Source organism: Aquila chrysaetos, chromosome 4, assembly GCF_900496995.4.
Source record: "Aquila chrysaetos chrysaetos chromosome 4, bAquChr1.4, whole genome shotgun sequence".
Taxonomy (NCBI): domain Eukaryota; kingdom Metazoa; phylum Chordata; class Aves; order Accipitriformes; family Accipitridae; genus Aquila; species Aquila chrysaetos.
In genome coordinates, this window is record NC_044007.1 from 29,450,912 (window position 1) to 30,003,510 (window position 552,599).

General features: G+C 39.0%; 7 protein-coding genes and 4 long non-coding RNA genes across 40 annotated transcripts; 4 read left to right on the forward strand and 7 right to left on the reverse strand.

The window, feature by feature from the left end:
- The first annotated feature begins 44,938 nt into the window (after positions 1-44,938).
- CNGB3 (cyclic nucleotide gated channel subunit beta 3) lies at positions 44,939-113,230 on the forward strand. Its single transcript, XM_030011062.2, has 18 exons — positions 44,939-45,111; positions 47,723-47,780; positions 60,582-60,693; positions 79,110-79,264; positions 80,714-80,899; positions 81,479-81,687; positions 83,568-83,618; positions 85,557-85,643; positions 86,916-86,980; positions 90,886-91,008; positions 98,114-98,255; positions 100,270-100,429; positions 100,842-100,939; positions 101,979-102,062; positions 104,181-104,299; positions 108,858-109,004; positions 111,478-111,658; positions 112,804-113,230. The coding sequence occupies exons 1-18, from the start codon at positions 45,004-45,006 to the stop codon at positions 113,041-113,043; spliced, it is 2,325 nt and encodes a 774-aa protein (XP_029866922.1). The 5' UTR covers positions 44,939-45,003; the 3' UTR covers positions 113,044-113,230.
- Positions 113,231-116,933: 3,703 nt separating this feature from the next.
- Positions 116,934-148,451, reverse strand: CPNE3 (copine 3). 12 transcript variants are annotated; one of them, XM_041123156.1, is made up of 17 exons: positions 148,227-148,260; positions 147,660-147,782; positions 138,453-138,592; positions 137,668-137,847; positions 136,429-136,503; positions 135,892-135,963; positions 134,976-135,059; positions 133,241-133,330; positions 129,708-129,806; positions 126,822-126,908; positions 126,170-126,229; positions 125,249-125,382; positions 124,746-124,800; positions 124,610-124,661; positions 123,831-123,964; positions 121,486-121,722; positions 116,934-120,015 (listed from the first exon to the last, which is right to left on the reverse strand). In XM_041123156.1, exons 3-17 carry the CDS (start codon positions 138,582-138,584, stop codon positions 119,905-119,907), a joined length of 1,602 nt encoding a protein of 533 aa, XP_040979090.1. In that variant the 5' UTR covers positions 138,585-138,592; positions 147,660-147,782; positions 148,227-148,260; the 3' UTR covers positions 116,934-119,904. The 12 variants fall into 12 exon arrangements, with proteins under 12 accessions (XP_040979090.1, XP_029866929.1, XP_029866924.1 ...); XM_030011069.2 differs by lacking the exons at positions 147,660-147,782; positions 148,227-148,260 and adding an exon at positions 148,433-148,451; XM_030011064.1 differs by lacking the exon at positions 147,660-147,782 and having other exon boundaries at positions 148,227-148,353.
- Positions 148,452-148,576: 125 nt separating this feature from the next.
- RMDN1 (regulator of microtubule dynamics 1) lies at positions 148,577-162,972 on the forward strand. Of its 5 annotated transcripts, XM_030011074.2 has the most exons (10): positions 148,577-148,742; positions 149,251-149,362; positions 152,060-152,147; positions 153,854-154,013; positions 154,668-154,757; positions 155,419-155,474; positions 157,567-157,654; positions 159,303-159,333; positions 160,649-160,782; positions 162,825-162,972. In XM_030011074.2, the coding sequence occupies exons 1-10, from the start codon at positions 148,614-148,616 to the stop codon at positions 162,861-162,863; spliced, it is 927 nt and encodes a 308-aa protein (XP_029866934.1). In that variant the 5' UTR covers positions 148,577-148,613; the 3' UTR covers positions 162,864-162,972. The 5 variants fall into 5 exon arrangements, 4 of the variants coding, with proteins under 4 accessions (XP_029866934.1, XP_040979095.1, XP_040979094.1 ...); XM_041123160.1 differs by lacking the exons at positions 148,577-148,742; positions 162,825-162,972 and adding an exon at positions 161,573-162,818 and having other exon boundaries at positions 148,827-149,362; XM_041123159.1 differs by lacking the exon at positions 148,577-148,742 and having other exon boundaries at positions 148,830-149,362.
- A 2,998-nt stretch (positions 162,973-165,970) lies between these two features.
- Positions 165,971-228,405, reverse strand: WWP1 (WW domain containing E3 ubiquitin protein ligase 1). Of its 8 annotated transcripts, none has more exons than XM_030011058.2 (24): positions 228,284-228,405; positions 202,946-203,036; positions 199,088-199,226; positions 196,607-196,731; positions 193,678-193,815; positions 193,514-193,577; positions 191,227-191,408; positions 187,763-188,111; positions 185,507-185,602; positions 184,691-184,865; positions 181,214-181,268; positions 181,035-181,119; positions 180,808-180,936; positions 179,793-179,865; positions 179,631-179,702; positions 178,493-178,581; positions 175,603-175,762; positions 172,615-172,748; positions 172,372-172,512; positions 170,895-171,015; positions 169,835-169,939; positions 168,451-168,547; positions 168,059-168,131; positions 165,971-166,895 (listed from the first exon to the last, which is right to left on the reverse strand). In XM_030011058.2, exons 2-24 carry the CDS (start codon positions 203,013-203,015, stop codon positions 166,796-166,798), a joined length of 2,772 nt encoding a protein of 923 aa, XP_029866918.1. In that variant the 5' UTR covers positions 203,016-203,036; positions 228,284-228,405; the 3' UTR covers positions 165,971-166,795. The 8 variants fall into 8 exon arrangements, with proteins under 8 accessions (XP_029866918.1, XP_029866916.1, XP_040979084.1 ...); XM_030011056.2 differs by having other exon boundaries at positions 193,514-193,580; XM_041123150.1 differs by lacking the exon at positions 228,284-228,405 and adding an exon at positions 204,663-204,682 and having other exon boundaries at positions 193,514-193,580.
- Positions 228,406-242,839: 14,434 nt separating this feature from the next.
- On the forward strand, positions 242,840-300,631 carry LOC115340684. Its single transcript, XR_003923128.2, has 7 exons — positions 242,840-243,524; positions 249,792-249,896; positions 268,369-268,445; positions 274,282-274,348; positions 286,132-286,207; positions 296,214-296,250; positions 298,181-300,631. It is a non-coding gene; the product is annotated as an uncharacterized LOC115340684 (long non-coding RNA).
- On the reverse strand, positions 249,063-270,904 carry ATP6V0D2 (ATPase H+ transporting V0 subunit d2). Of its 3 annotated transcripts, XM_030012615.2 has the most exons (8): positions 270,604-270,900; positions 263,203-263,374; positions 261,146-261,324; positions 258,414-258,493; positions 256,490-256,567; positions 253,014-253,190; positions 251,575-251,652; positions 249,066-251,045 (listed from the first exon to the last, which is right to left on the reverse strand). In XM_030012615.2, the coding sequence occupies exons 1-8, from the start codon at positions 270,731-270,733 to the stop codon at positions 250,884-250,886; spliced, it is 1,056 nt and encodes a 351-aa protein (XP_029868475.1). In that variant the 5' UTR covers positions 270,734-270,900; the 3' UTR covers positions 249,066-250,883. The 3 variants fall into 3 exon arrangements, with proteins under 3 accessions (XP_029868477.1, XP_029868475.1, XP_029868476.1); XM_030012617.2 differs by lacking the exon at positions 253,014-253,190 and having other exon boundaries at positions 249,063-251,045; positions 270,604-270,904; XM_030012616.2 differs by lacking the exon at positions 256,490-256,567 and having other exon boundaries at positions 270,604-270,901.
- Positions 300,632-360,931: 60,300 nt separating the features above from the next.
- LOC115340686 lies at positions 360,932-369,074 on the reverse strand. The gene is made up of 3 exons (XR_003923132.2): positions 364,158-369,074; positions 361,915-362,076; positions 360,932-361,015 (listed from the first exon to the last, which is right to left on the reverse strand). It is a non-coding gene; the product is annotated as an uncharacterized LOC115340686 (long non-coding RNA).
- Positions 369,075-369,414: 340 nt separating this feature from the next.
- On the reverse strand, positions 369,415-381,041 carry LOC121233256. Its single transcript, XR_005932241.1, has 3 exons — positions 380,134-381,041; positions 370,338-370,644; positions 369,415-369,505 (listed from the first exon to the last, which is right to left on the reverse strand). It is a non-coding gene; the product is annotated as an uncharacterized LOC121233256 (long non-coding RNA).
- A 3,549-nt stretch (positions 381,042-384,590) lies between these two features.
- Positions 384,591-396,899, forward strand: LOC115340685. 5 transcript variants are annotated; one of them, XR_003923130.2, is made up of 4 exons: positions 384,591-384,851; positions 390,936-390,979; positions 395,222-395,375; positions 395,582-396,899. It is a non-coding gene; the product is annotated as an uncharacterized LOC115340685 (long non-coding RNA). The 5 variants fall into 5 exon arrangements; XR_003923129.2 differs by lacking the exon at positions 384,591-384,851 and adding an exon at positions 386,907-386,988; XR_005932239.1 differs by lacking the exon at positions 384,591-384,851 and adding an exon at positions 388,274-388,611.
- Positions 396,900-428,380: 31,481 nt separating this feature from the next.
- LOC115340683 (carbonic anhydrase 2) lies at positions 428,381-446,538 on the reverse strand. The gene is made up of 7 exons (XM_030012618.2): positions 446,284-446,538; positions 445,497-445,694; positions 435,160-435,278; positions 433,615-433,707; positions 432,797-432,859; positions 431,594-431,749; positions 428,381-429,244 (listed from the first exon to the last, which is right to left on the reverse strand). Exons 1-7 carry the CDS (start codon positions 446,315-446,317, stop codon positions 429,125-429,127), a joined length of 783 nt encoding a protein of 260 aa, XP_029868478.1. The 5' UTR covers positions 446,318-446,538; the 3' UTR covers positions 428,381-429,124.
- Positions 446,539-532,860: 86,322 nt separating this feature from the next.
- On the reverse strand, positions 532,861-549,725 carry LOC115340095 (carbonic anhydrase 3-like). 2 transcript variants are annotated; one of them, XM_030010988.2, is made up of 7 exons: positions 549,475-549,725; positions 548,377-548,574; positions 540,873-540,991; positions 540,054-540,146; positions 539,057-539,122; positions 538,034-538,189; positions 532,861-534,064 (listed from the first exon to the last, which is right to left on the reverse strand). In XM_030010988.2, the coding sequence occupies exons 1-7, from the start codon at positions 549,518-549,520 to the stop codon at positions 533,945-533,947; spliced, it is 798 nt and encodes a 265-aa protein (XP_029866848.1). In that variant the 5' UTR covers positions 549,521-549,725; the 3' UTR covers positions 532,861-533,944. The 2 variants fall into 2 exon arrangements, with proteins under 2 accessions (XP_029866848.1, XP_029866849.1); XM_030010989.2 differs by lacking the exon at positions 538,034-538,189.
- Positions 549,726-552,599: the final 2,874 nt, after the last annotated feature.

The window sequence follows — 552,599 nt, forward strand, 5'->3', positions numbered from 1 at the left end:
TGGACAGACTATGGTTCATGAAGAGTGTTTCCTCTAGAGGTTTTCATTCTGCATTTGTTCGTAAGTCTGACATGCGCAGACATCACGATAGCCTCAAACCAGAAACATTCACTTTTTTATTTTCTGTAGTGTCTCATGGCCAGGAAGACAGAGCTCCTGCACAGGTAAAGATGATAATGCAGGACATTTTACCCTATGAAGTAGGAAGATATAGGAGGTATACATGGCCTAAAAAGAAGGTATAAATCTCATAAATTAATGCAAGAGGAGTAGAGGGGAAATCTAGAGAAAATAGAATTAGGTACTGGGATTTCAGCTCATTCAGTTTCAGGCCTCAGAGACCTCTTTCAGTCTGCTGGCAACATGAAAATATTATCCTGGACATTTTGCTAGCATTTCAGGACATTAGACTGAAGAAAGATCACAAATACCTTATCACTATGAATCCCAAAACACTTTGGTATAATCTGAAAGGAGGTCCTAAAAATGTATAAATATATTTCACAAAGTTACTAATATCCTTGTGCTTGTGACTCATGTTGCTATTTGACAGAATAAACCTGCTCTAGCCATATCTAATAACAATTATTAAAAGCTAGCAAGCAAATGCATTTAAGCAAGCAGGTTACTATGCTAATTATCTTAGTAAAGTAACTACCTTAGTCAAAGATGGACCGCAGTTTCAAGGTAAGGTCACAAGGAAGACTACATTCATAAGTTCATAAATAAATTTAGCAGGTAATCAAATTAAATTTTGAGTTTGATGTTACAGGGCAAGGGATCCTGCATGCTCCTTTGCTTTTGCAGTGTACATTTTTCCATCTACTCTGCCTCAGGGACTACCTTTGTAGCTTTGGATTAATCAAGCAAATGGAAGTGTTTTCAAAAAACAACAAAACCTCACAAATGCAAATCCTCTTATGGCTTAAAGATTGTTCCACTGAATCATACTGAGAAGTTTCATCATTTGAAAAAAATCAATTAAGCAACTATAGATTAAGGAATCTTTTGAGAATACAAAATCTGAAACAACTAGAATACATTGTTGAAAAACACAACTTCACCTTCTAGCTGACTTTAGTGATCCACAGTTAGTAGTAGCAGTTTGTTATAAAAAAAAGTACTTTAATGAATGCTTTTTCTCTGGAAGTTTTGAACATGTCTGTTAGTGTTTTCAGCATTTCCTAACATGATCTGGACTTCCGACTGATGAAGAATTAAGGGAAATAACAGCAATAAATTTATGACTTCTCAAGATGGCATCTGTCCTGAAAATAAAAGCTGCCTTTTATATTTTATCAAAGTAAAGTCTATGCATAAACAATTAAAGTTTTCCCCGGTTTAAACTATATTGGCCTCAAATCTCACAAGGGTATATATTAGTACTAGAGTAGCATATGGAATACTATCAGCACCTGGAAATTTTCAGAGAGAAAAATTGTTGAAAAGTATCCCTTGTATAATAATAAAAGATGGATGACATTGTCATCATGAGCAGAAACAAGCTGAACAGCTATCTACCCCAGAGAACTAACTTCAATAGATAGAGACATCAGGACATGGTTTAAAGAAAGCGCATTTCAAGAATCTAAAAAATGGTGTATGCCAGCTACAGATAGATAGAAAATTCATCAGAGGCAAAATACAGCAAAGGAGAAAACTTCAATACTACAAAAAACACCTAAACTATGACTATATTTATTTATGATTAATTATTACATCTCTCAACTGTTTCAGGCTATTTCCAAGCCTTTCATTACCTCCCAGGGAAGGTTATCTTTATAATATGAATATTTGGGGAGCCTAAAAAGCTACTTGGAACTATTTGTTCATTTGGCAAGACAAACATTAAACCTTTTATGCAATGTTTTGTATGTCAGACATCAACTTGTCTTATAATACAAAAGATATTAAAGATTTGCCAGCTTATTATGTTTCCAGGTCAGAGAGTAAGAATGAAAAAAATTACTCTTGCTTTGAGAAATAAAAGTTTTTTAAGAATTAGAATATATGTATATACGATGAGATTTTTATGTGACGCTTTGGACAGATGACATGACTTTGGTATTATTCTTCCATGAGAAGACAATGGCAGCCAAAGCAGCTGTCCAGCTACACATTGGGGTTTAATATTATCAGCATGTGAATTAAATGGTCTAAATAGCATGAATTTATCCCTCTTCTATTGGACAGACTTTTCTTGACAAACAGGTATCAGAACAATCTGGTTTTAAGGAACTTCCAAGAGAAACTCTTACTTTCACAACAATGAGCAATAGTGAAATTTCACAAGCAAGAAACTGAGTTAGGGAAGATGTGATCCTGTCCCTGTATATCCTACAGGGCTAGTTAAAACATTGTAATAGAAGACAATCCTACCAATTTGGAGCCCACTGTACAGAGCAGAGCAGTCATCATTGATGGGACACCAGTGGTTCCAGCCATCCAAGCTACTGTAATCTTGGTGTGCACTGAGCAAGAGAATCCAGTAGTGAAGCATGAATGCCTACACATCAGGTGTACCTAACTATGCCATAGGGGAAATACCTTGTCCAAAAGTCTTGTATTTGGATACCCCCCATCTGTAGGATTGTATAGCTGTCTCTGCTCCAGAATTCTCCATGCAGCCACAGCTGGTCAACCATACAAACCCTACAATCTTGCAAGCCCATGCAGTGGAAAAATCCTTTACTCATAATAATGCTTCTGCCAAGTAATAGTAAGTGCATAAAATTACCTCAAACAGCTCTGTGGACACTTCTGAAATGCTCACAGGAGTTTACAACACTTTACAATAACAGTTGTCACAAATGGCAGACCAAATTTTACAAGTGTGGAATTAAAAGACTTTCTGAGCAAGAATGAGATTAAGCAAATACAGAGTTCTCCATATATCTGACTTCAAATAGTTTGGCAGAGAGAAGCCTAGGACTGTTTAATAGAGCACAGTGTAATATCACAGGGAATACCTGAAGCAGTATTTAAGAAGTACTGAGGTAGGATCAAGGTCTGTAGAGGGATTACAAGGAGCAACCCTTCATAAAATGAAATGCAACATTTAAGAACCAAGCCTCAGGAATGGAACTCACAAATCCAAATTAGGAGCCTAATTTCCCTCTTTGTTGAATACGACAACTCATACTCTTTTAAATATGGTTTACAAAACACATTACGGTAAACAAGATGACATTTCCGGAGACAACTGGAAACGCTGGGAAGCCATCCAACCTCTTCCTACATTTAGAACGTGTTCTTTTTTTATGTTTCACCTGTCAGAGCCCAGAGCTGGAAATAAATGACAGGTGGCAGAAACATTTGAAGTGAAATTCATGTTCACTCACTTTAGAATGTATAGCATTTTTATACAGGCTAATTGTATTCTTCTGTTAAAACCAGTAGAGAGAAACAGGTACTTGCAAGCATGGTTCACTGGACTCATTTAGGACGTCCATCTTAGCAACCAATGACCCATGCATTAGAGGTCAATCTAGACAACTATTTCGACTAGAAATATCTCAGGTTGGTTGAGATGAATCCTACATCCACTATCAAAACCAATATGTATATTTATATTGTCCATACCCAAATAAAGAAATTTAGGGAAGTAGCAAAAACTAAGTGATGAGTAATATCATCAACTTTCTGATTAGTAGATAGTTCTGACATTACTCTTCTTGTCAATTAATTGTGTTAATTAGACTGCTGACAAGAGTTCAGAAAACCAGCAATTACATAGCCTAAAAAGCCCCAGGAGGAACAAGTGAACTAAGGAGAACAGCCAGCAGGTTTTCTTAACCAGTCTGCCTTAATAAACAGGAGCATATTAACTTTCCATATCTTTACCAAGTGGAAAGCTCAAGCATTTTTTTTTTTTTTTTTGTCACTTACCTGTTGACACATACCCCACCAAATTTGGCAGAACCTGGTAGCTGTTTAGAAGAGTGTAAAACTCTGAGTAGCACAGCTAAAGTCCTAGATTCTGATCTGGGCAGGATAAAAAACATAAGCGTCATCAGGTCTGTGAGTAGAAGGTTCTCACCTAACAACTCCTTTCTAGACTTAAACAAAGAGTGACACTAGCCAGGTAGTGATCCCTAGGGTCAGCCTTTTACATACTGGCTTCTTGTGGGTGCGCTTCCTCAACACCTTAAAGTTTAAAGCTACTTCTCACCCATATCTTTCATGACACAAAAAAATACCTTAGATGCAATATTGGATAAAGGCCATTTTATACCTCCTTGCTGAAGCTGGTGACTATCCTAGAAGAGAAATTTGAGATTAACATGGTCAGATACAATTAGTAAGAGGTTGCTAGACTCTACAGCTCTACAAAGCAATCTTAGACTCTAGTTCATATTCACATTTTGCTCTTTAACTGAAAAATATAAAGTCATCACATAATGTCTTGCAATCCATTTATTTCAATCAGATACTACAAAGTATAACCTTGTGTCTTTATGAGAAGAAAAAATATTGTGATACCACAAATTTTTTTATGTAACTGGTTTAGAGTAATTGCAGGAATTGACAGAGGAAGTTCACTGCAAGACATAAATATACACATTTTGGACATCCTGATCATATAAAATTCTCAAACCCCTATGCAGTTATGAGAAAACAGATCAATTATTTATCCTCTCTCCTGGATATACATATCGAAATTTCTTAATTAAAACCAAACAAACTTATTTAATATATACCAACCTTCACTTTAATTGACTGTGGACATGACATGATTACTGGGAAAATACATTGCAATTTTGCTTGTATGGGTTTTTTAAAAAAATGTAATTTCTTAGTATTTCAAGTTCCAAGTTTTTATTGGGCTAATTAGATCCATTTTGACAGAGTTCCCTTCTCGTCATGGTACTCTGAGCCAGCAACTAAAGAAAACAGCAGAATTTCATTATGACAAGATAGAAAACTCAATAAACACTTTTTGCTACAAAAATGGAATCCATCTTTTCAAATTTGTTGCCATTCTGCTGTGTGTGGCAGTAGAGATCAGGAAGACATTTACAAATGATGGAAAACAGAATGGTGGTAGACAGTGAATTTTTACAGACATGCTTGACTAGAAGAAAGATGAATTTATAACTAAGGATGCTTTTTGTGGGTTTGTTCTTCAAAGATAGCTGCCAGGTATAATACACAGGAATAGTTGTCAGTAGAGGGGTGAAGCTGTCTAAGCATTATTTTAAGAACAAAATTGAAGTATTTCATGGCAAGAGATTTAAAATGTTTTATGTTCATTTAGAAGCTTTTACAACATTATAAAAACAATGCACAAAGGAAATTTTTCTATCAGAAAAAATATTATGGCATAAAGTCTCATTCATGAGATTTCTGAAGATACTTCATTTAAAGTCTAATAATTTAGCCTAAAAAAGAGAGAGGCTATTTTAAAAAAAAATGTAAAAAAGATTGAGAGTTACATTCCAATCTTACTACATTGTAATAGAGTGAATTAACTGTCAAATGCCCTCATGTAGATGAAAGATATGTTGAAAGATAAATTCCTTCTTGAAAAAGTTCTTTAATGTAATGAATATCAGGGGTTTATGCATATGGTAATCATGTAGTATAAGCATAATGAAAAACCCTTGGGACACAAAATTTTATGAGACCAATGAAGTCTCATTTCACATCTTAAAATTGTAGTTATTTTAACTTATAAATAATTCATTTTGAAAACTTTACAGCTTTGTTAAGCTGTTGGAATTTAGGAAGAGGATTTTTTTTCTTTATGAAACTTCCTAAGACAAGCACATACCCAACATTACCTTAAATAAATATATGTTATAATCTACTATTTTTTATGGTATGGACTGGCTTTGCTTCAGTGTTCCCAAACTGATAATGAAATTACTCTTCCTTGCTACTATGCTATTGTGGTTTTTAAATCAGAGTATAGAGTGATAATGTGGAAAAAAGAATAGAAACATGAGGGGGGGGGGGGGGGGGGGGGGGGAGGCAAAGAAGTTAAATTCTCTAGCAGATGTAGTGAATGGCCATAAGAAACTATACATCATTCATTGCACTGCATGTCTATGAGATGTTGTTATCCAACCATGGCACTCTTACAGAGAATCTTAGAAATTCACACTAGAGCTGAGCTTATGTGAGTTATATGCACATAAACCAGGGTCAGACTGCAATTAAGGGGGTGATGTTATTCCATATTACTAACTTTGGTGAACAACTCTGGTGGTGGCATTTTTACACAATCACACACACACCCACACACAGAGCCACACACCTCGCTTTTCTCAGCTTTATAGTATCTCCTTTATGAACTGCAGTGAATCTTCATCATAAAAATACCTGTGTAAGAGGCTGACACTGAGCAGGGAAGAAGCATTAGTTTTGAAATGCAAGGAAACTGGACTTTGCTGGATTCTCTACATTCAGATCATATACCCAATGGGAAGTTCATTCCCATATTTCCAAGATGGAATTTGAAAGCTAGTTCTGAAGCATATGTCATTTCCTTCAGGTGCACGACAAAATTAAAACAAAAGAAATGCCCTGGGTACCAAAGATCACCAGATTTGGCTGCCTCTAACCTTGTGCATAGATGAATTTCTTGGAAAATCTGAGAGAGGCACAATAAGAATTCAAAGTCCCAACAAAGAGTATGTGGGATAGATCGTCTACTGTTACTGGCTGATGTACTCCACTGCCCTATATCAGGTCCCAGCCATGTAAAATTCAGCCTGTGTTGTCACCAGCCAAAAAAGAGAAATATAATGCGGGGCTTGTGCAATTACCTTGATTCAACAGGTTTGTATGCTTGGACATTTTTGTGTTCTCAAAGAATTTCTGTTCACCTATTACTTTCCATCAGGAAGAATGAAATAACAATGAGGGTGCTGGGTTTTTTTCTTTTATGTGCAACAAATACATTTCCACAAATAAATAGTTCAAAAGTGCCATTCACAATTGGCTTTCAGCATGAAACAGCAGAACACACAAAACATTTTGGAACATTAGTCTGGTTTCATACAGTGCTTTTCAAATGCTGTGATAAGAGGTCTTTTCAAAATCGGAGACTGAATGATGGAAGTGTCTTGACTGAAGGCAAGATCTGCCTTTTTTGTTATTCCATATGTTGTTACAAGCTTTAGACATTAGAACAAGTTTTATATAAATTATGTACTCTGCAAGAACTACCCTTACTCTAAAAAAAATATCAGAAGCCAGTCAAGATAGGAAGGCAAAAAGCAGTCTAATTTAAAATCTGTCAGAAATACAGAGCCCTCCTGGTGAGATACTGTATGACAAGGTCTTAGATACACATCCAAACCCCAAGTTCTGTATAGAAGTTACAGCTTCAACTCAGTCACTTTTATAGACCCTCATTTATACCAGAATTGAATTATATCTACTAAAGAGCAAACTTCATCACTGTCTCTAGCTGAAGAAGCAAGTGCTGCTGAGTTGTACGGAGACTTAACCAAGACAGTAACCAGGGCAATTCACTTATAAAGTGTTCACCTGGCAAAGAGAGCAGAATACTGTAATCAAATTCAATAGGATTACACCAGCAATCAAGTCCAGAGGTTTAGATTCTCTACTATGCTACACCCTGCAGATTCATACATCTACAAAATGCCTACATGGGAGATTTTAAACAAGATCAGAATGGTAGCAGTTTACATCATTGTGGTATAAGGTATAAAAAACCACATTACTGTAGAGACTGTATCCCTTTTGCATAGCCTTTCTGGACCATAAATCTAGGCCTCTTGGTTGAACCTCTTGCATCACAGAGTCCAGTCCCCTGTCAACACAGCCACCTATCACTCTATCATTAGTGCATTTAGCATCACCTGCAAAGCAGATAGTCTCTTTGCCCCAGTGCTGTGATCAGAGGCAATTCCAGAATCTCCCCACCTTTGCAAATCCAGGTTTGCTCATGGCCAGCCTACACCTAACATAGATAACAGAAACACACAGATACTTTCATGATTTGTCTTACATTTAACAAATATTTATTATACGCAAAATGTTTTTTTTTTTAATGAATACACAGAAATCCAGGTTTTATTTATTACATAACCTCCAAAGCATTTGAGGTTCATTAATGGCTATTATCAGTCTTGCTAATCTTTCATGTTGGTATCTTATCACGTGGGTACCAGAGCCCAGAAGCTTCCTCTTCTATTCTGCTGTAGAACACAAGCATTTTTCCTTTATAATGGAGAAAGACAATAGTTTCAATGATACACTAGAGACCACATGCTGAATGAGCAGCAGAGATAAGGTGACATTTCCAGCACTCACAGCCACTCCTGTTTGACCGAAAGCTCCGGAGCCCCACCACAGTATAAGTTCCTCATAAATGCTACCCTCATAGCACCATCTCCCATGAGGATTACTAGGGTGCTGGAGAAGGACATCTTGTTCTTTCAAGATCTTCAGAAGTATCTTGCAAAGTGGAAGTGTACTTTTAATCATAAGAACTGTCCTTCCTCAGATTTCTCATCCATCCTTAGCTTCTCATCTCATTTTCCTCTGAAATCAGAAATGGTATACAAAGAATTTGTATAGGTGGCCAGTTTAGAACAGCTGCCTGAGACCTCAGAATTGTCCTTAGACAAAGAACAATCCCTCAAAGTATAACTTCCTGTCTTTTAAAACAGAACGAAATTTTGAAATACAGGACAATCAACAGTTTTCAACTTGTGAAGGCATTAAGGGTACAAAAACAAAGCCTTAATGACTTTCCATGCCGATTTACTTTTGAGTGAGATAACGGTTCATATATTAAAATGAGACTGAGGATGAGATTCATGTCAGTTTACTTCATATACCTAGACTGGTAGGTATTTAAAGTAAGTCATCTGAGCTGGTTTAGGAGATGAACTGGCCTGTAAACACCCCTGTTTCTTTATTTCTATTTCCAACAGAAGGAGCCTGATATAGTAATCTAAGATTTAGTTGTCTAGGTTTTAAATGCCTAAGGTTTAAGAGGTGACTCTCAAGGTCAAGGCCACTTGGCGGAAGTGCCTCCAATGGTAGAATTCAGCTTATCTAATAATTTGACTTCTCCCCAGTACCACTTAAGGCTACCAGTAACATTGCCTCAAATGCTGCATATTTGAAGCTGGACTAGTGAAAGGTGTATCACTGAATTAAGGGCTTGTGAAAAAAAAAAACAAACATAAACACAGTAGTGAACCAGATTTCTTCCTTTCTTCAGCTGATTCTCTGCTTGCTCTGTTGGTCTAGAGGCTTCTCAACTCTGCTGTCCCTAAGACTTTTTACAGGTCTGAAGATTTTAATTCATAGTTTCTTCCAATCAACCAGTTTCACCAACATAACATCTTCAAGTGACAAAAATCCATGTAAAGCCTAGGGTGGAAACTCAGGTCTCTGGAGACCACAGGCTTCTGTGCTAAGTTTTACAGCACCACAGAGCAATCCCACACTGTCATCACTGTCAATGGCTGACGGAGGGGGGGGGAAACAAGACCCTACTGTCTTCAATATCATGACTCTGTCCTCAAACTTAATAGCACAGGTACTGTCACTCACTAATTTTAAGAAAGACACACATAAACCAGGACCCTGGCACTGACAAAAGGAGTAAAAGGGGATCTCAGATCTGAACTAAGATCTCCCTCTCCTGTTCTGGATAAGAAGGTGGTATGTCCCTGTATTTTCCCCACATCGATTACTGATTTTTCCAGCAGAGCAAAAGAAAACAAGGAGGAGAAATGAGAAGTCTAACCCCACTGTACTCAGACAACACATTTCTACCTTACTTTTACCAGACTTCTAGGTCAATTATGATCCCAGCTTTCAAGTCCAAGAAGTTACATAGATGTCGAGAAGGATCAAGCAACCTACATTGCCATGTAATATTTCCAGTGCACTTTGAATTAATTATAAGCCCAGCAGGAATTCATAAGGCATTGCTCAGAAAAGCAACAACAATTATTCTTAACTGTAGGCCCAGCTGGCTCCCAATCTTAAACCAGCAAGAGTTTTGCTAATAACCATAGCAATAGCAGAAAAATAAATACCTTTGCTCAACACAATCATTATTTACTTGCATCCACCCCACTGGTGTAATTTAACTTGGACTCTTTATTCTATCTGCTCTCCTCATGTCTCCCAGCCAGCGTATCCACGACATATGACACTAAAGGGTATTTTGAATAACTGCACTGTTCCCACACTGCAGAAGATCCACCGACTGGAGCTGGGAGCACTGAATTAAAGAGAGGCTCATGAAAATCTGTGCAGGTCTCTCATTTAATTAGTTTACCCCATAGATTGAATGTAAACTTATGTATCAAAGTAAGGAATATCATCAGCAATGACAGCATTGGGGACTGTGATTTGTGTCAGGAAAGATCTTAGAGCAGGTATCCAGAATTTAATTTTTATGAAATGAATAAAAAAATACAGTTTGCCAGTCACAACAGTAAAGTTTTCAAGGAAGGGGGAAAAAAAAGACTGAAATCTGAGTGCAGCTGAGTCAGAATGTGAAATTTGAATGTCTCCAGGCTGTTAATTCCAGAGAGGGTGTAGACTGGCAATTGCTAGAAATTAAATGGAAAGTACGTTGTGACATTCTGTCAAACTTCACCTGCAAGTGCAGAATATTTATAAAAATAAACTCAGCTCAACCCTTCTTTTTCCACAAAGCATGAAAAATAGAAGATTGAGGTTATTTTCTCAGTGTAATAAAAATGAATTTAATAGATCCAAACTAAAAAAAAACATGTTTTGCAATTCTAACTAGTGTATTTATCACTTACTATATTCAGGAATGTAGAGTAACATTTTCAAAAGCATCCAAGATTTTTCACTGGCCAGACTTTGAGTTCTCTTGAAAAGTTTGTTTTTAGATTAAATGAAATGTGCAGAACAGCAGTTCCCAGCCATCACTGGTCCTTGAGTAACAATTCTGTGAAAGTAGCATTTTGAAAGCAGCCCTGTATTGTGTCCATCCCACTGTGCTCAGTTTTAACCTTTCAGTTCCCTCTGACTGAGAGCAATATCACAGGATTGTACACAGCATTGTCCCACAAGGTATGAACCATTGCTCTGAAACAGCTTCAAGAGAAATAAGTGTTAGCTGTATTAGTTTTACTAAAGATATCTTAGACTATTGAAGCTTTACTTTTTACAATGTATGTTAATTGTTCAAAACCCAGTCCTCCATATGCAGATGGATTCTAATTCTTCTATGAAACCCCACTGATTTCTGTGAAGCTTTTTTTCAAGCATATGACTAACACAGACTTACAGCTCTTTGCACCTCATTCTTTCCGAAGCAAAAACAGATAGGCAAGTACCATTTGTCTCTGTATTTGTCTTTTATTGGCTCTGATGTAGCAACATTACTGTCCAGATTCATTGTACTACCTTATGTTTGTTTACATGCAGAAAATATATGTATTATAGTGAAATTCTTTAAGATAATCGTCAATATGCTTCTCTTCATATAACACTTCTTTAAGTCACTGTCAATCATCCTTTGTGCTTTTTTCTTTAAAGTTTTGCAATAACACATTTTAATTTTTTTTGGTGTAATTATTTGGCAGAATACCATTGTAGTGACTTCTGCAATCTGCACAAGATCTTTGGAAAGTGTTATTAGTTCTGGAAAACAGGACTTTTTGTGACCTAGAGGAGTGAAGATCTCTTGTTTGTTTAAAAGTTAAACATATTTTTTGAGGAAAAAAAATACTGCACTTTGTTTCCCACTTAGAAGTGGGGGGAAGGGAGCACACAGAAAGGATGTTTTAGAAGTTTCCCTTGGATAGTATGCGCTTTGCAGCCATTTCTGGTGAGATGTTAATACACAAATCAATTCTTCTCAGACAAGCTTTGACCCCCGCCTCTTTACTTAAGATTTTACTGGCACAATCTTTCAGTTATAAGTATAATGCTTGACTGCACAGAATATGGGCACATGTCACTGCATACATCTTGCATATAATTATATGCTTATAATAGGGGAAGAGGAATTGAGATGAGGGAGTGGACTGGTTTACTTACTGCACCAATCTTAAATCAGTATAAATTTCCTGTGTAGGCAGCATCTTCACTGGCTTCAGCAATCACAGTGTAGTATGTAGGAGATTTTTCACACTGTGGTAAGACGCAGACTGCCCTAAACTCTTCCAAGCTTTGAGAAGGCTTTGGGAAAACCAGGACCAAGACTGAGAAAGCACAGCAATGAATGAGCAACACTTGAACTTTACAAGCAACCAGCAAAACCCTGATTGAAAAAGACCAGTCAGTGGAAGTAGACTATACTGACTTAAAACGTCTAGAAGGACTTTGGCTTTGTGTTTAAGAAGAGTATAACCTACTTCCATATTCTAAAAAAAAAAAAAAAAAAAAAAAGCATTGTATCCAAAAAGAAAGATCTGTCTTTCATTTACAACAGGAGATCAGTGCTGCAGCTCAGCTATATTCCTAAAGGATGATTAGAACTAAACGCCAGGATCAAGAAATTCCATTTCTTGCAAATAGTCCATTAAACTGCTTGTAAATAGCACCCCAGCTCCCTTCAGGAGAAAAATTAAGAATAAAATGTACATTAAAAAACTCTAAAATAAGGAAATGACAGAATTAAGATTGCCCATAAGATCTTGATAGGCTTTCCTGTGTATGGTGATAAGACCTCTTGGTCCTCAGGACATCTGTCTCATTCATTCTAAAAAGGAAAGTACTAATGGGATGACGATATATACCATGTCTTATTTTGCCATAACTGAAATTTTTTTCTAGCAATTTTGAATTCACTAACCTTAAAACTCTGCTCTGAAGGGGATGATTAAATTCTTCTAGCCATCCCTTGATGCTCTTCATTCTAACAGGTGTTTGACAAGTAATACATTATTTTCTTAAACTGTCCCTGACTGAAGAGGAATGGGGATAATTCCCATTTTACAAATAGAGAAGGCAATGAGATATCCCAGGCAAATCTCCCCAAATCTGCAAGCGCGATTTGAGGTACTAAATACTTGACTTGCCTCTTAGCAGCCTCACTGAGCACTTGCCTGCTCAGTCTGCAGCTGTCAGAGGGTTACAAACTTCTGCAAACAAACCCAAAGCCTTCAGTCAGGGTCCCAGGAGTCAAAGCATGAGACATTTGGGGATCAAAAAGATAAGACTGGTTTTAGTGCCTGCCCATGATCAAAATGAGCTCTGTGGACAATGCAGAATCAGTAGTCACTTCTCCAAGGTGGAATGCATATCGTTTGGAAGGAGGGTGTGCGTGCAATGCCATCTGATTCAATAATTTCTTTATAATGGAGGTAGGGAAGCCACAGACTGCAGTCTCCTTCACAGACACTACAAACCTGAATCATGACAAAATTAGCCACAACTCTATACTACACACTGAATAATTAAAAAGCAATCTTACTCCTGCCATATTCTGATTTACAACTCTGTAGCATTATAATCTCCCAATTCACAAGTTAACACATGAATGCCTAGGTTAAAGACACAAAAAAACCCAGACAAATCTCACCATGTGCCACGACACACAGCCTTTTGGCAGTATTTTGGAGAGGCATTAGGATTTTCATGGAGTCATAGAATCATAGAATGGTTTGGTTCGGAAGGGACCTTAAAGATCATCTAGTTCCAACCCCCCTGCCATAAGCAGGGACAATTTTCACTAGACCAGGTTGCTCAAAGCAACATCCAACCTGGCCTTGAACACTTCCAGGGATGGGCCAGCCACAACCTCTCTGCACAACCTGTTCCAGTGCCTCACCACCCTCACAGGGAAGAACTTCTTCCTAACTTCTAATCTAAATCTACCCTCTTCAGTTTAAAACCATTACCCCTTGTCCTATCACTACATGCCCTTGTAAAAAGTCCCTCTCCAGCTTTCTTGTAGGCCCCCTTTAGGTACTGGAAGGCTGCTCTAAGGTCTTCCCAGAGCCTTCTCTTCTCCAGGCTGAACAACCCCAACTCTCTCAGCCTGTCTTCATAGGAGAGGTGCTCCAGCCCTCTGATCATCTTTGTGGCCCTCCTCTGGATTCACTCCAATAGGTCCATGTCCTTCTTATGTTGGGGGCCCCAGAGCTGGAGGCAGTACTCCAGCTGGTGTCTCACAAGAGCAGAGCAGAGGGGGAGAATCACCTCCTTTGATCTGCTGGTCATGCTTCTTTTGATGTAGCCCAGGATGCAGTTCACTTTCTGCGCTGCGAGCACACATTGCTGGCTCATATTCAGGTTTTCATCCACAAGTAACCCCAAGTCCTTCTCCACAGGCTGCTCTCAATCCACTCATTGCCCAGCCTGTGTTTGTGCTTGGGATTACCCTGACCAAGGTGCAGGACCTTGCACTTGGCCTTGTTGAACTTCATGAGGTTCACACAGGCCCACCTCTTAAGCCCGTCAAGGTCCCTGTGGATGGCATCCCTTCCCTCCAGCGTGACCGCACCACACAGCTTGGTGTCATCAGCAAACTTGCTGAGGGTGCCCTCAATCCCACTGTCCATGCTCCCCACAAAGATGTTAAACAGTGCCGGTCCCAATACTGACCGTGGAGGAACGCCGCTCATCACTGCTCTCCACTTGGACATAGATCTGTTGACCACAACTCTTTGAGGGTGACCATCCGACTCTTTCCAACTAGCCCAATATATCATTCAGTATCCCTCAATGTACAGCATCAGCTTTTCTAAAAGACATGTTGTTGCGTCCCAAAATTGGAGCGACTCAGGTTCGTGGATTTCCTTTGTCAGAATTAAGGTGAAATGACACCAGGGGACATTTATTCAACCTAGCTAACCTTGCCCAAGTACAAGTGAACTTATCAATATAAACCTTGCATCACTGCATTAAGCTGCTGTTTGAAAAGAGAAGGGAGGTGTAGAAAAAGAAGCGGAGAAAGGAACATAAAACTGTGTCAGAAGGAGAGCCCTCCTGTTGAGTCATGAGGTTCAGAGCAGACCCCCTTGCTTTCTGGACTCCTCAAAGAGGAGCCCAGGGGTGGCTAGATCCACTCCTAGTCTCAGACTTGGTCAACAGTTTATGTTTAAAAGGATGAGGTGTAGGGACTGTGGAAAAGAAAGAAAAAGGGCGGGGGGGGGAGAGAGAGAGAGAGAATGAGAAAGAAAGAGAAGAGAAGAGAAGAGAAGAGAAGAGAAGAGAAGAGAAGAGAAGAGAAGAGAAGAGAAGAGAAGAGAAGAGAAGAGAAGGGAAGAGAAGAGAAGGGTTTCACCAGTCCTGGGTCCAGCGTTGGTCCAGTCAGTGTAGAGAACCAGTGCTGGAGGGCGCGCACTGAGAACTCGTTCTCCCTTCTTTTATAGTGTGTCAGTCGTTGGTCTCGGCATGCACAGTTCACGTTCCCAGGGTTCTCTGGAATCGGTTGGTGAGCTTTGGTGGGGTTCATTGGGGAGTTGCCTTTCTTTCCGTGATGGCATGACTGCTTAAAATAGAAGCATAGTCCCATCCTCTGGGGGGCCCCCTCTTCCAGGTGCATACGCTGTGCTCCTTCTCCTGGTCACTTAAGATAAAGAATTGTGGCTTTGGAGAAGCACAGTCCCAACCTCCCTGGGGCCCTCTCCTCCAGCCACATTGTCCTGTTCACAAAACTCCAGCGTTTTTACAGAGGCTGTTTTCTCCACCAAAGTTCTTTAATGAATGTTTGAGACATTGACTATAATTTGTCAGACCGTCACACATGTATAAGTGCTTTAGGTACGTTTTTATTTGATACAGGATTGCCTAGTTGAGGGAATGTGAGTATCTTCAGTTGCTCCAAGCAGGTTTGGATTTAAGACTTTAAGGCTTCATAGTCCAAAGAAACATGTCTCCCAAACTTTTCTGGTCATTGCTTAGATCTATTTTGAGTCAAATCACAGAGACAATCACTTGAAATGGTCTCACCACAGCCTCAAGTTACTCTCCTGAAATATCCCTGAAGCATTTTCTCCAAGGCTGGCCTCTAACCCTCTGACCATAAAAATCCCTTTGAAGGTCCATAGCAGGAACTTTGGAGTGTCTTGCTTGTTTTACTCAGAAATCCAGTAATTAGAGGAGCAGAACTTGAAAGCATATATGTAAAGCTTCAGATGGCTGCTTCATTTTCTCCCAATGCAGCTTTATTAGGCTTGTTTGCTGCTTACAGATTCTGCATGTTCTGTTCTGATTTTAGGACTAGATTAAGGACTTCTTGGGACCATTAGTTATTTCAGATAGTCCACAGAGATGCAGGCATACTTTCTTTCAAGTATAGCAGATAGTGTCATAAACGTTTCCCAGATCCCTTGCACAATACTGGACGACAGCTAAGTTGCACTCACACAGTCCGCTGGCTGAAGGTGCTAACACACAGTAGAGATGGTTAAATTTCTTTTTGGAGTGCTTTCTATCAACTTATTAAAGTGAGTGACAAGATCTCCTAGAGGCAGTGGTAGAAGGCGATATAGACATGCAAAAGTGCAGATATCATGTCCAGGAGTCAAATTAATCTATTACACTGAATCAAAAGTAACTGATTTTCCACAACTCTGCACCAACAACTGGGACATATTTTCTTTATGTCTTGGTACATGGTGTCGGTGTAGTACCATGCAGGACCCTGTATTGTTTATAGGTGGCCACAGCAAAACTGTATTTCTGTCCTGTTCACCATGGCATCCATTCATAAAAAACATGTCCCACTCCAGACTGGCAATTATCTGAAGAAGTGACAAGGCAAAGTGAATTGATAAAACGTTATTTCTAATTCTTTTTGGGGAATTAAATCTGTCCCAAATCATGTTAATGTAAATTACTGTGGCAAATGTGACATCTCTGAGAGCATGTTAATGTAATTTACTGTAGTGAATATCACATCTCCATCTGCTAAAGCAATCTGTTAAAATTCACTAAGATTATTATCTTCAAGAGGCAGAGGTATTTAATCTTTCAGGTTTTTTTTTTTAAGTTACTTCTGATGGAAATAGTATCTAACGTGATGCTGACTGACAACATTTGATTAAATTAAAAATGGAGTATGTAAATTCCTAGCTCTTACCAGCTCACCGTAAAATAGCAGCTGGTAAGAAGTTAAGTCCAGAATTTCAATAGCTCAAAACATTCAGTTTCAGCCAGGATGAGTGGTAGATAGAGATGAATACTATGAGAGTAATATGATAAATTTTATATTTGCTTAAATTATGTCAGCTTTTAACAAGTCTTTGCTTATTATCAGAGATCAAACAAACTGTTCCAAAGTAAAATGTCCTACCTTGAGAAGCTATGTAAAAGTAAAAAAAAATCAGTGAAAGAATGCAATGCTTATGACTGTTCCATTATTATGGCTATGCAGTGTTTAAAACAGTAGGATACATCCTGTAGGCACTGCCTCTGCAGAAATCAGGAAAAAAAGGCTGAAATACCTCAAGGAATCACGTGTCTTTCCTAAGGGCTACCCAGTCTGTACTCATAATGCTTAATCTATAGTAATATGGAAAGACGGATATTTTTACTATTAATTGAAAAAGTTCCCAAGTCTAATCTAGGAAGGCCGTGTCATGTAACTACACAAAACATTACAAGATTCTATTTCATGAAAGTCTAAAATGGGTCCAAACAGACGTTACTTACACACAATCATATAAATGCTAAAATTTGTGTTGAAAACAAATTTCACTTAAGATTTTTTGACTTTAGCAGATAACAGGTATTATGATCCTAAATAGAAAAATATCCATTAATACGTAGTGCAATAGAACCTTTAGGAGAAAAATAGATACGGTGCAATAGCACTTCAACAGCTTTGATTAAAGCCCATTGCACTGATCAAAACAGCCAAGTACCCCAGTCTTAGTCACTTTTCCACTGTTTGGGTGGATTCAGCCAGGCTGGCTAGGGAGCACAGAGGCTTGAAGGCTGAAGTCAGAGACCACAGAGCTTTGGAGTTGTGGGGACAGGGAATAAAAATACTATTACTAGGATCAGTAGGAAAAGAAACTAAGAGGTACCTCCTTTCAGGATGGAAGGGTTGCTTAATTTTCCTTCCCCCTTTCCCCTCAGAAGATGGCTTCCTTCCTGGTGGTGGTGAAGCACAGAAGAACTTCATAAAGTCATCTTTCAAAGAGAGACATCCAAAATACATACAATCCCTGTTCCAGCCTCACTCTTTCTAACTGTATCTGGCTGCTGGGCAGTTTCTTCACTTTGGGGTATTGACACCTGCTGGTCAGTATAAAAATAGCAAACTGTTTTTTCTCAGGAACACAGTCCCAGAGCTGGGTGCATATGGTTTCATATTCTTTCTCTGCCATACGGTAGAAACTTTCTGATTCAAACTGGTTGCAAGTAAAAATCATAATTTTTAAAACTATTACATCTTTTAAAAATATCTGGTTTAGAATTTGTTGTACTACTAGTGCCAAGACACCCTGAACAATGGAAGTGTTACCAAGTCTTTCCAAATACACCAGTATGCTATAAACAATAAAAAATGTCCCTTGGTTTCTGATTTTCACGGATTTCAATAAACCCAAAGAACTGTGTGCTCCATATTTTGCTGTAAAATAAATTGAAATTAAAGGAAAGGGTCCATATATTGAGTCTACATATTTCTGCTTTTCCTGTGTATATGGAAATCTCTACCTCCACCTCTTCAATTGTTTGTTATGTGTTTAGCTGTAGAATCTAAAAGAAGGACAGCATCCTTTTAAACATTTACACAAGTTAAATATTTTCAGTGGAAGACTGGAGAGATTCATGAAAGAAAAAACACTGAGGCTCAGTAATTGCACAGGAATGACATTTGGCTTGATCTAAAAGTTTGGAATCTGAGAGATCATCAAGGGAAATGCAATATACTTATAATTTCTGCTGTCATTCTTCATACAACTTTTCGTAGGCATCCCCTTTTGACTAGTCTTAGTGATGGGATATTGGGTTAAACTGCGTTTTGATATGGTCCCATATGAACATTCTTAAATATTGGAAAATATCTATTAATGAATACATGCTACCATAGATAAATGCTAGCACCAGCACCCTACTCCTTGCAAGTTGAGGCTTAGGGACAGGTTCATTTATATTCCTTTATGATCCCACTGAAGTCTGAGACTCACAATTTTCTACTTAACCCTACATCAAATAATATCTCAGTAAGTGTTTTCCCTAATTACAAAAATAAAGCTTTACATTAGATATTCCACTGGTACTCTCTCACTTATATTTTACAGACTGTATGTTCAATGTAAATATGCACTGTGAACAAATAGAAGTGTCATGTTTCTCATTGTGAAAAACTCATAGTCTAAGACAGGACAGGACAAATAAAAATCAATAATATGCATGGGATATTAATGAGGTGAGGGAAAGAAGAATGCTAAGAAGGAATAGTGGTCAGGAGTCAGTGAGCTGACAGTCAACAACCTGAACAATCAAAAACACTCTGTGTTTTGACAGATTTTTGTAGATGGAAGAAAAATCCTTTCAGTAGTCCACAGGGATTGAGTAAGTTTCTTCAACATCACCAAGAAGATCTGCCCATATAAATACTCTTACAAATAAATGAATAAATAAAGCCCATAAATTAACTGATTCCTTGCAATATCTCCTCATGTGAAGGAAACACTGATTAGTAGCTTAGCAAAAATACAAACAAAAACATACAGGGGACATTGACTTTGTAAAATAAGTACAAATCCAGAATACAACATGTGACAAAAATGACTGCAAACCACAGTGCCTGGAAATATAGGTTGTAACTTACATGAATCACTCTGTCCATGACGTTCTTCTCACTTGCCTTAGTTTAATTTGCAATTCTTTTACTTATACGGTCAGAGTATAACACTGTTTCACCCACATAGTTGGCACCGGTTTCCAGGTCTTGCTGAAACCAACCAGAATTGTCAGAATGGAGGTAAGAGAAAGTGAATGCAACACCATGACATCTGGGGAGCTAGCTCAACTTCCAGTCTGGTTTTAGAAACTCTCTGAACAACCAAATGTTCTTGGTTATATTTCCCTGCTTCATAGCTCTACCATTCTTGCATTAAGAGGAGACGGATGGCATTTGGTTGTGTGTCATAGCTGGAACAGGCCCAGAAAACACTTAAATATTCTTTTTTAAAAGAAAAGAGTTCCAGGAGCATAGCTGATTTGCTAATGTGTCTATCATCCCTGTTGCCCCTACTGAGACAAAGGAACAAGGAGTGAGCAGACACGTGAGTTTAGTCCACTTACCTAATCCCATACTAACATACCACTTGAAACCTGGTAGGATTCCACCTCAGTTTGCAGCATTTATTTCCACAACAGGCTTTCACAATTTAAGAATAGTATTCCTCACGTCATTCTTCACATTCCTCAGGGTGAAAGCAAGCACCTGCATTGTTTGTAATTAAAAAAAAAAAAAAAGTATTAAGCACTGGGTGAAAATTAGCTTGTATGGAAGCACCTAAATGAGAAATGCAAACTCACTAATATCATACCTTGAGAAGCATCTTCATACCTTAAATTTTGCTCATGCTTATGGCCAGAACTCTTGGTTTCCTATCTGTGCTGACAATTGTGTTCCCTGCTTCACACGCAGGCCTGTTTGGGATTCACAAGCTAGGCATCCCAGCCCCATAGAAATGCTAAGAACACACCACCAGTGCAGAAGTTCATACAAAGAATAGCAGTTTCATCTGTTCCCATTAAATACATGGCTTGAAGAGAAAGGAGTGCTGCCAGCCTCATACTCTAGCCCAGAACTTTCCTCTAGGGAGCAGGACACCTGGGCTTTCCAGGTATCAAAGATAAATGAAGTTCATATTTTCTGTAAGAGTATCCAAACCACCAGACAAGTAAGGCTAGGGCACTTCCCCCAAAAAAGAAAGATATGGTTACCAAACTCTGTTCTCATGAGTATATGGGGGCTTTGTTCAGTAACTGCTTCATTTAAAATGCATAAAATACCCTTAGGAGTAAGGACTGGGGACTGGAACCAGCCCTTTCCCCACTATGTACCCTAACATTAATGCAAAGGCATGCTCCCTCTTGCTCTTCTTCTTTTACTGTCCCTTGAATCTTGTGTTGCCAACTGCATAATGGTTCAGACTTAGCAAAGAGGAGGAAAAACACCATCGCTGGCCTCTACCCTGTCTGTACTGGTACTCCTGTAACACAGTAGATGTGTCTAGGACACACAGCACCAAGGAGTGCATAGATCTTAAACTGACTGCTTTGTTTGGTAACCATGAATCTGTTACATGCCCCGAATAATACCACTTTGGTTTGCATTAAAGGAGACAGAGGTGATCCAGCCAGTCCTGCACAAATGCATATCCTCAGTACCTAAACTCAGGTAAGGCAGAATTTCAGCAAGCTCCTACTGTGTGGCACAATCTGTTGGCCTATTTAGGCACCTGGCACTTGGCATGTGCTTGTGAATCTCAGGTTAGTTCCTGACTTAAGTCAGGGTTGAGATTTTCACTGCGGGATCCAGCCTCCAGGCTGAGTTTTTGCAGACTTGTGCATCACAGTACATAAGTTTCTTTTTGTATCCAGAACTTCTGAAATGTTTACCAATATCTACTTAGCTGTATCATCAAGCTGATTTAAAAATCAGACATATTAATTTTAACTGCTCAGTCCCACAATAGACTCTGAATTATCCTTCTGTTTCAGTGGTTCAGAATTTTAAATCTTGATTTCAGTTACCCTTTGATTATAACTTTCATATCTCCTCTAACATTAAGAATTTGAAAAGACATGAGTCTGCCAGGGGGGAGAGAAGAAAAGAATGGATTTACAAATGCAATAGTAGAACAACTTAGGAAACAAGAAGGGTTCTTTGCTTAATTTGTATTCTGTGTTTGATTACATATCTCTCTGCATTCAGGCTCTGCTTTTTACCTTTCTGGATTTCCAGGAGAATTTTGTTAATATGCACATTGACCTTTTGTAAACAATACAGGGAGAAAGGGGAAAATGTTTAATCAGTTTAATATTTATTTCAATCACCGCAAAGGTTGCATGCAGCCCACAAAATATTTGTTATTTTACAAACATATATGTGTATATATGTTTTGTTTCTTTTCCAAGTTAATTAAAGGTGGCCCATCCACCTACGTCACATCCAGTAAGTTATGTCCAATCCAGACTGCATGGCTTCACTCTCTTGCTGGATGGTCCTCTTATAACTGAGGGAGCCGACCCTCATGTCAAGGTCTGGTATGGTATGTGTCCCCACCGCTCAACGCCTACTGGGTTGCAACCAACAGCGGAACTAGAAGTTCTTCATGGTGGCAAACACAGAGGCCAACCCAGTCTTGCCCTTGACTATGGTTGGAGGCGCTTGGCCAGCCCCAGTTTCCCAATCCGATTATGAGGGTTTGTATAAGCCGGACAGCACTACCCTCAAGGGCTGTCAGGCTGGGCCCAACTTTACCCATGGGCACAGGTTTTGGGCAACGATAGGAAATCAGTGCCAGGAATTTGTTTCACCTTTAGGAAAACTATCGAATGGTCGGTGAAGGCAATTGATAGGGAGGAAGTAGAAATAATTCCCACTCTGGGGCAGTGGTCACCTTGGTTACCCTGAATGGCATCCAGCGGGACCACGGGGAGGTGTAACCTCTGCAGTTCTGCCCAGTTAGTAACTATGATCCCGTCTTAAAAGAGTCATAGTTACCCTTGAAGGTTGTTAGTCTACACTGGTGATGTGAGGTGTAATACAATAGCTATCTATAAGCCTAATTTATAAAATGTGGCTTATATGCACTATTTCTCCTTTCTCTGATAAAGAATACCACTTTTAGGAAACAGGAACTTTTCATATTAATTTGAGTTCTTGCTTTCTGAAGCATTTTGCATGTGGTAAGGGAGAGAAGAGGTAAATGAAGACAAAGGAAGCTGAAGTTTATCCCTGAGGTTTCAGCAGATTTAGACTAAGTTGTCTTTGCCAAAACTGTATGAAGAGATGCCTGATGACCTGCACCATGTGGTTCTTGCCTTTGGGAGTGTCATAGGAGGCAAAAGTTCAGTATCCACAACAGGGCTGCATTTACCTCTAGCTATAAGCCACTGAAATATTGCACAGAATCTGCGTGTGGAGATTTAGGGTAATTTTTCCTACTACAAGGAAGTTTCACTTAGAGTGAACATTAACTTTTTCATGTTCTGACATCACACAAAACCCTACTTCTGATTATGGCATATTAGTGTTTGTGAACTCAGGTTAAATGGTTTAACCACTACACTTGATCCTTCTCTGCAAATAAAGGAGTAGGACAAACTTATGATTATGTAAGTGTCTTGGATAAGTGTTTCCACACTCTTACACAGCTGGATCTAAATTCATTCCCCTCTCTGAACTACCTGGATAAACAACATTTGGCTTCCTAGCAACCTCCTTTGTCCTAGGTCATTCAGACACATTATTACAACTCAGTTCTAAAACAATTTGGTTTGAAATTATAAAAAATACCTGTGTTGCAGATGTGCAATTTCTTTTGCTGGGAAATTCTTGGACTAAGCAGCAGAAATGAGCTGGAAGAGGTGCTTCAGGTACCGTACTCTGTTAATTTCTCTCCTGCTCCTTACACTCTGTGAAAGGATGTTGCAGGTATAAACCAGAAAAACAAAACCACCCCTTGCCCTTTGTGTATAACAGAAACTTAAGGAGTGATACAGAGATGTCACACTGAAATGAGTCTAGCAGAGAATATCCAGATGGACAGTGGACTGAAGCTCATGGCATGCAGAGTGAAGATGAGAGCAAGGTTTGTTCAGTGTTCAGGAGAAGGCTAATGGGGATCTAACTGGAGACACTGCCTAATGGGGCAGCAAGACGATGGAGTCAGACTGTTCTTGGTGGTGCACAGCAATAGGATGATGGGTGATAGACACAGGTGTTAGGAAAAAACTTCACAATGAAGGCGATCAACTATGGGAACAGCTTACCCAGCTGAGTAATCTTCATCCCTGAGGCTATTCAAAACTTGACTGGACAGGGTCATAACCAAATGCCCTAGGCCATCCCTGATTTGAGCAGGGGTTGAATGAGATGACCTCCAGATCCCTTAATTCTACAGTTCCAGCTTTTGTACTTGTTACTATTCCTGAAGCAGCTGTGTTTCAACTACAGAGACATGCTAGGGCATGCCCACTGTACAGACTAGGTCCCAGACCCACATCAATAAAGTCAGTCAGCCCCTAGGCTTCAGTTCCAACTATTTGCATTTATTCATCAGTGCAAGTTTACAAGTCCTGATGTTCATAAAGAAATGCTTGAAGTTGTTTCCCAGCAGTTCTGCTTCATTTAAAGTATATGCAAGAGCAAAGTAATCCAAATTCAAGTGACTTGAAACTACCATTAATCTCTCCTCACGATGAAATATTTTGTTTCATCTCAAAAACTAATTTCATAGCTTTGCTTTTCTGTCTTGTATTTGCATCCATCCCTATACTTCATTTTTTCCATGGTTTTTCTCTGACACTTCAAAGAAAGAAAATAGAGCATGCAGTGTAAATCAGACTAAATTTTTCTTGGGTACCTACTCTTCATTTAAAAAAAAAAAAAAGAGCTAGTACAGAATTTTATGGTTTCCATGACTGCTACTATCCTATTGAGTTCTATACCCCAAATGATCTCTTATAGCAGCTCCAAGAAATAGCCAAACACAGCAGTCTGTGTACTTTTAAGTCTGGGTTTATTACATTTGATATTGCAGTTCTTGGATTATTTGTTGCCATTGTTTTATGCAGATATGCCTCAAACCTTAATCAGACCTAGCAGGGGCTTTTGCAAGCCACACAGACTTTAGGATCTCAATTTTTTAGGTAATGTCTTTTGCATCCTTTTGAAGGCCTTCACTTCACTAAGCTATACAAAAGGACAGAGGATAATTTAGACTGTAATGACATAAAAAGACCTGAATTTCTTTCTACAAACATACACAAGACAGAGAAGAACAAAAACGTATGCATGACCAGCACAGAAGCACTCCCCAGGCCTGGTGCCTGGTGATCAGAAACAGTATCAGTTTAGAGGGAGTAAGTTGTTGTTCCAGCACCTACAAGTCAACGGGAATATCACCAATTACTTTAGGCAGAGGAAAAAGTGGCAAAGCTACACTGATGGTATGGTACTCTCTTGTAAGGAACATCTCATTGATTGCAAATCACTGGGTTTGAATAGATTTCCAAAGTAGTGTGTACACAGTGATGCCCCAGCTTCATATTCATTCCTCTCCAGGGTAGGCTGCCACCCTGAAAGACTGAAGAAAATCTGCTTTCTCCCTGTTTTTCAGTGTAAAGATTAACATATTAAGTCTGTTTGTTAGAATTTATACAATCAGATCAGGCAATGTTTCCTACATGCATTTGGACAGTGTAATTCAAAGTTAGCTTTTGTTTAAGTCCAGTATTATTTTCTACCTGAAAATGTTAGTAAATAAGGTGTTTCTGCATGTGTAATGTGTTATTTACATCAGTTAATGACATTTTTAAATGGCAGTTAATTGGTTTCTGGTTTGTTAAAGCATTTTTGGTTTAAATTTTGCAGTTCAAAATTTCACATTATTTCCCTAAAAATGACACTTTAAGAATATCTATATAAACAGCTTCTCACTACAACTAAACATGATACTTTCTGGGAAATTATATGCAAACATCACAGGTGTAACTATGGGTATGGTTCTGACTGGGCAACTAACCTAATGCTGTCAAAGACAAGGATGTAGCGGAAGCCAGATGAGATAGAACTTTGCAACACCAGATGGACCAGTGTGCCTTAGGGATGCACATCCAGAGGAAGGTCTGAGGTAGAAGTTTCTAGCTATATATGCATCTGTGTTCCCTGAAGGCCATTTTCCCCCACTAAAAATTAAAAAGCTGCTGAATTTTACTGCTTCCAGTAACTTATCCAGTCTAGTTCCTCCACAGATATTTTGAGTATTTCTACGTTGCACTGGACCACGGCTTACTGGTGTGTTTGCAGCTGGACCACATGCTACTGAGGTAGGAACTAGCACCATTTGGTTTTGAAGATGAAAGTATTATTACTGTTTCTACTTACCCAAGCCTATTCCTGCACTAGGTGGAGCTTAGGTATAAAAGACAACCTGGGCCAAACTGTAATGATATCAAATCCTACCCTAGTGACAAATGAATTTTTAATGGTGACAAACTGGAAATATACAGGGTTTTTTTCAGATGAGGTGGCAGAGCAATTACACTACTCACACAGTGCAAGGAAAATGGAGAAATACATCCGATGTTGAGGTACATGATGTAAATGCAAGACTACTGCTCTTCTCACTTTAAAAAATGGTAATAAGCATCTTCCAAATACAGAGTTACTGAAGCGACCAAGGGGAAGCTGTCTCCAATTTGAGCAGGACTAAATTTTTCCTGATCTTACATTCTTTTTCTCACTAAGTTGAGGAAGTAACTTCATATGCCTATCTGCCATCCTTTGCATCTCAGTATGCAGAGCTGCATATCTCACCTTTAAATGTTTTGAATACTGGAAACTCAGACTGCTAATTGCCTTAGGTAAGTGTAATTTTCAAAATGTGACCAATGTATTTACTCTATTGAGTGTACTCTCTGAAGTAAAGTGCAGTGAGAGAGACATCCTGCAGAAACTAAAGTAACTATATCTACTTCTCATGGGTAAAACTGCCATTATCTTTTCTGTATTGCCACTAACTGGCCTGATTACCCTCACAATGGAGCCATATTTACACTGGAACAATTCCACCATCTTCAAAGAAAGTTGTCATCTCTAAGTTTAATCTGAGGAGGAGTGTCAGGCTTCAAACATGATTTAATCCACAGAAAATCATAAGAAACTTAAAGTAGGTTAGTTTGAATCTTAAGATACATGATTTCATCTCTTTTAAAAGAAAAAAATTAATCTTTTAGCACTGAAGAATCAAAGTCAAGAGATTTACCCACCATAATCATTTGACTTACATAGACTGTTTTGTGCACCCTTTACTCCAATGTTACTAATTTCTTCCAGTTTCCTGCTTTTTTACTCTTCTTCAAGGGAAATGAAATTAGCACTGAGCAAAACCTGTATTTTTCAGGCTTGAGGTCTCAGACACATAACATTTTTCAACACTCAGCAGAAATTCTCCAGGGTTATAACAGGTATTACAGCAGTTTATCAAGGCAGAACTGCATAACAACTGGAGAGGATTATTCAAAATAAATTAAAATGAAACATGAACTGTACTACTGGGATATACTTTATATTAGATACACTTATTAGACTTCCAGGGCTTCCTTTTCTCTTTCCAAAATGTTGATGTGATTTTGTAAGTGGAAACAGTATGATTTTTGAGATTTGAAGACACAGCACTTGCTCCGAAGCCCAAATTATTACAAAAAGATAATAGGCATTGGATGAAACTCCTAAAAAATATGTTCCTAAGTAGATACATTTCTATATTTAATTGTTTTGTTTTTCTTAAATAAAAAAAAAAAAAAAAGTGTGGCCATCACTTGCCTTACAAGTTATTTCCTAAGCAGAAATAGCAAAACTCAATGGGCACTGAGGGTGTATCACACAGCACCTCTCCCAAGGACAGTAAATTATATTTCCCTTTCCTTGTCCAGACCTCAGACTTGTCCTTCGTCCTGCCCCACCACTTTGACCAAGCACAAGCCACCACGCAGTTGGTTGATTCAGAGCTATGGACAAACAGATAAGTATTCATAGATTTCTTGGCTGGCTGATTTCTCTTTGATCAGCTCAGGACTAACATCTACCTGCAGCAGGAACGCAAATTCAGATCTCTAATTTTGTAAGAGTTTTATACCTTTAAGCTTTTGTCAGATATAGCTAAACTGGACAACATAAAACAAATATTGGAGTGAACTAAAGACAGGTAACATGACCGTATAAGCCTGATTTTATTAAAAGGTGAGGCTAAAAGCATTATACTTTGTTATTGCAAGCAATGCTGTTCTGTTACACTTTGAGTCACGTTTGTATTGGGTAGTTTAAGGAATTGCAAAATCACAGAAATCCTGAACAAGTATATCCTGTAAATCCCAATAAAAAATTGTTTATTGTCCCCTGGAAGTACTTTCGTCTTCTGGTTCTGTGGAAACTTTGCATGATGTTCTAAAAACTTAATGCAATGATCCGTGTAATTTTGACCTTAAATTAAAGCAGAACAACAGAAATGCTATGTTTGCAGTATTATTTATTTGACCTGAGAATGGCTTGGGATTTATTGTAAATTTCGAAGCTGCAGAGCTCTGGAAGAAGCTTTTAGCAATTCACTAATTTATTGTCTTTGGATGTATCCTGAAAGGTAGAAATACTCCATTTTTTATTTTTTTCTTTTTCCCCCAGCTCAAACTTGGACTCTTTTATGCTTACATTGGCAAACACAAAACAGTTTATAAGCAGAATAAAGAACAACTTTCCAAGAAATTAGTGAGGCTCACAGATGAAAGGGCTAAAGCAGTTACCTATAAAGGATTGAATGTAGGACTATTATTACTTAATTTCACAGTGACTGATACCTTCAGAAAAAAAAAATATTATTGTTCAACATTAGAAAATAGAATAGTACACATGAAAAATTTTTAAACCTGTAGAGAAAGGAGTACTGAAGAACAGCCACCCTTATGTAAAGTATTATCCACCTTGTCCATGAGCATGTCTGATGGTCAACTGGCACACATTCCCACAGGAACTGCTACCATCACTCTCTTAATCAATTCAGTTCTATGGTTGAGGGTACTTTTCTTAAAATTCTGTATCATAACTCAAGGAGCTTAACCCATTTGAAAAAATACTGAATTATTCCTGACATAGACTCTTTGCCATCCAGTTATGACATTTATACTAAATAGTGTAACTGTACTGTGGAAGTTTTAAATATTTCTTTTATTGTAGCAGGAACTCCTACTTTTAGAAAAATGTGAAAAATCTTCAGCTACCTTACAATAACCAGTAGCTGAGCAGTTAAGATGAAACAGGTGAGGGGGGGCTGTAAAGGTCCAAGTTTCTGCCTAACACAGTTTGGAGATGCCCCCAAATCTCACTGACACAAAAATGAGACGAGTGATTGTCCATAGAACTGAATTATTCTACTTTCAACTGTCTTCCTTGTGTAGACCCTACTACTTTCATACAGGTTATAAATCAAGACACAAACTTAATCCACATAACCACAAGAAGGCTTTATAAAAATAAAAATAATTAAAAAAAAAAAAAATCGATCTCTCTCATGTGCTTTTCTTGATGAAAAACTTCTTCCCTCACTTAAAGAGTGTTTCCTGTCAGGTTCTGTATATGCTTTTCCAGGAAAAGTTCAGCTTTGTTGAAGCAACATGTTCCAATGGAAAAATGCCTTTCCACTGGAAAATTCCCCACTAGCTTTAATTTGATTCCCTTCCTTGAGGTCACAACGACAGTTATAATATTCATTCCTGCTGTGCTTTCACCATAACTTCAAACTGGCCATGCTGCTGTTCTGGAAGTCCTGGGTCCCTTAAGTGGCTGCCCCAGAGGTATTTTGCACATCTAAAAGCCAGTTAAAGCTGAAGCTTTCACTCTCCCTGTATTAAAACGCCTGCTCTTGAAGCTGATGTGAGCAGCAGCCGCAGAAACCAATTGACATGGCAAAAGTTTTAAAGTGCTTACAAACCTCAGGTGCACTGTGTGTCCTTCAGCATCACCTCCTGCCACGCAACACGGTTATGACTGTGCAGAACTGCAGGGGCTCTCAGAGCAGACCCGCTCCCCAGCCCTGACAGCACAGAGCGGTAGCAATGGGGCTGATAAGAGACAAGGCACAGCCTGTTGCTGTCTGGCCCCAGCTGTGGCGCCTCTTCCAATTCAACACAGCCATCCCATGGATTTGGGGGAAGTCACAGCAGCGAAAGACTCCCACTCACCCCTGCTTATAAAGCAGTTTTTCTTAGCGCAGAAGCTGCTGCAAGGCAAGACACTGAAAAGACACTTTTCTTCAGAGCCTGCTTTCCCTCATATACTGCTTCATCACAGCTTAATTCTGACTTTGTGCCATTACAAGCTCTTACAGGTTTGTGCTGCCCATATATACTAGGAGGTCTACATGCCCCTAGAAGTAAGCTGCAGATGGAAGACCACTAGGTTTTGTCTCTCCAAATTTGTGGCATAGTTATAAGAAAGAGTTCTACGAGATGCTTGTTTGAAATTCATAATTTTTCATTGTTTCCCATTCAAAAAAAATGCCTAGTGTGAAACTGAACAGACATATCACCATCCAAGTTCAATCAAAAAGACAAGAAATTCAGCATACAATCAGAAGCATTTTATCACTTTGCATAGCTGGGAGATGTAAACCGTTGCAAATATAGTACTTGATATGTATGGTATATGTAATACAATGCCATGTAAAGCTTATTTATGTGACAGTGGCCTTAACGATAAATAAAACAGACTTGACAAGGACAGACTTAATGATGTGGCACTCTCATTTGAACTCGTATTCTGTCTCAGGACAGTGGGTAAGTATTCAGCCATTCTTAAATGGGTTCTTCTAGTAAGAACTTCCATTAACCTCTTGTGAACCTTTTATAAACTAAGGAGTATTGAAAATGTTCTAAGACAGTAAATGGTGAAAATATGAAGTAAATGTTGCAGAAACACAAATCCACTGGGATTTATTCTTTGAAATCTTTCACCTTGCATGGATTTGGAGACAAGGACTTTCTTTCCTTCATAATAGGTATAATTTGAATGGTTGATTGTATGGGTGAAAATTGAATTTAGTATTTTTGAAACATGCTTTGTTTAAGAACCCAATATATTTGAGCCTCCTTTTGTTTATGGTTCAGTAACTGCTCCACTAGCTTGCTTTCAAACATGCAGCAATTATTTCCCTCTGCTTATTGTTGGTTTCTCTAGAAAACTATGTTTCTTTTTTAATGATTTTCTTCTCAAACTCTTTCAAGTAATTTAAAACTTTTTCTTTTGAATAAACAAAACTATATGAAAAAATCCTATAAAAATACTTACTCCAAGGGATTGAAAGACTTATGTTCCTATCCAAATACAAATTCTTATCACAGACCCAGTACAGTCCATGATTCACAAATCCTATGGGATTATTGCAAAGCATCAGTTAAAACAGTGTGAGAGGAAACTACAGAGAACAGAGATCACTCTATACAAGGACATGACTCCAAAGTTTATGGCTTCATAGAATGAAGCAGAATCCACAGAGAAATAAAGAAGTGTTTTATTTCCTTAATTTGTTTTTATTCCTGACAAGACACTTACTGAACAATTAAACAAACACCCAAACAGTGGGAGAACCCACTCACTATGGCTCTAAAGCATAGCAGAAATGGAGGGACAGTCTTTAAATTTCAGACATATTCCAGGATTAAGGTGCTGTAAGCAGTTGAGAAGGTGGAGAAATTTCTTCCCCTTCTCACCAGTAGAGTTTGGGGCATCTGAATTCATGATGACTGTGACATCAAGTCACATTTACCTGTTTGTCCTAATGTGCAGCCATGTATAATCGTCATGTGCTCTGTAGAAAATTCTCCCTTCACAATATGTAAATATCTCAATATTTTTACCTTTAAAATTCTGTAAAAATTGCTCTCTCATCTTGTATTTTTTGTACTAAACATCCAAACAGCCTCTTGGCTCTTCCAGTCTTAGCAGTTTCATTTTCAATAGCTTATTTAATTGCTACTTCTTTTCCTGTTTTAATCATTCATGCCATGTTCAACCCATGCATGGAACATAACTTACTCTCTTCAACTAAGTCTCTGTTAAAATCCTATTTCAAGTGAGAACACTTCATTTATTTTTCCACATATGCATATATTTCTTGAATTTATGAAAATATCCTGCCTTCTTTGTGCCTATCTTTTAAACCATTAACTCTTCTTAGCAGAGACCACGTTTAATTTGTCTATTCAGAGTTGTGGAGTGAATTTCTGAAGTTGAATAAATATTTGTACCTCCTGTAAAAGCATAACAACCTTTATATATGTTGGATCATAAACTGAACTCTGTATTTTAGCATCAGATGGATTTTGTGTAATTTTGGGCTTCAGGTATGTATTTGGCACGTTGATGTTAGGAAGTATGGGTCTGTTAACAGACATGGTGCCTTTTGAATAGCTGGTCAAATGAGAAGATAAGTGACATAACATACATGGGTATTATGGAAAATTTTTTTAGTTCAAGTCAGACAACTACATTTTGGAAGTCTGATACACAGCCAATTGAGAGCTACATAAGCAAAATCGGTAGTCATCTAAGACAGCATGGCCCTGCCAGCTACCCTTCCTACACTAAGCTGTCCTGACTTCTGCATCTGAGGAAGTAATAAGGATGTATGTCAGCTACTAGCAGAAGTGCAGGGAGATCATCTCCCAGTGGTAATCTCAACCCTTCCATCTGTCCACAATGTAGGAGCAGCAAATTCAACCATCTAGTGTGCTCTCATCCTAGCTCACAGCCTTGCCATGACAACATGGAGAAGATCCTCTTCCTTGAAGAAGCAAAATTCAATTTTAACAATTTTTCTGATAGACCATGAGCCCCCTCCTTCCTATTACATGTATCCAGTAACTACATCTGGTACTTGAAGAGTACCAATTTTCTAGGTTAATCTAGCATCCAAAGTCAGCAACAATTATAGGAGTTTTCCTGTCTACGTTAATAATCCATCTTTTCCCAAAGGAGATTACAGGAAAAACAACAAAAAACCTCAATCCCACCCCACTTCACATTATTCTTTGAATTACCTTTGCAGAGGTAAACAAACAAAATATTCCACAGCAGCCATGGTCTTCCACTATACAGAAAGGAAAAGACATATAAACATGGTGCGGGAGAACTCTAAACTACAAATTACGCTAAGAGTAGGACTTGGTGACTCGGTCCAGAACACAGAAAAGCTGTACATCTTCCAAGATGGGAGGGAAATATAGAAGGACACTCTCATCCCTGGGTACTACTGCAGTATCACGCCTTCTGTGCTATGACTTACTATAGAGCTAACATGCACCACTGAACAAAATTTGTCCGTTAGAGAAGAACTCTTGATATTTACATTCTTTTGGCTTTGCTATAGGACTTCTAAGAGACCATGTCAAGTAACTTCATCAGCAGGCACTCATCTGAATTGCCCAACTCAATAATTCAGTTGTCCTAATTCCTTTCATAATGTTGTGAGAAGAAAGGCATAAATGAGTCTAATCTCCCTCCAGGAGGTCTGTTGCTTCCCCACCAGATAGTTGGGATGAATCTCAGTCTCTACACTCAGCTCCCCAGTGGTACTGCTTTAAGACATAGGAAAGAAATGAGAATGAACATGTTACATGACCATATCAAGTCAGAGTTTTTAAACACAGTGCTTATTGTCAAAGGAATCCTTTTCCAAATTGTCATTTTCAATTTCATTGGACAGGTGTGTGACAAAGTGTAAATCAACATAAAAAGGAGAACAAATAAAATACACAGCAGGATTAAGAAACAATTACTACAACACAAAGAGTTGGCAAGAAAGTGACTGATGATTTAGAGCCTGCTATTTATCAAAGGCTAAAGCATAGTAGGTGGCTGAGGTTATTGTATTTTCTATCAGTGACATCTGGTTTCTTGGCAGATTCTGTAGGCTGTAAGCACCTCAAAGCTATTTTTGGCTTTGCATGTGGTTAGGCTAATGAATCCAATGGGAATGCATGAACTCTTCTGTGTAGCTTGCCCTATAGCACATATTTATCTCATGTTATTGTGCTACAGAGCAGTACAGCAAAATCTGCTTGCTCCTGCCCAAAAAAATGAATATGTAAAGAAACATCTGTATTAAAATGTTTGTAGATTCACTGTGAACTACTTATTTCATTTAGAAATAGCAAGATATAATTTTCAGTCTATGATAAAAGAAACTGCAAAGACATGACATTATCTTACCAAACAGACTGCTCCTCCTCTGAGTCCAGGATCATACCTGCACACTTAGAAAATATTTGTTACTGTTTTTACCTCTTTTGGCCCTTCAAAACCAATACAGCTGAGAGTGTATGAAAAAGATAACACTTTTGTCCAGTTGACAGCAGTGCAATTATCTGACAATTTCTCCATCACTTGTGCCTGAGGCACCACTAAAGCAGGAGCAGTGCTGAAAGCAGAGCTTGGTTATTTGTGAGAAATGGCAGGACAAATCAGTAATTTAACTACAGGCTACGCACGTTTTCAGAACAACCTTGGGATGGGAGAGTGGTAGCTGAAAGTTTGACTACTGCCTAAGATGAACTTTGATTAATTTCCAGAAGACTGTAATACATATCTACCAACTGTAATAGGGAAGAAAGACCTGTTGACACAAGAGGCTCCTTCCCGTACAACATTATCTACTAGAATAAATTAATACATATTAAGTACTATCCAGCAGGAGAGTAGAGACTGCAGCAGGAGGCTCTAAATCTATAGCATTTGGTTGTAAATTCACCAGACCTGGTCCCTAAGCATTCAGCATTACATTCACAAAAGTTATTTATGTGTGCGTTATACTGTAATAGTCATTTACTATTTATTGACTTTAAAGGGAGGCAAGCAATGAAACCCCTTTGTAGATCTAGCACTTAGCTCTTATCAAAGAGTAGAGCACTTCTAACTGACTGGTATGAAAAGGATGAATGAAGGTACAAAACCCAATCTGTTATTGGGGCTTTAGTGTTACCTTCAAAACTGCTCAATGTGTGTACTAGTAAATGGCAGGACTCTCCAACTCATGACCTACTAATTACTTTTGGTCAATAAGCAGAAAAAACATATCTGGTGAACCATTTGTCATCCCTTGCTTGGTCTAAACAAAGTTCTTCTCCAAACACCCATCTGAAGCACCTAAGGAAGAATATAATGTTTACTGGTTGTGGAGGAGCTGAAGAGGGAAATCAGAAGATTTAAGAGACATTTTGCAGAATGGGAATCAGAAAGAAAAGAATTTTGGATTATTATACAAGTAAAAATTAGTAACTATATAACTGATAGCAAGATTAATGGGTTTTCTGGGTTGACATTAGGTTGGGGGTGAAAATAGGGGGAAGTTTTGCTAAACTACCGAAGGAACATGTTTCACATGATACACGGGGGTTGAGGATAAAAAAGACCAGGGTAACTGGAGGTATGAGCAGATACCATCCTCCATGCTCATACACATGGATGTAGAAGGAAGTAGAAGAATGGAGTTATCCAGGAGCTCATGGTGCTTTGCTTCTAGCCCACCTCCATCAGTCAGATGCCCTTAAAAATAAGGTGTCTTTGCTAAAGACCAAACAGCCATGTATGAATAAACAGGGAAGTTGTAACTAAGAACTTTTCCAGGATTTCATCTGAAGGAAAACTGACTGCTGGTCTGCTGCTTTATAACTCTGGAAAAACTATAATTTTAAAGAGAGACATAAATCTTCTGCTTTCCCTGATAAAATTTACTGCTCTTCATAAACTGCTTAATCATGAACTTAGTAGTGCTTTTGATTAATGACTGGGGAGAGAAAAAAAGTCATATTTTATCTGAATAAGAAATGGCAGTTTTGTAGCAGTGAGAGCCATAACCAAGCTAACTCTATAACAGAAGGGAAATGGCTTCTTTCCAGCTTTTACAGCACTGATTGAGCTCTTAAATACTAAATAAATCTCTTTTCCTACACTGCTAAAAATTTCATTGTTCCAAGAACAAGCTTAAACCTGAGATGATATCAAATACATTACCAAAGTCTAATACGGGGGGGGCGGCTATTTTAACAACTCCTTTAAACTCTTCAGGTGTTCTGTGGGTTTTTTTCCTCCTTAAATAGAAGTAGACTTCCAGCATTAGTGACCTTAAAAAGCAAGTATTTTATTGCATCTTACCACCAAACATATCATCTTTGAAATCTCTTTATCTAGATTTATCTCCAGCACAGAGTACTCTGGAGTCTAAGAACATTCAAGTATAACTCCTAACACTTAAGACACAGTCTTCCAAAGACTTATGGACATGGTGAACTTTAAACAGAAAAATAATCCCATCAGATTCTTTTTATTTTTCCCCTCACAATTTCAGTGAAGGAATTTACCTTTTTTGAAGTTAGCCATATGTATATATCTCAGCAGACCCAGAATCAATAAGCACAATAGCTGCTGGCAGGTAGAATAATCACTAGTGTAAGTAACTGTCTCACACAGCTGTTGTATGTATACAAGAATCACTCCAGTATTATGTGGGGACACAGGAGACAGACTGGTATTTCACATGGTTGCAAGCTAATTTCAGTACATTAAGTTAGAGAAAGTTATGTTACCCTTCTCCCTAAATTATGTGACAGATGTGTAGAGGTAACCTTAAAAGTAAAGAAAGATGCTTTTGTGGAGCAGTTGGAATATTGAGGTTAAAGAGACAATCAGCTAAAATGAAAAGAAATCAGTTAAGTTTAAAAATACTGTTGGGGTTAGCAGGGCTCCAATGCATGTTGTAGGATTTTCCTATGTACAGGATAGGAGATCCAGAATTTGAAGAATTATTTTTAATTAGGAGAGCACGTGGTAGTAACAATCTATCAATTTAAAATTTGCAAATGGAAGAACAGCTTTTCGTTCACATTGCCCTGAAAAATCTAAATAAAAAGGGAGGATGAATTCTTCACAGCATTACCTTAACATAAGTAAACCCCTTCCTGCAAATATAAAGTGAATACTGTAAGCCAGCCAAATCAATAAAGGACTTTTTTTTCCATGAAAGGCTCTTTTAAAACTTATCTCGCTGTTTAGCGGGAGTGACTCTTAATGGTGAAATCCTAGCCTCTACAGCTTCTCTTAGAGCTGATCACATGTTACCAGAAGTATAGGCAATGTTATATTTGCAAACAAGAGGTCCAGGAGAAGCAAGAAGTGGAGCCTGACTTGCTCGTAGAGCCAATACTCTTCTACTTTTTGTTACTGAATCAGAGTCAAAAATCAAATCCAACCATTAACACCAGACCCTTGTGAAGTGCAGGCCAAACAGGTCACAAGTACTATATAGGCCAGGCTTATTCGAGGCATTTTCCTTTTAATTTTCACTCCTACAAGTTTCACGCATTTTATCTAGTAACCTGAAATGAAATTATTTGTATAAAATTTCCTGTCTTTACAGTAGAAGCTACCACTCTGTTCTGCCCTTCCCAAAAGATGGAAGTGCAGAGCTAACACTTGCTCTTGCTCTTCCTCTTTTTTTGTGTTTCAGTTAATCTTCTAGCTATAATTTATACAGCTGTACTGATTCAACAGGACATGTCAAGAATAGTGCTCTTCATCTTTACAAAAGGTCAACCTAGTACTGCAGAAGAGTGTGAGCTGTGAATATAAATCCCTTTTTATCAGAGGTGAGAACCAAAGCCAGGTCCTGTATTTGAGCTTAGGATACAACCCACTAGACAGTTTCATTAAAATATTCTCACTGCTCTCTTTTAAAAGAAGATGAAAAGAGAAAGCAGAAGCCAATACAGCACTCTGAAGAATTTAATCATATTAGGCACTACTTTCTTGAGCCAAGCTACTTATATGAAAAGTGAATGTTTGCCTAACGTCTGGTTTTTGTAATGCACTATCTCATCAGACTGAACTGGACTGTTAATTTGCCTTAGAAGTACCATTAGTAATGGATTAAAAATAATAAGAATCCCTGTCCCTTCCACCAGAGGTTTCCCCATCCAAACAACCAATTTGGCATTCATCACAACTGCAAAAGCACCAAAAATTGCTAGAATCAAAAACAAGTAGACTGGTCTCAATCCATGGGTGGCAGGGAAAGCCTCCTCAGACAGTAATTACAACTCTGCCTTTAAGTAGAGAAAAATACACAAAGGAAAACTGTAAAAGTTTAATGGACTGGTTGAAACTGGGGCAAGTCCCAGTTGAGTGCTTTATCAACTGTATCAAATTAACTCCATTTTTAAAGATATTTTTCTAAAGAGGGGTTTTTTTTCCTCCACTAAGCCCCTGTTTGTGCAGTGCTCAGTTCTCAGTTTGTTGCTATGTTGTTGACTAGATTAGATAGCTTGTGTTGGTGTCATGCTTTAAATATTTAATGTTAGCAAAAACATAAGGCTTAGCATCACTGCAGTGGGAAGAGGATGCTCTGAGGGTACTTAGAAAATATGGTGGGTTTAGAGGAATACATGACACACTTCTGAGAGCTTTCATTCTTTTGATAACACAGTGAATTTCAGCTTTCCAGAAGAGATACAATTTATAACCAAACTCCTATTTCCATTTCCCTCAGATAGAAGTGTTAACATTATACAAGCATTAACATTACTGGCATGAAATGCCCTAAATGCGTCACCTTCTCTTCCTCCCCTCCCCACAATGATCAGTCACTTACAAGAGAGTATACGAAAGCAGTGGCCACAGATGTTTCTCCTCCATGCTTATTTCTGCTCTTCCCCACAGGTGCCTGCCTTGCACCTCTGGGTCCTTTTTAATCCAAATTAAGCCATGTGTTCACCTCCCCAGTCCTTCTTCAGGAAAGTATGTCAAGCTTTTATAATCAAATAATTTAAAAGTAAAGTAGTCTTAGGAAAAAAAATAATGGGACTGCATCACTTAAGTTATCACATTCGCTTCTGTTTCTTAAACTTCTCAATATTATTAAAAAGGGAAGCTTCAAAAGCTGACAAATATTGAACATGAAAGTCCAACTCTATCCTGATCACCTTCAGATATTTTTCAGTGTAAACAAAAATAAAAATCTTTCCTTCTCTATGTCTTCCCCCCTGCCCCTTACTCCTATAAGGAAATATAATTGAGGAATGTTGAGACGATGTTGGTCAGGCACCAAGAATGAGATTATATATTGAAAACATTCTGAACAAAAGATACTTATTTAGGTTTGGGTTGGTTTTTTTTTAATAGAAAAAAAAAATCCTTTTTTTAATGGGGTCTGCTTTTCACCTCACATTAAATGGTTCTGAGGTTTAAAACAGAACAGGTTCTAGAGCTAAACCTTACCAAAATTTGAGATTCACTCATGGTTCAAGAATTTCTCTGCTTTTCATGTACACCAAAGTTTCCTCACCTGATGTTTTCTTACAGTTTTATTTAAGGGAATAAAATTCCTTTCTACCACTCTGGAAAGATAAATACAACCATCCTTGTTCTCCATGGGTATTCTACATAAGAGAAACAATGATTAGCAGTTTAAAAAGTCAATCATAACCAGCTAGTCATGTGTGAAATCACATGAACACAGTGACTAGAGAATAACTTTTACATTCTAGCTTTGAGTATAAAGTTATATGTAAAGCAGTAGTTCTGAAACCAGAATAACAATATCTTGTGTGAAAAAGATATTCAAATTTTTTAACAGCAAGATGTATTCCAGGTTGCTGCTATTTTACAAGGCTAGAGAACAAAGCATCAGAACCCCACCTCCTTTTCCAGAGTCTGGGCATTTTACTGAGCTTTTTGGCAGCCTACTATTTCAGTGTATGCTTGCATGGTTCAGAGAAGATCTTACTGATCCTACCAGCATTTGGGGGAAAATAATTTTACCAAAGTGACTTACTTACTTTTCAACCTCTTGATGTAAATAGCCTTCAGAAAGAAAAGAAAAAAAAAAAAAAACCCAAAAAACCAAAACACCTCATCCAGTGGTTTTCAGTAAAAGTTTTTAAATTTGGTGCACAGCCAGCCCATGCAGCTCCACGCAGAAATAGAGGCTCCAGTCCAGGAATCAGCCCTTTTGAAGGGAGAGGTTGTCTGCTCTCCCTGTCTTCTTCCTGGGGTTTCCTGGTGAAGACATTCAGCAGAGGAGCCCTTGTCAACTTCCATACTGTAAACAGCTGCTGTACATTTTGACAAAAAAATGTAACAGTACAGAATGATATTTGAGCTCATCTCACATATTTTGAGAAACTCTAGCACTTGAACTTCATATTTTGAACAACTCCAGTGTCCCTAGAAGTGGCTCACACACAGAGGGCTTCCCCTGGGAAATATCCAGACGACCACATACAGGCACTTTCCTTTCTGAAGGATGACACAGAGAATCTATTCCCTTCTATAGTAATCTATTCTTCTCCATGGAGATACATGAAAAATGGGAAGAAAGAGGGGACTATGACATCTGTAGTATAAGATTACTAAACAACTACATGTGCCATGAGAGCACTGCTTTTTAGGTTGGTTGCTTCTGACACAGGAATGACCTCTTATACATTCCAAATCAGTTCTGCTTACCAGCTAAGGTACTGAAGAGACCCTAAATTGCCTGTTTGAGATTCCGTGGTCTTCCAGGAGGGGCTCCAGGGGCCTAATTCTTCCAGTGACCTAGCCCATGGGTGAGAGTCCTCCAGGTAGGTCTCATGACCACCTTTCTGGAGGGGCTGTTCCTTTTTTCTCCTAGGTCCAGAGACTCATTTTTTATATTCGCTTGAGTGAGAGAGAGAGAGACTTTTGAGCACTACCCTAATTGATAAAGCTTTCTCACGTGATGAGTCACATTTTAGTTAGCAACACACTGTTACAAACAAAATTCTGCCTGTAAGGAGACATAAGAAATACAGGCATAAACATCTCATGGTGGTGCCTTTTTTGTTCTGAGGGAAAAAAAAATAATCAAAAAGAAAGAGAGAAAAAAAAACCCAGACATTTTAAGGGCAGTGTACTCTCTACTAGTAGACAAGAACCTTTCTTCACCTTCTATTATGCCTCCAGACCAATGGCATAATTAAACATAAGTGGGCTTACATTTTTCTTCTGTCTTATGCCCTATTCCTTTGATTCACGTGTTACTTTCATCAAAAGAGGTCACTAGCAAGAGGTGGCATCAGCCATCATAATTTTGGCAGGCTGACAGTCAATTTTGTCACCTCCTCTAACCCACCCATCACATTATGGCATCATGACAGTATTACACTCAGAGCAAGCCAGAATCTGGTGAAGGCTCCAGAAAATTAGTCTTTAGGATATGGCTCCTACCTTCACTAAGAAATTTTATATAGAGGAATGTGAAAAGGAATAGGAAATATCAGCACCCTGTCTTCTCCAGCCTACTGTCACCAAATTGTTCCCATCTCTTTTTTCTTGTAAGCTGAACAAATCCTGTTAATTAGATTCATATATAAAACTGAATTTGAAAGGAAAAATTAGAGTCTGCATTCACTGAAGGCCAAAACAATCAAGATTATTGTGTATTTCCAGATTACTACAGACCATAAGACCTATTACTGCCTTAAACTTAGGATGCAGAGGCCTATTCTGGTACATTTGTGCCAGTGTATAAACTGCAACATAAAAAAAGCCTTATGAATCAGTGCAAAATTACCTATATTGAAATAGCAAAGAATCATCTTTTAAGTAACCTTAGTTATTTCTAAAGATACCTTATGAATGCTACAGTTATAATGCATACATCTGGCCATGATTGTGATAATGTGCTTAAGGAGACATATTTCCATTAAAAGCATGAATTAATTTTCTTTATTAAGGCATAGTTAGTTAGATGATAGTATCACCTGAGTTTAAAAAAAGAGACGACAATGAGTAGAAATGAGAAATCTGAGCTCCAGAACTATTTTTTTCTGAGGAAAAAAAAAAAAAAAAAAACAAAAAACAAAAAGTCTTTTAACAAAGTCCTCAAAATTAAGGAAGACAGATGAATTAGTGCTATGATTTTTGTTAATCCAAAAAATAGGCAAAATTGTCAAATCTTACACTGTGCAGAGGAAAAATTATAAGTGCTAGTTCCAGCTTCTGAGTACTATTACAGAGCTCTATAGAAAGATGTACTGCTCCCAGCTGTCAAGATCCTTGAATCACAGAGAGAAACTGAAGAGAGATACCTATGAAAAACACCTGCACATTACATTTTGCATCATGGGAAGATCTGAATAGAAGTGAAACTCAGGCTTTGATCTTTTTAACATGCTACACCTGATTTAATACAAAAGTTAAAAATTCACATGATATCTATTGATCTGTACATTAAAACAAATGGAGCAACTGACACTGTAAAGCAGTCCTTGGAATTCACTCTATGCCTATTAAATACCCTGGTAGTTAAATCTGAGTTCACAGGGCTTTCAAGCATTTTATAACAAGTACCAGGCAAAACAAAACAAAACAAAACACCCAACACCTCCAAGAACAGTCCTAAAGAAAGTAATCTCTTCTCATTAGCAACTGTCATAATTAATCAGAAGAAGAAACCATGCTTCCTTTTGTATATTCTTATGATTTAAGAAGTACTGTACTCTAACACAGCTTCAAATGGGGTGGTGGAAAAGAGTCCTGCCAATTGTTTTAGCAGTGATTACAAATCAAGTAAACATATGGCATTTAAATTACCTCAGTTTATAAGACACCTGTTATGTTTCATGAAGAATAATCTCTTGCGCAAGTTTAGAACATAAAATCCAGTCTGAGTGCCTTGCTTCAAATTTACTTTCGGATTAAAAAAAAATCCCTCAAAGAAAAATGTTACCAAAAGTTTGGAAAGCCAGTGCATATGCCAGATTTTTAAAAAGAGGAGCATCGTTTCTTCAAAGGACAAAAATGGGGAAGGGGGTACATCATTAATAAATATAAGATGTACTCTACCTGTGTCTAGAGAATGTATGAGACAGGCTTGAAATCCCTGTACCCTGTAGGGTTTACCATAAATACAGCATATAGTAAGCACTGGTCAAAGCCAACTTAGCTAAGAAGCTAACTGGATACAGGCTATCTGCTTTGCTGCTGCACTCTTAATCTTCTTAAACAGTGTATCATGATATTAATTTAACTGAAGTGCTTTTAGCATGTTCAGAGCCCGACAAAAATAGCTAAATAGCCATAGTACATAGAAGAGAAATGAACTATTGAAGCAGACTAATTATCTTACCAGGGTCAGGAGGTGAACTTGTACCTCCATTGGTATCAAAATATTAGGTTTGTTGTGGTCTGCTTATTACTTACAAAATCACATCATATGAAGGTGTTTCAAACATTTATTTAATTAGTCACAGACTAAACCAATATAACATTCATTAACTGCAGATGTCAATAGTTATTAACAGGCTCCCAAAGGCACTTTCCTTTTAATGCCTACTACATTCCTTTTGCATGCCTTGTAATTATAAATTAAAACCAGCATAAACACTATAATAATAAAAAAGAATTAAAACATGTTGTTGCTGGACATTTTTTAAAAGATGAACGTGCATAATTTTGCAAAAATTCTTAAAAGATACATATTTTCCTTTAATAATTGCTATATGTTTCCATTGTGTTATGCTTTATGCACAACTTTACCATTTTTAATAAACAAGGAAAAAAATTACCTGTTATAAAAAAATTTTAATAATTAATTTCTTTTTTATAATGAGAAAACAGTTGCTCTCAAAAAGGCTCAGTCTGCAGGTATAGTTTTTATGTGGCAATAGATTAAAGTTTCCTGCATTAACCAATTTAATCTACTAAAATTTCACATAGTAAAAGAAAAATTAACTTGTTTTCTAGGATTTCTTCTGAGATTCTTCTGTTATCAGCTGATGTAAAAAGAGCATGGAGGCAGAATTTCACATTCAAAAGACAAGAAGCTACATATTGTCCAGACCTGTGTAAGTGAAAATACTTGAGATATTAATTTATAATTTAGTCATTCAAACACTAAGCTTAAACACAAACTGAAGAATTAGCAAGAATTGCATTGCTTTTAAAGTAAACCAGAACACAGACCTTAATAAAAATGGAGGTTCCAAGCTTTTGCTACATCTAACAGCAATGAAATCATGCTTGTGGGGGCATTCCCAGTTACAAGACTGAAGTCCGGCCAACTATTACAAGGTCTGGCTCCTAAGTGTCGATGTAGGAAAAAGGCTTGCAAACTAACTCATGAAAATTGTTGATTCATTCTTACGGTTACTACTATGGTAGAATAAGGATTAGAAATCATTCTTGCCAGAAAATAGAAGCACCAAGGAGGTTGCCATTGGGACATTTTCAATACTTCAATACAATTGCTAAATATGTAATTATGGAAATAACTCAAAGGAGTAGGCTTCTGCATTTCTTGATGACTTGATGACCAGCATAAAACAATTATAAGATGTTAGCTTAAATTCAGACCTTAAAGTGAAGGCTTAGACTTGTAATAAGGTGGAATTAAGGACAAGAAGAGAAAATTGAGTTGTAAAGACCATTGTTAATGGGTTGAATCAACATGGCACTAGAGGTGAACTCTGAAATTGGGTTTTACCTATAAACTAAAGCATGCTTGATTTTATAGAAATTTATGTAGGATGACCCAAAGCCTATAGAATCTCAAAATTACATCCTAGTTATAAACTCTTTAAAAATCTATATTTTACTAATTTGTAGGACATTCACCTAAAACTTAATCTCATCAAAATTGTAGCTAAGACTGCATAAGATAGTATTGTCTGTAAATACATTGGAAAATGAAAGATGAAATTATTTCCATGTATTAAAATAAGAAGGGTGGAATAAAACCAGGTATAAACTTACTAAAACAAACCCCAACAGAAGACCTTTTAGTGTCATTCACTTAAAAAAAATTAAAAAAAAAAAAAATTAAAAATGTTCAGGACTGCAAAGAAATTAAACCTCTTGAGATCTCATGTAATCTACTGGGTAGTTGGTGATTATTGGTTAATTAATCTTTTTTCATTTCCTGGTTAAACTACAGGTGTCTTTAGGACATAAAACTTAATTTCTATATATAAACTAAATGCTTAATTATCAGTACGTAAAAGATTAGACACTGATTTATTCTAACCTGAAAGTGTTCACTCTCCTCTGAATTTGTGCATGAAAAGTTGAGTCTGTATGTAATGTAACCGTCAAGACTAGAAATAACTTTGTCTACAACATAAAACAAAAGTATTAATGGTGACAAAAAGCCATCACTGAAACAGACTGTGCAAGGAATTTCTTTAAGGCGTTAATCAGCCCTAAACCTGATTAAGTGTCTAATTGGCTTGATTACTAATGGCAAGAAAACATGTGCTATATACCTGTTCATTATAAAAGAGTTATAGAGGCTTCAGGAGAGTTGAATAGGCAAGATGTTTAGAAAACTAAAAGCGTTATTTTCTAGAGCAAAATTATCACCTGAGGAAGCAGAGTGCAAGAATGAAGGTGTCCCTCCACCACCCAAGGCATCTACAGGCCAGGTATAGTTTTTATTGTTTAGTAGAGACTCAGTAATACTACCTTTTGTTTAGAAATTATTTATGTAAGTAAATGCCAAAGGTTAGATTTTCAAACATACTTACTGCTCATGGTATCAATTTTTATTTAGCAAAATCAAATAAATGGCTTTATTCCCCATCCCATGTTTTCTTTATGAAGAAAATATAGATTTCCTCCTTTTGCAAATTGCTTTCCAAATAGGGTAACCTGAAATAGTACAAGCTTATGAGAGGTCTTGTTCCCTGCTCAACAGAAAATATCAGTATATCCTTTCTCAATCTTAGAATGGAATAAGATATGTATCAGCCTGCTTCCTGATAACTGTTGGAAAGGCAAAGTAATTTAGTAGCTCTTTTAAGAAGCATTATATTTGGCTTGGTTTTACTAATATAACTCCTGTTTGAAAAATACAGTAAGTCATATTAGTCTACAGTCTATACTTTTTATTTAGTAGCTCTTCATTGTAAACATTAAGGGGTTTTTTGTTTGGGTTTTGTTTTTTTTTAATGGAATATTTTTAAATGAGACTGAAAGATAGATACCCCTTCAGTTGTTACCTTTGCATTTTTATCTTTCCTCAATAATGTCCTATGGAGTGTTTTGTTTTTTTCTAGCTTGACATAATCAAAACTTTACAAGGCAAAATGGCAACAGTTTAGGATTTCACCAAATAATTTAGAAAGTGAAATGAGTTCTTTAGTATCAGTCTGATCTATTAATCTGAATTCATGCTTAATGAAACAATTGAAATGCCACCATTATAAAGTTAATTTTAACTAAGCAGTGTCTTTTAACCAAGCATATACAAAGACTCTGACTTAACTTCTGGGAGCCTTGATTTACACGTACAAGCGTTCCATAAATTTTACAGTTTTAAGTAAAACTGATGGAAACATAAAAGTCCAGAAGACTGAATCATTTCTAGAACTGATGTTTTTCTGAAAGCTTATAGGTTTATACAACCTCAAGAAGAGGTACAGTTTAATCCAGCCCAACTACAGCTCAAATTTGATCTGTCATTATTATAAATGTGCAAAAACAAATTGTTTGATGAAACGGCATATCCATACTGCCATCCACACAAAATGGCAAAAATGTCTATTAAAACTTCCTATGCTGCAGATCTGCAGGCAAAGTATTGTTCATGCTTCTTTTAAAGTTCTGCTCATGAGTTTTCTTGGGTCAATAAAACATTGCCTTGAAAGAAGAAAAATCCTGAATCTCAGCAGCTGACTTGTGTGCAGCCTGATACCTCACTTAGGAAACTGCTCTAGGAAAATATATATATTTAGATTTTCCTGGACCCATGGATTACTCTTTTCACCAGAATAATTCCATACATCAGTGCAACACTCAGATTATATCACCATCAGCCTCCACTATTATAGATACTGTTAAGATGGAGGCAGATGAATGGGTCAAGCATTAAGACATTTTCTGCCTGCAAGGAGATACCATCTAAAGAGAAAAGAAGAAATGTACACAGTATCTGGTAACTGTAGAGCACTATTCTCACATGAATGTTCTTACACTATCAGAAGGAAGCCTGAAACAAAGAAAAAAATCTTTACAACAAAACATCCTGCAAGTACCTCTAGTATGCATAGAGATTGATTGGGTTTTTAATTTTATGTGTATATATATCTCTAATGTAATTATTTATATATATATATATATATGTATATCAGAACTTAAGTACCAGATTCTCTGAATAAAAGCAGACAGGAAAAAAACAAATACCTTCATAGAAAAAGACAAACTCCAAATTAATCTCAAACTCAAAGAAAGAGAAGGTCATTGAGTTTGGGGGGGGGGGGGGGGGGGGGGAGCTGCATGAAGACCTGAAGTCTCCTAAAGTCAAATAATTTTCCATATTCTTATACTAATATCTTTCTCTATTAATCACCATGGTAAACACCAGGCATATTCATTCTGTCTGGGCTAACAAATGCTCATGGGCTTGATTAGCACTATGCTGTTGCATAGTACTGTGAACACCTAAAACTCCCCATGCACTTCTCACTCCCTCCCCCAAGGGTCACTCTGTCAAAGCCAAGATGAACCAAGGTACAGGTACATAAGGACTTAGTTCATGAATCTAAGCTAGTAAGCATGGGAGGAAGTTAATTTTTTGCTGTGAAAGTTGATACTATCTCTGTATTTTGTAAAGATTGAGATCTGTCATTGTGGTAAGGTAACTTTAACAAAGGTGTATTAGCCCAGCAGAAAGTTTAGGCAGAAGAATGACTAATTCAGAGATGCAGACTGCCTTGTAAGTGGCAGCACTGAACAAGTCAGCCTTGAGAACATGAAGGAGACTCTGGGAACGTGCAACAGCAGAACTCCAGGCTAAGTAACTGGGTTTGCACAGCAGATGTGAAGACATAAGTTTTTTATTTCACCATCCAAGTCCTTTTGTGAACCCATCTGGAAAGTCTTGTCCAAGAACACACACACAACACCCAGGAACGAAGCTCAGTGTGTGTCAACTTGGTTAATCAAATTCCTAGGAGAATGTTGTAGGCATCAAACCATCCTTATCACTCTCAATGATGAGCATCAACAGTTTGTAATCTTGTTTATTTTTTTAAGGGTGAAAATAAAAAGCCAGATGAACCACAGAAAGCAGAACCCATACCAAAGGAACAAGGTCAGTATTTATGAGTATTCAAAGATCATCTGGACAAAACATACATACACTATATAGGGCTGTAAATAAAATTGTTCTTCTTTCAAATGCTCTACCAAGTGCTGATCTTGGTTTTAATTTGTGGAAGAAATTAAGAACTTTGAATTCCCATTGACCCCAAACCAATGATTGGTTACAGAAATATGAGCACTATCCAACAATAATAAAAAAGCAACAAGCTTTCAAGCACACAGTCCCTTCATGAGCTTGTCCACTTTAATTAGCTAGTCTAACAAATCTATTTCGTCTTACTGTAAGTTGACTTCTTAGAAACCTTACTTTAAAATAAAGATATTTAGTAGCTTAAGAAAGAAAGCTGCATATTTTTAATGTATCTTTTGGGTATACTTCTCCTGTATTAAAAAACTACAAACACGAGACAGACTTTAAACTATCTGACATTCAAATCTTTCATTGAACAGCTATTCAAAACTTCTTACAAAAAAGTGAACAAACAAATAATTAAAAAAACCCAACAATTCCATTAAAAAGGATTTGCCATCGCCATTCAGAAAACATCCAGGACTAGAACACAGGAATGTAGAGCTCAGGGCAGTAATACAAGCTAATTATTTGCCTAAGCAGCTGGTTGCCGAAAACAGCAGCAGCTGGCCATGACTGTGCTGCCCTCCTGTTCCCCCACCTCCTAATAGACAAACCTGTTTTGCTTATACCAGGCCCAGAATGACTGCTGCAGCAGCTACCAAAACAAAAGCTCAGCATGGGTGAAGCAACAACTATTGCTGGACCATTTTCCCTCTTCCCTCCCTCACAGTATCAGTGGTGCAACCCTTTCCTTTTCCATCCTCCAGTACTGGAGAAAAACACCAAGTCCAGTTTTCCTGTCACTTCATGTTTTTCCTTTGGGAGAACAATTCAGGTTCATTTCACTGGAGCAGCAAAGCAAAAGCTGAGGAACCTCCAGCTTTCTGTGATAAAGATAATTTAAGTAGAGAGGAACAACTGGAAAAAGACTACAAGGAAACTTGCATAATCCTTACTTGTGCTTTGTGCAATCTTAACAAGTATCACAATTCCTTTGCTCATATAATGAAACTTTAAACAAAGTCCATTTAATGCAATTATCTTGTTATATAATGGCTGTAGCATTAAATCAAGAGAAAACAAAATCTGACATGAATTAACTGTAGCAATAAGCCAACAATGAAAAAAATCAAATCCAATGTTTCGTGGCTTTTTGGCAACACTAAATCACAGATGCTATCCCATGACAGAACTAAGTATCATTATAGAAAATTTTTTCGTTTCCATCCAAAATCTGATCTAATTTTACAGATTAATGTAATTCATTACTCTATATTTTGGGATACTAAACTACTTTTATTTTCCCCTTCTAAAATATAAGATAAGTGGTGGCATAGAAGCAACTATCTCATCAATTACTTTAGGAAAATATAATAACATAGTTAGGCTCCATGTTTGTTTGGGTTTTTTTTAAATCCATAGTTTTCTGGAAAGTGCTTCAAATCTCATTTTCAAACAGCCACAAGACAGTTTCTCCTTTTGCTTGTGGGCACTAATGAGTAAGATAGACAACAGCTATACAAGCCAGAGAACTTACACAGGCACCACACCTCAGGAGAAGTTTATGAATTCCAGCACCCTGTACATAAGTCCTCACCATCTGAGCTGAATAAGGAACTCCATTATCTCTGGGCAGAAAAGTGAGGCTGGTTTCAAGCGGTTCACAGGAAGGTCTAGATAAAAACTCCTGCAAATCTTGGTGAACTTTGTATCATCAGACCTAAAATCATGTGGACAGCTGCTAGAAGAAGAAAAATAAGAACGCCTGTGGGTAAGCAAAGCACAAGAGACCAGAGAAAGCATTTTGCAGTGTATGTACAAATTTGGAGAGAATTATTAATGCACAGCCAGCGCTCAACTAACACTAGTTAAGGGAGATCAGTTAAACAGAGAAGTTAAAACTAGTTAGAGAAAAGCCTTTCCAAGATCTCTCATTAGTGTCTCTGGTACAACCAGAATAAAACAGACCAGTAAAGCCTCTAATCATAGTTCCATTTTGCAGCTCCATTGTCCTGAAACACAAACCAACAGACTGAGTAGATCTTATCTTCACCTCCTTCTCACATGGCCAAAACCAGCCATCACCTTCTCCCTTTCTGCTAGCACTTCACAAGGCAGCATGATGTTCCCAGCACAGATGAGAACTCGGCAGGAGGCACAGTTGGAGCCTGTTTGGTTAAAACTTGGCCACTTACATCACTCAGCAACACCTGGTACTTTTGGCTTCTTTATTGGCTACTCATTGCCTCATTCCACCTCCACAGTTGCCCTCTCTAGCTTGCTTTGTGATTAATTCTCTGCATAATTAGTTTACTCTGTAATTAACTCTCTGTGCTTAGTCAGTTTGTTCCATAACGGATTCATTTTTTAATTTTTTCCCTGCATTTCTTCATGTACTTAACAAAGTGTGATTCACCTAATTACAGGTTTTCTGTGATATTGAATCCAATTGCTATAGTTTTTTTGCATATCTATCATCTTCCATAACTGACTGGCTCTACAAATGCTTCACTTGTTTTACACACTGTTGTTCAATAGCTCTGTTGGTGGTTATGCTATTTAGAAGGCCACATCCAGCCTCCACCTGCTAGCTGATGTCTGCATTATCATTCTCTGTACCACAATTTCTTTTGTCCTCCTAGCAGATCCTTCCAGTATGATTCTTTCCAACTCATCCCTTTTCTTTCCCTTTCTCTAAACACTCTCACTACCACATTTAAGTACTGCTTTTCTGAAGTCTGTCCTCATCTCCTTCTCACTTTTACCTAACTAGAAAATGGCCTGTTTACAATATTCCGGTTTTTGGTCTTTCTACTTCTATTAAATCAACATGTGTCTCAAAGATTTTTTTCCAGATTCACAGACATATTTATACAGCTTTTACCAAAGTCCCTATTGACATCACTTTGTTCTTGGTAGGACTTGAGTGAGAAAGCTAGACTAAAACTATCACAGGTATTTCTATCCATGCTACAATTGCACCTCTGGATCATAAAGTAGACAGAACCTTCCATCTGGGAGATTACCTATTAATTTTCAGTGATACTTAGTATCTTCAGAGCCTAGATGCTTTGGAAAGTACCCAGAGGATATATAAAAGGTTATATACCTGCCTGCAAATTAAATGCAAGTGCCATTCTATAGTGCATGAGATTTTGGTGCTTTTGACAGAGTCAGAAAATCTATATCCTAAGTGAGAAGCCCAGACAGAGTTTAAAAAAACAAAAAAACCCACCAACCAACCAAGAATTTGAATCACCATCCCTGAATGTGTAGTACCTCAAAGGAAAGGCTGCTCAAAAGGAACTTCAGTCCACTCCAGACTCTCTCCCAGAGAGTACACTTCTGTTTAGGTACTCGAGGAACATTCACTTTTCCGCTAAGTGTTTAGCTAAAAAAAGAAAAGCAGCAGAGGCTGCTGATAGCTGCCAGTTTTCATATATTAGCCTAGGTGGTTTACCTCCACTCTTTCATAATAAGGGATTTCAAACCCGTATCTCTCACATTCCAGTAGAGTTCCCTAACTACCCACGTAAGGTCTAGACTAAAGAGATGTGGGAGGAAATTCTGTAGCCTTCCTAATTGCTGGGCCATCGTGCAGAAAAGAATGCAAAAACCTGTGAAGTCTGAGAAGAAGGAGTACAACACGGAGCCTGGAACTAACCTGGAAGTTAACTGAAGCACTAACCTTGTAGGAGAAATGAAGAACATTGATTTCAGTATGCATTTATATTACAACATGGTTGAATACTTTAAAAAAGGAAAAAATAATTCTCACAACGGGTATTTGACCCTATTGCAAATAAACAAGGCCCAGAGCCAAGATTTCCTCTTCTCAGAGGAAGGCTTTGATCACTAGCTGCTGTATAAAAGATGGTCACTCCCTCTTCCTGTAGATAGAAATAAAGCAGATATATTTATTGAGGGTACCAAAGTCCTGTTGCTGTGAAACCCCAGCTAATTTTGGCTAATTAGGCACCAACTAACTCTACATGGACTACAACCAAGTTACAAGCCCCTGAGAAGGGAGATTTGAATTAAATGTGAAATCTCACAGCTAAAACCTGCCTTTGGCCTGTTATGAAGCTGACTCTTAAGCTGCTTTACAAAACCTGTCCCCTAGCACCTCAAAATCCTGGGTTAAATAAGTGGTTTGTATTTCAAAAAATATGAATCAGGTACAGCATTTTGATATAATATGCTGCAGCTCGGTGAACCAAACCTGTCAATGCAAAGAGACTTTTAAATAATAATCTTATTCCTTGTCTTCTTATCCTTTATACTCTTCACTGGCACTTAGTCAACAGGCAGCTGTTATTCCCATAAAATGTGTTTTTTCAAGATTACCAAGAACTCGAATATGTTAAATCAGCCTGCTTCCACTCCTGCTCATGTGAAGTCTTTTAATTCCTTTCAGATCTTCCTTTTTCATGTGAGTGACAGGGTTAAATGCTAGGAAAATAAACCCAACTTCGTATGCAATCTTCCTTTCTTTACATGGAAAATAAACTTTTATAATACTTTTGTTAGCCACTGAAGTTGAGGGTTGAGTTAAGATGGACCTACTTACTGATTGTTTTACTTCAACCCCACTGATTTCTGAACTCTTTTCCCCTGCACAGAGCATTTGTTCAAAAAATTTTGCTTGGAAAGACACAAAGGTGTGTATTTTGTAATGTCAGAGGTGAAGCCTCTTCTCTCCTTTGTCCATAGGTTTCCTGTGTGTTTATTTTTCTTGACATCTTCATGATCCTATAGCCATTTTTCAAATATTTACAGAGATAGCTCAAGAACACCTCTAGGAGGCAAGGACAATCAGGAAAATTACTAACTATGTCAGAAGTATCCCAGGAAGTTTGTAGACCAGTTCTCTCATTCCCATGCTGCTACTTCAAATGCAAAGTCAGTCTTTACTCCTGTTATCTAAGAGAACATGCTGTCTTTGTTATTTGGCAGGTGATAACATTTAAGAGCCTATTTGAGAGTCTAACCCATTTTGAAACTTTTAATATTTTGCAAAAAGAAGAAATGACAAAAAATCACTGATTTTAAGTGCTTAAAATTATGTTTCTAAGGGATATATGTCACTGCTAAAAAGCAGATTATTCAAACATTAGCCATTCTGCCTCCTGCTAGCAAGCTCTACCCATGTCTTTATGCAGTGTTTCCCATTTCAAACAATGCTTTCTAACCTCAAGTATTTCCATGCACCGTTAAAATTGCCAACATTGTTGTTTGTGTATTAACTAAAATAGTTTTATCGTATGAGCACAAACACCATGCTACACAAGGTTTTCAGGCAACCGTTAAATATACATATTTAACAGAAAAAAGATAAAGTATTCCTCTGACTAATGACTAATTCTCTTCTGTGTTTCTGCTAAGTATTGAGAAGCTGATCAAGACACTTAAGGCCAAACAGATTTTCAGGACTTTTTTCTTTACTGAAGGAATACAGAAGAACAACATTAAATGTTCTTTAAATAAAGATTGCCTACATTAATCCTGGTAATAAACATCAGAACTGAGTGTTAAGGTTTATAACTGTATTACATACATAGTAAGTCAATTAACTATAATTAGTACGACACTATCATTGTGAGTTAGTATAGTATTTTTTAAGCATCAGTTTATTTTAAAATGCCTGCATTTTTTTAAAAGTCACTAAGAAGTTAGCAGTAGAAGAACATATTTGAAAACATATTTAATTCATATAAAATACACACTATACTAGGGTGTTGTAATGGAAATATTGCTTACACCAAAGAAAAAACTACAAGCGAGACAACATTTTGTAAATGGTCATGTAAAACAAAATATTGTGGATTCAAGATGAAGTGAGACTATGTCAGATAATGATCAAGTTGTGCTCAAATGTGCTTTTGTACAGCCAAAAGAAGCAGCCCAGGGAACTCTTTGCTTTTTATATGAGACCCATAAGTAACTGGTAGCCATTAAAAGTTCTACACTCACATAGGACCAACCAGTCCAGAAAATGAGAGGAAGCATAGATAAGATACTGGTCAGACTTGCTAGTACAAGGTAATGGAGCTGGCTGGGAATTCTGGGGAGAAAGTCTTCCCCTTCTGAAGTATGGCAAAGCAAAAGCTATGGAATACATTCATCTGCTACTATCTAGCTGCTGACATTTATTCATATCTTTATCTCTAAAAACTAATCTTTTATTTGACATTTTGCTTCTCTTCATTTTTTCAATAAGGATAATACATTTGTGATGCTAAAGGTCAGTAATTATGGCTAGGGAACGTGTACCTGGACATAACTGATCCAAGAAATAGAACTTTTAAAGCCAGCCTAGTGACTGAGAGATTTATGGTTTATTACTTTCTGGAAAAAAGTCCCTTCAGACTGGCTGACTGCTCCAGAGGCACAGCTCCTAATGCTGAATAACCAGTAAGGCCGGTGCTCTCCACAGCACAAAGTGCTTTCTTCCCTGTCCCTAAGCCTCCTGCTGCTGTTTGCACGGACAGAAGCGGGGGTCAGATAGGAGAAAAGAGCCTGCTTGGTCAGGCAATCTCTTCCCTTGCTCTGAAGAGCAGGCTGGTGTCACATCCCAATTTCTCAGGACGATGACTCAGGTTCACCAACTCCCAGGTCAGGATTAAGGTGAAACGACACCAGGGATCCTTTAACTCACAAAACTCAACTTTTATTCACTCACAACAAGAATTGGCATGAAACTACATCAGTAAACCATGTAATGTGCTAACCATGGTCACCAAACATATACTACAAGCCTTGCTTATTTGGGGATCAATGCAGGAAGAAAATGAGGAGGCACCTTCTGTTGTGTCATGAGGTTCAGAGCGGACCCCCTTGCTTTCTAGACTCCTTCTTAAAGAGGAGCCTAGGGGTGGCTAGATCCACTCCTAGTCCCAGACTTGGTCAGCGGTTTATGTCTAAAGGGATGAGGTGTGGGGATTGTGAAAAAAAGACAGAGAGAGAAAGAAAAGAGAAACATTTCACCAGCCCTGGGTCCAGCATTGGTCCAGCCAGTCTAGAGGTCCAGTTCCAGAGGGCGTGCACACATGGGGCTTCAATTTGTGTCTTTCGATAATCTCCTTGCCCCTCCTTCGGGCAAGCACACAAACTCCTCAGGCTAATTAGGTGTCGTGCGGTTTTTGCTTTCAGAACCTTCGGGAAATGGGTTGGTGGACTTGAGGGTTATTTGGGGAGTAACTTCTCCCTCCCTGCAGGCATGACTGTTGCTTGACCTCTGGCCATGCATGGTGAGCTGCCCTGCTCAGTGTATCAGAACACAGAATTGCTCATCCTCCAGCACGCACTCCATGCCCTGTTGTCCTGTGGCCAACTGGCTTCTCACCTGGGGTTCATCATTGTTATTCAGAACTTGCCCCGCCACAATGTTTGAGACATTAACTCTTTCAGTGTCTCACAGCTGGCAGCTCAGCACCTCAGTCTCCACGTTGACCTTTGGAGGGAATAAGAGGAAGGAGCTGTCCTAGCTAGGCTGTAGAGGTGACAATTGTCTTTTGCAAATATAGGGCTTTTGAAGAACACCAGTAACAGCAGGAATAGGACTAGGAAGTACAATAAATTATTAATTAGTGTAAAATGACTGACTTAATCTGCCCTTCTGTTTTCTAAGTACTTACTATGTTAGTAAGTAACATTTTATGCTCTGCCGGTGGAAGGATCATGATAATATTCATGGCCACAAGATAACACTTATCTCAGTGGATCCATGAGGTTTTAGAGTCCTTTGCTGGCATTGCCTATTGCCAGAAGAGACGTCAGCAACACCTCTGTGGGGCTAGGCCTATGACAGAGAGTTTTGGATCCACCAATACTTACATACACTGAGTGACGGCTTTAGAAGAATCAAATTGATTATGGCAAGAATGGCAACTCTGCAGTGCTGTGTCCTGGCATTGACAAATCTACCTATACCAACAGCTTCCTCTGTGGAAAAAGGTCCTTAGGACTAATGCCTACAGTTTTAGGACAGTGTGTATAGTGCTAAATCTTAGAAACATGACAGTGGAGTTGGTCCTACATTAGCAGGTTTAAACTAAAAACAACTTTGCCAGGTCTTCCAGTGTTATGCTTAGCCTCACAATATTCTGCTTTTTGCAAAGCTTGAACTCCTGGTTTCATGCGATTATTACACAGTTTTAATAAAACCCCCAACATTTAGCCTTTTGAGTTGCAGAGGAAGAAAAATCTAAATTATCAATCAAAAAGGATAGATAAGTATTTACTTCCATAGATAAGTAAAGTATTCTCTTTTTTGCTCTACTACAGAAATGGGAAATACTCTGCTATGGGCTATTTTGAAAGTGTGTGTGTGTGTGTGTATGGCAGCAGGAAATCAAATTAATTTGGAAAGACTGTCAAGGGTCTCTGTCCAAAATTGTGAAGTCAAAACTGAAGATAAAAACTGCTTTATGGAAACAGGAACAAGGGAGCTGAGCAGCCTCGGAATAAGTTGGATATACTCCTCCAACATGCAGAGATCTTCTGGCTACTCTAACCTAATCCTGCAATACTGTTCCAATGTTATTTTACTGGAAGTATGAAAATAGGGGACAAGAATAAACAATGAAAGTTTAGTAATACTAACTTTCAGCTGGGAGCACCATCAACCTGCCTAAGATAACACAGGTAAAAGACTGACATCCCACCAATAGTCTCTTTTATTACTTTTTTGCCTGGCCTAAGTCTCTCCTGGAACAACAAAGACCTGTGGAAAATCAGAAAAATCTGAAAGACTAAGAGAGGGAAACAAATCAGTCTTATAACCTGCATTGTGTTCCTTGCTCCTTGCTATCCTAGGCAGATATCTGGTATGATGAGGTTTCAGTGGGCCTCTGAAGTTAACCAGCTATCTTTTCGAGGGATTCCATCAAGCAGTGTTTTGCCCTCAGAGATATACTACCACAACTGGCGCTTTTCCCTTCCATCTTAAAACAGAACCAGCAACACTTATCCTAAGTCAATTTTAAATTATGTTATTCTTATGGGGAGGCCAAATGATCTAGAATACGTAGACACCAGTGGGCTGCATTCCTCAACTGCCACTACTAATACATTGGCAGCTTTACCTACTTATATTCCAATATAATGGAAATGGAAATAATTTAGAAAAATTCAAATCCCTTATTTTGTTGAGTAAGCATGGATCTATCTGGTTTGAAAATTGCTTTAGGTGTTAGTGCCTCGGCATAGTTCTGCCTCCTTTTTCTCATTATTTCTTTACCATGACCAAAGTTATGTAAAGCCAATAGAAGATTTCTTTGTTGTTCCGTAAGCTTTGCCATCTACCTGATGGATCTATTCTTCTAGAAACCAATTGTTGTACTCTAAATGTTCCCTAAAATGACTAGCACATAGTTCTTAAAGGCATTGTTTTGGGGCTGGTCTCATAAGTCAGGGGACTATAAACTAGATTTAAGCAGCAAAGAGCGACTGGGGTTTTTTAAATGTGACTACAAGGACAGCCCACACAATTTCACACAGAAAGAAACAACTAAAACTTGACACACAGCTGGCAATGGTGTTAGGCTGTGATATCCTAATCCTTAATGCAAGTATCCTGTGCTGGTCCTGGAGATTTATGAACTCTAAAAACTTGTGGAAATTTGGAATATTCACGGGTTTACAATGTTTTCCATCAGTCTGAGTCCAGTCAGCATTTAATGGCTGGTGTGGGTTCAGACCTCAGACTGAATACCTTGAGAGTATCTAGGAAGATGAGAAGCCATTATCCTTCTGCAATGGGATGCTTATGTGCAAGCATCATATATTTTTTTACTTTGTGGTCTTCTCTTCCAATACACGTTGTCATTCCAGAGATGGATTGTCTTATTCAGGAGCCTGTTACTCTAAGTAGTGTGTCTATACTGGCATTTTGTTTCAGATGAAGAATGCCCTTCTGAAACAAATCTCCTGATTGTCCCCCACTGTCCTCTGTTTTTTCATCAAAAAAACCTCTAGGAATGCATGACTGGATTCCTTTAGAATAAAACTAAACCAGAAGGAGCACTCCATGAGTAAACCTACTTTACTCAAGCTGCTGATGATCATCCATTTCAGAGGATCACAATAGACCTGGTTTGAAATACAGCTGCCTCAAACAGATATAGATTGGATGCCAGGCCTTCAGCACCATTTCACTGTTCTGATTGTTCCTATCAGGTTGTATTCTCTGCTAGTATTGATGTAACTAGGGGCAATTACTATTACAAAGAAAATTCCTAAAGTGAGATAGTTACAGAAATGTTGAGATTAGCTTTTCTTTCACTCTTGAGTACATGGCTTTTTGCCTGGGGCCGTCAGGGCAGGGAGAACGGGGAAACTACAAACCATGAATTCAGAAGGGAGCAGAAACCTCAGCAAGTGCTGAAATTTTGGGCTCTTGCATCTTTTTTCTACATCACATCATGTTGACCACGAAACCACAGCAGGACTATGTGCCAAGGAAAGCACAAAGTCAGTAGCATCATTTGTAGAGATCCCCTAGGGAAAGAGTTAAATAGAATTTTAACAGGTTAAGGTTTTGTAGCAAGACCCACAAATTAGTCAGTTATAAATAGGTCCAAACCCCCTTTATTTTCTGTAACTGCAGCTCCTCTGCCATTTTCTTACAGAGGATGTCTATGAAATTTCTAGGAGAAATAAATTTTATTCCACTATGAGAATGTGTTCACTGTGCTAGAAACCTGAACCTGTTTTAAAATTCTCCTTCCTAAAAAAAGCCTTTTTGACTGGAACTCCCAGAAAAGTATTTTGAACTCCTGTAATCAAATAGTAAGAAACTCTTTCATCCTTTCTTGAACCTTCCTGAGGACAGGAATGGCAACAGTCCTCTTTGGAGTCCTCACTTTCCTGAATGTGTGTTATTTTGTACCTTGGAAATTCCCTGGCAGATCCTTCACGTAAAATGAAACATTCCCTAGTGTTATATTTTCAACAGACTTTTCCTCAAGATAGTGCTGCAATACTAACTGCTGCAGAAAGGAAACAATAATCTGCATTTCCATTAAGTGGATGAGATACTCTTATCAATTTAAGCCATAAATCAAATCAAATGTCAGAGTTTTAAATGGAATTCCTCACAAAATTCTTCCCAGCTTACAGGTGATAAGTAGTACAAATCCTGCAGACTGTCCGTTCATACTTAATAGTGCTACATTTCCCCAAGGGACTATTTGAAAATTAACCCCTGAACTTGCTGTCAAAACCCAGCTGACTTTGGGGAACATGGATTTCTTTGCCTTCTCTTCAGTTCCTTGTCTGACTCTGGCTTGAGAATTTCTGGCATCCACAGATACCTCTGTCTAGGTCTTGTCTTTGATCCTGTTTAAGAAATTAATTCCTGTAAGAGTACCAGCGCTCACACAGGGTGTTCTCGCTTCTTAACATAAATACTAAGAAAAAATACTAGAAATGCCCCACTGGTCCTGTAATCAATTGTCCATCCAGTAAAAGTCTGAAACTCAGCTCAAGAAACATTCCATCTGTTCTTAATAGATGCCTGGAAGAAAATATTACCCCAAATCTGAATAAATGGTGGTAGGAGGTTAGTTTGGTTTATCAAGTGCTGTAAACAAACTGACCTGCTGTCCTTCACTAAGTTTTGTTTCAATGCCATTTCAACCACCTTCCAGCTGAGCAGCTTAACAGTTTACCGCTTTTGCTTTTACCCCTCTGAAATGAATAACAACTCTCTAAATATGGAGATTAACTATCAGAAGACTAATCTTACACTATATCCAAAATACTCAAGGTCTGATTTTCTTTGAGCTGTCTTGAATTTAAAATACAGCATACACAACAGGCTCCTGATTTATTTGCTATGATGTTTTGCTGCCAAGCTTTTTCCTGTATAATCATATTACTTAAAGTATTTATGAAGGCTGAGTTTGTTCCTCCTTTATGCAAAGTGTCAGACTGATGAGAGCTTTCAAATTATTTGTCATCATGAAAATTTAAAATAAAAATATAGGATTAATTGTAAAAATTAATCACATAAGGCCACTTAAATGGCAAGAGACTATACAATTTGCATAGTTTGTTTCAAACTCTACAAACTTCCCACTTAAACTCCTTTAAAAAAGCTACTTGTAACAAAAAAGAAGAAATAGACTAGCCAAAGTTCTACACACTCACATCCTTAATGATATATTTAAATCATAATTTACTCAGCAACAAACAGGACTGTCATGGCAGCTGAAGCAAAAAGAGGTTTAATGCAATTCAAATACTGGAGTATAAATAATGTCATTAGCATTTCTATGCATAAGCAAACAAGCTACACTTAATTTTTCTTCCTGTATTTCACAAGGCATTTCTGGAGAGATCTATCTATCTGTCCTCTACATATTTTTTTAAATAAGCACACACTAAAATTGTATCTGACTGCATGAGTTCGTGTTGCTTATAAATATATAAGAGCTCTGTATTGACCATTGTTGAGCTGGTTACAGATGCATCTAGTTTAAAAACCACAAATAAGTTACATATTCTAAAAGGTACACTCACCATAAACATGTTCTGTAAAGCTGGCACTAAGATTGATTTATGCAGGAAAATATTCAAAGATCAGGTCCCAGAATCAGTGTCATGTAGTGCTTGTCCACTGAAGAAATAATGGCAGCCAAGCTGTGATGCCTCCAAAAGTATTATCATAATTCTTTAAAAATTGGTATTCAAAAATTAAAACCTTTTTCCTAGATGCAGTACCAGCAAAAGAACCTGAGCCTTCAAAAACTGAAAAATCAACTGAACCACCTAAGGCAATTCAACAGGAACAACATCAGCAAAATGATGGGAAAGAAGATGCTAAGTGAGTAAATTCAATTAAAAAATGTGAAGCTTTTTTCCAGACATCCTAACTTAACATTTCTGTGTGCCATATTTCAGTTCATTAAATGTCCCTCCTGTCCTGTAAGGATCTGAAGAGCTTTATGTGATTTCTAAGGCAATCATATATATGAGGTATTCATTTAGTATGTGCTTTTGATATTTTGTTGTGGACATCATCCTAAATTGCGGGAATGAGGAAAAGGATTTGCTTAACTACACTTATATACTAATTCTAACAATGCTGTTGCTCAGTTATTACTCTACCTTAGCAAAGAATAAGTCCCAGGATTCTGTCCTGAATAGCTGGAATGTTTGTCACATCATTCTGACTTAAAAGCTTTTTACCCTGCACATTTTTTGCTGAATTACACCATTAAATCAGCATTACTCTGCACAGCCAGAGGATTAGGACTGTCTCTTCCTGAGAAGAGACAAATAAATTAAACAGTAATGTTCCTTCAGGGGAAAATCTAGGGTCATTCAACCTTTGGAAAAAGCTTAGGTGACTGTTTGTTTTGCTAAAATAGAAATAAATATGAAGTCCAGAAAACAATAGTCTTGGAATAGCCTACATTCATTACAGAAACATAGATTCATAGAATCATAGAATTGTTTAGGTTGGAAGGAACCTTTAAAGGTCATGTAGTCCAACCCCCCTGCAACTAGCTGGGACATCTTCAACTAGATCAGGTCACTCAGAGCCCTGTCCAACCTGACCTTGAATGTTTCCAGGGATGGGGCATCTACCACCTCTCTGGGCAACCTGTTCCAGTACTTCACCACCCTCATCGTAAAAAATGTCTTCCTTATATCCAGTCTAAATCTACCCTCTTTTAGTTTAAAACCATCACCCCTTGTCCTATAACTACAGGCCCTATTAAAAAGTCTGTTGCCATCTTTCTTATAGGCCCTCTTTAAGTATTGAAAGGTTGCAATAAGGTCTCCCCAGAGCCTTCTCTTCTCCAGCCTAAACAACACCAACTCTCTCAGCCTTTCCTCACAGGAGAGGTGTTCCAACCCTCTGATCATTTTTGCGGCCCACCTCTCAACCCACTCCAACAGGTCCATGTCTTTCCTGTACTGAGGACTCCAGAGCTGGATGCAGTACTCCAGGCGGGGTCTCACCAGAGCAGAGGGGGAGAATCACCTCCCTTGACCTGGTCATGCTTAATTTTATGCAGCCCAGGATATGGTTGGCTTTCTGGGCTGTGGCTGCATTCAATCCCACTGTCTGTGTCACTGATTAAACAGCTGTTAAACAGCTTCATAGAACAGCTCAGGTTGGAAGGCTGCTCCAGAAGGAATGATGTCCAAACTTCTTCTAAGAGCAGGACAAATTTAGAGGTTAGACCCAACTCCCAAATTAGATCAGGTTGCCTAGAACTTTGTTCAGTATAATTGTGAATGTGTATCTCCAAGAACGGAGTTTCCACAGTTTCTCTGGGCAATCTGCTCCATGGTTTGACCATGCTTATTATGAAAATTATTACCTTACATATAATTAAATTTTCCTTTGCTCTAACTTGCTTCTGTTGCTTCTCATCCTTTTGCTGTGCACCTCCAAGAACAGTCTGGGTCCACGTTCTCTATAACCACTCATTGGGTAGTGGAACACTGCAATTACCTCCATCTACTCAACTTTTCATCTCCAGTCTGAACAAACCTGGCTTTCTCAGCATCTCCTCATATATCCTGTGCTCTAGTCCCCAGTCATCTTAATAGCCCTCTGCTAGTGTTGCACCATGTGGGTAGTGCCTTTCATGTACAGGGGAGACTACAGCTGGATACAGATGCAAACTCATAAATGTCACACAGAAGGAAATAACCACTCCACTTCAATCAGCTGGCTATGCTTTTTCTAAAGCATAGCATGTAGTTAGCCTTCATTGCTGCAAGAACTCACCGTGGATTCATATGCAATTTGTTGTCCACCAGGACCCCCAGATCCTTTTATGCAAAGCTGTTTTCTAGTCAGTCAGCTCCAAGTCTTTACTCTTGCATGGGGTTATTCCATTCCAGGTATGGAAATTTGCATTTGCCTTTGCTAAGCTTCATGAAGTTCCTGCCAGTCTGTGCCTACAGCCTGTTGAGATCCCTTTGAGTGGAAAATAATGGATACATTCGGTACAGAACAGGATAGAAACTCCTCCTGCTTGCTTTTGCCTTCTATTATTTTGATTATCCTGATGACACAAAGCTAAAGTCTTTACCTGACATGGAGTTATTTAATTTATAGAGAAGATTATCTGTTTCCTCTCCTTCACTAAGACAGACTTTGTACTGCAGTGACAAGGAATAATCAAGCAAAATACTACTGTATACGCCTCTATAAAATAATACATGCAATTAAAAATAACTCTGACTAGAATGACTGGAAATGTTATAATTAACTTCGTAATTTGAATGTGAATCAGTAGGTCAACAATGAAAACCTAGATAAAGCATCTCCTTTTTTGTCATTGTAGGATATATTATTAGATGCTCACAGTTCCACTGGTAAATCCCGTAACCATGGTTAACATGATTACAATATGCTTATGAAACAAAGGGGTATGTTACTTATTAGTAGAAGACAAAATCCATCTGTTAAAAGGAAATTAAAAATGTTTATGTTAAACATTTTCCTCTCAGAACTGTTCTGAGTCACTGTCATGTGTGCATCCGGATATATCTAGTCAGTCTAATTTGAGCAACAGCTTCTAAAAATACAGTAAATCTTTGGTAAATTCTACTGTCAAAACAGTTACCTGCTAAATTCTACAGCAGAGCTTGGAAGGCATAGGGCTGGTGTCATTGCATTGGTATGAAACGAAACTAAACATCTATTATATGACTTTCAGAGCTGGAGGGAGAATAATTTTTAAAATGTGCCTTTGAGAGAATTTAATTCGTTGCCCCTGAAGATTCATGAGAGTCTATTCAGACACTGTTCTTGATCAAGGTCACTACCTTATTGAGTCTATGTGTTCAAATTTACTCACTAGAATATTTTTAAGGAAATCAACTGCCTTTATCATGTGAGGAAAGCTACGTAAATGTGTATGCATATGGAGAATTTGAGTCAAATAGATACATGTAGTCTATAAAAATAGCAGTAAATGAAATGTGCTCAAATCACTCTCCAGCACTGAGGCCAGCTAGAACAATACAAAATGCCTCCTGAAAGAAGTGTCAGTTGTGAATTATCTTTGCTCGTTGCCAAATTCTGGGTATTCCCATACCTGGGAATTACTTGGAAAAGTGCCAGTTTGACTATTCAAAATCATATCAAGAACTGTTCATACAACTCAACAAGATAGTAAACTGAGAGTTCCATTGTCCAGTAGTTTCCCCTGTCACTGTTTAATCTACATGTAGATAATGTCCAAATGGAGATTAGTAACAAGTGGTATCCCTTGGGGGTCTGCATTGGGAGCAATACTATTTGATATCTTTATTATTTACATAGACGGTGAGATTGAGTGCACCCTCAGCAAGTTTGCAGACAACACCAACCTGAGTGGTACAGTTCATTCATTGGAGGGAAGGGATGCTATCCAGAGAGACCTTGAGGAGCGGACCTATATGAACCTCGTGAAATTCAACAAGGCCAAGTGCAAGGTCCTGCACCTCAGTCAGGGCAATCACCAGTATCAACACAGGCTCGGTGATGAATGGATTGAGAGTAGCCCTGCGGAGAAGGACTTGGAGATACTGGTGAATGAAAAATTAGCTATGAGCTGGCAATGTGTGCTTGCAGCCCAGAAAGCCAACAGTATCCTGAGCTGCATAAAAAGAAGTGTGACCAGCAGGTCAAGGGAGGTGATTCTGCCCCTCTACTCCACTCTCATGAGACCCCACACGGTATAATACCTCCAGCTCTGGGGTCCTCTGTACAACAAAGGCATGGACCTGTTAGAGCAGGTCCAGAGGAAGGGCACAAAAATGATCAGAGGGGATGGAACACCTCTCCTATGAGGAAAGGCTGAGAGAGTTGAGGTTGTCCAGTCTGGAGAAGAGAAGGCTCCAGGGAGACCTTATTGCAGCATTTTAATATATAAAAGGGGCTTATAAGAAAGATGGAGAGAGAGACTTTTTTTCCAGGCTCTGTAGGGACAGGACAAGGGGTAATGGTTTTAAACTAAAACTGAGTAGATTTAGATTAGATGTAAAGAACAAATTTTTTTGTGATGAGGGTGGTGAGACACTGCTTGCCCAGAGAAGTTGTGGGTGCCCCATCCCTGGAAGTGTTCAAGGTCAGGTTGGATGGGGCTTTGAGCAACTTGATGTAGTGGAAGATGTCCCTGCCCATGGCAGAGGGGTTGGACTAGATGATCTTTAAAGGTCCCTTCCAAACCAAACTATTCTATGATTCTATGATACTGTTAGGAAAAGAGCCATAATTTGGTTGGTTGAATGAATTCAAGGCTGGTGAAATGGTTGGCAGAATTTTCTTAACTGAAATCTCAGATTTCATCCAGCTGTATTTCAGGGCATTATCTGAGGGAAGGGGAGATGGGAGCCAAGAGTAACCCCAGCACAAGCAGTGTCCTTACCAACAAGGTGTAGTCCCACAGGGTCTGAACACAGCAAGCAGAGCAGGATCCTAGTAACAGGGTCCATCAACAAGGCAAAGTGATGAACCAGGTTTAGGGTCCGTCCAGGGAGCCCAGTCAGGAGAAGAAAGACTGGGTCAGGGACAGGACTGGAGACAAGGCTACAAAATGGCTCCAAAGTCCATCCAGGAGACAGCACCAGAGACAGAAATGGAGCTATAGACACCTAGGCATAGCTCAGGCAGTGACTGAGGCCTGAGCTTAAGTGGACGTCCCAGGCCCATGGGCAGAGAGTGTGGGTGGAAGTCCCACTGGAGGCTGCTCAGGGCCATTAAGGCCTGTTGGTGTACTCAGGGTCCTGGTACTGTGCTTTGACTTACTTAAACTATTTTTCTATACTATCCTCCAAGAGTGAAAGTTTCATAAAAAGTCACTTGATCTGCACATTAAGAAATCAGTATGCCTGTAGAGTGTGAGCGAGATACATAATAAGGTAAGGTTTGTGGATATATATCTGTTCACAATCCATATACATCCAGAGCACCTCAACTTTCATGGAAATTATGTTAACAGAAAAGGTTTCACCTTATCTTCTGTTACTGTGACTTTTAATTTTTTAAAATGCATCTGTGCAGCCTCAGATACATAGAGTAAGAGGGAAGAAGGCAGTTGTCCTGTTTGAAACAGCACACTTTTCATTTGGATTAGACCTGTGCCTCTCCACGCAGAATTTCAGGGGGAGGTAATGAGCTTCCATGTAAGGACTTTAAATTTTAAAATCTTAGGTAATGTTGGTTTATGAACAATTATACTAATGTAATTAACTTATCTGAAATCAGTAAGACCACTTATATGTATGACAGTTTGCAAGACTGTGCATCAGCCATGTCCTTCTTCAGTTCAGTTGCATTAGAGTAGCTTTTTACTCATGGTGCAGCCTGTATTATCTATTAATAGGAAAATAGGGGTTTTTAACTTCCTCTGAAAGAACAAATAATTTTTTCTCTTGCTCAGTCAATGACAGCTTTGACAAAGACTGCATTTACTCCTGAAAATTCCCATAGAAACTGTCCAAAAGAAAAAAAAATATATTTCTGTCTCTCCCTCTCAGCACTTCCTCATTTTTAAAATACAGCAGTACAAGGCAATGGACATTAATAAACAGTAGAAAGACACAGCACTGGTCTCAGCCACCTGAACACTATGTCTGGAAGAGGAGACACACAAGAATGGCTGATGAGCCAACGCGCTGAATTGTGGCCCAGTGACTGAAACTTTTAATGTCTGTTTCCTAATGGCTTAGATAGGATTGCACACGAGTCGACCCTGTCTACCAATATATTGTTTCTCCCCTCCATCTTTAATGATAATGTAACAGAACGGTAGGTAATTTCCATGAATAGCTATTTACTGAGCGATAATAATCTCTGGGAGGGAGGGCTAAGACTACACTGCCTCTTCACAGCAAGAAATGAGGGAACAAAACAACACTCAGGACCTAATTTGCACTCTAATAGAAGACAGTGGGGTCTTATTAACAAGGAACTAGCACAAAACATCATTGCGGCCTTAATAATATATCGAGATTGCTTTCTGTTGGGGAAGGTTCATAAAAACACGTATGTGCATACACAATCCTGCACTACTTTGAAATGCAGCACAAGCATTTCACAGGAGATATGCGTAGCGCTTAAGCAAATATGGCACATCGCCAGGGAGCTGCAAGGACCAGCCCCTGCCTCAGGGACAGGGAGCTGGCAGCATGGTGGACAGGGCAGGGGCCTCCCCACCCAGGGCCTAGGCCCGGCCCCGAGCAAGGCGAGCAGGGCAGGCCCAGAGGTAGCAGCCAAGGCCAGCCCAGAGCCCAGATCACCAGGCAAGTCTGTTGTGACAAGGCAGATCCGGGGCCAAGCCAGGAAGGCAGTCAGTCCGTCAGTCAGTCAGTCAGTGCCCGGCGAGGGGAACCGCGGTCAGACCCAGCCCTGGGGCAGCCAGGCCGGGCTGGGCTGAGGTGAGGGCAGGCAGGATGTCAGCCTGCGGGGCTGGGTGAAGATCAGTGGGGCCCACAGCCAGGCCCAGGCCCAGTCGCGCTTGCCACTCAGTGGGAGCTGTAGTTGTGGGCCAAGCACTACAGCCGCCAATGAAAGCAAAGGTCTCCAGACCACCTTGCTCCACAAACAGAGAAATATAGCCACGTGTACTCAACAGAAAATGACAACATGCTTCGTGAGGGTACTGTTTGGAACCCAAAATCTAACAAAAAAAACCCCTAAAAAGACATGACTTAGATGATCGCAAAGGTGACATAGGAGAGACCTTTGTATGACCCCACACTGAAGGCTGGGAACCAATAAAGAGCCTGTGGCATGTGGTGGCTGATGAAGAGGAGGACTGTATGAAGTGTTTTGGCATGTAAGAGTAGAGGGGAGACAGATGCCTAAGAAACAAGTAGTAGTCAATGCCTGGCATCAGGGGACGAGACAAAAAAGTTGCAGCAAGTCCTAGAAAAAGTAGAGTATGGAAGAATGGTAAACAAAGCATCTGAGAGCATAGATCAGAGAAAATGGAGGGATACAAAGAGCTTCTATGACCTTTTCTCTCCTCTGTGTCTTTTAAAAGCCTTTAAGCCTGGATAAGAGTGTTTCATCTTCCCAGATTACCAAAGTGATTACAATGTACTATTTATACTAAGGCAGTACTCTGAAACCCCAGTCAAGGATCATGAACCCTACTCTGCAAAATGCTGTGTAAAATGACAATCCATATTTGCGGGCCACATATCCAAAGGTCCATGAAGAAAAAAATACAGTGGGTAGCTGGGACTTTGGATGCTTTTGGATTTCACTTTAAGATCTTACACATTCTGGGTTATGTTTAGAGAGGAACAAAAATTTCTATCTGATATGTCACCTTCAGAATCTAGGTATTATGAACAAAACATGTTCCTATAAAATGCACTAAATAAATTTTAATAAAACACAAAAATTATACAAAATAAGTTTAACATTCTTACCCTGTAAACGTACTCTTCTGATACTGCTTTTGCAAATGCAGGAATGCAGTGTTCAACATTTTCAAAAAAAGGGAGCTCCAGTGTTGCAAACCACCATATGAGCACAAATAGTTCAGGAAGACTGAGTTTTGCGCTCATAGTTTGCCTTTTTCATAGCCACATCCTATTACCTAGTAGGCCATACCAGTCCTTCTCAGGCCCATAAAGGAGATTTTTTCCTCTCTAATTTGGCTAATAGCAAAAAAAGATAACAAAACAAACAAAGATTAAGAGGCAATTTGCTATGTGGTGCATAGCCAGGTTAATAAAGAGAACTCCTGCTGGTAGCATGTTCTTAGTGAGTAATGCACTTCATTTAGCTCAATTACCTCGACCAAGAAAATTACTGTGCTTATTAGTGCTTGCCATCCACTAGTTGCAACACATCAATTCAGCAAGCTGATGCATCTTAGAGAAACTATGTACTATCACAAGAACAAAATCTCAGCTCCCTGGTGAAAAAAAAACAGTATCAACCCTCTGCAGAGTCTCCAGAAATCCTTGATTACTGTAGGAACACCAGAGACCCAAAAAGATGACATTCATGGCACTAAATTACAATCAACTTGAAATAAAGTAAAACAAGGCCAATCCTGGGCACTTCTGAAAAACCCTAGTTTAGACATAGTTCCAAGTATATTCTATGAAGAGACTAATACCTTTCCTTAGTTGTTTCCAGCTAACCACTGCAGTACTTGAAATTGTAAACAGATGGAACACATCCAGTACAGTTTGTAAGCCTGACTGAAAAGACATTAATATATTAAAAAATCAAAATACTTTTCTTAGCACTTATATTCCTTCTGCTTAGGTCTTTCTTTCAGAGCTTGTCACTTTTAGTGCTTGGATTTGAATTTCTGCAATGGCTAAATTGAGAACCTGCAAATTAAATAGAAAGGTGATGGTGTGCTGCCTGTACCAAAATGGATTAAACTTGCTGTAATCATTGCTGAGATGTATTTTCCTACAGCCTTTAAATTCTATCCATTCTGCAGGATGCAGTTACCCATGCTATTTAATGCCACTCACTCTGCACAACAATCAAGTAGCTAGCCTGAAGTTAAAAAGGTAGCGATTTCCTTGAAGACCAAATGAAGCAAGTAAAAAGACAGGAATGTCATTACACAGACTGAAATGCTGTTTTTTTTTTTTTCTTTCCTTGCATTATTTTAAATTATATATTTGTAATACTCATACATATTTATTTTTGACTGTATAAATGAGAGAAATTCTTTTTTTAGTATATGTAAGAAAACAAGGGTATAGTTTGTCATACTTTGCCACTGATTTATTTCTTTAATTAAAAGCATTTTGTGTAAATACTCCATTGACATAACATTTTTCAAATTAGGAAGATACCTTTTTTTGTGATGGAAGAAATGATAATTTATTAAAAATGCTATCTCTGCTGTTATCTCTTGAGTCAATTGTGGGGAAAAAAGCAAAGCAATGAGCGTTGTGACAGGTACACTAGTGTGTGTAGTATAAAATATTTGTATTTAAATTGCACTTATATTTAAATTAAATTTACACCAAACATTTGCACATACATCAGGGTCTTTCTTGATAAATCTAAGAGACATATAAATCTAAGACATAATGCTTATTGTCATTTAGTAAAGGAAAACTGATTATTACTTCATGACAAGTGTAAATATTCATGCTTATAATTAATCTTGTCCAACACTTCTTTTTAAAACACCATGTCTCCAGTTATTTACTCATTTTCCAAATATTAGCTATTTAAGATGAAAACATCCCATGTTGTGCAGCACAAGAGAGGAACAGAGGAAACAGTGACAGGCAGAGATATGAGGATCAGATGAGAAGTCAAAAGCGTCTGGCAGCCCAGTCTTATTTGGTGCCCTGGATGAATGATACTCTGGAGGAGATGTGTGATGATCTATTGTCCGCAGGGAACATGCCAACTTTGTTGCTGAATTTGGAAAAGAATGTGGCAGGAGCCTGCAGAAGGGGAAAGGATGGTCTTAGATAGCGGTAATTGGAAGTCATCTCAGAGAAATGGGATCCTTGTATCTCTCACCAAGTTTCTTTTGTGATACTGGGAAAGCTACATGAAATGAGTTCCTACACAGGTGGCTGTATAGCAGTTTACCACTAATGAAGGTAGAGTTGCAACAAAGTTGGTTGGACCAAGCTAATTTTATATAATTAGCATTGGCAACAATAGTACATGGCATGAAGTTCAGTACATTGTGAAAGTCTGCCAGGGTTCCCAATAGCGGAGCAACTTTAGTTGCCACGCAAGCTGAATCTATGCCACCACTTCTTTTCCCTGTATTTTTACCCTTGCTAGTTGAATTAAAGCTTCCTGAAGCGTATATCAGCTAAAAGATTCTTATTCAGGTACTTACACCTCTGCACACTGAAAATTATAAAATTAACTAATATTTTTAGTCATCATAAAATTATTACCCTTTTCCCAAATCTTTTTCCTTTGCAAAAAAAAAAACAGTTAGAACATGAAAACGTTTAAACAGCCAAAAAGTAAGATAAAAGAAAAGGGACTATAAATTTTATCCCATGTTCACAGTGGATAGGACAAATTGTACCAAAAGAGATTTATGTTAAGAAAAATTCGTACAATGAGGCTAGTGAAGCACTAGAATAAATTCTTTGGGAAGATGTATTGGGTTTGCATGGCCAGGTTTTGGTAGCAGGGGGCTACAGGGGTGGCTTCTGTGAGAAGCTGCTAGAAGCTTCCTCCCTGTCTGACAGAGCCAATGCCAGCCAGCTCCAAGGTGGACCCACCGCTGGCCACGGCCGAGCCCATCAGCAACAGTGGTAGTGCCTCTGGGATAACAGATTTAAGAAGGGAAAAAATACTGCGCAACAGCAGCCGGGAGAGAGGAGCGAGAACATGTAAGAGAAACAACCCTGCAGACCCCCACGCCAGTGAAGAAGGAGGGGGAGGAGGTGCTCCAGGAGCCAGAGCAGAGATTCCCCTGCAGCCTGTGGGGAAGACCATGGTGAGGCAGGCTGTCCCCCTGCAGCCCATGGAGGTCCACAGTGGAGCAGATATCCACCTGGAGCCCATGGAGGACCCTATGCCAGAGCAGGTGGCTGCCTGAAAGAGGCTGTGACCCTGTGGGAAGCCTGCACTGGAGCAGGCTCCTGGCAGGACCTGCAGACCCATGAAGAGAGGAGCCCACACTGGAGCAGGTTTTCTGGCAGGACTTGTGACCCCATGGAAGGGACCCACACTGGAGCAGTGGGCTCCTGAAGGACTGCACCCCATGGAAGGGACCCATGCTGGAGCAGTTCGTGAAGAAGTGCAGCCTGTGGGAAGGACCGACATTGGAGAAGTTCATGGAGAACTGTCTCCCATGGGAGTGACCCCACGCTGGAGGCAGGGGAACAGTGTGAGTAGACTTCCCTCTGAGGAGGAAGGAGCGGCAGAGACGTGTGATGAACTGACCACAACCCCCATTCCCCCTCCCCCTGCACTGCTGAGGGGGAGGAGGTAGAGAACTCGGGAGTAAAGTTAAGCCCAGGAAGAAGGGAGGGGTGGGGGGAAGTTGTTTTTAAGATTTGGTTTTATTTCTCATTATCCTCCTCTGATTTGATTGGTAATAAATGAAACTAATTTCCCTAAGTTGAGTCTGTTTTGCCCATGACCGTAACTGCTGAGTGATCTCTCCCTGTCCCTATCTCGACCCACGAGCCTTCCATTATTTTTTCCCTCCCCTGTCCAGTTGAGGAGGGGGAGTGATAGAGCAGCTTTGTGGGCCGTCACTAGACATATTTAAGAACAGGTTACACAAGAATCTGTCAGAAATAGCACAGATATACCTCATCCAGCTTTGAGCTGTTGGGATTAGGATTACAGGATGTCTCAAAGTAAGTTCTCTACAGTCCTATGCTTGTGTGATTTTTAGGATCTGTATTAAAACAGATGAGAAATGAAAGCATCTATTGAAAATTAAGTTTTTCAAGTTTGAGACATTTTATTGCAACTTTTTTTTTTTAATTCACTTTGGGAAATATTATAGTGTTTTCATTTCAGCTTTTTATTTCCTGTGCATTAATAAAAACTGAAGAATAGAAAGTTTGAAGAAGGATTTGTGCTGTGCTTATGAATTCTGTACAGCACTGGATCATACTCTGATTAAGACTTTTCTTCCTTAGCCATAAATCATTATATGCTTATGTAAATAAGTTATGAGTTTGCATTTAAATGTGTTTGAATGTAGCAGATGCTATGTATATATATGATAAGAAATATCTTTAAAAATACTGATAGATTATCTTTAAAAATTCCTGATAAGAGTCAGATGCCCCAGACAGATTTAATCACTTAAAGATAAGAAAGCCCCAATGACACAACAGCACCAGATAAGGAAATAAGTGAAGCAAGACTGCCTCACTTATTATCGTATGGTTCCTTGTCAGAATATTATACTTTTGTTCTAAAGCAATCAGTGTCAGAAATTATGCTACCCTTATTTTTTACATCATAGTAAAATATCCAGTGCAATTAAACAACTTTATATCACCAGTGACATTAAAGAAAGATGATTTTTCAAATTTAATTGATACTTTCAACATTCATACTACTTTCTTTTGTATACTTCATACTGCAAAATTACTAATTAAAATAAAATCTTATTCACATTTTAATCTGGTATCTCAGTGAGAGTTCCACGTGTTCAGCATTGAGACAGACTTCTCCTTAGAGAGTACTGTAAAGAAGATTAGAGGATTCGCAGCCTGTTGTGATTGAGTAACTAGGAGGATTGTCAAAGAAGCTGCTGTGACAAACCTTTGAACTAAACAGGAGGAATCTCATGCAGCCTAGATGATTAGATTTCAGTCTGCACTGCATCAAGAAGTTTGTTCTGAGTCCAATGCCAGTAGATAACTCTGAAAGATAGTGACTTCCTTGAACATTGTTGCTTCTATATCCGTTTTGCTGTATGAATACAACATGAGATCTGGGAAATGGATGATCTCTGCATCTTACTTCAAGAACACTTGCTTAGCACCCAAACGAGCATAATTTCTGTACAAAGACTTTGAACTGAGGGAAAGTCATGAAATCCAACAGAAAGTTTTATTTACATGTCATCCACATGAAGCTTACTAATGCTTATGGCCTATTCTTGCTTCTATATATAATCAAAACCAACACACAGATTATTATATCACTATGTTTAAATTACAGAAATATGTAAGAACATAGATAGTAGGACAAAAGTAACATCCGTTTAAATTCAAATTGTATAGTGAAGAACAATTCAATCCTAAAATAGAAATGAAAATAGAAATGTATTTTATTCTTTTTTATTGCAAAGACAAGTTAATGTACTACCAGTATTTCAAAACATGCAGCAAATAGAGAAAGACATAATCTTCTGGATCACTAAAGATGGGTCTCTCTCAAACACTTTCCCTCTTAAAAGAAGAGATGATGGGGCAGAGGAAGATACTTGTTCCAAGACTGCTAATGAAAATTAAAATTTAATTAAGAGCTTTTTGAAATTCCATGGAATCTAACCTGTCAACAGTTTGTTTCAAGACTGTAAGATAATATATTTATCTTAGAAACTCACTTTCTTAGCACTTGAACTGTTGAGATTTTTGGTAGTAGTAGACCTGTTGGTATCTGTACAAGTTAAGTCACTCATTCACTTTCCAAACCTTTATGTATTTCAAGTTTGTTTGCTAAAAAGGATTTCCTGTCATGCTGCATACATTGTCTTACATTCTCAGGAACCACTGCCTGCAATAGTTTTCATGATCTTAGCTAATATAATCTTGAAGTCTGTCATGCTTGTTTCAACTGCTCCTCACTCACATTAGAAGGCTGTCTAGTATCCTGGACTTAAAAGGCTTAGAAACTTTCTTCAGACCTTTAACTCATATTACTTTGTGGTGTTTCTATTCACATTTATTATTATTAAAATACTCTTCCTCAGCTCAGATACCTGTTTCCCTACATAGTTCTCCACCAAAATTTGAATTTATACACAACAATCCTACTGCCTCTCAGTCTGTTTTGCTGCCCTTTTTAAAGCTATGTTCCCAGCAGCCTTGATCATTCTAAGAGGCTTTATACAGTTTCCTACATGAATTCACCTTTTGAGTATAGCTGGTCAGTATAATTCCCACCATTGGCTTATATACCAATAGTAATGCTTCCTTCACTGGCAATATGTCAGATTCAGTCTAGGATTATATTTGTACCAGTGTAGCCAGATTACAGTATGACTCATAGGCACCTTGCTGTTGACTAAAACACATGGATATTTATCTTTTTGTCATCTGCAATTGATGATCCCACCATTTACAAAAGAAATTCTTACAATTTGTTTCTAAATGCATGTCTGCATTATGTAACTTTAGATTTGTTCTCGTTTCTATTACTCTGTTCAAATAATTCAATTTTTCCTGTATAGGAATCAGTCCTACTTTTCAATCTTCCAAATCCAATGTCCTATCAAACATCATTAGCACACTGCTACATTTTGTACCAACATCATTAAAGAAAATATTAAAGCTCACTCCTAAAACTCCATCAGCTTCCAGTGCAGGTAAAGGAGGATAGGCTCCTTTCACAGGCAATTCAGAGCAGAATGAACCTCTCCTCAGAGAAGCCTTCTATTGACTATAAACGGAGCATAATCAGAATAGCTAAAGTTAGCTTTTTGGAATACCCCTGTTCCTGTACCAAGCAGATGACTAACATATTTTTTTCTATTTCAGAGAAACATTAGGTTTCCTAGTCATTTAGTATGTGTGAGCTTAGACTTGGAACCGGGGACAGATAGAGGGTTCTGGTTTCTATGGCATTACCCACACTGGGATTGTCAGCACAAATTGAGAATGTGTTTTTGAATCAATCTTTCATGATGCCTAGAACTACATTTTTTTATCTCGCTGAAATCTTTCTCAGCTATACCATCATGTTTTGTGCATGTTTGTATAGCTATGCATTGTCATATCCTTCTGAAAATTGGTTATTTGAATTAGAGTCTCCATAATTTATTCAAGACAACAAATTATTTTTTCAAGACACAGGTTGTAAATGCAATCATAAATCATAATGTCAGAGCTCAATAAAAGCATTAAAAGTTCTATTGCAAGATCAAGAATTTTATTTCCAGGAAGATAGGAGAAAGTTTCTTAAGTGCTGCAAAAAGAGGGGTTATAACTGAAATCAGCAAAAAGTGGTATGGATTTTTTTCAGGCAGCAGCATACATTTATGAAATACATTTTCTCAGCGGTCACCATGTAGATAGAACATGGAATTGAACTCTGGTACTTGGTGTTCATGACCAAAAATCAAGAAAGAATTAAACTCTAGATTGCAACTTAGAAAAGGGTAAACTTGATTTATTCTGAAATAACCTATTGCATTTCTTGATCACTGTTTTGTTTGAACTCTTAACACAGAAAACTTCCAAGCCACGGTACTTAACAGATGTTACATACATTAGCACACTCAACACAGTATTTCCATGGCCTGTTCTTTCAAGGCCATTTTCTTCCACTATGCTATAGGTGTCTAAATCTTTTCTCTTAGCATGGGGAGAATTAAGGCACTGTAATTTTATTCACTGAACAAACAAGTTTAACCTGTAAGTGAAAAAGATAAAACCTACAAATTAAAAACTGTCCTGGTTTCAGCTGGGATAGAGTTAACTGTCTTCCTAGTAGCTGGTACGGTGCTATGTTTTGAGTTCAGTATGTGAAGAATGTTGATAACACTGATGTTTTCAGTTGTTGCTAAGTCATCTTTAGTCTAAAGTCAAGGGTTTTTCAGCTTCTCATGCCCAGCCAGCGAGAAAGCTGGAGGGGCACAAGAAGTTGGCACAGGACACAGCCAGGGCAGCTGACCCAAACTGGCCAACAGGGTATTCCATACCTTGGGACGTCACATCTAGTATAGGAACTGGGAAGTGGGGGTGGGGAATCGCCACTCGGGGACTAGCGGGGTGTCAGTCGGTGGGTGGTGAGCAATTGCACTCTGCATCATTTGTACATTCCGACCCTTTTATTATTACTGTTGTCATTTTATTAGTGTCATCATTATCATTATTAGTTTCTTCTTTTCTGTTCTATGAAACCATTCTTATCTCAACCCATGAGTTTTACTTCTTTTCCCGATTTTCTCCCCCATCCCACTGGGTTGGGGGGGAGTGAGTGAGCAGCTGCGTGGTGCTTAGTTGCTGGCTGGGGTTAAACCACGACAAAAACATAAGAAAACTACATTATTATTATTATAATTCTATTGCTACATATGTTGCTATTGTTAAACAAAGTATGTCTGAGGTAATAACAAAACTGTGTGCATAGTACATGAGTTGTGGTCCTAACTTTTTCATTTCCTAGGCCATGTGAAATTATTACTTCTGTAGGGAATAAACATTTCTGCTCTGTAAAGGACTATATGGTGTAGTAAGTAATATAGACCTAGGCTTATTGTAACATATTGCAAAAAGGTCAGAGATCAATTTGCTTAAAGAATAACATATCAGCTTAGACACAAATCCTAGCACCACCTAATGCGAGAGAGTTTATTAGTTTAATGGAGTCAAGTTTATTAGAAGTGATTTAGTCAAGTTTGAATGGGCTTCATTAGCCAAGGCAATTTAAAGTGCACCTCCACACAAAGCACATGTACAATACACATCTTCAAATTAGCAGTGTTCAACATGCAGCCTCTTCCATCTGTAGTAACCAGAGAAAATTTAAAGTAAGCATTTTGTTACTAGAAAATAATAGAGGAGGAGATAACAAACTAAATGAGAAGTAGGGCAAGGAGAATCAATTTCTCATCAACTGTGGGGCAAATAACTTTAAACAAAGTCACATAGTTTCTGATCAGTACCAAATAACAACATGGTTCCTTTGGGCTAAATTGCAATGATAAAGGACCAAACTCATGACAGAGGAGACTTTAACTTTTATTGGAAAGGCTGTGAAATAACAAGAAAATCCCACGCAATTTGTAGCTTATCCCTAGAAAACAGATAGAAGGGGCCTTTGGCATGACACTTGTGTTAAGTGTATTTTACTATAAGATAGCTAATGCCCTGAGCAAATACAGCAACAGCAGAGTAAGAAATTCTTTGCATAGAAGCTGAAAAACTAGTTGTGACATGTTAGCTCAAAATAAGAAAGGATTTCATTACACTGAAGATAGCCTGAGCAAAGGGAATATGTGACATAAAAGGAACTGTGATGAGATTACAATGTATATCAGAACTGCTTGATTAATCTCCTGTCTGGGAAGCTTTAAAAAATAGACACTACAGAAGAATTAAATTAAAGGAATGATAAGCACGTACTTCCAGATTTCTGCTTCTTCCGCCTTTAACAGCTTCCCTCCGTTTTATCCAATAGTTTATTGCTGAAGGATTTTCACATCCTTAAATTATACTTCCTTGGGCATCATGATATGTGTTGTGCCTCCAGAAAACCGTGCTTCTCAAAAAGCTACACGCATCCCACTCTGACCCTCTCCTTTTTTAGTTACAGCTCCTGTTAGGAACTTCAATGTAGGTTTAGGTCTTGAGGAGACATGGTGTTTATTCAAAAATCAGTTCGCAGTGTTTTTCATTTCTTCCCTACCGAAGGTGCTGTCATACCACTTTCCCTCTACTCACCTTTGGGAAGGTCTTCTCAAGAATCTGGAAATTTGAGGCATGCTTCACTCTTGGTCTGCCTCTTCTCTTACTGTAACATCCACATCCCCATGGTATTTGGGACAGAGCTGAAAAACTGTTAAGAAAGAAAGAACAATTCTCTGCTGTACTCCCTGTACTGGGCATAGCTGGCAGGGTTTCGGTACAGGGGTGGCAGTCGTTACGTGTGTGGGAGGAAGCCTTGAGCTGCCTTGTGCTGGTCACAGCCATTTCCAGCCAGTTCTGACACCAGTGCGTGACACCAGCTGAGAAGTGTTGAGTCTAGGATACAGAAGTCCAAATGCATGGCCCAGCTGCCAGCTGGGTGGCACTCCAAAACAGCCCTAGTTTGCATAACCAGACAGTAGCATGTAATTGAGGATGAAATTTCAAGTATGAATAAGCCCAAAAGAGTTGATCAAGAATCACTCTCACCTAGATTTTCTAATTGACTGTGCAGCATGCATAGATCCTATTAAAAACATTAGTTTCAGTCCAGAATGTGAGTTTGCAGGTATTTGAAAATCAGTGGTCCTCAGATTTGAGGTAATGCTGTGAGTGCTTAGTGGAAACAGAAGAAACTTCAGCAAGAACACCAGTGTTTTGTTTCCACTTAGTAAAACAGATGCACTTTTTACCTCATGTTAGCTAAGACCCATAACAAAACCCAGATGAAATAAATTTTCCCAGTGTTAGGAAGCATAAAGTAAGCATAGTCTCTCCTCCCCTACCTGCACATCACTCTCTAACTTGGTTATGTCCTGTCATCATTAGGATATTACCGTATAATAACGAGCACATTTTTTATGCACAGATGGGAAGAGCGTGCCTTGTATCTTAGCGAATACACAGGATAAGCTCTAGGCCTTACATAGCCACAGTAGAACTTGGTGAAAAGCAGCAGTGGGAAGTCATTAGTTCAGTGGGCTATACAGAGCACAGGGTACCCTGACCTCCTCTGCCTGAAATGTCATGTAGACTGCTGCTGGCATAAGCAGGAAGCAAGAACAGTTAACTTAGATGTCCACCTACCATGAATTAAGTGTGGCCAATAAAGATCTAATCTTAATGTCTGACTTCTCCTCAGAAGTAGATTTAGCACTGTTTCTTTCCACTGCTTTCCAGTACATTAAGCTTTTTCCCTTTTGTTTTAATTAGCGTACAGAAGCCAACACCTTCAGGTTTCCAAACAAATGAGTATGCTGATGCCCAACTTCAAGAGATTGTCAGAAAAATGCGGGAAAGGGCAACAGTATACAAGGAAAAGCTGAAAGACCCAGTGCTGTCCTCCCCTGAAGGCAGTCCTACAGCTTGTAAGTGACTCAAGAAATAGCTGTGCATTTTTTGAGTTTAAAGATGAAAATTATTTTGTGGGAACAGAAAATACTGTGATAAAATTTTCAAGTAAGTATAGCATGTTTACCCACTGAAATGGATCAGTTTGTGCCCACTGAAGTCAATTTATCCATATTAGCTAAACAAGCCAAGTCCTTAGGTATGAGCTACCTTTGAACTCCATCACTGAAGAATTGGGGAAAAAAACCTTGGGTAATGTCTAGAATCATCCCTGTCAAGCAGTTTTCTATATTTTAAAATAGCTCCCAGATATGTTTATTCATGGGGATGAATCTGAAGCATATGAAGAAACATACATATCTTATGAGTAGACATTAGTCTCTCTGAGATTAGCTCTGCTGTGTAAAAGTAAATAAAATTTTAGCCATGGCAGCAATCTTCCAGACACACTGAGGACTCTAAGTACATGCCTTGAATAGAGCAAACTCATCTGAAATTAATTAAATATTGACTTTTGACAAAATATGAAACATAAAAAAATATGTTTTTCCTCTTCAGAAGAAAGTTTTACTTTTTTTTTCCTTTTCCCAAAGAATTGAGTGTGGTGATTGTATATTCTGACATTTTTTAGAAGCTGTTTATTACTTACCTGTTTTTTAATAAGCTGCAAAAAATAGTGCCTGAAGTACCATAAACTATCCCAGCTGATAAAGGAATTCCTTTTTTAAAAAAATTATTTCTTTGGTCTTTTACCTCTTTGTTCTCTTGGTAGAACTTACAATCATTTATTTCCTAAATCATTATAGATCCAGTTAGCCAGTTTACTGCTAAGACTGTGTATCCTACTCAGAGGTAAAGCCACCAGAATTAATGGGACAAATGTATGGACAAAATTATCCAGCCCAAAGATGGACGAACTGGATTCAAAGGAGTGCCACAAGACTTTTGTAAGCCTAGAAATATACAAAACTGTAGGCTTCCCACTAGTTTCACCTGCTGCATCTTGCGTATGAGGTCTCAGGATAGGGGAGAGATCAGCCCATGGCACAGGCATCTTTTCTTATCTCCATCCTAACTGCATGCATTATTTGCAACAGTCATGTAAAGAGAAATGCCCAGTTGCATTAATGAATGTTAAGTTATGAATTACCTTATTTCTTGTCAGTCTTTTACGGCATTAGTTGTGGGCACTGTCCAAGGAAATACAGTAATATATATATCGCACTCCGTAACATCAAGTGTCCTGTTCTTGATAGCAGATGTACATGATTATCAGTGGTGACTTTATTCTCCAATCTGTTTTCCAATGCATTCCGTATTATAATGAATTGTAGCTTTAGTCACTGCCAAGTGTTTTTAGAAGAGTTTTTAACATGATAAGGCTCTTGTACTGCTAAAACAGGGTGTAGTAATTGAGCCATTACAAAGATATCACCGTTTGCGGCATTCTATGCTGCACCTTCTAGCACCATCAAAGAAGAAGCCTCCACCCCCACCAAAAGAAGAAAAAAAAGAAGAAAAGAAAGAAGATGCAGAAGCAAAGCCAGAGGAGGATCATTACTGCGATATGCTGTGCTGCAAATTCAAAAAACCTCCCCTGAAAAACTACATGAAGCATCTGCAGCTACCAGAAAGCATAGACTCATACACAGGTAAATTAAAAGCTATGCAATAGAATGAGGTAAAGGCATATTGAAGTGACCTATGATTACATAGTACCTGTAAGCCACCATAAGATCCACACTCCAGTTTGCAACTCAGAGGGACACACAGACCCTGCCCCAAAGAACATTTATTCCAAACAGGGAAAAGACAGGAAAAGTGACAACAGTTGTAAAGATGGTATGCACAAAGCTGGTATGCAAACCAACCACAATTAAAACCCAAGTCTTCTGATTCTTGATCTAGAATTTGTCCTATTCAATAGGGCCAAATAATTCTTTTGTCAGTTATAACACACACCAGCAGCATGCAATATGTATTGAGTTTCTCCAGATACATTAAATTCTATATGCTCTCATAAACTTATCTTTTTTCCCTTTTGCAAATTCTTTTTGTGACTCCTAGTTCTAGCCTATATCACTTTACCAGCCTGTGCTGTTGAAAAAGGGAGAATGGTAGGTTGCTCTGGGAAGAAACATTCCCAGAGACTACAGTAGAATAAACGTGTCTAAAAGAATCAGAAAAGATTCTAAGTTCATGTCTGTAAATTCAATGTTTTTTTCTTTCAGATCGCCGTTACGTAGCATGGCTCATGCTTGTGACAGTCGCCTATAATTGGAATTGCTGGTTTATTCCCCTTCGCTTTGTGTTCCCATATCAAACCCCAAGTAATACAATATATTGGTTTACCATGGACATCCTTTGTGATATCTACTACCTGTGTGACTTACTGATTTTCCAGCCCCGAGTGCAATTTTTAAGAGGTGGAGACATAATAGTAAGTATTGGAAGTGGGATTTCCACAGGTAGTAGTTGCGTGTTAAAGTACTTTATAGAAATTCCCTCTAATCTGACACATTTTTTCCTGCTATGTCAAATCTATGTAACTTTTTTATTTATCAAAGGATACCTATGTTCTTCTTCACTGGCCTTCCATTATCCTATTTTGGAAGAAGGAAACATATCCATTGTCTACATTCTTAAAAAAAACAGAAAAACCAGATTTGAAAGTAACAGATGAGAGCAGTCGGAATAGACATAAAGCTCCTTCTCGCCAGGACTGAACTGGTGCAGCTTCACTGGAATCAGTGATTATATGACTATGTACTCATACATGTATGTAGGTGTATGATTGTGTGAAACTTTCAGCTTTCTGTTCACCTTGTGCAAGAATCATAGTTGAAGACAGTGCATATTCTGCTAGGGCTGGACAGGATATACGTGTTTTGTTACAGATTGTGAGATTGGGGGGGGGTGTGCCAAAATCAGAGCAAATCCCTGTAATTTCAGGATGCTTTAAAAATAATTTATTTGAGATATTTTATTTGGGGAAAATAGGTACATTCAATTTTGCTTCTTGCTACTATTTTTGTGTCACCTTTTATAGAAAAATGCAAAATAAAACTCTAAGAAAGCATCTGAAAAAAGGTAAAAGTTTGCCCTTAACATATCTAAAGGGCATCTAGAACATTTACTTTTCTTTAAAATCTTCCCTGCTTTTGATTCTGTAACTTCTTATAGAAGAAAGCCTAATGAGGAAAAAAATGAGTTTAGGTAACTTCAGTGACACTACTGTGCCCAACAGACAGAAAATTCAAAATTATATGTCTTCAAATGTAATTTGGAACTAACTTTAGTTCAGTGCTTTTACATAAAATTTTACACATTGTGCATACAAGATAATACTGATACCTTTACAGAGGAATCTCAGATAAAACTGTGCAAATATAGTTTAGATAGACGTTAAATGCAGTGCAGTATAATGTATTTTTCCATGCCAAGACATTCAGTAACTGGCACAGTAACTTGCCTAATCCTACAAAACTCAAGTTTTATGAACAAGGTTAAAACTCTAACATAGGAAGCTTACCTCGTATTTCCCTTGAAGCTGTTTGTACAATTCATAGATTTTAGTCCATGAAGAGATCACCTACTGCCTGATCTCCTGCATTTAGTTTAATGTTTAAATGGATAATAGTGAAACGTTGGCTGGAAATATCCTTAAGATTTTAAGGCTCTTTTTAAAGTGTCCCTGGTATAAATACAGAAAATATAGTAACAGATATATTTCTTTAGATACTTGTGATTACCCTTTCCTATTAAGGTATTAGCATCAGTTCTCATGGAGAGCAATTTAAAAATAAACAGCTAATCATTACTAATCAATGTAATGTTGATTATTATAATGCTAATAATGCTAGCATGTTAATACTAGCTTCCAAAGAGCTAATTTTATACAGCACCATCAGAAATGTTCTTTGCATTTTTCTTGGAACCACTGAAGTCAAATGGAGTTTTTGTCCCTGAAATTGAAGGGGTTTGGGTCAAGCACCAACTGGTATAGATGTCTTGAGAAGGAATATTTGTGGGAAAAATGTAACGTACTTTGCTAGACCAACAGCCAGACTTGGAAAAAATTGGACAAACCTCAAACTTGATTTTTTCAGGTAGGTCTAATAAAATCTGGTCTAATGTAAACTGGTCTAATAAAAGTCCTTCTTCTTCCTACAGATCTTTCTCCATTCATACTCTTAGACCATCATTAATATAACTGTCATCATCCCTACTATCAGAAGTGAATTATTATTGAGTAGCAGAGGCTTATTCTTGACATTCTGTTCTTGATTGTGCCTTTTTCTCCTTTTGTTATCACTGTAGTCAGACAGAGTGGAAATGAAGAAATTCTACCACAGCTCTATGAAGTTTCGGGTAAGGAGACCCTATGTTACTGTCTGGCTGTAGGATTTCACAGGATTTTTTTCATTCAGTGAAAGTCACTGTTGGTTTAAGAACATCACCAGAAAGCATTGGCTTGATGGCATGTCAGTGCTCACCAGCTGAAGATTGCCATCTTCATAAACAGTGTTTAATTGTAAAACAGAATAATTATAAATGCAATTATAAATATTAATACTGAATAATAATAAATTAATAAAATTGAATTAATACAATTCTCTGTTTTGATTTATTTGTGTGAGGTCATCCCGCACACACTGCAAGTCTCTGCATGGTTTGCCAGAGATTCGTTAAACAAAAAGTCTTTAAGTTAGATAATAATCCTATTCAGTGAACTCTTATGAAGTACCTCGTGGTACTGAATAGGTCATCACTCACACAAATAAACAAAATATTAGATTTTTGATGCTCATTGCACTTTGTAAAAACAAAGATGCATTTGATTTAGCAAAATTGTTCATTTTGTTCCTTAATATTGTTTTTGCCAACAGAGGATAGGTAGTCTATTGAATTTCTGATACACATACACCTCTGTGACATTGAGCCCACATCTCTGAAATGTCACTTATTGCCCCCTCCTCTTCTGTAAATACTTTTGCACCTGCCTTGTTTCAGAGTTAAATTTGTGTCAGTGACTGTGGTCTTACTACTTATACACTTGAGGTTAAGCTATCCAGAAGTACAGGATATACACTGTACAGGCAAGTGAGTAGGACAGAGTCAAACCTACAGCAAGAGAACTAAGACGATATGTATGGTTTTATTTTAAGTCCACACTTGCAGTATGTTTAGTGCTCTTGATTTCTGCAGAAACTAATGAGAGTTGAGTGTTCTCACCACATGCAAGATATAGATATAATCTGGGAATTTGTCATATGATTAAGTACTAATTAACAGTTACTGATATTAAAGCACTTCTGACTAAATTTTGCCTCTTCTTAGACATGTGCCTGAGAGAGGTAGAGAGGCCATAAAAGGCTGTTTGTCCTCAATCAATTTTTTGGTTTGCTTTGCTTTTTTAACATAGTTCGGTTATTAACTGCATCTTACTTGCATGGAATAAAAGGTCAGTGCTGCATGCTAGTTGCTGCCAGCATGAGTTGCATCTTTCAGAGCAAAGGCATTTTTTATTACAGTGAGATGAAGCCTACAGTTCCACATCACTCTTTTGTTCCCAGATGATATCAGCAACAAAGCAAGGCATCACAGGATCTTTAAAAAGCCAAAGCCAAGTTTGCCACAGCTTTCCTTCCCTTCACAGAATTCTTGGGAAGAATAAAGTAGGCAGATAAGAAGAGTAATCGCACAGTTGATGGACTGCAGGGAGATGTTGAAAATCTTAGTGATATGGGAAGAAGAAGGACCCAAATGTAACAAAAGACAATATCTATTAAAAAAAACCCCAACAACCAGACTTACCATCCTATGATGAACCTGTTGTTTGGAACACATGGCTTCTGCAAGTTGCAAGCAAGGAGTCTAATTCATTGTGCTCCCCCAGGTTGCTTTAGGCAGACTGGTTTTAAAGCTGTAGGACTTCTAAGATGTGCTTGTGGATTTCTCTCCCCACCTCCACTCACCAGCCACATGCCTACCATTTTAGTCTCGTCAGAACTGTAATCGAAATAAAAGAATCTATTAGTAACCAAATATCTGAGATACTGTTAATAATCCCCATGAAACGGATTAAAATCTCAGGCATGGGGGACTTAAAAGCAGGGCAGAGCAAAGCTGTTGGTGTTTTTTCAAAGAGATAATCTTGCCTGCCAGTACTTGGGAAGTTACAGGCTTAGCTTGCTGACTGTTCAAATATTACACCCAATCATGATTCAATCTAAGGAGGTTTTTGACAGCAAGTAAATGCATTATGATTACTGTGAAGTTTAAATTGACCTCTCTGCTCTTCAACAGCTCGATGTGGTATCAGTATTGCCGTTTGACATTTTATACTTCTTCTTTGGATTTAACCCAGCATTTAGAGCAAATAGGATGCTAAAGGTAAGATCTGTGTTAGTGATGGACAGCTAACCACACAGAAATGTTTTTACAACGCAACTGAAAGTTGTTTATAATATTTAGAAATATGAAATTTAGAAACTGGAAAATGTCTTCAGGATAAGCTACAACATCAGAAAACAAACCAACAAAAAATACAAGTTATAGTCTAGCCAAATGAAGCCTTCTTCTGACTTTATTATTTCCTACTTTCAAAAGGTGTTTTGTCACTAAGGCTGGTTTGTTTCTATTATTTAAATTAGATTAATCTTAAATTACCTGTTTGGTTTTCAAAGATCAGAAAAATTAATTTAAGATCACTAATTAATGTCAATGTATTTTCCCCTTCTGTTAGTAATGTCAGGTGTTTAAAAGCAAAGAAGGGAATTTTAAGGACAACATAAACTATACACAGCATACTTAACAAGCATAAATCCACTTTTGTTATCAAGTCAAAAGACATCTGGAGCTGTGCAATGAAGGGGCTGAGAAGGGATTAGACAGCAACCCTCTCCCTGCATTTCACGGTACCTAGTAGGTCACTCTGTGACTAAATACATTCCCCTTCACATAATCAGTATGTTGACAAAGAATTGGCTTTCATTTAAAGTTGGAGGGAGACACAAGAACTCTGAGAATAAAATCAGGGTACTCTTCAGTTTTCAACAAAACTTCAAAATTCCATAAATCAGAACCAAAACAATATGAAAGAATGAAAAGTTAAATAGTACCTCATATAAGGCAAACAGATGTGTACTGAACAAAAACAAAGAAAAAAGCTACATGAGAATATTAAGGGCTATCATGAAAGGTAAACTACAAACAACAGGAAGAATTCGATATAGCAGCAGTTGATACTACGTGGTATCATCTAGTATGTGGTTGTTGATACATATGATGAGTTACTGGAGAATTATTGGAATTTCAGAAAGAGAAAAAAGGGATTTTTATGTGTGTAATTCTCTCTGATGAAGTTGCCCAAGCAATTATATTTGTTTGAGGAAGTAGAAGTCATTCATCTGCAGCAGTCTGACCTAAACAGCAAGGTTATTTCTATAATCAGATTAATGGGACACTCAACACCCAAAACAATGTTTAACTCAATTTTCATCTTTGGTTTTGCAGTTTACCATTTAGTTAAATGTTTAAAGAAAGTCAGACTACTGAAAAATCCATTATTTTCAAAATGTGTATATGAACTAATGTCAGTACTATTATAATAAGACGTGTAATGAAGAATAGTGATTGAGTTACTTTCATTTGTCTCCCATTCAGCATAACACATTCTTTGAGTTTAATGATCGTTTGGAAGCTATTCTGGACAAAGCATACATCTACAGGTATGTGCTTATTAAACTCTTGTAGCATGCAAAGCTTGGCACAGAATGCATTTCATTTGATTTCATGAGTTGTCAGTGAAGCACTGGATGGAATATGATACATCTTTTACTGTTCAATTTAAGATTTTTAAAATATCTGTCTTTACTGTAATCATTAAAATAACTGTAAAGCTTCACTCACATATGAAATCTAGCTCAGTTCAGCTGGCCTGGTTCAGGCAAAATGTCCACCAAACAGAGGCTCCTGCCAAAATTTAACTGATCAGAAGTATCAGAAAGAAGTTTCTTCAGTGAAAGAGCTAAAGAACAGTTCCTTTAGGTTGCTAATAGCAGTGCCAAATTCTTAGTAGCTGTTTATTTGTACTTAATAAAACTTAAGAGCTTGAGCCTGTGTCAATATTTTTCTTCAAACATGCTCTCACCATGAACCTGGCATATACAGAAACTTGATCATCCACTGCATTGACTAAACTTGGAATGAGAATCAATTCAGCACAGATCTCAAATAGTGATTATGACTGTTGTCTGCTGCACTATGTTCTCACCTTCTGCATTGACAGGAAGAATTTTGGTTCCAAATCAAGTAGTCCATGGACATGGTTATGGCAAGTTTCATAGGCCCCTCAGCCGTCAGTGATGCTGCTAAGAGCCAATGAACCTATCTACTGTGTCACCATTATTGTCATCTACTGTGAATGTCACCAGCCTTAGTTTATCTTGTGCAACTCCTACACCAACAGATTTTTTTTCCCTGTCCCAGTTTTGGGGCATGTATTGTTCCTGTGTGCTGCTGCTGCAGAAATAAGAATCTGCTGTTTACTGTCTTATTCTATTTCAGATATTATTGCACTTAAATGATAGACTTGGTATTTATATATTGCAAATGCAGTATTTTATGAAATTTAGAGACTAGTTAAATTTGAAAAGGAGGTTGAAACATCATCTCTTTCATATTTTTGTGTACCTGCAAAATGAAACAAAACTTAGAAGTTTGAAAATTCTACTAAAGTATTTTTGAAGATGCTAACCTCCACAAAGCTTATTCTCATGTTGCCCTCTCCTTTCACTTATTGAAGAGTCTTTTGTGGTTTGGTTGTTGGGGTTTTTTCTTTCTTTTTTTAAATTCTTGTTGGTACAAGAGAAAGCTTCTCTGAATTTCCACAAGATGAAGAAATTTCTTGTCAGTTGCTGAATCACTGCCTCCCTATCTTCTCCAATTTCTAATCTCATTAAAAAGAATGGGTTTTCATCTGCCTTGCTTGTACTTTTTTAACTTTTTCTAATGTTGAGAACTTTTAAAATTAATTATTTGCCATATTACGTCCTTTGCTTTGGAGTCATAATTCAACGACTTTTCTGTATCTCCTATAATATTTGCAGTGAGACCTGGGAGATACAGATTTTTAATATAGATGGTTTTGAATCAAGTAATTAGTTCATATGTAACAACAATGTTGTGTGTATATGGATTTCAAGGAAATGGAAACAAAGTAGCAAACCCATTTTCACCCAAATAAGCAGTTTTGCAATGGACAGTTTCACATTATATAAAAGTATGGAATGGGAAATGGTTGTTTAAAAGGCAAGTTGAGAATGGGATGCGTGTATCTTCAAACTAGCCTAACTTTGAAGAATGTGATGTTGATTTGCGTGTCAAACAACAGGGAAGGTGCTGGTTTAGAAAGGCTGACACACAGAGCAAGATCTCGCTGGTCATGTAAAATGTATGAAATAGCTGAAAAGACAGAGCCAGCTACTCTGCAAAGCTGTTCTGGCTTGTTAGACAGTTTTCTAGCATGGTATTTGTTGAGTGCCACAACTGTCTGTTGCTGCTTGTGTCTTTTCTTCCTGGTCACAGGCCCACTTGCGTTTTCCAGTATTAAATCACTTGCAGAATGTAAAATGCAGAATGTAAATTGCAGAATGTAAATATTATAAAGTGAATCCATTTTCTACCTCATACTCTTAAGAGGCCAGAAACCTGAAACTTGTGAAATAGAGCACTCTTCATAACTAAAATGCAATTTTAAATCCCTTTGAAGATGTGCAGAAAAACAATGGTAGGGAACATGGATTTCAATATTGCTCAGCATATATGGCGTTAACAGTATTAACGCTTTATTATCTATAGGCTTTCCCATCAGTGCTTTGCTAAGGTTTGTGGTTGAAAAAAAATGTCTGCATACTGTCCTACCAAAATGTTATATTTTGTATTTGCAAAACACCTATTAAATATGTCATGCCATGCCCTGATACAATGCTTTAAAACATACTTCAGAAAACACTGACTTCAAGTTTTTGAGGTACTCATTAGTAAAAACATTTGGCAAAGATCTTTTAATTGTCTTGCCAGAAGGCATTAACGTAAGGAAAGAAAAAGGACAAATGGAGAAGAGAGGTAGTTATACAGAAGAGTACAGATGGGAGCTGAAAAATACAAAAAAAAGATGGGCTGTTTGTGCAAACCACTGCATTTTATTTGAATGTAGCAATGTTGTTTTGATCTGAGATCTTGGTATGGTCACCATCTGAGCGATAAGGCACCAATTAACTAGATAATGTCAAACTAAACTTCTACACAGCAAGTATATGTGCCTGGTTGGACTCTCTTCTCAAACTCATTAGTTTTGGAATAGAGCTAGCAAAAGTTACTACATCTTACCTACCCATTGCGGTAGATTCAAAATGTGCCTAGAGAAATATAATATATAGTGTAGCAAAGGCTTTCAAAACCTTTACTCTGACCTCAGGAGTCCAGCTGCATGGATTCAAACTTGTGCACAAGACCCAGCATGGTCAATATTGTAATATTACTAGATCGCATCAGCTATCTGCTGTTCTCAAAAGCTTACAATCCTAAACAGAGCTGTCCTGGAAGAACACCAACATTTAAAGAGAGAAGTGGCATTCATTTGTCAACATCCTAAAGATGAAGAGTACCTGTAGGTAAATTGCTCAATGGCATGGAGAGGCAAAGGAGGGCATGCAATGGCACCTCAAGAAACAGCAAAGGAATGCATAATACAGAAGCAACCACAGAGATGTTATCTCCCATTAACTTAGTTATAGACCTAACTTGGTTAGATCTTATAAAATTTTCATAAAACCATGCACTCAGTTACTATGCACTGCAAACTGCACTGAATTCTAGCTGTAGCAGATAAACTCATTATGTACCAGACTCCCTGCGTTTAGGCAAGTCCTGTACTTCTCCTGCTTATTTATCCCTTGCCTGTATGAATATTTGAATGGAGAGCTAAATCCAGGAGATCTTCCTTTTGATCCTCATGCACTGAACAGAGGATATACAATGAGATCATTATTGTATTAAACAGAAAGCTGCTTGGTGCTTAAGTAGTTCATCATTGATGTTCTTCATAGAACTGGCCATAAGCGTAAGAACTGGGATTAGGAATGATACAACTCCTGCTGTAGCCAGTAAATCATACTATTTAGTGGATCTACTGCAGACTTCCTAGCACAGCTCTTGTAAAACAGTTCATTTCTGACCTCAGACATTTCTTGGCTTTGGTTAACAAGTTTAGAGCCTATCTTGAACAGAGTTTGGCAAACACATTAATTTGTACCCTCTAGCCTCATTAATATAGCTTCAAATTTCTGTAAATATTCACAGCCAGTTAAAGAAGAGGATTATAAAGTCCTCAGGGAATGATAATTTAGAAATTACCTTGTGTCAAATATTCTAGGAAAGATATTTATTTGACCTTGGACAAACGTGAAGGACAGGTAACTGCCAGCTCCTTTTTTTCACAGAATCAATACAGGTGGGGAACTACTTAGTGGATGCTTAACATAAACACTGTTGATCCAAAAAAGCAGTGGGTTCCATATTAAAAGGAAGGAAAAATGTAAGTTGTTTTAAAAGAATCTGTTGACTTTTATAGGGTCATTCGAACAACTGGATACTTGCTGTTTATCTTGCACATTAATGCATGCCTGTATTATTGGGCTTCAGACTATGAAGGACTTGGCAGCACTAGATGGGTGTACGATGGCAAAGGAAACATGTAAGTTCTTTTCTCTTGCAAGAGATTTCTGTTGATTTTGCTCCTTCCTGCATCCCCCTCCTTCTCCCATGCTTTTGCTTGCAAGGCGTGCCCTTACTTTACAAGTGCTTGGATAGAAAACTTTTAGCACCATGGCTGCTGATTAGCAGCTTTCATTACTAACACATATTAGGAGGGCAGGTGCAGTGAATAATCAGTTTACTGCTTTTATAGGTTTATGAGTCAGTGCTAAGCACTAACTTAATTAAACATTTAGAAAGCAACAAGGGTCATAAATTAAACTTACTGATTGCATATGCACATGGGAACTGTTAGAAAGATTGCAGAACAATCCCTCAAAGGAATCAGAGGCACAGATTTTTCTTCTGCCACACAGCATTGTGTCATTAAAATGCAACATTTTAGTCCCTCTAAACACCATGGTGATTGGTCTGAAAAAAATTCCACCCACTTTCTCTGATCTTTTGAGAAGGTCATGCTTAAACATGTGGCAGAGTGTCTCTAGTGGGAAGGACTAGATATTGGCACACTTTTCCATAAACTACTTGTGACAGCACTAGGCTGGGTGCCAAGTAACGGACATTCATTAAGATGATGGAGATGAAGCAAGAGAAAATAGCAAAGTCATAATATATTTTGTGTGTAGTTATATAAAAACATATCTTGTAGGTTCAGATGTATAAATGTTCATTTCTTTCAAAGGCCATAATATAGTTAAAGTCACAGAAGCTCAATTTGTTCATTAATTATATTCTTTGCAAAACAGCATATAATATATTACTGCTGTCATAAATCACCCTTTAAACAACATTTCATGTTTCTCTTGGAGACATGCTTCTCTTGCTTGTAATTTTTTCAGACTTCATGAATTTGGTGTGAAGTCACTATCTTGAAGGGTAAGAAAATAGCCTTTGATAGTAAAACACACTTTGTGTAAAGCAGCATTGATTTTTTATAATTAGGGTTCTCTTTCAAAAAAATTGACATGGCTGGTTTCCACACACTGCTAAAATACACAGCTTGAGTACTGCAGTCAGACATGTGCAAGCAAGTCCTAGAGCTCAGTGGGACCACTTATGTAAGTGAAATTATACACAGGTATTTATTTGCAGGATCAAGGCTTCCAGAAATCTGACAAGAAAAATGCAGAAAGAATTTCCATTATAACTATTTTTGTTAATGTCATTCTTGGGAAAACTTGCCTCATAATTAGAAAATAAGGTAACTAAGACTGAGCAACTTGAACACTCTGAAAGTAGAGAGCTTACTCAGTCTTCAATCTTTTAATTCTTCTTCAGAACAGCCTAGAGAACAGGCAAGAAAGTCTTCTTGGTTTTCATGGACAAGAATATTTTACATTTCACTCAGGGAAACAATTGGTAGAAATTATTTGCTAGCTTGATCACAGAAAATGCGGTTGTGCCCAGAGGCAATGGTCAGGCTTTTTAATATTTTGTGATACCTTTTCCACGAGGAGACAAAAACACTTCTCAAATGTTGTCACACTGAAATTAAATGGGATTTAGGGCAGAATTTTTTATAAACAATTATAATAAACTGATAATTCAAGGTCTACATTAAACTGAGAAGCTGAAATAAATGCATATTAGAATATATCCATGTAAGCTTAAGCCATTTATCTACCTCATCTTGACATTGCTTGGTGAATGTATGACTTAATTCTTTTGCCTGTATCTAACTCATACTGGATTATATGGTCCCATGTACATGGAACCTCAAAGAGTATCCCATGCTGAGCTGCATTTCATGAAGTATAGCTTAGTATCCCACTAACAGAAAATGCCTTCTGTACGGGGTAGTCATTGCCTTAGAGACTCAGGCATGACATATTATCTGATTGTCAAATATTTGGGAATTTTTAACAGAGAGGCATTGTGTGAACATTAGTTATTATTGGAGATGCCATGTGAACTTAAACATATCAGACAAGATACTTCTAGGTATATTCATTTCTTTGGAAAGCAGGAATTAAGAACAATCCAGGAAAAATCTGTCAGAAAAAGTGACCAGAACTGCAGTATATATTATAGCACAGTAGTGCAGATGTAATTTCCTTTCACATGGCAGTCAGAGTTGCCAATATTTGAAGCAAAATATGCCATTGGTCTCACACAGAAAGGGAACACATTCAGAAAGAAGATAAGACAAACATAGCTTCTTAGCTAATTAAAAAAAAATGACAGTAAGCAGTTTGACAAATAAATCAAAATTCTAGTGGTCTCAGATTACACTGACCCAAAGCAAATGATCTAGCACTGATTTAGTGGCATGAATGTTTTATGTAGGATCCCTGCTGTGTCCATAAAATGTTGCTAGTTATGGCCAAAACCAGTTCTTAAAAATGTCAGCACTTCTAGGATCTTTTTTTTTTTTTTCCTTTCCAGGCTAAAAGAATACACAGACAACAGTTTCCCTTATCAATTTGATTATATATATGTTCCTGAGCAGACATACTAACTGCTGATCTTCAATTTTTAATGAACAGCTGTACACAGCACTCAAACCACAAGCAAAATTATCAAAGTAGCTCTTTTTGCAAATTTCTGCTAGCTGTATTCTTTTCCACATCATGTCCAGACTCCGAAGTGTTAGTGCCAGTCCAGGAAGATTTGAGGTGTTTTGCATGGCAGCCTTCAATCAAAATGCCTTTGACCTGAGGTGCAAAAGGCAGTCAACTTTACCCCTCTGCAACACACCCAAATTAGCCACACAAGATGTTCCCAGCATTAAAACTGCACTCATGAGCTTGTATTAGGCAGACAGACCTCAGTGTCTCCTAATGCAGAAGGATAGCATCCCTGATGCAACACCATAGTGTAGAGCCTATGTAACCATGGCAGCAGGATATTAAAAAGGTCTTTTTGTTATAGCTAAGTGAACAATTTGAACTGTATGTGTATATTTACAATCTAATTTAACTACTAAGTAAGAGATCAGTCTCCCTAATTCCTCAGGAAAATGGACGAATCCTTTAGAAAGGGATTAAAGGCAGGAATGTAGTGTTGTCCTGAATTGTCCCATGGAAGTATCTGTCTCTTTCATCACTGCCCATAAGGGAAACTAAAACTCGGGAGCTGAAATTCCCATGCAAACCCCACAGGTCAGCATTAAATTTAGACAAAACAAATCATTCCACTTTGCTCATGGTGTATTTCTTCTGCTGCTTGCAAGTCATCCACAAGTAGTCTGCAAAATTCACTGGCATATTTATTAATCAAGACATCTATTTGCATCCTGATTATGTTTCTCTGTAGCTTGCTGCCTTCCTGCTCCGGGCACAGACTTTTAGCAGATATCTGGAAGTCCAGGAAAATGGTCACTGTACATGTGTAGAACAACTCTACTTCTTTGGTATGCATTGCCCAACACCCAGTAAGACTGACATATCTTAAAAGGTGTCTCGTGGGTATCAGCTATACATTGCACTTGCAATAGGTCTGATGTGTCATACTCGCAGTGCTTGCTATACAAAGGCAGTTATCTGCCTCCAGACAATCTGTGAATGCACAGCCCAACTCATAAGTATGTCAAACCTAATGCTTTCAGACCTGCTACTTGCAGCTGTACTTTTTAGATAAAAGCTTTGTAGTTCACACCATTCTGCCTAAGATCATCATACCTACAGCCACCCGATGAATAAGTCACTCAAGAAAAAGAGGTACTAAGAAGAAGGTCATTAGAGTACCAGTTTATAAAGGCCACTTCTTTACTCTGCTTAAACCCATCCTGGCTGTAATCTGAGAGGAGTCAAACGTGATAGCCCTGAAATAATGCTTCCCTGGGATGAAATGAATGTGTGAATACCACCTTAAAATCTGATAGCCACATGCACAAAGATTTGATTTACCTGTATTAACCAAAACCATGTAAGAATTTTAGCGTATTCTGAAATGGACTTTTATGACAAAGATATTTCTACTGACATAATATTACAAGTTATTGTATTTGCAGTGTTTCTGAATGTTTTCATACCTAGGACTTATTTTAGGGAAAAAAATCTAGTAGTTTGATTGCCTGAAGGATAAACATACATTCTATGTTGTGCGGAGGGAAAATCCCTTTCTTGTCTCATGTTATTTGCTTCAACAGTAATTTTATAGCAGGCTAGTAAGCTGTATGGTGAGCAATGATTGTTTCCAGACACGAGCTAGTAGGAAGCAGAGCTGCTAATACTGTTGAAATAGGAGTCTGTTTTTTCTGGCTTTCCTTAAACAAAATTTACAATTTCATTTCTCCCCTTCTTAGGGAAAAAAAGCTGCTTTATATTTCAACTGTGTAACTTTCATTTCAGATTAAAATAAAAACAATAAAATGTGTAAATGGAGAAAATATAAAAACTGTGCCTAAGAGATAGTGAATATCATGTGACTTTGCCAGTAGAAAGTTTCTTTTGAAGAAAAATTGCAGAAGAATATACTGTATTAACAACTTCTTCAGAAAGTGGTGGGCAGATCTGAAAAAGATACCTCACATTTTGCATATACAACACTGCAAAGAAGAATGTGACCCCTAAATTTCTTTGAGGAGCTACTTTCATTCTTTGTAGACATTCCCAGAATGAAGATTATATTGCCTATCATGGTGGACTTAGCAAGCTTGGCACCCAAGGCCTTTGGGGGTAAGGGAGTTGGTTAATTACTTTTGTTTCCTGTAGTAACTAGCACAGAGTAATGTTAATTTCTTTACTTTTATATTAATAAATTATACATGTTTCAAGCACTACAGCATTCTCAGTTATGGCAAAGGAATATGATATCAATATGCTTTATATGATAATTCCCCTCAGACAAGCTAGAGACATCATTTTATGCTTAAATCTGCAGTTCTTCCAAAACAGATCTGAGGCTTTTTCTTACTACTTATTTATGCTACAGAAGTCTAAGAGAAAGCTGCCACTTTTGCATACTTTGCTGGAAGCATGCATAGGTGATGATTTTTTTTTTTTAATCCAAGTGAAAATATTATAGTGGTCTAAGCCAGCTGTTCATTTTGCACCCCTAACAAGGAAAAATTATATGATGGCAGATCTCTGAATGAAAACAGCCAGAACTGGCTGTTAAAATCTAAAACTAGAAAACTATGGTAAAAGTGATAATTGTTACTGCATTTCATTAATCTACAACCAAGAAAAAAGTGACTTTGTAATGAAAAGCAAAAATCGATTGCTTTGTAAAGCCTGACATTTTAGGTGAAAGACTTGGAAACACTTTCGAGTGATTTAAATAAAACCCCTCATTGGAACTGATTGTTACTGTGAGTTTATTTTCTCATATTTACACAAACCGACCCTCCAATTGTATTGTTACATGGACCATTTATTAATAGGGGTGGAGTTTGTACCTTAATAAGAGAGGAGTTTAAAAGTGGAGGCCACCAAATTAAAATGTACACCTGAAGTCTGCAAGCAGATCAGGTGGCCTCAGATTCAGGGTAGGCATGAGAAGATGCATGCAAAACTGTCTATTTCAAAACATGCATCTCCGAAAATATTTCTTGTGTGTGTTTTTTTTTTTAATTTCAAACTCAATGAAATTCATCAAATAGAAGGAATCTTCATTGTTTCAGAAGCAATAGTTATAGATGAAATAATAGAAAATCTCATTGTACAATTAAGGAAAATGAACTTCCATTCCTACTCATTAGTGAAGCTGAAGTCTGATTGTACAGAGACTTAGGAAGTCAAATTCTAATTAATAGGAGGCTTTTAAAAATATTCCTAAACCAATTACTTGTTGGTCCAGAAAAGAAGGAAATGATGGCACACTCACAGCAATGATTTGAGCTAATTAATCCCCACTGCACAGTAGGGGAAATACTGCAGTACTAGTGGTGCCATGTTCTAGAAACATAAATCTTAGATAAACAGATTCTTAAAACAGAATCTTAGATATGCCAAGGCACTTTACATATATATATATGTACTAAAAAAAAGAGAGTTAGTGTGACTATCCTCACAAAATAATAATAAAAAAAAAAATTCTGTCCAGGTCCATTGCTGTTTCATAAACTTGTGTTATCATACTAATAGAAATACACTGCTTGAATGCAACAGGCTCTGTCAGGGACAAGGCTGTACAAAGAGTGCTGTACAAACAGAACAAAAAAATCTTTGTCCAAAGAGCTCACACTTCAGGTATGAGAAGTGACAGACACCAGATGGATACAGTGAAGGAGTCAATATGAGCCGTACATTGGAGCAGAGTCTTAGTGACTGCCCATTGCTCACTGCTATATTTGGTTTCTACACCAAGAGAGTTCTGAGAAAAGTCTTGAAGGGTGCTAACAAGGTGGTTTTGTAGCCATTGAGGGACAGCTCTTCCCAGGCATCAGGAAAGTAATGAAGAAGGCAAGAATGTGTTTGTTGAGGTGACAGAAGGGGTAGTGGAGGCCAGCCACTAGAAGTTAATGCAGGAGTCAACCCTGCAGTGCTGAATAAGTGAATTGGTTTGGAGAAGCTGGATTAACATACAGCTTGTGGAAACATGTAACTTGTAACATGTTTGACATAACCCAGGAGGCAGAGCCAATGAAGGGTGCTTAAGAAGCAGAGTGGGAGGAAGACCTAAGTGGTTAAAGGACTAGGAAAATGAACGGACACGAGAAGAACAACACTGCATTTGTTGTACCCACCAAAAGGCTTCACACTGGTGTTATCAAGTGAAGCCATGGAAGAGACCTTCAGATGTGTGCGCATCTAGTGTGCTACAGATAAACTCTGGGAAGTCTCTAACATTTTTACACTGCTTTTAACATCATGGCACCTTCACTGGTAGCATTCTAACACAGTAATGTCCACCTTGGCAATTTGTTACAGAAGTCTTCTGTAAAGCTGCATAGTTATTGGAGAACAGTAAGTAACCGCTGCATTCCCCATGTATTCTTATTTTGCTGTCAGTGAGAACATTCAGCTCAACATGATTTACACAACTGTATCATTAGTAAAATCATAACCCTTCATAAAAAGTGCTGAAGGTCTTTTGGACTGAAAAGCATCATTAAAAGGCCCAACTCTGGCAGGTATATGCTTAACTTCAAACACATAAGTACCTACAGTCAGTAACAAAAATGCTGTCTGTATCCACAGGTATCTGAGGTGTTACTACTGGGCAGTTCGTACTTTAATCACCATCGGTGGCCTTCCAGAACCACAAACTCTGTTTGAAATAGTTTTTCAACTGCTGAATTTTTTCTTGGGTGTCTTTGTCTTCTCCAGCTTAATTGGTCAGGTACATAAAAAAATCAATAACTAGATACATTCAAATTACTGTAATGTAGTGGTAGTGATAATATATTCAATTTAATAGAGTTCTGTTCTAGGAAAAAGTTTAGCCTCCATCTGAATGGCCTTCTATTTAACTGTCATCTGTACTTATTCTTCTGACAAATACATGTTTTTAATCAGTTCCCAGTCTTGTAGCCCTTTTGCACACAAGCTGATTTAAAGCCAAGACTCTGCAGGACATGGATGATTCTTGAAACTATGTATAATTCCTTTTTTCTTCCTCACAGCCAAGGAGACAGTTCCTTGAAATTCACATTATACTGTTAAATCTGATAGAAAAAATATAATTATAGGTATGTATTAATATGTACAAATTATTGAATAAGTCATGCTCGATACTACTGCCAATAGAATACTGTTAATGGAAATCCTATGATTTTTTTGTCAAACTAGAATTCTGCTCTCTTCCATAAATTACAATATATTTGCTAACCTGAAAATTAACTGTTTTCTATTTCTTTTGGTTCTTATTTGGCAGGAGAGAAAAAAAAAAAAGCCCATAGCACAGCAAATCACAGCAAATCAGTTATATTTCCAAATGAATAAAACTGAACTATTTCTGGCTTATAACTACTAAACTTGGGCTTTAGATCCATAGGTTTTAAAATACCTTCCCTACAGAAAAACAAATGCATGGTTTTAAAATGCCTTGCCTACAGAAAAAAAAAATGCCATGGTTCCTATGCGATACTGTGTTTTATCGGATTCCTGTAGAAATCATTCCAGAGTTTTTTATTTGTACATGTCTGTTATTGGAAGAATTATTATGAAAAAATAAAGATGAAAACTGAAATGTAATTTTTATTTTGAATACAGGATTCAAAAAGTTCAATCAAACAGTTAAAAATTGCATATGTCCCTTGCCATTTAGAAGTGCAAGAAGAGATAACCATCATGAAACAGACTCTTGCCTGTAGGATTTAAAATTCATCCACAAACAAGAATTACCAAAAATAAAACAAAGTAGTGCATATAAGATATTTCTTCTGGAAAACTATTGAATTCAAGTGTATTGGATTAAACTTCAGAGTTTGGATATTTATAATTTTTTCCTAAATTGATATAACTGTCAATGAAAGCACCATTCCCCAAGAAGATTCTGCAGATTAGGTTTTGTAACTAGTACACTTATTTGCAGACTTAATTCTTAACACATGAACATATTCACTGCATTTTTTTTATAATTCCTGTTTACAAAGAGCTCTTAAAATTACCAAGTTATTCCTGGTTTAACACACTTGCCTAAAAATTGTTATTCCTATTGCAATCAATTGTATCTCTGTAATAAAAAGCAGAATTCAGCCCACCGGCACACTATCCTTGGCCACTGCAATATGAATCCATCCTACTAAAAAAATGTCTACACAGTTATGTTCTGAAGAAGGAATATCTATGACCATTAACTCATGCACTTTCTAAAAACTAAATTACATTTGTGTTGGAATGTTAAATGATGTTCCTGCACTAAAAACTTCAAGATCACCTTTCAGCTCAAAGTGCATTTTTAGGATTGATCTAGATTCTCTTAGCTACTTAAACAGCAGCAGGTTCTTAATTCTAGTGGTGACAGCTGATGTTGTTAAAGAAATTTAGCCCAGTTTGCTTCACTTCTGACTTGCATTGCACACCAAATGCAGAGTAGCTTTATCATGGATTTTTAAGAAAAGCATTATCTACATTTTTCATCCATGTCCAGAAATATGAGACAGAAGAATAAGTTAAAACACACAAATGATCCCTTTAAAATCATAAATATAGACTTTCCAACACAATTAGATTAAATCTGTAACACTTCTGAAAAAGCGGATGAAGGACCTATTCAAAACATGCAGCTGAATGTATAATTAATTAGTGATTTTGCAAACAAGTATTTTATTCTTTTTATATGTTGGTGGCAAGATATTCAAATCAAGACTATTTTTGTTGAAATGTGTAGTAACAACAACTGATGTTTGCAGATGAGAGATGTAATTGGAGCAGCCACAGCAGGACAGAACTACTACCGTTCCTGTATGGACAACACTGTCTCCTATATGAACACTTATTCTATTCCAAGAGTGGTCCAAAATCGTGTTCGAACCTGGTATGAATACACATGGGACTCTCAGGGAATGCTGGGTAAGTCTTTCTAATTCCAGTTACGTAGCAACTTCAAGTGAGAGTGGTTGTATAGATATAGATACAGGGTGAAATTCACGTTTCTCCTTTTCTGAATTGCATGCGAGAAGTGAGAAGAGAGTATTCAACTTACTTTAGAAAAGAAAAAAAAATCCAAAGCAATATGGCACTTACTACTTCACAAATTCTATTCATTTATATAATGTTTTGGTTTTACCTTTAGACAAGATAGGCAACTTAAAAGACAATATCTTAGTAAAAGCATATTACCAGATTTCTCATTTGAACTCATAAATGCTAGAATAGCTGCATTAAGTTATTTTTCTGTACAATGCTCATTTATATGGACATTCTTTCATTCTTCCTTTATATTTTCTAACTAACAGAGTTTGCTTTTATTTTTCTTTTACAGATGAATCAGAATTACTGGAGCAGATGCCAACCAAAATGCAATTAGCCATTGCAATTGATGTGAACTTTGCCATTGTCAATAAAGTTGACTTATTCAAAGCAAGTAGTTTTACAGGAGAATGCAGAAATGTGTGGTATTCCTGAGACAGAAACCTTGTTTTGTCCATCTTGCAACACTTAAGAACATGTTTGTTAATATGCAAGGCAAAATAGGTCTAAGAAATATCTCAGTTAATGGAGACATGTCAGGACAAAGCCAAGTGCCTGCCTTTGAATTTTCTGTGTCAAAAAAACTATAAAAAAAAAATTGAGATGATTAAAACACAGACCTGTTATGTCAACATACTAAAGCTGATGTTATGGTCAGACTGTAAGTGATTTCAGACTATAACTAATCTCAAGAGTCAGACATAGAAGAATGTAATTTTTAACACAGTCCACCTTGCTGTATAACCTAGGTCTGCCTGAGAGATCACAAATGCTATGTGTTCTGGCAACACAACTTTGATGTAATGAATGCTACTTTTTAGTAACTTTTTGTGCAAAGGAGCTTTCTCTTTATTATCATGATAGATTTCCAGAGATACAATTTAAATGTGGTACGTACTTAAGATTGCAGTCTTAGTACTTAAGGAGTAGTCTTGACACACAGTAACCTGAACACTAATTTGTTTGCTAGGATAATTGCAAGAAATCACATGATATCTCAGTATAAACATAGCTGCACAGTTTCTGCCACATTTGCTGAAGACGTGGAATTCATAGATTCATAGGAACATTTGACATGATCTGTTTTTTTTCCCTGGATCAGTAAAATACATTCACATAAAAGACCCATAAATTCCTGAACATAACACTAACTGAGCTTCCACAGCAAATTTAGATGTACAGAAGCTTACTTTGTAAAAAATTAAGAGATGTTCAACTCAAAGAGAACTTTATAAGAAGTATTTGAAATGACAATTCTTTCAGTCTTTCCTCTGCTCTAAAAGCTGATCCTTATGATGTTTTGAGTTTGCATTCCACTTATGATCCCTGGATCATTCATGTATTTTTGGGTTTTGCTGCCCAGTGTAAGCACTGATAGTCACTTGTGCTACTGAATTAATAGAGCAATCAATTCTAACTATTTTAACAGGGGTGCGATACCCAGATGATATATGACATGCTGCTAAGGTTGAAATCCATTGTGTATTTACCTGGTGACTTTGTCTGCAAAAAGGTGAGCATTGTTGTCTCTTTCAAATAATAATTATAGCATGTGTTTTAGAAAAAGAGTTCAGATATCGGTCAACAGTGTCCTTTAAATAAAATTAATCCTGAGTGAATTAGATAGCATAAAAGTAATTAAGGTACTCTGTGCAATAGTAACAAATGTGCTCTCAAATTTCAACCTAGAACAAGACAATATGGATTTTATTACTTACATTATCAAACATAAGATTATAGTAATATGGGAAAGTATTTAATGTAAATAAGGCTTATCTAATGATACATCATGAAGTTTTAATATTTAAAATGGAGCAAGCTTAATTTTTTTTATACATATATACATACAAACCTAGCCTACAGATCTCAATCTATGATGCTCTGCATGTGCTTCATTTGTGCATTCAGAAACTCTTAAGTGGAATTATCCAAGAATGTAGAAAATACACTGCATCCCATACTGCTCCTTAGAGCAGGATCTGACCTTGCTCTGCCTTCACTCACAGCTCTGAGCTGTCTCCATACTTCCAGCTGAATGCTGTCACACTGTCCCTTTGCAAAGACGTCTATTTTCTCTTACCATTTTGGCTCAAACATGGCCTTACAGTAAAACAGGTAGATAGCTCAGCTTCTGACCAAGTGAGCTGAAGTCTGTTTTCAGAAGGCACATAAACATACTTATAGGCAGTGTAGGATGTAATTAAAGCATGGGGCGGATGAAGCATCAGTACTGTTACTGTTCTGGCAAGTGACGCACAGTTCATACCACACTCAGAAGTGACCGTCAGAACCCCTTAACTTGTCTTTAGCAGTTCTGGTCCAGCATGTTCACTAAGGTCCTGCTCCCTCCAAAAGTAAAGCATAGGATCCTCTTCCTGAATGCTGAGTAGTCCCACTGACTTTACAGTGTAGGAAGTTAAACATTTGTGAATGCACCAAAGGATCAGGCGTGTCCTTTCAAAGACCAATCCCAGAATTACTGTTGGCTAGAAAGGGTAGAAGAGTAGTTTGGTGTGTTTGCTTGTACAATGCACAGCATGAAGGATCTTAGACCACGGCTGTAACTCTGCCACAACAGAGAAATAAATGACAGTAACAGATTCAAAGTGTTGATACCGCAGTCAGATGCAAAGCAGTTCTCAGCAAGGATGGATTATGGGAAATTGAGTTATCAGTTTATTCCAGCTTGATTCAGAGCTAAAAGGCCTCTCATTTTTATAGATCTACTACGTGGCCAACAACCATAGTAATCCTATTAATGCTGTAACAAGTAGTAGGGAATAAAACCCTGTTGGAACTACCTCCTCCTTGGATGTATGTTGACCTCATTGTACTTTACCGAGGAGGCCTGCATGCAGGCTTGGAAGAGCAAGTGAAGCAATAGGAAGTGTAAGCCCCACGTTTTCAGTCCCGGCTTTGTTGCCGTTGCCTTTTCACTTTTAAAATGAAATTGCTGCTTTGCCTCAGTTACTCCAGCTGCACGAGTGGAAAAATAGTTATTTGCCTGCTTTACTTAGATGTTGTGAGGACTTTTATGATCATCTTCCTGAAGTCCATTATATTGTTCTAGTCTGCCTGCTTTTTATTGTATATATTGATGTCACACCTTTGAATCCTAGTAGATCATGTGGAGGATAATAAATAAATGAATAATCTCTTAAACCATCCAGTGATTACATAAAAGTTGATGAAGTTTTGAATGATTGTTTATTCTTATTTTCCTTTTAAATTAGGTAAATTATGTTTAGAAGTAATTTAGACCATAAAGCATGGGCTTTTTTGCACTTCTCTGTTATTAAATACACTTCTGCAGTACTTTAGTTTCCACCAGAACAGCTGATGGAAATGACTGCTACAATCCTGATTATCTACTCTTCTTTTTCCAAGCTGGCCTAGATGGTCTTACTCCTGTTCAAATATTGTCCCAAATCACAATTGGAACTGCCAAAGTTAGTCCTTGTGCTTGTGCTCAGTGCTAGGAACAGTAGCTCAAACATTTATTTCTCCGTAATACTGGTAAACCTGTTTATGAGAAAGTGGAAAGATATTTAAAGAAGAGTCTGTCAGATTATTCTAACAAAAAACCACTGTGCTGCTAAAACATGGGATCTTTATGTGTTTGTGTGCCCAGGGAGAGATTGGCAGAGAGATGTACATCATCAAACAGGGTGAAGTTCAAGTCCTCGGTGGCCCTGATGGTACAAAAGTCCTGGTTACCCTAAGAGCAGGAGCTGTATTTGGGGAGATCAGGTAGGTCCATCGCTATTTTTAACACTTTCTTTAGAACTGGTCAAATAATCAATGGTTGTTTAACTTCTCTGTGGTAAGCATGACAGCTACCATGGGGAGGCTAGAAAGTGGGTAGGGTCAACCAAGAGGACACTGAGCAAGGAGGTGCAGGTAAGTGAAGGAAATTCTAAGTGAAGCATCAGAGGCTAATCTGGCAAGATCTGAGACCAGTGTTTTGGTCAATGTACACAGGAATATACAGACAAATTTCTCCTTCAGCATTTAAAAGATTTAACACATCTTCCTGTTCTGAGGTCTGCAATACAGCAGGACCAAATGCATTTTATTGCCTGTATAGTGAGACTAGGTGCCCTTACACAGCAGATAGTAAAAATGATAATTAATTTCCAACAAAAGAGTTAAAAAGTCTAAAATAGCAAATACAACTAGTTCATTTAGGAGCTGAAGTAGGGATTAAGTTGCCAAAAATCAGGCAACCACACTTGAAAATGTATTTGTTTAAGAGCATACAAAACAAGAAAAAGGCTGACAGACCAGACTTTTAGTTCTGAGTTTTTAGGTCTGGAGAAGAAATTTTTTCTCTTGTGGCTACAAATGTTTTCTATATTCTCCATGTGGTTGCTATGCAAAATCTATTAACTCTTACATGCCATGGTCCCCAATTAGCCAACCAAGTGCTAGATTTTAGGCACTACATCCCCTGCTGAGGTTGGCCTGAGGAAAAGCAATAAAATATATGTGCTGCTGCATGTGATAAACTGGATCCTTGATTTCTTCCAGCTGCCTTTCTGTTACTGTTAATCCTCTTGCTGGTAGCTTTAATCTGCCTTTTGAAAAGTGGTAATCAGCTCTGTGCCAGTTTTACATTTATCTTCTACTTGTGTCTCCCTTTGTAGTAGGGGAAACATTCCCATTTATCCAGTGATGTGCATCCAGAACTTGCTTAGACCTCAAGTGGAAAAAAACTGATATATCTCATAGATACAGAACTTTTTCATTGAGTGGGGAAGTGAAATTATATCAGCTCTTTGAGAGAAGGTTATTTGAAAGGTATTTCTCTGTGTGACAATATAATACCTGAGCAAAGCCTCAAAACAAAATGCTTTAGTGTAAGTTATGTGGAAAGGCTGAGAATACACTGATTTTCAGTAAGGGCTGAATAATGAAAAGATAAAAGAACAAGCTACAGCAGCCCAGATATATAATACGCACATAGTTTTCAATTATTTATTAGTCTTGTATTTGGAGCAAGGACTTTAGTTTTTAAACTGAGAAATGATAATGACTGGTTTTAAAACAAGGAAGGGATTTTCAAACTTATGATCTAATACAGGTGAGCACATGTTTCCATGTGAGAACTACACAACGGCCTTTAAAGATTCATTTCCCAATACGTATTACTCTTTACATAATTGCCAATATGGCCAGTAAACCCCTCAGCAATGCTATAACCCTACACTTCTAGTCTTGTCTTATTCATCATTGACCTACTGTGGCAGCATACCCATTCAGACACACGTAATTTGCATATAAATGTCAGGCAGTGGATAAACTAGAGGAGAAAAGACACAGCAACTGGCAGACATCTCCAAAATTGAAGAAAAGCAAAGACATGAAGCACTAAGTGTATCAGTAGAGATTTATCCTCTTCCTTGTGGCAAAGTGTTAGAAAATAATGAGTTTGTATAGCGCCTTCCTATGTAAGTTTTGTCAAGGTCTTCTGAATACTGTATAGCAGAAGCAAATGAAAAAATTATTTTTTAATGGATGAAATACTGCTTCATTTAGCACATCCAAATTTTCCCCTCAGTATTCATAGCGTAGTTACCACCTGATATCAGACTGATTTCCTTCTGACTTCTGATTCAAGATTTGTTTAGAGAAATAGGTCAGCTTTATTCAGAGTGGTTTAACTACACGATTTATAAGACACTTGCTATTTAATCTCACTCTGTTCAAAATGCATGTAAATGATGCTTAAAAAGTCTCTGAGGGCAAAGGAGTTGAGAAAACAAAAAATGTTTATTTAAAAAAATTTCCCTGAATTATACTAGAAGGCCAATGCAAGACTAATGTTCAAGCAAGTCCTTTGCCAATTTCATCCTTGAAAATTATTACAGAAACAGATTAACTAATAGGAGTTGCCTTCCAATTAACATCTTAGCCTTGTTACTACTTTTCTGTATAGATAATATCAGTTTGGGGAAGCAAAATAATCTTAGAATCAGAGGCAAACAGATTGCTGCCTTAATGAGAGCCTGTCTGCACAGACAATTGAGAAAGAGAGAAATTCAGCTATAACACAACACTTCATTAGCCCAGACAAATTTACACTTTAAGCCAGCTGTCCTCATTCATCCATTTACTGATATTTCACTAGAACTATTTCCTATCAGAAAATGATAATTCTGGAAAAATTAAAACATTTCTCCATTATATGTAAATTTTTGACAGGAAGATCTCTAAATTTTTGGTCTCAGCTTCAGCCTTTCAGCTGTTTGGTAACTTTAACTTTTATTAAAAAAATCAAAACTACAGGCAGTATTTAGCTTTGTGAAAGATTACATTTTCCACTCTGGCTCAGGATTTCCCACAAAGTGGCAGCTGCTTCTTTTCAATGAGCTCTGCCCTTTGGTGTTTAACATCCTGGTCAGAAGCAAGACCCAGACCTATTTCCCTTTCCTGACTTACCAGTTCTCTCCATAGGCACATAGGTGCTGAGCTGAGCTGCCACAACCTTGCATGTTCAGCTGATACACACGCCATTCCCTGGATCAATCTGCTAATTTCAAGGAACAGCAGCTTCCTACAGAGATCAGCTTTTAAAAAAAGTAATAGATAAGCTGAGTCATCACTTACTTTGACAACTTTATACCTCAAAATTAAATTTTCTAGCATAAGAATTCAAAAGTTATAATCTCATACTAATATTACAGCATTTCAGGCTAACAACTGAAGTAAAAAATGTAAGGTAAAACAAGCAAATTTCTCTATTAATATATATATTACATTATCAAGAACCATTGCAAGGCACACATAGTTATTTTTAAAGATATGGTCTATCATGTAACTCGTAGAACACTAGCCAAAACAGATTCAGTGAAGTCCATAATGCTGTCCTTAGTCAAAGATGATTCTGTTTGAGCAAGGGCTGCCTTACTTGTAAAATTCACCTCACATCATCACAATAATGAAAAAGCTGATCTCTTCAGTCCTAGTCTGCCTAGATAAAATGAGCTTTCTGTTAGGAAAGCCTGAAAATGATTGTTCAATGACTTGTTGAGAAGTGATTCATCAGAACTTAAAGCTGTTTGCAATTTTCTTTAGCTGCTTTTCTTATTGTGCAAATAGATTTATTCTATCTGAGGAATTGTACAGAATTGTTTAAAAAGAAGACAATATACTGCATTTTCAGCTTGAGTTCATATATTGATTGCTGTCTTGGGTTGCAGAAAACCACTGTGTGTGTGTGTGTGTGTGTGTAAAAATAGCCTAGTACACACAGTTGCAGACGTCTCATACTATCCTTTATAAATAAAATATATCATCTGTATGATCTAATATTTATAAATATAGTATATATTTCATACTAAAACCAATATTTAAATATCCTTGATTAATATTTTAGATAAGTATTTCTTCATATTTTATGGGGTCCAGACTATCCTTTATTAATAACTTTTAAATTTGGAGATTACTAAATATTCTCTGAAAGTATTAACTCATTGGGAAATATTTAAGGGACAAATTTTAGGGTAGATCTCCTTGAATACAGTGATAAAGCAATTTTAGTACTAAAAGCAAAATGCAACTTCTCTTGCGTACTACCCCAGCTAAGAAGTGAAGTCTCTTCATTGCATTTGCTTAATGCAAGATGAACAAATTAATTTTTATTTGTACAACATCTAATTTTTACGTGGATATCCTTCGTATGGCCAACTTCTGCTTGCTACACTGGTCTAATGCCTTACTTTGAAAACAAAATAGCCTTCTTTTTCTGGCAGACACATTTGTAACTGTCAGCCTGAAAGACCCTCCTAATCTGTATCATTCAATTTGCCAACATTCAAATGTGAGATTGGTTTTCAGTTTTCTCACATACCATGAGTCCCACAGAAGTTATTCACTCAGGAAAATTAAAATTCTTGAAGAATCATTCATTCACTGTAAATAACACTTTCAGCAATAATGGACTTGTGCTGCTCTACTTCTGATGTAAATAATTTTCAACAATAAAATTGAGGAAATGCCAAGTTCACATGAGGACTAAAACAAATGCAGTCCTTGAAATGGGTGTCTCTTGGGAGAAATGTCTCTACCTAGCAAGACTTTTCACAGTCCTTAGCATCTACATATACCTGACCAGTAGTGACAATTTGCCTTCCTGAGGCAAAAAGATATTTCTAATCCCAACCATAAAGGGCCTTTAGAGAACATCAGACAGAACAGTTGGGTACGTAAGTGAGCTTTATGATGACTTTAATGGACAACCACCAGCAAAGGGATTCCTCACTAGGTCAAGTAACGATGTGACGGATGATGTTTCTTTTCATTCCAGCCTATTAGCTGCAGGTGGAGGAAATCGAAGGACTGCTGATGTGGTGGCTCATGGTTTTGCCAACCTTTTCATTCTGGACAAGAAAACACTCAATGAAATCTTGGTGCACTATCCTGACTCTGAAAAACTTCTTATGAAGAAAGCAAAGTATGTCCTAACAACAGTTTTTAAATCACATTATTTAGCTGCAGAATGGACAGTTGTGGCTTCTAGAGAGATTTGCATTCCTTTCTTAGAAAAGTAACAGATGTAAACACATTTGTATTTAGAGGTCAATTTGCCCAGTAGTATCTAGTGGAAGTCATGGTCTTGGCAGGGTTTTCAAGGGTTGTGGAAATGTGGTAAGTAGAATGAAGTCCTGAATGTAGTTGCCTTCTCCATTGTATTTAAGGTAAAAAAACAAATAGGAGATACAGATGTGTATCAGGACTCCTTACATAGCCAAGAAAGAAACTGCAGGACAGATGTCAGTTAAAGAGTAGGTTTTCAAAGATGCAACTGAACACTCACAATTCTACAGAGATACGCTTCAATGCACCCACAGACTTGTATGCATTTCCAAAACCTTAAGCAGTAGTTAGAAATGGATTTAAAGTAAGGCCCGACAAGATGGAAGTACACAGATTAGAGAGGTGTGCATTTTGTTCAAAAGGATTCTGAAATGGGATTTCAAACCCTAAAACTGCTGTTCATCTTGCTTTGGCTATAGCTTGCTAGGGTCACCATTTCTCCAGCTTTGAAAGGGCAAAATATTGTCAGATTTTGTCATAAAACAAAATGTGTACCTTGCTACCTTGTAAAAGGTCCAAATACTTGAAACAGTTTGTCATTATTAGTATACTTCAGCACTCTTATTGTTCTCAGCTGTTGCCTTGCATTGCTAGCAAAGGTTGGAAGGTTGCTCCCAGACAGCTGAAATTCTACCAAAGACTAAACATAGCACAGGAGTGATGTTTTGTTTAGCGAAAGTGCTAGCAGATGGTTGCATTCAGCATGTTTCAACAGCCCTGGTTGTCAAACAACAGTATCTTGAGAATCATCACATCCCTGAGGAATAAGGATAGACACAGAATGGGCTGATTTCCCAATTTTCAAAACTAGCATCAAAAGGTAGAAAGGTGGAACAAATCCACTGACTGATGGTCCCCAGCATTCATCCTTCCTGACTTTTCTCCACTTTTTTTCTAAACAGTTGTATGACCAGTTACTTGTTATTCCTGTCTCTCTGTCCCACGCTGCTGCCTTCTGCTTTCTTCCCCATCCTAATCATACCCTGCCAAGCCATTAAATTCTGTTCCCTCTGGATAGCCTTTCTCAACTGCAGGAGCTTAATCATCAATCCTTCACATCTGCACTCCTATTTGAGCTCAAAGCCCTCTCTAGATATCAGAATAGATACAGGATATCCTGTTTAATTTGAAAGATATGTAGTACCTGCATGTATTCCGGTCACCTGTCTAGGCATCCACTAATTCTTCCAGAACTCCCATGTTCTGTATATGGTCAGCCATGTCTCTAGAAAAACTAGGCATCAACAGGAGATTTGTGCACTGTTTTGATAAAGATTGCAGTTCTGTTCAGTTTTGGAATCAAGTTATCAGTTGCTCTGCCCTGGAACGTTTATGTTAGAGTTCTCTGGGATTGCATTGGCCATCCCACACCTTTAAAGGCCTCCTTGAAATAAAATCACAGGAAGAAATTTGTTCCATTATCAGCTGCCTGATAGTCACTGTATGGTCTTTACATAATAAACCCACGCAAGCTGCTGAAGTGTACTTTTTAAATTTATGTCAATAAAACTTTAAAAAAAAGTAAAATCTTCACTTCTGAAATCCCCAAAGTTACAAACTACAAGACACTTAAGAAAATTGTCGTATTATGAGATTTACTGTACTTCAGACTGCAAGTATAGTCCTTGTTCATAAAAAGCCTTAAGTCAGCACAGGAACCCTCTGCTTTTCACTGGTTCCATCTATCTCGGAACTGTCATCTAATCTTTACCCTTGTCATTCATTCTCACTTCTTGTCGTTATGGCTGCAAATCAGTACAGCTATAGAAGGGTGTGAAAATCTTGTCTGCCACATGCTTGGCAGTAATTTTTATATCTTCAGGGTGTCATCTTCTACTGAAGAAGACTAAAAGTAAGTACTGCTGTCTAACCTGACCTGTGAGAGATAAGCCATGCTGGAAGTTAGTTTGGTAAACTATTACTTGAACAAGCATCAGCCGGACTCCCAATTGAGCACTAAATGCTCTCTGAATTTGCATCCAGAAGGCCAGGTAAGAGACTGCCACCTCAGGTACAAGGCATCCATCTCCCTCCATACTACTTCTCACCTTATAAAATTCTCATCTGCTTTGCAACACCTTAAATTGAGCCTGCACTTGTTTATTCTCCAGGATATAGGTAAGCAGCTGCAAATTTGAGCAGTAGCCTCCAGCTCTGGAGGCTTACCTTTACCATTTCCAGCTTTGCTCTTGCCACTGGACTCAGGACCAAAAAAAAGTTGGCCAGAAAAGTTGCCAGATTTTCATCCATGAATATGACATTTTAGTTTTGCAGGAACTTTGCTCGGTTTCACAGCACTGCAGCGTGTTCTCATTCCTTCCTGTCTCCAGGGTGCTACTGAAGACAAAGGGGAAACCTGCTCCAGGACCACCAGTGCAACAACCACGGGGCTTGGCCAGTCTCTTTGGGCACAAACAGGAAACTCCAAAGTTGTTTAAAGCGATGCTTGGAGGACAAGGAAAAGAAGGCCTTACCAGGCTGCTGCAGCTGAAGAGACAACAAGACATTCAGGTAATGCCACAGAAAATAGACTAGATTCTTCCAGGTGCTGAAAGACACTGGGAGGGCTTAGGCAAACAGAGTAGATGAAAATGCAGCCTTACTGCAATCGACAGAAAAAACTCTCAGTAGCTGAGATATAATCACTGTACCTAACCTCTGTAAACACTAATTCTAAAATTTGGCTCAAATCTTCCTGGACCTGGACTCTATGCAGAACAGAAAAAACAAAAGCAAAGAAAAAGCAAGGGAAAAAGCAAGCAAACAAAAATCCTTAAAGAAAGTAAGGATAAAATAGACGTTACAAAGACCCTAAGGGCATCTGATCTTCTAATTTTATGTTCACAACAGTAAATACAGAAATATCCTAACAGTAATCTGATCCAGCTGACTCAAGCACATGGTGAACCCTTCCAATTCAAAGTCAGATTTCTGGTTGTCAAAAATCCTGAAGACAAAATTTAAAGTGTAGCCCACACAGCTAAAACTGATTAAATCTCTAACATATTGCACTTAGGAGAAAACTGCTATTTTACTTGATTAAAAATAATTCCCACATTATACTCTGTTCTGAGAAATGTTAATAAGAACCTGCTCAGTTCTACATATTTACCGAAAGGTGGCAGAATCCTTTTCTGTTTTTATAGGTGAACTGGCTGTGCTTTTATTTATTTTTTTAAGTTAAATAAAGAACTTTGCTTACACAAATGACTACAACACTTATGATTGGAGCAGAAACATTGGTCAATTTAATGTGTGTTTGTGAACTTAACAGCAAATAGGCTTTGCCAAGGAACTGGGGCACTGGGCAACATGACGAGATTTACGTAACACCTTTTCTTTCTATACTAGTGTAAGTACATAAAGGAAGGCAAGACCTGAGGAAGGGTTGTGTGCCCCAAAACGTGCCTGTTTCATCCTGCTGTATTAATAAGCAGATACTATCACAATCCACAAGCTTCTCCTAGGTTTTATGTTGACATTCTGATTCTGAAATTGCGTTTTTCATTTAGAAACTGATTTTCAGCATCTCAATACAAATTTACATATGTTACATCACAGTATCTATGCTGTGCCTTTCCACTGCATATACAGAATAGAACTACTTCCTGAATTTCTTCTGCAGCATTGGAAAACATTTAATTTCTTGTTTCTAGGAAACTCAGGCTGAAGCAGAGGATAAGCCTGAACGAGAAGAGAAGAAACCCGTGGAGCCTGCAGCCTCATCTGCACCTCCTGCACAAAAGGAAGAGCCAAATGGAGGCGCTAAGCCTAAACCTGCTGTTTTGCACAGGGGAACCACTAATGAGTCTCTGATCATTAGTATGTCTCCATCCCCCAGAGCAGGAGAAGGAGAGATCCTTAAAGTTGAGGTTAAAGAGAAAAACAAGAAATAGATGGTGCTTTGGGCTGTGGCCCCATCTATTGTCTTGCTGAATCCAGAGGGCTAGCGCGACTTTGCTTTTGAGTACAGAATATAATAGTAGAGACTACTAAAGAGAAAAATCTACCCCAGTTCTTCTTCTCTCCTTCCTCCCCTGACACAACTGGACAAATTATTTATATACTTACCTCTTAACCTTGAGCCTGAAGAGAGAACCTTTGATGTAATAGGAATTAGAGCTCAGATTGTATTTCAGGACCACTTGTTTCTTGTTTGATCCATGCTCTCCCTTATCTCTTACTCTGTCTTGTTCCTGCTTCTCCTCTTCCCTCTCCTGTTTATCCTCGCTTTCTTACTGCTGTTCCTGCTGCTCAGTTTGCTCTTAATTTTTGTATGTGTTCTTTTCTATTTTCTTTTCTGGTTTCCCATAGTTATCCTTTTTCTGGTTACTGCCCTACTGCTGCTGAGGTTACTTATGTTTCTCTCGATCCTTCTCTCTCCTCCCCTTATACTTCTAATCAGTGACCTGCTTTTGTGACCAGCATGGCTCAGTGCAGAAAGCTATGATGCTGTGTGTTGGGATGTTTAGCTTGGGACAGAGGGCTACAAAACAAAACCATTGTCAAAAAATAAAATCACAAAATCCACAAGGGGGAAGCAGATTGCAGAATTATTGCCAGCCCTCTGAAAGCAGGAACATCTGCCCCAGTTGTCTTTGACTGGTGAATAAACATGGCAGAGACTTGGATATTACCCCCCACACCACGGGTGACCTTTAACTTTGGGCTGCTGATTTACACACTTGATCTTCTCAAGGGGTTGGGCATTAATAATGCTCTCTGAAGAGCAAGCAGCTGATACTGGCTAACTTTCTGAAGAATCCTGGTATTTAAACTGGCCATTTCAAAAATAAAGGCTATTTTACAAAAAGCAGGACTTGCACTTTCTGACTCTGTGGTGCAGAGTTTCAACCAATGCTCCAGTTGTTCACCTCTATCATAGACCTCGATTGATGGTGCAAAGTGAGCCCTGTGCCTTACTGGGGCTGAGCTACACCATACCTGTGAACTAAAGTAAATCCTTTATGAGTGCCACAGCTGAGCGGGATACAGCTCCCTAACAGGGAGCTCCCACACTGTCAACCTTCTCTATCGACTCATCACAGAAAGGGATGCAATATTAAACAAAAGGCCGAAGCTGTGTTTTAAGCTTAATTCTCACTTACTTTTTTCTCTTCCATGGGTTTGCAACTCCTCTCTCCCCATATCCACTTTCAGTCCCCACCTGTGAGGAACCAAGAGATTCTGAGACTGTGGCAACCATTTTGTCTCAGCCAACCAAGCATGTAGCAGCAAGCAGCTGAAACAGGACGTGCCCTGAGGAGGTGGGGTAGTGAACTGTTTCTGGGAGGCTTTCTAGCTGTTGTGCCTCAAAGAGGCTTCCTGGCAATTCTCTTTCTGGGAAGTTTGCTAGCATTTGCACTTCAGTTCAATGGGATAAGGGGGCATCAGTAACACACACAAACACACACACACCCACACACACACCCCCCCGCCAAGAACTTTTGAGAAAACCCCACAACACTTGCGCAAAGGCCTCTTGATGAGGCTGAAAAAGGGGGAGAGACCAAGCCCCAGGCGCCGGCCTGCTGCCTGAGGAATCCGCCTGAGGAATTCACACAGCTACTACCACGACTCCTTCCTCGCTCGATCCAAGGGTGGTGATACCTCTTCTTTTTTCTCTTTCTTCTCTCTCTCTCTCTTATCTCTTCTCTTCTTCCTACCTTGTTGTTAGGAGTATTTTGCTACAGCTGTTAGGTGTCAAGTTTTTTATTCGAAGTATCTGCTACGCCAAATTTAGCCACACTTGTGTTATAAGTCAACATTAAATAAAACACATTTTGAGCATTTAGGAGCCATTGTCATGACTCCTACCCTGGGATTCGCCAAGTGAAACAGGGCGTTGAAATTTTCCCTGTCCCTCCTGAGTCATTGTCATGACTCCTGTGTGCGGCAATGGACCATCTAAAAGATCACCTCCCCTGAGCCCACTGAGTGGGATGGGACACCACTGGATCAACAGTTTTGGGAAATAAAACCATTACACAGAGGCCAAGCCAAGAAATTGTAAGGGCAGGCTTCACAGCTCCTCAGCTAACCAGCCAACCACAGAAGGCACCGTGCCAAAATTCAACATTCAATTTGCAGGCTATGTATGATCCTGCAGGCTATGCATTCTATAGGCCTGCTCTTTAATGCCTTTGAACTTCTCTCATCACAGGCAAAGCTGGCAGCCCAACCAGAATCAGTGGGAGCTTTGACCAAGTCACAGCTGGATGATTGAATTCTGTATGTTGTGTATTCCACACATCCTCTGACATGACCAAAACCCAAATCTCTTTCAAAAAGAAAGTTCTGCTGCATTAACAGTGAGGTCAAGGTTCAACTGCTACATGGAAAGAACCATCTTTAATTGTATGTTACTTGTTTGGTATGTAAGAAAAAAGGATGTCACAACAGACGTAGAAAATTATAAGATGAATCATAAAGACTTACTCATCTATTGCACATCCAGGAACGTCTCAATACAATCTCAAAATTACAAATATTGCAGAACTCCTTCACAAATGAGGCCTTCTGTGAATAATGATGATCTATGAATTCATTACAATATACGATTCTCAATTTTTTTTTTGAGAGTTGTCAAAACATTATGGAAAGGGAGAAAAAAACATAAAACCCCATATTTTAACATTTTTCATATTAATTAGTAAAGCACTCTCTCATTGCAAAAGATCCGATCCCCTTCTGCCTACACGTGCTACCAGGTAACTTCAAACATTTTCACTATTGGCATTTTTAAGTTCATCAGTCATGCACTGACATATATTACAACGTAAGGGCTGAGACTGCAGCAGCAAGTGTTACAATGCAGCAACAGAGCATCATCCCACAAGTTGCTGCTTTGCTACAGCTCTTAACAGCTCAGGATTGCAGGAAAGCCTGTCAGTTCTGTCTGCAAAATTACCGTTATGCACAGTTCTCGAGTTCCTTAGACCCAAAATGAAAGAGAAGCGTCAGTGTTTGCAGAAGATCATGGCCACACACAAGTAACATCCATCTGGTTTTCTCTGACATCTTACTTTTCTGTTGTTGGAATATTTTCCCCTTCCCTGAATTCCACCATTTTTAGGCATAGGCAGGGGGAAGAAGGGTCCAGGAATCCAAGCTGCAACTATTTATAGGGTTTTCACCAGAAAGAACAACACAAGAAATGTCAAAATATATTAAATCCTTTCAGGAACTAATTCTACCCTGTGGACCCTTGACTGGTGGAGAAGTCGAGTGAATTACTCTGAAGCACTTGGAAGATGCAACTTCAGTATCAAAGCTCACTCAGGTTCTGTATGGCATCACGCTCTGCTGCAATGCTATGTCTCTAGTATCTCTGTCTGCCAATAAAAGCATCTCAGACTTGACTACACTTGAATGTAAAGAAACTGAAGGGTGGAGTAGAATGATGTATTTGAAAATTAAAATAACCAAATCTCCATGACTCTCTACGTAAAATGTAGACACTGTTCTGAAAAAAGTTTTGGAAAATCTGATAATAATTGTATGAAATAGCATGCATGGGAGAACTCTAACGTGGCAAAGAGCATGAAACAGTCACTGCTAAAATCATCCCATTTCAGAATATCTTCTTACTAAAAGGCAGTATGAGATGCTTTATGAAATATACACTGCACATTCATAACCACTGAGTGAAAAGGCATTTTTCCTTTCATCTGATAATACTTGTTATAAATCTGAACTGTTCAGCCTGTGGAATACTCATCATAGGAACTGCAAAAGCAGCATTTATCATTACATAGAAAATGCTGAATACAAAAGCACAACAGAGTAACGGTATATTGAAATTATATTTTGAATGCATAGGCATTGTAAATCAGTTAACTTCAACAGAAATGAAATACATAGGAAAGTAAAAAATTTAGGTTACAGGTTATTTCTCTGCTGTACATACGTATATAATCACGACCATTAAATGGCAAAAAGCATCTGATTACGAAGACTGCTATACATGATTTTTATCACAAGGTGGTGCAAGTGACCTATAAGCACATTCACTTTACAAAACTGACAATATTTTGCTTTGTCACCCTCAAGCTAATAAGGCATTTTTTACATGTAAAAACAAACAAAAAATGGCAAAACAACATTGTAACTCCCCTCCCCCTTGACTCACAATCTGCTGCATTCCTTGACTCAGAATATTGCTTCAGCTTAACTTGGAAGTTTCCAAATTTTTCAACAAGCGTTAGCTGTACACCTCTAAGAGAAATTATACCTGAAAAATGGTTCTTGTCACCGTCAGGTTTGAAACACTTTTCTTTTACATAGAATAGGGCACATTAAGAAATAGGTATTGTTGATATGCTATTTAATTCCCTAAGCTTGAGGAACATGGGGGCACTTTTCCAGTAAAAGATAATGAATTCTCCACTGTAGAAACTCAGAATTACTGTATAGAATACAGACAAAACAGAAGGTTTTATTTTCTATTAAGCAGATATTTAGTACAATAATACCTATTAACATATGTAAATGCATTTAAATGCACTTCCATGCCAACTTAAAACAGAATTGGTAACAGAACTCAGATGGAGCATTATATTTTTGGCAGACAGCTCAGAGGAACTTCAGTAGTATCCTGTACTCCTATCAGTAGTACTTGTCCACTTCAATTAATCTAGACAAAGCATTAATACTGCATCCAGTTATCTCTGTACATGGAGCATGTAGCTGTGAAACAGTTTACGGTTCCAAAATCATACAATATCAATTTGCAGCAGTGTGATTTAGGTTCATTATAACTACTTCCTTGATCTTAATATTTTGTGTTGCATATCTGGCACGACACTTCATTATAATTTACGTATGAAGTAGAAACACATTTGCACTATGCTGATAAAAAGACGTCTGTAAATTTTTATATAAACACATGAATTAGATTTAAAAAAAGAAAGAGCTTGGCTTAATATGAAACAAAATCTCTTCCTTAGTATTCCACTACTGAAACTATTCAGGACCCCTTCCACCAAGGAAAATGGAGTGGAGAATAACACATTCATTCATGATTGGTAACTGGTCAACTGTCTACAAAACATTTGGTATGTTTTACAGGATGTGTAAGACAATCTCAGTACATATACCTTTCATCCATCAATGTTAATGTGAATTCAGATTCTTGACAGGATTATACATGTATGGAAATAAAAAACAAAAACCCAAACCACACATTGCAGCTCCAGCAACTAAAAAGAAGTCACATACAAAGTCACATACACTATGACCTGGTGCAATCTTGAGTGCCAAAGTATTCTAAATTTAGTGTTAGCCCATTCTGTTCTTACATGTTACAGGTAAGCCATTCAGAATCAGATCAGTCAGATACCTAACTCTAAACCACTTCAAATGTGAAACTGCAAAATTAATGTTCAAGATGGGCATTTTGGAAGTGATAAATGAGACCTTTACATCCACTTACTTTACACGCACTGACAGGATCAGAAGAGATCCTCAGCAAGCAGTATGCAACTGAGAGACAAGAAAGCTCATCTGTCCACTAAGCAAACAATATGATTTACACTTGGTGTAAATGGTAAAGAGAAAATTCAAGCCAAGAAAATAAACCAGAAATTGTTTGCCCTAGAGAAATGCAGTATGATTACATGATTAGAGCTTAGAGACTTTATGTCTTCCTACTGGGAGAGAAGAAGGAAGATCGGGTTTTTTGCAGGCACTTTTCATTAGTAGGCTCATGAAAAAGAAGCATGATTCAAAATGACAAAACCAATATAGGTAGCACTTTCAAGAACTGCCTTTGCTTGAAAATATGCAGTTATAAATCAGACAAAACTTTTTAACTAGAAAGTGAACTCCCACTTCACAAAAAGCCCTTTAAAGATCAATAGTCATGACTCTTTTATGGAAAAAAAAAAAAACCCAAAACAAACCAAAACAAAACCCTGACCAAAATAAAATCTGCAGTTCCTGTTTTCCAGCACAGTACACACTGAAACACATCTTACAGCCTTTACAGTAGTAGCCTCAAAGGCCAATAGTATTCTGAGATGTTAGAGGTTCACCTTGATTCACCCTAGTTATTCCTGTACTACCTTAAGAGAATGTATACTATAAAAGAATATATACTTTAATGACTTGTTTGGCTTATGTTCACACAGCCCTGAATCCCAGGCATTGGCCAAAGGCACTGAAGTGGCAAACATGAAGTAGGCATGCAAGGAGGGCCTTTATGCTCTCTGTTCTGGCACTTGTTTAATTATGAAACTCCTGTGACAAAATTTTGCTCTGGTGGCTTAATAGACACAGAAGCTTAAAGTATTCCAGATTCGTTGAAGCACATACAAACTTTTATCTGCTTGGTGGGGATATACCCTCTTTTTCATTTCAGACTGGTTTTACGACCACTGAGAAACTGCAGTCCTCAGTGCTGATCCCACAAAAGTAATTGAACACTCCCACTGGCCATATTTATCAAACAGGCATCTGTTCCACTTCCACCCCTTCTTCCCCTTCTCTCTGCATATTCAACCTCTTTTTTTCCACTCTTACTTTGCAAAATAAAATGCACCCATGCAAGCCCTATCTCTCAAATCAACATCAAATATTAACACAATTAGAATTTTGGCCCTTAAAAGGCACATTTGGCAAAGTGATTTGCAGGCAAAAGCTAACAGACATTACCAGAGGTGTGTGTTTACAGGTATACAGAAGTATCTTGAGAACCAGAGTCTGCAGATATAGCAAGTAAAGCAAGCACAAAGTCTCAGCTTTCCTGCTCAGTCCATTCACTTTACAGCAGGATTCTTAGGAGGCTGCAGTTTGTAGGTGCTGAAGTAGTTCACCACTTGCTGTGGGACTTCTGCCAGGACACACTGCGCCAGAGCTTCTTTTGGAGACTTAGAAAGAAAGAACACCAAGTTTCAGTTTTCACCAAATTTTAACAGAGATCCTAAGACGGGTAATAAGCAACTCCTCTACTATACCAATTTAAAGTCTGACATTTTATAGAGGGCTTTACACAGTGCCCTTGTGGGACAGGTGGAAGCTTCTCTGACATCTTTACCTTCTTGCTCCCATTACCAGGAATCAGCTGGCTGCCTTGTTCCACTGAAGTAATAAGAGCTGGGTGCACAAAGGGCTGCCACGTCTTAAGATACCTTTTGTCATGTGAAATATACTCACACACAGAGTGCAGATGTTGAACTTCAGCCATGTAAACACACTTCCACTATCTGCTTAAGATGATACTTCAGGGGCTTGTCTAATCATCTGCAACCTTTTGCACCAAGTCTCATCCACAGTAACTGTATTGCTACAGAGCAGCTCTTCTAGAGATAGTTTTTACTGTAATACTAAGTATCCATGGGAAAAAAAGCACCTCATTTTCTAGAAACTGAAAGCGTTTGAATGTGTAATTTTATACTGAATATTGACCCTAGTTCTCTATATCCAAGTGCATTATTCAGTAAGTATATTCTATATTGATTTTGCTCTTTCTCTTTTCAGTTTGCCTGAGTTACTCTGAGATTAAACAAAGAATTTGTATCAAAAGTAAAAATAGAAATACAAAGACAAAATATGAAGGTATAAGGAGTATTATTAATAGGGTTAATATGAAGAAACAAAACAAAATTAGAACATATTAGGATGGAAATAAAAATAATGACCTTATCTTTCCCATCCTGAGGAAGCTTTTGTTTTGCTGTTTGTTTTTTTTAAATCAACTATTTCCAGCAATATGGCACTTAAAAGTCGGACTATATTAGCCTGTGCATATTTAGCAGGTACTACAGCAAAAAATCAGGACTCCATTCTTTCACCACCTATTTTTTTGGTATATTTGCTTTAATGAAAATGAAAACTATCACCACTATTGTGCCCACACACAATTTCTACTAATTACGACCTCCCTGATTTAACCTTGAATTTTAACACAGCACTAAAATGTGAGACTAATCCACGTTTACAAATGGGCATCCACAATAAAAAACACTTTACCATAAAAACAAAACCACAGTAAGTTCTTCCTCCCAAATGAAAAACACATCCATCTGTTTAATCAAGTCTGGGGGAGATTTATACAATGGTCATTCCCCTGCAGCAACTTGTCAGAAATGCAGTGCTGAAACCAGAAATGGAGTCTTTTTAAACATGCATCAGCAGACCTAATGGAAATTCTACAGATGCTGAAGTCTTTTGTCTTTTTTTTTTTTTTTTTTTTTTTTTAGCATTTGATAAAGACTTATCTCAGACTTCAGAGTTCATTTTAGAGACACTGCAAAAGCTTAGGACTATACATAGGATTATCCTAGCAAACCCAGCATACCTCTATGATATTTATTAAGCATACCATTAAGATTACTTACATTTTGGAATTTCCTGAATGGCACAAACTGGACAATGTCTCTGACAGCTGGTTCTCCTGATGAGGACCTGAGAACTCCATTGTCACCATCAAGAAACTCCATAGCATCGAAGTCTGCTCCTCCAACACCAACAATGATAATGGACATAGGCAATTTCGAAGCATTAACTATGGCAGTTCGAGTTTGATCAAGGTCTGTTATCACACCATCCGTTATGATCAGAAGTATAAAGTATTGCTGTCAAATCAATACACACTGTGTTATGACAGAGAAATAGAAAATGTGTAGACATGTACACTTAGAAAAATGCACACACAGACTACATACTGTTGTTAATTCGAGCATGTTCAATGCACTCACTGAATTTTACAATCAAACATCTTAAGTGGTGGTCAGGCCTCATCTGTACAGTCCAAAGAAATTTATAAGGACAACATAATCAATCTTTTAAAAGAAGTCATCTTTAAAGAGCCACCTCCCAAAAAAACAATGGTATCACCCTTCTCCTCCTCTCCAAAATCCCCAGACAAACCAACAGTTAACCTATCTTCCAAGTATTTGTCCTAGGATAGATGGCAGTTTAACACCTGTGAAACTTGTATTTGTTTCCTTTCTGGTCTATCAATACCTTTATGAAATGCTACCCTTCGTTTCATTCAGTTAAGAACAGATGAACAAAAAAGTGCTACCAAGGGTAATAGAACAGGCCTTCATTTTCATAATGTATCCCTAAAATCCTAAACACGGATTAAAACACATCCTTCTGTACCGAAAAACAGAATGCCCTTTTTGAAATTCCTTTAATCATGTTTTCTAGCTGCTTTATTAAGTTAATTACCTAGGCATCTGAAACCACCTTGCAGTACTTCGGTAATTTATTCAAGTACCACTTGAGTTACTTCCACTATACTGCCAAGGTTTCTAAAAGTTGGTATCTTCGCCTCTGTTCTGGATTGAAGTACCAAGAACAAACTAGAAGTACAAAGTTCAGAAACTACCAAATTCCTAAACTTCTGGTATTCTCTCACTTGGTTCATTTCAGATGGTTCCTGGCCAGCACAAATGCAACTTCCAAAGGTACTCCCAGTATTCTCAGAAGTCTTCCTCCTCAGTACTTTGCTTCCCATCTTCCCTTATCTGCCTCCAAAATAACTGGTCTTCCCTCATCTCTGTGTTCAGGTATCACCTTTTCTCATGGCCCCCCACCACTCCACTCCCCCACTCCAGCAAGAATATCTACAAAGCAGCCACGATCAGAGAACGCTATAACCAGTGGCATGATAACACATCACACTGGATTTATTTCTCTCTTCTTATACTTCCCCTGTACTGAAAAAAACCCAACACCAAAACCAAAAGCCAACCCAAAATACCTACAATATGCATTAAATGGCAAGGCAGCAAAATTTCTTCAATACATGCTTTTAGGCAGAAAAAATAAAGCTCTTGCTAGGCATATTGCAGTCTCAGAAAAAAGAAGTACAAGAGGTTTTGCTAGTTTCCTTATATATATATATATATATATATATATATATATATATATATGACAGTTACTACTGAAAGGCTACCAAAGCAAAACCTTATAAACTTCTTGGCATATGAAAATCAATAGCTCTTTTCCAAATTGGTTTCCACAGGTACTTTTATATGCAAAAATAGCTGATTTTACTTCCTGATTTTACATGACATCTGAGATACTAGTATTTACTATCATCAATGATTTAGGATATATATGGTTTCAGATTTCCTGAACTTGCATGGATTATTATCTAAATGGTTCAATACTCAAAACTTGCTTTTCAGACCTCCTATTTCTTAATAAGGTCAACAACTCATGATAGGGAGGAGAGCACAGCACATATAGCACCTAAAGCTTTATAGTATGGACAGTTAATTATCTATGGTGGTAACTAGGTGTCAGGAGCTATATCCTCCATTTCTTTGTTACCTTACTGAATTCTGTCTCTCAGCTATCTGATATGAAACAAGGTCCAGTTGATTTTTCTCAGCTGACGTTAGATCATTCGCCTATATGCCAAGGCTTAAATTAGACTTTAACACCTATATAGCACTGCAAGAGCTTTGAATAGAAGATACCATAAAGGTGCCATGTATTTTTAAGCTGATATTTCAACTCTGAAGACTTTATTTAATTTAGGAGACAATTGTTGTGTACGATCTGCAAAAATAAGTTAGCTTTTATATTGTTTTAACAGTACCAAACACCAACTCACAAGGTAAATGGCCAGCTGTTGAAACATACTTAAAAGAGAAAAATAGTATTTATAAACTAGAAGGGAAAGAAAAAAGTAAGCAGAATACACATACTACCCTAAAGAACTTACAGATGCTGTTTGCTGTTGTGTAGCTGCAGCAGCAAATCTTGCCACATGATTTATAATTGGAGAAAAATTTGTTGGCCCATATAACTTCACTTGAGGAAGACAAGCCCGATACGCATCAACAATGCCTTGGATTCCTAGAGAACACAAATAGATCAATATTATTTTTTTCATATTAGAATCAGGATATTTTGAAGCACTCCATTTTCCTAAAACACTGTATATATCAGTTATTTAAAGTGATGATGCAAAGATTTAAAACTAACCATGATGAAAAAAAAGAATTATTCAAGAGCAATGGAGGCCTTCAGCTTGACCAATGCTTAATGCACATGCTTAACATGCTTGGCTTTATGTGAATAGAAACACTGTACACTCAAGTGTGTGTAACTAATTACAACAGCTCCCTTTGCCTGGCAGCTTGTGGTAGTTACTAGTGTGATCAGAGAGGCCACGTTGAACAGGCACTAGCAACATCATACTCAAACCAGACAACTCCACACCAGCAGTGAAGTAGAATGAAGTGGCTTGACAACATGAGAGAACCGCTCCCAGCTTATCTGTACTGTGCCCTAGCTCTTTAAAACACTTCTTTCACAAATCATTACAGAAAAGAGACCAAATGCTATTTCTATTAACTAAGAAAACAGTTATAAAACTGTTTCCTGCTACATGACTAAACTCATTATTTAATTAGAACACCACGCTTCACAGTTCACTTTTCAAGTGTGTTTATCCCTTCACCTTCAACATTTTATTCTCTAGGTCTTTCTCAGACTTACCATTACAGAATGGGTTTGATGGGTTAAAATTTAATGGGAACTCATGTGACACCTGTCAATACACAAAAGACATAGTCAGGACTGTATATACAATCTCCTCCTGAAGTAAGTGCTTTTAGTTGTCTCATCCCATTACCTGAAAGGAAGGAGGAATTTGTGCACCAAATCCAAAGGCTGGAAACATCTTATCTCTAAAAAAGTAATTTTAAAGAAAATGAAGTGTGTTCCTTTAAAAGCTGTCACAGTTCAGTAAGTTAGCTAATCAGTGCTGCTTTTGATCATTAAAAATGCTGTTTATTAAGCATTAAGAGGCAAAATTAAATGGAAGTTCCCCCCTGTAACTGTTTCTAGGACCAAAACCAATCTTTACCACCAAATTGGCAAGAATGCAAGCATTTATTTAAAGTAATGCTGCTCTTTACATCACAGATGAAAAGCCTTGCTTGTCTGCTGTAAACACAAGCTTCTGCTTCTGATTATGCGATTGTGCAGTGATTATGAAGTCTTTTTTAGCTCTACATTTCAGCTCAGAAGTTTCATTCCAATATATCTGCTGGCATCTTCAACAGCAGTTTAAGAAACTACCACAAAAATCTATACACACCTAAAAAATTATTTAAATAAAAATCTAAAACTTACATATCATAATCCTGAATGACCATTCCTACAGACCAAATGGCTGTTAGGTATTCATTAACTCCATTAGGGCTGAGGTAATGCAGAGAGTCTGGAGAGCGAGGGTCCCCATTGGACCCTGTAAAATCTATCCCCACCTGTCAAATGCAACATGTATATCAAATTGCTGTTAGAGGTAAATTATGTTTCTTATCTCTGGCAAAGCCAAAGTGAAAATCATGAAAGAGTTGTAAATAGTAGTTACCAGGACATCTACAAATCTAACAGGCACAATACATAGATGCAGGTTTCTTGGAATATTAACAGTCTTAAAACAATGCCACTGCAAAACCAGCAGAAGGCTCTGCATCTCTCAGAAGGGCTGAAATGACTTTTACCTGTCAGGTTTTCACTGTGTTTTTACTTTCAGTTACCATTCACAGCAGCTCTTCAATAGCTGTTAAATTAATTTCATCCTGTATCTTGCCATACACATATTTTGTCTCAGAAGTACGACTAGCCAGACATCACAGAAGCCTAGAGATAGTTCGTTCTCTGACCTCAATGGCAAAGGGCCTTGAAAACCACCATTAAGGGCAAAAGTGAAATCCTTGGTCAGAGAAAGGGTGGGAGGGGCCAGGGCCGGGGGGAAGCGCTTATGAAAAGGAAGCTTGAAGTAAATCAGAGAACTGTAAATTTCCCCTTGGTCTCCATCCACACAACAAATGTAACTACAGGTTCAGAACTTTGTTCCCTGAGTAAGGAAAATAATTTTTTCTAAACAGACTAGATGGGCTCTAGAAAAATGGCTTCCCCCTCCATGCTACAGAACAACAACAGCAAAAATAAAACCCTAATAATCAAATTAAGAGCATGGCCAATCAATTATATGCTTCAGTTTGTTCCAAAACTCAAAAGCTACTTTATATAAATGATTTAACTTACTGTGAAATTCAGCTGACACCCACCCATGATGTAATCAAGGAATGTGCATTCTACTATGATCTAAAAATAGAAGTTAAAGATAGAAATTGACTTTTTTTTTTTTTTAATGGGAGCAAAACAATAAGTATTATCGCAGCAACTTTTAAGGTTCCGGATTTGTTATCTTCACCCACGCAAAGCACTACTTTTACTCTATAGATATCCCACCCACCCACTGCAGTGAGGATATTTATAGCATATGCCATCACACACTCAGTGCATGAGGATCAGGCCTTTTACAAAATTACAGACAGACAACAAAGAAGCTCCAAAAGCACTATCATTTATAAAACAACATATTACGACAGACTTACCAGATTCTAATTCACCATAAAACAGTGACTTGGGGAATGCAGTGGTTCAGGAATGGCCTTACAAATTGGTAAGCGACCTTTGCCATATAGATGGCATCTTCAAGAGAAAGTGAGGAGACAGGGTAGGACAGACACATGATTCAGCTGTCAATCTGTCTCCTTATATGAATCAGAGCTCTTAAATATTTACTGTGTCTGGAACTTTCAGACATTTTAAAGTTGAGGGTGAAGGCATAGTAGATGAGAACTGTTATGCCTGAACACTTAAAAACAGAGTTATACCAGAATATATTACTGACCTCACAGTGCTTAACACTCACAATGCCAGAGTTTTTATAGTTTTTTTTCTTCTGTCTTTTCTTTTCGTTGATACATTCAAATTCAACCTGCATGAATGCAAACAAATCCAACAAAAGCACTATAAATATCATTTATGCAGCAAATTTAAAAATTCATTATTCTAGGACTGATACTTTGGGCTTGTATTAAAAATGCAGTTTATTTCACTATCCGGCAACATTAAACCCAGCCTGCTCAAAATCAGCAAAAAACCCCCATTTTCAAGACAGAAATCCTCTCTTACCAAAAACTTACAAATACATTTGTTTAGACAACTGTACTTCAACCAGACAAAGAAATTCTGTACCATTTTCCCTCTGAGGATTCTGTTAACAACTTTCTTTTTGGTAAAGACACAGTGATTCAGGCAAAGTATCACTGTTTCCAGCAGCTGTGGCAGTAACGTATGAGATAAGAGGGATATGTTTAAGCTTTCCAAACTCAGTTGTTGAAGCTTCAGCAACTAAACCAATAACTTAACCTCTGAGTGCAATCAACAGCTAGCCAGGTTAAGCAGCTCCTGCCATCATACAGTCATGATGGCACAATGCAGCGTGTCTGACGCATAAATAGTCTGAGGAGGTATTCCAGACATGTCTTCCGGCTCAGTACCAGAAATAGGTTCCGCTGCTTTGGTTTAAGTTAATTAAGTTTTAAGAAGTGATCTTGCAATTAATCTCAAGTGAAAAAATGCACTAACAAGGTCAGCACCTGAGAAGTCTACATGCCTCTTTTTTACCTTCTTTTTTTGGACATTTCACCCCCAGCATCACTTCTATTTGACTTACTTTTGTACTATGTCAATTGGCGAGGTACTCACTAATAACAGCCATGAGATACATAGCATTTACAATCTTTCAACTACATTTTATAATCCTCCAACCAGAGCTCACTAACAGAATGCTTAGGGGGAAGATACACCTTAAGTGATGGGGGGGCGGGGGGGCCGGGGGGGGGGTGGGGGGGGGTGGAAATCAGCAATTCTCCAGAGAACGAAAAGCCACCCATTCATTCCCTTCAGACATACAAGATCAGCTTTTTCAGCAGCTGAGGATACAGTCACACCCATGCTCACCTCAAGTAAACTTCAAAGAAGTTGTGCCAAATCTCCCACAGGTATAGTTGATGTCAGAATCATGGGAGTAACTAAAGATCATGCTTGGAATATATAAAGTCAAATTCTAATGTGCACTAGAAATATTTTACAGACATTTTCAAATTAATCAGATCACAGAGGATCAGAGGTTAGTTCCTTTTAGAAGTAGGAGAAACCTGGAGCACATTAGTTGTGTTGTCTCTTATCTTCGCTTCATCTTACTGACACAGCAGAAAGTTACTTAGAGTAGGTATAGCCACAGTTCTCATGAAAATAACTTTCTTAAAGCATTTCCAAAACCAGCACAGGCAGATTATAACTTAAAATACCTTTTCCTTAAATTCAAAAGAGACCGCACCTATTATGCTACTAGGGGCACAATGAAAACAGACATTTGTATTCTCAAAGAGCCTTTACCCAACACACTTCACACTGCATGGGAACGCACTATCACAGTTCTTACAAAAAATATGTGCTTGAAAATGTGAACATAAAAACCTGCTAGGTTTGTTTAATTTACGACACTGCTACGTAACAAAAGTGCAATGTTTTTTTATTAAAAAAAAAATAATTAAGAAAACCATCTTGTTAGAAGATTCATAAAGTCTTCATTAAAAAAAAGCAGAAAAAATGATTTTACGAAACCCTTCTGCTCCCTGATTATTTTTTTTTGCACAGTTTAATTACAGTAATAAGAAGGATCACTGTCAGCATCGAAAGCTGAACTGATACCATCCGGCCCCTGAAAATCTAGAAAAAATGAGAAAAACACCTAAGAGCTCCAACTAGGCAGCATATGAATTATATAGGTAGGATATGAGTCCAAAATTCCTTACAAACAATACAAAACCTTAACAGGCATTAAACTAAACCATGCATAATTCAAAATTAATTCAGAAACAGGTATCTGAAAGAAAAGCATGGCAAGGCACAAAGCAGCAATCAAAAAAACAGTACAGACAAGGTTGACTCTTCGCATTAAACAGCTCTGAAGAATTCAGTACAAATGCAACACTCAAGATGTTAGAAAAGTACAAGCAGGCACTCTTGTATATATCCCCCATTATTATTAATGCAGGAGCAGTTCTGCAGGTTTTACAGAATTAAAGGAAAAGATGGTAAAATATTTTGATAACATACATGTCCATAAAACAAAGACTTACGTTAACGTGGCTATGCCACTTTCTGAATGTAAACCTTGCCTATTAAAAGGTTTGCAAATTGTTACAGTTCGTAAGAACATAAAGGGTAATTTCACTTTAAATAAGAGCCACCTAACGTAACACATTCAGTTGCATTCTTCTGCAGTACCATAAATGTTGAATTTTTTTCATATTCACTGAAGTATGCATGACAGTTGGTAAGTGCCATACTTGAAATAAAGGACTAAGTAAAACCTGAAAAAAATACTACAAGCTTTGGCCTTTTAACTGCAGTAAAATTTGTACTGCATTCTGTCCTTTGACACTCTAAATTTTTTTATTTCTGTTTTTTTATGATTAGTGAAATTCATTTGTGCTGACAGTTGGGTATTTAGATATGTAATATTAAAAATTGTAACCAAGATACTAATCCTAGGGAAGTGGATGCATAATGTAAATGCTGAGCCAGCCTCAACTACAGTAGCATTGTTAAGGTGTAGCCTAACACAACTTCAATACCTGCAAGTCAAGTGGTGTAAGCTTTGCTCCAAAATGAGTAAAACAGCTTATCAAAAACACACAGGCAGCTTAGACTATGTAAGACTTACAGGTGAGGACCGAGATGCTTCCTTCAGTTTTGACATAGTAGTTTGAAAACTTCCTATGAGATCGTGAGACCCATCACTATCATAGTCATAGCACTCAACCTAAAATGAAGCATTGTTCAGTGTTAGTAACAGAAATGGCCCTACAAAAGCAATAAACGCTGCAATGGCATTTCTAGTTCAGCCAAAACTGACACCCAAAATATTCCTAGATGTCTTATAACATGGAGTTTTTCTCAGGTTGCAGTCTTAGAATTGCATAGAGTTACATCTAAAAATTACAGACTGATAGGGTAAAAGCCAATATACCCAGTTTCAGATCAGATCTTCCACTGAAGTGAAGAAGAGACAACAATACTAAGCAGTGTCACGTCCCGCATGAGCGAGTAACATCAATTATACTGAACCATGTTTGGGGAGTGAGGGGGTGTCAGAAAGAGTAGGAAAACAATGTATGTTTTTTTACTGTCATGATGGATTAAGAGACTTAATTTTTCAGAGGTATTAAGGAAATTTAACTATCTCTGACCATCCAGCTAAAAATTTAATAAATAGTTATTCAGGGATCACAAGAGTTTTAATACTTTTATATTACTTTACAAATCTTCAAGATAAGCTTAGAATTTACAAGTATATGAAGGTTCAGCCCTAAATCTAGATACAAGATTTTTTTTTTTTTTTTTTAAGAGCAGCAAATTTAAATAGTCACTATGATCCACACTTCATGGATCTGAATGTCAACTAAAAATCCCTCTTTTCCTGTATTCAATGTTTAATGCTAAGTTTTATTATTCAATCAACTCATCTTTTAACACCCTAACCCACCAAAGAAGGCAGAACAAGTGAAAAACAGACTTTTTTTCTCTTTGAGAACCTCTCATTTTGAGTCAGCATAATTTTACCACTGTTACTTTAACCTTGTATGTCCTCAATTTTTGTTTTTTAAAAGCTCAATTTATGAACGTGACCCAACTGCCTTTCTATATATTATCTATAATAGCATATGCTAATTCTATCCACTTCTGGTATTTTATTTCAGTTTAGCAACACAGACATGCTAGCTAACTTAATCAAATCAAAATAATTTAACAATAGTAATGATAAATAATAAATCAAGAGTCAAAGAAGGAATTCCCCATTATTTGGAATCAAAACATAAACTTCAGGAAAAACTTTTCTGAATATATATGGGTTAAACTGAACAGCTATTTTCGTGTCTGTCTTTCCAGACTGAAAAAATTGTACACTATATTCAAGAAACAATTTAGTTGATTACTGGGCCACTTCATTTAGGAATAACAAAGTAAAACAAACAACTTCAAGATACACTTGAGCATCTGAGAGGAATTAACTTTCTGAAAACAAACAGTAATGTTGTAGTACAAAATAAGATGCGTAGATTGCAAGTTCTATGCTGTGCAGAACATGCCTCTATGTTGTGACTTGCACTACTCCTACAACATTTTGAATGCACTAATAAATAAATAAAATGCATGCACATGCACTCAATAGCAACTTAAAACTCATACAAGCAGCCACAGAACCAACAGACTAAAGTTCATGGCAGATACTATGTAAATTCTTTTGAATGCCATAAATCAAGCCAATCAAATACTCAGCCAAGTGCCTCAGTACCTGAAATTTAAAACTGAAGACATTTCCTGAGCCAACAGTTATGATACCTGTTCACAGTTAGCACAGTTATTTCTTTCTCCTTTCAAAGGGATCAAAGTTTGTCTTGCTTGGTATATGGGACCCATCTAAGCCAATTTTCAATACTTACTCCAGGCAAGATAAAAATACTTCTTTTGTTCCATGTATGCTCTCATGGACACACAGTACCACTAGGGAACTATGTGATAGAATTGCATATACATTTTCCCCAGCAGAACTAGGCATGCTTGCTCCAGATGAAAGGCTCACATTTTCAAGACAGAAAAACTTCACTGACTGCAAATACACTCACATGGAATATAGCAATAAGTCCAAAAGATAAAGAATCAACTTGGTTTGTGCATTGCTGGGGATACACAAACTAAGCCATTAAATAGGTGAAAAGCCACTCATTATGGAAAAGTTGGTGGGTTTACTTACTATCATAAATAGCCCATTACGTATGCAACTGTGCGCATATAAAAGTGTTAAGAGTATTGTTTAATCCTTCAACAACATTACAATATAATTCTGTCTGCATTTTAACGTTTGAAGTGATAGCTCCCAGATTTCTAAGACAAGACATAATCCTACTGTCTGTCTGCAAGTCCGTAACAACTCCAAGTAAGATCTACTTCTGCTGGAAATAAACCTACACTTCTGAGGTAAGATTCCAAAGAACAGACTATTAAAATGATGACAGAGCTGAGAATGACTCCACCTCAACAGATATATTTTAATCAATGGTCTATAGTTTTAGTATGGCTGTTTACTGAAAAAGAGAAATATATTTTCAGTATATGGAGATGTAAGAGCTGTTACAGCTATTTTGGGGAAAAGGGAAGCAGAAAGGAATGAGAAGGAAAAAACACAGAAGCAGTAAGGGAAGCAGGTTCTGGGCTTGTAAAGTTGTTCATTAGTCTGCTCTGTAATTATGTATTTAAATCTATACAGGTGCTTGTAACACCCAGATCCCTATGGCTCTTAAGGTTTTTCCAGGACTGCCTCAAGTCATATGACTAATACCTGTCACATGCAGATCATGCTCTCATTTTTCCTTCCCAGAGGAAGAACAGCAAGTAAACTGGTTGGTTGGTTTGGTTTTTTTCAAATGCTAAAATGTCAGGCTCCTAACATGTTCATAATAACTTATAAATGGCATTTTGATTGGTTGTTTAGCTTCAATTCCACCCCCAAAGGGAATTCCTGAAGAAAAACATTCAGAAGTTAAACATAACTTATTCAAGATAAGATTTGAAGATACAAAGAGTTAAAGACCAGTCCTGGTAGAACTATCATTTCACAGGTTTGGCTGACTTTCCGACAGAAAGCTCAGTTTTATCTGAGCAGAAAAAGTTGCTACATCTGGTATCCACAAGAGACATCTGGTTCACAACTTATCTCAGCTAGTATATTAAGTGTAACTAATTGTATCAGGTAGTATATTACAAATTTCTTTAGTGTTACTGTTGCACCAGTACCAAAGTATTAACAAATCCATAACATAGAACAAAGCATATTCTAGCCTTTATCATGCATCTTTCACTATACAGTATCTTAATACCACCAATATTGGCTGATGCAACACTAAAACTGTACAATATAAATATGAAACTGAATTGGACATTTCAAAGGTACTTCCATTCAACTGGTTTTCCAGACTTTCAAAGACCAACTTTTACCACATGATGCATCACTAATGTGAAATATATTTTTTTCCCTGAAACATGCATATATCTGTGACTTTCAAGTAAGAATAAGAAACCTAATACTTTCAATTCAATTTGAAACAAAAAGAGGCAACAGAATAACACAACTTCCATCTATTACATATTCTAATTTTTTCAATGCAGTAATTAATACGCACATTTCATATACATTACCTTGATTGACTTATCCATGTCACTGTAACACAGAGAATTGAGAGAGATTTTAAAGGGCCTCCAAACAGGATTCAGGTTGTTTTTAATAACCTGTTAAAAAAAAAAAAAAAAAAAAAAAAAAGCTAGAATAGTATTGTTCACAAGAGTGGAAAATAGTCATCATAATGGCTAATACCTTCATGCCATGAATGTTGTAAGCAAAACCAGTTGACTAATGTTGCTGTCAATCACTTCCTGTGATCAAAATCCTAACTTACAGCATATAAACAAACTAAACATTCTTAACATGCAATATAATTCTCCAAAACAGATGGTATCTTTCAACTCCGTATTTTTCTAGACTGCACTGTGATCTACTATATCATTCAGCTACTACACTGCAAAAAATTAATCTTTACATAAACATTGACTTTTTTTTTAATAAGCACACACATATATACATACACAAAAACATATATAACAGCGTGACTTACCAAAAAACCATGGAAAAAGATTACATTGGAATTTCTGAATACATCAATACTCTGGAGATTACAATTCACTCCAGCTTATATTTATTCTGAAATGCCACTTATAGAAATACTCCCTCAAGAAATTCATGGTATGGTTAAGCAGAAACAGTGCATGAGTATAAAAGGTCTCCCGGGCTGAATGCTAAATAAGTGATATTTAAGAATAATACTGAAGGATCTTCAGAATTTGTCAACAGGAAAGTATCTGTAATACACCCAATACACCAAATAATGATATTATAAAGTACAGGAAACTACACACAACAAGCAATACTTAATAATACCTAATAATAGTAATACTTATACTTCCAGCACTGTAGGACTGCAGTGAAAGAAATCTCTCTTTTGAAAATGAAAACAGTAAATAAAAGTTAGTAACATAAAAATGTTTTTAAAATCTGTAACATAAAGAACTAATCCTCCAGCCAGTTCTAGGCTGGAACAGTGAATTCTGGATTCATTACTGAAATTGAAGATGACTGAAATCCTCATGGAAAAGACACATTTTATGCAGAAGAACCACCTCATGAGAGAAACTATTTTTATAAATCTGACACAAAAAGGATTTATACTTCTTCAACATCCATGCTTCAAAATTAACACAGTCACCACTTCAAATGCACACAGCAGTACCTCAGTTGTGACTAGGGCCTGAGCTTCCACTACAGTGAGACATTTTGAACCTACTCCTACCCTGTCACTTGTTGTCACGGGACCCCTGCACCTCCTCCTGGGTGGAAGGCTGCTGCTGAAGCATGTCTTCTCTCACTCAGCATAATCCTTGACTTGCCCTTGCTATGCAAACATTTGGTATGATTATGTTTATTAGTAAACAGTACAGCTAGGTGACACTGACAAAAGAACAGCAGTCATAGGAATGCCCAAGCTCTACCCTCAGAGTAGCACCAAGACAAATGTCCCTGTATGAGTATACAGTACCTTTTAAAAAACATTTGTTTTCTTCTAGATTGCAGAAAGTTTAAACAAAAAAAAAATAAAGGTATTTTCCTTTAAAATAGGATGGCACACATCAGAATCAGAGTAAGGTAGACTTCCCGTTCTATGAGAAAAATCAGTGGAAGAGCAGAGGTGGTTTCTAACTGGTCTGCATGTCAACTGCCGGATCATTCTCTTCTTTTTGTAAGGCACTGTACCTCTAGTGCTGTGACACACTGGAAATCACATAATGTTAATCTCTAGGTTGTTGACTGAAAATATCCTACCTCTGTTCTGTGAACCATCACCCAATTTCCATCTCCAGTCTGCTTGTGGAATTCCAGATAAGGATCTGACTTTCCAAAAAAGTCCTGTATTTAAAGAACATGTAATTATCCCAGAACAGCCTGTGGCATGAATGCCACTAAATGCTAGTTAAAACATGCTTAGCTTGACAAAAAGTAAACTAAATATTCAGGGAACAAAAGCTTTGTATGAAAAAGCTTTAGTCTGATTATATTACCACCTGTGAAAGAGGAAAGAAAACAGGGCATGTCCATCAATTTAGGATAAAAGTTCTGTAATTTCCACACAGTAAATACCTGACAGTTCAAGCAAAAGAATACTTATACAAATAAGTACTGCGATGGATAGTTAGGAAACTAAGGATTTCATCCAGTTCAGAAAAGTATCATTAAATTGACTGGGAAAAAAGATAACATTTTTTCCATTATTAATTTTTTTTTATTTTCTTTCTAAAAGTCTTTCTAAATACAGTAATTTTAGCCCACTCCAAAATATTTAACGTAACAGATTTATACACTCCAAGTACACTCTTCACCATTTACTTCAGAGAGCTAACAGGTAATCATTTATACAGCTATTCAAACCAATGGATATACCAAAACTCCCTTATCTTTATGATTAAATGTAAAGATTTACATTTAAATGGAAGCATGACGTTCACAGACTATCCCTGCAATGCACTTGTCTTATTTAGAAATACGTTACAATTCATTTCAAAACAGTCAATGAAGTTACTCTGAAGCAAATCTTTCTTCAATTTCTTTTTTTGGTATAAGAAAAATCTTAATGGATTTCATTATTTCAGCAAAAAGTAGGAATGAATGTTTTAATGTTTCCTGTTTTGACAAGATTCTGATTTTATTACTGTATCAAAAGGAACTGCAATCACACAGATACCTTATTGTCCAGTTTCCTTGCTTCTACTTCCAATACAACCACCCTGTTATCCTTCACTTCTTCTGCTGTAATCTAGATAGGCAAACAAAATACTTATTTTGTATTCAGGAACTACATTGTTTTCTCATATTCTCAATGCTCCTATGACAGGTCAATAAAAAAAAAAAATAATGTTTGCTCACAAATGAAGCATTAAAAAATGGGGCGGGGGGACGGAAGAACAATTTGATTTGACATTGGAATTCACTAGATGATGACACTGACAAAGATACTGCCCAAACAGTAGCACATCGGATGCCCTAATTCTTTTGATGGATGCAATGAGACTTACAGATGCAGAAAGTGGGCTGCTCTCCATTTGGATAACAAAGAAATATTAGTGGAGGGAAAAAAAAAATGCTTTAACATACTTTTTACAGCACCGTACATTAGACTCACTGTGTTCAAGCCACTAACTAACTAACTAAAAAAAAAAAAAAAAAAAAAAAAGCCACAAAAACATTTAAGGATAAATGCTAAGGAGATTTATTGTCTTACCGTAATACTTCCTCTTCCAGCAGGTCTGCCATTTTTAAGCACTAATGGTTTTGTTAGAGTCCTGCTAGAAACTACCTGCCAAGACAAAATTTGAGTATCAAGCATTATTAGCACAATTTCATAGATTTTCAAAGGAATGAAACAAGATGGTGGAGTATTTTCATTTTAGGAATGTTTCCTTTATCATGAAGATGACAACATTACATTTACTTCCCATGATGTCCTATGAATAAATAGGTAATACTTGATACACTTCAAAATTTTAAAATACATATGCAGATGAACACATGCAGAGTTTCAGGAGCCATATGAAATAAAATGTCTTCTAGTAACATGATATACATACCTGGGCAAATGTAATAACTTAAGTTCCAATCTCAAATTCTTCCTAAGTTTTTCATACATACCATTCAAACACATGCAAGCCATGTCTCATAACAGCTTCAGCAAACAGATTTATAAACACAGTATTTTGTGTGACAAACAAACATCAGTCTCCCCTGCCGTGTTTCCAGTTGATTTTGCTTTATCCTCTTCAGGCAATGCTTTATCAGAAGGGTGTCTACTCATTCTACAGGTCCTTCTTTACTTTAAGAATGAATGATTAATTTTACATTGTTACTGAATTTCATTTCACAATGCCTCCATCTTCATAATGCACTTAAAATAAAAATACTTTAGACACAGGGGAGGAAAAAACCCAAGAAGACTCTCCTGAGAAGTGCCTTCAAAGGATCTACTAGAAATAACAAGTTGAAAAGAAGCTGCCCCATTATGATAGCACCAATAGCAGAATTTGACAGGGAAATGTGAGTGACATCAACAGTTAGCACAACCAGAATCACTGCTGGCCTTGAGCGGAAAGCAAATTATAAGGTTGACATGGCGCTTGTGAACACTCTATGTTGCTAAACACCAATTCTCTTTCTATGGAGCATAAAAATAATAATTTGAGTCTTAAGAGTAAATAAATAGCAATTATTACTTTGTGCTCATTGACCGTCCACTTACTTTCAGACAGCAGTTTGGACAGTCACCATCCTAGAGTACATTTCAGGGCATCATCTCAAGACCTTTTGCAAATAAAGAGACTTGAAAACACAAATGAAGGGAATCCTATTCAGCTTAGGAGTACCCCAACTACACAAGAACATAGTGATAAATTTAAGGTAAAAGTGGTTAATGATTTGCAGTAACTTACATTTTCTTAATTCTAAGGAAAATCATCTGCATACTTACTTGTCCCAGTGTACACTCAAATTCTCCTAAGAAGTCATCATCATTCAGATCAAAGGTTTTGTTATCAATGTCATATATTCCAAACTTAAGTTTCTGAACAAGCTCAAAATAGTAATCAATTAGGAATTTCTTGGCAAACTTTGGGTTCAAGGAATTCTTAACTCTTTCTGTGCGATCAACCTGCAATTAGAAAGATATCACTTTATCCAGTATTTCACCAACCAAACAAGCACTCCAATCACATAACATATTATTAGAAACTTTCAAAAGTTCTTCTTACTATAAAGTATAAAGCTGTATCTTCCTACAAACCTTCCATCAAATATAATTATCCACATTATATTACAAAACCCACTGCTGTAAGTCAGAGATATTTGAGGACCTGTTTTTCTTTGCTCCCTGTAAGGACTATCTATTCCTGCATACGGAAGACTAACATAAGAATGTTAAATAAGAATGTTGATACTGTCAAATCCAGAATGAGACCCTAGTTTTGGAGTACTGTACTTATAAAAGCACATTTAAGCACTTAGAAGGCTTCTTCTGTTGGTCCACACATGGCTGGGGGAACAGTGCTAAAAATCAAACAGGTGTAAATATTTATTAGAAAACAATTATTAGTGTGCTGTCTGTATAACTATTATAGACATAATCTAATGAAAAGTACTCAGAGGTGCTGGTATATAATTAAAATATTTTAACAAAATCATACACTCCAGCATTTTAGAAGGTCCAACAAGTTAGACTGTGTTTTTAGCAGATTCATGAGAAGCATCACACTGTACCTCATACCACTGCTGACCACTCGTGTTCTGGAGAAGCACACACAGCGGGTCTGACTTGGAACCAACATCTTTATCCAAGAGATTGGTGCAGGCAATAGTCAGCTCCACCTTTGTCACACACTGTGCCGCCATTTGTTAAGCTAGAAAGCAAACAATGGGATTGTCACAATGCATTGATTCTCTGACTGATCATTAGAGTTATTAGCTTGTCAGGAGTGAGATTTGAGGCTCCAAATGCAAATTTTAAGATTTATGATGTACCAACATTACAGTATTACTGTCATACTCTTGGCTTTGCCACATATGTATAAAACTTCATTTCAAAATCTGCACATAAGAAACAAGATCAGGTTTCTCAGAATGCTTGAGGAACCAAATGGAAAACGCCACAAAGAAAGTACAGTGGTTTGAACTGCTGACAATAAAACTTCGCAAGCTTTAAATTACATCCTGAAGTCATGAACATGGCAGGATTGGACAAGGAGTTTAGGTGGGTAATGGCATAGGTGATCTTGCTTTAGTAAATCTTCAAAAACAACTACAGTTTTTCATAATAGGGATAAACAACTTTGAAGTCAAGTAACAACTGAGTATTAGGAGCAATTCTTCTTTCTGGAGGTTCGTTTAAAAAAAAGAACAACCGAAAGCTTTCTTACATTTCCTCTTAAGTATCTCAGTCATTCTCCACTGGAACTGAGAAGACCAGCAGATATTACAAACCTACAAAAACAACTTCATTATAAGTTATGAATCCCACACCGGGATAACGTGCATTTGCAAGCCTTATTAGGTCTGAGCAGCAGATGTTTTCTACATAAAAAAATCTCTATAATTATACTCAGGAATACAGTTGATCATTTCCAACACCTCTTTGGGAGATGAGTCTCTACAGTACAATTGCCCTTGACTCAGAGACTAAAACTTCCAAATCTTTCCACAAGCAGCCTATCCTGGAAGTTCCCAAGCCTCTGTAGCTTCAGGTTCTCCTTCTCTACAGCAAGTCCACAGTCTAGACACAGTATCTCTGTGGATTAACTTACCTTGAAAGTGCATGACACACTAAACAGAATAAGGAAGCAAAGGCATCTGCTTCTATCCAGCCAGCTCACTTGCATCCTACACATTCATGTTCAAGTATACTGTAACTATACTTAACCCAACCCATCTCTCTTCCTCTCACTGCATTCTTACAACTTTTGGTGAAAAGGAACTTTTTTTAGAGGCAAAAAAGGAAAGGAACATGATAAAAAGGAACAATAAACTGGAAACAGGAGAAAGAAAACACTGTGGTCTGAGGGAATTTTCCTGAGGCTTCTTGTATTCCACTAGGGCACACTTCACATGTTACCTCTCCTGTCTCTGTTTTGCTATCTTAGAGATGGACCTTTTGGAGACTGAAGTAAATATAAATTATCTGTAAAGGAACCACTCAAACATCCATGCACATACATTATTTTTAAGCAGCATGTCAGATTCATGGAAATCCTCCTGCACCTCCCAAACACCTAAATGTGATTCCATCTTTGAGTATCTTCTGCTTCCATGACTTTACCAAGCTTCAGTCATTATCCTTGAGGGGGGGAAACAGTGAAGCTCTAAGTATTTAAATTGTTTTTAAGCCAATGGTTTTTAGGTTTAGAAAGCATACCCCTAAAAAGCAGTCTGTCCCTTTTTTCTTGGTTCTCTTTTTGTGCTGGTATTTTCCATTCCCTGTTGCTTTCCTGGCTGCCAGACAGAGCTCATTAACAGTCAGTGGCTTTGCCCATAGAATCCAGTGCAGACCAGTGCATGACTCCTTAATGGCTGTTTCCAGAAAAACAGCTTTCTGCTGACAAAATGATGGTCTAATGCCCACTGCTGCAACAGCAAGTAAAAAGGGTTTTCAAGAAATTCAACAGAATTCAAACTTGAATTGAGACATATTTCTCAAAACAGTCAAAATTTTCTCGCTCTAACTTCCTTGAAACTCATTATTATTATTATTATTATGAGTCCCCAAAAGGACTTGTAGCCACATTTCTTTTGTTAAAGTAACGTTTCCAAAATCACTGGTAAATGGATACCATCCAGTCAACCTAAAAATCTGGTCAGCTTTTTCTACTTGGCATGTACATTTGTGTGTGTGTGCGCGCGCACGCGCATGTGTCCCAATTCTCTTCCATCACAAGTACTTTCTCACATGAATACGTCAGTTCTGTTACTTCCTCTCCCCCTTCACGTCCCTGAGTGTCCCACTATGCATCTAATGTGGGAAAAGAGCAGATTTAGCAAAAGAGGTGCTGTGCAAAAAGCATCCTTTAACACACAGGGAAAGGAAGGATTAAAAAACTTGCTTCCCTTCCCTGCAATGCAAATGCTCTTGTTTGAGATGTAATAATTGCATCCATATTAGATAAAAGACAACTTACAACAAGAAAATGCATTTATCCAAGTGGAGGATACTCAACTTGAAACCCGGATACAAAAGCAAAACCTCCCAAATCCTGAGATGGTCCTTTAATCCCTTCCATTTCCAGTTTTGCAAATTCCAAGATGAAAAATAATGCAAGGCATTTTCCTCAGAGGTTTTGAGAATATCATGAATCAATATATGTATAATGGGTTGAAGAGGTCTGTAATACTAATGCGTTTCAAGAATTAATATTGCTATTTTACTTGAAAGAAAGACAACTTGACTATCCGTAACACCACAAAACTGATACGTTTTACAGTAAATAGTTGTATACAACCTGATTTTCAATAACATTATAAACATTAGAAGTTAGTAAAATACTAGTGAGAAAAAGTCATATCTCATTAACCCAAAACGGTATTTACGGTAGTGAAACTCGGTACATAAACAACAGATACTTTTCTTACAACATTGCAGTCATTACAGAACTTGCAGAGGGCACACAGATGCTTCACATGTGTGAACTCAGAAGTCTTTTAAACAGCATGGTTGTTGGAGCTCTGCATATACTGCATGAATCCTCGTAAACCCATACTGTATAAAAGCAAGAATGACTCCAACTCCACCCAATTCTCCTCATGTCTGAAAGCCTGTGTTAGGTGAAAACTTCCAGAACAGGTTTGGGAGGTGGGTGATAGGATTCCTAAAGATGATAAACATCTTCCTAAATATGATAAACATCCTCAAGGATCAGAATCACTGTCAGGTGAGTAAGCATGCTCTTTTTGAAGACTTGATGGAATACAGAGTGTGGCAAATTGCAGTCTCTTCAGGACAGTGGAAGTAAAAAAATCATGGCTGCACTAGTGCATTACCTCCTGAAATACCATTCTACAACACACTATCAGATCTAGTAGGCAAATCAGGTGCAAAATACTCTAGATACATGACTGGATTACTTGCACATTTTGGATACTGGAATAACTTTACATGGACAGATGATACTGCTTGGGCTCTGGTAGGATGAGCCTTGACTACCAGTAAGTTACATCACATAACAAGAGACTTCTTTATTCAATTAGTTATTGTTATGAAAGTAACTATGCTCCCCTTTGGGCAAATATAATTGAAACCTCTGCTTTTCTCAAGCTATCAACTGTTTGTCCTCCACGTAGGGTATACCATAAAGTGAGGTAAAGCACACCAGAATGAGGCCAGATGACAGCTAATAGTCCTTTCTATTGGAATGGCTTTTATGACTGCAGGAGCGTATCAGGCTTTAAAAAAACCAAAACCACTGATAATTCTGGACAGGAGAAGACTGAAAATTACTATATAAACTGTATGGCAGAACTTGTGACATCCAGACTCTGAACTGCAGCAATGTACAGTCACAAGGGAGATACCTGTTCCTGATCCTATGCCATGTCTAGGCAGCTCAAGAGCATGATTAGGTCAACTAAGTATATTACAAGTCCTTCTGCTTGAGCTGTCATTACCAAAGCAAAACTGTAAATCGAGGACTTGTCTTGTCTTGCAGTTCCACCGATCATAATGTTCTTTGAATTCCACTAATGATTCTACTGAAGAAAAGTGGCATCCACCAAATAACCCAGCCAATGTCTGCTTTTCAACAGAAATTGTAAACATGACATTCTACCTGGAAGGGAACAGATCTATTATCAGAATAATCTTCTAACAGAGCACTTGGGAACTGTCAGACTGCAGCAACCCTATCAATGCTGCAATACCAGAGGAGAGTACAGGCTTGTGCAGATAACATACCAGAGTAGTACAATGATATGTTCATAACCATAGGTGTTTCCCAATCTGACAAGCAGAAATACATAACTACAAGACAACAAAAAGACTAATGAAGTGAGCACTGCTCTAGCTGGGTTTGGCATCACTGCCTTTAGTCACAAGTCTGAAAACTGTTCTGATGTAAGCTGTTGCTGTCACAGAACATTTCCTAGTTCCTACAAACTACTAATGACAATAGACCAAAAATCCATATTTTGTAGTTACCTCAGGGCCCAGATGGACACAGAAAAAGCAAGGGAAACATTTCAGAACTTGCTAATAGTCTATTCCTGATCAGCTCATCTTCTAGCCATAATGCTACACTTAAGCATTTTATGTAAACTGTGTGCCAGACTGAAAAAGGCAGTACCACATAAAAGCAGTGCTCAGACCCTTCTTGAATTATTAAGTATTTCCCATGAACCTGGGCAGATGACAACACAGAAACAAATTAATTATTCAGACAGACTATGAAAATGAAAGTCTTGAACCAAGCCTAAACCTGAAATAATACATATGAAGCTTTACTGTCCTGTACATTCAGTGTATGCAATTGTTCAGTCTCTGCTCTTTCAGACAGGATTAAGGTACCATTTCTTGCAAACAGAAATTTTTGTGGTAAAGATCTCTGTGTTCTTTAGAACCTCTTCTATTGCATCTCAGAGCAAGCAATAACAGCGCTTCTTACAACAGCCTTTCACAAGAAGGGTTCCGGTGAAGAGCTGGCACAAAGATGGACAAAACAAGATCTAAATGAAATTAACCTGGGAGACAACATCCATCTCACAATATAACCTGCTCAATCCATAATCTCAGCACAGTCATCTGGCATCTCTTTATAACAGTTGCATATGCAAAGAACAGAGAATGACAACATACTCACAGAAAATGCCACGTCTGCTGCAAGAAGCTGACAATGAAATTATGACAAACGGATGCTTCTTTCCACCGATGGGGCTACCAGCAACACAATTTCTAATGAACTTGGACTACATGTATATAAATGTATATTTAAAAAAACCTCAAGGTAACCCTTCAATTCTCAAGGAAACTGACCACCTCACAGGAGCTGACACTGCGTATAAAGTTACAACAGCTAAGACTGTTTCATAACCTAATTTCATCACTGCATTTGAAAACTAGAGACTTCTCTAAAACACATACCTCTAAATCTGAATTCTGGCTCCTCTTTTTCACTCTCTTTACAGGGGACACAGCTGATAAAATTGTCCTGTGGCACTAGCTGATGTGCTGGCAAGTTGAACAACTGAAGCAGCTCAAAGTAACACATCTCAACTTGTATCATTCTGTATTTGAAGAATCACAAAACCTTGAGTGTAAGCTGTATCTTCTCACATTCACTATTTAGAATGCAGGAAGGAATTATATAATTCTTAATTGAACAAGTGAGATTATGCTGATAAAACCCTAATGACCACAGAAGTCATTCTCCTGGGGATTATGCCAAACAAAAATAAGAGCTAATACTTAAGAAATCTGAGACATATGAGTGTGTGAGAAGAGAAACATTATTTTCTTTATGGGAAATGAATCATCTATTTATACAAGCTTCACCATACTCAGGCAGTTTAAATATTTATCTACTGGATTGGTAGTACACTGGTGTAACAAGTCAGGCAACTATTTGCAGATAGTTCCTATATATAAAAATCTATCATTAAGTCACATTGCCAAAGAACATATTTAGAATTCTATTTAAAAAAAAAAAAAAAATCTCACTGCGCAGACCAGAAACTATTAATTTGACTTCTGGGACGCCTGTTCACAAGATGACTTAGAAACAGCTACTTCTAAACATCCTTCTGTTGACCTTTTTATCCTTGAATATGTGTGTTCACCCTTTAGGCACATCTTTAATGCTGAGGGTTCTTCCCAGCATCCTCCTCACACAAAAGCATTTTAAGAATTTTGGGTGATGTTTTGATGCAAGTCAGCTAAACTATAAAAGGTAATATTGTGCCCTGAACAAGAAAATTAAGAAACACATATATCCTGACTTCAAAATGTAGTTGTTTTAAGCAGACAGCATTCAACCAGGGGAAAAGTGTTTCCTGTGTTTATGTTTTATCAGAATATTTTTATATGAATTACTTTATGGAAAACAATCTATCAACTATGCAATTCGAATAGTATCTCAAAATGTGTATTCTTCATTGCAATTTCTCTCTGTAGAGCCACTGACTGACTTTACATAATTAACATTATCCACAAGAAACAAAAACTTGTATCTCACTAAAACTTGCTGCTTTTTATTGCAGAAACAAGATGCAAGTGATCACATGTTTTAGACTAATCCTCCTCACAGTCCATTTCAAGTCTGGCATGTTGTGACACTTCACTGTCAGAAATACCAGTTCTTAAAAATGGGTTTATGGTAACTTACCTCAGAGGTCTGTCTCTGTGCAGGAGAAGGCTAAAACTTCAGTAGTAGCATTAAAATGCGAAATGAAAGGAAATTAAAACAAAGAATTGTTATTCCCATATATCAATCAAAGTAACAGGTTCAAATGCATATACTTTGAGGAACTACAGCTCCTCTTAAAATAAATAACCTGTCCAATAGTTCTATATGTCCATGACGACAGCACTGTAAAGATTATTTATGGGAAACTCAGAGCTTTTGTTACAGAACAAAGTACAACATAAATTAGATATTTTAAAAGTCTGGCAAGAAAAGCCCTTTAAGATTTTAAGAACAAAGATCAGATTACCTTTTTTGTCCTATTCATTTAACCCTTTTTTACCAATAAGGTGATAGTGTTTTGAAGTAAGTAGACCAAAACAAAGTGGCTTGCAAGCTCCCAATGTGGCTTATGCTCTAAGAATCCTATGCTTTCCTACACTGCTAAAGGTTGCCTAAGAAAAATCCATAAAAACACTATCCCACAAGGGTCCGGCATAACATTTTGTATCTCAGGGTAAACAACAACACTAACTTGAAACTGACAATCACAAAATTACACATTACTATAGCCCAGATGTATTTCAAACCTTCCTATAGGCAAACAAAGAGCTCTCCAGTCAGCTCTGCTTCAATTCTGTATCATAGCAGCTACTTGCACTCTGCATTCACTGTGCCTGGGAAGCATCATACATACTCTGCGTATATGTAGGCAGCGGCTCTGAACACAAGCTCACAGCAATCATGCTGCTTCCTGGAACCACCAGATTATTGCACATCTGCTAATCACTACCATGAGGACTTCGTAATAACCCTCCTGAATGCGAGGAGCACCAGAAGCAAGTTGACACCACTAGAACTAATTCAGCTGGCTCCTAACTGTGTCTTGGATAAAGCACTGAGTGAACATAAGCACTTGATCCAGCTACAGGATGAGAAGGATCCACAGGACCCAGTCTTCTTTCAACCATAGAAGAAAGTATGAAGCAAGTGATCCAAATCATTAAGACTATTTCTTAAACAGAATTTCGGATGCAGCAATCCAGCCCCAAAACTCGTACATTCAGAAATCCTTCAAATGCTTAATAATGCCATTTTTAAATCCCTGAGCAACAGCATCTCATCTAAAGCAATATTAAAGTTATACCAAAGAAATTAAACACAAAACAGTAAAGAGCACCATAATTCTACTTCCTGTCTACTCGTTGGCACAAGCCACACCACAGCTTCCAATATGATGCTAGAAGGGGCCATTACGAATCTTAGCCTAATTGATCCAAGAATAGAAGTAACTTTGTTGGGTTTAACAGGAAGTAATACCTACAAATACTAACTCAACCATATATTATTTATATTGGAAGAGCACGCTGACTTTCACTGGAAAATAAAACAGAATTAATAAGGAAGGAAAAAAACATATCTTTCTGCTCAACTTTGTCCCTAAAGGTGTTTCCTAAAGGAAACCATGGTAATGACAGCATCTGATTCTGAATCAGAATAAAGGAAAAAACAAAACAAAACAAAAAAACACTGCACCCCAGGTAATAACATTAACCTATTTGTGGAATTGAGATTTTAGTTTTATTACCCCTAAAACAAGGATCTTTAGTGGTGTTGGTACAAAACAGCTACTATAGCTTCCCTCTAGCCTTAAATTCTGGAAAAACATTAACGCCTTGGGCGTAACACAAGGCTGTAAAAACGCTGTGGTACAGCACTGCTACCTTGGAATTCTGGCAGATGACATTTAACAATGGCTTAGTTATTCAACCTACCAGAAATGGACTTTTGCTTTCAACAGCTGAACTAAAATTAGTCTAACAGTCACATATAATGGATCTGTATAGATTAATACTGAGATATTTAATACAAATGTACTTGTCGGAAAAACCCTGCATGCTCCCTAACAGCATAACAGAAAAACAAAAAGAGCTCTGTCTGGTTCTTCTTGCTCCTCTACACATCTTTCTTGCTTACTTTTTTTTTTTCTTCTAATGCTTGTTATGTTCTGCATGCCCTTTGAAACATCTTACTGCTGTGATTATACATATATAAAGCTAAAATTTAAAGCTTCAACTGAAAAGACAAAAAAATCCGGCATTAAGTTTGACTCTAATTACTTCTACTAAATAAACTTTTTTGTACCGCCACAGAAACATCTTTAACTTGAACTTTCGGGGACATAAAACTCCCAAGAAAACAAACGTAACTTTCGGAGGCGGGGCGTTGCCTATTACCTTGAGGGTACTTAATGCACTTTGAAGATACGAGCACGGAAGCAAAAGTGATGAGCTTTCACATTTTAACTTTTCCCTAGTGGAGGAGAAAATTACGACAACGTGCACGTCAGCTAAGGTTTGTCTTACACATACCGTGCAGCTGCAATGAAGAAAGGAAAAAAAACCCACCCACTCTAGCAGCAGCTCAGGAAGAACACCGCGTGGTTTTTTTAGGGACGATGATGACTCCCGACAGCCTCCTTTCTAAAGGGCGAGTGCGCTTCCCAGAGTAGCGTTACACCGCCACAGAGATCCGCGCCCGCGGCTCACACGCCCCGGCGCACAGCTTCAACCTCACCCCGTCCCGCCACCTGAGGGACGGCGACTCACGCGACCGATGGGTTTCCTGGAGCTCCGCAGAAGCGGGTGCCCAGTCCCCCGCGAAGAGCTGCCCGTGCCGCGCAGCAGGAAGCGGGCCAGCCACCTGAGGGGATCTGCCACCGGAGCGGACGGTGAGGACGGCTGCCGCCGGCAGCCCCAGCCCCAGGCCCAGGCCCAGCCCCAGCCCCGCCCGTCTCCCGGCTGTACGAGGGACAGCCCTCGCCCGCCGGAAGGGTGAAGCGGCTGGGGCGGGCGGCAGCCCGAAGGCACGACGCGCGGAAAGCATCAGCCCCCGCTCTCCGCGCCGGAGGGGGAGCGAACCCCCCGGCGGACGGGCCGGCGCGCGGCCGGGCGGAGGACTCGCTCCTGAGGCACGGCAAGGCCACGGGGCCCCGCCAGGCGACGGGGCCCCGCCAGGCGACGGGGCCCCGAGCGATCTGCCTCGCCCGCGGACAACGCCCAGTCTCTCCCCGAACGGCGGCGCAGCGCCGCTCCCCTGCGGAGCCGGCCGCGGCTGCGGCCCCTGGCCCCTCACCCCCCGCGGCCCAGCCCCTCACCTGCCGGGGCCGGCGACGGCAGCGCCGCGGCTGCGGACCCCTGGCGCCCGCGGCGGCCACGCCCACGCCAACCGGGCGCGCCCCGCCCCGAGGCCGCCGCGGGCGAGGGGCGCATGCGCACGCCGCCCCCCTCTCTCCCTCCCTCCCTCGCTCGCTCGCTCGCTCGCTCGCTCTCTCCCCGCGCCCCCTAGCCCGAGGCCGGCGACCTGGCTGGGGCCGAGGCGTGGCTCGGGTCCCGGCGTCGCGCAATGGCTGGCGCCCGCGGGCTGGCAGGCGGAACGGGCGGCCGTTGCCCTTGTTTCCTCCCTCGCCCGGGCAGGGCTGGGGGATGGACCGGTTCCTCCGCTGGCGGGGGGCGGCGCTCGGTGGCGGCGGCGCTCGGTGGCGATGGCTGCTGTCATGGCGGCGCTGGCGCGGCCCTTCCGCCGCGGCCCGGCCTACCTGGGGAGGCTGCTCCGGCGGGGGGCGGGCGGCGCGACGTGCGGCCCGCGGGGCCGGGGGGGGGCCCGGCGCCCGGCGCGGGGCCGGCGGGAGCGAGGTAGCCGGGGAGCTGCTCTGCGGGCGGGCGCGGCCGCTTCCAGGGTCTGCGGGCGGGCGGGCGGGCGGGCGTGTGCCCCCGCCGGTCGCCTCCCCGGCGCGGAGGGAGCAGCCGTGGAGACTCCGGCATGGCCGGACGTAGCGAAGGGCTCGTTTATTTCTGCCAAAGCTGGGATCCCCGTGCTCGTCTGAAGAGCACAAGCTTGTTTTGTTTTTTTTTTTTTTTTTTTTTGCTTCTTACCTTGTGTTTGCTCCATATTCGTGGTTGATTTTCAGCGCAGTGCTCTGTTCCTGTTTCAAAGAGTAATTACGAGCCTCTGCTGAAAAAACTTAAAAAAACCCTCGTTAAGAAAAACATCAGGCGGGCATTTTAACTTTCAAAAGTCTCTGTTCCAATTCTGAAATATAACTGGTGCTAGAGACGAGAAGAACTTTTTTAACTCGGAGTGACAGTGTTTATTAATATGTATCTTATGATCCCATGCAGGTGCTTAGAAAAAGCCTTCAGAGGGGGGTTGCGCTTTCAACAGGGTCCTTTTTGGTTTATGAAGCTCACAAGCTGATTTCTGGCTTTGCTGACGTTCATGCAAGCTTCAAAGGTAATATTTTCAAATTTTGAAGTGCGCAGGTTGTTCTAATGTGAAACTTAAAAGTTGTAGTGCCAGAATTATATGGGAAAAGGGTGTAATGCTTTTGATTTTCTCCATTAAGACTGAATGCAGCATGTTTCCATGACGGGATGCTTTTGAATTGGTTCACTTAGCCTTGTAGCAGTTTAACAAGGGATTCTCCTAAGTGTCACTGAAAGCAGATCTAGTAGCTCATCCGGTCTAGGATACAACACATGCACAAGGTGTATGATACCTAACTTGTTGCCCAAGCTTTAAAGAACTCTTATTGAGAAAGATATGGTTCAGTTAGGAATGCGGACCAAACCTTAAGCAATTTTTAGAATTCTTAGTTAGCTCAGATTTTCAATGTGAACACAGTGCAATTCCCACTTAATCTAGTTGAGCAACAGTGAGATTGCATTTCAGACAAAATTGAGAAATGTCTTGTATTTTTGTCACGCTGAAAAAGGGGAAGAAAAGCCTTGCTTTACCTACCAGGAAAGAATAGAACAAGTGATAAAACGTCCTTTTTGAGATCTGAATACAGATAGTCTCACTACTGGAAGAAAAGTAATGTTATCTTAAAAGGGGATATTGTTGCAGACTTAGAACTTGTCTATCATGTGCTAAATTAAGGGGTTTTGAGAGTAAGCCTAACCCAATGGAGAATGAGCCTAACTGAAATGTATGCTTACTGTGTAGATTAGATAGTAGTCAGCTCAGATAAACATCCAAGTTGTTCCAAACAGGTTATGCTTATAGAAATAAAAATTCAGACAATAGACTTTTGAACGGATAAGGAACTGTTTCATTTGCTATAATAGAAGGAGCTTCGGTGAGTAGATTTAAGATAGCTACTCAGTACACAAATAAGAAAATTTTCCCATGAGGAACATAAGTAACGCTACTTAGTTGCCTCTGGTCTTTTTTAGTGCTCTCACTCCAATCTGGCATTTGCATTGCCAAGAAAAACAATGCTAGTGGGCTTTCTGTGCAAGACAAGTAGTAGATACAGTGAAAATAAGAATAAAAAAGAAATACCTGAAAAATACTCTTGAAGAAATAAAAGTCTAATAATTTATGTAAAACACCTGGTGGGAAATGTGTTCAGAAGTCTGATTTCTGAGCATTTAGTCATTAGATAAGTTAGTAGTGTTCAGGGAGTCTCAACAAGCAAAGATAACAGTTCACTGAAGCTAATACTGAGGATGTACCATGAAGCTAATCTTGGACACTAAAATCCAAAGTCCACATAGATCGTTATCTTATCTTTGAAATGGTTGATAGAAGGCATTTAGAGATGGCAGGGTTAAAAATTATCCAGAATGCTCTTCTGATCTTCAGCAATTTATATTCTAGGATCTTGTTAAGCTGAAGAGAAGGCTTTTGTGTTTAGTAGCCTTCAGTGTTTTTTTCTTCTATAAAACTGTGCTGCTGTGAAACATGACTACCATATTCAGTAGATAACTTGAAAAAAGAAGGTTTATAAACAAAATTCATTTTTATGAAGTGGGGGGTAGAGCTTATGTTTTGACTTAGAAGTTTGATCATGGACCCAGGAGTAATACCAAAGAGACGATAAACTTAGCTGAAAGTTCTGTAATAAATTAGACAAGGCTTTTGACTTAAAAGGTAATTTTTTCGTGTTTTAATATTGGCAGAAGAGTAAACGCGGAGTTTGTTCTTCTCCTGTACAGTTATGTACTTCAATAGAATTATCTACCTGCTTCCCTTTGGGTATTTTTCCTCCTAATTCCATCTGTTCTCATGCTAGAATCCGGTATTGTGTGGCATTCAATATTTCTGTTTCTGGAATGCTGTTTATATATTATTATATTCAGTGAGTTATGGAAATCGTACTCCCCCATCTCTGTTGTGTTTTAAAGTATTTTCTAGAAAAAGAATTAAAGTATTGTAAGAACAATGGGTACTTAGTCCATAAATTGATACTCTAGAAAGCCAATTCTGATTTTCAAAATTATTTTTGCTTTTAGTATCTTCTTGAACACATAGCGGTTTCAGTAGATGAACTGTATTTTTTGGAGTTGTGCTTGTGAAAATCTTAAGGACTTCAGTCAGATAACCTTTGAGCAATGTTTCATTTTGGCTTGTTGAGTAAGATAATGGGACCCACTCAATCTGCAGTCATTCTGGCAAAACTATGGAACCATACTGACAATGAAGAATATTTTTAAAAATTTTATTGTTATTAAATTTAAGTTCTGTATACATACTAATGAAGGGGGTTTGTTACTTTCAGATCTCTACTGCGCTTGCCCGCCTGGTCATATTTTTCATACTTCTGTTTGTTTTTTTTTTTCCCCCCTGCCGTTTTCACAAAGAAGAAAACAAACTGCTTCTAATAGTCTGATCCATTGAGAAAGACGCTTTTGAATGTTAAGTCCGTTAAGCATCCAGAACTCTGTTGCTGAAAGCTGTTTTGTAGTTTCACGAGACGCATGTGTTCAGCACTGTTTCTTTTCCTAGTTGTTCATTGTAAATGTGGCTTATTCAATCCTGCTGTGCGTTTACGTTGTTTGAAATGATGGCCTAAAAAGGAACTATAGTGTTTGTTCTTTGTGTTTCAGCTAGGTTGTCTTGCTCTAAAATGTTTTATTTATGCTATAATGTCCTAATTACATGTAATTTGTTCTTCTATTTCCACAATTTTAACTCCTCCTTAAGTGGAAGAAGTTATAGAGCAAGCAGACTACCTGTATGGGAGTGGAGAAACAGAAAAGCTGTATCGGTTGTTGGTTCAACATAAAAACAGGTACTTGATTGCATTGAGACATTACTGCAACTTCTTTTCTGTGCTCTTCTGTATCAATTTTTCAACTAATGTTCCCACTGTCGTATGCTGGAGAACCTTGCTTTCATCCTTATGTAGGTAGGAAAGGAGGACTCTTGATCTTTTTCCTCCTAATGGCAAAAATGAATGAAGAAAGGACTGGTAGCTGTAGAAGGTGAGGATTAACACTCAAGTTTTTCAGTCCTGCAGAGGACGGGTTTTTGCTTGTGTTTTGTTACTCTGAGAATCCTTTAAAATATAATGCAAAACCTCATGGTGTGTCTAGACATTACTAATCAAAGTACGTAGAATTCAGGTATTGAAAATTTTTGAGAGTCACTGTTTCATTTCTTTTTCATTGCTGAGCAGCGGTTCTTTCCATTTTCATTTGTCTCACATTAGGATTTGAGTCTGAACAAAAAGAGCTCCTTAACTCATGTAGTTGCCATAACTGCACAGAACATTATTGATAAGTGAACTGGGACAAGCTGTTTAAGGAAAAAGCAGAAAATGCATTGCAAACTGAAGAGTCCATTCCTTTGGAGGAGACAAGGCATCTCACTCCTAGAACGCTTCTGGAGAAAGTCAACTGTTCAGTTGTTTTCAGTCGTTTCTAGTTTTTGGGGTTTTTCTCTCGTTCTTGCCAGGGGCACAAGTATAAAGCCTGGACGTTAAGTAAAGGTCCTAGTCTGTAAGGGACACCGTGTCATAAGCAACGTGTAAGCTTGCTACTAGGTGTATAACAATACTAATTATTCTGTGAGGAGTAATGATTCCAGTAGCAGTACTTCACGTTTTTGTGACTTGGCTGAAAAATGAGTCTGCTAGTTTTGTGTTACTGTGTTAATTAGAGCAAGACTGCTGCTTTGTGAGCAGTGACTCAGTTTAACTCCAGATAAGAAAACTGGCTTTTATTGATACTCCGAGTTTAGCAATAACTCTTGTATGCTTTTTAGTACTTTTGGTTTCTGGTAGTTTTGACTTCAGTATTGCTGGGGGTGGGGGGGGGGGGGGGAGTTTTATAGCCAGAACCTCTGAAAGACTTTCTAAGCTTAAATTTAATATTAAAGTCTATTAAAATACTAAGCCAAAATTAAAATGGTAATTAGCTAAAAGTATAGTAAAGTGCAAGCAGTGTTTCAAAACAATATGTTAACTCAATAATAAAACTTAAAATCCCTTATCTTTGGCTATAACATACCATACACCGTTTGATATAGTGATAAAAATAAATATATAAATGTACAGCTTTATGTGTTGGGGGTATGGCTAATCTATGTTTTTTCACTGTTGTTGTAGGAAGAATTTCATTATTTAGGTACAATTATAGGGAAAAAGATGCATAATATTTTAAACATTCCCAGTAAACGTTAATATAAAATCAGTGGAATATTGCAAAAAATACGGTCTAGCTAAGAACAAAGTAGTGCTTGTTTTCCTTCTGGTGTTTTGAGTGGTACTGTTGGGTTTTTTAAATCTGCATCTTTTTTTAAGACAACAAAGTCCTTTCCTACAGATATGTTTGCTTTGCAGAACGAAGGTATCATTAGCTTGGGGTTGTATATAGCATAGAATGACAGATGATGTGCTGTTGTCTTATCACTCGATATACATATTTAAAGACTGGTTTAAGCTTGCTTTTTTTTCCATTATTGCTTTAAAACGTTAGTGTTTCTGTTCATAACTAGTGATGACGCAGAGTTGTTATGGCGGCTGGCGCGGGCATCACGAGATCTAGCTCAGCTTAGTAGTACTTCTGCAGAGGAGAAAAGACAACTGGCGTATGAAGCCCTTGCGTATGCAAAAAAGGCACTTGAAAAAAATGAATCAAATTTTGCAGCACACAAGGTGAGCCAAGCAAAATAACTGAAATCTTGTTCTTTGATTTCTGCCAGTAGAAACTGGAACAAATGTCTTTGTGCTGTTTCAGCAAACTTCAGCATAATTCAACTTTTCAGTTGAGAATGAGTGAGACTTCTAATTCTCCCTAACTTTCTTGGAAGATGAGAGTTCAGACTTTTGCAGCTATATTTCCTCTATACAGGAAACAGGAACTGGTTAAATGTGTGCAGGACCATGGAAAGAGGTGACTGATCAGGTTGATTACAGCTGATGTAATCAGCTCATCCTTCTCTGATGTAGCCTTAAAAATGTACATGCCCCACATTCAGCATGGTGTTTCTGTGCACAGTAGTAGCTCTATAGAGTTTCACTGGAAATACTTCAGGCTCTGGCTTTGTTCTGTTGGGGTTTTTTTGTGCTGCTTCTCGCAGGCAGAGAGCAACAAAGTATAGTCAGTTGTGTTGGCATCTTGGATAAGAAGAGGACGTTAATGCAAGCAGACCAGCAAGTTGCTCTGATGCTGCCTGAGCTGTTCATAACAAATACTTCTTGCTTGTTCTCATTAGTGGTGTTGGCAGCTATTCTTTTTTTTTTTTTTTTTTAACTATTAATAGCTATAGTGCTGTATTAAATGTTTTATTTTTGTTCTTTGAATTACAGTGGTATGGAATTTGCCTTAGTGATGTTGGAGATTTTGAAGGAATCAAGACTAAAATTGGAAATGCCATTGTTATCAAAGAGCACTTCCAGGTAATGTAAAGTTTTTTGCATACAACAGCATTAATGCGTCCAATATGTAGATTGAGTGATAGTTGTGAACTATTTGGCAAAAATTTGCAAGTGTACTTCTGTTCAAATCTCCTGGTGACACTCTGGTTTTTGGGTTATTGTGACAGTCCTGAATGCCCCAGCAACAAGGAGTACAAATGATCTCCTGCAGTAAGCTAAGTCCCTATAAAAGGGAGTCTTGAAATAGCTGAAGTGCTTTTGACACCTCTTAGGGCTAGATAAAAATGTAACTGTGCTGTTGAGAAATGGAAGTGTGGCTGTCCTTCTAACTGTGGATTGTGTAGCAGTAAAGGACAAATACTGGAGAAGATAAAGGACTACTAATTTTATCTGACCAGAAATTATTTCAAAATCTGAACATGCCAAGTCTCATGTGAAACTCTTAAAGACCTACTAAACAGAAGTGCTTAGCAATCTGTCAGTGTCTTCACTTCCTTGGAGATGAGCCGATTTAGTTGTGCACTGAATAAATACCATATTGCCTTGAAATTCTACACACTGTTAATCTGGTTTAATTAACAGTAGGAAAACAAGTCTACTTTTTTTTTTTAATGTATTTTAATCCAGATGTGGCAGAACAACTTGTTACATCTTCTGTTTCTCTTTTTTTCCCCCTCACTAGAGAGCCATTGAACTGAATCCAAAAGATGCTACAACAATTCATCTTATAGGCATTTGGTAAGGCATATTTTCAAACAAAAGTTAGAATCTGGCAAAGAAAAGTGCCAGAATATAAAATGTATTGCATGAATTGCAGAAATGCTTGGAATACTTCAGTGGCTTGTAATTAGTTGATGCAGACATGAAAACCTACTGAACCTGTATAGGACATCATGCCTTAAAAAAGTCTTGGCTGTTAATTCTTATGCAGTTCAAAAAGATAAAAAATAATTGTTCATTCAATTTATTTGTTTTACTATATGGAACTATTAAAAACGCATTTTGCAGACGTAAGTATGTTTCCATAGCAGACACCAGAGATTGTAAGTACAACTCATTTTGTCCTACTAGTGTGAATGGAGACAAAACTCAACACTGAATTTACATTGAATTTCAGTGATGGGTGCAACTTAATACAATCTGTGTATAGTGAAAAGCTATCAAAAGTGAGATGTGTTCCTAAAAGACTTCTGTTATTATCTGTCATTGTATTTTAAAAGTTACATTTAAGTAAAGCAGCTGATAAATGCATATGCATTAACAAAAATCTCTGAAATTGAATTTACTGCTCAGTGAAATTGGTACTAAGAATTACCGTTACATAGCAGATGAAGGGACTGGAAATATAACTTTCCATACTAACCAGAGTGTTCTGTGGAAGCAGTGTGATTGAAAGCAGTATCTTTTATGTGTTAGTGAGAGACTCCAGACAGCATTTCTCGTTATTTGTCTGAAAGAGACCAAAGCTGCTACATTGTTTTACAGGAAATCTCTACTGTAAGATTGAGAAATTGAAAATAAAAAAAGCCAATGTATTCGTAGCTTAAAAAAAAAAAAAAAATACTAAAAACCACAGCCACCTTCTCTATGTTTTTTTCTGGACTCTTGAGTATCAGAGTAAACTACAGTCTACTGGTCCAGAGTTTACTACTTTACAAACTTACTTTGTTTTTTCAGCGTCCACCACTCATTCCCACATGACCTAACAATTGCAATAGTCCAAATTTCTAAACAGAAGCGTATGCTACCAACTGAATGAGCCTCAAGGTCAGTTTTGAGATGGGAAGCTTGTTCTGGAAAATACTTAAGACATTGCTCCTAAGGAAAATTAGAAAAGGTGATAAAAATGTGAGATTATTATTGCTTTTGGCACTAAAATATCCCCATATTATATATTTAAATATACTCATTATTGAATCCCAGAGCATCTTCATCTGAAACTGGGATTTGGTATCAGCCAATTCTTGAGTATTTTTCTCCTTTCTAGTCTATCCTGGATTGAACCTCTTTTATTGGCATTTCTGATAAGGCACATCTCTTGGCAAAATTTCAACTCAGACTGTGTATTCCGTGCCTTGCCCCCATCTCCTCTGAACACTTCCATTTATTAATTTTTCACCTCCTCTAGAGTGCTCTATTTTACACAGTGAATAATATTTTTATACTCATTGTGGGAGGGTAATAAATTGAATAGTGTTGTTTAACATTTTTACACCTGGAATGTTCTACGTATTTGAAATACTTAACAAATGTTTAATCCTTTCACCATCTCTAAGTTGGGTGACTGATTACCTTTGTTATTTAGTACATAGGAAAACAGCATAGTATGGCCTAGCCTAGAGCACAGTAGTTTGATTCCTGGGTTTATTTTCATTCTTATAGATTATATAGTCTTTCAGGAATGTACTGCAGATCTGATTTATATTAATAATTAAGAAAAAGAAGGTAGTGTTGAGGTAAGGCAATGACGTTACTTGGTTGTGCCCTGTTTTTGCAAATATATTAGAAAAATATCAAATATACCTAAATTGTTAAAATCATTCAAGCTCAAAAGCTGTCTCATGGCTAATAACTGTCTCCAGTTTTGTCTAATGTAATAGCAGTTCCCAGTAAAAGACACACCAAAATTTCTTTAGCAGAGCTACGTGGCAACTTCAAACATCTTGCTATTTTGTTGTACAGTCGTAAGAACTTGCTTATAGAACTTGCAGTGTGGCTGCAGTTTTTGTGACTCTTGGGAACAACAATTAAGACATCCAAGATATAAGAGTGTTACTCGAAAAAAGAGAAAAATGTGAAGGGTATATACGAATGTTTCCTTTCACTCCAGGTGTTACTCCTTTGCTGAAATGCCATGGTACCAAAGAAAAATAGCTGCTACATTATTTGCCACACCACCAACCTCCACATTTCAAGAGGTACAATATGAAAATATTTCACAGATTATTATTCCCCTCACAAAGCTGCTGATACACTTTTACTAACCTTCCTGACAAAGCTGACCTCTGCTTATGGAATAAGCATGCGCTTGTGAGTTTACAACTGTCAATAATAAAATGTGAATATAACAGGAGAGTGAGGGATATCTAAAAACAGGAAAAAAAATTTTTTTTCAGCTGTAACACACATAGAATAGTGAAAATTATTTCATGTAGTTCATGCAGCAGAAAATAACAAGCTATATGTAACTTAGTTTGTATTTACTATTATGATCTATTGCAGATAACTGTCTGTACTAGTGCCAGTGCTGATGATTTATATGGTGGTGTTATACCATGTACTTATTTGATAGGACTACTAGATTTTTTCCCTTTATATTAAATGCAAAAAGCAACAGCTTGCTTTGTTACTTAGCACGAACAAGTACCTTCTCATCCCCTGGCTCCCTATGGTGTGGTTTTTTTCAGTTGAAAGTACTTTTGTTCATCTTTGCTATGAAAATTGCTTTGTCATACGCCCTAGAACATATGTCCATATGTAGATCTTCTAGGGTGTCTACACAGTGTGCATCTCATTTAAAACACTTGTACATATATAGAAACTTGAAAACTAAATTGGTAATGGGAAAGTTTGCTGCAGCTGTTACAATCTTCGTTTGTTTACCTCAACCAATAATGGGCCCACTATGTTTTCTTCTTTTAAGGGTGGGCAGGGGGCAAGAGTCACTACAAAGTAATTGTAGAAGGCTGCTTGCTGTTACACAGAAAGCAATTTAAGCTCTGATTGAAAAAGAAATAGAACTTTTTAATGGAACGTCAACCTTGTAAGTTTTGCTGAAAATCACTCTTGGAAGAATACACAGTGTCATCCAGGATTTCGAATACTGCAGAATCAGGCCAGTCCCAGCATCGAGTTCTGTAGCGCTTAAAGTGGCTGAAGAAGTAAACTTGTCCCAGAACCTGTAGTTGAGCCATACTGGTAAGACTTCTGCAGTTTCAGTACAAAATCTGTTGCGTAGATACATCCACAGTTTTAAGTTCTCTGACAGTATTTTCCCTCCGGCTAGTAACATCAGAAGAGGTAGGAATGGACTGAAATTTCTGATATGCAGGATGGGAAACCAGTTGAAAAATACGTGCGGATTTCATAAAGGTTTATTCTCATGTAAGAGGATACTATCTGGTGTTCTGTAGGAATCAGTTCTCCCTGAAGTATAGTCAACATTAATGACCTGAATCATAAGATTTGTTTCATCTATTAAATTTATACATGAGAACTGGACGGGGGAAACTGCAGATACGCTGGATGGTAGAAATGAAATTAAAAAATGATCTTGACAAGTTGAAGACTGGAAAAACACAATCCAATTTGCTAGGGACAAACAGGAGGTACTGTACTTATGGAGGAAGTGGCAGGGGAATGGTTGGATAAGTACTGGTTCTACTGAGATGTCAAATCTGATTGTACATTGAATGAGAACCATCAGTAGCATGCTGAATTAATAAAAATAAGATCATGGACAGGAAGTCCTTATTCAGCTGTGTTAAGCATGCGTGTAAGGCTTTAGTTTGACTAATGTGTTGAGTTTATTATCTATTTTAAAGAAGACAACCTTATCTTTTGCAGGCTCTTCATTACTTCCACATGGCAGAGGAAGGTAATACTTCCAGCTTTTCTGGACAGAATAATAACTTTTAGGAATGATGACTTCCAATAAAACTCTAGCTTTTGGTATTATCTTAATAGCGTATGATCTGCAGATAAACATATCAGCCTGTTGTGCTAGTCAACACACTGGACTGTTACATTGGAATGTTTCATCAGAGATACTTAAAGTACATTACACGCTCACTATCATCACTTCAAGTGTAACACCAGGGTTTTTTTCAGGATAAGTATTAAAGTGAAATTTGTACCTTCATTAGTAACAAAGTACTCTTCCCCAAGGCATTCCACTGGAATGCAGGGGGAAGAAGCAAGCAAAAAAGGGAATGTTATGTCACTTTTCCTAAATTTTCTTGAAGTTCAAAAGTCCTCTGTATTCTAAATAGAACAACAGAGAAAGCACGCTTTTGTATTATTTCAGAAGCTATTTGGATCAGAGTGCCAATCTAACGGGCAGTAAACCTGTCCATAAGTAAAAGAAAATACGGACTATTATTTTTCCAAGAGGGAAGCCATTAAGCAAAACTGACTAGCTGAAAGATAAAGGAAGACAAGGGAGGACAGTGTTCTATGAAAGATTTGTAAGTGGTTGTATCAGTGAAGTTAAAAGGAAAAAAGTTCACTGTGTATCTTCCCCTCAGTGTCAAGTAATGCACCTGTGAACCGGAACGGTGGACTTAATCTCAAAATTTGCCTCCAAAACACCTCCATATGTTTCGAATCCTGACCTTAGATCCAGCAGCAGAGAAAGCCTCTGCTATAAGTATGAACAGTAGGCAAGACTAATCTTTAATAATGACTGATAGCCAAAGTATGCTTTATAAAACCAGCTGCTTAAATCTCTCCTGAAAAATGTTAAATGTGAGTACAAACAGTTTTAAGTTTTCTTTCTGTGCAGCAAAAGCTAAGCTAATACCGTATGTATGTGGTCTGAAGCTAGGAACTGTGCCCTTTTATTTCCTTGCCTGCACTTGCTAAGCTGTTGCATTGCCTGTTGCACCTACTAGGTCCAGAAAAGCACAGAATCTGCAAAGCAAAGCTGTTGTGCATTAAGCTCACTGCTTTGCTCTTTGTGAGGAATCTAGTCTCATTTACTATATTAACTAACAAGCTGCTAGCTAATGTAACTGTATATGAGACCACAATCTAGCAAGTAAAAGTTTTACATTGGCTTTCTTCTGATACAAAGCCAAAATACTATTAATCTTTTCCAAACTAAGTATTTAAAGGAGTGACACTATATCATGGCTTTGATTGGTAGTATGCTGCTCATTCTCATTTAAAGCTTTTCTCCTGTCTCTATACAGCTGACCCAAATTTCTACAGCAAAAATTTGCTCTTTTTGGGAAAGACATACTTGAAGTTAAACAATAAAAAGATGGCTCTTCTGTGGTTAAGCAAGGCGAAGGAGTATCCTGCACATACAGAAGAGGACAAACAGGTAGGAAGTTAAGAACTGTAATAGTACAATCATATATTGTAACCAACACATGTGACATCATGGCAGTGGAATGTTTTATAAAGGTAACTTGGAGTAAATTGTAGTTCAGCACCTGTAATCCAGGATCACATCCAGACACCAAGAAATTCTGGTATGTTGGTAACTGCCTCGGAACACAATGGTTGGAAATCCTCTGTTAATAATAAAGAACTATTATTCTCTCTTCTTCATGATGTTTTTGTAGTGCTAACAACAACTCATGCTTAACTGTGTTGTTGAAGCTAAGGCAGGCACCTGAGCTAACCTATGTCTGTGTGAGCACAGATTCACTTTTCATATGCCTACAAATGGAAAGGTAGAAATCATATTTTGGAAGAGCTAAAAACCACATGAACAGGAGGAAGAAAAAAGCATGGATATATCAAAAACTTGCTAGATCCATAAAATTTAACATTGTAGTCCTTTCCAGGCCCTCAGGGAGAGATTCAGACTATCTGAATTGAGACAAATGGAAGTAATGTATCTTTGACAGCAAATCTCCAACACTAGGTGACCTGAGGCACTTCATTACCCTTTTGAACTGCTTGGAAAGACCCTGGTTTGGACGGGTAGGCATCTGCTTCCTACCTAAACACATACAGAGTACTTCCAGGAGGGTTAATCCATTAGACTTGTTCTGACCTAATACTTCACTCAGTATAAACCACAGCAATTGCACTTATCTTTCATAACAATCCTGTTAACATCAGGAGTAACAAAGCCTGATTTCCAGTTGATTTTTTTCTTAAAAGTGATTGACCTCCAATTCATTTAGCATGAAGCTGCAGCATGAGATACTTTAACTGTTAGATAAAGCATCAGAATGTGTTGTGACATTCTGAATGTCCTAATTGCAAGAAATAGTTTGGTAAGATTTTGCACTTTATACCTCATAAAAAACACTACTGAGGTTTGCCTCCGTAGATTCTTCAGTAAGGCTCAAACTGTTTCTCCCGAAAGTGAGCTCCTTCAGTAACACCTTTCAATAGAAATACAAGTAAGGGTTCTGTTCCTCCACTGTTTTGCAAAATATATAGGAATTTAATAGCCTAAAGGAGTAGTGGTCTCAGCATGTAGGAAATTAGTCAATTCTTCTAACAGTTCCTAGTGGCTGGAGGCACATACAAAACCAGTGATCACAAAAGCTTGTCTTTCTTTAGAAACCATGCAAAAGGAGTCAGTAGCTATGTTTGTGCAGTAGCCAAGTTGCTAAACCATTTATCTGCTTGCAGCAGTGCTTGGCCTCCTGGTACAAATATCCTTCCTTATCTCCTGGAAGCGTGCAGAGCTGCTGACCTGAGAGAGGTGGTATTCTCTCCATTCTCTGGGTGCATGTGTAAAATGCAAAATTAATTGGGAACTAGACTTGGTAGTCCAGTAAGAAGGAACCTGGCCTTTGCAAAGAAATTGGAATTCTTGTCTCTGCATTTGGCAGAAGTAGGCATAAGGTTTTCTGAACATTTGTTACCTCTTGAGTATCTGCAGTATCTGGCTTACATTGTCTGCACTGCTTGCTGTCAGGACTAGAAGTTTGTTGGTTTTTTGTTTTGGTTTTGTTTTTTTTTTAATTATAGATGATAGAGGTCATGTTCAAATGTTATTAGATTTTACCCAAAATCCCTAGGCAAAGGGAGCCTCAGAAACAGTCTTCTCAGACTCCCTTAGCCACTGTCCAGAGTTTTGAAAACGCTAGCTTGGCTGGTTATGGTCAGATACAGGACAACTTACTACATGCTACTATTGGACTACAGCAAATCAAGAGCTACTCATGTGTATTCAACACAAACTTACTACATATAGTAAGTGAATTACACTGAAGGCACTGGCATCTATGTTTCAAGTACTGAGCATCTTGAGCTACAGAAGAAAAATGACTAGTCTTAGGAGGGTTCTGAATTTACAGAACTGCGATGAAATGTTTGGGTGCTTGCATGCTAAGTTCTGCTAGAAGAGCCTGTAACTAGCTGGCACTGTTTTGTTTCGAGTATATTTATTTCTTTCAGGTACAGAAAGAAGCTTTGGAGTTGCTTAATTCTATATAACAAGAAACAAGATAATGGGAATTCAGTGCCTCAGGTTTCAGCAGCATAGGAAAAAGACCCCAAATACTACTTTGGTTTATTGAAGCTGTTAATAAAAGTATAGCTTAAACCTGCTGTCTCCATATTGTTTCAATTAAACTGTCAGCTAGATCTGTTTCATTATGTGATCCTGTCTGTTGATTTACATGGGAATTTTTTTACACTGTTCAGCTGCAAGTTATGTATCAGGAATAATAAGCATAACTTTAAAGAAAGGAGGTACAGGGCCACTACATAATTACAAACCTGCAATTTTGTCTAGAGCATTCTCCTTCTGTGGGGTTCAGTGGCCTTCAAGAGTAATATATATTCACATTATTAGACGTTCGTACAGATTTCTCATTAAGGCTGCACAAGCAATCTTAATTCCAATACACTTAAATGCTAGTGTAGACTTCGTAAAAAGTGCTGTGGTTTAAAAAAAAAAAAAGTGAAATCGGGAACACCTAAGAAAATCCATTTATGGGTGATACCAGCATATGCAATGAGAAGCTTTCTGTGAAATATAAATACTTATTTGCACATTGAGAGGCTGGGAATTCTGAGGATTTAGTGGCTGTACAATGTTTACTGGACATATGTGCTCCTTCCCTTAGGCTATGATGACTGCATACTCCCAGTGCTTTAGGAGGGAACTACAGTTTGGAAGCACATACACTTCTGTTTGTAGAGATAAAGTAAAACTTTCTTCTTGTTCTTGCTTCTATTTTAGCAGGAACTTTCACCAGAAAAATAAATTAACCTAAGTTAGATAACCAACATAGAAAATATTTTCTGACTTTCCAAACGATATATGCTGGTTACCCAACAGAAAAAAGAGGACCAAATAATGAAAAAATGGTAGGCAAATACGCATGGTATTGCCAGTAGAAAGTCTAGCAATCTAGAACAAATTGACTATAAATACCTGGCGTTTGCTTTAATAGAAAAAAGTATTGTGATCCATAGGAGGAAGATGAAGAAGGGTATAAATTGCTTAGACTAAGAAAGCAAGCCTGTGCCAAGTCAGTAGAAAAATCCACAGCTGAGAGACAATCTAGAGTTTTAATTCTAGCCTCAGATCATAAAACTAGTTAAAAGGTGGTTTCCTACACTACGGTAAAGTAATTCTTATTCTTCTATTAGTAGAGCATCAAAATGAAGTCTTTGATATGTCAAAAGTCCTGGGGTAGATGACATGTAGTGTTTCAGAGAGATTCTTCAAAATTTTCTGCATTCATAGACTACAAAAACATCTGCCATACACAAGACCGCTTCTGGCAGCTTTGTGGCAGAGGCACCTTACTTTGGTGCCTTTTCTGCTGCAGAAAGCAGTATCTGCACAAAGAGGAAGGCTATCCGGGTACCAGGTAAAGATTGTCGAGTGTTTGGAGAAGAGCAGCTGAGTTGCTTGCAGGAAGAAAGGAACAAACAGAACCCATGAACTACACAGTAGCTCCTTCAAGTGGTATTCCTTCACTGGTTCCCTCGTCTGATCTCCAGCCTTTGCTGCCTTCCCTCTCTTTGCGGTCTTCCTCCCTCCCCCCAAGTACAGCTGAATTACAGGGAATGCAAACGGGAAAAGAAGTTACAATGCAGTATTACTGGAATTCCCAGAAAATCTAAGTTAACTATGCACACACACACAAGTGTATAAATCGTAGGTTTTTTTCCTCGAGAGCCATGCTTTCAGTCAGTCTTGAAACCAATAGATCATATACACATACAGAAGGCCAGTAGGTTTGTTTTTATCCTTGCTTACTAACCCTTACCCCCAGGAAAAACGACTGCAGGTATCAGACAGCTAAAATTATCAAAACAATAAAGCAACTACATTCTTGTGATGTGCTGTCTTTTTTATTATTACTGTTTTGTTCACTTACTCACAGGTTCACAAAATTCAGCAGTTGGTAGTGGGTCACCCAAGTCATTCATTAGTGCAAACTGATGAAGTTCAACTCTATGACATTTAGCCCTCTTAATTGTCTTTTAGGCAAGCCACACACACTTCTGTTGCCCGGCCTTTGACCTTTTTTTGTTGTTTTTTCTTTTTTTAAAGCTCCCTCCATTCTAACCAGCATAAGTCATAATTTAAGTGGATTTACACTTGAAATTAATTTAATGCTATATTTATGAAAATGGTTATTTGGTGTAGTATGAAAAACCCTCAAAGTGGTGGAAATTCTTGAAACTCTGATAGAAAGGTCATCTAAGATAGCAGTCTATTGGGCCCGTTGCACTACCGGTGTTACCAAGGCTATGTGCAGGTTAACAGCTCCACAGTAGGCTGTGCGTATGCAATACAAAGCCTCAGGAGAATCCGCTATGTAGAAAAAATAAAATTTTGGCAGAATTCAGTTGCTGTGTTGGAAAGATACATGAACAGATATAGCTTTTTTTCCTGCATGTACACTTTTAACAGTGCAATATGATATGTTACAGAAGTGGTTTTAATCATATTCTAAGAAATTATTTGCATGTGTACAAAATTCTGTATAAGTTAAATGTAATGGAATTTACAGTTAATATTTAAAGCATAATACAAATGGTAATTTTAAACATGTTTTTACTCTATAATAAGGAAGCACAGTTTGCTAAAAGTAGCATTTAATATAATTCACATGAATAAGGTGTTAAATTTCAATTTTTTTTTTAAAACACATCTTTGCAGTTCAGCAAATGCCCTCAATGCCAATAAAACTAATTTTAAAATGGCTTTATATTATTGTGCACTTAGGACAAACCTGACCTACGTAAAAGAATGACAGATTTTAGACATACTAACTTAATTTAGGTACATCTCAATTTCTGTAAGAACTTAAAGGAACGAGAGTATTTAATACTTAAGAATATTTTTATCTGTGCAAAGCTTATGTAACTTTCATTTTATTTGGGTTTACTAGATCCAATAACTGAAACTGAATATGAACATAGAAAGCAGCAGTTCACATTACCTTTTGTATACCTTATAACTCAGTTTACATTCATATACTACAAAGTTGTAAAAAGGACATCACAGATTGAAAAGGGAAACAAAAAACAACAACAAAAAAGAAACCTGTAAGACACCAGACCAAGGAGAGAATGTGTAGTATTTTCTCTTTTATTATTATTTTTTCTTTGAAGATTACCTAACATCCTCGTGGTAATAACCCAAGGTAATACGTAAACAAATTTCAATGCTGCTCAAATGAATTAAAATATTCTGTTCAGCTCCTACAATAAGTCAGAACAGTGGCACCAATTCCTTTCAACATTAAATCACATTCATCTTATTGTACATGACTCTTGTGCAAGTAGTAAAGGCTTTATTCATGACCTTGGCTACATCAGTAGAGAGGGATATATCAGCTATTTATATATTTAAAAAAATTAAACTGACAGAACAACATATTCTGTCGTCTCAAATACCAGCAGCATCTTTCTACATATTTAGGATACGTTTGGCCTAAGCCTTTAACACCTTTTAGAACAGCCATGCAATAAAACAAACTTGGAGATGTTTCTTAAGAGAGAACACAGAGCAGTTTAAACATTTTTCTGAATAATAAAGCCAAGATAAAGCAAATCCAGGCCCTTTTAAATGGCTGCAACTTTTCAAACACTTAAAGCTCTATAAAACTAGAGCCTATTAGTATATATATTTATATTTTTTATATATATTTTAAATAAGTCTCTTGTCTGCTTTCAAAATTTATGAGGGTTTTTTCTGGTCTTTTGGAAGGGCAATAAATAAAAGTAGAAAAGGCTGAACTGTTTTGCATATCTTTGTGGAAGAACAGAGAACAATTCTACTTTTAGAGTTTCAGAAATATCACTGTACAGAACAAAAAGCTTATATACAATTAAGTGTGCAATTTTAGTTGGCTGGGCCTTTTATTATGCAAGATCTCCTTTTTGACTAGAAGCCACTTCTACTCTTGACCAAATCCCTCTGTTTCTTCAATGGCAAAGAGCAGCTTCTCTTTTAGTTGTTCATAGCTTTTATATGGTGGCAAATCCAAACGATTAAAACTGAGCAGAAATAAAACAAGATTTTGTTAAGTTTATCTAAATTCCATGTAGAACACTACAGAACTCGACTGCTATAGCAGAAGTTAAAAGTGTTCTGATCTAACAATTAGAAATGAAGAAATAGCAATCGGTGCAATCTCACTGCCTTGACATTTCTACGAGCAGTAAAAACAGACAAAGTTTGAGAGGAATACTTTAAGAAACAAAAGACTGTTACCACATCAGATAAAACCCAGAACCTTTGAAGACTAAAGACAGCAACTATAATACTCAGAAAAGGAAATGTTCGCCATGAAGTTTAATATCATCCTAGATTGATGCATGTCCAAATTCCAGCAAGAGCATGAAAAAGCTGAATTTTTCTCCTTCCTGCACATGCCTGGATATAGGGGGGGTGTTCCCTCTAAACTTTACCCTAAAAGGCTTCTGCCAAAATTCTGTTTCATTCCCTCTCTTCCCCAAAATTATCTTAGACAAAGAGGGATGTTTAACTCTTGCAATCATCACTTGAAAAAACAGCACTGGTGGAGAAAATGGTAAAATGAAGAATTCTCTGAAGTAGTTTAAAAGTATGATGAATATTATTGTCACCATGTTGCCAAGGGAAGGTGCATCCATTTTGCACACAGCGTATGTGGGAAAGTGATCTATGTACCTGTTGCACCAGTTTGGTGTAGGAATGCCAAGCCAATAATAGTCTGAAGCCTGACAGGAAAAAGTATCTGCATTCTTGGCTAAGCATCCTTGTTTTGAACATTTGCTGTGATTTCTGTCACGCTACTTTTTCTCATGACTATACATTTATCTTTTATAATGTTACTGTAAAGTGTATCTAGTAACTGTATATACCTAATACCAACAAGAATTTTGTTCAGTTATTTAATATTCTCTAAAATACAGAAGTAGCAAAACACCTCTCAGTTCTATGCAAGAAGGATGATGTACTTTTGATAGATCTGATACTGACAAACTGTATATAGTACAGTAGCAAAATTTAAGAATAGGGCAACCAGAAAAGTTCAATACTGGCATGTCAGAGCAATCAGAGAAGATGAAGATGGAGATAGCAAACTGATTCAAATTAGATTTCATTTGATTTGGTCAATGCAAGAGCAAAAGAGAGAACCACTAGAAGTTCAGAAAGTTCACATGTAACAACTCACCAAGTGTGACTTCTTGGTAACCAGGTTTCCTTACCAACTTTTTCAATGCAGAATTTCTGAGGACCATTACTTCCTAGAATAGAAGATTTAAAAAAGTATAATCTGTTCCTTTTAAGTAGAGCACATGATATATACGTGACATAAGACAAAACTCAGATACACCAGACAGAACTCATTAGGTGCTACTCAATGTTACATGAACATGAACATTCTCCTAGAAATGAGCTAATTTCCTAATCATTTATAAATGTATTAATGGGATTTCTGATATAAAAAGCCCTTCTAGATCCAAGCTGATATACATGAAGTTCCTGCTATCTGTACACTTGCAGCATGGTTCATTTGCAAATGGAACGGTTACAGTATAAAAGTTTTGGTCACCTTTTACTTACCCATAAGTTCAGCAAATCCACCCAGTGGTAATCTGCAAGTGCCAGTGACAAACTGCAGAAGTCGCATGCGAACCTCGTTGTCTGTTTCTTTTACAAACTAGGTACAGAAATTCAAATTACTTAATAAAAATCTTTAACATAGCTGGAGAAAAACAAAAACCCCACGAGATTGTTGAAAAAGTATAATTCCATTTAAAAAGACACCACCTTGAGAACAGTTTACCTTTCTTGATTTCAGCAAAATTGGGTGGAAGGAGAAGACAGTGATTTCAGATTATATGCACTGTCGACTGTTAAAATGTGAAGGCTGGCAACAGCAAATAAGAAGAATCTTTATCTATTTTATTCTACACTAAAATATAAATCATGCCAATGCTTTATCCAAAGGCTATTGCCATTTTGATTAAACATATCAATAGCCTAGCCATGGGCTCTGGGTATTTCAAGACTGCATGTAGCAGTCTCAGTGAGAGAAAACACCATCCATAACAGCTGCATCACTTTGTAAGGAAATTCACTGGGAAAGGGAAGAGGAAGAAAAGAGAGGGGAGAGGGACAATATCTCAGAAAGACGGGGCATTGATAAGCTAGAATTTTGACTCAGAAAAACCTGGACAACAAAATTAACATTTTTGTTATATGAATGTTGAAACCATATCCAAGTTACTTGAACTTCTGTTTAAAATTCTTTCATTACCAAGCTTCTTAAAAATAGATCATATCATCAGATCTTACATTAACTGACAATATAAATAAGCTAGGAAATAATTGATTTGCATCATTTTCTTATAGGAACTTTGTCAAAAGCATCTCTAAAGTGGTGATTTATCACAAGACAGGAACTGCCTAGCTGTGACTTCTCTCTAGGGAAATTCATAGAAACTGGGAGCCTGTATAGCATTTTTGGAGTTTTTTTTCTGAAAATAATTCTTAGCCAACTTAATTAAAATGTGAGTTATAATCAGTCAGTGCAAGACTGGCACAGTTAATATGACAACAATCATAAATAATATGTGGCATTTCAGATGTACAGGTGTACTACATATAAGAACATTTAGAAGGTAGAACACTGCTAAAAAAACAAAAAACTCTATCATTGTACAATCAATAAGAAGGACAAGATATAGAAAAAGTATTCATGACCCAGCCATCCAAATGTAATGTGGGTATCTATCTGCCATTTCCCACCCTGAAGGATGCTCCCTAAGAATCAGTAATCCTCCTTTCCTTCTCTGAAAAGAAAAAAGAAAGGAAGCAATGAGAACCTTCATTCAGATGGCACCCCTCCACTCCACGTCATTTGTGTTACAAAAAAAAAAAAAAAAAAAAAAAAAAAAAAAAAAAAAAAATCTAAAGTCGTCAGAAATTTTACTGATCAACATACCTGCCAGAACCATATGATCTGCTTGCTATTCCTTGTGTAATGACGATAAACAGTGTTCCTCTGCCAGTCTGCTAAATCAACTTCTTGCATACCACAGAGCATAACCTGGAAAAGAGAATGATTACCTGACAATATACATGTCTACATGCATAAATTAAGAGTTAATTTTGTATCTTGTGTGAGACACGCTAACAAAAATGGAAGTTCTTGCTTCCAAAAAAGGACTGGTATTTTTTTTGTTTTACTCCACAGTTAGATTTTCCTTTATCCTAAGTTTACAGAACTCCTCCAAAATTGTTTATGTATTTAAGTGGTCTGAAAGCCTGCATACCAGAAACTTGTAAGATAGATCAAAGTCCTTTCTCAGGAAAAACTCCCATTTAACTTAAGAAGCTTCAGAACACTGCTCATTATATACAGGGAACTTTGGCAGGTCTCACAGAAATAAATAAGCATAGCACTACAGAGCCTTTTGTCCCTGCTCCAAATCACAAACCCAACAGTGAACATAGAGGTCAGGCTGATTGTTAAGTAAACATGGTGCAAGCAAGTGATTCCTGTTATCAGCCCTTGAGTTACATACTGCAAATTCCAGTTTCAAACCTTGTGGATTCCTCCAACTTTCTGTCCTTAAGCGTAATAACCCTAGAACCTGTCCTAGACTATATATGTGAAACTAAGCAATCACTGTACACCGGAATCAACTTCTGTGCTGCTACAAGGTAATTCTACCCATCTACCACAGAGGGAAAAGTTTTCTAGGACTAATTGATCCATCTGTGACCTCATATTCTGATCCTTTCATAGAAACTTGCAAAACACATTTTAATACTGGGGAAGGAATCTAAAAATCCCAACTGCTGAACACCACAAAACGCCGATTCAATAGATGCTGTCTTTTCACCATGATTTACCCCCACTGCTCCTATTAAATTCTCCATGTTCCAGAAGCTATCAAATGCAGCATGCCACAGATGAGAGCTTCAAGCTGATCTATCCATTTAATCATTCCATATGTATTACCTTTGCAAAAGGTAAAAATTTGAACAGAAAACCTCACCTCCAGCTCCTTTTCATCAAAATAGTGTAGCCACTGTAGAGGAACAACTTCATTAAAACCATCAAGAAAAGCTTTGGTTTGTTCTCTAACTCCCCGAGAAAATCGCCACTCAGCCATTAGCCTAGGATGGAAAAAACCAAACATAAATTAAACATCAATTTTGACTCAACATGAAGAAATTCAAACGTGTATGATTGCGTGTGTGTTCCCATGAGGTAACACTCCCGCCAATTTTACTTTCTTACACTGTATGATTCCATAGACTATAAGGGATTTATGATTCTAATATTATCACAAATCTCCAAACTCAGACAACAGTAAAAGTAGCAAGATGTACTTAGATTACCATTCCAGTTAAAAAAAAAAAATTTATTATTATTAACCTTTCACTAATCAAAATTCAGCAACTTTTTAATGAAAATAATGCTACTTCAGCATTACAATTTTGTTATGGCAAAATTTGATTTAGCTTAAAAAGTGCATAATCCTAGTGTTTCAATGGTAGAAAAATTTCCACCGATTTTAAAATATTCCGTTCTTGAGCAAAAAACACCATGTAGGCAGAGAATAATAAGAAATACTGTTGCTTATAATACCTATAACTATGGTTGCTCAATACTTCCAGCATAAGACTATTTCCAGCTTCAACAAAGAGTAGTCATTTTCTGTTCTGAGCTTCTGATTTATGCTAAGATTTGGAGGAAGAGGTAATGTTTTTTAAGTTTCAACTAAAATAGTCAAGCCACTTCTGAATAAAAAAAAAAAAAAAACAAAAAAAAAACAATAAATACAAATACATACTATAGAAACTATTTCACGGAGAAACAACTAAAGACTGCTAATTTAAGTGGAAAATTTACGTGCAGCACTGGGCATACACTGTATAACAGAAAAGGATCTGTGTACATCTGCTTCTGAGACCACTCTGAATAAATGGATCAGAAATACAAGTTCAGAAAAAGAAAGGCAGTGATAAGATTAGGAGAGAAGCAGGAAAGAGCAGCATAACAAACTTTTTTTTCTCTTTGTTCAAAGTCACACCACATTACACACCATTCTGAATTTCAGTTTCCACAGTGACAGCAAAGTTCTGAACAATTTTGAAATCCTCTGTTAAGTACATGTCTTCCCTTCAGCTGGATTTGTTACCTGAAGTTACTGAAAATAGGTTTGCTCATTTTCAGTTTCACCTGTTCTCATTGTACATGTAATAACAAGACAGGTCATCTTTTCTCTATCAGGTCTTCTCTATTTTTTCTCTTGACAGGGGGGGAAGAGGCGTTGGAGGAGAGGGAAGAGGGGAATAGGAGAGATCAAAGTGTATCAAGAGATCATGTGTACCAAGATACCATTTTAATAATAGACCCAAGAATTACATAGTAATAGGAAAAAAAAAATAATCATATACTGTGTCAAAAAAGACTAGAGCAACAGAATAAATATGGAACACTTTTTTTCAACATCTACACCTTCCTACCCAATATATTCTTCTTTGTTCTCCTCAGTTACCAAGATATTTGAACCTCCTGATTTCAGCTCATGTGAGGTTACTTTTCCTAAGAGCTCCATATCCACACAAAAGTACATTTCCAAGTTACACTCTTCGATGTTATTATCCCTGAATGAAAAGGAAAAAAAAAAAAAAAGCGCAATGAATGCTGTATACATGAAAAAAAAATGCATAAAACATCAACACACATATAAAAAATAATCTACAAACCTTATCCAAATTAGGGAGTTGTAAAATTCAGTATCAATAGATTCTAGGTCCTTAATGGTAAGTTTTTTGCTCAGCATTCGTTTGTAGAAAGGCAGAGAAAAACCAGTGTCAATAAATTTCCCATGAAACAATGCCTGTTGAATAGAAAAAAGTCTGTTTAGCTTTTACTGAACTACTGAATTATTGAAGTATTCTGGACTTGAGTTCTTTTTTTCCTTTCTCCTTCAAATAATAAAAAGCACCAAGTAGCAGTAGCAGCTTGGTATTTAAAAAGAACAAAACATTACATTAAATGGGAAGAAAAAAAAAAAAAAGATTAATTGACAAAATTTATCCACACATATGTTATCATTACAATTTAGAAATTCTTTCATTAAAAAAAACTTATCATAAAAGGATGAAGTCTATTAAAAGAGAAAATTAACTAAGTTTCCTCCATATTATGTGGATAGGTATATATGCCAAGGGTTATTTGATCCTACTTGATTGTAATATTTGATCCTACTTGAGTACTACTGCCATTTTTTACTACATACATACATCCTGCAAAATCATCCTTTACACAATGCTACTGCAGCTTGTAAAAAACAGTTTAAAAATGCAATCACAGACTGCTTCAAAAAGAGCTTTGGGAATCAGTTTTTTTATAGGTGAGTAACAGAACTGAGAAATGAGGTTCTCCCTTCTACTGCAAAAATGAAATTGAAAAAAAACCAAAACATGGTCACACTTGTCTCACCATGCATACACAAAGGGTGTAAGCTAATTTCTAGTACTGAAGCATAGCATTACACACACACACACACACACACACAGTGTTAACCTCCATACTGACTCAGTCCATCTGAAAGCTAACAGCACAGCTGTAACTATGAAAAATATTTTTTCCCTCATCCTTACCAAGTACATTTTCTTCACTAAAACACCCCTTTAAAAAATCATGTAAACATAGGCCACATGTGGCATTCATTGCTTGTCTTTCCTTACAGCTGAAATTCTATAAGCCAAAGAGCCAATGTAACGGCCCATTTCCTCTAGAAAAAGGCAATGCTCCATCTTTTTTCCCCACCTTCTAATTTCCTCCCTAAGGCTTACTCTAGCATGCATTTTCTTCTTCTTTAGGAGAGCTTAAAAAGGTTCTCTCAGAGGCCTTTATTTATATATATATTTGTTTGTTTGTGTATTTATCTTTAAACTATTCTATACTTCTTACTGAAGCAAGCTGACAGAAACAGAAAAACTAGAAGTGCAGCATCCAGCCATACAATTTCCTGCTTTTTGCAAAAGTCAGCTCTTAAATCATCTCATTTAATGTCTACGACAATCTTACAGCAAAATATAAAAGTTGCCTCAGCCAACCTCATTTAACAGCTTTTTGTTACAGAATAAGATGTGTATTATTTATGTTTAACTCCGTTTCAGTCAAAAACATCTGTGGTTATTTCAGTACTTAAGTCTTTATGATCTGAAAATCACAACTGTTTTAGAACTGTGAGAAGGACAGAAACTACAACTGCACTTAAAAAGCCTATCTAGACTCCTTAAAATGATTCCCACTTACATTAGTACCTAAGCTATTTTAAGCCACTGGAGGGTATCCCAGGAAGTACTGCAGGAAGTACCATCCATTATAAACCACGACTATACTCAAACCTTGCAACTGACCACGTTAGGCACCATTACACAGGCCTCTCTCCCCACCCTACCTTAGAGAATTTAAAATAAAAATACAAAAATACTTCAGGAAAGAAAGGTTTGTCTTCTAATTACATTAAATACTTATAATTAAGTCCTCTTCTATGATCTGTATTTTATGAAGTAGTTTTCCTAAAGGTAACATTTCAATTTTGGATTTATCTTATGTGCAAGATCAAAAATCACCAACCAAAAGAAACAGAATTTGGCTCTAGCGCCTAGTTGGCTTTATCACATCTTCCTGCTAAATGGCCTTATACCTTGCTGAGGGTTCTAAAAGAAAGAAAAAAGTTGGCAGCCTATGGAAAGTGTTAACCCAATGAAATAAATTTTCATGACAGCACAGAAATGGGTAACTTGGCCATAAAATCCTCGAAATCAGAGATGTTATCATCAAAACTGAACAAATTTGTTTCTCAAGAAGCATCTATAATAAAAGCAAAACCAAGAAACCACCCCCAAACCTACTTTATTTTAAGTCTGAAAGTATTTTTCCATTTACGTTACACTTTGCTTGTATTTATTCTTATTACATACAAAAAGCCTGAACAACAGGGGAAGACGACAGTCTTTTCAATCTGAAAATGCACTTTTATCTACTCTTTTTGGTTTCACTATTCACCACGTTCAGGGATGTTGCTGAGGGCTACCTGTAGACATCATGATGATTATGTGGAAAGATGACTGTATCACTACATGGAAGGAAAGAAATGTGACAGAGCAGGAGTCCACTACAGAAAACTGACTCAGTGATACCAGAAGAAGAAATGATACAACATGCCTCGTCAGCTTTTAGTTTAAGAGAAACCTGATGGCAGAGAATCAGCTCCCTGCCAGCTTCTGCTCTCCTCAGTATCTGACCTTTGTATCAAAGTATGTATGTTTAAATTAAGGCTCAGTGTACTCTGAAAAACATTTCTAACTCATTTTTTTTAATACAGTTAAGGTATACCAAGTGTAACCGAGGAGCCTTTTTCAGAAAACACTAGTCACATTTTTCAGAGCATCAGTATTCAGACACTCAATCAAACAGCGGTTTGCATGAAGTACACACATCCAATTGATAAAAATAAAATATTATATTGAATGTCATTAACTTTCATCACTATCCCAGGAAACTTGAGTGTGTAAGAGACTTAGCTCTCAGGGAATATTTTGGCTCAATAACCTTACATGCCTTAATCTTCCATTTCTAAGAGATTAATATAACCTTGAATAACTGTAAAAACAAATACTGTTCAGGAATAAATGTATAGCTACAGCAAATAATAAAACCTTAAAAATCTAACCTACCATGGCAATAAAGCGCCCAATGAAACAGAAATATGAAAGATGGTCAGGATTGATTGTTGATGCTGGATTTATCTGCAGGCAATAGTTGCTCTTGCCAGCATATTCAAATAGGCAGTACATAGGGTTCAGTACTTCATGGGAAAGCAAGAAAAACCATTCTCTAAGGAAAAAAAAACATGTATACACATAAAAACCATCAGATACAGATGTTTATCACCATTCCCCTTAGGTAACTAGCAAAATGGTCAAAATATATGCAAACTTAGAAAAATAATATAAACAGTGTTGTATTAGAATCACAGAATAATATATGGCATTACATACTTTCTTAAATACAAAAAATTTCATTAAAAATGATAATGTTAGAAAGTCATGGTTTCCAAAGTTTAGAAATTATTGTTAAGACTGTCACCTTGAACACACCCTCATAGCACAGGCTTTAGCTGCATATTAGTAACATTTTTGCCTACAGAGTCATTGCCTCAACCAGTACACAGTATTTATCCTCCTCATGCCTGCTTTACTGCATACAACTCAAATCTTTATTCAAAAAAATTACAGATTATTCCACGGGCAGTGCTTATTATAAACAACCTAGGTAAAACAAAACAAAACAAAAAAACCCAAACCACAGCACACCTTATTTGCTTTCCCAATCTGACAGCAGAACACACACTGAGTTACTGTGGTTTAACAAATTACCATGCATCAGTTAAACCCACAGGACACAACAGTGTGAATATATATTTTTGCTGAGGTTTAACTAATACATGTTATTCATCACCTTCATAGTTGCCAATGTAGCAGACCTGAAATAATAATAGAATCTGGTATTTCAGTGTTAGGATACCTGATTTTTAGAATATTTTTTGCTTTATAGTATTTGCATATAATCAGAGACCTCAGAAGCAGTCATATATACTCAGGAGTTTTTGTATCAGGCCCTAAATGCTTGGAACTGAAAAACCAGGCTTACGGAAAAGCCACCAAAAAAAGCTGAAAGTCTCTCCTACAATAACTGCAGGGACTGAATTCCATCCTGACTGCCTTTCAGCTGTCACATTTAACAGGCATCTTTTCTATCCCTGTATTTACCTGAGATCAGGGAATAGAAATGAGAGGTTTGCTGGCATGTTTCTCCTAAAAGTTCTATGAAACTCAAGTCATGGATCATGATTCACTACAATACGCTTCAAATCCAAAGGCCAAGTAGAAAGAGTAAACAGAGAAAGGCAGCCAGGATACGATAACCCTAACGGGGTTCTGTGTTTCTTTTAATAAGCACAAGAATGTTGTACAGCATTCTATGCAAGTTTTATACTGAGACAATATAAGTAACTCTGCATAGAAGCATCAAATTTAATAGGCATTTAAATTAGATCAAAGCCAGTTAACAAAGGAGGAATCAAAGAAATCAGTCATCAAGAAGAAGTTCACAGAAGCAATGAATTTTTCATGTCAACAGCTAGAACTAGCCATAGGACATAGTGTCAGATTAGTCCTGCTAAACGCAAAGTAAAAATGTGGAGGAAACACTGAGTTTAGCCTCCTGAGAAACAGGTGATAAATCAGGTGCATCAGCTTTCTATATTTGTATTAATGCAGCATTACATTAGCAAGTCAGTACACGAACATTTACTCAGTGTCACTTAAGAATTCTCAGCTCAAATTACAATAAGATCCTTGCTGCTTCTCAATTTCACATACAAAATCTTGGGCAAGACTTATTCCTAAAACTACTGAAATTATACTACTTATATATTTGTTATGTTTATTTATTCTGCTACTTTCTAACTACTAAGAGACTAACACTCTTCAGTTAAATTATTCTAACATCACTTCTTTGGAATACTTTGTTTCTCTGGACCAGATTACTTGAACCCTCCTGGTTTCCATCCTATGCCTAGGGCCATCACGATAGGGACACCAGCCAAAGAAAACCCACACAAAGCAAAAATTGGATTCCTCCCTGCAGTCACCCCCCAAAAGCCTACCAGATATTGTAATTCAGAAGCATAACCACCCACATATGCAAAGAAGCTCAACCTTCAGAGGCAAGTTCCCTTACTTAGAAGTACTACACATTTACACTGAACCTCATTTTAACACAGCTACATAAAACCAGAACAAAACCAAAACAGAACACCTTTACATTAAAAAAAACAACCAAACAAGGAAAATTCTGTCACCTATGACTACTTCTAATTCCCTGAATCTGCAGTGGTACTGAAATTTTCATCATAATAGTAGTATTTCAGGCTAGTAACCAGCAGCAGTAGTCAGTGGTTGTCTTCTATATGGTCAACAGATGAAAAAACTCTTTGTCTGTGGTTTTCCTGTTACCAGATTTTCCCTCCGAGTTCCACTTCAGATTCTAGAAAAACTTGTAGTCTAGTTGTTTTGCATTGCTGCATGGGCTACCTGGTCTGTTTGTCTGCTGTTACTTCGTGCCTGCACTACTCTCCTCTTGTTTATGTCCTTTCTGTTTATATCAGCCCCAATCTGGTGTTCGCTTGTTTTTTTCCAAATAAGCAAAACAGTTTATTTTTCCACAGGCGCCACTTCCAGCGAAGTGGAACTTTCTGATAGAAAGTTTCTGAAATAACTTGGTCTAGAACAATTAACTGGCATAAAAAAATTCCAATTTAAACGTCAATCATTGTCAAAGAACTGAACAACTGAGATCACAGTTTTACTAATGCAAGGTTATAACCCATAATAGCCAGTGCTGCCAGTTCCACCTCCTTAATACATTAAAGGGAGCTAAAAAGGTAACCAAGGTCAGACTGCAAAAGCAAGCAGTTTCTTTGCCAACAGAATATTAGAAATCAAGGTTGGAGTGCTATTAAAAAAAAAAAACCAAAACTATTTTAAACAAATTTTCTTTTACCTTGCCAAGCCACCATAATCCAATCCTTCTTCTCCTCTGAATATAACATATAATCTTCTCCTCAAATCATAGGGTTTTAATGCCATAATCTATCAAAAAAACCAAAAATTGTAATAAGTTATAAATTATGCATTGTCAATACAATCGCTCCTTCTTACTCAGATTTTATTTAAGTGATACAGAAATGCTGTATATGTCAAATGTTTACACAGATTTGACAAGTAATTAGACCATCTCATAGAACATGCAACCAATGAACTGCACATAAAAATACCAACTTGGACTTAAAATCCTTCAGCAGCAGACTGCTAGCAAGTGGGAGAGCGTATCTGGAAAGTATCACTATATGGTTGCCCTGTTCTTATACTCTTCCTAAAGCATTCATTATCATTAAAGGAAAATAGGCAAAAAGACATTTTATCTGATATATTACAGATTTTTGGTTTTAGGCAAATCACTTAAAAAAGTAATTTACTCTAATCCAAAATAAGCGTAATATACTTTCATTAATAACATACTTTTTACTTATAGAGAATCCCTCCCAAGAGGTTTTGATGTGGTGACAGCTGCAAGAATTTTCATTGTTAGAGAGAAAGAAGGAAGGAACAAACATTGGCTGCAGACTGTAAGAGCTCAAGAACTGTAAGCTTCAATTACACAGATTCGATATTTGAAGGACAAAGCAGGACTCCAGTTTTGATTGGAGAAAACAGCATTTTGTAATGTATATAACCACACACAAGAATCAGAAAAGCAAATCCCATGTGGTTAATATGGTATGCAATGTGGTTAAGCTATGGAACTCTTTACCACAGGATGCTGTAGATGCAAAAAGTTCACAAGAGGAGCACAGACAAGCTCACAGAAGAGAAGTCCCTTGAGGATTATTAAAGTGCCCAGAAACCACATCAAGCTCAAGATGCATTTCAACTGTAAACAATTGGGAGCTGAAAGATCATTTGGTACGAGTATTATATACATTGCTTCTGTTCTTACTGTCTTCCCTAAGAATACCCCTTTGGCTAATACCAAAAGAAGATTACTGTGCCTGAAGGACCATTAGTCTGAACTGGCTATGGCCATTTTTGTTCTTATGCTTTGTCTTGATAAACAAACACAACAATCTTTGCAGGCTTACTTGCTGGAAGGAATCCTCAAACAAAGTCTGTCTGGATACATTGATTTTCACATGACTTGGCAGTGCATTGGACTGTAATCATAAGGCAATAATGTTAAAAGGCAGCACATATAAATGTAAATTCAAATAGTTTCAAAAAGTAAGTAATTACGTCATCAGTACCTGACACAAGTAACGGAAATGAGCAAGTTTCCACCTAAAGCTACGCTCATAAGCAATCTGTGGCCCTTTATTTCTGTAAGGAAATATATTTGAGATACATTAACCATACAGATATCAAACAGTAATTTCAATGCTAAACAACAGCATGTAGATTTCAAAAATACACAAAAATCGTTATATCATAAGATATGATCAGAAACAAAATGCAATTGATGGTTTGGTCAGTCTTCCTTTCCACCCCCCCGCCTTTTTTCTTCGTTTAAGATGCTAGTCAATTTACCAAATTTGAAAGAAAGGTAGAGATCTAGAGGATTTCAAATCCCTGTCAATCTTGTAAAAAATACAAGTCAGCTAGAAGGGAGACATCTAATTTATTGTCTTCACTGACAGAAAGACTGGTAAATTAGGCTTCATAAATTCAGCTGCTTGTGGAACTACAAAGGAATTTCTAGTACAATACTCTATAGGCTCTTTGAATGAAAGGTCATCATCATGTCATCAGAAGTAAACCCTTCCCTATATAAAAGACACTAAGACAGCCACCATAGGTTGGGTCAATACTTCTGACTGAACTATTTTTAAAAAGATTTGCATGTAAGATTTTTGAGAAGTACTTAGAACTACTTTGTTTAGACACTAATGTTGCTAGAAGGTGTACAATTATAAACAATACTCATTACAACCATTTGCTGTTTCTTTAAAAATTTAACTATTAGTTACATTAGTTCAATATTCAAGCTTACCTCACCTCCCTTCTCTGTTTATAAAATAATTACAATCTTGGTATTTGAAAAGTGTATAAAAACTATTGAACCTTAAAGCAGTACAGCAAGGTGTGTCATAGATAAACTGACAATGAAAGCTTAAAAATAGATTAAATTTAGAACAACAATTTGTTCAAAATGTAGTGCTCAATTCCAGCTAAAAGTATAGATTGTTTTCTAGTATGAGAAGACTTCATTATTAAACTATAACAAGGTATAAAGTTAAAAAATATATTTGATTTCTCACTTACACAGAAGATTTCCCAGTACGAGGATCATTGAAGGTGGTGGTTCTTGTATTATGGTCAACAAAGTATCTGACACCTTCTCTGGTATATCTGATTTCCCAGCCCTCTGGAAGAGGGTCCTCATTTTGTAAACTGCAGAAGAAATTGCAGACAGTACTTTTTCCCCCACATCATGACATATAAGAATTAAGCAAGATCTTTTTATCTGCACAGTCAATGTACACACCTACCCTTGAGTTCGAGGGTCTTCCCACTGTGTTGTCTTTGTGTTATGATTTACAAAATACACCCTATCATTTGAATCCACTCTCCTTTCTAGGGGAAAAAAAGAAAAAAACCCACTATACAACAATTGTATTCCAGTTTTCTGTAACTGTCACTTCCTGAAATCAACAGCTAATTAACTTACCCCAACCTGGTGGTAAAGGCCCAAGTGGATCATTTTCTGCTGATAACATCGAAGCCTATTTAAAAACAAGAGGACATTCAGTTAGGTCAAATATTATTCATATTTTTTTCCTTAATGTGTTTTAAGATTACCACTATTTCTGAAGACTATCCATTCTGAAAAAACATCATGCCATTTTTAGTCTGTTTCTGTGAAGAAACATAGATTATATGACAATGATATGATCTGCGCGCTTGCCTCCACTGTTTCCAACCCAATGTACCCTCCCTTTCCCTTCCTACAGCAAACTTGAGAGAGAGTCAGTGGTCTTAAAGATGCAAAGTTCATAGAAGTTTTGCGTAAGCATGTATAAGCAGATAAGCACAATGTTCTTGCTTAAGAACATGCTTTACCATAATAAACATTTCCAAGCACAGTGATTACTGCCAACACAGGAGTTTTTGCTTCCTCAATACACGATGTCTTCCCTGGATGTTTGGCTATTTTCAGACTTTGTCATTCTTTGCAAATGCAGCTGCATTCATTAAAATATGTGGATAGTTAAAATTATACCAACACACAGTAAGGTTAAAAGAAAAAAATAAGTAAAAAAACCAGATAAATTATTACATAAAACCATGCTAAGCTCATAACGTAATATACTGTAACCTCACAGAAGACCCCCAGTAGCTCCCAAGAATACAAAGCATGGGAAAAATAAAACATAAAAGGCAGAAATCCCCCAGACTACAAGATCCATGCTTTGATTTATAACTAAAAGCATCCACCCCCTAAAATTTTTTGGACACTAAAATTCTTTTTTTTTTTTTTTTTTTTTTTTTTGTGCAGAGTGTAATTTTGATATATGGGAACTAATCTACATTTTCCAAAGAGTATCTTAAGGATCACCTTGCTACTAATATTGCTTTATATAGCATTTGCCATCCAAAAATCTGAAAGCCACTTAAGAGTTTACAACAGCAAATTCAGGAAAAAAAAGCTATGATATTTTTACTGTGAAACAGAAAAAGAGGAAGGATCAGAAGAAAATGCAATAGTTACCCTCAAAATCAAGCTGCCTCTTTGTTCTGGCCACCAGCTACTAGATGTGAACAGAGAACTATCACTACCTCAGCAGCAAATGCAGTTAGCCTTTGCTGCTTTTGGAAACTATACAGTCACAATGACCCTGTAACCAAAGACTTCCCCGTGGAGAGTATAAAAAGAAGAGCACACAACAGAAAATGCTGTCTGCCAAAGAACTGAATGGTGGCACGATTCAGAGATTTCCAGTCTTCTTAATGGGTCCAAGGATTTATGTGTGGCTGCTGGCTAATGTATATTTAGCAGAACACACTGGAACACTAGGCAGTGGCATGGGATGAGCCAGATTCCATACCAGAAGGAGTTGAATATATTAGCCCAGGTAAAAATAAATATAAAATAACTGTAACCTATTTCTCTGCCTTCACATAGTTTAGCTTTGACCATTCAAGGTAATTGAAACATTCTCTTATTCATTAAAAGTATTAATTCACTTTTTCCCAAAAAATGAATTACAATCTCACTTATAAACTGTTATATAGGCAGAGTCCTGGTATGTCACCAGAGGAAGAACAGTTAGCTGTAGTTTGACCTTAACAATACTAAACAATTCTAGAAGAAAAGTATACAGCAGCACTAAAGTTAAAAAAAAAAGAAAAAAAAAAGAAAAAGGCATTCACACCTTTTTCAATATAATTTCAATTTTTCCCAAAATAAAATGTAAGTCCTAGGTATACAACTGATACACTACTTAGAAAACAGAATTCTAAAGAAACACAAACAGTTGAGTTATCTTTTCTCTTCCTTCAAGAATATTCTGTCTCACAAACAAATCCTAATTTAATGATTCTAAGGTCAGATGGGACATTTTAAGAAATCAGTCTGTAGTTTTCAGTAAGAATTATTGTTAAATGAAGAAAGGAAAGTAATTGAACTAAAAAAAATGTTTTGTTCCCTGAGAGAATAAATCTAGCTCAAAACAAAATAAATCTTAGAATCAGGAAAAGTGAGAGTTTTCTCAGATGTTTAAGCAACTGATCAAAGTAGTACACAAGTACAGAAAGTTGTTCAGGGAGAGTTCTTGGCTTGCTATGTTTCATCTGTAATTCTTGGATTTGCATTAAAAGATACCAGTGTATATAAAAACCTGAAGGGAGAGTGCAAAAAGGATGGAGCCAGGCTCTTTCCAGTGGTGCCTAATGACAGGACCAGAGGCAATGGGCACAAACTGAAACACAGGTGGCTCCCTCTGAATATCAGGAAGCACTTTTTCACTGTGAGGGTGACTGAGCACTGGCACAGGTTGCCCAGGGAGGTTGTGGAGTCTCCATCCATCTGGACATGGTCCTGGGCAACCAGCTCTAGGTGGCCCTGCTTGAGCAGGGGGGTTGGACCAGATGACTTCCAAAGGTCCCTTCCCTCAACCATTCTATCTTTCCCTAATTGCGTAAGATAAATCTACTTTGATGCACAGCTCCAGGAGTTAAGAAAATTAGTGGTGATGCATGTTTCTGCTATTGCTAGTGATGAGATATAATGTATAATGTATATACATATGAGATATAATGTATAATGAGGCTGAGAACTGTTAAATGTAAGAATATTGCAGCATCCTTTATTTCAGAGGGGTACCTGAATAAAGTTCAACAAATTCAAAGCAAAGTTAGGTCTGTGGATGCATAGAGTCCCAGTCCAATGAAGCTGTTTCAGACTTGTACTTCAATGGTTTCTTCTTTAAAACACTCCAGCTTTGCTACGTATCACTTACAAAGCCTCTGGGATTGGATCTTTTTTAAGAGACCAAGCACAATTCTTAAAATGGACTGTTTAGAGTGACAGTGACATGCAGGCACCATCATTCTTAACTCTGAAAAAGCAATTATCCTATTTATCCAGAACAGACGGAAAAATCTGTCTCAAGAAATATCTTACTTGAAGCTACTCATGATGTTTTCTTCAGGCAGAAGTAAGCAAGCAACTATCTGAGAGAAATGGAAAACCATGTAGGAAATTCCAAAGCTGAACCAGGTTCATAAGCTACAAAATGAGCTCAAAGTAAAAGAATTGCCACCTGTACTAATGAATGACTCCTAATCACTGAAACAGTTTTGAAGGCTATTTAATGTTCAAAATGCCCATAACTCAGCTTTTACGTTCCTTTTCAGTTAAGTGAATGCTTTAGTTTTACCTTTTACTACTGTCATTAAAAGTCTTAAGTACCATGTACTACACAAGGCTTAGGTTAGGGAACAGACTCAGAAGGGAGTACTTTTTGCCTTAAAGGATGATTTTTGTTGACATTTTTAAACAGAATCAGAATCTAAATTACTGATGCCAAACGTCTTGTTAACACATATGGTTGAATAGTTATAAAATCACTTTAGAAAAAGTTAGAGAACAAAAAGTATACCTACACCTCTCTACTCATTTCATAATCATTTATGTAAAAGTTACCGAATAGAGGTATCGTTGGTTGAATTGTTGCATAGCTCCCTGCAGTTGATTCCGTTGAGATTGCCATTGCTCAAAATTCCTGACTGATTCCATTGTTGGTCGCTGCCACGTTGTTGTTCTGGTGTTGTGGTCCACATAATAAACTCTCCCACGATCATCAACTCTTCTTTCCCAGCTTTCAAGAAACACAAATGTGAACAGCTAAATTTTTCAGTAATATTACATAACTGATGTTCTCTTTATGCTACATTCCTAGACAGTACTTGAATGAAGTACTGGAGTCAAGGCATGATTTTAATTTCTGAAGTACACAAAAGTACTCGCCAACTTTACTGGTAGAAGGACAACCACATTGAGGAAACACAGACTTCAAGCAATAGCATGCTCAGCTCTCTGTCACCTCATTTTTAACTTTGTAGATTCCTGTGACCATGAGCAATGTTGGCATGTTTCACAGAAAACACTTTGCCTGGAAGTCTGAGGTTTGGAACCAGCACACTACACCTAGTGGTGCCACCTAAATAAAGGTGGTCAAATGTGCATTATTTAATGCTTAAGTTTTAAAGGAAGAATAAAATTTATTAGCTGTATTTGAACAAGTGGTCAGAACAAGCGACATACAGAGTACCAACACTCCTATAACAATAGCTGCAATTAATATAATTCTAAATTAACTGAAAGCTAGAATTTCTTAATATATGACATATAATACAGTTTCGATGAGCTGCTTATAAAAGACGGTATTTTTCCTGCACCAAACAAACAAACAAAATATAGTACCTTTATCATGTTTAAATCAAAAAAGGTCTACAATACCCAGGAGGTAAAGGCTGTGGTCTTTCCCATGTTGTAGTTCGTGTGTTGTGATCAACATAATAGGTTCTACCATGAGGATCCTTTCTTTGCTCCCACCTTCAAGACAAAAAGACTTTCATGTAAGTCAAGGTAAGTAAGAAAATGCTTCCTTAGGACTTATTTCCCACTATGCCAAAAAAGTACTTTCGTATTGAATGAAAATACTATGATCCAAAACTCGTTCTAAAACGCCAAAGAAAACTCACACTAAAATACGTATTAGTTACTTCCTACTTGAACTGGTATCACCATAAAGATTTCTTTAAGGGACTTGGTACATAAAATGAGCGCACATCAATATTCACAAGCATTTTCAAATTCTATTTAAGATATGTGAAAACAAAGTCAATTAATTATCTGCTCAAGGTTCAGATGCTAAAACAACCTCATTCAAAAAGTGCTTAGAGATGCATTCTTTGCATTTCAAAGTACATGCCTCTCAAAAGAAAGAGGGAGTTTACATTTTGAAGCACTGTTCCCTGTATCCAACAAACAGGGTCTTTCAGAGTGAACCTGAAATGTGTGTTATCAGATGGTCTTCCTGTGTTTCTATTTCCTATCCTGGTAAATTCTCTATCTGATACCCCTAGGGATTATTTCTTCAGTTTTAGTTGCAAAGCAAAATTACACTGAAGATGGAGAAAGGACTAAACATTATAAACAACTGAAGTTTCATGCTGCTGAGAATTGCCATAATGCAATAAAAGCATTTATAAATGGGAGAGGAAGCCAGGATAAATGTTAGATGAAAAGCTGAAGCCCTTGCTTGCATTATATATATATGTTTGGTTTTCTTATGTACATTATGTAGCTGGCTCCTAAAAACATAGGCAGAACACCTTTGTCTGCTACTCACAGGATTTGATGTGCATTTCCTCACTCTTGCAGAGTACCCTATAAAACCCCTACAAAATGTTTTCTGCAATTCAAGAGGTTAAATGCTAAGATTACAAGAAGGTAAGACAAGTGGAGCAGCAGCATGTTACAGAGTTACTAGGGCTAAACATAATGGAGAGTCAACTAGATTTGGGGGCTGATGGGGGGTGGAGGGGCAAGACACCACAAAAAAACCAACAACACAGAAACATGATCAGGGAAGAATGATGAAGAAATGCATTTGGCCATAGTGTGCACTACACCTGGAACTCATGACCCTGTCCTCAATGGGAAAGCATGTAATTAATTAATTAAAAAACAAACAAAAAAAGTGTGTGGAGGGGGGATGACAACAGGAATTCCCACCTATAAAAAGCTTCCATTGTCAAAGCACCTGAAAATTAAAAACTTTGTAACTCTTCCCCAACAATATATATACAATATTTCTATCTTTGTAGATGCTTGTTTTCATGTTTATGCAACTGCAGAAACTCAAGTGAAGTGTTACTAAGAACTTACTGAACCTCCTTCAGAGTGAGCAGGTACAAGCCTGGCTCTCTGAAAGATCAGCTACAATGACACAAGGTGTATATACACTTCAGGTTAAGAAACAATTTCTGTGTTCAGAAAATGCTAAAATAGTTAGTATTTAGAATACTACAGAAATGTCAGTATTTCCAATTAGTTACTGAAGACATCTTTTCACTCAAACATGAAAGCATCTATAAAAAAAATTTAAGATCAATATATATATATTTAAGTATGTACTATATTTTCATTTAATGTATAAGCACATCTTTAATTTCACATTTAAGGTTTAGGACTACAGAAGTAGTTTCTAACAGTCTAGTAGAATTAAAAGTTTCTAGCTATTCTGAGCACATACATACATCTCAAATCTGTATTTTTATCTATAACATTACTGATCTCATTGTTACACAGCAAGCACCTACAAGTTTTTCTAGACTATTTTATTAATTTTCACGTCTGTGTATTTTGATCCCTACTACATTCTTATAGTTTAAGAACCAAAGGAGTAACAAATTATGACCCAAGTAAGTTTGAATATATCAAATGAAAAGTCTTCACGTCCATAATGCCCAAGAGTTTGTCTATTTAGATCACAATACCATCTCAGCAAATCAGTTATCATTTGTTACTTTCTGGGATGAGAGCTACTAGCCAGTAATAGCAGCAGTACAAACCCCATTTTAGACCAAATAACCCCGTCACAGCCAACTGGCCCACATTTGGCAATCCCAGTATAGAGTTAAATATCTGTTTCTTTATATGTATGTTCAGACAAAACATCATTATAGCATTAAAATCAAGCCCACATACCCTGGTGGCAAAGGTTCTGTACTGGCATTACCAGGCTGCTGTCTTACAGGCTCTGCAGATGCACTTGAGGTGGAGGAGGATTCCCTTGGTTTTGCTGCTTCTGCTGCTATACTGTTTCTAGCATTAGGTTGAGCACAGTCTGTTGCAGCTGTAGGTTCTAGTCCAGCAGACACAACAGGTAATGCAGAAGTGTGGCTTTCAGAACAACTAGTTGCTTCTGTCGTTGACTGAGGTTCTGCTGTAGTGTTAGTGCAATCTGAAGACATGGGAGCTTCGACTAAACCTATCTGAGCCTCAGAGACAGAAGAATTACCAGCTTCTGGTGCAGAGGCAGATGACTCGCCATTAACTGAGAAATGGGAAATAACATTTATGTATCAGAATCTGAGGAGATCTATTTACTTTTCAAATGACCAACTTTTAGAGTAAACAACACAGAAGGAATACATTTAAGTCACACCTATAAGCCATAAACAGCATTTTTGTCCAAGATGACAGAAAGTCCCAATGCACGTGCCTCAGTTAAAGCTGTAATTAAAACTTACAGTCTGCAAGCCATTCTCTATACTTCCCTGCTAAGGTAGTTTCTGCATGTCTTGGTCAACCCAACATTACACCTTACTCTTTAGATTAGCAAAAGGTATCCATCTGCCTCCTAGAAAACAAGATCACTTTATTTGCTTTGAAACTACATCAGCTTCAAAAAAGAATCTTGATTAGTATGACACGAAAGAAAAATATTAAGAGATATGCAACTCTTACAAAATTTGGAAAACTAAGAGGCAGTTCTTACAGATAGGTTTTTTTCCTTTTTTTCAGAGTTGAGGTACAGAACCCTACAATTAAGCAGCAACCACCTGTGTATGACTTGGAAAAAATCCCCCTCCAAAAGCAGGATTAAAATATAAAAATTAGTATTTGGCTTATGTAACTTACATACTTCAATGACTGAAGAAAATTATTTAAGAATCACAAAGTAAATCAATTTCTGTCTTCTAAAGAACAATACAAATATCATCCAACTCAAGAAATCATAATCTCATAAAAGGTTTAAAGCAGGCATGTATTTAGCATGAAAAGGAGGCTAAGAAGGCTTTATTACTCCCAAACCCACTTGGCCAACAATACATCAATACGAATCATCTGCAGAGCTTAACAAAACAGTATCTCAGCACAAGATGATCTTGTCTTAGACAAGCAAAATCAGGTACAGCAGTCAGCAGGACCCCCATTAAAAGTCAAGGCCCTATTAAAAGCAGTGCAACATCATTCACAGCTTTCATTTTCTGCACCACTGATCAACACCAGACAGTGAGAATTTTAGTTAAACTCATCAGTTTGTACCTCTTCTAGAGTTGGAACTATTTTTCTACAAGACTAAATATAATATGCAACATAGACTTCAAGTAATTTTCTATCTACCAGCATAGTATCAGCTTAACAATTCTAAGGACTGAGGCCAATTCAGTTGCTCTATACTCATAACCTTATTGACACAGATTTGCAAAATTTAACCCTAGACTACTGCCTATAAAATGCTGTTCCATCATTTTAAAGAGTTCATTTACTTTAATTCTGTATAATACTCTTACGAACAAAAAAATAGCTAGATTCTACTTATTATCTGCAATATGTATATAATGTCAGCAATTTCTTGCTGTCCCAGATGGTCAGAAAAGCAGGTCAAAGAATTATAAACAATAAAACTGCCACAAGCATTGTACTTAAGTTAACGAGTCAGTCTCTTTAAGGAATTATCACTGGGCCATAAATATTTTCTTGATATGCATAATGATAAGCATGATTTTATAGGCAGCAGCAGATTTGTAAGACCTGTAAAGGCACTGCTTTTTGAACACAACTATTCCAGTGTAAGACATCACTACTTCCAGCTCACACAAAACACGTTAACTACATTACATGTCAAGACTGTATTATTTCAAGCAAATGTAAAGCATGACATTACAAATCAAAACTACAGACAATCTGATCAAGTTTCTTCAAACCTCCGCTTTAACTAGCAATAATTTTACTTAAATAGGAAAAAAGCCAACTGAAATTTCAGCTTTCATTAAAAAAAAACCCATTCAATTCATTCACATGAAAGAGTGAACAGGACTATACAACAAAGTTAGGAGCAAAATAACTGACAAATCATCAGCTCTTTTAGTAAGCTGATCTCCAAAACAGATCTATAAAACATTACATCAGCCAATTACCTCACCGATTAGATCTAAAACGGCAATTCTGGCAACATCACATGAAATTACAATCCTGCTAAGCACAACAGTGGGGGAAAAAAAAAAAGTCTGTCATCAACAAATGCTGGAGACCTGTTTTAAGCCTTGCCTTAAAAAAGTCTCCACCAACTGGTACAGTAGTTGAAAACTGTTGTATCAGTGCCTGAGTGCAAGCTCAGTGATGATTTCATCAATATTACTATTTGAACAAATCAATTATTTTTGCAATTACTCTATCCTAATACAGATTTCAAATGGATCTCTTCGCTGTTGAAGAAAAAGGGAGCAGTGCCTAAATAATATATATGCCCTCTGGCATTCAACTGAAAAGAGAGGGGAATCAAATTCAAGTTCTCCAAATAGAGAAAAGCTTCAGAGAAGGCCTAATTTAATAATTATCTTTTAAAGTTCATAATTGTTTCTGCTATCTCCCCACCATACCCACTTTTCCCACTCTATTACATAAAGTTTGACAGTCTCTGTTCTACCATTTATTAACAGCTTGCCTATTTCTATATAAGGTTATCTTTTTCCTCTGCTATCACTGTAATATCTCTTAAACAGCTGAAAAAAGGCAGAAAGTGCTTAGAAAGCACAGTCATTATTAGATGCAAAGTTTTTCCAGGGGAACAAAAATAAAGGAAGACTTTCTTTTCACTTGTTTTACTGTACTGAATGTTACCTGTAGTCATAATTGAAGTTTTTGTGTTTCAGAGGAAAATGAAATTTAGTAGCTGCCAATACCTGTTTTGAAACAGCATACCTTTTGAAAAAATGGAAGGCAAGAAGAGTGTGCAACACATCTCACCTCAGAGCACAGCAGTTCCCTGACAGCACTAAACGTCAGATTTATCTAATGGCAAAAGAAACTTAACTACAGTTACTCAAATTAATTGTGAAAGAAATCTGACTTTTCCTCCAGACAACCAGTAATATGGTTTAGTCATCTGGGACAGAGAAATGGAGGTTTTGGATGCTTTACATCTTTCTTCATCAGAGAACTGATGGGAAAATATGAAAGTTAGTACATTTAAGTATGGATCTACTCCAGAAAAATTCACAGAAGTGGACACACAAGATTATAAATTCAAGCCCAGAAACATCCTGTCAGTATTTTTGAAATCTAACAAAAAAATGTATAGAAAGAGTGGCTCAGCTTCAGGTACATTTCAACCAGATAAAAAAGCCTTATGGAACACGTTCTCATAACTTTCCCATTCTTACCAGTGCTGTTGACAGGCTGAGCTGCAAGTGGTTTTGGTACTGGTGTATTTTTGGGTCTGGCTGCAACGTGAGTAGGAGATGGTGTGCTGTCTCCATTAACAGCTTCTATACAGAATGTATTCTGTACTACAGAGTTGGAAGGTACTTGATTGTCTATCCCATTAGAAATGTCACAAGCAGATCTTGGTAAAAATAAAAGATCATTTTAGGTTACTACAAACAACATGTTAAACAGTTATGCAAATAAACCAAATCATACACTAAATCACACTAAAGAAACAAAGAAATGGAAGTAAATTGACAACAGTTTATAACACAGTGTTTGCAGCTAAGATAACAGCCAAGTGCAAGACCAAAACAATTAAGGAACAAAAGGCAAATTTTGGTTTTGAGGATTTCAGATACTTAGATAAGATTTTCCATTTCCACTTCATCCTTTACTTGTAATGACATATTAGAATTGAGTTGGGCAGACTGATGTGCCTGCCACATCTTCCAAAACTGCCTTAGGGACCCTGCCAAAGTACAGGGAGAAGGAAAACTTTTCCTTTCATTAAGCAAGTGGAACACTTGGTTTTGTTTGTCATATCTCCAAAAATTATTCTAGCCATAACATAAGAAAGCAAAAAAAATCTCCCTCAGTAAAAGGAAAATAAGATGACCTTCTCTATGCATAGGCAGGATGGGACAGATACACACAGGCAATTCTGTGTTTGTAAGGCCACACAGAAATAAATGTAGTGTAAGAGCTTATGAATGGAAAGCCTTGTTCAATTACGCTGTTTTTAATTAGATCTATCCCAAAATGCTTAAAGCCACCCACCAGAGACACATATTGTGAAAATTACATTCAATGCCAACTCCCCACCTTATCAAGGAGTAAAGGCTAAAAATTAAAGAGAAGTTAAACAGATGTCAAAAAATGTGAGAATTGTTAGAAGTCCCACTTTGCAGAGTAAGAAAGGAAGAAGCAGCATTTCCATGCTACCTTACCCAACTCCAAAGGAGTAGTATAAACAGAGAATTAAAGTCTTATCCCTTTTCAACTCTAGACTACAAACCCAATTTGCTCCCTAAAGACATGCACAGAAGCTACCTTAAAACTTTTCTTCATCTCTTAATTTTAAAACTGTAGATCAAAACTGCTGGATAGTTGTATGGAAAACTGCTGTAATCAAAATATCAACATCAAGAGCAGGATCCCAGTAAAAGCCACACCTCCAGCAACAATAGCTGAATGAAAACAAATGATTGTTACTACTGTTTCAAAATGGTATGCAGATGTGTTTCAAATCACTTTTAACAGTCCCAAGCCTTTCTAACAAAAACTAAGGAGAAGCAACTTTTTATCCTCACTCCCTCATACTGGGCACCCATGGGGGAACAGAGATAAACCTCCACATATTGAAAAAAAGAATCAAATCAAGCTTACAAGGACAAATGTGTCCCTGTCACTCAAATGCATAGCAACTGTATGTTTTTTCACTCCATTGTGTGTCAAGAACTTAAACAGAAAGGGGTTTACTGCAAGGTAACTGAGCGGGCCAGTAACATTAAATTGATCTGAATGTTGACCTATTTGATTAACTAGTGGTGAGGGGGCAAACAATCTACTCCTACTTCTCTCCAGGCAGTCCTTGAGCTGGTGTAAAGATAAAGAAGCCAAGAACAAAGCTCTAAATTGATCCCAAAGCCTTTTTCTTGCCACTTCAGGTTAAAAGCAAGCAATCCCTTTGCCTCAGTGTTCTGAATACTGCTTCCTAAACACAATACAAGTCTCAAACAAATTCCTGATCATGACCTTAAAAAGGAACCGGGTAAAGAGGAAGTAATTTAGGCTTTTTTTTCTTCTTCCTTCCATTCAGATGGTACTTGCAACAAGTTGGTAAACATGAATATAAATGATTCTTAAACAGCAGAAGAAAACAAATGGAATAAGTACACAAAACCACACTGAATCACTGCTCCCATAATCAGTTGAATTTTTATGTTTAAAGCGCTACACATCCAAGAGGCAATGATAAAGTAGTAGAAAGCAGACTCTACCAGCAGAGGAAGAAAAGAGTTGTAAATTTAATTCTTCTGGAGCTAAACTATGTAATTATCATACAAGTAATGTTTCTAAAACCTGTGGTAACATAATTTAGGGCTTGACAGTTAAAATCTATCACCTTCAAAAAATTAAAAAAAAAAAAAAAAAAACCAAACCACAAACAAACCAAACCTTTCAACTGATAAATTTGCTAATATACTTCATATAGTGTAAAATACAAAAATAAATTCCAACCTGGATGTACTTCTTGCTGAACCATCTCTGCTTTCATGCACAGCCTCGCCATTTTGCTGAACTTCTACTGAACAGTAAGAAACAAATTCAACAGAAATATTCTATTATATCTGTTTGAAATCTTAATCAAAATATTACCATCTGATATAATTATGTGAACTTACTGGTTGCTGATGAACTGAGATTTGTAAGAGAATCTTGTTCAACAACCAAACCATCTAGCACAACTGTCAGTTCACCTGTTTGCACCATGCCGCTCTTGTTTTCTAAAGAGAGTTTCAACTGTTCTTTCACCTTTTCCACTAAAAATGGAGTTGGGGTGGGTAGGGGCAGAGAAGGAGAGAAGGGATAAAGGAGAGATTAAATTCTAAACAACATTAAAAGAGACGTTCAACACAAAAATGTGATACATGTATTTAGTTGTACAAAACTGAACATGGGACATATTCAGATGATGCAAATCAACACAGAAATCACTACAGAGCTGTGTAAATTTATATCTGCTGTGGGTACAAGCAGAGTTTATTGTACAAATAAATTGGCCATTCATGTAGTATATTCTATAGATATGCTATAGGATCCACATGGTTTCAGTATTTTGTTGTTAATGATTTCCCAGGTTTGCTGTTCCCACTAAGCCCTTTTGAAATTATACGCTACTTACATAACATGAGAAGGCTAAAAGTCAAACAACTTCTGAACTACACATCCAAATATCACAAGTCATGGGGAACCTCATTCTACAACCAGAGCTTATGTTCATTTCTCATATCATCTTCCAAAACTAATTCTAAGAGACCACTGAAAAGAACATCACTTGGAGGAATAAGTAAATGCAAAGACTGCATAGAGTCCCTCCTCATTTTTTTAAATTATTTTTAGTAAATCCTTACTAGCATTTTCATAGATCCCAACTCCAAGGATTAAACAGTAACAGAGAGAATACCTCAAGTAACCAAAAATTAAATCAGAAACTATTTTCACCAAATAATTCGAGATAATTGAGATATACAAAAAAATGTGTACATGGTGCAGTAAAAGAATTCAGTATGACTGATAAGCAATGCACACATTTGTAGAGAGACATACATAATCCAGAGGTAAAACATGGTGTGGATGCTCCGTAATTCTCTCTAAATCAACTATTACTAGTACAGCAGTTAAAGCTACACACCATAAATCCAAACACAATCAGCTATGAGTTCACATTAATCAGTTTAAAATGCTTAAGGCCTTTTAGTATTTGCGGTCTCAGATTAAAAGATTAATTTTTCAAGATATACCACTGTATTTCCCTCCAATGACAGCATTCCAAGCTAAAGCTCGCTGTGCACTTCTATGCATTAAACTAGCATTTTTTCATTCTTAATATATACCATAAATGAACAATAAACATGAAAACAGGGAAGGCTACCATAAGCTATTGCCAGATACCCCCCAAGCTGTTAAAGAGCAGGTTTGACAGTGTAGTTAGGCAGCAGGTACTAGCAGACACCCACTGCTATATTACAATGGATTTCAAAGTACTTTAAATCGCCGGAGCAAGCACAAAGTTCCCAAATCTACAGAATTATTTATTTAGCAATCTGCATTTTGGAAAATGGTACTACCTGAAAGAAGAGAAAGAAGAAACTAGCCCACCACTGAGCTGTTAAATTAACATATTTATAAATCATAATTTCTGCAAAGGGTGATTGGTTTAGCTTCTGCTATTTTTAACAGGTTATCTCCCCAAAACAGATCAACAGTTGGCTGTAGTCCAACTGAGCTGGCAAGAAAGCTGGGAGGGGTGTGGGCAGCAATTCAATACTGGTGGTGTTTAGGATAAAGTAATAGCACTAATTCTAAAGTTTCTACATTTAGAGGACTTCCTCTTTACGTTTTCTTCAGTAAAGAGCCTTTCAAGTGCTGCATTTTAGATTAGGTATCAATAACTGAACAACTGAAGGATACCAATCAGATTATTCTACCACTGAATTACTGAATAATCCAGTGTGTGTTAAACTGCTGACTTGCCCAAATCAGAAACACCGCACATAAATTACTTTTTGTGCAATGTACAGCTAACTCAGTCGACCATTCCCTGAAAGAATTTGCAAAGTTGTTGGACCCTACATCCCCTGGAACTACAGTAATAAAATATTAACTATTTTGTTAGAAATAGTTAAAATATTAACTATTTTTTTGCTATCATTATTACAACCCAGTTTCTTCTGACATATTTTTTTTTTAATTTAAAAAAGAAGCAATTTTTCTGCTTAACTACGGAATCTTGGGCAGAATCTTTAAAATACTGCTGAAGAAACCCCACTTGATTTTGGATTCTGTTTCAATTTTCTGTAAGAATCAGAAAAATGAAGCTTTTTTTTTGGCTCTCCTTTCCCCCCACCTCCCTGAACAGAGCTCTCAGGTTTGTATATCTAACTTGCGAGAAAGGTTAGAGATTGGTTTAGCTGGAATTCTACTGCCACTCTCAAGTGGAATTTAAAGTGTGGATTCACCATCTTCTTGTACTAACGAAAAAATTTTTAGAAAGCAAATTAGATACAGAAGACCTGTTTTAATTCTATTAAAGACAATTAGAAGTTACATAGAACACAATGATCTCTAATGTACTAAAAGGAAGTTCTCAATTGTTTCATTAATCAGTGGTTCCTACTGCTCTCTGGGCAGCTAAATTATGAGGGAAAATATCCAGCCTTTCTATTAGTGGTTCCAGAGAAGGAAAACATGAAAAATTACATATATGGCTTTTCTGAAAGCTTAGACCTTTTTTTTTTTTTTTACCAAGTCTAAAACAGATCTTCTAGCCAATTAGTTATTAGTTTGCCACAAAACATTGTATTTAATCACTTCCGCTTTTACTTAATCTGCAGTAACTCATTCTCTAACATTTGTTTTATAATTATTATATCCCATTGATACATTTAAATTGCTCTCAATAGCACAGACATCTCTAGAAGAGACAAGTAAAGACATCAACTGAAAGTCAGTTGTAATTACATGTATAGTTAGTAGTCTGGTTGCCAGTTTGACATATAGATTAGTAAAAATAATTCTACTTTACTCAAAATATCCTTCATGATAACTTACATTTTCTATTGTGTATTTCCAAAGCTTGTCTCAAGTCTACAGTGGCTCTTCCTAATAAAGCATCTGCTTTTAAAGTGTGATGGCTCCACACTCTAAATTCCAGCGTAGTCTGTGGAGTCACATTCCTGCATATAAAATACATTTTTTTTTAAAAATATACAGACTTTAAAGTATTCATCCTTGTTATTAGGAGTATTTGAACTTAATTCACTTTCTCATATTTCTTGTATTTCTTGATACTAATTAACTGAAAGAAGTTTTTGTACTGCAAGGGGAAATTTTTAACTAAGAACTGCCAACACTATGATATTTATACTTAAGATCAAACTTAAAGTGCATTACTACGACAGCATAAGGAATTTGATGAGTATCAGAATAACCTACACTAAGCTCAAATCTCAGTTATATAAAACATATCTTACTTTATTTATGAAAGACATATTTTCCCTATTCCTCACTATTCCAGAATTCTAACTAAAAACTCACATTATTAAATGTGGAGGAAAAGGTGGTAAGTATATTTGTCTGCCACTAGAAAGAAAAATACTAAATATTTTAAAAAAAGGAAAAAGCAATCAATCAGCTACTTGCAAGCAGGAAGAACCCACTCAATAGGCATCAGCTTGCCATAGAAGTGTTAATAAAACATTTGTGAATTCACAAATATATATAAAACCATAATGTATACTCACAGAAATCAGAGGGGGAAAAATCAAATGATGAAGCTAAAATAAAAATTAGAGGGAAGCAGAAAGGTAAAAGACCCAGTTACAGTAATATTATGATAAACTTTGGCAGTGATCTCTCCCCTGCTCAAGAAAGAGAACAGGAAGTTATGCTAGGTCCTGGAGAGTAAGTTTGTAGTACAGGGTCTAGGACTGCAAGAGCGCTCCTGGCCGTGAAAAATGGAGTAGAATCACTGTACTGCAAAAAGTCAAAGGCCACATATCCATTCAATATTGGATACAGAAAGTTACATCAGCAGTGATGAAAACAATACTAAAAACAAGTCCCATCCTCCCAACAACAGGGCTAGCTTTACAGTCACTTGAACATGCTGGACAACATCGATCTTTTTTGCTGAAACCCATGAGCAAATACATTTTTACATTTTGAATAGGCTGCCTTCTAATAGAATTCTTACTAAAAGACCAGCTCAACAAAGAAAAGAAAAAAAGAGACCACCTACACACAGAGAATATATTGCTGGTGCTCATGCAGACCCATAGAACTGAGGGGAATTTGCTAAGCCAGAGAGTTCACTTATCCTCAAATAGACTGGGTAACTGAAGCAATGATACCATTCCAATAGCCAGAAGAAGAGGGGGCCAGAATACCTCATATATATATATAAGGGTAAGATCCTAAGGAAGTAATACTGATGATGGAATGAGTCTGTTTGGCTGTACTGTGCATGCCAAATCACCTCATTTCTATCAGCTCACCAAATCCCACCAAATCAAACCTGCCTCCTCAACAGAAAATCTGGTCTCTGTGAATACACTGATAGCTCTGTGCTTGTGCTAGTAATAACTCCTGGAAACCATTGTCAGGTCCAAGACTGTTTTATTCTCTTTTGCAATATTGCAAAGGGCTAATGAACTCTACTAAACCTGAAACATTAAGAAATGTGGCACAGGAATACCCTAATTGCTTCAGCCCAGGTCTGTTGTTAATAAGTAAGTGTGCCCAAACAAACAGTTCCCCAAAGCTATGTATCTTGTACCATTAGCCACCTTCCAGCACCTTTAATTATAGGAACCTGGCATGGTTCCTACTACTAACAAAGCTGGCTATTGCACAGACAGGTCAGATGCTGTAAAAGGTACTGGCCCACACTCAGTGCCACTTGATAGTAGCTATGCTGTTTCGAGACCCAAATCTGAAGCAGTACAATCTTGCTTGTATAATAATGCATTCTAGTCAATTGCACAGTGCAAGATTGCCAGTTCTTCATAGAGTCATATTCAGGTGTATCTACACCTGTAGCACAGTTAAACCAAATTAAACCACAAAAAGATTAAAAAGGTCGACTAGGATAAATTGCAAGGTCACTTTGCAGTAAACTGTTTTTGTGTGTGTATCCATTCATTAGGAAATTTAAAGGAAAAAGTAACCTTCCTCATAACTACTACTTATCTGGCTGAAATTTTTTCCCCTTTAAAGTTGAGAATGACATGGTTACAATTAGTAACATCTTCTAGAGAGTAATCTTAAAACTTGAATGGACCACAGTGCTAACAAATATCAAAAGTATACCATGTATAGCAACTGTATGCAAGGAACACTCTCTGTACAAAAAACATTCTCAAAACATTTTAAGAATTGACAAAAAAGAATTCATCTCAGATAAATATCATCTTATGTCTGCATTTAGTCATCAACAGCCAGAGAAAACTATGTAGGCAGCCAAGCTTAGTAAATATTTGCCTGCAATGTCTGCCTAATAAATAGTATTAAACAACCAAAAAATCTACTTACACTGTCAGCTGCTCATCCCATTTTGGATTTGAAGAACTACTTGATTTTGCTGTTTTCTTAATTTCTCCATCTGCAGTTAATTCCGTGTAGAAAGTTGTTCCAAACCAATTCTTTTTCCGTTTCAGTTTGGCACTAGAAACTAACAAAATACATTGCTTTCTCTGTAACAGCATACTGTTGCTGAAAAACAGAAAATGTACTGCCTACACAATGTATGAAGCAGAGCATTGCAATGTTATTCCTCACCTTTTCTACTTCTGCTGAACATAAAGAGGTCAATGCTAAAATGGTAGCTTTTATTTTCAAAAGCTACTTTATCAGATAGCTGAAACCAAGTGTGACATATTCTCTTCCATCACATACTGGCAGGATGGGTTGGAGAGGCAGCACAACAATTATTTTAGGGATAAACACTAGAAATCATGTGGGTTCTTTTGTTTATTTTCTCATTGTTCTTCCTACTCTTCCCTTAACTGAAAAATACCTAAGTATGACACATCTGAGAGATTATCAGGCAGACTTTTTTAATTACATGCAGTTATGAAAGCATATGCAGTTCAGGCCTATTTCAAAATGTCCCTGTATAGCAAAGCCTGTTTACAGAGCTTCATTTCCTTGCCTATATTACCTCTGTGGTTAACCTGTGGTTTAACACATCAGTTTGTTAAAAATAAGAAATCAACTCTCAAATTTCTGCTATTTAAACACCTTTGCAAAGGTTCAGCTAAATATTCAACAATTAAGAAAGAGCAAATGACCAAAGAAGCTATTCTTTACCTCCGAATCACTGGTGAGGTCCTCAGTGCTCCTGAACATAAATCTGTTCTCCCACTTCCTCGCCCAGCTGAGGAAGTTACTATAAAAACCAACAGCAGCCTAACTACCAGCATTTTAAATTCTATTTCAGGCAGATGTTGTCTTCAGATGGCCACATCGATGGACTTACAGCTGTACCTATCAGCTGACTATGCCTTCTCTCTCATTCCTCCCATACTTCAGTGTGATTCTCTTTCTCTTCACTTTCAAACTAAAGAGAAGCCGAGTATCTTCAGCCACTTGGAAATAATCCTTCCCTGTTATTTTTCTGTATGGTACTTGCTAATTCAAAAATAACGGGAAGTTAACAAAACTGTATGAAAAGGAGACAGTAAAGGTCTGTCATGTATTTCTGGATTACGGTATTCTGAAATGTATACATTAGTTACTTCAAAGTTAGTGGGATGCAACCGTCCAAGATTCTAAGGGCATTTGCCATGGGCTTTTACTTAATTTCAATTAAAAGGTGCACACTTAACTCCCTCACATTTGAAAAGTTCAGTCTAAGTCATGCATCATGTGTCATAAAAGGGAACTGCAGCCTTGATAACAATGAAAGATTAAATGTAGAAGACTAAAAACATAATTCCACACACAGGTCATATTTTTTCATCTGAAATCATGATGTATTTTTAAGCTTTAACAACCTCTACTTCTTCCCTGTCTTTTTCCTCCATATTTTACTTTCTAAAAGCAACTGCAACATTTGTTAAAATATAGGCATCTAGTCATAATATTCAAGCTTCCTTTTAGTTTCCCCCCTTTTATCTGATTAAGTTTTAAGTCATTAAGTTTTAGTCCCCAAACATGAAAGCAGATCATTACCATTTTTTGGTTAGGAGTTCTATTAAAAATTAGTAGTAAGTAACAAATACTAGCAAAAGACTTCAAAAAGAACTAACAAGACAAGATATCTCGCCAAATGTATTTGAAAAAACTACTGATGGCAAAACTTGCTGGCAACATGCTGTAACTGTCCAAACTCAAACAAGTCACCACTCCATATGAATTTCCTTGTCTACAAAATGAGTATATGCTATTTGCTGCCTTTATAGAAGTGCTTTTTAAGTATTGTTCTTGAAATATAAGTCTAGATTCTACAGCAGCATAAACTAATCTGAGCATAAACCAGTGTAGGTCAGCGATACTACAGTCCCACACTCCTCTGTCTGCCACTTCTTTCCCTGTACTGCCACTGGCGTACCTCTGATCTTGCAATAAAGACTGGTTAGAGAACTAAACCTTCACAAAACTAATGTTAAAAACTGTACAGATTTCCTCCCACTTTGATCCTTGAACCAGATCTCTTAAAGTCAAGAGAAGCTCCAGTGCCAGAAAAATACAAGACTACTTACATAAGGAGCAGTACAGTAAAGGATATCAAAATGATCATGTCTGCATACACAGATCTGAAGTTATGGGTCATTTGTATAACTCTGTTACAGTTATATATATTCAATCTACAGGTGGCTCCACCTATGCTGTTAGTTATTGCCAGTTTGGATGATTCATCACGTTACCAAGTTATGTGATCCTTACAGAAGGTTAATCAGTTTTAAGGTTCATCTCTTATCTAATTTATAAAATATCCATTTTGGGGACTATCCAACAATGTATTTTTTCTCAAATAACCTGGCCATCTTTGGACCATCCAGCATGATGAATCTTTCTTGAGATGCAGCTTTTTTTAAGACATGGTATCTCACTCATGTTTTTTCCAAATTTTGTTCAAGATAGCCTTAATATATTCTTGGTCATGCATTCATCCTTACTTCAGGGTTCCCAGATTTCTCAGGATCCCTGGAAAGTTCAAGTTATTTATCAATGGTAAAATAATACTTATATACATACATATGCACACACATACATTTATGTGTATATATATTTATGCACAATATCTAACTACTTGCTGGTAACATTTTCACTTTTAACTACTGTAACACTGTCATAATTAGCTATCAAATTTGTTTACCTAGATGCATTTTGCTTATCTTCGGACTACAAGAAGTCTTTGTTCTGCTCTGCCATCCCACAGAAAGAGCAGCTAAGACTGACACCAATTCTCACGTCCCTTACCAGTTCTTATCCATGAGTAGCAAAATGCATAACCTACGTGGCCTGTTCAACATCTGTTGAAAAAAGTGTCCCCAGTACAATCAGAAATTTCCAGAATTGCTTGTAGCCCACTGTGTTTCCCTTCCAGCAGATACTGGGATGGCTGAATTCTACCTCAAACTAGGAGAACCAGCACAGCAAAAGGAAAGAAGTAAACAGTCACAAGATGCAACATTGTAAATTCCAATTGGATAGAAGGAAAAACTTTTTCACAGTGATGTGGTTTATCATCCCAACAAGCTGCCCAGGAAAGCTGGTAATCTACAGCCTTTGAGATACTGAAAATTCGACTGGACAATACCCTGAGCAACCTGATCCAACTTCAGAGGTAGCCATGCCTTCAGCAGAAGGGTGAACTAGGAAATCCCCAAAGGTCCCTTCCAACCTAAATTATTCCATATGGCTGTGGAATCCAAACTGCTGCCCTAAGGATAATACAGAATACCTGTATTATTCTCAACAGATGTTTATCTGACATGTAATCAAAGACCTTAATGTTTTGAAGGGCTAGCAGATTTTGTGATCTCCTCCAGTTCTTCTCCAGCTTCACTACAACATCGCACCTGTTTTCAGCTTGGGGTTCACTACAACTACCCATCTTTTTTGTAGAATTTCAATATGTGTTCCCTCTATAGAATTTGTGCCATTATTTGTTCCCAAGCAAAATTCCTTACATTTGTCCCTATTGTTGCATTGAATCTCATTTTCTTCTAATTTGAAGAGATCATTAAACTCCGTCATCCAACTCACTGTATAACCTCTACCTAGCTTCAATTCATCTACATAAATTAGTCATATTCTTAACTGTAACATTCAAGTTATTAATGAAAATATTAACTGATCCATTTTTTACACTCATTTCAAAGATTGCTTTTTCAGAATACACGTTTTCCTGTGAAAATCACCATGAACCAAATCACTACTTGCCTGTTACTTGCATCTGTAATCTTCCATTATGGTTGTTACTTGTATCAGATCTTGGTGAGGCTGTGGCCATGTCAGAGGTTTAGGCTTTAGCCTGAAAAAAAAGCACACAGGTAGCTTATTAAAAAGTACTTACCTCTGCATGCTAGTTACAACTATTAAATAAAACGCTCAACTAATCAGCAAATTACCAAATGTTACTTAGGTATGGCAGACTGCATTATTTCGTAACAGCAGTTAAAAAAAACAATTACTTTGGAAATTTGTCCCATGTCACCTTTGAGAAAGCCAAGGCATTTCAGTAATGCATACATTTGCATAGTTTAGAATAACTGTGTAAGGCAAGAAAAAAAATTCAGCTGTGATATATCAATACTCCTATCTCCAGAAGGTATGCTTATGGTCTGATTTCAGATGAGCTAACCACCAACAACTTCGAATGAACAAAACATCTGAAACGTTTACATGCTTGAAAGTCAAGCTGTCCCTAGAACAATACACTCAAGCAGTAACACGAGTGATTCAGACAACAAACATTTGAATTCTATCCCTAGATTTGCAATCAGCTTTCTATAGCACTGTAGTCCACCTACAAATCACCCCCCTTATCTCTTGAGACAGTAAGCACTTTACACGGACCACCCCATATTATCATTTGGCAACTAAAATAGTGTGGCTCTGATCTTAGCTGGGACATCCCAGCGCTTGAAGCACATGCAGACAACATCACTCCGGTCCTCCTGAATTACTACACCTGAAACAAAGATAGAAGGAAAATATTCTCTGTTTCAATCAGACAGCTGTTCTTCATGAGAAAAGAATACATACATTTAAAATACACTTTCCAAGATCTGCATGAACTTCCATATATCTATTTACGTGAACATTAATTGGTATCAATAATAATATGGGAACAGTTGTCACCAAACCTTTTTGGTCGTGCACCTCTATCAGTAGAAAATTTTTGAGCACACACCCCGAATATGCATATATTTATGTATAAATTATATATAGGTACTACTGTACTAATATATTCTTTACATTATAAAACATACAAGAATAGAAATTAAAAAGGATGAGATAAGGATGAAATAAAACACTATTTTTAAATATTTTTTATTATTAATGGTACAAAACCCCCTTTTTACTCTCACAAAAAAAATTAATTTTTTTTGAGACAGCCATGTGATTGAATATGCTTCATCAGTTTTTTAAATGGTGGCTTAACACTTTGTAATACAGTAATTTGAAGGTCTGATTCTAAATTCAGTTTATTTCAGTACTTGGTTTTGATGGCTGTCATAGCTGGAAAACACAATTTACAAAGATACATACATCCAAATGAAGGCTGCACTTACTAAATCACGATACTCATTTTTCATTCCCAAGCACTAATTATACAAAGGTTTTTTCTTAAAATTTGGCCAGTAAATTTCTATCTTCCCCGATATCAATCAGTTGTTATTGCAAACTAATGGAAGGTGTTGCATTTTTGTATTTTTAACAAATAGGTTCAAAACCCCCTGAAACTCTTCATTTGGAAGACTTTTAAGCAGGTGAGGAAATTCTGTTTCCAAGTTTAAGTGTACAGATATGAGAGTTTTTATAGATGACACACATCTTTTCTGGCAACAAAATCACACAATGATGGAAACATTTCCAAACATATGTTTTCAAAATGCTCTCTCCATAGCACGAGTTTTTTTCAAAAAGCAGTCACCTTCTTGCTCATTGTTAAAAACGTCACCTTCACCTTGAAGGGACACATTAAGTGTCTCTATTTTTTTGAAAACATCTGTTAGTCAGTATACTGCTGACAGACACTTGTCATCACAGAACAGGTCAGCAAATCCAGAACACTTGTCTTTTTCTGAAAGGAAAACGCGTAATTAATCTTTAAGTTTTACAACTCTTCTAAGCACTTTGCCATCATAACCAGCGAACCTCTGCACAGTACAAAAGATCTTCCTGGTCACTCCCCATGTCATTACAAATTATTGTAAAGATTCTATTTAAAGGTTTTATTTTCATATAATTAAGCACATTGATGACATCCTGCAGCAATTTGTGCACTTCTGGCTCCAACTTGCTTGTTGCTTGCCTGTCTATGATGCAGTGAATGAATTCCACATGTGGCCGTCTCTTTGTAAACTTACCCCAGAATCCTTTTTACTTCAGTCAAAGCAGCCACTCCATCAGTGGTTACATTAGCACAGTTTCTCCATTTAAAAAAAATGTTGTTATTAAAGAAGTCATTTACTGTTAAGAATGTATCTTCTCTGGTACATCTTTCCTTAGTGACTTAGTTCTTTGTGTATTTCATTATCAACACAGAATCTAGCAACTACTGTAAGCTGAGCCACATTAACAAACATCTGTACTTTCATTCAACTGTATAGCAAGCCTCCCACACCGTGTAATTTTTTCTAATATTTGTTTCTTCAAGTCTTTGGTAATGTTTTCCAGACATGTTCCAACAGTATCTGCTGACAAACAAATACATTTTAGTTTGTCACCATATTGTTTTCCATGTATTATTTCAGACATTTTTACTGCAGCAGGAAAACCAAGTGTTCCTCCAACAGTATGTGGCTTCTATGTCTTTTGCTATTGAGAAGCCTCAAAAGAGGCTTCTAAACATCTACCATTAAGTTCAGTGAAATCTTTTAAAGTACTGGACTGAGTATCGCATGACTTTAAACATTGCTGAAAAAATTGTAGAGGTTTGTCTTCATGTTCTGGATGCTTAGTTTTTAAATGCCTTGCTAACTGTGAAGGCTTCATACTATCATTAGCTGATACCTCAAAGTCAAGATTCTCTTAGGGTGAGGTTCATCATTAACAATAGCAGATGTACATCCATATTTCAAATAGCCTTCTTGAAAAATCCAAATTTTTTTGGCCAACACCTTGTCAGATCTAACTGCCACTGTTTTTACCTCATAATGCAGCTGACCAGGAGCTCATACTAGGAGTACGAGAAGCGTCAGCTCTGCCATGTTCTTTATTGTTCACTTGTGCTCACATCAGTATCATCTTCAATCCACGGCCTCTTTGCAGGAATTTTTTTAAGCCGTTTGCCCATTTTGTGAAGGTTAGTTTAGTTAAAACTAGGTAATACAATCCATAAATCCACCTAACCAAGCACTCGTAAACAACAAACAAGTGAAGGTGCTACTGTGACCCTTCCACACTGTGGAATACTAAATCCACCCTCAGGACACCTCGCAAACCTTACTTGACACAGGACCATCTGACATATGGACCAAGTGAGGGTGCCAATGTCAATACATGTATTAAATAGAGCTTAATTTCCTTCTTATTTTTCAGATAAAATATGAGTCCTAATATTTTCTTCCCACACCTCAATGGATGGTCTGGCACATCCCACTTTGGGGGCTACTGATACAGAAGACCTCAAAGGAGCAACACATGCAATCAATTCTGTGGCAAGTAAACTCAAATTCTTCACAAGAAACCAAGATCCGCAATCTACTTCTAATCATATGTTAAAAAATTAGTTTAGGCATACTTCTGTAACTGACAAATTATCATTATTTTTACTGGGTTTTTTCCTCCTACTGTTCAACCTGCAGAGACCTAAAATGCTAGGGGGTTTTTTTGTTTGTTTTAGTTGGTTCGTTGGCTGGGGTTTGTGAGTTTTTATAACTCTATTCCCAGCATGCACAAAGCAAAGTAAATATAGAAATAAAGAAATAAACTGTGTCAAAGTCCTCAGGTAGACAGTTCATTGCCTAACCTCCTCAGACTTCAGGTTTCAGGTGTTGATTTGTCTGCAAGGCATACCACCTGCCCTAACCTGAGTTTCTGGCTCTGCTTGCTTCTAAGCTGCTAACTGCATTTGGCAAATATGTGTTTGCCAATCTCCTGATAACAGGGAAGTAAGAATTCACTACACTTAGCTTTGCATCTTTCCCCTTGAAGGAAAAAATGACCATGATGCCTGGGAGAAATTATTACAATGCCAGAGAGATCCCAACAGAGGATGGAGATGAAACAAAGCTAGGCTTGGGGTTGGCTGAGGGGCTGCATGTTTCTGCAATAACTACATGACTGCATCCCACATCAACGGTGCCCCAATGTTCTGTTTCGGCCCTTGTAAAATGAACATCCTTCTATAATAGCAGTCTATCTCTTATTCTTGCCAATATGGTACACCTAGGTACACTTACACAGCAATGATTACAGTTCCAGATTTTTAGTATGTTGTAAACAAAATACTGCGTTAACATGTATGTCAAATACTATTTAGAAAAACAAATTAAAATATATGGAAGTGCAAAAAAAGCTTTTAAATTTTTTTAAATACACATAGCTTTTTATCAACAATACATGAAGAAAGTGTTATGTCATATTTTATATTCAAAACAGCTTTACTGAACAGAGCAAATTAGTTGAACTGACTGATTGTGGTCCTATCATGTTCCAAAGATTCCACAGCTGCAGCACCTCCCATCCTTGTTTAACAGATTAGGAATTAAGAACTGGTTAGGAATTAAGGGGAAAAGAAACATTAAATTTTCTCTGAGTCAAAAGAAGAAAACTAATCAATTGGTTTTTCTGGTAACTTCTTTTTCAGGAATACATCAAAAAAATTTATTTAAGGCTTGAGTCATCAGTTATTTTCATCAGTAACTACCCAAACTCAGCTAGTGACACTTTTAAACAAATTTAACAGATTATTGTCTAATGAGCTCTGATGCAGGTTGGCTCTCCTGGGAGAAGAGAGAGCCTGCTCACATCATGATGTTTATAATTTTCATTCAAGATCCAAAAAGCTACTCTTACTGTATTATTGAAAAAAAACAAACAAAAAAAACAGAAGTCTTCACTGCCTGATGCACACGGGGTCACACTCACTCCCAGTTGAACACATCTTTTTTCCAGGTAAACAAAGCCTTCAGGAAGAAAAGCTGGCCAAGTTTCATTGTACAAGATGAAGGATCTTACCTAGAGCTTTGGACACCTATTACTCCTTGAAGGCTAGTCTGGATATGTGACAAATGCTGCTGCACAATCGAAGAGGAGAAGCATAATCCAAAACTAAGCCCCTCAGCCTTTGATAGGAAAATTACTACCCTGATGCAGCCATGGTGGGGGGTGGGGGATGAGACATGGGACAACAATGCTATCTATCACATGAACTGTTTGCAGTAGTGATAAAAACAGTATTAGAGACATTGTGTATGGTACTAGTTCTGATTGTCATATTCAAGAAAAGGACAGGACACGAAGAGCACTACTGGGAGAATAAACACAATGAAAGAGCAGTCGAACAATAAGAAAGTGTCCTAGAAGTAAATCTGCTCATCAACTATAAATATATCAGGAACATGTAGAAAACAAACAAAAAAAGGCTACTGAATTAAAAGAATAGTGTCGACATAAATGTTTCCAAAAATCTCACGTTTCTGGGGGGCAAGGTTGCAGCAGAGAGAGACAGCAAGCACATACTGTATGAAACTAAGCAGGTAAAGAAGTCACATAGCAGAGGGACTGACAGACTTGCATTAGGATGGGATTACACCATCACTTTCTTGTCTCATTATTCATCGAATTTAAGCAGATAGATTTTAAATGACACCCATTTGGTAATGAATGCACCTGCTTGAGACTTACTATTGTGCTATATTGAAACAAATAATGGTATTTCTTGTGAAGCTGAAAGCTAAAATGTACCACTGGAGCAGCAAACACACCTTTATAAATTGACTGATGCTTTGAATCAGTAATTGAGGAGATTTTTCATGAAGAACCAAGAAATTCAGTTGTAGAAGAACACAACAACCAACACAGAGTCCTCTCCTTACACATATGATACCACAGGAGCCAAGCTAGGAGTAAAACAAACAAAAAAATGTACCAAATTTAAGATAGTCGGGTCTAATTACCTGTGATATCATTTCACAATGGATGGAAAATCCTATCACACAAAACAGTTAAAATATATGAAGAATGTTAAATCTGCAGACACAAGAAGTTACACAGCATGGCTTTTCAATATAACTTTAAATCAGAAGATCTGCAAATGAGGAAAGTATCAAGGGAATATTTATCCAAGAAGCGCAGTCTCCCCCACCACAATTACCTACAGAAGGTCAATTCACTAAAAAAACCAACCAACCAAACAAAAAAAAACAACAAAAAAACCCTAACCAAACAGAATGACATAGCCAGGAACTCAGAAACCATCCATAAAGCTGTGGTAGGGAATTTCACAAGTCACTATGTCCCTTGACTGAAACCGACTGCAGTTTCATCTGATACAAGACAAAAGACTGAACAGAAAATAAATATAATTCTGATTTAAAATGAGTTATATTCAATCACAATGTATTTGGGCTTACTGATGGTGCTTTAATGACCACTGATTTATTCTCTTGCTAACCTGACACTTCTGTTCCAGAAAGAATATAGAACATGGTGGATAAGGGAAGAGAAAAAATAAACACGAACAGATTACACCATGAGTGAACACTGTTAATTCAAAAGTCTTCCTGAATGCCCAAAACCAGAATAAGAAAACTTGAGATCTAGTTGTATAAATGCACTAAGCAAGGACAAAGTACACAGATGAGCAAAATACCTATTACTAACCTCCCCACTAACATCTTTAATTCAATTTACCATAAGTAAGAATTGAGTTGGCTAGGTAAAATCACCATAATGCCATAAATACTGTTTTTCACATACCAGAGCATATCTTCCAAACACGAATGGAAATGCAGAAAAATATTTTCTTAATTTTTTTTTTTTTTTTAAAAACAGGGAAGCTCATCTATTCCAGATTATTCCCACCCCACCCCCCCAGCAAAAAGGTAGGAAAGGTTGAAGGAAGAAGGATAGGGTGGGGAAGAAATAACTGAACTGAAACTCTAAAATCTATGGCTATTTAACATAATAAATAGTTCTATGGAGAGTCATGGGAAAATAACACTGACATTAGTTACTTTTCCTTGTTACAAAGTGTAAACACAAACATTAGAAAGGCCATGTTACTTTGATTATAAAGTCCTACATGTAAGAAATCCTTAAAACAAAAAGAAAAAAAAAAACCACACACACACAAAAAGAAAAATGTTTTAGGTTCAGATTAACAAGCTATCCAACAACACAATTATGCTTTTATCAGCACTATTTAGTGCTGGATTACCTGAAGCTACCACAATACTTTCACAATTCTATTAGATGTAAAAGTGAACAATATGTGCACTATCACAGTATTAGCAGTACAAATTTGTGTTCTACACTTCAGACATTCCCCTTCCTGTTCTCCCGCCTCTACATACACACACTTTTGTTTTCAAGATGGGATAATCCTGCTGGCAATAACCTTGTTCCTTCAGTGGAAAAAGAGGACATGGAAGCAGGACTAGAAATGTGGATCATTTCCTACTCCCCCTACCACAGTGTAACAGCTGTCTTTTTCCTGAAAGATGCTCACATACAGTTGCTTTGTCCCCTGTACTGCATGCTCCACCATGGGCAAAGTCTCCCAAGAACATCCCTCCTTCCCACACCTCACAATCCAGAAGATCAGAACAGCTACAATACACAGAGATTCTGCCCCCTACAGCCTCCTGAAATCACTGGTCGCTTGTCCAAAACCTTTAGCAGTGTTGCAACAATTGGCCTTTTTACATTATCAAAAAAGCCAGTACCACAAAAGGACAAGGTAAAACCAAAAATAGGTGTTATTAAGTGGTAGCAAAACCAGAAATAGAGAAATGAGAGATAGTATAGTAGCTTTGAAGATAGTACAGTTCCTAAAACAGCATACTAAAGGAGTTATACAATAGTCCAAAATAGAAGAGACAGCTTTTAAAGGCAATGAAATTGTTGATATACGAAAGAAAACTTAACTTTCCACTTCTCCAATTCTCAAAAGGGGTTTACTTTCAATGGGGGTTGAGGGGGGACGGACGACGGACACGGACATGACTCATGACTCCTCTACAACAAAATCAAAAAGTATAACGTTGGAAGCAAGTTTCCTGATATGAAAATAAGAACAAAGAACAAAAATAAGAAAAGAAAAAAGAATTTTTCTTATCTCAGATGCAAGTAAATTTCTTAACAGATTCCCTTCCATTCAGGCTTCCAAAATCCAGAATTTTTATTCAATTCAATTGATTTGTAATGCAATAGATTTGAAGGTCTATTTCACTATTTATCAACAATAAGAATGGCAATGATTGCTAATCTCAGCAGGAACATTCTCAACACCAAGACCCCTTGAATTTTCTGATCTGAATATATTCTGATCACATCTCTACCAAAGGCACAATATTTTTCTAATTTTGTTACAGCAAATTGATGTCTAACTGATTTTTTTTTTAAGATAGAGATTTTAACTGTATTCCTTGCAGAAAGAAGCAGTAATTCTATATAATTTTAAAAAATTTAGGCTATCTCCCTTTGACATTGGGAAAGTTTCATCTCAGAAACTGTTCACACACAAATAGATATCAGATCTGTTTCAGATCTGGAGAAGAATCTGTAGACTCAAAAACGTGTTGGCCTTTATTAAACTGAGCGGGATAGTAAAGGATCATTTCTACAATTCATCTTGCCTACAGCAACACTAACAACAAAATTCTAAGACTTGACACTCCCTAAACGGATAGCTTTGGTCATCAACAACTAAAATTGCAATAATATTTACACCTTGGCAAATAGAGAATTTTAAAGTCAAAGTTTTATTTCCCTGAATGCCACAAGCCTGCTTGCTACTTTAAGAAGCAATGGAAAAACTATGTTTATCAGCAAGGCATATCCTCCACAAACACAAAATATAGGCATCTGAACTTTCTGCTTGACATTGGTGACAAAATTAATTCATTGCTCTTCACAAAAATTTGTCCTCTTCCATTTCAGATGACTTCTTCCTTTTTAAGATCTACTATTACAGGCTAATTCAAAATGTCTGCAATTCCCTTCTCCTTTCTGACCAAATATATGGTAACCAGGAATATAGTGCAAAGCCCAGTTTGTACTTTTTTTAGGTGTGATGGTCTAGGGATACAGGCAAGAGACATTATGTAGGCCAAGGCATTAGCTTTTATTAATCGGTAATTTATCAGTGTACATGAAGGGGAAAAAAAATCTCTCCTGGGAAAAAAAGCTTCCAGCAAAAAGGTATATTCATGGACATACATTTAATCTAAATACTTGCTGGTTTGATTCCTTTCAATTGGATGCCAGAATTTAAAATACTCACAAACAGTTTTACATTCCTCCTTTTCAGGTATAACTAATTAAATTTAACAGTGGAGAGATGGTACCTTGATATGCTGCAGACATTTAAAAGGTTTCCTTCATGTATGCACTATGATACACTCACTCTTACGGAACCAAATTGTTTGAACACAAGGACAAACTTTAAGAAAAGGAAAATAGTGTTTAGTCATGCTACTGTTTTCATTATCTCACATTACACATCCTTCTAGCTAGCAAGGAGTTTAAAAAGGGTTATATTTAGTTGTAAATGAACATATTGTAACAGTTACGCAGCCAGTAAGTCCCCCTTAAAATTATTAAAAGTTGCAAAAATGTTAAGAGATTTTTTTTTTTAATGTCAAATAGGAAGCCTTGACATTTTTTAATTTATTGAAATTAAGTAAAGGAATAGAACAAGAACTACAGGCTAATAAAGCACCATTAAGCAGCAGGCCTTGTTTTGTCTCTCTCATACACTGAAAGAAACACAGTCCAGCGACAAAAACCAGTAACCAGTGCTCTGATCTGTGACTGCTGCTAGACACACACAAGGAAGGCAAAGTCCAAGTTAGACAAACAGCTCTAACCTTTGTTTTCTAATCTGAATGCTTTACACTGAAGGTCTTAGATTCTTTAATAGACTTCTTTATATGACACTGAAATGTTATGTTTTTTTCACAGACTAAGTCAAGTTCCTTGTCTTTTGGCTTTTGCCCCAAAACAAGCTGCAAATTCCCAATCACACTTCTTTTCTTACCTGCATGAGTTCAATCACTTCCTGTTTTTCAAACCCCTTATTTTTTGTTGTTTTCACCTTTACTACCTTTACCTTTCAGTCCTATGTATATTTTTGTCTTTGAGTTTTACACCTCAATCATTTAGAATTTTTTATGGAAATATTTTAATTATCCACCACAGAAGTACACATGAAAGCTGTATGTTAGGAAATAAAAAATATTTATGCTTGGAACCATGCATGTTTGCCACCAGTTTTTCTAACTATGTCTTAAAACTATGCATCATGAAGATGAAAGAACCTGCAACATTACCTGTCCTAACTTCTGTGACAGTATGCTCAAGGAAGAAAAGGTTATTAAGAATTCCTGTGAAAACAATTTAAGCTACAGTCCTATGCTCAAACTGAAGGCAAAAGATGGCACAAGACATATTTGGAACCATAAAACAGAATAACTTTAATAATTAACTTGGAAATTTGTAAGATGCAGTGAGTAGTATTGAACAGTATCCTTCCCTATGAAGCATCGTTTGTAAAAGTATTATAAATAGTAGCTTAAGTCATTGTTTAATAGCTTAGAGAATATTAGAAATGAAAATCAGTTTTTCACTGATCATTTAAAATAATACTGCTAAGAGCACTGATTTTACTTCTCATCACACAAGGGAAAGACACAACTGCAGTACTTTTATGACAAGATTGTAGTAAGATCATCATTTGCTGAGCAACAAAATATTTTCTGTGGCACCTACTCTTGGTTTTAAACTTCAGTCAAACAAATACTGATGGAGTGAGGGTCCAAGGGAAAATTCTAGGGTATTGTTTATTAAAATGAAAAACTAGCAACTTTAAACTATTTAACAGAATACTTAGCTACCTTTCAAGATGATAAGACTGCTGCAGATCCCTTTACTACTTACTTCTGCTTACTAATAGTTTCTCTAATTCCTTGGATATTGGTGAGTTTAAAAATACATATATGTAAAAAAAAAACCCAACAACTGGATTCCATCAGACTTACAAATATTACCTATACAAACAAATAGATCTGGAAAACTTGAAAGGACAGTAGTAAGTGCTCTTCAAAATTTTTGTAACTGTAGGACATATTCTATGTTAATAGTGAACATTTTTTTAAGTCAATGGTCCAATGAAAGTGCTCTTAGCACCAGACATTCATCCCATAAATGACACATTGACTAAATATAATCCCAAATCACAAAATATAATGGTTGAGGTTGGAAGAGACCTCTGGAGGTCATCTGTTCCAATCCCCCTGCTCAAAGAGGGCCACCTAGATGCAGTTGCCCAGGACTGTATCCAGATGGCTTTTGAATTATCTCCAAGGATTAGACTCCACAACCTCCCTGGACAACCTGTGCCAGTGCTTGATCACCCTCACAGTAAAAAAAGTGCTTCCTGATATTCAGAGGGAACCTCCTGTGTTTCAGTTTGTGCCCATTGCCTCTAGCCTTGTCACTGGGCACCACTGAGAAGAGCCTGGCTCTGTCCTTTTTGCACTCCCCTTCAGGTATTTATATACATTAAGGAGATCGCCCCAAGTCTTCTCCAGGCTGAACAGTCCCAGCTCTCTGAGCCTCTCCTCAAAGGAGAGGTGCTCCAGTGCCTTAATCATCTTCATGGCCCTTCACTGACTTCTCTCCAGTACGTCCATGTCTCTCTTGTACTGTGGAGCCTAGCACAGGATTCCAGGTGCGGCCTCACCAGCACTGAATAAAGGGGAAGGATCACCTTCTTCAACCTGCTGGCAATTCTTTGTCTAATACAGCCCAGGACACCATTAGCCATTTTTGCCCCCAGGGCACATGTCTGCCTCATGTGCAACTTGGTGTTCACGAGGACCTCCAGGTCCTTCTCTGCCAGCAGAACGTCTCGCTTCTTCCTGTTAAAACTCAAGAAGTACTATCAAAACCATCTTCAATTGACAATATCCCTCACTCCTTTACTCAGGAGTAGCTTACAAGCATTGTCAAAAAGAAGGAATTACTTGAGGCTGAGAAGGCTGAAAAAGGACCCAAAAATGTTAAGTAGTAAATCTGACTTCAATAAACCAAAGGAGATTAAAGCTATACAAAAGTCCTCGTACTTTCTGTTATCATCAACATACTTTTTGGAGGGAATCTTCAAGCCAGCCAAAATAGTAAGGGACACAGTAGCATTTAATTTCTCATGTTTTCACTGAGCCCACAGCACATACTGACAGGTATAGATATACCAGTAGCTTCCTTAGGATCTGCTTTGACATTAGTAGAATTTCAGCTTCAGCAGTCTCCTTCTCATGGTCTGTAAGGCCTTGTCAGCAAGGCAAGGCATTAGTTCTTCCTGACAACTAACAGCTTCCCCAGAGGTACTTCAATATCTGTGATACATTGCAAATATTTTGTTACTAAATTCCAACCCTACAGCACACCTACACAGAACTGAACTGGAAAGCAAATTGTCATTCTTCTTAAATCACAGAACATCCTGAGATGGAAGAGACCCACAGGGATCATGGAGTCCAACTCCTGACTCCACACAGGGCAACCTTAAACAATGTATCTAAGAGCACTGTCTGACCACTTCTTGAACTGGAAGTGTTGGTCAGTTCCCAGAGCTATATCATTGGTATTAGCAAGACTTGGTGGAATGAGTCCCACAGTTGGAGTACTGGGATGGAGGGCTACAGGCTGTTCAGGAGGGATAGGCAAGGTGGAGGAGCTGCACTATATGCAAGGGCGGGTTTGATTGTACAGCCCTTACAATTAGTGATGATGTGGTTGAGAACCTCAGGGTGAGCATTAAGGGGATGGAAAACAAAGGAGGTAATGTAGCAGGTGTCTACTACCTATCACCCAGCCAGGATATAAGCACTGATGAGTTATTCTATAGGCAATTAGGAGAAATCCCTGGAACTGTAGCCCTTGTCCTTATGGGAGATTTCAACATCCCAAATATCAGCTGGGAATATCATACTGCTGAGATGAGCAAGCCTGGTAAATTCTTGAAGTTTGTGGAAGATGACTCTTGTCACAAGTACGCACTCAGTGAGCCAGCTAGGAAAGATGCCCTTTGGACTTGCTACTTGTGAGTAGAGAAGAACTCGTGGGGGATGTGATGGTAGGTGTCTGTCTTGACCACAGCGATCACAGAATGGTCAAGTTTAAAATTTTCAGTGTAATCAGAAAAAAGGACAGCAGACTTGCTACGCTGGACTTCAGGAGAGCAAAATTTAAGCTATTCAGGGAGCTGTTTAGCGGAGTACCCTGGGAATCTGCTTTTGAGGGCTTAGGAGTCCATGATTGCTGATCAGTCTTTAAGAACCACCTTTTAGAAGTGCAGGAGCAGGCAATTCCACTGTGTTGTAAGTCAAGCAAGCAGGGCAGAAGACCAGCTTGGCTGAACTCCTCCATGTTCAACACGAGTGAACCCCTCATAGAGCACAAGAGGAAAAATAAATTGTATGATCTCTGGAAGCGAGGTCAGGCTTTGCAGCAAGATTACACAGAGGGAGAAGACTCAAAAGGCCAAAGCTCAATTAGCATTGAAACTGGCCGGTGTTGTTTCAGATAACAAGGGCTTTTTTAAGTATGTTAATAGCAAGAGGAGGTCTAAAGAAAACATTGGACTGATACTTGTTGAAGATGGTCATCTGACTAATAGGGATGAAGAAAACACAGAGGCATTCAATGGGTTTTTTGCCTCAGCCTTTAATAACATTGATAGACCTGGGGCTGCCCAGTCCCCTGAATCAGAGGGCCATGAGTATGGGAACAGTGACTTTACATTTGTGAATACTGAAATTGTAAGGGACCAGCTGTATCAACTGAACGTTCACAAGTCCATAGGGCCTGATGGGATTCATCCCAGAGTACTGAAGGAGCTAGTGGATGTTATGGCAGGACCCCTCTCTATCATCTACCAAAGGTCTTGGGGAGTCTGGGGAGGTCCCTGCTGACTGGAAGCTAGCTAATGTTATTCCAATCTACAAAAAGGGCATCAGGGAAGACCCAGGAACTACAGACCTGGTAGTCTAACCTCAGCTCTTGGAAAAATTATGGAAAAAATCATACTGGGTACTATTGAAAGGCATTTAAAGAATAATGTAATCATCAGGCACAGTCAACACGGGTTCACAAAGGGAAGTCCTGTTTAACTAATTTCATATCCCTCTATGATAAGGTCACCCTTCTCATGGATGAAAGGAAGGCGAGGGGTGTAGTTTTTCTGGATTTTAGTAAGGTTTTTGATACTGTCCCTCGCAGCATCCTTCTGGACAAGTTGTTCAACTGTGCGATGAGTGGGTTCACGGTGCACTGTGTGAAGAACTGGCTGAAGGGCAGGGCTCAAAGAGTTGTAGTGAATGGGGCTACAGCTGGTTGGCACCCGGTTGCCAGCAGTGTTCCTCAGGGCTCAATTCTAGGGCCAGTTCTGTTCAATATTTTTAGCGATGATGTGGATGCTAGAGTTGAATGTATCATTAGCAAGTTTGCTGACTGGGAAGTGGAGAGGGAGGTGCTGATGTCTTCTCCCAGGTATCCAGTGATAGGACGTGTGAGAAGGGTTCAACATTGCATCAGGGGAGGTTCAGACTGGACCTGAGGAAGCATTTCTTTACCAAGAGGGTGGCCAAACACTGGAACAGGCTTCCTAGAAAGGTGGTCGATGCCCCAAGCCTGTCAGTGTTTAAGAGGCATTTGGATAATGCCCTTAACACCATGCTTTAACTTTTGGTCAGCCCTGAATTGGTCAGGCAGTTGGACGAGATGATCGTTGTAGATCCCTCCCAACTGAAACAGTCTGTTCTATTCTTGTACACTGACAGCTTAGGGCCAAGACCACTTCCCTGGGGAGCTTGTTCTAGTGCTTGACCACTCCTTCAGTGAAGAACTTTTTCCTTATATCCAATCTGGACTTCCCCTGATGCAGTTTTAAGCCATTCCCTCACATCCTATCACTGGACACGAGAAGGAGATCAGCACCTCCTTCTCCACTCCCCCTCATGAGGAAGTTGTAGTCAGCAATGAGGTCACCCCTCAGTCTCCTCTTCTCTAAGCTGAACAAACCTAATATCCTCAGCTGCTCCTTGCAAGTCACACACACCCCCCCCCCCAGTCCTTTCACCATTTTTGTTGCCCTCTTTTGGACAAATTCTAATATGTATCAGACCTGGTGTGTGAAGAAAACATTTCTATTTTTATCTTTTTAAGCCAACCTATATGCAGTTCCCACCCCACCCACCTCAGAAAACAAATCTTTGTCCACTCAAATTGGCATGGAGAGCAAGCTACATACAAAAATGTTTCATTTTCTGTATTTTTTCAAGCACATGCACTGACCATTGCTTCAGATGCTGCAACATTGATCCATGCATTATCTATAATGTATTGCCAGCCTCATATTAGCATGTAAGAAAAAATATAGTACAATTACAGAGGTTTACAAAAACACATTTTTCAGAGTGTTATGCAGGACACCCAAACAAATGACAGACTATGATTCCAATGCACACATCTGCCTGTTCTGTTTTGCCTTATACTTTGATTAGCAAAGACCTTTTTAACCTGGTTTCCCAAGCAAACATCACATGTATGACTCATACTGTCCACCTGCCTCTTCCCACTCTTCCTTTCATGTCCATCCCTCTAAATGAATCTGTTAACCACCAAATTCAGTTAAAATAAACTGAGAAGTAATGTCCTCCAATACACTAAGTTCCCATGAGCTTCATGAAAATCAACAGCTAGGCAGAAGAAAGAGACACAATATCCTGCACTTGCTGAGCTAAGGACTGCAGCATGAACTCAAGCTATCCACGCTGCCTGGCTCAAAGGCTACACAATCACCACAGACAGAGCTCTGAATCAAGTCTGAGCTGGAGCCATCCATAGCAGCTTTTTTACTACAATTAAGAAAGGTCTGGAACAGCAGATGGAGAAGAGATTTGTAAAGATGTAAGAAAAAATTGTATGAAGCCTAGTTCCACTGCTCACAGAGCAACTTATTGGCAAAATATTTAGGGTCCACCTCACTTGTGAAGCTTAATCACGATGATGCTTCTAGGTCCTACCACAATATCAAACAATGAAAAATATCACAATGCCTCCTCTGTGTATTACAGATAGGACCACATGCACAGTGACACAAATGGAGTAAATGACTTCCAGGTTGCTTCAACAGAACAATGGTAGTTAAAGGCTGACAGTACAACACATATGTCAAGAAATCAGGGAAGAGTATTTCCTCCTCCATTTTAATATTCAGCTGAATAGCCTTCATATCTGCCAGAATACGTAATACACTAGCTACACACTGGTCTTCAGCCTCTCTGGGTTGCCTTCTGCTATGGATAATGCTAATAGTTGGTATAAATTATTGTTTATCAGACTTGCATCAAGAGCAATGTAAAGTAATATACTGAGATATACCGCTAAAATATGGGCAGACTGTAGTATACCTACACTGCAAACAGAAAACCTTACCATAGTTACATGTAGGCACTTCCATATTAAATTTAACTCTATAGGTAACATATCATAACAATATGGAAAACAGAGAGGTATGGGCTTCAGAACAGGCAGGCAGCCTGAGCACATACCAAGAGTGTCCAGATAGCTTATAAAATCCACTCACAAGAATTCATGCCTGTCACCACCACCTTATTAGTCACAATAGCCATGACTAGCATAAGCACATCTCTACTGCAGTCACAGCAAAATTAACAAACAAACAAATTCCCAAGAAACATAAAATAACATTAAAGATGGTTAACCAGGAGTGCTGCTGTTTCTCTTACAACCTCCCCCTTGTTTTTGTGGGGATATGAAGAAACCATGATTAAGGAATACCAATAATGGTAAATACATTCATACTGCTCCACAAAATAGTCTCCCAGTCTCCCCATTGTTCTGGTAAGTCAGTAAAAGATGACAATTCGAAGAAGCGGGGAAGAGAACCTCTCAGTATTACGGGCTTCAGTGGCAGAAAGGGTCCTTTGCACATTTTTCGGCAGTAAGAGATTTGATGTGATCCACCTCTCCTCAGTAACTCTGTCTCAAAAAATAGCTCAAAGAGGTACAAGTAGAATTCACTGCATGTTCTCACTCTCTTTTCTCTGAATATTTGCTTTTTTAAATGTGCTATGCAAGCCTCTTTCCAGCTGTCAATCTCAGCAGTGCTAAAACACTAAAACACGTCTGTCCTAATTCCAATCACAGACTGCACTAATCTCACCTATTACTACCCAAGAGCCCTCACGCAAGCATTGTCACTTATTTTTTCAAAAATAGCCCTTCAGTCTCTACAGTGCTAGAGAATTCAACCAGATCCTTAGTAAGGCTCCCAGGTGATAAATAATTCTCACTTCTTAAAACAAAGAGTTGCCTGTTTCTGCTAATTATTTTTCCAATACAATTCTAACCTGAGTTAATCTAATTCCAAAATTTAACAACATAAAAATGACAAATTGAAAACATGAAAATTAATAACACATAAGCCTTACCAGAAGAGCCCAAAGCTTGACTTCTCAAGGGTCAATATTGGACCACATCAATACACTGCATATTAAGTCTAACTCAACACTACAAAGGAATCAATGGGCTATAAGAAAACTATTTAAATTTTGTAGTAAAAGAGTGTTTGAAATATTAGTTATTTTCATTTTAGGTGAACAGATGGAGTTCATGAGAAATGCAGATACTCTCATGAAGGTCAAGTATCCTTTCTGGTAAATAGCTAAAGGCTAAATCATATAACTTAAAATCATTATCAGCTAATTCTTGAGAACAACGCTGCCTTGAAACCAAGTGACTACAAAAAGTGCACAGAAAAGATCATCCAACTCCCCACCAAAAGAAGTCAATTTTCAATTCCCTTATTCATGTTGGTTTTCGAGGAACTTTCAGGGATAGATATTAGAGAGAGAAGAAAGACAAGCAAGGGAAAAGCATCTCCAGCATCCTTTACCCACATAACGTACACTTGCATAACATGGTCAACACACAGGTCTTCCAGCCTGAAGAGTATTATCCTTAGTCATTCTGTAAGTCTTCTTCCACATAAATCAGTCATCCTTGCTGTCCTTCTTTGTACTGTCTCCAGTTCTACTCTATACCTTTTGAGACAGGGTAGAAAGTGGAAAAGATGAAAAAATGCACAAAGCATTCATTCAAGACAGGAATGCACTGTGGACTATAAACAGCGGCATGATGATGATGTCTGTTTTATTCTTCATTCTATTCTTACATCTACCACATCAGCCTTTGAAACCATCAGCTTTTAAGCGGGGGGATCATCAATAAACATCTGGAAAAATGTTCTTACTTCCCCTCTGTTAACAGGGAGGGATTGAAACACAAAATTTTCAAGTATTCAGGAAAATAAGTCCAAAATGTATGTCTCTGCTAATACAGATTTATTTAATCTAATTTTAATTTCTTACAGCCTTTAAAGCTTTGAAACTGAAGCAACCAGCATAATAGATTTGCTCAAAATAGACAAGAACATCAACCAACTCTGAAAGCAAGCTGTCTCTGGTAGTGAAAAAAAAAAAAACAAAAAAAAAAAAACAACAAAACAAGGCAGGCTGTAGCGGGCAGTCTAGACTAACTCGCTCATAGGAAATACTTAAAAATGTGGTTAGTCTGCACTGAAATGCAATCTGTATAATCTTTTTTAATAAATCTCCTATTACTTAGCAACGGATTTTTTTCCTTGTCTGTATAACAACCTATTCCTTATTTTGAATCATACATCAGCCAATCCCAACTGAATCTTGTAAGAACTACTTCTTGATAGACTACCCTACTCAACTTTCAAAGTGTGCTCTAACATCTCCTTGTTTAGTTGTATGACAGAGGGTTAAAACCATAGGCTGAAATTTACTCGTATTCTATTCAAGATTCTGTTGGCCTCTGCTGGAGGCCTCTCTTCCTTCACTTCTTTTCATGCTAAAAATATTTTCCATTTTATTTGCACAGGAGCAGTACTATTCTAACAGCTTTCTCACGCATCAGTTATTTTTTCCTGATCAAAAATGGAATACAAACAACAAAGAAACACAATAGTCCATCTGTAAAAGAGCTAAAGCTAGGAGTTCTCTACACAGTACCAGAACCACTTGCCATACAATAGTAACATTTAGCAGTTTTCAAATACACTTACGTAATTATTATAAAAATAGTATGCAAGCTAGTATATGTTATATTCTTAACACATTCCAACATCTACTTTTTATTCCATTCCTAATACGACATTTTCATAAAGCAATTCATAATTATGTCAGGCTGTTATTACCAAATACTTAATTTACACCCCATTTTGATGAATAGTTCTAGCCCTTCCTTCCAATATGTATTAGGTCTCCTACGTTAACATAAAAATGCACCTATCACCAAATATTAAACTAGCCCCGTTATGTCCCTCTGAAGTTTCCAATTCCATTACTCAGTAATTTCACCACCTACAGATTTTGCCAGCCAGATCATTATTAGCAGTCTTTTTGTCATGTTATGAACTAAGACTCCAACTAGTTTTCTTCCCCACAGCTATTCCCTTAACAATGCAGTTTTACTCACCATGCCAAGACAACATAGCTTTGTCAGCAACCTCTCATAAGACATTCAGCCAGGGATTTATTTTATTTTGAAATGACACACAAATATCAGTCTTCCACCAAATTTTCAATACTAATTGAATTTTTTCCTGTCCTTCTAACTTGCATCCAGAAGTCAAAATACACTTTTTCCTTTTAAACCCAGAATCTTTCCAGCTACTACAGAAGGACAGTGATCATTTTCTAAAAAGATAACACTGTAAGGAGGTAGCTGGAAGCAGAATATAAAAAGTGCCAAGAATGAAGGAATAAACAGAACTAAAACTTAAAAAAAAGCAGCTTCCACACTTCTACGCCCAAGGGAAGAGAAAACGGAAGTTTGGCAATCCTGTTACTCTTCATCTTCTATTTAGCTTTCCTCTTATATTTTACTTTGCTTTTCAACTGTTATGTTTACACACAGATACTTTAATGTCACTGTGTGTGTACTAGAAAATGCAAAAGAGCCAATTCCAATATACCAGTTAGTGAAAACAAGTTCAGTTTTTAAGACAAATATATCTTGATCTGTTCAGCAGTTTTAGTTCGTGCTTGCAAGCAAGCAAAAAAAAAATCTTACTGAATTACTCACGAACTAGCAGACCACTGTGTTTCAAAACTGCACGTGTTCTTTTTTCAGTTCTGATACCCAAGTATATTGTGCAATTCTACAGATTATGAAGTTTATCTTTCTTGTTTACTTTTCCCTCTTCTAAAACTCCTTTGATTTGATTTATACTGAGAAATCACTGGCTACCCTGAAATCCACATACAATCCAAAGTTCTCTCGTATTTTTCACCCCCCTATATGAGGAACAGATTAAAGGTCCCATTTGTTTCTTTTTTAAAGCACTCTTCTGCTAATCTCCTGCTCCATTTAATTCTTACAGCAAAAAATCTTGGTTAGAAATCCCAGTAACTAGAAGTGTGCGCAGAGTACACTCTGTATACTTTTGTCAGTGTTCACAGAAGCACAGACAAGAGCTCTCTTCTGCCCACTTCAGGCTGCAAGGTGAAGATACTTGAACGTGTAAAACAATTATTTTGCTGTTTGTTTTTAAAATGTGACATCCTCTTCTCGTTGTTTTTAAAATTGTTTTCTTCCATCTCCACAATGATTTTCAGCAAGATAACTCTAAAATCCCAGTAGAAAAAAGTAGATGAGAGTAATTCTGTGCTGTTAGAACTACTTGAGAAGGTCGGTTACCAACATGTATTTGTATTCTCAATGCCATTTACGCATAAGACAAATCAAGAGAATGTCCTACTGTGCTTTCAGTAACAGATATTTATATTTGAAAGAATTATTCTGAAGTGATTTGAGCCAATGAAAGATTCCTTGCATTAGATATCAGAGGCTAAATTTCACTACAAAAGAAAAGACTATTGGCCGTACAAGTTACATCACTCCAAGTTAACATCCTTAACAGTGAGGATGTTAAGAAGTCTTCAGGTTTTGAACTGGTTACATTTAAGTATGCTCAGACTCTAGTCACTTAAAGCAGAACATAAGCATCTCTAACATATTCCTGCAATAACAAAAATGGTGATTAATAAAAAAAGTTTCAAAAGCACAAGAATGCAATCTGCTTTGTTAAACACACGCTTCACTTCAATTTTTATTAAAGACTTTAGTCAGAAGCCGTTATAAAGTAACACAACCACCTAAGTAAATTTCAGTTTATTCTTCAAAGTCGGTAGAATTTATACATTAAATCCAAATCCATATTCTCTTTAAATAGGATTTTGAAAGTGCTTTTTTGCTTTTTTGACAATACTCAGTTCAAACTGTACATCAGATTACAAACTTACACAATCCTCAACATTGACTAAGGGGAAAAAAAAAATTATGTTTGCCATATATCTGCTGTTACAGAACCACAGCAGTATAGAATCATGCAAACCTGCAATGTTTAATTGCTTCATACTACATACCACATGTGTAGTAGTTACTAAGACCTACATGTAACACAAGCATAAAGGTTTCCCTGACATGCTAAGAAATTAAAAAAAAAAAAAACCACAACCAAAAAAACCATAGTGTTCTCTCAGGTAAATAATTCTGACATACTGCAACTACTCAGAGAGCTAATAGCTTCCCCAGAATCTCCAGTGTTCCTCTGTAAAGCAACACTACACTTGCAAAACAGAGCTAAATTTCAGTATGCTCCTGGTTAAACTATGAGGTCTTCAAACAGGGCAAAAACATATCCCAAAAAGCAATAATTAGAACTTTCCACTTAGAGAAAGCAATTAAAAACAAAAACACCCTCTTAAAAGGTACTGTAGCAGCTTTCAGCAAAAACCATGCCATGTCACTGTTCTACAGGAAAAAAAAAGAGGGTGCACCGCTCATAAGACCTGTTCTCTTCTACAAGCCTTTGGAATGCCTCTTCTGGACACTCCAACTCCAGCCATATAGTTTTCCTTCAAGAAAACAGAGGTGAGATCTCCAATACTTCCAATGGTCCTTACCTGTGACTATTTTACGTCACTACAGGAGAACATCAGCAGTTTATGATAAATCTGAACACCTACAGAGAAAGAAAGTGGCCTACTGATGCAATGAAAACAAACTTTTAAAGAAGGACCTGGATGCAACCAACTCCTATTGTCTGCATTTGTACACAGATCAAAGTAATACAGAAGAATGTCACTATACATTGCTTAACTCAGAATTCAAAGGAAGAGTTTGGCAGTTCTGGTTTACAAGTTTCATAAGGACAGCAAAAATAACAGGATTTTGGTTAATCTGACACTACCATAGAAACTGGGGAACCCTATCCCAATTTACACACTCTCATACAGGAAGGCACACTGGAGCAGCTTTTTTATTGACTTTGAGTCATATGCAATTGATGCAAAGCTAGAAAGCCTTTTTTTTTTTTTTTTTTTTTTTTTTTTTAAATTGAGGTGGATGTTACACTGTGCAGAAGCAGGTAAGAGCAGTACTAACCTAGCTTAAAAGATACGACATTTTTATCAGTAGCTTCACTCCTTCTCTTCAGTCTTTACAGAAGAGTCTTTTTAACCAAGTTAAAAGTAACTTCCAAGAATCACTTAAGCATAGCTTGCTGCAAGCAATTCTTTTTGGTTTTGTCTACCACCATCCATTCCCTCTCCAAGCCTCCTCACTTCATTATCTGCATTTCATCCAACTAAATTCTAGGATGAACTTGGGTTTTTGGGGGGGGATTTGGGTTGTGGCTTTTTTAAGCTAACAACAAGTGTTTGCTCTAAGTGCATAAATAGTAGCCATTTTCAATTAACAAACATGGCTTAGGTCATGATTTTTTGATTATGGAACCTTAGTTTTCCAATCTAGTGTTTTAATGGCATAGGAATACTGAAGCATGAAGAAACTGAATGCAATACCAACTTCCTGTCACAGAACCTTAGCCCCGACTCTTCTTTGTGTCCAAAACCCAGGCGAAATCTCTTTCTCCACGCACATTCTTTAAAAGAAAAAACAGGAAAGGGAGTAGAAATTCCAACTTATCAAAATTTCCAACTTCATGTGGAAAGATAAGAAGGAAAATGAAAAGCAATAGAACTTAGCAGACATTCCTCCTTCTTCCAAGGGTTCCACAGCCTCAGGAAAAAAGGTTGGCTCTGAACTGTCAGTATTGCCATGATTTAAGAAGCACCTGTAGACAGGTGATTATTTCAACTTTATTGCCAACCCTTTAAAAAAAACAGACAGGCTGACTTACAATGTTTTGTTCACCGATGTTTAGCCACAAATGTGAATTATTTTTCCAACAAAAATAATCCATATCCTTTTGGTAACAAGGTGTCTGATGCCAAGAGATTAAATCAGTCCCAGGTATGTAAAATTGCTTTCATATTTTCAAGTAAAATTATGTATTTAAGGGAAGTATTCTACAGTGTCATTGGAAAGAGACTACTGATAGTGGTAGACTTACTCAAGCTAGAAGCATTTATAGGATCAGACCTTTAAAATATAGCTCAAAATACACACCAAAGAGACGACAAAAGGATTCTAAACCCACAGTTTCACAAGCAAGACCAGCTGAAAGTATTTCTAGTTGCCGCATTTGAACACATCTTTGTCAAGTGTCCAGATTAACTGTGCTTTTACAACTGTAAAATTTTTCTCAAAAGGATGAAAAATCCTTTAAACTTTTTTCTATGCAAAATTTCTTTAATCTTTATTAGTATTAAAATCAATGAGAAATAATAATTCAGTTTATACCTTGACTAACACGGACTCAGATAAGGCAGCATATAAAATTAAAAAAAAAAAAAAAAAAAAAAGCCAGTCCAAGTTAGTGAAGTATTATCACAGCCCACCAATAATGTTTGTTCCTATATCACAAAGGGATTAAACCAGAATACGAATTTTAAGGGAAGACTCTTATTACTATGAAGGCCACATTGTCTCTCACGTGTATGACCATATATAATCCAGCCACCTGCAGTCAGTGACAGTATCACCTAGTAAGCCAGTGTTATTAAACTTGCATAACCTGGGGTTTTGACACAGGTGCCATTTGAAAATATGACTGAAATATGAACACCTCTTTTTACAGTTTCACCCAAACATCGAAGAGCTCCCATTAAAATAATTAGATAGTAGTGTGTTGAAGTCCTTTTCTCTCTTTGATGTACCGTTTAAACATTTATAGATCTGGAAGCAGAGCTAGATCATTCTAGTTAAACTGGGATAAGAACTGGTATTGTTCTGAAAATAAGACAACTACAAATAAAACCAAGTGAATAAACACTTACACTTAGTTGTAACGTTTTGCCACAACATAAACAAAGATAAATGACATAAATAGGTCTTTCAAGGTCTCGAATTCACACAGGCTGCTCAGCAAAACATACATTAAGAGGACGCAGAGAGACTAGCAGACACATATAACTTGAGCAGTAACCGTAACGACTTCCCACCCTGCTGTGCCCCCTCCTCTTGAGGGGAGGCACACTACACATATTGTGTGAGGGGTGACAGCAGCTCATTGTAGAGGGGAAACGGCTCTTCACCTCCTCCCTCCCCAGCTTCACCAAAGGAAGGTGAACTGAAACGTAACAATATCCTTCTCCTCTGCTTTCATCCCGTAGATAAGCCAGCGAGGGCCGGCCGCGGAACTACCTCACTGACTCCCAGTCACTAATGCCTCTCGCAATCCACTCAACGTTGACACAGGTCGGGACTCAGCCCTCAGTCACCCTCACTCGAAAGGCCGTAGACGGGAATAAACAAGGTTATTCGCCTGACACCAGACACCAGCGACACTCCCCCTCTCCTTCCCCCCCCGCCCCATACCTCCACAAGCTCACCAAAGTACCGACCCTCCCTCCCCTTGCCAGGTGTGGGCCAGGAGGCCCTCAGCCCTGCCCAGACATGAGCCAGGGCGGGAGACGGCAGGGAAACACAGCAACCCTCCAGTCACCGAATGGGGGCATCGAAAGGGGAGAAGCAACAGCCGCCCCCCCACCGGGAGGGCCCGAGGGATGCGACGAGTTGAAGTGCCGGAAAGGAGAGACCGAGACCTTACTACAGCTCCCTTCGCCATTTTAGCCCCCACGCCCATTCCCCCCTTCCCCGCCCCTCGGTGACAGCGGCAGCTCGCACCCCTACGGAGCCCACCCCCCTGTCCTCGCCGCCCCCCCCTTCCCCACGGCCGAACGGCGGCGAAGAACAGCGAGAAAAACGGCAGCCGTTTTTCTCCTCAGGCCGGTCGGGCTCTGCCGGGCCAGACCGCAAAGCGAGACGGCTGCGGCACAGCCTGTTTTGTTTCCTTACCGTGGCTCGCAGCCTCACAGCTGCTGCCGCCTCCTCCTTCTCCTTCCTCCCACCTTTTTCTTCTTCTTCTTCTTTTACCCCTCCGCGCCGCGCTCCGCCGCCGCCGCCGCGCAGAATGATGCCATCTCACAGCGGCATCGGCGGCTCCTGCACAACAACCCCCCTCCCGCCGCGGCCGCCCCTGTTCCTGCTGCTGCTGCTGCTGCTGCTGCTCCTGCCGCCGCGCGCCCCCAACGGCCGAGCCAGCTTCGTGCGCGCGCGCGCCGGGCACGGGCAGCAGGAACTTGTGGAGGAGCCGCCGCCGGCGCTCGGGCGAGAGGGCCCAGTCGGAACCAAGCAGTGCGCAGCGGCGGTGGGAGGGAAAAAGGCGAGCCCACACCGAGGCTCTTCAAAGGGGACAGGGCTTATTCCTAGCGCCTGCCCCGGGCTGAACCAACTTGGGTGCTGTGGCGGGGAGAAGAGCCGAGCGGACTGAATCAACCTCTGCGAAGGCAGGGGAGGAGGGGCCGGGCTCCAGCGCCGGGGTGCTGTCCGCGGGGGGGAGCGTGCTTGGGCAGGATAAGGAAGGCTTTTGTGAGTCGCTGCCCGCCCCGAGAAAGCTCCTCGAAGGCGCCGAGAGCCAGCACACCCCGGTGGTGTACGAGCGATAAAGACGGGGGTGTCTTCTCCAGCCGCCTCCCTCCGCGGGCTACGCAGGCAGGGCGGGCGCCCGCGCTGCGCCGCGGCCGTCGCCCCGTTTCGAAGCCAACGGCATCCGCCTGGCTGCTCCCCTTCCTCGACCGCCTGACCTCTTCTCCCTCTCCGAGTAACTTACGCTTCCCCGTAGGCGGGAGGACGGACGGAGGTGGAGGAGCGGCAGTTCCGCGCAGCCCGGGACGGCGGCGGAGCGGCGGCCGGCCGGGGCGCGGGGGGCCCGCGGTGGGCGCCTGGCCGCGGGGCGGGCTGCCTTCGACCCCGGCGACACCTTGAGGGCCGTCCACGGCCGGGCAAGGGGCTGGTTGTCGTCAGCCACCGGTAAAAAAGGCACAGATTGACAAACCTGAAAGGACTTCTGTGCGGAAACGTGCGAGGCTGAAGTTGTGTCTTGCATCGAAGACTAACGAAGCTTTAGCTTCGTACCGTACAACGTAATGCTGCGGAGGCAACGGTAGCGTGAGCTTCTGGGCATAAACAAGGCCTTTGAGTGGTTGTCTCGGAAGGTCCAGTGCCACTGTTAATTGAAAGGAACAAAAGCTTGCGGTACGAGACCCTGAAGCAACTTCGAGCAAAGCCTGGTATTTTGTTGTTCTTAAAAAAAAAACAACACGAGGGCCAGCAATCTGATTTGGGCACGTAAATTCCTTCAGGAAAGAAAAGGGAAGATCTTAAAAATACTACTTTCCAACCTACTCATTCTTCGTAGAAAATCTATAGGAACACCACAAAGTTTGGAAAAGAAAAAAGTGGTAGTTGGAGTATGTGCACGCACAGAACATGCAAACTGTACAAACAGAATACATCGTGGGCAGTAAGGCTAGCTGTTTGCAATTAGCAACCTAATTAATCCATCTGATTTGCAGAATTCAAGAAATACTGTTTTCTGTACATCAACGAAAGCTTACATTTAAAGAAAACTACAGTCCTGCTTTTGTTCTGAGATAGCCCAAAATTGGGTACTTACTTGCTCCAAGGGACTACTTTTACAAACCTTTGGTAGCACTTCCAGACTCTCCTAGTAAGCTCCATCTCTCTTTCCCGCTTGGTCATTTGTTTGTTTTTCAGATGTAAAGCAATCTAATTGAAATTGAGAGAAAAAAATACCTGTACCTTTAGGTAGGAACACTTTTTAATGGGGAAAAAATTGTATTTAGGAACTTTCCACTGGAGGCAGCATTATATTCTCAGCAGCAAAGGGCAGGTAAATGTGTAAATGGCAATATTTCTCTCTCTGCTCTTTGCATAAGCTATTAATTTCTCTACTTCCAGGCTTTGCTTGTTACTAATATCAGTAATCTGATACTGGTACTTCATGAAAAGTATGAGCATTATTTCTTAATAGATTATATGTGTAAAATTGCTAAGTGCTGCTTTCTTGCCTTATGAACTATGAAAAGTGTGTAGTGACTTGAAACAATCCTCTATACACAAGTTATGGGCTTCTCTGGCTTGCCTCCTCCCTGTTTCAAAACAAGCTTTGTCATACATTTGTCTCACCCTGGGGAACAGTGACATTCCAAGTATTATTCCCTCTTAAAAGACATTTGATACACTTATGAACGCAAAATGTCGCAAGTTTGTTAATGTCACGTTTGGTTTTAAATGTCTTAGAAAACCTCAAGATTCTTGCATTTTTCCAACTACTGTTAGGGCAGTAGGTAATAAATAATTATGTAGCGGTTAGAAGCCATACGTTGAAAACTTGCTGAAAATATTTAAGTTATACTTGAGTTATACTCGTTAAGTATCTGAAAAAGTACAAACACAGTTTTCTTTATTTTCCAGATAACCACCTTTATTTTTTTTTTCTGCTGTGGTGTAGCCTGTAAAGATTACAGATTCTATCATACAGTGCTGAAGGCTAGGAGGAATTAATGCAGGTTCGGTTGCCGCATTGCTTCAGAGCTTTGCTCTTTACAGGGTTGAAATACACTGTTAACCTCAGGTTAAGGTCTCATAAGCCACTAAACTTATCAAAACATAAATCAACCAAAGTTGGAACTTTGCGAAAGAGTCTGCATGAAGATTTATTTTAAATAAATATAAAAGTAGCTTCTGTACACAGTAATCCCAAGATAGTCATTTATGAGCCTATTGGAAGTTTTTAACAGCATCTCCTTGGGTGTATTTCTGACATTTTTTTCCTTGCAAAGTAAGGAGAGTTTTGGAGAACTCAGATTCAGAATAGATACCTATAAAATAGGCTACAGAATACACTGGGGTTTTCCTGAGATATTAATAGATCGTTTCTGGCATGGTTGAATAATGTACATTTGATAAGCACAGATTTTAGGATGGGCTTTTGCATAATCTAGGTTACAGAAGACTAGAGTGTCCACTGGCTGGAGTTTTACCTTTCCTTTTCAGTGTATGTTTTTGCTGTTGTTACTGCACGCAGAGGATTGGCAGTGAGTACTGCTAGCCTTTAGTTGGAAGATCTATGTGAGTGGCAGTAGTTTTGCTCAAACTCTACTTCTGGAGAGCTCTTCTAGAACTTAATATGAAGTGAACCAGTAAAACTGTAAATTAATGTCTCCAGTAGCGCATAAAATTACTGTACAATACCATCTGTTTGCATTTCTGGTCTTTAATTTCTCAAACGTCTTAGGAAAGCCTTATGTTAAACTATAATTCCCTCATGCTACAGAATAGTTTAAAAAATTCTATAGAAAAGTAAAAGTGAGGTGTAATAATTCACTTCCTTAACAGTAACGCAGTAGTAAAGGATGAGGCTGAAACCAAATCTTTCTGCCTGTAATAGATTCAAATACACGCTGATTTCACCTGAGCAAAAGCGTGCAGAACTAGTCTGTGTATATGTGTGGTTTCTCTTGTTTGAAATGAGCAAAGTTATATAACACAAGTCTTAAATACAAGTGGTTAGGTTGGTTGCTTATGCAGCCCTAATCTTCCAACTGCGAAAAATCCAAAAAGCAGTATGTACTGAGAGTAGAGGGAAGATTTCTCTGGTAATTGTTATTTTTTACATGGAGATTGAATATTACAAAACTCATACAGAGTAAGAAAACTTTTGGATAAGTTTCTTTGGACCATATTAAAAAAAAGCATTTAGGCACCTGAAATGTGTTTTAGGTAGAACTTAAATTCTACCTTAAAGAGCACAAGCCACAAAACCCTGTATATGTAGTCACCCAAGCCTGCCAGTGGATGTACTTGGTGTCCATAAGCATGTGCAGTGGGCACCTGATGTCTTCATTGCAGCAAAAGAACTACTGCTTGACTTATGCCTGTTTTGTTTGGGGTCCAGAGAGTGGGTAGTATATCATCTGAAATCCATGGAGGGCTGAATCAGGCATGGTTAAGGTTATATCCAGTACACAAAACATCTGGAATCAATACAAAGTACAGAAGTTGTGTTAAGGACAGAAGCAGAGGGAAACACAGTAACAGTGATCACTGGGCCTACAGTATCATAATGATTAGAGAACTTGAGACCTAGAAAACCTGCATTCTGTGCCTTGCTAAGCTCAAACCAATCTCTCCTCTCAAGGCAGACTATGACCAATGAGTGCTGTCTGATTTGGGATCAGGATTATCCCTACCGTGCCAGCTCTGTGCAGCTTTACGAAGGCACACTGAAGTAGTGCGAGAAAGTATTGCCAGACAACTCAGCAATTAGGGAACATAGCTAGAACAGCTGGAAAGTTTTAGTTTCTGGTCCTTCTTCCCAATAGCGTTCAGACATTTTAACCAATGGCTTTTCAATGCACAATATTGGCTCCTGTTCCAGGACAATAAACACTCCCTATAACAACTGAATATCTGCACTGTTGGCATTCGGTCAGAGTCTCCTCATATTTGTCTCTCCGATTCCATGATTATTATGTTCTGAAAGCAGACTGAGTATAGTTATGCCTATGTTTTATTTATATACATATATATGTTTGTGTCTGTAAAACTAGAGCTTAAATATATATTGCCATTACAAAATATCGTATCTATATAAGTAAGGGGCAGGGGTTTGTCCTTCTGGTGGTATATGGTTTATTGATGTTATACTTAAAGTAGAATCCTACTGTAGTCATTTTTTCACTGCCTGTAATTTAAAGTCTCTAGTTTTACAGTGGTTAAGGAACTTGGGTACTGCACCTTCCAGTTATTTACTGTCTCATATTTCCTCCCATCTCTCAGAGGTATGCATTCGTTGCTTCTCATTTAAGATATGAGATACGGATTCTACTATTATGTATGCAATATTTGACACAATAAGGTTCTAGTCTGCAATACGAGTTTTTTTGCATATGTAGCAGTGTAAATAATATATAACAGTAATCACCTCAGGCACATTTAATTTAACTTGATGCTTAGCAAGAATTTGGTGTCTGATTGCATTAAAATGATTAGGGTTTTTTAAGCAGCATTGTGGAGAAATTAAAAAGTGACAAATTCCAAAGACTTGACTCCAGTTAGTAGAAATCAGTAAAATTACTTGCCTCTGGTTTTAGACATTATGAGTTTCTTTATCTATAGATTTGGAATTATAAGGAGAATCTTTTTCCTATGCCTTTTTCCAAGATCAAAAAGTGTTAATTCAAAAGTTGCAACTTTAAAGGATAAGTGAATGATTGAGAGGCGTAAAAACCATTGATTTTCATCTACAGTTCCATAAAATGTATTTTCCTGTGTACAAACATCTTCCAAAATGGCTCTGTGTTTTGACAATACAATTATTTCAATACCTTGACATTGTCGTCTGTTCAGATCTGTTATTCATCATTGAGGTGCTGGTTAATCAGCAATGTATTTATTATTTTTTATGTAAACCTACAAGTTTGTGTGCCGAATCCTAAAAATCTATGAAAACAACTTGTCAAAGTGTTGTTGTTTCTGGTGGGCTATCTCTTAGTGGCACAGGATGTAAGACTTAATTTGTGGGGGGAAAAAAAAATTACAAATCAGTATGTCTCATCTCTTGTTGTAATGAACACAAACGTTTGCTTTAAGTCTGGTACTGCAAGGTCTTCTCTAAACTCAGAAAACTCAGGTTTTATGTGAACATACTGGAATGTATTTGAAAGGCAGACAAAGTGTACAGTTATCTTTTTATCAAGTACTGTTTTCACACTGAAAATAGTGTGAAATGTATTAATGTAAATTCACTTCTCTCTTGAAATTGTAGCAGATAAATGTTGAGCCACTGTTTGAAGTCTCTTGCTTCATACAGGGTTACTGTTTCAAAGCATGCCTGCGCTTCTGGCTCTGAAGTGGGGCTCAGATAGGGTGAGGTTGGGAGCAGATAGTAAGTAGGCTGGGTATGGCTTAGATGTCTGAGGAGATAGAGTACAGAGACAGGTAATGGAGAATGAGGGACTCTGGTCCTGGCGTATGAGAGTAAGTGGTATGCAACAGAATAGTGTGGGAGCATAGCAGTTCAGTTTGGGGCTGAAGGAAGGAAGAGAATAAGATTGTCCTGAAGGCATCAGGTATGGGGAGGGCATTTAAGGGGAGGGGAATGGTTTGTCTTGTTCTGTTCGTATTTCTGTAGCAAGATATTTTTTTTTTTCTCCCCAATAAATGGAAAATGAGTTTTGGAAAAGAAAATCAGAGTATGGTAAATTATTTTAGCCTCATTTTGTGTGGAAGCAAGATACGTGTTTACTGAGTGTGTGTTCAGTGACCAATTACCCCTACATCTCCATAACTTTTTGAGTTCAGTGGCCAACTTCAAATGTGTCTTACAAAGACTGATAAATTCTTACAAACTTTGAGAAAATAGATGGCAGAGTATAGTAGAAAGCTTCTGTAAATGTCCCCTGGAAGGGCTACAGACAAAGAAAAAGCTACATTGTTAAATTGCACACTATTAACCACTGGAGAATGGGGAGCAGGGAGAGAAAGAGTAAACAATAAGCCAGCCAGCCCTTATAAATGCCTGCCATAAGAGAAGGCTTCAGTTGGAGTTTGCATTCTTAGGCACCACAGTCAATCAACCATGAAAAACAAATCTTTAAGAGACCAAGCTTCATTAGTTCCAGTACTCACTGAGTGATGTGATTTAATTGCAGCACCACCTAAAGCAATGCTATGCAGCCCATAGTCTGCAGATAATTGATGGTCAATAAAATATCAAAAGGGAGCTCAAAAAGCAAGTCAAAACCAGAAATTCCTGCACAGCCATATTCTCCTATACATACAAGCAAAATGGAAGAGGAGAATACAAATTAGGATAAATTTTTAATCTTTATTTGTCTCTAAAAGAAGGCCATTGTGACTACTTCGGCACAGTAAGCACAAGATGGTCTCTGAGTTTGTCTTTCTTCAGAGGTTAAGTGTTCCTTCAATTAAAAAGGTTGAGAAATGTAGTGGTCTAGAGACCACAATCAGAGAATCAAGGCTCTGGTTGTTGTAAGAGACCATATGTCCTTTTTCCTTTATTGCCCTATTTAGGTAGTGTAACTGAAAATGCTCGAGTGGATGTAATTTGTGTTCGTCCTTTGTGAGAGCATGGCCTAAGTGAAGCAGAGCAGCCATCAGTTTGAGCTGCAAGTTACTCTTGTCTTTTCTTGATACTTCTATGAGCATTAATCAGAAAAACTAAGAAATCCGAACTTCACTTTTGTATTTTCTGAGACTTAACCATCTGTTTTTTCTCTTAACATTACAGTGGTTGTTAGAATGTTCATGATGAGAGCTGAGAGCTCTGTCTTCCTTTCATATAGAATATATGCATATTGCATTTCTGTGCAGAACTCTTGCCATGACTTTCTTTTATTCTAAGGAAAAACACAGATCTTGAACCTCAGCTTTCTCCTGACCTGCCTCTCTGACCTTTCCTGGATTCTTACCTGCAGGCCTTTTTTTCTCAAGTCCTAGTACTTCTTTTTGTCTCTGAAAATCCTCTCTTCTTTTCCTGAACTGGAGATAAGAATTAGACCATGGTACTATATGTATATCAGTAAATAAAATAGACTCACAAATCCATGCATGTGTTTTAACAACTTGTTAGTTAAAGGTTTTTTTGTCAGGTATTTACAGTATAGTACTGTTTTGTTTCTTTATGTATAATTCCAATGTTTAATGTAAGTTAAATGTATTTCAATTTTAAGGCAATACACATCCTTGGTAGAACATCATAATCTTGGTGAACGGTTCCTTCCATGACTATTTAAACTGTTAATAGGAATAGACTGGAGAATGTTTAACTTTGCCACTTTTGACTTTCTTATTATTCTCTTTTTTAATGCAGCTACAAGACATTGTCCCCAGATTGTTATTAAAGTTTCACTAGCAATTTGTGCATGTTGTATATTTTAAAATGAGATATAAAAATTATACTTATGTATACTTAATTTGCTATTTAGAATCTTCTAGGCAAAAAAGGGAGTAATAATATTTTTAAATTGTTATTTTTAAAACTTCTTTTTTCTTATGACTTATACAGGAGTGTGTTAACCAATGAAATATTAATATGGATCAACACTTGCATGATCACTGCAGAAATCAGTGTCCTGTTGCTCTTTAAAAGCTTTTAAAAATACATTGCAGTTTTTCTTCCACATTCTGCACACTCAATTTAACATGTAAAATTTTAGCACAAGTCTGATGGAGTGACAAAAGACACATTTGAAATAGAGCTGCTTTTCCGCTCTCTTTTGTCTTCTGCATTCATCTAGATGACATCTGTAGCTTTAGTGGGCCTGTTTGTGACATGGTCACTAAAATATTGGCAATGTCACAAGCAATTCAATGAAGTCTAAGTCAGTATTTCCTGCTGTAGTCTCAGCTGTTTGCAGTATAGTGGAGGGAAGTGAGCTTCTACTGTGAGTGAAAGCCCATGACTTTTAGTTCAGAAAATACAGGTTTTTCCATAGGTCTTTCTCTGTCTGATGTAAGACTTTTAAGAAGAGGCTTAGTTCAGAATTTTCAAGTGTATAGATTCCTATATGCAAAGGTATGTGGAAGATATATGTGGGAGATAAGGTCAAACAGATTCATTTTCTTGTGTTTTTAAAGGGTGAGTCCTATCTTGCACATCTCTGTGTATGAACTGTAGGCGTCTCCTTTGGCTCTCTACCAAGCACTGAGTGAATTACAGAACTGACGTGAGATACTGTGCACAAAAACTCTGCTTTATGACTATGGCCTCAGGGATGGTTCCTATTTTCAGAAAATAGTACTACCCATCAGCTTTCTTATATTCACTGGGTGGTAGGTAGGAGAAAAACGAAAGCAGGGTTGAAAGGAGAAAGGTGGAGGAAGATGGATTGCTTTGAATAACAGAAATCAGCAAGATTAATGTCCATATACATTATTAGTATTACTATTACTATTGCTCCTGCTAACAATTCTAACTATTCCTGAGGGAGAAACAATATATAGCATATGGCAATGAAACATGCACCAGCATAGTTCTTTTTAAGGTGTGTTATTTTTCCTCTCTAGAATTAAAAGACAAATACTGCTTTGGTATACATGAAGGAATGATTAACTAGAGGGAGTAGTATTTACATGGATTTTGTTAAATTTAACAAGTGTGTTACCTACAAAAAAATAATAATTTTGTAACCCCAAAGACATGACTCATTTTCAGCCCTTTTCCAAAAAATTACTAGGAAAAAAGGTATATTGACTGATATAACTTTGCAGACAGTTGATTACTGTATTTAAGTCTGCACAATGTTCAAAAATGGTTTTCCAGCAATATCCAGTGATGTTTCTTGATGTTTCTTCCAGTAAAATAATAGTTTATTTGAAAATGTTGAAGCATTCTAACTTGTGTTGAATACCTGTAATAATATAAAAATGTCAGTCAATGATATAAAAATGTCAAGACCAAGTTCCCTAATGATATAGATTTTATTATGAATTAAATGAAAAAGTACATTTAGGAGGAGAGGGTTAACTTGCATTTCTCACATATAAGTCTTATTTTCTCCCCTCTCTCCCAAGATGTATCACATTAACTTTGTTAAGGAGCATACTAGCCTTGCCATATTCAGGGAAGTCACAGACCAATTTTGTTGATTTGTCTTGGGATACAAGTTTATTTTCATATTTATTTTATGAAAGTGAAACGCAAAGAAAATGAGAGAGAAGTTAACAAAAGTGGAATTCAATGAAACAAGAGGGGTAAAAGATTCATATAGCAGCAAAGTGAGAGCTCTCATGATCTTGGATACGTAATTTTTTTTAATGGTAACTTGCCTTGCATCTGAGTGATTTTACACACTCCTGAAAGGTTCAAGGTCAGTCATTATTTGAAAGGGAAATGGTAAGAAAAGCAGAAGGAAGTGTAGATATTTCTGTGTAAGTAATATCCCTCCTAAGGCAGAGATAATCCAGAGTTATTCTGAAATAGTTTGCTCATAGCAAACAACTGTTTGGGCTTTCTGCAAAGCTATGGCAATCTGTTCTTGTTCAATTACATTAGCCTCTTGGTTGTAATTGAATCAGATTTCTTTCCTAAAATGTTATGCATAAGAGAGTGATCCATATACTTAGCCTTTGCTGTTTCCAAGGTATTACTTTTATTTTTTGAGCAGCTGTGCCTGCTGCACGACCAGTGGCCAAACAACAAACACAAGACTTGGACAACAGCTAAGATGTTGTAATTGCATTTTCAGTCAATCTGGATTACACTGTAATGGAGATGAGAAAGCATTTTATTTTAAAAAGCAAAGCTTGAATGTACAGGTTTAGTGTAAAAATTACAAATCGTTTATAATTAAAAGGATTCTAAAGTTCCGCTGTCATTTTTAATATACTGAAATACCTGCAAATAAATAATTGATAACAAGACTGAATTGCAAGCAATATTTTTTTATTGCAACCAACATAACTGGCAAAGCTGGATAGGCTCCAGTCAGAAGACTCAAGTCAAATGATCTTTGTGAAGGAGTTTAATTTTGTAATCATTAGTTAGTGGAGTTGACTCTTTGTCCCATGATGGTCAGTTATTAAAATCTCTTCTGGTCTTTAGCATTGTCAGTATTTCACTTATGAAAGGGCAGTTTTCTTGTACTGCTGGCCTGGATGGTCTGTGCGAGTTTAATACATTATTTTTCTGCATGGTTTAATGCAAAATCTGCCATCTAAAATTCAAAAATATTTATTTGTTGTTGTTGTTTTTCTCTTACAATTAAAAAAACCTTCTGGAAATCACTGTTAGGAGATTGTGGAGCAAATGTAAAGTGGATCAGGGAAAGTCACTGTTTGGAGAGTTTTTCCATTGAGTTCAGTCATTCACATACTGAGGAAAAGAACTGACTTAGATCTTGCCAGTAAACTGACTGGTTATAATTTCTCTCATGTATGTAATCCACTCGATGGCATGAAATGTTGACAATTTTCTGAAGATTTCTATAAGGAGTTATCAAGATGTGCAGCAATAGTGCTTTTTTAAATTTTGCTTTTAATACAAAATTAGTTTATTCTGATTTTTTTTCCTTCTGTGATTTTGCCAGAGGACTCATTTTCTAACTAATGTAGTTCTGTCTGACAAGGTAGTATAATTCCTGAGCATCTAGCTTTCAGAAGCCAGCGAGGCTTTCAAAAGCCAAAGAGGTTAGTTTAGTTTAAATTCATGAAGTCTTATACCTTCATTGTTTTACACATATTTCTAAGTTCACTTTTACCCAATGGTCTCTTTGAGAGAGTAAGGGCATGAAATATGATAAATTTAATTTTTCATTGCTTTTGGATGGGAGTAAGACACTTACAGCTTGGCAGCAAGTCATTAATTAATTTCATGTGACTTGCAGCCTGGAAGAAAGTGGGAACAAGATACTGTATTAATGTGGCAAAAAGCAACCCCAGTTGTGTTTGCTATTATTGATAATGATAACTGATGTCTTTGCATAGGCCATAAATACCTGAATATCTTACGTAGGGGAGGAGGTAAAAATTCTTTGCTATTGTTTTAAGAAGACAAAAAAGGTGTTTCAATTTTTGCTTCACAACTTAAGTTTCATCTTGATAAAAGTTTTTTTGCCACAGAACAAGTGTTTTTTTCATCTTAGCAATAACTTTACTGTTGTCTGGTCTTCTTTCTGAGATAGGATCCCTTCACTATTGAGTATTTTCTTATATTAAGAATCTAAGACCATGCCTGACTGTGAAGGGCAGGAGTGCAGCTATATCATTCACCATGAATGTATACACATATGCATGACCATTTCAAACTGTCAAAATTCCCATTAAGTTGGTGGATCCCCTTTGTAACAGGGAACTGGTAGATTATTTTCTGAAATTCCGGTATTATTTATGTCAGGATTCATAAATTACTGTGTTACAGGTAGAGAAGCCATTGAGCTGAGTGTGAGCATCATTTTTCTTAGCCAAGGAGAAACTGCACCCAAAGACATTTGGACAAAATATGACTTGGTGTGCACTACTGCTTATCTTGTAAAAATCATCCTACTGCAGCTAGTATTAACTCTGTATAAGTTAGCAGATGCCTCCTGAAAAAACAGGTTTTTTTTCCTCAGATTCAGACACATTACTTGAGATAAATATAATACTGTCTCCAGCAAAATTTCTATAAAGTTGGACAGTTTGGAACTGGTATCAGAGTACCATTAGATTATGTCATTTTACTTTTTCCAGTTTATGACAGGTTTTGGTATTGGTCTGTATGTTTCTGTATTTCTGATTTCATAGAGACAGACTGTCCAACTGTTTTTCTTTCAGTGGAATTAGATCATTATCCCCATTCTGGGTGCTATGTGACTTCGCCAGAATATGTCAGTTATTTGATCTTTCTGTGACTTCAAATACTGTCTGAGTAATGATCCGACTTTGTTTTCCAGCATCTTTGAGTAGGTGATAGAACTCTTTTGGGAGACTTGAATTTCCAAAAGGTTTTATTTATTTTTCTTTCTGCTTATATCGTGTACTTCATAAGTGCACAAACTGAAATGTTTTGAAACAGTTTTTAATAATCATCATTCTCATTAATGTGCCTGGTGCTGTGCCCAAAACTAATCTTAATTGGTGCACTTCAGAAGATGTGTACTAATTGGAAAGAGTCCAGAGCAAACCAAGAGATTTTATCAGACATCTAGAAAATGTGATCTACAAGGAAAGACTGAGTTTGTTTAGGTTGTTTAGCACAACGAAAGAAAAAACAGAGTCTTTTCAGGGTAGTTATTCTTTGATGATAATTTGACCTACTCTTAGGGGGGTGAACTGTGCATTATTGGTAAGATTATTTGGGAAATAAATCTTTTAAAAAGAATCCTCTGATGGAAATGCTGGGCTAGGACTTGAGAAATGTGTGCTCAGTTCTTGTCTTTTTTGCCAAAGTGGCCTTGGGAAATCACTCTCTCCTTTGATCCACCAGCACTAACGTGTTAATATTTTTCCACTCTGTGTTGTTTATAGGGCTTAAACCAATTAGGACTTTGGCACTGAAAACAGAACTCTGGCATGCTTGGAGCTTTTGATTCTAAAATTGCTCCAAGCAAGCCATGTTCAGCCTCTGACTGTTCAAAATGTCTAAATTCACCTGTCATTTGATTTCAAAATTTTCCGGTTGGTTTGCTGGATTTCTGCCTGTCTTTTGCCCAGCATTGTCTCAGTCTGAACAAGCTAGTGACTATGTCTTGCTTAAACTCACTTAGAAGCAGGAACTGGTGCAACTCCAAGTTATTTCCTGTCATGCAGAGCCACTCTGTACATCTGCAAGAAGTCTAGAGACCTAAAATCTGCTCGTTTCAGGGCCCAGTTTCATCTGGTTTCAGTGTCTCAGACTTGCAAGTTCATGCCTTAAAATTATGCTGGTTAGGACATTTCATTGAGCCTGGGTTGTTCAGCCAAAACTATTTCAGCTCTTTCACTGTTGACTATAGATAAAGAAGTGGTTCTGGCAGCAGAGACCAACCCCAAGATCTCCCTGCTGCGGGATTTAATTGATAAGTTAATGTAGTTGTTGGCATCTATACCTAGAGCAGCCTCCTGTTCCAGAATTGGATAGCCCACTTACGCTCCTGAGAAGTATAGCTGTGCTCTGTGCTTAGCATTTGCTGTTGATTGGCAATATACATCTCTTTGCTCAGTGTGCAGGATCCATTCTGAGTTGTTTAAGCTGTCCAGACAGTGCATGTTAATGTCAGGCCACCCTGTGAAGTGGCCGAGTACCTGGCAGTCTTTCAGTTTTTAACTCTTAGATTATGTACTCTGAGGGTGGGTGAAGGGACTCATTAACATGATTAAGACCTATAGGCATTGTAATACAAATTAAAACATACCTACATACCTCACCTATTTTGTAAGTAAAATCAAAGAGTAGAATGTATTTAAAAGCTTCTACATTTTAATTGCTATCACTTCATTAGAGTACAAGTGAGCATTGTTTGGTAAATATGTTTTGTCTGCAGCATTTCAGAGGCTGATTACTCATATGGAACTGTATTATCGCTTTTATTCCCTAAAAGCAAAAAGCCTAAGTAGACGAAAAAATGTTGCAGTAGTTTAAACCTGTTAGAAGGCAGAGAGCTGGGTCAACTTGGTCCTCTTATCATTCTCCTCAGATGGTATATACCCCGTATTATCAATCTCAACATTTAAACAAAAGCAGCAGCTGGCTAAAACTAAACCTAACTGTGATTAAGGTAATGCTGATTATGGTTGTACATGCATGGATCCTGTATCTCCTTCGTTGTTGTCGCTACTTTAAACTCCTGTTCCCACCCTTCCAGGTGCATGTAGCCATAGTTACGACTAACTGCAGTAAACTCTTCAGCATGAGGGGTTTTGCTTAAAAATACTCTGGGATATTAAACCATATCTGTGTATTTCATACCCAAAAATGAGGGTCTGTCTACTGTTCTGAGCTGCCATTTACAAAATTTAATTGTCTGTTATTTCTCATAAAATGGCAATTCACTGCTTGTCCTGCTGCCAAGAAACCATAGAAACATAGTTTGCCTAGTGATCTGTACTGTTTAACTCTCCTGTAGGGGCAAATCATGTCTGATACCATTCATTGGGTGATATTTAAGAACAATATGGATCTTCCCATAGTAATGATTTTCTTTTGGAGTTGCAAGTCCTGGCTGTCAATAAAGGGGCTTTTGAGATTAATCCTGTATGCAGTTCCTTAAGGAGATAGCAGACATTTTTTTTTTCATTCCTGAGATCATTAGAGCAGCACATGGACTACTTAATGTAATTCCAGTCAATAACACCCATTAGTAAACCACTCTTCCCACCTTCAGTTGGCTTTGTGTTTGATTCTAGTATTTACACTGGGTTTATAACCCTAGAGTTTAAATATCCCACTCCTAAAAATGCATATGCCATCCATAAAGTTGTTCCAATGGATATGGAATACAGCAGCTTGCATCCTGAGTAATACTTACAAGAAAGAACTTTCTAGTTTCTTGATTTCCTGTTCGCTATCCCTTTTTCCTGCTAGGTCTCAAATCCAGTTCAGGGCTGTAGAGTTCACAGTACTCTGAGTTCTTGAATGAACAGTTGCATTCTGGTTTAGTAACTCAATTTTTTTTTGCAGTTAGTTCCAAGAAATGTGGAGCTGCCCACTTCAAGGATAAGACTGGATGGCTAGATGGAATGTTTGTTCAAGGTCCGGCCTACACCTCTTGAAGACCTGTGCAATGAAACATTTGATTTGCTGAGAGACATTTAGATAAAACAGCATTTAGTGTATGTGATTAGAAGGAGTATGTCTGATTAAAAAGGCCGGCATTTTGATAAGTGAGTTAATACTTTTGGCAAGGGTTTGTTTTAATGCAAAATTTGGCTTGTTCTTTGGCAAGGATAAAGTCCTGAGAGATTAAGGTAAACTACAAATTATAACTTACTTGTCATGATTCAATAGCAAGGACTGATCTAAAAACCATAGGAGGAAAAAGCTACACAGGTACGATTACATTTACACGGATGGCCTCTGTTTCATGGTGGAGCTTGTAAACTGTTACTGCTATTTTTAAGAGAAAAACATTGAAGCTCACACCTTTAAGTGAAAGACTCTTTGCATTAGAATGATAGAAATAAGGCTTTGATATGGAAGTCATGACATGATTTTATGCTGTCACTTTTACTAGCATGCTTTAATAGCAGTGGCTTTCACTGGTTTCAGTGGCTTTCACTGTTCAGTTTCTGCATGCTTATATTGAGCAAAATGAGGATGGTTCGTGCAGCTGGCTCCCGAAATACTAAATTGAATAGGTCTGTTTAATCAGTCAGATGGTCAAACCTCTGAACCCGAACTGAAATGCACCTACTCAGAAGTGCTCTAATTGTAGACCATGAAGACCAGAGAGAGTAGTGATAATAGTGTTGGCAGAACTTCACAGTTACTGTCTCCTGACAATGAGGAGTGGTAGAGAAACGTGCTCAAAGAAATTGATGGCATCAGTAATGGTTCTAATGGTTCTAAGAAAATGTTATCTTCTTTAGTCAGCTGCTCAGTGCTTTGTGACCTGTGCTGGGCAGAGTGACCATGCTGGTTAACTACCTAGCACAGTAGTTCTCAGCATCCTGGCTGCTGCAGGACACTGTACAGCAGCCTACCACACTGGGCAGCTCTAAGGACAGGTTCAGGTTTTTCTCATAAACCTTGCGTATAGAACTCACACAAACACAGCAACTTACTCACCCCGGAGATTCTAACCCTGCTCCCACTGAATTCAGTAACAGCATTGTCATTTTTTTCCATAAGAGCAGATTAGTGGGCTATTACCTACAGTAGCTTTTACTGTATGTATTTATATGCTTTTGTTAAATCATTTGTTATTTTTTTGTGCCATAAACGATTTTATAACATATTGTTTAGAGTAATTTGGAATTTGTTTGTGCTTTTCATACATCTACGAAAGTCATAATATTTGCTAAAAATAAACTTCATCTGTTTTATTTTGGCTCCTTTGGCTTCTGCACATTTGTAACAGTGTTAGTACTCCCTCTTCATGTAACAGATGATAGATAAAACACTTCAGTTTTGTAACGGTTATGATGGTTCAATTCTATCTTTTGCTAAAATAGATACATATTTCATTAAGCCATTTCTGTCAAAGCTTTGGTTGAGGGGGGAGATTTTTAAAGAGAGTAATTTCAGCTTTTTGAATTTTTAAAATTTCTTTACTAAGGGCAGACAATATGTGGCCTCCTTGTCTTTGTTTCTTGGTTTGTCCAGATGAGGGACAGCTTTTGTCCCCAAACTCTGCCATACTCAAGCTTGTTTCGATTTTTTGGTTAATACAGTCAGAGGTTGTAAACAACACTGGTATAGGGCTCAGCTGAACTTGACTGAAGTATTGTTATAGGTATAAAGAATTTTTATGAGTTTAGATCAGGCCTGTAATTATTTGAGTGCTCTAATTTGCCTCTTTTGCTGTATGGTATGAAGAGAATGATCTAAATCAGTTTAGTTGAAAATGCAAAAAGTGTCCTTTGCTTTATTTGACTTTAATGGATTTTATTACAAATTTTTTAAATGTTTTAATTGTCATGTTAAATGAAGCAACATTTTTTAATGTGTTCTAGATTGATTTACCCAGTGTTGGCTCTCTCAATTTCTAGCCGTGGTGTGACTCAGTAGAAAATTTTGTAGTTGATGCACGTGTGTGTGTGTGTGTGTGTGTGTGTGCTGGTTTTGGCTGGGATAGAGTTAATTTTCTTCATAGTAGCTGGTATGGGGCTAGTGGTTTTGGATTTGTGCTGAAAACAGTGTTGATTGATTGATAACACAGAGATGTTTTCGTTACTGCTGAGCAGTGCTTACACAGAGCCAAGGCCTTTTCTGCTTCTTGCCCCACCCCATCAGCCAGTGGGCTGGGGGGGCACAAGAAGTTGGGAGAGGACACAGCTGGGACAGCTGACCCCAACTGACCAAAGGGATATGCCAGACCATAGGACGTCATGCTCAGCAGTAAAACTGGGGGAAAGAAGGAGGAAGGGAGGATGTTCAGAGTGATGGTGTTTGTCTTCCCAAGTAATTGTTACATGTGATGGAGCCCTGCTTTCCTGGAGATGGCTGAACACCTGCCTGCCGATGGGAAGTAGTGAATGAATTCCTTATTTTGCTTTGCTTGTGCATGAGGCTTTTGCTTTACCTATTAAACTGTCTTTATCTCAACCAATGACTTTTCTCACTTTCACCCTTCCGATTCTCTGCCCCATCCCACTGGGGAGGAGTGAGTGAGTGAGCGGCTGTGGGGTGCTTTGTTGCCTGCTGGGATTAAACCGCAACAGTGTGTGTACATGCATGTGCATATAACAATATGGCACGAAAGACAAACAGTATATACATTTTCAATATAAGACTAATGAGATAAGAATATTTAGTTTTTCTAGATTGGAAAACAAGAAAATATGGCCATTATCTTATCAAGGACTTTGCAACTTCTACCTGCTCCTTTTCAAACTCGGTCTGAATTGCTGTTACATGTTTTAAGTAGCAAGTCAGAACATGTAGTGAACTTCCATAGGTTATATTTTTGTTAAGTAATGCTTAAAAGCATTGCTGAGTTCCCCGGAACCCTGTGCCTGCACAACAGAACTCAGTGAGCGTTTCACTGGCTGTCTGGAAGCTGACAGAGATGAACGCATAGCAACTTGGGCTGAGTTTGAAAGGGGGCACGTACGTCAAAGTTGTAAGGCCCTTTGTGTGGAAATGACCATTTTCTTCCATTTTAAAAATAGAACAATTAGTTTCACCTTCTTAGTATTTTCTTGATAATAAATAACCTATGCTGTTTTGTATGGTATTTTCCTCTTAAACTTCACTGCTACATGCCAGTATTAAGACAACAAAATAAGATTTCAGCAAGCTTTTTAAAATGCTGGTGACAACAGATTCCACCGCTGGTGAGAGCCACCCCTGGGTATGTCATCTGATGGCAGACAATAATTGCAAGACAGAGTAAAAAAAAAAAATTGACAGAAATTCTGCAATAATCACCTCCTTACAAGACTGTATTTTCTAATCTTTTTTAAGGTTAGTGCTTCAGGCTTCTGTCTTCCAAAAGACTGAGAACTTTGAAGTTTCATTTTAACAGATGATTTATGCTATAAAAATGGCACCTGTCAGTAGGCTTGTGACTTGTATTTATTGCAGTTATCTGTTGCATACTTTCAGAGCAATTAGTTTTTCTTCTTTTTACTCCTGTAGAAGCTCCAAACTAATAGAAAATAGGGCATTTATTTTTCTGGCTTGCACACTAAGATGGGCTTGTCAGTGACTGTGTTCCACATCTACAATGTTTGCATTAACACTGCCAGCTAAGTTATATGAGTTGGAATTTTTTTTTTTTAATTGAATGTCCCAGTAAATATGGATTCCAAATAGTCAAATATTTCTCACTGTATGTCATCGATATGCAAATTTTTACCTGGGTTCTTTGGGAGGTTTGTATTGCTATTTCTTGAGTCCAATTTCTTATATTCTCTTTGTTGTTTGGAAGATATCCCAATACATTAAGTGATTTGCTGTGTGTTTGTGATGAGTTTTTGTGTCATGTAAACTATTTTAACCACCTGGTAGATATTATTGCCATTTATCACTTCTTTTTTCTGTGATTTATTTTTCCACACCATTTTTCCACACTTTTTGGTAAAGCAATCAATCCAGCTGTCCATCACATCATTGGACTTTGTCTTACCTCTTGTTTAAACCATTATAGTAATCTTCATGCTAACAGCTTTGTAATTCTGAAGCAAGTCCAAATGATGGCCAGCTATCACTCCATTCACATACTTTGGATCTGCTGTTTTGGTCTTAAATAGTTGTTGAAGAGTTAAATATACTCTGTAACTTAGGCATACTTAGTAAAAACAGAAAGTATCATATTGTCATATATAAATGACAATTAAGTTACACAATATTAGCTGTAATATCCATAAATGTGCAGAGTAAGCCAAGTATTGGATTGTTTTCCTGTTAACCTGAAAGTCATGCTGGAATTGATAGAACCAGAATAAGAGAGTCTACTGTTGTCAACTGACTGTGAGTCCAGAGCTCGTCTTAGGACCACACTCTAATATGATTCATCCTATAGATCTTCAATTTCTAACATAGACACAAATTGTCATTTGTGCAGGAAGGAGGGATTGTGCATGAGAAGTGCTCCATACACTGCAGCCTGGTCCATTCACTGTTTAGTGCTGCTCAGCTGTTTGTGAGCAGATGGCAAGCGTGTCAAGCCTGAGCTACAGAAAATGATGGGAAAGAAAGATTCACAGCTCTTGGAGCTCACCAGGAGCTCGTTCCTGGTCCTGCTCTTCATCTCTCATTGAAGACACAGGCAAAGGGGCATAGTCAGCATAATTATGCTGAACAAATTTGTCTGAATAGGCTTAGCAATTTAAGAGTGTGAACACAAGTTCTGTTGTTTGAGAAGTGTAAGAAAAAACAAGAAAAAGGTAGCTCATTCCCTCATGTTCCCCTATCCTACATTATCATTGAAATTATCATTAAGAAGTTAATGATGCTCGTAATAGTAATTCTGTGATCTGGACTTCTACTGTAAGAACTTGTTAGAGATGATATGTGACCTTTTTTTTTTTATGTATTTGTGCATATATATATATATACACCAGCATGAAGATGAATTTACTAACAAGAGAGTAATGTAAATTATATTATTTATAGAAAAAAGTAGGTGTTTGGGGACCTATAACTTTAAAGTCCTAATTCCTTTCTTAGTCTGTTGCTTCTCTTGCTTATTCTTAAATTGAATATAGTCGACGCCTAGTACATCCTGTCCTTACTTAGCAAATATCTAGATATTTGTTTTGAAAAAAGCATCAATCATCACTGATGCTGTCCTTTCCATAGTCTAAAGACCAGTTCTGCTGACAACACAATCATGTAAGCAATTCCTGCTCATTTCCTTCTGAGCCAACATTATCCACAGACTGTAGCTATAGCAGCTGCGTATCTTCCCTGGCACAGAGTGATTTAGGGTGGAGAGCAGATTCTTTCCCCTTCAAATCACTTCAAAAAATTCTTGGCAGAAAGCCAGCTGATTTGTTTTGTTCAAGTAGGGAGGTTTGATTTATCAGTACAGAAAAAGTATTCATGCACTGCTGAATTGTATGAATCCAGTGTGTGTCCCAGACCAGTTGACTTTGTTATTCTTCTGCTCACAACAAATGTTTTTAATGCAATTACTAAACAGTACAGAAAAATGCAAATTTGAGAGAATGTGGCCCTATTACTTTCTTCATTGCAGTTTGTGAAATAGTTTGTGGTACAACTTGCGATATAGGTGTGAACTGGAAAGCATCGGTCACAGATTAGACTGGGAAATACAAACCAAGAAATGCAAAATAACAAAAGCAGTGCAAGGAAGCAACTACACAGGCCAAAATGAAATTGCAATCCACAAATCTTACAGTTCATTTTCTTTTTTCTTTTTTTATTCTTGCTTCTGAATTACTAGATCTACTAAACAAAGAAGCCTCAATATAGAAATAAGATTTGTATTATATTTTTATACACTTACTTCTTTTTAGTCAATTTTTCTAAATTCCTACAAAATTATTTCTAAGGGAAACTCTTTGAAGGTATTTTGAAAAGTAGTAATGTAAGGTTCTCTGTGATTCACAATAAAGCAAAATATTAAAAATCTTCTGAATTCTCTGTTAAATCAGTATGGGATGTTCTGGGATATAACCCTTTGGTTACGTTTACATTTAAGAAGTATGGTTTTAGCTATAAAAATGGTAAAGTTTTCTATTTCTCATGTATGAATGCATATGCACATGTATATATTAGAGAGAGAGAGAGAGATTATATCTCAGTTCTTAAAACCATGATGCCTGAATGTTTTCCATAATTCTGAGGTGTTGACATCAGATATATTTTATTTTTCTGTCTACTCGGCAGGAAATGGATTTTATTTCTGTATCGTATTACTGGAAGCATAGTCAGCTGAAGACTGAGATTTGCTGTTGTGCAGCCTGAAACTAAGGATTCATGCAGAAAATCAAGGTATGGCCTGTTTCAAAGATAAAAGGACAAATTTTTTGAATGGAGTAGGAAGGCAGAATGTTGATATGGCTTTCAGAATCCTTCCTTTTTTCTTCAGCAGAATTAATCTTGTCCTGCTACAATCTGGCTTCAACTTTTCACTCTATTTTTAGTTACCAATCTTAGCCAGGTCCTCAAATAGCTCGGAGCTGGTGTTGTTTGTGTCTGATGTAAAACTGATACAGACTTGGCTGGTATTTTCATTCATGTTTCATAATCTTCCCTAGTGCATACATGAAGATAGTGTCTCTGGTGTGCTGGGAGGAGATATTTGTATTGCTGTGGAGTAGATCAGACACTCATTGTTTGACACTTACAGTGCTCTTCATGTGACCATAAAGGAATAAGTGAAAATATTTTCATGAAAATGAAGTTAGTTGTTTACATTTAGCTGCACAGAGGTATCACAGTTAGAAAGGTTCAGGAAGCTCTTTCTTGAGATTCCTTAAGGGGAATCTCAGGGTAACCCTAAAGTTTCTCTCATATTTATGTATTAAGTCTATCATACAATCTTGTATGCCATGAAGAAGACCATAAGTGTGAGATAGAAGTAGTGGTTTAGTTGGCCCTTTGAGAAAACCATTAATTCAAAATTAAGCCATTAATCAATTAATTAATCAAACATCATTGATATAAAGCTTGCTTCCACAAAAGAGAAAGAATATGTATGTAAGACCTTGCAGGGAGTTTGTACTGATCTATTAAATTAAAATGGGCACAGTGGGGAACAAATCTACCAGCAAAAACTATGAATAAGCCCCTTAATATTTCCTTATAAAGTACTCATATCTCTAATTGCATTACTTTTTCTTACACCGCTGTATATAATGAGCATCATTAATACAGTTTAAAAGTTAAGTTATGATGAGTTAACTTTTGAAATAAGATTTTTCTTTTATATGAAATAATGCATCTTTTCAGGCATTGTAGGGTTATAAATTCTCAGATTTAGAAAATTGGAATGTAGTTGTTAATTTTGGTTCTGTGTCTCTGAGAAATGCATTCAGCAATCCATACAATATTCCTGCATTCTTGTTCCTTTAACTTTACATAGGCATAAAATACTCCAAAATGAAACTGGTTGTTGAATGCAAGCACATTCAGCTTTACCTGTGGAAAAGATGAAACAAGTGTTATGATAAAATATTAAAGAAGGCAAATGTGACTTTTATATGGTAGCTTTTATGATCAAGATTTCTATGTAACTTTGCAACCATGACTATTTAGGAGTCTCTTGACTATAAATATAATTGAAATGTCATCTGTGCATTAATTTTGATAATAGACTACAGCAACATTACAGGTAAGTAAAGGACAGTGGTGAAACACCTTCAGTAGACTATTCAAAAGAAATTTGATTAAGTGGTTTATATGAGATGGCTTTTGGATAGGCTATCAGGGTTGACAGTTCTATAACTAGTCTTCAGAAGAATGTCCTGGGATTTCTTTTATTTAAAAAGGTAAATCCTTCTATTTTGATTCAGCCAAATGTTGACAGCCATAGAAATACTGTGTTCTTGAATACAAAGCTGAATAATGCCATTTAGTAGAATCAAAAGCCTAGTATCTCATTCTTGTTTTAAATGTTATTCCAGGTGGGTAACTTTCATTTTGATATTTTAAGGTTAAAAGCTCTTACCTCATGTTCAAAAAATGCATCTTCCAGTGTCTTTTCTCCAGTGCCACTCCCTACACCTTCAAACACAGCCTTGTATTCCTAAAAGCATAGACAACCACCCAATGGAAATGAGGTACTTTTGCATTCTGTGCAGCACAGATACCTTACATTATTAATTAATCTACGTTAAGTAATCTTTCTGTATAGAAGAACTCATGTATAGATTACAGTTCTATATAAATCAAAAGCATATAGTCAGCAAAAGAAAGAAAAATCACATTTGTTGTTGTATTTCTTACCATCATTTCCTACAACTTAAAGTAATTTATTGAAGGCACTAAGAGACTTATTGTAGAATGACACATGACCTTTCACTCCTTTGGACAGAGAGCACTGAACTTCTTGTACAAACAGTATCCATCAGAGCCAGCACTGTAAATGGAGCCAAAACCCTGAACTCTGATCCTCACATGGCTGCTCATTTTCTTTCCACTAGTCAGCTGGATTTGCTTTATCTGTGTTAATATTGTGTCTAAATCCATTAGTCTGATATATCATCCTGGAATATTCTGCGCAGATATATTTTACTTCATTTCTTACGTGTTACATTTCTGTGTAATTTGGTTCTCTGTGTATTTGTTTTGTTTTTCCGATAAAGTAGCAGTGCAGTATAGGTCTAGTACAATGGTTCCCAAATTCATCTAAATATCCCACCATCACTTGAATAGACTTTCTCTGTACCACATTGGCATGGTGGTACATGTTTCTAACATTCTGCTTATGCACAGGAACAGATGTGCATCTCCAGCTTTGTTTCTTCTGTGGAAAAAAGCAGTAGATCAGCCATAATTTTGTTTTGTGTACCTACTTGGAGGTAGCTTAAATACTATAGCTAGTCAGACTACCACAGTTAATTCATAGAGCAAGTGTTGCAGATTGATTCATCTTTAATAACAGCACTAGTCGCATCAATATTAACAACTTCATCTACTTCTTCAGTTCAATCAGTGATTTAGAGAAAACTTTTCAGAAGGGCATTTTTACGGTACAGTAGCAATAAATCAGGTCTGCACTCATCTGTGACATGAATTGTTTGGTCAGCTCATTTTAAAATGACTTATGCTTTTGCTCCAAAATCTTGGAGGCAGCAGCTGTGAAGTGAAACTCAATTTCGGGAGGGTTAATGGAGTAGGAAGGGGTTTGTTTACTAGAACGTGATTTGGCCTTATTTAAACATCACTATAAGAGGAACTTTATATCGCACTAAGGTAATAATATGTCTTCATATCAAAGGCCTTTGATTCCATATACATCTTCATGGGTTCTCTTGTATCTTTGCTGATTTGTTTCTCTCTCAAAAATGCTTTTAACTTATGTGAACACTCTAAAATTTTGCTGACATCAAAAGATGTTAAGTATTTGTATCTTGGCTTTTTCTTTTAAGAAATTAGATTACATACGGCATAGTAATCTGCAACACACTTCACTTGCTCGTAGTCATCTGCATTGGCCAACAGGTGTAAGCCTTCTGGATACAGTTTTCCACAGGTTGGATACAGCTTCTCTCGGTCATCTTTACTCAGCTCAGTGCCAAATGAATTAATGGTGATGATAAAGGCACGTCTGTCTGCCTCAAACTTAATATGCAAAACAAAGAATAAAGAGGTGTTATTAGAGATCTCATTCTAAATTAAGCTGGGGATATGGGTTTTTTTCAGTAAGCTAAACTATGGAAACTTAAAAAAAGTGGACTTCAGAGCATTAGAAACATACCTTATTTTAAAAATTGTAAATCCTTATTTGCAAATACTTGTTAAATTTTAACTAGAAAATCAAACAGTGTTTTGCAAGCACAGCTGTTATTCTGTGATTTTTGTACTGAAAATATCACCTCTGCTACTTCCTCATTTCCCTACTTAGTTACGTGGAGGTTGACAACAAAAATCTCGCACACCCTTCTGAAGTTATGAAATAATACTCTTATAAATAATAATAATAATACAGGAAAGGACCAAGAATCATTAATACTGTTCTGGGGTAACTCAGAGTGCTGTTGAGAGTAAAGATTGAATGTAAATTCTGGAAAAAACAAAACAGTTTCTGAATGCACATATTTAAAATGATAATTTAATAAGGTGGAGGGGGCTGTTTACTTGCCAAGATAAAGTTTTCAAGTTTCAAGTAACAGTTAATTTTTAACGCATGGAATCAAAGGCTGTATTTCTTCTGCCAGTTTTAGATGCCAGTAGTATCTGTATTTTCCCCTGCAGCAGTAGACTGAAAGTCATTCTAATGTCTAGATCTCAGGTTGTTCTTTTGTACAAGGCAAAATTTAACTTGCAATTCTTACAGTATGAATTAAAAATGTAATGGTACATAAAAATAATCTTACTCAATTCTGTCTGATTTAAATGTGTTTTTCTGTCTTGAGATCTGAATTGACTATGTTTTTATTTCTTTCCTTTATTACTTACTTTCATGTTGTAAGAACAGCAGAGCCCTTGCTAATTGCAGGGATTATGCAGGAAAATCTTTCAAGTGAAGCATACACAGTATACACATGCTTTAGGCAGCTTGTGAAATTTCTTATGCTGTGAATGAATTTTTGAACTTTTAGGCAGAAAAGTACTCTTTTCTGTTGAATAAGACTGCAGTTGCAACACAGTTCTGCAACTTTAGCAGTTAAGCATATACTCATAGATCCTACTCCTGTGTACTGGAACACACTGTAACAGGGACCCAGCTGCCCTTTGGCACTGACTTCAGAGTAAGGAAAATGAGTAAACAATAGAGAAATAATGAGAAGAAAATAAGTGTGCTTGAAAAGATTTCTAGCTAATGAGTAACAGGGCCAAATTTCACTTGCCTTATTAAGATGAACAGGCATATCAGCCCAAGTGAAACTGTTTTGGAAAGGCAAGTGCTTTGTTTTTTTAATTTCTTAAAGCCATATAGAATCTAGCTGTTAGATTTGTAATATTTTGTTGGAAAAAAAGCATGCTCAGATGCAATTGCAACTAATGCTAGCAGGTTTGGGGTGTACTTCTGGTGGCTCCCAGTTTGAGAAAATGTGCAGGAACAATCCCATCCATACAGACCTTTCAATTCATCAAATTATTGGCACATGACATTCTCCATAGTGGGTAAGGCCATGAGGCAGTTACTTGGTGACTTAGGCCATTTGATTGCTGCAGGTAGAGGTGGAGTCATAGGATGACCATTTCTTAAGTGCTTTAATTTCCATATGGGAAATTGAAGTAGCATGTCTCCTACTTGAGAATTAGCATGGGGCCCTAATAACAGGCACAGCACTAGCTGCAGTGCAGTCCTGCAGTTTCTTGACAGATTCAGGGTTAAACATGCAACATTTGTTGTCCATGGTGGAAGAGAGATCGTCAGTACTTATGTGGAAGGTTGGCACTGTTACTGGTGGTCAAGGAGTTGGGGAGCTAAATACCTCAGCCTCATTCTGGTAGGGTCAGGTTGGTAGTCTTACATATAAGATTACAGAATAAATAGCAAGTATTCCTTTGACTAGTTAAACTTTGGCTTTTTGTGAATTCAGCTATTATCAATCTGCTCTATGTATGTCTTCAGATTATTAAACTGTTACAGAAAACAAAATCTTCTACAGAAAAGTTTATCCTCCTAGCTGGTTGACATTAGATAGGGATTTTAAAGAAGCTTATCATAGACCAAACTGTTACCACTGGTATAAAGAGAGTTTTACAACATGCTTAAACTGATGTTGGTAAGTAATCTGCTCTCAGCATGAATGTCTAGCTAAAAATGAACTTTCTGAAAAATACGAATCAACTGTGGGAAATGTCTTTACCTCTGCCAGCCAATCTCTTGATTTTTATTTTTCAGAAAAGAGTAGTCAAAATACTTAATTTCTGGTCAATTTAACTTGATTAAGAATGTTTTCTTTAGAACATAAACTGAAACTTTATGAGCTGGTTAAATAAAATATGAAATTGCAATCCCTTTTAGGACATTGTTTCGTAAGATGTAATTTAGGCTCATTCTTTTTTCAGGGGGGAGCTCGCAGGGTTATTATCTCTCTCCTATAATACAAACTTCAGTGGAATGTCATCAGAATTTTGTTCCATTTCCAGGATGTAAGTTTTGCTTATCCAGAAAAAAAGACTCCTGGAAGCAAATGGGTGATCTGACTCTCAAACTCAACACAGAATTGTGATAAACCACTTAAAAAAAAAAAAACGGAGCTGAATGCTGAGAACTCAATTTTAGGAGTTTCTGCATCTTTTATTACAGTAACAGATACAAAAATATTCACTATGCTGCAGATATGCTTTGGGGAGGGGGACGTTAGGAATTTGGTATGTCATGGAAAAAATAAATATTAAAGTTTTCTGAGTTGAGACAAAAATAAAACACGCAATGTTGGACTTTTCTGTATGACACTAGTTCCAAAGGTCACTCAACTCTAACTTCAACCATCAATTTTAATAGGAGAGTGAACAAACATAATAGTGCCATGAAGCTTAAAGATTATTGATTACTAAATATACAGTAATGCCAGACCTTAGCTATCCCAAATTTATTTTTGAGCTAGGAGGTATAAGAATAATCCACTTTTTAAATTTGTCTACATAATACAGAAAAATGTTAAGGGGCAACAATTTGAGATTAGTGAACCATTTATTCTGTTCCGCTCTCTGTTACAGAAAAATATTACCTGAGAATAACTTCTCCCTGGTAATAGATTAGCTGCTTCTCTAGTCAAGAGGTAAAAGTCATCCTAGAATAAAGTCTTCATTACATCTTAGAAAAACAGTTATTATTCAGAGGAGAAGCAAACATTTGACAGATATGTTTGCAAATGGAGAGAGAAGGAACAGGAAAAACAAAGTAACCTAATTATGAAAACACTGAGGAGTACTTTCATGGACAAAGACTGAATTTTTCTTACCTCAAGAATAGGTCTCATTATTTCTGCCGTAGTACCACCTTGTTTTTCACAAAACTTATAAAACGCCTCAAGATAAGACTACATGAAAGAAGAAGAGAAATATTTTAAATGCTACTTAAGACCTGGACTAGCACAGCACATAGTCATGAACCTAATTTTTAAATACTTCCATTAACTTTGATAATTCTACCTATGAATTTAAATTCAAATATGTACTTAATTACTTTGTTGGATTGAGAGTTGAAATACTAAAATGCAAATGTCTTGTTATTACAATATGGGTTCAAATGTTTTCAAAAATTGTTATAGGACAAATGTTTTCTTTGCTCTCTAAAGAAGGAACTTCTTGAGCTTCATTGAGCTTCCACTGCATAATAAGCAGATGGCTGAAGGAAACTCTACATTTATAGTGTGGAGGAGGGGATTTGGGAATATGCCACGGCTGTTGGGCCAGCACTATGAGGATACACAAGCTAATCCCTATTGCTCTACCCTAAACCCTGGATTAGGACAGAACAGCGGACAAAGCTTCTGTAATACTGGTCTGCGGAGCCTTCTGGTCTATTAAAGATTCTGGCCTTCACAACCATTTCAAAATACCTGTGCAGGAAGGACCCTAAATATCTCAGAGATGCTGTTCCCCCTGCCTCTCTATCCCCCAAAACACTGTTTTAGGTAACATTTATGTTATAAAAATGCACTTGCTACAACTTCACACAGTCTTGTTAAAAGAAGCTGTCACTAGCTCTGCAATTTTTAAGTAGAGACATCTCAAGGGGGATTGTCTGCATGGGATTATGCATTAGGTTCTGTATAGTGCTATCTGATAGTAGATCTGAAACATAATTGATCTCATTGACAGCTGAAGCAGAGGAGAAAGCATATATTAATAATTTAGAAGTGTTTGCAGAATAATCCCCCGATACTTAGAAGAGTGAGAAGAAAAAAAAAAAATAGATTTAATAAGTGTAATTGTATGGTCATCCACACAGGATATAAGAATCAAATCTGTATTTTATCAAATGGCAAAAGAGTGTCTAATTTAGTAGTACTGCGGAAGAATTAAAATACTTGGGCATAACTGATGTCATTTTGAATGAGAGGAAGGAGCAGAATATTTAAGAATCTAATATTGGCTTGGGAATTTATAAATACCATTTGTAAGACAAACAGAAGAATTTTTTTCTTTCTCCCTAGTGCAATCAGATCACTTTAAGAATACTTCCTGCAGTCTGGGGCATCCACTGTGAAAGAAAGATAACAAAGCATTTGGAGACAATGTGCCAGGAGGAACCACTAACAGAATGAAATACGTATAGCCTTTAAAGAGACCATTCTAAGAGTATTGACCTGTGTGCTAATATTTGTAAAGTACTTTGAAAATGCAAGGCACATGTTAGATGCCTATCCTTACAGCAGTGTGCTGTAGCAATGCTGAAGATAATTTAAAAAGGAAGAAAATTATACAAAACCCTTACGTGAAAAAAGAGTTAGCTAGACTCAAAACAGTTAGACCTTTTCAAATCACATCTACTTTTATAAATAAAAATAAATATTGGCCAAAAGCCTGTCTAGGCTTACTTAGGAGCTAACAGTTCTGTGGCATTTGGTGGATAACTGAGTTATTCATAAACAAATGGATCTGGATATTAGCCTGACATCTAAAGCATTTTCATTAATGAGATATTAAATTAGAATTTGGATGCAGACCTAAAATTTGAAAACTCTCCAAACAGTAGAGTAGAAATGAAAGGAGCTGGATTTGATTCCTGGACTTGTCATCAACCAAGTGACCTTAGACAGCTTGCTGTATCTCACCATGCTTCTGTTTCCCCATCCATAAAACAAGGATAATGATACTGACCTTCTTTTCTGAGACACTTTGAAAAAACCCAAGTATTACCATTATGTTACGAGAACTTGCCTTGTACAGTTTGTTGCGCATTATTTCAATGTTCATTTCATCCAGGTCATTTTCAGACAAGCAGTCTTGAAAGAAAGCAGCTGAAAGCAGAGTTTATTATATTGCAGTATAAATCGACATGCTGGTAATATGCATCTCTTGTCTATTGCCATTCACCAGTGTGTGAGCAAGGGTCTGAGGTTTCTGTTGTACAAGAAAGAGTGATATAACAGAGAGGAAGAGAAATCCTCTTGATTTTCCTCTTATCCTCCTATCCCTCCTTTTTAATGAGAATCTGCTGTGAGGGGAATCAATCAGTGTTGCAGCCAGAGTCCACATCTCCAGAGACAATCAGATGGGAAATGCTAATGAAAGCCCTAATCTTCTCTGAAGTATATGATTTGGGCATTAGGGAGATTTTCTAGTGAGGAACATGAAAGATAATTTTTGTCTTAAATCATGCAGGTATTCCACAATTGTTACGGAGAATCCTCTTTCCTATTTTCCCTCTTCCTCTTTGGGTATGTCTGTAGTGGGGGAAAGACAACAGGTTGCAGCTAGTAAGGGGCACAAGCTTTGACCTTGACATGTGCTTCCAGGTCCTCTGCAGAATGGGCTAAAGAGCATGCTTTTGAACAGGGATGCAGAAGATGAAGTTCATTTGTGCAGCTGGACTGCTTAAAAATACTGTATTCATAACTGACAGAAGTATGCCAATCCCTCACTATTCCTAAGCTATGCCAGTGGGGCAGACCAGTGCTGGCTGACCGAGGGTGTTGTCTCAGACAGTGGCAATAGGAGATGCTATTTAGAGAGGGTGTGTGAGCCTGGCCATGTTTTATGGTCTTTTCCCTTCCTACTCTTCCAGCATTCAGTTTTTGGATTAAAAATATTAGAGGACATAGCCCTAACAGTTCCCTTTAGTATCTGTTCGTAGCAACATTGACCGTGAATTTGTCCCATCTTTTTAAAAATCTGATACTATTCTCTGCTTTTACAAACTTGTTTAGCAAAAAGATTTCCAGAAATTTACTACCAGCTGTGTAAAAAGAGTGTTTCATTTTACGTGTTTTAAAACTAGTTTTCTGCTGGGATTTGGTCTTCTAAAGGATTTGGTAAGCAACAGTTCATAGCTCACCATGGACAAACCACTGCCCTCAGGACTTTGCAAACGCTGTCCATATCTCTCTTCAGCCTTGTCCTCTCCATACTGGAGTCCAGCCTTTTTGGTCTATCTGCACGCGGCAGGGCTACCCCCTTGTTCGTTTTAGCTGTCCTGCTCTGTACTTTCTCTGATTTCAATGTCGATGCCCAGGTGCTGGCAGGGAGGGCTGCAGGGCGGCCTCTGTGAGGGGAGGCCAGGGCTGCCCTGTGCCGGACACAGCCGGTTCCAGCCGGGTGACCCACCGCTGGGCATGGCTAAGCCCATCAGCCAAGCTGGTGGCTCCTCTGGGAAAATGTGTTTAAGAAAGGGCAAAACCCACAGGATGTAGGGAGGAGGAGGGAACAGCAGAGGGAACACCAAGGTCAGAGGAGGAGGAGGAGTTGCTCCATGGATCCCGGAGCAGGTGCTCCCTGGGGAGGACCTGTGCTGGAGCAGAGGATAAGTGTGAGGAGGAAGGAGCAGCAGAGAGAAACTGCCACGTACTGAGTGTAGACTCCCCCCAGCTCCTTGTGCCGCTCATTGCCTCTCCGAAGAGAGTGAGTGTAACCTGTGGTGATAACAAGGGGGCAAAGGAGAGGAGCCTGGAGAGAAGGAGTGGCAAAGGGGGGAGAAAAGGTGCTTTCCCTAAGCATGTAAATGTTTCTTTCTTTTCTGTTTCCTAATGCCTGGATCAATAATTAATTATATATGTATTGATCAACAATAAATCAAGTTCATTTTCCCCAAGTTGAGTCTGTTTTGCCTGCAACAGTACTTCGTAGGTGATCTCAACCCATGAGCTCCTTTTTTCCCCTGTTTTCTTGCCACATTGTGCTGGGGGCAGGGGGCAAGCGAGCGGCTGGGTGGGAGTTTGGTTTCTGTCTGGAGCCAACCCACCATGCCTTCTTGAGAAGCAGAACCCAAAACCAATCGCAGTACTCAAGATGAGGACACACAGTGGTTTCATATATGTTCAAGTACATCCAGTTCCATCTTATTCTCAGTAGCCTTTCCAGCGCTGCCCCACAGCCTGTTAGTTCTTGTTCGTGTCAGCTGCTGCAGCGCATTGAGCAGGGTTTCATCTCAATTTCAGAACGCAACATTCCCAACCCTCACTCTGTTTTGATTTTAGATTTAATTCTTCAAAATAGGGATTTTCTTTGTGTTTGAATCATGCCCAAATCCCAAGAGGGAATCTAGGTGCTGCCACAACATCTAATATTTATTAGTAACTGTCTGCTTCTTGATCCTTAGTGAGGGATAGGCAAGACTTCATCTTAGATTTTTTAATTATAGATGCAGGTGTTGAAATAAAAATCTAGATGCTCTAAATCAGTGGCTACTTTGGATATAAAAGATACCTGTTACGCTTCTTGAGTAGCCTGTTTTCTTTATGTCTGCTACCCAAGGTTGATGTAGAAGGTGTTAATAAATGTCGCTAGGAAACGTCCTGAACACCATTTCAGAAGTACTTGATCCACACTTCATGTTTTGTGTTACCAAAACACAGCATATCCAGTGGAAGACATGCTACTCCATCTGAGATATGCTTAAGATTACAGGATGAGTAGTTTCAAGAAGCAAATAACAAATAATTTAGTGTTCCTACCTAATGGCGTGTCAACCAAAATTGCATTGAACAGCTCAGTGGGGTTTGAGGCAATGCTGACTGCTTCCATTTGCTCAAAGCTCCCCAGTGGATGGCACTTGGGAACAAGTTCAGCTATGGGCCGCTGACGTAATGTGCCAGTTATTAAAAGAATTACGTTGTCAATCATATAGCTGTATCTGTATTTGAAAGAAAAAGAAATTTATCTCTATAATGAATTTTAATTTGAAAAAATACAAACCCAAGATTTTTGAAAATTAGTAATAATACTAAAGTCAGAAATGACCACAGTACTTGCAGGTTTGTACGTTCACTCTGTATCAATGTCTCATCAAAAAACAAACAGAAGTTTTTAAGTAGCAAGTAGGTAACACAGTACTAGTTTTAAACCCCATGACTGACTTGGATAAGAGAGACTTTTAAAGAAGGGGAAACTAAAATATTAATATAATAAGCATAACAGCTGTGAAATGTAGATTTGCTATAACAAGTGACAATGAGTGTTATCAAAAAGTAAATCACCTGAGCTAGCAGCTTCTTTAGTTTGGGATTTTGTTATTTCATGCAGACCATCTGGACCGAGAAGAAGTGCGTGGGAATGTCAGCACTAAAATTGCAGAGTTCATGCAGATGGACCATTCTTAGGGCTTTCATCTCACTCAGCTTTAAACATCTTTCCATGAGGAAACTAAGAACAGGTTCTCACAGATTTCTTCTTTATCGCTAAAAGTTTTCAGTTGAAGGTTTCTATCAGTTTCTTACTAGTTTTACTGTCAGAGAGGCTGATAAGAGTTTTGTCAGTGACGTGGAAATGGGAAAGCTATTCCCTTGGGATGCTTATAACAAGGATGCCAGTCTTCAGCTTGCACTGTTGATTCAGAACATAGCTAGAGACATATAGGGATTAATATGATCTCACACAAAATCTGTGAGGGGGCTTGAGGATCTGGTGAAATGTAGTTCAACGATTTAATAATTGTGTTAAATATCTTGAACTAGTATCTCCATTATTAAAAAAACAACAGTGTGCAAAGTTTGTGCATACACGTGTACACGGGTATGTCAGTGTGAGAAAAGCCCTGCCATAATTTTCATATTTTCACTTTCATTTCCCTGAAGCAAAATGTAAACATTGTATGCCTACAGGTCACAGCTGTTCTAGGGCAGTCTTTAAGATCCTGTTGATGTATTAGCCTAAAACTGGTCAACTACACTTGACCCCCCCCCAAAAAAAAGATACTTAATTTTTTTGTTATGATAAAAATACTCCTTGAAAGTAAGCTGAACAGTCTAGTGTTCTTGTTATAATATATTAAAAAGATAATATCAAGGGGAGTAAACAGTTAGGTAAAATATCCTGCTGACATTTCACTAATCCATGTTGTTATTCTGTTATAAAGCAGATCCCTGTTCTTAAAGTTGTTTAAGCCATTCGTTTACAAGTTTGATCTGTTTATGATTGTATTGAGATCAGAACTTTCTCTTCACCTGGCATCAAACAGCACTTGTACTTTTAAAAAAAAGCTACTTAGGTCTAAGTATCTTGCAATACGCAACATAAAGTCCTTCTGGTTTTAATGTTCAAATGGTGTAAAAAGTATGGTAGGTGTGTGATGTGTTGTCTTTTCCCCCTTTAAAAAGAGTCTAGAACTTGCCACATGCCTAGGAATTAAATCACTGCCCTGTACATCATGAAATTGCTAATCTTGCATGAGTCACCCCCACAAACTTAAGTTTTGCAAGTTCTCTGACTTAAATGATGTTTGGAAATGGTAACTATTTTCCTCAATCTCTACCACTCCTCCTGCCACTGTACACAGAAAAAAATCTGCTTGTGTTCTTTAAAATAAGTAGTTGCAAAGACAACAGATCCTCATATATATATATTTTCAGAACTTATATTAGCAAATAAAGTATGTAAATGTTGCAGTATCAAAGTAATTTTTCTATTTTTGAAACCCAATAGAAATTCCAGTACAATGCATTTACACTGTTTTAACTTGTAACTGTGCTTTTTTTTGAGTCTGTGTGGTAAGCTACGTGCTAATATTACTTACGTGATAAAATTCAGAAAAGTGGCAAGGGGTTCAAAGGCATGGTTTCTAAAGTAATGAAATTCCGTGAGTAGTTTTGCTTTCAGTTTATCATCGATGGTGGAAATAGTGAGAGGGCCAGTTTCATTAGCCAAGAAGTTGCCATAGTCTGTAGTCTGTAGATGTAACTTCAGATCTGGAATTTGATTCAGGGAAGATCATGAGAAGAAACTGTCATTATATTGTCTACAAACCAAATAAAAAAACATTTAAAATATTAATTTCTAATATTGTATTTTCATATTAAGTGTCTGATCATACTCTATTGAAAAGTTTTTGACATAGATTTAATATAGAGTAAATGCATAATTAATGCAAATTTGTACTGCCTTCTACGAGTAAGACTTGCTACATGGCACAGGAAAGTGCAAATAATTTATGCCTTTGTCAGAAGTTTCACCAGCAGCTTTCATTTCCAGCCACACCAGGCACAGTGTTAGTTACTGCTGTCCCTAGCCCCTTCCCAATCAGGTTTTGATTTCACTGATTTGCACCATTATATCTCAGTTGTTTTGTCTCCTGCACTCCTATGGTCTGTTATGCATCAATAGGAATCATCCTTTAACTTTGTTAAGATCTTAATTTTTCATATGAAGCATTTAAATCTCAGGTAAGACTATAATCTTATGTTATCAGGCTGCCTGAAGAAGAGGAGAGAACACATCTTGCCTGGCTCAGATTCTGGGCTCCAAATGGCTTTGCAGTGGAGCACTTGAAAGGGCAGAGCTAGACTCTCTTAGCATTTCTGGTTTTGCTTTGTCTGATTTATGGCTGTGACTACCAGAACCTAAGAAGCTGTTCCAGAAACCTGGGTTATCGTGACATATTCTGTCTGAGCTCCCGACCCTGGTAACTGAGGAAAATGAGTTGATTAGACAACAAAGTTGAAAGAAGCTTTAGTAATATCAAAGAATTCCTTTCACAAATTTCCTCTGCTAGCCATTTCCCACCATGAGGCAAAAGTAAGAATTTGAATCAGTTCTTAGTGTTCAAAGCAATCTAACATTTCCTTCTAGAAAAGCTCCTGCTATATTGCATAACTATGTTCAAATGCTATATTAAAACTACCGTAAATTATAGATTGGGATAATGTTATATGGTTTGGACATTCATAATGATTAGATTTCCAGATAAAATTTGAAGTGATACTTAGGGAAAAGGACAGCAAGACTCCCACTGACTGAAATAAGGGTGTACCTGTAAGGGAAGTTAATATGCAATTAGCAAGGTGTGCATTTATCAGTATAGTAGCTATCCTTTCCTATTTCCCCATGTGTATCCTTTCTTAGTATGCATTAAGGTTGCCTACACTGAGACTTAAAGCAAAAGAACTAGCACATTGCGAATTCAAACTCCTACGCCTAGCACTCTAGCTTACTGAGATAGATAACCCTCAGAGTTTTCTATGCATGTTGGCTGCCATTCGAGCTCATTTTAGCAATTACAGAAACAGAATAGTTTGGGTTGGAAGGCACCTTTAAAGGTCATCTAGTCTAACCCCCCTGCAATGAGCAGGGACATTTTCAACTAGATCAGGTTGCTCAGAGTCCCATCCAACCTGACCTTGAATGTTTCCAACCTCTCTGGGCAACCTGTTCCAGTGTTCCACCACCTTCATCATAAAAAATTTCTTCCTTATATCTAGTCTGAATCCACCCTTTTTTAGTTTAAAACCATTACCTCTTGTCCTATCACAGCAGGCCCTACTAAAAAGTCTGTCCCCGTCTTTCTTATGAGCCCCCTTTAAGTACTCAAAGGCCACAATAAGGTCTCCCCAGAGCCTTCTCTTCTCCAGCCTAAACAACCCCAACTCTCTCAGCCTTTCCTCATAGGAGAGGTGTTCCATCCCTCTGATGATTTTTGTGGCCCTCCTCTGGACCCGCTCCAACAGGTCCATGTCTTTCCTGTACTGAGGACTCCAGAGCTGGATGCAGTACTCCAGGTGCGGTCTCACCAGAGCAGAGGGGCAGAATCACCTCCCTCGACCGGCTGGCCATGCTTCTTTTGATGCAGTCCAGGATACAGTTGGCTTTCTGGGCTGTGAGCGCACATTGTCAGCTCATGTCCTGCTTTTCATCCACCAGTACCCCCAAGTCCTCCAGAGGGCTGGTCTCAATCCCTTCATCCCCCAGCCTGTACTGATACTGGGGGTTGCCCCAACCCATATGCAGGACCTTGCACTTGGCCTTGCTGAACCTTATGAGGTTCACATGGGCCCACTTCTCGAGCTTGTCCAGGTCCCTCTGAATGGCATCCTGTTCCTCAGGTGTGCCAACCACACCACTCAGCTTGGTGGTGTCTGCAAACTTGCTGAGGGTGTGCTCAATCCCACTGTCTATGTCGTTGATGAAGATATTAAACAGTACTAGTCCCAGTACAGACTCCTGAGGGACACCACTTGTCACTGATCTCCATCTGGACATTGACCACTACTTTCTGGATGTGACCATCCAGCCAATTCCTTGTCCACAGAATGGTCCATCCATCAAGTCCATATCAGATCACATCAACACACTATTGGATAGGATGGCCTTACTCAGCTAGCACTCTGGAACTGTTAGCATTTCTCCAGATCTTCCTGCAATAGACTGAACTTATGCTACCAGTCTAAACTAATTGCTTCTTAAAATTATGTAGGTGATCACAAAACTGTTGACAAAAGAAGGCAGAGGTAATTGGTCTTTCAATGGTCAGAGCCAGATACTAGGAAATAGTCATAGTTTCAGTACAGGCTTCCATGTAGGAAGAAAGAGAATCCAAATATGAAAAAAGAAAACCACTCCATTCAAGAAAGAGAGAAAGGTAAGCAAGGTTAAGAGATAAATAAAAATGCAGAATTATGCACAGAAATTAGTCTAAATATGTAAGATCAACTTTTAAAAAAATCACTAATATTTCCATATCACATCTACATTTCCTGTGAAAACTGATCATTTTTACTTTCTCTTTTTATTGCAAAGAAGGTAAAAATACTTGGCATATGGTGGGATTAGATAATACTACCTCATTACATGCAGAGAGCTGAATTCCAGCTTTCCTCAATTCCTTTTCAGGTGAACCACTGATATCTACCTTGATATCACTACCTCACACTCTGTAAATGCATTTCAAACACAGTGGTTTTCAGGGGTTTAATACCTAAAGCAGACTGCAAAACCCAAATATCACCCCAAGTACTGAGCATTCTGAAGTGTGTTTAACGTCATCATGAGATGAACAGAAACGAAAACCACTGATTAAGAGTAGTTTAATAAGACTCTGTTACCTTCCTCAGGTTTCTGATTGACTGAGTGGTTTCAGAAACCATGCCCTAATGTAAGGTATGAAAAATATTAGCTATAACACATTAAATAGCCCCACCTGCCTCTCAGAAGCTATGGAGCAAATACTATGCCCAGGAATATTGGATTTATGATCCTGTCAGGTCCACAGCCTGCTTTATAGAAGTATTTCTTCTAAATGATTTAATAAATGCCAACATGCATACTGTATGTAAGGAATAATATTTAACCCTGTCTCATGGCCTTGGTCAAAACAATTGAGAAAGTAGTCATCCACAAGCTCCAATACCATATAATATCAGTCAGGAATGTCATAATCAGAGTTCACACCATGACAAAGTTCAGTGCAGCTCAGAGACTGCTCTGTTGGCCTTAAATTATAGTATTCTCTTTGCTGTTGGCGTAAGTAAGACCTGGGGACTAACACAGTTAACTTGTACTAGTAACATGACCTGATGATCTGGCAAGAGTAGATGGCTGAGCATTACAGGGGCCTCAGACATTCCTGTTCACCGGAACTTTTTAGTGATGGTAGCTGCTCCTTTTCTCAGGGGCTCTTGGAGACCTACACAAGACCCCAAGCTTTTTCAGCATGTCCACAAGGTCCCTAGGAAAGAAAATTCCTGTATTTCAGCTGTCAGCATTATTGCCATCCATCTGCATCATGTATTTCCTCATTCAATTATATGCAGGAAAAGCATTATGTAGGAAACGTATGACTTTAAATAATGTGATTTTAAATCACGTGATCTTACTCACAATTGAACAGCAACCAAACACAACAGTAAGTCTAAAGGGAATTATGCACAGAGGGAGACTAGTTTAAGACAAATGCAGTTAAGACAGGAATGATGCTGATCAGAGAGTATTGCAAGAACTTGAACAAAGTGTTAACCTGGTCTCTCCCCATCAAGCACATGGTGTCTTGTCTGACTCCTCACTTCGCTAGGCAACTACCCCCAGTTTTCAGTTACACTGTTATTTCAGCCGCTGTGTGCTGGTGTGTCCTGGCTCTGGCAAGTTAAGTGAACTTATTTCAGTGATGTTCGTGGGAGCAGAGCTGGGCTGCTTGTCCTTCTGTGACCTAGTCTCCCTTCTAAAGAGCAGTAGTCTTTCCATCACACAAGGAAGCAAGGAAAGAATAAAGTGCTGAATTTTCTACTTCAAAGACTGTCAGCAGGGTTCCTCTGGGGATCCCATTCCCCGAAACAGATGACGACATAGGGCCAAACTAGTAGCATGCCGTGTTGCAGAGGTTTCAGCCAGTGTTGCAGCCCACAAGGTAGCTCCATGGAAATTATAATAATTCAAACAAGCCCAAAAGGATGTCTAAGTTAAGCTGAAGGCCTCTTCTCTCTGTGTGGCCCTGAACTGAGAGGACACAGTGATATCATTAAGTCAGTTAGCATCCTCCTTTTTTTCTTTCCCTCTCACTGTAATACTTACTCTGTGATTATCAAGCAGATGTAAAGCACTAACCTACAGGTTTTCTTGTGGTTTTTCTGTATTGACATTATGGTTTCCCCTCTAGAGATATCAAAACCACTTTAAAATTAAAAGATCTTTTTGATTCTATTTATGGGTTACTTGGGGTGGTTTTGATTTTTTTTCTGCTTGTTTGTTTTAGCATATTTATAATATTTGTAACTTAGGCCAGTTTTTGTGGTGTGGTGCTATGCCACAGAATGCAGAATAGGGTAAATTTATTACCTTTTTTTAGTTTGAAGACATGAACAGAAGGCACTATTGGACAAGCACAATAGTACTACAGTACAGATCCACATGCTGGATCTTTTAATTGGAAACAAAATACAATTTATGCATAAAGCTCCATTTTTTTACTTTACAGGTAAGGGTCTGTGGTTTTGATGCACTGTACACTTGTGGTGCAAGTTCAATATTACAGCATCCTCTATGTGCAGAGAGGTAAGTGTATTTAGCCTCATGTGCAAATTCAATACTTCTCATATTTTCATTATAAATAATACATTTGGTAGATAACTGGTGGGAATCTGTTAGCTGTCTAAAAGAAGCAGAAAAAGTTACAATGGAGAAAGAGATGTAGCTGAATAGAGAAAAAAGGGAAGTGCTGGTGGGTAGTAGAGACGTGCTTGTAGGCAGGTTGATGAAAGTTGCTGCTTCTGTTGCTGAAATAATTTGCATTCTAAAACTCAATGAACATTACAAAGAAGAAGGTTCAAAAATAAAAAAGTCACTGTTCTTTCTACTATAAATCTTACTTAGAAAAGGATTTTATTGTGCTCTGTCCATCTGTTGCATGCCCTTAATAATATTCAAGGTGTTAATGTTGAATAATATCAGAAAAGTTTGAAAACTACTTCCTGGTTGTAAAAAACTTTCTTTTAGCATGACTTAAAATTTAGATAGCTTTTCTTAACTATTCTTAACTTAACATGAACAAGTATTCTTCTGGGAAGGATGAGGGAAATCCTTTTTTCTTGTATGTTTTAAAAAATATTTAAACCTGTATATTTTCATCTTATTCAGAAGTAACCAGGATTTTATGGGGTTTTTTTTCTTCATGGAGCCTTTGATGACACCATTTATTGAGCTTCTCTGTAGAGACAAATGGAGTAAGAGCAAGGTTTAATAATTCCATCATTCTGTCCTTTGTGTCTTTTATAGATGTTTGAAGCTCTATTAGCTTTTTCTGAACTCTGTATATTCATGGAGCAGGACTTTTGACTTAAACAATTAAATACAATATCAAGAGTGTCTGTAGAGTCTTTAAGTTGCATAGATCACAAATGCTAGTACAAATAGGCTACAGAAACTGTTGATTTTGTCCAGCTGACATAAGGAATAGATTTCACTTCTCAGAGTAAGTGTATATATGTGTTCTGTGTGTCTAAACTGCCATTGTATGAAATGGAGAGCTGATAGAGCTCTCCAGCTTATCAGCTGAAGTAGGTACATGTACTTAGTTGAATAGTCTCTAGATCCCATTTGCTGTATTGACAGTCTCTTTAACTATGAGAGGAACTTTATCCTGCTGACAGGTAAATACCGATATGTATCTATTTAAATGTAGTTGTTTTAAACTGCAAGATGAATGGCAAGCAACCTTCCCAGGTTTATGTTGTTACTATATTAATAGTTTAGACAGCCTCAAAACTCCACTGTATATGGGAATCATCAGGTTCTGCACTTCTTATTTCCTCAAATCTATACTGCATACAGAAAGCAACCAATGCTTAAAACAGAGTAAGCTTATTATTTCTCCTTGTTCCTTTTTCAAATTAATCTAATATACTGCATGTTATAGAAATTATTTCAGTGTACAGTTATAGCTTTTATTTTAGAGTCAGGGAAAGAAACTTTATGTTCCTTTAGAAAGGTGATATTTTTTCGGTTGCATTTTTTTTCCTGCCAAGTGTCTAGAGGTATGTCATATGATTCTTTGTACAAGTCTGTCTTCATCAGGCTGTGACCAGTCTTGGCCACAGAAAGCTGTTTTGGAAACTAGTGTGTGTTCTCTTTTTTACTGTGGCAAAGTCACCTTGAAAAATGCCTTTTTTTTTTTTTTTTTTTTTTAAAGCTTGAGAATAGTTCAGTTTTATCTTTGTGAAGTCTAGTTTTCTCTTCCTGGTAAGTAAAATGTCCCCCACTGCCATAAAACTCATGAAGTAATAAAGTACTAAAATTATAACTTTTATAGAGAAACTCAGAGCCAAATGGTAAGCTTTTAATAAGATTTTGGGAACTATTTTATCCAGCTGAAATGATATGAAACTTCTACACTTGAACAGTTCTATAGCATGGTTAAAATCTATGAGAAAGTTACCAATCTCCATAGGAACTCTATGGATGAGATTTCCAAACCTTATCAGTAAACTAGAAAATCCCATCATCTGGATTGCTTTGCAAATCACAGTCTGTACAATCCTAGGGTAATTTCTATGGAAAGCTATTAACTTAAATATGAGAACAGTTCTTCAAAGGATGTTCAGGGTTATCTCTGGTTTTTAAGATAAGCTCTCAGTACTTCAGTCTTTTACCTTCCCTTCTTCAAAGGTCTAAGCAACAGTATTTGTTCCTAAATAAAATAAACCAGCAGACTTACCTTCTAGTGTCTCACACTGTGCTAAATTGACATAGTCCGCACTTGTCAAGATCCCAGCTTTGAACCCTCGGACCAGACCCTCCAAGTAGCCATGGTCCACATTGAAGTAAAACTCTGAGTATCCTGGCATGGAGAAAAGGAGATTTAATCTCTCTGCTGGATATTTGATGGTACTGAGTATCTGCCACCAACTCTTTTCCTCCTCTTTGGAAGGGGTGACAAATAGTCGCTGATTTCCTGCCAGCCTATGATTGTGTTCTACCAACTGGTTTCTTCCTGTTTCTTGCTCCTAGTGTAGTTCCAGTATAGTTGATGCTTACACAACAGCCAGCCAGCAAATCCAACTCCCTCCTGTCAGAGTCAGAAAACGAACCTATTATTGTTGAAAGAGAAGCCAAAAAGGAAGTATAAGATTTAACCATTCCTTACAAGAGTCCTCTGTACTGATTGGAGAATGATAAAGTATATTACAATGCTTGATAGCATTTTTGCATTTCTTAAATGTATTATAAACAGGAAGTTATCTGTGAATGCCTATTGAAAAAATATTTCTGCACTAAAATGGTGGGCTGTGGTAGAAAATAGCCTATTCAAGGAACTTAGGTGGGGTTTTAGTGTCTCTGTATACCTTTTGGTTTTGAACATTTTTGATTGCTGGAAATTTTCTGCTGCTCATCTCTATCAATAAATATATATATGAGTTACAAGATCCTTCTAATAATTACAGTGAACATTAGATCATACCCATAGGTGAAATGTTTTTGAAGGGTTTGACTTTCATTAGCTTTTAAAACGAGTATCCAGAACTGACCTCAAAACTATAGTTTGTCCAAGTTCCAGTCAAAATACTCTGGTTATATTCTTTAAGATGTGGAAATAACTCATATTTTTCCTCCTACAGAATAAAGATTATAAAAATAGGAATCTTGATTTCAATAATGCAAATTTAGAGCCTTTTTAGACTTCCTGATTTTGATTCAATTTAAACTCAAAACTGCTAAATCTATCAGTGACTTTTATACTGAACTGTTAAGTCTGCCACCTTTCAGATTGAGATGCCCCAAAGCTGATGGTTCAAAGTGGATATGCTTCTGTAATCAACACAAAAAGTCCTTTTTCTCCCTAAGTTCACTGACATATGCAACACGTGTCTGCAAGCTTTGCTGGAAGGGAAAGTCATATAGCACACTAGGTGATATTTAGATATGTAGTTAACTGGATCTTGGGAACGTTGCAATGAGGTGTCTGAAGACTGCTGCATGGTTGAAGGGTTAACACCAGCAACAGAAATTACAACAGCTGTCTGCCATCCGCATCTCAACACTTAGCCTTATTTTTCAGTGCTTTGAACACGTTTGGTGTATTGTGTCAGCTGAAGACAGGTGCCTTGGCTTTTCTATTGATCCCTTGTGCTGAAATGTGGCTACAGCGAGAGTTGTGAGTCGGCAGCCATGGGGACAAGGCTGTAACTATGAGACTTTCTCCCCTATTCTGGGAGCTGAGAGACTAATGACAGCGTGGTACTCACCGGGTGATTCCTGTCTACACTGCCTTGCTCCTGGCACAGCAAGGCTTTGCAGGCCATACAATGAGGGACGAGGTGCCTGGGTGTTTGCTGCCCAAGCAGCCACCTCCTCTAAGAAGATCACTAGCTAGCTGGCTTCTTGGCTGGCTGGCCAGGAGCCTCCAATGGGCAAGAAGTGGCCATGAGCCACCTGGCAGGCCAGGCTGAGGCAGGGGAGTAATACTGCTGCACCTTGAGGATCAAATTAAAATTCTCTCAGGCTGGTTATTACCATGCCTGTAACCAACTGCAGGGGAAATAATGACAGCATTTAGACATTTAAACAAATCACATCCTCAAATATGCAAACTGTAATTAGTTGAGAGTTCAAATGGTGCCTAGAGTTTTGAATTTTGCTCCTTGTAAATTAGGCTTACAGTTTTAAGTCGGTCAGTCCTTAGCATTGCAAAGTTAACCCAACTAAAGAAAAGTGAGACAGATTAGGCCTATTAGACAACAGAAATAAAACAGCTCCCTCCCACACACAATTTGTTTTTGTCTCCCAAGTCTGCATGCCAGCAGTGCTCAGAACCATTTCGTGCAAGAAGTTGTCAGAAGTTTGTTGATGATGTTTCAAAAGCCAGGGAGATTTTTCAGGATACATGACCACTGTCAGTGCTTCCTATTGACACATGAAGATAACCACATTTTAACTTAAACCTGCTTTTTTTGTTGTTGTTGCCATCATTGTTCTAGTGTGTTTCGCTCGACAGACTCTGATATTAATTTTTTTCAAGGAAAAGAAACAAGGAGAGGTAATAATAGGAGGGACTCATTATTGTGCACACTAAGAGCAATGTTTGTTTTTAACCCACATATCTCTTAAGTATGTGTTACATAAACAAGTAATGTCTCACAGCAGCTGAATTCAGGCCTCCCCCAGCTGCAATCACAGCATATCAGAATGTGGCACATATCCAGCTGGTGGCAGTCCAAGGTTACGCTGCCGACGAGCTTCTAAAACTTCAGAGAGCAGAGCCAGTGCAGAAATGGCTTTGCAATAGATCCTAAATTTAGTAAGGTGCGGGGTCATGTGAATACTGCCTGGCAGGTGCAAATTCCACCACTGGTGATCCTCCAGTGAGAAAGTGCTACCACGAGATCCATAAATACTGGCAGGACCATCACTTGAAGAGTAATCACTCAGCAAAGTAATTTCATGAAATCTGTGTAATTTTGAATGGTTTCAGGAAATTGCAAAATCAGGCTAAAGTCTTGAGCGATTTTATCTACTAAGGGATAAGGTGTCAGATGATATGATCCAGGTTAATAGACTGCATTTAACAACATCAGAAAATGTTCAGTTCTGTGATTTTTGTTACAAGAAAAATTGATGAAAGGAGGCAGCTTTAGCAGCAATTTAGATGTAATGATACAGTTACCTAACGTACTAAATTTTTATATGAAAATACATAAGTTCAGTATCTATTGTTGTAATCTATCAATATCATATTCTATAACTATTGTTCTAATTTCTTATAATGAGTGGCTGGTACCATATGATTTCTTTAACATTTTGTAGTGGGTATGTTTTTATTAAAAAATTCTCATTCTTTGTGTTAATGAATTTATTTATATAGAGCTGTGAATTGGCTTTAGCAAATTACCATGTGAGAAAATACGATACTCTCACCTGTTAAGTTTGTGGAGTGCAAAGGTTGAGATATTTTTAAAAGAATTTTTTAACAGTGAGCTAAACAAATACTGACAGTGTGTTTGGGAGGAGAAGTTAATTCAGGTTAAGTAGAATTAGCAACACAAAACTGTTCAGATCTAAGAGCAGAATTTAACCTTTGATACTGAAAGTTTTTGAGAAACTGTGAAACAAACTGCATATATTATTTAACCACAAGAGGTCATCATAGCACTGCTGCAAACTGCTTTTTTTCTTTTTTTTTTTTTTTTTCTTCACCTCCACTGAAAGAAAGAAACATGAAAAAAGTCCTGGGGTTTTTTATTTGTTTTCAGCTAATCTAAAGTTAACAATAAAACCCACATATACTGATTATTTACTCAGAAGTGACACACAAAACATTTCCATTTGACCTGTATTTTTGGTATACCCACAGATTTTTCTCTCAGCTTCCTCTTTTTTTTTTTTTTTTTTTAAATAGTGTTGACAGCTCCTAGCCACGTGATTAATACTGAAGAACAAATGACAAAGAATCAGCAGAAGAGTGAGTAAGTGGTGTTATATCAGTGGAATATTGACTAATTCACATGAATTCAAAGTTACTCTTTTTTCATTAAAAGTACTTAAAGATGCTACTGTTTTCATCTTGGAATCTCGTGTAGAAGTCTATTTATATCAGCTTTAGCCAGGCAGATCTCTGCTTAAATTGTGGTTGTGCTTATCCAGAAACAAAATTCACTCAAGTCTTGACTGTGCAATTGCTTACAAAAATAATTAATGCTATGTGTGCCAGATTCACTGTTATCAGTATATAGTGCTGCTTCAACATGTGGGTGAAACAGATTTCTTCATTTGTGTGTGTATTGACTCTTTTTGTTTAGATGTGGGAGATTTTTGACCTAACAATGGCTCTATACTTCCTACTGTGTCAGTGGAAAATGCACGGCCCCTTAGTTATAAATAAGAAGTGTTTCTAAAAACATAACCTGTTCTTTCAGCTGTTTCCCTCCCAGAAAAGCATGGATTTTTTTTAGATCAGCTAGGTAAAAATTATAAGCTGTGCACTATTCAAACTATTTTAATTTTCTAATGCAACTTAATAGTATCTAAACTGATTTAGAGACTTTTGGAATGCAGTGTTTCCAGTGTGGTTTTTTGTTACCTATCTTTGCACTAGCTTTGAAAGGCATTTACATCAAAACTCCTTAAACTTTGTAAATTCTTGAATGTTCTGCTGTAAATTTCTGATGAGCGTGACCCATTCCTAAAAATCCTTCCAAAATATGATCTGTTGAAAGCCCTCATTTTCTGAAATAATAGTAGGACAATTCTGATTGCAATATGTAAACTGAGATTCAGCCTTTCTGAGGTGTTGAGTACCTACAACTTTTGTAAGATGAACATCAAACACAATAAAATACTGCATGGACCCTAGCACTTTAAGTAGCTAGAAATATGCTAGCATAGGTAGCAGAAGTTTAGCTCAACTACAGCTAACACAATTATGTTTGTCCCAGTTTCTGAGCTTTGCTGAACTGCTCTCAGCAATGAAGAAACAGCCCAAATGCAGTTATATCTGTGACTGCTTAAAAAAAAATATATGAAATAAATAAAATAATATATTATATTTTCATAAAATATATGAAAATTGAGAATAATAGACCATACCTGTATAGACACAATCCAGCTACCATGCTTTCTAGCTATTTTTAAAACATGATAAAGGTGCATTCCCATGCAGATCTTATTGATAGCTAAGCCCTCTTGTGCCAACAAAAATACTGTACCTAGCTGACACACCCAGTGCTAAGCCACACCCCAGCCAATTTACACTGTGTTTGCTGAGAGTCTTCACAGCAATTATGCACCCCCACCTTTCCTGTCACTTGATTAGCTTTTGATTGAATTTACATAAAATACATCTTTTACTCCTGTTCCTTGTTAGAACCCTTGATATTGGATTCACAAACATCACTCACTGATGTTATAAAATATCAGAGCTTCCTTTTTGCCCTCCTTTGCCTTCAAAAAATAATCTGGCAGCTTTGTAGGTCAGTAAGCCTTTTGGTTTTTTGGTCTTTGTTCAAGGAATTACATGCCAATGTAATAAGAAGGATTTTATCAGAGGCTTAAAGTGGTAAGTCTGTGGAAAGAAGTCAGGAGAAAATCATTATCAGTAGATGCAAACCTAGCAAAAAGCATGTTTCAGAGAATTAAGAAAGCTCTGGAATGCTTTCTGAAGTGAAGCTGGAATTTTACAAAATGTATACACTCACAAAATTGGGCTACTTTCGTGTGAATACTTTGTACTTTGGGGCACTGATATTCACATGAACTTGGCAGCCTTCTGCTCAGGACTCAAGTTCTGGCTAATTCTAATGAGGATGGCAAGAATTCAGATCCTGTGTTTGTCTTTAAGGCCCTTAAGACTTTCTCTGCACAGTGTGAGTTCTTTTTTCTGTTCTCTTAATTTTTAGCCCTCTTCTTGAGAAGTTTTTATGCAGGTGAGCACCCTTTTCTCTTCTTCATGGATCAGTTATTCATTAACTGTAATAAAATTCATAATTAACAGGTAGTATCTTTAGTTTCCTTAAGGTATCATGAAGGTTTTATCCTTGATACATCCTGAAAACAAAATAAGGGTGATAAAACTTTGAGATAAAAAGTACAGACAACTCAATATGAACTGCAAGTGGTTCATTAATTCCCCACATTTACAGTTCTCTCCTGTACCAAATCCCCCACTCTGAGAACCATAACTTGAATGGTTTCCTTGTCATCATATCAATTTCTAACACAGGTGCAAATTCTGACTGCTTTTTTTGCTGATAGACCAATTGGCCATTAATATCTCTTTTTGACTGTCAACTTGCCTACCTCAGAAAACAGCCAGAAGATGTACATGACTGCAAAAATGTAGCATTCTGCTAACATGACACTAAGTTGATTATAGATTACAGAAGGATCCTTTATTCCTTGATCTATAAACATCGCAGTTAAGCACTCTGAAGCAATGAACATGACGGTGAGTGTATTGGTGTTACCCTGTGTATCATACCAGACATCTGCTAGCTGTCTTTTTATGACAGATAATTGCAGATCTCATAGGAAGACAAAATGTAATTGACAAAACAGATTTTACAGTACTTTGAAATTGTAGTTCCTTGAAGGGTAGAGTTGCAAAATATTAACTGGATATCATTTAATACATTAAATCCAACAAATCTCGTTTCAGATAAAGTAGTAAGAGGTATTGTCAAAATTAAAGTTTAAACATTGAACATATGGATAATTACTTCTAGTGACATAATAGCCTTTGGTGTTTCTGAGTTCCTTCAGTTTTAAACATTGATATAAGGAATTTACTAAATGCAGAACATTCTTATTTTTATTACGATTTGTTTTTTTCCTTTTGCTAGGTGCCACCACCACCGATCTAAATTCTTATTCTTGAAAATGGATTCCAGAAAACAACATAAAAACTCAAATTATAATATGGATTGGATCTGATTATGACTTGAGAGAAAATCTGTAAGTGTGAAACCTATTAAATATTCAGATCCAAAATGAAAGAGAGTAAAATTAGAAGCATTAAATTCTTACTTTCAGCCATCTTCATATTATGCTGTCACTTTAAACTTGGTTTCCAATTTACTGGAGAGTAACATGTTCCTAACTACATTGGGACCTTTTAAAATAATTATTAAATGGGAAAGAGCAGTTACACATTTGAGACATTGAAGAGAGACCTCCTATTATTTCCTCCCTCATGAAATCTAGGTGGTTGCACCAGTTCTCACAGCATTTTGTTACTTTACGTTCTACAAATATTATGTACAATGCATCATGTAGAAATAGTAATGTGCACAAATGCAAGATGAGTCTCTTCACATGGGCTGCGACTTAACATGTGAAATCCAAAAACCCCTTCCATTAATAGGAGGTACTAGATAGGGTCCAAAATGAATGGTTGGTTGGTGTTGGTTTTGGGTGTGGGGTTTTTTTTTGCATTTTCAGTATGTTATTCGATGCAGAACAAACAACACAATAATTAATTTGAAAATCAACCAGCCCTTCCTGACCTGACTGGAAAGGGAGCACCTGGGGAAGAGGAAAAATGTCTTTCTGGAGGGCATGGTTTTCTAGTATTTTAGCTCTGTTGACTTCCCCACTGCTTGATAAATGAAGATGATATGGATGTGTATTGCTGACAACAAAAAGCACGATTTAAGAAAATTGATATGGGGAAGAGGCCGTTGAAAGTGATGGCTGTTACTGAAAATTGTGAGGATAACTTGACTAGGGTTCAGAAAGGGAGACAGAGTAACAAAGAATGGAAAGATCATTAAAAATTCTCAAGAACAACTGAAAGAATAAGATAGAAAACTAGATGAATAGTAGGGATTAGAGAGTATTTATTGCAAGAGGAAGCAACCAGGGATGGGATGGACACTGGGATGACTTCAGTTATTTGGGGTGGAGGACATCTCCTACATTCTATTTCTTGTAATCTTCATTACAGTTCAATTTTCTGTTTATGACTTCTATCTCAAAAGATTATGACTAAAGTCTTAAACCTGAGATGTACTGCAAAATCAGAATTCTATTTCAACAGGGGGATGAATAGAATTTAACTCGAGGATGAATATATTGGGGGGGGGGCTACATGAATTGGGTAGATTAAATTGTTCAGCTTCAGGCTTGAAGCCTGATGTGTTACAATTTTCTCACTAGATGGAGCAATAGTATCCTTCTTAAAATGCTAGCCCTTCACTGAACTGTTGTGCCGGGAACTTCAAATATGCAAGGATTTTCTGAGGTAAATCAGTATATATTGTAAATGGGGCATTTAAACTTGGGAATATATTTTTATTAAATTTGAATATTTGTTTTCAATTTCTGATAAGCATTTTTCTAGCTCTGATACCTCTTAAGAATTATTAACTTCTAGAATTATTAATTTTAGTTCTCTTTTATCCTCATCTTCATTAATGTTATATAACTGATGGGAAAAGTAACATAGAAAACAGTCCAGATAACAATTTAGTATTTATAGCTTTTTTTGTTTAATGCATGTAATAAGAATGAAAAACAAATTCTGGCTCATTTGTTACATAAATACTTGTCTAGTTACAATTCTCCAAAATGCCATTTTATATAAATGCAAATTTTTGCAATTGTTTCTTTACTTTTTATGTTAAAACCTCTTTTCAAGGTAGATTACTTTAAAAGACAGTGATACTTAAATTAAGAAATAAATTAAGAAGCCTTTAATTCGCGGTCTGTCTTCCCAAGATTTTTAATTCAATAAATATTGGTGGTAAGGTTTAGAATTTTTAAAGATATGGCATTTATGTCAAAGAGATCATTCTCTTGATACCTGCATGAGTAATTATTCTTTATCAAAAGATTAATTAATCTTTTCTACAGGACTGTTTTCAGAAGAAAGATGATAATATTATTTTACAAGATAATGTCAAAGTGATAGATTTTTAATTTTTATTCGGTTCTCAATGGTATTTATTTCACATTTTAATCCATACATTTCAGTTCACAGCTTGATTTGCTCCTCTTAATGTTATCCCAGTTCTTTGGTTTCAGGCCTAGAAAGTAATGATAGAATCATAGAATCATTTAGTTTGGAAAAGACCTTCAAGATCATTGAGTGCAACCATCAACAATGCCCACTAAATCATGTTCTGGAGTACCTTGTCTACGTGCTTTTTGAATACCTCCAGGGATGGTGACACCACTTCCCTGGGCAGCCTGTTCCAATGCCTGACAACCCTTTCAGTAAAGAAATTTTTCCTAATATCCAATCTAAACCTCCCCTGGCACAACTTGAGGCTGTTTTCTCTCATCCTATCACTAGTTACTTGATAGAAGAGACCAGCACCCACCTCACTACAACCTCCTTTCAGGTAGCTGTAGAGAGCGATAAGGTCTCCCCTCAGCCTCCTTTTCTCCAGGCTAAACAACCCCAGCTCCCACAGCCACTCCTCATAAGACTTGTGCTCCAGGCCCCTCACCAGCTTGGTTGCCCTTCTCTGGACACACTCCAGCACCTCAATGTCTTTCCTGTAGTGAGGGGCCCAAAACTGAACACAGCACTCGAGGTGCGGCCTCACCAGTGCCCAGTACAGGGGGACAATCACCTCCCTGCTCCTGCTGGCCACACTATTTCTGATACAAGCCAGGATGCCGTTGGCCGCCTTGGCCACCTGGGCACACTGCTGGCTCATATTCAGCCGGCTGTTGACCAGCATGCCCAGGTCTTTCTCTGCCGGGCAGCTTTCCAGCCACTCTTCCCCAAGCCTGTAGCGCTGCATGGGGTTGCTGTGACCCAAGTGCAGGACCCGGCACTTGGCCTTGTTGAACTTCATACGACTGGCCTCAGCCCATCGATCCAGCCTGTCCAGATCCCTCTGTGGAGCCTTCCTATCCTCAAGCAGATCAACCCTCCCTCCCAACTTGGTGTCATCCACAAACTTACTGAGGGTGCACTCAATCCCCTCATCCAGATCATTGATAAAGATACTAAACAGAACTGGCCCCAATACTGAGCCCTGGGGAACACCACTTGTGACCCGCCGCCAGCTGGATTTCACCCCATTCACCACAACCCTCTGGGCTCATCCAGCCAGCCAGTTTTTCACCCAGCAAAGAGTACACTTGTCTAATACCTGAACATGTGTTGTTCTGATGATTTATGAAATGCCTGTGACTTGTCAATTTTGCATTTGGTCGGTGTCTGATGTTTTTTGAAAGAGCAATTGGTTACAGTAATGGCCAGAATTAATTTATAAAATTAAATCAATATATCAGATATTGATTCGCACCAAGGAAGGGATTTAGTCTGACAATGCATTTGTTTACTTCATTTCCTCCACATGTAGCAGAATTAAAATGGTGTTTGTTTAATTATATAAAAGGATTAGAAAATAAATAACCATCTCATACAATAAAGACGGCTCAGGACTGCTGCTGGAAAGGCTGATAAAATAAATCCCAAATTTAGAAAGAAAGCACATAGAAATTATATTCTGTTACATTTTAATAAATGCCTTACTAGCTGTGTAAGCTCTTTTGTTCATAGATTGCTCTCGCTCTGACACACTGGAATCTCATTCATAAATTAATCTCAGTCTTCAGTAAAATGGCAGAGTTGGTTTTAAACAATTACTGTGTATTTTTGAAATTTGGACGTAGACTTCTTTGAGCCCCTTTATTCATTCCTGGTTAAACAAAACCATACATCAGCACTCTGCAGCACTATGGGTGACTGAGCTGCCAGAGCACACCATCGTAAGGACTTAAACTCTAGAAGAAATGCAAGTACTATTCAGGATAAAAGTTCTTAATATCGCATTTTCCTACAAACCCAAATAAGCACATAAATCATGGGAGAGGTTATTTCAGGACAGTGATTTCATTTTTATCTTTTCCAGTAAAGAGTCATATACTTCAGTCAAAAAATGCAAAAATATTTAATAGTAATAGTAATGCAAGTGCAGTAAATACTCTTGCACTGCCTCCTTTACTGAAAAATAGATGTTAAACCTTCTTTAATGCCAGGGCCTGATTATCCATATGTAGAGGGATCCATGGGACAGGTGGGAGAGACAGTACAAAAATTTTTTACCCCATTACCTGGGCAGTTAGTATCTGATTTAGCATTAAAAAGTACAAACTTGGATTTCTGTGGCTCCAATGCCAGGAATATTGAATGAAACATCCAGAAGTTTTGCATCTCTGACCCTCTTAATCCCAGACCCAGTATGTCAGAAGACAAGGTATAATGAGTTATCAGACTTTCACTGCCTTGTGGACAGGACGAATGCCAGCAAACAGATCAGAGTTCTGTCTGAATTCAAGTAGAGAAAGAAACTGTGAAACTTAAAGGTATTTGTTTCTTTTTAAATATCATCATTTTCTTACTTAAATGAGTAAAGTAGCTGATGTTGTCACAACAGTAATTTGTAATAAATATGTATGAAGATCTTAAAACACTTTGAGAGTAAAGGATCTGGTCCACAATACAAATAACCAGCACATTCCTGCCTGCATATATAAAAGCAGATTCCCCAAACTCAGACTTTAAACTTTATAACAAAATGTGATTATTTTATGCAAAAAGTCATAGAAGACAGGTAAAGAACTTGTTTAAAAATAATACCGTGAAATGCCTGGTTAATTCCCTAATCTCCATGTGCTCTATATATTCTCTTGAGCAAATTACATTTACAGTTCCTTGCCTTTGATATTATGAACAAAAGCAGAATACAGAGAAGGTTTAAACTGGTACTGTACATACAGTCTTTTCACTCCGATTGGTACATGTGTGAACAAATGATTAGATAAAGAAAGAACTCCAATTATAGAGAAGATAATTTACTGGAAAAATAGTTAGGTTGGCCTTCTCACAGTAAAAATTGCTTCAACTTATACTTCTGTACATCTTCTGCTACTGCAATTTCAGTTAAATCTATCGATTCCCAAGGAGTCACCTAGAGTGCATAAATATGAAACAAGTATAACAAAAAGGTTCTGCTGAACAGCAGCTGGTTATTGTCTTGAATTTAAAATTAAATTCATAGAAAATATATAATTTTTCAGCATAGTTTGATAAGTGATATATTAGTTAGGTACATTAATTTTGCTACTAGATTTTTGATTTAAGTAATTTAATTTGACTATGACCCAGAGAATTTCCAAGTGATATTCACAAGATGATGTTTCTCAATGACTTTAAAATATTCATGACTATAAAGCAAGACAGCATGCCAGAAATTACCATGATTAGTTTTCAAATTATTGTCATTTTTACTTTGTTTTTTTTTAAAAGAAGTCATGTTTTCCTTCCTCTTCCTTCCTTTCTCCTGCAAAGCAAATAAATCTTCTTAAATACATGTTGCTTCAGTACTTTTCTGCTCAGTTCATATTCTCTGGCAGGCATCTGTTCACTGATTTTCTTCTAATTCATGATGCTATGCATTAATTTCTGCAAGGATTCTGCAGAGCTGTCTTTCTATTCCTGCAATAGTTATATCACATGTGAGTGAATTTATAATTGTTTTCATTTTTAAAGGTTCTTAAATAGAAGGGAATTTGTCCCACTTTGTCTGGCTTGTGTAGTGTCTGCTCGTAGCTGCCAAAGACGTTAGTCCTGTTCATTTTTAAGTGAGTGTCCACGGACATAACGATGCAGATTGGCCTCCCTGCCAGTTCATCGACTTCTTAACTCAGATTCAGTTTGAAGTTCCCAGCATTAGCTGTAAGTCAGAAGGCAAGTTAACAGAATATCCTTAAATATAAAAATATTTCTTTGTGCTTGGACTAAAATTCTGGGTAGATTTTGCTGCACATCTGAGGTTTTAGATCAGATTCACCTGCTGGCAGACCCTTTAAAAGCTAAATTTTTCTCCTACAAGTTTTTATGAATGACAACTGTCAAGCAATGTACAATTAAAATGGTGCAGGCAAGCGTGGTATTAATTAGAATGAAACCACACTTTTTCATAAAGGGACTTTTATCATAACTATATATTTTGAATGAGTTACTTCATGTCATAATTTTGCTTTGCAATTAAAACAAAGAGCTTATTTACATTAAAGATACAAATAAACACTTGAAGTAATCCCTCTGAAGTCAGTAAGTCTGTTCACTGACTATTAGCAGTCAATTATTTGAACCTGATTATTTACACATTAAAAGAATGAATTTGAACTTTATGAGTTTAATATATTTTTTTATTCATTAAACAATTCTAAATTGAGCTATTGAATGTAAAGGTGAGGATTTAAAATTGCAAATTGAAAGGGGCTTGTAGGAATGTGTTTCTTCCCACAAAATGCCTTTCTAACCTGTTCCTGAGAAAAGCAAACCATGGACTACACAACTACTTCAGAATCATTTCAGATGCCCTAACAAAGGACAGAGTATCAGAACTTTGGGGAAGATGAACTGGATAATCCATTAAATACTTTACAACTCTAATGTATATATAACCCAAATTTTCCAAAATGGGTACTCATTTTTCCATTTCACAAACGTAATTTATCTGTAGATATTGAGAACTATAAATGCTAATTGTCTTTGAAATTCTGATCCATGGAGGATGGTTCCTAGGCTAAAGGAGGCTGTAATGTGACTGACTCCCAAATGACATTGGTGAGACTGGCGTCCTAATTTCCATTTGTCTCTGGAAAATGTGCCTCAGGGTGTCTGGGATGGAATGACCTCAAGTTAGCAGCCTTCTCTGGAAATTTTTGTATATCATTTTATGGCTTCATCTGCCTCACCAATCAAATCAAAATACAAACTACTGAGTAAAACGTAGAAACACTATATTCAACTGGCAGCATATCATATCACTTAAGTTACTGCTAGTAATATTGCCAGAAGTGCCACTAAGGATAAACATAAAAAAATGAGATGAGAAGAAATGTTAATTGTCATATGAATGCTGTGTACTTGAGAATTAGCTGAATCATCTCCTGAAAAGAGAATTCCTGTTATAATAGCAGCATAGTCACTGTACAGAGGTCAAGCACTCCTTCCATGAACTAGCATCTGTATACAAACACACACACAAATACATACATAAAGTACTTCTGGAGATGGAATCTATACAAGTCCTGCAGGACTAGCTTAGAGGAAAGAATGGTTCATTTCTTGAGTGCTCATTCCGCTCTTACTCTTCTAGCTCTGGAGATGATGTCACATTCTCCCCCTTTCTGTTAAGAGGTAGAAGAATGTTGCCTTCAGTTAGCAAAAATACCATCAAGTTTCTAATGGAAAATCTTTAATTGTTATTATAAAAGCAGTTCGAATTTGTTTTTAAGATTTTAGGGTTTTATGAGAAAGTTAACTTTTCAAAGGGGATAAGCACAGCTTAGTTGTGTAGAACTGTGTAGAATAAAAAAGCATCGAAGCTCGGGTATAGCTAACCTTGACTGTCATCTGTAAATCAACATATTTACTTGTCTGCCTTTTAGCATCCTGATTATTACATCAACATTTTCTTTGGGCAGAGTATGGCTTATTAATGGTACATTCATAGGTGATGAGGGGACTTTGGCCTTCATACGAAAAGAAATGTGTTCAGATCTTTAAACTAGACTGTTTTTGTGCTGTGCTCTGATTGCTACAGGAACATCTGAAAAATTGAGAGTTCTTTTTTAAGCCCTTTTGGTATCTAGGGGTGCTTTTAGTTTCCAGTTTGTCTAATTAATGCTGGTTTTCCACAGATTTTTTTTTTTAAAGTAACGCAAAATAAAGCACTCATATCTTTTAGAATTACAGCTTTTAAAGAATGGCCTAAATATTTAAGTATCTAGACAGGGGAAGAGAGCAAGTTGTTATCTGACAGCTAAGATTTAAACTAATGGCTGTAGTGAGTGCAACTGAAACTCTGGCCCTGCAGTTCCTTTCCTTGCCTGTTCTTCCCTTTTCTATCTTTCTGTATATTTGACTTTTATGTTGATCAGTCTCTTAGGTGAAATTTATGTTTAGTTTCTAGGGGAGAGACCTGAGACTTCAATTCCATTGTGTATACTTCATTCAGTTGCACCACATGTGAAACTTGCTGAATTAGCAGAAAACATTCCAAAACACTCTAGCTTGAGCAGTGTCAGAAAAATATCTGAAATAAATGCATGGTACTGAATGGACTCATTTATAATATTTCATCTCTTCATCAAATCTATAGAACGTTTACAAGGTGCACAAAAACTGTAAGACAGAGTATCAAATAAATCTATGCCATCATAATATCCCTTGCACATGCCGTTCCTTCCTCTGAAAAATGCAAAGAATCACCTCTGATTAAAACATTAGACATCTATACAAGACATTTGAAATTGAAAGTCCTTTTTTGGTTTAGTCAAGCGCTAGCTGGTAAAGTACTTTCATTTCGCTCCAGAAAACACAGAAGCACATACATGCATCCTCACAAAATTCCCTTCTGTAATAGTACAGCAGAGCTGGAAGGAACCTGGAAAGATCATATTGACCCCTCCCTGTCTGTACTAGGATCAACTACTTGTGACTTCTGACAGATATTTGTCTGCTTTATTCCTAAAAATTTCATAAGCAGTTTGCTGCTGTGTTCCACTGTCCATAGTGGAACTGTCCATAGAAAGCTTGTCTTAATATCTAATATGAATTTTCCTTACTGCAATTTGAATTTATTGCTTGTTTATCTCATCTGATATAGACATGTAGAATAAATATTACTATTATTGTTATGTAATTATTTATATATTATTACAATAAATGTTTTTTAGACCTCTGATCATTCTTTTTTTCTCTTCTTTGGATTCTTTCCAGTTGCTTCATATTTCTCTTGAAGTGCAGCAGAACTTAAGAAAATGCTTTGCCTGTGTCTGAGCTAAGATGGATTAAGGTATGATTAAGTGTACTCCAAAGTGAAGTGCTGGATTTTATAAATGTTAACCTGATAAGACTGTTTTTATGATGCTATCATATACTTTTGTTGTCTCAAGACATTTATTGTCTCAAGTCTTTGGAGAATATTCAGGCTCCAAAAATTTACCTTTGGCTAATTACAATATTCACAAGATAAATTAATGTTACCTCTGCTTCTCCATTCCAGAGCTATGCTACATTTCATGTAGACATAAATGAGCTAGTCTAGCTACCAAATACCTTCAGTAGAGCACAAGCAGCATGGGCTTCAGCTGCAACAAAACTCCATGTCATCAAACTACTTCGCTTTTAGTACTTGATCTAAATAGTTGTTCATTCTCCTTGTATTGTGTTGTGGATATGCTCTGATGTTCAGGTTCCAAGGCATAGTAAACTAAGGAAGATATCCAGCACAACAGGACAGGACTCCACAATTGACTCTGCAAAATTTTTACATTATTTGATATCAGGGATTTTTTTTTTTTTTAATATATTCAATTGTAATCAGAGGTGAGAAGCATGTGGAAATCTGTACAAGCATTTTTGTGATCCTGCATGTGTGGTATGATTATTTTTTTTAGCAAATAATGATTACTTCACCATTTACACTAAATTATGTCTATTTAAAGTGGATTTCAATGAGAATCTTAAACCTTTTTTCTGCCTTCTAAATGCAGATTGTTCTTTGGGGTATCTATTCTCTGTCATTTAGACAAGCAGCATACAAACTGAAGTTTCAGTTTGCTGTATGAGTGAAATGAGTCCCATTTTAGGCTACTTACAGCCTGTAATAAATGAAGGAAATACTGTTATTAGAATTGATAATGGTTTAATCTATAAAGTCTAGATTAAATCAAAATCTATATGCCTTGCTTCAGATTACAAGTTACAGACAAACAGTCTGACGTTATCCCCTGTGGACAGGGGACATTACAAATGTTTTGCATAGTCACATTCTGGCACTGCTGGAAGACTGGGCAGACCATAGATCTCATTCGGTTGCCATGTTCCTGGAGAGAGAAAAATAATTCTCTGAAATGTCAGCTTTGAATTTCCAAAAGTTGAATAGATGGTATTTCAGATTAATTTAAATGTATTTCAGATTACTTTGTTTCCTTAATTATCTCCAGATAACTATGGTCTTAATCATTGTCCGCGTACTCAATCATATATTACAGCATAAGTGCATTAAAAATATATAATATTATTGCTTTAATTTATTGTAGTTACCAAACATGTTGATTCAAGACATAACTGCTTAGGTATAACACTTTTGATCCAATGTAAAACTTCTCTAGTGAAGCATCTTTTTCCATAACCTTACGGAAATCCTGTGGCTTGTTGTGACTTGCCTTCAGAACTATCTTCCCAAGTTAACTTGACACATAAACTTGGCTTCATTAACTCAAGCAGAAGAAAATTTTATTATTTCTTGCTGTCAACCTTATGGTTTAATGACAGAGATGGGGGAGTATTTTCCCTATATATTCATACAGGGATGGACTTCAGCACTAAGGGACTGCAAATTATGATAATATACTTAGCACTTAAATGGCAACTTGTGTTTTCAAAACTAATAAACGAACTTTATTTCTCCTAGTGCCACAGTAAAGTAACTATTAGCAACCTTTTTTTACAATGAGAAAAAATGCTTTGTAGAAAGCTAAAGAGCTTGATGATGTTACCGAAAAGCTCGGAATGAAGAACTTATCAACACCAATTTAGTGTAGATAAGCAGACACTTCTTTATTGACGGCCGGGTGCGCGGGCGAGTCCTCTCACGAACCACGTACACCTGTCACCAAAACAATACACCTTATATTAAGACTTATTGATACATATTCATTAGATTTCCAAGAAAAGTTATACATATTCATTAAACTTCCGGGAAATCATTAGCATATGTAAATGTCCTTTACGCAGGCGCAGTGAAGGTCTCTCCGAGGCGTGGTAAGTCTTGGAGGCGGGTAGCTTTTGACCAGGAGGTGTGTTTTGGTATTATAATGAAGCAAAGTTCGTCTAGAGTTTATGATTTCTTCATCGATGTTATGGCAACAGGTGTAATCCATCCTTTTTGACAGTAGCTATGCGGTTATCTCTAACGGCTCTAGCCAGGGACCTTCCAGGAGCCTTGTACTGCACATTCTATCTTTGGGGATCGGCCGCTGCGTTCCAAACAGGCCGTTGTCAGGTAACGTACTGACAACTCTTACACCACCCTGTTGTCAGGTATTTCTTTATCCTGTTCTCTAAGTTCTAAATGTTCCTACTAGATGATTTTAGCCAATTTCTCTGGCCTTGATATGGGGCTATACAGGGGATTTCACAGCAGACACTGGTTGGTGGTTAAATATATAAAATACAACCTACATATGATTTTGCTAAAATATTAAAACTAAATATGATTAATTCTAACTAATAACAAATTAATAACAAATCAGTAACATTTCCCCCCTTTGAAAGTGTTGAAAATTATTTCAATACTTTCACATCATCTATCTAATATTTATTTATTATTATTCTGAGAGTCAATATTTGTTTCGGCATATACTGGTGGTGGACTGCATTCTGGTGGAACAATTGGAACTTTTCTCATGATCATGCAATTTACTGTAATTCTATTGGTAAATTGTTTCTTCAGACATTTTTTTCAGGAATGCTAATCAATTGTTTTGTTTCTACTTGTCTTTTGTTCCTGATTATCAAATCAGTCTAGGTTTCTACTATCATTATCTGCTGAACTAATATAAAAAGAACAAACACAAACAGATATGAAAAATTAGACATGTTTCAGAGTCAGTTTTAAAGTTTTTGGATCCCGGCTAATAATTTTTCATGGAGTAGGTGTTTTCTTCACTTGAATGTAGTGTATCCAAACATCTGATTTTGTAATTCTAATAGCTGTGAAGGTGGTTAACAGTATCTGGAAGGGTCTTTTTCAATGTTCCTGCAGGGTTCGGAAGTCCACGTTTTCACATAGACATAGTCTCCTGGTTGTAAGTTATGCACCGGAACTTCCAGGGATAATGGTCTATTCTATACCACTGCTCTTCGAATTGCAGTCAAAGTTTTTTCTAAGGAAAGCAAATAGTTATACACATCTTGTTTTCCTTTTACCTGCATGTTCGGGTTTGGTTCTGGAGATTCATAAGGTTTTCCATATAATAATTCATAAGGACTGACTGAGGTTCCACTCTTTGGCTGTATTCTAATTCATAATAATGCCAATGGAAGTGTTTGAGGCCTTTTTAAATTAGTCTCTTGACAAATTTTGCTTATTTGTTTTTTAAAGGTTTGATTCATTCTTTCTATTTTCCCACTGGATTGTGGTCTCCATGGGGTATGCAAATCTCATGTGATACCTAGAATTTTGTTAACATTTTGGATCACTTCTTCAACAAAGTGTGGACCTCTGTCAGAAGAAATTCCAATAGGAACTCTAAACCTTGGAATTATTTCTCGTAGTAACCATTTTACTACTTTCTTTGTTTGTGTGGAACGACAGGGAAAAGCTTCTGGCCATCCTGTAAAAGTATCAACTTCGACCAGGATGTACCGATACCCATTCTGTCTAGGTAGTTCTGAAAAATCTACTTGCCAATAATCTCCAGGCTCTGTACTAGATTTTATTCGACCCCTTTGAACTTTTTTCCTGATTGTTGGATTATTTTTCAAACATACTTCACATTTTGCAGTTATTTTTTTTTAGCTATTCTTAACATTCTGAGTGATACCACTTGTTTTTTTGTAAGGAAGTTACTAAGGCTTCTGTTTTCCAGTGACACTCCTGATGCTTTGTTTGAATTATTTCTCTCATCAAAAAGGGTGGAACTACTACCTGTCCTTTAGGTGTTACCCACCATCTGGCTAGGTTTTTCTTAGCATTTAATAATTGACCTAGCTTATCATTTTCCTCTGAGTATTTTCGTTTTTTTCTAGGGAGAGTTACTGTTTTGGAGGGAATTAATGCTATTTGCAATGTTCGTTTTTCTGTTACCTTTCTTGCCGTTTGGTCGGTTAAATTATTTCCAGTGATTTTCTTTGTGTTTCTAATTTGATGTGCTTTACAGTGTATGATTGTTACCTGATCTGGTTTCTGAACTGTTTGTAATAATTGTAAAATTTCATCTTGGTGTTTAATATTTGATCCCTGGGAGGACAATAATCTTCTTTCTTTCCACAATGCTGCATGGACATGTACCACTCCAAAAGCATACTTTGAATCTGTCCAAATATTTACTTTCTTCTCTTCACTTAGTTCTAAAGCTCGAATCAAAGTAATAAGTTCTGCTTTCTGAGCTGAGGTGGTACTTGGCAATGCTTCTGTTTCTATAACTGTGGTGTCTGTTGTTACCGCATATCTAGCGTATCGAACTTCTTGCTCTACAAAGCTGCTACCATTTGTATACAGTTCCCAGTCCGGTCGCTCCAATGGTACATCCTTCAAATCTTCACGACTGGAATAAACATACTTAATAGCAGCCAGGCAATCATGTTCCAATTGTCTTCCTTCCTGTATGGAACTTAAAAACACAGCTGGATTTGCCAGGTTAGTTGCTTTTAAAATTACATCATCTTGTTAAGTTAATATTACTTGGTACTTCATCATTCTGCTCGGATATAGCTAGTGTCCCCCCTTTTGTTCTAGAACAGTTTTCACCATGTGTGGGACATAGACTGTTATTGTTTTTCCCAAAGTCAATTTCCGAGGTTCTTGTATAATCATCACTGTTGCAGCCACTGCTCTAAGACAATTTGGTCACCCTTTACTCACTGTGTCCAGTTGTTTGGAGAAGTAGCTGATTGGTCGTTTCCAGTTCCTCATCTTCTGGGTTAACACACCAAGAGCCAGGTGTTGTCTTTCATGAACAAACAGCTGTATGTAGGTAGATCTTTCTTCTGTAGCAATCAATATGTCATCCACATATTGTAGAAGTAAATGTTCAGGCCTTGGTTTGTCCTGTTTCCAGATTTCAAGCTCTTTTGCCAGCTGATTTCCAAAAATTGTCGGGCTATTTTTAAATCCTTGGGGTAGTCTTGTCCATGTCAGCTGTATCTTTCACCCAGTTTGTGGATTTTTTCATTCGAAAGCAAACAACTTTCTGCTTTCCTTCTCCAAGGGTATGTAAAAGAAAGCATCCTTTAAATCAAACACTGTAAACCACTGATGAGTCTCCTTTAATACTGTTAGCAATGTATAAAGATTTGCAACCACAGGCTATATGTCTTTGGCTATTTGATTCACTGCTCTCAAATCTTGTACTAACTTGTATTCTCCCGAGGGTTTTCTAATTGGTAAAATAGGAGTATTATATTCAGATTCACATTCTTTCAAAATTTTATACTTCAAAAATTTGTCAATCAATTTCTTTAACTCTTGTTTAACTTCTGGTTTAATTGGGTATTGTTTAATTTTTACTGTTCTTGCATCTTTTTTTTTTTTTTTAGATCTCTTTTTTTTACAGGTGCTGTTAATTTTGATTTACCAGGAATATCTGTTTCTCACACTGTAGGGATCACTGCAAAATCCACCTCTGGTGGAATTTCTTGCTCCTCCACTTTTTCTTGTATCATTAAGATTTCTCTTGTTTTTGACTTAGGTATCTTCAAAAAGAGTTCTCCTTCCTCAAAAACAATTTGTGCATTTAATTTAGATAACAAATCCCTTCCTAACAAGGGTATCGGGCATTCTGGTACATACAAAAATTCATGTGTAATTATTTTATTTCCAAATTTCAAATCCAGAGGTTGCAGGAATGGTCTGTTTTCTTCTTTCTCTGTTGCTCTTACTATGTTTGCCGTTTTTGTTCCAATTTTTCCTTTACAAGTATTTAATACCGAAAATGTCGTTCCTGTATCTATTAAAAATTTGACTTCTTTTTCTCTCAGCTTAATTATAACCAGAGGCTCAGATGGGTTCCCCTCCGGTCCCCTTCATTCATCCAAAACTATCATTCTGGCTACCTTCTTTTGAATATTTCCTCTTGAACACTGCACATTTTTAAGACAATCTTTTCTCCAATGTCCTTCCTCCCGACACAAAACACACTGATTCACTCCTAAGGGGGTGTTAAAATTCTGATTGCTAAAATTCATAAATTCTCTCCGTCCACTGCCACCTCGTCTTCTGTCTGTTGTTCCTGTCATTACGGCCAGTAATCTATTTTCTCTGATTTTCCTTTCCTCTTTTTCCCTGTTATTATATACTTTTCATGTTGTCTCCAACATTTTATTCAAACTCCTTGAATCCTCTCCCTCCAGCTTCTGAAGTTTCTTTCTTATGTCTGGTGCCGACTGCCCCATAAAAATCAAAGCCAACTGTATCTGAGCCGCCTCTGTTTCTATTCTTAAATCAGTATATTTTCTGGCAGCTTCCTTCAATCTTTCCAGAAACGCTGAGGGAGATTCATTCTTATCTTGTCTCACCTCATATAATTTAGACCAATTCAGAGATAGCATGTTTAACTCCATATAAAATCTATTTCTGATACCGACTCAGCCTTTCTTTATGTTCCACGTTATTTGGATCCCACTGCGGATCCCCAGACAGAAAATTCTGTTCTAATGTTCCACCTATTGTCCCACTCAATACTGCCACTTCTGCCTGTGCTTTGCCAGTTTTTAGTACCATCTGCTTTTCTGTATCATCCAATAAATTATCCAAGATCACCTGTAAATCACTCCAGTCTGGATTCTGCGTTTTAATTATAGTATCCACTACTCTGCCAACTCTCTCAAGATCTTCTCTATATATTCCAGCTGCCTGCTTCCAAGCCATCAAGTCCACAACCGAAAAGGGCACCTTTACATACACTGGTCCATTGTTACCAACTCCCTGCTTCAAGGGAGCTATTGTTTGTGTCTGCTGTCGGGTCCTTCGAGAAATGGGGGTATGAATCACAACTTCAGATGGTCCTTCCTCTGCATCTTCTATTCCACTGTTTTCTGGTTCTTCCATCTGTTCCCTATGCTCTCACCTCCAATTCCTTCCTCTCCTGGGAGGGGATATATTCAACTCTGGCCTTTCATCCTCTTTGGGGGCAATATCACATGCCAGACAACATTTCTTCTCTTTCTTATTATCAAAAGTTATAGCCATTACCAAATTGTCCCTACTAACTAGCTTGCACTCATTCTGCCAATCTCGTCTCTGCCTTAAGTAAAAAAAATAAATCTACATAAGGTACTTCACTCCATTTCCCCTCTCTTCTACAAAACAACATTAACTGCAGAATGGTGTTATAATTCAGTGTCCCATTCACGGGCTACCTTTCCTGATCCTCTAATGTATACAGAGGCCACCAATGATTACAATATTCAATCATTTGATTTTTACGTAAATCATCATATAATTCACCTTAATGTGCCAACAAACATCCCAACGGAGATGTTTTCGGTATCTTTCCATCAGTGGACAATTTTCCCATACTCTTACTCTTAAATAATTTCGCAAATGCCATTATGTTTATACCCAATACTAAATATCTATTAAATATATAACAAATATCAAAAATCAATAATCAATTGTCAGATGTTAAATACCAAACCAAATACCAAATGCCAAATATCAAATACAAAGTTTCAAATACCAAATACATATATCAAACACCAGATATTAAATAAATACAAATAACAATTGTTGCCAGGTAATGGAGTCCACCTACTTGCCTAGGGCACGGACAAAGCCGACTTCCCTAAGCAAGAGTCATAACCAATATCCCCTGGCAAGATTATTAACCAACAAATATATTCACACTTTATAACTTCCAACTTCAATAAGAAACACTACAATCGTTGCCAAGACTCACTTCATGCTCAGTTGCACATCCCACACTTAAAACACTCACGATACTTCCAAGTACACAATATATCTCACTTTTTTCCTTTTTTTTTCCTTTTTTTTCTCTTTTTTTTTCTTTTTTTTTTTTTCTTTCCTTTTTCTCTCTTTTTTTTTTTTTTTTTTTTTTTTTTTTTTTCCTGTTCCTTTTTCTTCTTCTAGAATTTGGGACTCAAACCCAAAATTTCCAAAATGCTTTTGAAGCTGGGACTCTAACCCAGAATCCTCAAAAGCTGTGGGACTCCTTCCCACTTCCAAATTGTCCAACCCAGCAATAGCTTTCGCTTATGTCTTACGGGCAGACGCCTAGGCTTCCACTTCCTTCAGGATCCTTTTGTCCAACCTTGCGCAGCTTTCGCCGCGTCTGACAGGCAGACGATACCGGTGGGACTCTAACCCACTCAGGGGACTCCAACCCACTCAGGGGACTCCAACCCCAAACAATACCGGTGGGACTCTAACCCACTCAGGGGACTCCAACCCCAAACAATACCGGTGGGACTCTAACCCACTCAGGGGACTCCAACCCCACACAATACCGGTGGGACTCTAACCCACTATCCTTAATATTTAAAAGAAGTGTCTTACCAAAATCCAGGGGACGTCGCAAAGAGCCTTATGGATCGGGGATCGATGGGTATCCCCGAGAAATCCTCGGTGCCGGCAGGAACCGATCGGTCCCCGACTCCTCCGGTCTCTCTCAGCGAGGTCCCATCTGGGTCCCCAAAACTGTTACCGAAAAGCTCGGAATGAAGAACTTATCAACACCAATTTAGTGTAGATAAGCAGACACTTCTTTATTGACGGCCGGGTGCGCGGGCGAGTCCTCTCACGAACCACGCACACCTGTCACCAAAACAATACACCTTATATTAAGACTTATTGATACATATTCATTAGATTTCCAAGAAAAGTTATACATATTCATTAAACTTCCGGGAAATTATTAGCATATGTAAATGTCCTTTACGCAGGCGCAGTGAAGGTCTCTCCGAGGCATGGTAAGTCTTGGAGGCGGGTAGCTTTTGACCAGGAGGTGTGTTTTGGTATTATAATGAAGCAAAGTTCGTCTAGAGTTTATGATTTCTTCATCGATGTTATGGCAACAGGTGCAATCCATCCTTTTTGACAGTAGCTATGCGGTTATCTCTAACGGCTCTAGCCAGGGACCTTCCAGGAGCCTTGTACTGCACATTCTATCTTTGGGGATCGGCCGCTGCGTTCCAAACAGGCCGTTGTCAGGTAACGTACTGACAACTCTTACACCACCCTGTTGTCAGGTATTTCTTTATCCTGTTCTCTAAGTTCTAAATGTTCCTACTAGATGATTTTAGCCAATTTCTCTGGCCTTGATACAGGGCTATACAGGGGATTTCACAGCAGACACTGGTTGGTGGTTAAATATATAAAATACAACCTACATATGATTTTGCTAAAATATTAAAACTAAATATGATTAATTCTAACTAATAACAAATTAATAACAAATCATTAACAATGAGGTCACATGATGTATACATAAGGCTTCCCAGCTGTAATCAATTGTCTGTTTTACGACCATCGTTGAAGATACGCATTAGCAACCTAAGTAAGTTCCATTAAACAGTAAAATTTGAAAACATCTGAAAAACATGAGGGTTGCAGTATTCTACATTTCTGGCTCTAAATGACTGTTTCGGGCAGATGTATCTGGGTTAATAATAATTATTTCTACTGAAATTTCAGCTCTTTGCACTATAGTGGCTGCTAAAATGAAATTGCCTCTTAGTCAATCTTTACTGGAAATGTTTGTATGAAGGCTGTATATATCCTCTTCTCATGTATTGTATGATTTTTACATGGATTCAGTGGAATTCATATGTTTGAGAATATCCATACTCTTCCTCATTCTTAAAAGGTTTCTTAAAGGCCTCCCATAGACTTCTGAGAATTTGACATTCTCATGAATGTACAAATCAATTACATATCAGATGAGAAACAAAGAAGTAAAAATAAAGCTAAACCCTAAGTTAAAGTTTTCTTTTTCTTATATTTTTCTAAGATCAAATTTTGCTATGTACACAAATTGCCATTTTATCTCTGGAGAATGCAGAATGCTTTTTCATAGCATCTTAGATTATTTTCTTTTACTTTCTTTTCTTTTCAGGCAAACTGAACATGAGTGAGCAGAGAAAGCCAACATGGTAAGGGGAATCTATTTGCTGTCCTCAACTGTATAATGGGAATTTATACAGAAAACAAAACCAGACTCTTCTCAGAGGTGTTCAACAAAAGACTACAAATTACAGCAAGAGAAATTCTGACTGGATACAAGGAGGAAAAAAAACAAAACACAAAAACAATTTACAAGTATAACCAAAAGCACTGCAAATGAGACCTTGACTGCATCTGCCCAGCTCTGACTAGGTTAATCCAGTATGAGCCGGAAATCGAAGAAGTACAGATGAACCTTGTTATGCAACTGCTGCTAGTTTCACACTTTTTGTAACATTTTGGGGGCAGGAGACCAGAGGGTGACAGAATCCCTAGGGAAAATCAGTAATTGGTCTTAGATAAGGAGAAAGTCAAAGAGATTGGCCTGGGGCTGTGTGATTAGCAAGGCCATTGACAGTTTATGCTTGCAACCTAATTTAGAAAGCAATAAATAATTAAGACTATAGTCCCTAGTGACTGGGAAGAGAGGGAAACACCACGAAAGGATGTCTGGACACATAAAAGGCAGAGCCTGAAGTGGAACGGTTACGAGTTAGGACCAAGCTGCCAGCCAGGACCCCACGCATTACGTGGTCAGAGTGCATGCCCGTTCCCCCTGGTTCGTGGTGCAGGTCCATGCTGACTGGCCCAGAGGAGCTGGGATCTGATTTGTGAGTGTGTGATATGAGTGCATGTGGCAGAACAGAAATCTTGGAACAGAAATCATTGCTCAGCTGCTCCATCCATCCTGTTAATAGGAAAGTTAATAAATTTTGGATTACATGAGATGTATGGCTCTGTTTGTGTGGTTACCCCACCCAATTCCCCTGTAACACCATCCTTGGAGATTTTAAAAACTCAGCTCGAGCAACTTGACCTAATGTCAGGATTGGCTCTGCTTTAAGCAGGGTTTCAGAACAGATAGTCTCCAGAAGTCTATTCCAACCTAAAGGTTTCTGTGATGTCATGACTACAACTTACAGCTAAAACTTCAAGAAGTTGGTGTTTCATGATTTCTTAAAATATTTGGCTTTTTTTGTTATTGCAGCAACAGAAACTACAATTTACAAATGTCAAAATCCTATGATATATGGGTACATGATGACCATGTACCATCACATTCTATGACTGTCATATCCTATGATGTATATAGTTAAAAATACAAAAGAATTATTAGTTTCTGTAAGTGTTGAAATGTTATTCACCGAGGAAGATAAAAAAATACTAAAATTCATGTAATTTATATGAAATCAGTTTAACCCTCAACAAAATATTTTTTGCATACCTTGGATCCCAGGTTAGTAGATAAATAAGAATCACAAAAGAAATGTCAGTAAATGGCCAAATGGCCAAATTCCTCTCCCAGACTAGTAAGTCACTTAGTGCAATTTGAAGAAGAATCAGAGATCAGTATTTGAAGAGTGCTTTTCAGGAGTACTGTTAATATTTTACGATATTACGTTTGCCTTTTATGAAGCCAAGAGTTTTGCTGCCTTACCTGAGTTTTCCTGCACAGCAACCTCTCCAGATTTCGTCTTCTGTAATATGTCTCTGATCATCCACACTGGACTCTTTCACAAGACATTGATTGGAAATGTAGGTTCACGTACCATGCAGGACATGGAGAGTGGATCCAGCACATCCTGTATGTCAGACAAACTGCACATAAACTGCTGACAGAATCTGATACATTCCACATGTGTCGGACTTAGTGCTTATATACAAGTGACAGGTGCTCAGTGAGTCCAGAGAAATCTGAGCCTGGGATGCAGAGTCAACACAGGTCTATGAATGGCTGTTCATCTAAGATTTTTGGTAATTTTGTAGCACCATCAGAGAAACTGCCCCAATCTGGAGTGTCTGGCTTTCCCAACAAATTATGTCTTTTTTTTTTTTTTTTTTTTTTTTTTTTCTGCTCAGACAAAATTTCCAGGTGGAACAATAAAGGGACTATCTGAAGACAACTGGTTGCACATCTCTAATCTCCTGCTTATTTCATATTCTTGGAGTGAGTAAAGGGTCAGTGTATGTATTCCCCCTGATAACTTGAAAATAACATGGTTCCTGGGACATAAACAGTTCAATTGAGTACTGCTCCAGGCACTACCATATGATCTGTTCCAGAGCTTCCAGTTGTTCATGAATTTTGCTGAATTTTGATATGGAGCTTGGATGAAGGCCTGTGCATCCATTACACAGTCTTTGATGTTCTTTATCAATGAATCCTTCTGAGTGTTTTTAGACAAATTTTGACTTGGTTGGTGGATCATCTAGAGTAACTTCTTCAGTGAAAGGAGCTCTAAAGCAATGAAGAAATGCAACAGTCATGCAGTTATTCTTTGTGGTTTGTTTTTATTTCACCTAAACTTGCTACCATGCTTCAAACTTTGCTTCAGAACGTAACAAGTAGCCCTCTTTCTTTGTTTTATTTATATAAAATAGTGAGTTAAAAGACAGTAAATATCTGGCAAGGAAAAAGAACTAGGAAAGGGAAAATAGGTGATTACTCCTCTTTTTTGATTATAACTCATCAGAAGATAAAGCAAGCCATAAAAACTAGGAAATAAGAGTAATATGGATGATATAATTTTGTTAGGCCAATCTCTCTCTCTGTGAGCTGATCAGGAAACACTTCAGGAGCACTGTCCAGAAACTTCCATGAATGACAATAAAAAAGAATCTGAAAGATCATCTGTGCAGATCAGGGGAATTTTTTTAGTAACTATTTGCCACATTGCACCTCCTGCAGTGACAGTATGGTGCAAAAAAAAGTCATATACCGGTGTCTGATGTAAGAATATTTCCAAATAGCCTATGAACCACTTACAAGATAAGCTTGTGGGACACTGTGGAATACCTTTAATGGAACCATGATGAGGGAAGGGATTTAAAGGAAATTTCAAAGTGATTTATGCCTAATGAGTCTTGATGAGAATGAAGTTTTTATAAATGAAGCAAAAGGCTTGTGGGATGATAAAGCATGACAACTGGTAACGGAAATTTAAAAATTTCATACCAAACACAGTATATAGTTGTACGATAGATTATGTATATATTGTTTCCTTCATCTTTAAAAGAAAGAGGATAGGAGACATGCATTTTAGAGGGAAATGTTGACTTAGTGTTGCTTTGAAGTTTCTTACTTTCAAATGTTAATCTTAACTTTGACCTTCCTATCACTCAATATGTTTTGCTTATTATGTTTTGTTCAGATTCCTATGGGCTTTTTATGGTACTCAGTTGTTTTACTAAAAATGCTAGCTTCCCACACTACCCTCCCCTACAATTTAGGTTAAGATAGGATTGTGTTTCTGTCATGGTTTAACCCCAGCCAGCAACAAAGCACCACAATTTTGCATTAAAGATTCCATTAGGTGATTACATTTTCCAAAATCCCAGAAGTCAAATTTGCTTCCACCACCAGTCAGCTAAGGAAATATGAATAACTACGGATCCAAAATCCAAAGGGGAAGTGACTGGTTAGAAAACAAGACTTACCTTAGACTCTGTTAATATTTAGCAAAGCAAGATGTCACGTAGCTGTGTGGAAGTTTTCAAGCGAACAACCTGAGTCAATATTAAAGATCTTAACTGAAGTCTATTTTAAACAGTCTCTATTGTTCAGTCAGCTGCTTTACAGAAAAATTACCAATTTCTAGTCCTAATTATGCCCAAGTACTGACAACACTGCTGCCTGTGAGATAAAAGTGTCTTGTTATTAGAAGATCTATCCACTGTAAATGATTTAATTTTCTGCTCCTGAAATCATCTTAAATTATGTTGTTCGTAAGAAAGTGACTGCAGACAGAGGGTTATTATTTCGACAAGCCTCTATGAATGAAAATTCAATGGCCAGACTCTCATTTGTCTGCCTAAAAATGCCGTTATATTTTAGGTTCACTTCATTTTGGAAAGTTTGATGGTAACAAAGGAAGACAGTCTTCACTGGAGCTTGTCTTTTGTGGGGAGGTCCAACTTCCATCTCCCTCATCTAGCCTAACAGAGAAAAATGTTAAATCCTGCTGAACAATGACAATATTGGGCTTCCTTGCAGAGACACTTTAAATAGGGTGTTCACAAATTTTTAATGGAAGTGCCTTATGTCTGACCGATGTTCAACTGCTTTTCAAGCTGCTGGCAGGCCCTTCACCAACATATATCTGCTTTTGGCTCCTATGTGTTCCTTTTCTGTTGTGGCAAGGAAACATTTAGGAAAGGCTTAGCTTGTGGTTGGTTCTGCAGTGCTGAGTGCAGAACTCAGCTTTGCAGAAAAGGACATCTCTGGAAGCAGAGGAGGTGCTTTCAAAAAGAGTTTGCTAGGTTGTGTGTGGAGAAGCAGTAGCGAACGTTTCTCCACTGGTGAAAAACATGGCCCTGCAAAGGAATGGTATTGGGAAAAGATAGTTGAAAGTGGAGCTGTGCAGGCAGCAGTTAGGAAACATGACTTCTATACCTTTTGTTATATAAAACATACATGCTAAGTTTTGAGCTAGTGTTACAGCTAGAAACTAACCTGGAGACTACTTCTTCCCAGATCCGCTTCGTGTGTGCTTGGTCTATGTGTGATGGGCTACCATTTTTCTGCTAAAGGAAAAGAAGAAAAGATACCAAGTGCTCCTCAAATGCTTGTCACCGAACACTTTCAAATGTGATTTATTAGAGAGAGTAAAGAAATTAGGAAATTATAACCTACTTTTCATGTCTTACACAAAAAAGGATAATTTGGAAAGCTTGGATGAAATTAATACTTATGACATACATTATGTGCCAGCATATATTTAGGCAGAAGTAGTACATGTGAAATAGCAATAACCTTTGGCTGCGTTTAATATGCTCAACCAGTTAAACATACTCAACCAGTTAAACATATTAGAAAGGATTATAACTAACAATTCAATTTCTGGGCATCTTCAAACAGCAGACTTCTTTTTCTGGTCTTCTAGATTGCTGCAAAAGGGCAGATTGCTGCCTGAACCAGAACAGTAGGAAATTAGTACTAGCAGTGTATAGGTTGCTGCTGAAAACAGAGGAAGTGGTTGATATCATCGAAATTTGCCATCAGTTTGAATTTATATTAAAAGCTATGGGTGGCACTGAAGCATTTTTTGATGAACTAATTCAGAATATTCTGCCCAAGAAACAATGCTCTTCCTGCATAATGCTGTTAGCAGATACATGTTGTCTGGTGTTAGGATGCTGCTGTTCCTTTTGCGTGTTAAAGAGTTAATGGTTATGTTCTTCTAATATTTGAGATAGTCAATGTACATCTAATTAATGGCAATGTTATATTTCCTATGTCCTTTCCTTTTAAGAAGCATTTTGAATCTTTCAGGGTTCTGTATTAATTTATTTCTATTAAAAATTACTGAGACATCAGCAATTGTTTTTTATTGAACAGAAGCTTACAAACCAATCATACATAGTTTAAAACAGAAAACAAGAACATTCATTCCTAGTGTGGCATCAGTTTAAGAAGTTTCATCAAATTTCCTTCATTCATCTATACTGGCACTCCAAAGCAGATCCTAAGTGGGAATGTACGTGCTGTTCATCACACAGTGATGCAGATGCAGTATCTAGGTCTCCGAAACACGTGACTCCAGTGAACACTGTACGGGTCAGTTGCCATTTAATTTCTGTTTGACTAATAATCATAAAGAATGCCATAGGGGCTTTTAACAAGCAGTAACAAAACAGTGGCTTTTGAAATACCACTCTCAAATATGAATGAAAATGTCTGGTAATTGAATTTAGCTATCTCAAATCCTGGCTTGGGTTTCCTGTGTTTTCCTAGTGACATTCCTCCATGCTTCCAATAACATGGCAATTTCTATAGAGTGTGTTTGTGTGTGCAGGCAGGCAGCTCCCTGATGACACTTCTCTTTTGTCCCTGCAATACAAAGAGGGGTATATTACTCAACCGAATACAAAGGACTAATTCTACTAAATCAGCTTGTGGGCTCATTAGTGGACATAGCAGTTTGCAAAATTTAATTAACAAAAATTCACAATCACCTTTGCTAAATATTATTAATTATTAGTTTTCTTTATTATAAGCCATTTTACTTAATCTGCCTAACTATTACAGATGCATGCATTTATAGAATATATGGTTTTCATTGTGATTACTTTAATATGAAGGATACAGTGATAGTAGATAGTTTGAGTAACTTTTCAAAATCATTTCCTTGCATGTGAATTCAAAAGTTTTGTTATCACAGTTCAGTGGGATTCTTTTTATGAGCAAAATACATGGTTTTAGGGACATGAGCATATATAGATTTTAAATACATCATCATCATTCAAGAATATTAATAGCTAATATTAATAACTAACTCATTATAAATGTGTGAAGAGAAAGCAGACATAACAAAATAATTATGGTATCTCTAGTGCAAGTAGTGAATTGATAAACTATTTTCCAGTTACTGTCTGGTACTTCAAAATACTGGTACACAAATGAAATTGCTTAAAAGTGTTATTTGCTCTTCCAGCAAAAGTGAGATAAGAGCTACTAAACACATTGCTCTGCACCATACCAGCAATCCCAGCTCTGTAAAAAACAAAGTACTTCAGATATTTTGAATATTGGAAAAAATTCTGTTTGCAAGTGTTTAAAAACTGCACCTGAAACAAGCATGGGATAGGCAAGGCAGAGTATCATTTTGAGATGGGAAAAGTTCAAAACATAAGTGTATCTGCAGTGTATATTAAAAAGGGGTTTAAGTTTGTGAATTACAAAGTCCTCAGAGAGAGTTTTTGCACTCCGCTGTATATATCCCATTTTGGAAACAACCCAATTGCTTGAATCAGAACTGGAGCTTCTAAATAAGTTTTAGAAGGGAAGCCCAGAAGCGTTGCAGAATACAAGCTCCTCACCAAGGTATTTGCAGGATTTTCCTGTCTACAGCATGATGTTGCAGCTCATGCTCTCCTCTGAGTGTCTGGCTTTGCAAAGTGATGCGTATAGATAGGCAGAGTATATATTTAATATTCATTGGGTTTCATTATTAATATAGTGTAGAGTAAACACCTTTGAAACTGTGATGACCGATGATAAAATTCTTGACTGAATTTTGAATATATGAATTCTTTTGAATGTATTCTGTCATCTGTTAGTGGTTTTTATTTCTCATTTAATCCTCCATGTCAATTCATATCTCCTAAAATGGTTTTCCATTAAGATAGCTGTATGTCATTGCTTGCCTGATCATGCAGTTCAAAGTATAAAAACAGACCACTTTCATTTTAATAAGACCCCCAGTGCAGGCAGTAGGTTTAGTAATTGTACCTGAAGGCTCAATGTTGCAATTAACGGCTCAAAGCAGAGGGCACAGATGTGCGGAACCACTGAAGTCTGCACCTGGACATTGTTAGTTCCCAGATGTACATGAAAAACAAGATCCATGTCCAAAGAATTTTGATATAAATACTTTTATCAAAATTCTTTTACCTCCCACATCGTATTTACCTAAGTGTGATAAACGTCCTTCATTCACAAGAGTAGGCTTTAGGGCATACTCATGTTACTGCAACCAAATAATTTGGCATAATCCCAGCTCTAGTTTCTTGCTGCTAGTATTTCCTATACTGCTCTGAACATAGTAGGCTATATTTTTCCATTGTGGAAACTTTACTGCAACTTTCAAATTTTCCTCAGAAAACACTTTGTGTTTAAGTAAATTTGTATAAAAGTATGAGGCCTTCTCACTGGCCTTTCATTGACAGGAAACATTATTTTGCTGTAGCAAATAATAAGTAATTTTTTTCCCCACATGGGTGGGTAAGTAATAATTTAGGTTGTTTTTACAGTAAGGGTTATTCTGCATGTTCATAATATTTTTATTTAAATTTGTTTTCAATATTATTATTACATTAAAATTGTATTTCCTATTAAAATGTTCCATGTTCATACATGCTCAACATTTCATTTAGTGTCCTTTTCACAGTGAAATAAATCAATTAAACATGAATTCAAAGTGAAATAAAATAAGCCCGCTGCTGAAAATATTTTAAAACCTCAGCTATAATGTCTGAACACTTTTATCTTTCAAATTTGAGTAACTGGGTTAACTGACAGAACATGAGCAAGTGGTCATAGAGTATTTTTTAAGCCTAAACTCATTTACATTTCTCCTGTTCAGATCCAAACTGACTAACAATTTTCGGTGTACCCATGGAGTTTGGAGCTGTGGTTTTATTTGATATTAGTAACTCTGGATTCCTATCCTCTGCCTCTCTCCTCTTACCTGGCCTAGGAACTGTGATGGTACTTCTTGATACGAAGTTAGCACAAAGATTTGCTGCTGTGGGAAGGGCAGCAAGATGATCCTTGGGAGTACATTCAAACCAAATTCATCTAGTGAATCTAAAATATAAAATATGTGGGGAGGGAGGAAAAAGACTGAGAATTTGTCTGAACCTCCCCTCCTACAGAAGTCCAGCCAGATGCTTGTGGTTAGTGTGAAATCACAGAGTGTGCAGTGCCACATCTCCTTTTTTGCTATTGGAAGTGTTGTGCATTTAAATGTAATGCATTCCATGACTTGCCAATATATCTGCTGCAAACAAATTTTATTATATAAAAATACATCTTCCAGTTCTGACTTCACACTCTCAGGCAAAGAAGCACATTGAAGAGATCCAGTAAAGTGGGAAGAGGTGGGAATGTAAGTTTATCCTGTGGTTTTATGTACTGTTGCATTAAAAAAGAAAAGGTGATTTGTAAGCAAGTCACTGAAGTTTTAACATGTTGCACTAATATTTTAAGGTGTAATTTCCATTAATTGTAATGTAGTTAGTAACATAGCAAATTAAACATGTATTCCTCTGGAAGTTATTTTGCATACGTAATATAAAGTTCTTATCATGCAAATATGAATGTGGAGTCTGTGTCCCCATTTTTTCAACAGTGGAAAAGCAGCACCTTCTTTAACAATCACAGGTATGTACAATATGTCATATTAAATTATTCAAATTTCACAATAACATAAATTTACACAATTTTCTCATTCATAGGTACTAATACAATCACTCACCAGAAGAAATTAGATTTTTAAAAAAGAGAAAATTATTGCAATAATATTTCAAAATATTCACTTTATAAGACCAGGACTTACTCAGAAATATATGTAGCCTTTTTGATGGATGTGAAATTCCTGCGATTCACTGTTCCTAAAGTATAAATTACTCCTGGTTTGGAGGACCTGACTATTAAAGAGCTCTGTCCATTGAGTAAATTCAAGACTTTACCTCCCCAGCCCTGTGCTCTATGGAGGATACACTTCTAGCAGAGTGGAGCCTCCTTGGGATCTCCCTTTCAGGTAACTGGCCATGTCAGCATTTGTCAGATGAGGGGTTTGTTCCTCAGGATCCAATAAAAAGTATTTTTTGGCATTGGTGACAAAAGCTGACTGTATGGCCTGACAGATAAAGCTGTTACTTGGCTGAGAAGTAACCAGCATTTGGGTTTGTTATTTGATAAATGGTTATTTTCACCTTTCTCACTTCTGTAAAAAAGACTTTGAACATCTGTTTTTGAAGTCAGCTGTGCGTGCATGGTTCAATTCAGAATTGAGCTCCAAGTAGGAAATTAAAAAATTAATTTTGGAAGAATTCGCAGACATTTGAAAGGGGTCATATCAGCTTTTGAACTTCTTTTGGAGGAAAGAACATGGGGAATGAAGTGTGAGGAAGAGTATGAAATTTTTTTGTATACTGTTGTGATTGCTTTGATATGCTATATGAGTGACCATCTGTACAATTTACTGAAAAACTGTGCCCAAACCATGAGTGCTACATCATGAACAGAAAATTAATGAAAATTCAATTCCCTGCAGCACCAAGTCTTGTTGATCCAAGAAGTGCAACCAGAGTATTGCTTAAGGAGGAAGATACCACACAGGGGTACACATGCACAAATCCTCCTGGATGCTGCTCCACATCGACTGGCATTACTGCTACCACAGATGGCTGGCTGGAAAGGCGGCCAGCCTGTGACTGTGTTTGTAAGGAGCCAGACAGAGGGGACTGCGAGGAGCACACAGCGGAAAGCTGCTCATGCCTGGAAGGGTTTGCAGGCAGGGGAAGACACAGACTCCCATGGGCATGACTCACTGCTGCTCTGCATCTTTGATCATTATTAAAACTTAGGTAGAATGCTTTTACTTTGATTGAATATGATTGTACATCCTCCCTCCACTCTACTGAAGTACAAATGACTATATAATATCGCTCAGCTGTAAAAAAAGTTATTGCTACATTAAGTTTACGAATAGCCTATTCTACAAGACATGATAGCGAAAAAGTGTAACAACATAATTGAATAGAAGTATTTAGTAATATTTTAAAAATCATAAACATGCTGCAAAATAGCTTTGTGTCCAGGCAATTTTTTTTTTTTTTTGAAAGAAATAATTAATCTGAACCAAACTTTTAACTCAGAGCCCTGTCTTTAATCAGCAGCACACAGTCTCACTAGCGGTGAGAGCTATTATTACGATGAAGTTAAAATGAAGTAATAAAAATCTGGAGAAAAATACCTGAGCATCAGTCATGATGGTAGTAGGTGGGATGAGCTAAGATGCAGAACATGGATGCTCCTAAGAAGTTCTGTCCATGTTCAGCAACAACTGCAGTGGTGGCCTTGGTGGCAATTTTTTGTTTTGTTTTGTTTTGTTGCTCTTGTGATTTTTATAACATTCTTTTTTCTTCGGCACTGGAAAAAGACATCATTCTGGTGGTACACTTTTGTAGTACTGTTTGTGCCACACTAATAGAATAGTAAGTTGCATGTACATTCTGGTTTTTATATTTTAGTTGTAAGTTCATGGACAAGAAGAAATCAGAGTTCCGTGCAAAATATCTAACAAGGTGATCAGATACTTGGGTTCTGCATTTGCTGCTGAAACAGGAGCTGTTCAGGTCAGTCACAATAACCCTGTTGTGCAGTGAAATTCTCTCACACTGTAGTTGTATTTCGAATCAATAGCTGCCCTGTAGCCAAGGTTACTATGACGCATCACCAAAGCCAGGGGAGAAACAGAATCTCAGAGCTGAAGTTCATTAGAAACTGGACAGATCTGTGGTGCATTGCCTACCATGGGATATAATCAACAAGATGATGTGTGTGTCCATAAGAAGAAATAGAGATGAAAATGTGATGTGTTAGATTCAGACATGGGTAGGAAAGGGTAGGGCTAATCACATTGTTAGTTTTGATTTGTTTTTTTTTTTTCAGAATTTTTTTTTTCCTACTCATATTTGTTCCCTGCCATTCCCTTCATCTTCTGTTCTTGATCCCTTCTTCCTTGCAGACTTGCAAGGCTACCTGAGGCTTTGCTGCCTTCAGTGTGCCATCATTGAATCTCTCAGGACATTGCATTTCTGATGCCTTTTTTGGCAACTGAAGCAAGACTCAGTGTTCAGATTAACAGGTAGTTCTCGATACCACTGTGTTGTTGCACAGTCCTTTTGGTTGCCAGAGTTCAAGAGTGGACCCCTAAGTAGTCCTATTTCTCTTCCAGGCTTGGGACCATGAGAGCCAATGGCAGCATTCTTGTTAAAAAGATTTACCTACTGTAAATGCTTGAAAACTTTCCACTTTTGTTTCTGCCTTCTCAGGAGGAAGGGCTGATGCTTTTTGTGTGACCACTGGAATATGCTTTCAACAGATTTTATTTTATATTTAACATGGACTCAATAAATGCTGCACTGCTTTTCAGCTGGCATGATTAAAATAGTTCTTAGTAACTTTTCAATGTGATATTTCAATTCAGTACTTGTATTTTATTGAAAGCAGAAGCAGATTTCTCTGGGCGTAGAGTGTTATGTGTTAGAAGAGTTTGGAAGACAGTTTTTTTCCACTAAAGACGAACATGTGGTGCAAAACTATTCAGCAGCTTTTAGAAACATGATGAAGATGATAGTTTTTCTCCTTTTTCATCAGAGTTGTTGGAAGAACATCTCATTTTCTATGAGACCACTTCTACAGTAATTTCATACTAATTTTTCCCAATCATTGATGTTCTCTTTAACTTATGATGTTTTTTACCTGATTCTTGGGGGATGCAGAGGTAAGAATGGTACAAAAAGACCAACATAGTTGTGTACCCTGATAGTATATGAGGCAGAAAGCAGGAATATATAACATGTCTGTTTCTTTGAGCTTGACTAAACGGAGACTGTCACCCAAACTCTTCTAAAGAATTGCTTTGATGCCAGATGTAGGTAGTAGAAATAACCAGTCTTGGGTCAGGTAAATTTCTCACTTTAAGATCTAGTTTTCAGCTATAGTAATTTCCTTTTGGCTTTTAACTGATGCCAAGGAATGGTACTAGAAACTTTCATCTCATTTTTATTTCTTCTGTTCTGCTTGCTGTTGAAAAGCAGTGAGATCCTGTATCCTGGATTTAGGGAACACAGTAGTTTTTTGGGGGTGTTTCCTTTTTTTTTTTTTTTCAGTTTAATTTCTTAATTTTGCTGAATAAGTTAGACACATGCATGAGAAACATGTATCTATATCTGAAACCAAATGAACATCTAGCTCCTAATTACCTCCATAATCCATCTATAAGGCTGTAGGATTCAAGCAGCCTGTAAAGGCTTTGAGATACTGGGAGAAAAGACCCAACAAAAGGCTGTATGGTTTTGACCATGGGAATGGAATCACAATGGAACTGGTTGCTTCAGTTCATCTGCAAAGGACATTTTTTAGAAATGCTTATTTATAATTGTCCCAAGTTTTCAAAACTGCGGCTTCCATGGGCTATGTTATGCATATCGTTGTTAGTAGGCAACATTTGAAGGTGCATATTGGGGAAGAAGTAGACCAGATATTTCAGTAAGTGAACTCTTCTCTATTATTTTTCCCTTTGAATAAAGGGAATATGTAGCCTTTCATGGATTAATTTTTAACCTTATACAAGCTAGGCCTGGAAATTGGCAGAAAGGCAGTCATTAAATGTACTGTTCTCCAAGGTATAAAAATGCATTTATTCTTTCTGTCTGCTGTGACACAGTTGTTCCCAGCCCTGGCGTTGTGTAATTCCAGAACAACCCGTTGCGGCATTGTGGAAAGCACACTGAATATTCTTTCCCTCACCAGTGAGGAATGGTGTTTGTAAAAAAAAGATAAAAGGAATTTTTTAAAAGTCTCATTCTCCTTCATATTTCAAGGTACTTCCTTGCAAATCTCTCCCAGTCAGCATCTTCAGTGATCTCATTCACAAATCCAAACTGTGGAATGGGTTAATAATAATATTGGAGTGTATTTCCAAATATCTTTATTTTTTCATATGAGGAGTATACTAATATAACTGTCTGTCTTGTAGTTTTATTTGTAGTCCATTTATTAACTTTGACAAAACAATCACTTTTTTTTAATGTCCACCAATAGAGTAATGAACCATTTTCTATACCCATCAACATACTAGGAACTTTTATTCGAAGAATTGTGGAGATAAGTAATTTAGCTTATCAGGTAATAGAGGAAAGTTCTTCATGTGTCAAGAGCTGCAAAGTGTTTTATGGCTGTAACAAACATCCTGCAGATAAGTAAGAGAGAAAAATGGCTTTACACTTCATTGATGTTTGTACTTCATGTTGCAATTTCAGTGACTTCTAAATTTTTTTTCAATTAAAAAGTTTTTTCTTTTGCCACAAAGCAAACAAAAATCATCTGTCAGTTGAGCTCATTCTTGGTTTAGTTCCTTGAGCCAAGAAAAAATGTCTCCAACTTGCTTTCAGATTAAATTGTATATGTAGAATTGTTAATGATGTTTTTTTCCTTTTTCTCCCCTGTTGTAAATTTTAATCACATTAAATATACTTTTCAGGCTAGGCTATTGAGAAAAATGTTGAGTACATAAAACCATGTAAGAAAACAGGATGGGAGGGGGGAGGAGTTCAGCTTCCAAAGAGGTCACAGACTGAATTTTATCCTGTTATATACCATAAGATCTCCTTCAGAAATGGGTATCGGACAGATAATGCTGCTATTCTGTCATTTGAATGTAGCCATCATCTAAACTTCAACCCTTTTCTCTCACAGGATTTATCTATCTGTTCTATGTGCTGTTCCATTTAGTTGAAGGTGTGATTCTAAGTTAAACTAGACAAATTCAATTAAAGTATTATTGTATCCTCAGATGGAAGCTACTGCCCCTTCAGTGGGTGAATACTGAAACTCAACTACAAGGCAGCAAATGACTGAACACCACCTTCCAAAATGAGGTAGATCAGGTTCACTTCAACCACCGTGGGAACAATAAACTGAACTGACTGACAGTGATGTCTCAAGTCCCTCTACCATGACAAGAAGTATTTGTCACATCATATGCAGTATAAGTAGCTTTATATTTTACAGGATATGAACTCTCGATTGAATTCAGCTGAGATGCACAAATGCAACAGACTTAATTTGGAGAACATCATTATTTTAGTTTCTGCATTTGGCACATTTTCAAGAAAGTATGCAGTGTGTGAAGTATATAAAATAGCATATGGTGGGGTAAAGTGAAAAAATGATGTATTTTTTTGGAACCGCCTGCCCAACATATTCAAGACTTTAAAGTTTTATTACGTGGGCCATCCCATGCTCCTTCCAACTGAATATACATATGCTCCTGTAAGAGAAGTAATCCATTACTTTTGAATGTCACCAAATTTTGGAGCAAGATCTAAGCAGTAATTGATAATTCTCTGCATATAAGAGCCAAAATTTCTCATTAAGTTGTTCCATACAGTCAGTCCTCTTCAGACCCTTTATGTCCCATGATAAATATGTTCCTTTAGCAACTAATTGTTAACCATATCTCTTTGAGACTTAATATATGTTTAAAGTAGCTAAAAATAAACCATTGACAAAACACAAGTACACAAGTTTGGTGGGTTTAGGTCTTTTTCAACATTTTCATATCTAATTTGGAGTCTTAAGGTTCCTTTATTAGTTCCTGCAGCAATGCTGCACCCAGCAACCTTTCTTCTGTTTCTTTTTTTGCTTCCCTCTCTTCTCATTATCATCCTTGGGAATAGGAAAGTCTTCCAGCTTTCAAGGAGCTGGGAAAGATTATTATAACTGCAGTGGTTTAGTGGGCTGCCACCCAGCTTTCACAAAATCTGCACGCAATACATTTTCTTTTAGGAGATACCCGTTCTTCCTGGAATAAAAAGGAAAAGTGGGGGGTTTTGCAGATCTAGGGTGTCAGTACACTAGCAGTAATAGAGCAACAAAAACAACTGCAGCTAGAGGTACTCTCTGAGTTAACTGGGATGGCCATACCAGGATAACTCCTTTGAAGTTCAAGGGGATATGAGCTAAGGTGGTTTTTTGTCTGCTGTGTAGAAATGGGGTCTGAAAGTCATTGGAAGTAAGGAGTTTTAGAGCAACAAGAATAAGGAAACAGATGCAGAAACCAGCTTTATATCCATAATTTTAATGTCTGACAACTGACTTAAATTCAGCTGTGCTGCTAAGGAAGTGCATATGAAATTATTTCCAGTATGCGAAGGCCAAAAAAGCAACATAGTGGATGATCCATGTATATATACCAATACATAGGTATGTATGTACATACAAAATGTAGCTAACTATATTCATTAGTGGTTTTTAAAGCCATAGTCATGATGTACCAGATGATGCGCTCTATGAAAAACGTCAGTGCTGCTGAAGTGCATTTCTCCAAGCCAAAAACATCTTAGCTGCTACAGATAAAAACCTGTGGGTCTGATATAGCACAAAAATTAAGGGAGAAAGTGCTGTTGTCTCCTCCCAAGTTCCTAATCTTTCCTGTAGTGGCCTGAGAAGGGCCATGCCAGAACTTCTTTTGCTCTTCCAGTCATGGTGCAACTGCTCAGCTTCAGCTATTTCTCCCGGAGGCAGTAGATGGCACTTTTCAGCCATTTTACCTGGCTATTTCTCAGGGCAGAAATGATGGAATTAAAAAATACGTTGCTTATAGAAAACAAGTGCTAATAAACCTATGAAAATACTTGAGAAACAGGGGGTTTAGAAGAAAATTCTTCTGTGCTTTACTTTCAAATTAATTCAAATTTCAAAATGGCACCATCATGGGAGACTGAGGTCTGGCAAGAAGACAAAAGATTTTTTTGCTCACAAGAAAAATTTCTACACAAATGAAAGCCAAAAAAGTCCCCCCAAACATGAATAAAGTCTAATTCATCTGCTTTCATTAAGCAAGTTGTATCTTTATTTAAACCTCACCAGTTTTATTCTATTTTGTGTATGACAGCAATTCCATACAGGAAACCTGCTGATGATTGTTTGCTACCAATGCTCTCACCTGGAAAATCACTTTAAAATATGGGATAGCAGAGCAAGTATTTGTGCAATGTAAAGAATAATAGTGACATGTTATTACCTATTTGAAAACGGTTTAGTGTGTTGTATTTTCTCAGGAAAAGGGAAGAAAGGTACATTTTGTTCCTAGTTCTAATTACCAGTGTGTGGAGATGTTGAGTCTTCAACAATCTCCTGGAAAAAAAAGGGGGGGGAAGGGGGGATGTTAAATGTCAGTTTTTATTTTGAGGAAGTCAGAATACCATGTTTTCAGATTAATTCAGTTGTTGAAAATGAGTAGCTTGGATCTAAATATGTTCTATTTTATGTGTGTGTGTGTGAGTGTGTGCAGATTTAAATGCTTGTTAAAAATATACTCCTCGCAAAGGTAACTGTAAGTAGCATTGGTTTCTAAATCCTTACTGTTATACTGGAAGAAATATTATCTATTACATGCGGGTTAATTAGATCATTCCCTAAATACTATGCTGTCGAGTACCAATTGTTCCCATGTAGCGCATTAGAAACATTCCCTGAACTGCAGTATTTTGTAAAGGGTGACTCCAGGGTGAAGTCAAACAGACTTATGTTCAGTCGTTTTCTTCCAGGCTCATCCTGCTTCCATAGGATATCTTCATATAGGATATCCGGCACTATATTGGAACACTAACTTTGTAGTTCAGCGAGTGAGGATGTTTCATCTCAGAAAGTAGGGATTTCCTGAATGGAACTTGCAAAACTCTTGAGAGAGGTACCACTCCATCCTTCCCTGCACAGTCGAATTGTTACCACCGTAACACTTCAGCTGGGACTTCCGTATGACTCAAGAACCAGCAGCTAAATATGGCTCCCATCCTTTTGACTTAGGGTCACCTAGGGCTGTCTCTCACAAGCTACTTTTGGAAATCATGTTCTGTATTAACAATTCTTCATGAGGGAAAAAAACCCTCCACCCGAATGTGTGCTAGGCTAGGCAATGCTTCACAGATTTTACTGGAATGTGAGTAAGGGTGAGATAACTGTGGTGACTTCAGCCTGGCACTGCCATGCCTAGGCTAGGTTTTAACCAGCCGTGTTGGGTACTCATTACAAATTCTGTACCGGTATTTACCCGATAGTGAGTATCATGTAGACTGCGATATCATGACACTGAGATACTGTGAAATAACCTTCCAGCTGTAACACAGTAAATCATTTGCATTGATACATGAATCCCCAGGATCACCCAGTTTCAGGTTGCCTTTGATATTTGACTCAGTTCAGTATTTTTTAACAAACAGCATTTATCAGTGAATTTGATTTGATTTGATCAGGCTTATCTCCAGTAGGAAAAGTTGAGATAACTAATGTTTTATAAATACTGTGACATAAAATCTTGCATTTTTCACAGACAAAACACAGCATCTCTGAACTGCTTCTGATCCTGAAGGGAGGCATAAAGTACCTTCCATAGATGAATCTAGGAAGAAAAAAAATCATTATTCTGATGGGATTCAAAATCACAGAGCAGGGCTATTGCTTCTGTGGTACATCTCAGCCTCCCCATCACCTGTCTGACCACAAGCACTTCAAGGTTCCACTGAAGATCGTTATTTTTCTCTTTCTCCTTTTCTCTCTGATCTCTTCTTAAACTCCCCTATTTTCTACAGACGTCAGCATCTTCTCTTTCAGATTGTCTAGCTCATTAACATAACCTAGTTAAACTCAGTGCAGGTTTTTTCTCAATCTGTGCTAAACGGAAGGTTGCAGTTTTGCCCAAAGTGTACCTGTTTGGTTGGGTTTTTCTCCCAATTACATCAGCTGGCTAAAAGAAAGATATCTCCCTTCATGCTTTGCTAATGTAGTCACAATATCTGTTGTCTTCTAATAGAATAACAGAGCTACTAATGAAAACGATAGCATTATTCTTAGCATGCCAATCTGTATTAACACTATAACTTTTATTCTTGAGAGTTTACTTTGTGTTACCACAAGTTATTTAAAGAGCATCAAGAACAAACTTTCTTAAGAAATGTTATTACCATGCATAATTTCAGTTAAAACTGTAAAACTACGTGACTTCATGTTGATTAAATGTCAGATCTTTTGGTTAGGTGGATGTGGCCAAATCTATCACAGAAATAGTAATTATCTGCCCCTTTAAAGTGTGTCTGAGTTCATTTCTCAGTGTAAGTTTTACCTACCTAGAATCAGTTGTCACCAGCATCCCCCCTTAAACCTAGACAAAATCTAGGTTAAGTTCAGTTTTCTCAAAGCAGACTGTTGGTATGGATCTCAGGTTTTGTGGGATTTTGACCTGTTCTTAGGAACGATAAGTGTAAAATAGGATATGTCCGTATTCTTTTCTGCAGATCTATCTAGTTCTTCCTGCTGCAAGGAGAGATTTTGAAAAGGACTACAGGGCAGCAGACTGGAGATTGCCATACTCCTGAAGCCTTTTGCACTTTGATATGAGAGGTACTAATGTTTGTCAGCGTGAGTTTGTCAGTGCTAGCACCCAGCTGCACCATACTGCTGCCCACCCAGCCCTTCCTGATCCCACTGCAAAGCTATGGTTTGTCATTTCTCTGCAAAAAGCATCATGCACATTTACAGCATTGTATGAATGTTTTGTATTTACCATCATCTTCTCCTATGTTTCAGCTTTTCTCTCTTCATAGCTGAGAAAGTTTCTTGGGTTAATTCTTTGCATCTTCACATCAGATAAGAGTAACTTAGCACCCTTAAAATTGCTGAATGTCTTTCATTACACTTATTGGAGCATTTCCAGAGAGGGAGGAGGGAAAAGTAAATGTATAAGTACAACGTGGCCCAAGGAACAGGTTATTACTGTCACCCTTTACCAAAGTTCACTATAGCCAAAACAGGGTATGTAATAAACTTTTGTGGGAATTTTATTTGTTCTTCTGCTCCTACCTCACTCCTACACCTTCAGCATACACAGGCCTAAGCCATGGACTTTGGAACAAGAACTGAGTCTCCCTCACGACACACTTGTTGTGTGCCAGGAGCCGTGCTTCGAGGTGGTGGATTCAAATATTTTCAAACTGATATGATTAAAAAGTGCATGTGCCAAAAGAGTTTATCTCCTTTATTCTATTATTAAAATCCAACACCTATGAGCTAGTGAATGTATTTGAGCAAAGTCTCTCATGCTTGATGTGGGGACATTTTAAATGAAATTTTCTTTTGTGGAAATATTTCTAGTCATCTGTAATTACTTGCTAATAAGACTAAACATGAAAAATATTCTATTCTAATCCATTGTACAGTCCTTCCTTCCTTCTTCCCTCTCTTCCTCCCTATGATTCTTGCCATTGATCTTTATTTTCAAGCAGCAGAAACCTGGCAATGAGCTGTAGCTTCTTCTGAATTTTTAACACATGTAACAAAAATATTAGTGGGATTGGAGCTCTGGACGTACAGTAGGTTTTCACCATTGCTTATATCTGTCCGGTATCTAGATACATAAAGATATATAAAGTATGGTAAGATGCTGTTCAGTACCTTCTGGACTGCAGTATTGAAGAGTGTGTCTGCAGGAATGTATCTGAAGCATGGTAGGCAATCTGGATTTTAATCTTCCAATGCTATTGGTGAGCATTAGTGTTCAAAGTGACAAAACTAATTTTTACTGGACACAAGGCATAGGAGTGGTTGACAATTTCTTCAAAGACTTCAGGTCTTGGACTAATAATTTACTTCTCCCAGTGAAACTATGTATTTATTGAACTGATTTAACTGTAATGACTCCATGAAATATTGCAATTATCGAGGCAGTTAATTTCATGGGACACTGCTGAGTATAATGTAGGTTATGTAATGTGTAAGTGTTGTGCTGTTAAAATTAACGTCTACAGCACTGTGCCATGAGGGGGGTCACTGTAGACATATTGTGGCCAGAAGGCAAGGAGTGAAGTCCTATTAAATAGTGTGTATTAACATACTCCAGAGACTAGTGCATAATTATTTTAAGCCATAAAATCTCATCATTGCTAAGAGAGCATTTGATATGCTCTCACTAGGGGGGGGGGAAAAAAAAAAAAAAAAAGGAGAGGTAGAGAGCCTGTGCTGAACTCTTGCAATTTAGAAAATGATCTGAGTATATATTTGGTGTCCAGCAGTCATCAGGTTCGGCTGGGCAATGCTGTCTGCTTTCACCACGAGGCACACTGGAGAACATGGGAACAAAGCTCGGCCCCAGCTAGCTCTGCTGCTAGGGCAGCCAACAACTTACAAGCCCTTTGAGATATGGATTAAAAAAAACATACCTGAAGTTCCAAGTGACCTTCAGGCTGTACCTGTGAGAGGGCACATGGTTGATGGCGTGCATGTGTTGCCTGTTAATGTTTTCCTTAAAACCTTGTTGAATAATAGTTACAGCCATCATTAAGGAGAGCCGTGCAGGTTCATTGCCGTAATTAGAAAGCCAAATGCAATCCTTTTCGAGAGTTATCTTCAATGTTTGTTACTTAAGTGATGACTGGTTTTGCTAATTACAACTAAACCAGATTAATATTCCATTAGAGAGAAAGCCACACAGTTTAGCCAAGTGATAGAAAGATTAGAAGGTGACCTGCACTGGCAGTAATATAGTTAAACTAGTTATTTTTGTTCTGCTGAATTTGTCATTTGTATTTGGGCTTGTGTTTTAATCTAGACCCTTGTTCTGACTAACTTTTCACTCTTTATCACATACTCTCCGATCTCTTCCCTTTCTCTGGCTACACTGGTGTGTTCATCTCTCACTGAGGCTGGAGTGTTTGCACCTGAGATGATTTTGTTTAATAAATGTATCCAAAGTAAATTCAATTTAATGAAAAGAGTAATACAGCAAGCAATAGGTACGACTACAACGCTATAGTATATTGAAATTTGCAGCTGAATTGGACAACAAGGATATGACTGTTAGAAAGACTGTTCTAGAAAGGACCTCTGGGCTCACCATTTTGAAAATACTCTTTCAGTATGGTTTTGCTCATTGAAGATTTTTGAGAACAGGCTTCTTTGAGGGGATCTGTTCGAAGTCCTCTCTGATATTGAAGATCACCAAACTCAGAGCTAAAACTGCAAAGTTATCTTTCGAAATGACAAGGAAAATGCATTGATTCTGGCTGGATGGGCTAATTTCTCTTTTGCTGAACACTAGAGAATTCATGTCCCAGGATCTGGTTTCCTGCTCCCTTTGGCAGCTGGGAAGAGTGGAAAGCCATGCCTGGACCCTGCAGTACCAGCTTCTAGGTGCTACAGAACTCCATCTTAGGACTGTACTTTTGGTAATAACTGTATTTAAACAGGATGGAGCCCTTTACATGACAATGAATCAGAGCAGCAGTTTTTCATCAGTCAAAAATGGCCTGTTTCACAAAGCCGCAGATGCCTGTCAGAGAACTCACTGTGACAAGCGTTATGATCTTCGCAAGTTTCCTTCCATGCCCTAAACAACCCACATAAGACCAAAAAGAACCTTCTTTTTTTGTGGTTTTTTTTGAAACAGACCTTTCTCCTATCCTTTTTGGTTTTGTTCTTAACCTTGCATTTCAAATATATTCTATGGAGGTTTACATCCTTCTCCCTCCCCTTCACACACACACACACACACACACACACACAGGCCCTGCACCTGGTATTTCAAGGTACTAATTTCCAACCTTTATAGTCCTTTATAGATAAATGAATGAAAGGCCATTACAAGCCCAGTCAGACACCAAGGCGGGTTTAGAATCCATCTCATCCTGCTGCCTTCTAGCAAATTTAGCTAGACATTGAAAGTCCAGTTGCATTTAAGAAATTCATAGCTTCCAAAAAAACTACAATAGTAAATTTAGCAAATGCAAGTACAAACTGGTATCACTGTTGGCCAGAGGCTGAGTCCTCTAACAATGGGGGTGAACCTGAGGGAGTGTGACATTGGGGTATCCTTTTGGAGTTCCCTGCCCTAACCAAAGGCTTTGGAGTTGCAGATGGGCTTCAGGAGAAGGAATGAAAACTGAGCTTTGAAGAAGACAAGGAAAAAATGGTGGGACACAGCTATATCATCTCGTATTGCTTATAATTCATTAACACAGCTATTTGAACAGTAATGGGATCCTTGCTTACAACTGGTTTTGATGAAAATCTGATAGGACATAAAGCTATCAAAGTCAAGCTTCTTTAAAGATCACAGTTCACTGAGCAACTTAAAAGCTTCAGTAAAACAAAGCACATGCAGCCCTCTATTCTGGTTCTGCACAAGATAAACTTCAAATCATCTCTGCAGAAATAATGGCTTATTAAAACAACTATTCACATCTAGTCACTAGACAATACTGTAGCTAAGGTAAAATGCAAAATGTTTTATTTGTGGAGAGGAAACTTAACAATTAGCTTTGTCGAATCAGCTGGTTCAGAGCCCTGTTAAAGGAAAGAGTGTGTCTGATGAAAGGTTCAGCTCCCACACGTAGATATTGAGGACATATGTATGTTTGTCCTGACAGAAAGCTGCATGCCCAAGTCTGGGAAGCATATGAGTCCTGGCAGGGCATTGCTTTTGCTTAGGTGGGTGAAAATACAAACTAAAAATACATGATTTCCAGAACATCTAGAACACAGAGCAGATGTTTGAATTCAGAGCACAATATGGTGCCTGCAGATCGTAATTAATTGGCAAATACTTAAAGGCCCAAACACCTCCTAGAAATGTGTGTTTTGGTGAATCACAATTAAACTGTTAGATAAAATGCAATGTAGGTTAATATATGTGATAAACAGTGTTGTCCGTTTATGAGACATGAGGAGTCACCTAAGAAACTGGGAGGTATTCATCTCCATTATCTGCTGCCGTGGCTCACAGCTGCATGGATTTTATCAAGGTCAGACTGAGATAATCAGTTCACAACCTGGACTTTAAAAGGGCAGGTTGCCAAAAGGATATGTTTGGTGCTTTGCAACTTTCAAACCTGTTGAGATTTCCAACCTACAGAACTGGGTGAATTAGATGAGAATGGTTGAACAGAAGTGGGTGCCAAGGTGAACTGCATGTGCAGGTATCAGGCTAGGAGAGTGCTGAAAAACATTGTGTCAGGTTTAGGAGGAGGATACATCAGTTTGAGGATCTCTAGAAAAGATAATAGGCATTGCAATACAGATGAGCTTGGGAGCATCTTGTGCTTTCGCTGTTTAGGGAACTGCACAGAAATGAGATTATGGTTCAAACAGGGGGAGTGTTGGTTAGCACAAAGTACATGGGGTTAGATCTTGTAGGCATTGCCTTGGGCTCTGCTGCTGATTTCCTGTATGGCCATATAACCCATTTGCATCTGTGTTCTTCTTGAGGAATAAAACCTACTTTTTGCATTCTTGTAAGCCTAGTAGCAAATGAAAAAAGGAGTAAACCCTGCCTTTTGGTGAATAAAATCTGAAAAAATTCAAATCTGATGTTCCAGGGAAGTGAGAAAACTGCATATACTGTTGCTCATGCTTCATCAGTCAGGGTTCAGTTTTATTTCTCTTGAAATCAAGGAAGAAGATCCACACTTATGTAAGCGCATATAGTGTTTATTTAAAAGTCATTCAGAACTGCAAAGTCTAATTTATCTTTCTTATATACAATAGGAATCCAAAGAGTCTTAGATCCTGTTGTTCTATAATTAATTTACTTTTGTGCTATTCTGTTACCGTTTTGTGCAGTTTTGGGCAAAAGCATTACATCAAAGTGTTTGCCACTTCTGTGGTTAAGTATGATCCTTTCATTCACTATGTGCAAACATCAAAGGGTGTGCCATTGTAGCCAGAAGGGAATAACTGGTATCTGACAGGATGGCAATATTAGATATAAGGCAGAGAAATAAAAGGTCTTTTATTGATCTGCACAATTCTTTTCAAGCAGTTTTGTTACATTATTACTTGACTTCACATTCAATTTAAAGTCCTCAGTCATGCTGGTATCTTTTGACTATGTGTGTTCAGAATGTACAGTAGTGCCCTTGTAGTTTTGCCATCAGTTTAACCAATGTTTTAACTTCAACAACAGCTGATTATCTTCTAGTACCATATCATCAGTTACAATCCGATAATACTGTTTCACATTCCAGAAGGTATCATTTAAATACTCTTCTTTTGGAGGAAAGAACAAGTATAAAATACAGAAAAATCACCAAAGTACTAGCAAACTCTACATTTTCTGATAATCCTCCCTGAAAGTCTAAGAAGAAAAGATTAGATCAAGAGGTCTGGGAGACCAAACTACCCTTTACCCCTTTCTCTAGGGTGAACTAATCTCTACAGGTCAAGGTTCAGTGCGGTGGTGCAGCAGGAAGCAGTTGGTGCTAGAGTAATAAGATAGGCAGTCAAACTGTGGGGTTTGAACGTGCTAAGAAATGCGTGGTCAGTAAATGTAAGCATCTAGCAGAAAAAAAAGAAATTATACTCATGCTCTTCAACACAAACAACACAAAGCTGTATTAAAAGAGCCTTTCCTGTACTTATCCCTCAGCCAGGTTTGCTTCTGCATTACTTTTTTACAAATATACCAAGGATAAATAGCCATTTGTAATGAATTTGCTGCCTGACAAAAAGCTCAGTTTCTGTTGAAATCATTGAACAAATTACATTTTTCAGCAAAGGGAAGAGCATACTAATAACAGAGAAAAATATTTAAATGTCAACATATATTAATATTAACATATATTATTAATTTAATATTAATAAAGATAAGCATAATAGAAAGAAAACCTTAAATGCAGAATTTTAAATGCAGGCCACCAAGCCAGAAAAAGTCTGTAACTTGCATTTGTCTCAAAGAAGATTGCTAGCGCCTGCAATTCTGGGTATCATCAGTTATGTTAAACTATAATACATAGCAGACTAGGAAATTAAGAATATATTTTATTATTTAAACTTAAATATATATTCAACTACATTATTCTCCAGTAAAATGAAAGGACAGTTTATGTCTCATACAGATTTGTCCAGGCTGAACATGAGCTTTCATTTAAAAGGGAATGGCTACTGTGGTATATTTAAAGGCCTCCAGTTCAGGTATGCAATCATTTTATCTAACCAGCACCCTTGCCTGCTGCCTGCCTGCCTGCCGTCCTGCCTGCCCTCCTCAGCTTCCTCAAGCTCTTAAAGGTACCTGAGCAATTCTGGAACTGTGCCAAAGCTGAAGTTGGGGATGCTGTGGGATGACAGGATGGACCAAATGCACAATCCCTGGTCTCACAAGGAGAAGACCCAGAGGAACCAAATGCAATGAAATTGCACCTTTTCTCACTGCCTCCTGAATTCCTTTCAAAGGCATGAGAAGATGCCTGAAGAATAATATAACATTTTTACTTGGCATATGAGAAGACAAATCTGGAGTAAATAAGTCAATCTCAATGTAAGTAGCATAGAGATAACACTTGAACTAATTGTTTTGAATAAGATGAATAGAAATAAGGTGGAGACAAAAAGGTGATTAAGACTGGAGTCCCTTCAAAGAGGGGCAGAGGCAGTGGAAGCTTTTGGGGAGTGCAAGGAGAAATATGTCATGGGGGATGAGGGAAGACATGATGCCAGAAAACATGTCTGTCACTCTAGCTGTCATATTGCTATGGATGGAGTTGAGTTCCGACCTCATTGCAGAAGTATCTTTAGAGTCTTTGGTCAGAGAAGTTTCAGTGGGCTATAAGAGACAGCTTCGCTTTTGCAAAGGAGCTCAGAAACTCCTCAAAACACAGTGGTGAGAGAAGTACTCGCCAATCGTACCCAACCACTTCAGTAAGTTCTAAATATAAAATGTATTTATGCTTTCATTTCACACATGTCTAAAGAGCAATGCTCAATTTTCTACAGAAGCAAGTAGCCTAAAGTTAATTCATGCTCCTTCAGAAGTTCTCCATAGGCAAAGCCTCCCCTCCCCAGCATGACTTTACTCAAGTAACATTATCATATAACTACCATTTGCCAGGGAGCTAATTCCTTTCTAACACATATTTTTAGTTCCAGTCCAGGACTAGCCTCACTGGCAGGTTAGAACAGAAGTCTCTTCAAACAGTACCGAGGTTTGACTGACAGCAGAAACATTCTTGGATTTTGGATTAGCAATCACATGAGCAATAGAATAGGAATTTGCAAGAGGGGTTTTTTTTGAGGATTACATTAGATTAGTATAAAGCAGATGGAAGGATAGATATGGGCTGGTAGCAGACAGCAGTAGAGTTCCATGGACCTGTTATCTTTAGGATAAGAACAAGACTAATGAAAGCTTTGATTGACAGGGAAGAGGAAATGATCAGATCTCAGTCGTGATGAGCCTAGGTTTGGGAACAGGGATACATGTGGGATGAGGTGAATGTGTAGAGGCAAACACAGATAGAAAAAGAACGAGGATAGGACCCAAAGCCAAATTGTCTTGTTCATTCTGGCACAGTACTCTGACTTTCATACGTTCTTCTGTGATCTCCACTCACCTTCCTGAGCTATTGTACAAGTCTTGGAGCTCTCCTGCACTCTTTTCTAGCACAGTGCTTCAGGAAGTTGGATGAATTAAGGCTCTTGTTACTACAAAAAAGCAAGGCATGACATTTTTTTATTAGACTTTATAGACTTAAAACTGGCAATGGGGATGAATATCTGTAAAAGATTCAGGAAACTCCTTGTCACAATCTGCAAAATGTTTTAAGTCTTTGTGTTTTACTTGCAATCTAAGTACTAAGTTAGGGTACGGTCTTCCAGGAAGTGTGTTACTCGGTTCTCTTTTGTGGTTAGCATATATTCACTGAATAATTTAAAAAGGCAAGAACTTTGGATATTATGGAATGAATACTTGGTTGTTACTCTCCCATATTTTGTCAGTGTTGAAAACCTTACTTCATATTGAAGAATGAACTTAATTTGTTGCCTTTATTATACTGTATGAGTTTTTCATCCTTATCTTTTTTCTCTATTTAGACTTCTGTATTTTCACCACTGCCACATGCTTCCTACACTATTGTAAATTACTCTGTTGCTCTGTACCTCACTCCTTTTCTTCTTTAAAAACAGGGATGCAGAGGTAGAAGTGGTAGAAATTGAAGTAAAGTGAAGTGAATACTCTCCAGTACAGGAGTGGTGGCATAGACGTTCATCTATCATTACTAGTTACAACCTTGGATGGAAAGCTTTCTGTATAAAGCTCTACCATTATTAATGAATTGTACCTAAGAAGGAAAAAACGTGATGATCAGAATTCTAAGTAGCTTTGTGAAACTTTTAGATTAATGAATTCTCCAAAGTAAAGTGGGTTTTCCTAAAATGCCATTCACCTACCTGTTGTTTCTGATTAATTTCCCAAACACCATGGTATGGTCTAGCATGTGGGAATTATGTCTTTTAAATATCGAGAATGGGGGTAGGAAGCAAATAAGTGTTCTGACTGTCCCTGAAATGAATTTGGATGCTGGAACTGAGCTCCTCAGTACAAAATTACCTTTTTTTTTTTTTTAATAAAAGGAACTAGTCAGAGCCATGAGGTTTCCATGAAACTTTTCCGAGGCAGTAGTACCAGGGCAATCCTAGCTTTAATCAATTCACTGATTACTGAAAATATATTTTAAGCTCTTTATAACTAGTGCTGTCCCAGAAAAGGCCTAGGTATAACGGGGGGGTTACTGCAAGGCAGGGATTACTCAGAGCAGATGGTATGGATGAGACCAGTATGTTTTATGAAGGAGGAAGGTTTAGCTGCACAGATATGAGCCATGCTGTGCCGCTTTGCCAGAACCAAAGGCAATGCCCTGTTCCTCTTTAGTTCACTAGTACGTGTGCAGCATGCATGCAGCCACTGCCTCTGCAGACCAGGCTGCTGTGTGGGTACACTTCACACCTTCTGCCAGTAACTGGATATTAGAGTCACAGCTTGATTTCTCTCAAATGGGCAATGAATGAAAATCAAATTACATCCCTAATAGAAGGAAAGGAGGGAAAACAATGGGAAATAGAGGCATAAAAAAAAACTTAAGAAAAACTTACAGGAATTAGCAGCATTATTATCTCTACATGCTAAGCACTCTGTTTCTACCCCAAATCTCTAAAGCTACCTTAGATATCATGACTGCAGTGGCTAAAACCCAAGTTAGGTATCTATATACCTGAAGAACATGTCTCTGTATGCTTCCTGGTGAAGAAACTTTTGCAGGCTGCTGAAATTTCTGTTCCCTTGAAAAGTGGGCACCAACTTTACATAACTAAAGAACTAGTCATATATCTAAGATGTGAAATAGCTACTCTGTCAGCAAACGGTGAAGTACATTGGATTTAAAATACCTGATGTACAATTCTGTAATAATTTCTTGGGCTTAGGAGATACAAATAACTAACGAGCTGGGGGAACCCCAGCTGCCACATAATGCCAACAGGAATATCAACAGGGAGGACTTATTCTGAAGAATGCTGATTTCAGCGATTACCTGCTCAATGGCTCTGCTTCCAGGACATGACCAGCAGCAAAATTCACTGATCTCAGAGTTTGACTATTAGGGCATCACTGAGTGATTTTGATGCAGTCCTCTGTCTGCACCTCAGAGCCTTTATATTCTCTTCTTTCCAAAATTCAGGGCTGGCATAGGAGCAACTACTGTTAGCCAGTCAAAGATTATCCAAGTTTTCAGTCCTCTCTTACACTGAGAAGCTTTAACACATTTCAGAATAATTGTAGCAACCTTAGTACCTTAGATTACTCTCACAGTATCACAGCCTGAGACCATCAGTCAATAGCTGACATATCCTGACATGATGAACACCTATTTTACAATGGTTACCGTTCTCATTGTGTGCATTATAGAGATGAAATAGTGCATATTAAAAAAATCAGTAAGTGTCTGTCCAACACAAATAATCTTTATACAAAAGGGTAAGGTAATGTGGCCCAATCATTCCTAGTCATGTCTTCTTGTAGCTTTCTACTGGAGCAGAATGAACAAATTCAACCTCCTAGGGCATTCCTGCATGTGTGAAACTTTGTGTCAAAATTGCTTGTATATAAACAATTGGAAAAAAATGTAATATTTGAAAGAAACCCAGATTATAATACTTTAAAAACAGAGAATGGTTTGAACTCTGTGAAATTCTAAGCTTTCAAATTTAATGAATTCAATGAAATTTAATGAAACATATTTTTGACCAGAGACCAATACTTTTGTCTATTCACTTGCACATACCATACAATCTTTATCAGATTTTTTAAAATTTTAATTTATCTTTCATTTTTTAATCTTTAAAAAGTTGTAACAATAAATAACTAAAAAATAAATAAAACAGCAGCTCTGGTTACCATGCATGCAAATTCAAAGCAAATTGCTTCTGTGTAGTAAATGAGTACTCTTACGTTATTTAAAAGAGATGAAAAACGAAAGTTCAGTAGCTTAACTTTTTGGGAGACCACACTTCTTTGATGGCTGAAGCATGATGTTGCTGAAAGTATGCATGTTAAGCAGAAAAATACGTCTAGGGAAAATGTCAGTCTGAGGGATTCAGGGATATTTGTTTGGTTTTGTTTTGCTCTTGGGAAAGGTCTAATGCTGTCAAATATGCATAACAGAAATGTGATATTCTGCTGAATTTAGTATTTGAAAACTGTCTTTCAACCCAAAGGGCTGAAGTATACATGAATGTCAGAATTCTTCTCTATACTAGTGAGAGAAAGACTCTAAATCATTTAATACACTGAATATAGTATACTGCGGTTGATTCTGACTTCTCAAATTATGGAGTTGCACCTATTTGAGAACAGACTTATGCCTAATGTATTCTGAAGTAGGTGACAAACTGGTATTTCATATATAATAACATAATTTCATATCACCTAGGAAGCTAGTTGGGGAAAGATAAATTTTCTAAATCAGATTCTCAGCAGAAATATTAGCAAGCTGGTATATAGTTCCAAAGATGTTCCATTTCTTATTTCCCATAACCACAGAAACACACATAAGATGCTTTCTCTGGAGATGTGATCCTTATACTGCCAGACGTTTTATGCATCTATCTATCTATTTATTTATTTGTTATTTCAAAATTCCATACATTTTCATAGCTCTTTGGAAAAATAAATACAAAACCAAACACAAAATCTGCTCTTCAATGCACAAAAGCCATAAATATCTGTATGCGCAATTAACGATAAGGATGAGACCTCACTGATCTGACTCAGACTATATGTGTTCTTTCAGATCAGGATTGGGACCCTAAAAGCCTAAGTAAGGCAAATATATGAAAATGAGGATATGAAGCAGAGGAAAACTGTAAACAGAGACTGGTACAGACTTATAGATATTATGAAACTTACTCTGTATTGAATGACTTGTTTATTTTATGTAGGCTAACTTCGGAGCTTCATTGGAAGACTGTCATGTGATGAGAAAAAACAGTGGAAAGATTATAAACTGTGTCAAAAGAAGGCATTTCAAAGGAGGAGAATTAGAAAGGACACTGGAGTAACAGGAAAATGTAATTTCTTATTTTGCTTGTGATCTGGTGGGAAATACTTGATGGAAGCAACACTGATAGGCAGAAACTGATGATAAAAATTTGAACATGAAAATATAATGTCATAATATATTCAGGAAGGTGAGACAGCTCCCACACATTTGGAGCAGTATTAATTATGCCTTCCAAAGCAGAACAATCATTATGGGCTGCCAAACATTTAACAGATCATTGTCAAAGTCTGTTCCACAGCTGCCTCAAACTTTTACTGAAGTAATAGTAAATGGAGATATAACAAAGAAGCATAACTGTAGCTCCCAGAATCAAAACACTGGAAGAACTGAGTCTCACATTCCCAAGCAAGGACATCTTATAGAGTAGCTACAATAGTACTCCCTCCCCCCCAGCATTCTGCCCCATCCCTTTGTTGCAGGTTTTTATCTCTTCTGCAAGGATGATTCATGCAAAATAACTTAGCCAGCAAAATTTACAGTTTTGCTTCCTTAGGTAACCTGAAATTTGTGCCAGTTTACCATTATAAGCCCATCTGCAAATGGCAGTGATAAAGGAGCAGAGTCTTACTTGACCCCTTGGAACCTGACTTACCTGGAAAGGAATTACAGTGAGAGGGTCAGGAGTAAGGAGTCCCAACCACCCCGAAGGAAGCCAGTCCCTCTCCTGGGAGTTTTCAAGATGTGTTGAGCAGGTAAATGTCAAGAGAAACAATGACATGGAGAAAAAACTTTAACGCATGGCAAAAGACATCTTGCTTTACAAAGAATTGAAAGTTGCAAAATTAAAACCAGGGAAAGAACAAAGGTCAACTCCCATTAAACATCTGTGACTTATTAAACCACTGATTAAATTCTAGATAATGTAGATATGTATTTCTGCCATCTTAAAAATGGTCTTAGTAAATGATTCATTTCTGCTTTGAATTTTTCAGTGTCTGAACTGTCCATAATACTTCATGAGTGCCTGAACTACACAGCCGATTTCCAGTTGTTAACTATTCTTTGCCAGATTAAAAAAGAAACAATAAAAGGACAGAACCCCCCCACCATTCAGTGCAATGCCCAAGGACTTCTTTACCTTTGGAGGTCATTTGGAAGAGAACGGGCTTTTTCCCCAGCCAGCTCGAGTCCTTGCTGCCTTGTTCCGCAAGTGCTGGGGTGGGGAGGGCACGGCTGCCAGCGTATGTCAGCCAGAGGTGTATGTGTTATTTCCAAGCAGAGAACAGGCAAACTCCTGCCAGTGCTGCTGATACATGGATCGGCTGGAGATGGGTGATAACAGGAATCTGGACAGTTGTCCCAGTCTCAGTACAGACCAAGTGCCGTGTTATGTCTCAGTCTCTACCACCCCATAGAGCTCTCCTCCAGAGAGCCAGTCTTAGAAATGTATTTCGGAAGATTGCTGGTGTGGCTTGCATCCTTTAAGAACCGTGAATACTCATGTGTCAGTTCACTTACTTACAAGAGATAGACCACACTTAAGCCAGATCTTCAGAATAACACACGGCAGAGACATGTCCTAATGGTGGTCTGCCAGGAAGGAAACACCTATGCAAGCAACGTATTTCTTATTTGAAATCTAAGTGACTTGGATGTTGCCTGGAGAAAATTCTCTCTAACTTGTGTGGTGTCCCAAATCACAAGTGCCATCTGGATGGTAAAACAGTTGTGCTTTCTGGAGGCAGCATTTGTACTTTCTGGTAGCACAGGCAGTTACTGTACATCTTGTTCCTCTGCTTCCTTGTCAGAAAAGACTAAAACACTCCAAACGCTTTCTTTTACAGAAGAATCCATTGTACAAATGTAGTAAAAAAGTAGTGATATCCAATCTAAGCAGTTAATAGGTTTAGGAATCACAAGACACAGTGAAAGATGGGGGTTGAATAAAAGAAGTGGGAAAAGAATGAAATTATAAAATTGGCAGGTTTTGCTTAGTGAGTAGCTGCCTTGACTTTCTACCAAAGCTGTTATTTCTGTGTCTCTGCAGACTGAGGTGACACACACCGTGGATCTTGTATGTCATCCTGACTAGACTTTGGAGGAGGCCCTGCACTGATTCATGCCTAGGAAGTTTTATAAGAGACTGGATCTATTTTTATTTCCTTCAGATAAAATGTAGAGAAACTAATGTGCCTGTGAGAGCCATAGAAGTCATGTAGCAAGTATGAAACATGATACAATTATTAGTTTGGATTTTTTTTTACCAAAATGTATATCTTGACAGACTGTGCATACCTGGCACATAAATTTCACAGTTACTGGAAACTCAAATGTAGAAATCAATGGAAACTTCAAAGAAAATGCTCCCACCAAAAACTTACTTTATCAGTGAATTAAACCTAAATGGGTCTGTGCAGTTTCAAAATTCAAGTTGCAGCTGAATCCTTCCTAATGGTAAAACAGGATGAATGGAGCAGCTGGAAGTCTTCTTTAGAGAGTGCATTAGCTATTCTGAAAGAAAAATAAAATGTTCTTTCCTTGACAGCACCAACCTCCATTTGTCCCATGTCTTGCAGCATGCAGTGCTATGGAGGTCTGTATCTCAAGCTGTGGTGCACCTACCGAAATGGAGTGTGTGCAGCCAAAATCAATGAAATACATTGAAGGAGGGTGAGTTGTTGACCCTGCTGTACTGCAGAGCACCATGGAGATAGAGCATACACTCAGTGTTGGACTTGAGTGTGAACACCTGATAACTGCTTCACACTCTGAAACAAATGGTGACTCTTTCTGTCCCCACCTTTACTGCTAGAGAAATCAAGGTTCTGGGTGGTCAATGAAGAGCAGAGAGTGCACTATGGCCACGTGAACTATGGTCTCCTCACATTGCTCAGTTTTACTGCTGGGCAAGTGGCTAAGGCCAGCATGTCCTCTCTGTCTTATTCAGCTATACCATGACTATTAGTTATGCCAAGACTCTTGCTGCAGTTTTTTAGGAAATGGGAAGCATAGAAGAATTTTTGAAATCATGATTCAGCCCAAGGAAAGCTTTGATAGGACCTGCTGTGCAAATAAGTTTGAGTTGAATGGAATGGACTCCAGGCCACTGGCCTCTTTCTAGATTTCCAAGAATAGAAAATCTCAGACAAGAGTCAGGCCTTTCTTATATGTAGGAAATTTTTCTCTGTGAGTGAACTGTACCTATTCCAGACTTTACGCTCAGACAGTGTGGGCACTGTTGGGTGGAAATTCTGTGCCTAGAAGAAAAGCTTGGGTTTTTTTCTTAGCTTAACCTAAAGTCCTTGGATCTGGTTTGAGACTTGGACAAGAGATGAGGGGGATTAACTAGAGGAACAATGTGAACAGGTGGAAAGAGAATTATGTGGTATTTGAGTTCATGATGAAGAACAGAAAGGTGTTACTAGCACTTTGATGCAAATTTATCAAGGAAAGATGAAAACGAAGAATGAAAGATTAGAGTCACATGTCTTGTTTATACTAAAATCCCTCACAGTTTTTCCATAAACGAATGGTGTACAGGTGGACAATTTATAAAGCAAATATAAAAATAAATGAATTTCAATAAAGAAAGTATGCTAATTAGGTTTTTTTTAAAAGTGTTGAGTAGCTCATTTAGCAATATAAAAAATCTCGTGAGCGAATACATATGCATGCAACTTTATTTTGCCCAGGTGAAAAGTGAATTGCCTTGCCTATGAAGAAAACAATATTGCTAAGGGGAAAATAAATTATGAAATATAGAATGAAGCAAAAGCTGATAGAGGATTGAGTGGAAATTATTTTTCTATATCCTTCATCTGAATTCAAAGCAGTATCTTTTTTTCAATGGTAGAACCAGCTGTAGTTTGTAACATCACATCAAACCATGAGAATGATGGCGTGTGTGGTATTTAGTTTAAAACCATTATTTAACATTTGTTTGTCCCACAGCAAATAGTGAGTTAATTCTCTCATCTTCTAAATTCAGTACAAAAGCTAACCTGGAGCAATGTCCTATTCCTCATTCTTATGTTCTGTCTTTCACTCTGTTATGTAGTCTAACAGCACTTTCTTTGTCATTTCTTACCTGGGGATAAATACAGTCCCAAGGAAACAGATGTCTCTTCCACTTCTGTGAGATGGAAGTAAAGGTGACTATGTAACCCCTTCTAGTTTGTTTGGGTTAAAACGTGGCAGCGGACAGCTGTCTTTCCCTTTGGTCCCTGCTGCAGGAGGATAGAAGGAGACATTGTAAGTCAAGAATTGCCAACACGGTAGGGCTGTAACAGAGTATAACACATACTGCATGGCATCCCACAGTCCTCTCTGCTCAAACAACAGTTGTACATACTGCTTCGATGAGAGAGTAAACTCCAAGACTCTATTGTTCGCCAGCTAGAGGTATCTTTTTCCTTAACAATATAGCTAGCGTGTTGAAATTTCTTCATGCCATTCACACAAGGAATAGTAACAGCGTGGAAGCTACCATACTAGAGCATGTTATTGGCCTCTTTGAGTTTATGTGTCTTCTCTGCCAGCAACCAGCAGAGTTGAACCAGAAACTTCGGAGGAAACTCTGAGGAGGAATAAACACTTCTGTCTACCTTTAACCAACATGGCTTAGTTTTTATTATTGAAGATTTTTTAAATTTTTTTCTTTTTTATAAAGCAACTATGTTTATCTTTTCTAATTTAATAGAGGGGTCTGATTAGCTATAAAAATGCATAATGCTTTAGAATTTGCTGGCTTTCATGTCTTTTTCCATTTGTTTTAATCTAGTTATCATACGCAGACATGAAATGTAACACCCGCTCATTAAAATAAATGTAATGTTGTGACATAAACTAACAGAAGCAAGTAAGTCCCAAGATAGTGTTCTTCTCAGCCTCCTCTCTTTCATACTGCCAAGACTGATATAAAACAAGATTCCTCACTCATAGTGGTTAGAAGCAGCAGGGTTAATACAAAGAGAAGTCAGAAGAGTCTTGATATTTTTATTCTTATTTTTCACCCCAGAACTCCATGAATAATCCTAGCACATTGTTTCAGGATACCCACAGGGATACAAATTATTGTGATTAGGGTGACAATATGGGTTCTTTAATGTTGCCTGGAGAAAGGTCTCTGATAGAGGTGGCATGTTAAAATGGTGGCAAAGTAACCAAAAAACAAAAAGACACCAAAACCAGAAAGGAAGCAGAAAAAAAATTATGCCTTTTTAATGTCTTCAATTACATTTCATATTGTTAATATCATTACATAGTGCTTTGTTATACTTAAAATATACTTTTTAAATAGTCATGGTAAACTCTGCAAACAGATTTGGTTTTTCTGATGGTACCACAGAGAAGACCATTCTATTGTGCCTCCTACTGTAAGGGAAATCCATAGCTGAATAGCAGAAATAAATTATTACTATTTGACTAGAAGCATCATTTCTAGATACCAAGCATGTCCAGAAATTCCATTTCCCAAAAGAATGCTCAATCTTAAACTTGTCAGTGAAGCAAAAAAGTCCATTTGTGTAGAGGTTGTGCTGTGATATTTACCTATGACATTTCACTGGTAAATTGAGTTGGAATATATTTTCCAAAGTAAGGTAGCATTTCAGTTTTGTTTGATGTGTGAACATATTGACACAAAACATATCCTCTTCAGTTTTAAGCAAGTTTCACATCCTAGAGTCTGACTGAGTCTGTGGGGATTGAGTTGTACAGAAATTCACAGCTTCAGAGTACAGTGTAAGCATGCAGTTTGGGGGCAGACAGGCATGTTACAAATGCTGGTGATTAGGAAAGGAGATGAAGGACAGTTTTTAACATCCTGGGATCTAAAATCAAGCTGTATCTGTATTGGATGTTAGAAGGACTCTGTTAAGTAGCAAACGGGAAAGGAAAACCTAGGTGTTTTAGTGACTAATTGATGCTAGGCCTTTGTAATATTTATTTTTATCACAGGGAAAATTACAGTAAGTCACTGTATAGGCAAGGTTGCTGGGAGGATTTGGGATGGGATACCCAGCAAAACTGTGGTTCCAGCTACAAACAACTTCTTTACCTCAGCTTTGCAGATCTTCATCACAAGTCTAAAGCTAATTATAACCTTGACAAAATACAAGAAATTAAATCAGGACTTTGGATTGGCTGCCAGAGCAGGCAATTAAATCCCTAAAAATGCTTGTGGCAACAGCTTTTCTCAAACTCATCTTCCCAGCAGACATTGCCAAAGAGTGACAGTTTTTCATGTTCATTTAAAAAAGGCAGGTTACAATACACATAATGATACCACAGACACAAAGGGTTCAAAATTTAGAATGTTTGTTTCCAGGGTTGGTAACATCTACGACCGCTGTGGTTCCTCTTCAGCAAGTTCCCTTTAGTCTGAATAACATCATGTCTGAACTTTTGTCCTTTTTTTGTGAAATGGTCAGTATTTCCTGGGTTTGTACTGGGAGTCTGGGTAGTTTGAGTTACCCTGCCTGGTACCTGGAACTCAGTATAGAAGTAGAAGCCAGTAGGGCAAAGCCTCACACAGTTTGAAATGCTCAGAAGTCTTCATTCAGTTCCCGCTTAAGAATGGAAAGTTTTAGAGGACTGAAGCAGTTCTTTGACCTGAGTTCAACATGCTACCCCTCAAAGGTTAAAACCCATGTGTGCGTCCCTCTCCCTCCCCATTCCCAGCAGCGTGTCCCAAGGTGAAGCTATTCTACCCCAGGCTATCCCAAGCTAGCAGGGTCTGTGTGAGGTGGTGTGTGCTGTTGCAGTTTCAGCTAAACACGGAAGATTAACGGGGTTTGTGAGGAGACTCCGTGAACAAAAGTATGGCTCTCTAGTTTTGACTATGTCTAAGAAGAGAGTAGGGGGTGGTTATTCTGGCTGCCTGTCCCCATTCATCACTAGTACTGCGGTTTTGTTATGACACTTCAGCATGATTGTGCAAGATGGTATCCTACGTTTTAGTGCAAGAGGTGGCTGGCTGTGCCTTTCCCTCCTCTCACGGCCTTTGCAGATGCCTGTTCTTAGCAGAAGGATCAGTCCCGAGGGAATGGAGGCGCCTGCTGGCAGCCCGGGGGAAGGTGCTGTAGGTGGAGAGGAGAAGGGAAGGCTGAGGACATATGCTTGCGCTTACCCTACTGACTATCCCAAAGCGGGTCTCCCTGGGGCAGCTGCCTAACTCCATCCAGGGGCACCAGGTGCACTGTGGTGAGCTGCAGCATTGACTGTGCCATCGCTGTTCATCAGATCTAAGCACTATCTCTAATCACAGACTCATTTCCAGAGCTCTGTGTTTATGATATTAAAAAAGTAGAATAGTTGTTTAATACCCCAGAGCAAACACAAGGTAGCAGTGGTACCGTATCTTGCTGGGATGAGCCCTCTCTGCGGAGGAGGAAGACATGAGGCGGCACTGAAGCATCACTTTCCCAGGGTGAGCAGCAAAGGTATAGACAAATGGGACCAAAAACCCTCCAACCTCTTTCCCACTGCGTCATGGGCAGGTTTTGCAGCTGAGCTGGAAGCTGTATCCTTTGATACTGTTATGATTCTTCACTAGAAATACAAATGAGCCAAACCCCAAAACACTGAGTGTTTGAAGTGGCTTGGCTCTTAGTGTTTGGGTTTTTTAATGTCTGCAAATCTTCATGCTTTTTTCTGCCTGATGGAACCCTAGGCAGCCCCAGGGAAGTTGCTTTAAGATCCTTCCAGTTAGATTGCAGCCAGAAACTCCAAGATACTCTTTGAGTGCACTTGTGCCTATGCATCCCCAACCCAAAACCCACATCAGACGTGTTCAGATAAGTTTGGAAAAGTTTTGCAGTGACTCATCAGCGCTTTCTGTACTTAGCAGGATAGAAATTCAGATCCTTCAGAGGGTTTTTCTTTACAAGGTTTATGTAAAGCTTTACCTCAGAGCTGAAAATATTTAGTAAAAAAGCGGGGAAGAGCAAATCCCTCTGTACTGCATTTGCTGATAGAACATTGTTCTCCTACTGACTGGAGCTTGATTTAAACCTGATTATTGAATTAAATGTACATTTTGTATTTGTCAAATAGCTTCTGATATGGATACCTTCATGTTAGATTTCCTAATCTTAAACGAACTAGGACAAACTCTCCATGGTGAAAATTCAAGTATTTACTTGAAAAACAACAGAGATCAAACACTCCAAATGGAGGACTCCAAATGAGAAAATAATGAAGATATACTTGGTAAGGAATAGATAGAATAATGGTCTTTCTGGACTAAACTGACCACAAGTTTTTTTGATTTAAATCTAAATGATGGAGAGCAACTTAAATTAATTCCTTGAACTGTTTAACATGTCATATAAAATAATCATCAAATAATTGAATTCCAGAAGCTGGGCTGCTGAGAAAGAAAGAAAGAAAGAAAAAGAGAAATTTGCAAGTAAGAGGACCCTTATCACATTTGAGCTGAACTTGGGTGCTGCAAACTTATCCAAAGGCCAAAGAACTGATAGAGCCCAAACATGCTTTTGAAAACTGTTGAACAATGGGATCATGAGGAGCGCCCACGTTTTGAAGCCTGAGCAGCCATGCACATAACCTCTGCAGGACCTGTGCTTCCAGAGGCCTCAGCAGGATGCATCCCCCAGTAAAGCTGGCAACAGTAACAAATCTTGGTGATTGTCATTCTTACACTTCAAAGCACAGGGATTATCCTGAGCAACTTCCTTTGGCATCAGTTAATGCTTGTGAGCAACTTCTCCTTCTTTCTTTCTTTCCTTTTTTCTTTTCTTCTCTTTCCATCTTTCCTTCCTTCTTTCTTTCTTTCTTTCTTTCTGGCAGATCTGTATGAGGTGGTGAGCAGCCCTCACTACTTTGAGAGTGGAGAGAATGACAGGCAGAGAAGCACTGCCTTATGTAAAGTTGCCTTTCATCCCAGCTGGGTTTTAGCTTGCAAAGCTGTATTTTTGAAAGGAAAGGTTGCCTGCCAGCTGACACTGATATTTTTATATATAATGCATGCTAGAAAATAGGTCTTTCTACATGTTCCCTCCATTTTTAAAAACAGCTATTAAGTCTGCCAGTCCTGGAATAAAGGATTAAAGAGAAATTGCGTGGGCAGGAAGGGCCTATGAAATGTGTTGATTAGCAGTCCTGGTGAGTTCTGTCCATGGAGCCTGGGCAACAGCATGGTCTAACCTTGACACAGCAGTATAACATACAGAGAGTTCAGTCACCAGCCATTTCAGCCTTAAGTACGGCTGCTGAGACTTCAATCATTACTGCTAATTACGGCTTTGCAATATGGTTAACAGCCCATGATAAGTGGAATAAATGAGCCACATTCCCTTTCATGAGTCACCACAGAGCCATCAGAAGTGAGCAACTTTCTATTGCCAATGACATGAAAAAGTTCTAAGCAAAGTCCTAGAAGGACTAGAAAGGAAGATAAGTCCTGTGATCCTCTCTCAAACCCAGAACATTTATATGGGTTTGAAGTTCTTACAGTTGACTCTACTTTCTCAGCAGGTCCACTAGGCCATTCTCCCCAGAGCAAAGACTGGCCTCCAAAGCTAACACCCAGGTGCTGTGCTTGAAAGGACTGATTTAGGTCAGTTCAGAAAAAAAGACTTTTACGTGTATACATATTTTTAAGTCCAATGATGATCTTCAAATAGCTGTGAAAGGCAGAGAAAGAAGTGCAGAGATCATGAAAAAGGAGATTATAAGTCTTCAGTTCTTTGGAAGTGCCTCTGACTTGCTCTGAGGGAAGCGGTGATATGCTGGCTATAGATAGATTTGTTTTGTTTGGAGCAGAGATTCTCAGCCTCTTTTGTATCTGGAGACCCTTCTCCTGCCTAGGCAGGTCATATACCAACACGAGCAGGAAGGTGTGATTACGACCAAGCTCCTTGCAATCTGGAGAGCAGTGATTTTGAGTTTGAATCTGGTTTCCTTTTTATTCAGAATACTTCGTATGTTGAGTGACTCGTACAACGTCATGGGTATGGATGACTCCTTACAAGCCTATATAGGAAATCCTTCTTTGTCAGAAATAATTTGCCTTGCAAAGTGCCAAATTATGGAGGAAAGACATGTAGAAGAATTGTCAGTTTGTTGCTCATAGGATTGCTGTGCATTCTTGTCTGAAATCTTTCCTTGTTCTCCCATGTTTGTAAGCTCAGACTCCTGACAAGAAAACAAGTAAACTGCAGGTAAGGAAGTAGTCACATTTAGCTGGGAGGTTCTTGGTGATTCCTGTCAGGAACTGTTCTGTGCTGCAGCTGCTGCAGTACTGGCAACAGTAAATAATGTCAATTTTATCTTATTGGAATGGGATTATAGTCCTAAATCATGCAAGAACAGGTTGTGAGAAGAATAGAGCTCGCAGATGCCAAGGAGTACTCTCCCATGAAAAGTATTTTAACATCCAGAAGAAAGGGCTAAGGTCTACAGAAAGTCAAGGGTAGACAGTGAGGCCAAACATGTCTCCTGAGAGCTCAGAGGCTGGACTAGAAATGTGCTGAGGAGCTGAAACACCTGGGAGCAGAAAAGCTGAGTGAGACTGTTGCTGCGTGTCACTTGCTGCGGAGAGCAAAACCTCAGAGCTGTTCGTGGAGGGGGACTGAGCAGGAGACAGTGCACCGAGTGGGATGGGGAAACACAGAAAGATATTCAGTGCTGGCTCATTGATTTGAACTGTAAATGGCACAAATGGATTAACGGAGTGCTGACTTTTCCACAGCCCCTGGACTGATGATTGTAGGAGCTAGTGCAGGGCCAATAAACGCTGTCCCTTTGGGCTGGGTGTTAAGGAGGTTGCCTGCACCATAACCAAATGCACCCTCTGAAGGCACTGGGCAGTCCATGGGGCTCAATGAGAGAGCAAGTTGCTGCAGTGGTAGTTACCAGGGTAGGAATGGATGGTAGGACAACACACATTTTCATTACAAAGGCACAGCTCTAGGTGTTGACAGAATATTCCTTGTTTCTTGGATGTTCCTGTCATCCCATCAAAACCATGTGTTGCATGCATTCTTCGTTGAGGACTGGATTTTTCTATGTGATCATTTAAAATGAAAATGTTAAGCATTACAAACTAATGTAAGTGATAGCAAAGCCTAGATTCCAGCATTCACATGTTACTGCTTACTTCAGGCAGTGAAATACTTAAGATTTTATTTAACTACTAAAAATTGCTGGTAAAACAAGAATCTGGGGGCTTAGTAATAAAGTAAGAATCTATATTAGAAATATGTCTATTCAACTTGGTTATGAAAATGGGACATAATTAAAATCTACTCTGAATGCTTTGTGGGGTTTTGTTTGTTTGGGGGAATTGATTACTTTATTACATTGTCATCTCTGCACTTTTACTGCAGTACTTATATTAAGTGCCTTACTTCTCTGTTATTTCTGGAAAGTTTCAGTCAATGACATGGAGATGATAGACTACTAGCTGCTTTTAAATGTTATTTTCCCCCCCCGAAAAGGAAAAATTTTATCCACGGGCAATTCCAGCTTTGTCAAGCTAAATCACAATTTCTAGATCATGGTGTAACACACACAACATATGTCACTTGTTTTGGAGTGAAATGCAGCTATGCAGAACCTTTGCACTGCAGTTAAATGTCTTTAGCAGTAAGCAGTAGATGGCAAGGTTTATTTTACACAAATGCAGAAAAATGAAGGAGAAGCCTTGCAAGTTTAAGACTGCAAAGGAAGGCTTGACATAATCCTCACAGGAGGACCAGCTGTTCATAAAAGCCTTTGCCCTTAGATTACTTATGAAAGGCTGTTTATCTACAGATTGATCAGTGGTGTCTCATATTTTGACAGATGATCAGTAATGGATTTTGTAGCAATAACTGAAGACTGACTATTCCTACGCCAGCTGAGATGCCTTAGGGCATTTGAGACATCAGCAGTAGTAGTTGTGTCACACAAGGTCTTCAGAAGACACATGCCCTTCTGGAACAACAGCTGAAGACAAGGTGAGAAACCCTAGGGATCTTTAATGATAAAGGACTATCTTTGGGCAACTGAATTGTGCCCAGTGGCATCATTATTGATAATTTTGTGTAATTTTACTGCAGGAAGGTGATATATATGCAAAAACATTCCTGTGAGTGTGAAGAAGATGGTGCAACCCTAATTGTAAAATCTCATCTGTTGAGAATTCTGAATAGAGGTTGAAATCTGAAGATAATGACTCCAAAATCTATGTTGCAAGTAGAGAACTACATTTTATTTGGCTTAAGGGGAGGAGAAAATCCCAAATTTACAATGCAGCACATGCTGTTGTCTCTGTGCCTGGGGTTTTCCCTTTGCATACAGTAAATCCCAATGTCCCTCTGATCAGCTTTTTAATATTTCATCACACTGGATTCAAGCAGACTCAAGTGAACGGCTCTGCAGGCCCATGAGTGCTGCTCCCTCTGGGATAACATTTACTAGCATGGCAGGTCTCCAAGGCTGCTCCCTGAGTAACATGGAGAACAGGTGCTGTGCGATCTGAATTGGTTTAGCTGTGGTAAAAGCATTCATATAAAAGAACAAACATGCTGAAAATCCATGTTCTGGTTTACCTACTGGTTGACTTGTTCATAGCCATATTGGGAAGCACCTGTTGTTTGAGAACCTCCCAGACATAAAACCTTCTGTGTACACTGAGAGTAATGATACCCAGTTCTGGTGACTGCTATCACATTTGTAACACTTTTGCTTGTATAGGTGCTCCCAAAGTGTTCATCCATATGTATTTAACATTGCAGGTTATCTAACTGAACGCATGTGGAAAAGACAAAATGGTCTCTAGAAACTATTAAGGCCAGGCAAAATATCAACAGGAGCTGCTTTGGCAATCTGTTCGTCCTTTACTTGCAAGGAAAATATCAGAGAGGCAGAAGGTAAGTTTGATAAGTTTGGTCAGCCAGCATTGAGGCAGCTGCTGTTCTCTTTGGGATGTGAGGTCACCAGAGCAAGGTCATACTTTTTCCAGCTGTTTTTTGCTATAAACGCTGATCCTGTTTTCCTGAGCCTTGACAGGCTTGTATAAGGTCTCATATGTTCCTCAGGCAAAAAAATTACAGTCTTCACCATTATCACCAGGTTAAACCTATCTGAGATTGTCTGAAGAGAGCTGGGACACAAACATATAGTTCCTCAGCCAGCTGAACACTGGGACAATGGCCTCCATCAAAGAGAGAGAGACAAATAACCTGGGGAAAGCAGGGTTTGTCCGCAGTCTGCACACCTAGCTGCAAAACAATAGTCTATCTTTAGCCTTAATCTGCTATTAGTTGTCAAAGAGCGAGGTAGAGACTTTCAGCATGTAGCAAACACATCCCTCCTGGTCTGCAGAAAATCCACCACTTCCTTAAATAGTTGATGGCTTTGTATCAAGGTATGTGCACAAGGACAAACAATATTTGTGTTTAAAATGTACTTCTGTGCTTGACTGTATCATCATGCCCAGTCCATAAAACATCCCTAAATTTTCCAAAATGCATCAAAACATCATTACTAATAATATCTGTTATTGAATATATGAAATTATCCAGTCTTTGTTGACTCAATTAGCAAATGTTCATTTCGATAAAACAGGAGAATATAAGGATTGTTAGAGGAGACAGCTGTGACAACTAGTTTCAAATTATAACAGGTGTCTCAAAAATTTGGGTTTTCATTGTTATAATGGATGGTAAAAGTAATTTTGTGATGCATTGCTAGTAAAAGACACTAGTTAGCCATGCAAGCAGTCACTGGACATGGCCAACAACAAAAGGTAGCAGAGTAAGTTTTATTAATAAGCTTTAGATTTTTATTTGTAGGCTAGGATGATGTAAATTATCAAATGTGCCTTCTGTCTATACTTTTTTCCACACATTTGAGGAACCAATTTGCAAGGTAACAACTGCTGATATTTTACTTGGTCTTAATAGTTTCTAGAGACTTGATGCTTTTTTCACTTACATTCTGTATACAGGAAGCAGAATTACATCACATTTAAAATAAGCACAGGGATTTTTGTTTTGCTATTAAGTAACTAAGTATTTGCTATCTGATAATCATGATTGATAAGGTAGATAAGGTTTACTTATTTCAAAACATGTCTTTGTGCTTGGGAACATCTCACATGGGCAATTAGGAAATACATGATGCTAGCTAAAAATGCATTTTTATCCACAGAAAAGGAATACAGATTTCTTATACAAATTAAATATAACAATTTCTATAGTCAGTGAAAAATGTGTCAGCTAAGTAGATAGAGCAATAGCTGATCTTCTGAATACTTTGCAATCTGGGTCTAGCTAGTCCATGGATGACCTTTGTTTCACCTCTCTAATGCTGTATACAAATGAAGATAAAAAGAAATATGCTTTGAGGTCATTAATGTATCAGAACTAGGTATTACAGCCATGGTAGAATTTAATAAACTTGCATCTTATTACAAAACAAACTAAAAGGAAAGACTATTGTCTATCTTGAGGTCTCAGGGTTCAAGTGCTTTTTGGCAACACTGCTTATTTGGATGTCAGCTCTGCTCATCAGGAATTACAGTGCCTGGTGGTGTAGATGATAATCTGAGTAATACATCTGAAGGAAGCCCAGATGGCCAAACGCTGCCCTTTTTTTTCCTTCTGAAGGAATATGTGGCCCGAAGATAGATTAGGAACAGTGGCAGATGTATAAATAAGAAGTCCTTCCTTGGCATTTAGCCACCAAAAAAACCATTATTGGTTTTTGCCTCTTGCCTGCATTTCTGTGGAAATAAAATGTGATGCGTGGTGACATCATCTATGATCATGGTATTCAAGATCCAGTCAGACACAAAAAGGATCAGCAATATCTTAAACTGGCTTAAGTATACAAACCTCACTAGGTTAATGGATGTAATCTGTGTATTAATTCCTTGGATATTTATTCAAACCAGACATACCATTATCAGTTTGTTATTAATGAATAATATCATGTAAACCCTAGTTATATTTATATCACAAGATGCCCTTCGGCTCAGCTTTTTTAATGTAATTATCTTCATCATACTCCTGTGAGGTAGGGAAGTACTGTCAGACAGCAATATCCAAGCTTTTAGGAAAGGATTGGTGGAGGTCAGGGTATTGAAACTATATCTCATTAGACTCAGACTGGCACTCTAGCTATGGAGGCCCTCCTTCTTTTCCATTGTTTCATCTTGTTCATTAAAGAAAGTACCGATAATAATAGAGACTGATTCCAACCTATGAGAAGCTCTTTTTTGCTTAATATTGGGCTTTGGGTAACATTTTAGAATGAGGGTAACCATTTAAAAATATATGTTTAAAAATGTAGGTGTGCCCTGACAAGAAAGGAGAAAAGAAACTTTTTTTTGTGGCATTAAGGGAGAAATTATTAAATGGAGCCCTAAATAAGCTCCTGAAGTTAAAGGCAGTGTTCAAGGTGGTGTTCAAGGTCAGGTTGGACAGGACTTTGAACATCATATAGTGAAAGATGTCCCTGCCCACAGCAGAGGGGTGGACTAGATGATCTTTAAAGGTGCCTTCCAACCCAAACAATTCTGTGATTCTGTGATTCAAGCATAAAGTGATAGCTCCGGACTGGTAATCATAATGTTTGGTCTTTGCTGTTAATGAGGAAACTAATATTGTAGTCTGTGGGACAAATGCTTTTTTGCACTCACAGGGTATAGAACCAGAGCAGTTATATTGCTTTCCACAGAGAAAGAATAGCAGTACAATTTGGGGCAATGAGTTATTAAGATTAGCCCTTTAAACACGGCTTATTGATTAATAAAGCTATTTCTGTACCACTTGGCTCACACATTTGAAGAATTAAAACTCAATTGAAAGAATCAATACAATTTATTGTCTGTTTTCTAAGGTTTGCTGGTCATGATTTAATTTGACAGTAATCTACATCAGAATACGATTTAACTATAAGATTAGTTCTACTGAGTCCATTTACTATGGTGGTTACTTCAATTAAATATCAGGAAACCTGTTCTGGAAAAATTACCACATTGCAACTAAGCACTATTGTTATTGTTGCTATTAATTACATTGTGTCTTAGATTTTAATAACTCATTACAGACTAAAAAATTTCCATATAAATCATAAAGGAGATGCTAGTTCTGCTATTGCGTTTACTGAAAACATTTTGACAGAATAACACGACAGTTCATGTATTATTACATCCTTTTTCTGTTGGTGGCCACATTATATTTAACTTTTTCAATCCAAAGGGAACACTTAGGATTTAGCCAGTCTATGAGTTTCCCATTTCAGGGCATTTTAGCAGAGTTCAGTAACTCTTCACTTGCTGGCAACACAATGATCATCAGTTGTACTATCTGTAATTTTCCATTCTGAGTAGCAGCCACCAGTATCTTACACATTCTGACATAAGTATTTCTATTAGTTTTATTGCTAAAATGTAGAAAATATAAGAGCAAACAAACAAGTTTCCATTTCATTCTCTCCCTGCAAGTGTAACTATAAGAAGATTTCCCTGCAATCCTGGTGATTTTGACTGTGATACAGAGGACCGAACATGAGAATCTCATGGAATATCAGTTATTTTTCTTCTGAACATCTCAGATACTCTGAAGGATAGTAACAAGATAGTAACATAGACAGAAAGAGCAAAGAGGGAATTGTTCAAATAGGCCAGCTACTGAGGCAGCTTAGTTTGTCTAGTCAGTGCAGGTTTTTGCTTGACACAGACTCTTTTCTGATTCAATAACAATGTAAATTTTGCTTGGATTTCAGAGATTCATGCAAACTATACCACTGATCCTGCTATCAGATTAGTAAGGCCTGACTGTTAAACCAGTGTGGAGCCCCATATGCTTTAATTAAATTCTGAATGTATGAAACACAAATAACACCTAACGATCTAAAGCTGGAATTGTATCTCTCACTAGAAATGCAATCCTTTAATTCAAAGAGCCTAATTCTATGCTTTCAGCTACTGCTTTCCTCTAATTGTTTGAGATCAAGTGTTCGAGGCCTCCCTGCTGTCTCGGTGCTCGACTGGTCTCTTTTGTGTATATAGGAAATCTGTCCACTTGCCTACCAGCCAGGAAGTTGATGTCTGCAACTCTTAAAGTGAATATTCACTAAGGGTATACACAGCGCACAGAACCCTAGGGCACCAGTGATGCTCGAAAATACCTCTGATGTGTATGGTGATGGTAAACTGGTGAAGTTTAAAATACATCCAAAAATATCATTTCAATAGTAATCATCCTTTAAGCATACTGAGAAAAAACGCAGTACTTTCTTCTTTTTTTTTTTTAATTAATGTACTAGGAGAAAGAACTGACACTGGAGACAACCTAAGCTCCCATGGTTTGAAACAGTGTGTAGTCACCCAGATACTTAACAAAAAAATTATTGGAATATGTTTGATAAGTTTTTGACTGAGAAACTTTATCTGTTGCAAGTTCTTCTGTGACATTCTGACTTGCAGTGTGCTGCAAACGTTGCCATTTTGGTACTCAGAGTTTTGGTACTTCTTTTTTTAATTTTTACTAAAACAAGATATGAAGTAGTTGCCTGAAAAAAAGAAAGTTAAGGGACTCTGAAACCTGAAAGGATATGGATTCTGAGTTTTGAAAGAAGGTTTACAAACTCCATGTGGGTTTGCTTATAATACGTCTGCTGTATCAAAGAGTCTTTTGTTTTTCAAATGGAAAAAATTGTCAATTTTTGGATGAAAAAGTTGTTTCCTAACCTCCACTTCAAAAAATACCAGCATAAAAGATAGGTTTCATCTTCCCAATGTCTATGGAGAAAGACAGGCCAAACTGCCCTCTAAGGACTCCTGTCTCTCTCCAGAGATTATAGAGGGATTCCCAATGTCCAGTTAGGACTAGATGCTTCTCTTGTAGGTGGTTAAGTTAGGAGAGATGATTGAAGTAATACTGCTTTATGGAGAAACATGGATTCAGGTACTATAAGAACCGAAAGGACTTTTGTGATCATCTATGTCTGACCTTGTAGGCACATGGATTCCTTGACCTAATTCCTGTTTGAGCCAGAGCATATCTTTTAAAATCTATTCAGTTAGATTTTGAAATGGCACAGATGGAGAACCAACCACATTCTTTATGTGTTTAGTTGTTTCACTGTTTAATTTCCATTGTTTTGATTCTGCTGTTAGATTTACAGCATAGCACCAGCTTCTAGTATTTTGACCTTGCATTCACCTGTAAATTGAAGACCCTATGATTACCAAATGTATCCTTTCTATGAATGTAATCACAGATTCATTACCTTATCTTCTCCTTATTCCCAGTCCTTCGTGGTTTGTAATGGGAACCTGAGATTTCCTGACTGAATCCAAACTAAGAGTTTTGATTGATGAAGCCATGAAATAGTTGGTATTTTACTATTTCAGAGGTCTCCCTTCTTTTCATATCCTGCATATGCAATTCCCAGAGGTCAGTGAGTGGGGGACTCCTTACTCTACACAAGCTTTATCTCTGGCCTAGCACAGCTCAGGTGCAGTTCCTTCTGCAGAGAAGAGTCTGTGACAGGTTTTTGGTATGTGAGGAAAGGGGTATTTGATGCTCTGCAGTTTATTTAAGTGGACTTCAAACTTCTATTGTAGGAATCCTGGAGACAGACTCTATGTGTGTGTGTATCTCTGTGTGTGTAACTCTTCTGATAAATAATAGCCTTCTCTAACAAGAATAAAGGGATCGCAGGGACATAACCTCCTTCCTGCATTCTTTTCTCAGGGAGAAATCCCCATCTGAGAACAGTGAAATTTTTGTCAAGCTAAGGATTTCATCTTCAGATATTAAACATATAATTCACAAATCTTTTCGTATTTCTCATTATTTTAGAACAGAGCTTGATCATGACAACATTTTTGCTTGCACTTTCCCTCAACATTTGCTATGTTTTTGTGCTAAAAAAACCCACAACAGAAGACAAATCTGTCAAATTTACTTGAGGTTTCAGTGTCCTTTTTCTCCCCTACTGTCATCAAAATCATGAAGGATTTTCCGTTGCTGTATTGGTCCAGGTGTCATCAAAGTTTCATTATGTTTCTTTTCCCAGCCAAGTTTAAAGGAACTTTGTTGAACAAAAGTCATCCCTGGCGAAAAATATTGCCAGAGACACATAGCAAGCTCTCCAAAAAACATACCTTGAATGTTTTGCATTAAACAAGTTTTATTTGTACTTTCTGTCTGTATATGTGTCTCTCTGTGTGTATTTGCACTTTACATATGTACACAAACTTTAGAGGCTCAGTGGTTCTTTGATGTGGGTTTAGCTAACCGGTTGGACAGTGTGTGCTCCAGTATATTAATAAATTAAAATGCAGCAAAACGCCCCAAATCTAAACAGAACTTTGGAGAACTTTGAATCCACATCTTAACTTCATGATATAACATAGGTACCTCTATTATAATAAACTAAGGATGCATTTGGTTGTTGTTTAGCACTGGCATAGAATAGCTACAGCCTTACTCTTAGCCAGCAAGTAGCATAGCTCCATGCCAATTGCCAACAAAGAATGCTTTTGGGTTATGCTAATCCCTGAAACATCACCAGAAGTACTCTGGGAGACTATAAACTGGACTGGCTAAAACACGCCAAGATACAGTATACAAAATCAAGTGCCCAGCATTGTTCCCCTCCAATGCTTAATTTACTTCTACGGACATAGCATGAGATGATTAAAATTTTGAATTACCTAATTCCCTACTTGCGATTTTTGTAAACAGTGTGCTCTCTTTCCTTCTTTCTTTCTTTACGTGGTGTTTACACTCTTTGTGGTGGACCTTGCTTGACTGCTACGTAGTGAGCCCCCAAATTCACCAGATACTTTTGAAAATGCTGAAGATATTGCCAAATGTTGTTCATAAAATGACTAAAGCTGTTTCTATCACTTTGGAGTCAAAATGAGCAAGTTTTAAATAATGGTTATCATGTTACCTTGGCTTTGGCCCAAGCTGACTCACTAAAAACCATTTATTTAATAGCAAGATATACACAAATCAGTAGCAGCTAACAAACTTCATGCTAAAATACTTCAGGAACTAGTCACCACATTGCCTGTACCACTAACAATGAAGGATAACAACACAGGGTACACAAAGGACAAGTATGCTACCTATTTTTAAAAGAAGATAAAAGGTGCTCCAGGGAAGAATCTATAACAAATTACTAAATTATAAATGTGCAAGCTCTCAGGGGAAAGTGTAATGCTAAGCAGAAAGCACTATGGTTGTCAAGAACAAAACACATCAAACTAATCCTTTGTGCTCCTCAAACTGAACTTGAGCCAGCAATATTAAGATTTTCAAGACAAAACAACAACAAAGGCTAATTTTAGCTCTGAGTTAATTAGTAAGTGTTGTGTGTTATATCTGGGGGAAAATTACTGCCGTTTGTTTGACATTGGTGAGGCCTAGTTCTTCACTTGAAAATCACATTGGCTTTTATCTACCACACTTTGAAAGTGTGTGAGGGGAATAAATTGAAAAGAGCCTGGAAAAAAAAGGTGTGAAAATATAAAATGTGAAGAAAAGTTGAAAAAATGAGGCTTGCTTAGCCTAGAAAATAAAAAGTATGGAGTGAGAGGGGTGTTTTATATATGTAAAGGATTGTTTATAGAATGGATGGGATCAACAGTTCCAAATGTTGGCTGAGGAAGAAATGAACGAAATAATCTAACTTACAGTAGGTAGTTTGGATATTTAAAAAAAAAATCTGAATTATTAAATATGAGAACTTTGAAGTACTGAAATTGGAATCCCAGAAATGGAAGCCTTAAATAAAAGTTGAGATAGATATCTGTCTGGGAAAATTTAAGTGTATTTGACCTGGCATCTCAGGAGTGGATTCACCTTGAAGAGCTCTCAGAAAGGGGCCGATGTCTGGCTCCCAATAGCACTAAGCAATGAAGTCCACCCTTCTTTGGACTAGCCCCTTCTGTAGTAAATCTGTCATAGGGAGAGCTAATTAATGCAATGCAAAGGGAGACTGGAAGTGAACAAAAAACTTAATAGGACAGGCAGCACTTTAATGCTCAAGTGTCCCCCGAGCAAGACAAGCACAGCCTTCTGAGCCTGCATTTTTCTTAGTCAGTCATTAAGTGGTCAGGGAAGGGATTGGTTATTTACCTAACTTAGATAGGTAAAAACCAGAACATATTTCCAGTTCGATCAATTTTTTTGAAGACTGGAAATTCATTATGAATATTTTGTAATGATTGCACTATTAATAACACATTATGGCATGTCATTTCCATCTCCAGAATTTATCTTAGCTGCATAGGTACAGAAGCTTATTCTCTCTTTGTAACTCTGAAATTTGAAGAAAGTAGATTCTTGTTTAGACTATAACCAGTCCAAATGACAAGATTGGTCAGGTTTTTATCTATAAGCCCATTTTTGCACCTGTTCTTGCAGTCTCTGTAATATTTGCTTTTTAACAAGGTGAATTCCAATTATTTGGCTCTTTAGATTACTTCTTACTCCTTTTTATGATCTCCTGAGACACCAGCTCTGCTTCATATTAAAATATGGCAAAAGAAATACTTTTGAGATAGTTTTCATCTAAAGCACATCCATGATATTCATATCAGAAACAGTAGTATAAGTCTGAGATTAAGAGCAGGGTCACAAGCCTTGTGGTGTATTAACAGATGATCTAAATCTGTGTTTCTCCACTTATACAAGGAGAAAATAGGTGGTGGCAGGTCTTGTAATGGTAATGAGATCTTTGTTTTGGTATAAAAGCAACCTTACAATAACGAAGACCTGGTTTTCTTTTATTTAAAATGGAGAGTCTTTCATTGCTTCTCACATTTAAAATCCATAATAATCACATAAAATCCAAAATATCTAAAAAATACAAAGCTTGGTGGAAGACTGTGTTGAAAATTACTTTTCCTCATCTGTGCTTTTCTGTTTCTTTGGCACTTGGCTTCATTTCCAGTCTCTGTTTCCACTTCAGTGTATTTTGTTTCTCCTGGACAGTCATTGAGTGACAGGAATGTCACATCAGGGAAAAAAACAGTGCAAACCGCAATATGTTGTCAGGACTAAACTACAATTTTGAACAATAGCTAATATGAAGAACTCCAGACAACTGGTAGAAAAATATCAACATATATATATATATATACAAAGAAGTTACTATACAATAGCTGACAGCAATCTGTGTTCTAGAAGCTGTTTGAGGGGATATTTGAACCACATATTGCCTGTCCATTACAGACAACTTTCTAGGGAACTGCACAAAGAAAGCAAAAATGAGGAAACACTGTTCTTTCTAAGAACAGGTTTGACTGCTTATTTTGTCTCGTAAACTTTGCCTCTAATTCCAGTGACTTAAAAAAAGCCTAGCAATGCACAGCTTGCAGATTTGGGGTCATTCTCTGCCTGTTTTTTGAATGGAAATCTACAATTCAAAATTTAAATATATTTGCCTTCCCAATATGTACAGTTACTGAATATGAAATTGTATACCCTGCCTACCTATCGAATGGCTAAGTCCCCATTGAAATAAGAGATCATTCAAATGACACATGTTTGGATTGAAGAATATCTGTGAAAATTATTTACATGAGAGGGCAGCCAGCTTCTCCACGCCATACTTTGGATGTCCTTTCCTGATCATCGGTTCTGTTTTCTGATGGAGTCCTTCATTTATAATTGATGCAGTGCAATTCACTATCACAGATATGGAAACGTCTCACATAGTGGGGGACCCTCAAACTGCTGAGCTGCTACAGACACCGCTTTGTTGCCTTGCCACCACCCACACATCAGAGAAATGCATTAGCTAGGCTTGCTGGGCAGAATTTACTGCACTGGTGTTGGGTTTCCACTTGAATTATTTTGACATCTGCTAATTTTTTCATGTGCAGTAGCATAAACTGAGTGATACACAAAATGTCCTGATTCCTTCTCTGTCCTTGCTAACTAAACATGGACAATTTAAGCTCATACCTTCTGGAGCAACAGTTACTTTGTGGTCTTTGGGGTGAAAAATGGCATGGCCACATGCATTAAGAATTGAACAGGAATAAATTCATTCTCCTGGTTCAAGTGTGATTTAAAATAATTACTCACAAAAAAGTAAAAGCTTAATTTCATTCTATCAGACCTTATGGCTGATCAGTACTATTTATCCCTGTGCAGCCAACAAAAAGGTGACAAAACACCATATTGTGTGCCTTGGTTATTTTGACAGAAATGTGATTATGGATTTAAGCCTGATCTAGATTAAATTTGTACTGGCAGGTGGTCTGCTAATTCACAAGTCTAATATTAATGAGTGTCGAAGTAGGGCTGCAGAGTTCATGACTACCTGCCGCCTTCCTTATTCGTTGTTCCCTGAAATGTAGGGGTTAGTCTGATTAGATTACTGGTTAATAGGAGCAGGTGACTTTGGAAGAATCAGCTCATTAACTGTTATGGGTAATGTTAAGCATGCATTCCAGTGACATAATTAAACTAAGTACTAAGGAGGTTAGTAATGGGAGTAATAGGAGGTTGCTCATTAAATAATAACTTTGTTTATTTTCAAGCTTATTGCCAGTTTATTTTTTCATCTATGTCATTAACAGGTGTGCTGTGATGATGTATTCTGTTTCATAGACAAAACGTCAATTACTGATAGCAAATGAAAATAGACTTAGAGCAGCAGAATTACAGCGCACAATGTTCCAATGGCCAATAAAAAGTTGGTTACATCTAGACATTACTTTACCTTCTTAAATTAATTCGGTTGATGTTTGCTGAAATCAGCTGTGATCTGAGCAAATTAGTATTTTTTTCTCTAAAATATTTTTAGTACAAACATACTTGGAATACATTGCAGGAATCTACTTAGTATTAATTGTCCTATGTGTCCGTTTTGACTAATTGTTAGTTATACAGATGAAAAAACAAATAAACTGTTTATTTGAGATATACACACTTGAAAGAAAAATACTTGCTACTCTACAAGGAATTGTTTTCCTACCTTCTTCCTTAAAATAAAACATTCTTCCTTGTTTCTAACTTTGATGCTTTTTTTTTCCATTCAGCAAAGTTGCTTGGCCTTGCCACTGCAATGCCGCATCTGAGTCCTGCTTAAACATCTGGCTAAGATTGCCTGATAAAATTGGAACACTTGTAGTTGTTCCTTAGTGAATTTATCCCAAGAAAATGGACATATTCCATTTCCAAGAATGGAAATATCCCATGGAGGAAAAGGGAAGGAAACGTCATCTATCAGTCCGCGTTCTAGTCCCAACATTTGCTTCTTGTACTGTGCTCAGCCATTCACCAGGCTCCCGGCTGCTGTCACCCAACTGCCACCTCCACCTCCAGAGAGTGTGCTGAGCCTCTTACCCCATTTGTATTCCTCTGGGCTGTTTTAAAGTAAATAACATTTGCTGTAAAGGAAGAAAAGCTGGAAAGAATCCTCAGGTTTGGGGTGAAGGTCTTCTAGGAATGCAAGTGATATGGCTTTTTGGACAAGGATGAATTTTGCCGGCTGTGACCCAGAGAACAGCCCTCCTGCATCTCTTGCCTGTTGTGGTCAGAGTGGACACATCTGCCAGCTCTGAATTCCTTCTACATTTTCAGTATCCATGAATAGAAGCTTTGGGTACCAAACAATAGCAATGAAGAAATTATAAAAACAGGCCAAGAGACATATGGCAAACATGAGGGTGATAACTACACAGAAAAACTTAGCATGTCGTTTATATTGCTCTTGTCATGAGAAGACTGCTCAGAATTACAAGGCTGACCTAGTTTAAGGTTTGACATTCTTGTTAAATGCTCTGGGGCAGGTACTTTTTTAAGCAAGATACTTCTGTTCTGCCAAAGTCCATCTACAACATACTGGCTGCCAGTACTAATATTTCTTTTTAAAAGATATTTGAAGGACAGGTCGTATGTACTGTGAGAACAGAAAATGTGAAAGAAAATGTCTATAGGGTTGAGGAATTGCATACCCACAGTATAGAACTAATACTGCAATATTTGTGAAGTTTATTGGTACAGCTTTTATATACCATCAGCTTTCTTCATTTGGAGTAACTGAAATTAGGTAACTAAAAAGGAACTGAAGGTCTTTGCCAGATGTTTCTCTTTAGGAAACACTGGTTTCCAACTAGTTCCATTAAAATCAACATCCATAAAAGTCAGGGAATTAATTTCAGCAATATTTTTGACAATTTTCATTTCAACTTACAATAATAATTATTTTCAGTAAAATTACTTGCATATTTAAACCAGTTTTTAAAACACAGATACATTTCCCCTTATCTGTATTGTACCCATTAGGAACTGGCTTGTATTTATAACAAAAAACTCTGTGTACAGTGAACTTTATGGATTTATTTGTTTCATTTTTTGTCTTTTGGGACAATAGGGTATGCAGGAGTAGCTGTGGGAAAACACAGATCAAGCAATATTAAGCCAAGCTTTGTTCTGTAATTTCTCATTTACTCTGGCAGGTTTTGACTGGAGAGGGATCTGAAATAGCACATAAGACTAAAGGGGATAAATTTCAGCTTTAACTCAGAATTCTCTGACTGTTGGATCTGATCCAGTTTTCTCTGAAATCACTGGAAAAGTTCACATTGATTTCTCTGAGAGCTGGGTCAGACCTTCTTAGACCCTTCAGTTAAATCCCTTGAGACAAATTCTTTGTTCTGCTGGATCTCACGAGTCCCATGGAACTAATGAGTTCAACAGCTGTAGCTAAAGGATAAAGTTTAACCTACGCTATTTTCTTTACATAGTTTTGTTAGGGTTATAATTCCCATTGCCCCTGTGTAAAGGGAAGGAGGGAAAAGCATAAAAGGGAGAGGATATAGTTCGTTTTTTATTATGAGGTAAACAAGAGAAAGGCACAACATTTCAGATATAAAGCTCATATTTTGACCTTGAGAACTCAAACACTGTCATCCTACCCTGTATTTTTGAAAATTAATTCAGCAGGGGTTCATTCGTTTCACACTTCTGCCCTTAATTTAACTGTAAATATTTTGCTCATAATTTTGATGACTGAATTAGTAGATCTGCCTCTACAATATGTTCACAGTATGTAATTGTTCCACTTCATACCCAGGCATAGCTGAGATCCACCCTGGTAAGCAAAGGCCGTTCTGACGTCTGAGGAACTGTGTCACGCTGCCCATATGTTCATTCCTACTAAGGAGGTCACCCTGCCTTATAGGAAATTTAAAAGGTCCATTAGAAATTGAATTTGAGTAGTTTTAATAAACAAATGCTGGGTTACATGAAGCAAAACTCCGTTTTATAAAATAAAATTATATACTGTAGCAGCATTTGTATGCTTTGTGATGTTCTGTGTATTACCACCAAACTAGTCCACTTTTAACCTTTACTTTTCTTTGCAATAGCCTACAAAATCCTTTTATCTCTTTTCAGAGCTGCTGGTTGCTAAGCAATTATAAGTCTCCCATATTACATTATTATTATTAACTGTCACTGCCATAACCAATAAAAAGGAAATAGCCAAAAGTAATTTTCAATAAGCTTTGAATTTTCAAATTCTATCTTTCATCATGACCTGTGCTCTCCACAGAGGAAAACACACCAGCTCAAGTCAATGTAGGAAGCTGATCTGACTAAATGGTGTGAGATCTGTTTCTGTTACAGTAGGTTATTTCAGACCTGAACAACAAAAACCATTTCAGAGCTCTGTAGACCTTCCCATTATCTTTGTAATTCCTGCTGACGTTAATCAAAACTGTTGTCCTATTTGCAAAGTACTTAATACCATTTTGATTACCATTCATTTCATTTAGCCTGTGCCATCTGTTTTATTTTATGGTTCTCTTGTGCCCATTGGAAATAGTGTCTCAGATGTTATTCATACATGTCCATTTTGATCAGAATATAAATGTATAATAATATTTTGTGTAATGTATAATATATTAATATGCAGTTAAATTCTGAGGAGTTATATTACAGATTATAAGTGCTTTTTGCTGTAGGACAAGATAGAAAAGTGAAGAAAAAACAGTGAGTTTTCAACCCTATGGATATTTTAGAAAGTTGAACCTGTCCACCTCAAAAATTAGTTCCTCACAGAGACTTTAAATGTCAGGATTATGCTATGAGTATGTTTGTCTAGCTATAGAGAAATTCATAAAAGTAGAAACATTGTACATGAGATTAAATCTTAGAAAGAAAAAAACCTGATAAATTCTGGTTTGAACAGTGCTGGGATCAATGAACTAACAAGCTACTACATTGGCTAATGCTAAGCAGCTATATTCACTTATATTCTCATTATTATGCTATTACAACTATGCCTTTGAGTGGAAATCTCCAGCCATCTAGGTCAAATTACTGCTACAGAAGTTGACCCAGTGCTTCCTTCTGTTACAGCTTTCCAAATAGTTGATTTAACAGAGAAACAACATAGAGGTGAACAAAGCACACTTTGAGGAAATATAAAGAATGTGGAGATACAGAAAATACAAGCACTTGCTGTCACCGAGAACGAGTGGAACATTTAATTCAAGCTTTTTCACAAAGACTTCAGTCACAGAAGAAGGAGATAGTAGAAAACCACTTTGGCAGTAGAAGCACTGGAATATGAATGCTTAGAAGGTCCTACAATAGAGGTAATGATGATAAAAAGCTTTGTTGTTCAATGTATTTGTCTTGAAGTCAATGCTGACATCTGAAAATAAGGCAAAACAAAATCTCAGTGATGGATCAGTTAGTTAAATAAACATCTGCAGACAGGTCTGAGGCAGTTAGTCTTCAAAAATGTTCTGGCACTTTCTAGTGAGCCTCCTCACTAATATTTAGGAAATACAAAATTATCCTATTGTTTGGCTGAGGTCAGTAAAGATGTCAACAATTTCAACAGTGCATGAAAAAAGTGTCCAAAATACAACTTTGTGAAAATGCCCAGGATAAGTCTTTATGAGGAAAAATTACTATTCTGAGGAGCCAGTTCTATCAAAAAAAGGAAGCATTACACTTTGCCTGACATAAAACCATAGGATGTCCGTCAGAGTTAGCTAAATACAAACAGCAAAACAAGCAGTCATTCCACGCCACAGATTTAAATCATGAGGCATTACTGTGTTCCACCTGCTGTAGAAATGTGCTCAGAAGAACAATGGGTTCCGTGTTGCTCTCTATTGTTAGATCTGGGGTTTTGCAATTTGCTTTCTATTTAGGTGCTGGCTCCTCTGGATCAGAGCCAGCCAGCAACTGGCTTACTCCCCCCTCCCACATACATAAGATTAAAAACTGTGTGAAATTTGTTCTCTCTTTCTGGAAAATGTAATCATCAGGGCCCAAAGCCTTGCCATTATGGGAAAATGCAAAGCTGAGTAACTAAGTAGCTCACACTAGAAATATTTTGATTATTAAAAGACCCATTGTTTGGTTCCAGTTCCAGAAGCTGATGCAATATCTGGAAGCATGATATTTCCATTGAACTAGGCATCTCTGCCTGAACCCCAGGTGGCAGAGCTCGTAAGCCATGCTTCATAAAAGATTTTGCTCCTGTAAACTGAGTTCTGCCAACAAGCCTATATAGCCTCTTCCTTGAGGGTACCAACCTTTGTCTCGGCAGTTCTTTGCACCTCCCATCCATTTCACATCATTCCAAAACAATCCCCACAGCTGAACTGGCTCCTGCTCCCACCCCAGCACCAACGGAATGATCTCTCCCTCCCAGTTATTCCATGTAGTGACTTGTTGAGCTTCCTTCTTTAGTCATTTGATATTGTCTGAGGAATGAGGAAAGAGAGAACGTTGCTTTTGACAGCAGCTTACCAGATAAATTAAAAATAAGCAAAGTTTGGCAGGCTTTCTAATGGTTGTGATTTCAAAGATATCTCGTACTCCCTGGGACACAGTAGAGAGTGTCTTTGTTTGTGAAGTGCTCATGATGTGCATGACCCTCATCCTGACGTGCATGACCTTCATCCTGACGTGCATGACTCTCACCATTTTAAAACCTGTGTTGTCTGGACCTGAGAGAAGACTCTGGGGAGTAATTTTCCACTGCCACTTAAATGTAGCCAGGCTGTTGGAAAGGAAGGAATAAGCTATTGTTCTCATTCTTCCTTTTCCCTAATAGATAAAAATGAAAGGTATCAGAATTAGAGCTAGGCAGCAAAAGTAGATTGTGGGACTATAATGGGCAGGAGGATGTGCTGCCATCAAACTGTAATAGAGAATATATTCCTGTCTAATGCTGAACCTTGGAAAATGAACTGTAGCAGTTTGCAAATATGCTGGGTTCTGAATGCTTCAAGGTTAGTGTAAGTGTCAGCTTTAGTGCACTGGCCACCTTCCAGTCTGGATAATTACATTACACGCTGCTTACTCAAACAAGCCTACAGTTTCACTTGCACATGGTATTCCTCTCTTCCTATCCAGAAATGCAGTACAGAGCCACTGTGAGTTCATTAATAATAGAGCACTTCAAGAGTAGGCAAACCTCCATTCTGTCATACTGTTTGCAAATTGTCTTAGAGCAATGTAGGTGTATAGGAAATGAACAGCCAGGCACAGTTAGACCCTGGCATTAGTGAACTATTTGAGTGCCAATGACTTTAAGCAAGGTTACTTTGGTTCCTTATACTCCTTAGAAGGTCACTAATTTTACTTTTGCTCTGAATTCTCTTTGTAATCCTGTTTAGGGGTAAAACAGTAATAATCTTGTTCACATGTCTGTGGGATTTTGTGCTGTAACTTTAGGAGTTTTGAATTTCTTCTGCCACGTATTCTGAGAACTAAAGAACAAGGGGTTCAGTTTGAGACTAAAGCAACTACATGATCCTGTTCACACATCCAGTAGGTACCTAAACTCTCATTATAGTTAAAAGCTAACACAATGCTCCACACTGAAGATTAATTTAATATTTAGGTGAAAAGGCAGCTACAGTCTGCATCTAGGACAGCACAGCAGCTCTGGGTGCTTGGCAATTATGCCCACAAGACCTCATCCAGACAACTCTGAAAGCAAGTCCAGGTTATTTATTGCTCTTTATTGTCCTCCCACATTATTCACTGCCGAGCCTTATCTCAGACCTCCTGCGCACGTGCAGATGTACTCCTGGACTTGTGGATATTGTACTAGAACAACCCTATGATCTCCTCTGATTCCATTGCAGTAGGTCACCTGCAAGCCTATAAAGCAGTTGATAAGTACAGAACTGCAGGTTAAGGTGGCCACTGACAGACCTGTGTGTCTCTCCTTTGCTCATAAAGCATTCAGTAACATTCTGCCACCTCTGTCAGCACCTCTGCACTGTTTTGGTTTGATATGCATGAGGAAGAACCAAAAAATAAGTGTAGAAAGTAGAAAAGTAGACAGCAAATAGATGAATAGCAGAAAGCAGAAAGCATATAGAGAAACGGTGGTGATTATAATGATTATTCTTGATACTACAAATGAGATGTAGGAACAGGGACAGCATAGACAGAGCGTGGCAGGAAGAGTACAGTTAAATAAAAAGCAAGCCAAGCTGTTCTAGGACGTGATGCAAGGAGACCACCTGTCTGCTAAGGTCACCCTTGCTGGGTGTGCTCAGTATGCTAGTGAATATGCCAGGGACTTTTTAACCCTGGAGGGCAGCAAGGATGTGCCGTGTATTGATACACATAGCGATTCCTATAACGTTCCCCTTCAGTCTCTTCTAGTGGAAATCACGGCACCGCCCTCCATACTGGCTTGTGTTTTGCATGGTGACAAAAACCCACATTCTTCTTTACATCAGGATGGACCCTTTATTTTCCTTTCCAATGGTGATTTCTACCAACAAGGATAACTCCCTTCTTATTGACTGAAAGTTTAACATGAAAACCATCACATTTCTTACTTTCCTCCAGCAGGGAACTGCTATGCTTCCAACCTCTGTCATCAGTACATTGCTGGCTGTGGCTCTGGTCTCTTTAGAACCTAAGGGAGAAGGGCAATGAAGAAAAAGATGCACATAAATCATGGCAACTGGCAAACCAGTATTAACATCCTGGCCAGTGCTTTGAATGTGCAGGGTGCCCCAAGGGATGGTGGTATCAGAAGGCAACTTCTGCACTCATTCCCTCATGCAAAGCGCTCTGTAATATATTTCCATCTTAAATTTTTGTGACATGCTGGATAGTTTTGGATGTATAAAGTGTTCTCCAATCTCATTGCCTCTTTTACACAATGCAAAGACTACAATCTCTTTGGATCTTTTAGAATAATTTCACCTCTAGCTGAGAAAATATATATGTATTTCTATATTTCATACAGTTATTTAACTTATAAAATGAGACTGGGGCTAAATAACCCTACTATATTGATATGGTTACACTGCACTGTTTCTGTTAAAATTCAGTTGCATGTGAGTTTACTTCTGTGTTTATCCAAGTACAGACAGAACAGTTCCTCATGAGAAAAACTCAGCATTATAGAAACAATTTGTTGTACTGATTACCCTCTGCGAACTTAGTGGAGGGAAGCCTAGGATGTGTTGACACTATTTTTTGTTCATCAAACTCTGGGCATAAATAAAAGTTAGTATCACTGAAAATCACTTAAGAAGACAACACAGTCTATTTGACTCAGGATAAACTCAGAGTTTTGTTTGACTTCTTCCTAAGATAATAGTCTACTCCTACAGGCTCCCAAATGCAGCAATCAAAAATCACAGCTGCAAATTCAGTAACTAGCCTCCAAAGAGAAGACGTGTGCCCCCCTAGAGAATGATCAGCATCTGGCATTAGAGCTTTGGTTGTTCTCTTTCACCCTGGAAATTGTAAGAAAAGTGGAGAGGCATAAATTCAAGTTCTGGATATTAATCAGTAAAATGACATTCTTTCCAAACACTTGTCTATTTTTGCATGTCAGTCTGAACTCAGATCTAGTCTGAGATGGGCCAGCATAAAAGTCAACATTTCAAGTCAATTTTCATGTATAATGAAGACGATTCTTTAGCAGAGATTCCCAGACACTGCCTCTGGTTTGTGGAGAACTGTGGCAATCAGGCGGGAAAGATCTTCCTCCTGCAACCGAAAACAGACACGGCTGAATCCAGAGCATTACAGATTACCTGGCTTACTGTGCATCTTCCTGTGAACTGTGGTAGAAAATGGGCTATCTGAACCTACAGTAGTCCCCCAAGTCCTTCCATAGAATAGCTCTTTGCTCCTTTCTTGCTGACACAACTATGAGTTCACTGTAAATTGCTTTCAAACGACTTTATCAATTGGTTTTGCAAATGGAAGTTGTAGGGATATAAAGCTATCACTTGGGTTTGTACCACTGTGTTAGATTAGCACCTATAAAAACTTGTGTAGCTCTCAGTAAGAAGTAGCATCTCTGTACTATTAGAAATAACCAATGAAATCATGAAAAGGACCTTTTTCAACAGACACTAGGAGAAGAAATTCAGTTGTTTGCTTTTCCCTTGTCAATGTGGTAATAAATGGCATTTACAGGCCAGGATTCAGTGCTGTCCTCACCCCATGACCTATTTAATTCTGATGACAAATGCCTTATGAAGTTATATAGCAGAGAAAAAAGAGATATTTATTCTAATATATCTATCTATATATATCGCTTCCTGTTAATATCCTGCAGCTAATCCTCCTGGCTTCAGTTCAGCAAAGCCCTTAAAAAGGAGACTATTTAAAGTTAACTTGTTCCCTGAGACAGTATTTGCAGCTGCCGGTGATTCATGGATCTTACGGGTGAGCATCAAAACCAGACCATGTCGAGCAACACACGTTCTGGGTATATTCACCATCTTCCCACTCAAATTAAACTTCAGCAAAGTAGGAATTTGTAAATGTTTACTTCATTGCTTTAGATTTGACTAACAATCTAACCCTCCTGACCTGAAAAAGTATGAAATCACTGTACTGGCCACATCTCTATCACAGCCCACAGAGGAACAGAGCCTCTAAATGTCAGGCAATCTGTTTTTTTCCCCTGGTAAGGCTGCTCTGTGATGTTACTGTGAGTGACCTGTCCTATCTCTCAGAACAAAATGTGTTTCAGTTGAAAATATACCCTGATACCTATAAAGGAAGATGATTGCAGATTCTTTTAAAGGAAAAAAAAGTGAAATCATGACCCGAGGCACAAACAACAAGCATGAGTCTCTACAGACTGTAATTTTAAAGAAAAACAAACAAACACAAAATAAAGCTTTACTGCTAAAAGACACAGCATAAAAATATTTTACAAAATTTTGTGCAAATTTTTAGTTGGCAATGGTGACACTTAGCAGTCTGTTCCAGCAGCCAAGGCAATGCGTGCAAGTCATTTTCTGTTTATCTGAGGCACGTATTTACCAGGGGAAGCTTCCTCTTCACTTAATCATTACGATGACAAAGTTTACAATTCTCAGGCTCAAATTTACGCCCATCCAGAAGCTGCACAATGACAGGTGATTACAGAAACCTTCTTGGCAATGTGCCATGGCAGGGCTGTGTGTGCTGGATAGATCTGGGACTGGGGAGTGTCCCTGGCCCCTTTCATCCATCTCACCCAGGCTCCTCATGCCTTTCAGTGGTCTACCTGGGACTCACTGGCCAGCTGCACAGTATTGATTTTGAAGCGCCTCTACCTGTACAAACTTGGACTTCATTATTAAAGAACGGGATGCCACCCTCAGAATGAATATTCCATTGTAATTTGTAATGAAAGAAGTCAAATGCTCTAGCCAGGCAGATGCCAGCTTTCTGGCTGTGGTGGTAATAGGGTGACCATTCCCGTTGGCTCTGGAAATTTTCTCAAGTCCCGATACCAGCACTAAGGCCTGAATTCAAATCCCATTGAAACCAGTGGATACTTTTAGATCCTTTTAAGTAGAGCTCAGTTCTCACCCATATCTGCAATTCCTTCAATACTTGAAAAGAAGCATAGAAGAGAATTCAAATACTGATATCCTGCATCTGCATGTAGGAGAAACACTACTGCAGTGAAAAAATCCATATGTCGTGATGTTTAAAATCATATTTATTGTATGGTTTTGGAAATAGCTATACATTTTCATTTATTTTTAACCTCTGGTAGCATCTTGGTGAACTTTCTTTGGAGCAGTGAAAGAACTGTAAACATATTCCTCTCTGCCTCATTCATGGGAGTGCCCTGTGGATAGAAGAGAAAGTATATCTGAGCCAACAACACGGATGAAGCAAGCCAAACCCTCGCCTCTTGATAGCTGTTTAGCCAGCTATATCTTTTCTAGGCAGGAACTGGTCTTTATTCAAGAAGAACTATAAGCATGCCAGTCCTGTAATTTTCCTCAAAAATCTGTTGGCAGATCAAAGGGCAGGCAAGAACTGTAAACAGGGGTGTGGGACTAAAGATCCAGTTATAGCAATATACAGACCAGAAAGTAAAATTAGCTTTAATTATGGAAACATCTTAAAAACTAGATATTTTTTCTTGGATTTTTGTTTCTTTTTTTTTTTTTTCTTAACTAGAATGTGGTGTATTTTAAATTCATGTTTATCACTGCCATTAAAAATGAAGATTTACCTCCTTAAAAGACTGTTTTGATACTGAAATCTCTCATTACACCTAAAGTTAAATAAAGCTTTTTGTCTAAGATGATACAAAAGAGAGCACCTCTTGGTGTTCCAAAAATTAAGAATTTTTACACCACGTGATGTCAAAAAGAAGGTTCTGTTAACTATGTACCCCCAAGCATTTCTCATAGCTCTCATCAGGCCATAGGTTTTTGCAGAGTCAATGTAAAATTTGTTGGACTTCTTTGCATAAGTAAGTGGTTCATAACATAATACAATGACATGTAATAAAGGTTTCATCACTGCAACAGATTTTTATTAAAGGCCAAATTTGTATGTCAATTGTTCTGGTGCAACAACATTTAAATCAAATGATGTAACTGAAAACAGGGTAGCAAAAGACATGCATCTCTAATTGGGCTAAGGAAACTGATCCAGCTGAGGTGCGAAACTGAAGAAATAAGCTCTCACCCAGAGCAATTCCTCAAAGATTGAAATGCCAATAGGCAGACTTACCATTCTCAACATGTTTTCAGCAATTTTCCTTGTGTTTCATTGGTCTAATGTCTTTGCCTTTTAATTAGCCTTCACAGAAAAAAGTCAAGTTGTGAGAGACTGAGCACAGAAGTGTAGGGGGTGGCTGAGTGTGGTATATATCAGTGCACATCAGGGAATGGGCTGGATGACAAACACAGAAGAATTTCATTTAATGTTTTAAAGTAATAAAGAGTTTAATTTATGTCACTATTTAGATCTCAAATACATTGAACTTTAACTTTATCTAAGGGAGAAGCAGAGGAGACTTCAAACACACATCCAAGCCTCATATATATATATATATTACATGCTGACAGAAATGCGAGGATCTATGAATTTAAACTGCATGAGCACTGACTGGAGTTCTTTATGGACACAAGATCATATCTAACTGTCAGCAGGTAAAATCAGATCAGTCCTATTCACTGTCTGTCAAGCACACACTTTAGGCAAATGTATGTATGTATGTACACATTGTACATGCTTAACTTTTTGAAATTGAGTATCAGTCATAGGTATTTGCTTCCTAGGAAAAGTGAGCTGTGCCCAACCTCAGATTAGGTACATGTGAAAAAAATCCCCCAAATATTTAATGTTGTTTTAACTCTCATGCCTGGATTGAGTCCATCTAATTTTAGGAACTTACCTAAGAGCTGAGTGCAGATTCCAGCTGACCCAGGCTCCCTGGTCAGCACAGGGCTGGACACCCTTATTCATCTGGTGTGATATGACCTCTCTGAAGCTGCTGGTAAAACTCCAATATTCCTTCTCCATAGTTAAAGACAAAATACAATGGGTGATGTCCTGGCAAAATCACTGGGAATTTTGCTCTTGACCTAGGTGATGTTAGAACTTCACTCAGGCTTTCCTAGGAACAGTGAGACATAGGATCTGGCTGTGTGTTTTGGCTCATCGCTATGCATGTCTGTATGGGTGAGCAGTCTCCTGACAGTTGCCAACACAGGATCACAGGGCAAACCAGGTGGGAAGGGAGGTCAGGAAGTCTCCAGCACTGCCTCCCATTCAGGCAGACCAGGCTGCTCAGGGCCGTGTGCTGTCAGGGCTTGGAAACCTCCATGGATGGAGCCGGCACAGCCTCCCTGGGCAACCCACACCCCTGCCCAGTCCTGTCCACTGGGGGGAAAGGGTCTCCTTATCTCCTGTCTGAACCTCTCTTCTTTCAACTTCTGCCTATAGCTCATCTCCTCCCACCATGCACCTCTGTGAAAAGCCTGCCTCCAGCTTCTGGGTCCCTTTCCCATAGGTGTCGGGGGCTGCTGTGAGCCCCCACCCAAGCCATCTCTTCTCCAGGTTGAACAAGCCCAGCTTCTGCAGCCTCTCCTCACAGGACAAGTGCTCCAGCCCTGAACACCTTGTGGACCCTCTGCTCAACTGCTCCAGTTTACATGTCTTGCCTGTCTTGGGGGCCGAACACTGGTACAGCCTAACAACGGCTGACTTCTAAGAAACTGAAAGCCAGGCAAGGGTGCTATAATATAAGTAAAGGAATAAATTTCCCTCTGATCCATTATGTTGATAAATAAATGTTCGAAATCACCTCTTGACTTTCAAATTTATCCTGTCAAAATTATTAGAAATTTATCAGATGGACAGTCTACACAGTATTGTATCAAAACAATCCATAACTGTATTAAACAGTCAGCATTTTTCTGCATGACTACTGCAAAAACACACAGTAAATTCTATGGAGATGTCTTGGTAGATTAACTCTGTGTAAATATTAGACAGTGATATACAAATAAAATGTCTATGCTCTGCATTTTGAAGTCATAAACCTGCTGCACTGGGAAATCTTGAAAGTTTTGCACTATTGTGATCATATATTAGTTCATTATCAGCACAAGAAGCAGTGATACTGCTAATTTTAACAAAACACCTTTTCTGAAGATACTTCTATCTAAAGATCATAAAATACATCAATCCTGAACTAGTACCCACCACTGTGGAATATGCATACTTTCATACGTGTACAGTTTCAGCCTCACAACCTGAAATTGAGACAGGTAGAATTATTATTCCATTTCAACGAGGGAAAAGATTAAAGACATTATTTCACTGATTGTATTTCCAGAATAAATGCAACTAGTTCTCACAGTAAATTAGGATTCCATTTAAATAATGATGATGGAAATGGATTCTTAAAGACTTTTTCAATTAAATAAAGAGAATTGGGAACCAGCAAATCCTGTACTGTCCCATACCTGCAAAAGCAGTTGTCTTTTTGCTTCTTGTCATTTCATTTAGGTTACTCTCCCACAGAGGAACTCCAGTTCACAGTTTATAGCATAAATATGTAGTGGCAAACTAGTTAGATTTGATGAAGTGTGAACATTTTGTCACGGTCTGCCCACTCACATTCAACATCGTTTGAAGATTTGTAAATTCTCTTTTGCTGGGAGTGCTTCTTGTCTATTCATTGCTTTATGTGTTTACCCTGCAAGGCAGAGAAGCATGCACAGAAAGACTAATCCTAGGAATGGCAGAGTTGAAATGCATTGGTGTTTTTTAACTTTTCATCTCTATTTCTCAGAATGACAGAGATGCTGATAAATGGGCAGCCATAAATGACATTTTTTTCATCTCTCCATTTAAGTATATTGCTAAGTCTGATATGTATTTGTCCGTGGTTTCCTTTCGGTAAAAGGAGAACACTGATAAGAACTAGATTAAGAGATCAGGAAGCAAAAATTCTCTCAGCACAGAGTATGAAATGGGCAAGAGTAGTTGCCGCTTTTTGACTGTGTTGCTTAACCCTGAATTGGGAGAATGATACATAGTAGTTTAGCACCTTTTCTCTTTGCTCTTGAAGTTGCTGGGAGATTTCTTGCTGACTTTTGACTGTTGATAACTGCCTTCAGATGCAGCAAGTAGTACAGATGCTGAACCATGAAGCAAAAACCTCATATACTTAGGACTGAGTCACATTGGTGGAAACTGCTTCTTTTCATATTGTGAAGATGTTTTCTTAGTCTCCAGATGCATATGATCAGTAGATACACTGATAGCCTTCAGTATTAACTGTCTTTGTAAATTAGCATCATCAGTGGTGCAACATAGATGTCTGTGAGTCAAGTATGAAATCCACAGATTTCCCTAAAGACAGCAGACACCAGCTTTTCACAGCCTCTAGCACTGGTGCGCACAGGACAAAAACAGATGAAAGGACTGGGAGGGACAATGTAATCACCAGGAAGGGTCTGCTGTGGTCACAGGTGACCAACTATCTTCTGAAGATGTCACAGCACATCCATTCCATGCCTGTCACTACCTCTCATAAATCACAAAATCATCTCAACTCCTTTTCATAAGCTTTTGACTTAGAGTACAAAACCTTAGAGTTGTATTGGGAAGAGACAAGTGAGATCTTAGGCATGGTGAAAATGCCTAAAATATGAATCATTCACATGTTATGCAGACAAGCTTCACTTACTGTCCCCCAAAATGAACATGGGAAAAATTGATTCCTGGAGCCTTGATTTATAGACTTGTTTAACACCGAACATGTGGAAAATTATCATTCTAGCCCCCAGCACATCACATCCCCGCCACTGTCTCCACAGACCCCAAAGTGATGATATTTTGGATGGCATTGCTTTTATCTGCAGATTCTGTGCTGCTCACCTCCAGGACCAGAAGATTTGAAATGCGTGTGATTCACTCAGGTCTTATGTGTCCATACAATGATTTTACAGCACTGAAATTTTATTTGTAAGACCTACAGGTTACTTGTAAAATAAATCTATGATTCAGCAGCCACATGGATTACCAACATGAATCTATATGTTGGTAAAATGAAGAGAAATTTATGGTCTCTTGGAGGACTCCCTCTTCTCTCCAGCACACACCCTGTCTTAGTTCTGATTTTCCTTCCTTTTCTACCCCTGAGTCTGGAAGGTTCTTAAGGCTTATTTTCAAAAATACATTTTTGTAAAGGTGAGGGGGTCTCCTAAGGCACAGATAGATATATGAAAATTCAGTAAATGTGATAGAAGCCAGGAACAAACGTGGTGCAGAAAAATTGTCTTTTAAATTTAGTGTTAGTTTTCCATGGGAAGTAGTGGAATTTACAGTCAGTCATTATTCAGATGCATGCACAAAATATAAAAGAGGAAATGGTTAATTGTACAGCAGCTCTGCATTTCCTTTTTTCAAGCTTGTGATTTTTCTATCCCTGCATCATATGATACAAGGCTGATCTTACAGCTCAGATGATTGTTGAAAACTTGTTTGGAAGTCTTCCATGAAAACAAGGTGGCATGAGTTGCAAACTCCTTTAGCAAATTAACAATTTGAATGTTGTACTTTAAAATCTCCAATACTGCCAACAGTACGTTTTCCTGTAATGCTTAGTTTTCATCTGCATTTGCTCCTTTAACAGAAGAGTTCAGCTGTCCTTACAGAGCTTTAAAAAAAAAAATCTACAAATACCAATGATACTTCTTGATTTGCAGGTACTTTTCATTAATTTCAATAACTAGTGGAACCTAATCAGAGTTGCTGTCACTAACTGTGACAGCACCTGGTAAGTGACAGCAACTGGTAGCCTAGAAATTTTTCTGATGGGACAGATGTAATTATGCAAAAGTGCAAAACTATAAACATTTTAATAGATGTGGTAGAAGCATTCTTCTAGTAGAAGCATTATGAAACATAACAGGCACATATGAGTGCCATTAAAAATCTCTGCCAAATTTTGATTGCTTAAGAAAAGAAAGTTCAAGGCCATGGAAAAACAATATGATTCTACTGTTAAATTCAATTCTCAGTTGTTGTAGATATCTTCCATATCAGCAATCCTTTAGCCTGTCATCTCTGAAAAGCCATCTGTGTTGTGCTTTATCTTAGCCAATGCTATGCTGACCCTCATAATCATGTCTTCATTTCCTCGCTCTATTGTTGTAGCCTCACCATTTTTTAATTTAATGAATTCATTTACTTAAGTCAAAAGCACCTATTCCGGCCACAGGCTGCTAGTGGTTTCCTTTTAATTAATACACTGCGTAAAGCATGAATGTCACCAGCCTTCCAGGTATCAGTTCATTGAACTCAGATCTGTCCTAAATTCAAAAGTATGCTGCTTACTTCTTCATCTCCTACAAAAAAAAGACATGTCCTCAGTCATGAACTGTATTAATTTCCCTTCACCCTCTACTAGGTCAGTTTATCCTTTAGAAGAAGTTAAACCAAACTGAGGAACTATTTCATAGTTACCACTTCACAGCCAAAAAGAGGCATTGTGCCAGCACAGGTCCTTCCCCCCCTGCTCTTTATGCTGCCTGCCTAAGAGCTAGCATTGTCTGTTTTATAAACTTTACCACTAAGATGTGACAAAGGCAACCTTTCTTCTCAGAGAGGTTTCTATGCTTTTCTTCCGGAGTAGCACCAAAGAGAGACAGTAAGGTCTTTTAGCTGCAAACTATCGCTTTCATATTTATTTATTTCAGCATCTAGCTCGAGCTTGACAGTTCCAGGGAGTTAATCTTCCTCTTCAAACCCGTCCTTTCGAGTTCCATAGCTCCTCCCTGAAGTTGCTTCCCCAGTTCTAAGAAGTGGCTTTATTTTCCCAGTTTTCTATGTCAAGACAGCTCTTAGCACCCAAACAGCTAAAAACCTACTATCCTGTCTTTCAAAAACCAGTGCTCTCCCTGGTCTATGACTGTCATAGAAGCATGCACATGCTCTTTAGTAAAACAGCATCCCATTCCCTGAGTCACAAAACTTCCCTGAACCCAGTCATTCTTTCTGAAAGCTCTTCTGTATCCTTTTGCCTTCTTAACCTACATACAGTCCTTATTTGCACATACCAATTGTATTCAGATAAGTAGGTTTCCAAGGTCTATTTTTATGAGGGATGCAATGATTCATGGTCCTCAGACCATGAACAATTTACACACTAGTCAGCACTTCTGTGTTCTGTAGGAAACCATCTGTTGGATTGCCTTGTTCTAGGTATTATTGCCTGGTTTTTAGCTTATTATTGTGAAAAGATATCAAAAGTCCTTGTAAAAAAAATGCTGTTGTAGGATTGTTATTTGCCCATAAGACTGAATGTGGTATTTGAGACTAAAAAGGAGTCCCTCTGTTTGGATGTGATCCACATTATGGAAATAGAGAACCCCTGGTTTATGCAAAACTGTCTTGGATGCATTATATACAGTTACCTCCAGTAGCAAATACTGAAAGAGAGTGCCAAACTCTGCATCCTGTGAGAAAAGATCTTACAATTTATTTGAACATACAGTGTACCAAACCTATCTGTTTTCTGGAAGCTGCAGGTCAGTGGACAGGGTCCTTATGCTGTGGATGTGTGAACAGAGGTAAGAGCAGACAAGTTAATGCCCAGAAAGCTTTCCTGAGCTCTGTCACCATCCTGACAGCAGTCTTGATGTAGGCACAGACTGAACAGCTTTACAAAGCCTGCCTGAGTACAGAGTTCCTTCCTTTGTCGCTTTTTATAAAGGAAGAACCACAGGAAACTTCTTCACTCGCAGCCCCCTACTTTCTTCCTTTGTGGGCTGGCAAATTCAGATATTCAAATTCAAATCCCTCATAAATTTCAAATGAGCTTTCCAGATCTATTGCATTTTTGTTTTTCCAGTCTGTTTTGTTTTTCAGCTAGAGCATTTTACCACTCTGCTTTTGGAATACTCAATAATAAACCCACAGAGAAATGTAGAGGTTAGAAGCGGAAATAATCCACAATGTGTATTAACAGGCAGAACCTGGATAAATATAGATTGATTCTCAAATAACTTATTAACCAGTGTTTGATCCAGTCTGTGAAACATTTACTTTCCCTGACAAGGACTGATTGATGTGGGTAGAAGTCAATGCAGATCTGAAAAACAGGTCTTGAACAAACTTGTTCTTCATCACATTTCTTTCTGAATACTTGCAAAAAGCAAAGGCTTTATAATTTGTTCTCCTTATTTATTTGAGCATGCCAAATTAGGGACATATTTTGAAAACCATGATGTTTTATATCTCATATCATGAATATCCCTAATGCAGTCACTGGATTTTCTTGCAGAGTACAGCATTGAATGTTAATATATTTACTCCAGTGTGAATCTTCCCACCATGAATTCATCTTCCATAGTTTTGGGTTTTTTTCTTAGTAGAACACAGCTGTTGGAAAAATACATGAAAGTGGTGGCAATTGGCAAAAAAAAAAAAATCTTCAGAATTATAATGAATATCCACAGCATTCGTTTACATTATTTACTCTACTGTAGATATTTCATACACTTTTCTCTTTTTTAAGGTCATACTAAAAGGGTGCAGGTACTGGGTTAGAATTTGATATGGTACAAGTAGGCATAGGTCCATTACACACCTGTATTAGAGTAACATGTATATTCATATGGAGTGGGGAGCAAGTGAATGTGTAATTGTATATAAGCAACTTTTTCCCATAGATTATATGGAGCTAACAGAATAGAATCATTTAATAGAACACATCTGTGGTTAGCCCTGAAAGCTGCATCCCTGGCACCTGTAATATGTCAGGAAGGGAGGAAAATGTTGAGCAATGACAGCAAGGGCAAATCTGAAAGGAAGAAAAAAACAAATATAACATTCTGTTTGGATGTAGTTATCAAAATTTGCTTTGTAGAGCTAAGGTGGCAAAAGTAAACACATGCCTATGTATCTAGCCAGAGCTTTAGTTCATTCATTAGCAGATCTGCAGCATTGTCCCATATCAGACGTATAACACATTTTGTTTCTAACAGTTTCTTAATGTCGGCCAAGTGGAAAAATTTTGAATTAACAAGTACCTCACCACCACATGTGCAACCATCTCAGGACGCCCCTTTTGAGCACTTGGGCTGCAATACAGATGTTTTATGTAGTAGTCAGAAATTGTTTAAGACAAATGCAAAATAATTTGAAATACAAGATTGTTGCAAAGAAAATTAAGGTCAGTGTCTTAAATAATGGCTCACATTAGATATGCTTCACAAACAGTAGGCTTTATGTAGACTTTTTCTTCTCCAGTTAAGGGGTTTTTTTGCACGTGGTCAGTGTAAAATTTTATTTGTGAAAAGAAAGACAGATTTTCCGTAATCTACCAGAATTTTTAGGCAGACTTTTTTTTCTTATTGATGCTTATTCTGCATCCTCAGTGGATTTAAAATATGATTCTTTGTTGAATTCCTTCCTGTTTCTTTCTCTTAGATTTACATGCATGTGTTACTAAGGCATTATTTGTGAATGCTGCTGGCCCTGGGCAGCTTCAGTTTCATTGCAGGCTTATGAAAACCCTAAGTGAATGCATTAAAAAGTAATTTTCTTTTTAGAGCTCTTTTTCTTACTCATTTTCTGTTAAAAAACAGCTTTTATATATAGGTAGCAGTAGTCATCACAAACAGCTATTTTACCTCCATTCTCTGCAGCAGAATGCTGAAAGGTGTGGAGTTGGCAAATATTGCATGACTCAGCCTGACTTACCTCTATCACACTCCTAAATAACAATAGATTGACCTTAAGGAAATGCCATTACAGAGAACAGCGAAAATCAGGCAGAACAATAGAAAGGAAAGAAGGAGATGAGAAAATAGAAAATCCTTTGAAACAGGGAACACTCTCCCTGCCCCCCTTCCAGTTTAGTTTGTCTAGAGGACTGCATAAGTGGTGGACTGCTAAGGACTGCCACTTTCCTGTGGAAAGAGCCGAGCTTTCTTCTCCCTGTGAAATAAATATAGAAAGTTTTAATGAAAAACAATATTTGTGGATCTTTAAGTACACTTCTCAAAATTAATCATGTATTTGAGGGCCCAGGGAAAGTATCACTTTGGAGTCAGAATGCAGATCAGATCAAACCTCTTTGCTATTATAGTCAAACCGAAGTTTTGACAACTTCTCACTTTTTTTTGGTGGTAGTGAGGGGAAGGGCTGGTACTGCTGAGTCCAGAGAAACAAGATGATCTCCCTAAAAAATTCCTGTCCTCTAGCAAGGTCCTGTAAAAGTCAGTTAGATTTGCAGCTATTCTCCATTCAGCATTTGCCTTATCAGTACTCCCCCAGGACATTCTCTAGCTCCCAAAGAGCCTGTGAGACCTGCCCAGGAGATGAAGCCCATCCCACTGCTCAAACTCATAGCCTACAGGGATTGCAAATGACTTTTTACAGGGAGACTGAGGAACTACAATTTTTCTGATTAAACACTGAGAGGTGATGCCTTTGAGCATGTGGTCACATAATGTGAGTACTGTGCAGTTCCCCTCTTCTCACCCACATCCTAGAAAGCTGCAGTGAAGGGGTTATAATAATATCTATTGTCTCTCTATGACCTGAAGCTTGAACAGGACCTCTTGAGGTCCCCTCCAAAGTCCCCTCTCTGCTCCATTCCAACCTGTCCAAATGGCATCTGTTAGATTTGAAAGCCAAATCTGTTTAATTTTAGTCTCAACAGTATTAATGTAAATTATCACATTTGCTATTTAAAATATCTAAGGATATTATGCAGCTGATATTGATGATGATCTTTCACAAGGCTTGGGGATCTTACTCAGATTTTGATGAAGGTTGCACCTTCTGGTCATGCAAACAACACTTAAAATTCACACTTACTTCAAGAGAAGGAGCATTACATGGTTATGTAGCTTTTTAAAGCTGGAAAGGACCATTAGATATTGTAATGGCATAACACTATCTACAGACTTTTTTACTTAGCAAGCACTACAGCGAGCTCAACTTCTACTTGTCTAAAGCATGACCTGCCAGAAAGGTCTTCACTCTTGAGGAAGATGGTTGTTGCTTTCCCTGCTTTTCTAGAGGTAATCCTCTCCGTTTGGCATAGTCCTTTTAAAATGGACACACAAGAAGCTTTCTAAACAAACTATCAGTAGGAGTTAAGAGTGACAAAATGCAAGAAAGCAAATGTAGTATAAATAATTAGAAAAAAATATAACTATCACAGCAACAAGTGTTCCAATCAGCTGTATTGGGGCAATTAAAAAAACCCAAACCAACCAACAAACCAAAACCCAAATGTATTAGTCTTTCATAATTATTGAAGGTGATTTATTAAAAATAACCTCATTTCTAAAGAACAACTAAATATAGAGTAGATGCAAGCCTTAAGGCCTGTTTAGTCAGCTCAAAAGGTAGCACTTTTCACAAGGACTTGGCTAAGGTGTTCAAATGAAAGGAAATGTCAGTTCAGCTCTACAGGTACTAAACTGTTACTTCTTTTATAACTTTAAATCACCAGTCTGACTAAAATATGACTCTGAGAGTAAGATATTCTCATTTTATGCAGGACCATGTCTGTTAATGTGATTTGCTCAACTTCTTTAGCGTATCCTCTTTGCACAGTGAGCAATAAGAATTCACTCAGCTTTCCCTTTGAAACCGATAACAAGGAAAGGAAAGAGAGCATATGTTTGGGAGCATGAAAGCTGACTTGCAAACTTGTAGGGATGTGGAAAATTCCAAAAGCTACTATTACCGTGTAGATTAATTGCTTTAATTAATCTTAAATTTCCTTTGTAAAATGTAAAAAATGGATCTACCCTTCCCTTAATAGGAAGCAGCTGTTCATTAAGCCCATAGAAAAGCATCCCTTAATACTGTTCCAGCAGCTAAATTAATTTCATTTTAGACCCCATCAAAGAATATAATGTTTTTTCCTAAAGCTGGATGAATTAACATAGCCCGATGTTTGTGATAAAAACACAAGCATACACACACACACACACACACACACACAGAGAGACTACGCAGATAGCTCGGGCAGTTGCAGGAAGCAACTGAACTGAGCAACACTCTGGGTACCAACAGCCCATACTCCTGTTGGAGACAGTGAATCACGTTCAAAAGAGGGCAGACTGTACTTAGCTTGTACTTAGTCTCGCAGCCTCCAGTCAGCCTTATCACTCAGTATACTTCACTTCCTTAGACTGCTGAAACGTAAGTCATTTATATAGTAATAGCCAAACTTAAAGGAGGATAGAAATGCTCATGCGATCCTCATGTCCAATATAAATGAATATGATCTTGGACTATGATCTATGTGAGTGTGTAAATCTTGGGGGTTTTTAGCAATATCTACAGCTCTGTTGATGATAATGGCAGTTTTCATTTACCTAAGTGCTTTACTGGACTGAAGTCAAACGTAATCGCTGCTTTCCTAATCCCTATGTGATCTCCAGTAGTGTCACAAGCCAGTTACTTATGAAGCTTCCTAATATTTCTATGAAAAATGGTGATAATCTGATGAATTTTGTAATAAAAGTACAATTAGGTAACAGTAAACTTTCAAAGGACACAACAAATTTTATGTGAAAGCAAATTTCACTGTTGAGCATAGGGTAGTACAAATCTAAAATCAGTTTGCTTAAATTCATTTGGTGGATTTCATAGGGCAACTTTAAGTAAAAATCATGGGGGGATAGACCTGAGTGACTTTTCACTGGATATTATTGTTGCAGTCAAACTGCATTGGGTTTGACAGATCCTGGACTTAACTCTGTTTTGAATTCTTGCTTTCATGAAGCAGAAGGAAGACCCTTTGTCTAGGAAATTTCCATTTCTGCTCGTTAGATGTTTGATAGATATACAGAAGATAACAGGTAAGAAACTCTCCAGCTCGTTTTCAGCTTTCAAATTTAGGACGTCTGTCATTCACTGACATTCACCCTCATTCATATTATGCACAGGTGCAGCTCTAGCTACAAAAGCAGCTCTACTGAATGCAAGAGAAACCCAGACACATAAAAGTAGAGTATGCCTACATGATTGGTGTTTCTACTGCCAGAACTGAAGCTTTGCAAAAATTTTTAATAACAGGATAATTACCATGTGGAAAGCCTTTCAGAGCGTAGAGTTTCAGAACTGACATTCAGAAGCATTACCTTACTAAATCCAGGAAAAGCCAACTTTGTAATACTTTCCCAATTCCAAATTTGAAACAAAAATGAGATGATCTTATAGAAATTATAACCTCAGATCTATATTAAAATTAGTGCTTTCATGTAAAAAGAGCAATATATAAGTCTGTCCAAAACCTAAAAAGTAATACTTTGTGCAGAGATCTGCTAGAAGGGACTGACAAGTGCTTCACCTTTTCTTTGGAGACCTTAAATTAGACATCAGATGTGAATAGCACCTTTCTAAAAGTTTTGAATTCTTCCACCTAATTGATTCTGGAATGCTCAAATTCAGTTTCAAAACCAATTACAAAAGCACATTAACAGTGGTTACACAACAATACAGCTTCATTATGGCCTATAAAGTATTCTTCCAAACACCCATTTGGATGCAAATCCTGCCTTTGTGTGTTTGAGCACATTGATGTGCAGGCAATTGGGGTCATTACACCTATGGTCACTTATGGATCAGTGAACTCCCTGACTACTGCATATATGATCAGTGAGGTGTGACGGGAACAACTAAGTTTTATGACAATAAATAAACAATTTATATTAGAAGAAATAAAAATTTATTCAGGAAGTACCAATGTTTCTGTGAAAAAGTATCAGAAGGCGGCTGATTTTAGAAAATAGAAATTCAGGCCAAGACCTCAGAAGAGTTTCTATACCTTGTGGTCTTGGAAAAGATCTATCTTTTGACTTGGAAATGTTTTGAAAACACTTCCATCAACAGCCGAAATGGAGCTCACAGGGCAAACAAAGCTTTCAGGGAAACACGGTGCAGTCAGCACTTAGGGGTTTTTAATGACATGCTGGATGATGCCTGAAGCTTGAACACTGTCAGTGGCAGCTACTGACATAATGGAGGGAGGGGAGAAGGCAGCTGAGGTGAGGGGACTTACTAATACCCTCCAACTTCGGCTAGGTAAACTACCCCATTAGACTGCCTGAAGAGCCAATGAAGAGCTAGGAGCTCTTCTAAATGGGACCTACATCAAGAACTCAATTTACATCCCTTGCATCACCTTCTGGAGGAATGTCTCCATTGCTTACAGTGCTTTCCACTTCAACATCATCCTCCTGAGGCAGAAACTCCTCCACCTTTTTCCTTACTGTGCAAATTGAGTGCAGCTCTCAAATTGGTGTGCAGATTGCTAATATGATCGTTAGCTTAGCATGCCTTTGCCCTACAAAGAATACTGGCAGAGATTTACATGTTGGAAAGCACTGTTTCTAAGTAGCTAGTCCTAATTGTACTGATTTATAAAGTGACTCATTACCATAAGTAAGGCTCCTAAGTCAGTATCTCCCCTCCCACATTTACTGTTCACTTATCAATGAAAAAGTAAATAGAAATAATATCTTGGTGTGGGACCATAGTTACCATTATGTGTATTGCTTCACCAGAACGCATTGTCTTACTACTTCTATGCTAGTTCAAGTGAGAAAAAATCATGCACAGGATTGGGAGGAGCTATAATGATTGTACCAATAATTTCCTGATATAACAGCATTGCATGAAATGGCCAAGAAATTCATTTAGATGTTAGACAAATTAGGAGTATGTGAAACAATAGTGGTGGTACAATACAAACACCAGGTATTGGCACCTGGCAATTTCTACATGATCTTGTAAGATGGTGATCATTCTGAGTACAGTGGAAACTCCTGAGATGCCTGAAGTGATATGGTCATTCATTCAAGATCTCCTAATTATTTCTTTAGTAGGACAATATTCCCTAGTTGGCATGTAAGTAGATAAAGAGGCAGTAGGGGGGGTCAAAAGAAAGAGTACTTGGCAGTCTAGGTGGGAGGGAGGAAAAGAGAGGAAAAGCTGGGTAAGTAGGAAGAGCCATAGCTATACTAATGACCAAAAATTTGATGTAGTGAACAACAGAGAATAAAATGTCTCAGAAAGGGAGCTGACATAGCCAGATTTATATTCACAACTATTGAAATTATAACAATTCATAAAAATATTAGGTAACATAGGTTGTTTTTGGTCTACTTTGATTTTTGGACTGGATGTTGACATTTAAATGCAGCACTGGATAAGGATCATAGGAAGCAAAGTCAGATTAGACATTGTTGGTGCAGAGACAGCAGAGGAAATAACTTGGGACTCAGTTATATAAATGGCTCATCAGGTAGCAACTTATAAAGTAACATGAATAAGTTTGGAGGCAAGGACAACAGGATCTTTGTCATACTCCTTGTTGAACTTGCTGAAAATACCATGTACCTTAACTTTTGAGATTTAGAGAAACATCTTTGTCTTCTGGGAAACTAATGAATCCTGCAGATTTTTGTGATTTCCTGGTGGATATTGTCAGAATTATATCTGATTTCAGCTTCCACTCAGGAAGTGACTCTTCTACCTAACTGATGCTATCAGCTCTCAGAGGGGGCTTTTGCTTCCTCTCCATAAAGCAGAGGCCCTCGTCTCTGCTTTGCTGCTGGTGCTCACTGACCACCATATTTCTCAGTGATGACTGATGAACTGAATTAGCTGTGCCATAGCTTTGGAGACCCTTAAAGCCTTTTTTTAAAGTTCCTAAAATAATGTACGCTAAAGCCAAAAGAATTTACTGGGCCTTTCAGCAGTTGTTTGGCTATTTGGGCACTGCATGGTCAGATCAGATTATAATGTCTTTCTTCGCTACTTTGAAAAGACAGGCAAGATAGATGTTCAGAGTTGGTGTCTCCCTGCTAGCATTTATTCCACTTAGTGCATTTGCATCTTTGCAGTGTACCTGCAAACTGCACCTTTTAAGAAACTGCAATGGTTAATAATAGATATGTGCAGACATGGATGGTTATCCAAGGACTGTGCCAAAATGGATTCATGCTTTCGTTTGGTTTCAGAAACACTACTTAGTTTCGTGTGCTTAGTTAAACATTTCTGTTATCCTCAGCCTCTAAACAAGTGCCTGTATATTATTAAATAAGAACTATGGCATCATTAAATATGTCTTAAATTGCTCTTCACTAGCTCCTCGCAGACCACCAAAACTAGAAGTGATTTGCTGAGAGGGACAAGCACCTGTTTCTCATTCACTGAGATCTTAAAAAAAACACCCACTGGGTCCCTTCCTTCTTTATCCAAAATTCACCTGTGAAATTGTCTTAACAGCATGCTATTATTGCAAAACTAAGCATCTCTTTTCTTATCCTGATCTTAGGTGCACCAATAATTAGCTGACATGACAACAGATGAGCAGGTAAACATGTCTGTAGGTGTTGCTTGTGGCCAACTGCAATTTTCAAAGGAAATATCTTTCTTCTTTGCTTTTCTGCTGACAACGTCAAATCCAAAGGTAGTTACAAACTTTTGTGTGGGACTTTATTTTGCCATGGATTTTGCTTAGACAGACACTGATCAGGGAGTTACAGATAGTAGCTATGAAGATTTCCCAATCTCATATTAACTATCCATTGTTAATGTTAACATGGTGTCTCATGCTGACCCTGGTTACTGTGCCCCACACTTAAAGAGCAAGAAGCATAGTTTTGGTTTCAAATAGAGACTTTCTGATCAAATACAAGTCTCTCCAGGTTTCTGGGAAGCCACAGCAATTTCTTCTTATTCTTGACATGATTAGGCTAGATAAATTCAAACTTTGCTGTGAATCCTGGAATTCAGCAGGACCAGATATTCATTCTGTATGCGGAGGGCTGTAACCTCTTACTTTCTGATCAACTTGGTGGCCTTTATTGCCATTTCGCCCTTTTAGGTCATCCCTGTTCTAGGTGTTTGTTTCTATTTCAGGCTTGAAATAATCATACCCTTCATTTGTGAAGTACATCTAATTCAGGAGAGGAGAGAATACCCAAAAGAATATATTGTAGAATAGGGATTTTCAGCCTACTCTCTGGAAATCCCTGAGTTCTCTAGACTATTCCTTAGAAGGTCTTTAAAAGCAAGAAGAGCAAATACCTATATGCTATGGCACGTATAGAACACGTCTGGTAGCAACACCGCTGTGTGGATCCACATCTTTATCAGAAATATGTAGGAGTTCACAAATCAAAAGAATTTGTAAAATGTCAAAACAGAAGCTACTAAAATGTGGCTACTACTGGGGTCCAATCAGTAAGCTTTCTGCCCCAGTAAATGAACTCAGAGCAAAAATCAGTGTGTTCTCCTTAAACAGCTTGCTGGATGATGTAGAGCAGAGGTTGTAAACTATGGTATGTCTCAGAAAAGTTGGTATAATGGCCCATACATGTTTAAAATCACAAAATATCACAAAAAGGCTTTGTCATTCTGAAGACCTTTTCAGTAATGTGTATTCAGATGCAAAGGAGTCATTAGTATTTGTGATTTTTGCCATATCGTTATGATCAGTTATCATCCACAAGACATTTTTTTCCTGCATCATTCTTGAACTGTTTAATATTCACCTGTTTAACACTCACCTTTCAATATTTAATATTAATTTCCTTGGCAGATATATATAATAGTGAAAATTTCTTCAAAGGAGGGCAGGGAGCACTGAACATCATACTCTTTTGGTAAATAAGTAGGAGAAGGGAAAAGAGAAACATTGCTGATATTCTGTTGTGACATCAATAACACCAAAACAGGTGCCAGCTGGATATAGCTTCAAAGTAGAACAATTCCTCTAAGTGTGGCATTGCTGTATTTTTACATACTTATTATACACATCATCTAGGCAGCAATCAAGCTGGGAATAATTTTCTGAACTACCATATTTTTAATTTATTTCCTCTTGAAAAACTGCTTTCAGAAGTGATGTCTGGATTTAGGGGTTTGAGGTGTGTGAATCAAAAGGAACATTTTTCTTTTAGACTAGCTCATAGCTTGACTAGAATAAGCATTTCTTTCCTCAGAATACATCAGTTCAAAAAGCAAATCTTAAGACACACATATTCTATAGCAAACAGTAAAACTAGCCAAGAATCCAGTAGTTCAGCAAAAAATGTAGGGAATTAAAGAAGAGGCAGAAAGGTCAAGATAAGAGAAGCAGTGTGGTGTTGTGCGGAGAGGGTCCAGTGCCTCTCTGACACCCACATGGAATCATTTCCCATAAAGTGGAAAAGTTTTCCAATAAAGGTGACAAAGCTCGTTTCCGTGGCTCATTAGCCGCGCAGTGCTGCGGTGCTGTTAGAGCTAAAAAAAGGAAGACAGAACCTGCAAGGCCCAGGCATGGGTCAGACAGTTAAGAGGAATCAAGCACGTGGGAAAGGAAGCGGGAGTCAAAGGAAGCAGGAACAGGCAGGGGGCTCTGTTTACTCTTCCAAGTGGCTGAAAACACTCAGCACTTGCCACTGAGAATATGATTCAATTTTATTTAAGGGAATATTTGTTTAGGTGAAGATTAAACTAAGAAATTTCAGATCTATGGGAACAGGATCCTGTGATGCATTATTATACATTGTGCAGAACTATTTCTCTGAAACAATACTGGAGGTCTGAAAAAATGACAGGAAGGACAGTTACATAAAACATTTTTTATTCCATGTGGTCATGCGCTTGCAATCCCTCATTCAAAAAAAAATCGGTCCAGTAGCTGTAAATACTTTGTTTTCTGATTTTAAGATTCTCCTGCTGATTCTTCAAAGCTGAAATAGTTTGAAGGGGCATTTGTGAGTTCCACTGAGCTACTTGCAAAAGCACTCACAAAGAAGTACCACAGGCTTTATTGCTGCTTTCCACACACAACTTCTCCTTATACAGAGAAGAAACCTTTTTCTGTAAGTGCAGCAACCGCTAACGGCATCTAATGAGGATCAAGGGAAAAATTAGTTCTTTCCCATGTATTTTTTTCAATGCTGATAGAAAGGGCCATCTTGTTTGTGGTTTTTATTAAGAACACATAAATATATATTTTTAGAAGAGCTACTTTCCGCCTTCTTCCGACCCATTGCACTGCTCAGACACAGAGCTCTACGTTCAGACAAACTTTTACTGTACTTCTGGGCAGACACCATCAGAGAAACTCACGTCTCTGTCTTGTCTTAATGTGAGCACAACTGATTTTAGTCAGCAAATAGAGAACGAAATTAACATCAAGACGGGACATTTTTTGTTTACTTTGTTTGGAGCATGCTGGCAAGTGAATACTTGTTATAATTTATCTGCTACAATCTATATTAATAGTGTGAAGCTATAAAAGAATGTCCTTTAGGATAATTTCAGATTTTTTAATGGTGATCTGTGATTTTCTTTTTTTTTTTTAACATTAGCAAAGGAAAGCAGGAGTGAGCATGAGTCATAAAGGGAGAAAAAAAGAGCGAGCCAAGTTTTCAAAAGCCAGTTTTGATGATAAATGCTCACCTTGTGATCACTGATTACTGACTTTCAGGACTCAAAATGGAGAATCCCCAAATCACTAGCTGCTGTATTTCTGGATACAGTTTCCTGCTTTATCTGCGTTACCAAAGACAAATTGCACGGGACAAGATCCGGACAGAAACGCTAAACCCCTGGCCCTAGCAGGGCGTCAGCAGAAAGCACGTTATTTGCCCTTGCAGCGGTCAGTGAAGAGAGCTGACAGCGCCAGGAGGGTGCAGGCCAAAAGATAAATGCTGATGAGTTTAGGCATGTTGAGAGCTGTACAGGATCTTTCTGAACCCTCTTTCATCCCATAGGCACATAATTCTGGATAAATACCCTTTTACACCTCAAAGGAGGCTCTTCAAAACCCTCCGCTGAGCCCAGCCCCTGAACTCCCACGGCTTTCAGTTGGATTTGATGCTTCTGAACTGGGCATCAGCATCCTTCCTTTTCCTGTACACAAGAGGATACATAATTTAGCTCAAGTGACCTCAAAGAGCTTACCACTGGTAGCAGGGTATAGGGAAAGGGGTGACTCGTGTCCTGCCTGCTCTACCTCAGAGCACGTCTGTATTGAGCAGGGGGCTGGGGGCCCTACTTGGAGTGCTCAGCCGTGAGGAGAAAGTCTAGCTGATTACCCCTAGCAGTGAGCTGTGCAATAACAGTTAAACTCTTTAATATTAGCTGTGGTTTCATATACAAAATATTTATATTGCTTTTTCTACATTTTTAATGAAGCATCTACACAACTTTGGCTGGTAATGCCGGAGACAAACATTCTGCTTGCAGACACCTTGGCAAGTGTGTCATGTAATTTTCTTCTCCTTTTTTTGAATTGCTAAAAGCAATTACCAACAGAAATTTTGCTTTTGAACAGTTCATCTGTTCGTGCTGTTTATATCTGAAGTTGTAATCCTCAGCTTTTGACCAAGGTCTATAAAGATAATAATCCTGTTTTATTAACACAGATCCCTGGAGTTCAGACTCTAGCTCAGTTGTTGCTATTGCAAAACCCAGTTAGATCAGGCGAGACTCCAACAGCATGCTAGTCTGTTAGACATCAAATACTGTACCTTGTTGTACACGATTAAGAAGTTGTGGTGTTTTATGTTGTATGTGCTACAGTGATGAATTTCTGGGACTGCAGGCCTAGTTTATCATTGCATTGATCTTTGTCTTGACCTATTCTGGGAATGCAAACTGCTGTTGTCCAGGCTGGCTTTAAGCTCACATGCAGCTGTAACTGCCTGGGACACCAGAGCATCAGGCTTCCTGCAAGTGTGTTCATCCTAAGGATGGTGTTCCTGTGCTAGGCTTGCTGTCTAGGCTTGCTTTTAAGACTTTGCTTTGCTGAGATGTACAGACCTCACAGTCGTTATATCTGTGTTTATATTTAACTCTGTGACTTTTTCAGACTGTGCGCTGCAATTCATAACACCTCACAAACAAGAGCTGCTGTAGGACTTGGTTTGAAGTGTGTGACAGAAGAACATACTGGTCTGGTTGGATTCCTGTAGGAAAGTGATCTCAGTCTAGTAACATATTGCCAGTCATCTTGCTTCCTACGTATACCTCATCTCTGCCTGTTCCAGCCGGGGAGCGATCCATGGATCTGTTGGATGCACTGCTCCGATCTGCTAGTGAATGGCTTAGAGAGCCTTTAGAGTGACATTTTAGTGCCTCTGATGAGATTTTAGGTGCAGAAACAGCAGCTCCTTTGCTGTGCAGAACACCTTCTCTTAGTCCCCTCTCATGGAGATTTTATCTTTTGCTCCTCACTGTTTTCTGTAATGTAGTCTGAAAAGAAATTACTAATTTTTGGTGTCGAATAATAAACTACTGAAGAACAAATACAAGCAAAAATAGATAGTACTTTTGATACTGTAAAGGCAGAAAATGTGCAAATTAAAATATTTTAATGTTATATAAGAGCTCAGCAAATTAGTCATGTGTGTTCATTATTTAAGATTAATCCATTTAAAAAAGAAACTTCTAGACTTTGAGAAACACACATTTCTCAGAATACTTGCTTGCTCCAGCAACAACATTAAATTGTGTGGTTTTGTCACTTCCCAGGATATTTTATTCCATGGAGTACATACCATTATTGGCAGGTATATGAAAGACAATTTCCCCCCGCTTCCTACACATGCTTGTCTGCTTGCTCTGCTGCTTCTTTTTCGGGGATGTCCTCTGGGTCCTTTATCTGCTTTCTCCATTTGCACGTGAATTGGTGCTAATCACATACACCAGTGACTGGCATTTTTAGTTTGCTGAAATACATTTTTTACACTACAGGAGCGAGCGCTGCTGCTGCTGCTGGTACACTGTGATCTGCACACCCAGTGTGGGACCCTATAGCCCGAGGTGACTTTATAATCTGAGACTATAGGAGAAGGATTCTCCAGGAATGTGATGCTATCTCTGAGCCTGAGGACTTTCACAAAGATCCCCAGTAAAATATCAGTGATGCAAAGTGGTGGGAAAGAAAATCTGCAGCTAAACTCACAGTGATGAAGTATGTTTTTGATAAATAAAAAATGTATGGCTTAAAAGAATTGAGTCCTGCAAAACAGTAAACAACCTTGAAAACTTTCCTTTTATCTGTCATTTCTGAAGTTCTGAGACAGGCTGTTAAAGCTTGTAGAAATATTAATGCTGAATCTTTGTAAAGTGTGTGCAAAGGCTATGCATAGAGACAGAACATTGGTTCAGACAACATTAATACCATCTTCCAAAAAAACAAGGTCAAAAGCCTTTAAAAAGAATTAATTTTTTTTTTTCTTTCATTTAAGCAGGCAAGGACATGATTTAGCTAACACTCTGACATGGATGTCTTATCCAAACCAAAAACTCTGCTATTTCATGTTGGAACACAGCAAGAATGAATGTGTCAGTTCTTAATTATATTATTACTTGCTTCTGGGTTTTTTGCTTCTGGGTTTTTTATTTGACACAAGACATCTGGGTTTTTTTCTTATTTCTAGGATATAAACCCATGTCTAGTAGAATAGAGCACAACCTGTGTGAGGTCTCTGCTACTCCAAGATTAAGCTGGTGCCTCTGGGACAAAGGAATTATAAGGTGGTGCAGCTGGGAGGCTCAGACCACCCCTTTTCATGCAGGCACTATACAGGTGCTACACAAGAAACACCAAAGAGTGGGTCAGCTGGCAAAAACAACTAAACAGTCTCAAGATTTTTACCATGGGCTGTCTGCAGGAGGGACTGAATCAAAAATCAAGTGAGGTCAATAGGGCTTTGCATTTTGCTTCAGCAAGGATTAGAGCAGGTATTAGGGTATCTTCTTGATCTCCTATTCACAGCAGATGCCCGGTTTTGGGGCGATATGGGGGCAGTCCTGGGTTTTCTCTGCAAGGCAGGGGTGAGGAGCACTACAAGCCAAAGCACCCTCTCTCTGGCACTAGCTGTTCACAGCTCTCAGCGCTCCCTGAGAGTAGAAATGAGTCTGTACACTTTGGTAGCATAAACAGTAGGTTAGGATAGGACCGTAAAATTAAAGATAATTTCTGGCTATTTGACTCAGCTATATTTGCTGCTTAGATGAAGTCAATAAAAGCCATGTAGAAATTTGAAAATTATGGCCCCAGTACTTTTTCTTTGCCTCCCTATAAGGACACCCTAGATTTTTGTAAGGATGTGTGACACCCCACATATTTCAGGCCATTTGTACTACACACTCCTGCCTGCTGAAATAGCAGTAACAAAAGTGATAACATACTCTGTCTCAAGAAAGAGACAACTGCTTCAGAAATGTTAGCAGGACAGTTTGTTCCCCTCTTATAGCGTCTCACTATTCACATCTGCTCTGCTTTTATATTTAAGTGGTCCTACCACAGGTTATCCATGGAGCTGAAATTAACTTCATTTTGTCCACTACCTGATATCACATTATGTGGAGTGTTATAAAAGATAAGGAATGGGAAGGCTTCTGGCCTATAAATAAAATGTTTGTGTGTTAGGGCAGGATAGGTTTTTTGGCGTCGGTATGATAAAATTATACAGACTAGCCCCAGTAGATTGAGTTATCATAGATGTGCAGTGGCACAGAGGTAACTTAACCCATCAGAAGGAACAGATGAGCAATAGTCTTGCAAAAAAATATAAAATTTGTGAAATAAGATGTCAAATATGCTTTATATCTCTATAGCCCCCACTAGCCGTAGCATATGCACACACATGTGCATACATGCACACATTCCATCCGGAGGTTCAAAGCAGGTCATTCCTTCTAACAGAATTACTAAATCCAATATCTTAAACACCTCTGTAGTTTTACTTTCTCCTGGCATTTTCAAAAACATTTGCTTTTTTACTTAATTATCCCACTGATATGAGCAAGACTTGCAAATTTAAAACACTTTTTACATATTTTTCCCTGAGCTTGCACCCAAGTAAGAGTGGAGATTTTGTTACTTTGCACTGGATTCTCACGCAGAGCAGAGTGGAGGAGGAAGGACACATCTATATTTATACATTATACGTAACATATGCTTTCTTACAACCCTGTTCTTAAGCTCCAGTCCTCTACACCAGGGTCAACAAATGAAAACTACCTAACATATGAGCAACTACAATAACGCAGCTGAAGGTATTAATGATCCTCTGTAATTACACAACATTCAAGAAGTCACAAACTCGAGCCTACTGAGCAACATGGCTGGAGCTTCTACGTAAGTGATCTCCTCAGGGCAGAAGGTAAGTTAAAAAATATTGGCTTTTTCCCAGCCAAGAACCCTTTTTAGCAAATGGAAGATTCTTGCTAATGGCAAAAGGTACAAGGAAAATCAGTCATTGTTAAATCGGCTTTAATTAAATAAAATTCAAATGCTTGCCAAACTAACTGACCTGACCAAAAGAAGGAATAAACCACATAACAGACCACCCATTGTTCAGTGTTATTGATCAGCAAAATGGATAATATGTAGTTGTCTAATGTAGCACCTCATGTGCTCAGAGCTGTGAACCCATTCACACAGGGTAATTTATGTGGTTGCAGAAAAGCTTGTAAAATTAACAAATGACTCTTTCTTTCTTTTTTCTCTGTTCAATACTACCAGCACTGCCCTTTGTGCACAGTTAAGTGCTACTTGACTTGGAATGTAAAGAAATGCCATCTTGCAGCTGCCTGTACCCAGGCAATTTGCCATTAAGTGAAGCATGCCAAAGCAAAGGTTTCAGTGTAAGGCAGCAGTAACTTGTTGCAGTGTGAGTGAGAAACATGTACAAGCATCATTGAACATCTGTATGTTCAGTGCCACCACTAGCGTAAGGGTAGTATGTACACATGTGCTTCACGGTGCACAGGATGTTATGCAATATAGAGTAAAAACTTTGAATAGCCGACTTCAGAGAATTTGTAATGGGTTTAAACCACACAGCAGTTACATAACCACAGGCCTTGAACGAATTTTTTAAAAGCATACCCTCCCCTCTAGTTACCACGATTTAATTATTAAACCTGAGTTTCATTAACATGATGATTCCCGTCACTTCCACTGTGCCTCTAAACTTGCTAACAAAATTTGTTAACTATGAGAATACAGCCTCATACTGTAGCTAAGAGCTGATTGCAAACATAACAGGGTAAAATATTCACTCTTACATGTTGGTAAAATTCATAAGAATTAAAAAAATGCACATTTTTAAAGAGGTGGGACTGCATCAGATTTTCATGACAGCTATATCAGTAACAAAAGCTACATTCAGTTTATGCAGCCATACCAATACTGCAACCAAAACCCTGTATCTGACTGCCCTTTTAACAGTGAAGTTTTTAATATTGACATTGGAGCACCAACATTTCCCACAGAAATTGCATTTTCTTAATATTTTTATTTATAAATACTAGGGTATCTTGTTAAGAGGACATCCTCCCTCCAAATAATAGTGTCTAGATATTTGCCTGTCTCTAAAAGAAACACAATATCTATCCGCATAAAAGATTCACTTCTACTAAATACAATATGCTCTTTAAAAGCCTTGTAATGCCAAATCCTTTCCCAAAACATTGCAGCTGTCAATAACATTATACACACCATCATTTCTCTCAGTAGTGAAATACTGAACTTATCCCACTTGGCTCTTTCAGTTGTAGACTTGTCAGCATAAGGAGGTTTTTGTTTTTAACATGTGGTTGGATATTTTTTAGTCCGTGTGATGTCACGTACAGTATTATACCTAATAATGGCAAGGCTTTCGTCTGTCAGGCTAGGGGCTTTATCAATGTTGCTGTGAAACAGAAAATGCCTTCTTCCACTGACACTTCATAAAATGCTGTATTTCTGGTACCCAAAGTAGTTTTAAGTCATGGAATATTTGAAAAGCTTTGGAAATTGTGGCTTTCTTGCTTAAAGCATACATTAAAAGTTCTGTCATGCACTGACTGTAATGGACTGTTACAGTCCTTAACATAATGTTATGCCTCATGTTATGCACTAGAAATTAGACATTACATTTCCCATTCAGCTGCAAGTTTCACTGATCCTAGTGTATGTGTTCTGAATAACATTTCTATTTTTCCAGAATCCAGATTATTTCATGTCTCTAAGAGTATCAAACTGTGCTGCTGTGTCAAGTAAGAAAAGGTGATAATGGTCCTAAATACTTAACAATTAAGATTAAGTAAAAACATGACCATAAGTTTATTTTACTTGCATTCATTATTTAGAAAAAAAAAATCAATTAGCCTATTAATTTTATTATTCAGCTTATAAGAAAGAAAGGTCAAACACGTCAGGTACAAGTGAGGGGGGTATACACAAACTTGCCAGCTTCTAGTTGCTCTTGTAGCTAAAGCTGAGCTCCACAAAGAATGGGAAGCACCCCACCACCGGTGAGTACCTGTGCTTGCTAACAGCCCGTGGCGGTGAGGGAAGAGGCCAGGGCAGCTCGCCTGGCGAACTGATAGGTTTGAGCTCTTTTTCACTGTGAACTCCAGATGCCCTCTGGAAGTGACAGGCCCCTGCCTGAATTCACCGTCTGGTCACAAAATGTAGGTTGAAGCAGGGGAGAGGCGATCTTTCCAGCAGGGTCATGGCCTTGCAAGGAAAGCCAGCTTCACCCAGCCTTTCACAGGGGTCTTCAATTCCTTCTGTATTGTTTACCTCCTCACCTTCATTAACCTGTTTGGTTGGTACAGAGTGTAAGTTTTCCGAGGCAGACAATTCCCTGTCTGTATGAAGTGCCTACCATGATACAACCTCACTCATTACTTGGGTTGCTAGACACAGCAGCGGTAATAAGACCAGCAATCTGTTACTGGTCATGCAATATTAACCGATACAGAACACATCCTGCGCCATGTACACTGAGAAAGATGCAGCAGCAGCAAGGTCTTTAATTCTGTTGAAGGAAGGTGCGTGTGCTCTATTAAGATTCTTCTCAGATATTCTGGACTGTACACATTTATTAGCATTCAGGTCTTCTGCTCGTAGAGAATAGCTGAATGAAAGACTTGTTTCTTCTTTTAATCTTTTTGCTGCTAACGTGCAGAAATTAGGGTTCTCATGTACATATTTTGCATGGCAGAAGAGATAAGAACCAGCAGATAAAGTTCAAAACGTCAGTGCAACGAGGTTCAACCTGTCCTCCATTTGAGTAAGGGACTTACCAAGAACAGGGAGGAGTAAAGACGGCAGCTGGCTTTCCAGATAATGTTCTTAACCTTATAGGACCTTTCAAAATATATTGCAAACATGCCAAGGATTATTTCTTCCTCATGTTTACTTCATTTTTTCTTGTAACAGAGAGGGGACAGTATCAGTGACTGACATGTCCTTCTATTTAGGACTATTACAAAAATGAGGAGGGTAGAAGTGTCCAGCTACGGCTGACCTCTGTATATCAGGAGTTTTTCCCATTGCAAGCCAGTCAGAATGGTGTCTCCATATCTTTCTTACTGCAGACACTGCTCCACTTCCTGTGACAATAATCTCCTGGAACAGGGCAGGAAAAAACAAACCCCAAAGAGGTGTTGCAGTCCTATCACTTATCTTTCTCCCTTGGGTTGACTTGTTCTCTCCAGAGAGCATGGAGATTGCAGCTGTATTCCTGAGAATAGTCATGCTAGAAAGCAGAAGGCTTCTTGCCCCCATTAACTTCGTTGGTTATTACCCAGCCGGTCTGACCCTCAGGGTACAGTATCTCACAAATACAATCTCATGAGTGAGGAGCTCAGTTTTGTGTTGATACTGCACTGAAAAATATTCCAAAGCAACATTGCAGAAGGCGCATGTGTTTTAAGGCAGACTTAGTGGCAGTAGCGACCTATCTAACAGTCAAACCAAAATCAATGTCAGCATTGCCTTAGAACCAGACAAGAGTGGAACAACTTTTTTTTTTTTTTTTTAATTAAATGATTGACTTGTCCTTTTGAAGTTATGGGAGATAGCTATTTTTGTAAAGATTGTATCAACATTTGTGGCTATATTTGAGACAAGGATCACTACTTGAAAAGGTAAATTTTCACTTTGCATAGCAACTGTATTTTAAGTCAACTGACCGTGCGCTTATCAAGGGTAAGTGCACTGGCATATTTCCACGTCATAATAGCACCTATTATGCCAGTGACTGAAAGACTAGAAGTACATCAGGGAAGTTTACAACATGAAATTGCTCATACCTTAATAATTGTCTAGGGAGTTACACTGAAAAATAGATGTTGCTGCATAAAATTTGAGTTCCTCTCTTGAAATCATCTACATGCCCCCTGTGTGCCTTTTGCATATACTACCAAGTTATACAGACTTTAAAAAAAGAATCATAATTGTAGGCATGACTGAAAAAAAAATCTGTCACAACCTCTTCCTTTTAGTGACTTCTGGATCATTTTTTTCCAGTCAAGCTGACATTTAAATTTTAAATAACAGTTTGTTCAAAATCACCAAGATATGAAATAGTTGTCTTGCAAGGAAAAAAAATAGCTTAGCGGATACTCTCAATAGAGAAACAAGAGTTTCTGTTATAAAAATCTGTCTTTTATATTATTTGGATGCTGACCTTTCTTGTGCGATCTCATGCCTCTTACTTAATTAGGTTCTCAGAAACTTATCATGCTGAACCACTACTGGAAACTGCTAACAGCTCTTACACCTTCAACATGATATTGGATTTACATGGCAATTAACTCTGTCTTTGTATCTTCTGTGTGATTAATTAAATTTTAGCATTTCAGCACTAGTGAGGTTAAACTGGGAAAACCGTGTAAAGTTTTGAGCTCCCTAGTACAAGAGAGATGGACAAACTGCAGACAATGGTCTCAGGCTGCAGCAAGAGAAATTCTGGTTGAATATAAAGGAAAAAAATCCCTATGAGTTTTGTGAAGAACTGCAATAGGTTGTTCAAAGAGGCTGTGGAACCTTCACTCTTGGAGATTTTCAAATCATGACTGAGCACGGCCCTGAACAACATAGTCTAACTTCAGATTTAGTCCTGCTTTGAGTGTGAGGTTCACTCAGATCTGTGATTCTAATAGCTACATGGGTGAAACACTCCTTACACTGTCAGCTTCCCACAGATGCTTCGTAAGACTTTCAGTGTCTTTCAAATCTTGTTTAAAATGATGAGTCATTAAGGCAGTGTATGGAGGAGTATCATTCTTTACTCCAGCCTAGCCCAAAAAGCATTCAAAACAGGGCCTACACAGCTCCAAGCTCTCTTCCATCAGATAGCAACTAAATTGCTCATGCCATATCTCTGTCAAACAAAGTCAACTGAAGCATAATGCTATGTCAAGTAGAAAACTGACCCAGCCCCAGAACAAGAAAAGAAGCCAAAACAGTGCTGGCTTTCTAAGTACTAGCTGTGCAAAATATGACTCATGTAGTGAATGCTTTTGCCATCAGTTTACATAACACAATTTTTACAACTTTTCTATGGCTCAGGAAACCTCTCATCCTGCCTTAAGCACACACACTTACATATACGCATGTATGCATACGTACATTTATACATACATATATGTGTATACATACATACATACATATATCTGTTCACACATGAAATACAGACATAAAGAGACAGCACGTGAGAGTAGATTGCTGTGGTGGTGAGCTTTGCAGAATGTCTGGAAATGGCAAGCTGAATTCTGTCGTCTTTTACAGCAACATCATTCCCTTTATCCACAATCCTGGAAAATCACCCTTTCTGAAATTCTGTAGTCTGATGAGTACAGGTCATAGACTTCTGGCAGTAAAAATGAACCTTAGCAGGAATTGTCTAATCTGTTCTCATAACAGAAGTTAAATGTGGGCATCGGTCTTGCATATCGTAATTTCTATTGGTGGTAGAATACGTAGACCTCTAGCCTGAGTGTAAATATTGCATATGAATAAGGTCCTGCATGTGAGTGAGTTTAATTACATTACTCTCCCTATGAAAAATGTGCAATTTGGCCCTATGGTGAATTTGTTTCAGCTTCCCATCACTGACTATACTTCAGGCATTTTTGCATTGTGAACAGTATGAGTCCTAAGCCTCATTAGTTTCATTATTAGCCCTGCTGGTTTTATGCACTTAAAACCCCTGGGTGCCAAAAGACAGTTTTTGAGGAGTCTGTGCAACTTTCCCCCATTGTATAGCTAGAAGTCTGTCTGATCCCCCAAGGAAGCCTGATGTCTTTCTTTTGTGATCTATGTAGCATGGTAGCCATTCAAGACTGCTAAAAATGAAAATTCTCTTTTTAGAAATCCATTGGTCTCTTCTTAGTTAACTGGCTATATGTTTTCGTTTTTTCTTTTTCATGGGGGAAATCCTGGTATCTTTCCCTTTTCCTGGGAATAGAGAATGGGATCTGCAGGAAGAACATTCCTAACAAGGTTTCCCAAGTAGTGTCTGATTTGTTACACTTTTCCCTACACTTACATTTTGAACAACTGGATTTTTTATTTTTACTTGCGTTTCTTAATTTTGCTTACAGCACATTTGCTGTATATTCACAACTACTTGCCTACATTTCAGAAAAAAAATTACCAGTTACAACTATTGTTTTCTAGTGGCAGTCTACAATGAAGTGTAGCATAACAGTCACAGCATATACTGCAGTCAGATCTCCAATGCATATTTAGATTATGTTGCTTTCAAGATAATGCTCTGAAACATGAATGTTCTGTCATAACAGTTGCTCCTGTTGGAATGGCATCAGGGCCAAGGAACAAAATTCACTCCTCTAGCTCCAGGCATGCAGAAGTGTCACATAGGATCCTGAGCCGTCTTGGTCCACCCTGTACAAATGGACAGCCTGCAACTCACTGCTGAGAAAACCTTTCTCCTGCTTCTAGCACTTTGCGTATCAGAGAGTAGATCCTCGATCCAGTTCAGCAGAGGAACTAGTACTACACTCAGCCAGTATTCAATGGGGGAGAATACCCCCTGTCTTTTAGCTCAGTCCAAGAATGGCTGACCCTCGGTGTTCTGTGTAAAATGGGTTTCTATTCTGATTTATCCACAGCCACTGGGTTTTTTCCCTGCTTGGTAGGATACACCAGTGTGTAGGATAGGAATGCTTTCTTTTCCCTTAATACAGTGGTATCTGAATCTCAAAGTGTAGCTGTTTCTGCAAACCCCATGAATCTCCTTGGTTTTCTGCAGAAGGCTGAGGAGAGATGAAATGGAGCAGAAAGGGGCAGACTGTGAACCTTTACGGGAACAGTAAATGTGATCTCTGCAAAGTTTGGCAGAAACTTCAGTGGGGTTTGCACAAAACTGATAGTGCTCCCACAGCAAGAACTCATCCATTAGGTATGGCAGATGCCTTCAGCACAGGACAGCTGCAGTGGAGGAAATTAAAAGACAGAACTTCCTTTCATCTGTATCCAAGAATCTGTGATTATTGCCTGCCTGTGCACTGGAAAGAAAATGGAAGATACTAAACGCTTGGATGTTAGTGAAGTTCTACAGTACTCTAGCATCAGAAAAAAAGAAGAAAATCTTCAACTGAAGTAACATGCACCATTTTCCATAACCAACAATAAAACAGATTGTGAATTTCCAGCTGATTACAAAGTGTGTGCCATAAACTAATTACCTAGCATAGATAGCAGGTGCTGTTTCATTTTTCCCCAAGCCAGAGTTTGAGATGAGAAAGAGCCCGAAAGGAGCTGCAGGCCGCTAGACTTGCCCCAGCATGGGATGAGGAAGTTACCTGGGAGTTTGGATGAACTTCCAGCTGTATGACTTCAAGTGCAGATTGTATTTGTTCAAGCTAAAATTACTCAGTTTTAGATATTGAGTATCAGTAAAGGTACTCAGATGGCACTGCAGTGAACTTTCAAGACTGGTAGATGAACTGATTTGCAGGATGGGAATGGGATCTTAAAGGATGAGAAATGTTTAGGTACAGAATTAAACTATGTCTTTGTGCTATGAAGCTCTTAGGAAATAGTCTTCAGTGAAGCAGTTTGCATTGAGTTCACTGGCAAAACACGTATCTGGCTGCTGGCAGGATGCTATGTCAACTAGATCTTCTTTTCTGGATTCTGCTACTGTACCCAGTACACCAAATGGTACAGTTCAGCATGTCACAGGAAAGAAACATAAAAGGCTTTTCTTCCTTGCTTACTAAATTCCAGTTATGAAATTAAGCTGAAATTTATTTACAGGGATTCCACCAAATCAAGACAAATCATTACTGAATAGAGTCATAGATTGTTAAACAGAACAAAAAATATAGGCTGGAACAACAATCAAACAAACCACTTTCCCAGGAATTATTCTTTGTTGTGATTATACTAGCATGATAAATTTTGTGCTACAGTGCTGACCAGCAAAGAAAAGTTTCCAGAATGCTGTAATACCAAAACCTGGTATAGTCAGGTTGCTAAAGATGCCTATGAAATATTCTTTTATAGCCATGAAACTGTTAATCACTCGGTGATGAAATACTTGAAACATTAGATCCAGCTGAATTTAAGATGTTTCTGAGCCTCTTTTCAGACCTCAGTGTTTCTACGGTTAAGTGAGCTATGCACATTAATTGCAATCTAATTTTAATATAGCCCAACCCATTTAAACACTGGCATTGCATTTATTCAGTCAGCAAGTCCTGACTCCTTGCAAACAGAATATATCACACGCAGGACTTCAATACAAGAGTTAACTCTCCATCTGCACAGCCATAAGTAGAAAGTCTAGAAATCTCTTGGTAGAGACCACTAACCTGTTCTACAGGTACTTGTGTGTTTCTCTTCCTTTGCTCTCTGTAACTCTTGCCCCTCCATAGTTAGGTCAGCAAGAACATCTCAGCGATACAGAATTAACCCCAAATATCCACCAGGACTGATGAAAATCAGCTTTGACTTTAATACATTTTTAATGGAGACTTTATCTTGTAGTGCTGTGTTGTTATCTGCTGATATTTTTAGTCTGATGTCCTAGAGAATATCCATAATAACAACTACAGGGCTAGAATTTTTTTTTTTTTCATTAGAAATATGTAGGGTTCATGCAACTGGGATTGTTATCGCTATAAAACTTGGAGGCAACTCCCAGTGACTTGGATGAGCCTTCCAACACGTACCCAGAGGAAATGAAGCCTTTGTGTTGGGTGGTTCTTGTACTCAGAGCCTTCACTTTAATCTTCAAAGGCCTTCATTAACTCAATCTCAATTTCATAAAGAGCACCTCTCCCCCCTCTCTGTGAGGTTTATTTGTAACAGTTCTACTCCTTAGAAGTGCCAAACCCACTGACCTTAAGCATGTAACATGTGAAAGCAGAAAACAAAATTTTCTCAGCTACTTCCTCACATCTTTTCAGCAGAAGGAAATAGCAATAGCCACAAACCAGTCCACTTTGAGACTAAAATGTCAACTATATTTTTTCGATTGCATACACACCCACAAGAATAAAAACAGTGATAAATACATGCAGGAAACATTTGGGGGGAAGTGGGGAATAGAAAGTGTCAGCAGAGAAGGGGAAGAGTGGAAGAGGGCCACAACTGCTGTGAAAGATAAGCTTCAGTCTCACATGTTCTTCTAAGTGCTTTCATGGCCAATATGAAAACCCAGCAATGAGGAAAGACTGCAAAAAATGGAAGATCCTTGGAGAAAAAAGCGCAGTGAGCAGATGGGGAAAAGGTCACAAACATCTTGTAAGATAGGACTCGGACCCTAACCCAAAACCTGAACCCCACAGCCTCTTACAGTTGTGATATTTATTCAGAGTTGCTTGCTTAGTGGATAAAGACTATAGCGTAAGAATGCAGGAAAAAATGACAGCTTTTTTTGAGGTTGTATAAAAAATGGCTATTTTAGAGAACATTTTTTCTCACGGGAGTTGAAAGGTCATTTCTTCTGCCTCTAAGCTCTTTCTGCCTTTTTAAGTAGCTAAAAATAGAGCCTAGTAATCCATAGTTGATAGCCATAGATGTAAAATTCAGACACTGAGTGCACAAACTGAGAAACCAGATAGGTGTTTGCACGTGCAGTTTTCATGTCATAAATATTTGTGTGTCTCTTCTCATCCAGTGTATGTACATACTGTAAAATGCAAGACCCTTCAATTTTTACAACATGAAATGAAAAAAAAAGGGCAAAGTCAAAGTTTAGGAAATCCTGAGGAAAAAAATGCAATGAGAGATGCTGAATACCTACACTTCATTTGCATTATGCATCAGTTGCTATCACAACATCTCTGCCGTAAAAGTACTATATGAACAGCTAATAAAATAAACCCCAATTACTTGTATAGTATAAGATCTTTACAGCTTTTCTAAAGGCAGGGTAGCACAGATGATGCTGTAAATTCTTCTATTCTCTTTTTTTTCCTCTCTTCTTACAGCTGTAATGTCTTTCACCTGTGTCTGCCTATACACCAATCACTTTTGTCTGGTAGGTGTGTTGGTACATCTCTTGTGTCACCAGATAAAATGCTAATGCCACTGTATTATCTACTTGAAATGTGAAACCAAGGGAAGACTAGTGAAAAAGATCCTACTTCTAGGAAAAAAAACAAAACAAAACAAAAATGTGTTCTCTAAAGTGAGGTCTAATATGAAGAAAAAAACCAGCAAACTCACACATATAAGTTAGTTTACAATAGAGAAAAGACTCATGATCCCTTCCCACAGTGCTGCAAGTATCCCATGACAAAGTGGATCGGTAAAGACACTTACAGATGTCCAAGACATACTCACCTGCTGCCTTTGCTTCTTGAATGAAATCTTTACTCCTTTGTCACCAGCTATTTCTGTGCTCTACAGGCTCCACTTTAAAGTACAGAAGGTGAGTAAAGTTTCTTTTCCTGAGAGAATCAACAGTTAGCAAATTACAGCCTTGTCTGATAGGGACAAGCTACAGAAGCAGAGGCCACAGGAGGGACTGCTTCCCACAGTGGGGATGTTGGCAAAGCCCACACTGCACCAGGCATGGGTGGAGGGTCCCTCCTTTCCCCTGCTCTGCGGGTGATGCTGTTCTTGCTTCTCAAACAGGTTTTCCAAGAGGTGTTGTACCTTCACCAACGTCCAGCTCTCCAACTGAGACCGTCTGAATGTGTGTTTTGGTTTTTTTTTTAACCAAAATCTGAGTGTAGACTCACTATTGCCTGCTTTGTATTTTCATCAGTTCTTGCACATTTTTGAGCAGCTTTTCTGAAAGCTGCATTTCTGAATGCTTGCTTTGCTTGCTATATGATATGCTAGGCCTTGTGCTCAAGCTAGGCTAAGCTGATTTTTTTCTTTGATCAAGCACCTGATAATGTCCAGTCAGTGAATGAGACAGCAGCTTTGCAGTGAGCATGCCTTAGCCCTCAAACCAAGAGAAAGTGACAATTTAATTTCATTTCTAAACACAGAACAAGGCAAAGTGACTTACACAGGAACTGAGATGGTTTTGTGCTAAATTTGATGTTTCCATTGGAAAAATGAACAAGTAAGGCTTTGAACAAAGGCTAGACCGTTGTATGATAATATACCTAGAAAGTTTGTCAGGCAATAGCTGCATAATGCTATGCTTCAGAAAATCAATACCTATACTTTATACAGTTCTAGAAGTATCCTCTTTACTTCTACAGTGATAACATAATTTTGTCTGGAAAATAAACCTGATACCTAGCATTAAACTTTAATGGACAAGAAAATCCAGATTTTCCCCCCTGCTTTGTCCTTTGCTGTTTTTCAAGTAGTTAAAAGGCATCATAGCTTAAAAATCATCCATGTATTTTTATCTGACAGAGAAGGTAAATTATTTCATCTGAGAGCTAAATCTGAAAACTGAAAACTGTAGAGAGTTTATTTAGGATAGAACAAAACAGAAGGGGTACAGATAAAACGGCTTGGGTGAAACCTTAGTCCCAACGAATCCTGTGGCACAATCCCCATTGATTTCATAGAGCCAAGACCTTACCCAGCAGTCACATAACAAAGCCAGCTGACACCGCACAACTTTTAGAGGAGAACAAAAGATTAAAAACTCAATATTCAGGATACAGTCAAGTTTACATAGAAAGGATTCACCTGAACTCTGAGCTGACATCCAACACCTGGTTTATTCAGCAGAGGAAAATGATAGATGTAACAGAATTTGAGAGTGGTGTGAAGAATAGTCAAAATGTAGCCTCCTTTTAAATCAAAATGCCAGTCTTTCTCTTTAATTTGATGCATTAAAAACCCCTCTATAATCTTCATGGCTATAAGAGTTCAAGAATGACCTTCTAGTCTAGTCAGTTGTAAAGTAATCTTCTAAAATACTTACCATGCCATAAGGGTTGCAACAGTGGGAATGAGAGGGAACCGAGGGGAAAGAATAGGGTGAAAACAGTCCAGGCAAAAAGCAGCAGGGAACACCAGAGTTCATTTTGGACAATCTTAATGAATCTTTATGTGTTTGCTTCCATAATGCTACCATTCTTAATATCCCAGAAATAATAGAAAAAAATACCTGTCCTATATGGCTTCCAAAATGCTACAACAGATTAAAGATATAATAGTGTATCTTTTTGTAGAGAGTGCCCTGGAGACATACTATGTAGCTTAAGGGGAAGGATGCAAATCCTTCAGAGCAGCAAATGCCCTACTGTTCCAGCTGATATGAATGACAAAGGTCTATTGACTTCAGTATTGTCATCTGTGATCTTGTATAAGTATTTCGTTGTCTTCTGGAGGGGATCTGATGGCATCTGGAATAGCAGCACCTCACTTTCTGCTCTGCAGAACATTGCCTTTTTTGAGCATCCTGGCAATGAAATGGACAAGGCTGGCTGGATAGTATAGGTAAAGGTTATGCAGAAAATTATTTTCTCAAATTAAAAATGATGTCTGGTGTGAGCCTCCGTAACACCTCCCAAAAAAATAAGTTTTGTGCAAAAATGATGACATGGTTAGGGTATTTTTTTATTTATACCCTTAATTTCATGACAAAATTATTAGTACTTGCACAATTCTGGGGAGAATATTGAGATCTGAAATAAAACATTTCAAGAATTATTCTATGGGAGAAATTAATAAATTTTTTTATAAATATATTGCAAAAAGAAGGGAAAGTTGGTTTATTTAGAAGTGTATAGAGTAAAAATAATACTGAAGTTTCAAAATTATTTTCAATTCCCTGTAAGTGTAACATTACATGCTGGCGAGGGCATGTTCATTAAGGCCAGATCCTCATGGAACTTAATAACACACCTATTAACTATAAGCACATAACCAATTTCACTGCAATCATCTCAGTTAAAATTAAACCTGTGCCTTGCTGCTTGGCTGAACTAGGACTTAAGGCTAACTGGATCTTCAGTACAGTTTTTGCAATATTCTTAGAGGAGCCATCGGAGTCAGCACCCGGTGAGGAGCGAGGGAGGGCGGCAGCTTGGCTTACAGCCCTGTCCGACATGCCCGAAAGTCAGACAAGGTTTTGGGGAGGGAGGAAGAGGCCAACTGGCTTCCAGCACAAAGGGAAAAAGGAAAACAATGTCCACAGCACTTATCTGAGAGCGAGGGTTGGCGGGCAGTGGGAATTAGATGGATTTGTACCTAGTGTAGGAGCAAGAAAGAGCACAGAGGATTCTTCAGAGTATTGGAATTAACTTTCAGGACTAATGTTCATGTAGTTTTCAAATCACACTGAGGAGCTCGGTGTGTTCAAGTAACAGTTGCCAAAAGAAAATAGAAAATTTTGCTGTAAGAAATAATATTTTCCTTATATTTTCTGTAAAATTGTCAGCATTATTTTAAAGTACCTTTTAAATGCCTGTAAACACCAGTGAAAAGCTGTTTTACCTGGGGAGTTAAATGTCAGCGTTATGCTACAAAGACAGCTCCTATCCTTCAGCATTTAACGAAGGTAAATAATTTTGTACATATCAGCAACACCATTGCTAAATATTTATTTGTGTATCTAAAGATAATCACATGTATGAATGCTTGTGGTGTTGGGCACTTAAAAAAAGTCCTAACCATAAAAAGAGGGGTGTGGGGGTCAGATCTAATTCTACAAGGGTGGTGAACATTTCATAGCATGTGTCAAAGACTGACTTTTGATAGCTTTAAACAGAAGCAATTTCCAGGAGTCAATCCTTTTGTTCCTTTGTATTTTTCTTAAAAGAAATGGTCTGTACTTTGCTTTCAACACTCTAATTATCATTAGCCTCAGAAATCACTTTGCAATTAATGAAAGTCTGAATTCTTCATGTTCACTGAGCAAAACCTTAATATAAACAAACACTGCAAACTCATTGCAAGGTAATCAATAGTGCTAGCCTAATTTATATGTGTTTAATATCTGACATACAACTGTAACAGACAAGCTTCTGTTCTCACTGTTGTCTTCCTGTTACTGCAACTTATACGCTGGAAACTCAACAGTCAGCATTGGTCTAAAGTAAATTAAAAGCAATGTGCAGTAACTATTTCACCGAAGCCTTTTGTCTGAAGCAGCCAAAAGCAATAGTCATGGTCTTTCTTTAGATTTTGCACAGATAGAAAGCTCACTAGGTTTCTCAGTCCATTTACATTTCTGAAGCTCAAAAAGTTAAACCAGAAGGGGAGAAGTATCTTCCTGCCAGAACACAGATCAGAGAGGTTGCCTGCAGCAGCAAAATATTCAGTAGGTGTTTTCATGAACAGTCATGAAGAGGGAGGGACAAACAACCTACAGTTTCCCCAGAGTAATTGAATAATCCTCCAGGGAAGCAATGCCCCTGTAATCCTGCAGTGCATGAGTCAGCATTACAGCGCGTGGGAGAATTGTTCTCTTTTTTATAGCTCACAATATAAATTGGACAATTTGCAAAAAAAAAGTTTGTAGATTTACAAGTGCAAACTTCTGTAGAATTTTTTTAAGCGTTACTGTAAATATGAACATGGTGTTAGAACTTCTGCTGTGCATTGGGAATGGGAAAAGGAAATATAATTTACTACATCTGCTCTGTACTGAAAGGCCAGAAAAGATGTTTTAAGAAGACTTTAATTCTGTCTACTTAGTTTCCAGAGCTTTCCTCAAATGTATGGTATAATCACCACCCCTGAGAGCACTCCCAGGTTAAAGAGAAAAGCAACATGGATGTAACAGACCCTCCAACTCCTTGTCTTTTCTCTGGTGATCCGAGTGTGCACAGTGATGGATTACTCTGCCTAAGTGACCCAATAGTGTGTTTTACCCACAGCAAGTATCATCCTAAGTTTGCACGTGAAGAAAACAGAACATAAAATAGCTACCTGAATTATCTTCCATATAACAGCTAATCTGTGGCAGATCTGGACATTAACTTCAACCTTTCGAATCCTAATCCTGTGTGTAGCAACCAAGGCAGTTTCCACCCAACCTGTTTTTTGGTGCATAGTATCTGCTAATTGTTCCCTGTATCAAAGGAGCTATGGGAAATGCTCCAGGAATTGTGACAGAGCAGTATATTTACTTCTTACTATGTGCTGTGTCTGATTATTTTTATTGATGACTAGTTACAATTCCAGTAGGATATGTATCTCAACCTCATGTTTACATCCTCACCCATATTGCTGCATTAAGGCATTCTAGCCATCACTAAATTATGCATGCAGTCAGTAGCTGTTCTGATTAGCTATACAGAGATATGTGTTGAATTACAATGGAAAGCTGCCTCTGTATATATAGTAAGGGATTACTTTTATTAGTGTTACTTACACTTGAAAAGAAAGGGCTTTCAGAAGAATATCTTGGCTTTTTTCTGGAAAATGGTGTTGAATGAAATCAGAATTAGTCTTGTGAACAGCCACGAGGAATCAGCCAGAAAGCTATTCCAATTCCTGTCTATCACTTCACTTCTGGTTTATCATTTATAGGACTCCATCATGCAAGCCATTTGAGAGTTACAGACAGAGTATCCTCACACTACACAGATTAGTTTGCACTCTTTTCATGTTTCTTTTAAAATTTATTTTAATTTAATTCACAAAACTTTCTTCTCTACAAAAGGAGGCTTTGGGATTTTGCAGAAATGTCTATCCATGTATACATGTCTGATCAAGGATTCTATGAAGCAATAGCTGGCAAAACTCAAGGATTCATTAGTGTTAGAGCCTAACAAAATTTTTTCAGATGTTTTTCTTTCTAGCCCTATACAACCCTTTCCTGCATTCTGTGCTGTTTGTCTCTATCGTGATTTGGAATATGCCACAGGAATACAGCGTACACAGGCCAAGTGTTAAATGAAAACCATATATTATAGCAGTGTTGCTGAGATGACAGCTTGCAAAGAAACTGATTCTGATAACACTGTTTAGATAACAGCAATGACAGTGGATTTCCTAGATGGTTAAAATTCTTGACTAAAAATATTTTGGAAAATTGGGCTTTGGTGAGAAAAAATTTCCTGTGGAATTAATGTTATTAACAGCAGTAGTAAGGTTTCTAAAAGAAATTCTAAAGCTTTGATCTTTAAACCTTTCCCCTACCATTCTTCTTTGTCACCTTTGGTTTTCAAAGAATCAGTGAAATCCTAAAATAATGTATTGAAAATACGCAAAAGGGAGATTTCTTACTGAAAAGTGAATGTAGTGTATATTACTTTGTTTCAGACTTTCCCTATGAGCTGAGCAGAACCAAAGAAATGCAGCCTATCAGAAATATCCCACAGGCACAAACTGGGATTTTTGATAAGGTGTAGTCCCTCTTTGGCTTACAAAGTGGTCTGAGTGAGGCTAGTTATGAGTCAGCTACTCAGCATATCAACAGCTGCTGAGAGTTCAGATCATTAAGTACTGATCCCAGGAGTTTCAGTGAGATACTGTTGTTTACTAGAATTGCTTAAAGCTCAGTGTTCTGTTTGTTGAATATTATGTATAATGATACTCAAGATTTGTAACATTTTCACTTGCGTGGGTGAGCCTTTACTTTTCTTCAGCAATTGAGTAATTAGGGAGTTACATAAAGGTAAAACATTATTGCAATATAAATAATAACATATAATGTGCTTCTATAAATCATTTTGTCTATCACGTGGCTGCTATCGTGTAATGTAGACCTTTGACAACATAGCTCAGTATATTTTCCCTGGGTTCACTTCGTGTTCCAGAACCGTGAGCCCTTCCTGTTCTGAGCCTGAGACCCAGTGATCCTTCTCATATTTTGGGATCACATCTGCCATCCATTCTTGTATTTCTACCTCCCTGCTTGCCCACGTATCATAAGCATTTTCATCTGGATATAGATATAAATGGTCATCTGGATATAGACATAAAAGTCTATCTGTCACAACTGTTGCATTCAAACTTGTGGAGCAGATTCAATATTTGTTTCCCCTCCTTCTGTTTGGACCTTAACCAGCACTGACACTTCACCCATCTTCAGACTCACTTTGTGTGTATTTAGCAAGCCTCCTCTGTCAGGCTTTGAAATAGAAGGAAACTGCCAGATAATTGGAAAAGTTCATGTTATTTTGGATTAAAGAATAAAAATATCGAAGTAGTTTGCCAAAGAAATAAATTGAACCAAGAGTTATTCTCATGTTTTATTAGCACAGTCTTTATAGTCCACACTCATGTGGCTATTTAATTTGTGATTACAAAACATGTGATTATTTAAGCATTCAGATATATTCAGAACCTAAAGCAGGTTCTGACTCTTTTATTCAGCATCAGCATAACATCATAAATAACTTGGATACAAATTATCATACTTTACCTAAGTTATCATTAGTCAGAGCGATGGCCTCCCAATGTCCGTAGTGAAATGATAAAGATTAAACTTATTCCTTCATATCTATCAAGAAAGTGAAATCTAAAGGCCTTTTTATTTTATTACAACATTGGGTGTTTCATGGTAAGGAGCTATGGTTTCAGATTCTGGTTTAAAACAAGTAAAAGGCTGAAATTAATGAATTTGCTTTACTCTAGTCTGGCCATTGTAAACATTGCTATCATCTTATCTTTCATCCAACTCTTAACAAGGGAGATATTACTTCATTTCCCAGACTTGCATCTTACAGTGATACTCCTTTTGCTTGTATAACACCCCAGAACAGAGCATAGCAATGTTAATTGAACCTGTGGGTTTCCGTTAGCATGTATTGTGTGGCAGAAAAAAAATGTTGCAAAATTACACAGAGCCTAGGTTTAAGGTTGCAAGGTTTACAGACCGAAGGAGGTCTACCCAGCAGAGGAGCAGTGTTGCCCCAGCCCACCTGACCTTTTCCCATGTCTCGTCTGTACCTCCCAGGACTACGGCAGAGCCCCGTTACTCGGGTTGAAGCAGGCATCTCAAAGAGATACATCTCCTCTACACCCTCCCATTTACTTCTTTTTAGGACACCAGGAGGTATCCAACATTCACACAACCAACGTTTGGTCATTAGTGGAAAGCCAAGCTGCCCTCCACCTGTCTCCTGAACGGACCAGGACGACTGGTCCACCAGCCACGGGGGACGCAGGAGAAAGCAGCGGGGAAAGCTGGGTGTCCAAGCACACGACCTGCTGGGTCTTCCAGCTGAAGCTGGTCTGGGTCCCAATGCTTTGGTCCTCCCCGCTTACCAGCCCCGTGCCGAGCCACTTCACTGCCCGGCAGCTGGGCAGAGGCAGGTGGATTTGCACAGGCTTCGTAGGGTAAGGGGGCTGAGGGGAGGGGGGGGGGGAGCATGTGGGGTGGTGGGCCGAGGGCAGAAGGGGCTGGAACGGCCAGCGGTAAGACCGGCGCAGGCTGGTGGAGGAACAACAGGCAAGGAACCAAATCCTCACAAACAGAGGCTTGCATAGTTAATAAACCTTTCACTTTTTCCTTTAAATGATCTTTTCATTTGCACCCCGAATCATGTTTATCAGAAGCTTTTTTTTTTTAATAATTATTTTTAGCCTGAGAAATTCAAGACAGTGAGTCAGATAGTGTTCAGCTTCATGTATTATGCTGAGCTGCCACAGAAGACAGCCCATTTTTCGCACAAAAGCAACATATTTTTCTGGTCTTCCTAAGCTTTATTTTCAGTTCTGTTGTTTCCTTGCTGTGAAAAGTTATTGTTATAAAAAGACTATATTGCGGTGGGGACTGCAACAGTGTTATATCAAGGAGATTTTATTAAATCATAGTGATGTGTACAGATACACAAAACAAAATTCTGCTGAAGATAAATCCCATTCTTAAATCTACGGTACATTATTAGACTTGCAGCACACAGGAGCTAGGGAAAATCTACCGAACCATCTTAAAGTTTCTTACAAAATATCTGATAGTTGATTTTTAACTGAATAATGGGTTAGATTTTACAATACATCACATTCATTGCTTAGCTATAAGATGGCCTCATGAACCCTAGAGCATGGCTGTTAATAATATTGGGGTATATAACTATATAAACAGTAACACTAGGATTTCTGTGTACTATACTTTTAAGTGCCTAAGGCTCCTCCTATTTGTAGATAGCTGTTATTTATTGAGTTGAGAGCAAAATGGCTAAGGAGGCATGAAAGCACACTCAAACACACAGAACATGTTTTTCAATAAGTTCTTCATTATTTTGTTCTCTCTCTCTTTCTGTTTGCCTCCAGCCAGAAGATACAGGTGATTCAGGCAATTTTCAGATTATACTCTTTCATTCTTCATCTGGATTGCATAGCTTTTCTAGATTACCATAGAGACATTTCTAACTTTTTGTTTTAACTTTTACAAAAAAAAAATCTTTTATGTAAGAATTGAATGCTATTTTATCATTCTAATTCTTGGATTTATTTTATTTCTACTGCTGTGCTTTTACAATCCCGCTCTGCAATTGAGAAAAATAGAAGACTAAAGAACACACATAACAAGTTCTATAAAATATTGAAATTCATGTGTTGAAGCTATAGGTTCACTCCAATTGAATATTTATTGTAATAAAGAAAGTTGAAGAAGGCTAAATATTATTTATGCTTTAACAAGGATGTGAACTTCATTCTCTTTATCTGTAGCCATGTGACCTAAGACACAGTTCTTTATGAGAATTTCAGCATCAGTACAGTTCTTCCAAGATTACTAGCTATCATATAGCAACTTTTGCCATTGTTTTTTTCGCTTTGTGATCATTAGTTCTTAGCCATTAAATATTCTTCCATATATTGAAAATATTACTAGGGTCAGAATACTTCTTAATCACAAAACTAAATAGTGCAGGATTCTCAGACGTTACAGTATTGCTATTTTAAATGTATTTTAATTGTAACATTTTAAAACATAGTCCTCTTGTTAGTTACACTGTGTTTTTCTTGCATTCGTTTGGAAATCACAGTGTATATATCCTCGCATCGCTGAAGATTCTGGAAACAGAAATGGGTTCTTCCTGAAACCTCTGAGTTACTGAAGGTCTAAAATAGTTTTCTTTTTCTTTAAGAAGTTTTCATTTGAGAAGGTGACTAATGATCTCCTGTGGGACTATATATTGGAACAATTTCCTTAAGCTTACCCAAAGTAAGGGGACACAAGTTGATGCCTCTGGTGTCAATGAATTATTTTTTTTAATAAATAAATAAGTTGCAAGTGTGCAAGTATTCATTAGGCCTTAAAAGTTTGTAACTATGAAATTTACCCTTTGATTTTCATAAGACTTTATGATAAGTAATTTCCAGCACAGTGGGGAGATCCATTCTTCAGAGAGAAGAGCAAGTCTGTTCTAGAAAGAAAGATTAAGGACATGTGTATACGCTGCATACTTACAGTGGTTTCTATTTTTCCTTAGACTAAAAAGTTAAATGATTAACAGTTTTATTTGCTGGCTAATTAATGAAACAATGCAACCAGAACACAAGATGTGTTTCAGAGGAAGGCCAGATTTTGGAATTTTCCTTTAGTTATAGGATACCAGAAAAATATTGGAGTTGCAGTAAATCACAGACTAACTAGGAGTAGAAAAATCTCACACTGTAGCTAAGCAGGAAATCTTACTCTGGGTTGCATTCACAAGAGCTGACAATAATGTGGGAGGTAATTATTCCTTCTACTTGATCCCACTAAGACGGGAAATGTTTTTCTCCCTTCTGTTGCTATAAAATGTTGCAAAGATGATTATAAATGGGGGCAATGGGGTAAGAACAGACATAAATTAGCTTAAATTTCACCAAAAGTGATCTCACTGAGTATAAGAGAAAAATTCTCTTTGGCTGTTAAAGTACTGAAATTGTTTGTCTGTGGAAGTTGTGAAGTCTCCTTCACTGGAGGTTTTTAGGATGTGTTAGACAAACATCTGTCAGGAATGATCTTAGTGTGGACCATTGACCAGCCTCAATCCAAAGGACTGGAGCAGCTGGTCTTCTGAGGTTTTGTATTTATGATCTTCTGGGAATCTAAAATATCTGATTGAGTTCACCACCAGCTGGATATCTTCTTGTTACACTTCCCATTGCATAAACTTCTTTCTTGCTGGACAAACTTCATGTTTATAATACTGTGAGTGTACAGGGATTCAATGAACTTCCTGTTATTCAAGTAATCTTCTCACTGCTGCATTTCTGGGGACAAATTTCCAGTGCCCCTCTCTAATTGCATGTACTCAGTCAGTAGCTAAGCTGTTTGTAGGCATGCATCTTGCAGGTTTGCCTGCAAAACATAAAGCTGGAAGGAGTCCCTAATAAACTTCTAGGTGATCTAAACATCTGGGAAATGGATATGTTGTAAATTTTGTGGTTATAACAGAAGACTGACTTTGTCTCAGCTCAGACTTGCAACGGTGAAAGACCTTGTTTTTCAATCAAAGTAAGCAGCAACTTAGAGCATTTAGATCCAGTCCAAGTGCTGACTCCTGCCTCTCTCCTGGCTGTGCTCCTACTGCCAGAACCAGCAGCTTTCTGCTGCCAGATATACCAACTCTTCCTTTGGCAGCAGGATCAAAAAAGATGTGCTATTTTCAGAGTTTCTCCTGTAATACAATCATGACATGGAGTATGAAACTGCTAGTTAAACTCCTCGAGGCATTTGGGGAAAGGTTGTTGGAAGTGCTAGGGTTGCTACAGATGTGTTACTGTGCTACAGTGACTCCTCCTAATATAATTTGCCACGGTCTGAGTGGTGCCTGCAGGCCCTCTGTGACCTGGTCTACCAGGCTGCCTCGCAGTGTGGTAGGGACAGGCCACACGTCCGCCCCATCTCGTAACATGTGTCTTACATTGGAGGTGCAGACAATGGCAGCTGGGAGAAATCTATGGGAATTCCATGGAGCTATGACACCTGGGACGCGCTCCTTTGCCATCTGCATGCAATCCCTGGCACATCATTGCAATGGTAAGCATAAGAAAGCTATGGTCACCAGAGGACTTAAGACTCTCAGTCTGAAAAGTACAAAAGAAATAAACTGGGACTTCAACTTCTCTTTGCTACTTTCAACTTCTCTTTGCTGCTTTCAACTTCTCTTTGCTACTTTCATCATCAAAATGCAACATTTTGCTTTGCCTTATTTTACAGTTGTCCAAATCCACAATCACTTGTGTGCTCATTAGCAAAGTCTAAGTTTTACCTTTGAGTATGCAGGAAATGCATAATTTTTAACAATATCCAATTCTCAGGAGCCAGTTGATGCATAAATCCCTGAAGCTTTGCAGAAGAGTCCTCTCCATCTCTCTTGCCCAACTGACAAGCATTTTCAGTGCACATCTATCAGATAAGGCCCTGCACAAAATATAAATGTCGGTGGTAGCTGCAGTACCTCAGACCTCTAATGACCTTCAACAGTTTGAGCCCTCACAGAAGGAGGAACAAGGGCCAGAATAAAATTTCTAAGAGAGTACCTAATAGTAGGCTGGAGTAGAGTTCTCTTAACTTCCACTTTCCAGGGAATAATTAAATATTCATTAGATCAGAGGCAGGAAAGAAGAACAAGAGGAGATTAACACTAAGTGCCTAAGGTTCTTGGGTAGAAGAAGAAAGCCTTAGGTTTCTTGTGGAACAGAGTACTTCTTTTCAAATATTTAAATTTAGAATTGGAAGAGAGAGCAGAAAGTGAGATCCTGCTCTTCTCCCAGATGAGAATCATAAGCAAGCAGTGAGCTATAGTGACGTGTTCACTCTTGTCTGTTTTCTAGGGCACAATGAATTTTTAATGAGTCTACGAGGATGGATACAGCTTCTACAAGAGAGACTGAGAAAAACCTTCTCTTTCCCATCCAGGATACCATCAGTTCCAGTAGTTTGGCAGTGGAAAATGTAGGTTCAAGCACCCTACAGCACAGAAATGAATCGATTCTAGTTGTACTTTTTCTGCATAAATACTCAGATAAGTCCACCTATGGAAGAGAGCCACTGCTAAGGCCATACTTTGTGAGGACTGGCAGAGGGACCTCACACCAAGGGGAAGCTGGGTGGTTTGAAATTAATATGGGAGTAGGGGAGTCCCCACAGGCTAGAGATGTGATCTAAATCTTACCAGTCTCTGATGGCTAACGTGCCATCTGCTTACCTTGCTGGCTTTGGGGGGACTGTATGCCTAGAGCCTACATTTTCACAAGCATTGCATATGAAGCAGCTCATGCAATTAGATACATAACTCAGGGCTGAGGTATCCTGATAGTTGGGTCCTTTAACAGTGAGTTTAAACTTCCTTGTTAGCCTAGCTCTGGATTTCACATTTTCAGTCTCCACTCCTGACTATATTTCAGGAAGGAAAGCCAGAAGAAATGTTGTTATTTTATATTGTTGCTAAGATGTCAAGGTTTCTGGACATCTTCCAGAGATGTTAGGTCAGTGGATCAGTTGCCAAGAAAACTCTGCTTCTTGTACATACAGGTTTTACTCTCGTGATTCATGGTGTCATTACTTCAATGGATGTAGCCATCATGAGAGATTATGGCCAGACTTACGCTGCCCTTCAGGTAACATGAATCCAAGGAGTTGAAACCTTGAATGGGAGCTGGTATTTAAAATCTAGTCAAATAAGACTTAGGCACCAATTAAGTTCTCAGGTGAGCCCTCTCAGTAGATGTTATTTGCAACTGAATGGCTAACTGGTCTGAAGCCATTAAAGCTGGTGGTTTCAGGGTTATGTATAGAAGATTTTCCTCAGCAGTCACAGAATTATGTAGCCACAAATGGGCCACAAGTCCACATCAGAGAGGACTCTCTGCAGTCACGTCCATGAAAGAAACTCTTTCCTAGCCATGCATCTTTGAGCATTCAGACACAGAGCTAGGCATTTTCAGTGTTTATTCAGCTTTTCAGGGGAAGCGAAGACAAATAGGTCTTTGTCCAAATGAAAAAACTATTGAAAGAAAAGAAAATGTTTGTTTAAAAAAAGACTGTCTTTGATTTAGAAAATGAGCTTGAACAAAGCATTTCAGCTCTTCAGAACTATCTGAAAGTGATTCAGTTCCATTTGAAAATATTGTATCAAAGAGAAGAATATTATCTTTCATTGCTCCTCCACCATGCCATTTCTGACTCCTCCCCAGAGCTGGAGAAACAGTCAGCATCAGCAGGGTGAATCATCTGCGCTGCATACAGCCCTGTTTGGCAAACTGCATACAGCCATCTCCTGGGACTCTGCTCCAGTTTGCACGTTCATCCCTAATGGAGGCCCTAGCTAAAATAAGGCATACCACATCTGCAATATGCATTTATTCTGCTGGCTGACAAAATAAGAGTAGATGAATATAAAATAGTCTTTGAGGGGTGGAAGGCAGGATGTTTGGGGAATGAGGATATCTGAAGAAGAATCTTTTAAACTTTCTGAAGGCTGGTGAAGAGCATGAGGCAGAAGTGTGGTCAGCAGAGGAATTTATGTGGAAACTTGCTGGACTCCTTACAGGAAACACAAAAGGGTTTATATATATGGAGTCAAAGGTTAAGTCAAGGGTGAACCCACTCTAGCAGAGTTTATTTCTCACTTCTAATTTGGGTAGTTTACTCATTTCTCACATATGCCAAATAAGAAAGTATCTACACTTCATTTTCTATTACTCAGTTGTTTGCAGAGTCACTAACCTTTCATTGTTTGTTTCTTAAGGATATTAAATTTATCTCAGGGCTAGAAGCTGACATTCTAGGAATTTTATAGTATGAAATATGCCATCTACTAAGTGAAGCAACTGTAGTGGAAAAAAATGTCGTGTTTTCCAAGAGGCTGTTGAGCATTGTGTGGCTAAATCTGGCAAAGAGCTGAATGCTTGCATTTTCCATTGATGTCAGCTCTCAGGACATTGTCTTATAAATGGGAAGCTGTCTGAAGAAGTATTGCAGACTGGCAGTGAGTGGGTAGGTTTAAAATAGATTAAGAAATTAATGACATAAAGGAACACATAGCCTGAAAGGATGATGTTTTTAATGTGTCTTGATACTTTGCTACATATTCAGAGCCACTCTACTAAGTGTATTGGGTGTTTTTGAAATGTTTATAACCAAAAAGCTCTGCTACATCAATCCTACAATGCAGAATTATTTTAATTGTTCTGACAGGCAGGTAACTTTGAGGTTCTTTTTCCCTTTAAAAGTCCTAATAAATGGATAGTCAGTGTGAGCACATCTCTAGTCACTCTTCTGTGACTATGTGAGATTACCTGATCTAGAGAGAAGGAATGACATTAATTCTGTTGCTTCCAAGGGTGTCTCATTGAATCAGTCTGTTCCATTCTTGACAGGCTGCTTTCTATATATTATCCTCTATAACAGAACACACTGGACTTTGAACTGCCAACTCTATCTAAAATTACATGAAATCTGTGTTACCTGGAATCAGTTCATTCACTAAGTGAAAGTCACCTTGAAATGCTCTGAATGTCCTTGCTTCCCTCAAATATGCATTTGGTTCACTAATTCAGTGATCATTGCTTGCAATAACATCAAGGGAAATACACAAGAAGACAAAAAGTGTTAATGGTGGCTCACAAGGGGAGTTTGATCAAAAGAATCAAAGTCAGTTCCCATTTAAGACCAGGAATAAATTGCGGAGCTCTTTTTAGCTATTCCAGCTTGTGACTCACTGTGCAAAGCGGTGTTGGCTCCAAGATAGCTTTCTGTTTCACCCAGCAATAGAACTAGCCTGGGAACTAAAGAGCAGCAGGATGCAGGGAACTATCAGCTATGAAAAATCTCACAATTTATGGAACTTTTAAAAATAATAAACCGAAGCACCAAAGGTTTTGCTTTTGTCAATTTTTTTTTTTAAGAGGCTTCTGGCTTTCCTTAATTTCTTCTCCAAATGAAATTTACCACAGAAACTGTAGCCATTTTTCAGTTCATTGTAGGTTGACAAAAACGTGCTGACTTACTCACTGCTTTGCCCTAGTGCTCATTTTCTTTCATTCTGTAGAGGGCTGAGATCTTTTGTTTCCCCCAAAGGAAGGATTCTGCATCAGCTGGGATGAGATGTTCTCATGGAAATATTCAAACATGCGATTATTATCTGATATGTCCTTACATGTTCTTAGAGCTCGGTAAGTCATATGATACTCAGTTCTCCTGTGGAGAAGCCAGCCTATAATCTTCCCTTCCCCTGTTTCGTGGGAGACTCTAACAAGTCAGTTGAGGTACGTGCAAAGGGTGTGGGCAATTTAGGTCAAAATCAGCGATGAGGTAAGACCTTTTGTAATTTATGCATTGCTGAGTGGGTGTAAATTATACTGGATGGCTAGATCCTGTGAGTTTCTGGTAGTCACTGACTCAAACAAAATCCAGGTACCTCATGACAGTGTCTAGAAAAAAGCAGCCACAGTCTTTCTGGTCTCTTTCCTCTGTCGAGGGGTGTACATGTGCTGGTTAGTCCCTTGAAATAAAAAAGTTTTCAGATTCCCTGAAACCTTCTTGCTTTATGTCAGAGGAGGGAGAAAAGGCTCCTAGAGGTCAGCTGTACGTGTGAGTATATCTCTTGTCTCTCCTATGAGGAGCATCCGCCAAGGGCTTCCCATTCCTGGAAATGGAATTTAATGGATTTTACAAACCTCCAGCACCTTCACCTGTAAAACCAGAAAATAACTCTGCCTCTTGTGTGTTACTAACAGGAATCCCCCATGTCATTCTTCTCCAAATTTCAAACCTTAGGGATATTCTGCCCCACAAGATCCAGATGGGGAGATAATTGTCATTACGCATTGCAATGTCAATGTAACTGCTTGCTTTTTCTCTGTGTACTGTAAAGGTGAAAGAAGAATGCCCAAGCCATAAAGCCTTTGCTTGTCCTTCTGAATTCCTCAAGAAGGGAAGCTAACTTTGTAATCAAGCTTTACCAATGATATATTTTCCCCTTTGCACCATTTCACTGCTTAAAAAAATGGCAATTATGACTACATTTTTGGGGGAAATACATAATTTGAAGTCAAGAACATATACATTGAAGATATATTAAGATTTAGGTGGCTTAATCTAAACATTTCTTTAGGAAATATTCCGTTCTTTGACTATGATTTGAGTCTTCTGGGTTGTTTGTACAATAAATAATACACAATGCAGCTGATCACATTGATTATCACTAGACTTTTAAACTCCAGAGGATCTCTGCTACTGGACTGACAACCAAAAATTTCAACAAGAAAACTTTTTCAGGAGAATGTTATACAGACATCTCATGAGGGACTATCAAATCCAGCAGAATATCCCCATGTTGTCAATACATTTTGGCCTAAGAATTATTATCCAAACTGCACAGAGGACACCTTAACTAGGGAAACTCATTTCAGTGTTTTTGCACCATTAGCCCCTGGCAGTTGCATTTTAACAGGTCTTTTAATAAACCCTCTTATTAACTGCTTCATGCAGTTTGTGATAGTATGCCAGTATATATTTACCTTATTTTATACCACCTGTCTTCTATGATTTTTTTTCTTCTGTAGGAAAAAAACCAAAACCAAACAACTCATAGAAGTACATTTAAAAAGTAGTTTCTAATCTTGCTTCTTAAGTGCACTTCTAAGTTCCACTGAATACAGATACTTATGATCAGAGTATTTTTTTGTTTGCATGTAAAATGTCCATGGAGAGATACACAGTGAATGTAACATGAAGACAAGGCCACAATGGTGTTATTCTGGTGAGACAATCAACTTGGGGTGCTAAGTGGATATCAGGGAAAAAATCTGATTAAAGTCATTGTAAAAGTCTCTTACAATGGAAATCTTTTTTCAAATTCTACCACAGAAGAAATAATATAACTCTGGTACTGCCTGTTGAAAAGTTGTTGTCATGAAACTATGCAAGCCAAGAAGAAAAAGTCTCTGTGGCTTGGCTTGGCTTACAGAGCTATGCAAGGAAAAAGAACATATAAGGCATGCTTTTACGCTCTGTACTGCCTATGTCTGTAAGAGGTTACAGCCCACATGCGAAAGGGGCTTCTCGGAAATGTTACTTCCAGTCCTGTTCAAAAGGAGCAAGAAGATGGTAGACCTTTGACTGCACTCATCCCCATTTCCCCAGGGCCAGGCTAAAGTAGCAACTCTACATTGGCAGGAGCTGGCCTGGCGAAAAACTTTCCTCTCAGATAGATAGCTCAGTAATACTAGGATTTGGGTAAGCTCTTATCTGTAACCGTGTCCATAAGCTACCTGCTGCTCCCAGAGATGTGTACAGTGGGTTCAGAAGTAACAGGTTTGGGGAGAAAGGTCAGTGTTAATCTGGTACTGCAGCGTGGAAGGGGCTTTGTGAGTGATAGAGAAGGGGCCTGATATTGGGGCAGCGGCTCAGCAGGGAAGGATGAAGATGGGTCTGCACAGACAGCCTGGAGAGTGAATGTACTCCAAGGCTGATATTCTTAGTCTACACCTGGTGCCCTTGGTTTATCCTGTTGGGAAGTCTGCCAACTTCCTACAGGTTAGGCATAGCCTACAGGTTGGTTTACCACTCTGCTTTGAAGGCAAACTTCCTGGCCATTAAAAACATGTATTTAGGAGAGTGTGCCTGGCTGTGTGGTCAGATAGAGTGGGAGAGTTCATCTGGTTTAGACAGTATGCCTTGAGGTTGTTCACACGGTGGGGGGGCGATTAGAGGAGATAACCAACATGTGAATTTACCTTCTCCATCACTTCTCAGTGAACTACCTGTGGATCAGAGGCGTTCCTCAATGAAACTGATAATCAAAGTGGATTTTTTTTTAAATTGAGTTTATTTGGTCTTTTTCTGAAAAATAAACTTTTGGTTTTGTCTTTGAAATCTTTATTAATTGCTCGTCCTAAACATATGCGCATCTCTCAGAGATACTGGTCCCCTTCCCCCATATCAGACTGTGAACTTTCTTTAACCCAGCCCTTCCCATTCACAAAAATGCCTCTTTGACCTGAGTTATAAAGCTGTTGACCTTTCCACCTCCACATCCTTCATTCATATGCAATTCTTCCAAGATATCTACAGGACACAGGCCATCTTTATGGGTGAATACAAAGAGCAGTTAGACTTAACTACCTAACAACAATGCCTTTGTTTTAAAAGCCCTCAGCATCTGAAATGTATTTTAGCGTGTATAAAATATGACATTGCTGGGCATCTCTGCCTCTTGCAGTGACTAGGCATGCAGGGAGCTGGGATGCCAGGCAGCCGTCCTCACCTCTGGCTAGGAGAAAACTTTGGGATGAAGGCATATGCAGGGTTGTGACAAATATTCCTCCTAAAGAAGCAAGCTTAAAAAAAGAAAGTAGGCAAAGCATCCCACTCCCTCTGTACTTGTGTACTGTAAACTTTTTCCTTTGGTACAATAAAGAAACTTAAGAGACCATAATTATCTTTAGTTTCTTTACAGTTTGCCCAGATGGAGAGCTATGAACACAGTGCAATCCTGCCTTCTGGGCAGGAGACACATCTTGCAGTTGTATGGGGTGCCAAGCTTAATGGACCTCTAATACTGTCTGCTGCTTTTGGAAAGACTTTTGGAAAGGGCTTTTTCCTTTCACTGCCATAACCCTTAGACAAACATTTACTTCTTCTAAAAAAGCATCTCAAAATGGCTGTGCTTTGTGAGTACAATACCTTTGCTTTGCACAGACATAAATAATAGCAAAAGTACAAGAGAAGGAAAGAAGCTACTCAAATACCTTTTAGTTTGAGTGATATCAAATTTGCTGCTACCAGCTGCCATACAGCATGCAGGTTCCCTACGATAAATCCCAGAGCCATCTTACATGGAAAAAATTATGGCATGAAATAGGCCAGCAATTAACATTAGTTCTCCTTTTGGCATCAGATATCTGGTGCCACCATATGTTGATCCCACATGCTGAGACTTGTTTCCTTCATCTAATATTACCTTTTTTTCCCACTGCTGCTTTTGTAGAAGACGAGAGATCTTAGTGCAGTGGCTGCTTGCATTTGTTCTGCCAGGCTCTATTTGCTGCAGTGACATCATTATACACCTCATTAAATAGTCAAGGTCAAACCAGCAACTAAGATCTCCTGTATGTGGTTCTCTATGGGTGGCTAAGTAAATGAAGATTTCAATAAATATTTGATATCTTCTGAGAGATGAGAAGTAGCTTTCTTTGTTCTTACAGAAGGTCCTAAGCTAGCACCAATTTTTAAGAGAACAGCCAGCCCATAAAATACGTTGAAAGGCAATGGTCTTGAATCCTGATGCTATGACACTGGCAGACCTTCATTTAATGACAATGGTTTTGTTCATATGATTTGCAGTTCCTGATTCATGAAGTAATCTTACTCTGATAGGAGCATTCATCTTTGTCTGCAGAGGCAAGATTTCCCCCTGCCCCCCGCCCTGTTTTCTACACATGCTCTTGCATGGCTGAGCATCAACTCCTATTAGCACTCATATCATTAATGAGTAATACCTGCAAAGAGTGGCAGACCTTTCTCCAACTAAAATCCCTGCGAAGACATGTCCATGGTTATGGCATCCCTTTTCTGTCCTCAAGGGCCGCAAGAGGAGTGATCAGTTATTTGGGAAATCCATTGCCTTGAGGGAATTGTAGGATAGCAGAGACCTGGCAAAGTCATCTCTCTGCCACCCAGTCACAGGTTTTTCTCTGAGTAGGAGCCACTGTGGCCATGCCTGAGGAGTGATTGTGCCTGGAGTCTTGCCATGTATTAAGGTCTCTGGTCGTTATGTTTCCCAGAGGGATTCATTGTTGGGTGGCAAAACCTGGAGCCATTTGGGACCATCTGGATGTAGGTGTTGAATCAACCATGTGTAAAGGGAATGAAATGGCAGTATACAGTCACGGGGGGGGGGGGGGGGGGGGGGGGGCGGGGGGGGGCATTCCCCCATTCTGCCCCGGAATGCTTTGTCCAGTCTCATAGATAGATCTCACAGGTCAGTGAGTTTTGACCATCTCAAAATATAGTGCTGGTCCAGGATCTGGACTAGAAATTAGTTTAGTTTATATTGCGTGATCAGTTGTGAAACAGAGCTCTCCGACATCTGCTTCTGTTCTGCCTGACAGTCAGTGGCAAGGGATGGCCCATACTGTGTGTATGAGAAGCTCAGGTAGAATCAGACTCCAGAAGGCAAATAACTTCCCTTTCACCCTTCCCAGCCCCCAAAGATAATGGATGTAGAGGGTCTGTTCGCTGGCAGATTACCTCAGGATAGGTGACTTAGCTGTCTTTAGGATGCAAATGTTCTACATTTCAAAACAGGACAAAAGATGTTAATTTGATTGAGTGTGAGGCTGATCTTTGTAGAGACTGCCTAAAGCAGATAATAGGCTTTCTGAGGTCAATAAAAAGAATAATTAAAACTCCAGACTGGGAGTAGGGACCCCAAAAGTGTAACTCATCATGTAATACATATGACAAGACATATGACAAAATTTCAAAATATCTGAAGGATATTTATATGAATGGCCAATACAGTAGGAATTTAAAACAAATGTAATGAGTGACACTAGAAAAACTTGCAGTTATTTAATGCCCTTTCTGACCTGAAATCTGTAGTGTTGTTCCTTTCATTCCGTGATTATTCCATTTCTAGAAGTAGACATTTTTGTGCTTATTTACGTAAGACTTACAATTATATGGTGAGCTACTGTAGACAGGATTGGCATGTATATCTTCTTTTATGTGCTAAGTCAAAGAAGAAAAGTTGCATTGACAGTATCACGAAATGTAGGTATCCAGTAACTGTCAGTTTTGGTAAATGAATATAATACTATGAGTATTATTCTCTCGAAAATTGCAATAGCAGCTCTGTTTCATTCTGAACATGAGTACAATCCCTGTCATTAAAACATAGCAGTTCTCTCTCATTCCTGTAGCTGGCAGAAGTTTTCTGTTCCAATGAACCATGGAGTTAGTGTCTCAGTCCCCACTCTGGCGTATCCCATATTAGCTTCAGATAATATTGCATGTCTGAACTTCCATCTGGCAAAACCAAAATGAAATATTAGCATAATCAAGCTAGTAAGTACTTCCAGAACATTATCATGGATAAATGTATCCCAGCAAATTCATGGTAAGCCATTGAGTGATACTTTTGTTTATAACCAGACCAAAATGGCTCCAAATGTTTATATTCATTCACTTTGTCCATAATCAGAAAATCTACTTTGTTTGAAGCATCCAAAAAACATCATTTTTTTCTTGCTCTGAAAACAGGTGGAAGCATTATGATCATTACAGAGCTGATTGCCTGGGCTCAAAAAAACCAAATACATTTAGTCCTATGTTTTATGTTTATGTTTATGTTTTGGAGTTTTACTTGCAAAAAAATTGACAGAGGAAAAAAATGTATAAATTAAGTTTACTGTACTGCTATACTTTGCTACTGTGAGTAAAGTTGCTCTACCTTGAGATACTGTTAGTCAGGTCTCAGCCTGATGGTTGTGGTTTCTAGAGCTACTAGTTCTAACAATCATTCTCACCACTGCTGCATATGAAAGATAAATAGAGAGAAATACAGGCAGATACAGTCTAATTGACCTTGTATTACTTGGTTGGAGTTTTTGGTTTTTTGTTTTCTGTAGCAAAATTAAGCAAATCCTTGGCAACATACCTGAGATTTTTAATGATTTCTGCAGTGATACACTTCTGAAAATTGCCACTCAACTTCAGGTCTCGGAGACTGAGTGAACTGAAGTTGTTTCACAGCCTCCCTGGTGTGTAGGTTGCAGAAAAACTGTCTGCAAAAAGGAGGCTGAATCACAAGCAATACCGGGCAGCTTGCAACAGACCTTTAGAAACGAGAGACGTCTTGTACCATTTGCCAAACAGTGGGGAAAGTGTGAAGATGACTAAGATGATTTAAAGCCCTTTTAAAAGCCCTCGCATGCCTCATCATGTTCAATTTTACAGAGAGTAATTTACTCCCACCACAACTTTTTGCTACATTCAAATGAAAATCTGGAAACTAGTGTTAAGTTAGTGTAGTACTAGTGGAAGGTACTAGACCTAATCCTGGAAAGCTTCACTTGCTATGAAGTCTGAATGGGATTCTGGGGACAAAGTGTATTCTAAGAAATCGATTTTATGTTCACCTCAAGAAAGCAGGAGCTAAACCCCTCTCCACATTCATGCAGGGTGAGGACATGAGTCTACTTACTCTAATGAATTCTTGATTAGAATCTCCATCTCCCGCCCACCTCAGGAATTGTCACCATTGATCTGAATTAATGTTGAATGAGATTATAGATATTAGTCTATAGTGATGAAAAAGGGCCTGCAAAACAGTAAGATGAAAAAAAAATGTTTTCTATTGCCTATTTGGGCAACAGACAGTATTTTTTCTCATCTTATTGTTTTTTCTATTTTGATTGGATTTAAGTTAGTAACTTTCAGCAGCGGCTACAGGACTCCATTGCTCATGACCAAACCTCAGTGCAGCAGTTACTCCAGCCCATGCATTTTCTAAACGATAAGGACAAGTAGTGTGGAAAAAAGTAGTTACTTTCAATGATAAATTACCTATTTTGTTATCAGCTCAACACACTGGGCAATGTAATGCTATCTGTTTTTAGAACAGATTTCCTACTGGAGTCAATGGACACCTCTTAAAACTGATAGCATATTAAGGTCCTTTGTACTTTTATTCTTGATTTCTGGGATGAACACCATCAAGTACTGAGGAACTGTTGAAAGTTAGTCTCCTGAGTTTTTCAGAACACTGATAATGTTTTATCTTTATGGCCAAAAAGAATAATCTCAGAGTAGAAAATTTCCTGTCAGTTACCTTGAGAAAGTAATGCAGTTATTGCCATCTCTTTTTCTGTGGTTGGTTCCTTTGTGCTCGGTGTGCTATATTCAAGAGCTTTTATTGTATAACTGACATATTTAAACATTTTTATTTGTCTCTCTCTAGTGTATGTTATTCTTTTATTGCCTTCAGTGTGATGGTGAAACCATGGCCTAGCCCATAATAAGCAAAGGTGTGGAACATTAAACTGAAAAAAAAAAGAGATAAAATGCATAATATCCCTTTAAAATCTATAAACTCCAATCTTTCTTTGCCACGCATTTATAGATGAACACTTGAAGTATTTTAGCATAACAAAGTATTAGGATTGACAATGCCATAGAGTCCCGACTAGAACAACTCATTCAGTTTGAATAGATAAAATACAAGTGACTGAGTTTTCTTTGGGCATTATGAATCTGTTGAAAAAAGCTTGAGTTTTATCAAGGAACATGACTTGTGGCACTTTGTCTTCTATGAAATGAAACAAACAGCACATAAACAGTGACAGAAGACTTGCTGGTGCATGGTTACAGCTGCTGGTGTCTACAGAGTATAGCACTTACCAGAGGCCATGGTTGCTTCAGTTCCAGGGTCTACCTCTACATGCTGTACATAATCACAAAGTCGACCATCATCTTCTTCCACAGTAGCTGATTATGTGCCATACAACTGATTAAGTGTTTCTTGTGTTTACACCATCTAGGTTACATTTGTCTCATGGTTATTTTGCAATCAGTGAATTTACCAGGGACTTTATCCAGAACAACTAAGAACAAAAACTCAGGTAAATCTAGCCCTGTAACCCAGTCCCTGTCTCTGGGAATCTGGGAATGGCTTTTCCTGCCAGCCCCTTGGGAAACAGGTTTGAATTGGTTGCAGAGTATCTTTTTTTCTTTTTTTCTTTTTCTTGGTGCTGTGGTTGTAGGAAGAGATTTAATTAGGTGGTCTGGGTGTAAGAATCACAGATGACCAGTGAGGGCAGGTAGAAAAAACCACTGAAAAAACTATTGACAGACTTCTTTGACAGCACAGCTCCTACCAGAACACCAGCAGGAGTCAGAGCAGACACAGAGCCACAGTCATAAAATGGACTTTGAGATGTATGCATTTCTTGGACCATGTTTTACAGCCCCAGCTCACGGAGCACCACAAATGGCTCTCTGTGAAGGAATTCTGCGGCACTGCTGTCATTTATGGTCATGAGAAAAAGCCTAGATTTTGTGTGTAAAGAAACCCTGCAGAACTCATAACTGGATGAAGGCCTAAATAAAGTACCTTTGATTGGAACATAGGAACAGAGGTAGACAGGCTCTAATTCGGTCATAGCATTTTTATTTGGTGAAATTCCATTGCTACAAATCCCCATTGTATGCCAGTTTTTGCTGTTAAATCTATTTTTATTAACATGGAAAATGAAATCTCACAGCCCTGGAGTTATCTGCCCAGTGTTCCACATACACGTGCAATATTTTCAGATTTGCTGAAAGAAAAAGAATAGGTACTTGTCTGGAACACTCTCTTGCCTAGCTCCATACTGCAGTGATTAATTACAGTTGAATTTCAGTCCCTTGGAACAGAGGATATATAATAGAAATACTGCACAGTGTGCCACTTTTTTTCAACTCTGCATGTCCAGACTGGGCTTGTTGCAGCAGGTTTCGCTTACATCTTAAAATGCCTTGCAAGAGCTGAAGCTGTTGAGGGTATTTTCAACCTTGTAAGTCTGCAGAGATCTTGAGTCATTCATTGTCTTCAGAAGGCTGGTGGTATATACAGCAGCATGAAGGAGAAAAGTTCTGTGGTGCTTAAGCAGAGGCTGCATGAGCGTTGCTGCTATCTGGGTCTAAGCCAGATTCCCTTGACTCTTCAAAGGGCCGAGAGCCCTCATTCTCTCAAGCACGTCTCTATTGCTGTTGCAATCAGTAGCTCATTTCTGACTGCTGGGAAGTAAGAATAGTCTCATAGTTAATGTATGAGCCTTGGGGTTTTTTTCTGATTTTACAGAGTATGACTTTGAAGATTACTTTTATTTCTGTATTTGCTTTTATTTCCTCCATTGTAAAATGCAGGTAATATTTAGCTATTCCAAATGCTTTTATTTTATCCACACTGCTGTCCGAAGCACTAAAGAAACTCAGATAGACAGGACAATCATAATCTTCTAACCATGACAAAGGAGTAAGTTGCCATCCCTCAGCTGCTCTGCTGTAGGTTGCCTCTATATTGCTTTGGTAGTAGCTTTTTCTTGTCACACAGAGTGCAGCTGCTGTTTTACAGTGCCCGATTATCCCAGGCTCTGTCTTTTCGAGATAGGGAACATGAGATGGGAATCTATACTGAGAGTACATGGTAGGTCTAGACCACTGTACTGGGGTCCTAACTGAGGATGGAGGTAAGTGTTGGAGGCTGTGGGAGTTTGGAAAGTAAGGGTTGTTGTATGAGACCTGAAGTAAGGTGCAGGGAGGAAAGCATCAGTGGTACCTGCTGAGTGAATTCTGCACAGGAATTTCAGTGACAGAAGGACCAAGGTACTGAGAAAGGCCTGGAAAGTGTGAGTACAATTATCTGTCTCCTGAACACCTCACTTCCCTACTGGAACCTTGACATATAGTCATGCCTCAGCAATTTTTTCCTGCTAAATCAAAAGGAAAGTGCTGGAGGGTTTTCAAACTCCGAGAAGGACTGATACCTTGATGGTGTCACTGTAGGTTGTGCACATCAATATAGTTTTCCCTTCATGACATTTTGCAGTGCTGCCAACATCCACAAATTATTTCTAGTCTAGAAAAACAATAAATCTGAGAACCACCTCTTAAAAGAAAATTTTTATTTTTCCCTATCTTAGGAGGAAATACTATTGACATTAATAAGAATGAAAATATCCTAATCTTCTTTTTATATCTGATTAGTTTTCTTTCTTTGCATTTACTTGTATGTCTTTAGCACTCTTTACCTGGGGTGTTCAGACCAATGTAGGTCAAAATCGTCTTATTGATTAGCAGACGTCACTGTGAATACATGCTTATAACACTTGGGCTCCATGGAGGCATAAATATCTGACTGCCTATACTGCACTGCAGAAATAACAGGTTTATTCAGTTTTCCTTTTTCTCTCATTATTTTCTAGCGTCTGCTTTCATGGTAGCGTAAATTTTAACAAAAAGCTAACTCTTCTTAGCTGGCAGAACAAGCAGACAACAGATTTTGAAACTGGATGGCAGAAGTGTAATAACTTTTTCAGAAACCCATAATTAGCTAGGTCACAAGATGTGCATAGAGCATGTACCCATTTCTGTCAATACCCTGCTACCTTAAAGTTATGCTCTTAAAGTTATTCCTGAATCATTCATTAAATGTAGATTAGACTTGCTGTCTTACCTAATCAAGCTTGCAGGCACTGAATTTCCTAAAAGTCTGGTGTCATTAGCTCTTCAGTCACTGGGAATGCAATGACTAGGAGTGATGGCAGTCTGTGACAGGCCTGCTTTTTACTCGGCTCCCTATCCCTCTTGGGCAATTAGCTTCATTTTAGTCCTTGAAACATCTTTTAATAAAGCTTTTTTTCAACCCTAGTGGGAATCTCTAGTTCCTGTAAGCAACCATAAGCAAATGTATGGTGTCTGAAATGCATGGTATTTTTTGCCGGAGCAGACATATGACCCAGTTTTTTGCCATTATTAGTAGTGCGCACTTCAAAAGGTATAGTTTTGATGAAAGCGCAAAGGGTTGAAGACAAAGATAAAGCAACTACTAACTAAATACAAAATATTTTGTTTGGCTTGATGTGGATTATTTGTTTTGGGTGATAATTGGTATGTTGGTTTTCTGTTTCATATCCTCTATAAGACAAATGGTCTCAGAATGACAAAAATAAACACTTTTCCAAAGGTTTATATTACTGAAAGCATAACACGCTGAAGGAAGAAAGGCTTTTCCTTCTCATGAATTGGGGTTGACATTTATCATGCAGCCAGATATATCGCAGTAGTTAGATACAAGGCCCAAGGTCTAACAAAACATTGTTCATATATTTTGTTATTATCATATAACTTTATTAAACACAGTATGGTGGTTGCATGACAGACTAGTTCATTATTATACTGAGATAATTAACCCTCAAAATGAAAATCATCTCAATATTCCACAAGCTTAGATTTTTTTTCCTGTTTGCTATTTTTCTTTCTGAAATGCAAAGATATTTTCATAGTCCCCTCTTTTCCTGTAACCTAGATAGCTGCTCAGTGCTTGCAAAATCCTCTGAGAAATAAGAATGGATTTTCACGTGGGAATGATCTGACATTTCCATTTACCTGGAGTCTTTACAAGGATTAGATAACTAGATGGAAATAGAACTTTACTCAACAGAAATTAAGAGCTGGATCCTGCAAATCGCTTAAGAGCATGTCAGCTTTCTCCACATGAACAGTCCCACCAGCCCAGCTCACTCCTGTTCAGACAGAAGCCATCTCTGGAGTGACGAATGGAGACAGAGATTTCAGCAAGGCTACATTTACCCCATTACCTGCTAGACTGTGAGCTTATGAGATATTTGGAAAGTCAAGGTCCTAGTATGGAGATTGAGGCCATGCAGAGACCATCTGTTCTACAGTGCTTCATTGGTGATGTCTCCATTGATTCTATAGGGCACTCTGGCAGCCTTGAAAAGCAGGAGCTTGCACCATTTGTGGTTTTCTTGTCCTTTAGCCACTACAGTTGTTGTCAACTCGGAATACAAGGCCTAAAAATAGCCCTTCATGCATGTGCTGTGCTAATGGGAGTAGCACAGTCCTTGTTTCCCATTCATGTCTTTGGGAAACATCTGTGAAGCTGGATTAAAAATGAAGAGCGTTTCCTCTAGCCACCTTTACTACAGGTGATTCCTCCATCCTATCCCCTTCCCAATATTCCTCAGGATAAATCTCTAAACTGCAATCCAGAGGAACAGGACACCTGACTTTCAGGCATTCAGCCTCCTAACTCCACTCATCATGGAGAATGGCCTTTCCTGTGCAGGTTGTGTGGCAAGCCAATTGAACTTCCATTAATGGATGAGATTACTCATGTCAGTGATCAGTCACATCACAGTTTTCATGATCAGGCCCTAATTTTTTATATTGCTTCCCACACACCCTTGATGATGTGACGAGTTCTTCTCCACAGAGAGAGAACATTAGGAAACACAGAGCAGAAGATGATATTTAAGAAGTCACAGCAGGGGCACTTCACTCATTCCGCGATTACTGCATTTTATATCTGTAGGCTTTATCACTCATTGAGTACTTGTTTATGTCTCTAAAAATCATTGAAAATACTTCAGTTTCAAAATGCCTTCTGGGTATGACTTCCATTACTAGTCAGAAAGTAGTTAAGAGAGTCTGATGCACTTCTACAGAGAGTAGGAGGAAATGATGTTTACCACCCTCTTTTAAGCTGATCTGCAAAATGCTGTCCTTTCAAATGTCTCCCAGGAACAGATTCTGAGTAAGGATGGTATTTTTTTCAAGCCTTGTTTTTCTTTTTTTCTTTTTCCTGCAAAACGCTGCTCTTGTTTTCTTTAATGTTTCTATCTTCCTTCTCAGGGCATGGTTATTAATCACTAAAACAACCAAAAGACACATTCAGTGCAAGTATCTGGAGGCCTTTCAGTTTTGATTTTGATTCAAGGAATATATTATTCAAGACTGTTATTTGAGAATAATGCAATTAGACTGTTTATAGTGACTTTTGGAAGAAATAAAATTAATAAAGTGGTGAAGAGATGCAGCATTCAAATTACAATATCCTGGATCACTTGATGTGAGCATCATCCTATTAAATAGTCTCATATTATTCTTCTTGCATCAAGTTCAAGTCAGCTGGTTGAAGAGGAATTTAGGCAGAGGAAAGAGGAAGTTCCTCCCTTACCTTTGAGTAACTCCAAAAAAGTATTCTGCTACTACACAGTTTTGCAAAAAACAGAATCATTGGCTATCCTTCCTCCTTTGCTTTGGAAAGGGCGCTCTGCTTCTACCGTCCTTCCCTGCTTAGGTGCACTGGAGGAGGCCCAGCTGTGGAGCAGAGTGGGAGAGAAGATCCCATGAGTCCTTACACTAGCCTGCTTTTTCCGCTGTATGTGGGGTGGCACATGATCAGCAAAGAGGATCCTTCACTAGTCATGGGTTTCACTTCTTACACTGATGAACCCTGCAGATGGAGTCCTCCCACCTTACCAGCGTAAGCTGGACCTTTGGACCTGGCCTTTGGGCTAGTAGATCAGTGTCCGGAAGAGAGAGCCTAGCTCTGCTTTCTGTGAAACCTGTCAGCCTTGGCACATCCATCGTGCCTCTCAGAGACACCCGCTGCAGACAGAGGAAGACTTCTGTCTGTGTTATCCCTGGTCCAAGGCACCCAAGTGCCACACAAACTCTTTTTCCCTGTTTGATCTTGGGGATTCCCAGGCAGAAGGCCAGTACTTTGCAGCAAATTTTCCAGGTCCTTGAATAGCGAGTGATGTTACAAGACTCATTAAAACCTACCCCTCAGGAAAAATATGTAGTTAATATCCACCTGTCTGCTCTAATTACTTGTTTATTGCATATTGTCTCAATGCATTTCTTCTCTGTTTCAGGGTGTGAGTTCAAAAGAGCAGTGACTGCCTCCTGTCTTACTTATATACAATGCCTCATACCATGCGAGATTATAAAAACAGGGCTTATATATTGCCTTTTTCAAAATGTCCTGAGGATATCTTCTTATTGTTTAATAAGCTGCGGTGCATTGACATCCTCACCAGACAAAACTTCCTCTGTTCTGAGCAGCACAGCTACACCATTTTAGCACTGAGCCCTGCTGAGAATCTGCGTCCGTCAGCTCAGGCAACATAGCTGTGTTGCTTTGAGCTCTGAACTAAAGCGAGCATCCTGAAGAGCTCGATGTTGGATGAACACGAGAGCTTGGGGGATCACTACACTGTAATCCACGCTGGGCTGGGGACGTACCCAAAATGGCTTTGGTTTGTGGCTAGGATAAAAAAACAGCGAGACTTGTTGTCTAAAATTAGTCAGGGATCCCTGAAAATTTTTGTCATCTTACCTCTCGCTGCTTGGTGTGGAGCCACGATGGGTTCAAATATGCACCCGTTGCACTCATACCTTTAGGAAGTTGGTGGCTGGGGAGTCTCATGACCTGAGTGAACCATCGATGGCATCAAGGCAGCCCAGCCCTTTACCATCATACTGAAAGAGGAAGGGGGACAGCAGTGGAGTGTCCAATTGCTAAATAGACTTAAAACATATCACTCAGTGTAAGCAACTGTCACCAGGTGCTACGTGACTGTGAGATACTGTGGTTTGGAAGAGGAAGCGGCTGACATTAGAGGGTCCATGGGAATTTTTCAATACAGCCACTGCCTGTACTTTCATCAGTGCTTGTTTCTACAATATTAGATTTGACACAGCTGTTGCTTGCAGGGCTTTTCTTTGAAGAGTTAGAAAATCCTAAAGCTGTCATTTAGTGAGTGATACTCTTCTATAAACTATCTGGACTTCTATAAATATTGCTGACTCCATGCAGGGCATTATTATCTAATCTCCCAGGGAACATCTCTAATCACAGTCTACCCGCCCATGTCAATCTAGGACACATCCAACCCTTAGAAATAGCAGTGGAGAAATCATAAACTGTTCTAACACATGGAGTTGGCAGACAAGTGCGAGACAAGATCACAAACTGTGCAAAATGAACAGTTTGCAAGTGAACGTGATTCTCTCTTTCCCCATCAAAGTGCTGGCTGAGTATCTTACGATGACTTCAAATTAACACACTAGCCTTCTTTTTTTTCTTTTAAATAAATTTCCCTTTAATCAGAGCTGCCTACTTGACAGTAACACAATTACCTGCAGTGGGTCATCTTCTGTTCCATGACCAAAGTGGTCTCTTTTTTCGTTATGAATTCATAAAGTTTTCCAATTGAAACAGGTCTGAGTGTCTTATAAGAATCAGCGTTGGTTTAAGTCTGCTGTGGAACAACTGCAAGACCTAATTACAACCTCTTCATACGAGCAAATAGTGAAGGAGAATAGAAGTCAGGAAGAAGAACTGGATGGTTCTATTCACCTTTATCTTAATCAAACTCACCATTGAGGAGATGGATCATGAATGACAGGGAAATTGTTTTCTTCATTTCTAGGTTGGCCTTAATCTAAGTCTTCCTTGAAAAGGCTATCTATTGGACAAGTCTAACTGCAAAGCGTGAGTTTGTGCTAAGCCCATGTACCATTTTATGGTGGAGAGAGGTTTTTGTGAGGATTTTGGGGCACGGTTGTCTAAGTTTGTTCACTTAAAAAGAAAGCAAAAAAAAAAAAAAAGAAAAATGAAGAACAGTGTTCCCTGGTAGACCACACAGGTAAGACATACAGCAAGCTCTTCCTGTACACCATGTATATGACTTAAGAACACCAGCTTGCATTGTCTGCCTGAATACAAAAGTACTTCATAGTCAGCAAAGGCAAACATATGGCGCTGGCAACATTCCAGGTAAACAGGCTCATGCAAACAAGATGATAAATATATGGCTGGTGTTGGTTGTCTTTGCTATTACTTATTATTTATGGAGCAACCTTGAAGTGCAATGGAGTATGAGATCTGAAACTTTTTATTGCAGCAGTGGTTAGAACTTCACAGGCGTTTCCAGGTTTTTACCCTAGCCATTAGGCAGAAGTTTACGTTCTCCATCACATACCAGCCTGGATACTATTTAAGCTGTACAGGTACCAATGAGATTACCACTTCTGAGAAAAGTCTTATTACCTAGTAGTCAGGGCATCATAGGTGTCAAGATATGGGTTTAAAACCCAAAAATCTGGGGGTCTCATATTTTATTTTTTTAATTTTAGGAGTGTCATAACAGGTAATCATTATGCAAAGAGTAGGGTTGCCATCTTTGAGACCAAGTTCCAGAATACATACACAATTCTAGGAAAAAGTTTAGTGTATGTGACTGCTAACAAGTACTTTGCTTCAGCTTCAGCAAAAGGATGCTACCTGCTGAAACAAGTGGGTCACAAGCCTGTAAGTCTCCATCCTTGGAGATACTCAAATGCCATCTGGGCATGGTCCTGGGCAACCTGCTCCAGGTGGCCCTGCTTGAGCAGAAGGGTTGAACCAGATGACTTCCAGAGATCCCTTCCAACCTCAGCCATCCTGTGATTCTGTAAGGTGTTTCCTCTTGGCTTGCTTCAGCAGCTTTAAGCCACAATGTATTGGATCTATAATTCTAATGTTAGAGGTATAAACTCCCTTGCATTGTTTAGGGGACACGTGTAGCACTCAGGCCTGCGGGTGACACTTCGAGTCAGAAAAGTATTCAAACCACTCAACATGAGGAACCTGAATTAGTCAGCATAGTTGTTGTAGGAAGAGACAAGTACCTTCGTAGCTCCACTCAGAACAGCTGAATTTGGAACAAATGACCTGTGGCAAAGGAACATTTTGTTTTTCTGTTCTGGTTTTGGGGGTTGGATTTTTTTGGTGGGGGATGGGGGTGTGTGTTTTAAATGGGGAAGCTTTTCAAAGCAGATTTGACAGTCTTCTATTGCTCAAAACTAACACTTCCTTCTGCTATCAGGGAGTTACTTAGAGAAAATTTCCTAACATAGCCATATAGGTTTGCATTCACCTTCAGTGTCATTGAAGCCAATTCCCAATATCCTATATGTTCAGTAATTATGTTTAATATGCAACAATGCAAACAGATTAGTGACTCCTTTCCTGAATTAAAATATCAGCATGGAAGCAAAAATAGAAGTATAGATTTATTAGAGAATTTATCTAAAATACAGTATTATTTTCCTCTTTAAATTAGAGCATATATTATTTCAACGAAAAGATATTTTGTATTATTTCTATGGTAAATAACAACTTTTAAAGATAACACTTAATTTAGGACTTTTTTAATTAAAAAAATCCAACACTACCATTAAGACATAATCAAGGTTGTTGATAGTAGCATGGGTAAAAATGTAAAACGGTCTTAAAAATATTTACATGTCAGTTTCTTAAAATCTAAGTCTAATTCTCAATATTCATTTTGCTTTACTTTCTCAAAATACTTTTATTCCTAAATCATACCTAGATTCTGTATTCCTGTGCTTTTCACAAAGCTTCAAGTTATCGTTAGTTCTGTGTACTATCACACCAGTGGATGAGGTTTCTTAAAATGGCTTATTTTGCTATGACCATATCCCCTCCCAAGTAGCCAACATACTGTTATACCAAAGTGTCAATCATCACAGTAATAGTCACCAAAATGCACACAGCCACCACCACCCCCGTGCCTCCCCCAACCCCACGCCTTAAGAACCCTTTCCTATTTGGCCAAGAGCCTTTCATATTTCATTAGCTGGCATTTTAGATGCAGAGCAAAAGAAAGAATGGATCTGGGAGACAGGATGTTGCCAGGGCACACATGGCAAAGGTTTGATTTGTGCTTAGCAAAAGGGGCTCCTCGCAAACACAGCAATTTCTAACACGCTCAGCACTGAGGTTACTGGAAGGAAGCTCTGACTTCTCTGCTCTTCAAAGGCTGACACGGGCGCCAGTTGTCCACCATATGGCACACGGGCTCATTCTCAGCACTGAAGCAAAGGCCACGGAGTTTGCACATCTGTGGAAAAAGGCACAAACATCCTCAAATGCACGCTCTTGTTTCAGCAGGACTATTTGAATTGTACACCTTGGGCCTGAGCCAGAGGTCCAACTCAAAATTTCGCCAGCACTAATGGTCTAGAGATGGCGTCACCACCCATGTGTCTCTGCATTTCATCCACACCGTTTCCTGACACAAGCTCTCCTGGCCACAAAATATCCTAGCAAGAAGAGCTAAGAAAGCACAGAAAACAAGGACGTAGGCACACATTTCCTGAACTCTGTGCACAAAGAGTGCTTTGTCCTTGATTCAGATACAAATTCAAATTCTTTCAGAATTCTTTGCAAGTTGTACAGTTATAGCTCTTTTGAAAATCGGATTTTTTTTTAATCCAGTTGAAATAAAAAAAAAAAAGGCAAACCAAAAAAACCCCAAACAGACCTTACCCTTGGGTCAAATTAAAACAGCCAAATTCATTCAAGATATCTTGATTTTCAAGTACTGTGAGAGGGAAAACTGTTCCACACCAATAGGAGCATACTGTAAAGTTTTAGTGCGTGTTCCTAAAGTAAAATTGGCGTTTGCACAGTCTGATGTAATATAAGCACCTTTATGTCTAAGTGGGCACCTCCAAAACTAGTAGAAAGACTGTGCCAAAGTAATAACCCACCCCAAATGTGATCTCACACAGACAGCTGGAACTGCTGACAGAAATATGTAGGTGGGATACAGGACTTCATACAAGTCAGGCTGCAGGCCAGGCTTTTCCTCATTCAAGGAGGAAGGCTGCCAGCAGTGACCAGCCCAGAAGAGGACTTTACCTTCAGGACCGATCAGAACAAACTTTGGAGCTCAACCTCTGCCTGGAACTGCTGTGTCACTACAGCAAATAACAAGCTCACTACACCCTGCTGTAATAGCCAGCTTTTATGTATCTTTGGAAAACCAATTCAACTTAAACCCAGTGTCAATACTCTGCTTTACAGTTTCTAGTTTTGATCAGTTTTGGAATGAAAAGGCAAGCTGACACACACACTGTTTTGATCTCAAATCCGCCTTTGAAATGTCGACGGTAATATGGAGGGCTGTGTGTGGGAGAAACAAGTGGTGTCTTTTACCACTTCTAGGTGGTTAAAGTAGGTGTAATAGGAAAAACAACTCTGTTTTGGTAAATGTGCTCCTGCCCTATAATAAAACCATATTTGCAAACCTCAGATTATCAATAGCAATACCAGTAGTTTAGAACAAGTAAACAGTGTCAACTTTAATGCTCCCTTGCAGTTTATTAATGGTAATCATTGCTATAATTATTATTTCCAATAGTTCTTCCTTGTCATTTATTCTATCTTTTATTACGTTAAGTCCCACAACAACTCAATTGCACTTTTTTCACATCGGCTGAAGAAACCCCCTAGAATTATGTGTATTGTTAGCATGTCTACCATCGATAAAAGGGATTTAAGAGTGTGAAGGGTAAACTAAAGCCCTTCAGGGCTAGTTTATATTTATAGACTCTAGATTCTATTTATATCTCCCAAGCACACAGATGCAAACCCGAGGATGAATCTTGCCTCTATGTAATTTCCTTAATGGATGGTGCAGAAAGCTAGGGCCAGGAGTGATTTAATCTGCACGAGCTCCTTCTGACTAGGAAGACTCTATCTTCCTCAAGCTGCTCAACAGAATAAAGGATTTTTTTCAGGCAGCAGACTTCTGGAATTTGCAAGTTTCGCCTCTTCCAAACAACACAGTTTTGTTAGGATTGTCACAATTCTGCGTGGGATCTCCCAGCCTGTTCTGTGCTGAATACAACTTGTAAAATGAGCTCTGTGTCCTGGAAATGCTGGAAGATCAAGACCAACTACAGATCTATGGTATGAGACTGGATGCAGAATACGTGCTCTCCAGATGCCTGGTAAGCCCAGTATTTTCAGGGCAAGTATACCCAGTGTACATGTACAGCATGTGTGCATGTACAGCAAACCTGCTGATGCTCACAATACATGCTAGACTAACTCTGCATGTGCTAACGGTCCTTTCAGGCATGCTACATTTTCCCAGATCTAACCATGTATTTGGAAAGCCTGATTAAATTTTTAAAAAAACCCAAATTTTCCCTGGACTGTGTCCAAACAGAGGACAGCCTTACATTTTACAGCAAACTCTACTTCCACACATAGAAGCAGTGTCCTGCCAGGAGAAGATAACCACTTCAGATAGATATTTTTGACATGTGATGCTAGCTAATACCCTGCATAGCTCTGCAGTAACATAAACCACCACTTCAGAGATCACCAGGAGGGCTGAACTGAAGCAATCAATATGACTCCAGTACACATTTACTGGCAGCATCCATTGGAGACCTACCTGCTCGGGGCTGACAGTGATGGGCTCCTTCAGAACATGCCAGATCACACATTCAAGCAGTGGGGGAGTGGTCAGTGAGCCAGGGTACGTCCAATAGTCTCTGCATGCAGGAAGCAGTCCAGTGGGGTCAAAGTTTGTGAAGGAAGCTTGCTTTCCCTACAATAAAGAAAGTAGATGGGCTAACGTCAGGGGAGAGACCACATACACACGCTGGGCTTGCAGTAGTGATGTCTCCTGTGGGAAGTTCCATGTTTGGAAAAAAGGCAGAAATGGAGTTTGGCATGAAGTGTCGAGTGCCTCCTACAGTATGTTTGGGATTAAAGGCTTTCAGCAATATATTTCCTGTGTTATAAGACTATCAAGACATTGTTTCTCACTTCAAATGTTGAATTTACGTTCCTTGCTGCTATAGATATGATTTGACCTTGCTTGAAGGAACAATGAGACTTCAGGTGCCACGTACACTGATTGCACTGGAAATACAGAAACTGGAAGACCTGTTGGAGAGTCCATTGCAGTAAATGGCAACATCCATTTACCTCAAAGGGAGCCTGATGACAAAGATGACAGCGTAGTCTCATTCTTTACCTTTCCTGTCCACCTTTCTCATTGGGACAGGCCTTTATCTGCTATGAAGGTACCTAATTACTCAGTAAGTACTTTTAGTTTCTCATTACTCAGCTCATTAAGATCACACACACTCTTCACACAATATTTAAAACACAGAAAGGCTTTTTTTCCTAAGACTTATATATCCTGATCAAACCTCTTATCTGGGCTCTCTCTAGAAATAGCCAAGAGAAGCATGCCCTCTTGGAGGAAGGAAATTTATCCCACAGATGCAGAGATGAGGGGAAGTGCTTTCTGCATCTGTCACCACTGACTACAAAGGGCACCGAGAAGAGTAGTTTAGATTAGGAAGATGAATCCTACCCTATAGGTTTAAATGCAGTTAAGAGGTAGAGAAATGTAGTCACAGAGATACAAAATTATCACTGTTTCTAGTATTCCCTGCCCTCTACCGCAACTTCATTCGAATCTTTTTTGCATTTAGGATTACAGGAAAGTCATGCTGATGGCAGGAACATTTGTTTTACTTTTGTACCTGCAGCAGACTGGGAAAAAGTAAAAAATCCACTTTCTGAAGAAGACAACACGAGACAGTTGTGACTGGTGTCAATCAACACAGACAGCAAATATTACCTTGGTTTGAATGGAGTTCAGAGCATCCACAACTTTCTGTATTTCAGGCCTGGCATTTCCTACCTGTAACACAAACCATATGAAAAAGAAAATAACCATGCACTCCCGCGATACTGTTAGTTTTCTAGTTCTCAAGGAAACATTTTCCCAGCACCATTTCATTACATAACAGAAGTATTACAGCAAAAGTGACTGGAACTGTCTCTGTAAAATCATGCCAGTTGACAGTCAGCACAAATGGGTCAGCCAAGGACACTGGACAGAATAAAGTTATTTTCATTTACAGTGTGTGGATTTATTTTTGGACTTGAGCTGTTCTTTTTTTCACAGAAGTCAGCCTCCTAATAAAATACAGTGAGGCCAGGACAGAATGCATACTGCAGGGGCACAGTCACCTTCTCCAACTAGCTGTTAAGACAATTCACCTAAGACAAAACACCCTGGACATTTAACAATGACAGGAAAGGGAAAATAGGTGTTATTTAGGCTGGTACTACTGCAGATTCATACATGCGTAACTTTGTCAGTTACGCACATCACCTTTCACTGACAAGAGTTATGTCAGTGTCACTGTCGTGATGAAGGCAAGTATGCTGCTATAGGGCTGCCAGTGATGGATGGCAGTCATACTGTATGGCCGTGTACAATTTTTATATGTAGAGAAAGACAAAAATTTGGAGCACCACCTACTTTGGTATAGGTTTAGGCAGTATAGCATAATGCTGCCTTATTCTATATTTTAGGCTTTTAGGTCCCCCTGCAACACAATGAATATACTGGACTCATCCAAATAATATAAAAGAAAAAGTTTAACTAACCTTCATGAAGACGCCTACCACAGCCAAACCATCAGGATGCTTCACAGCTTCAGCAAATTTACCATATTTTACGTTCCAGTGAACAATATGGAGCTAGGAGCAAGAAAACAAGAAGCACTATGAAGATGATATTCCATCCACAGTATTTTACAAATGAGGATGCAGGGAAGTAATTTATTAAACATTAAGAGCAGATGGTGTTCTACTGCTGAGATTTAAAACCTTTTGTGTACAGTTAAGAACTTGTTGAATCAGTCAGCTACTTTCAAGTTTCACCTATGCAAAGAGATTTCTGTCATGCATTTTATTTTGCTTCTTACTCTTATTCCCAGATGAGTTTTAAATGCAAACTGTGGCTGTATCATTCTGCTTTAAGTCTGGTGAAACTCCCGTTACCTTCAGCATGAGTTTTTCCTGCATGCAGCCTGCAGGATTTTGATGTAGTATTTTAATGCTATATACCCTGGAGTTCTTATCAACACTGAAATACATGATTGTCAGTGTCAGAAAAAGCAGAGAAGACACCTTAACTACAGATCTGACTGCAATCTAGAGAGTTTTTAAAAAACAGTCCTGTCCTTTTCTGGAAAGCCTTTGAAAAGAATATGAAATGAATCTCCAGGTCACATTAGCCAGGATGTTGCTTTCTTCTTCATTTCCAAGTTATTTCTAATTTAAGTTCATCTGGATGTTTCCCCACATTGGCAAGTCGAGCAAGTAATTATGGTACTGTGAACAGACGTAAGGCAATGGCAAGTTTCTCAGATAAGACAAAAGCTACTTCCCCCTCATGAAAAAGCAGCAGAGCCAACAAATTTGTGGGGCCACTTCTTTCATCCATCAATGCATATCACAGGTATGTTCAGTCAATGTGCATTTATGAAAGGGTTAAAAAAGTCTGTCACAGCATCCAGAGGTAGATTTCTAAACAGGGGACAAGGAAAGGTAGGATGCAAGGTACTAAAGTCACATCATTTCTGTCGTGAGACTGTAATACAGAGTCTTAAGTGGTCCAAGGGACATCTGGAGTCTTACGGATATTACAAAGACTGCCTGCAAGGTCTCACTTTGCTGCCTGTCCTCTTCACAGCTCCCCTTGCTTCTTTGCTACCAAAAGATGAAAGGGTCTGCCCCAAAATTATTCTGTTATTTATATAAATGTCTCTGATGTTAAAAATTGAAGCCAGGAAAAGGGGATGTGTGTGTACAGGGGTGCTGCTGTTCTATTTCTTCATAATTTTCAAGAGTCACCGAGAAAGCAGGGGAAAACCAGGGATAATTAATGTGGGTTTTTCTGCTTCTGTAGTCTCTTTGACATGAAGTAGCTGAGAAAAAAAATATTACAAGAGTCCTCCAATTCTAATCTCTGCTCTTGCAAGGAGCAGGTCCTGGGGTGGCAATTGTACCAAAATCATCTATGGTAACCTCCACAATCTCTTGCTCTACAAAGATCTGTAGGGAAGCTGCTACTGTGGTGAAATATTAAAAAAAAAATAAAAATACTCATTATACGCAAAAGACCGGAGAAGGTAAAGCATGTCCTACCTCTGCATCATACTTCACACCATCCACAGTGTGCTCAGACCCTTGGCCCTCACAGGATCCCCAGTGAATATGAAACTGTGCCAGCCTGTAGACTCCATCCAGCGCTCCTCCTTGCAGCACTGCAACGCAAAGCACCTCTATTAATATCTCCCATAACCCTTGTTATAGAGTCTCACTTCAAACTGGAATGTCCATCTCAAGTCTTCCGAGTGAATTACAGTTCATTGCTCTGCATGCTGCCATGCTACTCCAGACCATCTTCAATGGTACATTGCTGCAATATGCCAAAATCAGTAATAAACATATAGAAATTTAAGTGACTTAACAGTTAGCGTTGCATCAGCAATTTAACAGGCATGCTAATATTACAGGTGATGAGGGGAGAGCTAAGGATGCAACTCTTCTGTCACCAAATAAATAAAAAAAGGCCAAGAAAAAGAACAGCCTTTATTAGAGGCCGATGTAGAGTTATTCTATGGAAGTACACTTGAAGACCAAATCATCTTTCACTAATGTACCCTGTCCCTTCATTTTAGACACTTTATCCATTTAGGCCTTAATCCTGCAAATCCTGTGGCAGATTGGATTGAGTAAAATGCTTTTAGTTCCAAATTAAATCTAAACACCTGTTAGCCATGGGTTGCAGCAAGGTAAAGTGCTAGGCACAGTGCAAGGCACTGCAGAGATGAGAATTCCAATCTCTTGTCCCTCCCATCCTTTACTCCTCAAGAATGAATTTAAAAAATGGTGGTGAAAATGGCAATGCCAGCAGAGGCAGATTTTTTAAAATATGGATTGGAAATGAGGCATTTACTTATGGTCTCCACTATCTGACATTACTCCTGCTATGGGACTGCTGTAAGTGGAGTGCTCAGCCACACTTTCAATTATACAGGAGCGAGATCCCCTGAGCTCCCTTATTCTGCTTGTTAGTTTTAACCTTGTACTTAAACTGTGACCAATTGCCATTATGATATGCAGGATCAAGCCCTACTACTGCAAAATGCTCAATTCACACACAATGTCTCCTCCAGTGCAGCATAAAGCACGGAACAATAACAAATAGTTCTATTTAATAGAACTATTTATCTAAGTTATTAGAGCAAGGTTTTACACTGGTTTGTGGTTTTGATTGTTTTGGTTTTTTTTTTTCCTAAGTGTCTGAAATTCACAATTAAATCTTTAAGATGTTAATATTTAAAAATAAAAAATATTTTAAAATGTAATTTGAAGTGTTACATATGTTAGAGATCAATTTATCTCTGTATATAAATATATATATACAATAAAGTGACAGAAGAGTGTTGACATCAGATTTTACATGTAAGTGTGCTCTGTGTATGTGTCACAAACAAAATGGTTCTGTGGAGTAAAGATGCTTTCCTCTCACTCTGCGGTTAGTCTAGATGCTATCACAACACGTGCATGTGTGAAAATATACATCAAATGCAAATAGGAAAAGGTCACTGTCTGTTCAGGTTTGAATAATTCTGATTATATGCAAGCATGGATAACACAAGCCATGGATACTTGGCAATGAGGTGAGAAGGATTTGACTAAAAAACTGGAATACACGAAAATTAAATGTAAGATGTATATAAAACACATTAGTTTCCACTGGTGTGCCTCACACATGCAAAATTTGGGTTCAGTGTACAAATTTAGCATTTGCCTGGGGCTCCTTTGGTAAATATATTTAGAAGTCTCCCAACACAGATTTCTATTTGAAAAATGTGAATATATGTTCCACTGCGGTCTTTGTAACTTTGAATACTGTAGCCAACACTGAACAGCCAACAGACCAAGACTTGCCCTACCTATTGCCAAGCTATGTGATACAAAGAAGAATGGCTACTTAAAGCAATTAAATAGGAACATATCTTATTCTACTTTAATGTTTCTGCATGTGCTAGTTGCCAAGAAGCATAACTGTTTCAAGCACAGGACTACAAATCAGAATACTTTTCTCAGAACAAAGACTGCGAATGTGCATTAGCTCCTTTTGAAAATGAAGTAATTGGTTGCTATGTCTTTACAGATGCAAAATCATTTAATCCACACAATATCATGTTTCATTTAAAAATGATGCCATGGAGTTGCAATGTTTCAGTTTCAGTTCCTTTGGCTAATAGACTTGCTGCTCGTTGCAGGTACAGATGGACTGAGGTTCCACCATTCCTCAACCTCAGAAAGCACTAGCGCAGCACAGGTTAATCTGCCATTATTAATAACGGAAAGCATGCTGAAAAGCAGAACCATGCAGTCTTCTTAAATCCATTTGCAGTGTTATTTCTCTATACAAAGTTTGCTATAGTCTCATAAAACTAAAAAGATGCACAAAAATCTCTTTGCAGTTTTTGCTTACTTTTCTCATTCTGTGGTTCTCAAATCCAGCACTAGCTTATTTTGACTCACAGCAGAGCATTCAAAGAAAGTAATAATTAGATTAGTGTGAATGAATACAAATTCAGCAGGCTTAATTACAGAACAGCCCTTCTTGTTCTAGACTACATTAAGCAGTTATTTTTTTTAATACTTCTCAGACTTTCCAAAGAAGTAAACTTTAAAATTAAACTTCAAAGGCAAAGTAGAAATGTTAGAGCTTCATTTTTTTCCAGCACAAGCTTTTTAAACCATGAATAAATGCTACCAGCTTTTGCAAAGTTAAAGTTCTTTGAGAATCGGAGGAATGTTCACACCAGGAACTTCCCTGTCCTTCGTTGTCCCATGTGACGTGAACATTGATTCAGGCCACACTGACGACAGAAGTCCAACCTTTTTTTGAGGGGTGGGGAAATTCTGATCCATACTTGAGCATCTCGTTAGCTCCCTTCACTTTGAAATTAGTATTAGTGAAAACCATCCTGGAAATACATATGTAGCTGTGCTCCCTTTTGTTATATAGCACAGCTTCAGATGCAGGGTGAAGACAGCACAAGCCAACCTGGAAAACACATTCTTTTCTTACAGATTCAACCTACTCAACACAATCTACATCATAACCTGGTCTCCATAGACATGTAACAGCCCAAGAGGTGACAGCCTGAAAAGGCAACTTTTTTTTCTATTTGACAGTTATCTGAAATGTTACAGGGAGACATATATGGAGCTACTTTGCTTAGATTAAGAAATGGTAACTGTTTTCAACCTTCTACCCTTTACTGGAAAAGTTATACTAGTAACATCCAGTAATTATATTGCACTGTTATTAAATGATCTTATAACTTTTTCTAAATTAGGTGAACATAAGTGTTAGCAGCGCTAATTGGAAAGTCAAATAACCACATGAACTGTTCCATTTACATCTGTGGGATTTCTTCGATAAAGAAGGTGAACTTGATTTGTTTCCATTAGACTTTCTTAGGATATTTGGAAACACACAGAAATCAAAGGGCATTTTGCTGCATCTGGGACAGCTGTCTACTGAAGCCACACAATTTCACTGCTCTATTTAAAGGCAAGTCACTGGGTAGTTACCCTTCCCATGTAGAACAGAACAGCTGTGTAAAAAATACTGTGGACCACTTCATACCTTTCTTCAGGAAGTGGCAGTATCCACATCTGTGAATTTTTGGAGGAATACTGTGGAATTACTGTTATTTAGTTACCTCCTATGGGATGTTCTCTCTATACAGAGCAGGAGACTAATAAATCACATTAAGGCAATAAACCTGTCAAAGAAGTAATCAAAATGGCTGAACTACAAGATATTGTTTCATGAGTTAGAATGAATTCCTTCCAGTTATATAAATTAGTGTGGTAAGAAAAATACTACTCTAAAGTTTGTTACTCTGAGAAAATGCAGAATGAGAAAATGTTCTTGAAATGGAAATCACTGACAGCAAAGCTCCTCCCAGTAGCTGAAACAGTGGGTCCACTACAGCACAACAGATGTCCAGAGCTCCAAACTTAGGAAATTTAGTTCTAATTGAGATTCCACCAAACAAAAAGCTAGCAGCAGGACATTTCAAGCATCTACCTTTGAGGACAGCCCTCTTGCACACACATTGCTTTGGCATAAAGAAAACCATGATTTTCTATCAGCCTACGGTAGATATGCACGTGCTTATGACATTGTAGGCATGTGTGTATGTAAATATATACATTACTGTTAATGTTTTGTAAGCTTTTGTGTATACACAGACATCTGTATGATACATAGAAAACAGGCCTTGAGGAGACAAAGTAGATGAAGAGTTACTTGAGAAAAAAACCAAACTGAGCACCATGCACTATTAATGGCACAAAAAAGGCTCTTAGGAGGATGCTCAGGGATTAGCCTTGTGTTCTTATGCAAGGATGGGCTTCCCCAACTGACAGACTGAAGAGTTCAGTTAGGGTGAGCTGTCACTTCTGTGAAACCTGGAGTACACAGCGTCACATTTTGTGAGATGTTTCCTTCATTATGTTATCTCTTTCAGACATTCCTCCTAGGATGCTGTATCATGACAAGCAAGACAGCATGCAAGCATCTGACTAGGGATCATACTTGCAGAAAACATCTGTAATGGGTTTCACCAAGAGAAAAACTATATAATTGGTATCTCATAAGAAAAAAACCCCTACTCTGACCTTGCTAGAGGGTTAGCCTGATAAGACAACAAGGATGTTCCACAGAGATAGACCAGAATGAAACATCTGCCAAAATGCAGCAGGTCTGCAGACGTGTGTATCTGCAGCGGGTCAGTGATTCTGATTCACCTCAGTTGAACTGTTTCATCCAGACTGGGTAGCAGCCAGAGAGACTCTGACCTGCTTAAGGATATAGTCATTTAGGTTCTTAACTTTCCTCCCACTCCCTGAGACCAGTGGAGTTTATTTCTCTTGTAGTCTCTCAAATGAAGATTCTCTGAGAGTCATTCTCTGAGTGCTGTACTGAATCCCTGATCAGCCTTCAATCCTCATGTTTCACACCGTATAGGCTGACAATTACTTTGTAAGAACCAAGTTGGAAGCATTAAAATTCTCTTAAAAGTAACAAATGGTTTAATTTCTGATGGTAATAGCTATAATACTAATCTCAGTGACTGCTTACAGTACTGAAAATTGTGTATTGGACATGGTCCTCATTCTACGTTGAGATCTAATGAAGGATGAACAAACTTAAGTTGTGAACATTACCTCTAAGTACGCAGCAGTCCCTCATGCCTATAAGTAAATGAACAAATATATCGGCTAGGAAGAGTAGTCATGGTGACATCTGTCATACAGCTTAATTACATCTTAAAAAATAAACTTATCCAAGTGGCCCTAGCTGATAACAGCCGACTAGTTTCTCCTGGTTTTGCACTAAAAGCGCCTCTAGAGGCGGCATTTGGAAAGGAAGGAAGTCGCCATGATTCTTAAATGCACAATCCATGCCAAATTTCTGCTCAGAAGTTGCTTGTTAAAAAAAAAAAAAAAAAGCTGATGTAAGTGAAGAAGGGTACTTTTGGACTCTGTAAAGAAATGAAGGCCTGAAACATGCAGGACTGATCTCAAGCCCTCTCATCTTCTTTTCCAGTTCCTGGAAGCACTAGAGCTACTCAAGTCACTTGCTTACGTAGGCTTTGCAGCTTCTGGTGATCCCAGTTCATGAGATAAATGACTTAATGATCACACACCCTCTGGGACGTCTGACTTTCTGGTCAAGCAGTGCACAAAAGTGTTTGTGACACATAAGGAGGTGTCTGAACACAGTCCCCTAAAGCTATAAGCAATCAGTTCTCTAATTTATGATTCCAAAGGGTCAACACATTGCATAGGCTATACCGCATTGCGGACCTTCAATCCATGACGGTATACTGGTAACACGCAATATCCTTCTGGCATAGCTAATATTATATCTGTGGAGCTGGGAAGCCTAAAAATAGACCAGTGGCAGTGACTTTGATTAAGAGTTGTGCCTTAAAGACAACAGACCTGTGTGTTTCTTCCTCCGTTTACCAGCTGAGGTGAAAGTGTAGGAAAACAGCAACAGTGGCACAACTTTCAGAGTAACTCACTGCCAACCAAGCAGTGCTAATGCACTGCTTCTTGAATAACCAATGTAACAAAATAGATTGGTTTGTTTACAGGGAGTCATAATTCAAGACAGCTGAAGCGTCCTCATTAATATTTACAATTACAGGAAGAATTGGGTAATATATTTGATTACAACTACTGAAAGTCTCCCAAGGGGTGCTAGTATAAAGGTCAATACAGTATTTTCACTTCCCTAGGTGTCCTCGTAATTTGAAGTTCTACTATGATTTAATATTTGCAAAAATGTCGGATTTACTTGGGCCTCTGTCTTGGATTTCAATTTTATCTCTAGTTCAGCGGCAAGGAAGGAAAAGGAAACAGGACACTTGTCCACAAGCAGAAATTACCAGTATATTTAGTAATGTCTCTAAAGCCTTATACCATAGCTGCAATTCACTTCTGTCAGGTTCTACAGCTAAAACATGATATTTTAACGTTCTTGTTATGGAATAAATTAATTGCCAATTGACTTCTTCCTTTTATATGCTCATCAAACACATGATCAGAAAATACTGAATACAGTGCCTACTGCTGTGAGCATTCCCCATTTGAATTTCAGGTTTTACGTGAATTCTGAAACGTTTTCTGGGAAACTTACATAGAGAACACATTATGTTACAAAAGCCTCTTTCGGGCTCTTGAGGCTTTCTGGAGCAAAGTCACTTCCTGTGGTTTTACAGCTCTGAGAAGTCACTGTTTACTTCTGTCTTTTAAAGTGAGTGAAACGATATACATGTCCTTACAGCAGACTATAATATAAAATGTTTGATATGATAAATTAAGTACCCTTAATGAGACACTCCTTTGCTACAAAGTTCCTAAAATAAGGCGCATTATCATAATTTAAGTTAGCAGCACCATTTGCTTCACTCATACATGGAAGGTCAGGTCCCAGGATACAAGAGTGGATGAACCTGAATTTGGAGTTTTAGTCCTAGTGACACTTCCATCATAATGAATTTTTGCTTCTATTTAAAGTTATAGACATTTTAAAGATGAATGCCTACAAATGCTTGAACTTTCACTATTATTAAAAGACAGTGGACATGAGAACTAAGAAAGCAACTGGAAGAACTGAAGGAGTAACAACTGGAAGAGGAAGTTCACTGTTTACATAAGAGTCCAAGCAAACATTCTGAAAGACTGCAAGGAAATAAGACAGAAGATACCCTTTTATCTAGGAGAAAATCATGGAACTTCAGCAAACAAAAATGTTCATAAACATGGCAATGCTGGCTTGTGAATTTCCTTTCTGTCCCTACACCATTTCTGCCAACTAGCAACTGTGAAATATGAAGGGGATTCACTTTGGGAATTGACTGAGCCTTTAGAAGTGTATTCTGGAATTTAACAGCTGTCACATCACCCAAGAAATTCAAAGGCTGTACTATAAGAAGTGGAACTGAAGATTTGGGGGTAATTGCTTAGGAAGAGGGTTTTTCTAAGCCAGGTTGGTAACATCTAAGCATATCTAAGAAAATTAACAAGAAAGTAAAACAAAGTCAGGTTCTAAAGCTATCACAAAGATTTTAACATCATTTCTCTGTTAAAACATCATTGTAAGAGAAAACTGTACAGGTCATAGGCACAATTACAACCTGCATCAAGAGTTATGTCTGTAAAGCTCTACCTATTAGTAAAGAGATCTTCTAAGAGCAGAGAAGAAAACATTTTATTCTCTGAAGATACATTAGTCACATAAATTGCACATAGACTATTTTTGTTTAAAAAGTTAAACTTTCATTTTACATCCTTACTATGCCAAAGAATATAGATTGTTACTTGCAATCAACAATATTCACATTACATATTTTCTGAATCAAAGAAGTAACAACTGCTTTCAAAGAGTTTTAGCCAAACATGCATTTAAGCTTTCTTACCTATTTTTACTATACTATTACTACCTGTATTTTTTTATTGCAACAACTCATTTTGCGTACTCTAAAAAGCAGGAGTCATCAAACTGACATTAATACCTAGAACTGCTGTTCAATTTACTTCAGTGTCATTAGTTATGAGCTGGAAGATTCTTAATGAATGGATCTACTTCTTTGCGTGCAATTGTTCACATCGTGAAGATTATTCACAAACAATGATCTTATTACTTTATTTTGCGCCTACTACCACAGATAAGTCATTACTGCATATGGGACAGCCCATAGGAGCAAGCAACACAGCCCGTGGGAAGTATTCACAGGATTTTATTCCATTCTCTTCTATATAACATACCAGCACATCACATAATCTCACATAATTTCTCCTTGTGACTGTTGCATGATGTCTAACCAAGAACACATTAGCTAGTCTCAAATTCAGAAATAGGAGTGAATCAAGCACAGTCAAGTCAGACAGCTCTATTTTCTCTAAGGAAAGTAGGTTACCTAGTTAACTGCATACAAATGAAGCCATTAAGCGTGCTGCCAGGTAGATTCTATGCACTGTAATTTTCAATAGGAAGTGTGATACTGAAGGATCCACCCTCACCTGGCTTCATAGAGATCTGTTTAATTTTTTTTTTTTCTAAAGAATAATCAGTTTCTGATTCACTAATAGAGCTACTGAGAATATTTCTACTTGCATCTCCTATCCTCCCACTCTGAAAGCTGTGTCACTGCATATCTGTCAGAGGATCCCTGTCACAGATGTTCTGGTTCTGCATTGACTTTTCTCATAAAAAGCATTCTTCCTACAGACATTTCTTTAGATTATTATATGTTCCTGGCATTTTTTCCTCCCGTTACTAAATACAACCTAATTTTCACAGTCTTTCCAAACTTAGGCACACACAAAGTGAACACATAATAGTTTTGTTAGACTGTGAAGACCTGAACCTGTTTCCTTTGGGCTCAGTGAGAGCAGGATGACAGCAAGAGCAGACTCGTGTATCTGGTGAAAACACAATCTCTTTTTCTGTACTCTGAATCATTTACCTTATTCCCCATGACACTGTTAAAATGAACATGCATTCAGATCCTTTAGGTCCTCAGTGCTTCAGAAAAGTAAACACCACAAGAAATCAGAATACCTTTTTCCTTTTTTTTTTTTTTTAAACCATACAAATATTAATGTGGATGATCTGTGTAAATTATACACGGACCTATGTGTATTTATATGACTGTGAACACTTATAGCTGACCACGTAATATTGTACAGTATAAAGACTGTAATTAAAATACAAAGTCAAATTCTTAGTGCTATGCTGAATGTCTGTAATATTGTTATATTACCTGCAAAAAACTCACATTTTTAGTAGGCATGGATCATTTGTTTTCAGCACCATTCCCTAAACGACATTGCCAACGAAACACTTCGGAAAAATACGGCACTTGCTCAAGCGAGTTAAATCAGGCAGTGTCTAGAGAAGGCAGTGACTTACAATGGGATTGTTTTTGCTGTCTAAATTAAAAATAGAGGCACATTCATTGTAGCAGGGTGATGATTTCTGCAAATTCGGCCAGCTGAAAGACTACAGTTAAAGACAACCTACAAACCCCTTGTTGCAACTGCGGCTTGGATGCAGTCTGTCCATCAATGCACTCATTCCTTTCAGTAAGGATTACTAAAAAGGTTTGCAGGATTCAGTGCTTAATATCACAGTACAGTATGATGAACAGTAAGACACTGTGGAAACACTGCCTGCTAGCAAACTTTGTAGGAATATGTCAGATACATTATCTTTATCTAGAAAGCCCAGCGTCAAGAAATGTCAGGGATATACTTGTTTAAATTATGAAAGAACAAAGAGGTATTTTCTAATAATTCCTCTGTTTCTGCACTAAGCTGGGAGCATATTGGCTTCAGAAATATGAAATAATATTTTGATAACCAAAGAAACTATTTCCAAACTATTTCTACTTCATATTGTTAACTGTAATCCTTTGTTATTCTAAGGCCAATTTCTTCCTACGATGTATTTTGCCTCTTCTTTTAACCATTTGGTTGATAGCTTATGATGAGCTATGCCTAAAATTGTTCTTGTCAAATAATCATCTTTTTTTTTTTTTTCTCTCCACAGCTGAGCCCTTATCCAAATCCTTCCGATTTAAACAAAAATAAAGCAGTTCACTTTTCTGGAGTTTAGAGTAGTGGCAGCTCAAAACTGCCCAGATAGGCTTAGTTTTCTTCTAACGGGAGCTCAGTTTCCTTCTAGCGTAAAGGAGCTGGGGAGGGGGGATGCCGAATGCTTCAGGGCTGAATCCTGACCTTACTGAAGCCAGAACACTTTGGTATTTTTTTGTCTTTTTTAAAGACCCCCATGGCCTCAGCAGACATTTTAGTCGCAGCGTTAGGAGCTTCCCCCACCTCCACCCGTGCACACGAAGGCGAGATCTCACCTGACTTGTCGGAAGAGTCATCAAACTCCACGTTGAAGGAGTGCCCGTTGTTGACTATGTTCCTAGCCGTGCCGGCATCGTAACTGAAGCTGAGAGGCTTCAGAGCGGAGTCGTACTTGGCAGACTTGCTGCTAATGGCAATAGGTGACTGGCGCTCTCCATTGGCGATGGGGAAGTGTTCGTGCCAGTGAGCGGGTCCTGCAAGACAGCGTAAAGCAGCTCAGCGGGAAAAGACACGAAGGTCGGGGGATGCAAGTGATAATGATAACCCTCGCCCTAGAAAACGCGATGTTTTAACACTAGCATCAGCCTCTAATACTGGACCGTCTGTGCGGGCTGCCGGTGCTGGCAAGGCAGACGAGGGGAAATCCCACCCGGGGACGAAGGCAGGGACCCGGCAGCCCCCGAGCCTCGGAGGCTGAGGCCGGGGTTTTACCGGGGAGTCCTTCAGGAGGGCACCCCGTCCTGCTGGAGCAGCGCCCCGTCCTCCCCGCCTCCTCGCGCCGTTACCGAAGTAAAGGAACGACAGCAGGAAACCAGAAGATGCTCCAGGCAAACCGCGCGGCGCGCCTGCCTCGCTGCTCAGGCGCAGGTGGCATCTCAAGGTTAAAAGAAAAAAAAAAAAAAAAAAAAAAACAGAAACCCAAGAAAGAAAAAAGCGCCCCCGAGCTCACTCCCGCCGCGGGCAGGGGCTCGGTGCGAGGCGCAGCGGGCACGTCCCGGGCGCTGCTCCCGGGGACCTGCCGGCAGGTGTCCCGCACCGCGCCGCGCCGGGCCGGGCACTCACCGTCCTGGCTGCCGTATCCCCAGTGGTGGGACATGGTGCGCGGCCCGGCTGCGTCCGCGGAGGCTGTCGCAGCGCCGTGGCCCCGGCGCGCTCTCAGGGGCTTTTATAGGCTCCCGCCAACTCCATGCCCTTCTCCCCGCGGCCGGAGGAAGGGGTGGGGAGCGCGGGCGGGGGCGGAGGGAGACTCCGCCGGGGGCGGAGAGAGCGGTCCCTTATAATCCGCGATCCACCACGACCGCGGAGCTGTGCCGGGCCCGGCCGGCAGCGCCCCCGGGGGCCGGGCGGCGCGGGGCGGCCGCAGTTTGGCGGAGGGGCGGCCGCCGCCGCTGCCTCCCCCCGCATTGCGCACCTGCGGGCGCCCGCCCGCCCGCCGGCTCCGCGGGGCGCTGCGGAGCGCCGTGACCTTGGGGAGGTGCCGGCGGGCCGGGGGGCAGCGCGGCGGCGGCGGCGGCAGCCGGTGCCGTGCGGGCGCTCTCGCCCGCCCTTAGGGGAGCGGCGCTGCGATCCCCTGCTGCTCCCTGCTGGGGGTGGAGGGAAGGGCCCAGCAGCCGGGGCAGTTCTGTCGGGAGGGAGCCGGGGCGGGGGGGGGAGGACACACGGGGACGGGGGGGGGGAGGGCGAGGCTGCATCCTGCCGCGCCGCGAGGGGTTTTTCGTAAGTGCCGGGTTTTGGAAGGGATTGACGGGGATGTGGAGGCGGAGATCCGCGCACTTAGCCGAGGGGAGCTATGGTCACGCTTCGGCAGAATGAGGACGGTATTGCTTATTACTCGATAGTGTGTTTTTCCTAGTCACTTTCGGAGAAGGCGGCAGGTAGAGCTGTGCTTGTATTCACTTCTTAGCATTTAGGAAATACGTGCTTGCCGTGAGAGCGGTTGAGCTACCACTCCCGAGGATGGGCTGGCGAGAATAAAATTGAGCAATACATATTTTAGATATCTTTATATTGCTTAACACTCTGGTGTTTTACCGCAGGACAGGAGGGATGAGACCTTGACAGCCCTTTTACAAAAGGCTGCCGTTCGTTCAGTCGTGTGCCGGCTCTCCCTGTCCCTGGGCTGTAGCGGGGCTCTCTGTCCCCGCGAAGCAGCTCGTACCCAAGTGGGTTTGCGGATGATCCTTTTTGAAAGCTTTTCTGTGTCCTCTTGCTCCCGGCAATTTTTGGTATGGGAATGACACTGTAACTGTAATATCGGTTTATCCCGTGTTCTTATTAAGACAGCTTATTCAAATGTGGCTTTAATTTTATTCTGTTGCCATTCAACCACGGGGTCTAAATTCTGCTGTCAGTGAGGTCATTGTAAATCTAGAATAACAACAGCAGAATGACTCCATCATTTACATTCAGCGTTGCAAAATGTGTGTCATTTGTTTTTATTTGTTAAGAGAGGGGAGAAAAGTCTATTCGTACAATGTGGTTACTGTTGCTAATAGCAAAAGGAACCAGCTGGGAAATTGCTTATAGAAATTAAAGGCATTTCTCAGACCCCTTCGAGTATAAGCAGAAAATATTTAAAGCTTATTACTGATTAACACAGCGTGTGTCCTCTCACGTTTGCATGCCTCTACTCAGGATGGTTTAGCAACCACAAAATGGAAGTGTGAAGGCAACACCATATACACAGAAGTTATTTGGAAGTGGCTGTGGTGTATGCGATGTAGAACAGCAAATGGAAATGCACATGTTAGAAATTTATTAGGAATTCCTCATTTGCTCATTACAGATACTTTCCAGCAATCACTTTCAAATCTGCCAGTTGTGCTGTCCAAGTGTATTGACAGTCTCTCGTAAACACACACATACACAAATCCATATGGGTAAGAATCCTTGAAGAATAAAGCAGAAAATATCCCTGTATGTTGTAGGAAGGAGTAAGATTTCTGTACATTTCAGAAGGCTTCCTTCCATTTTATCTTACTATAAAAAAAAAAATCAATTGACCCCGATTCCTCTGCAGTCTCATATGTCAAGTTTCCACTGACGTCAAAGGGAGTACCACATAAAGGACAAATACAGGATTAAGCACGACACAATGTTTGGCATGGAAGGCTTCCTAAAAGATCTACTTAGGGTTCTTACCAGGGAAATGAAGTCAGTCAGCAGCACCACCAAGGGACTGGGATTTTAATTGCATGAATCCTCACTTTATCACATTGTTTCTATCAGTAGGTATGTGGTACATGCTAAGCACACACAGACATATATCAACAAATAGAAGGCCCATTGTTCTTAAAATCAAATACCCATTTTCTTTGATCATTCAGCAGTTAGTATGTGCAGGCTTGAGCCCGTGCCAAGAAGCTGCTATTGAGAGCCTGGCATTGACTTGGGCTAGTCGATTCCAGCCTCCTTTTCTGTCTCCTGCCTGCATCAGACTCCTTTAATCTGTGACTGTGGTTTTATGGCAGAATGCAATGCCTCAAAGAAAGCCATAAACTAGCCTTGAGAAGAAGTTGGATACTAGAAACAGTACAGTCCAGATAATACTACACACTGGTGAAGCTGCTTAGCAGTGACAAAAAGCAAGGCATGTTAGCAACAGCAAAAGGACATAATACACATTAGCATGGTACCTGTACTAGCTCAAGCATCTCGCATAAATCCACACCATGCTCCATAAACCTGCCCCTCTCTGCCACAGTTCTGCTGAAATCGGTGGAATGACGCATACCAGTAAGGCCTACTTGCACGTACAGAATGTGTAGGAGCAGCTCCTAAACCAAATGTTCACAAATCCTGTGGCAACAGAAGCATTACAAATACATTTCAAGCAATACAAATACAGGAAACAGATCATTACTGTAGCCATTTGATTACTCATGACTCTGACATTAACATTTTGGGTAGAAAAGACACCAGTGTAATCTTGTCTCCCATTTCTGTCATTACTGGTACCATGTACTGTGAGGGTTTTTAGAAACTAATAAAAACAGATACCTTTCTTCATCTCCCCTCTGTTTCTTAGTGTTAGATCACACCTGAATATGGTAAACAAATAGGTGTTTCTAGATCTGATGGTGCTTTTGAATCATATTAGTAAACACAAACAGAAGCAGCATCAATAGTTTCAGTAAGTGCAAACTGTTCACTCACTCAGATACCTCCAGACTGTTTATGGTGCTCACTCCTGGGCAAAGGACAGTGCAAAGCCCATACATCATTTAAGCCCCATTTGAATCCTGCTTTGAAAGCTTATGTGTCACAACACATTTGTTGACTCTGTGCACAGGAAGGAAAGCATCCTGTTTGTGTATGTTTTATGAAGTTTCCTGAAATATATTTTTATGATCATTATTATTATTTGTGAAGCACCACAAATGTCAGTACAGATGGAAAAATGGCACAGATCCTTCCATATCAAAGGTTTTTTCCTCCTTAGTACTCAATTGCCAACTACTAGGAGTATTCTGCCTGCAGGAGTAATGACACATCAAACATGCATCAACCTGCAAGACGGTTTCAGCAGAAGTGCATACAATGATCCTGTTGTAAACCCGCCTTTTAATTTTCATGGTAGATTTTCAACTCTGTCTGAAAACCTATTTGCAGTCATTTTTTACATCTTCGTCCGTGTTTCTGTTCAGTGCTGAGCAAGATCCAGAAGAACCTGCATCATTCTGATTCATTCTAGCTATTCTGTGAAAGTTAAATGCAATTATGAAAATAAAAATAACTTTTGGTCCTTCAGTGAGGTCAGGATAGAGCCCTTCCTTGTAGTACAAAAATGATGCTTTCCTACTAATTTCTAATGAGAGAAGAATACAAGTATCAACAATGCAAGCTTCATGACATATCAGTGCAGTAGAAAAAGCCTGCCTGCCTCTCTGCTGACTTCTGGCCATTCCTGATACAAGCTAGTTTGAAATACACATTTTGAAATATACCATATTTAAGTAATCTGGTATGTAAAAATGAACAAGCTTGACTACACGAATAAACTCAGTTTCCAGACTAAAGCTATTTGTCACGATTCAGTGAAATTACATCCACATGATAAAGCCCTATGCAGTGTAAATCTAATGTCAACAAGGGCATTTTAGTTTTTGTTTTAGTTAAGTCCCACAACTTTAGGGAAATATTTGTGTACATGCCTTCTCATTCCAGGCTAATGTATTAGTTCACCAACTGTATTCCATGATGTTTTGAACTGTCTCACAACCTGGCCTTTACTTGTCTGGTCTTTACAGCTCCAGATGCTGTTTCCCTGTTTATATCCTAGCGTGCCTTCCTCTACACATCAATGTGTCAGTGGTCATCATCCTGACTTCTCACCTATGTACCTTTTTGCAAATATGCTCTGTTAGTTTTGCAAACTACCTTCTTCTGACTTCTGCGATTTGCATTGCACCATGTGGTAAAGTTGTAGCAGCTCACACTGGAAGTCTGTTACAGGGATGCACATAAGAGTATTCCAAGGCAATGGCAGCAGAAGCTCACCAGCATGACTCGGTACAACACTGCACAAGCAAAGGATTTAAAAGTGGTTTAGAAACTAATCAAAGCCATCAGCTTCCAGCTGGTCATGAGGCAAGTCACCTCCTATTCCTCTGAGGACAAAATCTAGGCAAGAGATGCCAGCACTGTATGGAAGATACAGGAGACAACCCACATGGTCACCCTAGAGTTGCTGCCCACCAAGGTCAGGAAGTTAGAGATTTCTCCTTTTAAAAGTTCCCAGCAGCCAAAAGGTTCTTGCTTCTGAGATCCTCAGAGAGTTCACCTAGCCCAATGCAGAGCCCCCACATTGCGGAGGCTATGCAGAACACCACGATCAGTTAGCTTTTTAGGCAGAACAGATTCTGGAAATTGCAGTTTCATGTTATTCTCTATACCCAGTCTGCAGAGATGATGACGCACTTGACACGGTGGCCAGCTGGGATTTTTGCACAGAGAAGAACTGTATATAAATGCCATGCCTTGGCTCAAGTAGAGAGAAGGAGGCTTCTGTCAGCAATTGATGCAGTCTGGGAATCCCAGATTTGCAGAGCTTTTCTCTGGTCCCAGAATAAGCATCCACAAGGTGTAAGGGCCTCAGCAGTACTATCCTGGATCATATTCTGCATATGCTCGTCTTAGTCTTCTTTTCTCTCAGCTTTTTAGATACTCCTTGTGTTCCTAAAATAATAGATAATAGCTATCTGACATGTGAGCAATATTAGATGCTTCCAAGTCCAAATATCACAATGTGGCAACTGCTCAGAATTTATAGGGTGAGCTGGTCCTGCACAGGACTGTGAGGTGTCTGTTGTGCATCTGGTTTAGGGGAAAACCTATTATGTGGAAATAATGAACCATGTTGAGGTAAAAAGTGGGTTTTTTGCATGCACTTATGTCAAACTGTTATCCTCAAGCTCCTACTTCAATGTTTTCTCCTTCAAAATAAACCTGTTCATGTCATCAACTCCTAAATTACATACATTAGCCAGGATCAGGAGAACGTGTGCTTACACTGAATAGAATCGTGAACAGAACCTAACTGCAAGGGAGGATTTAGGTAAAGACAATATAAATACCTAAGTCAAAATGTCATTAGATTATTAGCTCTATACAGAACCCCAAAGCTGTGAACTTTTCAATTGACATCTGGACCAAAAAGTTACATCTTGTTAGAAAATAAAACATTTTATTGTACTGGTACACCAAGTGTTGGTCCTGACAAAAATGAACAGACTGCCCTCTCCACTAGTCAAAAATAGTTCAAGCAGCACAGAAGTGCTCATAATTGGACTCACCAAATATTCCAGCTATAGGAACTCTAGAGTGAGTGCAGCGTGAGTTAGACAGGAATGCTCAAAAGACAGAACAGAAAGTTCTCAAGGAAACATTTTTATCCTTCCAACAACAAAGGAAAAGGTGGGAAATCAGCTTATGAACTGAACTACGGAGGAGAGAAACAGAAACAAAAAGAGAGGAGTACCTAAGAATAAATGCGACGAGATAGCTGTGGAAAAAGGATCTAACCTTACCTCTAAGTACAGCTGAAAGAAAGAATAGAAAATATGTTTTGTGAGAAAGTTTAGTGTTTACGTAATCAACTATTATCATACAAATGTTCATATACTTGAGTAATTTTATGTATGTGAGTAATTCCATTGGGTTCTCTGATGAGTTTATTAATGCCAAATGCCATCTGCCCTTCTAAATGTAAATTAACTAAATCACCTGCACTTAAAAAAAACCCAAAACAACAACCATATCCCTTTCACCTTCATTGCAGGTAAAAAAGTGAAATGTAGGAAGAGATGAGATTTGAACTTCTGTGACAACTTCTTACTTTTATTGCAAATCTTGAAAAAACACCCTGTGAGGTATTCTATTTTTGTTATTAGAGACCATGGCATACTCTGCTTTTGTTTGCTGAATGTGTAAAGTGAAGACACTGAAAATGCTATTCAACCAGATACCCCTGTAATGGGCATTCTAAGATTTACTTTATATGAGATCCTATACTAAGCTTTTAATTTGAACACAGGAATCTTGCTTCTCAGGGTAAGAGAGAATAGTGACATGCTCCTCTTTTACTCTTTGAGAGAACTTTCTACCCCAGTTATAAAAAGTAATGAAAATGCTCACAGATTGGGAAAAACAATACTGGGTACACAAAGAGACTATGACTGCTGTGTGTAGAGCAGTGACCAAGGAGAGGTTGCACAGGAGCTCTGTGAGTTGCCCACAGGATAGGAGTTAGGATGGAAAGCCATAGCTTTCAGAAATGGCTTGTGCTTGCACAGAGATGGATGGTGGCTGAACACCAATGACTGCACTGTGCAAAACTGCACGTGTCATGTCACAAGGTAATAAACACTCTATTGATTTTGTTAGTTTCTCTTGCTAAAGTTTCACATCCAAATGAGCATGAAATTGCAGAGCAAGACCTATTAATAACAACAGACCTTCACCTAGCTTTGTCCAAAAGCCATTCACGTGAATCTGTGATTTTTGCCATTGATGGCTGTAAACAAGAATGATGGATACGAACCCTAGCCTTCGATCCAAAGCCTACAGCTGAGGCCTCTAATTCTAATGAAAAATTGCAAATTGGACTGGGCAATCCTAGCAGCTGTGTGAATCTGTCACTGAATTGGATGTGGTTTCAAAGCAGTAATGAAACCTGCCAAGGTTTCTGCAAATACTTAATAAATCAATGAAATAGCCACATAATACGTACCTCTCTTTTATTTCCTGGGAAAATAATTAAGTTTTGTTTTGACAAAATGTTTGTTGGTTTGTTTAAATTTCTGTCTAGGCGTAACTTACAGTAAGATACTGAGGAATCTATTTTGCCATATATTTCTATGGCAAGCTGCCACTAAATGACAGCTTCTGCATTCCCAAGAAATTCTCTGATAGGCTGACTTGTTGGGCAAAGGACCTTCAGATTTTTTAGGGTTAAGTATAAGTCTGGATTGCAACAAGAACTAAACTTCAAGCTTGTATCTCAGAACTAATCTTTCTGTCCCTACACTATTACCTGCTCACTCATTCTCTTCTACCTGGGTAAAAAACTAACGTTATTATCCTACTTGTGTCAACATTGTATTAGACGCCTTACTCAGTGATAAGGAAACAACCTAGTGATTTCAGAAAGAATGCTTTGGAACTTTTCTTGTTCTTATATTTATGTACTGATTTTTGAACTTTAAAGGCTACACAAACCAACAGGAAGTACACACGTCATCATAGGCTGGTTTTGTTTACATTTCCTCTCATCCACTTCACCTTCCTTTCTCTTATTCCAGAAATGTGTGAGACGTGCACACACACACACAGAGACATAACTTTTCAGATTGTTGCATGATTCCAGTGTTGGGCTTTTTTAAACTCTGTTTTAGGGAGAGGAGAGCTACACTGCATTCAGCAGTGATGAACAGTGACTTCACTCATGAAAAATGAAAATAAATTCACCTGCTTCATTTTTAGTTCTCCTTTTTTTGGTGAGATACTTCAGTATCTGGCAATGGAAAATTTGGTATTGGAAAATCTGGCAGTGAAATATTGTTGATTTAAAAATAAATTTTATCCACTGAAATTGAAAAAGGAAAGCTCATTATGGGTACTATGTATGGTTAAGGCTTTGTATTTACTTGGCCAAGGTTTAAGCCTAAATTGGTGGTTTTAAATAGCTTAGTACAACAGCTGCTATCCACTTCACAAAGTTCAAATCAGTTCAACGTTTTCACTGGCATGTGGAATCAAAGCAAACTGTAAGACTAGCCTTGTAGGTCTAGCTAAACTATTTTTCAGCACAGAGTGCGAAAAAGTAAAGCAAAGGTGCTTTGACATCAGTTTTCTGAATTTTGACCCATGGGGCTGCTGATGGCTTCCTCACCCATTGACACAAAGTACCAGGATGACTATTTCAGGTATGATATCTCTTAGACAATTTAAATTGGGGATAATGCTTCATCTCCTATTCAGGTCAGAGCATGACCCCAGAACGTCCTCTGCAGATTGGGGGCTGAGGTGGTGTGAAAAGGAAAAGCAGTTCAGAGCTGGCTGAACCAGTTTTCAGTCATTTCTCTAACAGGAAGGTATTGAAAAATTCAGCCCCTGTGAGTAGATAACGTCACTGGTTAAACCAACCACGCTTAAGGCTTTCTGTTGCAATATATATTGCCTGCATTTCTCTCTATTCCTTTCTGTGAAAATCTTCTACGTGTTCTTCCGTCCTAGAGACAGTGATGTAGATTTCATGTGGTATCTCTTCTACTTGCTTAGGATGAAAATCACTGTGCAGTTACATCACAAACAGCCAGGCTAACTAAAGATATTAGTGTCACCCTGCAATACTCTCTGCAAATGATTAAAACACACTAGTGACAGAAGTTAGCTTTGCCACAGCTTTTCAGTGGAAAAGATGGTTTACTTGTAAAGTGAAGTTGGCTACCTGCTGCTATCAGAGGAAAATGGTAATTATCTCCAGAAACAAGCAGTGGGGTGACATTTTCAAACAGCATAGGAAAATATAGAAAAAAAGATTGTCCATGGCTTTTCACGTTTTTAGCATTTTAAGATGTTTACTTTGAGTATGTGAGTTAATACCCATTAAAAATAATGAAAAGACTCATGTTAGAAGCTCATCAGAATTTCAGACACTCTACAAAGTCAGGGAGTGTGAATTGCTTCTACAGAGTTCCTTTTGTTCTTCATATCTGTACAAGCCATACATTTTTATTTTTCAGAAGAAGTAGAAAACAGAGGAAAATTAAGAATTACTACAAAATTAGTCTCTGGTTTACAGCCAGAGGAAGACCTTACTTGTAGGTGGAATGCAAGGACTTGGTCTTCTACAAGAATGAATGCTAAGTAGAGGTTTTGAATTTGGATTGATCTAAACTAATCAAAACTGAAAATTACAATGTTATCTGAATACTTGTAATTTATCATATTTTGATTTATGACATATCTCACAAAATGGACTTTTCAATTCAGAAATCAAAGTTCAGTAATGTGGCTACTATTTTTGTATTTCATCATTTTTAATGATATTTCTCACATGCAGCTCTGAACATTTCTATTCAGTAAGCATTAACATTACTCAATCTTCTTAAGGATTCTGATCGGATTAGTATTCTCCCAGGACTGATATACTACACAAAACTGGTTTAATAATGCAGCTCATTGTAAAAAGCCTTTCAAAATGTACAAATAACTGTACATTGTGTACTGAATTGTCTGCTATTACAGCTATCAACTGCAAATAAATGATGAGGAGCTACTACCTATTTTATATCAAAACATTACATAAACTATGTTTGCCTTTAAATTCTAAGTATCTTTATGTATTGGACTGGCAGCAGGATATAAACTCTTTCCCACCACTTCTTTTGACCTGAATATTCCTCAAAGAATGGAAATCAAACTGAATTCAGACCATAGGAATTAATTACATCTCATTGCCAGAGTTCAGAGGAGAAATAGTCCTGATCCCCTGAAGAAAACATACAGATTTCCCGGAACTAGATTACTAGCACTGAGAACAGTTGTACCTTCATCTTCTTGGTCTTGCTGCTTAGAAAAGCCATTTTCCACATTTCATTGCATTATCAAGAACATGACTTTTGGTAGTCACAATTTTGTCTGTCAGCAATTCCCTGGGAAACAGGCTTGGCTGACCAGTTAAACTATGTATGTGGCTTTGTCAGAATGTGCAGCTGGTATTTTTTTGAGTAAGTTTAATTTTAACATGCAAATTGTTGGTTACAAAAATGGTGAAAAAACCTATATAATAAGTTCACAGCAGTGGAGACACTTAGCACAGTGATGTATTGACCCAGAAAAAGGTCCATGATAGTGCTGTATAAGCCATTATAGCTCTTTCAGTGGCAGTGATGTGTTGCAATTGCCAGTGCTGGGGAGAAATCCTGTAGAAAGGGATGAAGGCAGAAGGGTGGTAATGTGGGGATAAAGCTGCATACAGCCAGCCTAGAATACAGAATGCTGTAATAAAATTAATAAAAAGACAACAGCACTGTTTTGTGACTTCACAGATAACTTCATACTGTGAATTAGGACTACTGATCAACTTTCTACAATGGGAAAGAATTTTAAATGGCTTGTTTTCCTAGGAGACATCGCATGCTGTGTCTGCTGAATCCTTCCTTGCTGTGGTCAGAAACAAGCATTATGGCAGTCAATTACAGCTACTATTTCAAATTTCTATACACAGAGGAGAAAATTATGAAACCGCCTTCCAGAATGCAAAGTAATGCTGAAGGGCAACTGACATAGCTGCTGCACTGAATAAAAATAGCTAGTGAGGTTGACTGCAAAGTCATACAATGGAACGATTTCCATAGCATTTATCACTATACAAAGGCAGGAAAAGGAAGAAGAGAAACCTAGACTTTTACATAGCTTCCATGAGCTTATTAAAACCTCTGATGCAATCAGAACCCCAGACTGAAGATTCCTGGGAAGTCTCTCTTGTCCAAGACCAGCTATTACTTTTGAAACATCTCCATGATGAGATGCAAGGTAGAATAAATGTCAATCAAGCCTTTTCAAGCACTTTGTTGTTACAAGGAACATCAAAGAGGATGCATCTTAGAGCATGTCCTGCTTAGGACATGAGGCATGATGATCTGTAACCTACAAAAAAGGTCCTCAGACTCAATTCAGACTGCAAAAGTTTGTTTTCTTCATACAGCTTTGTAGAGGGATTAATAGGAACTATTCATGCTAATGATTTACTTACTGATGGCCTACTCAGAGCAAAATTTTACACTTATACTTGCTTTGGAACACCTCTGAACAAATCGCTAAGACTGTTTCTCAGAAAGTTCTGGAAAACAGTGTACCTTTCTTTTTGTATCCATCAATAGAACTGAATTTTAAGTCATTAATGAGTTCACTTAATTTACAAGCACCTTGAATGACAATGTCTTTTGAGATATACAGGCGAGCTCTTGCAAAAGGAAAGAACCATCATTTCTGGCAAACTCTCACAGTTAATGTATGATCAACACAGGATCAAGCTCCTTACTAGACTAAAGCTGTACCAGGCTATTGTACCTACCCCTCTGCCAGACAAGTATGAAACCTGGCTATTTAACAGAAGATAACCTTCTTCACAACCAACATGGGCTAATTTATAAGGTGATATAACAAGCTGATCTATGATGAAGTCTTGCAGCATACTGACTGCATTGTCATTAAGACATTATTGATAATATTTGCACCATGAAAGGCAAAACACATAACACATTTTGACACTTGAAGGACTAAGCAGCTCTTGTTAGGGAAAGTAAGAATGTGAAAAGATCTGTAGCTGATACGAAAGAGCTCCAGGTACCTGTTAGCCACAACCCAAAGCTTCATTTGACTGGTCATGATCCTTTGAAACGCTGAGGGATAGTTCGTGTGTGACAGCAGCTCCTCACTGTGGACAGGGCCAGGCTGTGCTTGCTGCATGCACACCAAGTGGTGGTGTGACTAGCCGGATTCATCAGCTTGTAGCTAGCTCACTTCTTCCCACAGCTAGGGCTAGGGGCTATTCATGAAATCTTATGCTAGCGGAGACTCATTGCCAGTCAAATGGCACACCCCTCTAGCGTGGAAGCTGTGCTTGAATTGCTCGCAGATTACAAGGAATTTATATGCCAAAGTATAGCCATCTCTATCCCAAAACACATTTGACTAGGTGCAGTTAACATCAATTCATATCAATTATTTGCTGCACAGAGTAATGGAGACTAGAATGAGGCAAAAGCTCCTCTGAGCAGGAACAGCTTGCTTTTGGACTGGAAAGCACACATGACAAAGGACTGATCAATAGCATCAGCAGAAACAACAGCTGTAAGCAGAAGAGCTCTGAACACCATTGCAAGTTGTGCAATACAGGGTGTTTATTGCATATAGACCTGCATGGTCATTTGTACACTCACTGACCTTGTTAACTCACCCTCTCTGCTTCATGATTATTCTTTACAAGTGATGTACAACAACAACAGTCTGACATTTCCCCACAGTAAGCGTTCTAGGGAAAAGGTTACACAGGATCCACTCTGCAGTTAAACTACTCCAGACCCAAGAAGCTACTACTAAACTGAAAGACGCTCTGGACAGTAACTATATGGTGCTTCACTAATAAATTACTATTTTGTCAAATTGTATAATTTGCCCAATTACAATAATACTCCAGTGGCAGCATCAGACCTACACAAATAGTGAACCGTCTTTATCATTACTTGTAGAAGAATCTGTAATTGTGCTTAGCAAAGAATTGCAATAGTGCTAAGATCAGTGCTAAGGATTTTTTTATTATGTCTATTATATAATGAAAATATGCTCTATACTGTATTAAGGGCAAAAACATACAGTGACATTTCAAAGCCTAAACAGTCTTATATACAAGGTGTTTTAAGAATACCTCTTAAAATAATTTTATCAGAAAAAACTAAATTTAAATGAGGCTTAATTCAACATTCTCTGAACTTTCTGCTTGAATATATTTTTATGCATTATCTGTGTAGTTTTTGCCAATAAACTCCTTTAGCTGATAACCAAACTGAATTTCCTCTGAAAGAATCACCCATCTCCCTTCCAGGAGAACAACCACCAACATCACCCTTAAATACCTCCCAGTTCTGTGTTTGACTCTACCTTACACAAGAATAAGGTAGTGGGTGTGGATAGCTCAGAATTAGGTACATGGGATAATTGTATCTTGTCTTCATTAAAATTCTAGGCACTGAATGTTGTTAGCACTTGAAAAGTAGATTTTATTCAATGACTTCAGTGTAGACATTTCATATAAATTTGTGTCCTCTTACTTGGCAGAGTTAGGAAAAGTGACCCTAATTTACCTTGCCAGCCTTAGGTTTAGTCATAACTGAGACAGAACTCAGGAAAAGAATTTGTATTATCAAAGTCTATCTGCTCTACTTGTTCTACAGCCTGCATATTAAGAATTCCATGCCAGCATCAAACCTATATAAATGCTATGCTGTATTTATCCATCATTACATACCAGGAAGAGTTTATATAATGGCAGCAGCACATGATTGCAATGTCCTAATTAAAAAGGAATTCTTTTTCCTTAAGAAGACAGATAAGAAATGACAGGGTATCCTTTAGTGTTAATAAAATGCTAAATAAACTTTACTGCATGGCATTTAGCTCTGAAACAAACTAAATATTTTGTTTGATTACAAGGCATGTAATAGCTTGTGGATGTGATATCGATCGGAGACATCTTCTATTTTGTGTTAATACTTATACAGGGGATAAGCAGGGTTTTTAGCTTAAGTTTCCTTAATATAAAAGTCAGAATAATTAAGGTAATAGCATAGACACATAATATAACATTTACTACCTTTTCTCCTAACTGGCTCCTACTTTAATTTCCAGGATTCATGAACTATCAGCTTTCTCATAATACATGCTGGTACTAGTATTTCACATTTTCTGTGAGTATTGTCCTTCAGTCCAAGTTTCTTCTACTTATAAATTACGGTTACTCCAGTAAACACTATTTTCCCCCCAAAATATCCACATTTCTTCTGAAGCATCCCAGGCTCTGTCTTGGTCCCAGTCTTGATTCAATCTTTCTGAACTCCTGATGTGTTTTATTCTCATTCTACATTCTAGAAGGGCCGATTTTGGAGCAGACATTTTCCTTTCTCCAAATTCTCCATTACATTGTTATCTCTCTCCCTTAAGAATGCCTCTCTTTCCTTTCCCACTTTGACTCTCCTTCTGTGGCTAATTCATCCAAATCATCCAGCTCTTTTGTCTCTATTTTTCTGCAAACATTCAGCAGTTTGTCTTGGTCTGTTCTTCACTGTGATTTATGAATTTCTGATAGTATCAATTCATGCCTTATTTTTCAAGCATTTTAGCTTGGCTTTTGGTCTTCCTAGCTGTTTCCTGGAGAGGTCTGTTAGAACTAAATGTGCATTTCTACCTCATTTCTCTCTTACATTTTCCATAGTGCACATGCAGCTTTTGAATCGTCTGGGAGGACATCTAAACTCTTCAAATAAAAGACTTGTCTACATTGCAAGCACTTTTCCTTTTAAGTGACATCCATACTCTATTCCCACAACTAAGATTTCAAAGCCTATATATGTCTACAATGATAGCAGCCTGAGTTAGCAGACGTACCTTATGGGATAATAAGATCTGAATTAGCAAAATAATCTTATGAGAATATATCCGAGTTAGAAAACTGAAACCTGCCTTTTTTCCTGTAATTTCTCAGGTTTAATGTAACAGAGAGAGGAGTAACCAGGATCAGGCAGACTGTTTGTGTTTCTGTGTCTTCCAGGCCTTGTACAAACTGGATATTCATTTGCCCTGTCACTCCTCTGTTTTCTGAAAACTGTATAGCCATACCATACTGGTAGTTAATCTTCATTTTTCCTCAAAGACTTTCATCATTAATATTAATTCTTGCCCTCTCAAATCAAGGAAAACTCCCAACCTGAAACTCATTGACGGTGGAAGTATACTGGATTTCTAGTAGGTAGATGGAAAGAACATCCCTGGAAGGATGACATTAGCAGAAGCTCCAGGCATCATTGTGCCATGATTTTGCAACACCAGGTGCAGTTGACTATCTACAGGTTGCTCTATCAATTATATTAGCAGATCAACATGCAGCAGTGTGAGGCTAAGGACGTCAGTCAAATGTTTGTCTCTTATACACCTCATGAGCCCTTCTACGACTTTTCAGTAAGGTCCTATGCAAGGCACGGAGCACAAAACTCTCTCGCTATCTCATGATCATTCTCTGGAAAGTCTGATTTAGCAGAAGAGGATGTTTCTGAACAGCAGACCACAATCTTGTGAGATCACAGTGCATCTAAACAGGAACAATATGCTTAATAAGTTTTTTTCCAACACTCTGCTCCAAAATGGTGATCTTAGATTTTTGGGGAGGAGGACTGAAATTAGAGATGATCTGGGAGATTAAGAACCACAAGAATATGAAAGCTCCATAAGCTGTAGCGTTAATGGAGTCAAGCTTTCTGCTTTCACAGAAGTTGTCTGTTATTTCTGTACAGGCATTTGGGGAAGGAAGGTACAAACAGTGAAACAATGAGCTCGTGCTCAAGCCCCTGCTACGCTATACAAGGTGTGCTAAACATTTTATCAGGGGGCAAAAAAAAAAGAAGGGCTCTGCAGACAGACAACAAATTATTGCTATTATATAACTGCTATTAGGCAGGCTGCCTGCAAGCCTTTGTTGAACCTCAGTTTCATGAACTTAGGGTTAATTGTTTCACTTTTGAAATTATCAGTATGTCCTACTCTGCTTGTATTATTGCACTGGCTACTCTTGCTTTATTTATTTGCTTAGTATCTTTTGTTTTCTTGTATAGTTTTAGGAAATAAATATTGATACTTAAGGATAAGAGTTTCATGGAAATTTAAGAAAACATCAATGCCTTGGAATATAAATCTAGAGGTACCTCCATTATACAAAGTCTGTAAGAGAATTCAACATAAATTGATGCTAACAGGAAAAAAAAACCAACCAACAAAACCAAACAAACAAAAAAACCCCGCAAACAAACCAATATGCAGATACAAAAAGCAAGAAAGTATTTTTTCATAAAATGCAAAGACAATGCAAAAAATGCAAAGACATACCTAGTTACAGTTACAGCAGCTCCATTTTCTAGGCTTCCTCAATAACTTGAAAACTAAGCAACATGCAAATAAAATAATGTATCAGATGACCATTGTCAATACAAACATACCTGTATTTGCATTCAGTCACTCACAGTCTTCACCTTGTGGTGACACCTCTTACGTTCCATGTCTCTTTTTCTTGACCTTTAACAAGTATTGAATAGTATAGGCTATATTGGGTGCACTCTGAAAAACTGTTGGTGTACAGACCACATCAAATCAGATAACCCAAAAATAACATACCATAATTTCTCTTCTCATAAACAAGGAAAGGAGAAACAGTGATAGTAAGCTCACTGAAGCACAAAGTCACAGATTTAGGGGAGGTAGGGAAGACATTGTGTAGGGTAAAAAGTCATACACAAGAAAACACACTATATTAAAAACAGGCATTAAATGGAATGGTTCTAGAAAAGAGCTCCAACTCTTAAGTTTTACAGCATGTTAATGTTTTCTTCTGATGACAGAAAAAAGCAGTGACTTGGCCAGCCCTGGATGCAGTCTGGCTCTCTGTGGTTTTCCTCCTGCCTGCCCTGCAAGACCTCACAAATGAAAGCAGGGCTGAACATTTCTCCCTTGGCTGTGCAAAGGTCCCATGAGGACAGCTTCTGTAATCACCTGCCACTGCTGCTGGAGTCTGCCAAGGAGCAACGGGAGGGAAGCTCTTCCTACAGCTTTACTAGGGGCACTCCACAATTTAGATCAAGTTTAAATCAATCTATATTATGCAAAGGAGATGTTGACTCAGAATTGTTCCTGAAGTTACAGAAAATATGACCTATCTAATAGAAATAGTTCCTCTACTATTTGGGGATTCATCTTGATTCCTTTTTCCTTCCTTAGATGAAAGGATTTAGAGAAATGTGATGGATAAAACTGTCTCTTGTTTGCTCCCTGAAATACAGCAGAACATGCCATTCAAGACCACTGCCTCTGGAAGCCTGGCCCCACTGGACCTACAGCATGACTTTCAGAACCATAGCAAGTCCATAAATTTTTGGCCCTTCGACCTGTACTAGAAAAGACTTGATAGCTCTCCTGCTGATCAAGGCTTTACATTTTAAACCCTGCCATCTAACAACGGTGAGTCTTTCTCCTGCCTATGACAGGGTTTATAAGGTTTGTTTCTGGTTTCATCATGGAAATTTAATTACTTGGATAGAGAGTGCATAGCACAGGGCATACAGATTAGGAGAGAGCATCCGAAAGGCTACAGGGAAATGCACAATAGGGCTGACCCAAGAAGACCCCAAAACTATGAAGCCCAAAACCACAGCATATTCAGAAGGCACAAGCACAGCTGCATTTGCCTGCGTGCTGCCTGCATTATTACTGCCGTTCAGACGTGCATATAAATGTGGTTTATGTTCCATCTCTGTTGCAGTGGGTCTTGTGACTGTATGGAGCTGTATCAGTGATGACACCTCTACAGCGATGAGAAGTTTCTCTGAAAGGTGAAGGCAAAGGACTACATTTGTGCAATTAAGTCCAACTCACATACGGGGGGGGGGAGGAAAGATTAAATCAAACATGAACGCATTGCAAAAGCCTGTACACATCCCCTGCAACTCCCTCCTTAGTGAGTTCAAATCCCCATTAATCTGCTCCCTGCTTTCAGCTCGCAACCCAATTACCTCTCCCCACGCCCCACATTTCTCAGCCCGTACGCTCGGCCGCTGCGGTGGAGGCCCAGTCCAGCGTGACCAGGGCCCGCCGTGCTCCCCAGACTGGGCCGGCGGGAGATGGCAGAGCCCGCACCTCCGCAGAGGCCGGGTTTTACACGTTCCTGCTCATTCGCTGCCGCAGCTGCCATGAAATGGCGCAGTTCGGCATCGGGTAACCCATGACGTAACGGGCACCGATAAAAGCGCGGGATACCAAGCATGCCTGTGCTTCAGTCTGCCCATTCCTGCATTCGCTTCTCCGTGTAAACGAACAGACAATTACAACGGGCAACTGGCGCTGTTCACAGAGTGTCAGGAGCGCTGTGACAGGCAAGGCACACTAACCACCGGGCTTACTGGAACTCCTAAATTAGCTCTGCCTGTGCGCGGAGGGGAAGGCGACACCGGCCCCAGCGGCCCGCCTCAGCGCCAGGACGGCGAGGAGCCGCGGGCAGCGAGGTGACGTGAGGTGAGCCGAGCCGAGCCCAGCGCAGCCGAGGAAAGGAGAGGGGCGGAGCCGTGGCGGCTGCCGCGTCGCTGCTGCCGCTCGGCGGGTGCTGCGCGGCTCTCTGGGCCGCGGCGGCCTGGGCCCCTCCCGCCGCGGGGCCGCCAGCAAACGGGCGCGGCCCCCTGCCTGGCCGGGCTCCTGCTCGGGCCCTGGCACTGAGCGCTGCGGCCTCAACGTGGAAACGGGGCGCGACGGGAAACGGCCTTCAGTTTCATCTCGTTCTGTGGGAAGCGCGGGCTGCCCAGCGCCCCGTCACGGGTGACTCTGCTTTGGGCTGAATCTGTAGCAAATTCTGCCTCTCACCGATGCCCACGTTAGAAATCGCAAGGCCCGTATTTCTGAAATTTAAAACATCAGCACGTAAACGAGTATAAGCGAATTGTCGTCAACGACACTACGAGGAAGAGGACTAGGTCAAAGCTGTCCTGTCCACCTGTGTGGGAAAGGCCGCCATTTCGAGCCAGAGAGAGGTGATGCTTCACTGAAAAATTGCCAGGGTCTTTTACTCGGTCAATGTACCTGCACTTACCAGAAGAACATCTCTTCAGAATCACTCCCTCGGTTAGATCCAGGAGACTCTCTCTCCGCTGGTCTCGTTTGGAAGGAGATGGCAGATGGAGGTGAAAAGAGGAATTTCGTGTCCAATTCCTGCCCCTCCACACTGCGGTGTGGTAGATGCTCCTGGCAGTGCTGGAAGTTCACAGGCAGTCCTGGGAAACGCTCTCTTAACCGCCAACGTGGTGTACCAGGCTCAGGGCAAGACACGCCATTTCACCACACGAAACAGCCACGGCATGCAAACGCAGGGTCTGCTATCTGATGGCAGAGGTTATGTTCTGGTGAAGAATCCCTTCCAAAGCCGCATACGAAAATACGCGCAGGACAGTGTGTTTCAAGGTCTTCTGTTATGTACGTTTATAAACGGATGCCGATTTAGAAGACTAAATGACCACGCATCATTTATCAAAATTTAAAAAAAAACCCAACAACATGTAACTGAAAACGAGGAGCAGTTATTTTCCAGTTCTTTCGGGCCCTTTATTAACCACTGACCAAGACTAATGGCATTTACAAAACAGATGAGAACTCGCAATTAGAAGTGGTGCAGAGACTCTGGAGATACTCATTTTGTGAAGGGTGCGGGAGCTGCCATGAGACATAGAGCACTCATCCCCATGACACTTCATAGGGAGGACTTCTTCTTTTACTGACCTGTGTAAGGCAAAGACTGTGCTCTTTATCTGGACACTAAATGCTGAAAAATGCATAATCTTTGACACGCTTTATCCAATATTTTCTTCTGAAAAGAAGAGAGCAAAGTTTCTTTAAAACATGACATTTCACACTGAGTGTGGTATCAGTGGGCTGGAAATTCGCTGGCCATGACCAAAAATGTTTCTCCATGCTTGTTTGTATGCTGAGTGCTGCTGCAAACGTCTTTTTTTTTTTTTTTTTTTTATTGTAGTTTAACCACCTCTAAGACACCCCTACTTTTATCTACCCTCTTCAGTTTCATCAACTATCAGCAACTATGCTACACGTTCAAGACCCATTACAACTGTCTCCTGTGCTGCTTCTCATCTACGATTCACCATTTAGCACTAGCTCAACATCTGACCCAATGGACCAATTCCAATCACACCTACCTAAAAATTCATGGTTTGTGGTAGAATAACTGTTATTCCCACAGATGAGGAAAAAAACACAGAGTGAGATCAGTCTTGCTGAGGTCCTAGAGAACACAAGTCTGTCAGAGAACATCCTTGGCATACAGATGCCTTAAGGACCCAATTAGAGCTCACATCTCAGAAACCAAAGATAGAGTTGGTGGAACCGTCTTAAGGTATGTGCTCTCTCTTTCCACCCACAACCAAGGCATAAGTTAAGGAAATAGGAGAAGAAAGAAGCATTGTTCCTGCATAAGAAGGGTTAAGGCAGGGTTACCTAGCAAGTCCTTCACTTCAGTGGTGAGCAGAGACAGAAGATTTATTCTATGACAGTGTAGCACGTATATCCGGTATTATTGACTACAGCATGAAAGCAAAACGGTGATTTGCTCACCCCTTGGAGCAGCTGTAAACAGAGCTGCCAGTTTATTTCATTTATATGAGAAAGCTTAAAATTCCCCAGCTGGTGTGATGGAAGCTACAGGTAGCATTTCGCATCTCTTTCTTAGGCCTCCGGCTACATTTTTCTCAAGCCTCATTTTCAGTGCAACCCATGCCTGCTTTACCCACTTGCAGCCACATTTCTCTGTATTCATGGGTGCGTGCATCTGCCATTGCCACCAGTGCCACGCACAGAGGTGGAATTGCAACAGCCAGCGTGCAGGTTGGGTTAGTGTGTGGCACTGAGGGACTGGCTGGTGCAAAGACATTCTTCCCGGAGCACCTGTTGCACAGCCCTGAAAATCTGCCCCAGTGTCCCAGCCCTACAACAGGAATGGCATTGTGTTATTCTTTAAGGCAAAGTCCTGAGCACTTAAAATCTTACCAGAAAGTCTGCTATTAAAAATCACCAGGGGCCTGGCGTTAAGTAGTAAGTCCTTTGAGGGCAAGGACTGTATATTTATTTCATGTGTTTACAGTACCTAAGTACCTACTGTAGCTGGGTTACGCTTCATGATTGAAGGTGTTGCCATGATACATGTAGATGAGTATATGAATGACAGATAACTGTCTCTGAAACAGTGAAACACAGTACGTGGGGGAGGCAATGCCACCTCATCATTATTAAATGGCAAAATCCTAGAATAAAGGAAAAACTGCAAAATGCAATGAGCAATTAGTCATTTATGGTTTTGCTGACAGGAATCAAATTAACAGTTCTGAATTTCCTCTGGCTGATACCATTCTTGAGGTCCTGTATACCTACATGCTCTATTTAGATGGGGATAACTGGCCTTTCCAAATCAGATGTAGAAGTTTGTCATGTGGGTTTTACACTTAAACAAATAGCAGATATATTGGTTTTGAGTAAAGCCATTTGAGCTTCAATATTCTTTAGGCAATTCTGTAAAAGAAAATTATTCTTCTACCGCCTGTTTCAAATATATTGATTTTTTTCAAAAAATTCAGTTCCTGAGTTTTGATTAAGCACTGACTAATGAGAAACGCTTCAGTCAATCAAAACCTACCTTGGCACGATATCTGAAACTTACCCGTTAATATAGTATCTCCTAAAGTTACTTTGCTCTTCTTCCAGTCCAGTCATGCTCATTCATTCAAATCCCCTCTGCGTGGCTCAGAACTGGAACCTGAACTTGGCTTATCCACCTCTCATGAAAGAGGCCTCATCAGCAGTTAGACAGTCAGGAAACAGGTTTCTCTTAATTTCTTCTTTTGCAACTCTTCCCTGTGGATACACTCAATTAAACATTAATTGTCCCCAGTGAAAAAAAAATAAGGAGAGGGTGACTTCTGCTGGGTGAAAGAGGGCAAGTGTCTGCTCTCATGAGTATACAATTATATATGCAAAACAGAGCATTTTTTTACAGGGAACAGAAACCATTCTGGAGCACCCCAGGTGCAACAATTCAGCTTTCCACCAGTTTCTCTCTCACTGGAAATGTTTTCCCTATTGAAAGAACTGGAAGATACAGATGCAGCATTAATAGTGCGCTCCCTGGGCTTTTTGTGCAGGACTAAGCATATTCTGAGCTTGGCACACAAGCCACATTAAGAGGACAATACCCCATCTTTTTAGATGCTGTCTAACCACATATTGAGGGCTCTGCTTCACAGATAACAATGGAAATAGGAGATAACTGATGGATAAAAGAAAACACATCAGTGAACTCCAGATGATTCAAGTTTTCAATGAAACTCTTTTTCACACTGAAAAGTGCATGGAAAGACTGATTTGGAACACTTTTATTTTTAATTTATCAGATTGGCGTCCCAAGAACTGAAACAGAACTTCAAAAGAAGTTAAAATGTTTCAGTTGACATTTTAATTTTTTTCCGCTTGTTTCATTCTGAAATATTTTGTTTTAAAATTTTTTTTTTAGAATTGGGTAGACACTAAGTTAATTTCAGGAAACATAAACCCCTGCTATCCCTGTCCTCCTGAAACAACCTGAAAAGACTTTTTCAGACAGAAACTGAATTTTGTTTTGCCTTCAGTAAGAAAACTTATAAGCTTTGGTTTCAGTTAACTTTTTGTCATGGTTTAAGCACCGTGAAGCCACTCGCTCACTTGTCTCTGCTCCCCCCTCCCCCCCGCAAAGTGGTATGATAAGGAGAAAATATAAAGAAAAGCTTGTGGGTTGAGACAAGGACAGGGAGGGATCACTCACCAGTTATGGCCAAGGGCAAAAAACAGACTCAACTTGGGGAAAAAACAAAATTGCGGAGGCACAGTACAGCACACACAGACCAATGTGATCAGGTGAAGTCCACTTTACTAGAGCATCAGACATCATTTTATACATTAGTTACATCTGTACATGCGTTTAGCTATTTTACTATTGGTTGCACACATTATTCACGCACTGTCCACGCGCCCAGTTACACTTAATGATTGGTTATATCAACACTGTACACGTGCATAAACATAAAACATAATTGGTTATACTAACTAAAACATACAAGACTTGTCTCAGTCTAATTGGTCAAGATAAACTGCCGAAGTGAGGTTGTTTGTGCCAAGTTCTCTTTATCGTGGAATGCGCACCTGTGTTTTTCTAATTGGTATCTTTCTTATTTTTGTCTTCTGTTTATTCTGTTCAAGGCCTTCTAAAGGCGTCTGGAATGCTCTTGTGATCATTAGCTAAAAATGTTCCACAACATCTCCCCCTTTTTTCTTTAAAAAGAGCATTAACAGATCTAGACGCCACTCTCCGCGAACTCAGCCCAGCAATCGGTAGGTGTCAGCTTTACGTGGGCGTCCCCACAGAGGCAACGATGGCCTTGCCGTACACCAACCTGATGCTCTTCGGAAAATCCCGGTATTTATACATTTGCAGAGGAACAGATTTCAGCACACGTGGCCAGCGGGTGCTAAAATTTGCCTCAGTTGAAACATAGGGAGCCTATGGCACATGCAGTCGCTGGCCAGGCGCGCCGCACGAGTCATAGCCATCCTATCTATTGGTTCACGGGCTTTGTGATGCGGTTGCAGTGCACAGAGAATCTTGACCTGTTATGTTGGTCAAGGTGACCTACACGTTAGTTTTTGGCTGAGGTGGTATTCACATTGTCGCACCATCTAGGGTGTTCCAGATGATGATGGTCGTACAAATCGAGCGGGAGTCCATCGTGGGCCTGTGAACTCAGCCCTTTGCAAAGACCTATGAATACAATTAATTAAAACACAGTAAAAGCAACATTATAACTAATAAAATACACAAGAATAAAAGAAACCCCTATTTTTAACAAAGATACAAACCAACTCCTAAGTCCCCATCCCGCAGCTAAATGTTCTAAGCCGAAATGGCAGCTTTCTTAATTGCGTTGAAACCCTTGCAGCTCCTTCTTGCCTCTGCAGTTCTGTTATCTTGTTTATTAATTGCTACACTGTCCAAGTTCCTCATGTCCATTGTTTCTCTGGTGGTTCAAAGGTCCATTCATATTGTAGCTGTCACGTACTGCGGTCCACTCACGTTGACTGCGGCGTACTTAACTCTAAATAATCAGGTTCAAAGAAATGTCCCCTGCTTTCCATGAAATCTCCCACAATTCCTTTCTTTTGTTTATGAGCAATCCAGACTTGACTAATAACTTGGGATGCCATTTTCCTTAACAAGCTAACCAAACAAGGTAAAATTATTACAATAGCTAAAATCACGATAACTACAACAATACCCATGCGACATAATTCTTTAAACCAACCTGTTATCCCTAATGACCCAAACCATTCATCCAAGGGGTTCTTCTCTACTACCACTTTATTCATGTTATCTTTCAACTGCTGCAACTTTTCATGTATAGACTTTGAATGACCTGATATGTTCATACAGCACATTCCTTCAAAATCCTCACAGCCATGTCCTTGTGCTAACAATAAAAATCTATAGCTGCCCTATTTTGTAAAATAGCATGCCTTATGTTTTCTGTGTCTTCTAAGAGATCATTTATAATACTAGATGTAAGATTTAATTGCTTCGACGTCCAACATGCTAAACGTTGCAACTCCCGTAACGCATTACCCGCTGCAGCCCCTGGTGTAAAAAGAGATAGCAGCACTCTTGTGGCCTTGCCTAACAGTCGTAGGTTATCGTTACAATCAGGCCCAAGATTTTCTATAGATCGCTTGTGTCTTCGATTGTCTGTTAAATTCAGTAACTGAATAATAGAGGGTGCAAACAATGTAAGCTTACCCAAGTAACATGGTCCGCCAAAAGATCTCACTGGGATGCCGTGCCAAGCACGATCACCGCATATCAAAAAATATCCGCTTGGTAAAGCCTTGGTGGTATAATTAGTACCTATAAATATCTTACTCCCCTGGGTTTCTGCTCCCACGGCTCCTACACAATAATCCCTACTATCCATAAACTTATACCAAGAGCTTGGACTAGATACATTTGTCCACCCCGACATATTGTGTTGCCAATAATAATTAATTCCTGTGCTAAACCCTCCTGCCAAATATACACATGACTTATTACCATATGTTGATGCTACTAAATCAAGCTCTTGCGGATCCCAGGGCAATGTAACATTAAGAGAATTGATAATCTTTGCAGTTGCTACCCCTGTAAGATTTTGACAATGCTGCTGTCGGATGTGCGACGAATACAAGCTGTAACAGGTCTCATTGATCTTTGTTTCATTCAAAGCACTGCCATCAGAAACCCATGCTCGAAAATCTGGCAGGTACAAATATGGCACTCCCACCAAACATGTTCGAAATGGATCTGAGGGTGTACTCATTGAGAGGCAAAAAGACTGTTGTCCTGTCTGGGTGGCCCAGGTTATCCACATATTTTGCCTTGGGTTAATCCGGTGTAATGGTAATGCTGGCTGTACCACCGCACATATTGCGATGAGGCAGCAAAGTGTTTCCACCAACGGTGGCGCACCTAATACCTTCTTGTGTCGTTCCATGTCTTGTCAATAATCTGATAACTTCTGGGCATCCGGACGTTTACCCCACACTGTTTCCCCACTTTTTTTTTTTTTTTTTTTTTTCCAAGATTCCCTTTATTTCACAAAAGAATCCAACTTATATATGTTTCAACAAAGATCCAGAAAGTACTAACGACTCACAGCCAATACTACTAGCACAGGAGGGCATATATGACCCAGCTGGGATGTTTGCCAGTCCTCAGAACAGTTAAAGATAAAAACACTCCATAGACATACTCGTGACTGTCTTCAGCCACATCTTCCCAGGCCTACACAAGGCCATCCTCCAACCTGACGTTGTAAAACTAGTTCTTCAAGGCTTGGCAAACATGCAGCACAACAAATTCTAACGGTCACTCTTGAAAACAAATGCCAGGTGTTCCGAGCTGCTCCCACATCTCCCCCTTTTTTGTTTAGGAACATCATATTCACGAGGAAGGCAGCGAGGACTCTAGCTTCGAACTGACGCAATCCTCGTACTGCTCCTCAGGTGATTCTGATTGCTGCAAACACACAAATGATTAATAATTCTCCAATAGCAATATAAATTCAGATACACAAATTTAAACCTTCAAATCATATTTTTGGATTTAAGCATTCAACAGTATTAGACAATTCTTTGAAAAACGCCTTATTCTGCTAATTTCATATATACACTTTCATTCCCTTGTAAAGGAGTTACACAGAGCCCTTGTTTTTGAAATTCCCAATTGCAATGTAATTTCATTCTATGTTATAATGCATTTTGTCTATGTGATGGGTTGATCCTGGCTGGACACCAGTCACCTACCATAGCTATCCTATCACTCTCTCCTCCACAGCTGGACAGGGGAACGGGAAATGAGGTTTTGCTGTTAGTTCATCACACATTATCTCTGTCACTTCATCCTCCTCAGTGGCAGCACTCATCGCACTCTTCCCCTGTTCCAGCGTGGGATGTCTCCCACAGGAGACAGTCCTCCACGAAGATCTTCAGCATGGGTCCCCTCCACAGCATGCAGTCCTTCAGGAGCACACTGCTCCAGCATGGACCTCCACAGACCGCAGGGGAACGACCCGTCTCACCATGGTCTTCACCACGGGCTGCAGGGGAATCTCTGCTCCGGCGCCTGGAGCATCTCCTCCCCCTCCTTCTGTACTGACCTTGGTGTCTGCAGGGTTATTTCTCTTAGAAGTTCTCACTCTTCAGCTGCCATGTCTGTGTGTTCCGCAACCGCATCTCTCTTCCCCCTCTCCAGCCGTTTGTTTTCCTTAATTTTTTTTTTCCTGTCTCTTCCTCTCTCTCTCTCTCTTTTTTTTTTTTTTTTTAATTATTTTTATGCAAGCCAAGTTACATGAAATGCTTTTGCAATCATACGTTCAACTATTTTATGATACGTGGTACAATCATTACAACTGCTAATATTACAATTAAAATAACTAAGTTATGTATAAGCAAATCTTTCAACCATCCCATAATTCTCAAACTTGTTAGCCATCCAGTTAAACCTGTGTCAGTTATCGTGAGCCTTTTACTGTGAATCATATTGATATCGGGTGTTAGTAACGCAAGTCGTCCGAGGCTACATGGCCTCCCGTTAAGTTTCAATGGAATTCCTCTCCCACGCTCTATTTCCACAAATTAAAAATATCCCCGCAGGTAAAGCAGCTGGAATAGAAAAAAGAGTGTGATATTCTGGAATAGATATAGTTACACCAAGCTGTAGCATTTCTATATACAGGCAAAATAGCATTTACATTCTGACCCTTTCGAGTGGTGTTATAGATGTAATTAAACATCACACAGGCATTCATGATGACTGATCCTAACAACTCTCTCTTGAGGTTCTTGCATTTCTTGAGGCAGGTGTGCATACAACAGGAAAAGTAAACATGGTATCTCCTTGCTGTAGAGCTTTTTCTCGACAGCATTGCATCAAGCTATGTGTATTTTTTCCCAAATCATTAAGTGAATCGTCACGGATTAGACAGAGGCATAGAGTTAGAGGGAGTAGCAGGAAAAGGAGATACAGGTAGTGTAGTAAAGTTAGGTTCTGTTTTAAGTTCGGCAAACCCTGGAGAGGGAGTACCAGGCGATTGGGGTGGGGGGGGGGGGGACGGCAGCGGCACGGCAGTGGCCGCAGCCGCGCAGAGGCCGCGGGAGGCAGCGGCGGGACGGCCGCGGCAGGCAGCGGTGGAGGTAATGAGGGATATAAATGCGGCTCTTTTTCAGAGTCCACCCTGCCTGATGCAAAAGAATTATTATCGGAATCAGAATCCTGCTCGTTAACGGTCTGCTTACAAACTGCCTCCTCAAAAGCAGTATCAGGTTGTACTGATATGATTTTCTCTGCCGGCTGTAAATGCACCAGCGTAGTATAAATGAATTTCCATGTCGACAACAAGGTTTTAGCAAGCATTCGCGAGTCATGTGGAGTTAAAGTTGACCCAGAAAATGTATGGGACAAAACTGCCTGCATAAAAGGAGATTTTAAACCATACTGAGCAATTGTAACTTTTGTTTCTTTTATGATTTTCCAATCAAATAGAACCCATTGATTAGGTCTACCCCCAGCCCCAGCAATAATCAGAAATGCTGTGGGAGCTGCTATGATTTCTCCCTCAATTAAGGCATCGCGAATAATTCCCCGCGCAGGTAAAAGGGGTGCATCAAAGGATACGGCTGGTGGTTTTTCTTGCTTCACAGCAGGCTCCAGCTGTGCCAGCTTTTCTATTACTGACCGCAACTGCTGCGAAGTGAGCTCCGGCCCTTCTTCGTGCTCTTGAGGTGACCCGGGCGTAGACGAAGGCAACGGAGGGTATATGCTAGGTATAATTTGTTCATGTTGAGCGGCGATATCTGGGGGCTGTTTTTTCCTAGGCAGATTTTTACTCGCTTCCTGATTCTGTAGGATTTCCTTTAAGTGTACGGTTAGGGAGGCTTGGGAACTGTCAGATGGCTGATTAATATCAGCAGTCCCAGGGAGTGGAGCAGAATTCAAGGGCACAGGAGCAGGCAGACAAGCTCCGGGAAAGCCAAAAGTTTCTCCCGCTGCATTATGTTTTTCTCCCCGCGTTTCCCCTTCGCTTGTGGTTGAAGAGAGCGCAGCAAAAGCAGACGCAGACGCTTTACGATCTGCTTTCATTTCTTGTAGAGTTGTCTTAATTAATTTCCATAAAGTTGCAAGACCTTTAACTTCTTTAGACCTGTCACTAATTTCATCCCATAGGGAGGTTCCGATAGCTTCTACAATCTGTCTATCCACATTAATCACTTCCGAGTCTGCCTCGTCCGAATCAATCGGATGAGAAACGGCCCCCCCTAACTCCTCCGTCTCTCGTGGAGTAACAGGCAGGGGGATACTTTCAGCGCCAGCGACCCGGCTGGGTATAGGCAAAGGCTGTGTCTGTATAGATGTCTCAGCACTAGCAGAAATGGATGCTCGGGGGGGTAGAGACAGCTGCGTAGAAAATCTTCCTCTAACTGCAGTGGGATAGGCTGACGCGGCTGACATGGAGGCATCAGAAGGGGTCACGGCCGCGCAGACAGCAGCGGCTGCCTGCCGTTCCACCCTCATTGCCTGCAGCACATCCCGAACTACCTTCCAGTGCGTTGCGTATTTGATTGCTTCCTTTGTCTTATCTCCCGCGGCGCTAATAGTGTCCCACAGCGCCTTGCCTACATCGTCCCAAGTCACTACTTCAAATGCAACATTTATACTCGGAATAAGTTCTCTCTCCCAAGCCCATAAAAGTAACTCCTTTATAATGGAGTTATCACATTTCAACCCTCTCGTAGAGAGAATATGTTGAAGGAGGTTTAGGACCACTTCTTGCTCTTTGTCCAACCCCATCTCCTTCTCCGACCGCTCACCTGATTAGGGCGAGATCCACCAGGGTAAGATTCCCCTATTCCGCCACGCGCGCGGTCTTTGTCAGCCCCAGCTCAGCTGGTCATCCTGCCGGGGCAGCAGGGATAATTTCGGCCGGCTTCTCCGCTCCCTCTCTCCGTCAGCTCTCGTTGAAGAATTCAACACCGATCCGAGGGTCCCTGTTCGGGCGCCAATTGCGGAGGCACAGGACAGCACACACAGACCAATGTGATCAGGTGAAGTCCACTTTACTAGAGCATCAGACATCATTTTATACATTAGTTACATCTGTACATGCGTTTAGCTATTTTACTATTGGTTGCACACATTATTCACGCACTGTCCACGCGCCCAGTTACACTTAATGATTGGTTATATCAACACTGTACACGCGCATAAACATAAAACATAATTGGTTATACTAACTAAAACATACAAGACTTGTCTCAGTCTAATTGGTCAAGATAAACTGCCGAAGTGAGGTTGTTTGTGCCAAGTTCTCTTTATCGTGGAATGCGCACCTGTGTTTTTCTAATTGGTATCTTTCTTATTTTTGTCTTCTGTTTATTCTGTTCAAGGCCTTCTAAAGGCGTCTGGAATGCTCTTGTGATCATTAGCTAAAAATGTTCCACAACACAAAATCAATTTAATTTACTACCAATCAAATCAAAACAAGGATAATGGGAAGTAAAACCAAATCTTAAAACACTTTCCCCCCACCCCTCCCTCCTTCCCAGCTCAACTCCACTCCCAGTTTTCTCTACCTACCCCCTCAGCAGCACAGGGGGACGGGGAATGGGGGTTGGGGTCAGTTCATCACACGCTGTCTCTGCCACTCCTTCCTCCTCAGGGGGAGGACTCCTCACTCTTCCCCTGCTCCACCATGGGGTCCCTCCCACGGGAGACAGTCCTCCATGACCTTCTCCAATGTGAGTCCTTCCGATGGGCTGCAGTTCTTCATGAACTCCTCCAGCATGGGTCCCTTCCATGGGGTGCAGTCCTTCAGGCACTGACTACCCCAGTGTAGGCTTCCCACGGGCTCACAGCCTCCTTCAGGCATCCACCTTCTCTGGCGTGGGGTCCTCCACGGGCTGCAGGTAGGCATCTGCTCCCCATGGGCTGGGGGGGGACAGCCTGCTCTCTCACCATGGGCTGCAGGGGCATCCACCTCCTCCAGCGCACCTCCTCCTCCTCCTTCTTCACTGACCTTGCTGTCTGCAGAGGGGTTTCTCTCACATTCCACTCCCCTCTCCACTGTAGGTTCCCCTTCTTAAATATGTTATTGCAGAGGTGCTACCACTGTCGCTGGTTGGGTCGGCCTTGGGTAGTGGTGGGTCCAACTTGGGAAGCTTCTAGCAGCTTCTCACAAGAGCCACCCCTGTAGCCCCCTCCACCACTACCAAAACCCTGCCACACAAACCCAAACCACCTTTTTGTTATTATTTAAGTTCAGCTATGGAACTGAAAACTCAATTGCTCACAGAGCTACAAATTAAGATGACAGTGCTTTAGTACTCCACATATCAGCAGTAGCAGCCCATCAGTGCTGATGGCTTTGTAGGCATCGTGGAAGAAATTAGCTTTCAGGAGAGTTTAGAAGGAGAGCAATGCAGTGACTACCTGGAATTTGGCAAGGGAAAGCATGAAAGACCTGAATGGAGGTTTGATAGAGGACAGGATTATCAGGAAAGCAGAGAAAAGGCTGATTCTTTTCACTCTGAAGAAAGGGATTGCATCAAGCTGAACTGCCACGGTCTTCCCAAGGCAAAGCCCATGGTCGGTGGGTTGATTATAACATGCCCCCAGATTCAACAGGAAAATAGGGCCAAGGATAAAGCAGCAAAGGTTTGCAAGTTCAGTTTAAATAAGTGTCCGGAAGGCTGGACACTTTATCCCAACTAATTGAGACTGCAAAGCAGAACTAGAAGTTACCCCAGAGCAACCTCTTTTATGAGCTTCCCAGTGCTTTTCCCAGGTCATGGACCCATCCATCTCTCAGCTCTGCCACCTGGTGGGCATGTGCAGCTGATGAACCAGCCAGCTAAGCCTCCTGCCAGGGGCGAGATGCCTCTTGCACTCCCTGCACCCCCAGTACAAGGTGTAGGACAGGCAGCACAGGCCTCAGCACTGCCCTCACACCTGCAGTGTCATCCAAAGGGACTTTTTTCCCTTTTGCACAGGGTGAGGAGGGGGTGTAGGTCTGAGGGAGGTGCAGGGCTGCCCCAGAGTGGTAGGAGTGCATAGCCCTGGCGCCTGTTGGGTGGGTGCCCTGCGTTTTCCATTTTGTTCTGGCTCAGTTGTGCGTGAATGAAATCTGCTGGCAAGAGCAGCAGGGCACAGGCACCACTCCTTTCCTCGCCTTTCCTTGCCTCTCCAAGGAGATGCCAGGGACACATCATGCCCCTGGTAGCTCAGGAGTCACAACTCAGCTGGGAAATCCAGCCAATAAAAATAAATTGGCACCTGCAACGGTAGATTCAGAAAGCACTGATGGAACCTTAAAGGTGGGAATAAGCGTGATTTAGTTCCCCCTTTTTTGGAAACTACAATTCAAAAGGAATTGGTTATAGCACAAAAGAGACAACTCTTACCAGCAGTGACTACAGTATTGCTTGGCCCCTTCTAACAATGTGTAATAACCTCAGAGAACTCTAAGTTTACAGAGATTTACAGGGCCCCTTTGCCATGCAGTAGGGCTTGACAGAGACCCCCTGGGTAGCTATGATGTAGTCCTTTGTGAAACCTGAGCAGCATAATCCTTCGCTGTCTCTTGCTACCAACCCAGGTTTACAGGCCACACACACTCCCTCGGACAGAGCCACCAAGCCGGCTGGAACTGTACTGCTTCCAGGAGTTAAGCCCCTCTATGCAAAACACCCCACTCAGCTGTCTGGTTTGATCAGTTTGCACTGAGCCATCCTGGACTGCCTTGCTCTCAAGCGGACAGTGCAGAAAAAAAATACAAAGCCATCAGACTAGATCCCTTCTGTATAGGGCCTAGGTGTTTTTGCCATTTTAAAAAATTTTTATTTTCTCTAAATTATCTCAGGTGAAATATGACCTTCCTAAGAAGTGCCAATATTGTCTAAAGCTACTTGGAACAAATCCTTGCTGCTTATTTGTGATTCAGATAATGCAAGCCAGCATTAGGATTGCCAACTGAAATGAACCAAAAAATGGGACTTTACTTCTTTATTTAAATAGCAAGTCACATAGCTAAAAATAATGATTCTTGTGACCTTGCCAGGGTGTCTGCTTACCCTTGTAAAAACAGAGTTTCAACAAGTACAGAATTAAAACTGCAAAATTTAGAGTGGTATTTTTCTCCTGACATGCATTTTCTCCCAAATGCAGGAACAAGCTTCCTACCTGGGGCCATCTTGTGCAACACAAAAATATTTTATATACTTAGAGCAGTGTTCAAAGTGTTGAGGGATGGACAGCAGAGTCTGTTACACAGCTGGGCTTCTTGTTCTTCTCAGCCTTCTTGGATTTTTATAATTGCTGATCCCTGAAAGCTCCTTTTCTCTCTTTCTCCTCCTCATTCCTGGTTTACTTTTGCTTCCTTCTGCGTGGGTATGTTTTCTCTTTTTGTTTCTGTGGTTTTCGTCTTCCTGGGAAAAGGCTGCAGACCTTTGCCTTCAATGGTATTATTAGATAGGCAAAGCCATGCTAAACTTGAATCAGTTTGTATTTTAATCAAAGCTAGCTCATTTTTTTACCTTCTTTCCGCTGACAAGGTCTTCAGTTGTCCAAGGCACGTGAGGGAGTCTGCCATGCTTTCCGCGGTGACCAGAGGCAAAGCTACAGGCACCTAAAATGAAAATGTAGAAGTTAACAGGTGGCAAGGGACTCCCTGGAGTAGTAAGCTACTGCTAGCCAAATTTCTACCTTAGCTCTTAAAAGCAGATCACTTGGATTGGTTTGCATTATCCCCATTTCGCACAGTCCCCTGCCCCAAAATAGACTTCATGAAGCGCTGATGAAGTAGGATCTCAGCTCAACTTTTCTGAAATGGACAGCTACTAACAGGACAGCTCTGACGGCATCATGGCACACAGTGCAAAGGCAAACCTCCATCAGCCCTACTGTTAACTTTTGCAGAGCTGCAGACTGATGACCTTGCTTGCCCTTTCATCACAGGATTTTAGTCCACACCAGGAAAGAAGTCCTTTCTTAAAAGACACAAATGCATAGCACCTTCTCTGAAGAGGATCATCTGTTTCTCTCCTGTGTTAGTAACATGACACTCATACTTCTCAGTCCACACTTGTCTGCTCTGTTTCTGGTCCAGAGGCACAGGTTCAGGGCATTCAGCACCACCTGAGAAAAAAATATTTCCTTTTTTTTCTTATTATGTGTCATTCAGGGGAAAAAAAAAACCACAAGAGATCTAATGCCAGGAAGAGGCATGGCAGCTACCTGGAGTCTGTTTCTGTTGGGTCCTGTGTCTACACTGGAGAGACTTATGCCTCAGCATAGGAATTTCCAGCTGAGAGAAGGAAAACCACTGCTTACACAAAAGCAAGCACCTGCCTGCTTTTTGCTGTTCACTTGATAGTAGACACTGTAGTACAGTAGTATATTGCATTCCTGCTCCCAGTGAGGGGAAGACCCCATATATTTCAGCCTCATCTTTACACCACAAACTATACCATTATGTACGAGATGTTGTCACAGTGTTTGTGGACCTGACATACCTCTCCTATTTCTGTTTCCACCAACATATCTCCTCCTGCTCCTTGGAGGAGGATGAGCAGAAAGGGTACTGCATCCAGAATTGTTTCTGCCTGACGCTCTGGATCTGCTTCTCCTGCATGACCATTTTGCTCTTCCAAGGGCAGCTCTAGAAAGCAAAGGCACATACTGTGAAGTGAACTGTTGGAACTGAAAAATGACTAAAGCAAAACCCACCTGAAGCCCTATACCAGTTCTCTTCTTTGCCCTCTGATGCCCTATTTTCTGCCATGTCTGCTGTGCTGAATGTAAATGATTTGGAAAAGGACATCTCAGTCAGCAGGTTTACGAAGTCAGTCAAGGCCCTCAGGCTTGAGCTCATCCTGAAGAGGAAACCATTCATGCCCTGGAAGGCAGTAACCAAACCAGAGACCACGTGACAAGCACGGCTGAGAGAACAACACTCTATGCCCAGCCCCACCAGAAGCAACGTCGAGGTAGGAGCATCACTCTCAAAACATCTGCTTGATGTGCAAGTGAAGGGCAGATGCAGGAGAACGGCCATGACATTTTCTTTGTGAATCCTGCCACTCTGAACATGTGGGAAGCCTTCCAGTAGGAAAGCACTTCTGTCAAGTCTTGAGCATTCAGCAGATCTTTTTGCACAGATGACTGCCAGGAACACACTAAGGAACAGGACCAGAAGCCCCAGCCTGTGACAATCCTCAGTCCATCCTCATAGGTGTAGAGCTGTCGATGGGTGCTGCTGATTCCTTAGCTGGGGGCCTGGAAAGGCCACACATCTCCTCCCCAAAGATTTCTCTGCAGTTCTGGATGAGAAACTCCACCAGGCCTGTCACCTGCACACATCAAGCCATGGATTTCAACCTAGGTGGCTGAAAACATATCAAACGGCCTTTCCCATTTCTGACACTTGCTTTTGCGCAGAATGCTGCAGCTATGGAGCTGCTCTTTCAGGCAGCTGTTCCACAAGCTGACAGCCTCTGAAAGACGAAAAAGGAGGGTAATTGTCATAGGCAATTTCCTTTTGAGGGGGACAGAGGGCCCAATATGCAGACCTGACCCATCCCACAGGGAAGTCTGCTGGCTCCCTGGGGCTGAGGTAAAAGACATTACTAGGAAACTCCCTGGTCTGGTTCAGCCCTCTATTGGTTGTGCAGGTTGGCAGTGATGAGATTGCGGAGAGAAATCCAAAAGCAATCAAAAGGTACTTCAGGGCATTGGGGTGATTAGTGGGAGGATCAGGAGCACAGGCAGTGTTTTCCCCAGTCCCTTCAGTGTCAGGGAAATATACTGAAAGGAGCAGGAAAACACACCTGATTAACATGTGGCTCAGAGGCTGGTGCCATCGGTGGAATTTTGGGTTTTTTGATCATGGGGAGGTTTACACGGCACCAGGCCTGCTGGCAACAGATGGAGTCCAGCTATCTCAAAGGGGGAAAAGGATTCTTGCTCATGAGTTGGCGGGGCTCATACAGAGGGCTTTAAACGACATTCAAAGGGGGAAGGGGATAAAACCAGGCTCACCAGAGATGAGCCTGGAGGCAGCACGCCAATGTTGGGGGTGGATTTGATAGCCCAGCTCAAGTGCATCTATGCCAATGCACACAGCCTGGGCAATAAACAGGAGGAGCTGGAAGCCATTGTGCAGCAGGATAGCTATGACTTACTCGCTATCACAGAAACATGGTGGGATGGGTCCCATGACTGGAGTGCTGCAATGGATGGCTATAAGCTTTTCAGAAGGGATCAGCAAGGAAGAAGAGGTGGTGGGGTGGCTCTCTATGTTAGGGAGTGTTTTGATTGTACAGAGCTCCACGATTGTGATGTTAAGGTTGAGTGCTTATGGGTAAGGATGAGAGGGAAGGCCAACAAGGCAGATATTGTGCTGGGAGTCTGTTATAGACCACCCAACCAAGTTGAAGAGACGGATGAATCATTCTACAAGCAGCTGGCAGTAGTCTCACAATTGTGTGCCCTTGTTCTTGTGGGGGACTTCAACTTTCAACCGTCATTGCCAGATGGGACCAGTGGATGCCATTGCTTGTGTCCAACCTGCAAGAAACATGCTGCACTTACCGAGCAGCACTGCAGCAGAAAGGGCCACCAGCAAGCTACGTCAGCCACCTGGCAATGTCTGAGAGGCAGGGACAACTGAGAGGCTTTGCTGTAGTCACAGTGACGCAGGATGTGCCCAGCGACCCATAACGCCCACACTCTGGGAGCCTGGGACACAGGACCCTCCAACAGAAGCTCTTTCCACTTGCCCGACACAGCAAGAAGTGGGTGAAGTGGAGTGATTCTCACATTTGCGTGGCCCTTGACCAACATCTCCAGGCTCCTGGCATCTAATGTCATTGACTAGGCAAGAGAAAAAAAGTGGAAGGTGAGAAGTGAGGCATCTGATGCTCAGCTGGAAAACCAGCGATGCTCAAAGGTGCTCTGGTGTCAGACCTGAGACAAGAGAAACCCTCGCAGCATTGTGGCAGCTCAACTCCTCACTAGGAGCATAGTGGAAGACAGTTGGGTCACCCTGGCTCCCTCTGCTCCTTCTGGCCATCTGTGCACAGGGAAAGGACAGATAAAAAGCTCTGTTAGACTTAAAAGTGATCCTGAAACACCCAGATACAACTCAGTAGTCAAGCAGAGAGCAGAGCCAGTGGTGAGAACAAGGCTGAGCAGGTGTTGGCTGGACACACATGGCCAAACAGCTTAGCCAGCTCTGCTCAAGAGCTGCCCGCAGCAGTGGGGGCACCTCTCCCTACCTTGGGAGCTGTGCTTCTGTGTATGGCTACACCTGGAGTGTCCCCCACATGTGGGCATTTGCCCCACAGACTGAACTGCCAGGCAGGGCCTACCTAAGGATTATGTCCACCCACAGCTCTTTCACTGCTCGTGAACTGCAGGAAGAGAGGACAAAAACCATCAGGCTGCACTGCTCCCCAGCCTCTTGCCAGGTGTGGGCTCCTGTGCAGCTCTGCCCCATACGGACAGCCACAGAAGCAGGATGAAGAAGCCTCATGGGGCAGGACAGAGACATTGTCAAAGCCCTGGCTCCCTCTTTCCTTTCAGAGGAGCTGCTTTTGTCCTGCTGTTTGGGTGACAATAAGGCATCACTCTGGCCAGGGGATGGAGAACATGGAATGGCCGCTCCTCCCTCTTGTTCCAGCTGCCTGCATGTCCACCCCTCAGGCCCCACCTGGCAAACCCAGCCGCCTTCCATCCTGGCATGCTGCCCACTCCCTGCCCAGGCGCTGCACAGAGGGCAGAGGCAACTCAAAAGATGGCAGGGGCATGTTCAGGAACCTCTCCTGCTCCTTGCCACCCCCTGACTGGAGCTGCCAGACCCCAGAGAGGATAGGAGGCGATCATCACACCGCACCACCCAGCCTTGCCGTGTGACATGGCACAGAGACACACCAGAAAGTGGCAATGCAGGACCAGATAAGGACAAGGGAGGTGCTGTCCTCAGCGCTGCCTTACTCCTTCTCTTCATCCCTGGCCGCCTCCTTCCTGCTGCTTACCACCCACAGCTTGCCCAGGGCTACGCGGAGCTGCTGGTGCAAGGTGGTGCCACGTCTGCAGAGAGGAGCAGCAGAGAGTGACCTTGAGGTGGCCTCCTTGGGGGCCCCTGGGGAGTCCTGCCCGGCAGAGGCCCCCAGGCTCTGGTGGCAGCAAACGCCCATGGACACTGCCTCTTGGGCACAAGCTGGCTGCTAAGAGCCTGGTCACTCACCTCTGCCATATGTCTGCCATTGGCACAGACATTGGTGCATCCTGCACCAAGGTCAGGCTGCTCCCAGGGTGTCCCTGTCCTGGTGTCAGGGCCATGGCTTGGGAAGAGGAAGCTGTGGCCTGAGAGTCTAACTTGGAGATGAGCAGTGACTCCCTGAAGAGGAGAAGGTGCCTCTCTCTCATCACGTGGCCCTGGGTCACCCACATGCTTTCACTGAGCACCAGCTCGGAGCTGCTGTTGGGTAATGCTGAGATGGGCGCATGCTGCTCCATGGGGCCAGAGCCTCCCTGCAGAGCAGACAGCGGCAAGCATGAGAATCACTGCTGATGCAGGGCCCGACTGTGCTAGTGTGTCCCTGAGCCACAGGGGAAGCCCATCTGGAGCTGCAGCAGCAGTTCACCTGGCCCATCCTGCTGAGGCCATGGGACACACTCACGGGGCTCAGGACAGTGCCCAGCTGGGCCGAGCAAGACTGGGAAGTGGGGTCCTGGTGCCAGGCAGTGCTGCTCGGTCACAGCCTGCCTTTCCTCAGTGCCACTCTGTGTCAGCTTGGTGCCGTCCCTGCAGACACTGGGGTCATGGCTGAAGTCAACAGAGCAACCTTTCTAACCCCAATGGTTGTGCTGAGGGTCTTATCTTCCAGTGTGCAGTAGGGACGGTCTTCACTTTTCTGTCAGCAATTTAGTGACAAAGCTGTTGCCTGGGTTTCAGGCAGGAATGTGGTGTTGCCATATGCTTAGCAAGGAGGTCCCTAAGCCACTGTGTTTTGTTCATGAGTACGCATGGCTTCCCCTGAATTCTTCATGTCTCTATCTGTGCCATCCACAGTCAGTCCCACTATCTTGCTGCAGGTCTCCCTGTGCCACTGCCATAAGGATCAGAAGTGCATGTTGTCTCTAGCCAAAGCAGTGGCTCAAAAAGAAAGCCCCCGGGGGCTGTAGACATGTATTGCCCACTTCTCACCCTTCCTAGGATGCTTTATGTGGTTGGCAGAGAGAACAAAGCAGTCCTTCTGCCTGCTCAAGCCAACTCTGTTGTCTCTTCAGCTCAGAATTTATTAAGCACAGTAAGACGTCAATGTTTCACCATATACTTTGCCCCGAAACTATCCTGGAAAGCAATTACTATAAAATTTGCCTGGAGGACACACTACCTGTTAGGCTGTCTGATTAAATATGGATGCACAGATTCACTGTGATTTCAGTGTTTGGTACCAATGTCCATGTAAATGGCAGGGGGCAGGGGAAGAGTAGAGACAGGTTACTCGTCAGAAATCAGGGTTGTACCACTCAGCATGCCACAGCAGTGACTGTTGCTGATTTCTATAACCTGAGACTCTGGGTCCCTGTTCGCAAGGCTCTGCACTGGTGAAATGCTTCTCCCAAGGAAGATCGCCATGGTTGCCCCAGGAAAGCAACCCAGATGTCAGTCCCTGCTCTGACTGCAGATGTGGCACAACCTTCTGGCTGAAGCACAGGATGCATCTCAGTCAGCTGTGGGGGGATAGCAGCAAGAAGGCAGCGTGCGGGCTCCTCTAAAAGGAGAGAAGAAGCCATAACCTCTGCAGAGATGCTGTCCTCTATGATGCTTTGTGCTATGTCTGTGACTTTCCCCACATTGTGTGGAAGGGTTTAGAAGCCTGTGTCTGTCCCATAGGTGGGATATGACGCTATTTCTCCTTTTCTTTGAGGTTCTGGGAGCATGAAAAAGCTCTAGCTGAGTGCAGTTCTCAAGTAAGTCTTTCTGGGCAATTAAACCTGTGGTCCCAATGTTGGAGCCCTATACTGCCTAATGCAGCCATAAGACCCAGCAACTGGGTCAGTGTGAGACAAGGCACCTGTAGCTGGTCCCCAGCTTTGTCCTGGTCACTTTTCCCTGCCACATTTTGCAGCATGAGCTGCTCTTGCTGAGTAATGTCAGGAGAGGGGCTGACACTAGCATCTCGGGCTGGTCTCTGCTCAAGGCTGGACTGAGTGGTTCCCGTTTCAAAACTTTGCTGTGTCCTGTATTTCAAGCAACTACATACCATAAATGTACAGTCAGTGTTTACTGACTCCCTCCAGGTCTTAATGAGGAAAAAATGTTAGTACCAGATAAAGATGGCTACTTAACAGGGATTGTGGTCATCAACTAAAAGAGGAGTCTAGGTCAGTGTCTAGAGCTCACCTCCTGGGAGGCTGAACAAGTGTGTCTGTGAGATTAAAGTCATCAGGCTGCAACTCTGGGATTACGGACTACATTGGTTTAATGTGGCATGAAGACAGAACAAGATTGCTCTCCAAGTAGTTTTGATAACGAGGGTACAATAATCTGTGTTTTTCCAGGCATATGAAGTGCATTTTTTCAGGTGGCTGCTGAGTGTTTCATTTGGTTTGATATGGACTGCCACAAAGCATAAAGCCGAAGTTCAGGAGCATGGTTATCTGTGCACTAGAAACCTCACTTCACTCACAGAAAGTGTGCTGGAGCTGTGCTGCAGCAGAAAGGGATGTACCTCCAGAGAAGGACAGAGCCAGTGCCAAAAGATATGCTTGATATCTGTAGGATAAACCCACCCCTTCTCAAATGCCTGTATTTCATTGCTGGCTATTGAGCAAAACTAGATGTATAATTTTGACTATAAACTGATCTTCCATGAAAGTGAAGGGGAGGAATAGGAATCCAGCAACCCAGTTGCTGTCAGGTGAGGGTAACTCTCCTCACTACCAAATGCCCAGTGTTTGAAGCACAGTGTCTGAGGACATACTAGACGTATTGTGAATCTACTGTCGATACATATGCATGGAAGAATTCACAAAACAGAGCTTCAGGCTAGGGACGATTCATTCAACTGTCCTTTAGGACGATGCAGAGCACTTCAGACAAAGTTTCATTATAGGTTAATCCCAAGGGGCACTGCCTCTCTCCACAGCCATTGTAGGGATATCAAAATTGGTGACATTTTGTTAAACTCAACTTCTGACAATTATTTCTCTTATTCAGGTAATTCGTGTCCACTGAAATTTGCAGTACGTAAGTGCTCAAAATGTAATTAGTCTGTCTGGCACAGTGGGAGTATGAACTTCAATTTCTTTCAGTTAAAAGACATTTTACGTGGTTTTGTACTATCATATATAAAACTTCTTATGTCTCACAATGATTAATGGGTACTGTACAAATAAGCTAAGGTCAGCATTTTTGCCACTTCTTGCTCACATTAGTATGTCATACAAATATGTCTGCTTATTTTTTATGAAAAACGGGTAACAATGGTATCACTGGAGTGCAAATATGATGTGAACTGTAGTCTTCAGGGTAAAGTTAACACAAGCTATTGCACAGCTTGAAATAGAAAGAGCAGTTGCCTCCTTTAGTGAGCAGCTGTCTGCAGAACCCCAGTGTCTAAAACACGGGGTGGGGGGAAACGAAGAAGCAGAGCAGGCCCAAATAGGGCAGCCCCGGGGGTTCACCTAGCTCATTTGAATGTAGAGCTGCCTGGAAGGCATTTGTCCATTTCTTATTCATGGTACTGAAGTTATTTGATATTTGGAAACTTGTCTTTGCGTGCTGGTGTGATCTCATCAGCTTCTGGCTGCAAAACACGATCTGTTTAGAGCCTTATTTCTGACTCAGCTATCTACGTTGCATAGCATCAGCTACAGATTTATCTGTGGCTCAGACGAAAGCAGTCATTACTGAGTCACTGTTGCCTCAGGGACAAAAATGTCAACATCCTGTCATCTTGCCCACCTTATATATTCATTTAGTATGAAATTAATTTAGAATACAATAGATAAGTGCTGACTCATTGGTCCAATTTTCTGCAGCATGTTTTTGATCTCAGCTGGAATTTAGGTAGTACTCTTTTTTTCAGTATTATCATTAGTAGGTTTGAAAGAAGAACAGATCATTTATCTGGTAGATGGCCAGAGCTGTGCATAGCGTTTAGAAGAACACTTGGCCTGCTAAAAAGAGGAAAATGACCACTTTGCTGCATATTTAATAAATGTTGCTGGCACTGTCACATTTATTTGGGGTTTCATTATTTCAGAGACAGTTATCTGTCATTCATATACTCATCTACATGTATCATGGCAACACCTTCAATCATGAAGCGTAACCCAGCTACAGTAGGTACTTAGGTACTGTAAACACATGAAATAAATATACAGTCCTTGCCCTCAAAGGACTTACTACTTAACGCCAGGCCCCTGGTGATTTTTAATAGCAGACTTTCTGGTAAGATTTTAAGTGCTCAGGACTTTGCCTTAAAGAATAACACAATGCCATTCCTGTTGTAGGGCTGGGACACTGGGGCAGATTTTCAGGGCTGTGCAACAGGTGCTCCGGGAAGAATGTCTTTGCACCAGCCAGTCCCTCAGTGCCACACACTAACCCAACCTGCACGCTGGCTGTTGCAATTCCACCTCTGTGCGTGGCACTGGTGGCAATGGCAGATGCACGCACCCATGAATACAGAGAAATGTGGCTGCAAGTGGGTAAAGCAGGCATGGGTTGCACTGAAAATGAGGCTTGAGAAAAATGTAGCCGGAGGCCTAAGAAAGAGATGCGAAATGCTACCTGTAGCTTCCATCACACCAGCTGGGGAATTTTAAGCTTTCTCATATAAATGAAATAAACTGGCAGCTCTGTTTACAGCTGCTCCAAGGGGTGAGCAAATCACCGTTTTGCTTTCATGCTGTAGTCAATAATACCGGATATACGTGCTACACTGTCATAGAATAAATCTTCTGTCTCTGCTCACCACTGAAGTGAAGGACTTGCTAGGTAACCCTGCCTTAACCCTTCTTATGCAGGAACAATGCTTCTTTCTTCTCCTATTTCCTTAACTTATGCCTTGGTTGTGGGTGGAAAGAGAGAGCACATACCTTAAGACGGTTCCACCAACTCTATCTTTGGTTTCTGAGATGTGAGCTCTAATTGGGTCCTTAAGGCATCTGTATGCCAAGGATGTTCTCTGACAGACTTGTGTTCTCTAGGACCTCAGCAAGACTGATCTCACTCTGTGTTTTTTTCCTCATCTGTGGGAATAACAGTTATTCTACCACAAACCATGAATTTTTAGGTAGGTGTGATTGGAATTGGTCCATTGGGTCAGATGTTGAGCTAGTGCTAAATGGTGAATCGTAGATGAGAAGCAGCACAGGAGACAGTTGTAATGGGTCTTGAACATGTAGCATAGTTGCTGATAGTTGATGAAACTGAAGAGGGTAGATAAAAGTAGGGGTGTCTTAGAGGTGGTTAAACTACAATAAAAAAAAAAAAAAAAAAAGACGTTTGCAGCAGCACTCAGCATACAAACAAGCATGGAGAAACATTTTTGGTCATGGCCAGCGAATTTCCAGCCCACTGATACCACACTCAGTGTGAAATGTCATGTTTTAAAGAAACTTTGCTCTCTTCTTTTCAGAAGAAAATATTGGATGAAGCGTGTCAAAGATTATGCATTTTTCAGCATTTAGTGTCCAGATAAAGAGCACAGTCTTTGCCTTACACAGGTCAGTAAAAGAAGAAGTCCTCCCTATGAAGTGTCATGGGGATGAGTGCTCTATGTCTCATGGCAGCTCCCGCACCCTTCACAAAATGAGTATCTCCAGAGTCTCTGCACCACTTCTAATTGCGAGTTCTCATCTGTTTTGTAAATGCCATTAGTCTTGGTCAGTGGTTAATAAAGGGCCCGAAAGAACTGGAAAATAACTGCTCCTCGTTTTCAGTTACATGTTGTTGGGTTTTTTTTTAAATTTTGATAAATGATGCGTGGTCATTTAGTCTTCTAAATCGGCATCCGTTTATAAACGTACATAACAGAAGACCTTGAAACACACTGTCCTGCGCGTATTTTCGTATGCGGCTTTGGAAGGGATTCTTCACCAGAACATAACCTCTGCCATCAGATAGCAGACCCTGCGTTTGCATGCCGTGGCTGTTTCGTGTGGTGAAATGGCGTGTCTTGCCCTGAGCCTGGTACACCACGTTGGCGGTTAAGAGAGCGTTTCCCAGGACTGCCTGTGAACTTCCAGCACTGCCAGGAGCATCTACCACACCGCAGTGTGGAGGGGCAGGAATTGGACACGAAATTCCTCTTTTCACCTCCATCTGCCATCTCCTTCCAAACGAGACCAGCGGAGAGAGAGTCTCCTGGATCTAACCGAGGGAGTGATTCTGAAGAGATGTTCTTCTGGTAAGTGCAGGTACATTGACCGAGTAAAAGACCCTGGCAATTTTTCAGTGAAGCATCACCTCTCTCTGGTCGGCTGCCGCAGCTCCGCCCCTCTCCTCTCCTCTCCTCTCCTCTCCTCTCCTCTCCTCTCCTCTCCTCTCCTCTCCTCTCCTCTCCTCGCCTCGCCTCGCCTCTCCTCTCCTCTCCTCTCCTCGCCTCGCCTCTCCTCTCCTCTCCTGTCTCCCCGAGGCGCCTCACCATCCTGCTGCTGAGGCAGGCTGTTGGGGCCGGCGCCGCCTTCCCCTCCGCACCCAGGCAGAGCTAAAAGCAGTGACTTGGCCAGCCCCGGGTGCAGTCTGGCTCTCTCTGGTTTTCCTTCTGCCTGCCCTGTGAGAGCTCGCAAATGAAAGCAGGGTTCTTCAGATAATGTGCGCATTAAGCAGAAGCATAGGGAGGGCATAGGGAAGACATAGGCCCATTGCTAAACGGGGCAGGGAAACAAGTTACTAATAATACTGACAAGGCAAAGGTTCCCAATACCTTCTTTGCCTCTGCCTTTACTGGCATAGCTGGACCCCAGATCACAGGATCAAGTAGCTACAACAATGCATGCGTCAACCCAGCAGTAGTGGAGGAAGGGCTGGTCTGCAGCCTCTTGCAAGGGCTCAAACCACATAAATCTGTGGGTCAGGACAGAACCTACCTCAGGGTGTCAGGAGAAGTGGCTGACACTGGTGCAAGGCCACCGTCTATAATCTTTGAAAAGGTCGTGGAGATCAGGGGATGTCCCTGCTGCCTGGAAGAGGACAAATGTCATACCCATCTACAAGAAGGGCCCAAAAGAGGACCCAGGAAACTACAGGCTCGTTAGTCTTACTTCAGTCCTTGGTAAAGTAATGGAACGAGTCCTGCTAGAAACTACCACAAACCAAATGAAGCAGGTGATTGGGAAAAGCCAACACAGATTTACCAAAGGCCTGACAAACCTGATTACCTTCTACAACAAAATAACATCTTCTGTCGACATGGGGAGAGCAGTGGATGTTGTTTACATGGACTTCAGTGAGGTGTTCAACAGTGGTTCCCACATCCTTCTCCTGGACAAACTGGCAAGATGCAGATTGGATGGGTAGTCTGTGAGATGGGTAGAAAACTGACCCACAGGCAGCACTCAGAGGGCAGTGATCGATGTTTTTTTACTCGGGCTGGCAACCTGTCACAAGTGGGGTCCTTCATGGATCATTACTGGGCCCCACAATGTTCAACATCTTCATAAATGATCTTGACAATGGGATTGAAAGCGCTCTCAAATTTGCTGATGAGAGCAAACTGGGTGGTGAGGTGGACACATCAGAAGGGAGAGCCGTCTAACAGAGAGACCTGGACAGGTGGAAGAGTGGGCTGGCAAGAACAGTATGAAGTTTAACAAAGACAAGTGCAAAGTCCTGCACCTGGGGTAAAATAAACAAAAAGCCCAGTACAGACTAGGATCCTGTCCCTGAGACATGGTATGTGATCATACCAAGTTAAAAGCATCCTTTGTCCTGTCTTTGCTAACCTTTTTGTCTCAGGCAATGACAAAGGAAATGGTATTTGGAAATTTATTGTAAGTCAGGCCACCTTCTGATGTCCATTGCCCTCATATTCCCCAGCATCCACAATTATTGCATAAGTGATTTTACAAGGCAGATTCCTGCTTAGTCCTTCCATTGTCCTTTTATAGACTTTCTGTCCATGAATTTGTCTAACTCCTGTGGTAGTACATTCCAGAAATTACAAATATTCATAGAATTTTACATATACCAACAAGAAATACAAACAAATAATTACATAGTGAGATTAGCAGTGTTTCTGATGGCAAAATAATGAAAAATTTCACTTTGGACCATCTGTTACTTTGCAAAATCAAGACCTGTTTCTGTTGCATAGTTCATTCCAGCCACAATGTGATCAGTAGTATGATCTGCAAAGAAATACAACAAAAATAAATCTAATGCAGTTTATAGGTTTTGGGGTGGGCCCACCATAATGAAGTTGTTTTCTGAGCATCTGAAGGAAGAACTTGAGGTAGCAGAAAATAATGTTTCCAAAAGAAGGATTAATTAAGGTGAATTAATTAAAGCCTTCATGTGGCTTTCCGTACTGAGTGTTTGGCAGTGGTAGAAGGATGTTAGGCACAGACGTGAAAATCTGTGTCTGTCCTTACAAGAAAGTGTTAAAACTTCCACCAGACACCAGTCTGCAGGCTGAGATAATAGCCCACAGTTTGAACTAAACGGCGTGATTATTCAACGTATAAAATGTTGTCTTTGCACTGCTCCTTTACAATATGAAAAAGGAGCTGCAGAGTTAAAAAAAAGTTAATTAGATACAATTAAAATCTAGAAATGAATAAGCATTTGTCTCACCACAATCCTGTTGTAATAATGAACACCTAGGGGCCACTTTGTCTCCCAAAGTTATTATAAAAATTAGATAGTAAAGATAAAGTAACTCAAAATGTCAAAGGAGCTACCAAATGCAATTCTACATGTTTCCCCTTGTTCAATATGGCCCTGGCTGCATTGGGATCTTAATTAACCAAAGCAGGAGCAAACTTTGCCATTGAAATGAACACATGACATTGTGTCCTGTGGTAATGGGGTAAATTTTTGTCACTGATCCCATGCAAGCAAATGATAGAAAGGACTGATTAGATATAAGTTTTACTGTTGAGAACAAGTGCAAACAATGATACAAATTAATTGTGTGGTTAGTCATTTCACGTATGTGTTTACTCACTTCTCATGAGTGCTTATTTAATTTGTTTTCAGACAGAAGCAATAAAGGTTTACTTGTGACTTTGCGACCTGTTTTCAGAGTAATGCCTTGCCTGGCTATAAAACACCAAAATCCCTTATTACAAACTTGACTTTGGTGTTACATTATGTTGTGTAATTTTATAGCTTTATAATGATTGTTTCACAGTGTCCTGGGTTCAGCTGGGATAGAGTTAATTTTTACAGGAACCTGGGAGGTGGGGGGGCATAGCCGGGGCAGCTGACCTGAACTAGCCAAGGAGCTATTCCATACCATGTGACATCATGCTCAGTATATAAATGGGGAGTGGGCCGGGGGGAGGGCGCTCCTGCTCTCGACTTTCGGTGGGGGAAGTGGCGGAGCGTCGGGTCCCGGGTGGTGAGCAGTTGCACTGTGCATCACTCTTTTCTGTATACTCTTTCATTAGTACCGTCGTTGTTGTTGTAACTTTTTTTTTTGCGTTGTCCCAGTAAACTGCCCTTATCCCAACCCTCGAGGTTCCAGGTTTTTTTTCTTTTCTCTCCTCCGTCTCCCCCCTATCCCACCGGAGGGGGGCGGGAGGAGTGAGCGAGCGGCTGCGTGGTCCTTTGTTACCGGCTGGGCTGAAACCACGACAGTCCTTTTTGGCGCCCAACGTGGGGCACGAAGGGTTGAGATAACGACAGATCTGGCTAGAGCGTGTTGAAACAAATTTGTCATACGCATTCCTTATATTAGATAAATAGATGTTAGTCACAATGTTGATTAATTTGTTTACATGGTGGCGTTTTGTAAGTCCTTATATGCTCTATGTATTGCCTGTAGTTACGTTTCTCACCTCTGGGAGAGTGATTGGGATTATCATTTTGCTGTACTGGGCAATGTCGACTTGTGAAATGATTACATCACTGGTCATGAGGTTAAGCTGGTATAAGTATGAGGCAGTGATATCATTTCCATACTTTGGGCACCTTCTATCGGATTTTATTGGTAATTACAGCCAATCCATGGGGAAGTTAGGGGGGGATACTTCCCCCCGTCAGTTCGCCTCCCTTTTCTCCTTCTGACTAATTACAACAGCTTTTGAGAACTTTGAATATCCTTGGGATGCACAAGCCAGTGTGCTGTTAGTGCTATGCCTCCTGAATATGTTTCAGGTCTTGTTTAGGGCTACAAAAAGGCTCTTTAAGAGTACCACCCAGAGATCTGCCCCAAAGCTGGATATTCATGGGTGGCACGGCATGTGGGAGCATATGGGCAGGTATCTAGAGAACTTCTCACCCCCAGTGGCTTGGAAGTTCACTCCCGAACAGCTACAGAACCCTCATGAAGTGGTAGAATATTTGAAAGAAAAATGCTGTGGCTATTCCAAAGACGTACAACTCGCTGCACTGTGCTGGGCCCTGGCCAGTATCTACCAAACACTGCTTGATATTAGGCAGCACCCTCAGGGAGAAAAGGGGGAAAAGATGGAAAACAGGACAGCAGGCACCGTGGCTACCCCTACCCCGGCAACAGGCACCGTGGCTACCCCTACCCCGGCAACAGGCACCGTGGCTACCCCTACCCCGGCAACAGGCAGCGCGGCTACCCCAACCCCGGTGACAGATACTGCAGCTAAACCAGAGAACCAACCTGTGCCAGTATCAGTCGCCCCTGTACAGAAAAAGAAACACACAAAGAAATCAGTTCGCTCAGTGAGAGATGAAGATGAACCAGGGTCATCACGAGAACAGGAGGAAGAGGCAGAACCTGAAATAATTACCCGATCTCTATCCCTGAGTGAGTTGCATGACATGCGAAAAGATTTTAGCCGTCACCCAGGTGAGCACATTGTTACCTGGCTGCTCCGATGCTGGGATAATGGGGCTAGTAGTGTGGAATTAGAGGGTAAGGAAGCCAAGCAGTTGGGATCTCTGTCTAGGGAAGGGGGCATCGACAAGGCGATTGGGAGAAAAACACAAGTCCTCAGCCTCTGGAGGCGACTTCTGTTAGGTGTAAAGGCAAGATACCCCTTCAAGGATGAAGTTACATGTCACCAAGGCAAGTGGACCACCATGGAGAGAGGTATCCAGTACCTGAGGGAATTAGCCGTGCTGGAGGTGATTTATAATGATCCAGAAAATGCGCAGTCACCCATAGACGCAGATGAAGTCCAATGCACACAACCCATGTGGCGGAAGTTTCTACGAAGTGCACCACCAACCTATGCCAACTCATTGGCAGTAATGTCCTGGAAAGAAGGCCATGGACAAACGGTGGATGAATTGGCTGTCCAACTCCGGCAATACGAAGGAAGTCTCTCTTCCTCCCTATGGGCCTGTGTCTCGGCTGTAGAGGAATTGTCCCGAGAGTTCCAGCAATTCAAAGTGGATATGTCCTCCTCCCCACCTGTACAGGCCCGCATCGCAGCTATTGGGAGTAAGCATTCCTCTGCCCAAGAGAGAGGAGAGAGAAAGTACACACGATGGGCTAACCTGTGGTTTTACCTGCGTGACCATGGAGAGGACATGAGGAAGTGGGATGGAAAACCTACCTCAGCCCTGGATGCACGGGTACGGGAGTTGCGAGAAAAAGCAACCAGAAAAGAGGATTCTTCTTGGAAAACTGCTGCTCCAGTTTCCTGTGAGGAGTCCCCCAGATGCAGTAGATGGGCTGATCACATTTCTGATCCTCTTGAAGGGACTTCTGATTCACGTGTGCGAAAAGTGAGTAACGAATATTCTAACCAGGATTAGAGGGGCCCTGCCTCCAGCCAGGTGGAGGAGAGGGACAACCGAGTCTACTGGACAGTGTGGATTCGATGGCCTGGCACATCAGACCCACAGGAATATAAGGCTCTAGTAGACACTGGTGCACAATGCACCCTAATGCCATCAAGTTATAAAGGGGCAGAACCCATCTGTATCTCTGGTGTGACAGGGGGATCCCAAGAGCTAACCGTATTGGAAGCTGAAATGAGTCTAACCGGGAATGACTGGCATAAACACCCCATTGCAACTGGCCCAGAGCCCCCGTGCATCCTTGGTATAGATTATCTCAGGAGGGGATATGTCAAGGGCCCAAAAGGGTACCGTTGGGCCTTTGGTATAGCTGCATTGGAGACGGAGGAGATTGAACAGCTGTCTACCCTGCTTGGTCTCTCTCAAGACCCTTCGGTTGTGGGGTTGCTGAAGGTTGAAGAACAACAGGTGCCAATTGCTACCACGACGGTGCACCGGCGGCAATATCGCACCAACCGAGATTCCCTGATCCCCATCCATAAGCTGATTTGCCAATTGGAGAGTCAAGGAGTGATCAGCAAGACTCACTCACCCTTTAATAGTCCCATATGGCCCGTACGGAAATCTAATGGGGAATGGAGACTAACAGTAGATTATCGTGGGCTGAATGAAGTCACGCCACCGCTGAGCGCTGCTGTGCCAGATATGTTAGAGCTTCAATATGAACTGGAATCAAAGGCAGCTAAGTGGTATGCCACAATTGACATTGCTAATGCATTTTTTTCCATCCCTTTGGCAGCGGAGTGCAGGCCACAGTTTGCCTTTACTTGGAGGGGTGTCCAGTACACCTGGAATCGACTGCCCCAGGGGTGGAAACACAGCCCCACTATTTGCCATGGACTGATCCAGGCTGCACTGGAAAAAGGTGAAGCTCCAGAGCACCTGCAATACATTGATGACATCATTGTATGGGGCAACATGGCAGAAGAAGTTTTTGAGAAAGGGAAGAAAATAATCCAAATCCTTTTGAAGGCTGGTTTTGCCATAAAAGAAAGTAAGGTCAAGGGACCTGCACAGGAGATCCAGTTCTTAGGAGTAAAATGGCAAGACGGGCGTCGTCAGATCCCTATGGATGTGATCAACAAAATAGCAGCTATGTCCCCACCAACTAATAAAAAGGAAACACAAGCTTTCTTAGGTGTTGTGGGCTTTTGGAGAATGCAGATTCCAAATTACAGTCAAATTGTAAGTCCTCTCTACCAAGTTACCCGGAAGAAGAATGATTTTAAATGGGGGCCTGAGCAACGACAAGCTTTTGAACAAATTAAGCGGGAGATTGTTCATGCAGTAGCTCTTGGGCCAGTCCGGGCAGGACAAGATGTTATAAATGTGCTCTACACTGCAGCTGGGGAGAATGGCCCTACCTGGAGCCTCTGGCAGAAAGCGCCTGGGGAGACCCGAGGTCGACCCCTGGGGTTTTGGAGTCGGGGATACAGAGGATCCGAGGCTCGCTATACTCCAACTGAAAAAGAGATATTGGCAGCATATGAAGGAGTTCGAGCCGCCTCAGAAGTGGTTGGTACTGAAACACAGCTCCTCTTAGCACCCCTACTGCCAGTGCTGGGCTGGATGTTCAAAGGGAAAGTCTCCTCTACACATCATGCAACTGATGCCACGTGGAGTAAGTGGGCCGCACTGATCACACAACGGGCTCACATAGGAAACCCCAGTCGCCCAGGAATTGTGGAAGTGATCATGGACTGGCCAGAAGGCAAAAATTTTGGAATGTCGCCAGAGGAGGAGGTGACACGGGCTGAAGAGGCCCCGCTGTATAATAAACTGCCAGAAAATGAGAGGCAATATGCTCTGTTCACTGATGGGTCCTGTCGCATTGTGGGAAAACATCGGAGGTGGAAGGCTGCTGTATGGAGTCCTACACGACTAGTCGCAGAAACTGCTGAAGGAGAAGGTGAATCGAGTCAGTTTGCAGAGGTGAAAGCCATCCAGCTAGCGTTAGACATTGCTGAAAGAGAGAAGTGGCCAATGCTCTATCTCTATACCGACTCATGGATGGTGGCAAATGCCCTATGGGGGTGGCTACAGCAATGGAAGAAGAGCAATTGGCAGCACAGAGGTAAACTCATCTGGGCTGCCGCACTGTGGCAAGATATTGCTGTTCGGATAGAGAAGCTAGTGGTAAAAGTACGCCACGTAGATGCTCATGTACCCAGGAGTCGGGCCACTGAAGAACATCAAAACAACCAGCAGGCAGATCAGGCCGCCAAGATTGAAGTGTCTCAGGTGGACCTGGACTGGCAACGTAGGGGTGAGCTATTTATGGCTCAGTGGGCCCATGATACCTCGGGCCATCAGGGAAGAGATGCAACATATAGATGGGCTCGTGATCGAGGGGTGGACTTAACCATGGACACTATCGCACGGGTTATCCATGAATGTGAAACATGTGCTGCAATTAAGCAAGCCAAGCAACTGAAACCCCTGTCGTATGGAGGGCGATGGCTGAAATATAAACAGTGGGAGGCCTGGCAGATTGACTATATCACACTCCCACGAACCCGCCAAGGCAAGTGCCATGTGCTTACAATGGTGGAAGCAACCACTGGATGGCTGGAAACATATCCTGTGTCCGACGCCACTGCCCAGAACGCTATCCTGGGCCTTGAAGAGAAAGTCTTATGGCAACACGGTACCCCAGAAAGAATCGAGTCAGACAACGGGACTCACTTCCGAAACAACCTCATAGACACCTGGGCCAAAGAGCATGGCATTGAGTGGGTATATCACATCCCTTATCACGCACCAGCCTCCGGAAAAATCGAACGATACAATGGACTGCTGAAAACTACATTGAGAGCAATGGGGGGTGGAACTTTCAAACATTGGGATACACATTTAACAAAAGCCACCTGGTTAGTTAATACTAGAGGATCCACCAATCGGGCGGGCCCCGCCCAACCAAGATTTCCACATACTGTAGAAGGGGATAAAGTTCCTGTAGTGCACATGAGGAGTATGTTAGGAAAGACAGTCTGGGTTAGTCCTCCCTCACGCAGAGACAAACCCATCCAAGGGGTGGTTTTTGCTCAGGGACCTGGGTACACCTGGTGGGTGATGCAGAAGGATGGGGAAGTTCGATGTGTACCTCAGGGAGATTTGATTTTGGGAGAGAATAGCCAGTGAACTAGGCTGTATGATATTTAACTGCTAAATAACCTGCCAATGTATGTCATTGTATCTATAGTGTCTATATGCCATATCAAGGGTATTACTGTAAGAATTACCCAAATGACTGAAGAATGGACTTTGAAACTGAGCTAAGAACAACAGTGATAGAACTTGAACTGGCGCCCAGCAATTTCCTCAAGATCAACATCTTCGACCTGCAGACCAAGGGTGTGGGTTGCATCAAATGTACCAGCCAGAAGTTCCAGAGACAGCATACAACAACCCAACACCTCACACCATCTCTCTTATCCTGAAGAAGTGTTACAACAGATGGAGCCCCAAAGTCATGGACTAAATAAAATTGATGGACACATTGGAGGGATAACCCATTGACTAAGGGAATACTGTTTGTATGTGTGTGTGTGTGTGTGGGGGTCCATATACATATATATCTATATATAAGACAAGGAAAGTGGTAGTGGTTGATTGGAAAATGTAAGATCTGGGCATGATGTAAATGGTATAGAATAAGGGGTGGATAATGTCCTGGGTTCAGCTGGGATAGAGTTAATTTTTACAGGAACCTGGGAGGTGGGGGGGCATAGCCGGGGCAGCTGACCTGAACTAGCCAAGGAGCTATTCCATACCATGTGACATCATGCTCAGTATATACATGGGGAGTGGGCCGGGGGGAGGGTTCTCCTGCTCTCGACTTTCGGTGGGGGAAGTGGCGGAGCGTCGGGTCCCGGGTGGTGAGCAGTTGCACTGTGCATCACTCTTTTCTGTATACTCTTTCATTAGTACCGTCGTTGTTGTTGTAACTTTTTTTTTTGCGTTGTCCCAGTAAACTGCCCTTATCCCAACCCTCGAGGTTCCAGGTTTTTTTTCTTTTCTCTCCTCCGTCTCCCCCCTATCCCACCGGAGGGGGGCGGGAGGAGTGAGCGAGCGGCTGCGTGGTCCTTTGTTACCGGCTGGGCTGAAACCACGACACACAGGTTATTAGCATTGCATACAGATTCCAAATAGTTCAGACTGATGTGCTTGAGATCACACTGGAAATTGCATGTGTCTCACCAGAACACTGGTGGTTCAGCGTATCTGTCATCATATCCCCAGATGTGCCCAATTTATTCAAATATCTATTTGAGATCCAAATAGTGTGGTCTGCAGGATGTATTCATCTATTCTGGTTTTTTTTTTCTTTCTGGAGAAAAAAGAATGATTGCTCACACCTAGCTGGGAGGTGCTGCTGCTGCCTCAGTATAGGGACAGAGAGATGAGGCTGAAGAGTTACCTCCTTCTATGAAGCTTTCCAGTGAGGAAGATACTAGAACCACATTTTGGTCCCAAGAGCTGCCAGTGATGAACCACCCTGTTAATTGTGCCCAGAATTAAAAAAAATAAAACCAAATTATTCTAGCTCCCAAAGTCAAAATGTTGAATTCCTGGATTAAAATTCTTGATCTTAGCTATGTTCTTAGTGCAAAGCTCAAGAGATAACCATGAAATCCAAAAAACATGAAAAGCTTCCTCAGACACACGAAGTTCAAGGCTAGAAGGATTGTCTCAAAAATATACATGCATGCACACCAAGTCAAAGACACACACACAAATGCTGCTGCTAGAATTTTTCAAGGAAATGGAATGATATAAATTATTTTTAATAGATGTTGATAAATTTAGTCATGCTTAAAACCAACAATCACATAATTATTTAGGTTGGAAGGGATTTCTTCAGATCATCTAGTCCAACCTCCCTGCTCAAGCAGGACAAACTAGACCAGGTTGTCCAGGACCACGTCCAGTCAGGTTTTGAATGTTTTCAAGGATGGAGACTCCACAACCTTTCTGGGCAACCTGTTCCAGGGTGATACCACCCTCACAATAAAAACTGTTTTCTTGTATACAGATGGAATTTCTCATGTGTTAATGTGTCCATTACCTCTTGTCCTGTCAGTGGGCACTAGTGAAAAGAGCCTGTCTCCCTCTTCTTCACTCCCTCCTATCAGGTTTTTGTACAAATGGATGAGATCCCCCCGAGCCTTCTGTTCTCCAAGCTGAAGAGTCCCAGCCCTCTCAGTCTCTCCACATATGGAAGATGCTCCAGCAATGCACAGAGAGCTCCCATTTCAACAAAAGCTATAGGCTTTGTCTCTCTCTCTCCCAGGCCTGTGATTAATCCTAATGCAAACCCTAACCCTAACTTTAAAAGCAGACCCTGAGCTGGCTGAGCTTTACTAGGTAACCCAACATTAGTCCAGGTGAAAAAAATAACAGATAGACAACTCTTATTGCAGCCTACTTCTTCCATTGGCAGCTTCTTTGCAGCATCTCTCCAATAACATCTTTGTGCTTTATCTCTCTCCCAACTATAGCCATAGTTGCTGGAAGTTCTCCAGCCAAAGCCCAGGTGCACAAGGTCATGAGGGAGAGCCTGTTTTGCAGCTAAGAACAGTGGTTTAGCACAAAAGATGCAAAAAGACTTCTCCCTATGAACTTTTTCAACAGTGCCAGAATACATGTTCTCGGTAAGGGTGAAGGTGAAGACTGGAAGAGAGATGAAACACAGAGCTACCATTGGAGTGGGGCTGCAAAGAAGCTGACAGTGGAAGAGGTAGTCTGCAAACTACGAGTGAACTTTTTCACCTGGGCTGTTTATAGTAGAGTTTTGGTCTCAGGCTCAGTTGAGGACAAGGTCTAGGGTTAAGTTTAGGGAAAAGTTTGGGACAGAAACAAAGTATAGAGCTGCTATTGGAGTTTGGGCTGGCAAAGGGGCTGCCCTCATTTGGCACTGCGAAGGGGCTGTCAATGGAAGAGGCAAGCTACAGAATATTTCTCCCTGGAGAACTTTTTCCCCTGGCCTGTGTCTCAGTGTCCTGGTTTAAGGCTCAGATGAGACCCAAGTCTAGGTTTAGGGTAAGGGTCAGGATTGGAAGGAATGGAAGGAATGTCCTATGAGGAGTGGCTAAGGGCTTTGGGCTTGTCTAGTTTGGAGGAAAGGAGGCTGAGGGGTGACCTCATTGCTCTCTACAGCTTCCTGAGGAGGAGATGTGGAGAGGGAGGAGCTGATCTCTTCTCCCAGGTATCCAGTGATAGGACACATGGGAAAGGCTCAAAGCTGTGCCAGAGGAGATTTAGACTGGACCTTAGGAAGCATTTCTTTACCAAGAAGGTGGTCAAACACTGGAGAGGCTTCCTTCAGAGGTGGTCGATGCCCCATGCCTGTCAGCATTTAAGAGGCATTTGGACAATGCCCTTAAAGCCATGCTTTAACTTTTGGTCAGCCCTGAATTGGTCAGGCAGTTGGACTAGATGATCGGTGTAGGTCCCTTCTAACTGAAATAGTCTGTTCTGTTCTGTTCTATTCTATTCTATGCTATGCTATTCTGTTTGGGTTAAGGATAGGGTTAGGGGTTAGGGTTCGGGCTGGGAGAGCATGGAACTGACTTTGGAGTGGGGCCACAAAGGGGCAGAAAATGGAAGGGGGGTGATAGGCTACAAAAATATTTCTTCCTGGATTACTTTTTCAGAGGGTCATCTTTAGCAGTCTGGGTCAAAGCTCACCTGTGGCAAAGTTCTAGGGTGAGGGTTAGGAAACATGCTAAGTCTGGAGATGCAGCCTCCCCCTTCCATTGGTAGCCTCTTTGCAGCCCCCCCTCCAATGGCAGCTCTACCCTTTGTCCATCTCTCAAGCCTAAACCTCACCCTAAGCCATGCTCCTCCTGACAGCCTCCTCCTCCAAATCTACGTTTTCTGTCCTCAGGCACTCAGCATCCCCAGGCATGAAGGTGACGATTCATAGCAGCTGGCTCTGTGCCCTGGGCTCTGCTGTGAGGTTTCCAGCATCTTGTCTCTGCTGAAAGCCACAGTCAGTGTCAGTTCAGTGGGAGAGAGGGAGGCACAGTCGGACACCAGAGGGCAGAACAGTCCACAGGAATTCAGGGGCAAAGAGTGAGGACAGGAGGGGTAGGCAGTCACCGATACTCAGTATCACAAAAACATTAGTGACACTGAGCTGGGCTTTCTTCACATACAACACAAGAGATGGCAATCCTTTTTCAAGGTCTGGTCATATTTCTGAAGCAAAGGCCCTTCCAGAAGGAGGGGATGTCCGTTGTGGCTGATGCCATAAACACTGAAGCAGAAATTTAGCATTTACAGGACAGTGATGAAAGGAGGTGCTGAATGCCCTGAACAGCAAAAAAGCAGGCAGGTGCTTGCTTTTGTGTAAGCAGTGGTTTTCCTTCTCTCAGCTGGAAATTCCTATGCTGAGGCATAAGTCTCTCCAGTGTAGACACAGGACCCAACAGAAACAGACTCCAGGTAGCTGCCATGCCTTTTCCTGGCATTAGATCTCTTGTGGTTTTTTTTTCCCCTGAATGACACATAATAAGAAAAAAAAGGAAATATTTTTTTCTCAGGTGGTGCTGAATGCCCTGAACCTGTGCCTCTGGACCAGAAACAGAGCAGACAAGTGTGGACTGAGAAGTATGAGTGTCATGTTACTAACACAGGAGAGAAACAGATGATCCTCTTCAGAGAAGGTGCTATGCATTTGTGTCTTTTAAGAAAGGACTTCTTTCCTGGTGTGGACTAAAATCCTGTGATGAAAGGGCAAGCAAGGTCATCAGTCTGCAGCTCTGCAAAAGTTAACAGTAGGGCTGATGGAGGTTTGCCTTTGCACTGTGTGCCATGATGCCGTCAGAGCTGTCCTGTTAGTAGCTGTCCATTTCAGAAAAGTTGAGCTGAGATCCTACTTCATCAGCGCTTCATGAAGTCTATTTTGGGGCAGGGGACTGTGCGAAATGGGGATAATGCAAACCAATCCAAGTGATCTGCTTTTAAGAGCTAAGGTAGAAATTTGGCTAGCAGTAGCTTACTACTCCAGGGAGTCCCTTGCCACCTGTTAACTTCTACATTTTCATTTTAGGTGCCTGTAGCTTTGCCTCTGGTCACTGCGGAAAGCATGGCAGACTCCCTCACGTGCCTTGGACAACTGAAGACCTTGTCAGCGGAAAGAAGGTAAAAAAATGAGCTAGCTTTGATTAAAATACAAACTGATTCAAGTTTAGCATTGCTTTGCCTATCTAATAATACCATTGAAGGCAAAGGTCTGCAGCCTTTTCCCAGGAAGACGAAAACCACAGAAACAAAAAGAGAAAACATACCCACGCAGAAGGAAGCAAAAGTAAACCAGGAATGAGGAGGAGAAAGAGAGAAAAGGAGCTTTCAGGGATCAGCAATTAAAATTGAAAGGGCAACAAGATCACGCTTATTCCTGCCTTTATGGTTCTGTCAGTGCTTTCTGACTCTTATCGCTGTAGGTGCCAATTTATTTTCATTGGCTGGATTTCCCAGCTAAGCTATGACTCCTGGGCTACCAGGGGCATGATGTGGCCTAGGCACCTTTTTGGCAGAGGTGAGGAGAGGTGAGGTGTCCATGCCCTGCTGCTCTTGCCAGCAGATTTCATTCACACAAGACCAAGATGGGATGATAAAGGGCATCATGGGGCACTTGCCCACCGGACACTGGGAGGAGCACTTCTGCTACTCCGGGGCTGCCCACACTGGCCTCAGACCCACCCATGTGCGAAAGGCAAAAAGCCCATCATTCAACACTTTGCATGCGAAGCACTAAGGCCTGTGCTGCCTGTCCTCTGCCTTGTACTGGGGCTGCAGTGGTTGCAAAAGGCATCCTGCCCCTGGCAGGAGGCTTTGCTGGCTGGTTCATCAACTCCATGAACAGATGAGAGATGGCTCAATGACCAAATTGCAGCTTCCCAAAGTCTAGGTTAATAATGTCATACCAAAGATAGCATGATTCCTTCACCCACCAGCATTTTTCAACATAAAAAAGAGAAAGAATGCTAACAAATAAGATTTATAGTAAGAATACTAATGAAGAAGGATTTTCCATCAGATAAAAGGAATGTCTCCAGTCTCTTTATCAGGGCCTGTAAACTAATCTGTGATGGAAGAAGGATTTTTCATGTGCTGAACTGTTTTCTCACTAAGGTTATTTTAAGAAAATAACACAGGGAGGATTTATTTGGGGCTCTTGGCATACTTTTCTTAAAGCCAGACAAAAAAGGAAATCTGGTATTGTTTTATTTCTGCTGTAGCACTTTGTCTGACAGCTTGACATGAGAGCAGACATGAGAGTGTAGGTCATCTCTCTGTGTATAAGATATTCATCTTAAAGGATCACAATTATCATACACGGTCTGATTGGCCGGCATGGATCCTGTGTCTAAAAGCAGTCTGGAAGTCCTGTTCTTGTAGCAAGGCAGTATTTTTTTCTGGAATCTACTTCTAAATGTTTTTATTATCTAGCTTGGTTGAGGTTTTTTCCAGGTTGTTTAATAAATCTTTGAAAACTCTCAATCCTCAAATTCTGTCTCCTGACAATGAATTCCGGAACAGTAATCAAGGAAAAGCAATATGGCTTGAGGGCCATTTGAGCAAGCTACTGCCCCAGAAAAATAAGTGCTTTGAGAGTGTATCTCACAGTCTTGTAGCTGGGTATTTAGGTGGGCTTTTGAAAGCAATGAGTGGACAGTGACCCACAGGGTTGCCGGGATAGCTCTGAGACTGTTGTATTGTGACCCCTGTCACAGGCTGGATCAGATTAAGGGCTGCAAGGGGGTGCATGCCCTGACATTCAATCAGAGTATTCAGACATATGTTAGACACACAAAATACGTTTCTGAGTTCAGTGAGATAACTCATGACCATTAAAGCTTTTTGACTTGGGATCACAATATTTAAGACCTTGTGAGCCCTGTGACAAAAGTACAGTTTTCCTCATCCCTTCCCTGATATACACCAGAAGAAAAACACCAGGTGTAGATATTAGGCCACTGGAAGGGCCATAAAAATGCTGCAGTATCGAGGAATTCGTTAAAAAGCAACTTTGACATTTTGACAAATGTATGAAGTTCACTGATTGTATTTTGCTGTTTTATCTGAAATCTCTTATGTTTTGCGTGTTCCAAATGTCAGGCACATTAGGTAGGTTTTCTGAAACCCCAGTGCAAAATAATAAGCTGTCAGATTCCCTCTTCATCATACGTTTGCATAAGTTCTTTTTCCCAGCTGATCTCCACTGGAGTTACTGGTTTCTTTAGTTTCAGCTGGAGTTACTCCTGTGGAGTCTTTCTGTAGTTCTGTGGTATGATAATGAACTGTTTAGGGTTTTTTCTTTTTTTTTTGACAGATTTGTTGATGCGATACTACCCCCGCAATATTAGGGGTTTTTTTCCTGATGCCCCAGTGTTGTGGATGGAGTGATGCACTTCACTCATAAGAGATAAGTAGCAATATGTTTATTGATATAAAACAGCGATTTAACAAAGTTTGATTGTAAATGTGACAATGGTTTAACAAGATTCAACGGCAAGGTTCACTTGATATTTACTGCATAGGGGACAGGGTCAGACAAAACTGTCAGGGAGACCCTTGCGTTGAGTCATGAGGTTCAGAAAGGACCCCCTTGCGTTCTAAACTTCTCAGAGGGGAGGTTAGGTGTGGCTGGATCCACTCCTAGTCCCAGACTTGCTCAACAGTTTATGTCTAAAGGATTATGTATGCGCAATCAATCCTTTATATCACTTAGCTAAGATTTCAAAGTTTAGCGTGCTAGTAATCACTTACAGAGAATCTGTTGTGGCAAGGAATCTCTAAACCTTGAGGAGTAACCTTGAGAGGCATCCCTGCTCATGGGGAGATCCCGGCATGCAGCCCAGTGCCCTGCAGGAGAGCTCAACAGGTCCTGGGCTGTCCAGTATTTACGGAGCAAGATAATTGACTCATAGTCATATTTGCATACTGACTACAGATGTTAGCTTCTTCCAAATTTGGCCTGAGTCTGACATTGACCAGCACTGTGGTTAGGTGGGCACATTGTTCAAATTAGCCCATGGGTATTGTATTGTTATTTGTCTCCCCCAAATTCACTTTGAGACAGATGTAGCCATCACAACCAGACACATCCATTATGATCGCCACTGGTGGTTATCACTTGATCAGGATTATGGGAAATACAGGTCTGGTTGCGGGGTGGGGGAAGCACACCTCCACACCCATCACACTGCTGAGGTCCCAGGTAATCCCAGCGTGTCACCTCCTTCTGGCTCCTTGGTCCCCTGTGCCAGACACCACTGCCTGCCTGGGGCAAGGGAGAGGATGTCCCACTCTGCCATGTGGTCACAACCACCTTCTCACCACTAGCCTCCCCAGCTCACAGCAGCCTCATGCCTGCCTCTGTGGGAATGGGTCTGAGAAGATGTATGCAAGTGAGAGCAGCCGGAGAGGTTGGGAGTGCAGAAAGTGGAAAATATTTAGACAAATTAATGAGCAGTTGGTACAGGTGAGTCACCAAATTATGTATGCTATCACAGAGTGGGATCTGTATTCTGCTGGGGAACTGGCTATTCAAAGTGCAAATGTCTAAGCTTTTGCAATGACATCCCTTAGATAGCCTTACGTTGTCCTGCAGCAGTCCGCTTGTCTCCTCCAGCCACTGTTTGGGAGTCCTATGCCTTCCTGCAGGAGAGAGCCCAGCCTCCGCTTGGGGCTTTGCAGGAGCCTGCTGCACACTGTGAACCCACAAGCAGATCTGTGGGAGCACTGGGGCCACGCTGAGAGCTGTGCAAAACTGGGATCATCAGGGAAGTTGTGCACAGCCCTCAGGCCTGATCCAGAGTTTCCTGAAGTCAACTGGAGTCACTCCACAGACCTGTCTGGCCATGTACTCCTAGAGCAATATGGGTTCCAATGGGCTACTTGCATGGAAACAACTCCACCTTCATGGGGCTCATGGAAGGACCAACTGCTTTTCTTCTTGTTGTTACTACCTTTTAGTGGCAAGGACTCAGAGAGAAACAAACAGCCTATCTGGGTCTTTATAGGTCTTTGACGGTACTTTTTGAATGGCAATTCTCTCCCTGAGCATGGACAAGAGAAAGAACGATGTTAGCTACAATTCAGTTTCCCATACAGCAGATGGAGTTTTCTGTTTTGAAATGCAACAACTTTCTGTCAGAGAAAGGAGAGATGGCATAAACCCAACCAAAACACTGGAGCCAAGCACCCATGAAAGTTGCCTTCTGGATCCAAGTGTTGGCGAGCTCTGCCAGCCCCACCTATCGCAGAAACAGATGTGAGTAATTAATAACTGACCCAAGCTAGCTGTCCCATCCTAGATAAAATGCTTGAAGATTAATCACAAGGTTCTGAATCACTTTTTTTTTTTTTACCTGACCTCTTGTGATGGGTTGACCCTGGCTGGTTGCCAGGTGCCCACCAAAGCCGTTCTATCACTCCCCCTCCTCAGCTGGACAGGGGAGAGAAAATATAACAAAGAGCTTGTGGGTCGAGATAAGGACAGGAGAGAGATCACTCACCACTTACCGTCACGAGCAAAACAGACTCAACTTGGGGAAAATTAACTCACTTTATTACAAATCAACCAGAGTAGGGTAATGAGAAAGAAAACCGAATCTCAGAACACCTTCCCTCCACCCCTCCCTTCTTCCCGGGCACAACTTCACTCCCAGATTCTCTACCAACCCCCCCAGCGGCACAGGGGGATGGGGAATGGGGTTTACGGTCAGTTCATCACACGTTGTTTTCTGCTGCTTCATCCTCCTCAGGGGGAGGACTCATCACACTCTTCCCTGCTCCAGCGTGGGGTCCCACCCACAGGAGACAGTCCTCCATGAACTTCTCCAACGTGGGCCCTTCCCACGGGCTGCAGTTCTTCACGAACTGCTCCAGCATGGGTCCCTTCCACGGTGTGCAGTCCTTCAGGAGCACACTGCTCCAGCGTGGGTCCCCCGTGGGGTCACAAGTCCTGCCAGAAAACCTGCTCCGTGGGCTCCTCTCGCCACAGATGCGCAGGTCCTGCCAGGAGCCTGCTCCAGCGCGGGGTTCCCACGGGGTCACAGCCTCCCTCAGGCACCCACCTGCTCCGGCGTGGGGTCCTCCATGGACTGTAGGAGGACAGCCTGCCTCACCATGGTCTTCCCCATGGGCTGCAGGGGAATCTCTGCTCCGGCGCCTGGAGCACCTCCTCCCCCTCCTTCTGCACTGACCTTAGTGTCCGCAGGGTTGTTTCTCTTACATGTTCTCACTCCTCTCTCCGGCTGCCGAATCTGCCTGTCCCAACTTTTTTTTTTCCTTCTTAAAAATGTTATCCCAGAGGCTTTACCACTATCGCTGATTGGCTCGGCCTTGGCCGGCGGCGGGTCCATCTTAGAGCCGGCTGGTATTGGCTCTCTCTCTCGAACACAGGGGAAGCTTCCAGCAACTTCTTACAGAAGCCACCCCTGTAACCCCCCCCGCTACCAAAACCTTGCCAACAAAACCAATACACTTCTTGTGACATTTCTGCCACATGTGGGAGGAATATCAGGACTGTGATCTGCAAAGAAACTACATGGGGGATATCTCACTACCACCCTGAAGTGTTCAGTGCTGGGACTAGTAATGATTAGGGGTCAAAGTGCTGCAATAACAGATCTGTATACAAAAAATTTGTTCTTGGACAGATTTAATGGGGAAAAATCAAGAGGTAAGTAATTGTCTTATGTGCTCCAATATGTGAATCAGTAATAGTGCTACTAATTGGTCCCAGGCAGCTTCATATATGCCCAAGCCTCTCCGTTTATGATTCAGGTCTATCTCATTTTCCTCCAGGTTTCGGTCAGATAAGTATTATCTGAATTCACATGAAGCGGTGTTGTGAGCTAATATACAGCTGTTCATCTATGGCTGAATGTCAATGCCCATGAAAAAAGAAATCATTGCATCCTTCACTCATGTATGTAAGTGTAGATTGTCTGAAATCACTCAAACTGAAATGGAGCTACAATAGCCAAGTATTTAACCGACAAAGCACATTGGCATCATTGGGATGCAAAGTGCTGCTTAAAGATAATGCGTTATCAGTACATTGCAGTGCTCCTGGCCAATCAGTTACTGCTAGGTATCTCTAAAAGCAAATTATTATCATAGAATACACAGTATTCACTTTTGTGTATGTATTAAAAATACAGTGAGAGCGGGTTGAAATTTCACTATAACCGTGGCTTGTTCTGTTGTCCTGGGAATTTTGCATCAGTTCAAGATGACTTCTGTTCTGTTTTAAGCTTTACAGACTCCATAAACCTTACAGATTCATCAGATGAATTTTTTATTGCGGAAGACAATCCCGTTGTCAATTACTAGCAAAATCTTACAATTAAGTACACAGCTGCAATCACAACATATGTAATGACCTCCTAAACCCCAGGCAGAAGAAGGGCAATGTGCTGAAGAGTATTATTCTTACTAACATTGCTCCTCACTTACCTGCTTTCATGAATATTTGTTGAGCTATCTGTCCCCAGGTGCCAATACTTCTTCACATTTAATAGAATTCCATTAATACCTCCATTAAATGAGTGGTGAGGCTGCAAGGTAAGCACTCACTAGTATGTGGTGTCAAAGGTAAGTTTGCCCATAGAGTAAAAGCTTTGCACTTTGCATTTGAGAGGCTGGACTACAGTCCGTCAAGTAATGAGGTAACCACATGCTGGGTTTCTTTCACAGCCTTAATGAGCACAAGGACAAAACTGCTTGTGCTCAGTGACCAAAGCAGTATTCAACAGTCACTTTTTAACCCCTTTGTCCAAAATCCAGTGGCACAACTCTCAAACATGTGCAGACCTGGGAAAATTGGGGAAAGCTGGGGAAAAGCACTAGACAGTTGGATGGGGAGTACCGCTTCATTTATCTGCTAGGGCCCGCACTAAGCACAATGTGCCCCTGTCAGTGTTTCAGCCAGGGCAAAACCATCCACCACCCATGGTGATGGTGAGGCAGAAATACTGATATACCAGTTTCATTCACTCCACACTCCAGTGGACTGTCTGAGCTAATTAGCACTCTGGAGAAGTGTCCCTTAGGTCTTACACACAGAAGAAAGTGACAGTCCATCTATTTGTGGCTGGCCCACCGTTTCACATCCTCAGCCTCCTAAGAGAGCTGCTGGTATGCCCAGCCCCGCCCCAGAGGGAGAAAAGGAAGGGGGACTTGTGCTTTGGGAGAGCACTGGCATTGGGGCTATGGGTGCTCTCTTCCTTCTCTCATACAGCAGCATTCTTTTGCAGGCTGCACAGGAAGAGTTGGGGGCTGCAAGGACAGCATGGGACACACTTTGGGGATCCCGTTGCTATAGTGCTCTGCAACTATTTAGTATTATCCAAAGCCTGTGATGGTGAAGTAACACCATCCTGCATTTCACAATTGCCAAGGGTTTCTGGTAATTGCTCTCTCTTCAGAGTCAAGGGATGATAACCCTCACCACAGGTGGCTGCAAGTTTAAACCATTTATTTGTATTTCATTCCGGAGATATTTGAATCTGACTTCAGACACTCTGACAATGCTGATCTAAACTCTGAAACTAAGTATTATGAAGTGTGGGATCCAGATGGTCTGTTGTACTGGTTTTGGCTGTGATAATTTCTTCATAGCAGCTGGTATGGTGTTATGCTTTGGATTTGTGACTAAAACAGTGTTGATGACACAGGGATGTTTTAGCTATGGCTGAGCAGTGCTGTCCAGTTGCCTATGCAACACACCACTTACTAATACACCATTGGGAGCTGCCAAGCAAGTTTTCAGACTAGCAGAGACAGCATCAGGATAAGCCCAGTGGTTCCCTCTGTCTCCATGTGTAAGGAAGGGACACTGGATCCCACCTGCACCATTGTCCTTCCAGACAGCTCAGAGAGCTGAGCCTGCTCTACTTCTCTGCTGCCTTTTCCTTAGGAGTTTTGAATGTAGCAGGCAAATGAGTACTACTACCCTTTCTTTCTCCTACTCCATTTTCTGATCCAGCTACACCAGATCCCTAATGATCATCCAAGGGAATTCAGTCCTGCAACTTCCATGTTGTTATAATTATCTGAGTTTGAATCTCTCTGCCTCCCTCCATCTCAGGATACAGGATCTATAAATTTGAAAGGAAGGCAGGTGTAGCTGTTGTTCAATAGTTTGCTGGATATCATGACTTTAAATAAGTAAATACAATTATTATAAAAGATACTAGAGACATCTTAAAAAATTCAGGAATTTCAATGAGAATACCTATGTGCTTTAATATGCATGTTTGTGTTTATATATATGTGTATTAACTTTTTTAATTGCAATCCATGTGACCCACATGAAGTGAGATGATAAATGTGGCCATATCAATGTGGTAATTCTGCTGGCAATAACATGATCTCTCATTGCTATGTTGATAAGTGTCTGAGAAGAAAATTTATGTCGGGTTTATTATGCTATGCACTACATAAATCACTGTACATGTCAGTACCAGGTTAAAAAAAAAAGACTGAATTATAGTTAAACATTTATTTGATCTCATTCTTTTCCATGTGGTGATCACATAAATGCTTTTCTACATAGCTTTGGTTTTTTTTTTCAATGAATGCAAGCGACATATAATCAGCACCATGCACTTGTTGCCCCTACTGTTATCCCTAGCCCTGTCCTCTGGAGCACTTATCTTTGTATTCTATTAGTGAACCTTTGCACCCCATGTTTCTGGTCCATCCACAGTAACACTGAATATATGCAAGTCCCTACATATCTTTAAGAACATGTATCTAGCTTCTCTACATTATTTTCAGAAAGCTTATAAATTACTTACAGCAAGGGAGATATATAAGTATTCTGTAAAGAGACATCCATTTTTAGGTACTGATTATTACAGAAACTGTCTAATCCCTTATCCTCAATTTTTGCCTAGGAATCTCTTATCTGAAAATTCACCTTCTCCCAGCAGTGCAGATTGGCTTTCTTATGTTTTGCAGATTGCACCATCAGCATTTTCTAAAAGAAAAGAACACTAATGGGAGAAGAGGTGAAATGGGCCATGTGGAGCAGAAATACATAGGAACAATACGGGGTGGAGTGATCTAGAGCTAAATGCAGTGCAGTGAGGAGGTAATTGTGTGCAACTCGCAATAGCGGAAGCCCAAGTATTGAGGAGCCCTGAGGTACTTATGGATGTTCCTCCACTGTTTTTACTTCATCTACAGCCTCTGCCCATGGATGAGTCTCTCTGGGGTGCTTTACCAGGAAAGCAAAGAATGCAAACTGAGCAAAACATTTCCTGAAAGATACACTTTATGCAATGCTTAATATACACTTAATAAAACCTAAGAAATGTTTAAAGACCTTGAGGAAAAAAAAAAGACTAGATAGTGTGTCAGTGATCCCTAGCCTTTCTATAAAAATAGTGTTGTGCTTCATTTGTAATTGCTTCTTTTAAAACAAAAGCATGCAGAGCTCATGCACAGTGCATACTCTCTCTTTCCTTAGGTGATTATTGCCATGTTCTCGTATGTACTCACTTGAATGGTGCACTTGCTGAAACTCAAGGCTCCAGTCAAGAATGAAAAATCTGATCTTAGCTGCCTGCACAAATGTGCTCTGGCACAGCCTGCTTGGCATAATCCAGGAATGAAAGTTTGACCTAAGCTTGTTTGTTTTTATCAACTCCAGACTCAGTCACTGTGAAATTCCAGCAGATTGGTGACTCTCCTCTCCCAAGGCAAAGCTTAAGTTTAACAGATACTGAGCTTCAGTTGCAGTCTGAAGGGAATACAGAGTCACGTTGAAACAGCTCAAAGGAAGAAAATCGAAAATGAGAGATACAAAGAACTGGGATGAAACTTCAAGGCTAGGTGTGCAAGCAAGGCTATCACTCCTTTACAATCCTTAGCACCAACCAATTTGTCAAAACAGGCTTAAGACCATGATGCTTACTGAGATTAATAGAAAAATAACTTTTCTAAACTTAAGAAATGATCATAAATACAAATCTATTTCTATAACTTGCCAGTATTCATATTTTGTGTCAGAGGGAGTATATCTAGTAATCTTCAGTGCAACATATATTAGGAGGCACAGAATTTATATGCAAACATAAAAGTAATCTTTTTCAGAATAGTATGCCAATTCCTGTGTCCTCCCTACCTTTTTGAATGGAGAAGGCTGAAATATATCAGAACTGAGACAGTTCCAGCATAGCTGGTAACAAGAAAGTGAATCCACATTTCCTACTTGCTATGGAAAACCAAGTCATGTAGTGCACCGCTGAAGAACCGAGGAAGAGAGGAGCTAAACCCCAGTATTTCTACAGGTGAAACTATCCACTGTTTGTGTTATTGTTACAGAGAAACCATTTTAGACAAGGGATCACAGGATGGATATACTTGAAATTCATTGCACATTCAGAGCTCACCACTGGAGAGTGGAGAAGGAGAACACTCCTAGAAACCCTGAAATAGCTATTCTGCTTAAAGGCTTTCACTTGGACTGTGCTCAGGAGACAGGGATTATAGTCCACTAAGCAATCAGGTGCTAATATCTAGATTTTATTCATGATGCAATTATAAACGCACATCTCACCTAGACATATAGAACATAAGATCCATTAACTAAGAGCTTGTAGGAGCTTGAAACAAATAAAATTGCAAGTCTAGTGTGTAAGGAGAGATTATTTGCTATCAGATCAAAGATAAATTTTCTTCTCGTGTATTTGTTGTTTATAACTAAACACCAAACAAAACTTAGTCAAATATAGGTGCCCAAGTACAAAATTTAAATAAAAAGAATCCTGCAGAGCAAATAGAGAGGCCTTTATATCTGGACTGACAGTTACCCCGGCACTTAAAATTTCAACAGCGTACAAATGAATATACATACCCTAGGCTCAGAATTTTGCCATATTTCTTGCTAGACCCAAGAAGAAGCCACATACATAGTAAGCATTTTTTTTCAGCAAACCTAATACAGAGTGCAGAACAAAACCTTCTCCAAATGCAGATTTTGCCACTGTTCTTTAAAAGGATTGCTGGGACCCTATGCATGTATGAGATCTCGTAGTTGTCCAGCCAGAGGGCATTCAGACTTAAAACTTTTGCCAGCCAAGGTTAATATGATAACAAGTAGGTCCTGGGAGATTCCTTGTCTTCCGAGAACTGAAGCTGCTGAGTTCCTGAAGAAAAATTTGAAGTATTCAGAAACCTAGAGAGAGAGGGGAAAAAAAAAAAAAAAAAAAAGCTTAACTCCCTCACCAGGACAGTTGGGAATTTTACATGGATTTGAGGAGACCCATGTCCTGGTTCCCAGAGATGCTGTGTTCATTATGTTCAGTGACTACTTACTGTAAGTCATTCCTTGGGCCAAGCATCGGCATGACTCTACATGCCTCCTCCTGGGACAATTTTCTGTGTTCCAGCTTTCAGATCAAAAGAAGAACCTGCTAAAGGTCATGAAGTACCTTAGTGGCTTGACCCCATTGGGATCCACTCATAGGCTTAATAATTTTGTCATGCAAGACTAATATCTATGTCAATCTGAGGGCTATGTTACACAGGGCAAGACACTGGGAGACACTGAAGTATCTGAGGTGAAACCCATCTGTATCTCTTCATAGGTCTGCCAGAATAAACAAAGGAATATATGTCAGTTATGTGGCTTGTATGTAGAGCAAATATACACTTAATCTTCTAGTGAATCACCTTTTTCACACAAAGATCATCAGTGATCCCTAGCAGAACAGCTGCTCAGACACATTCGGCTATGGCCTCAGAAACCTCCCACACCAATGTCATGAGTAAAAAGCTATAAAAGTGATGGTCTGCCAGATTGGAGGGTCAAATAGCAGCCTGTAATCGCTTGTAATAGGGGAGAGTGTGACTACTGATATTCATTCTTCTTTCTTGATGGCCTTATGCAGAAGCAAATAGTTAGGAGAAAAAAAGCTTACAAAAAAGTAAAAAAATAGGTGACCTTCACAAGAAATGAATCATTTCCATCACATATTCTCTTTCATATTGCTGCATTATGTGCCTTAGCTAAGAATTTGCCTTGAATTTATTATTTTTTATTATGAAAAAAACATATATTGGAAAGTGTCAGCTCCTGAAACACTGACCTAGAAATATCTGCCTATTATCAGAGTTTCTTCTAAAGAATCTCATTTTTTTTATTTCCTTACAAGAGAACCAAGCAGGGGGAAAATGAGAGTGATTTAAAAATCTCAATAACAAAGAACGAGAACTTAGCAGTTTCAAACAAGAATCACTAACTAAACCAAGCTTACTCTTTATTAGACGCCATCGATTAAATGAATTATCTCATGCTTTGTCTTCAGCTCATATCTACAGAAATTATATTATTACAATTTGAATTCATAAATTTTAGAAAAACAGTAAGCCCACAGAAATAGTGTCTTTATCACCTTATAAGAGATAGAAACATTTTTGCAGTCATGAAATTTCATGTAGACTGGCTCATATTTTTCTGTTCTTTATAATGGCCATTTTGATCTTTAAGGCCTGAGAAGTCAAGTTGTTTTGTTTACCAAAACAAAATGTTCTTCTGCAAATCCATATGTCCATGTATCTGGCAGTCGGCCCCTTCTAGACATGTTTGAATCTATTGGCCAAATTTGCTAAACAAGTAGTCTCGAAGTTTTTATTTCCTGCAGGTTGCATGGAGCAGTCAAGAAGAAGGGAGGAGACCTATGCATGTCCTGTCTAGGAAAGGGCTACAACCTTTCTTGGAGTTCAGGGAATGCACCTAGGGACTGTATCACCAGGCGCAGCTATGGAGGACACAAAGCTTCAGTGGTTTTGCTGCTCAGTCATTTGTTTCAAATACAGGCCAGAGCAATCATTTCCACTGACAATCTAAAAGGTCACAGAGACTTCTGAAATTTGTGCGTAATGGATTTTACCCTGATTGACTGCAAAATGCATTATTCATGGCCCAATAGTGTTATCTTTCACCTGAGATGTACAAAAAAACTAATAACAGAATAGAATGGTTTGGGTTGGAAGGACCTTAAAGATCATCTAGTTCCAACCCCCCCTGCCATGGGCAGGGACACCTTCCACTAGACCAGGTTGCTCAAAGCCCCATCCAGCCTGGTCTCAAATGCTTCCAGGGGTGGCGCATCCACAACCTCTCTGGGCAACCTGTTCCAGTGCCTCACTACCCTCACAGTGAAGAACTGCTTCCTAATACCTAATCTAAATCTACCCTCTTTCAGTTTAAAGCCATTACCCTTTGTCCTATCACTACATGCCCTTGTAAAAAGTCCCTCTCTGGCTTTCTTGTAAGCCCCCTTTAAGTACTGGAAGGCTGCTATAAGGTCTCCCTACAGCCTTCTCTTCTCCAGGTGGAACAACCCCAACTTTCTCACTCTTTCTTCATAGGAGAGGTGTGCCATCCCTCTGATAGTTTTTGTGGCCCTCCTCTGGACCTGCTCCATCAGGTCCATGTCTTTCCTGTGCTGAGGACTCCAGAGCTGGACGCAGTACTGCAGGTGGGATCTCATGAGAGAGGAGTAGAGGGGGGGAATCACCTCCCTTGACCTGCTGGTCACACTTCTTTTGATGCAGCCCAGGATTCGGTTGGCTTTCTGGGCTGCAAATGCACATTGCTGGGTCATGTTGAGCTTCTCATCAACCAACACCCCCAAGTCTTTCTCTGCAGGGCTGCTCTCAATCCACTCATTGCCCAGCCTGCATTTGTGCTTGGGATTGCCCCAACCCAGGTGCAGGACCTTGCACTTGGCCTTGTTGAAATTCATGAGGTTCACAAGGTCCCTCTGAATGGCATCCCTTCCCTCCAGCATGTCGACCACACCACACAGCTTGGTGTCATCAGCAAATTTGCTGAGGGTGCACTCCATCCCACTGTCTATGTTGCTGACAAAGATGTTAAACAGTGCTGGTCCCAATAGTGACCCCTGAGGAATGCCACTTGTCACTGGTCTCCACTTGGACATGGAGCTGTTGACCGCAACACTTTCAGTGCGACCATCCAGTCAATTTCTTATCGATCCAGTGGTCCATCTGTCAAATCCATGTCTCTCCAATTTAGAGACAAGGATGTCATGCAGGACAGTGTCAAATGCTTTGCACAAGTCCAGGTAGATGATGTCAGTAGCTCTTTCCTTATCCACCAATGCTGTAACCCCTTCATAGAAGGCCACCAAATTTGTCTAGGCATGATTTGCCCTTAGTGAAGCCATGTTGGCTGTCACCAATCACCTCCTTGTTTTCCATATGCCTTACCATAGTTTTCAGGAGGATCCACTCCATGATCTTGCTGGGCACAGAGGTGAGACTGACTGGCCTGTAGTTCCCCGGGTCTTCCTTTTTTCCCTTTTTAAAAATGGGGCTTACGCTTCCCCTTTTGCAGTCAGTGGGAACTTCCCTGGACTGCCACTACTTCTCAAAAATGATGGCTACTGGCTTAACCACTTCATCCACCAGTTCCCTCTGGACCCACGGATGCATCTCATCAGGTCCCATGGACTTGTGCACCTTTAGGTTCCTTAGATGGTCTCGAACCTGATCTTCTCCCGCGGTGTGCAGTTCTTCATGCTCCCAGTCCCTGCCTTTGCCTTCTGCAGTTTGGGTGGTGTGGCTGGAGCACTTGCCGGTGAAGACTGAGGCAAAAAAGTCATTGAGTATCTCAGCCTTCTCCATGTCCCAGGTAACCTGGTCTCCCATTTCTTTCCGAAGAGGGCCCACATTTTCCCTAGTCTTCCTTTTATCACCGACGTACCTACAGAAGCTTTTCTTGTTGCCCTTGACGTCCCTGGCCAGACTGAATTCTATCAGGGCTTTAGGTTTCCTAACCTGATCCCTGGCTGCTTGGACAATTTCTCTGTATTCTTCCCAGGCTACCTGTCCTTGCTTCCACCCTCTGTAGGCTTCCTCTTTGTGTTTGAGTTTGTCCAGGAGCTCCTTGTTCATCCATGCAGGCCTCCTGGCATTTTTGCCCAACTTCCTCTTTGTTGGGATGCGTCACTGCTCCTGAGCTTGGAGGAGGTGATCCCTGAATATTAACCAGCTTTCTTGGGCCCCTTTTCCCTCCAGGGCTTTGTCCCATGGTACTCTACCAAGCAGATCCCTGAAGAGGCCAAAGTCTGCTCTCCTGAAGTCCAGGGTAGCGAGCTTGCTGTGTGCCCTCCTCACTGCCCTAAGGATCTTGAACCACCATTTCACGGTCACTGCAGCCAAGGCTGCCCTTCAGCTTCACATTCCCCACCAGACCCTCCTTGTTGGTGAGAACAAGGTCCAGCATAGCACCTCTCCTTGTTGGCTCCTCTATCACTTGGAGAAAGAAGTTGTCATCAAGGCATTCCAGAAACCTTCTGGACTGCTTATACCCTGCTGTGTTCTCCCTCCAACAGATATTGGGGTGTCTGCAGTCCCCCATGAGGACCAGGGCTTGTCAACGTGAGGCTGCTTCTATCTGTCTATAGAGGGCCTCATCTGCTCGGTCTTCCTGGTTGGGTGGCCTATAGCAGACCCCCACTATAATGTCACCTGTCCCTGCCCTCCATTTAATCCTGACCCATAAGCTCTTGGTCAGCTCCTCATCCATCCCCAGGAGGAGCTCCATGCACTCCAGCTGGTCATTGACATAAAGAGCAACACCCCCTCCTCGTTTCCCCTGCCTGTCCTTCCTAAAGAGCCTGTATCCTTCCATTCCAACACTCCAGTCATAGGAGCCATCCCACCATGTCTCCGTGATGCCAGTAAGATCACAGCCCTGCAGGCATGCGCACATCTCTAACTCCTCTTGTTTATTCCCCATGCCTCGCGCATTTGCATCAAGGCATTTAAGTTGGGCCGATGAAGCTGACTTACTGGCTGGAGTGGCTGAGATTCCTTTGTGCTGCTCTCCAGGTGCTCTCCTGCTGACCGGTGATCCCCCTCCAGGCTCTGGGCATCAATTGCTGGCACTGGCATCAAACTGGTAGGAGTGGGATGGATTGATGTTCCCCTCCCCCAGCAACTTTAGTTTCAAACCCTCTTCACCAGCTTGGCAAGCCTATGACTGAAGATGCTCTTCCCCTTCTCTGACAGAGGGACCCCATCAGCCCCCAGTAGACCAGGTTTCTCAAAGCGAGTCCCATGGTCTAAGTAGCCGAACCCCTGGCTGTGGCAGGTGTAATCAATACCAAAGCAGTAAGGAAGTGTGTAAGGGTTGGTTGGACGGTCACCATGGGCCAGCACTAACAAGAGTGTTTGTCTGTCTCTCTGGTTTTGTCTTTATCATTAAATGGGCAAAATAAAGACATGACACTTTTAACTGTATATACAGGTGCCTACAATATTTTTCCCAGGGTATCTCTGCAAGAATCTCTTTAGATCCTCTTTTTGAAGCTTATTATAAATTATTTTTGAACTGAGACCCACTTTCCCCACTTCTAATGAAGAATATTAGGAATACCAACATGCATGCCAACTTACTGTAGGAGCTATCATTAGCTGAGTGACCCAACTAGTCAATTTAAGTAGAACCGAGATAGGTCAAGAGTTTACAGCTACTTTGCAGCCCTTTGCTTGTTTCATTAAATCCATCAAGGATTTAAAGCAGCAAGTTATCTAATAAGGCAACTTCCAGAAGAAACATGATAGCAAAGGTCAGAGCATTTCAAGCAGGAACAGGACCGCTGCTGAAAGGTTTATGAACTTTCAACTAAGTAACTGACTTACCTCCCAGTATTTCAGGTCCAGACACATCACAGTCGTTAAAGAAAGTAGCCCCTTCTCAAGTAATAGTATTTCTATGTCCTTCTCAGCATTTGAATGGGAAGGAAGGCAGAAATAATTTAGAGGTGAGATTTGCAAAACTGGCTAAATCAACTTGTGATTTTGAATATCCCTCCTAGATAACGAAGAGGCTGTAAATGTCAGGCATGTTAAGTGCTTGAAATAGCTTTTGTGCTTATCTGCAACACAAAGCAGTCACCCATATGTAGGATAACCATAGACACTATTTCTATGACTTTAAAAAGGAAGCTGTTTAGCCAGAGTTGAGAGTTGCTCATGCACTCTACTTCTGTGAATATTCCTGCCTGACGTTACCTTAAAAAGAAGCAAGTTCAGAACTATGAATTGTTTCAAGGGTTGTGTTGAGCAAACACATAGCATCCTCCTCAGATGCTTAGCTGGCTGATCTCTCAAAGCCTTATGATGGCATTTCTCTGCGTATCTGTTCAGATGTAACAAGGTAATGTTGTACTGCCTCATCTGATCTGTTTATCTCTAAAGGTCAGGTGATATTCTAATGGGATATAACACAGAAAACCAGGCAATATTTTAGGTATTACTGGGGCATAGCACCTTCCCACATCACAGTATCTAAATGTCATTAGCCCTGCTGAAGATAATGGGTCTTCTCACTTGAATAAGATGGGGACGATATGGACTTGTGAATTTTATTTAAACATCTTGACCTAGAAAACAATATGAGAGAATGGAAAATTACTACTTTACATATGAGAAAAGCTACAACTTCTTGTTGTTTAAGATACCTAGCGTGTATATGAGTACAAAAGAGGTATGTCACACTGTGTCAGACTGTGAAATGCCATTGCCAAGGTATCAGGTTATAGCAAAAAACTCAGATGCATGCCAAGCTATGGAAAATATCACAGACATGTATGGAAACCCCAGCAACAGACAAATACTTTCTGGAATATCTGCCAGAGCAAAAAGAGCTCAAGTTTGGTTCTGCAGCGCCTGCCTGCAGAAGTGTTGCTAGCTTTCAACCGTAACTACCTGGGAGATGTCTGACTGCATATTTCCTTGCTTTTTGCTCCTTTCTGTGGCATGGTGAGAGGTACTCTAACACCCAAAATCTCTGGAATAGGCCTCAATGTTATAGACCTAACAAGTTCTAAAAGATACTGTTAGTATGGATGCTGTTACGTTAATATATGTGGTTGTTGATGAGACTATTCTCAGTTCAATTAGGCAAGTGAAAAGTCACATGCTCAGCACTATGTTGTCATAAGCCAGACGTGTCCTAGTGAGTAAAACACCTGGCAGAGAAAATCTGTTAACATAAGAATAAAATAAACACAGCGCCAGTGCTGATCCATATTCACCTGTTAAAGGAATCAGTTCAGTACATTATAGGACTTCCGCAGTACAACCATTACATATGCACAAGACATGACAACATTTAATGTCAGAAACTCCCAGACTATTACAGTTTTATTAAAATAATTCACTTGCACTGAAAGTCAAATCTTCACCCAGGAATGGGAATCTGAATCTGTATCTCTTTGGATACGTCCATTGTGAGCTTTCATCAGACGGACATTTTTTTCTCTGCTGAGATATGCGATCTTGGCCGTGGAAGCATAGAGCTGATGTTCAACCCTGGGCCCAGAATATTAAAACACCTGAAGTTAGTTCTAATAAAAACAAAGAAATGTTGTGATAAGAAAGTGCAATGAGATCTAGAGAACCAGAGCTGCTGTCAGAAGACAGTATTAACAATATCAATGTGACAATAGGAGAAAAGTCTTAACCAGGCAGCACATCTACAGATGAGGAAATGTTTGCCTCTCATGAGTTAAAGTCAATCAAAGATAAGACAAATATGGGATAAAGCACAGCAGTGAATGCTGCCTTAGCTAAGACATTTAGAAGTTAAGTGCTGTGCTTCCTCTTCAAAAATAGTACTATGTCGGCAAGAGAAGCAGTGCTTCTCACGGTCCTCTTCCACAGGATACTCTCCTTTATATTTGCCTGGAAAGAGAATCCATCCCCAAGAAAGATGGTCAGGAACACATACTTCCTGTGATACCCACGGCTGACTAAGGTGATTGATGCTATCCATGCCATCGGTGTGAAATTTTGTTCTTATCCAGTTTCATGTATCACCTGTCCTGGAAATCCCAGAAAGATTCAAGACACCAAAAGAGGCGTTAGTGAGACACACCACACCCCCTCCCCCCCATTTCAAACACTCATATACTGTCAGGAATAAACACAGAGAGATGCATGCCCTCTCAATGAACATTCCTGTCATGTATTTCACGCCATCTGACCATTTCACGGGCTCCCACCAGAAACTACCTGCTTTTGTCTCTCTGCATGCTTTACCATTAACTGTGCATGGATACAGAGAATATCCCTTGTTTTCATACCCTGTGAATAAGCATTTGTTCTAAAAATAAAATTCAAATAAAAGAAAACACTGTAATTTTGACTGACAGGAAAATTATCATAACAGGAGGAAAAAATTGCTAAAAAGTTGCTGTTCTTGTTCCCATCTATCTGCCATACCCACATTCACATTAAAAGTTTGGTCCCACAGACTTGTTCTGAGTAAATGGAAGGACATTCAGGCTAGGTATTAGAAAATAAAATCTTTCTCCCTTCATCCTAGTGGAAGTTATCACAACAAATTTACCAGGTTTTCCAAGTATACACAGAACACCATAGTTCAGAAATGCCTTTCTCTGGTGGTAAAAAGATGATTAGGAATTAATAAGCATAAAGCAACAGTATCATGGAACAAGGGTAGACGCATAGCCTTCCCAAATACAGCCATCAGACACACATAATATACCATGAATTAGTATCAGAAAAGACAGTTAATGTATAAGATCATAGAATTTTTATTATTTCTGGAGAATTGTATACAATGCCCAGACAATTTTGGACATCCAAAAAGAAGAAAGATAAGTTAAAGGTCTGTTACTATCCTTTCTGGGCAACATGGCTGATCTAAGAATTTTTAAGAATTAGATTTTTTCCTGTTGGTACAGTGAGTGTAAACAAGGTATATATAGTTCTAAAAGCTTTTCTACAAACACCATGACTCTTTTTCATATTTATATTGAACACATTTTCCTTATTTCCTACCTAACATTTCTTGGATGTGTCATTGTCAAGTACTGCTGGATACTCAGAAAATATATGGCTATAGGTTATTGAAGTACAAACCATCTGTACTTCCCAAAGGAGTTATTCAGATGAAAAAACAGACCAACATGTCTTTTTCATTGCAAAACTGCCAAATAAATAAATAAAAAATAGGACTACACAGAAAACCACAGGATTTAACTTGTGTTTATTCATCCTCAGTAAGAGATCTTCTATGACTTGTTCCTTGGAAGATGGTCTTTATCTCCTCCAGCTTCTGTAAGGGCTTCTTGAAGGTCTCTAGCCTTTTTCCCTTTCCTTCTCCCTTGCACAACTGTCATATATGCAAATCCAGTATTATGTCTAAATATCCATTCAGATGGATAATCTTCATGCAGATATGTCTTCTGGCCAAACAAAAATCTTGGCCTGTTGCCAGATTTCTGACTATTAACTTCAAGGTCACCATGGGGAAAAATGTTTTTGTAACACCCTTCTTTGCTTGGGCAAGAGGGCTAATACCAGTTACCAATAATAATTCAGGCCTATGATCCAGGCCTCATCCAAGGTACATGTAAACCCTTCCAGTTCCTTCTGTTAAGATACTAGGGTGCAAAGCCTATTCATCCAACCAGCTAAAAATTAACTGGGGCTCTCACTGTCTCACACCCTCACTGCTGCAGTGCCCTTTCCTCCAGCACTGGCAAACACAACCTTTCCACTGTTTGCTAAGATCATTTTCTTGTTCTGCCTTTTAGATTGTGTCATCACCTCTTTGAATCCCAAATGTCTTCTTTGTCACATTAAACACACACAACTTGCTTTGACTTTCAAGGTCCTTTGCAGATTTCTTTCTCCTGACCTATTAGCTGAAACTGGGAATCAAAGTGCCAGCTCTTGTCTGTGATCAGCAGGTGTCCGTTTATGTTTTCAAGCAAGCATGAATTTAGGCATCCCTTCATGCTTGGGAGAAGCTCTAAAAAACCACTCAGAAAACTCCTTAAAACTGTCCTTTTCCATGATGCCTTCAAAAATGAAGCCAGATAGGCTTCTATTTTCTGATTCCACCACCTACTCTGGTGGCTAACACTGTCCATTGTCTTCTTTCATGTCTTTGTTGTCTCGCATTTTAAATGTACCATGATTTGATGGGGTTTTTTTAAATGAGGAATTGTCTTCTTTTCCCCTGTGTTTCTACATAGTTTAACAAACACAACAGCTTTCTGGTCTGTGACTGGGCTTTTATGCTATGTCTAGGTTAGCAAGTGGTGTGAACAAGTAGGAGCTGATATGGCCAGCAGAACTGTTGTTGCTGGGGTCCTGACATCCATGCTATAAACATTTCATGAGTCCACTAGCTGCCCTCCTGGAGGGCAGGTTCACTTCCAGTTCACTGTCACCTAAAACTGCTCCACAATCGCAGCCAAAGCACAGTAAGTGGGAATGATGTGGAGATTCATTTAAAAATTACATTCCTGATCTGAAGTACACAACTAAAGTAGACACATCCTTAATGTCACAGGAAAAAGGAAAAAAGTATGTTACTATCTGTACATGTGGAAAGTTGACTGCTCAGTCATGAGGGTGTATTCTTTTGGGGTGATTATTCTCTCACATGTTAATTTGTGTTGCTAAATAGTGCACTGAATAAATGGTGAACTTGGGGAAGATAGTAGAAGCTACACTACTCATTAATTCTACAATAAAATACCTTTGAATAAACTACTGGAAGCACAGTCTACTCATACAGAAATACTGTTCTAATGTCTGGATTATTTGAAGACGACCTGCAATCCTCATATTTTCATGTTTTTCTATAGTATCACCAACTTTTTTATTTCCATCATGTCACAGAGCTCCTTCACTAGCAGACTTCAAACATTTGGGGAACCATAAGCCAGCACATAACTGGAATACATAATAAAGGAATAGAGTTTTAATGGAGAAAAGTATCATTATATTCTTTGCAGTAGGGTTGGTTTTTGGTTTTTTTTTTGTAATAATGTCAAATCTCAATGAGTAAAAATGACTCAGTCTCTCTGGGGCTGATGTTTGGAAGTTGACTTGAGCACTTCTAGGCTTGTGTCACATCATAACAGAAAATCCTACCCAACCTACAGAGATCCCAGGTGGGATCATTACCCTAATCAGCATCAGGCACCTCTGAGAATCCCTAGTTCTAACTAAGGGAAGAGTGGTCCCCTATGATAACAGTATAAATCTGTGGCATATCAGATGGGCAAAATGGTCTTACTCCCTGACATTCAGCGCTTTTGTTAATGCTTCTGAAGCTGTGATTAGTAAGAAGTGCCCTAAGGGAAACTATTTTAATCCTCCCTGTTTCTCTTAACAAAGAATTGTTTTTCAGCAGCCTTTACTAAAATAAAGAAATAAAAGGAATCATCTTCACATATTTTATCAGAAAATCCTGCAGACCATTATCTGAAAGCCAGCACCAACACTTCACAATAGCGAAGTTAATGGCAAAAATAAAAATGTAAACCTACAGAATCATAAAGGTCTCTCTGATTAGGTGGGTTCTTCTTTCTTCCATACAGTGTTCTTAGCAATTACAATATCATTAAGTTATACAACCATCCCTTCAATTAATAAAGACTAATATTTCAGTCCACACCCTATTAGAGTTATAGATCTCCTTGAATATTTGGATATCTGGAATAGCAATCCTGCTACTGATAGGATGGATAGAAAATCTGACCAAATATGGCATTGGTTTTTGGGCCATAACCACATGCTTTCCTTTGCAATCAGACTGGACCACACTGGACACTATCTGCAGCTGGTCATACCCTATTCAAGAACTTATACAAATTAGCTGGACAGCCTTTGAGAATCACCTAAAATCACCTACTTTGAGAAAGGAAGAAACAAGTTTTAATTTTGTTTTGGGATATGTGCCAGTTGTTGCAAGGCTACTTCTGTGTCTTAGGAGTTGAAACTGTGAATTTCCATCTTGGGTGAAAAAACTCTTACCATATTGTGTTCAGGCATGCATGATCAGAGCTGTTCTTTGGTCAGAGGCCAAAAGCTGTCCTTTTAAAGTTCTAAAGTCCATGTCAGGTTTCTGATTCATGAGAAGTACAATACTTACTGTAAAACTTACTGTGAAACAGAGTTAAATGCTCTCCTGAACTTATGTGGCAAGTTTATGGTGTGAGGGAGGGAGAAAAGAGCTTAATCCCTTTCTGAAACCGAATGATTAACTTAAAGCCATTCACAAAAACATTGGGTCTTTATATCAGTCATAGTTCACAGGATGCAGAGCAGCATTTGGTTTCTCAGAAGTTCAAGTGTGGCCTCCATGCCAAGGTTCAACACTTCATATAGGTGCTGCTAGATAATCTAAAGCCTAGTCTGTGAAAAGAAGTAAAGCAGAAGGCTCCGCTGAGACTGATATATCCGTTCTCCTCTTATTCTCCAGTGTTATGTGTATACCCTGGCTCCTAGGGTCAAGAAAGTTGTCTGCCTCTTCTCTCAAGTAAAACAATTTCATAGGTTGATGGTAACCAGAAAATCATCAAAACTTTCCAAAATACCTTTTTGTCTGCTTCCTAGTCCATGTCCTAGTTTACTGGATGTATCCACATTGATAGTGTGTCTTCCTTCAGCATTCTGATACTCCCAATGATCACCCAGTTTGCAAGTAAATGCATTCTTATTTTTGGAAAGCCACAAAACTGATCTAATCATTCACTGTGAACTGCAATAACTGCCAAGACCTCCCTGCCATATGCCATAATCCTTGGAATATTGTCCAATGCAGAAAATCCTGGGGCTAGACCTTTCTGAGTGTTTCCAGTGGACACTGACAGACATGGTTCCAGAGATCTCTGCTGTCATTCTCTGCATCTTCTTTACATAGGGAATCACAAACTCTAGACAATACTTAGCTCCACTACTGAAGAGTAGAACAAGTACACCAGCATTAAGACAAGTAAACCCAGAACCACCACCCCCACCCCTCCATCTACATACACCTTTTCCCACAGGAATACAAGGCAAGAATGCAGGTCTAATTAACCATCTAATGAACAAGACTCTCTGCTTCATTATAAAACCTGTGTGTTTCAGCCAGCCACATGCACTGTGCAACTAGGGGACAATCTTGTCTATTTGCCTGAGTGTTAATCCAAGCTGCCCTGTGCCTTCACATGGGATCTGTCTCTGTCTCACTGTAGCACATGAAGAATGAAAGCCACAGCCTTCTCTCTTTTCAAAGGAGTTCATTTGCTCATGTTCCCTCAAGTGGTCTTTAATTGGTCGCATGCCTTTGGCATGGCCGTGACACTGGCTACCAATGAGGTACACTCCTGGTTTTCAAGAGGTGGAATTTGACCCTTTCATGGTTCAGGAGTCCTCACCACTTTCACCAAACAGCAGTAAATTCTGCCTTTAGATCTGTTCTGCACATCTCACTGTGATCACCTGTACCTATTTGCTATCTGCCCAGTCTTCACCAGCTCTTCCCTGAGACCTTCCACCTACGCAGTTCTTCATCACCCTCTTTCTTGCATGAGCAGCAGGATCTAATTCTCCCTCTTTAGCCTGGTAAGACATCGTCTTTAGCTCCTTCAAAGTTAACACTGCAGCTTGTAGGCTGGAGAGTGGAAAAGGTAATTAATGGCCCCAGTGATCTCAGAAAGAAGCAAAGCTGCTCCAAGCTGATAAGTTTCTTTTGTTCTTGGAAAGGGAGATGTTTCCTCAGCTACTTTATTCTGGAAGACAGGCAGGTGTGGCAGGCAGCCAACCAGACAGGTTTGGTAAAAGCAAGACTATCTTCGCTAGAAGGATGCTTTTTCTCCTATGAGTCTGAAATTAGTTGTAGTTTCAGTCAAAATGCTATCCCACATTAACAAAAATCAGTAACAGAACATGTATTTATATAGCACATACGTGTTTTGTGTATATATTGATATACATATATATAGACAGACAGTAAGCTATAAAAACACAGAGGCATAGGTCTATTCAATGGGAAAAAGGCTTTGAGGCAAGGGAGTGAAACATCATCCACAACAAGCCAGACTTCGGCACGTTCATTAGAGGCATGATGCGTCCTCTAATGACCATGGCTAGGGATTAGCTGCATGTCCTTCTGGAGGGATGGCTTTCCCCAGCTGACAGAGCGGAGAGTTCAGCCCCGGTGAGCTGTCACTGCTGCCACACAGCTGGTGGACAGGACAGAACGTCTGTGCCAATCATTTCTTGTGATCCCAAATATTCCCCACAGGATGTTTTATTACAAGGAGCAGAAAAATGCATGGCAGCCTGATTCTAGCTGTCAGGATGATGTTTTTGATGAAACGATGTCATAGAAAACCGCTCCTTTTTCTTTCAGCAAAACAACACAAAACCCAGAATTTGGGGAGTGAAGTTAGTAAGTCATATTTTGCAGCATTGCTTCAGACATTACTGTATAGTCATATTTGTTTAAATTTTCAAGATTCCTTCACCATGAGGAGAAATCTGAACTTTTTTTCTTTTCCAATTCAATCTGAAACATGAGCAAAATAATTCACACTTCTTCTCATGGTCTTAGCAGCCATGCACATAGTTTGCAAAATACTGTCTTATTTAATATAAAAGGGGTCTAAAGATCTCTCAATTTCTGTATAGATGACTCTAATGAAATTTCCAAGGCATAAATTTGGATATAGAATCAATCACATTTAATCAAATGTAGTTCTGATCTAAAGCAGATCTGATGAGTCTGAGTTCTTCAAAAATATCCAATGATTTTGACTCTTCTTCCCCACTAAAATCCACATCTATTTTTATGTAAAATTTTAGATTGATATCTACATCTACCTCCTCTTGCCTGCCTCAGAGACCTCCCTGAAGTGAGACTGCTAGTTGATCATTTTCTGCCCAGCTGCATACAGGTAACCTAAGGATAGCTTCTCCGATCAGTATGATGCTGGGGCTAGAGAAGAGGTTCCCAATGAACAACATGAGAAAATGGACTTCCCACATTCACCATGGGTACCTTTTAGTCTGACCAAGTTTAGACATGCAGATCCTACCTAAAATTGACAGTAATTCATCTTCATTGTGTGATGAGCATAATCGTGTCTCTGGTGCTACAGCAGCTGTGATTTCATTCCACATGTACCTTCTTACGCATGTTCAAGACTGCCAGTGATGTGGACGCAGGTACAGCCATCCCTTTAAAATGTTTCAAGTTTCAGGAAGACTCACAGCACCACAGAGCTAGGCCGAGTCGAATTATTTTTGACATTCGCAGCAGAAGAAAAGTAACTTGGAGAAGAGGCTGTCAAGGAGCTGTGCAATGGGGCTGCATGTCTCATGTCTGCATTTCTGTTTCAGGGGGACTGCTCCTCATTAGCACTGATATCACCAAGTAGAGTCAGGCATACATGGTATGTAAAGTCAAATATAGTAGTAACTCATTGTATTCTACCCCACCGACATGAAAATTTGATGTCTTCCCTTTTTACCAGATACTTTTGAACCCAGGGCTCCCGGCTCTCACAGTGCATAGAACTACACCACAGGGTGGAAATGTGCACGTAGAAGTGAGATGTGTGGGATGTTATTACTACAGTGACCTGTGATGACCTGAATTCAGTCACACCAGTGATTAATTTTTCTTGTACTTACAGAAAGCTGCAAGCTAAGAGCAAGGGGGAACCTCTGTAAAATAACAATGACCACAGCCAGAGAGTAAAGAAAATTGCATCAGACATGAACACATTCTAAATGCTGACTCACAGCACCCCACATTTCCTCCCTTGCTGCCTTCAAAACTTTCCCTAATCTCCCCATCCTTCCAGCTTACAGCTCAATTTACAGTGCCCCTGCACCCCCCTTCTTTGGCTTTTTGTTTTCCTTCTACTCCTACACTTCCCATTTTTCTTCGATGCCTGCTGAACCATTGTTTTCTCGATCTGTCGTCATTACTTCAGACAGTCCCTTAAACATTGGAAGGGGGGCTGTAAAGCAACCACCACAACCCAGATTCACACACCTCCTCCTATCTGTAACCGAGTCAACACAGTCTTGAGCCTAATTTAGTCTACCTTTTACTAATTATAAATACAGATATAATGAAACCAACTCCATGAAAAAGTCAAATGACACTTCCTTTAGACAGATTGCTTCGACTTCAAAAGTTAATAAACATGGCTCTAGAGGATGAGGCTTACCCCAGCTTCATTTACAGAACCCAGACAGCTCCTTTGCAAAATGTGACTGGGAAACCACCATATAATTAAAAAAACCCTGTGATTACATGCTCCAGATTTGCAATAGCATAAATCCAAGAAAGATGAAGCCTGCTCTAAGCTCTAAGTTATGCAACTTAGTTTAATAAAGCACATTATAAAGTAATTTATATCATAATTCACAGCAAATTATGCATTTTAGAAAAATAATTTTTGCTTCAAAATTCCTTTTTCTAACGCAGCAACATATAAGCACACAGATAAATACTACAGAATTGACTGGAGAAAAACAAGCAGAAAGTAGAAAGGTGTTTATAGTATTGTTTTCTCATATTTTCATGCATCAGGAAACTGCCATTTTCACCTGAAGGCAGGAAGCATTGGGTATTCTATTGGAACCCTGTCCTGCATGGTCAGTGATGTTCTGTGATTTGCATTCCTGTTCAGAATAACATGACTCACCAGATACAGAATACTTCCTGATGTTGTTTTGGATATTTACTTAGAATTTTATGAGAAAAAGAAATATTTATGGATTAAAACTTCCTCTGAAGTATAAAGCACAATCCAGCAGCATATTCTTATCCCTACAGCTAACACTGTGCTGGGTACTGGCAGTTCAAAGCTATGCTTTGAACTGTCCTGGAACGACCCAGCTGGGAAGAAATTACATTTAATCAAGTATTTTTAAAAAAATGTATGTTTTCAAACATAGGGACCTGCATAGGCTTTATTGGTGTAAGTAATCCACTTGAGTAAGTAGAAGTATGTACATGTAAGACAATCTGCGTTGAAGTCTGCAATATGTGCATGCAACGTAAACAGATGTTAACTCATCTGAATCATTTCACATGGGTCTAGAAATGAAAAGTGCAAACACAAATAGCACAATGCAATCCATTTGGGAAATAGTTAGTGTCCTGGTTTCAGCTGGGATAGAGTTAATTTTCTTTCTAGTAGCTAGTATAGTGTTATGCCTTGGATTCAGTATGAAAAGAATGTTGATAACGCGCTGATGTTTTCAGTGGTTGCTAAGTAGTGCTTAGACTAAGTCAAGGATTTTTCAGCTTCTCCCGCCCAGCCAGCAAGAAGGCTGGAGGGGCACAAGAAGTTGGGAGGGGACACAGCCAGGACAGCTGACCCAACGTGGCAGACTGGGTATTCCATACCATGTGAAGTCATGCCTGGTATATAAACTGGGGGGAGTTGGCCTGGGGCGGCAGGGGATCACTGCTCAGGAAGTAACTGGGCATCGGTCAGCGAGTGGTGAGCAAGTGCATTGTGCATCACTTATTTTGTATATTCCAATCCTTTTATTATTATTGTCATTTTGTTATTGTTATTATTATCATTATTAGTTTCTTCCTTTCTGTTCTATTAAACCGTTCTTATCTCAACCCATGAGTTTTACCTTTTTCCTTCCGATTCTCTCCCCCATCCCACTGGACGGGGGGGGACGTGAGCGAGCAGCTGCATGGTGCTTAGTTTCTGGCTGGGGTTAAACCACAACAGTCGGGAAATACTAACAATGACTAAATGAAATTTCCCAGCCAAAACACTACCTCTTTGAAGGAAGAAAGCAAAGTGAGGACACGGTCCAGAAACTTCAGCAGTGGGGAACCTGGAGAGAGGGAGCATAACCCATCTCATCACCAAGCTCGGCAACATCCTCCTGCCCTAGAACACGACAGATAAGAGGCCAGCCACTGCCAGAGCAGCAGCTGCTTTATATTTCCAGAGCTCAATGTAAATTACCATTCAGATTGGTGGGTTGAGAGACAGACTGAACTTCTTCACTGTGCAATCAACTTGCGAAGGAGTTGATTCATATGACATTACAAGAAAGCCATTGTCAGAATAGGGTGATCTCACTAAAAGAATAGATGTGGATGTCTCAATGATGTAGCATATTTAAGATGCTATTTCCTTGCTTGCAGTCACATGAAATATTATCAGTACTCTTGTAGTTCAAACAAACACCTGAAAAAGATACCATCTATCATCAATTTCCATGCAGGTGTATTACAGAGGACATTGACAATTCTTTCTTTAAAATTATATTTTTACATGTTTCTAAAATTGGAAAAAAACATACAGAACAAAAATTCTTAAGTAAATGTATTTATTATTGTTGGATTTTTTAATGAAGAAATACTGTTACTTCAAGTATAGGCTTACAATCTTGTTTCATTGTTCTTTATGGCAGAACAAGAGACAAGAGCTCCCTGGTCAACTGCACTTTGATCAGGCAAGTCAAACAGTGGTTTCAGATATTTATGCACAAATCTCATTGACAGCAGGATCAATTATATTTGTACATGAAGTGAGAATCTGCCTCAAAAAAACACTAAAAAGATTTAAGAACTCCTGCTATCTTAACACTCTTTTTACACAGAAAAGCCACTTGCATACATGGAGAAAAGATATATTCAGGATACGAAGACCAAGTTCTCAAAATCCATGTCACTTTGATTGCTATAACATTAAAATGCAAATTAGTCTTTTAATATGGACAACCAGTTGTGACACAAACAGAAACAGCTCTTCTCCCATTCCATAGTTTTAACTACGTATTACTTGGTGAATACAATTTTCAGATCAGACCTCTGTTTCACCTGTCCGTTGTTTTAAGAAGTTAAAAGCTTAGATCTTTATCAATGGTTATGAAGCAATTTTCTATCCTTTCATATTTTATGTGAGTATCAAATACCAAATGAGTGCTCTCATTTATTTCCAAGAATGCCTTGTGCATTAACTGGTGCAGCTCAGAGCAGGATATGGATAAAGCTGAAAACAACTACTGAAAAATATGGTTTTATGCTGAAAACAATTACTTCTCTTAACTGCAACCTCTTTAGCATGGAATAAGGCAAGCATCAAGGGACTTGTGTGCAACAGGAAATGGTTTTGTAGTTATTAGTAGCATCTTCTTTCTTCCTTTGTACTATTAACAAAACCTAATGTTAAAGCAGTTATGAAGAGCCAAACAGATTCTCTACTTCCATTTTTATGACAGGATTTGCCTACGTAAATGTTATCCTCTGGAAGTAAAATTCACATTTCATGACTCAAAGTTTCAGCCTCCGGCCCTACAGCTGGAGTTCTGTCTAAATGCAACAGAGGACACAAAACCAAACCATCTCTTAGTTCTAGAGGTTGCCTCACTCAGGGACACCCAACCTGAGCCAGGTCCTAGAGGAATGATGCGCTCACCATCCTGAAGTATCGAGGCTGAGTCGGACGCCAGTTATCAACCAGGGGGAGATCAGGTTCATTCTCAGCATTCTTGGATAGGCTGCGGAGCTTCGCCATCTGCAAGAGAACAAAAATTGAAGTGTCCTGATGGAAATCCCTTGGGATCAAATCCACAGCCCAACAATTAAGCCAAGGAGGCTGGCCCAGCCCCAGAAGCTGGGGAGAAAAAGTCTCCTTCAAAGTTGTGAAGATGTCCTTCACCGCATCACCACAAAAACTGTACTCATGTTCTTTTCCCAGTAGTAATATTCTTAGATATGGTCAAAACAGAAAAAAATGGGTCCTATCTCAACAGGATTGTGAAAAGTACAATCACTTACATGCTGTCTGCAGAACTGCGTACAGCCACAGAAACTGTGGGAAGTCCTCAGAAAATGCGATTAGAACAGCCCATGCCCTAATAAACCTCTCCTACTCTAATAAACCTCTCCTACTCTAACCCTGCCTTAGCGTCTGATTGTTAAGAAGCCTCTGGAATTGCAAGTTGTCCAGGCTAATTTATAAACTAATTGTTCATTTCTGTGGTGGGTCTGTAGCAGAGGATATATTCTGCTGCAGTGACACAAAAAAGTCCGTTATTAATAACAGGAATGTAAATCTGGATAATGACGTGGTCAAGGTTTCAAATGGTTTGTAAACAGGGTCTGCAGCTTGACTCTTCTTGGCCATTTTTTTTTTAACCAAGGTATGGTTTTTTTGAGGGATGCCGTAAGAAGTGTTCTGCCCATACTCTTCAAAACTGTATAATGCTCTTCCTCTACCGCTTTCTGGTTTTCCAAGGATGCAACACATAATACCCACTTACAGATACATTTTGTTCATTTGTTGTCACTGCCATGCACAACATTAAACAGAAAGCGTATCAGCTGTGATTCAGACACTTGACACTTCTCTGTTTGAATGGCTTACCATGAAAAGAATGCATACATTTTCCCACATCTACACTTGAAAATGTAGCTTCATGCATGGCATGATCAACTTTGTTCGCAACTAGCTTCAATACACTGACATATCTACCTTTTACAGTACAGAGGTCAAGTCCAATAGAAGGAGGATTTCTCTCTGGGCTGTAAAAGCTGGGTTCACTGTGACTATATTAATTCCAGTTTATGGACTGAGCTAGCTCAGGCATCTCAGCATTGCTCTTCACAGCTCTACACGGCTCACAAAATCCAGATATCTCAGTTTGCCTGAACAATGATGAGGTTACATTTATAACCAGTACAATATGCATCAGCTGGATTCTTCATGTGAAATTAAATTTCAGATTTCAGATGAAGAATAATTTTTATGGGAACAGTAGAAGATGAAAGTAGTTAATCAGTTTTGTCAATACTGATAAAGTACTATTGGAGAAGAGATTGCTGGTTTTTACTATTATTTGTGGAAGATCTGCCCTACTCAGAAAAAAATGGCATATATTCAGGCTATAGCTACATAAAGGTGAAAAAATTAGTCTGCAGTTGGACAGAGTTATTCCACAGTTAAACTCCTATCCTTTCATTAAAAGTAATCTGAGCAGCTAGGCCACCCACTCTACATCTCAGGGACTTCTGGTGAATTGATTTTTCTGGCAGAGTACTGATTCGCAGCGACTGCACTTATCCTTGTGGCTAATATACTATTACCATCTGGCTGCAAAAGCATGCAAGCGATCCACTGTAAATGCACACGCACTTAAAATAATTACTATTAATGAGGCTGCCACAGTAGTACACTTTCTAGGATTAGAAATAATTGGTAACACAATCCTCTTTTATGAATAGATTATTTAGACTGCAGGCACTCTGGAGTGAGGAAAGTCTTTCTATTGTGTTTGTATACAGTACCTCGCATACACTGTCAATTCTTCCTGAAAAGCGGTTATCTCAGGATAAGAGCCAATGTCCCATCTATATGTAGTAATTTCCTTTTTACCTTAAATGCTCCATTTTTTCTACAGTAGGGCCAGTTAGAGGACTGTCTGTATTTTTCCCCAAACTCACTAACTTTAGATAAGCTGAAAAAAAGGCCATGACCCAAATACAGTAGTGATTAAGAAGTCTTTTCATGAAGCTGGATCAATGATGTGATTAGTTATTCCTCTAAAAACACATTTTAAACCAGAGATGCTCAGTAATGACTACACTTTTCCCAACAAAATCTGTAGCTGATCTTCTGTAATATAAACCTCTAAGCAGATTTATTTTGTGGAAACCAGTCAGACCATATTTGTATTTTTCACACAAATACAAGCTTCAAAATAGCCCACAGTTTTAATTTTCAGATGGGCAATGAAACAGGAGGCAGATCAGTTCAATAAGCTGTGAAAATTAAGCTGTAAGTTATATGAATACATTACCATATTTCATCTCTTGCCAGCTAAGGTTCCCATCATACCTGAGTTCTGTTTTTTAAAATATAAAGAGCCACATAAATACAAAGTACTAGAAAATAAGATTTTTTTTTTTGTGATACCTGCACATCAATCAATGCAATGAAACACCTTATCACCTTGAGAACCTAAAATGAAAAGTTATGTGTCTACATATAATATCTACATAGTATGTCAGTCACTTGATTAATGTTCATGTTCTAATTATTCTGGAGTCTTGAAATTTGTGATATCGTATCATTATAGTCTGCTGAGTAGAGGAATAATCTCAGATAAGAAAACTGACTTGTGTGGTATGAGAATCATAGGCTGACATGATGAAAGAGGGCATTCAAATTTCTCTAAATGGGACTGATGGGGAATGAGGATTAACAAGAAATACTTCTTCATGGTAAGTCAGCAGAGAATGCTTTCAATTAGCAAGAATTTATAGTTATCTGATGTTGCTACTGTTTGTGAAAATTTAGTTGGTACACCTTCCAGAAACATGGGTATCAAGCACCTGATACAACACTTCTGTAATTTTCTTGGTTACGTGACACAATCTAGAATATGGGGCAGACAGAATCACCAATCCCATTAAATTTGTATTCTGTTAAAAGATGTTTTTGAAAGAAGCATAAGAGACACATTTGCAAAGTAGAATGCTCAAAAAGTTGGAAAGGCTCAGCTGCATTAAGTGAGAAAACTGGACTCCTGCTTCATTCAGTGTGCAATGTAGTTACGGTACCTGACTGTCCACTGCTTTTCATTGCAGATGGTCACTTTTTCACAGCAGCTTTATTTCATCATTTGTCCAGTGATTACCCTCAAACATTCATCATAAGCAATGAACACTTTACCTGAGGAAGCTTGACACAATATAAATGGTTGAAAAAATCCTGCATAATCAAAGTTGTTGGTGCAAATCTAACATAAGCTTTAGCTAAATATGACAATGTTCTGATTTAAATGGTTGCAGGAAAATACAAGTTAATGGCTTGAGTTTTCCTACATTGGCTCTTGGTGTAATGCAGTGTTTTGAGCTCTATGTAAAATAAAAGGTATGAGCCACATCCAGCTCCATCCTTTCCTACTAGCAAGAGCTAATATCGTGGGAACACAGGGACTGGGAAACAGAAAGAGAACTACTCTTTTCTTTAGCTGATGTCACAAGAGGTGCCTTGCCCATAGAAGCAAGAACTCTCATGTATAGTAATTACTGCTTGCTGTTAGTCACACTCCAAACTGCTATAAACTCTTACTGTCTACACTGTTTTATGATTTTACTGATTTATTAAGCTCTCTCATGTCTGTGGATTTGAACCACCGTGATGTCTGACGTGGGCTAGGAAACAATGAGCTGTTCCAAGTAGAGAAGATCATCATCTCTTCTCAATTAGTTAATGTAGGAGTCATACAGAGACAGGTAAAGTTATGTGTCTAATAGTTGATTGCACATATTAGGTTGTAGACTGCAGTCCTTTGAAGATTTTTACAGGCTCCCTATGGAGTCCCAAGGTAGTTTCTAAGCCATTCAGTTCTTCACTCTCCTTTTAATCATGCAGTTTCTCACAGAATCCAATGAGCATTTTCCTTGTCAAAAGAATAAGATCAGGTTATGGCATGTAACTAAAAAGAAGTGGGTAAAATATAATCTATTTGAAGTTTACCTGATCTGAGCTGACTATGATAGGCTCTCTAAGAACAATCCAGGTGATGCACTCTTCACAAGGTGGAGTAGTGAAAGACCCATGGTATGTCCAGTAGTCATGAGATTTAGGGAAAAGAACTGAAGGATCGAAGTTTGGGAAAGGAGCTTCTTTCCCCTTAAAAAAAACCACAAACACAACAAAACCAAACAGAAAACACTTCAACAGCTCTAGTCAAGATTAGGTAAAGATGCAGCTCTGGTATTTTAAGCAACAGAGAGTGACAGATACTTCAAAGGTATGAACGAAGGAAACTAAGCACACATCTACACAAGACATCATGATACAGTGTAAAGATAAGTGAACTGAATGACCCTCACAGATGGGCCCAGAGAAGCATGACACAACATACAACTCCATGATGCTACTTCTTGTACCTGAGCTAACTCATGTGAAGCGGCATCCAGTACCAATGTGCTTCACTTCTCTTCCTTCTGGCCTTCTTTCTCATGGAAATTCTGTCTATCTATTGAATATTGGATTAGGTCACCATATAATTAAAGTGAGACAGGTATTCTAGATTTATAATATCTGTGCTAATAGCAAACAAGACAGCCTATGAAATGCGAGATTCCTATCACACAATATCTGAGACACAGATTTCTTGTCAGTGGCATTTACAGAGGTCCATTAGGCAGCCTGTTTCAAGACAGAATGGACCAATTTCCAAAGGTGCCTTTCTTTTGTCACTGACCACTGAGGGAATAAGACTCCGTACCTAGTTTGTAGGTGAGTAAAGTTTGGCAAGATGATTCTCATTTTCACAAAATTACAAGGCCCACTAAAGCCAAAGAAGGGTCATATGTAAATGGAAGAAAGGAGTTTTCTTGTTAAGGAAAAGCTACCCATGGTTTTATTCACAGGTATATTCTGGTAATGTTGCAGAGCAGAATTTGAAAACTAGAAAGTCATGCCTCTTGATTTTTCTTTTTGTCCTGAGAATTTGCAGCAATTGTCCTATAATGAAAAGCCCAACATTGTTACCTTTGTTTTGATAGCATTTATTTCTTCGAGAATCCTCTTCATCTCCGGTTTAGGAGTTTTCCCTACCTGTGAAGAAGAAAGCATGAGCAAACCAAAGAGTTCTGCTTGGTCAGTTTTCTTCTTTCTCCTATTTCTTTTATATGTGCATCTAAACATATCAACTATAAAATTACAATGCATTAACCCAACCTATCACCCTACCAGCTTCGTAAGCTATGCCTTCTGTCTGTACCCTCTGTCTGTACCCCAACAGATATTATGACCCAAATGAGGAAATTATATTAGTACAGAACCTCGGCATCACAGGTAATTTCACAATACAGCTATTCCTGTTGACACTGAATTTTAGCCTAACAAAGATAAACAACTCTTCAGACTCAAGTACAGTATTTGGAAAAAGTTTCATTCTAGTTTAAAAGCCAGATGTCATGGTCAGATCTACTGTTTGCAATTGTTGATCTCAACACAGATGTCCATCTTTCTATCTCTAGTGAATGTTAATCAAACAAGAGAGAGAAAGACCACTATTTCAGGCTAAGACTGCATGCCCTCAAAAGGATTTTAAGAAAGGATGAGTTGCATGTATTGTCTGTGAGTTAGTTTTGCCTGGGAGAAAGTTCATGAAAAGCCTAGGAGCGGTATCTGTCCTTGAAATCAGTCCATGATTAGCATAGAAGACAGCTGACTGCTATTGTAGAGAGGGCCACTACTGACATCGTGTCCCCAAAGCAGGGGCAAATACATCTGGATTTACAGCTTCCACCAGCCACATAGTGACACAATAGCTGCTGGGACAAGTGTGTGTAGTATTGGATACCATTTGAAATAACGTGACTCATGCTCTGTAACTTGAAAAGCATGCATTACTGAAAGTCAAGCCCTTCAATGTGGTACGATCCCTAGAAAATACATTCAGAGGGTTTTATCTTTTTTAACCATGTAAGAATAGAAAACTCTCTAGTAGCAGTACAAAGAAGGGTTGCATGCTTCTACTTACTTGCAAAAATATGGCCAAAACAGCTATTCCATCAGTTCTTCTCACAGCATCAAGGTAATTACTGTATTTGGGATTCCAGTGTAACAAATGTAGCTGAAACAAAGAAAAACATGTAAAAAAATATCCATTATTGAATAGCAAGCCATCAGAGGCTGAATTTAGAGTTCTTCATATACATGAGAGTTTGGGAGAACAAAGAATGAGGATTAGGCTTTCCAGTAAAAAAAAAAGGGGGGGGGGGCAGAAATCTCATCTTAAAGCTGAAGAACACAGAAAATATGCTTAAGTAAGCAGGTGGGACATGCAGTTCAGAAGTCACCTACTGGCATGTGATTCATTTCCATTTGGCTTTCAAATTACAGCAATTCTAGCAAAGAATCCATATGAATGTAAGCTCTGTATATTAGTCTACAGTTCTCATCTTCCCTTACAATCCTAAAGTGGTAGAAAATCAAGGTAACACATCCTTCCTTCTTTCTGTCACTTCCCACTTTCTGTCACACTTCCAGAATACTGTTTTAGTAAGTTTGCATTGCTTCTCAGTAATTCAGTCTTGCTGTCCTATGTTTCTAGCCACGCTGGTTTGAGAACATGGAAACTTTTCTTTCACATAGTATTTTTCTTTTCTTATGCTGTGAGAATTACTTCAACCTGATTCACATTTATAAGAATCGCTGGGAGTAAGAATAAAATGTCACAGATAAATAAACAGAAAGAACTCCTTGAAAAGCAGACAAATGACAAATTTTGTCCCACTTGAAGGATAATGACAAATGTTATTTTACACCCTATTTTAAAATGAAAAGTGGTGACTCTTACCTCTCCTGCATATCTCACTCCATTCACAACATGCTCAGAGCCATGGTCATCAGATGAACCCCAATGAAAGTGAAGCTGACGCAGCCTGTAGACTCCTGGAAGTGGCCCACCTCTCAGCACTGCAATTGATAATCTGCAACAGCATTAGACTCAAGTATCTTCCAGTTCTTTTAAAATAAATATAAATATTTAAAATATTTACATACATATTTACATATTTACTGTACAGATGCTCTATGTTTTGAGAGTACTGAATACATCTGGGAAATCTGCACTGATTTTAGGAGCATTTCAGGCAACCATCTTCAGCTACAAGCATTTAAAGGCAGATGAAAATTATTTGTGTCTAGGCTTCCATTATAGTCAATACAGATCATTGTTTTAATTCAGCTGCATAGATGTGCATCTAGTACCTTCTGGGATATTCCAAAGACACCTGGACAGGACCGGAAGATGTGACACAAGATCTATAGAAGAACTGTACTTTTCTAAAGCAGTATCTGGAGGCAAGGTTACATTAGGTTATCAAAAATGGCATGAGATGCCTGTGTTTGAGTAACTGAAGTAAGCCCCTGACCAGAACAGTCAAGCCTCTAGAGTAATTCTGCTTGCCTTAAGGTAGACACTCAATAGATGGTGGCCTGAATTGCTCTCTGGACTGCATTGATTAAGTGTGACTCCATCTCTGTTGACTAGAATGGGAGTTTAGAGACATAACCCACCTACTTTTAAAAGCCCACAGAAGACACCTAAATTTAGATGTCTTAATCTGCCCCTGAATTCCATCTGATATCTACCTATATCAAAGCACACAAAAATAGCCGTGATTAAGATCAACTACTGAAGTGCTAGATGATAAACAAATTCCCACAAAACACTACAGACTGTGTCTTTTACTGCAGGCTATGACTTATTTGTTTAAAAAGCTATGAAATTACTGATGCTGCTTCTCCAGCTGTGGAAGAAGAGAAAGAAAACAGCAAATGAGCCATAAACGCAATCACTGAGAATGCAAGCTGTTTTCCTAAAGAAACGTCCTGTGATGAACAATACCCTGTATTCTAAATAATCTTAACACTTTTACATTATATACCAAATGAAGGTGGTACATTTGAAAGGATCTCACAATAAAAAGGGGAAAACTTCTTCACATTCACCAAAATACTAATTATTATTCAGTTCTCATTCACTTTAATTGGAGATAGAAGTTATAGCATTCCTATAAACCATTCCGCAGTTCTTAAGAACAGGTTTTATATGCTAGGGAAAAATACCCTTAAATCTGAAAAGAAAAGGAATTAAATCCATGATCATCTCAAGAAATAAAGTACTAAGAGTATTCTTTACTGAACATTAGGAGCAAGCTGTATTCTCAACAAATTCTTCTTCCTTGTTCCCACAGACATTCAGTACTGTGGTCGATGCAGATATGGTAACAGGAGTAGCTGACAAGGCCATCAATTCTCCATTAAAATAGATCTGTAAGACCAAATAATCCAGTTTAAGGTAAAAACGTGTCATTATTTCCACTGATGGGCCATCAGCAAACATTTTCAATTGGGCATTAGGTAAAGCTCTACATCACCTCGTGCCAACACATTCCTGCTTCACTCATCTATAAATAGACAGTAGCTTTTGCTTAGAACACTTTAAGCAGACACAACGATGCAAAGACTAAGATGCCTATAAACCAACATCTCCTGAAGGACAAAAAGGTGCTTTCTTTAATTGCAAGTATGTAGTATAAAATATAGAAATACATGAAATAACAATCTAAGTAAACTAAATTTCCCTATGTCAGTAAATGAAATTTCCCCATGCTTTAAAAAAGGTAAACAAAACAGTTACAAGAATGAAGTTCTCCAATATCTAAAACATAAGAAATCCCAAACTATGTCTGCATAGCTCAAAGTTAGTAAAAAAACAAAACAAAACAAAAACCACAAAAACCTTTATTTTTTTAAACATGTGGCTTGGAACATAAATTCTAAAGGTATCATTATCATCTTGGGTTTTTGTTCTCAGAAAATACTAACACAAATAAATACAAACCCATATAACAGATAAAAAAAGAATATGAGGTAAAAGTTTATAAAAGAAACTATGGTATCTTTAAATTGTTTTTCAGTGGTGTTAAAATATAGCTTTATTTTTATATATTTACATATTTATATGTTGCAGGGAATTATTCTAAGAATTATTACACAGGAAATGTTCACCTTAAATATCTGAGACTCACAGTTTTAAGGCTGCAATAGCTGTTTTCCTACCACAAAACACTTATAAAAGGTTGCTTTTCTAGAAGGCCCCATGAATCACTCTGAGCTTCTACCTAAGACACTGCATGAAATAAAAAGCAAGAGCTTTAAAAAAGGAGCCTGCGGGCTCACTCCCTGACATACAGGCGGCCAGCTTTTCTCTTAGTCCTCTGAAATACTGTGTAATCCTTTTCATATGGCTAGCTGAATGGCTGGACTTACTTCTGAATATTGAAAATGTGGCATTTCTGTTCCTGTTTCTGCTGTACTGGAAGTAACAGGATGGCCACAGCAGACTTAGCAAAATACAACTCCCTCAAACTTGCTGTCATTAAAGTAACACGGCCCAGCTGCAAGAATATACAAACCAGCCCAGGAAGACAAGGGAGAAAAGTATTCACTCCTTTTTGGTGCCTTACTGTTGCAAACTCTCATCCCATTGCTCAGTGACTGACTCTTTTTATAGGGTAGGGGTCTGGTTGTTAATCTGCGCCAAGGTCAATCGTCATCTATCCTCACAAAGGTAAAATTGGCAAAGTTATGCCTACACAAATGCCTTCCCTGTTTGCTGTGAAAGCATACCATGAAAGTCGGGTAGAAAAACGCAAGGAGCACCAGGCAGACTCGTGAGGTGAGCTGTGTTTATAAACATGAGAAGAGATCACTTTTCTTACAAGATTTATGATCCTCACATCCTGCTAAATCCGTAAAATGAACTGGTAAACATTAGTAAGGTATGACTGTATGACAATTGAAAAAGACACATTACCTTTGTTATGCTGCTTTATAACAGAATCTAACAGTGCAATATAACAACCACAGCTTTTTAATGTCAGTGCCACATTTTAGATGTTATAAAAAAGCCTCTGCTCAAAAGACGATCTCTGTACTGAAACAGTCTGGCTAACTGCAGGGATAAAATACGTTTCCTAAAAGCTTTTGGAACTGAAATTTCAGTTCTCACTGAAATTTTCTTCAAGCAAGCACTGAATAGCTATGCAGAAGAATTACTTTTGTTTGTATTTGAACTTTGTACTCTTACAGGGACAGAGCGGGAAAGAGAAGTGTCTGACAGAAGTCTGTCACCGTGCCACCGACCCTCACCTACACTGCAACACACCTTTTCCAGTTTTGTGCCTCTTGATCACAGCCTGTTCATCAGTGAGCTCCCAAATCACCTTTGTGGTAGGGCTGAAATCCCCATCTCCAGGGGCAGAAAACTGACAGTCCACTGCATAACTGCAGCCTCAGCAGGCCCTTAACTGTTCAAGCATTTTTACCTCTAACAACGGAAGTTCAAAGTTAACAGAAACTCAACTCTTAAAACTCCCTGTACCCAGGCTCTGCAGTGCTCATATTAACGCTCAGTACCTTCATGCAGACACTACAAATGATAGATGTGTTAAACACTGAAGGAAGAATTTAACTTTGCTGCCTTTTGCGGTATGCGGTATAGCCATCGAGCGGTATGTACCACAGCTAGACAAGCACTAGGATTTAGCTGTGCTATTCTTGTAACAGCTACTGGCTTTTTCCGGTGTAAATTCAGTACACAAAATGTTAAGTAACTTTCTGCAGGAATCAGCTAAAACTTGAGTGTCTATGGACAGACTTCCCTCAGCTTTAATTAAAGTTACTGGGTTTTGTCCTCAATGTTTTAGAACCATTCAACAACTAAACATTTATTTGCCTTAAGTTGGTACTCAAAATCTCGTTTGCAAAGATAAATGAAATTTCTTACAAAGTGGTACTCCAGGAAATGCTGTCCACAAGCACTAGTCATGCTAAAAAGAGACCAATAAGTAACAAGCTCTCACCACTCACAGTAACCATCTCTTTCAATTTTTTTTGCATCATCCACTTCCAAAGGCACACATTCCTTTGATAAGAAATTGAAAGATTCTGCAAACAGCATCAAGGTAACCTTATAAGAAAGTGTGCCTGCACTGAGCTACTCCAAGCCCTTAAACGTCATCCATCAGAAAGTCAGTAAAAGGAGAAGTAGGAATCTGTTTGGCTGATGAACTTCCATAGAAAGTGCCAAGGAGTTAACAAAAACAACAAAGTGAGAAGATGAAAGAAGGCATCCATTTGACATAGCCTTAGTGTATCTCTCCCTAGCTGCTGTGTCCAAGTTCCAGTACAAGACTTATGTATCTTTATTAAATGACTGAACACCTTGATCTAACCATCTAACCAAGGTATTACAAAGAAAGCCAGAGAGTCATTAATTGTAAGGAAGTTGCAACCTATATATATCACACAGCATCATGACAACGGTCCCACCAGTTAGGTGCTCTCAGGACACTTCTCTGGCATGAATATTTTTTGAATTTTAAAAGCAAACAAATGGACTCTGCTGGTAGAAATAAGATTGCAACTCTGATTCAAAACAAGAGTCACTGCTGGATCTAAAAGAGTATCTGAGTTGCCATTCAGGCCAAAAACCGCAGCAGTGGTAGGCTGCCAAAGTACTCAAGTTCTGGTATGGATTTTATTGGGCACAAATGCCTAGGAGGTTTTGATTTCAGCTCCCAGTTGATTCAAAACAAGAGTCACTGCTGGATCTAAAAGAGTATCCGAGTTGCCATTCAGGTCAAAAACCACAGCAGTGGTAGGCTGCCAAAGTACCCAAGTTCTGGTATGGGTTTTATTGGGCACAGATACCTAGGAGGTTTCAATTTCAGCTCCCAGATCTTTCCCAGATTTTGAGACTCCAGCCTCCACCTGCAATGATTTTACAGTGCTTAAGGTCCTTCTTCCACATAGGTATGGTAAGACAGGCAACTGAGTCCACAACAACCCATTAACTTGTATGGACAGGCAGCAGAGGCATGACGCAGCTCCTAAAGCAAATATCTGTCATCAAAGCCTTCAACTGTATAGCAGATTCTTAAAGTCAACCAGGCCTTATAAATAGCTGGAGATAAATTCTCCAATTCCTTCCACTAGACTAACTCCAAAGACAACAGTAATAAGGTCTTTTTCAACATAGTATGTGAATTACATTGGATGGCACTTTCCCTGGAAGCTTCTCTCTAATCATTTGAGTTTAAGAAACTGTCCCAATGGTGAATATTCAAACTATTCCTGGCACAGCAGACACAATGGAAGTAAAACTTGGTGACATCCAAAGTAATTCATTTTAACACTCACCTTTGCAATTTATTCAGAAACCTATTTTATCTACCACTAATGAAAATCCAGATAGAACTACAGAGATGGGTATGACCGCTCTAACTGAAAAAGTCAGGAAAATAAAGGAAGCCCTTAATTTTCTGCTTAACTCAGAAATAATTTAGATAGAGTGATAGACAGATAGATAGATAGATAGATAGTCTGCCTTTGTTCCAAAGGAATAAAAACTTCATTCCTATATTAATGCTCTTACTTATGTATGTATTATGCAGGTGGGCGTTCATTTACACAAAAAATAAGTCATTGTACCTATCCTAAAAAACTTAAAACATGCTCAAGTCAGTAGGAGTATGCACAGTGGAATTTGTCCTGCAATTAGCACTATATTAGAGAAGGAACACCACCCACAGACTCTGCAGTCAATGGTATAACAAAGGAGACATAACAATAAACACTGAATGTTTCTTGCCTTCAAAGAGTTCAGAAATACACCTACTTTTTTTCCAGTGAGTCACTTTTTATTTCTAAGATCAGAACACAACAGTTACTGAGCAGTTCATCCGAAAAAAAATTCACAACATTCCAAAACTTTCTGCTCTTTGTGGCCACAGTGTTGCATCCATGCTGTAGATTGCTGTGCCTGGATACTCACTGGCACGCAAAATCTGAGTAATTGTAACAGTAATTATTTTGCCATTTATGCAGAAGATGTAACCATTGATATTGTTGATGCTGTTCCAACAAATACAAGAGATGGTAAAAAATGGTAAGTAATGGTCATGGAGGTCTTCTCATATGCCACAGCTACATTTCTTTACTGATGTATTGTGTTATCTATCATTAGTAATATTTTTATTCAAATAACATTAAAGATTCCCACTTTGCTAGAGAAGTAATCAAACTCTTGACTGCATAGTCATTTGTGAGTTTTGATAATGTATTAACTAGTCCAGCTTACATACATTTTGATCCTCAGTTTTCATGAAACCCAAGTCATTCATTAAAAATCCATACCCATGGATAATTAAGATCAATCAACCTATTAGTAAAATTCCTCCTAGTAATTATAGCTGTCAATCCTAGTTATATTGTAATAGAAACTGGAACTTTTAATGCAGTTAAGAAATAAGTCTGTACACTGTGGAAGACAGACTTTTCAGTATTTTACTGAAATTGACATTTCTTTTTCCTTTTCTTACCATCCCATGTACTATAAATAATAACACAATTCTGTTGACCTTGACACAAGAATAAAGAGTGAGGTATCCATTTGATTCTTCCTTTTTAATCGCAGTACTAATGCAATTTCATACTTCTTTCAGCATTGTTTTTTCCTTTTAAATATAGCCAACAGTATTAACATGAAATGTCAGTCCTTCTGTCAACATAAACTAAGTATTTCTAGCACCTGTTAAACTGAACGGACACATCTCTTCAAAATATATAACCCACCAACTCTTAAAAGCTATGCATTATATATGTAGCACATTGTACGTTGTCATAACTATGAATGGATTCAAGACTTCAGACATTAAAGCTGAAACACTGGAATTTCTCAGCTTTATAATCCTCATTAAGACAAAATCTCATGAATGCCAAAGGGAGTTTTAACTGATTAAATACCGTGACTTTGTGGCAACATCTGGTTCCTTACTTCATTTATCAGAAATTACATGGGTACAGCTTTCAAATATTGTAACTTCAGCCATATAGACAGTTAAAGATGTTCTGCTGGGCATCACAAATAGCTTGAGTGGAATTCAGTCCTCATAGATAAAGCCTAGACTCCTTGCTCCTGGAAAGCAACACAACTGCCATGGCTTTTGCAAGCTCAGAAATCTACCTTACACGTTAAATCATCCTGCACTGAGCTTCTTTGCAGCTCTCTCCATTCCCTAGGATTTTACCCATGGACTTTAAAAGTAGTCCCAGGCCCTTCCCACCAGTTGTGCAGGGCAGTGAAGTCATGGAAACCTGTATGTCACATGCAGGCAGTGCACAGAGACCTTCTGACAGCCATGAGAATTCAGAGCACACTCTGTCTTCCAAAAAACTTGAGAAATAATCACTGATATATAACGACAGCTTGAGATTAAAACAAAACTAACCTGATCTATCAAAGGAATCGTCAAATACAACTCTGCAGGTCTTCCCATTATTGAGGATGGTCTTAGCTGCACAAGGATCATAACTAGCAAACCATGGTAATAGGGAGCGATCGTAATGCACTTCTTTGTTATTGATTTCAATAGGTGACTGATGGCGTCCTTTGGCAATCGGGTAGTTTTTGTGCCACTGATCAGGTCCTAGAAAAAAACAGAAGTATCATGAAAACCTTTTCTAGCTAGGTATGAATTATACTCGTGTTACAATAAATGCAAGCTTGGCTTTGCTTAGCTACGGAACATCAATTAAATGTATTATTAAGTAGGTTACTAATTGTCTAGGTTGTTAGTCATGCCCTGTCAAGAGTTTCACTGTATAAAAAGCAATTAGATTACTCCAGCTGAAATACTGGATACTGCAAGTCCTTCAACTGAACCTAAACTCTCATGGCAACTGCAGGACTTTACTTATTGGGAGACTGACAATACACCAAGGAAGGAAACTAGAAAAGTCCAGCAGTGGCTAGAAGTATGATGGGATATACCCGAATCATTCAAATGTGGCGCCATGTACCCATCTGGAGATAGAAAAGGCCACTGGTACCTGAAGAAGAGAGGAATTTGAAACATGGGTTTAATTACCGTCACGGTTTTATCAAGAACTTGATGTGGAAAAAGCCTGACCAAGGCCGTGCTGCTCCTGCAGCAGAGGAGAGCTCAGAACAACAGGCCACCCCGCTCTCCCACCTCTGCGGGCAGGAGGAACCGTGCCTGCGCTGCAGACCGGCACTACTCCTCCGGCAGCAGGGCCAGCCTAAAGCTGGATTTTAAAGCTATGACAAATCTTAAATTATATTGACAGTAGGAAAACTGACTTCATTTGACTTAGAGACAGACCTCTGCCACGGCCTCCGCCTCCTCCGCACCTGCGAGCGGCGACCGGCCGGCCGCGCTGCCGCCACACAGACCCAGGCCCGCCTGGAGCCCCTGCTGCCCCTCTTCCCGCACGCCCAGAAAGCGGGGCCTCCCGCCTTGCCTGGGGTCCTTCTTTGGTCCCAGAGCCGCTGCCCGCGGGGGCGGCGGCCCCGCGGCCCCACTCACCGTTGTCGCCGTCGTAGCCCCACGGGTAGTAGCTGGGGTTGATCATGGTGTCGCTGCCGCGCCCCGGCGCCGCGCCTCAGCCCCTCCCGGCGGCTCCGGCAGGACGGCGGCCTCGTCTCACGGCGGCTTTTTATAGACTCCCGCCAACTCCATGCCCTTCCCCGCCGCCGGCGGGCCGGGAGGGACAGCAGAGCCCCGACCGCCGGGGGCGGGGAGAGCCGCGCTGCCTCGCCTCGCCTCGCCCCGCCCGCGCTGCCCCGCCGCTCCCGCTGTGAGGCGCCGCCGGCCCGCCGCCCCCAGCCCCCGCCGGCCTGCGGGTGGCGGGCGATTCTCCTCGGAGCTGCCGCGGGGGACGGGCCGTGAGGGGATCCCGCTGTGCGGGGGGTGCAGAGGGTGATCCCAGCGCGGGGGACGCGGCATGGCTCGCCAGCTCTCCCGGCGTGCGGGGGCCGCGGGGAAAGGTGCCCACCCGGGGCCGGTGCCGGGAGGGCCTGGTGAGGGGAAAGGGGCTGCTGCCGCCTGCCCCAGCGCCGAGTACATGGGAGTATAGAAAAGCACGAATGTCCACGACTAGGTACGGGCAATGTAGGAACGTTTTTCAGATTCGTTTAAGATACGTATACGTACGCGCACAGACAGACATGGAGACACAACAGGAAGCTCAGGCTGGCTGGTGTCCGAAATTAAATTTACAGGTTACCGGCAGGCTGGCTGGGCTTTTTATGGTTGTTTGTAGAACGCCTGTTTGCCGTAAGACTGCGTCGGGGTGGGAGAGGCTGGGTCCCTCCCGAGGAGAGCGAGCTGGTGGTGGGTTTCCCACTCGATGTGCAGCGTAACCCTGGTCTGGAGGTCAGCTGGGGATGAGGGGATGAGTCCAACAGCTTCCATGTGCAAACGGCTATCACAGGTTCACGCCCTTCCCTATGAAATTCCCACATATACACTTGGGTTCCGGCGCTGCTCCCTGCTGCGCTGTCTCCCGCTGCCTTCATAAACAGCTTCCCTGCAAAAATTCGGTAGCATTAATTGCCCCTGCCTTTAAAAAGGTGCTGCTTCCTACTGAAAGGATTCTTGGAAACTGGAAATAACTAAACTAGCTGAAGATCCAGTTACTGCCAGCTCCAGATAAAATCTTTATTATCAAGTTAAGCATAGGATCTGTTTGTTTTGCTTCAGCTCTAATTCTCCTTTCATTTAGCAGGGTGTTATCCATCAAATTGCACTTAAAATTGTAAGCATACTTGTTAGCGTGCATGCGTTTCTTATGTGACGTGCATGTGGCACACAGAAACCAAATGCCTCCTAAAAAATATTTGTTATTCTGACACATTGGGAATTATCAGGTGAGTTAGAGAAGGCAGAGGTTAGCACCAGTGGCGTAAAATGAATGAGGGACTGACTAGGCAGAAGACAAGACATTGGACTGAAAGGTGAATTACTGCGATTTAAGTTTTAGTAGACTTTCTGAATAAGAAGACGTGAGATTATTGCATTTGATAGTAATGAAGTGGGGAAAAAAGTACAAGTTGGTTAAAGAAAAATGCAAATGGCACAGGTTGGAAGTGTGGGGTTATCATACAGAAAAGATCAGTACCCCTGAATATTGTGTAAACTACTGTGGGTGAAGTTTAGTAGCTGAAAGTGCAACACGGTGGTCTTGAATCACGGTCTTGGCTGATATATTTTTTCTGATCTGAAGTGGAAGTGAAAGAGAAGGAGGAAGAATGGGATTCATTTGTGATAAAAGGTCAATAAGCATTACCAGGCAGGAACTGCTCACAAAAAACCAAGCACAAACCGAGGGCATGTCAGTGGAGCTGGAGAGACCCTGGTGTGACCTCCTCTGAAACAGGTCTGTCATCCTCATAAAACTGAATTAGGATGAATTGGAACAGGTGCAGGGGAGACAAGGGAACTAAAGAGCCTCTTTTACAAGAAGAGACTATAAAAGCTTAGTGTGCTTTGCATAGCAAACAAATGGTAAGAGGGGAAGTGACAGCTGTCTGTATATACACATCATCAGAGAGGTAAACACCAAGAAATGAGAAGACTTACTGAAGCTAAAGAGCAATGTTAGCCAAGGAACAATTACATACACGTGTGCCATGAACAATTTGAGGCAAGGTAACAGGTGAAGGTTTGGAACCACCCAAGGTATTCCAGTAACTTTGCAATATTAAAAGTGGAGACATGAACAAGGTACGCAGGGGCTATGTATTTATGCCCTACAGAGCACATAGTATTTCCCACCTCTTCCTCAATTTTCACTTCCATTTCCCACCATCTTCTCACTGCTGTGACCCATAGACAAATCTCCACATACAGAGCGTCTCCCAGTGACTCAGGACACTTGACAGACTTCTAGATGGAGCTATACTGCAAACATGACCATAGGCTAACTGTAGTAGCCCAGGACTATGCACCTCTATTTCCAGTCCAACATTTGCTTAGATGGAACCCAGCTCTCTTCACTTTTTCCAGTTTCTCAGTTAATTTGTATGAAAACAGCTTCAATTTGCTCCTGAAAACCAAATTAGTGTTAAGTCAGGGAAACCATATTGAGAAAATGTCTCTGGGAAGAGGGGAGGAAAAGAAATAAGAAATGGAGTTCTGGTGCCTCCTGTACTCATGCATTGAAGTTGATCAGTTGGTCTCATCTGCCACATATAAATCTTCCCTAGTCTCCCCATTTTTCCAATATATGTCCTGCACGCACCAAAAGAACTTTGCCCAGCCAGAAGAAGGATGGCAAGAAGACAAAGCCCTGGGCAATCTAATCTAATCTGATCTGATCTTTTAAATTCACTCTGCTTTAAACAGGGGCTCTTCTAGATGAGCTCCTTCCAGAATGATTTTTTTTGGAAGACTTTATGAATATATCACAGAATCATGAGGACTCCCCCAAATCAAATTTGAAGGCTTATCACAATTTCACATCCATGTTAGGACAGGAATCATGCCGGTGACATATCAACCACAAGGCAGGTGGTTTATAAGCCTGGTAGGACATAGCCATTTTTATTCATGAAGGCATTGCTTATGTGCCAAATCCCAGAAGACTCCCACATGGAGGAGAGGCATTAGTAACAACAAGATTTGCAATGGAGTGAGTATGGAAAGTGGCA

What these genes read in the sequence shown, in the direction of transcription:
- CNGB3 (XM_030011062.2), top strand. Translation starts at nt 45,004, where the DNA reads ATGTTTAGAAAACTAAAAGCGTTATTTTCTAGAGCAAAATTATCACCT. An exon ending in TGAAGGCAGTCCTACAGCTT is followed by an intron (nt 79,265 to 80,713) that starts GTAAGTGACTCA and finishes TGCACCTTCTAG; the next exon opens with CACCATCAAAGAAGAAGCCT. An exon ending in ATAAAGTTGACTTATTCAAA is followed by an intron (nt 100,940 to 101,978) that starts GCAAGTAGTTTT and finishes CTATTTTAACAG; the next exon opens with GGGTGCGATACCCAGATGAT.
- CPNE3 (XM_030011069.2), bottom strand. Translation starts at nt 138,584, where the DNA reads ATGGCGGCACAGTGTGTGACAAAGGTGGAGCTGACTATTGCCTGCACC. An exon ending in AAGCATCTCGGTCCTCACCT is followed by an intron (nt 126,909 to 129,707) that starts GTAAGTCTTACA and finishes GCATTCATGCAG; the next exon opens with GTTGAATTTGAATGTATCAA. An exon ending in AAATTCCTCCTTCCTTTCAG is followed by an intron (nt 124,662 to 124,745) that starts GTAATGGGATGA and finishes GTGTATTGACAG; the next exon opens with GTGTCACATGAGTTCCCATT.
- RMDN1 (XM_030011074.2), top strand. Translation starts at nt 148,614, where the DNA reads ATGGCTGCTGTCATGGCGGCGCTGGCGCGGCCCTTCCGCCGCGGCCCG. An exon ending in CAAATTTTGCAGCACACAAG is followed by an intron (nt 154,014 to 154,667) that starts GTGAGCCAAGCA and finishes TTTGAATTACAG; the next exon opens with TGGTATGGAATTTGCCTTAG. An exon ending in ATTCATCTTATAGGCATTTG is followed by an intron (nt 155,475 to 157,566) that starts GTAAGGCATATT and finishes CTTTCACTCCAG; the next exon opens with GTGTTACTCCTTTGCTGAAA.
- WWP1 (XM_030011056.2), bottom strand. Translation starts at nt 203,015, where the DNA reads ATGGCCACAGCCTCACCAAGATCTGATACAAGTAACAACCATAATGGA. An exon ending in TGGATTTGCTGAACTTATGG is followed by an intron (nt 168,132 to 168,450) that starts GTAAGTAAAAGG and finishes CTTCTATTCTAG; the next exon opens with GAAGTAATGGTCCTCAGAAA. An exon ending in TTACCAAGAAGTCACACTTG is followed by an intron (nt 166,896 to 168,058) that starts GTGAGTTGTTAC and finishes ATTTCTGCTCAG; the next exon opens with TTTTAATCGTTTGGATTTGC.
- ATP6V0D2 (XM_030012615.2), bottom strand. Translation starts at nt 270,733, where the DNA reads ATGCCAGGATACTCAGAGTTTTACTTCAATGTGGACCATGGCTACTTG. An exon ending in ACTTTTCTGAATTTTATCAC is followed by an intron (nt 261,325 to 263,202) that starts GTAAGTAATATT and finishes TTTCAAATACAG; the next exon opens with ATACAGCTATATGATTGACA. An exon ending in ATGCATTTTTTGAACATGAG is followed by an intron (nt 251,046 to 251,574) that starts GTAAGAGCTTTT and finishes TCTTTTCCACAG; the next exon opens with GTAAAGCTGAATGTGCTTGC.
- LOC115340683 (XM_030012618.2), bottom strand. Translation starts at nt 446,317, where the DNA reads ATGTCCCACCACTGGGGATACGGCAGCCAGGACG. An exon ending in TGACTCTTCCGACAAGTCAG is followed by an intron (nt 435,279 to 445,496) that starts GTGAGATCTCGC and finishes TTTGCGTTGCAG; the next exon opens with TGCTGCAAGGAGGAGCGCTG. An exon ending in TCACTGTCAGCCCCGAGCAG is followed by an intron (nt 429,245 to 431,593) that starts GTAGGTCTCCAA and finishes CTTTTTCCACAG; the next exon opens with ATGTGCAAACTCCGTGGCCT.
- LOC115340095 (XM_030010988.2), bottom strand. Translation starts at nt 549,520, where the DNA reads ATGATCAACCCCAGCTACTACCCGTGGGGCTACGACGGCGACAACG. An exon ending in TTTTGGCCATATTTTTGCAA is followed by an intron (nt 539,123 to 540,053) that starts GTAAGTAGAAGC and finishes TCTTCTTCACAG; the next exon opens with GTAGGGAAAACTCCTAAACC. An exon ending in TAAATGCTATCAAAACAAAG is followed by an intron (nt 538,190 to 539,056) that starts GTAACAATGTTG and finishes GTTTTTTTTAAG; the next exon opens with GGGAAAGAAGCTCCTTTCCC.